The sequence below is a fragment of the Syngnathoides biaculeatus genome, chromosome 8, assembly GCF_019802595.1.
Source record: "Syngnathoides biaculeatus isolate LvHL_M chromosome 8, ASM1980259v1, whole genome shotgun sequence".
Lineage (NCBI taxonomy): Eukaryota > Metazoa > Chordata > Actinopteri > Syngnathiformes > Syngnathidae > Syngnathoides > Syngnathoides biaculeatus.
The window spans coordinates 30863646-31333392 of record NC_084647.1 but is presented as its reverse complement, the minus strand read 5'-3'; the positions used below and the strand labels follow the sequence as shown (position 1 = coordinate 31333392).

Here is a 469747-nt window from a genome sequence, read left to right as displayed (position 1 = left end):
CATTCTCGCATGTCTGAACTTTAAATATGAATTTTAGACAGCAAGTTGTAGCCAGTTGAATTTCAGACAGCGAATTGTAGCCGGTTGAATTTCAGACAGCGAATTGTAGCCGGTTGAATTTCAGACAGCAAATTGTAGCAACTATTGAAAATGTCTTCACTTTACATTTCAAATGCAAATCCTGTTTTCTGAGGCATTTCAAATTTAAATCCTGGTGGCACTAATTTACTTCCATAGAAGCCGCATTGATAGGGTATAATGCGGCATTCCCAGCAAGACGACAAGGACAAAAAAAAAAGCAGTTTACCCCTACTTTGTGGTTTTTCACTTTTCGTGGGTGGGTCTGGTACCAATTGACCGAAAAACGACGGATTATTGTATTGGACTTTAGCTTGTGAACTCAAATTCAAATTGATACTCTCAATACCATGAGGATGACAACACGAGTGGATCACGCCTTCTGTTTATGAAGCAAATGGGGAATGGGTCACCGGTACTCGGGACAGGGGAGGACGCTTGTGTAAAGCTTGCTTGAGCTATGTTCTTGCACTTTTAGTATGATACCGCTCACAAGCTGGTAACATATTGCGTAGCCTAGCAAGCTAGTGCTAGCGCTCGTAGTGGTTTTTAAAAATGCAACAGATGGCAGCACATGATCTGACCTGAGCAGTGAGTTGCAACTTTTTGGAGCCAAATGAAATACTTTACAATTGCAAAATCTTACAGCACACAACAAACAAACCATAAATACATTAATTGCTCTATGTACTTACTGCCATCAAATAGAATAACATTTATGTGAACATTGATTAATAGATAGAATACATGAGGAGATATTTTATCAAATACGCAAATGTGTACACTTGAAGCCACAAATTTACATACATTTTCATTTTTTGTCAAGTCAAATTACACTTAACTGCTCCTTTTCAGGTTAGTCAGTATCTCCAAAATTATTCAATTTTGTTAAATGCCACAATAATGAAAGCGAGAATTTCTTGCAGAATGTATTTTCTTCAGACAAACGTTTACTTATATTTCCTTAGTATCGAGTAGCCTTCCACAGGATTCTCCTCATGCTCTGCTGGGATCCTGGATGATTCTTTCTGACAGAACCGGTGTTACTGAGTCAGGTTTGTTGGTTGCCTTGCTTGCACATGCCTTTTCAGATCTGCCCACAAATTTTTGATGGGATTCAGAACAGAGCTTTGTGATGGCTACTCCAGGACTTTGACTTTTTCCTCAAGCCACTTTTTAATCTTTTGTCAGTATGCTTAGGGTCATTGTCAGTATGAAGACTCATTTGAGCCCAAGTTTTAGATTTCTGTCTGATGTCTCGAGATATTGCCTTCAGAGCTCCAATTTCTTCTACAGCAAAACAGCCCCACATCATGATGCTGCCACCTCCATGCTTCAATGTTGGTGTGGTGTTTCCCCTTTTTCCTCCAGATGTAATGATCATAATGACCAAACAGCTCCACTTTAGTTTCATAATACTACAGGGTGTGTCTGCAGAAGTTAAGATCTGTGTCTTGCTGTCATTTTACAAACTGTATTCTGACTTTATTATGTTTCTGTAGGAGTAAAGGTTTAATTCTCAATGAGTGGCCTTTCAGCTCATGTCTGTGCAGAACTAATTTCAATGTGACTAATGACTCTTACCAGCATCTTCACAAGGTTATTTAGCTTATGTTCTGGGCTTGATTCGCACATTTCCGACCCAAAAAAGTTCATTTCCAGGGAGTCTCCTTCCTGAGCGGTGTGATGGCTGGAGAGTCGCATGATGTTTATACTTGTCTAATTGTTTGAACAGGCACCATAAAGCACCTGGAAATTGCACCTATGGATGAACCAGACGTATCAAGCTCCACAATTCTTTCTCTTATTTGCTGGCCCATTTCTTTTGATTTTTCTATCATTTCAAGAATTTAACAAAATAAAAATTTGTGTGATGCTGACTGAGGTGAAACAGGAGGGGTTCAGTCTGATTTGACTTCAGACAGCGAGTGAAAAAATGAAATGTTTTTGCGCAGTGTAAGTGAATTTCTAGCTTCAACTGCAAAGTAATGAACAGGTCATTTAAAAACTCATTGTGCCATCCTGTAGTCGTCTCGGTGATCGGTTATTGAATTTTTTTTTTTTAAACTCACTGATCTGTGATCAGTTTTTTTGTTTTTTCGGAAAATGTTGCAGCCATAAATTTCCAAGTTAACCGTTATTTGCTAAAAATATATTTTTCAGTTTTAACATTCAGTATTGTCTTTGTAGTCTATTCAATTATATATAGGTTGAATATGATTTGCAAATCTTTTTTTTTTTTTTTTTTTTCCACAACGTCCCAACATCATTGGAATTTGGATTTGTAAAAGTAAATGAGATTGTGTGCACCTTTCTTCATTTTCGGGATGTGGCTCTGTTCAGAATTGTTCACATTCAAACACGTTAATTGGGCTCAACCCACACCTACAACCTCTTAAACTACTGATGATGATCCCTGTTGATAACTGTTATCGTAGGCTTTTTTTGACATTGCTCTAGTCACATCTTAAAGCACAAGCCATGGTACACAGATTTTGCACTGCATCACAGGGATTTAATTGTTTGAAGGTAGAGAAGGATACAAAAGGTACACCATGGAACACAAGTGAAGAAAGGCAAACAGCATTATTGAAGGAGCTGCAGGAATTTTTCGCAGTTACTTGCTGTTAACTAGATGTGAGAATAATTGGCCGCCGCCTTCATATTTTGGGGTAATGGGAGTAGGGTGCCAAGATAGACGTTTCATGGCACTTTAACACGTTTGATTGCAATTGTTTAATTCTGAACAGAGGCACTCCCTAATTATAACAGGCTGTCCAGTGTCTATTTTTACTACCCCTTTACAAAAGATTTAATGCTTTTTTTTTTTTTATTTATAGGTTGGAAAAAGTTTTGAAATTTTCAATTTTTTTTTACATCACCAAAATATGGAATTTAAAGTTGTGTAGACTTTCTATACCCACTGTAAAATGTCATATGACCAAATAACTTTATTTTCACAAGACTGTGTATATTTAGCTATTATACAGTGATATAAAGCAGCTATGTTAGAGATACTGACATGCATTGATTTCCATTATGAATAAATCATGATAAGCACATACATGACGCGGATAAGTATTATAAAATAGAGGGCTCATATACATGAACATCACACTCAGGAACGTGCAGTGAGGGAATGCAGAGGAGGCTGAGCCTCTTTTTTAAAATTGATTTCATAGATTTTAAATTCAAATGCATCAGTGAGCACCAAAGGTTTCAGGCCTTTTTATACTGCACTCACCAAGGCCTTTTGACACCCTTGACTTTCCTATTCATTGTGTATAGACCTTTTCCCAAAAATTTGAAAATCATGGAAAAGTTCATTTCTATAATTCCATTCAAAAAGTAAAATTTTCATACACTGTACATTCAGGGTCCACAATTTAAGCAACATCAAGTATTTTCTTTCTTTCTTTCTCTTCATATTTTGAGTTTACAGCTCAGAAACCCCGCAGAATCAAGAATTGCAAAAAAATGCATACTTTGAAGAAATCTCAGATTTTGCTCGCCATAAATGTTTTAAACTGAGTGTTACACACAATTCATTTGCTCAACTTAAAGCACCTCCACTGGTTTCCCCAGATGTCATTAAATTGCTTCAGTTTAGTTCAACTTTCTCAGTTGAGTTTAATATGGAGAAGCCTGCAGACTTAACAACTGCCCAGAAGACCATAATCGATACCCACTATAGGATGGGTAAGCCACAAATGTTGATAGCTCAGGAGGCTGGCTGTTCACAGAGTGATGTGTCCACACATATCAATGGAAAAGTATAGTTAAAGGACAAAATCTGGCAGGAAAAGATGTAGCTGCAAAAGAGATGACCGTGGGCTTCAGCGTATTATCAGAGAAGAATGAAGAATCTAGCACCTTCAAAATTCAAAAACCACCACATTTAGACTAACTGCCTGTTCCTCGGGCAAGCCACTTCTTACTGAGTCACTTGTCCAAGTCCAATGTGATATAGCCACAGCCAGTCATGATTTGGGGTGCAATGTCCAGTGCAGGTTTTGGTAAACTTTGCTTTCTTAAATTCAAGGTGACTCCAACCCTCTACCAGAATATTTTAGAAGAGTTAACGATTTCTTCTGCTGAGGATCTGTGTGGGGATGCAGATTTCATCTTCGATCAAGACCTTGGCAATACCACCAGCGGCACCAAAACCTGGTTTGATGCCCATGTCATCAAAGTGCTTGACTGACCAGACCACTCGCTGGATCTATGGGGTATTATTAAGAGCAAAATGAGAGGCACCAGACCCAAAAACAAAGAGCAAATCACAGCAATTATCCAGGAAATCTGGGCTTCCATAACTCTCCCAGGCAATGTCACAGTCTGATTGCTTAATGCCACGGCGCATCGAGGCAGTAATTAAAGCAAAGGGATTCCCGACCAAGTATTAAACATTAACATTGTTTTGAAAGTACAGATACTGTACAGGATGTTTACGTTCGATTGAATCCAGCACCATTTTTTTCCTTTCATATCCTGAATTTCTTTTCATAACCTGAGACTAAAAGTTTCCGTTTTTCATAACCTGAAACTTTCATTAATAGAGACTTTCGTGAGTTGCCACTAATGTACCACTGTACATTGTTTAAATTATGGGCCCTGAACGTAATAAAAATAAACCTTTCCATGATATTAAATTTTTTGGGATGTGTCTGTCGCGATACATACAAAGGGCATCTGATGCATAGTGCTGAATCCTCAGATCAAAAAATATTGTATTCTAGGGCTGCAATGCAGTGACACCATAAAGCACCTCCAATGGGAGAGGAGCTGGCCAAATGATTTCAGACTACTGTTTTGGTGGACTTGTACAGTAAATGCCGTGGGCGAAATGGAGGAAGGCTTGACTGCCATTCTTCAATGCAGGGAATGCGCTCTGAAATTCCAAAGTCAAGTGCGCAGCTGCAGTCTGTTGTTTCATAAATTTTGGTACAAATCTGAGCCAAACATGGAAGAGATTATAGCTAACCTTCATGATTTTCCTCAAAACTGCACGACTAAATCATTGATAAATAAAGGAAGGAAGCTCATTGGAGCACGAAGGTAAACAAACTATGAATATCAGGTACATTTTTTTTGTTTTTTAAATCCCTCCCAATTTAATGGCAAATTTGCAAGCTTGGTTCCTTTTTGTGAATCTAACTCATAATGTTAGTGCCTCATCAACCATGAACCTTGCCCTTGTTATTGATCATAGTACATATATAGGATTGGGCATCCTTTGTTTGATGCTGCAGGCTATGAGGTAACAAGAACACACTCCATAACTGTGTTGTGAATATACTAATATGTTGGGGGCACTTGAATAACTCTAATTACAGGTTTCTACATGTACATAACACAAGAATGGTGTCAATGTAGTTGACCAAAAGCATATTAGAAAAAATGAAAGTTTTAGCTTCATCATCAGTGTAAAAAGGGAAAACAAACTATCGCTTCAAAAAAGAGCATCCACATTCTCTCAGAAAAGGGTCCACTCGACCACTGGTCTCAACAGCTGGCTTGGTTGCAGTTATGTCTAGGTTCAATAGGGATGTACTTTTTAAAATAAGTGTGCAAATTATTTTGCAGAACCCCAAGCTATGATTCTTAGACCCCAGGCAGTCCATTGACTCCAGTTTGAGAACTCTTGCCCTTGGACAAAGGCATTGATCTTGACACCTAAAAGGATTTGGGGACCTAACCCAACAATTTTTCGATGGCAAAAATTAAATCCTGCAATGTTGTTCCCACTGAGTTGGGTGATCAGTGAAATTCTCAACATGTAATGCATTGAAGGAGGAGAAAGTCGCGGTCCTATTACTATATCTTATGGGTTGGTTGGTATGGTTCTCATTTGTGAATCTAACTCTTAGTGCCTCATTAGCCATGAACCTCGCCCATGTTATTGCTCATACTACATATATAGCATGGGCCATACTTTGTTTGATTCTGCAGGCTATGAGGTAACAAGAACACATTCCAGAACTTGTAACAAAGTGTTGTGAATATACTAATATGTTGGGGGCACTCGAATAACTCTTAATTACAGGTTTCTACATGTACATAACACAAAGAATGGTGTCAGTGCAGTTCACAAACAACCTATTAGAACAACTGAAGATTTTAGCTTCATCATCAGTGTAAAAAGGGAAAACAAACTATCGCTTCAAAAAAAGAGCATCCACATATTATCAGAAAAGGGTGCACTCAAACACTGGTCTCAATGGCTGGCTTGGCTGCAGTTATGTCCAGGTTCAATAGGGATGTACTTTTTAAAATAATTGCTAGCAAATTATTTTGCAGAACCCCAAGCTATGATTCTTAGACCCCAGGCAGTCCAGTGACTCCAGTTTGAGAACCCATGCCCTTGGACAAAGGTTTTGATCTTGATACCTAAAAGGATTTGGGGACCTAACCCCACAATTTTACAATGGCAAAAAATAAGCCCTGCAGTGTTGTTCCCACTGAGTTGGGTGAGCAGTAAAATACTAAACATGGAATGCATTGAAGGCTTTGATCAGATCTAAAGCATGAGCACATCTCAGACTACTTGTTCCACACTGGAGGAGAATGTCGCTGTTCTATTACTAGATGTAAACATGCACCTAAAATTCCCTCAAAATATTTTAAAACAGTCATTATTTTTGTCAATTCACAAACAATCTTTGTTTCAAATGAATTTATTTGAAAGCATTTTAAGATGATGCAGTGGGTGTGATCACAGCATTATTGATTGAAAAACCTTTATTGAGCCATGATAAACACTTTGCCTTAAACCTGGGCAGCTTCACATTGCTAGTGCTGCTGCTACTACTACTCACTGCTGCTGCAATTCATGTTTGCACTCTTGTCCAGATATTGAATTTTGTGTCAAACCCCAAAAATTTTCACCAATTTTGCATTTTTAAGGTTTTAATTTTTCATTTTGAGTTTCCTTTTTCAGCTTATAAGGCACACAAAAAGCGTGTATTGAATTCCAGCAACAGCAGTGTATGCTTGGCATGCTTCCTTGCCAATTAACAAATAGCTATGTGACATTTTTTTGTGTGACTGAAATTAACTTTAGCTTATACCTGTGTACCTTAATTGGTAAGGTTGTGTGCGTGTCAAGCTGGTGCTGTGACCATGATTGTACTCGTCTCTGTTCTGTAGGCTACTTGCCACTCTCTACTGAATAAGGCAACTGTAAAAGAAAAAAAGGAAAACAAAAAAGCAGTAAGTTTGGTGACTCTATTTTCACTCAGATACTTTCCCCTAAAACAAAGGCTTTTGTTTTTGCATTTTCCTCACTTGATTTATTGTCTTTATTTGTTCAAAATTAATTTTGATTGAATGTCCCTCCAGAAATGTTTTCCTTTCTACATTTTCAACTTCGTGTACAATAGGGATGCATCAATTGATTGTAGTTTCAGATCAATTGACCATCCATCACCCGTTGTCTAAAATCACTCCTGTGCTGATCATATTCAATCCTCTTGATACTTTTAAGTAGAGACCCCAAACGCCACCTTTGAATTGTTTTTAATTAATTTATTCATTTTAAATGTGCCAAGCGTTGCTCCGGCTATGGTCTGATAATGCCTTAAAAGGGGAAGTATTGGCAGAGCAACTTGAATACTGGACAGTTAATGATCTTTATGACGCGGAATTTCAATAAGAAGCATTAGGTGCCGTCATTTAGAGCAGTGATCCCCAACCTTTTTATCACTGCGGACCGGTCAATGCTTGACAATTTTTTACCGGGGGGCGCGTTATGTAGATTTTGTATTGAATTTCGTTTGTATTGACTATCGAATATAATAAACATGATCATGAATAATAAAATAATCATGAAATAAATAAAATAAACATAAAAAATAAGTGGAAAAATAAAGAACAAGAACCAGCAATTCCACATTTTTCTCCATTTAAATATATCTACACAACGCTTTTATTTATTTTTATTATGAAACACTCATGAATGTTATTTTTCAACAGCTGAAATAAATTTGTCAGTCAGTTTGAATCATCTCTTCTCCTGTCCCCTCTGCCTCATCTCCCTCTGTTGGCAACCAGAGCTGTAATGCTCTGACTGGTCGCTATAGTAAAGTTTAACATGCCCTTCAAAATAAGATACAGATACGCCCTGAAAATGAATTCAAAGTGCATGAAAATTTTAACTAACCATAACGCTAAATCAATGGGAGCCCTGAGCTTGTTTCTCTGAAGCGAGATGGTCCCATCTGGGGGTAATTGGAGACAATGACACCCGGAGTGTGTTGCTTATGTCCACTCTATTCTATTGTTTTTTATTAGTTGCTGTCACTGCAGAAAACTCCACTTCATACAGATAGGATGTCGGAAATGGCAAAACGGTTTTCAGTGCTTTGGTAGCGATCTCTACCGTGACTTTAATCCAGAACATTGGGAGAGTTTTCTCGAAAATACTTTTAAACGCACCGTTGTTTGCGATCAGCAGTTGATCTTCTTCCACAGACATGCTGGATTCACCTGGTTTGTTAATAAATGGGTCATAGATCCATCCCTTGGCAGTTTGTGGGTCCTTTCTGGTTGGGAAGTAGTGCTCGGACTACCTGTGCACTGGCTGGGAGAATGAATGCTCAGTCTCACACAAAATCCACGCTAATGTTTGAAACATATCAAATATGCCTCTGTTCAGGCGCTGTCCCCACAAATCCAGTTTTGCTTTAAATCCAGCTACTTTATCTGCCAACTTGAAGACAGTTGACATTTTTCCCTGAAGTGGCAGATTGAATTAATTGGCCAGACTGAATATGTCACACAAGTAAGCCAGGTTTGCAACCCATCCCTCGTTGTTGAAATGCGCTGAGAGAAATCTTTGCAACGGTTCTCATAATTAAAACACAATTGTGAGCGAGTTCCCTTTGGATAAACATCTTATTTCCGTGGATAAGAGAAGCCGTGTCTGCTTCGCGTCTTATCTCCTCACAGGGCTCCTCAAAACGACGCGAACTGAGGGCCTATGCATTAATGTGGTTAATCTTCTTTTTCTTGGACGTTGTAGACTCATCTTCTGTCTCTTCACTGGGCCTTTTCCTCTTCCAAAAAGAACTTTCCAGTCTGTTTTTTACTCATTATGATAGCTTGTGTGGGTAAAATTTGGCGCTCAAGTGAGTGAGATGTAACCAAGACAATCCAGTCATTTTTCAAAATAAAATATTGTTCAGATTCAGATAATGAATACAATGGAACACATTATTTCTTCGGCGGCTCAGTACCAATTCATCCATGGACCTGTACCGGTCCGCGGCCCAGTGGTTGGGGACCACTGATGTAGAGGACTTTTTAAACAAACACACTGGCTAGAGCTGAGAGCCTAAAGCTAAGTTCACTCTACTGGCACATTTCCTACCATATCTTACCATGCACTTATATCTAAGAAGTTTCTTTGAACTTTAGTTATCAAGTAAAATTAGAGTAGCACAAAGATCAACAGTCTTTCTCCATGGCTAAATCATCCTGCACATCATGCACGCAACTCAAGATAATAAAAAAAAGTAATCTTGTGCTTGACAAGTCTCCGGTCTGTCACCTATGGTAGATCACTACTTGCCCCTTGAGCCTAAATGTGGATTTCAATTATAAAAGGTACAAATATTTATACAGCTTTGTACAGCTGCCATTCATGTCTACAAAGTTTCATGAAAGTCAGTTTTCCAATTTTTCAATTCACTCAAAGAAACCAATAAAGGGAAATATATCTTATTTTTGTCCAAGGAAAAATAATTATTCAATATAAACTTCGGTGTTCGACTTGTGCTTTACTTGATTTTGTCTGCTAAAAAATTCAAACAAAAAGTCAGAATCAGCAGCATCTCTATTGTACAACTCTCTACTCCAATCATTGTACTAATATTGCAAACATTTTATGCATTTTCAATTAAGTCTCCAGGAAGCAGTGGCATTCATCACCCTCTCGCGATTTGCTGTTTGCTCCTACACAAGAGGCATTTTTTTCCCCCAAAACATTTCCTATGCCAGCATATTTCTTCTAATATGAATCTTACATATTTGCATGCTGCCCTCACCAAAGTTGACTTGGATAATATGACTTGAACAGCTGATGGAATATCCTAGTAAACTCGTCTTAAAAAAACTGTAGTCTTTACTTCCTAGCATGGAGTAAGCCTAGAAAAAAAAGTTCAAAGGTCAAGTCATAAGTGTGCACAGTTCTTGTCATCTCTCCGCTCGGCTCAATTTTAATCATTTGTCTTCGAACTTTCAGAGCTAGTATTCCATGTCCTCTTATCTGTTTTCAACTGAAATTCCTCACTAAGACTGATTAGAACATTATCCTCTCCTTACAGTTTAAAATTCTAAAATATAATTTACTATGTGTTGCACGTATCAGACAATGTTCTTTCAAAAGTTATCAGGTGTTTTATGGCGTGATCAATCATGGAAGCGCCAATGTCACTGTCTCGCATTAACCAGGCCTCTTTGAAATCGGTGGTCCATCCAGATATTTATAACTTGGCTGAACAAAATCAAATCTCCTTGTGGATAATACTTTGTGCATTTTGTTTTTTGCATTTTCAATTTGAAAACAAAACTTAAAAAGTGAATTGTAAGTTTTTATGCAAACAATACAAAGTGACCGATTTTTCATTTATTCCACTTTTCTCATCCAAAATTTGACATGGAAAAAGTGGCAGGATTTATTATTATTATATTTTGATTGTCAGGTTGACATGACCTGGAGGTTTGGTACCAAGCATTTGTATGGATAAGTGGAGCATCATATGAAAAAAGGAAAGCATGTTAGTAGATAACCTGTATCAGCAGCGACAACTACAATATCTACAGACTGTTAAAATGGTAGTTTGTAGCTGATCTGATCTGATACTTTCTTGCTGGTATCTTCAAACAAAAGTATACATTTTTTTAAATGCATTCTGTATATGACTGGGTTGGAACAGGACAATGCAACCTTTTAGTAATTTTTGCTAAAGTGTGTAAAAAAATCTTGTGTGTAGCCAGCCACAACATCACTTCTGTTTATGTGACTAAACCTTTCACCACACTAAACCAGTCCTTAATACTGGAATCTGATAAGCTTATAGTGATTTGGTTCCAATTGAAACTCCATAGTCATTGATCTGGAGTATGGCGGAACAATATGGAAATATACTCCGAATTGTAAAGTTTTATTTTCCTTTCAAACAAATACAGTGTGTCGATCTTTCAGGAGGATGTTTATCTTTAGCATGGTTCACTAAACAAGAAATTATTTTATAGTAACACGAAATTGGATGCAACCAAAAAAAACTTTCCTGTAGGCCACACCTAAATGTTATGATGAATTTATATGCATATTTATCAAAATCCTTATTTTACCAGTGAATTGTAAAAAAAAAAAAAAACTTGAGTGAGAGTAAAATGTTGGCTGATGAATTTAATTCCATTCGTTGCAAAATTTACGACTGTGTAATAATGCTATTGCCAGGAGAAGCACTGCTCTGTGTAAATCAAGTACAGTGGAGTGACATAAGCAATGCTTTTCAATACCATTACGCTTGTACTACGTAGTTTGAGCTCACGTTGGTTTGATAGCGACCTGAAGCCATTGAGCTCTCATTGTTTTGAACTGCCATGCTGCTTCCAGGGTGGCCACGTCATCAGCAGGAATGATGACACTTTTTTTTTCCAAGCAGCTGCACAACTAGCCGCAAAAGTTGACATTTTTATGTCTAAGTTTAAGTTAAAACAAAGTCAAGGGCAGTCGTTTCTGGTGTTAGGTGCAGTAATAACATGTTACGCTAACGATCGTAAAATGCAAAGCTCCCCCAAGGAGGTCAGAGAGCTCAGGTTGGTGGCGCACATTACCATAATATATATATATATATATATATATATATATATATATATATATATATAAATGTGTAGCATAAGACATCAAATATATCGAAATTTATATGTATACATTTTTTACCACTGTACCTGTACACGACTATACAATATAATTGTATTTTTCATTTTTTATCCATAACGAAATGCGCTCTATTGACTTTTTCAAAAGATTTTTGGAAAAATTTGCGCAAAAAAGAAATTATAAATGTTAATGTTCTTAATCGCAGTAAAAGTGTTGAAATGATTCATTTTTTAATAGTAGTCAGGAAGGCCCTTAATAACTTCAACTCCAGAAATAGTATTTTCTCAAATTCAAACCTTTCACTTAAAAATAAACGTAATATTTTAAGTCTTTGGTTGTAAATATTAGTAGATTAAGTTAAGATACCAAATAAATGTAAGCGATTTCAAAAGTAGATTAAAGTGATCTAAATTACATAAATGACCTTTTGTCAAAATTAAACCAAAGTACAAATCTTCACTTCATGTTGATGTCAGGTGCTGTGTACTATCTTTGCCTTGAGTCCCCAAATGACTAGCTAAGGCCCTGGGATAAGCCAGTGCCGCCACCACTTGGCATACAACCAAACCGTGGAATTGGGGCTCGCGTATTGAGGTCACATTAACCATCGACACTCACAAATGTACGTCTTGGTAATGTGCTTCAATTAAGCAGTAAGTGCCACCTTGTCTTCCCCAATTCGCTGCTCCCCATAGCTGGCAAAGCCCATGACTCTTTCTGCTTAACCAGCAGCAGGTGGCCAGCATTTTATGAAATGTGGGGCGAGCGGAACTAAATCACAAACACTGCTCACACACGGCTGAATTACCTCCCTCACCTTAATTGTTATCCGGAAGGGATTTTAATGTGGGTGATTTTGATTTTCCATTGTGGCTAACATGGACAATACAGCACATCCTGTTTCAAGTAGACATTGGTGAGGTGGCAAACAGGCAGCGTGAGCAAAATTGTTCTAGCAACTGAGGTTGTTCCCTCAGGAGGCCCAAGTTCAGGTTCCTCTTGGACTTCACTTCATTTCTCTCTTGTTTTGTTTTCTTGTCACCTTTGGCTCTGCTGTCATGCAGGCAGGTAGGGTGCAATTTGTGGCACACGTCACATTCACTTCTACTGCTGCATTGCTTTGAGCGGTGACCTGGATTGAGACGACTGAAACATGAATTGTTCTCTTTAACTTAGGTTTTTCTTTCTCAAACTTCCCTCTTCATGAACTTTCTGCATTGAAGCAAGATGTGACCATTCTTGTTACAAAAGATAGGTCATGACATCCCTTTCATTCAAGGTTGTTGTCAGGGCCTTTGCTGCCACAAATCTTGTTCCCTTTTCCCTCCTGGGTAATCCTCTTCTCCTTGATTGACTAACTGGAGAGAGGTGATGGGGTGAGACAATCTTGACTTGTTTGTAAAGCAAAGCAAAGCAAATTTATTTCTATAGCGCATTTCATACCCAAGGTAACTCAATATCCTTTACATGATTAAAAGGACTTGAATATAAAGAGAAAATATTTAAAATGGGAAAAAACAAAAATGACAATTTATTAAAAGAATAATAAAAGTACAGTTAAAAACAACATACAGTTCAAGAAATATTAAAATTGGAAATATTCTTAGCTCAAGAAAAAAAAGTTTTCAACCTGAATTTTCAAACATTTACACTTGAAGCTGATGTCACTTCTGTGGCAACTTATTCCAATTGTTTTCCAGCATAACCAAATGCTGCTTCCCCATGTTTGCCTTGGACTCTGCGCTCCACTACTTGACTTGAGTCAGTCGATCTCTGACTCCTACTGGGTTTGTATTCCTAAGTATTTCTTTCATGTATTCAGAACCTAAAGAGTGATTTGTTGACCAGTGGCAGAACTTTAAGATCTATTCTCAAACTGACTGGAACCCAGGATTTAACAATTGGCGTTATATGCTCTCACCTCTTTGATCTGGTCAGTATCCAAGCTGCAGCATTCTGATTGAGCTGCAGCTGTTTAATGCTCTTTTTGGGGAGTCAACTCAGAAGATCATTAAAATAGTCAAGTCTACTTGAGATAAAAGCGTAGATGAGTTTTTCCTGGTCTGCTTAACACATACAAGCCTTCACTATATATGTTCTTCAGATGGTAAAAAGCGTTTTTTTTTGTGATTGTTTTGATATGACTGTTGAAAGTCAGGTCAGAATCTATCAAAATTCCAAGGTTTCGGACCTGTTGTTTGGTTTTTAAAGATAGTAAGTCCAGGTATTTACTAACAGCAATTCTCTTTATTACCAAAAATAATTGTCTCACTTTTGTTATGGTTTAGTTGAACAAAAATTTGGCTCATCAAGTTATCTGCTTGTAGAGCTTCTCAATGTCATAGACATTCTTCTGGTTGATTAGCATTTCAAATGACAGTTTTCATTCACTGTACATCAACGGATTCCCTTTGAAAATTGCATGTTCAAGGATTGGGATTCTGTTTGTCTCCAACTGCTGTACCATTCAGGGGTGTATGTTCTGCCCTAATTTGAGCTTTGTTTTTAGCTTCCTCCTCTTCTATCTGGATTTGGCATTTCAACTCTTCAGCTTCTTGTTTCAAATGACACTTTACAGCTGCTGCTTCTTGTGCTGCTTCTTGTTCACTTAGATTGATCATTGCTTCTTCTTTCAAGCGCTGTATTTCTTGTTGTTCTTGTGACACTTTCAGAAGAGCAAGGCTTGCAGCAGTAGTAACTTGTCGTTTCTCAGTGGACCCATTTGTAAATGGCAAGGTCCTTTTCGAGCCAGAGATGAGAGAACTGACACGAGTTGAACAGCGAACCTACTTCAGACCAACTTATCTACAATTGTATATCCATCCAGATGTCTTGTGGCTCTGTCGGAGATTAAGTTTGATACTTAGATATATTGATCAACTCTATGGCGAGTTTCGTGATTTGGCAGTCCAATTCTTTGTGGTTCATCCTATGCATGCTGGACATCTGCAGCGAGACCACGGTCTTCAGCAATGATGTGACTGGCTCTGTGACTTGTCATAGTAGCTTGAGAAATTTCACACTGTTAATCCATTTTGCATATGCAAAAGTGAACTTTTGTTGAGGAGCTTTAATTTTCTCCTCTTGCATTTCTCTGCCTTTCTCTGTCAGTTCTGCATCTCTTACTTTTTCTCATTTTCCTTTCAGCAGTGACTTGACTCTTTTCAGGCTCCTCTTCGGAGTCTTCTTTGTCACTTGTATCCTTTGCTAGCCTGGAAAACTGCTCCCTTTGAACTTTGCTATCACTGTCTTCTATAGCAGTAAGATCTGCCTTATCTGACATCTTTTAACAGACCTACATGTCTAAAAATTTCATCCACGTAAGGATAATACAAATATCAAAATGTTGTTCCAAAAAGTACTTGAAATCTTATAGATAACTTTGAATACATTGCCTAAACAGGAATTCAGTCAGACTTTGAGATTCACACAAAATATAGACCAGTCAGTAGCACTCAAAAACAATGAAAAACATGGAAAATGATAACCTCTAGTAATTTGTAATTATGGCACGATCAACCTAAAACTCACTCATACAATAACTCAATAGCACAATTACAAATTTGCCCTTTCCTTAGAGCAGTGTCTGAGCTTCTTGTGGCTCCTTGATGTAAATGTAACTCTTATGAATTCACCTTGCCTTGTATGTGAAATGTTAACTGAGATCGGCCTTCATTTTCCACCATAATTTACTAAGAAAATCTTTAAAAATCAATGATTTTCTGTTACCCCCAACCCCAGTTTCTCTCTCATAGGTGAGGTTTGATGAAAATTAAGTTTTTTTTGTTTAGTCCTGTTTGGCTGTGAGGTCAAGCAGAATGGAGGCTCTATCATTTATGCCAGAACAATTTTATGTGTCACAGTAGAGTATTTTTTTAGCTGCTGCTGTGGTTTCTTACTCTTATAATGGATATTCAGTGAGAATCAGCATTGATCAGTTGAACAGAACAAAGTGTCAAGAAGGGAGCAAGAAAAAAAGACAAAAGACAAACCACTGTAAAAAAGATGAGAAAAAAATCTTTATAAACGTGACAGTTATATAGAGCAGTCATGCTACACCCTGTGAGGGAAAGACAGGACAAGGATAGGAGAGGATGCACGCAAGACAGGGTTTGTCAACCCGGTTATAGAGCTGAAGTGTGGCGGGAGTGACTATGTAACTTATAAGTCTATACAGCGAGAGTGTGAGTGAAGGGATACCCAGACAATTAGCATATTTATGATTTATTTGTGAAGTGAGTTACATTCATGAGTCTTTGTTGAGGGGCACCACACCCAGCAAAAGAGTCCTGTGTTTGCCTGCGGAGACATGGAAAAGAATTGACTTAGTATTGCATGCACAATGACAAACAGAAGTGTCCTGTAATTATTCTCCCTGCACTCCGATGGCTGAGTACCCCACCCAATCAATCAACATGAGGCATCGGGCCCCTTAGTCCACCCAAGAGCAGCCTAGTACACAGGAAACCTCCCAAACTGTGCAAGCCATCGGGGTCCGCTGGTCCCACCAAGGCGCCATGACAACCGCCCCCCTGGAGGAGGCTGCGGGGACCCTATGCTACCCCCCCGGCCAACCCTTGCCACTCCCCCACACCCAGGAGAGCAAGACGCCCTCCAACTTGCAGGGTCCATAATGCAGCCAGTCCCAAAGCAGCCCAACGGTGGGACGGTGTCCCTCTTTTTTTTTTTTTTTTTTTTTTTTTTTTTTGGAAAGGAGGACAGGGACACCCGATAAGGGAAGGGGAACCCAGGGAGCAGCCACAGTGCGTGAGAGGGGATGCCCCAACGCCAAGCAGTCATACAGCCCAGGATGATGAAAATTACAGGCCTCTCATCTTTTTCATTGGAAGAACTTGCACAATTGGTGGCTGACTAAATGCTTTTTGACCCTCTGTACCTGAACCAGAAGGAAATGCTTTTTTAAGTTATGGCAAAAATGGAAGTTGGTTCTCCGTCACCTGTATTTACTGTAACTAAAACCATATGTTTTATACCTGCAGTGCTTGAGCAAATGCCTTTATAAACTGTAACATTGTTATTAACCAGGCAACCATTTAACTTAGTGGAACCCAGAAAATGTTGGTGCTGATGTAATACTTTATCCCTTTGCCAACATTTTACAAATGTTCATCAAACTATGCAAATTGCTGGGGTGGCCAACCAGTCAGAGATGAAGAGCCACATTTTTTTACTGCGTTAAGGCAGAAACACAATATTCACGTCAAACAGCCGTATCATGCATAAGGATATCATTTCCTCCTCACACACACCTTTTCTCAGCTGGATTTATTGTAAATGTCATACACCAATAGAAGAAAAATCGACTCCTACAGAGTACCAAGACTACAGGCCAATAATTTTTTTAAAAATTAAATTGTGTGCTCTCTCTGAGAAACTACCAGTTCAACCATGTTTTGTCTTGTATGACACAATTCCCATCTAATGCAACACTAAAATACTCACATGATAGGAGGTCTGAGTGCAACTGTGAATCAGTAGCCATGCTCGTGACAGATATTCTCTGTTCAACAGTGTGGCGGGACAATTTAAAGTCTGATACAATCTGTTTAAGATTTTTGTTTTCAGGACACATTTCAGCAACATCACTGAAGCATTTTTAATAAACTTCTTTCATTCTATGGCTTTTGGGCCCTTCCAATGCTCCAAGCCACTGGATATGATGCAAGCATTTGTCTCTGGATGCTTCATTATTTAAAAAAACAAAAAACAAAAACAACCTCTGCATGTGCTTTTCAAGTGACTAACTTGTGACGGGGAAGTTCATTTTCTTTTGGAAATTTCAGGTCGATATTAGTGTGTCGTGAGCTGAAGTAAAGATTTGAAGCAGCAACATGTAATAGACGTCTGAAACAAAGGGCAGAGTAGCTTTCTGTTGCGCTCAACTTAAAAATAAAAAATAAATTTAAAAAAAAAAAAAACCTCCTCTGGTAAAAACGTTGTTCATCCACATATTTTTAACTGGATTTTTCCCGGACATTTTGAGAGCGAAATTAACAAATTATCCAAAGATCACCATCTGATTTTCATTGAATGGGAAATCCTGCTTTGCGAAAATACCGTGCTAACCTTTCCTGCTGTGGTCACGTGACTGTAGTCGGGAGATCCAGGGGAGACGGCTCGGGGTTAAATCTTTCTTCTCTCGTTGCACAGCTTAGCTGGGTTGCGGAATCAGTAAAACCACTCTTCACTAGTCGCCATAGCGTTTGTTCCCCCTTCTCAACCTCCTGTTGAGCAGTCCCATATCAAACTCAAGCAAAGCTCACACGCCATTACCGTAATAAATGCAAGCAACGCTTGCTCGCAACTACCGTAATGAACTCAAGCAAACCACATGAGTGTATATGTAAACGGGAATTTGGATAGGCTTTCGTGTATTAACAAGAGCCGCACAAAAGAAGTCAAAGAGCCGCATGCGGTTCGAGAGCTGCGAGTTGGTCACCCCTGGGATATTGAATTGCTTAGAGGTAGGCATCTTAATCCAGTCTCGGCTGTTCATAATCATAAGTAAAGGTCACACTCCCAACCAATACATGTACCTCAAATCAATTTACAATAGTTAAAAAAAAAAAAAGAATAATACTAAGCATACTACTAGAGTAGAGGTGATCAAAGAGACAGGCACAAGAGTATTTGGTGTATCTTCTGGTAGGAAAGGGGAGGAGGAGACTTGGTGGTGTAACCCCAAAATACAGGAAGTCATACAAAGAAATAAGTTGGCAAAGAAGTGGGACACTGAGAGGACTGAGGAGAGGTGAAAGGAATACATTGAAATGCGACGTAGGACAAAGGTAGAGGTGGCGAAGGCAAAACAAGAGGCATATGACGACATGTACAGCAGGTTGGACACAAAAGGAGAAAAGGATCTCGACAGCTTGGCCGGAAAGGAAAGAGGTGAGACAGGCTCTCGATGGACAGCAGAAGCTCCCGGAAGACTGGACTACGACAGCCAAGGTGATCAGAGAGACAGGCAGGAGAGTACTTGGTGTGTCTTCTGGTCGGAAAGGGGAGAAGGAGACTTGGTGGTGGAACCCCAAAATACAGGAAGTCAAGGAAAGAGATTCGCGAAGAAGTGGGACACTGAGAAGTGGAAATGTGTTGACTGGTGCCAGTAGTGTGCTAAATAGATGGAGAGAATACTTCAAGAAGTTCATTAATGAAGAAAATGAGAGAGAAGGAAGAGGAGAAGAGGCAAGTGTGAAGGACAAAGAAGTGGCAATGATTAGTAAGGAGGAAGTTAGATAGGCACTACAAAGGATGAAAAATGGAAAGGCAGTCCTGATGACATACCGGTGGATATATGGAAGCAATTTTGGAGAGATGGCTGTGGAGTTTTTGACCAACTTATTCAACAGAATACTAGCGGGCAAAAAGAATGGAGGAAAAGTGGACTAGTTCCCATTTTTAAGAACAAAGGCGCTGTTCAGAGCTGTGGGAACTATAGAGGAATAAGGTTGATGAGCGACACAATGAAGTAATGGGAAAGAGTAGTGGAGGCTAGACTCAGGACAGAAGCAAGTATCTGCGAGCAACAGTATGGTTTCATGCCTAGAAACAGTACCACAGATGTATTATTCGCCTTAAGAATGCTAGTCCAAAAGTATAGAGAAGGTCAGAAGGAGCTACATTGTGTCTTTGTGGATCTAGAGAAAGCCTATGACAGAGTACCAAGAGAGGAACTGTGGTACTGCATGCGTAAGTATGGTGTGGCAGAGAAGTATCTTAAAATAGTACAGGACATGTATGATGGCAGCAGAACAATGGTGAGGTGTGCCTTAGGTGTGCCAGAGGAATTTAAGGTGGAGGTGGGACTGCATCAGGGATCAGCTCTGAGCCCCTTCCTGATTGCAGTGGTAATGGATAGGTTGACAGATGAGGTTAGACTGGAATTCCCTTGGACCATGATGTTCGCAGATGATATTGTGATATGCAGTGAAAGCAGGGAGCATGTAGAGGGACAATTAGAAAGATGGAGACATGCACTGGAAAGGAGAGGAATGAAGATTAGCCGAAGTAAAACAGAATATATGTGCGTGAATGAGAGGGGTGGGGGAAGAGTGAAGCTCCAGGGAGAAGAGATAGCGAGGGTGGACGACTTCAAATATTTAGGGTCAACAATCCAGAGCAATGGTGAGTGTGGTAAGGAAGTGAAGAAACGGGTCCAAGCAGGTTGGAACAGCTGGCGAAAGGTGTCTGGTGTGTTATGTGACGGAAGAGTCTATGCCAGGATGAAGGGCAAAGTTTACAAAACAGTGGTGAGGCCGGCCATGATGTACGGATTAGAGACGGTGGCACTGAAGAAACAACAGGAAGCAGAACTGGAGGTGGCAGAAATGAAGATGTTGAGGTTCTCGCTCAGAGTGACCAGGTTGGATAGGATTAGAAATGAGCTCATTAGAGGGACAGCCAAAATTGGATGTTTTGGAGCCAAGGTTCGAGGGAGCAGACTTCAATGGTTTGGACATGGTCAGAGGCGATTGAGTGAGTATATTGGTCAAAGGGTGCTGAGGATGGAGCTGCCAGGGAAAAAAGTGAGAAGAAGACCAAAGAGAAGGTTGATGGATGTTCTGAGGGAAGATGTGATGGCAGTTGGGGTTAGAGAGGAAGATGCAGGAGATAGGCTACGATGGAAAAAGATGACACGCTGTGGCAACTTCTAACAGGACAAGCCGAAAGGAAAAGTTGACATAAGTCAATTAAATTTATAAAGTCATCAAAATAATCAAAACCTTTCTGACTCTGTGAAAAGGTATTTGCCCTTTGAACCTAATATCTAGTACCAGGGGGAAATTTGGCAGCAATAACTGAAATTCAGTGTTTTTCTGGTACACCGCATAAATCATTGTTCCATCAATCTAAGGAAGGTATCCTGGTCCTCAGGCAGCAAAGCAGCCCCAGACAGTCGCACCGCCACTTGCTTAACTGTTGCCATAATGTTCTTTTTGCCAAATGCTGTCATTTTTACAGCAGATGTAATGAGCCCCACACCTTCCAAAAAGTTCAATTATTGACCCGTCAGTCCACAGAATGTTTGTTCAAAAGTCTTGGAGTAATTTTAGTTCGTTGTCCACTCCTAAGGTTTGCCTCTGTTCCCAGTTTTCTCTAGTTATGGGTCGTGCCTCTGACAGTGGTTTGCTGGACCCCAAAGCTTTCAACATGGCTTTTACCGTTTTCCAGACTGATAGATTTCAATCCCTTTTTTTTCTCGTTTCTTCTTGTATTTTTTTGGAACATGGCATGATGCATTGGTTCTTTGGATCTATTAGCTTACTTGATGTTCTCTGACAGATTCTATTTAAGTGATTTCTTGAATCAACAAGTATGGTGGTAATCAGGTTTGGCTGATTGTGGCTTGTTATTGAACTGAACCTATTCCATCTTTCATCATTCTATCGCAGGGCACATGGAGACAGACAACAGTCGCACTCACAATCACATCTAGGGTCAATTTAGAGTCTCCAATTTATGCATGATTTTGGGATGTGGGAGGAAACTGAAGTGCCTGGAAAAAATCCCACGCAGGCATGGGAAGAACATGCAAACTCCACACAGGCGGGGCCAGGATTCGAAACCCGGTCCTCAGAACTATGAGGCCAACCCTCTACAGCAGCTCCACTATGCCGCCTGTATATATATATATATATATATATATATCATATACTGTATCCTAAAATATGCCAAACCTTGACAGCCAACCCGTGAGGGAAAACATGCCTATTCTAACTGCTCCAAGGTGCAACAAAAGTTGTGGGTGACTGAATTAGAGCATAGACTGACAGCCAGGCCTTATCGCCCAACATCGTGTGACTTCAAACATGAGTTTCTGGAAGAATGGTCAAAAATTCTCATTCTCTCCTAAACCTCGTGGGCAGCCTTCCCAGAAGAGTTGAAGCTGTGAAAGCTGCAACTGGTTGACTGACTTCATATTGAACCTGATGGATTAGGAATGGGATGTCACTTAAATTCAAAGGTGAGTCAAAGCAAGTGTAGGAATACTTTTGGAAATAAGAGTGTACAAGAAATACCTTGGTCGCTATGACATGGATTTTTCTATTCCTGGAGTGGAACATAGACCCCCATACTCAAGGGACTACAGTAAACTTATCAACAAACTTAGCTAGTTGATTCACGTTTACACAACTAACTTTATGAGCAACTAAGTTTCTTTTGGCTTGTCTCGTTAGGGGTCGCCACAGTGAAACACTTGTTTGATTCTCGACTCTTGGCATTTCTGTAATTTGGCATCGGAAAATTTACTGTGGTTGAGCATGTCATACTTGCAAAGATGCCACTGCTATTCCAAGTTGTAGACCAGCATTTTTTATCTCCTCATGTCATATTTTCATTTAGTCTACCACATTCAGTGATTGCAAATGTTCGCTACTATCTGTGAAGCCTAAGTACTGCTAAGGTTTGCCATTGAAAATCAATTTTGGCATGATAAAAAAACATTTTACACAAAAACAAGAATTTCCTTTGAACCATGCCCTTGAAATTTATGTACAAATATTTTCAAATAAAATCTTACTCGGATTTCTTTAATTTTTAAAAATTTGTCTTCAGATTTCCCCTTCCCTGTCTTTATCCAGTGAGTGACAATGCTTTTACAAAGTTGTGGACCTAAAACGTTCGACTTGACAATGCCCGTCTCCCGTCCACTATTTTGTCCTTTTTTGTTTTTCATCCACCTAACTTTCTTGTACTAGATGTCTTTACTTGTTTTTCATTTTGGCTATAGAATATAAATTCAGTTTTTAGTTTCATTTGCCAAACCATAGACTTGAGCTTATTACAGCCATACAATATTCTTTTAAATTGATTTGAACAGCGAGCAAATTTAACAATATTAATTATCATGAAAATGGTCACAATTCCTCTAATGACAAATGCAAACATTTCCTTTTGCTTGTACAAACTGTCATTATTGGAAGTTTGACAAGTGCTGAATCACATTAGTGCCATTTATTACATACGATCTTCTCTTGATAATAGTCACCAATTTGGATCCTCCAATTCTTGACATTTCAACTTATTCACTATCGGTCAATATCGGTCTATATTCGTCAACACATTTTCTTCTCAATGTGGCTAAGTTCATTCTCCCCCCCAGTCATTGTCCTCACCTAAATTTTATTTTTCTGGAGTGAAATACACTTTTACTCTGGTTGGAGCCATACATTAATTCTGAGTATTCCTCACTTTTCCTGAAACCAGCATTTATGTTGCCATGTCTCACCTTTCTCTAGTCATCTTGGAGAGACTGATGATATTAGATGATTGCTTTTCAAGTCATTTTCATTTTGACCATCAAAATTCATGTTTTTTCCTTCTCTGTGCCTATTCCTCGTCCCTCTCCCAAACCTCTACTTTATTTTTGTATGAGATCTCTTTTGTTATTCCCTTTTCAACTGCCCCTGCTTCTTTCACCCTCCTTCACACAGGTGGTGAGTCAGAGATTCCCTCAGAACAGTATTGGTGCTGTGGGCAGCGCCATGTTTCTGCGGTTTGTTAATCCGGCTATTGTATCCCCATATGAGGCTGGCATTTTGGAGAAAAAACCTATTCCTAGGATAGAACGGGGTCTGAAACTTATGTCCAAGGTAAGGAGATAAAAGGTTTGAATTTTTTTAAAAAGAAATTTAGTGAAGAGTAACAGCACTGCTTTCTTATTTTGTGTAATGGTTTGCCACTACCAAAGTGGTGCATCATTGCCATTCTTTCATTCCCACTGCAATGAGGGTATGAATGCATAAAGGCAATCACGTTAACTTTTTAAAATGCACACAGCTATTTTTAACTGTACTCTTAGCAGACAATGTATACAATGGGAAGAAAAACTGTGAAACCTTTCAGACATCCTAAATCTCTGCACGAATTAAAAAACTTAGATTGATAATTTCAATCACAACATTGTCTGTTTCAACATTTTGTCCATCATTAAGTAAACAATCACAGGACAATAAGGAAAAGTAAGCATACCCTTGGATTCATTCACTGGTTGACCATCCTTTGATAACAATAACGTCACACAAGTTTCCTGTTATTGCAGATCAAATGTGAACATTGATCAGAATGACTTTAGGACCATTCTTCTTTACAAAACTGTTTGAGTGCAGCAAGATTCCTGGGATGTATGATCAGAATAGCTCTTTTGAGGTCATACCAAAGTATCTCAGTCGAGTTGAGGTCAGGACTTTGGGCCACTCCAGAACATGCACATCGTTTTTGTGAAGTAATTTGGATGTTGATCTGCTTCTGTGTTTTTGGATATTTGTCCAATGCCAACACCCATTCTCTTTTGAGCTGCTTCTGTTGAACAAGCCAAAAGATCTGCAAAATATTTTGATAAACTAATTTTTTCCAAGGCTTGAGGAAGTAAAGCACGGCCATACCGTGATTCATCATACTTTACTGTTGGGATAAAGTTTTGATGCTTTGTATGCTGTGCCAAACAAACATGAGCCAAAGAATTCCATAATTGATCAGCTGCAGCCCAGGTTAACAACGTCCGTCACCGGCACCTTTAACCTGCAGGGTGCCAGAGAGAGTTGAAGCTCCTTCTGACTGGATTCTGCCAGATGTTTCCAGCAGCCCTTCACAATACATTTGGGCCTGCCACGTCAGACTGGCATCTTCTTCCACCATCAGAACCAACTCACTACCAAATAAATTGATCAGTTGACAGCTCTGCCCCTCTCTTCACCTGAGTGTCCAAGACATGCAGCAGCAATTCTGATGACATGGCCACAAAGTTGATCATCAAACTGCAACCTTGTATGTGATGGTGCCAAGTGCACAAGTGGACACTTTTAACCTGGGCATGGTGTTCATTATGGATAATCCGTGATGAGGTCAGAAGTCCAGTAACAGAACACCACTCAGTTTCTGATTGGGAGGAGCGTTCTTTTCAATCACGCCCTTCCAGGTCTCACTGTCATTGTCCATGTGAGTATTGAAATCCCCAGCAGAAGCACTGTCCAGTACTTCCTCAAAGGACTCCAAAAAGGGTGGGTACTCAAGATCTATTTTTCAAGCAGCCAGCCTCTCTCGATCTACAGAGTTGGAGGCTGAGTGTATTGTCACCGTGATAGTGGGAGATCGGAGTGGGGTGCATTGCTTGGACTGCTGTAAAAAAAGCAAGAGACAGATGATATGAGGCCAGCATGCGAGTACATCTCTTTGTGCACATGTGCAGTGACATAACAGAAGACACTAGGGTTGGGCAAACTGACTCTGTCAATCGACGCTTTCCTGAGGTCAACCAACACTGTCTCAGAGATCTATGTTGGGCACCCCTGCCCTAACGGGAATATATTGCAGTTGCACTTGAATAATGAATATACTTCATTAAAATGTTTTTGATTTACGTTCATTTAACCACCTAAATTCATTACAAAGAAATCTATGTAAAACCATGAATGCTAATATTCATTTGGTTATTTCCATTAATTTGGCATTTGCAGAGTATAGTCATTTCATTTTAGTCAATACATTAGAAATGTTAAGCATAATCAAAAGTACTAGAAACATGATCATTGATTTACTATTAACTGGAACATTTATTCAAATTACTGCCCAAAACATTCCAAATATATTACTACACATTTTACAAGAAAAAAGAAAACAAATATATTTATATGAATACAAAAATTATTTTATACAGCAATAATTGCAAAACGAAAACTGTTGAATGTTTGGGACCCTGTAGCATGAACAATGGCAAAAAGGATGGTCAGTCCTTACTTTGTGCCCAATAAACCGTGCGCCACATTAGACATCGTGCGGGCAGGAGAGTACTTGGGGTGCCTTCTGGTAGGAAAGGAGAGGAGACTTGGTGGTGGAACCCCAAAATACAGGAAGTCATCCAAGTGCCAGTGGTGTGATAAATAGATGGAAAGAGTACTTTGAGAAGTTAATGAATAAAGAAAATGGGAGAGAAGGTAGAGGAGAAGAGGCAAGCATGAATGACCAGGAAGTGGCAATGATTAATAAGGGGGAAGTTAGAAAGGCACTGAACAGAATGGGAAAAATTGAAAGACAGTTGGTCCTGATGACAGACCAGTGGAGGTGTGGAAGCATTTTGGAGAGGTGGCTGTGGAGTTTTTGACCAACTTATTCAATAGAATACTAGCGGGAGAGAGGATGCTAGAAGAATGGAGGAAAAGTGTGCTAGTCCCCATTTTTAAGAACAAAGGCGATGTTCAGAGGTGTGGAAACTAGAGGGGAATAAAGATGATTAGCCACACAATGAAGTTATGGGAAAGAGTAGTTGAGGCTTGACTCAGGACAGAAGTAGGCATACCACAGATGCATTATTTGCCTAGAGGATGCTCGTGGAAAAGTACAGAGAAGGTCAGAAGAAGCTACATTGTGTCTCGGTAGACCTCGAGAAAGCCTATGACAGAGTACCATGAGAGGAACGGTGGTACTGCATGTGAAAGTGTGGTGTGGTGGAGAAATATGTTAGAATAGTACAGGACATGGATGAGGGCAGCAGAACAGCGGTGAGATCAGAAGAATTTAAGGTGGATGTGGGACTGTATCAGGGATCCGCACTGAGCTCCTTCCTGTTTGCGGTAGTAATGGATAGGCTGACAGATGAGGTTAGACTGGAATCCCCTTGGAGTATGATGTTTGCAGATGATATTGTGATCTGCAGTGAAAGCAGGGAGCAGACGGAAGAACAATTAGAAAGATGGATGATGTGTATGAATGTAAGGGGTGGAGGAGGAAGAGTAAAGCTCCAGGGAGATGACTTCAAATACTTGGGGTAAACAATACAGAGCAATGGAGAGTGTGGTACCGAAGTGAAGATACGGGTCCAAGCAGGGTGGAACAGTTGGCAGAAGTTGTCTGGTGATAAGAGGGACAGTAAAGTTTGATATTTTGGAGACAAGGTTAGAGAGAGCAGACATAGATGGTTTGGTCATGTTCAGAGGTGAGAGTGAGTATATTGGTAGAAGGGTGCTAAGGATGGAGCTACCAGGCAAAAGAAAGAGAAAGACCAAAGAAAAGGTTGATGGATGTTGTGAGGGAGGACATGAGGACAGTGGGTGTTAGAGAGTAAGATGCACAAGATAGGTTTGGATGGAAAAGATGACACACTGTAGCAACGCCTAATGGGACAAGCCGAAAGGAAAAGACAATTCTTTGAGGATCAGTTTGCGGAATGAGTGGCTGTGTGAGTTCGGCTGCCTGCGGTATTTCATGGAGACACATTCAATTATCTTATAATCTTGCTTTCGATTACCCTCCACATCCATGGAACGTAGATTTTTTTTTTTTTTTTTACAACACTGGGATGTGCCAGTAATTTCTGTAAGTCTTCAGTCTTTTTTTAAACAGTGGTGATTCTACTTTGCTCATGCAGTCATATTCACGGCACAGCCAATGCTTAGAAAAGAAGCAACAATGCTGAACTTTCTCCACATGTAGGCAGTTTATCCAACCATGAAGTGTCATACGTCAACACTTTGACAGAGGGCTGCCGGATGTGGCGATGGCACTGAGCATCCACCCGGAGGGGGGCATGAAAGCCCCCCCTGGCCCTTCACGATCATTTTAGGTCTAAAGGATTGAGATACTTTTTCCTCCCACTGTGTGAGAGTGAGAAATATTTCAAGAAAATTAATTAATTTAGATTAAGAAATCTAAAATTTGGGGGAAAAATATGTTTCTTTCATATGGTTGAATTAATTTAACAGTTTGGAAAGGCTGAAGCTTTTGGACCCACATCCTCAGGGCCACAAGTGACTATTTGCAAAATGTTTATTTTTAATTGATTTCAGTTTGCACTCGTTTCCATGGTTCGTAAAAACTGAGTTTGAGGCTGTTGCCCCACTGCCAATGTAAGGCTGCAACATTCACCATTATCCTGTTTTGGAAACACACACACACACCACCAAGCATTAAGGGCAAATGGTTTGTCTTTATTATCAGACCAGATCATCTTAACAAGGGGCATGGTTATGTAAAAACACTCACTGCCTTAAAGCTTAGATCAGTGGAGGGCGCCCGTATAACTGGTTGTCCCTATAATCCTCAATCCCATTTTTTCCTTTAGATATTGCAGAGCATTGCCAACCATGTCTTGTTTACAAAGGAAGAGCACATGAGGCCTTTCAATGATTTTGTGAAGAACAACTTTGATTCAGCTCGGAGGTAAGTAGGCAGTTGACTCATGGTATTGACTAGTAACCGCCATTGCTTTCTTTACATGGTCAAACAGACTTGATCAATTTGTAGAACTAGTAAATAATGATGAGTGGAATTTTTACATGAACAAAATTTGTTGGTAACCACTTCTTCTGCCTCCATATCTGGAAAACGGCATTACATTCTAAGACTAATGAAAATCATTATTGACACATACAGTGAAGAAAATAAATATTTGAGCACCCTGGTCAGGGTTCATACAGGTCACGGAACGTTGCCTTTTCCAGGTCTTCGAAAGTCCGGTAAAAAAGTAAGTAAGTTTCTTTCGGCTTGTCCCTTTAGGGGTCGCCACAGAGTGTCATCTCAGATGAATGCACATATATGTTTGGCACAATTTTTACACCGGATGCCCTTCCTGACGCAACCCTTCTCAGAGAGTGGAGGCCCCATTAGGATACGAACCCACAACCCCTGGTTAACCAAACCAGTGCTCTAACCACTGAGATACGGGGCCTCCCCTTCAAATGTCTGGTAAAGACAAAAATATTTAGCTTGGGTTAGGGAATGTCATGGGATTTTCAGTCACTGTGTGATAGTGTACTGTGATAGTACTGTGACTGGCGGGATCGCACTTGCAAATCTGCAGTCGAGCACGAAAAATCATGCACGTAAAATTTGTTACGAGTAGAAATACATAGACATTCTCAGCGCATATGAAGCCCAATCCACCAGTGAACCACAGCCTGACTCTGACTGAAAAGTGGTGCAACTGGACGAGATTTATTTTCCCCGTCGTACTGCGTTATCTTGAAGTTGAAAACTTTTCCCCTCTACATGCTTTAGGAAAATATAGACCATCTACTGCGAACTTTCATCAATGGATTGACAATAGATACCGCTGTAAATTACGATAGATTATAACAATACATCATGATTGCCGACAGGAATGCTTGATACAATGTATCGCTAGTTTGTTTCCAGTAACGTCGATTATCCAAATACTGTTTCATATCATGTTCTATTAATATCAGTTGAAATTGGAAATTATAATTTCCAAGTTTTAAATTTTTGTATTTTAGTTATGTATTTGTTTATTTTTAATTTACAGTTATGTTATATTAATCTGTTAACAAGAAGTTTTAAAATTATTTTTCCCCCAATTTAGTAATATACCAGTAATCGATGTTTTTGAGTTTTAATTTGGAGTTATGATAATCTGTTTCTATGAAAAATCCTCCGAGTCATCATCACATCAGTATCATTGGACGAGCAGTATCATGTATGACTTATCTTTTTTATTGATTTTTGAATTTATATTGTTTATTATAAGTGATGTACAAATTATATATCTATATAATTTATTTTTGTTTTATTTTTTTATTTTCCTTCATAACGGATTTCAGATTCAAACTCAGCATAAAAACAACAGCAACAATGAAAATCTGATCAAATCAAAATTCTGCTCTCGAGCATTATCTTGCTGCCATAAGGATGATCACCCTCTAATCAATGCAGATTCAACTTCAGTGTACTGTATAATTATTGGTGATGACTGCAGTGGCTTCTACACCATGTTGGTCTATTAGTCTGGGTTGTAGGCAAGTTTGAAGCCCAAGGCTTGCTTGCATAAACCGTTTGTTACTGAAGAGTACGCTTACCTTACAACACAGCAGACAAGAAACCACTTACGAGCGTGCTTTACTGCCATGTTGTAGTGATAGGATAAGCAAACTCAAAGGCGAATGGCTTTGTAAAAGCATGCCCATGTCCCTGCTGATTACACGCAAAGCCAATGAGCTTATCAACAATACTTTTATACACTTGTAATTATAGTTTATATTTTTAATAATCAATGCATTTCACAGTCATTATGATGCACCTACTACATTAAGCTTTGGCACTTATTAAGTGGCAACACATCATATAGCTGAAATATTCATTGATTCATGGCATTTTAATTCTCTGGAAGTTTATGAACCCTGCCTGCTATATTGCAAGTTCTCCCACTGAGAAATCATGAAGGGGTCTAAAATTTTCATCGTAAGTGTATGTCCACTGTGAGAGAGAGATAATATAAAAAGAAAAATCCAGAAATCACAATGTATGATTTTTTTTAACAATTTATTTATATTATACAGCTACAGATAAGTATTTGAACACCTGTCTATCAGCTAGAATTCTGACCCTCAAAGACCTGTTAGTCCGCCTTTAAGTCCACCTCCACTCCATGTATTATCCTGAATCAGATGCACCTGTGTGAGGTCGTTAGCTGCATAAAGACACCTGTCCACCCCATACAATCTATAAGACTCAAACTTGCAACATGGCCAAGACCAAAGAGCTCTCCAAAGACACCGAGACAAAATTATTCAACTCCACATGGCTGGAAAGGGCTGCGGAGAAATTTCTAAGCAGCTTGGTGAAAAATGGTCCACATGACAAAACATGACGGTCAATCTCAATCGGAGTGGAGGCCCATGCAAGATATCACCTGGTGGCGTCTCAATGATCCTTAGAAAGGTGAGGAATCAGCCCAGGACTACGTGACAGGACTTGGTCAATGACCTGAAAAGAGCTGGGAACACCATTTCCAAGGTGACTGTTGGTAATACACTAAGACGGCATGGTTTGAAATCATGCATGGCACAGTAGATTCCCCTCCTTAAACCAGCACATGTCAAGGCCCGTGTTAAGTTTGCCAATGACTATTTGGATGATACAGAGGAGTCATGAGAGAATGTTTTGTGGTCAGATAAGACCAAAATTGAACTTTTTGGTCATAATTCCACTAACCGTGTTTAGAGGAAGACGAATGATGAGTTCCATCCCAAGAACACCATCCCTACTGTAAAGCATGTAGGTTGTAGCATCATGCTTGGGGGTTGTTTTCCTGCACATGGGACAAGACGACTGCACTGTATTAAGTAATAGGATGACCGCACCCAGGAGTGGCTCCATAAGGAGCATATCAAGGTTCTGACGTGGCCTCCCCAGTCTCCAGACCTAAGCCCATTAGAAAATCTTTGGGCAGAGCTGAAACTCTGTTTCTTAGCGACAGCCCAGAAACCGGTCTGATCTACAGAAGATCTGTATGGAGGACTGCCCCAAAATTCCTCCTCCAATGTGTGCAAACCTGGTGAACAACTACAGGAAACATTTGACCTCTGTAATTGCAAACAAAGACTACTGTACTAAATGTTATCATTAGTTTTATAAGGTGTTCAAATACTTATTTGCAGCTGTATCACACAAATAAATCGTTAAAAAATGATACATTGTGATTTCTGGATTTTTCTTTTTAGATTTATCTCTCTCACAGTGGACACGCACCCTCCATGATTTCCAAGTGGCAGAACTTGCAATATAGGAGGGTGTTCAAATACTTATTTTCTTCACTGTATGCATAATCACTACTTCTGACCAGAGTAAATACAAAATTAAAAAAACTCTGAAAAAACTCATAAACAAATACATGTTATATTTTTGAAGTGCAAAATAAAGGTCAGTTCAGTTTTTTGTTAGTGTCAGTATATCGTGGGAATATCATTTACTTTCTCCACACGTGGCGATATGCTTAAAATTTTAGCTATAACTCATTTTTCACAGAATTTGAAGATTGTATGCCCGAGAGTATTGTACGTTTTTATATGGCATTTGTACACCTTAATTATTTTGAGCAATATGTTTTATATATATATATATATATATATATTATATATATATATATATATATCACACAAATGATCAGATGGGACACCCCGATTTACACAATTTTTACTTTTCACATATGCAAATGCATCCCAGAAATATCAAAAACTCAACTGTTTAGCTAAAACCCTACAATCATAAAAAGTTGGAACAAAGTGTATATGATGATCCATTCATTTTATGACTGCTCATCCTAATAATATTTGACTACAGAAATTAAGTTATGTTTTGGCAAAATCTTTTTCTGACACCATAAGCAAGGAGACGATCTTGTCTTTGTGGATTTTTAGTACAAAAAGAAAGGAAAGTCTTTGTAAAGACAGGAAAAGGTACAAATATTGCGAGTTGTCGCCCCTTAATAAAGATCAGAGTAAAAGTCCTTTGGTTATATAAAAGTGAGAGACAAAGACAAAACAAAACATTTATTGATGTCCAGCTGTATACATATGGAGCCTGTTGAAACATTACATAACGAACAGCCTGACTGGGAGAACTAGAACCCACAACAAAATAAAACCTGTTAAAGTTGAAGGAAGAACTAATGTATATGTAAAACATAAATCTGCCAACACAATATAGTAAAGACAAACTGCACCATATTGCACTGCCAGACCTACCCATATTGCATTTGTTACTAATAGTGACTTATTCAAATATAATGTACATCAAAATCTGCATTGTCCTGCGTTTCAAGTCAATTAATGTTTTATTCCTGGTTTCAACAGTTTTTTCTTGGACATAGCATCAGACTCTCCTCCTAGTGACTCCGTGAACCACAGTTTGTCCTTCATCAGTGATGGTAATGTGCTCGCCCTCCACCGATTATTATGGAACAACCAGGAGAGAATTGGCCAGTACCTCTCCAGCAACAGGTCAGCATTATGTATCCCCTCTAGGTAAAAGTAACCAGACTAACTCCTTGATCTGTTAATTAATAAATCAGGACTTGAACTAGACTCCGATCCAAGTATGACTATGGTTTTTTGTTTTTTTGGGTTTTTTTTGTCCAATTCAGCCGTAAGGTCATGCAGAATGGAGGCTCTGTATCACTTTTATGTCAAAACAGTTTAACTGTGCCAATAGAGTTTTTAAGATGGCGCTGCTTTGGTGTTGGACTGTAGTGGGTATTTATTAAAAATCCATCAGTCGAACAGAACGTTTCTGGAGAGGAGTGAGAAAAGACGACAAAAGACAAATCAGTAACTGTAAACAAGAAAAGTACATTCTTTTATTTAGAACAATGACACATTAGATGAGTGTTGTTTGAGGCAGTAGTGCCACACCCTGTGAAGGAAAGACAGGACAAGAGAAGAAGCATGCAGGACAAGGGTCATGAGCACTTTGACGTACCAATTTACAGTGTAAGCTGTACAAATTTTAAAACGAGCTTTCAGTTGTATAAATATGCCAAAAGTGGTCCACTTGAAAGCTATGCATGAGTGACAGAGGTGTCCTGTATTTGCTGTGCCTGTATCACGGTTAGGTCACCCAATCAATTAAGAAGGAGCATCATGCACCTGACTCCACCCAAAAGCAGACCCACCAAGGCGCCATGACAACTGGCTGCCTGGAGGAGACTGGCGGGACCTGACGCCACCCCTCTAGGAAACCTCCGCCACTGTACATGGAAACCTGCCCCCTTTCCACCCACAGGAGAGCAAGATGCCCTTCCCAAAGACATAAATCCAGCAATCGCGGAAGTGCTACGCAACTACGGTCTGCTCCATAGGTCAGCGTAATCCCCGACTCCACTCCTGCACCCAGCCCACAGCAGAAGCGTAATGGGCTGAACAGAAAAAAGCAGAAGAGGGGCAAGCATGGCGCTGTCCAAACCAGGTTAGCAGCTAACATGCACTGGTCAGATCTCCCTTCAATCATAGTGGCCAACGTACTCTCGCTGGACAACAAGATGGGCTACGGTTTTCCCTCGTTTTTCACAGTTAATTGGAGCCAGAACCAACGGTAAAAAGTGAGAAATCTGGAAGCACCGGGGGATGTACGTTTATGTGGGTACCAGAACATTTGAAATATGAAACCAGTATTTCTACTTTGCATATTTGAGACAAACATTTTCAACAGTACAAGTGTCTGGTTAAATCTTTATTTATTAAAACCTTGTTATTTTTTTATTGCTGTATGTACGTAATCAACATTCTTCACACTGAGAATCTTTTGCTGGAGGTGCTGACAGTCTAACTGAGGTTTTTATCTGTGAGGAAAAATGTGGTGTTGTCTTTGATTTTCCTTCTGCTTCCAAATTCTCCTGGACAAGGACATAACCCTGTCAACACAATTGCTAAATTCATTAGCTCGTACTTTCTTGTCGTCAATGTGTTGTGCAAATTCTTTCTCCACATAACGATGGGCAGCATCATTGTCGCCAGAGGACGCCTCACCATACTGAGGCACTCTTCTAAGGCTACTTTTGAAATTGTTCAAACCAATCTTTGCTTGGCGCAAAGCCTCATCCTCTCGGCGTTGAATCCCTCCTTACACCTTAAGGTTCGTCAGCACTATCTTCAGCCTCTTCATCATCGGGCCGTTTTTCTGCAATCCGCTATCCACAAAGCTAATGCTGCTTCCAATCAAACAATGATCTAATTTTGTGGAGTCACCACACGTTTAGTTTCCTTAAGGTATTGAACTGATTTCACGGATTTTATGTAGCGCACCGTGGATTCATTCACTTCATTATGGTGTGCCATAAAAGCGTAACTTCTGCCATCTTATATCATATTCAAAACTTTTACTTTTTCGCTAATCGTCATCATCTTCCTCTTCCTCTTGGGTGCTTCGGAGGATGCTTTTGCATTAGCACGGTGCTTCGGCGGTATTATAGATGAAAAGTTATTGCGCAGTCAACAGCATAGAAAATGGCAGAAAGGAGGGACAAAGGAGAAGGTGAGACTGTTGCTGGGTGAGGCTTTGATGATGTGTAGCCAATAAGCTCATGAGATTAATCCAAACATGCTCTAATTGGACATGCCTTGTATCAATGCGTCTGCCCGCAGATTGCTAATATGGCTGTATTTTTAAATTTTTTAAGGGTTGGGGGGGGGGACAACGCAAAGCACCAAGGCCACAAAAAGTGAAATACGAAGTAGTGAGGGAACCCTTTATATCAGCTTTGTACATAAAATGTTTAAGTGAGTGCTGTGTCTTTGCTTTTGTGGAAACATGGGTCAACAATAGCGTCCCGAACCGTGCTATTTTGCCAGGCCAACGAACATGCGTAGGGAAGACAGAGTGCTCGTCGAGGGAGGGAAGACTCACATTGGGGGACTTTCTGCTTAAATCAGCGATGCCAGGTGCTGCAGTTGTTTGTGAACACTGTTAACCACTGTTGGAGTTGATCATCAAGTGCCGGCCCTTCTACTGATCAAGTGAATTTACTGCTGCTCCGCTGGCAGCCATTTACATCCCTCACCCTCAACTAACGACAGGCACTGGACAAACTCAATCAGCTCATTAGTGAGCAGCAGTAGCTGTCGTTCTAAGTAATCGTTCAAAAGGCCGGAAAGGATCACCAACAGCTTGACAGCTACAGAGCTTTCTCCCTCACCTCAACGACACGGAAGGTTATGGAGAGGCTGGTGATGAATCACCTCCGTTACATTGCTGAGACAACGAACCTATTAAGCCCGAACCAAGCGGAAGATCACCCACTTCACCTGTCACAGATGGTCAGCGACGACGTCCAACAACAACCAATGCAACGAATGGCTTTGGCACTGATTGATTACTCTCTGGCCTATGACAAGGTGTGGCAGGACGCACTCCTTTTCAAGATGCACCAAACAGCAGTACCGATGAAAATAGTCCGGTGGATACAATCTTAGCTTTCTAACAGACTCACCTGGGTGACGTTTGACAGCAAAAGGAGCAAGATACTCACATTGAAGTAGGGCGTCCCCCAGGGGTTGGTTCTCTCGCCACTTCTGTTCCTCTTTTACATCAGCGACCTAACCTGAACAACCCGCAGGTTAGCCTGTTCACGGATGACGTCGGGGTTTGGAGCCAGAGCTCTGACCTCCACCAGGCTGAACACTCACTGCAAAGTCGCTGAACTACATTGAGACATGGATTCGACGGTGGAAAATGTAACTCTTGGTCCAAAAATTGGAATGCTCCTTCTTCAGCACCAACACACACGAGGCCAGCTGGTGCCCATCTCTTCAGCTAAGCGGCCAACCGTTGAAGTAGAATCCCCACCCTTTGTTACTGGGCGTGATGTACAGTGAAGAAAACAAGTATTTGAAAACCCTGCTATATTGCAAGTGCTCCAACTTAGAAATCATGCAGGGGTCTGAATTTTTCATTGTAGGTGCATGTCCACTGTGAGAGAGATAATCTAAAAACAAAACTCCAGAAATCAAAATTTATGAATTTTTTTAAAGATTTCTTTGTGTTGATACAGCTGCAAAAAAGTATTTGAACACCTGTCTATCTGCTAGAATTCTGATCCTCAAAGACCTGTTAGTCTGCCTTTGAAAGTCCACCACAACTCCATGTGTTATCCTGAATCAGATGCACCAATGTCAGGTTGTTAGCTGACACCTGTCCACCCCATACAATCAGTACGACTCAAACAAAAAGGTCCACTGTTGGAGCAATCATTAGAAAATGAATGAAGCTAAACATGACGGTCAATCTCAATTGGAGTGGAGCCCCATGCAAGATATCACCTCATGGGGTCTCAATGATGCTGAGAAAGGTGAGGAATTAGCCCAGGACTACACGACGAGACAGGTCAATGACCTGAAAAGTGCTGGGACCACCATTTCATCCCAAGAACACCATCCCTATTGTGAAGCATGGGGGTGTTCATCATGCTTTGGGTGTTTTTTTTTTTTTCTGCACATGGGACAGGACGACTGCACTGTATTAAGGAGAGGATGACCGCGGCCATGTATTGTGAGATTTTGGGGAGCAACCGCTTTCCCTCAGTCAGAGCATTGAAGATGGGTCATTCATGACTGGGTCATTGAACTTGACAATGACCCGAAGCACACAGCCAGGAAAACCAAGGAGGGGCTCCGTAAGAATCATACAAAGGTTCTGGTGTGGCCTAGCCAGTCTCCAGACCTAAACCCAATAGAAATTCTTTGGAGGGAGCTGAAACTCCGTGTTTCTCAGCGACAGCCCAGAAACCTGTCTGATTTAGAGATCTGTGAGGAGGAGTGGGCCAAAATCCCTCCTGCACTGTGTGCAAACCTGATGAACAACTACAGGAAACGTTTGACCTCTGTAATTGCAAACGAAGGCTGCTTTACCAAATATTAACATTGGTTTTCTCAGGTGTTTAAATACTTATTTGCAGCTGTATCACATAAATTGTTAAAAAAAACCACGCAGCAACCGTCGGCGAGAAGGTACGACGCCAGGCGGGAGCCCTGAGATGCCTAGCGACAATCAAGTGTGGCTATGACAAGCAGACTCTATGCTCAACTTACATCACCACGGGTCGGGCACAAGTCGAATTCGCGGCAGCAGCTTGGTTCCCATGGGTCTCATCAACCACGATGGAGAAGCTAGAAACGTGTCAGTCCTTTGTGGGTCGAGGCATCACGGGCCAAGTCAAACCATTCCGCCGATGGCTATCCTGCCGGAGGCGCACGTACCGACAATCACCATGAGAGCGACACAGCTGAGCTCCATTGTGATTGAAAAGTCAAAACGGCTTGCCCCCTCAAAGGCAGGATTTGAAATTGCGCAGAAAGAAGTGACACAACGAAGGCTGGTGAGACATGGAAATCCATCTTTGGAGCATCCAATCCCCCCCAGCAGCAGCTCTTCTCCCTCCCTGGTTGGAGACAGGTGGACACGTCTTCGAGACTTCCGTCAGGAAGTCAGGAGATGTGGAAGCTGACAAGAAGTAGTTAGTTCAACGACTGGAGGAAGGATGGAACACCTTCGACATGTTCCTCTACACAGACAGATCAGCAGTGAGCGGTACCACAACAGGCGGTGGTGGAATCGTTGCCACCACTGGCCATCTCAGTGGCCCCCAAGTCCACCGCACCTTTGCCATTCCAACAGGCCGATGGTGTTCCTCCTTCCAGGCGGAGATCAACGCTATGGTCAAGATTTCGCAAATCATCCAGGCCGACGACACCATCCTGAAAGCCCGAGTGGTCGGTGACAGCCTTTCCTGCCTCCTTCACATCCAGACAATGTACCCGTTGAATACCCTCAAGAACAAATATAAACGAAATATCCGAGCGTGGGTGCCAGGTGACCTTCACTTGGTGCCCTAGTCATTGTAGTATCGTCGGCAATGAGCTAGCAGATGCCAAGGTGAAAGCTGGATCGTTCGCGAAACCCAAACCAAAGTCGACCACCATTAGGACACGGCAGAAGCAATGATCCGTAGGGCGACAAGGGACGTCCCATGAATAAACGCAGCAAATCTACGGCGACCAAGCCAGCCGGCTCGACCACCAAGCAGAAATTATTCATGGACGGAAAGACCAAGTGACACTGAGTCTGCTCCGGTGTAGTCATCACCCCGCCCTGAAGTACTGGTTGGCCAAGATCGACAGGGCGGTGCTCACACTCTGCAGAAAATGCGACCTGGGGGATGAGACTGCGGACCATGTCATCTACAATTGCCCCCGTATCCATAGACCGCCAGCGGAAGAGCCTCCTCCAGATACGATTGTAAGAGACCTGGCGATGACGTTTGCCAACAGGGTGAAATGAACGACCACACCTGACCTACCAGATGTCTCCCAGCCAACAACCGCTAACTAAACTACCCGCTATTTCTCTCGTTGCTCAACAACAACAACAAGCAACAGCACTCCAACTTAAGGAATTGCCTGTACGTGGCATTGGAGACACCGAAGAATTCCTGGCAACATCGAGAGAACGCGGGTTCATTCCCACGACTACCAATTGAACTGCCCGCTATTTTTCTCAACAACAACAGCAGCAGCAGCAGCAGGAATGCATTGGCTGGGGATTTTAACCACGCCAACCCTAAGACTGTGTTTCCCCAACTTCATCGACATGTTAAATTTCCCACAAGTGGAGACAACATCCTGTACAATGTTTACACAACTCACAAAGGAGCCTGCAGAGCCCTCCCCCATCTGGGAGCCTCAGACCACACTACTGTCATGGTAATGCGTGCATACAGACCACTGGTTAAGGTGACAAAGCCATTTAGGAAGAAGATCCGGTGTGGCCGGTGGGATCATCAGATGCAGTCAAGTATTTTGCCACCACAGACTGGAGCACGTTCAAACAGGCAGCTATCCACAACAACATCATCACAGATCTCCAGGAGTACACAGTGTTTATCATTGTTTAGATGTGGAAGTGCGTGGATGACATTGCGGTCTCCATCAGGGCCTATCAGAAGGCTACAGGCTACTGAAGACCTGCAGCCTTTAGGGCTGGGGATGAGGTGAACCTCAGGACAGTGAGGGCCTACCTGTCACCAGGCATAAGAGAAGCTAAGAGGCACTACTCCAGGATTGCTGACTACTTAAGCGACAGCAGAAACACTAGTAACCTGTGACGTTGTATCCAGACAATCACAGACTAAAAACCCTCCCCACAGACCTTTGCCAACCCCTCTTTACTGCTGGATGAGCTCAATGTCTTCTTTATTCGCTTTGAGGCAGACAACACGACCCCAGCAAAGAGGTTCCTGTGCCTCCTAACGACCAGGTGCTGCTGCTCATTTCGGACAGGGTGCGGAGAGCACTCAGAAGGCCAAATGCAAGGAAGACCTCCGGACCAGAGGACAATACTGGCCACATCCTGAAAGACTGTGGAGATGAGCTAACAAATGTCCCCAAAGGAATCTTCAACACCTTACTGAGCCAAACCGTCATTCCGACCTGCCTCAAAGCCACCACCGTCATCCCAGTCCCAAAGAAGCCATCTCCCACCTGCTTTGCACTCACTCCCATCAATAAGTCCTTTGAGTAGATAGTCATAGAGCACATGAAATCCACTTTGTGTGATATGTTAAAAAAAAATCTGATACTTTTTCACAGCACTGTGTAGGAATTGGAGTTCTTGTTAAATTAGCCACATTGAACATATTGGTTGTTTATAGTAAAAGGCAGAATGTGCATATTTTAAACAGACCAGTTTATATATATTTTTTTATGTTTAATTTTTTCGTTCATTAGAGCACTGTAGGTCTGTGAGGAATGCTATTTTTGGTATTCTGTATGTCATGTATTTATAACACATTTGACAATAAAGTTACTTGAACTTAAACTTGAACCTTGTTCGCTTGGAAAGGAGGGCAGATGAGAGCGCCGGCAACAGGGGACCCTCGGGAGAGGCCAAGGGGCCCGAGAGTTGTGGAGGCCCAATGTCAAGAAGTCATCTAACCTGGGGGGCCCAGCCTCAGAAGCAGCGCCATAAAGCTAGTGACTGCCTGACTATGACTGCCAGGTGCCTGTCTTGCAGTCATTGGCCTTGCCCTATGTATCATTAGCGAGGGACAAAGGCGGGCGTCTGCTGGCACTGCCCCAGCACCCACGCAACATGGGCGAGTCCACCATCATTTCTCTACTGGAGGTCCATTCACCATGCAAATCATTCTACAGTGAGAAAGACAAGTACATAATCAGTAAAAAAAATAAAGCCAATGACATTCAACAATAAAACAACAACCTTGACAGCAAAAAATGCAGAAGTCAGTTTACTTTTACACGTATGAAATTATCAGAGAATTTCTGCTGCTCTGAAGAGCAAAATCATTGACTTGGTATCCATTGCCATATAGCATAAAATAGGTGTCTGGGGTATTTTTCAGAGACCACAAGGCTGTGGGCAGGCGTCCTTTTGACAAAATGGCAACCTTGCTGGCATATCTGGGGCCACCTGAACACAAGCCTGTGGCTGATACTCACTGGTCCAGCCTCAACCTGACTAGTTCCAAATTTGAAGAATTCATGACAAGGTAAGATTCAACTTCTTTCATCTGAACTTGTGCGCTACGTACACAATGCCTGCAAATTCTTTTTACCTCCAGATACTTTCTTGCGGCTACAAAAAAAGCTGTTGTTCCATTATACAGTACTGCATAGTGTTTATTTCCTGTGCACAAGATAGCTCAATTGGTTTCCCATTTTGCTACTTTTCTATGATTTTGATAGAGGAAATTTATTCACTGTATTATTGCATCAAGTGACTACGCAATTCAACTTTTCTCACCCATCTGCTAATCATTTTAAAAATTTGTTGTCTTAAAATATTAACTTACAATTTATGAATTTGTTATCCAGTTATCCAAAGCAAGCATAAATTTAACTGCATCTGTTTTGCACTTTTTTAGTGCTCTATCAAATTGGTTTATGAAATGTGAAAGCTCTCACTTTAAAAAAGGACAGTTTCAAGAATATTTTAACACTTTGTTGCTTTTTGTCTTGCAGACACCAGGTACATGAAAAAGAGGAATTTAAAGCATTAAAAACTCTCAACATCTTCTACCAAGCTGGGACTTCAAAGACTGGCAACCCAGTGTTCTACTATGTGGCTCGCAGGTAAGACTCGAGTATCCATTTCTTTGGAATCTAAAGAAGTGTTGTCTGTCTTTTTTTTTTTCCATCTTCATGCTGGGAGCACACTGGAAGGCGCTAGTTTGCATGTACGCCATCTATGCTGCGAATATATTTGGTTGTAGTTAATTTAATCCTTGGTCCACACATAACGCGTGTCGTTATTATAAGGCACCTAAGTCCATTTTGGAGAAAACTTAAAGGGAATGCAAGAACTGCAATGCACATTTTTGCTAATTTTATACAGTTTTTATGATGAATATGAATCTTAAATCCGTTATGAAGGAAACATTTTTATTTTTTGATTATCTGCAACAAATGATCACACATTGCTGTATCCCCCGGAAAAGGATAGAAATGTGGCGGAGAAAGACGATCAGGGGCGTGACTTAGGATGTTGTGACAACAACGTGGATCCCTTAGGAATACACTGTAAGAACGCCAATGAATTTTCTGATAATTCGAGCGATGAACATTATTCTGAAGGGTCCCACGAAGACTGTGAAGAATACGAGCTTTATGAAGACGTAAAAGGTTGTCAATCTGAGCCAGTTAGACAGCACACATGTTCGAATTCAGACAAAGTAGCTGGCGATGAAGATGCCCACACAGCAGTCAGACCCATCATGGAGGAAATGCCTCGTATTGGAAATATCGACTGGTAAGCGTTTGTGAAGTTCTTGCTTGGTTTACTTAGTCATAAACTGATAAATAGTAAAGGTTTCGATATCCTGAATGTATATACAAAGTTTTCGGTCTTGTTTTGAAATTATGCAAACGCTTTGAACGAAGTGATTTGGTACGCGCCTACTTTGCGTGTAAAATGCTTATTATTGCACCAAAACACACAGAAGCCAATAATATAGTCTAAGTTGGTATATTTTCATAAAGTATTAATAAAATATAATAATAATAATAATAATAATAAAACATTTTTACGGATTGGTTTTAGCTTACAATCACAGGAATTCTCGAAACGAATGGGTTTTTCTTCAGTGTGAATACAAAAGACTCTCAGCCAATCCCAGAATTTGTGACGTCAAAGGTCCGCCCACGAAATTAGTCGTTTTGCAGGGAAGAGAAACTAAGTCAAAGATTGCGGACTTTAACTCATAAACACATTTTTGGGTAAAAACATCAAACAGGAAACAGGACAACATTTTATGGAACAGTTGAACATATGTTTTCATCTATATAAGATAATTTGTCTTAGAAATTAGATATTCCATACAATAAGATTTTTAAGTGCAGCTTATGGTTGTAAAAATACAGTACATGTCATACATGGGCTTTTTAAAATTGCATCAATGATTCACAGATTTTTAGGGTTCGCAGGAGGAAGTAAGGTAAGCCCTGCAAATAATTAGTGAACACTGTACACCACAAATTGAGTAGTTTTAAAATTCTAAGTTGGTAAATATTGTTTGCTCAAATATTTTAAAAAGGGCATTGGGAACAAAAAATGCTTGCGATGTAGAACTCAAATGCAATTTGCCATTTTGGTGTTTTCTAAAGAAAAAGTCGTTTATTTGCTGAAAGTCTGTGTTGCTCAGCAAGCTGCTGTAGGGGAGAACTGCAAGGAGGAATGAGTCAGAGTATGTGTGGGAAAACTTTGTGAAGACTTACAGGGAGCAACTTAAAGAAGTTACAGGTTTGTGAGAGCCAGGAATCTTGCTTGTTTGTAGGTGACAAATTACTTTTTTTCCACCATAATTTGCTGAGCCTCAAGGTGGGGCTCGAAGGCGAGCGCTTGATGGGCCTGCCCCCATGAGTCTTGACTGGGCACAGCTAGAAAGAGTAATGTTGGTCCCCCTTCCCATGGGCTCACCACCTGTGGGAGAATCCATAGGGGTCAGGCACAGTGTGAGCTGGGTGGTGGCCGAAGGCATGGACCTTGGCAATCTGATCCGCGGCTACAAAAGCTGGCTCTAGGGTCGTGGAATGTCACATCTCTGGCAGGGAAAGATCCTGAGCTGGTATATGAGGTTGAGACGTTCTGACGAGATATAATTGGACATGCCTCTGGACTCTGGAACCAGTCGTCCTAAGAAGGACTCTGTTCCACTCTGGAGTTGCCCACGTTGAGAGGTGCCAAGCAGGTGTGGGTGGACTTACTGCCCCCGGCTTGGCGCCTGTACATTGGGGTTCACCCTAGTGGAAGAAAAGGTAGCCTCCCTCTGGCTTCTGATGTGGGGGGCTGTTGTTTGTGCCTATGCACCATACAGAAGTTCAGAGTACTCACCCTTTTTTGAAGTCCTTAGAGTGGGTTCAAGGGAGTGCTCCTGTTGGAAACCCCATCGTTCTTCTGGGGGATTTCAATGGTCAATTGAGCAATGATATTTAGACCTTGAAGGGTGTGATTGGGAGGAATGACCCTTCCCCTGATCAGAACCCGAGCGGTGTTCTGTTTTTGGATTTCCGTGCCCATTATTGACAAACATAACGAACACCATGTTCAAGCATATGGATCTTCACTTGTGCACTTGGCACCATTCCACAATTCCACAATATGGCGTCTTGGGAGGTGGAAGCAGTGCACCATCAATGCTGTGTATAGTGGGGATGGGGTGCTGCTGACCTCGACTAGGGACACTGTGATTCGGTTAAGTGTCTTTTTTTTAAAGACAACCACTTCCGCCCTCGCCTCATTTCTGCGCTTTACTCTGGCGCGTCTTTTTCTTGCATCAGCAATCCAAGGTAGCCCTCGTGAAATGAACCAGAACAGTTCACTGGAGAGTTTCTTTAGAAAGGTTAAACAAGACAATGATGAGACAACAGAGGGGTCACAGACTGCCTGCAAAAACAAAGCTGCATTTAAAAGAAAATACCAAGATCTGTGTAATTGGTTAATCCCAACAGGAGATTCACAAGCCTCACATCCACTCTGTGTATTATGCGGTGACAGCCTTACCAATGAGGCCATGAAAACATCAAAAGTGCGCTGCCACATGGAGACAAACCACCGATCATTGAAAGACAAGTCCTTACAATATTTTGAAAGATGAAAACGGGAACCTGAAGGACAGAAAGAAAGGCCACCATTTGCACAAATATGTCTGAGCTAAAAGCATCATTCCTGGTGGCAGATCGAATTGCTAAAGCTAAGAAGCCCTCTACTATTGGGGAACAACTGATTTCATCAACAACGAAGGGCATTTGCAGCAAACATTTTTGGAGTGGCTGCAGTAAAAAAAGGTTGAAAACATCCCGCTTTCGGTGACCACAATATGAATAAATGATATAGCAAGGGACATTGAAGCACAGTTATTTGAGAGGATAAAGCATAAAAAAGGTTGCGGACCACTTGTTGTAGGGTTTTCCTGGTTGACACGCCTCTGCAACATCACATGGACATCTGGGACAGGGCCTTTGATTTAGCAGCCTGGCAGATCCCCAACTTTATGGGGTTCACCCTCCTCAGCATTCCCGGTAAGGTCTATTCAGGGGTGCTTGAGAAGAGGGTCCATCAGGAAGTCCAATTTCAGATTCAGAAGGATTAGTGTCGTTTTAGTCCCGGACCAACTCTACACCCTCTATAGAGTCTTCGAAGGTGCATGGAAGTTCACCCAACCAGTCTACATTACATGTTGGACCGTGTCCCTCGGGGAGTCCTATGGGGGGGTACTTCAGGAGTACGCAGTACAGAACCCCCTGATACGTGCTGTTCAGTCCCTGTCCAACATTGGTCCTCATTGTTGACTGGTGTGATTGTGTAGGTGTGATAGTGGGTGCGACTGTTGTCTGTGTGTCTATTTTCCCTGCGATGAGCTGGCAACCAGTTCACCGTCTAACCCGCCTCCTGCCCGATGATAGCTGCGTTGGCTCCAGCACTCCTGCAATCCTTATGGGGTTAAACAAACGGATGGGTGTGTGTGTGTGTGTGTGTGTGTGTGTGTGTGCGTGTGCGTGTGTATATTTATGTGTGTATATTGTCCTTGCTTTGATCAGCCTGATGCTGATTATGCGAAAGATACTGTGGTGGTTCACTCCTCGAGTTTTTGGACTGTGTAATGGTCACAACTGCACACAGAAATCCCCAATTTAAACCTTGCAGACTCTTAAATTAGCATGTTTTTATATAATTACTGTTATGACAATTATATACAAAACCTCATATTCAGGTCAAATCTCGTTGAAAATTCACTAAATATGAATGAAAAGCTTAGATTACGTACAGTACATGCAGTCTTTTAAATGCAATTGATAAACATGGCCACCATGTTTAAGATGTTTTGAAAAATATGCAATCACTCATCCACTCACTCAGTTTTAATACATTGGAAGATGAAGGAAGCATTTTTTCAACAAAAGATGCGAAATAAGGCAAATACTAAAAAAAGGGCTATAATTTTCCCCTTGACATTTTCTTCAGGTGTTGTCGCCTGACATTTTTTGGAGCCTTTCATTGGTAGAAATGTAATTATTGTCCACTTCCTATTCATCTTCGACTGTTAGTTTTTCAAGTTTATCAAATGTTGCTTTAGGTACAATTGTGTAATAAGTATTTTGACGAGGATCATCCTATTCTGACAACTCACATCTGAGAATCTTCTTTCAACTGTATAACACCAAGTTGGTATGCTCCCTTGTTCTCAGTCTCTGATGTAAATGTTCTGCGTATTACATCAACTACATATTGGTTTTAACCTTTATGCATGCTTCCATTATTGTCTAAAGTACTGATATACACAGTTACAGTTTTTGTTGCGTTTTACTGTTTGTAGTGTTTAGTTTCATTGAAGAGGGCACCTTGGCAGAATTAGCTACAATCATGTTTGTACGAGTGCTGTCCAATGCACTTTTATCAAACTCTTGTTCAGATGCACTCCCTCCATGTGTCCTTCCAAACGTAGAAGCTGGTGTTTTGCTTCTGACTCCTCCTGTCTTTCTGGAAGAAATGAGGACCTTTTGGAAATTCTCAGACATGAAGCTGGCAGGAGAAATATGGTTAGATGACCTAATTTGTACTTCCCGCTGTAATTTCGATGGATGACAAATGGTGAAGGACCAGCCCAGTCATTCGTTATCTGCTGCTTCTGAAGTTTGTTACTTCACAAGGATGACCAATATTCCAGTGACCACCAATACCAGGGCCACACCTATTAGTCTTGTCTCCACTTGGCTGGGAATTGATACATTGTTGTCTTTTTGCGTTGGAGGTTTTTTATTTTATTGGGCTTGGCGCAGACAATGATTATTGGTTTGTTTGAGAGAGTGAACTGTGTTACATACCCATCTGTGTTTGTTGGTTTGTTGTCAAGAAATGTGGTCGTGATGACAAGGAGGATTGCGTCTGTAGACAAATGGGTAATTTCAGTAGTAGAGGGGAGGAGTTTGTTCTTTGTTGTGGCCTTGGGTGGATTTTGTTAGCACTGGAGATGGTGCTTTTGATAACTTTTGTGATATTTGTCATTCATCAAGATGATTTAGTTTCCAGGAAGGTTATGGTTGTTACTTCAGCCACCTTCATTCCTTCTATCATATTTTGAGATATTTTTTTAATGTAACTCTTGGTAAGTGCACAAGTGACATTTCATTTAACCTCACTAGTTGTTGTTTCAACTAAACTGTCACCATGGCTAATTCTTGCTGCACCACATCTTGAATGGAAATGCAAAAACCAGGCTTTTGAAATACAGGATCATATTTTCCATCGGTCCTGTTGATTCTTGTTGTATCTTTCTAACTAATTATGAAACAATTTGATTTCAAATGCTGTATCATTGCATGAATAGAATGCATCCCTATGGGGGCACAAGCCAGTGCAATCTGTAGGCCGGTCCCAAGCCTGAATAAATCCAGATGGATGCGTCAGGAAGGGCATCCCGCGTAAAACTGTACCAAACAAATATGAGTGTTCATCTAAAGCAGGGGTGCCCAGACTTTTTTACTCCAAGACCTACTTCACAAGCAATCAGCCTACCCACTACAAAATGCAAAACATATTTATTTTAAAGTATATTGAGGATTCTTTGTGTAAATATATGTTTGTGTACCTTGCATAACTGCATGAGCAAATATTGCACAACACAACACAGTGAACCACAAACATTTTTGTAACTATCTGAGTTCACGTTGATGATCATTAAACACCATACAAATGAAAATGCACATCTGGGCTGTCACTCACGTCAGTGGATTCGTCCAACTGCAGTGAGAAACACTCACAATCTCCGATGTCCTTCCACACATCAGCCATGGCTTCACAGCACCATGTAACTGTACTTCTTTACATTTGCAGAGATTTTATTGAAGATAATATTTCTGCCTTATTTTTAAAAGATCAGAACGAGTCAGCTATGCCTCTTTTATGTGTAGTGTGCCAAACCCGGAAACGATTGTGGTTGCTTTCACTGTTGAACTATATTGTGTGAAAAATGACTGCTGTGGAGCCAGTTGGGATTTTAGTTCATTCACTTTTGTCATTCTCAGCTTGCTTTTCGGCGGAATGTCTGTGTCGTATTTTCCACAAACAGTCCAAAAATGCCATTCCACATTTCACTACACTGGCAGATGAGGTAAACACACTCCGAAAATGACATAGTGAAAAAAAAAGTCTGCCTCACGTTCCGTATGAAAGTGATACGTTTTTGTCTTTACTCCAGCCTCCATACTCATGTTTGATAAGATTTCTTAAGCTAGGGCTTAAAATAGGGGGAAAGTCATTGACACTGTGTTTTCCTGCACTGTCGTTTGCATATGCGCGGTGAGCTAAAGTTAAAAAAAAAAAATACAGCTGATTTTTTTTTTTTTTTTTTTTTTTTTTTTTTTCTCTCGGCACGTCATGGTGATTGACTGAAACTGCCTCGCGATCGACGCATTGAGCACCCCTGATCTAAAGAATACCATACTGGATCAGTGGTGGCCCGGGTTAACAACACCCACCCCCGCACCGTCAACCTCTCGGGCGTCAGTCGAAATTCAGCTACTGTGGATCAAAGACAAAGAACAGGATGAAAGCGGATTTGTCGGCAGAAGAAGAGGAATCCACAGAGCCTACAACTGAGTGTAGGGACTTTGAATGTTGGGACTATGAGAGGAAAAGCTCAGGAGTTAGTTTACATTATGATTAGGGTAAAGGTTGATATATTGTGTATCCAAAAGAACAGGTGGAAATGTAGTAAGGCTAGACGATTAGGGGCAGTGTTTAATTCTATTAAGTTTAGGGGCAGGTTTTAATTCTATTACCATGGAGTCGATGGGAAGCGAAATGGAGTAGGGTTTATTTTAAAGGAAGAGCTGGCAAAGAATGTCTTGGAGGTGAAAGCGTATAAGATTGAGTGATGAGGCTGAAATTTGAAATTGAGGGTGTTATGCATAATGTGATTAACGGATATGCTCCACAGGTAGGATGTGACCTAGAGTTGAAAGAGAAATTCTGGAAGGAACTAGATGAAGTAGTTCTGAGTATCCCAGACAGAGAGAGAGTTGTGATTGGTGCAGATTGTAACAGACGTTGGTGAAGGAAACGGGGGCGATGAAGAAGTGATGGGTAAGTACGGCATCGAGGAAAGGTACTTGGATGACAGATGGTGGTAGACTTTGCAAAATGGATGGAAATAGCAGTAGTGAACATTTTTTTCCAGAAAAGGCAGGAACATAGAATGACCTACAAGAGCAGAGGTTGAAGCAAACAGGTGGATTATATTTTTTACAGAAGATGTAATCCAGTCACTTACATTTGAAAAATGTACCGGTGTGGTCAGTCATGCCCGCAGATAAAGTTGCGGGTGTGATTAGGGATGGAATCTCAAGAGCTTAAAATAACTTCGTTGCTATACGCGAGTATGTAGTTGTTACCTAATACCATAATCATAATTTAATGACATTGAGAAAGATTTTTAAAGAGGTCACGAGACATGGAATTTCAAAATTAATTATACTTATCTATCATAATTTATGGTGGATTCTATTGTCAATCCATTGATGAAAGTTAGCAGTAGATAATCTACATCTTCCTAAAGCATGTACAGGGGAAATGTTTTCAACTTCAAGATAACTCGTACCACGGGGGAAAACGCCCGTTTGCATTTAGATATATCGACAGACTAGTCTAATGTTAGAACTTAGATCAAGTCAAACTAACATTACGTGTATTGTGTCCCAGAAATGTTTTCAGTGTAACTGAATTTCCTTTGACATGGCTCATAATATTGATGACTTTCAACGTAAATGCGCTCGCATTACGTGAAACAGCTCGGAACATGTGATTTTGGCATCACTTCGTAACTTGCATTTCCTGTTTCCGGGTGAACACTGGTTGTTTAGGATCAGGCTTCTTTTGTTACCAACGTTTATTAAATAAACACGTAAATTAACGTGAAGATTCGCGAGAGCAGACTTCGATTGTTTGGACATGTTCAGAGGACAGAGTGAGTATATTGGTGGAAGGGTGCTGAGAATCGAGCTGCCAGGCAAAAGAGCGAGAGGAAGACCAAAGAGAAGGTTGATGGATGTGGTGAGGGAAGACATGAGGGCAGTTGGGGTGAGAGAGGAAGATGCAGCAGATAGGCTAAGATGGAAAAAGATGACACGCTGTGGCGACCCCTAACGGGACAAGCCTAAAGGAAAAGAAGAAGAGAATGTCTATGTATTTCTACTCTTAACAAATTTTACGCGCGGGATTTTTCGTGCTCGACTGTGCAGATTTGCGAGTGTGATGGCGCACGGACGCCAGCGTAATGGCGCGCGGGCTCGATAGTGCCTGTCAAATCACAGTGACCAATAATCTGAAGGTTATTGACTAAGGTAGTGCAGAGATGAGAATTTTCTGGGGATTCGCGGAATTCCGAGTTTTCTTAACTGAAAATGTCTTTTTTGTGAAACATGTAAATCTGTTGAGAAAATTTGGGTTTACGGCTTGACGCGGGACTAGGCTGTGATCAAGACCGGCCGCCAACATCTATCAGCGACGCTCGACGTGAAATTAGTCACAGCTGTGATAGCAGAAAACGGCATTGCTATCTGTTTGCATTAAATTTGTTTGCATTAACTCTGATGTTAACATTTCATAGAGAAGCATTCTGTTTACTACGGCACAGTTATACCTTAGATATACATACGCATATGTTATCGAGTAGTCTGCACGTTTGCCCGTATGGCGAAAGTCTTTGAGCAAAGAGATGAAGATCATGCCAGGGAAATTGCTAAAAACCACGGGGTAAAAAACTATTTCAGATTTCAGAAATAGTGTAGCCATGAAGGTAGGAACGACAACTGTATCGTGTGTAACCGAGAACATACAAAAAGTGGATGTTCCCGGCAAAGTGCTGTGCACTCTGTGTTCCAATGTGATCAATTATGGAAGCCGAGGAGCAAAAAATATCCAGGAGCATATCAAAACTAGGAAACACAAAGGTAAGTTAGACGTAAATTTTTCAAATATTATTTAATTGACAACTGTTAATACAATTAGGCCTATCTGTATCACCGGCCTTGTAGATCACGCATTTTAGCGCTCACATTTATATTTCATGATCTCTATCTATCTATCCATTTAGAGTTTGCATGTTCTCCTTGTGCCATTTTCTCCAGGTTTCCTCCCACATTCCCAAAGCATGCATGGTCGATATGTTTGAAGACTCTAAATTGCTTTTTGATGTGAATGTATGAATGGTTGTTTTTGTGCACCCTGCAATTTCATGGTGACAAGTTCAGGGTGTACCCTGTCTATACTTAAATTGATCTCCTGTGGAATGTTGCAAAAGTTTTTTTTTTCAGCATTCCCCAACTTTCCCAGTTTTTTGTTGCCTCTGTTTAAGCATTTTTGGAACACTGTGGGGTGTGGGTTGAGGGGGATGTTTGTTTGAAAATGAAAAGTATTTTCTTTATACTGCAGTCAATGGAATATAGGTTGAAAAGGATTTCAAAATCATTGCATTGTTTTTATTTACTTTTTAAAAAATTCATTTGATTTTGGTTTTGTACAACGGCTCTGGTAGTGTAACAGACTCCCAGTACTGTCCATAACGTAGTTATTGGTTGCTTTTATACATTCCATCACTTTTTAAATTGACTGAACTCAAATTTAATCAGCATTAATACTCTCATGAAAGATTTGAAAGATTTAACAAAATTGAACAAATAGTTGATAAATCATGCCTAGTCCTAGTTGATCTGACATTTTATATCTGAATTATCAGAATCAGAAAGCTCAAATATCTGGAAGATGATGGGAAAATATTAAGGTTTGTAATTTCTTTCCAGTGATTGTTGGATTTCTCAAAATCAATCATCAAAAACTTCCTTGGCTACATCCAGCATGAACGTTTTAGCAAACTCGCCATCTGTGAATGGTTATCCGTCCCTCACTATTGCTAAAGATCCAGCAAAGCTAGCGGAATTATTGTCACCTTGCCAGGTCCATAAACAGAGTTGCTGCTGGCTAGCTTGCACCTTGCTCAGTAGCTCTTGGCACGCTTCCTTTCTGCTGTCTCTCGCAGGGTAATCTAATGCAAAGGTAGCATCGTGCGTGTCGAAGTGCCGCTTTACGTTCGACCGTTTCATCGGAGCAATTTTGTCATTGCTAATTAGACACACCACAGAACCTGCTCTGTCCACAAAGGCGAATATTTTGGTCCATTCATCCCAAAATGTACAATGCTTGTACAATGCTTTTTTCTTTTCATCATCTTCTTTGTCGAAAAGTTAACATTGAGCTAATGACCCAGCAGACTGATTCAAAAGTAGGCGTTTACCTGTTTAACCAGCATCGGGCAACGTCGGCCAGTATCATCCGATTAAAATACTGGACAAATGCTCCTGCAGCGAACTGCAGCCCTCAACTGGACATGAGCTTTTTATCTAAAAGCCAGATGCAATCATCAAAAGACCCACACACAATTGTCTAAAGAGCCACACCATGCTCACAAGCCATAGGTTCCCCACCCCTGCTCTACTGTTTCAGGTCAGTCAGAATCACCAAAATTTTATATTGTTAAATGGCACGATTTTTTTTCAAAGAATTTTATTATTTTCTTTGAGGTTTGTTTACATACATTTTCTTAGTATCGAGTAGCATTTCCTTTGAACTGCATGATTTGGGTCAAACATTTTGCGTAACCTTCAACAAGCTTTTCACGGTACTCAGCTGGAATCCTTCCCCATTCCTCCTGACGGAACTTGTGTAACTAATGCAGGTTTGGAATTTGTCTTGCTCGCACACACCTTTTTACATCTGCCCACATATTTTCGATGGGATTCAAATAAGGGTTTTACCCTCAAACCACTTTTTAATCATTTTGGCAGTATGCTTACGGTTATTGTCCATTTGGAAGACCCATTTCTGCCCAAGATTTCACTTCCTGGCCGATGTCTTGAGATGTTGCCTTAAAATCTTCATATAATGTTCTTTGTTCGTGATGCCGTCTATTTTATGAAGAGTGCCACGTCCTCCTGGACCAAAACAACCCCACAACGTGATGCTGCCACCTTTTTGGATCACAGTTGTTGTGTTGTTCTCGGGTCTCCAAGCTTCCCCCTTTTCCCTCCAGATGTAACGATGTGTCGTTTCAGTTTGGATAATGACATTTTCTTACCAGCTTCATCTGACATCTTCACAAGCTCCTTAGCTTTTGTTCTGGGGGTTGATTCGCACATTGCGTTCAAAAACTCATTCATCTCTGGAAAACAGTCTGTCTCCTCCCTGAGCGGTGTGATGGGTGGACATTCCCATGTTTCTACTTGTATGTAATTGGTTGAACAGATGAATGTGGTACATTGAAACTTATAGAAATTGCACCTAAGGATGATCCAGACTTGTGGAGCTCCACAATTCTTTTACTGATTGCCTGGCCCATTTATTTTCCCATGATTTCAAACAAGAAACCAGCGTGTTTGAGGTGTGGCCTTAAATACATTCCCAGTTGTGTCAATTATCTCACGTTGTCAGTTAACCTATCAAAAGCTTCCAAAGCCATGATGACATCATTTGGGCTTCCCCATGTTCTTTCAAGACATAATACTTTGTCTAAATAATCTTTTGACCTTGAAGAAAATATAAAGTGATCTAAGGAATTCTCTGTCATTATTGTGGCGTTTTAACGAAATTAAATGTTGGCGATCCTGACTAACATGAAACAGAAGTTTAGTCTGATTTGACTTGACAGTGACACAAAAAAAATTAAGTGTGTTTTTGCAGTGTATTTAAACTCATGTTGTCAACTGTATAGAGGTGGGTAGAACAGTGGAGGACTTGTTAGCACATCTGCCTCATATTTCTCCACAAATGAGTGTATGTCCATGTCCATTTTCCAAGCCACTTATGCTCATAAGTGTCATGGGAGTGCTGAAGCCTATCCTGGATAAGGCGGACTACACCCTGAACTCGTCTCCAGGCATTGAGTCTAAGTATTGAAAGTAAAATTCCAGACTACGGGCGGAATATTTTCCAGGAGTGTTGACAACACGGGTTAACCATAGAAAGTAGTACAATGACAAGATGGCAGTGGCTTGATGAAGAAATGTATCTTCAATCTCGACTTACGCTTTGTTTTTCATTCATTCATTCATTCATTCTTTCATTTTCTGAACCCCTTATTCCCACCCTGTGTTGCCGGTGTGCTGGCCTATCAGAGCTATCTTCCTTGAACTGGTTGCCAGCTGATAGCGCATGTGAATGTATTGCAACCTCGGAGTTAGAACATAATTCATTCTTGTGAAGTATTCAAAGTCAATTTGTTCAACCTCAAACATTTTTTCCATAGGAATCCGATCACAACCTCCAAGAAGTAAATTCCCATTTTAAGGGGACAAGCTGAAAAAAAAGTTGTATTTTTGTAAAAACATGTACACCCTGTATTTAAACAATTAAAAAAATGCATGAATATAAAGCAACTTTAATGTGGATAATTTCCCTTTTTGGTTGTCAGTGTTGGGGGGGCAATTTAAGCTACTTACAAAGGCAAAATTCCAATTGTTCCTCATGGCCTTGGAAACACCATCATATGGTAGCTTACATACACGCTAAAATGCATGCTAATATACATCCTAACGAAATAACCAGTGTATTTAGGTGTACTTCATTGTCACAGAATACTTACAGATTTTGGAACTCAATGTGCACATAAGGCGCACCGCATTAATAGATGCCCTGTTTCTTTAGGAGAGAATTAAGACTTCTAAGTGCACCTTATGGTCATGAAAATACGGTATATTATGGGGTTGGGGGGCAAAATCCGATATGTGGGGCTGCAAAAGGTGAACTCTGAATGGGCAATGGCGCACTGTGTGTTTGTGTGTATTAACCAATAAATGAAAAGCAATTGAAAAACAAATTGCCAATAGGTGAATCCCTGATGATGCAGAGGTCCACTGCACTCTTCTCACCAATGTTCGTGCACACTACTGATGTGGTCTTTGCACACAGTCATTCTGCATTGCACACAAAAAAGTAAAATACAACCTGAATTGAAAGTATGACATACAGCTATTCTGTTTGTGCCTTTTTGCAATGGGATTGAATGAGTGAGGGGTGACTGGATGCTACATCCGTCCAATTCACATACATATTTGCTCAGCACGTCAATGTTGTTGACCATGACAATGTCCTTATGCACTGCCGACCACCAGTGTTTAGTTAGCAAAGGAACATTGAGCACAGACAAACCAGACATGCTGCTTATTTAAACCCGCAATTATAATTGCTCTATTAAAAAAATAAATTTAAGATGCAATGTCCGTCAGGAGTAGGTGCAAATAGAAGAAAATGCGGTGAAACTGCATGAGATACTCTCTTTTTCGAGTGAAAATGGTCTCACCAGAAAAATGTGTTGCAGACCCAAAATAGCAAGAGAATTTTTGGAATTAAATTTTTGGACAGAATTGAAGTTGGACTACATCATTCGTTACATTCGGCACAAGTCATCTGAGACCAGTAAGAATTGTACGCAGATGTAAGATGGGGGATCGGAATCGGTATTTTGTTAGGGGAGATTGAGAGAGAGAGAGAGAGAGAGAGAGAGAGAGAGAGAGAGAGAGAGACAGAGAGAGAGAGACAGAGAGAGAGCTGACACTGGTAAACAAATCAAACCCAGGGAAAGTTAAAATTCTCATCAACAGTCTTCTCCTAGCCATCAACAAGAAGGGTTCTCTACTTTCTTTTTAACAAATTCACAATAGCAGGGCAAAGTTCCCAAGTATACCAAAAAGCTTATATAGCAAAAGTTATGCATTTGGATTAATTCAGTCAAATAGTGCAGGATGAGCTGGCTTGTAATATTAAAATAACGCCTTAGCACATTCTCACAAGGATGAAATTACAGACAATACAGTGCACAAAAAGCTAGTTCTGTATTTTAAATAGAGCCAGCAGAATAATGTTCACCATAAAACAGTTTGGGAGCATCATTCAGCTGTCACCATGTCACTGCAAAAAAAATTGTGCAAACAATAATTCAGTTTTACACCAAGAAAAACAGACATTATTGTGAATTTAAAAAAAAATAATAAAATTGGAATGTAGTTAAAAGAACGTTTGTTGACATTTTCATTGTAAGGTTGCAAAAAGTGTTGTGATTGGAATGTAAATGCTGTAATCTGATTCACAAAGACAAACTTCAATGGATGACACACGTCTGATGTTGCTCGAAGTGGTCAAAGGGACTGCTCAGGGGCTGTGTGCTCAGACATATAAAATTAGAGGGAATATTGGTCCACAGTATTCTCTTCTTTTACTGTCTAACTCAAACAAGCTATGGGCTCCCTGGGGTAACAAATGCTGATATGTCACAGACCTTTCCGTAGCACCTATCCCATCAATGTTTTTTTTTTCCTAGCAAAAAAAAAATATATTTTATTGCTTCCTGCGTGTACCAAAGTAGTTTTGATGGCTTCATTGCCTGGTCGTATGAGGCAGTTTTCCTTTTGATCGTCCTGATTTATTAAAATAACCACATCTTGTTAAAGTTCTGCTTCACTGAATGGACTTCAGGCTGCTGCAGTCTACCCAAGTCACTTGAAACATCAAGCTCAGTCTTTTGAGCTTGAGCTGAGCATCTGTGCATCACTCACCCCAGCATCAAAAGCTTTTCCCCCATGTTCACTTTCTGCACTTGCCTTCCCTGTGCATTACAGCTTTGTTCTCTTCTTGTATTGTGCTGTCTGCTCTCACCTCCTCCTCAATGACACTAGTATCACATGGCCCAACCAGTCCTCCAATCTCAAGTGGGTTAGTACCCCAGTATTCTGTGCTACTCACCAAGTACATATTGGAGTGGGAGGCTTGTGGAGCATAAACTTGGCGCCAAATGTGGCAGACTTGGAATGCCAGCACCACAATGGCAATCAATAGGCAAATAATCAGACCACCTCCTGAACCTACCGCAATCAGACCCATCTCATTGTCAACCAGTCTGCCCGTATGCTGTTGTTGTCCTCCTCGAAATAGTATATTTGATCATTTGTGGTTTGGTTGGACTTCCTAGTTGGAACAGAATCATCTGCCATGATGTGACGTACTAACAGTATGACAAACACCCAGAGACCTCTCGTCCTTTCCATTCTGTTCTGCACATTAGAGAAAGTTGAAGAATGACACAAATAAATTTAATTGCATCTCCTCAAGTTGATTATTTTGAACTATTGCAAATGGATTAATCATGTGGCAAATACTTCCTTAGAGGGTGAGATCTTGGGGGAGTCGCACAATTTCTACTGATGTCCTCTCAAAAGGCAATGAGCCAATTTCCTGGGCCTTTAAATTATGTAGTTATTTTGACACCTTGTTTTTGGAACACAAATCTGCCAATGGAAAAAAGACAATTTTTGGGGGGTATTCCAACTATGTTATTTTCTTCATATTTGTACTATATCAACACTGATCAAAATCATCTACAACAAAAAAATGTTAATGGCTGTTTTTATGTCATTCCTTTAGATTCAAAACTGGACAGATAAATGGAGACCTGCTCATCTACCATGTACTCCTCACCCTGAAGCCTTATTATGCGAAACCTTATGAGATTGTTGTGGACTTAACTCATGTAGGCCCAAGCAACCGCTTCAAGACTGATTTTTTGTCCAAGTGGTTTGTGGTCTTTCCCGGTTTTGCTTATGAAAATGTAGCTGCTGTCTATGTTTACAATTGCAATACTTGGGTGAGAGAGTACACTAAATACCATGAAAGGCTACTGACTGGTTTAAAGGGTAGTAAGCGTCTCCAGTTCATCGACTCTCCAGCTAAGATGGCTGAACAGATTGAACCTGACCAACAGAAATTACCTGCTGCCACGCTAACTCTGGAGGAAGATCTTAAAGTGTTCCATAATGCCCTCAAACTGGCTCACAAAGATACAAAGGTCTCAATAAAGGTGAAGTTTTATCATTGGTAATTTTTACTGCATGAACACTAGCACTATTGTTAACTTCATTACTAACACGAGCAAACTAGATTTTGTCAAACATATTTTGTTCCCTTTCAGGTCGGCTCAACAGCGGTGCAGGTGACCTCAGCTGAACGAACACGTGTCCTTGGGCAGCCCGTCTTCCTCAACGATGTCTACTATGCTTCAGAAATTGAGGAGATATGTCTGGTAGATGAGAGCCAGTTCACACTCACCATGGCCAACCAGGGCACACCACTTACTTTCATGCATCAGGAATGTGATGCAATTGTTCAGTCTATTATCCATATACGAACACGATGGGAGCTGTCACAGCCCGACTCAATCCCTCAGCACACCAAGATCCGACCCAAAGATGTTCCCGGCACACTGTTAAATATTGCTCTGCTCAACCTGGGCAGTTCTGACCCGAGTCTCAGGTTAGTTGTACAGACTAATTCTAATTCTATTCAGCAGCTTTAAAATATCAACTCTATCTTTCCAAACTTGAAAACCAGAAATTGAATAAATTAATATAATTTTTTTTACATTACATATATTATATCATGTATAATTTTCAAAATTCGTACGATATAATTACTGCTTTTGTGTACATGAACAGTGTAAGCCATGTTCTCCCATATTTAAAAAAAAAAAAAAAAAAAAAAAAAAAAAAACCACTACAGCTGCACCCATTTTTAGATGGACGACCAAACATGCCCTGAGTCTTAAGCACATTATTCCGACTAAATTACTTTTATTGTCTTCATTTCAAAATTATTTTTTAAGAAAATGCTGTACTTCAAAGTGTAATTATAGGCAGAGTAGTGGTCCACATTCCCTGACTGGCCAACTACACTTCTGCTGTGTAAGACATTTCCAAATTTAAATCATGCTTGATGTATGTCGGATATTTAAATAGAATGTTTTGTTGCCAGGCTTAGCTGTCAGTTAATCTCCTTCTTTGGTGTGTCTGCATACATTTTCAGTTTACATGGGGTGAGTGTAAGAAGTCTACATGGGAGAATGCACACAGATGAAATGTGCGCGAGCACAGACTCATAAAAAAAGACTTGGACACAAATGGGAGAATATAGTATTCCCTTGACCAACAGCTTAACAAATAATGTAGCGATTGTCTCATTAGTCTCATTTTAACACAATTTTAAGTTTAATTTGCACAGTACAGGGTTGACCGAGAACATTCAAGGGTATCCAAACTTGTCTACATTGAAGAAAATAAGTATTTGAATACCCTGCTATATTGCAAGTTCTCCCACTTAGAAATCATGGAGGGGTCTGAAATTGTCATCGTAAGTGCATGTCCACTGTGAGAGAGATAATGTAAAAAGAAAAATCCAGAAGTCACAATGTATGATTTTTTTTTTTTTTTTTTAAGATTTTTTGTGTGATACAGCTGCAGATTAGTATTTGAACGCCTGAGAAAACCAATGTTAATATTTGTTAAAGTAACATTTGTTTGCAATTACAGAGGTCAAACGTCTCCTGTTGTTGTTCATCAGGTTTGCACACACTGGAGGAGCGATTTTGGCCCACTCCTCCACACAGATCTTCTCTAGATTAGACAGGTTTCTGGGCTGTCACAGAGAAACACAGTTTCAGCTCCCTCCAAAGATTTTCTATTGGGTTTAGGTCTGGAGACTGGCTACGCCATGCCAGAACCTTGATATGTTTCTTACGCCGCCACTCCTTGGTTTTCCCCGGCTGTACGCTTCGGGTCATCATCATGTTGAAAGACCCAGCCATGACCTATCTTCAAAGTTTTGACTTAGGGAAAGGGGTTGTTCCCCAAAATTTCACAATACATGGCTGTGGTCATCCTCTCCTTAATACAATGCAGTTGTCATGTCCCATGTGCAGAAAAACACCCCCAAGCATGATGCTACCACCCCCATGCTTCACAATCGGGATGGTGTTCTTGGGTGGAACTCAACATTCATCTTCCTCCAGACACGGTTAGTGGAATTAAAAGTTACATTTTCGTCTCATCTGACCACAAATCCTTCTCCCATGACTCCTCTTTAACATCCAAATGGTCATTGGCCAACTTAAGCCGGGCCTTGACGTGCAGATTTAAGCGGGGGAACCTTCCGTGCCATGCATGATTTCAAACCATGACGTCTTAGTGTATTAGCAACAGTCACCTTGGAAATTGTGGTCCCAGCTCTTTTCATGTTATTGACCAAGTCCTGTCCTGATTCCTCACCTTTCTAAGGATTATTGAGACCCCACGAGGTGATATCTTGCATGGGCCTCCACTCAGACTGAGATTGACCGTCATGTTTAGCTTCTTCCATTTTCTAATGATTGCTCCAACAGTGGACCTTTTTTCACCTAGCTGCTTGGCAATTTCTCTGTGTCCCTTTCCAGCCGTGTGGAGTTGTACAATTTTGTCTTTGGTGTCTTTGGACAGCTCTTTGGTCTTGGCCATGTTACAAGTTTAAGTCTTACTGATTTTATAGAGTGGACACATGTCTCTATGCAGCTATTCCAAACGACCCCACGCAGGTACATCTGATTCAAGATAATACCTGGAGTGGAGGTGGACTCTTAAAGGCAGACTAACAGGTCTTCGAGGGTCAGAATTCTAGCTGATAGACAGGTGTTCAAATACTTATTTGCAGCTGTATCGCAAATAAATCGTTAAAAAAATCATACATTGTGATTTCTGGATTTTTCTTTTTAGATTATCTCTCTCACAGGGGACATGCACCTACGATGAAAATTTCAGACCACTTCATGATTTCTAAGTGGGAGAACTTGCAATGTAGCAGGATGTTCAAATACTTGTTTTCTTCACTGTATATAGTTTATTTATCCAGTGTATGGGGCTGAAAATCGAAAGTGTTGCTTTAATAATTTATTTTAGCTTGCACTTAAATGTCATGTCGTCAAGAAGCCCATTAACGTAATTTGTTTTTTCAATCGTTTTGAAATTTTACAACCAATTTCACGTCCATTTTTTTTCTCAGATCTGCAGCTTACAATCTGTTGTGTGCTTTGACTTGCACTTTCAACCTAAAGATAGAAGGCCAGTTGTTGGAGACATCAGGCCTCTGCATTCCAGCTAACAACACTCTTTTCATCGTGTCTATCAGTAAGACACTAGCTGCTAATGAACCCCATCTGACACTAGAGTTTCTGGAGGAGTGCATCTCTGGCTTCAGCAAATCCAGTAAGAAGCCGCTCCACATGAGAGATGGAGAGAGAGAGAGAGAGAGAGAGAGAGAGAGAGGAGAGAGAGAGAGAGAGAGGAGAGAGAGAGAGAGAGAGAGAGAGAGAGAGAGATGGAATGTGACTGAACTGCATCGATACAGTATGTTGATAGTATATAATGGAGAATGGATGAAGGTTTGCAGTTTTGCAGTGGCTTAGAAGTGTAGAGTAGGTAGACAAAATTACCTCTACCAAGGATAGGGTTAGTCTTAGGTGTCACCTTGGCGTCCTAGGTGAGTTTGTCCTCGGTGGGTCGATTATCAAGCTCTGCACCAACATAATTTCCTTTATTACTGTAACCCCCTGCCCATTTAGCAACTCTCAAATTGCAGGATATGGGTTGAGTAGTTGTTTTTTAGTTTATCTGGTTACACAGTCTGAGTATCCCATAACATTACCATTCATAAAAGAGCAGCACAAATGTTTTTTTTTTTTTTTTCTGCAGGTATAGAGCTGAAGCATCTTTGTCTTGAGTACATGACACCCTGGCTGCAAAACCTTGTTCGCTTTTGTAAGCACAATGATGATGCCAAGCGGCAGCGTGTCACTGCGATTTTAGACAAGCTCATAACCATGACCATCAATGAAAAGCAAATGTATCCGTCTATTCAAGCTAAGATCTGGGGTAGCTTGGGTCAGGTAACTACCACACCCATGACCTGTGGAAATAATTACCCATTTAATTAAAGTGTATATCTGATTTGTACTTCAATGAAGAATTTGTTTTGAATTTAACTTGAAATGCTTTCATAATTTATTTAGATAACAGATTTGTTGGATGTGGTGTTGGACAGCTTTATAAAGACCAGTGCCACAGGAGGCCTGGGCTCTATCAAGGCTGAGGTCATGGCTGACACTGCAGTAGCTTTGGCCTCAGGAAATGTCAAATTAGTCTCCAGTAAGGTGAGGCTATACCATTTTGTGTTTTGTTGTGTGATGATGATACTTGTTTTTGGTCCAGGAACTTGGAAAAATTGTGAAACTCTTCTGGGTTTGTATGTGGTTTGTCCCTTGATCCGCATGCCCCCCAGTCCATAGTCACTGCTAGGTAACTGTTAACTAGTTAAACTCTGACAAAATATTGCTGACAAATGTAAAATGATCAGCCACAAAAATTCAGTCACAAGCAACTTTATTTCTTCTGTCATTTCTTTAGTACATAGACTGAGGAAGTGTTTTGGATCATAGGTGAAACATTTTCAACAAACCAAAAGGTTAATTTAGCTTTGATTACATTTTCAAATAGGATATAAGATAACTGAGAACTTGCATAGAAGTATTCTAAAATGAGTTTAGTCAAGATAATCAAAGGAACCAAATGTTATTTACCTAAATATTTTTCAAGTCATCGAAATGTCAGAGCATTTAACATGGGACAAATGGAAATAATTGCTTTGTTATACAAAAATTTCTTTAAATATTAAGATACATACGACATGAAGAAAAAAATCCATCTTCATCGTGACTCCAGCCATACTGCAACAATCTCAACTCAGTTGCTTTTGTATCCCAGTTCGGGTTGCTACTCATAGAGAGAAACAACACTCAGACAGACACAATAGTAAACCCAGATCCTGGCTCCTATTATTGCAAACACCAGCACTACAGTGAATGAGCGTCATTGTTTTGATCATTTCATCAGAGCAGTCAGTGTTACATCTGAACTCATCCTACAAAAATGTATTTCATTTTCATTTTCAACATCTTTTGAAACTTCAGAGCAATGTTATCTCTGGGTTGCTCTTTTATTTAACAAACACAGTGGATATTTCTCTCTTCAAACTTTTGAAATTGAGTCATATTTAACTTTAATCAGACCATGCATAACAGCATTGGCAGGCAGTACGTTCGGATCCTGGGACTTCAGTGTGGGGAATTAAATGGCCCAATCCGCCCCTTAATACCACCCCGTTGCAATTTTATAAATTATACAAAGACTCGATGCTTGGGAGTGCAGATAGAGATTTTATAGTATTTGTCATTATTTATTAGGTTAACTTAAATATCGCCACATGGCATCTTTCACAACATATAAATAAGGAAACAACTTATGGCTATTGTTAGGAGGGCACATACACCTATGTACCATAATTTCTCGAGTATAATGCGTCCTGAAGTATAATGCACACACCCAAAGTTGACCTAAAAAAAATCAGCAAACCCTTCTACCAATGTACAATGCGCACCACCAATTTGCTGCTACCTATATGCTCAAAATATTAGAAATTATCTATTTATATTGTGTTAGGTTTGTACTTGTATTGTTTTTCAAAAACTCTGTACAACAATCATTAATAATAATCATTGTGCATGTGCTGATGTAGCGATAATATATAACTCGGGACAGGCCACAGGACACGCTTCTCCTGGTCCCTGAATCCGTCAACCAACTCAAATATAAATGCTCAATGATGGCATAACATTTTATTAATACTGTTGATAACACATATTACTGTGTTAAATAAACTAACACTGTTTAACTGTATCCTCTACATTACACACCCTTGGCCAAGACTTCAAAAGAAGCATCTGACTCATCTCCAATCTGAAAAATATCCATCGTAGCTACCTTTGGTGCATCACTGTGAAACTCATCATTGATGACTTTGTCCACTTCTGGTGCCTCCCATCTTGCGCCCACAGCGTGTCATTCTCTGTCCCATCAATGGTGTTTGTGAGGAAATATGTTTTGAATCCCAAGAGTTTTGGTTCAGAAGCGCAGCCTCTTGCCCTCCATTCGGCTACAATCAGCTTTCCTACTGTGTCTAGTGGCTATCAAAACAGCGTGAGCTCAAACTAGGTAGAAACAAGCGTAATGGGCACATAAAAAAAAAAAGCGAGCCTTTCAATTGTGTGCGCTCTCTTTTTTTTTTTTTTTTTTCTATGTGCTTATTATGCTCGTACTACGCAATTTGAGTTTGCGTTGTTTTGACAACCACCTGAAGCCATAGGGCTCTTATTGATTTGGACTGCCAGGCTGCTTCCGGGTTCCTCGCATCAGCAATGACACATTTCTTGTAAAAGCAGCTCCATAACTAGTCATAGTCGACATTTTTTGTCTTAGTTTAAGTCGGAAAAAAACTCAAGGGCAGTAGCAACAAATATGCTACGCTGACGATCGTAAAACGTGAAGCTCCCCGAGGAGGTCAGAGAGCTCAGGTTAGGGGCGCACATTACCGTAATATATATAAATGTGTAACGTACTGTCAGACATCGAATGTGTGTGTGTGTGTTTCTTTCGGCTTGTCCCTTTCGGGGTCGCCACAGCGTGTCATCTCAGATGAACGCATATATATGTTTGGCACAGTTTTTACGCCGGATGCCCTTCCTGACGCAACCCTTCTCAGGGAGTGGAGGCCCCAGTGGGATACGAACCCACAACCTCTGGTTTACCAAACCAGTGCTCTAACCACTGAGCTACGGGGCCTGTCAGACATCGAATATCGTATCGAAATGTATATGTATAACTTTTTTCATAATAATTTAATAATAATTTTTGGAGGATACAATGAATTCCCAAGACTATCAAGGTATTGTAGGGAGAAATGTGTTTCCCAGTGTGAGAAAGCCTGATGACCCAAAACATACATCTTAAAAAAAAAAAAAAAGACATCAGCCTATCATCAATCTCGTCTCTTGATCCAGGTGTGGTAGATACGTTTATCGCACGCACAAAAGCGCGTTCTAGCAAGCTGGCCTCCTATTTGCGGTCTCTCTTTTGCTTTCTCCAATGCGCCCACCCCCAGTCAGTAGCTTGCAAGAGGGTGGCTGCTTGAAAAGTAGCTCTTGGGGTAAACAAGTCTGGGCACCCCTGACCTAAAAGTAACAGAGTACCACCGCCTTTTCTCCCTATTTGACATTTGTAAAAAAAAAAAAAAATTTTTTTTAAAGATATATATAATTTCCTGGTGTTGCCTCATTTAACTCTGTTACAGATACACTTCGTAAACCACATTTTTTTTTACGAGAAAAAAGTTCAGATCATAGGTTGTAATGATGTCACTAATCAACATGAATTAACATGAATTACGCAGTGACCTGATATTAAAAAGAGCTAGTCTTGCAGTGATAACTGGAGAAAATGGTTTGATTTATTCAGTTTTATCCTCACTAAGTTTGTACTTCTACTTTATTTGGACCACTTGTACCACAGGCTTGGCGATCGCGGCAAAAAAAATAAAAAAGGTTGTGTACAGATGCTCAGTCCTAAGGGGAGGAGAAAAAAAACGTCCGACATTAAAGCAATAAGTTAAGTCAAATTTGTTTGAAGTCGCAACAAAGACGTGTTGTCTTGACACTTAAAACTGCAACATGAAGAAATCCATTTTAAACACAGTCATGCCACACAATTTCTTTAGTTGGTAAGAAAAAAAACATCCTGGGAGATTTCCCGTTCCACGTCAGCTTGAAATTATGGCTCCATTTCTACTTACGAAGATCTCTAGTAATGAAAATTTCAGGTTACTAAATGCCTCCTTGGGAAAATATTGTCTCTAGTTGCAAAGGAAAATTCAGGATACAAAAGGGGCGAAAATAGGCGCTGGATTCGCAGCCCCCAAATTCTACCGAACGTAAACATCCTGTATCTTGCTTTGTGTGGCGCAATAGAGCTGCTCTCCCATTGACTATTGATGTAGCATCTTCCTTGCATCCCATTGGATATGAGGGACGTCTTGGCTGTCTATGATGCTTTTCATTTTCCTTGGACACTCGACTGCCACCGTATCATGCTAGCGCTGTCGCAAACTAGTGCATATTGGAAAATTACAATTTTGTTTGTGTTTTTGAACAATTATTCATCTTTCTTCACCATGGTCATCAAGAAACCTTTGTGGAATTAAGTTGTGTGCATGCATACAAATACATATGTTTTCTCTCACCTGTCAAACCTTTGCCTCCCACTTTGTACCCGACAATGCCTTTTGCTTGTCACTCACCCTTTTCTTGGCATGGTCGCCCAATGCCAAAGGTAAATGAACCTAATTTTTATTATTCTTTACATTATGTACTTTGAATGCTTATTTTTTACGTGGGGGATGGGTTTGGAACGGATTAACCTATTTACATGTAAAACGCGCTTCTCCTGATGAAAAATTGTTACAAAATGACTTCCGGACCAAATTAATTTCGTAAGTAGAGGTGTACCAATGTGACACCGTACAGCATATGATGCACATGTGTCCATTACATAAAGAATAGCATTATGTGCTTTCAAATGTAATAGATGTAGTCATTGAACATGTTGACAAAGGCTGCAGACTTTTGGAAAGCAGTACAAATCTTGAATCAAAACAAGTAGATTTGATCTAATTATTGTAAATTCCATGGCGGCGCGACCTTCCACCCTGCGTAGCAGTGGCGGCGAGCTGGCCCTGCAGCGTTTCGTTGTGGCTTCAGTTCTCAAACATAACCGAAGCTGGCATGTCTGTTGTTGACAATATTCTCTTCCAGAAGAAAAAAAGAGCAGCAACACCGCCCCATAGCTTTTCCACTCGCAAGCACACAACTGCAACAATGTGCTTCAGCGGGAAAAAAACGCTACAGCAGAACCACACCAGGGGGAAAAACTAATAATAATTACTTTAGTGTCCAACATCCTAGATTAATCATTAAAATATTTTTTTTCTAAAAAATAATGTTTTTCTTTTATCTTACTCTTATCCTGGGTAAAGGGGAGGAAAATGGATGGAGTGACGTTTAGATATTTACTTCTCAAATATTTTGGCATCAAACAGGTTTTGATCTCCGGTTTCATTCTAGATTAGTGTCCTCTTTTTTTTAAACTATGAACGCTTAATCTTTGAGAATGTTTAAACAAGATAAATGAGAAAATGTTCATGCCTTACTAAAAAATTTTATAAAGTATGTGCTTAGAGGGTTAACGGCCATAAAACATAAGAAAAAAAAAACAAAAAATACTGTAAATTAAAAAGTTGTTAAAAAAAAAAAACATCCACTGTAAATGATAAAAACATCCTGAAAACTAAAAAAAAATGTACATTTCTACTCCATGGATTTCACTTAATCCGGGTATGTATCTGTTGTATAAACCTTTTGCATGCTTTTGCACAGTATATGTAAACATCTAGCTTCAACTGTACATCCACATAGTTTTCAAGATGATGGATTTTCGTTTCCAGGATTGACATCCTATGCAGCAGTCCATGTTAGTCCCACAGGTTTAAAGGTATCCAGGAGTTACTGCTTCTAATTTTTTTTTGAAGAAAAACAAGCGTATCTGTAAGAAAAAAATTCAACCTAAGCAAAGAAAGCAGAGCAAGGGGGAAAAAATATCTACACTGTACGAGAGCGAGAAGAATGTGCCAATGCAAATCAGCTCTCTGTTCACAGACACAAAAATGAATACGACAAAAGAACTCTGTCTCTACTGTGAAACATGGTGGAGGCTTTTTTCTGATGCTTTTTTTTTTTTTTTTTTTTTTTGCATCTGGCATAGGGTCTCTTTAATTTTTGGAGGATACAATGAATTCCCAAGACTATCAAGGTATTGTAGGGAGAAATGTGTTTCCCAGTGTGAGAAAGCCTGATGACCCAAAACATACATCTTAAAACACCCAATAATAGTTAAGGGTAAACATTGGGCTATTCTGAGGTGGCCTCGTATCAGCACTGATCTAAACCCTATTGTACATCTGTGGAAGGAGCTGAAACCTTTGGAAAAAGCCCCCTTCAAAGCTCACAAAGCTGGAGCAATTCGTGAAAAGTGGGTCAGAATACCTGCACAGAGGTGCGGAAGTCTCATTGAAAGTCCCCCCCAAAAAATTCGATTGGAATGATTGCATCAAAAGGTTGTGGAACAAAAAGTTAAGGGTACGATCATTTTTGTTGAGCTCTTTTTTTTTTGTTCGTTAATATAATTGTTGTTGACCACCGAGCTGTCACCTTAATGTGGTGGAGGGGTGTGTATGTCTCGATGATCCTAGGAGCTAAGTTGTCTGGGGCTTCATGCCCCTGGTAGGGTCACCCATGTCAAAAAGGTCCTAGGTGAGGGGTCAGACAAAGTACGACTCTAAAACCCCTATGAGGAGTAAAAATGTTGGATCTTGGTTTCCCTTGCCCGGACACGGGTCACAGGGGCCCCCGTCTGAAGGCAGCCCTGGAAGTGGGGCTCAAAGGCGAGCACCTGGTGATCGGGCCTGCACCCATGGGGCTCGGCCGGGCACAGCCCAAAAGGGTAACGTGTCCCCCTTCCCATGGGCTCACTACCTGTGAAAGGGGCCATATGGGTCGAACGCGATATGAGTTGGGCGGTGGCCAAAGACGGGGACCTTGGTTTGGTTGGAAAGGGAAGTCTGGCTATCACTGCTAAAGCTACTTCCCCCGCGACCCGACCCAGAGAACAAAAAGGATGGATGGAAATAATTGTTGAAAAAAAATATATAGATACAGATATGTGCTATAATTTGTTGCATATAATCAAAAAATACAAATGTTTTCTTCAAAACGGATTAAAGATTCATATTCACCATAAAAAACTGTATAATATTAGCAAAAAGGTGCATTGTGGTCCTTCCATTCCCTTTAAATTCCATATCGTTACTGTGTTTTTAGGTGGCATCGTTCAGTGCTGAATTTGGTGTATTTTATGTCAGGGACCATGTTGGGCAGCTGTAGGTCCTTGAAAAGATATACCTGAAGTGTGGACTCTGTGGCTGTTTTTTCTTTTCCGTCAAAGCCTGACTGTTCGTGATCGAGATCAAACAAAAATATCTTAGCCAATAAAAGACAAAGCGAGTCATTCCCTATTATTGGTACCATTTCTGCTTCATGTATTTTACAGCAGGTAATTGGTGAGAAGCTATAAATCCTTGGGAATTTTTTTTGTAATGCTCTTTTTATCCTTCGTAAGAAGTGTGGACTTTGTTCGTTGCACTTGTTTCCTTCCAAGATTGGTATCGGTAGATTTGGCATGCTTGTTTTGAGCTCCATGCCGAAGGCATCGCTATGATAGTGAGGTCATAGTCATCACAGCATTCCATCTGTGTGGACACCAAAAAAACAAAAGACCAAGGATGCCAGTATATTCTGCTGCATAAGGTTGTGGAAAATATTGTACAACAACGACGAGAAGTGGAAGTCCCTTTCACGTCACCTTTTGCTGATAGCCAATCCTCTCTTTCATTGAAGTACTTTCTTTAGGCCATATGCACCCATGTTACTGTGCAGTACAAAATGATTATATAGTGATTTATTTATTTATTTAATTTTTTTTTTTTTTTTTTTTTTTTTGGGGGGGGGGGACTAAAATGTCCAGTACAAAGGTCTCATCCATCTATCCATTTTCTTTGCCACTTTTCCTCACAAGGGTCATGAGAGGGCTGGAGCCTATCCCAGCTGTCAACGGGCAGGAGGTGGGGTACACCCTGAACTGGTTGCCAGCCAATCACAGGGCACATGGAGACAGACAAGTCACACAATCACACCATCCATAATAAATACTGTAAATAAATACCAGAAATAGCGTATCTGTGACCTGGAAATACCTCAATCCCATTCTCTGTCTGCATCGGGCCGCAGCGCAAGTAGACAACAATGGCCAATTCAGGAACAAAGAGTTTGTAAACAGTAGTGACTTATGGAAACTGTTTTTGGAGAGAATTGTGATGGTCCGTTTTATCGCGGTTCCACTGTACACCATTAAACTCCAACTCTGATAGATAATTCTGAAATCATACAATGAGATACAGGCAGAAAAGATACTTTTGTTAAAGAAAAGTGCCTTTTATTGAATAAAAATAAATACAACTTTTGATTAAAAAAAGATGACAATTACGTTGTCTAATAATTTGAAAGTGTAATTGTTAGCTTTTTTGTAAGTTTTTTTTATGTTGCAAATACTTGTGCACATATTGTCCTCAAAGAAAATCCGCCTGTGCAATACTATTTTGTAACTAAATGTTTTCTCTTACAATGGGTTCACTGCGGTTGTTTTCCAGTAATTCTAGAAGAACAAAATTATTTTGACAAAGGGGTGATTGAATCACAATCTTTGTTGTCTCTGTCGCAGGTTATCGGTCGAATGTGTAAGATCATCGACAAGACCTGCTTGTCACCAACACCAACACTGGAGCAGCACCTTATGTGGGATGACATTGCCATTTTGGCACGCTATATGCTCATGCTTTCGTTCAACAACTCTTTGGACGTTGCTGCCCATCTGCCATACCTTTTCCATGTTGTAACCCTGCTTGTAGCCACTGGGCCACTGTCCCTCAGGGCCTCTACTCATGGCTTAGTTATCAACATCATTCATTCCCTCTGCACTTGCTCACAACTCAACTTCAGTGGTAAGAACTTAACCTTGTCATTTTGGCATAGACAATGTTAATTTGACTATTTATGTAAAAAAAAGACTTACATTTTATGGGGAAAAAAATTCCAAAAACAAATATTTATTAATTATTTCAGAAGAGACAAAACAAGTTCTGCGTTTAAGCCTGACAGAGTTCTCCTTGCCCAAGTTTTACCTGCTCTTTGGGATCAGCAAAGTCAAGTCAGCAGCTGTTATTGCCTTTCGCTCCAGCTACAGAGACCGCTCCTTCTCCCCAGGATCATACGAAAGAGAGACTTTTGCTCTTTCCTCCCTCGAGACTGTCACAGAGGCCTTATTAGAAATCATGGAGGTCAGTCATTTTAGAAAGATTGTCTTGATACATTTTTTTTATTACATTGCTATTTCATGTGTTTTGCATATTTTTTTCAGGCTTGTATGAGAGACATCCCAGCCTGTAAGTGGTTGGATCAGTGGACAGAGCTTGCACAGAAGTATGGACATTGTCTCTTATTAATATTATTGTTCTAATCAGGGGCAGTCAAAAAGTAATAAACCCAGTATAATTTAACCTACTAGGAATTTTTGTTCTGTAAGTAGGTTTTTGAAGGTTTATTCATTCATCTGCTGTACCGATTATCACTATTATTATTATTATTATTATTATTATTATTACTTCTTCTTGCCTATTCCAGATGACTTGGGCCAGAGGCAGGGTGCACCCTGAACTGGTCAACAGCCAATCCTTGGGTGCATACGGATCCTTTAAAAAATGGAATATCATGGAAACATTTATTTCCATAGTTCTATTCAAAAAGTTAAACTTCTATAGATTAGAAATTTATGGCCATGCATGTTTTTGGGATGTGGCAGGAAATCAAAGTACCCAGAGAAACCCCATGCAGGCAGAGGGAGAACATGCAAATTCCTCACAGAGAAGGTTGGATTTCAACCTGGGTCCTCAGAGCTGGGAGGAGGGGCAGGCCTGCCAGCCACTGCTGGCTACCAGCCAAACTCCCCCACCAAACAAGGCCCACCATCTTCTAGAGATGGATGTATGCTAGAAACCCCGTCCCGTCTTCTCCCCCCCAATCCCCCGACCTGCAGGGGCATGTGTATGTTGCCTTCTTCCATCCATCCATCCCTTATCTACCACTTTTCTGCGTCCGGTCACGGGGGAAGTAGCTTCAGCAGGGATACCCAGACTTCCCTTTCCCCAGCCACTTCTTCCAGCTCTTCCAGAGGGATCCTGAGGTGTTCCCAAGCCAGCCAAGAGACATAGTCTCTCCAGTGTGTCCTGAGTCGTCCTCTGGTTCTCTTTTGCCCCAGCCACCTCATCTGGCTCCTCTCAATGCGGAGAAGTAGCGACTCGACACTGAGTCCCTCCCAGATGACCGAGCTTCTCACCCTATCTCTAAGAGAGAGCCCAGACACCCTGCGGAGGAAACTCATTTCGGCCGCTTGTATGCAGGATCTTGTTCTTACGGTCATGACCTACAGCTCGTGCCCATAGCTGAGGGTAGGAATGTAGATTGACTGGTAAATTGAGATCTCCGCCTTTCGACTTAGCCCCCTTTTTATCACAACAGACCGATACAAAGTCCACATCACTGCAGAAGCTGCACCGATCCGTCTGTCGATCTCCCGCTCCATTCTTCCATCACTCGTGAACAAGACCCCAAGATACTTGAATTCCTCCACTTGGGGAAGGGGCTCATCCCCGACCTGAAGAGGGCACGCCACCCTTTTTTGACTGAGAACCAGAGGCTCAGATTTGGAGGTGCTTTCTCCTCATGCCAGCCGCTTCACACTCTGCTGCGAATCGCTCCAGTGAGAGCTGGAGATCACGGTCTGATGAAGCCAACAGAACCACATCATCCGCAAAGAGCAGAGATGCGATGCTAAGCCCACCAATTTGGACACCCTCTATGCCTCGGCTGCGCCTAGAAATTCTGTCAATAAAAATTATGAACAAAATTGGTGAAAAGGGGCAGCCTCGGTGGAGTCCAATGCTCACTGGAAATGAGTCCGACTTATTGCTGGCAATGCGGACCAAACTCTGACAGCGGTCATACAGGGACCGAACAGCTTGTATCAGGGGATTCACAACCGGCATTCACCCGGAAACAGGAAATGCAAGTTAACCGTACTGAGCATGTACGGAGCATGTACGAAAGCATATGTTCAGAACAGCTTCTCGTAATGAGGGCGCATTTACGTCGAAAGTCATCAACATCATGAGCCATGTAAAAGAAAATTCAGTTACACCAGGGGTTCTCATTGCGTCGATCGCGAGGCAGTGTGACGGCGTGCCCAAAAAAAAGATGCATAAGGCTATCGTTCACCTCATCGCGTGATTCAGGTGTGGTCAATACATTGAGCGCATCAACATAAAGGCGTGTTCTAGCAAGCCGGCCTCCTATTTACGGCAGTCCCGCAATGCGTGGTACCCCCACAACAATACGTCAGGATTGCCGACAGGAATGTTTGTTACAATGCTGCCACAAACGCCGATTATGTTGAACTAAAATTTCAAAACAATGCGAGTATAGACTGTTCGTGTTTATTCCTTGACAGGCCAGTGCATTTAACTTTTCTTCAGATGGTTTGTCAGATCAAGAATTTTTATTGATGAAAAATTTTAAATAGTTTTATATCATCTACTAATATCAATTGAAATTGGAAAGTATCTTTTCTGAGTTTTAAATTTTAGTTTTCTATTTTAGTTATGTATTTGTTCATTTTATTTTTAATTTACAGTTATGTTATATTAATCCAGTAAGTTATTTTAAGGCCATTCCTAATCACACCCGCAACTTTATCTGCGAGCATGACTGACCACACCCGTAAATTTTTCAAATGTGAGTGACTGCGTGTGTGTGTGTGTGTGTGTGTGTGTGTATATATTAAAGGCAACTGATTATACTATTATTATTACTAGATCTATATCTAAGATAGTGAGCAATGTGGTCGAGTGTATGAGTACAGCACGACGTAAGAAGTTTGAGACTCAAACGTTAATAGTAATTAATACAGATCAACTTCTTTAACATGTTTTGCTGTACGGTGTAGAAATTCTGGGATATATTTTCGTGTATATTCTATATCTATACTATAATATGTATAATGTGGGAGAAACGACAATTTTAGATATCTTTTTACTGAATAGGTCACTTAATTCATTTGTCTTGAGATAAGATGGGATATTTTAAGCATAGGGGGATGGGGGGCAAAAAAATTCTGGGCTTGGCCCTCGGGGAACTTCTGCCCATTTTTTTTTTTTTGGTCAGGACTTGGAAATTTTACTTTCAAGTTTTGTCTGAATTTTGTTAACAGATATCACCAGAATGCACCGCAGCCATCCATTTTTTTTTTTTCAAAAATTTCACAGGGTGGGGGGGCATGGCCCCGGATCCCCCTTGTTGCTCGCATTTGTATTTTCAGGAATTTTCACGAAAGTCCACTTTCATCTCTACTTATCGTAGTAAATAAAGTTAGAGGAAATTTTTCTTTATTACTTTGTATATTGTAGCCGTGATTGTGGATATTGTCTAATGCTAATTTGGGTTTGACCAGGTTTGCATTCCAGTACAACCCATCTCTCCAGCCCAGAGCCCTTGTGGTGTTTGGTTGCATCAGTAAGCGGGTCAGCCATGGTCAAATCAAGCAGATAATCCGAATCCTCAGCAAGGCCAGCCCTCTTCTCAGCATAGACCGGGTAAGAAAAAATACTGACTTGTTACTGGATCAGTATTATTTGGGTTTGAGCTCAAATAACAGGTTCTAAGGCCTCCTATTGATTCTGGATTTTTCACATCCTTTAGGGTCTTGAGAGCTGTCTGAAGGGGCCTGACAATTACAACAGCCAAGTATTAATAGAAGCAACTGTCATCGCACTTACCAAACTGCAGCCTTTACTCAGTAAGGTATGGCATGTCGTCACTTCATAATCTTACGTGTTATTTTCCAACAGTGATTTCCAACCATTTTTCTGTAAACCCCATTTTTTTTTTTTTTTTAATTCATGTTTGGCGGAGTCTGTTGTAAATTCATGTTTAAGGGTTCTATATTTTAAGATTTAACTCAACATTAGGCATTGAAATAATGTTTTTCTATGTTTCTTCATGAGATTGGCCAAAGAAGAGTCTGATGAAACTTCACTGTATTTTTCATGATGGGTTTTATTTGTTTTCTACAGAAAATCGCCAGCAGTGGGTAGTGATGCACTATTTTTCATTTTTTAAACAGACAGCTTCTCATCCTTGTTTGTACCCATGTAAACAGTTGTTTGTCAGCACATATACTGACAGGAAGTCGAACAAGCTTAAGTATTTTACACTTGAAGAGGATATGGATAGTGTTCATAGAGTATGCATTGTTCCAGTGAGCACAATTGTGTTTTTGCCAGAAATGTGTATAACCGAGATCTTTTATTATGAGGATAATGTTCCCCATGTCAACAGCCAGGCAACAACATGGAACTTCATGACTGATGTTAATTCCTGTGATTTTATCTCTCACAGTGCATTATATACAGTGAAGAAAATTAGTATTTGAAGACCCTGCTGTATTGCAAGTTCTCCCACTTGCAAATCATGGAGGGGTCTGAAATTTTCATCGTAGGTGCATGTCCACTGTGAGAGAGATAATCTAAAAATAAAAATCCAGAAATCACAATGTATGCTTTCGTAACGATTTATTTGTGTGATACAGCTGCAAATAAGTATTTGAACACCTGTCTTATCAGCTTGAATTCTGACCCTCAAAGACCTCTTAGTCCGCCTTTAAAAGTCCACCTCCACTCCATGTTTTATCCTGAATCAGATGCATCTGTGTGAGGTCATTAGCTGGATAAAGACACCTGTCCACCCCATACAATCAGTAAGGCTCAAACTTGTAACGTGGGCAAGACCAAAGAGCTGTCCAAAGACACCAGAGACAAAATTGTACAGCTCCACACGGCTGGAAAGGGCGATGGAGAAATTGCCAAGCATCTTGGTGAAAAAAGGTCCACTGTTGGAGCAATCATTCGAAAATGGAAGAAGCTAAACATGATGGTCAATCTCAATCGGAGTGGATCCCCATGCAAGATATCACCTTGTGGGGTATCAATGATCCTTAGAAAGGTGAGGAATCAGACCAGGACTACACGACAGGACTTGGTCAACAACCTGAAAAGAGCTGGGACCACCGTTTCCAAGGTGACTGTTGATAGTACACTAACAGGGTTCGCACGCGGCCCTAAAAGTCCCTAAAAACCCCTAAATTTTCGAAAGTGCATTTCGGGGCTCCTAAAAGTCCTTAAAATCCGCAAAAACCTGTCAAGCCCCTAAAAAGGAATAAATCAAAATAAAATCAAAAGGAGGACCTCTACCGCCAAAATTCTCTCGAAAAAATAAATTAAACTTTTATTAAAAAAAAAAAAAAAAACGATCCGTCTGGCGTCCAAATCAGCCGGAAAATGTCAACGGAAGTCACCGTGTTGACAACGAGTCGCCATCTTGTCGTCGATATTCCATTGTTCGTTTCCGTGAGTAGGCATTTCACTTCGTCTTCGTTACGACGTAGCATAGTTCTTTCATCGATCCAACTTGAATCACGGGGAGGTGCATTTTTCAAGAAGCTTGGGTTGAAAGTAAGGAGTTTGGGAGCTGGGTTCGTCGAGATCCAAAAGATCGGCACATGTTTTACTGCCATCTGTGCAAGCAGAGTTACCAGCTTGAAAAGATGGGCGTCAAAGCACTGGAGTCGCACCGGAAAAACAGAGACGCTGATTTGGCAATGACTCTCTCATCTTCCGTTTGTATGAATCTGTTTCAAAAATATCAAGATAGTGAAGCATCAACTTCAAGCAGTGGTGCTAGCAGTGCATGTGCACTCGGGATCGCAAAAAAACGCTTACTTTCATAACCGGTTTTAACCGAACAGCTGTAGCAAAAAAACGGTACCATAGTGGTGTTTACATAATTCACCCGCGGGACCTCGAGTTGGGGTGCGGGGTTCCGCACGGACTGTTTTTGTTGTTGCTCTTCCGGAGTTCCCCCCGTTATGCGAGTCGTGTTTTGATGTCTGCCAATAAAACAAGTTTACTCCCATACTTTGGAGCGTTTCCTCGATGCCATGTTTCTTTCTTTGATTTAACTGAATGTTCTTTTGAGTCCAACTTTACTCTAACAGCGAAACTTGAAAAAAGTGGAAATGATGTTGAAAAAATAGCGCAGTGTGGAGTACCGGAACCAGAAGAAATGATTGGAAATTTTAACCGATTTCGAAAGTCCGATTACGGTTTCGGTTTTAAGAAACCGAAAACTGGTTGTAACCGGTTATTTGTAACCCGTTGCGATCCCTAATGCGCACCTACAGTTGTCCAGCCATCGACTTCAACCAGCCGGAAGTCAGGCTTTATGAACGTAGTTCAATACGCGAAGACGGACTCGTTAAAGGCAGAGATCATGTGGACTTTAAAAGTGATCTGCAGCCATTACAGTAACAAATCTTGTGAAAATAATTCCAAAGTGTTTCCAGTCATGTTTCCAGACAGTGACATTGCTAAAAACTACCACTGTGGGGAAAGGAAGACTTCGTACCTGGCTACATTTGGCATCGCTGCCCACTTTTCATCTCCACTGGCTCAAAGCCAAAAAAGCCAGAATAGAGACTGACATATCAACGCTTATTGAGAAGGCTGACAGGCTGTGTGAGGAGGCAGAAGAAAAGAGGAATCTGAGGTTTATCACCGAGGCCAATGCACTCAGAGGCAGAACAAAGGACAAGAGAGCCACTTTGGCACCTCTGCAGCAACAAATAGAGGAGGCACTGGATAGGCTCAAGGAGCTCGAGTAGGGGTGCTGAAACAGACATCAGTAGAAGACATTTGTGTATCCAGTTGCAATTGTAGTTAGAATCTGTTTTTCTGTATACTGTTATGTGTATCCCGACTGTGAAGCATGGGGGTGGTAGCATTATGCTTTGGGAGTGTTTTTCCTGCAAATGGGATTGCACTGTATTATGACCGTGGCCATGTATTGTGAGATTTTGGGGTAAAACCTCTTTCCCTCAGTCAAAGCATTGAAGATGGGTCGTGGCTGGGTCTTTCAACACAACAATGACCCGAAGCACACAGCCAGGAAAACCAGGGGAGTGGCTCCGTGAGAAGCATATCAATGTTCTGGCGTGGCCAAGCCAGTCTCCAAACCTAAACCCAATAGAAAATCTTTGGAGGAAGCTGAAACTCCGTGTTTCTCAGCGGCAGCCTAGAAACATGTCTGATCAAGAGAAGATCTCTGTGGAGGAGTGGTCCAAAGTCCCTCCTGCAGTGTGTGGAAACCTGGTGAGCAACTACACAAAACGTTTGACCTCTGTAATTGCAAACAAAGGCTACTGTACCAAATATTAACAATGGTTTTCCTAGGTGTTCAAATACTTTTGCAGCTGTATCTCACCAGTCAATCAAAAGCCTTTGTCATTACATGCAGTGCATACAACAAAATTATGAGTGCTTCTCCACAAGGTGCAATAAAATAGAATAAAAATCGAAGAATATCTTGGGTAAAAAACAATAGATAAAATATCAAGGCACAGTTACGGCTAAAATAAATAAATGCACAAAAGTGCCGTTGCTTAATATTCCATTACAGGACTGTTATTTCAGTGGTTTGAGTTCAAGGAGTTGATTGCTCTGGGGAAAAAGCTGTCCTTGAATCTGGTTGTCCGTGTGTTGTGGGACCCGCACCGCCTGCCAGAGGGCAACTGGTTAAACAGGTGATGACCAAGATGTGAAGAGTCCTTTACAATATTAGTGGCTCCGCTGTGATAGCAGGAGTTGGCAATGTCCTCGAGGCAGGGCAGAGAGCAGCCAGTGATCTTCTGGGCACTGTTGACCACTCTTTGCAGACCTTCCCTGCTGCTGCTGTGCATCCAGCATACCACAGTGTGATGCAGTATGTGAGGATGCTTTCTACGGTGGTTCTGTAGAAGGCCTGCAGTAGCTTACCTTCCAAGTTGTTCTTCCTGAGCGCACTCAGGAAGTGGAGTCGCTGCTGGGCCTTTTTCACCACCTCAGTGGCATTGACAGTCCAAGTGAGTGATGTAGACTCCAAAAAATTTGAGGGAGTGGACCCTCTCCACACACTCCCCATTTATGAACAGTGGGACCGTGTCAATGCGCACTTCCGGAAGTCCAGGATGATTTCGCTACACCAATCTGTCTGTCGATCTCTCGCTCCATTCTTCCCTCACTCGTAATCAAGACCCCAAGATACATGAACTCCTCCACTTGGGGAAGGATCTCATCCCCGACCTGGAGAGGGGACGCCACCCTTTTCCAAATGAGGACCATAGTCTCGGGTTTGGTGGTGGTGATTCTCATCCCAGCCATTTCACACTCGGCTGTGAAACGCTCCAGTGAGAGCTGGAGATTACATCTTGATGAAGCCAACAGAACCACATCATATGCAAAGAACAGAGATGCGATGCTGAGGCCACCAAACCGGACACCCTCTACACCTCGGATGCGCCTAGAAATTCTCTCCATAAAAGTTATGAACAAAATCGGTGACAAAGGGCACCCTTGGCGGAGTCCAACACTCACCAGAACTCAGTCCGACTTTTTGCCGGCAATTTGGACCAAACTCTGACAGCGGTCATACTGGGACCGAACAGTTCATATCAGGGGATTCGGTACCCCATACTCCCGAAGAACCCACCACAGGACTCCTCGAAGGACATGGTCAAATGCCTTCTCCAAGTCCACAAAACACATGACGACTGGTTGGGCGAACTCCCATGCACCATCGAGAATCCTGCCGAGGGTGTGGAGCTGGTCCACTGTTCCACAGCCAGGACGAAATTGCAATTGCTCCTCCTGACAGATGTCGTACAGGGACCGAACAGCTCGTATCAGGGGGTTCTGAAAAAAACAAAATTTGCATTCTGCTTGGCCAGCCGGTACCTATCAGCTGCCTCGGGAGTCCAACAGGCCAGAAATGCCAGAGAGGACTACTCCTTCAACTTGCTAGCATCTGTCACTGTTGGTATCCTCCAACGTGTTTGTGGGTTGCCACCACGACAGGCACCAACCATCTTACTGACAAAGCTCCAGTCGGCCGCCTCAGAAATGGAGGCGCGGACTCAATGTCCCCCGCCTCTTCAGGGATGTGATCAAAGTCTTTTGGAGGTGAGAGATGAAATTCCTTCTTACAGGGGAATCTGCCACCCATTCTAGAAAACCCCCATAACATGTTTGGGCCTGCCACGTCGGACAGGTATCTTCCCCCACCATCGGAGCCAATTCATCAGCAGGTGGTGATCAGTTGACAGCGCCGCCCCTCTCTTCACCCGAGTGTCCAAGACATGTGGTCAGAAGGCCGATGACTCGACTACAAAGTCAGTCATCGAACTGGAACCAAGGGTGTCCTAGTGGCAGGTGAACATGTGAGCACCCTTATACCTGAACATTGTTTTTGTTATGGAAATCCGTGATGAACACAGAAGTCCAGTACAGAACACCGCTCAAGTTATTATCAGGGGGGGCCCTTCCAGGTCTCACTGTCATTGCCCACGTGGGCATTGAAGTCCCCCAGAAGAATGTTAGTCGCCAGAGGTGGGCGCTCTCCATCACTCCCTCAAAGGACTCCAAAAAAGAGTGGGTACTCTGCACTGTTGTTTGGTCCATAAGCACAAACGACAGTTAGGGCCCGTCCCCCTACCTGCAGGTGGAGGGAGGCTACCCTCTCATCAACGGGGGTAAACCCCAACATATAGGCCCCGAGCCAGCCACATTCCTCAGTGTCTCTCCCGTGGGTAACTCCAGAGTGGAACAGAGTCCAACCCCTCTCAAGAGGAGTGGTGCCAGAACCCAAGCGGTGTCTAGAGGCGTATATCTAATCAGAGCTTCTCGACCTCACGCACCAACTCGGGCTCCTTCCCTGCACAAGAGGTGACATTTCATGTCCCTGGAGCTAGTTTTTATAGTCGGGGATCGGATTGCCAAGTTCATCGCCTTTGGCCACCGCCCAGCTCGTATTGCACCTGACCCCTATGGCCCCACAGGTGGTGAGCCCATGGGAAGGGGGACCCATTTTAACCTTTTGGGCTGTGTCCGGCCGATCCCCACCTCCAGGCCTAGCTCCAGAGGAGTTTTGGAGTCGTACTTTGTCTGTTCCCTCACCTAGGACCTGTTTGCCATGTGTGCATGAAGCCCCAGACAACTTAGCTCCTAGGATCATCGGGACACACAAACCCCTCCTCCACGATAAAGTGACTGGCTCGAGGATTCTGGATTTTTCTTTAGATTATCTCTCTCACAGTGGACATGCACCTACGATGAAAATTTCAGACCCCTCCGTGATTTCTAAGTGGGAGAGCTTACAATATAGCATGGTGTTGAAATACTTATTTTCTACACTGTAGCTAAATGCATTAGTTTGCAATCAAAAGGCATTCCAAATTATTTTAGCTGAATTATACAATGAAAAGAGACTTCGGATGTCTGTCTTCTTCTTTTCCGTTCGGCTTGTCCAGCAACATCCATCAAACTTTTCTTTGGTCTTCCTCTCGGTCTTTTGCCTGGCAGCTCCATCCTCAGCATCTTTCAATCAATATACTCACTCTCTTACCTCTGGACATGTCCAAACCATCGAAGTCAGCTCTCTCGAACTTCTTTTTCTTTTGGCTTGTCCCATTAGGTGTCGCCACAGTGTTTCATTTTTTTCCATCCTAGCCTATCTCGTGCATCCTCCTTTTGAACACCCACTGTCCTCATGTCCTCCCTCACAACATCCATCAACCTTTTCTTTGGTCTTCATCTCGGTCTTTTCCCTGGCAGCTCCATCCTCAGCACCCTTCTGCCAATATACTCACTCTCTCACCTTTGAACATGTCGAAACCATCGAAGTCTGCTGTCTCTCACTTTGTCTCCAAAACATCCAACTTTGGCTGTCCCTCTAATGAGCTCATTTCTAATCCTATCCAGCCTGTTCAAACCAAGCGAGAACCTCAGGATCTTCATTTCTTCTACCTCCAGTTCTGGTTCCTGTTGTTTCTTCAGGGCCACGGTCTCTAATCCGTACATCATGGCCGGCCTCATCACTGTTTTATAAATTTTGCCCTTCATCCTTGCGGGTACTCTTCTGTCACAAAGAACACCGTACACCTTCCGCCAACTGTTCATCCCGCTTGTACCCCTTTGTCTCTTCCTTACCATACTCACCATTGCTCTGTCTTGTTGTAGCCAAGTATTTAAAGTCGTCCACCCTTGCTATCTCTTCTTCCTGGAGCTTCACTCTTCCTCCTCAACCCCTCTCATTCACACACATGTATTCCTTTTTACTTCGGCTAATCTTCATTCCTCTTCTTTCCAGTGCGTACCTCCATCTTTGTAATTGTTCCTCCACCTGCTCCCTGCATTTACTGCAGATCACAATATCATCTGCGAACATCATGGTCCAAGAGGATTCCAGTCTAACCTTGTCTTTCAGCCTACCCATTACTCCCGCAAACAGTAAGGGGCTCAGCACGGAACCCTGATGCAGTCCCACCTCCACTTTAAATTCTTCTCACACACTTACGGTACACCTCACCGCTGTTCTGCTGCCCTCATACATATCCTGCACTATTCTACATATTTCTCTGTATCTTTGTAATTGTTCCTCCGCCTGCTCCCTGCATTTACTGAAGATCACAATATCATCTGCGAACATCATGGTTCAAGAGGATTCCAGTCTAACCTTGTCTTTCAGCCTACCCATTACTCCCGCAAACAGTAAGGGGCTCAGCACGGAACCCTGATGCAGTCCCACCTCCACCTTAAATTCTTCTCACACACTTACTGCACTATTCTACATATTTCTCCGTAACACCAAACTTGCGCATGCAGTACCACACTTCCTCTCTTGGTACTCCGTCATAGGCTTTCTCTAGGTCTACAAAGATAAGATGTAGCTCCTTCTGACCTTCTCTCTACTTTTGCACTAGCATCCTCAAGGCGAATAATGTATCTGTGGTACTCTTTCTAATCTTGAAACCATACTGTTGCTGGCAGGTACTTACTTCTGTCCTGAAAAACTAATGGATTTAGATTTCCCTCGCGAGGATGCTGGTCACCGGAGCCCCATGAGGAAGCAGAGTCTGGGTTTCTCTGAGGAAGGCTTACCAATCTCAGGGGTGAAGTCACTGAGGTAGTTAAAAAGCTGCTCTGTGGTTAGGCTCCGGGGGTAGGTGAGATTCACTTGGAGTTCCTCAAGGTTATGGATGTTGTAGGGCTGCCCTGGTTGACATACCTCACGTGCTGGCCGTGGAACAATGGACCAGCTCAATACCTTGGACAGGGTCCTCGAGGGTGCATGGGAGTTAACCCAACAAGTCTATATATGTTTTGTGGGCTTAGAGAAAACGTTCGACTGTCTCTCTCACGGAGTCCTGTTGGGGATCCCTCAGGAGTATGCTGTACTGAACCCCCTAATAGGAACTGTTCAGTTCCTGTATGACTGGTGTCAGAGTTTGTCCACATTGAAACATGTCTGACTTAGCATGTTTCCGGTGAGGGTTGGACTCCACTAAGGCTGCCTTTCGTCACCAGTTCTGTTTATAACTTTTACGGACAGATTTTCTTGGGGTAGCTGAAGTTTTGAGGGGTATTGCATCTCTACTTTTTGTAGATTAAATTCTGTTGGCTTCATAGAGCCGTGATTTCCAATGCTCACTGGAGTGGTATGCAGTAGTGTGAACAGGCTGGAATAAGAATGAGTCGGAAAAGGGAGACGTGCCCTCTCCACGTTGGGGATAAGGAGTTCAAGTATCTTGGGGTCTTGTTCACGAGTGAGGGAAGAATGGAATTCGTGATAGACAGGCGGATCGGTGCAGCATCTGAAGTGATGCGGCCTGTCTATCGGTCCCTTGTGGTAAAAAAAGACTTACGTCAATGGGGGAAGCTCTCAATTTACCAGTCGATCTACATTCCTACCCTCACCTATGGTCACGAGCTGTGGGTCATGACCGAAAGAACAAGATGCCGGACACAAGCGGAAAATGAGTTTCCTCCGCAGGGTGTCTGGGCTCTCGCTTCGAGATAGGTGAGAAGCTTAGTCATCCGGGAGGGGCTTATCCGGGCCCGCTAAAGCTACTGCCCCCGCGACCTAACCTCGAATAAGCGGTAGAAAATGGATGAATGGATAATCATAGTACAGTATCCAGTAGGCCTGAAAAGAGCATTAAAAATTCCCAAAAATAGCTGGTACTCACATTCTTTTCTGCAAATGGCTGGCACTGGATGAATTAATCATAGTGGAAATCAAATAATTTAATGCATTATTAATTGTATCATCCATATTCCCCTTTTTAAATACATGCCAGCTTGCTGCTTTGCGGGTCGAGGGTGGGAGGAGATAAAGAATCTTTAGAGGGGTTATAAATGAATGCGATTTTCAGACATTTTGGTCACTTGCGAGTTGTTTCCCCCTCATTGTTGATTTAATAAGAGAATACCGCAAATATTCAATACTCCAGGTTCGCACGAGTTGCTGAGAACTCTTCCACATCGAGGGACAGCATGGTTTAAAAGTGTTATTTTTTTCCCCCTGTTGGTCACACTTAAATGGTTCCCATCAAAGAAATTTAAATATTAGTCAAACACAACACAGGTCAACACAAATTTCAGTTTTTAAATATTTGTTTATTCAGGGGATAAAAATCCAAACCTGCATGGCCCTGTGTGAAAAATCCATTGCCTTGTCCTAAGTTCATTTTTTTATCCAAGTTGGTCACACAGTTGAAGCCAGAAATTTACATAAACGATGCAAAAACAGTTCATTTTTTTTGTCTCATTGTCTGAAGCCAAATCAGACTAAACCTCTCCCGTTTCAGTTCAATCAGGTTCACACAAATTATTGACTATTGTTAAATGCCACAATAATGAGAGAAAATTTCTTGAGAGAAATTTAGTTTCTTCAAGGTCAAAAGTTTACATACATTTCATTCGTATCAAGTAGCATTTCCTTTGAATTGCATGACTTGGGTCAAACATTTCGGGTAACCTTTCACAAGCTTCTGACAGTACTCCACTGAAATCCTGGCCCATTCTTCCTGACAGAACTGGTGTAACTGAGACAGGTTTGTCGGCTGCCTTGCTTGCACACATTTTTTCAGATCGTCCCACAAATTTTCGATGGCACTCAGATCAGGACTTTGTGATGACCACTCTAAGACATTAACTTTATCCTCAAGCCGCAAGCCATTTTGTCAGTATGCTTAGGGTTTTTATCCGTTTTGAAGACCCATTTGAGCCCAAGTTTTCGCTTCCTGGCTGATGTCTTGAGATGTTGCCTTAATATCACCACGTCATGTTCTTTAGTCATAATGCCGTCTATTTTATGAAGAGCTCCAGTTCCTGCTGTAGCAAAACAGCCCCACAACATGATGCTACCACCTCCATGCGTCAGAGATGGTATGGCATTTTCAAGTCTACAAGCTTCCTCCTTTCTCCTCCAGATGTACAGTTACTCATTATGACCAAAGAGCTCCATTTTACTTGCATCAGACCACAGGACATGTCTCCAGAAGTTTAAGATCTTTGTCTTGGTGTTGTTTTATAAACTGTAATCTGGCTTTATTTATCTTTCTTTGGGAGTTGTCGCTTCATTCACAGTGAGTGGTCTTGCAGACCATGTGGGTGCAGAACTCGTTTCACTGTGAATAATGACACTTTTATACCAACTTCATCCAGAATTTTCACAAGGTTTTTAGCTTTTGTTCTGGGGTTGATTCACACATTTCAGACCAAAACACATTCATCTCTGAGAGACAGAGCTGGTCTCCTTCCTATAAGCAGTTGAGACCCTCAGTAGGGCTTGAAGGTGCTCATCAGTAAGTCTGGACCTGGCCTTGAACTTATTGAAGTTCAAAGTAGAGAAGAGCTTTTTGGAGAATTATGTGCTCCCAAAAAGGCACATGGTTCGCTTGAACATTCTGGAAAGGTCAGGGAAGTTGTAGGAGGTCAATTCTCTCCAAAATTGCCCGAGCTTTTCTGCTTTTCCACTCACCTCTCTGAACTTGGCTTTGAATTCAGAGTTGCACTGCAGGTCAATGAGCTCCATTTGAATTACAGGAGGAACAGCTTGCACATCAAAGGAGAACGGGTCCGCAAAAATTTTAAATGTGGCTCTGTGTATCTTGAAGTCTGCAAATCTGTGATCAAATTCCTTCTACAGTTTCAAAATGACATACTTCTCACTACTGAATGGTGTGCCTGGAACCACAAGTGTCTGCGAAATGGCAAAGGTTTGCCCGAGAGAGCTGGGCTTTCCATAACACAAGTTTTGTGGAGAAAACGCTCACGTTTTCATCGGCAGTACTGACAAGTTGCCTCTTGGCTTGTCCCGTTAGGGGTTGCCACAGTGTGTCATCCTTTTCCATCGCTCCTGCATCATCCTCTCTAACACCAACCGTCCTGGTGTCTTCCCTCACAACATCCATCAACCTTCTCTTTGGTCTTGCTCTCGCTCTTTTGCCTTGCAGCTCCACCCTCAGCACCCTTCTACCAATACAGGGAGTCCTCGGGTTAAGACAATCACGACCTCAGACGTTTCGCCTTCCCCTGTCCGCCATTTTGTCTGGCTAATAGTTGTCCGTTTTTGTGCGCCGGGAGTATCTTTGTGTTTTTCGGCCTCCTTTTAGGTATTATTGCCCCAAAGAAGAAAGCTGTGTCTTTTAGCAATGCTTCTGTAGCCAAAAGAAAAACCATTACCGTGGAAACAAAGCTCAAGATCATGAAAAGTTTAGACAAAGGAGAGACACCAACACCAGCAAGGCTTGAGTCGGTGGACCGTGGTGACAATTATTAAAGACAAAGCCCGTATTTTAGCACATGTGAAGGGTCCGTTCCTATGTCGGACACAATGATGACAAAACAAGGATACTTTGATACTTGGGAGAGGATTGAGGACCAGGTTCCTTGGCAATAGCTAAACCCAGCCTCCCCTTCTTCCTCTCCATCCACCTCTTAGCAGTAATGCTCAGTATATCTTTTTTATTTCAATGTATTTGTTTTTTATTCAAAGTATTTTGATGTAAATTCTGACTTTAATGGTGATGTCCGACTTAAGTCGAAATTCAAGTGAAGGAGTTACTGTTGGAACGGATTTCAGTTGTAGATTTTCTTTTTCTTCATTTTATTTCGGCTTGTCCTGTTAGGGGTCGCCACAGCGTGTCATCTTTTGCCATCTTAGCCTATCTCCTGCAGCTTCCTCTCTAACCCCAACTGCCCTCATGTCTTCTCTCACCACATCCATAAACCTTCTCTTTGGTCTTCCTCTCGCTCTTTTGCCTGACAGCTCCATCCTCAGCATCCTTCTGCTAATATACTCACTCTCTCGCCTCTGAACATGTCCAAACCATGAAAGTCTGCTCTCTCAAACTTTGTCTCCAAAACATCCAACTTTGGCTGTCCCTCTGATGAGCTCATTTCTAATCAGATCCAACCAGCTCACTCCGAACGAGAACATCATCTCCATTCCTACCACCTCCAACTCTGCTTCCTGTTGTCTCTTCAGTGCTACAGTCTCTAATCAGTACATCCTGGCCAGTCTTGCCGCTGTTTTATAAACTTTGCCCTTCATCCTAGCAGAGACTCTTCTGTCACACAACACAGAAGATACCTTCCGTCAGCTGTTCCAAGCTGCTTGGACCCGTTTCTTCACTTCCTTACCACACACACCATTGGTCTGGAACTTTGACCCGAAGTATTTGAAGTCGTCCACCCTCACTATCTCTTCTCCCTGGATCCTCATTCTTCGACCTCCACCCCTCTCATTCATGCAGATATATTCTGTTTTGCTTCGGCTAATCTTCATTCCTCTCCTTTCCAGTCAATGCCTCCATCTTTCTAAATGTTCCTCCACCTGCTCCCTCCTTTCACTACATACCACAATATCATCTGCAAACATCATGGTCCAAGGGGATTCCATTCTAACCTCATCTGTCAGCCTATTCATTACTACAGCATATAGGAAATCGCTCACCACGGATCCCTGATCCAGTTCCACCTCCAACTTAAATTCTTCTGTCACACCTACGGCACACCTCACCACTGTTCTGCAGCCCTCTTACATGTCCTGCACTATTTTAACATATTTCTCCAGACTTAAGCATCGTATCCTGAAACACCCATACCTGCTGCACATCCTTTTCCATCTCCACAGTTCCTCCCTTGGTACTCTGTCATAGGGTTTCTCTAGATCCACGAAGACGAGATGTAGCTCCTTCTGACCTTCTCTGTACTTTTCACAAGCATCCTCAAGTCAAATAAATTCGTCTTCTGCCTTCCTAAATTCTCTTTCAATTCCAGGTCACATCCTACTTGTGGGGCATAGCCGCTAATTACATTATACATAACACCCTCAAATAAAATTTCAGCCTCATCACTCGATCTGATACTCTTCCTGTAAAATAGCCCCTCCTCCATTTCTCTTCCCATCTACTCCATGGTAAAATAATTTAAACCCTGCCGCTAAACTTCTAGATTTACTACCTTTTCACCTACTCTCTTGGGTGCACAATAATAGATCAACCTTTCTACTAATCATCATGTCAACCAACTCCTGAGCTTTTCCTGTCATAGCCCCAACATTCAAAGTCCCTACACTCAGTTGTGCCTGCTGTAATACAGTACATTATAGATTTATGTTTTCCTCCACATCCGCCTCTTCCAGTTTTGTTTTGTTTTTTTTAACTGCCACCATTCCATTTTTCCTCCCAGTCATTGATAGTTCTCCATCGGTTATTCCAACAAACCTCTCCGTTGGAAAACCGGCATTCTCAGTGGCATCACACAGCTAGTGAAATATCTCCTGAGTGGTGGTCTGGTCATGCATAGTAATTAGTGTGAACAACTCCATCACTTCAAAATTCTGAACACCGTGGACATAAATTGCAAGATGGGCAGTGTCAGTGATGTCTCCTCTCATCAACAGTGACTGAGTATACACTGAAACATTTTGCTTTCTCACAAAATTGATCATAAATGTCACTTGACAGGTCACACATGCGCTCAGCCACAGTGTTGGCAGACAGGCTGAAATTGTCTTTTCACCAATCTTTCTCTTCACTGTAGGCTTTGAAAAACAAATGTTTGGGGCTGTGTGATAGCTATAATTCCACCTGGACGGAGAACATAATTCCCACAATGTGCGTCATTTCCACTTCTTTTCCTTCCCAAACTGCAGCAACTTAATGCCTATGAGTTCGCAACAAGCCCGGCCGATGTCATATACCCCACTGTAAAGTGGCATTAATATCAAACTCGCAGGCCACATTAACATTAAACTTCCATATTAAGGCAGAGGATGCAAACTAGCCCCCCACAGGCTGAGACCTTGAGACCCCTGATCTCGACATTTATGGCGTAAATTTTAAAGACTACATTGTGCACATGTATGAGGGGGAGTAAACCCCAAGTTTAATTGACTTAAAACTAGTATGCAGACCCACACCGTCTCATTTATAATTAACTTTCACCCCAAGCAGATATCAATTTGAAAAAGATTACCTTTTAAGGATCTATCTCTGCATCTCTTAGCTTTGTAACTTGACACAATTGCTGATAATTTATGTATCTCCATCTTTCTTGACCACAGGAGTCTCCTATGCATAAAGCTCTGTTTTGGGTAGCAGTAGCTGTGCTGCAGTTGGATGAAGTAAACCTATACTCAGGTGGAACTGCTTTGCTGGAGCAGAACCTCCACACTCTCGACACAATGCATGTCTTCAATGATAAGGTAACTTGTAATAACAAATGCACTTAAGTTCTTACAAGTTTCAGTTTTGTTTTGTCTGCTATGTTAGGTGTAAGTGTGGGGCAGATGTGGCTCAATTGGCAGAACTGGTTCGTATCTTAGCTGACTGTCTTCTGTCATTGTCTTTGGGCCAGATACTGAACCCCAAGTTACTCCCAAATTCTCATAGAATTCCAGTGAGCGACCCCAAATTTAGTTCTGAAAAAGAACTACTTAAAAGTCCTCATTCCATTTCAAAATTGTTAAATCCCACTGAGCTTGAATGAAGCCTCATTCTAACACTTAATGACTTTATGATGTTGGATGGTCTTCTCTTTTAGTTTTATAACAGGTGGTATATACATTTATTTAGCACTCTATGTATTGATATATTTCTTTGTCTCCTGTAGAGTCCAGAAGAAGTGTTCATGGAGATCAGGCGTCCTTTGGAATGGCACTGTAAGCAGATGGATCACTTTGTGGGTCTCAATTTCAGTGCCAACTTCAACTTTGCACTTGTGGGTCACCTACTCAAAGGTAAAGAATCTCGCTTCGTGAATATCATTAGAAATAGATTTGAGTAGCACGTAGGCTGTATTAACAAAGCAGGTATAACTGCCCAATTAGTGCAAAGAGCTCCAAAAGTGTCGTAGCAGTGAAATAATTCCTTCTGCTGGAAACTTGGGTGAAAATTTGTTTTCACCATCAAACAATGAACGTCAAACAATGAATGAGATCAGAACTGAACTTGTTAGCTTTGATATCCATCTGGATCTGATGCACAACTTAGAATCAGAAACAGCTTTATTAGCCAAGTACGTAAAAACACACAAAGAATTTTTCTCCGACAGTCGGTGCTTCCAAGGTACGACGTTCAGAACAAAGAACAACAAAGCAACAAGAACAAAGAACAAGAGACTTTTTTGTTTATAGGAACTTTTCCTTATAAGAGTCGTGCAAGATGTAAAATCTTCATTTAGAACAGGTAAGAGATAAGTGTGTTAAGGTCCCACATTGTGTTAAACTTGTACAGAGTGCCTTTACCCGTTCGGGGTTCCTGTTATAGACCAATGCCATGACAATTGTGCAAAGTGAGCAGTTTAAAGTGATAGTGTACAAAGTATATTACTAATACTGATTGAACCAGCAGGATGTGAGTGAGTGTCCTAACAATGGCACAAAGCAGAAAAATAGTAGGTTTGCTGCTCGTGGAAAAGTACAGAGAAGGTCAGATGGAGCTTCATTGTATCTTTGTAGACTTAAAGAATGCCTGTGACAGAGTACCAAGAGAGGAACTGTGGTACTGCATCCGCAAGTCTGGTGTGGCAGAGAAATATGTTAGAATAGTAAAGGGCATGTATGAGGGCAGCAGAACAGCGGTGAGATGTGCCGTAGGTATGTCAGAAGAATTTAAGGTGGAGGTGGGACTGCATCAAGGTTCCGCGCTGAGCCCCTTCATGCGGTAGTAATGGATAGGCTGACAGACAAGGTTAGACTGGAATCCCCTTGGACCATGATGTTCGCAGATGATATTGGGATCTGCAGGGAAAGTAGAGAACTGCCAGAGGAACAGTTAGAAAGATGGAGGTACGCACTGGAAAGGAGAAGAATGAAGATTAGCTGAAGTAAAACAGAATATATGTGCGTGAATGAGAGGGCGGAGGAGGAAGAGTGACGCTCCAGGGAGAAGAGATAGCGAGGGTGGACGACTACACATACTTGGGGTCAACAAGACAGAGCAATGGTAAGTGTGGTAAGGAAGAGAAGAAACTGGTCCAAGCGGGATGGAACAGTTGGCGGAAGGTGTCTGGTGTTCTATGTGACAGAAGAGTATCCGCTAGGATGAAGGGCAAAGTTCATAAAACAGTGGTGAGGCCGGCCATGATGTATGGATTAGAGACGGTGGCACTGAATAAACAACAGGAAGCAGAACTGGAGTTAGAAGAAATGAAGATTCTGAGGTTCTCGCTTGGAGTGAACAGGTTGGATAGGATTAGAAATGAGCTCATTAGAGGGACAGCTAAAGTTGGATGTTTTGGGGACAAGGTTAGAGAGAGGAGACTTAGATGGTTTGGACATGTTCAAAGGCAAGAGAATGAGTATATTGGTAGAAGGGTGCTGAGGATGGAGCTGCCAGGCAAAAGAGCGAGAGGGAGACCAAAGAAAAGGTTAATGGATGTTGTGAGGGAGGACATGAGGACAGAGGGCGTTAGAGAGGAGGATGCACAAAATAGGCTTAGATGGAAAAAGATGACATGGTGTAGCAACCCTTAACAGGACAAGCAGAAATAAGAAGAAAAATTGCCAGAGAGAAAAAAACTGAATGCCTGCTAGTTTTGACTTTCATTGATTGGTAGCGCTTTCCCAACGGAAGGAATTTGAAGTGGTGGTGGCCAGGGTGTGGAGGATCCAAAAGGATCCTGCGTGTTCTGGACCTAGTTTGCATTGCTTGCAAATCCTCAATAGTGGGTAGCGTGGTGCCGACAATCTGTTCAGTGGTTTTGCTTGTCTGTTGCAGTCGAAGTTCCTCCGTTTTGTGGCGGCCCCAAACCAGACTGTGATGGATTGACACAGTACTGATTGGATGAGCGCTGTGTAGAACTGTCTCAGCAGCTCTTGTGACAGGGCGTGCGTCCTCAGAAGCCGTGAGAAGTACATCCTTTGCTGGGCTTTTTTGAGGATGGAGTTGATGTTTGTCTCCCACTTCAGGTCCTCTGAGAGTGTAATTCGCAAGAACCTGAAGGTCTCGACGCCTGACACAAGACAGTTGTACAGCGTCAGGGGCAGCTGTGGGGAAGGATGTCTCCTGAAATCCACAATCATCGCTATAGTCTTTAGAATGATCAACGATGACTGTGGTGTCATCTGCGAACTTCAGGAGTTTGACACTCGGATGCCACGAGAGGGGAGAGGACACAACCTTGGGTTGCCCTGGTGCTGATAGTGCGCATGGATGAAGTGGTGTCCCCCAGCCTCACCTTCTGTGTCCTGCCCTTCACGATGTTGTAGATCCACCGGGAGATGGCAGGCGAGACTTTTCATGTGAAAAAAATATTGGAATGTGTAATTGAAATAGGCATTTGTAGTCTCCTATGATTAGGTTTAGGGACATTGCTTGTTTAAACACTATATAGCGTTGCATTTTCAGAACGTTTATTTTCAGATTTGTCTTTATCAGTTTTGCTGACTCAGACTATATTAACAGTTAAGGATCTAAGCAACATACAGTTAAAGCCAAAAGTTACATGTGCAAAAACATTAAATTTTTTGTCTCACTGTCTGAAATCAAATCAGAGTAAACCTCTCCTAATTCAGGTCAGTCTGGATCACCAAAATTATTTTTGTTAAAGGCCACTATGTTTTCTAAAATAATTTCATATTAGTTTCTTTGAGGTCCAAAATTTACATGCACAAAACGTTCCGTCTTCAAAGAACATGGGGAAGCCAAAATGATGTCACGGCTTTAGAAGCTCCTGGTAGTGAAACTGATCATTTGTGACTTAATTGACAGCACACCTGGGTATGTCTTTAAGGCCAAACCTCAAAGACTCTGCTTTCTTATTTGAAATCATGGGAAAATCAAAATATATCAGCAAGGAAATCAGAGAGAGAATCATGGCGTGCCAAAAGTCATCCTCATCCTTGGGGGAAATTTCCAAATGCTAGAAGATGACATGTTCAATTATACGCAATTAACATCATGAAAATGTCCAGCCCTCACACCACTAAGGAAGGAGGTGGGCTCTGTGTCCCAGAGAGGAACGTGTTTGTGTCCCAAATGTGCAAATCAACCCTAGAACAAAAGCTAAAAAGACAAAATTTTAACTTCTGGAGACATTTCTTGTGGTCTGATGAAACTAAAGTTGAGCTGTTTGGCCATAATGACCATTAAATCTGTAGGAAAAGGGGGGAAGCTTGTAAATCTGAAAACACTAAACCAACTGTGGAGCATGGAGGTGCCAGCATCATGTTGTGGAGCTGTTTTCCTGGATCAGGAACTGGAGGTCTTCATAAAATAGATGGCATCATGAAGAAAAAAAATTACATGGCGCTAGAAAGGCAACATTAGAATGAGAGTGGGTATATTGGCAGAAGGGTGCTGAGGATGGATCTGCCAGGCAAAAGAGCGAGAGGAAGACCAAAGAAAAGTTTGATGGCTGTTGTGAGGGAGGACATGAGGACAGTGGGTGTTAGAGAGGAGGATGGAAAAAGATGACACACCGTGGCGACCCCTAACAGGACAAGCCAAAAGAAGAAGAATCGGGTCCCTCGTCCTCCTCGTGTGCCCACTTGTCTGTCTGTCGGAGTCTGTTGTTCATAGAAAAGTGATCCACATATCGTCTAAATGTGGCTCGAAACGTTATGGTAAAATGTCCCCAGCCGCTTCACTCGCTTCTGAGATTTTTTTTTTTTTCTTCAAAAAGATGTTCAGTCTTAGAATCGGCATCAGAAAAATCCAAAATTCGCTCTCGTTCATCTGCCACTGCATTCGGCACAGCGTGTTTTCAATGCCAGGGATCCATTGTGATGTCTGGAGATGACGTCACAGACAAATATGGCCAACACTGGGATGTGCTTTGTCCATTCAGATTTATGGGACTTTGCGCTTTAATAAAACGCTCCCAGATCACTTTTTACGACAGGAATTATCATAAAAGTGATTATTATTATTTATAGTTTTGATACCTATTTTAAAATCTGGTTTTTGGTGTCAGTGGCACTTTAAGTGCCCTTACCTGGTCATCGTTGTAGACCAGTGTAATGACAATTGTGCAAACGGTGCAGTTTTCAGTGACAAATCGTGTGATAGTCTTCACTGTAAAGTATTTGAACACCCTGGTTTACTGGAAATTATCTCACTTAGAAATCATGGAGGGGTCTGAAATTTTCATTGTAGGTGCATGTCCACTGTGAGAGAGATAATCTAAAAAGAAAAATCCAGAGATCACAATGTGTGATTTTTTTTTTTCTTTTTTTTTTTTTTATAAACGATTTGTGTTATAAAGCTGCAAATAAGTATTTGAACGCCTGAGAAAACCACTGTTAATATTTGGTACAGTAGCCTTTGTTTGCAATTACAGAGGTCAAACGTTTCCTGTAGTTGTTCACCAGGTTTGCACACACTGCAGGAGGGATTTTGGCCCACTCCTCCACACAGATCTTTTCTAGATCAGACAGGTTTCTGGGCAGTGTTGGTATGAGTATCTTGTTGCTTATACGGCACATAAAGCCTATAGCTAAAGGGCTAATAACCAATAATTGTTGTGTTAGCTTCTGATGTTCCCAACATAACACGCACACAAAACAACAACATACCTATTTTCTTCGGCGTTTCTTTTGTCTATCCATCCATAGTTCTCTTGTGGCTGACTGATTAGGATAGACGGCCACTGTTTGTGTTTTCTTCTGTTTGCGCCACTGTGCCACCTCATCATGTATCTTGTTGCTTTTATGGTACCGGCATGAGAGGCTGAAGCAAAGCACAAATGGTGATGTTAGCTTCTATTGTGTCCCACGAAAGTGGTGCATAAAACAAAATACCTCTTTTCTTTGGCGTTTCTTCTGTCTGTTTATCGATCTCTTGCAGTTGACTGTTTTTTATGTTAAAAATAGGACGGTAGGCATCCACTGTTACTGTTTTCTTCTGTTTAGTGTAAAGATGTGGTACGATGGAAAATTTGGGTCATGTTCCAGAAACCGTCCTTTGAAGTGATTGCTGCAGATGCGTACAAATTTCCCCGGCTGATGAACGAGCCTCAACTCTGATAGCCACAGCTTTATCCTGTCAGGTTGACGCCACGGGAGGTTAAAGGACAAATTTGGGGACGTTTTCTCAGTTTTGTTGCACAACACGTCGGCGTCTTGGCTTAGCTAGAACGAATGGTCTGTAATGCTAAGCACCGGCGATGTCAGGGGGAGTCAAGGATGTTTCTTTCGGTTTGGCTGTGAAAGCTGGCACATATACAGATTTTGCTTGGATTTCAAATATGTTCTTTATTTTCTATTTTTTTTCAATGAATGTACAAAATATATGTAATAATATTACTTCACATTGGAGGGTTTATTGTACATATGAATTTTGAGGAGAGTTCTCCTTTAAATATGGGATCAACATGATTTTGGTTTTTATTTCACACAACCCCCAAACTTCATTGGAGTTGGGTTTTTAGAATGCTCTAATGAGCTAGTCCCCCAGTGGACCTTTCCAGGACAATATACAGTGAAGAAAATAAGTATTTGAACACCCTGCTATATTGCAAGTTCTCCCACTTAGAAATCATGGGAGGGTCTGAAATTTTCATCGTAGGTGCATGTCCACTGTGAGAGAGAGAATCAAAAACGAAAACTCCAGAAATCACAATGTATGATTTTTTTTTTTCAAAGATTTATTTTGTGATACAGCTGCAAATAAGTATTTGAACACCTGTCTTATCAGCTTGAATTCTGACCCTCAAAGACCTTAGTCCGCCTTCAAAAGTCCACCTCCACTCGATGTATTATCCTGAATGAGATGCACCTGTGTGAGGTCATTAGCTGGATAAAGACACCTGTCCACCCCATACAATCAGTAAGACTCAAACTTGTAACATGGCCAAGACCAAAGAGCTGTCCAAAGACACCAAAGACAAAATTGTACAACTCCTCACAGCTGGAAAGGGAGACTGAGAAATTGCCAAGCAGCTTGGTGAAAAAAGATCCATTGTTGGAGCAATCATTAGGAAATGGAAGAAGCTAAACTAGACAGTCTGAGTTAGACTGGAGCCCCATGCAAGACATCGCATCGTCGGGTCTCAGTGATCCTTAGAAAGGTGAGGAATAAGCCCAGGACTACACAACAGAACTTGATCAATGACCTGAAAAGAGCTGGGACCACCATTTCCAAGGTGACTGTTGGTATGAAACTTAGACGTGATGGTTTGATATCAGACATGGCACAGAAGGTTCCCCTGCTTAAACCAGCACATGTCAAGGCCCATCTTAAATTTGCCAATGACCATTTGGATGTTACAGAGGAGTCATGGGAGAACGTTTTGTGGTCAGATGAGCCCAAAATTGAACTTTTTGCTCATAATTCCACTAACCGTGTTTGGTGGAAGACGAATGATGAGTTGATGAGTGATGAGTCCCAAGAACACCATCTATACGGTGAAGCATGGGGATGGTAGCATCATGCTTTGAGGGTGTTTTTCTGCACTTGGGACAGGACAACTGCATTGTATTAACGAGAGGTTAACCGCGGCCATGTATTGTGAGATTTTGGGGAACAACCTTTTTCCCTCAGTTAGAGCATTAAAGAGGGGTTGTGTCTGGGTCTTTCAACATGACAATGACCAGAAGCACACAGCCAGGAAAACCAAGGAGTTACTCTGTAAGAAGCATATCAAAGTTCTGCCGTGGGCTTGCCAAATCTCCAGACCTAAACCCAATAGAAAATCTTTGAAGGGAACTGAAACTCTGTTTCTCAGCAACAGCCCAGAAACCTGTGTGGTCTAGAGAAGATCTGTGTGGTGGAGTGGGCCAAAATCCCTCCTGCAGTGTGTACAAACCTGGTGAACAACTACAGGAAACGTTTGACCTCTGTAATAGCAAAGGCTACTGTACCAAATGTTAACATTGGTTTTCTCAGGTGTTCAAATACTTATTTGCAGCTGTAGCACACAAATAAATCATTAAGAAAATCATACATTGTGATTTCTGGATTTTTCTTTTTAGATTATCTCTCTCACAGTAGACATGTACCTACGATGAAAATTTCAGACCCCTCCATTATTTCTAAGTGGGAGAACTTGCAATATAGCAGGGTGTTCAAATACTAATTTTCTTCACAGTACAAATGCCTGCAGCTCACCCTTGTTATGATTGTATCATAGTTGTACAACGTTGTAAAGCTGTACAAAATTAAATATTGCATGGCTTATGTGGAATGGAACACACAATGAATGGCCTAAACAATTGAACACTTATTGCTAATGTGTCTTCAGGTTACAGACATCCATCAGCCACCACAGTTGCAAGAACAGTGAGAATCCTGCACACACTACTGGCTCTCATCAGCAAGCACCTAAAATGTGACAAGTTTGAAGTCAACACCCAGAGTGTAGCCTATTTGGCTGGTGCGTAAAAATTAGGTAGATTTAGATTTTCTTTTATTATTAAGTCATAATATGGTTGTTCTTTGTAGCACTTCTTACTGTTTCTGAGGAGGTTCGAAGTCGCTGCAGCCTCAAACACAGGAAGTCGCTACTGATTTCAGACCTCTCAATGGACCCTGTACCAATGGAGACATACTCCAGTCTAATCAGTGATCCCAGCTGCAGGTAAGCTGATATATACGGTGTAAACTGAAGCTTGTTGTCAAAGATACATTTTTTTTTCCATTGTTTAACGAGGAAAGCCTCTTTGATATTGAAAATCTCCGTTACAAGTGTGTTCTGACTTAAGACAACAAGTGGCCATGGTAGCAACATACATATAATAGAAAATGAATTAATAAAGCACATATCACAACATATCCAATGAAATCTCAAAATTCTCGATACAAAAGGCAAAAATTGGTGATGCTAATTGAAACCCCCAAATTCCACTGAACAAAAACATACTGTATCTTGGTTTAAAAGCGACACGATAGAGCTCCTCTCCAAGTGGCTATCGCCTAACATATTCCTGGGATTCCATTGGCTCGGACAGACCTCCATCTTTACCCATGATGCTCTTCATTTCCCTTCAACACTCAAGCTTCACTTACTCACGCTAGCACTTTCACACACTACCGCACATTCGTAAAGTACAAGGTTCTTATGATTTTTATTTGTGTTTATTGCAAGTTTATTAATCTTTCTTCAACATGGACCCCAAGAAACTTTAGTGGAATTCAGTTGTGCGTGCGAAAATTCGTATGTATGTTGTCTTTCAGCTGTCAGACATTTGCCTTCTCCAATCCCACCATGCCATTCGCTTGTCACTCACCCTTCTCTTCGCATAGTCGCTGAACGCCAACGGTAGATTAATTTAATTTTTACATTGACTTTACAGCAGTGTTTTTCAACCACCGTGCAGCGGCACACAAATTTGCCATGGCATAGTGTCTGGTGTGCTGTGGGAAACATCCAATTTCACCTAATTGGCAAAAATGAATCCACAGCTAATGTTCAGTAGCTGACTGTCCATTGAGATGGGCAGAGTATCAATGTAATGTAATTCACATCTCTATCAGTAGGCGGCAACAGGTAGCTAATTGTTTTGATTATTGATGCATCAGGTGTTGTGCACAGGGGCATTGTTGCTAGCAAAGCTGTCCAGTGATGGAGAGGTTTTTGAAAAGGAAAGATGCTTACTCGGAATTGGACTCAGATGAACGTCCAAAAATGAGTGGAGGTTTCTAGAAATCAAAGACGGTTTGCTCGCGGAAAGTCTGTGGGGAGAGGCAATATTGCAAAAGCTATCTTTCATTTGGATTTGCTCTCACCAGGCATCCAATGATTGAGTCTGTTGTGCCTGGTGTGTGGTGAAAAGCTATCCAACAGAACAATCACCATAATTTCTCGAGTATAATGCGTCCTGAAGTATAATGCACACACCCAAAGTTGACCTAGAAAAATCTGGAAAATCCTTCTACCAATGTACAATGTGCACCACCAATTTGCTGGTATCCATATGCTCAAAATATTGGGAATTATCTGTATTTATATTATGCTGGGTTTGTACTTGTATTGTTTTTCAAAAACCTCTCTGTACAACAGTCATTCATAATAATCATTGAGTATGTGCTGATGTGGCGGTAATATAATCTCGGGACAGGCCACAGGACATGCTTGTCCTAGTTCGTGTCATTGTCAGAACAGAAACCCTCAACCAACTAAAATAAATCCTCAATGATGGCATAACATTTTGTTAATACTGTTGATAAACACATATTACAGTCTTAAATACATAAACTAACACTGTTTGACTTAAACATTTTTTGTGCATAAAACGTTTGTGCATAGTGCAGTTTATCCACTACATAACACATCCTTGGCCAAGACTTCAAAAGAAACATCTGACTCATCTGCAATCTGAAAAATATCCATCGTAGCTACCTTTGGTGCATCACTATCGAACTCATCATTGATGACTTGGTCCAGTTCTCCTGCATTGCATCATGAACATCCCATCTTGCTCCCACAGCATCTCTTCTGTGCCATCCATGGATTTTGTGAGGAAAAATGTTTTGAATTCCAAGAATTTTTGTTCTGCAGCGCAGCCTCTCACCCTCCATTCGGCGTCAGGTGGAAAAGAATAGCATGAACTTCTTGTTGGGCTTGTAGGATTTGTCGTCTTTAACACCTTCAGGAAGATAGTCTGATTTTAAAAGTGGGGTGGACTGATCGATGTCATGTTATTATTATTATGAATAGAAACCAATTCTGTCTGCAAACTGAAAATTCCCCATTTTCATTCGTACCTTCTCGCCGAATGACGTAGGGATGCGCTTTGAGGGGACCAGGCTGGGGGGGGGGGGGGGGCCTAACACGTGTGGTTTTGGCAATTCACCAGAAAGTGATCTTTTTTTCTGAAGGAGTGTGTGCAGGTGATGGAGATTGACTGAAACTGTTCAAGGAGCATTAAAAAAAATACACGTGAAAATGTGTTAGATTTTTACTCCCACACACTGAAACAAGGTTTTCACATGTGACAATTTTGATCAAATTTTCGAGCCCTGGCTTGAAGTATTAACACGGCTTTGTTAAAGGCTCCTATTGATTGACAACATACTACTTAACGTACTTGCTTACTTTGCTAATTGTCTGAACTTCTGAGGCGAAGCAATTAAACAGCATTGGAAATACTGTATAATTCCATAATTTCTGACAGACATTTGGTTATTACCTTCTATGTCAACGATCTGTGATTAGATCTGGCCTTTTTATTCCTCTTTCTCACAGAACTCTGCGAGAAACTCAACCATGGGCATCCCCTCAGGTTTCAGACCGCTACCTTTCTGCTCATCAATATCCGACAGTGGGTCAGATCAGCCCACGTACACGCAAGTCAATGAGCTTGGACATGGGTCAGCCTTCACAAGCTACTACAAAGAAGCTTTTGGGTACGACTTAATCCCAAAACACTATGATCATTCAATTTGTGTATTCTATATAATTAATAAATTTTCTGTGGCTGCATGGTTTGAAGGCACCAGGAAGAGCTTTGATCATCTCATATCAGACTCCAAAGCACCAAAGAGATCAGAAATGGAATCGGGCATGACAACACCGCCTAAAATGAGGCGGGTTGCTGAGAATGATTATGAGATGGGTACGTCTCGTCAGAGAGCTTTTCCTTTAGGTTGCACTGATGGTTTGCTGATATTTCATGTGATTAATACATTCAGAGACACAAAGAATTGGAAACTCCCACCTTCGCAAAGTGTCTGTCTCTGAGTCCAATGTTCTGCTGGACGAGGAAGTCCTAACTGACCCTAAAATCCAGGCTCTCCTTCTCACTGTGCTGGTGAGGAGCCACAGCCACACTCTTTACTAGCTATGCAGTGTCTGTTACATAATCTTTGGCTGACTGTTCCTTCGTCTCATTTTTACCAGGCCACTCAGGTCAAATACACCACAGATGACTTTGATCAGCGAATTCTTTATGAGTACTTGGCTGAAGCTAGTGTTGTCTTCCCAAAGGTTTTTCCAGTTGTGTAAGTAGTAAAACAACACACTTATGGTCCATCTTCACCTGCATCATGACAGACTAAAAAAGCATCAAGAAGTATTTTAAAAACTTTCACAAAAGATATATTTCAAATTAAAACAACACTTTTTTTTTAATTCAAGGTTATCCCCAGAGGTCTGTCACACTTTCTAAACCTTCTCTGCATTGCCTTCGTGAACTCCTGACTGAGGAGAGATGAAAGGAAGACACTTAAATTTGTCGTAGGGCAAAGGTAGAGGTGGTGAAGGCTAAACAAGAGGCATATGACATGTACACCAGGTTGGACACGAAAGAAAGCGTAAAGGAGCTCTACAGTTTGGCTAGATAGAGAGATAGAGTTGGGAAGGATGTGCAGCAGGTAATGCCGATTGAGGATAGTGATTGAAATGTGTTTACTGGTGCCAGTAATGTGCTAAATACATGGAAAGGAAGCTGAAACTCGAAATTGAGGGTGTTATGTATAATGTGATTAGCGGTTATGGCCCACAGGTACGATGTTGCCGAGAGTTGAAGGAGAAATTCTGGAAGGAACTAAAAGTAGTGCTAACCATCCCAGACGGAGACAGAGTTGTGTTTGGTGCAGATTGTAATGGATATGTTGGTGAAGGAAACGGGGGCAATGAAAGGGTAAGTACGGCATCTAGGAAAGTAACTTTGAGGGACATATGGTGGTCGACTTTGCAAAAAGGATGGAAATGGTAGTAGTGAACACTTTCGTTTTTCCAGAAGAGGCATGAACATGGGGTGAGCGACAAGAGCTGAGGTAGTGCATGCAGGTGGATTACATTTCGCACAGATGATGTAATCTGAAGGAGGTTACTGACTGTAAGGTAGTGATGGGGGAGAGTGTAGCTCGACACCATAGGATGGTGGTGTGTAGGATTACTCTGGTGGTGGGTAGGAAGATTAAGAAGACAAAGGTAGAGCAGAGAACCATGTGGTGGAACCTGAGAAAGGAATGTTGTGCAGCCTTTTGGAATGAGGTGAGACAGGCTCTCGGTGGAAGGGAGGAGCTCCCGGAAGACTGGACTACTACAGCTGAGGTGATCAGAGAGACAGGCAGGAGACTACTTGGTGTGTCTTCTGGTAGGAAAGGGGAGAAGGAGACTTGGTGGTGGAACACCAAAATACAGGAAGTCATACAAGCAAAGAGGTTTGCGAAGAAGGAAGACTGAGGAGAGACAATAGGAATACATTGAGATGCGACGTAGGGCAAAGGTGGAGGTGGCAAAGGCTAAACAAGAGGCATATGATAACATGTACACCAGGTTGGACACCAAAGAGGAGAAAATGATCTCTCCAGGTTGGCCAGACAGAGGGATAGAGATGGGAAAGATGTGCAGCAGGTAAGGGTGATTAAAGATAGATATGGAAATGTGTTTACTCCTGCCAGCGATGTCCTAAATAGATGAAAAGAATACTTTGACAAGTTGATGAATAAAGAAAATGAGAGAGAAGGAAGGGTAGAACAAGTAAGTCTGATGGACTAGGAAGGGGTAATGATTTGTAAGGGGGAAGTTAGAAAGGCACGACAGAGGATGAAAAATGCAAAAGCAGTTGGTCCTGATGACATACCTGTGGAGGTATGGAAGCAATTTGGAGAGGTGGCTGTGGAGTTTTTGACCTACTGATTCAACAGAATACTAGCGGCGAGAAGATTCCTGAAAAATGGAGGAAAAGTGCTCGTTCCCATTTTTAAGAATTTAGGCGATTTTCAGAGCTCTAGGAACTACAGAGAAATAAAGTTGTTGAGCTGCACAATGAAGTTATGGGAAACAATAGTGGCGGCTACTCTTAGGACAGAAGTAATTATCTGCGAGCAACGGCATTGTTACATGCCTAGAAAGAGTACCACAGATGCATTATTTGCCTGAAGGATGTGAGGGGAAAAGTACAGAGGTCAGAAGGAGCTATATTGTGTGTTTGTGGAGCTAGAAAAAGCCTATGACAGAGTTCCAAGATAGGAACTGTGGTCCTGCATGCGTAAGTCTGGTGTGGTGAGGTGTGCCGAAGGTGTGACAGAAGAATATAAGGTAGAGGTGGGACTGTATCAGGGATCAGCTCTGAGCCTCTTCCTGTTTGTGGTGGTAATGGATAGGCTGACAGATGAGGTTAGACTGGAATCCCCTTGGACCGTGATGTTTGCAGATGACATGATCTGCAGTGAGTGAAGATTATCCAGAGAAATGGTGAGTGTGGTAAGGAAGTGAAGAAACGGGTCCAAGCAGGTTGGCCCATCTGGTGGAAGGTGTCTGGTGTGTTATGTGACAGAAGAGTCTATGATGAGCAAAGTTTATAAAACAGTAAAGCCAGTGTTGAACTCTGACTAGAGCAGATGCGAAAGCAGCACAAATTGGATGTCTTTGCTGGTATTTTTCCAATAGAGTGAATGCATACAGACAGACTTGTCGACTTCCTCCTTCCCCCTTCTGATAAAGGGCAGCAGACAAACTGCTGGCCTTTTCAGATGCGTCTAGATAAAACATGTGGTTGTAATCAGGAATTGCAAGAGCGGCAGCAGTGGAAAGATGCTGTTTCAAGGAAATGAAGGAAGTATCTGCTTCCGTAGTCCAACAAAGAATATTAGATAGTTTCCACATATCCTGGTCATTTACCATCTGTCGGAGCGGGTGAGTGAGTTCAGGCCAACAGAGGCCAAATGAGAGAGCAAAGACCTGGTGGCTTCAAGACAAGAAGTTTCAGATGGAGCTGCCAGCAAGAGGTCCTCCACATTCTGCACCAGGAGAACTCCATTAGGCAATTCAGGCGGAGACAGCAACTGACGAAGACAGTTGTTGAAGAGTCCGGGGAAAGGACAAAACCTTGAGGACGATTGTAGGAGTAACAAACACCATTCCAAGTGAAAGCAAAAAATTGCCTCATTGAGGGATGGAGAGGAATGCAAAAGAAAGCATTAGCCAAGTTAATGCAAGTGAAATGAGTGTGGGCTGATGTAATTTGGGACAGCGTCGAGTGAGGGTTCGGGACTGGCAAAGTGGGAGTTAAAACAGACGGATTAATTCCTTGCAGGTCATGGACCATGCGAAACTTTCCAGTATCTTTCTTTTCAACGGGTAAAATTGGTGTGTTATCAGATTTAGGAATTTCTCATAACACCCCTGCTTTGAGCAGGCCGTCAATTGTGTCCGAAATGCCAACCATCCCAGCCTCTTTTACAGAGTATTGGGGAACATATATTCGTCCTGGTTTCATCAGAAACGCAACAGGTGAGACATTGCAGAGACCAACATCAGTGGGATTCGTGAACCACAGCAACACAGGAAGGGAATCAAGAAGTTGACCAGCAAAGTCGCTGTCGGTTGTTTCACGTCCATGGTGCCTATCCAGAAGCTGGTGCTCCAAAACAGAAGTTGGCAAAAATGTGTTAGACTGAATCCAATAAGCATCAAGGGATGAGGAATAGAGCAATTAAGAGTGAAATGAATATTGCCAATCTGTGGCCTGTGTGGATGTCAGGACAAACAGACCAAGATCCTTCGCTGTGTGCTGAGGCGAAACCATCAAGGAGACATGTGGGTGGCAAGGAGGGATAGAAGGATCCGGAGGATCCGCCATCTTATACCATTCGAGTTGTTCAGGAGTCAAGAACACCGAGAAGGCAACACCTGGTTTGCCCACAAACAAATCACCCATGTTCAATTCCCAATTGTTGTTTTCGATGTCCTGAAATGCCTCGCTATAGATCTCTTCTACTGATCTGTCATAGTACAGAGTGCAATCCATACATTCAGTTACCATATCATAAGATCTGAGATAACAAACCCAAGGTGACCAGAGAGTCCAAAAGTGCTCAGGCTGGAGCCAACCACTGGAGTCAATATCCACTCTTGCCCAATAGATGTCTGCAGTGGCGCATGCCACAGGGCGTTGTTCAACATGCGGAAACTGGGAAGTGGCACCGAAGGCAGAGGCGGCAGAGCAGCAGTACGGATGAGATCTCTGCCCAAAAGGTTGACTGGACAGTTAGGTGCAAACAAAAGAATGCAAAAAAGTCTGTGAAAAAGATTGAACAGTCAGTGGAGTTGTCAATTGCAGGGCAGTTTTTTCACCCTTGAATCCAACAAATGAGATGGTTTTCCTGGTAAGAGAGGTATCAGGTGGCAGGGCTGTGATAGTCGAATGCCAAGCTCCTGTGTCGACTATAAATGATAAAGTTAATCCTCCTACCGTCAGGATCATCAAAGCCTCCTGCAGGCCTTAAACATGTGAATTCAGGGCACCATCATTGCGGAAACTGTCCACCAGAGGGCGGTAGATACTGTTGGTTTGGCACTGAGGGATATCCCTGTTGCTGCTGCGGTCACTGCTGGTGCTGTGTAAGATGTCCTCTCTCTCGGGATTGGTTGTAACCTCGTCGATTGTAGCCACGTGCAGGTTGTTGGCCTCTGCCTCTCCATCCGGACACTTGAGGTCGCTGTCTGCAAGCGCGGGCCCAATGACCAGGCCGTCCACAATTGAAGCACGTCACGGCCACCAGGGGGCGCACCTCAACCTATGAATGAACCTGCTTGATACATCATGCACTCGGAACCGACAGAGGGAGATGAGATCACAGCATGAGTGGCTTCTTCCTGATTGCAACTGCAACATAGCAAGTTGTGTTTCTGTATTTTTGTGTTTGTCTACCTTACATTATTTCTCTTTTGCATATCTCATCAAATGATGTTTAAGATGTGACAACCACCGGTCAACCTCAGCACCAGGAAGGTCTGGATTGGGCTCCATGACCTGCGCCACAGACTTGGGAACACCCTTCAAAATGGCTGCTCGGAACACTTGCAAGTGCAAGCCAGAGGCTGTAGGAGCGTGTCCTGTTTTCAGAGAATAGTCAGTGAGGGCACGGTCAACAAAACCCGCGGCCTCCTCATCTGCTTTAGGAGCAAACACCATATCTGAGATAACACACTCGGGAAGTGGAAACAAAGCGTCCAGTGCTGTAGACAAGGTCAAATAATTTTCTCGTGTAAGAGCCTGATGATCGGGGAGAGAAGAAAAACCTGAATTTTGCATCAGAGTATTCAACTGTGAAAGCAGACATGATTGTGTAAGGAGGACACGGATATCACCTGCTGTTAACATTTGTCCTGTAACCGCTCTCTGTACTGCTTGAAGCCAATTTACACCACCAGACCACATAGGTTGAAGTTTCTGCATCAGCACACTCACATCAGTGGGAGAGAAAGGTTTGTAAAACATAGCAGAGTTACCAGTATCCGGATCAACTTTGGTCAACATGGGAGCCTGTGAGATTTGGGAACGAGTCACAGGCCGATGAGGAGAAGCTGGACCTTCAGAAGATTTCTCGTGGTCTTCAGGACCTCCGGTTTGATCCAGAACAGAGTTGTGGTGGGCACCTGAAAGATTCTGGACATGAGACTTTAATTCTGTTACTTGGTTCAGTAACTGATCAATGCACAACCTGTTTTCCACTTCCCCACTTGAATGGCCTCTACCAGCATAGACAGCAAATTCCTGTTCTCTCTTCCGCTTCAGCGATCTCTCTGTCTTCATGTTCAGTGGTGATTCTCTCAAGTTGATCTCTAATATTTTGTAGAACCTCTTGGTGTCTATTTAATTCCGCCTTGTACATTCCGAGCTGATTCAAACGTGTAAATGGGTCGGCTCTCAAATCTACAACTTTGTCCAATTTTCCTTCTAGTTCTTTAATAGCAGCGGTCACTCCAGCAGCCAGAGTTACTGCAACTGTATTCATGTTTGATGTTTGTTGTGAATGAGTGAGAGACGTTTGATCATCTACATCTACTTCAAGTCGACCGGCAGTTACATTCAACACTGGAGCCTGAAATTTCCTGGTTTCACGGTAACATGGGTCATTTGGAGACAACGCCAAAATATGTTTCTCCTCCAAGTAAGGAGGCGGCGCGGAGGGCACTTTGGGTGTTGAAGGTACCAGACCAACACTCTCTTCCTTGACAGCCAAACGGGACAACTTTAACGCACATCCCATCACCATCATCCTTGCTCTCGCTTTCATTTCCAAAACTTTCTCAGCATTCTCTCTCACCTTTCTACCTTTTGGAGACAACCTGTTAGTTTTTTCTACTTCCAATTTGAGAGCTTCCGCTCTTTTGGCACAAGCTTTTTCTGTTTCCCTCATTAATGTCACCAAACACGCAGTTAAAGACATTGGAGGAAACCATCCATTCTCACAAAATTTCCTCATCCATTCTTTCAACTGTTCTTTCTCATTCTCTCGTTCCTTTTCAGGCAATCATCTAACACACACATCACATGCATTCCTCACATGTTCACTTAGCACCACTTGTTCAGAATGGTTTGGTATTTGCCGCATATCTAACCACTCACTTTCCCTATCAAACCCTCCCTGCATTTTGATTTAAATCGTCTTTTATCAAAAGTGGTCGAACCCCTTTATTTTCTCAGAAGTACTCGATGCCACACAAACAAAAGTACTCAAACCTTAATTTAGCAAAAGCACTTTATTTTTTTATTTTTTCTCAAAAGTACTCTAAAATCTTATTTTATTTGAGAAATTCTAGTTTCTAGGATTCTTGAAAGAACAAAACAACCTCTCCTAAAATAAAATTACAATTGCGCAATTCACTGTTCATCCGGGTAATTCTTCTCAACTTCTGTTCATCCGGGTTATTCTTCTCAATTTTTTATAGTGCACACTTTGTCCTTTGATTTCAAATGAGAAATTCTAGTCTCTAGGATTCTCCGAAAAGAATGAGACAACCTCTCTGTTCAGAAAGTTTTGGACTCGCTTCAACCCAGTGGTCTGTCTGTCTGCCTGTCACGGATTTACAACCTTTTTGTGTCGGCACAACCTCCGATCACAGGGCACTTCTAAACCCTTTTTAGAGTGGTACGCCCACACACGGTTTTTCAACCATTTAGGTGGGACGTGACGGTCTCCCACCAGGGCCTCTAACCCAGGACTATACCATCTACAATTTCCCCACTGTTCAACTAGCCAGAAACTAATTTCACACTGACACAAATTCAAACGTGACACGGACCTCAACACCAGTTAACAAACAGATCACTTTTGGAGGATAAATGTCCTCTCACCTTGTCAATTGTTGGCCTGCCGATGTTCTGTCTGTCAACCAACACCTCAGTCCGAAATCACGTCGGGGTCACCAATTGTTGGAGGACGCTTTTTCCCCCCCGCGTGTTCGTTTAATTTCGGGTAGTGAGAATGTTGGTTATCCAAATACAGGCTGGAGATGAACAGTTTCTTCGAAGCTTTTAACTTACAGAATATTCTGGGCACAAATGAGTGACAGACAATGGCTGTAGCAGATCAGAAGTGTAAAGATAGAGAGGACTTACAGCATTTCCCTACTATCAGCAGGGTCCGCAACACAAACGTATAAAAGGAAAATAAAGAGCATCACAAGAGAACTGCATCATAAAATAAGAGCATTACAAACGATTGTCATCATAATGACTAAGCTAGTAATAACTGGCACATTCCTATGCCCTTGTCTCTCCAGTAAGGTTAACTGATGATTTGGCATGTATGAGCAAAAGATATGCATCAATAAAGACATACACATCAATAATAAGAGATACACTTCACCCGGCATGATGTACAGATAAAAAACCGTGGTACTGAAGAGATAACAAGAAGCAGAGCTGGAGGTGGCAGAAATGAAGATATTAAGCTTCTCTCTTCGAGTGAGCAGGTCGGATAGGTTTAGGAATGTGCTCATTAGAGGGACAGCCGAAGTTGGATCTTTTGGAGACAAGGTTCGAGAGAGCAGACTTTGGTTTGGACATGTCCAAATGCGACAGAGTAAGTATATTTGTAGAAGGGTGTAGAGGATAAGGCTACCAGGCAAAAGAGCAAAAGAAAAACCAAAGAGGTTGGATGTTGTGAGGGAAGACATTAGGCAGTTGGTGTTCGAGAGGAAGTTGCAGCAGATAGACTTAAATGGAAAAAGATGACGTGCTGTGGCGACCCCTAATGGGACAAGCCGAAAGGAAAAGAAGAAGAGTTGGGCACTTCTTGGGGATGGGAATGACTGTGGATTGCTTCCACTTTCAGGTCTGGAAGAGGAGCTGGAATACTTCTCCAGCTACTGATACTTCGGCAAATAAAATGTGACTTATAGTAATTCCTATTCACCAGTACTTAGCAGTATTCTGTGGCAATTTTACACACTGGCGAATCATGTGAGTTAGAAATAAAGAATGCTATTTGGTCACAATTAGCTGTCATTGTGTTAATTTAAATTTGATGTATGTATGGAATCGGGGAAAAGTTCAGAAGAAAATTAAGTTGACAAGTAAAAGAGAAATCTTGGGGTCTGATCATTTTTGAGCATTGAGTGTGTGACGGTAACCTGGTGAAAACATTTTTTTTTTTTTTGTCCTTCTCAGTCACAACTTGCTGGACTCAAAGATCAACACTGTGCTGTCCATGTGCCAGGACACTAACCTTCTGAACCCTGTACATGGCATCGTCCAGAGTGTTGTGTTTCATGAGGAGTCTCCACCACAGTATCAACCCTCCTATTTACAAAGTAAGATTAATGGTTGGCTTAATTTTGGTTTTACTAGCTTCATGTGTTCATCTCTGCTATTCGTTATGAAGTGGCATTGTTCAAAATATGTAGTGAGGAGAATACAAAGTACAGTAACCCTTGTTTGTCACAGTAGTTAGGTTCTGGACCACCGCACAGTAAATGCCATCGTATCGGCCATATTTTTTTAGTATTATTTATACAAATTTTAAAACTGTATGAACACACAAACTCTTAATCTTCACCACACTCCTATTGAAGTTTTCTATAGTCTCAAAAACTTTCTATAGTCTAAAACACATTTTAAACTTAGAGTAATGTATAGTAGTGCTGTACACTATGTATTTTATTCCTTTTTAATGACTTCCATGACTTACTCCCATACATAGCTGATCTCTTTTCATTGAACAGGCTTTGGCTTTAATGGACTATGGAGATTTGCTGGACCTTTCTCAAAGGTAAGGAGGAATCTTGTGATACTGTATTTTGACTTAAACTAACATTTACTACAATTGGTTTTGCTTGCTTTATCAAAGCAAATTAATTACCGAGGATGCATTTAAAACTTTGAGGGGCACATACATTAAATCTGGAAAAACCTGTTATAATAATTGAAACTATTTTGATTTTTAAGATCTTAAAGGGGAACTATACCCAAAATATTTTATGCATGATTTTGTTATACATGCCCCGACTTGTCTCAATAAAATATTCTGAATAAATTTGCGTTTGTGGAATAAGAATTGAACAGATTGATTTTTCGTTTTGTATCCATCTTGGGGGCTGCCATGTTGGACGATAATGCCCTCTCCTCAGAAAACATTTTACAACTGTTCTTGCCCTTGCATTGCAAACGACATAATGGTTTGGATCTAAAATTGCTAAGATTTTGTTCAAACCAACAAGTCATGAACCCGTAGTCATACTCGTTATTGCACCATCCACAGGGAGTCGGCTAACTGTTTTCCGAGCTTGGTCTCGTGACGTGCATGAGAGCAGTTGTGATGTATTCTTGAAAATTAGGAGTGTGGTTCCCCTTCAACTTGATCATAGGAGTGATAAACTGATGAAAAGGCTTCCTGAACAGGATGGACTGACCAATCCTTAATCCCATTAACAAAGTGCTCTGCTCTCATGCATCTCCACCACACAGCAAACTCAAATTCCAGACTATGCCGAGCTGATCGTCAAGTTCTTAGAGGCATTGATTGACAGCTACTTGCCTGCAGCTGAGGAAGAGCGAGGGGAGGAACAACTCCGAACACCCACTTCCCCTTATCCCCCCACCAGCCAGAGCCAGCTCAGTATCACTGCCAACCTCAACTTGTCTAACTCCATGACCTCACTGGCCACCTCGCAGCACTCACCAGGTATACGCGTGCTTATGCTATTTTTCAAACATGGATCTGCTTTACAGTTAAACATTAGGAGCATGAAGAACAGAGACACCAAGTGTCAGACAGCTGGATTTAATCAAATGCACTGTTTTTTTTTTGTTTTTTTTTATCCAAGGCACACTTTATTTCATTCAAAAATTCCCACAGCACATCACCAGCAGAAAGTCTATAGCTGAATCTCTGTTGCCTATATTCCTATACACAATATACAGTCATTCTCACCAAAGCATAATGAATAAAAATCAAACAAACAAAACACATTTAATAATCAGATTTTACTCACTCAATATCACCTGGGCCTATTTGGATGAACATAGAGCTGATATTTTGGGAGAAATCGTTGAAAGACATCTTTCTCAACAGGTCTCAGTATCTCTCTGGTTTGACTTTTTAAAGCAGTCAGGCTTTAAAATCTCACCTCACAGAGATATGATGTGGAAAATGGGAGCAATGACAAAATAGCTTTGTTTGAAAGAACGTGGTACTCCTTGGTAGTAGCCAACCAAAAACTGCAAAGGTATATCTGCAAAAGCTTAGCTTTAAACTACAATCTTGTCTTAGTTCAGTTAGTTACTCCTGTTCCTGTAAAGTCACATCCTTTCCACCAACCTATGATAAACTGTACGGGTCCCTCATCCAGTTGAGGGACTGAATGGAGGCTGAAGAAAAATAAAATGGCATGTTCTCAAGTGTTTTTAAATGTGACACTATTATTTGTGTTGACATTTTGCCATTGTTTGGAGAGTATGAACATTTCAAGATTACCATTTTCCACGATGTTTCAAGAGTTGCACCTTTGAATGGAATCCATTTATTTTATCTGTACTTATAGGCAGGTTTTCATTCCAGGCTTGCATACTGTACATGTGTTCAGTTCATTCAGATGATGAAAAATGTCAGCCAGGTTTGCCACGTTTTCACACCACTCATCAGTTGCATCCATCCATCCATCTTCTTAGCCGCTCATCCTCACAAGGGTTGTGTGGATTGCTGGAGCCTATCCTAGCTGTCAATGGGCAGGAGGCGGGGTGCACCCTGAACTCATTGCCAGCCAATTGCACGGCACATCGAGACGAACAGCCGTACTCACAATCACACCTGGGGCAATTTAGAGTGTCCAGTGAATGCTTGTTTTTGAGATGTGGGAGGAAAACAGAGTGCCCAGAGAAAACCTATGCAGACATGGGGTGAACATGCAAACTCCACCCAGGCGGGTCTGGGATTGAACCCGGACCCTCAGTACCTTGCCACAGTACAACCACCACCAGACCTCCGTATGAAACAAAGCCTATATGTTCCGCGCGCATTTCCTCACATAAAATGCGACTTTTCACGGATCGTGATTTTACAACGTTCACCATGCACACAGCATCATCCAACACAGGAACTAGGTCTGCTGTTAAGGTTTGGGCTACGAGGACCTCACAGTGTAAAAAACAGAGTGTAACGATCACATCGGGGTCTGTTTCTTTCACTCTGCTTACAACGCCTTGGGTGCGTCCGACCATGGCTGCCGTTCCATCAGTGCAGACACCTGTACAGTTTTCCCATTCATTTAAGTCCACTTTGTTCAAGATATTCAGACGGGATCCAAAATATTTCCTCTACTGTTTTTTGTTGCAAAAAAGTTTTCTCTCATTGCATATTCATCCACAAACCGCACATTGGCCATGAGTTGGGCGTGTCCACTAATATCATTGGACTCGTCAAGTTGTAATAGAAACTTACTACTGATAGGGACCTTTTCTAAAACTAAACTTTGGATGTTTGCAGACATGTCACAAATACGTATGGAAATGGCATTAAATGAAAGAGGGACTTTGGCTATTTCTTAAGATGCTTTAGGTCCAAGCATCTAATCTACAAAAGCTTTACAGACTGGAAGTATTAAGGTCTCTGCCACAGTGTTTGACTTGTTTAATTTGGCTACATGTTCAGTAACGTGATAGCTAGCTTGAAGGGCTTTCTCGTTTATTTTGTTGTTTTTTTTCTCATCAACATTGTCTGTTCCTCCATGTGTGCATGACGGCGGACAAAATACTTTGCATTCTTGTTCTGAAGTGAAGGGTGTTTCGTTTGTTGATTTCCATTAAGCTTACTTGGACTGTTGGATAGCTTTTCACTACACACCAAGCACAACAAAGTCATAATCGTTGGATCCCTGGTGAGAGTAAATCCAAATGAAAGATAGCTTTTGCTATATTCCCTCACCCCACAGATTTTCTGCAAGCAAAACAGTCTTTGGTTTCTTTTGACCTCCGCTCATACTTGAATCCAATTCTTACTGAGCATCTTTCATTTTCAAAAACCTCGCCATCACTGTCACTGGATAGCTTCGTTAGCAACAATTCCCCTGTCACCAACACATGTCGCATCACTAATCAAAGCAATTAGCTACCTGTTGCCATCTACTGATACAGAAGTGTGTTACAAGATTACTCTTCCCACCATTGGACAGCATGGACATTAGCTGGAGATTCATTTTCACCAATTAGGTGAAATTGGATGATTTCCCACAGCACACCAGGCACTACGCCATTGTAGTGTGCCCCGGCACAGTGGTTGAAAAACACTCATTTAATGAATATGTGAAAAAGTAGTTTCCTCCTCCGTGAGTTATGATTTTTTGATTTTACTTTTTTCTTTGGGGGGGGGGGTTATCAACTCTGTAAAGATATACTATCAAGACCAAAAACAGATCAAGAATGAAAATCTCCTCTGAAATGCTAGAACCACAACACATCCCTTCCAACTCCCTGTTGGTGCAGTATCAAAAAAAAGGCCCAGGCCATCACACTGCCACATCCTTCACTGTTGTCATGATGCTCTTTTTATCAAGTGCTGCTATTTTTACCCCACATGTATCAGGCTCCACAACTCTGAAAAAGTTCAACCCTTGTGGATTCTTTTGTGACCGTCATCATTGCACTCTTTGAGTACTGTAATTTCTCATTGGTGTGCATTTTTTCCCCCAAAAACTCTCAAGTTTACATCAGGTATAGGGACAAATGGAAAAAAAAAACTTCCGTATTTTACAAACATGCCACCAATGACGTAGAATTAGAAACTAGTCTGCACTCTCTCCATCCATTATGGACGCCGCCATGATGACTAGGCTCTGACTTCTGCTCAGGCCAAAAAGCATGGTAAACACACATTGTTATGGAAAACGATGTGTTAAATCTAAATACTTGGGATGTTTTGGATCCCAAGAAAAATGAATATAATTTAAACATTTGCAGCATTCCCAGGAAGATTTAGAAGATATATTGACGCATACATATGTAATAGGAGGAACAGACCTTAATAATCTTCCCCATGCCAAACATGTCAACTGCCACGCCCGCCTCTCGTCTTCGTATAGCAGGCATTTCAATGGATATATTCCATAAATTACAAGTAAATTTTCAGACACTTTTTGTACAAGAGGATGAGCAATCTCGGAAATGTTATCAATAAATTCCACCGTGGTCGGGAGACGCAGGGGAGACGTCTTCTCCTGGGTCGAGGCGAGGTTGACCTCTCTCCTAACTCCCTTCTTGCGTCTCACCTTCGAAGCTCAATGTCGGTAATAGTAATAACACGGAGCATCAATTCACTGTTATAGTCACTTTATTCGCTCTTAGCACACAACATGCTTGCGCAGTCCGTCTCACCTACACATCAACGCACATGCCAACCCGCACCAAGCCCGCCATCATAACACTCGCAACAACACATATTCACTTGATACCCTTTGATAGACATTATTCTCTATGAACTTGAAATGTAATCTTTAGTGTATACTTCTACTCATTTATATACTAATTGAAATACGGTTGTAACATTTTTATTCAACATTATACAACCTGCGATATATAATAATTGTGCTAAACTGATTCTCAATGACTGATATATGCTTGTGACACTGAAATATCAGTGACTGTGATACAAAAATAATTGATGCTGTGGTATACGCCTGTGATACTGAAACATATTATCCGTAAGTGAAGCCTCTTATACTCCTTGATCTAAATACTCCAAACACACTAATCTGCACTGTATGATACAGTATATTTTCCACATTCATAATTATAATTATTATGAAGGTTAAAGTGAAACACGCCGGTGAAAAGTTAATTCTTTGCAACCACCTGCATGATTTTGACAGCCAACAGCACAACAAGAATTAACGATATTCAAACCAAAAAAGCTAAACCTACCGTATTCCAATTAAATTAAATCCTATTATGTTTCACAATGTACAATTGTAGGGTTGTCAAAGGATGTCAAGTTTCACATGAAATAGTACCCAAAACTATATTTTGCCCTGACTGGAAGATGAAGCCTAATTACTACATGAAAGGGGTCTGTGCGCAGTCTAGTTTTTATTCTACGTCATTGTATGCCACCATGTAGTAGTTGTGGAAAAAGTGGTCTAATTCCAATTGGTCCATTTTTTTTAACTGATTTGACCAAACGCTTCGCGCACTTAAGTACTTGCCTCTATCTAGGTATTAAGTAGATTAGACAATGATCAGAGGAGCCAAAGAGAGCGTGGGGGATTGCATGATATGTGTGTTTAATTGTGGTATAGCTGTTTTCTAATGTGTTATATTCCCTTGTGTGATATTTTAGGTGGTGCTTATATTTAGGGAGTTCATGGTTAAGCTTAGCTGTGTTAAAATCTCCTAGGATACTGATCGGTGAGTCTGGGTGTTTTTCTCAATTTCGTTTACCTCCTCGACGAGCGTTAGCAGTGCTGCGTTCAAGCTAGCTTGGGGTGGAAAGTAAAGAATGACAAGAATGAAAAAGGCAAATTCACACAGTGAGTAAAACACCTACTGTCTTCATGTCCTCCCTCACAACATCCATCAACCTTTTCTTTGGTCTTCCTCTTGCTCTTTTGCCTGGTAGCTCCATCCTCATTACCCTTCTACCAATATACTCACTCTCTCGTCTCTGAACATGTCCAAACCATGGAAGTCTGCTCTCTCTCACCTTGTCTCCAAAACATCCAACATTGGCTGTCCCTCTGATGAGCTCATTTCTAATCCTATCCAACCTGTTCACGCCAAGTGAGAACTTGAATCTTAATTTTGGCTACCTCCAGTTCTGCTTCATGTTTCTTCTTCAGAGCCACTGTCTCTAGTCCGTACATCATGGCCGGCCTCACCACTGTTTTAGAAAGTTTGCCCTTCATCCTAGCGGAGACACTTCTGTCACACAGAACACCAGACACATTCCACCAACTGTTCCATCCCGCTTGGACCCGTTTCTTCGCTTCCATACCACACTCACCATCGGTCTGTATTGTTGACCCCAAGTATTTGAAGTTATCCACCCTCGCGATCTCTTCTCCCTGGAGCTTCACTCTTCCTCCTCCGCCCTCTCATTCACGCACATACACTGAAGAAAATTAGTATTTGAACACCCTGCGATATTGAAAGTTCTCCCACTTTGAAACCATAATGGGGTCTGAAATTTTTATCGTAGTGCATGTCCACTGTGAGAGAATCTAAAAATAAAAATCCAGAAATCACAATGTATGATTTCGTAACGATTTATTTGTGTGATACAGCTGCAAATAAGTATTTGATCAACCATCTATCAGCTAGAATTCTGACCCTCAAAGACCTGTTAGTCCGCCTTTAAAAGTCCACCTCCACTCCATGTATTATCCTGAATCAGATGCACCTGTGTGAAGTCATTAGCTGGATAAAGACACCTGTTCACCCCATACAATCTGTAAGGCTCAAACTTGTAATGTGGGCAAGACCAAAGAGCTGTCCAAAGACACCAGAGACAAAATTGTACAGCTCCACACGGCTGGAAAGCGCGACGGAGAAATTGCAAGGCAGCTTGGTGAAAAAAGGTCCACTGTTGGAGCAGTCATTAGAAAATGGAAGAAGCTAAACATGACTGTCAATCTCAATCAGAGTGGAGCCCCATAGAAGATATCGTCTCGTGGGGTCTCAATGACCCGTACGAAGGTGAGGAATCATGCCAGGACTACATGACAGCACTTGGTCAATGACCTGAAAAGAGCTGGGACCACAATTTCCAAGGTGACTGTTGGTAATACCCGAAGACATCATGGTTTGAAATCATGCTTGGCACGGAAGGTTCCCCTGCTTAAACCAGCACGTCAGGGTCCGTCTTAAGTTTGCCAATGACCATTTGGATGATACAGAGGAGTCATGGGACAAAGTTTTGTGGTCAGATGAGACCAAAATGGAACTTTTTGGTCATAATTCCACTAACCGTGAAGCATGGGGGTGGTAGCATCATGCTTTAAGGGTGTTTTTCTGCACATGGGCCAGGACGACTGCACTTTCAACATGACAATGACCCGAAGCACACAGCCAGGAAAACCAAGGAGTGGCTCCATAAGAAGCATATCAAGGTTCTGGCATGGCCGAGCCAGTCTCCAGACCTAAACCCAATAGAAAATCTTTGAAGGGAGCTGAAACTCCGTGTTTCTCGCATAGCCACTTCCTGGTCAGTCACGCTTGCCTCTTCTACTCTACCTTCTCTCCCATTTTCTTCATTCATTAACTTCTTAAAATACTCTTTCCATCAGCTTACCACACTAATGGCACCAGTCAACATATTTAAATCGTTATCCTTAATCACCTTTACTTGCTGCACATCCTTCCCATCTCTATCCCTCTGTCTGGCCAACCTGTAGAGTATCTAACCTGGTGTACATGTCGTCATATGCCTCTTGTTTCGCCTTCGCCACCCTCTACCTTTGCATTACGACGCATCTTAATGTATTCCTTTCGCCTCTCCTGTCTCACTTTTTTTTTTATTAATCTCTTTCCTTGGATGACTTCCTGTACTTTTGGGTTCCACCACCAAGTCTTCTCCTCTTTCCTACCAGAAGACACCCCAAGTACTCTCCTGCCTGCCTCTCTGAATACCTTGGCAGTAGTATTCCAGTCTTTTGGAAGCTCTTCCTGTCCATCTAGAGCCTGTCTCACCTCTTTCCAAAAGGCCACACAACATTGTTCCTTTCTCAACTTCCACCACCTGATTCTCTCCTCTACCTTCGTCTTCTGGGTCTTCCTACCCACTACCAGAGTCATCCTACACACCACTATCCTATGCTTTTAACCTGCACTCTGCCCCAACACTACCTTAGTCGGTAACCTCCTTCAGATTACACCATCTGAACAAAATATAATCCATCTGCATGCTTCAACCTCCACTCTTGTAGCTCACTCCGTGTTCCTGTCTCTTCTGGAAATAAGTGTTCACCACTGCCTATTCCATCCTTTTAGCAAAGTCCACCACCATCTAACCCTCAAAGTTCCTTTGCTGAATGCTGTACTTCCCCATCACTTTCTTCATCGTCCCTGTTTCCTTCATCAACATGTCCATTGAAATCTGCACCAATCACAACTCTCTCTGTCTGGGATGCTCAGGACTACTTTGTCTAGTTCCTTCCAGAATTTCTCTTTCAACTCAAGGTCACATCCTACCTGTGGGGCATAGTTGCTCATCACATTATACATCAATCCATCCATTTTCTTCGCCGTTTATCTTCACAAGGGTCACAGTGAGTGCTGGAGCCTATCCCAGCTGTCAATGGGCAGGAGGCGGGGTACACCCTGAACTGGTTGCCAGCCAATCACAGGACACATTGAGGAAAAACAGCCGCACTCACAATCACACCTAGGGGCAATTTAGAGTGTCCAATTAACGTTGTATGTTTTTGGAATGTGGGAGGAAACCGGAGTGCCCGGAGGAAACCCACACAGGCACCGGGAGAACATGCAAACTCCACACAAGCGGGTCCGGTATTGAACCTGGGACCTAAGAACTGTGAGGCCAGCGCTGATTTGACTTAAGACAATGAGACAAAAAATTAAATGTGTATTTTTTGCACACTGTATGAATGTGTAGAAGCATTTTCCAGAATTTAGTTTAACTTTAAGGGTGCATTTTTTACATTGGTGGATGTTATACACTCGAAATTACAGTAATTTTGGTTGGCCTCGCAGTCTCAGAAAGGTTCACATCCCAGTTTTCCCCATTTGCAAATTATTTGATTCCTAAAGCCCTTTGTCATCATTTCCAGAGTGATTCATTTCCATCACTTTTGTTTTTCATTTCTTTGGATTCCAACATGGTTTTTTTTAATGCTTTTGGAGCCTACTTAATATCTGACAGGTACTATTTAAGTGATTTATTGATTGTACAAAAGTGGTAGTAATTTAGGCTTGGGTGTGGTCAATTTTAACTTAGCTGTTAGTAAAAAAAAAAAAAAAAAAATCTAAATCAGGATTTAAAAGTTTAAAATTTAAAATGGGGCATTTTTAGAAAACACTTGAAACTCACCATGATGTAATAGTTGATCAGTTTGACCTACACTGCATCTTAATATTTTACTAAATATGACTTTACTCATTTCCTGTCAAGCAAAAGTACTGATTAATTTAATCTCTCCCTGCATCCTTCTCTAGGCGTGGATAAGGAGAATGTCCAGTTGTCCCCCAGCTCTGCTCTGTCCAGTGGCTGTCGCACTCGACATGGCTCTGCCAGCCAGGTCCAGAAGCAACGCAGCTCCGGCAGCTTCAAGAGAACCAGCATCAAAAAGATCGTGTGATCGGTCCTGGAAACCGTCCATTTCCCCCCCCTCCCAACCTCCGACCCATCTGCCAGATCTGGCCTGCATAACACTTTTTATGACAACTTTTTACTGTTGAAAATCCTCCTCCTTCGTCATAATTTCTTTTGAAGGATAGGTCAGGTAATATTGGCTCAACTATTGTGCTGCTTCAGATTATTTTTTACAATTGAAGACAGAATGTGGTGAAAAGAGAAGCTCATCTTATTAGCAGTTTGAGTCTATAAGATCCCATGCGAAAAACAATGGCAATTATGTGAATCCAGTTGGACCATAAAAAGGCAAACTGGGACGTTTCTTGCCTGCCCAAAAGTGTGTCTTTTGGCCTCCCATCAATGAAACGGCGACATGGATCGAAAGGATTTTGTAATACAGGACTTTTTAAGACGCCAAAGTCATGTACATGTTTTTCAGAGACTAAAACATCTAGACCTGATATTAAGAAAGATGTTGGCGTTTTCTCCATGGTGTGCCTTTGTCACGATTTTCAGTGTACAATTTGTAAATGTGAGACCTTAATGTGGGCAAAGAACAGGTACTAAACACGGAGGTATATTGTTGCCATCACAACTTCCCTCTAGTGATCGTCAGATATACAATCATCCATATACCCTGTTGCCTGAAAGTATTTAATCCTGTACACCTAGGTAGTGCTACACAAATACTGTTCACGGGGAACACAACTTTGTATATATCTCTGAGCTAAGTGTTCATCTTGCCTGTGTTTTTGTGTGTGATCTGTTTTGGGGGGTTTTTTTCAGCATTGCACACTTGATTTGTTTACACAGTGACAAAGAAAAACGTTTTTGGCAATAACTTCTTATTGGTACTATCCTAGGATTGCAATTGGAATTCTCCACAAATGCCAGCATTCAAACCAACTTGTCAGTATAAAAATGCTTTAAATTCTTCAATTTCTTTCTCGTTCCCTTGGAATTATGGTAAATTTGTGAAGTCGAGCTTGCAATGGTCGTAATGTTAAATATCTCACTAGACAACTATGTGAACTCCATCCTTTCTCATTTTAAAAAGTAAGAGCATCTTGTCCTTTGTTCACATGCCTGTGAATATTATTGATCCCAGTCATTTCATTGTCATGTCATTAAATCAGTTGCAACTGGATTGTTTCTCCTCTGATCCACGCAGGCATCATGGGTTCATGCAACAAGGATGAGGGGGAACACTAGTCAGTATTTGTAAACAAAACTACTTGTGCTCCAACTTAGATGAAATGCAAAATACAAAAATGGGCGGGATAAACCAGTTTCACTTCACAGGATTCCATCCATCCTTTTTCTGTAGGGCTTATCCTTCCTAGGGTAGCGGACGTGCTGGAGCCTAGCCTAGCTAACTTCGGGCGAGAGGCAGGGTACAATCTGAACTGGTCGCCAGAAAATTGCAGGACACACAGAAACAGACATCCATTTCCACTCACATTCACACCTACTGCCAGTTTAGTCTTCAATTAACCTATATTTCATGTTTTTGGGATATGAGAGGGGACCGGAGGACCCAGAGAAAACCCTTATAGGCACGGGGAGAACATTTAAACTCCCCACAGGCAAGGTATTATTTGATCCTAAGTCCTCAGAACTGTGAGGCAGATGTGGGAATCAGCCACCACGGTTCCAGCTTTGCCAGTTGTTTGGTGGAAACGCCCTCATTTACAGTCAATTGAGTTGTAAGGTGGATGGAACGAGGGTAAAACTGAGAAACCTTTTATCTTCTTAGACAAACTGTGCACATGCAATCAATTCAATGCCCTAAGAAAGTCTTGGGTTAACATAATTCAAAGTGGTGTGTGAATTAAAATTATTTTATTTTGTAGAGAAAATGTATGATAAGTTTCTCTTCATGACCCAAAATGAACAAACAATGGTACAGTCATTTTTTTTTCTCCTCACTATAACTTTGAACACATGGATCTCATTTACTTACAGCTCCCCCCAAAAAGTTGTCAAATTCTGGATTGGTCCTGAATTGGGGGAAAAAAAGCCTGGAAACTTTTGAAAACATGGTTTTGTTTGAGCCATACATAATCAGATTGTTACCAGTTTTAGCTTTGTATGAATGGAAATGGAAAAGATGTCTGCAACCTCTTAACCGAGTGGTTAACTTGCACTAATTTAAAAATGCTCATCTGTTTGTAATGAAAACCTAAAAATGTGGCATGTTTTTGTTATGCAAAATTTGTCAGTAATGTACTATGCGGTATGTGTAACAGCTGTAAATACTTTGTGTACAATTTGAGATGGTATATTTACTACACTGTATATACGTGATATTGTATCATTTTGTTTTTGTAAAGCAGTTAGGTTCTGTATAATATACAAATTGAGCTATTCCATTGTTAGTAATAAAATGTTTTCCTCTCCATAGATTGATCTTTTGAATTTCCATTTCACTCATAAGTTAGCAGAGCTGGGTAGTAACCCACTACATTTGTTCAGTCACATTTGCTCAATATTTTTGATAAACTGTACTTGTCAGAGTACTTTAAATGCATTGTAGAGTATTTATGTGAAGAATCAATATTTTTACAATGGTGTATGCTGTGCACTACTTTCATTAATCCTTTCAAGTGTGAGCACATCTATTTTTTGACCCCATCTTTGACTTCCGTATAGGGCCCCCATTCTGTCAATCTAACGTAAACACTGTCATATGACTCCAATTCACCAATCATATGACACAACTGAGTTACATGACTGAAAACATACCAAATTTATTGTTTCCTCCTTCAGTTAATGATACATGCATGAGGTTCACATTCACCAAAGGACTAATTATAATCGATTCAATACACAAACACACACATCATATATGCTAAACTAGGAAAGGCGGGGAGATTATTGGGGAAAAAAAGTGCACCTGAATTATCACTTACCTACCTCCTTCTCAACAAGCTCTCGGACACCCGACTTTGGTAGTGACTTGGGACAATGCAGGCAGTGAGTTCAGGTACCATACGTCCTTCACTGTCCCCTTACATCCAGCTAGGCTCTTGCCGTCTGCATTCCACCACGGTGGACAGTGAATTTCCAAGAGTTACTGGGGAAAAACAGTCCGGGGAAGACTTTCTGATGCTTAGCAAGTCATCTCTTGCATACTTAAGTCCAGAGGTGAACAAAAACACAAAACCTTAAACAATACTAGAACTTCAATATGCTTTCCTGCGTTCACGAGAACCGCACGACAGGAGCCAAAGACCCGCATGTGGCACAAGAGCTGCACGTTGGCCACCCCTGCTCGCATTTAGAGCAGTTCAAATACCTAACAGAGGCACAGTCCAGTGGAATGACCATTGTGCAAAGGTTGTCAAGACTTCAGAATCAGCTTTATTAGCCAAGTGTGTAAATAAACACAAGGAATTTTTCTTGGGCAGTCAGTACTACCCTGGTACGACATTCAGAACAAAGAACAAGAGACATTTCTGTTGACAGGAACTGTTCCTTACAAGAGCCCTACAAGATGTAAACTCTTCATTTAGAACAGGTAAGAGGTAAGTGTTTTAACATCCCACATTGTGTTAAATTTGTCCGTAGTGCCTTTACCCATTCGTGGTTCCCATTATAGACCAGTGCAATGACAATTGTGCAAAGGGAGTAGTTTAAAGTGACAAATCGTACGATAGTCCCCAAAATATACATTATTACTAATACTGATTGGACCAGCAGGATGTGAGTGAATGTCCTAACAATGGCACAAGGCAGAAAAATAGTAGGTTCGCTGATCAAGAATTTAATGACTTAATTGCCAGAGGGAAAAAAAATGTTCGAATGCCTGCTAATTTTGACTTTCATTTATTTGTAGCGCTTTCCTGACGGAAGGAGCTGAAAGAGCTGGTGGCCAGGATGTGGAGGATCCGAAAGGATCCTGCCTGCTCTGGACCAAGTTTGCGTTGCATGGAAGTCCTCAATAGTAGGTAAAGTGGAGCCGTTCAGTGGTTTTGATTGTCCGTTGCAGTCGGAGTTTGTCCTTTTTTATGACGGCCCCAAACCAGACTTTGATGGAGGTACTCAGTACTAATTGGATGAGCGCTGTGTAGAACTGTCCCCGCAGTCCATGCTTCCTCAGAATACGCAAGAAGTACATCTTTTGCTGGGCTTTTTTGAGGATGGAGTTGTTTGTCTCCCACTTCAGGTCCTCTGAGGCTGTAATTCCCAAGAACTTGTAGGTCTCAACGGTTGGCACAAGACAGTTGGACAGCATCACAGTCAACTGTGGAGAAAGATGTCTCCTGAAGTCCACAATCAATTCCACAGTCTTTAGAGTGTTCAATGCCAGGTTGTGTTAACTACACCAAAGCTCCAGTCTCGCCACTTCCTGTCGATACGCAGACTCGTCGCCGTCTTTGATTAGGCTGATAACCATAGTTTCGTCTTCGAACTTCAGGAGTTTGAGAGTTGATGTCACAAGGTGCATTCATTCGTGTAAAGCTAGAAGAGCAGAGGGGAGAGGACACAACCTTGGGGTGCTCCGAAGCTAGTAGTGTGCGTGGATGAGGTGGTGTCCCCACCGTCATCTGCTGTGTCCTGCCCATCAGGAAGTTGTAGTTCCACATGGAAATGGCAGACTGGAGAAGTTTGGAGGAGAGGAATTCAAGGATGATGGTGTTAAACGCAGAGCTGAAGTCCACGAACAAGATTCTAGCATAAGTACCCTCGCTGTCAAGCTGTTCATGAATGAAGTGCAGACCTGTTAGCTCAATAGGCAAACAGCAGTGGATCCAGCTAGGGACCTGTGACGCTCTTAAGGTGGTCCAGCACAAGGTGTTCAGAGGACTTCATGACCACAGATGTCAAAGCAACAAGCCTGTAGTCATTAAGACCTGAGACTGCTGCTTTTTTGGAGACCGGTATAATGGTGGAACGTTTGAAGCAGGTTGGTACTTCACAGTTGTAGAGACCTGTTGAAGATTTTTGTGAAGACAAGGAATTCAAGGAATGTATACAGTTTTATATCGTATATTTTATCTCGTATTATAATAATAATTGGCCCAGTAGAATGTGACAACAAAACTTGTTCTTGAACTGAGGAGCATGTTCCAGTTGTGTTGTAAGTAAAAATAAGCTAATTACAAGAGGGAAGAAGCTGTTGAAATGCCTGCTAGTTTTGATTTGCATTGATTAGTAGTGCCCACCCGACGGAAAAAGTTCGAAGAGCTGGTGGCCAGGATGTGGAGGGTCCGAGGGGATTTTGCCTGCTCTTGTCTTAGTTCAGGTGGCGTGCAAGTCCTCGAGAGCTGGTCGGGGGTTACCGACAATCCTTTCAGCAGTTTTGATTGTCCGTTGCAGTCGGAGTTTGTCCTTTTATCTGGGAGGCCCAAACCAGACTGTGATGAAGGTACACAGTACTGATTCGATGTCCGCCGTGTCGAACTATTTCAGCAGTTCTCGTAGCAGGCCATGCTTCCTTAAGACCTGCATGAAGTACATCCTTTCCCAGGCTTTTTTGAGGATGGAGTTGATGTTTTTCACCCATTTCATGTCCTGTGAGACTAATTCCCAGGAATTTAAAGGTCTCGACAGTTGACACCCAAGACAGTTGAACGGTGTGAGGATCAACTGTGGTGAAGGATGCCTCCTGAAGTCCACAATTATCTCTCTAGTCCTTCAGTTTCAGGTGGTGACGGCCACACCAAAAGTTCAATCCTCTCAACCTCATTTCGATGCGCAAACTTGTCACTGTCTTGACTGAGCCAATGACTGTGGTGTTGTCTGCAAACTTCAAGGGTGTGACACCCAGGGACACTGAAGTGTGTAGTCATTTGTGTAGAGTGAGAAGAGCAAAGGAGAGAAGACAAAACCTTGGGGTGCGGAAGGTGCGCATGGATGAGGTGGAAGGAAAGGAGTTCGGCGTATCACATTGTGAAATGTGGAGCTGAAGCCCACGAACAGGATCCTCGCATAGGTCCCCACCCTGTCAAGGTGTCCAAGAATGAAGTTTTGACCCCTGTTGACTGCATCGCCTGGAGATCTGTTTGCTCAGTAGAAAACTAGTGTTGGTCCAGCAGGGGACTTCTAACGTTCTTGAGGTGGTGTAGCTCCACATATTGCAAGTTTCTTGGGTATGATGGTGGAGCATTTGAAGCGGGATTGTAGTTCACACAGTTCCAGAGACCTGCTGAAGATCTTTGTGAAGACTGGACCAAGTTGGTCTATGCAGACTTTGAGGCTGGAATGGGACACAAGGTTTGGACCCTCGCTTTGTGAATCTTGTTGTTTCAAAATTCGTTTCACTTCCTCTTCATGGATGGTCAACGCAGTGGTCAGTGGTATGACTTGATGTTTGTAGAGTGTAGAAAGTGTCCTTTTCAAATTTGCAGTAAAAGCTGTTCAGGTGTTTATGTAAAATCCAAAGGTCGCGATCTTGAAGGAAGTCTGTTTGGATTGACCCATCAGTTCCCAAATGAAATCAACACGGGGTCCAAAACTTTATACCCATTGATGAAGAATTTCTGAGACATAGGGAAACGAGCATGGTTGGTAGTCAACAAGTTATGTCAACAGTCAACTACTTTGAGAATCCAATGTCACTGCCTCGCTATTCTAAATAAGTACAGTGGAACATTGAGATACAAACTTAATTTGTCCCGAGACTGAGTTCTTATCTCAAGTTGCTCTCATGTCAAAGCGGATTTCCCTTTTGAAATTAATGCCATAAATGCCACTATTTCCGTTTCAGCCCGCAAAATGCCACCCCATTTTGATTTTCCACATCTTTAAATAGGAAATGTGTATTTTTGAATAACAAAAATTGTATTGTGTAAAAACATAAAAGAAAATGGAAATAACACTCACACCGCACCTCTTATGCTATTGCATGTGTCACTCCTTTAAATCCACCTTGATCAGCTCCTCCTCAGATACTAGCAATGAAATAATTTTCAACCCCTTGGCTGGCATTATCAACTTGGTGGATTCCTTCTGCTTGAGAATTGTACATATTGCAATAGAGTAGCTGTAATTATGAGTGTACCGCTTAAGAGCGGAGATGGTTGCAGTCTAAAGCAGACTAGGCGGGCAAGTGCATGGCGAAGCAGCAGCAGCAACTGTAATTAGACCGTTCAGTGTGTGCTGCTGAAGGGTTGAATAAAAAGCAACTAAAACCCAACGGTGACTCCTTTTCCTCATTGCCCTTTACCGAGGGCATTCCAATATGGTTGACACACAATGGTCATAACTGTTTGCCAAGACACTCACTCGTACACCCTATTCGTGTTTTTCTATTATTTTCACATCTATCGACATCATCCTCTTCTAGCCCTTTTCTTAGCAATTGCTTTCTTGGGCTGTATGGTTGAAAATTCACTTGTACTAAATGCAAAATGACAAAATGGGAGCATAGCAGCACAAACGGAAAGACCAAGTGAAGCTCAAAAAGCTGACCGGAACCAGTGTGTTTCAGCATCTTAACAATCGCGGCAAAATCTACCGACCATCCTTGATTCCTTGAGAATCAACTTCAGCACAATAAAGAAAAGCCTTTAATTACAGCTATACAAGATAAAAATGGCAACTGTACACAGTCACCGCTAGAAATAAATGATTTTTTATTTTTACCATTTTTCTAGCTGCTTATACACATCTTAAAACAACCAAGATCAAAAAGTAATGGAAACCTCTATGATGAATCTAAACAATCCTCAATTCTATGTACAAGTTAGAGACAAGCTTTATGCTCCTTTTACCACCACAGAATTATGTAATGCATAAAAATGTGCAATTAGGACTTTGACTCCCACCAGTTCGCATACCGAGCGAATAGATCAAGAGAGGACACCATCAGCATAGCTCTGGAAGCCGTGTTGACAACCGAAGAGCTACTTTAGGATGCTCTTTGTGGTTTATAGCTCGGCCTTCATTCACAATCATTCTGGACTTTCTGATAATTAAACTGGACATCTTGGGCCTCCCTCCTCTAACATGCATCTGGATCAAGGACTGTTTGAGTAACAGACCCAGACTGTGGGAATCTGCTCCCACATTTCCTCTATCAGTACACTGAGCATCGGCTCACCATAGAGCTGTGTGGTAAGCTCCCTCCTCTACTGTCTGTATACCTTCGACTGCAGCCCAGTCCATAAAAATAACAGTATCATTAAATTCGCTCATGACACAGCAGTGGTCGGTGTGATCTTAAAGAGAGATGAGGCACTGTACATAAAGAAGGTCCAGAAACTCGCAATCTGGTGTACAGACAACAATCTGGCACTGAACACTATAAAAACGAAGGAGCTCATTGTGGACTTCAGGAAGAAAAGATCTGAAGCGGCTTCACTCTTCATCAACAGTGAGTGTGTGGAGAGAGTCTGCTTATTCAGGTTCCTGGGAGTCCTGATTTCTGGGGACCTTTCCTGGTAAGACAATATCAAAGTGGTCATCAAGAAAGTTCAACAGCGTCTCCAGGAGCTGCACTGAAGCAGACAAAGCAATGCTTCAGAGGACAATCAAAGCAACACAGAAGATCGTTGGCTACCCTCTCCCCTCCATGGTAGACATTTCTCTTGGTCCCTCAGCAGAGCTCAAAACATTAAAGCCCAAGTGTCATCCCTATTCTAAAATAGATATTGTAATGAAAAATACATATAACATTATTCACTTCAGTGTCTATACGAAAAAATAAATGTAAGCGGAGAGCGCGTCATCCATGTGCAAAGTTGCAGAAGTGTCATTCTACGATATCCAAGTGGTCGCCATATTGGCTTCATCCTCAGTCCGTGACGTCACCCGGATGACACCACCAATGAAAACATGCGGTGCACCCTAACTATGGGAGACGAATGCGCCCCTTCTGACACGGAAGCTCTTTTTGAAAAGGAGAACACCACACAACCGAGTGTAGTTACCGAGGCAATATTACACTATTGCTTCAAGCCATATTTAGATGATATGCGATCACGGCCAAACTGCATCCCCCTCCAATCCACTTCTGCGGCGGAGATGAGCCATCGTGGCTCATTGCAGCCGGCCGGTGTGCCTGTGCTTTAGGGGGTTGTTCATAGAGGCCACAGTACACAATGAACAACACAGTCGAGCCGGGGCGCTTTACTGCGCACACGCGGCTGAGTGAGGCATTCTCAGCTGGGTTCTTCAGAGCTACCCCCGTTTGCAAAGCCCGACGCGCAGCCTTCGCAGAAGCCGTGACCGCCAAACACGGCGCCCAAAATCAGCCACACCGGCTGAGGCGCCGTGTCATATAATGGAGCCAAGCCGTACTGCTTTTAGGGGGATGTTCATAGCCGCCGCAGTACCCGATGAACATCATCGAGCCGGGGCGCATTGCTGCGTGCACGCGGCTGAATGAGGGATTCATGGCTGGGTTCTTCAGATTTGAGCCGTCCGCACAGCAGCCCGACGCCGTCAGACACGCACATCAATGTATTTCGTACGCGGATCTTTTGTTATGTTATGAGAGACCGATTACGTGGTCCGCCCCAAACTATTTTTTTTAGCAGCTGTATACACACCTACCTGTTATTTGGAACCCATGAAGCTCTCGTCCTCTGCACCCGTGCAATCCATTTTTCACAAGGAACCGGGTCTCTTGCAAACTTTTGAAAGATAAATCCATTCTCCCGAGTGTTCAAGCAATGTCCAGCAATGCACTGAGCCGGCATTTTGGCTAACACGAAGGAACAACGAGCTACCTTCCCGGAGGTAAAACTAATGGAAACAAACGAGTCCACTTCGGGCCGGCACTGCCCTTTACATCACTTCCTGGTTCTTCTCGAAAACAAATCCCTCGAGAGGATTTTCATGGCAGGAGTTACAAAAAGCTGTATACGTCAAAATCAGGTTTTGTGGTGAAAAAACGCATGGGCCAATATTGGCTGACGTTTTTTCATTAATAACATACTAAAAATCTTCCATTTCATGACAGTCGCACTTTAAGGACACTACATACCCCGGTTATCAACTCTTTGAGCTCCTGCCATCTGGAAGGCGTTTCAGACCAACTGACTGAGGAACTTTTTTTTTTTCCCGCTGAGAGCCATTACCACCCTGAACTCTCATCTTTCCTCTAGCCACACTATATAGGGATGCTAATTTCAATATCTGAGTAATACTTTTTATGCATTCCATTTTACATTTGTGTTTTCATTTGTATTCTTATTTTGATCTAGTTTTATTTATTTTTGCTTTTATGTGTGCACTGAAGCAAGAGAGGCTCTCCAATTTCATTACACAACACTGAAAACACTGAAATAAGTGATTGGGTGATACACTTCCTCACATTCATCATTCGCAGAGAATAATCAAGTTTCAGTAACAAAAAAAAACCATTTCTACGCATCTGCAGATACAAATCAAAAATAATTCACAGACGCACACTACACCCTCTGAGCTGGAAATTCACTGGAGATGTCATCTGAGAATGGGTTCAGGGTAAAAGTATATTATTAATAATTCGTATTTTTAATATAAGATAACTCTTATTCAAACAATGGGAAAATTTCCACAAGTTTAGTCACAGTCTAATAGAGGAAATATAAATATTATATAAATGGCATTCAAGACATCAATACGAGTACATTCATGAAATAGAAATCTTAACTGTTGTTCATGCATAAACCGTCGTTATCTAAAATGTTCTGTTTCCAAAAAGATTGCTGTTTTAATTGACATTTGATTTATCTGATTTAATCAACTTTTTTATTATCATTATTATTATTTATTTTGACAAATGTTGAAACCTCAAAGACCGCTATCATATACTTTGATTCAGGCTTTAACTGCCCTCATTACAAGATGGACACTAAAAATAATGAAATAAATAATGAAACCATAATTCTTTAACAATTACGATTCGATCAATGATGTTTTTGTGAACTTGAACAGAATGCAGAACAATTGTTAAAATATGCTTAAAATATAGTGCTTAAAAATAGTGCAGTAATGTTCTTGTCAACAGGGGGTGGGAGATTTTGAATGTTGGCTGAGCTTAGTCTGCGTGTGACGTGTCTTGGCGTTGGTTATAGCTCATAGCAACTCTCGTATGAATGCGTATTCTGTTTCTGTACCATGTCTTTCATAAAATGACAAGCGCATCAGTGAGTGGGTCCGCCTTGGTCACATGACAGCATTAAAACAATATATAATGTAGGGTAAGATGTAACAACTATGTTAACCTGTTTGAAACAATTCTGATAAAAGCATTTATACACTGTATGGTGAACATAACTTTGACTGTCAGACATGGGCTGCTGAATCTCTGGCAATAGGCCTGAGGCGTGAGTGCATAGGCCTTGAGGAAATGCAAAAAAAGATATATGGCAACACAACTTAAAAATGACAGACTTCCTGAACACGCTGAAAGAATAGTAAAATCACACTAGGCCAGTATATTGAAACAGATAATGTACATTTTATTGCGTGGCTTATCTAGATATACCTTTCCTGGGATACAAAACCACAGAATAAACAATTCATCCATCCATTTTCTTCACCGCGTATCCTCATGAGGGTCGAGGGGAGTGCTGGAGCCTATCCCTGCTGTCAATGGTCAGGAGGCAGGGTACACCCTGAACTGGTTGCCAGCCATTTGCAGGGCACATGGAGACAGACAAAAGCCGCACTCAGAATCACACCTAGGGGCAATTTAGAGTGTCCAATTAATGTTGCATGTTTTTGGAATGCGGGAGGAAACCGGAGTGCCCAGAGGAAACCCACGCAGGCACGGGGAGAACATGCAAACTCCACACACGTGGTTCTGGGTTTGAACTGCGATAGGTGATCTGCGAAGTAGAGAGGGATTCCTGTATTACCAAATATTTCCTCCTCCGTTGGGCTCATGTTTGCATGTGTGCAGTGGTTTCTGTTTGTCTGACAAAGTTCAAGAGCGTAGACTTCGATGGTTTGGACATGTCCAAAGGCCAGAGAGTGAGTATATTGGTAGAAGGGTGCTAAGGAGAAAGCAGAAAGGGGGAAAAAAAAACAATAGTTCCAAAGCCTAACACCATTGTGAATATATTGCACAATTTGGATTCAAGGCAGATGAATGCAGCCATATTGCACCCAATTTCTTCAGCTGGGAACGAAAAAAAAAAAAAAAAGGTGGGACATCTACTGTTTCCTGTTAGTTTCCAATTATGGAGCCCTTTATCCAACATTCCAAACGGAAACGTGATTATGGTTCATGCATGCCCACGTTATAAACAGTATATGTAATATTGTTTTGAGCTGTAGCAAGTCAACATGTTGACAAAGCAGCATTTAAAGAAAGGCTCCGGACTTAAAATGTATTAATCTTGAATTAAACACATTGCTTTGCTCTTGGCACTTTCTCTGAACCACCTGGAAACTTGATTGTCATTATCTTGCCTATTGAGGCACTAATGAGTGTTTATAACTATGCCAAATTTTAGCATTTTTGGGAACAGAGCCTCTGTTTTATTTACACACACACACAGTCCCAGTGGTCACTTCCGTTGTACCTTCATGATATTGTGTTGTGGTATTTCCATTGTGCATTTATGCCAATGTGTTGTGAGTTTAATATTATTGTTTTGTGGCATTTGCAAATATTGTGAACTGCCTCTATCTATCTATCTATCTATCTGTCTGTCTGTCTGTCTGTCTGTCTGTCTGTCTTTCTATCTTATATGTAAGGATGTCAAAATAATTAGAATTATATCTTGTACTTACGCATAAAATTACATTGCCTGTTGAGCTAACATTGGCTCCAGTTGTAGTTTTGAACTCTTTTCTAACTGGATGTTCACAGATTTTCCATGGTATTTTTTTGTGGAAGTTGGAGTTTTAAAGTCTCCTTTTCCAAAGGGATTGTCTTGATCAAACCATGGAGTCCAGCACTCTGTCGCAGTAATCAGGAAAAAGCGCATTGTAGGGCTTGGTAAATCAAAGAATCATGTGATATTAACATTAAACAGTTCCAGTGTTCAACACCAACATTTTGTAATTATAAAATAATGGTAATTTACATGAATTACAAGACTTATGAATCTTATAACAACTTCTGATTACTCATAATGCATCCATGATTTAACAATTACCCTGTTCTTTGCATAAATCAGTGGGGCATATGAAACAAACTTGATAATCAGAGCAATGTCCGTTCTTCTGTCATCATTTCTATTGATAAACCCAGTCGTTGTGTCCACACTACAGAGATGAGAGGAATCATTTCATTGAAAACAATATGGAAAGTAGATTTTTTTTTTAGCCTGTAAATCAGTGCAGTGTATTTATTTTTTTGGGGAATGGTTAAAAACCAACCACACCAGATTGGATTAAATTGTCATTTTTAGAACTTCTGGAACAGGAAGATGAAATTTAGCTTTACGTTGGTTTGACACGTAAGCTTTAAATGTGTATACTGGCAATGGATCGACTACTTACACAACAACGATATCCCCCGTTGAAGCCAAAGTATTTCTAGTGACAGTTTGGACTTCAATGTAAAGTGGGAATGGACAGATTTCATTTGGGTGTTCAAGGTAGAGTTTCTCAAAGTCTCCAGTTACACTTGGGTCATCTCGATCATACCATGGAGTCTTGCACACTGAAGAGTCTTTTGGGGAGATAGACAAATGAAACAATGGGCAATATTTGTCTTTTTTTCTGGGGGTGGGTGGCTTCAATTGAATCATTGTTTATCTTTTCAAAACGTATTCCCAAAGTGTTTTAGCTCTTGAGATGTTCACATGTATTAAAACATTAGTAACATTAGTCTGGCTGATAATGCATGCAATAAATGGAAAATGTTTAAAATGTCCCCTATTGAAATCATAATACAACTAAATTGAGGAAGAAGAATAAGACATACTTAATTGCAATGTGTAGTCGGGAAAGGGAAACATGGTAAAAGGATGGGAAAATAGTTATAAATACAACAGGAAAAAATAGAACAGTAATATGACAAATGCCATGACATAGTAGGACACTATGGTTTTTACACTTTTCCTCACTCTGAAATGTTTTATCAATGCTGTGTGTGTGTGTTTCTTTCGGCTTGTCCCTTTCGGGGTCGCCACAGCGTGTCATCTCAGATGAACGCATATATATGTTTGGCACAATTTTTACGCCGGATGCCCTTCCTGACGCAACCCTTCTCAGGGAGTGGAGGCCCCAGTGGGAATACGAACCCACAACCTCTGGTTTACCAAACCAGTGCTCTAACCACTGAGCTACGGGGCCTCCAAATGTTTTATCAATGCTGTTTAGTTAAAAAAAATAAACAAAACAAAAACTTAAAACTCTGATAACACAAATGATTATGAATGAGGATTAAAATTAGCTGCATCTGCAAGTTTACCTTTTGGATAGCAGAATTCCAGGGGGCACAAGAAACGAACTTCATAATCTGCACAGCGACCGTTGTGTGGCTGGTCACGATTTCGACAAACATCTCGTGTGTGTGTCTGCGATGTAGAGACAACCAGTTGAATGGGGCTGAATCTCTCCAAAACATGGCAACAACATTTGTAGTTTGTCATGTACTCACATATGAATCACGCCCCCCTCCACCAACCCCAGTCTGGTAGCCATCCAGGCCACCAAACGCGAGGCGTCCGGCTGGACAGGTCAGAAGGATGACCCGGACGGCAAGCACCAAGATCCCCACGGGGCGATTTGGGTGGACAGCCTCGAGGAGAAACCCAACGGTGACCGCTCCCTGGCCACCTCGTGGCCGAGCCTTGTTGGTGACCAGTCCACGGCTGACTGCTGGCCAAGCTTCGCCGGCAACCAATCCCTGGTCGTCTCGCGACCACGGCGTGGGAGGACCTCGTCCGGAGGAGTTGCCTGCCTTGGTCGGTTCCAGCTTCGCCGTTGGGTTCCTCGTCGAGGCCGTCCATGGACGAAGCGGGCGGGGGCCGGTCGCCAACGAAGCAGTAGCGTGGGGCGGCCTCGGGCCGGTTGCCGCCGGTACTCCTGGACAGGAACGTGAGGCAGCTGGGGAACCCTCGCCGCCGTCTGCTGGACAGGAACGTGAGGCGGCTGGGGAACCATCGCTACTTCCTGGACAGCAACGTGAGGCGGCGGCAGTGCCATCGCCACCTCCTGGAAGGGAACGTGAGAAGGCGGCGGCGCCATCACCACCTGGACGGGAACGTGAGGGGGCGGCGGCGCCATCACCACCTCCTGGACGGGAACGCGAGGCGGCAGCGGCGCCATAACCTCCTCCTGGACGGGAACGTGAGGTAGCGGCGGCACCATCACCACCTCCTGGACAGCAACGTGAGGTGGCGGCGGATCGGTACCCACTGCCATGTGAGTTCTGCTCGGCAGCGATTCAGTGGCCACCGCAGCGTGAGCCTGCAGTGAAACAGCCAAAACCGGCACGTGGGCGTGGCAAGGTGGCGGATCCGTTTCCATTGCAACGTGCGCTTGGCTTGGGAGTGTATCAGTTGCCACTGCCGCGTGCACGAGAGTAGGCAGAGAGTCAGTTGAAACCGCAACGTGGGTGAGTCTTGGGAGCGGATCAGTTGCCACTGCCGTGTGGGCGTAAGTCAGCAACGAGTCCGTTGAAACCGCGACGTGGGCGTGTCTCTGGAGCGGCTCCATTGGGACATGGGCCTTGCTTGGTAGCGGGTCCATTGGTACTGCGATGTCAACATAGCTCAGCTGGTTCTCTAATCCTTGCCGGACCTGGGCCGTGAGGGCCGCCAGCTCCGCGCTCTGCCGCTCTAACTCCGCCCGCATTTCGCGGCAGAATACCTCGTGATTTGGCGACCCTTCCTCCCTCTGGACTGGAAGCTTTGCTGCCGGCTGCGGGTCTGCTGGTTTCACCGTTGCTGACAAGGAGGGGGTGGACATGGACGGTGTCTTTGTTGCCGTGCAGCAGGAGGCACAAGGGAGCGCCCGGCCTGGGCGTTTCTTCTGGCCGCCACGCGGAGGACCCAGGTAGATGGCCAAGCAGGTTCCCACAAACGGAATCGGGAACTTGAACCTACTGGGGGGAGACACTCGGGAGCTGGAGACGCGGGGAGGTGAATCAAACTGATTGGGATTAACGATCGGGCGAAGAGATTCATAATCGAAATAATCTGAGTCGTAGTCAGGCAGCCAGTCATACAAATAATGGTCTTCCTCGTAGTCCAAAAAATCTGAATCCAAAAGAATATGAGGTGCTGGACGGGTCGTGGTCGGGACGTATTCATAACTCGCAGGCGGGGTGTGTGACACGGAAGGAGAGGACATCATGGAGCCTACCCGGATCGGGCAGGCTTGGTCCTCCACCAGTCGTGAGTCCAGCAGTTGTCAGCAGGATCATGACAATATTATATTTATATTTACTGTTCTTTCAGTACCCTTATGTGAGTCCAACCTGTTTAATGGCTTGCACTGTGTGTTTTGGATTTAAGACTTCATACTTTGTCAACATCCATCCAGTTCACTTTTATGCTTATCCTCACTTGGGGTGCTGGACCCTATCCCAGCTAACTTTGGGCAAGAGGCAGGATACACTCTGAAGTGGTCACCAGCCAATTGGAGGGCACATATAAACAAATAAGCCTTAGCACTTACATTCATACTTATGGGCAAATTAGAATTTTCAATCATCCAACCATGTATGTTCTTGGGATGTTGGAGGAAAACGGAGTACTGGAAAAAAAAAACACACAGGCACGGGGAGAACATTCAAACTCCACACAGGAAAGCCCAGATTTGAATCTGGGTCCTGTGAGGGAGATGTACTAACCCCTTCGCCTACCATGCTGCCCAGTGTATATGGAGAATAAAACAAATGAGAGGGCTGCTTACTGAAGGCTTGCATGTGATTTCCTAGAAAAATAAATCCAGAGATGTTACTAGTTTTGTTTTTATTTTTAAAGTATGCACAATGTGTACGTACAAATGTGCGTAAAATATGTATAACAGCGACATGAAGAATGTTTCATAGTGTAGAAACATTGTGCAGGTTAAAGGATCTTACTAGTATGCAGGAGTGCAAGTGTGATACCCAACTGTGGGAAAACATGTAATATTACTGTTTACTATGTTATTTTAAATAATGTAATAGTTGTTTAAATTTGGTAGTCATTTATACATTACCCATTTGCTTATCACTGGATATGTCATTTTTCACAGCAAAAGAGGGATTTTCTCTAAAAAAAAAAAAGAAAAAAAACCAGACGTTAATGTTATAAGCATTCAACAATCCATAACTGCAAGTATAAAATAAGTTTCCAAAAATGAGAATGGACGAAACTGTTCAAGGAAAAACAAAAAGCTTACAGTAATGGGTGTACAGGATGCTGCTGTATATGTCCCGTCAAAACTCGAAAATTGTGCTGCCTTAAATACTTGATGGAGTGGATGGATTCCTGCCAAGAAACAACCCACTAAATAGAATTCATTGAGCATCCCCAACGAGAAACAATAGTTCTGAGTTTATTCTTTGTGGTTTTGGCAATTCTTCACAAGATTTCAGAAGATCACTTGGTCACACTCGGAAAACAGGTTTGTGGTCTGCCCGTCTGTACAGCTAAAATGATAACTATGGGCTGATGACAATGGTTTGAACACAAATTTGCAAGACCTGTGGTACTCAACCCTTGTTACATTGGGATCTGCATTTTTCAAATTGTTGTTGAGAACAATAAAGGGTATTTTTATTTCGAGATAGCCTTTGAAAACATGTATACAGTGTATTACTTTTAAAAGCCATTTCAAATGAGGTTGCTATACCACCAAAGACATCTTGCTTGTCATTTCATCCACCACTTGAAGACTGAGCTGCACTGGATTTGATTACAGATTAAAGTATTTGCGAGAGAAAATAAACATTTATTCTCATCTTCTGCCATGCAGTTCCACATTTAGTGCCTGGAGGGTGCATCAGCCTTCTCTCTCCCTCCATCCCCTTGCCCCCTCTGTTCAAAGCACCTGTCTTCAATTACCTCATTACTTCAGCCTGGCTGTTCCCTGACATGCTCGCCAAAGTATTGTACATCCTCCCAGCAGACAAAGACTAGATATTCTGTAAGTCTCAGAACTGCTTGTTCCCTCGGTAAGCCTCGTGTCTTCTGTGGTCCCAGTGCTCCCCTGTGTTTCAATCCTACATCATTTATGCCACCAACCCAGCGACCTGGTCAGTCCGCTGCCGCCCAACTATCCACGCTGCCAGCTGGCAATACATCCAGGTTTACCTCCTTTAACTTTTCATCATCTCACATATGCGCCCGCCTGCTCTTTTGGTCCAAGTCCTCGCTGTTCATGATAATTTATTGTCACTTACCTACTATGTTCTGTTGGAACTTAGTACACCAATGTATTGTACTGGAAAAATCTGGATAGGAATACGGTTCACTGTATAATGTATCCCATTAATAATCAGTTTAAAATGCAAAAATTTCTTGAAGTTTCTGTGCAATTTGCCCAATAGACTGCACTGGACTATTCTATTAGTCATTTCAAACTGCTATAATTTTTAGAGGACACGGCATCATTTTACACATTTCTCAAAAACTAAACAAAACCCCCCTAAAAAAAATTCTGCCTGCATGACCACATTACTGGTCAGCTTTTATTGGTCAATGATTGTGTTTTTATGTCTGAAACGTTTTCTCTGTCAATTGCCCGTTGTTGTACTAGAGCAGCTCCAACTACCATATATACAAATTCCTAATTTGTTTTTTTACAGACAAATAAATATGATTCTGATGTGGATTTATTCAATGTAAAATATACTTCTTGCCTTACACTTCATGTACTATAATTTTAATTCTATGTGTATGCAATCTCATTTTTCCAAAATAAACCCTTGAATACTTAGATTGATATTGAACGTTTACAAACTTTTTCAAAAAATATTTGCAATCAACTATATTGCACTACGCATATGAAGCAACAACATTGCCTTCAATATCCATCAATTTTCCAAACCAAGCCACCTATTCTCACAAGGGTCACAGGAGTGCTGGAACCTATCCCAGCTAACTTCGAGCAAAAGGCGGACTACACTCTGAACTGGTCACAAATCAGCTGCAGGACACATATCAACACTATCACTGAGCTGAAATTGATCCCATGCTGCCAGCACCAAAGTTAGCCATCAGTACAACTACACCATCAGTGACTGCCTTGAATATCCATCTCAATGAAATGACAAATGTTGTTTGAAAGGGGGTGAATACTGTCTCTTCAATAGTGACATTATCACTAAACCTTTGTTGCCCTTGAGGGAATTTTCGAAAATTTTAATCTATCATCTGATACTAAGTTTCTTGTCAAGATCAACAATGTGCCGAGTGAATAAATGTGTCCTGCATGTAGCACGTCTGTAGTTTAATCACTGTAGTCCATGTTTGTGATATAGGTTACAGTTTAAAATAGTCCATCACAAATACAGTGAAGAAAATAAGTATTTGAACACCCTGCTATATAGCAAGTTCTCCCACTTAGAAATCATGGAGGGGTCTGAAATCAAGGCCTGTCGTGTAGTCTTGGGCTGATTCCTCACCTTTCTAAGAATCATTGAGACGCCATGAGGTCTTGCATGGGTCTCCACTCCGATTGAGATTGACCGTCACGTTTAGCTTCTTCCATTTTCTAATGATGACTCCACAAGTGGACATTTTTTCACCAAGCTGCTTGGTAATTTCTCCGTACCCCTTTCCACCCGTGTGGAGTTGTACAATTTTATCTCTGGTGTCTGTGGACTGCTCTTTGGTCTAGGCCATGTTACAAGTTGAGTCTTATGGGGTGGACAGTTGTCTTTATGCAGCTAGCAACCTCACATGGGTGCATATGATTCAGGATAATACATGGAGTGGAGGTGGACTTTTAAAAGCTGACTAACAGGGCTTTGAGGGTCAGAATTGTAGCTGATAGACAGGTGGTCAAATACTTATTTGCAGCTGTATCACACAAATAAATCGTTAAAAAAATCCTACATTGTGATTTCTGATTTCTTAGCGGCGACCTGTCTAAGGCCGCCTCTCGACCACGCCTCACTGGCAACCGATCCACACCCGCCTCACGACCATGCCGCGGCGGCAACTGATCCATGGTCTCCTCACAACCTTGCCTTGGCAGTGACGGATCCACAGTGACCTCTCAACCATGCCTCGGGGGGGCTTCATGCTCAGCTGTCACACACTCCTGTCTGGTTCCTGCTGTGCCTTTGGGACCCTCCTCGAGGATGTCCGCCTGACCCTGGTGCTTTGCGTCCTGGCCAACCTCCTGAACTGCTCAGCCGGGTTCTTCACATTGGATGGCCTGGACGACCACCAGACAGACTGGGGTGGGGGAAGTGTGCCCTCCTCCGAGAGCCCTTCCGCCCTCCCCTTTTTAGTTTTGTCACATCAGGGATCCGCACCTTGGGAAGGGGCTCTGATAGGGGCAATGCCAACCCACTGCCCTGGGCGGAGCTGCCTCTGGCAGCAGTCCCTCACATGTGCTGCGTGGACACTAATTGGACCAAGCATTTAAGTCACATGAAGACAGACAACAGTTGCACTCACAATCACACCAAGTGACAATTTAGAGTCTCCAATTAATGCATATTTTTGGGATATAGGAGTACACCGGGGTGCCTGGAGAAAACCCACATAGGGACAGAGAGAACATGCAAACCCCACACGGGCGGTCCTCAAAACTTTGAGGCCAACGCTCTAGCTGTTCCAACGTACCGCCCAACAAAAATATAGGTATAAAACAAATGAAAGAACAATTGAACAGGGTACAGTGCAAGAAATATTAAAAAGTGGAAAAAAACCTTCACCCTTGGGGATGCCGTCACCTCTGTTGTTAACTTATTCCATTTCTGTGGAGCATAATAGCTAAATGCAACTTAGCCATGTTTGCCTTGAACTCTGCACTCCACTATTTGACCTGAGTCTGTCGATCTCAGAGTTCTACTGGGTTTGTACTGTATTCTGTAGGCATTTTTTTATTCAGGACCATTTAGTCATTTATAGACCAGTAGCAGATTTTTAAAATCTTTTATAAAGCTGACTGGAAGCCAGTGTAAGGACTTTACAATTGAAGTTATATGCTCTGACCTCTTTGTTCTGGTCAGAACCCAAGCTGCAGCTGTTTTTTGGGGAGTCCAGTCACAGACCATTATAGAAATCAAGTCTACTTAAGATAAAAGCATGGATGGCTTTCCCTTGACACAAACATACCTTTAATCTAGATGTTTTTCAGATGGCAAAAGGCAATTTTTGTGATTGATTTGATATGCCTGTTGAAAGGCAGATCAGAACCTATCAGAACATCAAGGTTCCGGACTTAGTCTTTGTTTTTTAAAGATAGGTATTTATTATTTATATTTATTAATAATAATATATTATTATACAATCATTATACGATAATTCTCCTTTCTTTATTGACCAAAATAGAAAGTATTATGTGTTCAAATAAAGTGCTTAACTTTAGAAGAATTATTTTAAAAATAACAAAATACAGATAATACAAGTTTGATCATATGGGTATAAGCAAAGTCATGAATTGTAAAAATGCACTATACATTGGTAGAAGGGTATCAGGGTTTTCCTGAATTTTGAGGTCAACTTTGGGGTTGTGTATTCTACATGTGTGGGCATTAAAGAATTTCAGTATTTCCACATTTTTGCAGTACTTCTGGGAGGTGTAAGTATGATGCTACTACACATATAGTGTATATTACTATAACATCTAATTTGCATGCCATAATTCTTTCGGTTTGTTTCTTGAATTAATTCATTAATTTTTTTGTCTTCTCATGCATACAGGTTTAGGATGTATAATCTCATTTTTACAATCTTAATTTGTGGACCTGGTACAATCATTTTTGTAGCCTACAGAAAATGTACTGTACTTATGCTATTTTATACCACATCTGTGTAGGTGGTGATGCAAAATCTTATTGGAGAACATGGAGAATGAAAGGTCCTGGTCTTTTAAACGATGATGATATAGTAGGACTATGGGGCTGCATGTTTTGTAAATATTTCAAATTAATCTTTGCAGTTATGTTAGGTAATCAGAGATTTGCACATTATACGAACGAAGGTGCTCAGATGATCTGTGACCAGTCTTCCAAATCTCCAGGAAGAGGAAATACCGTATGAGGGTGACACGCTAAGAGTTAGGGATAATATTTTCCAGACCCCACTTCAGGTTGTTTGGGGCTAGCAATTTTTCATTGTTTTACACGCATGTCCAAAACGTAATATGCATCCCATTCACTTCAAAGAATCTCAGACCTCTTCTGATTCAGACCACTCAAGGTGCAGTCAAGTCGTCTCACAAGGGAGTGGTGAGTCATATCTTTCAGCCACGCATCAATATTTTGTCTAAAAGTTATGGAAGTGAAGGAAATTTATGAGCTAATGACGCACACTCACTGGCTGGTCATCAGGCAAATCTTCGTGGAGGGCCCACTTAACACGTCTTTATCTGAGAATCATGTAGTTAGAACAAAAGTTGTACAATGTGTCATAAACAAAAAAAATCTGAACACTACCAAATGTTGATAAATAATTGGTCAATGATACTATCCTTGTTCATAGAGGATAATATTGGACATTCGCTAATTTATGATTCACGCTGTATGGTCACAGATGACCATTACATTACATTCTGAGGACTACTGTATCTTCATTGAAGCTGTTCTTCAGGATGGGGACTGTATGATCCATGCACTTGCTCTTGCCTGCACACATTTTTAGATTATGGTCAGATAAGAGACGTTCCCGCAATGAAACACGCCTTTATTGGCTAGACTGAGTGAGTGAGTGAGTGAGTGAGTGAGTGAGTGAGTGAGTGAGTGAGTGATACTATGCAGATATATTTGACTGTTTAACTTTTTTGTTAACATGCCTGAATTTAGGAACACTTTCAGAATCTCGCATGTCATTGCCACGTGTTTCGAATATCATACTGATACAGTGATGGCCAACCCATGGCTCTCGACCCGCACGCGGCTCTTTGACCCCTTCCGTGCGGCTCTTGTGAAGTTCTGTTTATGGCCGTGGGCGTGCACACGTGCTTTGCTTGAGTGCATTACGCTAGTTGCAAGCGAGCGTTGCCTGCGTTTATTACGGTATTTGTGTGCGCGCTTTGCTTGAGTTTATTATAGTTCTTAGGGGTATTGTGACAACAAGCTCAGTGCGCGTGTGCGTGTGGGTCGATGGATAAGTGAGATGGGACTCCGTAGTGTGTGCAGCAGGAGGGTGAGAAGGAAAAAAAAGCGCGATGGTGACCGGAGAAGAGTGCCTTTTTTGTTCCCGCCACCCAGTTCATTTGTGTAACGAGAGAAGGAACAGTTAACACAGAGAAGACATCTCCGCTGCGTCTCCTGACCATCGTCATGTGACCCCACCAGGAAAGGTTAGCATGGTATTTTCACAAAACTGGCTTTCGTATTCAATTAAAATAGCTGGAAGTTCCCCAGTCGGATGGTTATATAAAATAATTGGTAAATTTCAAAATGCTAGGGAAAATTTCACAGTTAAATGAAAATATGTGGATGAACACGGGATGTTTTTTTTCCATTCATATTTTTTGTTGTTGAGTGCAACGGCCAAGAACTCACATTTCATAGCTTAAAATCTTCACTTCATCTTACTCCTCACTAACATTGACCTGGTATCTCCAAAATTGACTAACCTTCCCAGTCAAGTTAGTCACTTTGACAAATCAGCGCAGATCCATTTTTATAATTAACTCTATAAAACTATTATCTCAGCGTGGCTTTTGATACGGCAGATCACAATATACTGCTAAACAGGTTGGAAATGCGGGTAGGACTAAATGGAACGGTCCTCAAATGGTTGAGGAAAGGAGCTACTTTGTTACCATTGGAGGTGCTCGGTGTCAGCGAATGGCAATGACCTATGGGGTCCCTCAAGGGTCAGTTCTTGTACCGCTCCTGTTCACCCTGTTTTTTGAGTACCATAGCTATGCAGATAACACACAGTTATATTTAGCAGTGTCTCCAGATGACTACAGTTCAATTGAGGTATTGTGCCGCTGTCTAAATAACTGGATGAGCCAACATTTTCTTCAACTAAAACACAACAAAACTGAGGCAATTGTTTTTGGCATTAAAGAAAAGAGAATTGCTGTTATTAAACACCTGGACCCTCTATCTTTAAAAACCAAAGACCAAGTCCGAAACCTCTGTGTTCTGATTGATTCCGAGCTGACTTTCAACAATCATATCAAATCAATCACAAGAACGGCCTTCTACCATCTGAAGAACATATGTATCTACAGTGAAGTCTTTTATGTGTCAAGCAGACCAGGAAAAACTCATCCATGCTTTTATCTCAAGTAGACTTGACTACTGTAATGGTCTTCTAACTGGATTCCCCGCAAAAAAAAAAGCATTAAACAGCTGCAGTTTGCGTTCCGACCAAAACAAAGCAGTCAGAGTATATAAATCTAATCCTAAAGTCCTTGCACTGGCTTCCAGTCAGCTTTAGAATAGATTTTAATGTTCTCCTATTGGTCTATAAATCACTAAATGATTTAGGTTATGAATAAACGAAAGAAATGCTTACGGAATACAAACCCAGCAGAGCTCTGAGATCAACTGACTCAGGTCAAATAGTGGAGCGCAGAGTCCAAAGCAAATTTGGTGAAGCAGCATTTAGCTATTATGCTGCACAGAATTGGAATAAGTTGCCAACAGAGGTGAGGTCAGCCCCAAGTATGAATGTTTTTAAATCCAGGTTGAAAACTCTCCTTTCTTCTCATGCTTTTTAGAATATATCCACTTTTTGATCAAATTACTTGCACTTTATGCGGTTTTAATTGTCTTTTTTTTAAATATTTTTGTCATTTTTATTGTTTTTATGCCATTTTAAATGTTTTATCTCTTTGTTTTGAAATCCCTTTAATCATGTAAAGCACATTGAGTTACCTCGTGTATGAAATGCGCTATACAAATAAATTTGCTTTGATTTTGCTTTGCTCTTGTGGGTCGAAGTAAAAGAAGAGGAGGAAAGCGGATTCGTCAGCAGAAGAAGAAGAGGAATGCACAGAGCCTACAACTGAGGGTTGGGACTTTGAATGTTGGGACTATGATTGGAAAAACTCAGGAGTTGGTTGACATGATGATTAGGAGAATGCATCCAAGAGAGCAGGTGGAAAGATAGTAAGGCTAAAAGTTTAGGAGCAAAGTTTAAATTATTTTGCGGTGGGGAGAGAAATTGAGTTTTTTTTTTTTTTTTCTCAAGGAAGAGCTTGCTAAGAATGTTTTGGAGGTGAAAAGAGTATCATATCAAGTGATGAGGCTGAAATTTGAAATTGAGGGTGTTATGTATAAATGTATTTGACGAAAATGACACACTGTGGTGACCCCTAACGGGACAAGCCGAAAGGAAAAGAAGAATGAGCCTGCTTAAGCAAATCACTTGATATCTAACTGTTTTATTAGATACATGTAATTCAAGAATTTTGAATTATTGAAATGTCAATAAAATGTAATGCAAAGAGCAAATGACAAGTATTTACTAAATGTTGGTTGACTGCTGTCGGAAAAAAAATATCCATGACCCTGGAACAGCTGATGAGTAGAGTGCACAGAATAAACAGAAATCCAAAGACAATTAATTTTACAATTAAAAAGCAAATATTCAGCCACTGACAACTATGTACCAGGGATGTCAATCTCACGTTTGTGGAGGGCCACATTGCCGTTTCAATTTCCCTCTGAGGACTGCTACGGGGGGCCTTTCATGTCCACAAATAATTAAGGGAGAACGAGTTTTAAAATCAATGAGAGAAGGATAATAGTTTGCTCAACTATTGATCAAGTTACTGTAAAAAGAAGAGTGATAGCAGAAAAATGCCATTGCTCAACAATATTGTCTATAACACAAGACAATTTATAATTTTTGTTCAGATTTCAGCAGAAAAATGCCATTGCTCAACAATATTGTCTATAACACAAGACAATTTATAATTTTTGTTCAGATTTCACCAAGAATCATGTGAGTTGAACCATGATTTCCTTTCACATGCCACATAAAATTTTGTTGCGGTCCATATTTGGTACTGAGTTTGTCACACTAAAGTAAGTTTCTTTCGGCTTGTCCCTTTCGGGGTCGCCACAGCGTGTCATCTCAGATGAACGCACATATGTTTGGCACAATTTTTACACCGGATGCCCTTCCTGACGCAACCCTTCTCAGGGAGTGGAGGCCCCAGTGGGATACTAACCCACAACCCCTGGTTTATCAAACCAGTGCTCTAACCACTGAGCTACAGGGCCTCTTCTGAGTTTGTCACACTGAATCTGTCATTTCAAACTGGTCAACGTTTTCCTTCCCAACATGGCCGCCACGTAGGCAAGTGGGAGCGAAAGAGAACCAAGAGTGGGCGTAAACTTAAGGAGAGGATTCTAACTGCAGCCACACACATTTTTTTTTAACACGAACACGTTGCTTTTCTCTACCGGGAATTTTCAGACGGAGACAAATAAAATCTAGGCACTCTTTGCTCCACCCACTTTTCAAAGGGCAAAGCCAACGGCGCTATACCAATACAGTACTTGTGTTTGCGAATGTTGCAGTATTTTAATCCACTATGTCGACATCTGAGGTTTATGATTACATTGTAATCGGGGCTGGCGTGCAAGGATCCTTTACTGCTTATGAGCTGGTTAAAACGAAAAAGAAAACCCTACTCCTTGAGCAGGTATGTCACATTTGGCAAAAACTACACGTGTCAAAGATTTCGAGAAATCAACTAGTCAGGAGAAAGTCGCGATAGAAACACCTGTCCTGTAGAGTGTTCTTTGCTCTTTCCATACTTGTGTGTGAAAATTCACCACCATAGTAGAGACTTTATTTATATTCGTAATAATAATAATAATAAGCGATTGGCTGGCAACCAGTTGAGGGTGTACCATGCCTCCTGCCCGAAGATGCCTGGGATTGGCTCCAGCACTCCCGCTCTTACAAAAAAAAAATTATTAGTTCATTATGCGTTCTCCATATCCTTTCTTTTTTCTGGCATAATACTGTAATTGAAATGTCATAATGATTGAGGTGCTGAACGTTTCTGAATAACTTTTATGATAAAAATATCTAATCTTGATGTTTGTATATTACGTTTTATTATCACAAGAGTGCCATTTTGGACTGGGTTGTGGTAATTTAGTCCCTTTTATTGCAGTGATATGTGGAGGTGGGTGTCTCACATTGAGCCAATCAACAGCACATTTCCTTATCTTCCTTTGCAAGAATTATGTGTAAAGGTGAATTCGTTTTTTTGTGTTTCTCTTATTACTTACAAAACAATGAATTGATTACAGTGGAATAACTGGTACGAGCGTTGGCCTCACAATTCTGTGGACTAGGGTTCAAATCCCCCACCTGTGTGGTGTTTGTATGTTCTCTCCGTGCCTGTGTGGATTTTCTCCGACCACTCCGGCTTCTTCCCACGTCCCAAAAAATATGCATTAATTGGAGACTTTAAATTTCCATTAGGTGTGATTGTGAGTGCGACTGTTGTCTGTCTCCATGTGGCCTGTGATTGAATGGCAATCGGTTCAGTGTGTACCCCACTTTCTGCCCCAAGATAGCTGCGACTGGCTTCAGCACTCCCGCAATCCTTGTGAGGATATGTGGCTGATAAAATGAATGGATGGATGTTTGAAAACTCCTGACGGTCCTGCCCTTAAAGGCAACTACGAGGGACTGTTGACATTTATAACACGGTGAAGGAGTTTTTCGTGTAGAAAAATATATCATTGGAAAGCTTGTAGCGGTGACTACAGACGGGGCTCCTGATGTGATCGATCGACAAACAGCTCACTGTAAAGCTGACCCAGACTTCCCAAAATATCTGCATTACCACTTCATCATTCACCGGCAGGCATTCTGTGCAAAAGTGATCATCTTTGGGCACGTGATGACTCCCGTTGTGAAAATCATAAACACCATCCGCTCAAAAGCAAAACAGCACAGGATTTTCAAGGTGCTATTGGAGGACATGTCATCCAAACATGGTGAACACACAGAGAAATCTAATGGCTCAGCAGAGGACAAGTTTTACATCGTTTTTTGTCACTTTTGGATAAAGTCAAAGAGTTCATGCAGTCCAAAGGCGAAGATGTCTCATTGTTTGAGGGCATAGAGTGGACACTTGATCTTGAATTTTTGATGGACATTGGGAAACTAATCAACTTGAACTGCGAGCTGCAAGGCAAAGGTAACACTGTTGGTATGATAAGCACTTCAAAGGCATTTAAAGCCAAGATGAACATTTTCTCTGTGGGTTTACAGACAAAAAGAGTGCTGTACTTTTCCTCTGTGCAGTCGGTGCTGAAAGATAATGCTTTTGCATCTGAAACATTTGACAAAGTGAGAGATTTACTTGAAGTCATAAACAGACATGGGCAAGTTTTTGAGAATAGGTTTTATGACCTTGACCAGCTCAAGCCATGTGTGTCATTCATTTCTAATCTTTTCATGAATGTGGACACAACATGCTTTGTTGAGCAATTAAGTCCAACGTTCAACTTGGATGCTGGACTGGTGGAGATTGAAGTCATAACATTGCAAATTGACTTCCACCTCAAAGCCTACTCGGCTGCACCAAACGTTTGGTGCCTTGTTGACACAGAGAAGTCCAGTGATGTACACACAGCAGCTATGACGATTGCCATCCTGTTTGCTTCAACCGATCTCTGAATCAGCGTTTTCTGACATGAATTTCATCAAAAACAAACAGAACATGCCTCGATGATCCACACCTGAAAGACTCACTCACAGTTGCAAGTTATACTGCACACCAGATTACAACACCCTAACAAAGATGGCAGTATTTGTATTAAAATATTGAAGAATTATGTTCAGTTTAAAACTGTGTTCATGACATGAAGCAGTTTTAATTTTGTTAAAAATCCCGCAGATTTGGTCATTAGATCAAAATATCACAATATTTATTTAAAAATGTGTAAGTTGATTTTTATTAACATTACATAATTGATAAACATGGTGCAACAGTGGAAATGGGACATTTTTCCTATGAAATGTAGTAAGTGATCATCTGAAAATGTAACAATTACTGAGATGAATAAAGTGCTGACCTTGTTGTTATGTTGATCACTTTTGTGAGAAATCATTAACCTTAGCAGTGTCTCTGCATAGATTACAATCATTAATCATGATTAATCATTTATAACTAAAGGCAAAATGTTATTTCAGGAGAGCCTATCAAACTGGTAGCCCTTTGTATCACTCATTATCCACACAGTCGCTCTTGGTTTCAAAAATGTTGGTGACCCCTGCTCTCGGTCTTACACTGCATGTGTTAATTTACTGACCTAACATAGTGAGTCCACCGCTTATATTTAATTCAAAGGATGCCTGCTGACTTTTTTTTTTGGGGGGGGGGATGTTTTTTCCCGATAAGTTTACTCTACCTCACACTCGAGGGAGTTCCCATGGCCAAACCCGTATGATCCGTAAGGCTTACGACCAAAACTTCTACGCAGATATGATGGATGAAGGCTATGAACTGTGGGCTCAGCTCGAGAGGGAGGCTGGTGTCAAACTGTTCAGGTAAGCAAGTGGATGGATTATTTGGTGAGCTTTTGGTTGAACAAAGCATTTTATAACACTCGGGGTTTTAATTGTATGCAGACAGCAACTCATCTACCGGAGCCTTAAATTAATCAATTACTCATGACCTCCAACATTTCTGAATTCCAACTTGAGAGCATCCATGCCTTCAGAATTTTGAAGTGTTGACATTCAATCCATTTAAGCCTCTGATTTCTACACAAAAAGCAAAAAGCTGTTGCCACGCTACATCTTATGCCTTGACTTACAATAATGACAATCTATGAAACCATTTTATTTTTGCAGTGCCTTTCATGTGACTCAAGGAACAGGGCTGATAGAATGATATAAAAAAAGAAAAACAAATTCAAAAAGTAAAATATAGCAAAGGGGTTCAAAAGATGTGAAAACTCAGTGCAGTAATCACTTGCTACATTTTGGTTCACTTTATTGTAGATTGATTACATCACATTTTTTAGAGCTTACTGTACTGCAGTTACTCACGAGCACATCCCTGATCCAGTTAGCTTTATTGGCTATATAATATGGCATCAGTGACTCGCTTAAAGCGCCACTGACATTAAATGCATGATTTTTAGTACTGTATGTTATTAATAAAAAAGAAGCTGGAATGGACACATCTTTTTTCACCATAAAACATGATTTTGACGTATATGCCTTTTCGTAACTCCCGCCATGAAAATCCTCTCGGGGGATTTGTTTTCGGGAAAAAGCAGGAAGTACGGGGCAGGAGCGCCCTCATTTTATTTTTATTAGTTTTACCTGCGGGAAGGTAGCTCGTTGTTCCTTCGTGTTAGCCAAAATGCCGGTTTGTTACCTTTCTGGATATTGCTCAAACACAAAATTTGTTTTGGATAAGAAGCAGGAAGTGATGTTAACAGGAGCAGCGCACTCAGGCAGGCTCGTGTGTTTGTACAAGTTTTACCTGCTGGAAGGTAGCTCTTTGTTACTTCATGTTAGCCAAAATGCCAGCTTGTTGTATTGCTGGATTTACTCTTCATATGTTTCCAAGAGACCGAGTTTGTTGTGAAAAATGGATTGCACAGGTGCAAAGGACGAGAGCTTCGTGGGTTGAAAATGACAGGTACTGTAAGTGTGTATAGAGGTACTGTAAACGCCTTTGACGGCATTATTCATAGCCGATGGTGCCGGTGTTTGGCGTTGAACAACGCCGTAAAGCTGCCCGGCTCAGCGCCAATGAGCCACCCTGGCCGAAGCTGTGATTGGCTCGTCGTGCCTGGGCCTCGGTGTTGTCGTTGCTTGCAACTGGGTAAGCTACGTACTGTCATACTGTCAGGAAGTCTATTATTAGTTTTAAGTGATCCACGTATATCTAAATATGGCTCAAAACAATAGGGTAATATTGCCCCGGTCACTTCATTCGATTGTGAGATGTTCTCTTCTTGGAAAAGAGCTTCTGTGTCAGAAGGGGCTTCGGAAAAATGTTCCATTCCAATTCCAGGTGCCAGTATGTGTTTTCAATGGCGAATGTCCCAGTGTGACATCTGCTGATGACGTAGAAGGCAATATGGCTGCCACTTCGATGTCGAGTGAGACTTCCGCAACTTTGCACATGGATGACATGATCTCCGCTCATATTTATTTTTTCATATAGACACTGACGTGAATAATATGGATTTTATATTAGAATGTTTATAGGGATTGGCACTGGGGCTTTAAAGGTCGACCGACATCCCTACATACATTTTAAAATAGATATTGTGATGAAAACAACATATACAGTGAAGAAAATAAGTATTTAAACACTCTGCTATATTGCAAGTTCTCCCACTTAGAAATCATGGAGGGGTCTAAAATTTTCATCGTAGGTGCATGTCCACTGTGAGAGAGATAATCTAAGAAGAAAAATCCAGAAATCACAATGTATTATTTTTTTAACGATTTATTTGTGTGATACAGCTGCAAATAAGTATTTGAACACCTGAGAAAACCAATGTTTTTATTTGGTACAGTAGCCTTTCTTTGCAATCACAGAGGTTAAACGTTTCCTGTAGTTGTTCACCAGGAGGGATTTTGGCCCACTCCTCCACATAGATCTTTTCTAGAGCAGACAGGTTTCTGGGCTGTCGCTGAGAAACACGGAGTTTCAGCTCGCTCCAAAGATTTTCTATTGGGTTTAGGTCTGGAGACTGGCTAGGCCATGCCAGAGCCTTGATATGCTTATTATGGAGCCACTCCTTGGTTTTCCTGGCTGTGTGCTTCGGGTCATTGTCATGTTGAAAAACCAAGCCACGACCCATCTGCAATGCTCTGACTGAGGGAAAGAGGCTGTTCCCCAAAATCTCACAATACATGGCCGCGGTCATCCTCTTTTTAATACAATGCAGTTGTCCTGTCCCATCCCATGTGTAGAAGATCACCCACAAAGCATGATGCTACCACCTCCATGCTTCACAGTAGGGATGGTGTTCTTGGGATGGAACTCATCATTCGTCTTCCTCCAAACACGGTGAGTGGAATTACGACCAAAAAGTTCCACTTTGGTCTCATCTTACCACAAAACATTCTCCCATTACTCCTCAGTATCATCCAAATGGTCATTCGCAAACATAATGACGAGCCTTGATATGTGCTGGTTTAAGCAGGGGAACCTTCCGTGCCATGCATGATATCAAAACAATACGTCTTAGTGCATTACCAACAGTCCCAGCTCTTTTCAGGTCATTGACCAAGTCATCGTGTAGTCCTGGGCTGATTCCTCACCTTTCTAAGGATCATTGAGACCACACGAGGTGATATATATGTTGCATGGGTCCCAGACCACTCTTACAGATTATACCAGCGCTATTACCAGATAATTGGAAGTCCCGTAGCTCAGTGGCTAGAGCACTGGTTTGGGGTTGTGGGTTCGTATCCCGCTGGGGCCTTCACTCGTTGCGTCAGGAAGGGCATCCGGCGTAAAAAAAAAAAAAAAAAATATGAGATGATACGCTGTGGCGACCCTGAAAAGGACAAGCTGAAAGAAACACACAATTACCAGATAATTGCATCTTGGAAGTAATGAGTAAAACAGTACCTGATAATGAATGCAAAAATTGGGATTCTGTATATCCATTGACTTTTTTTTGAAAAATGAAAACAACCATTTTTCTGATTCTCACCAGGTATTTCACTTGCGTCCATTTGTTAGGAACCTGAAACAAATTGGTAAATTTATCAGCAATGATGTGTAAAATAATTTTGGTGATTGAGAATTCATTGAAGCCATTGTCACATAGTGACAACTGGTGGTGGTGCGGAGAAAATAGGCTTTTTAACAAATTGCCCAAGAATGTAACAAATTATTGTACTTTATTCATCATATAGCTGTTATTGAATCAACTTCTATTGTACAGGCAATTTCACATGAACAATGGCATAGAAGAGAACAGCTGAATGGCAAAGGTAAAACGATCCAACATACATGTGCACATTAGTGTTCCCGTGGTGCTCCAAGTGAGTGTAAATTGGCTGACTAAGTGGCACCTGGATTTGAATCTTTCCTGTGTTGGTTGTGTGCAACCAATAGAAATGTGGAGAGAATGAACTACAACCACCACAATGTCAAAATTATGAAATTGGACTCAAAAGTGTTTTTGGGGCTGCATGAACAACTCACAGCCACTTAATTAATGCCATTTCAAAATCAAATAGCCATGAACATGCTCCTGCCTGAAAAAGGTGGTGTCGGCGCTCTCTTTTGGACCGATGCATCTTCATCCTGAACAGTATGGTGTCACGTCCCATCGGAACGAGAGGTAGGACCCAAATGCAGGAACTCGGAAGACGCAAGGTAGTTCAAGAAGAGACACGTTTATTGTACGCAGAGGTCGGGGATCCAGCAGGCAGTCCGGTGCAGCAGCGGTAGTTGTGACGTCGGGCGAAGACAACAGATGAGCGGACAGGCAGGAGTCGGTACACGGGGAAACAATCAACGCAGGCAAAAGGATCAAGGAGTCAGGCTTGCAAGGTTGGTCGGAGAACGGACGAAGGTCGGTACACACAGGATCAATCAGGAGTACGAGAGTGCTGGAACGGGACATAAAGGTCAACGAACTGGCTGAGGACCAGTCGTCACCGGGTCCTATATATACGGGGGATGATCAGGCCGCATGAGGCACAGGTGTGTGCCTCCCAATCAGCGCAGCCGCCCAGCTCGTGCTGAAGCGGCAGGATCATGACATATGGCTGCTGACGGTAGTCTGACCAGGGCTATAGAAGGCCTTTGGGTCCTCGACAGTAAGGTGAATGAGCACTCTGGTGTTGACACATGTAGGACAAATGGATGAGTGTGTTTGGCAAATACAAAGCACTCGTCTCATCTATTTTAATTCCATTGCGGTTTTCGCAGCAATTTTGACTTTGTGTGTTTTTTTCTGTATTCTCTGTCTGCGGTCTTACCTAAACTGAATGATTACCACTGCAATCTCACCTATGGAGATGTGAAATGGCGTAGATGTATCCTTTGTTAGTGACAAATCATAAGGGAATATTCTGGCTGACTTACTGGCTGTTTCCATATCCCGGCTGTTATGAGGATGCATAAACAACCATTTTTCCTCTGATTGTATCAAAGTAGTTGTAGATCTGGCAAAGTGTCTCTTTTGGGTGATGTGAGAATTTAAGCAAATTTTAGATAAACAGGAGGGAAATGTTGGATTAATTGTATATAAAGTTATCTCATATTTGCTCTCATCTGGATGTTTTTAATGCTTCATTGCTTATGTGATGCAATCCAATTGAGAGGCCCATTGGGTGCCATGGAAACATTGCTATGATGTGCTTAAACAATGTGATGCAATCAAGTGACATTGGGTGCCGTGGAAACACCAAACAGTGATGCAGAAGACAGTATAAAGACTGACGATTTGGAGAGGATGGTGAAGACATTGCAAAGACTCACATGAACTATTTGTGTCACGGTTGCTTTGTTTGTCACATTTGCTTTGTTGTGATGCGGACCATGCTAAAAAGTAAAAAAGGGGAGACGTGGAGATGTGATTAGAACGGGTTGGAGATTGTGAAAGATACACATCCCACATTCTCCTTGCGAGCCAGAAGTTCCTCTTGTCTTCCTTCCTTGAGAAATTCTACTTTAAATGTCCTAGGCTGTTTAAACCTGACATTAAATTGATCCTTCGAAACGGATCCCAAGATGCCTGAAGATTCCAGCAGGTGTGTTGAATACCAGAAAGACCGTGGCCACGGCAGACTCCATCTGAATCTAAAGACCCTTTCCGGGACTGGTGTGCAGCCCACTGGCTGGTGTCCAATGGTTGACGGGATCCTGAGATGGACGGAAGACAATTTTGGTTTGAAAAGAGTGAAACCGGTTTCAAAGAGTAAAGGATGGGGAGTCATTAAAGCGTGTCAGGAGACACAATCAAGCCTTGCCGATACTAGTCAATGACAAGCAATTTGAGGCTGGCGGAGACCTGTCGCGCACTTAAATTCCGTGTGTAAATAGCTTTTGTTCCTAATATTCCCTAAACACCCTGTGGGTGGCGGAGCCCTGTCGCGCACTTAAAATCCGTGTGTAAATAGCTTTTGGTCCTAAAATTCCCTAACACCCTGAGGGTCGCCGAGCCCTATCACGCACTTAAATTCTGTGTGTAAATAGCTTTGCCCCTAAAATTCCCTAACACCCCGAGGGTGGCGGAGCCCTGTCGCCCACTTAAATTCCGTGTGTAAATAGCTTCGCAATAAATTCCATAAACACGCCTAATCCCCCGTGTGCAATGGAGAATCTTGTGAAAGAGGTATCACTTCAGTTGTAAACTTAACACACCACTATGGAAAATAAAGTCAACAATTCTCCACTTGAAAGAGTTAGAGAACAAATCTATTTAGAACTCCAGAACAAAGCCACTTAGAACTGCTTAGGAGTTGTTGACTAGTTCAAATTGACTAAAATGGGGGAAAATATTGTAAGGGAAAACCTAGGGACAGGCTACAGTGTTAGGATTGGAAATATGTCAGAAAAAATTCAATCCCACACAAAACAAAAATTTATATAAAGGAATATCTAACACAATTTCACTGGTCAGTTAAATAGCGGGAAAATAGTGACCTTGCAAGAGTATATAATAAAATAAGTAATAATAATAAGTAGTAATGAAGAGATATATAGAATATTGGATGAAAATAGCATGAGATAGAGAAGAGAAAGTTGAGGGAAAGAAAATTAAATTATGTTTCATAGGAGATTATGACGAGAAAGGACTGACATCAGGACAACAAAGGAAAGGTGAAAATTTAGAACAAAGAGGTGAGTGCTCGCTCCTCTCTATCCTCAACTGCCTTTTTCACAAAATGACATGACATCATAAAATAATGACCAACTGAGACAGACTGGACTTGGATAAAACTTTAAGGGTAGTTTGCCGTCTGCACCTCAGGACATACAAAATAAGACTACCTTGCGTGCCTGACCCTGGCACTTTAATGTAATTTTATTTATTTATTTATTTGATTTTACCAGATGCAATAATCTTCACCATAAAAGATATAAGTAATGCATTTTTCTCAACCCCAGTGCATAAAGAATGCCAAATTTGGTTTGCATTTACATTTGGAGTCAAAATTTAAACTCCATGGTCTATTTGAATGACGTACCGATAACTTCCCCTGATAAGGAAACGTGAAAGACAGTCGCTCTTTTAAAGCATCTAGCTGAGGATAGGCAAAAAGCAAAAAGAAACTCAAAATTTGCCAATAACAGGTTAAACTCTAAAACTACAAACAAATTAACAAATTAAATTTAACTGACAAATTAATGCTGAATTTGGTTTTTAAATAAGATAAATTAACAGCTCCATTACATAAAAGATGCAATGAGGAAGACTTAAAAATGGCATCATTTTTTAAATGGAGGGCCGAAGCGAAAAAAGCATTTTGCAACGCAAAGCAAGCATTCATGACAAGCACAGTTTTGGTTTTGCCAAATTGTGATGAGATTTTTTTATTACATGGTCAATTTCAAAGGTCACTGTGTGACTTCATAGAAATAAGTGCATTAACTGTTTTGTTCCACCTTCTGCTAAACATGACATATTTATCCCAATCAAAAGATGTACAACTCTTGATCCAGCAAATGTTGCCATTTCCGTGATATGGAACAAAGCATGATTGTCAAAAATTGGGAAAGAAAAAAAAATTTTATAAATAAAGCTGATGTGACATGAAAGACCAGGCATTACCAATGGGGAATGTTGTGTTCGTATTTGGGAAAACAGAATCAGAATATGCTGTAGCCTTTTCTGCAAAAACAATAGAACGAGTAGCACTAAGTGAGGCATGTTAAAAAATTAAACCATTTATACAGGCAACCAAGATGCATTTTCAATGGTTCATATTTTTGCGCAATACTGGAAAAAAAATGCAGATAATTTCATCCACAGGCAATGCATGCAAAATTGTTAGTTCAATTACTAAATGAAACACAACTGAAAAAAACTGTTGCTGTATCCAAATGTGTCACACAGACATCAAACAAAAAATATGATTTCATTGGGAAATGCGTTGCTTATAAAATAATAAAGGAAGCTGCATTGGAAAAAACAAGAACCTCAAATTATGATGTTGATACAACTACAAATCTAGAATTGAATACATCACAAGAAATTCAGCATAAGAGTCCAAAAATGGAACAGGATGTATGGAAAAAAAAGAGGCAATACTAAAAAACATCTATGTATGACCAAACAATAAACCAGTTGTACCAAATTAACTTGTCTAAATTGAGCCATGAGGTAACGCATGTCTCAACAGGATGGATAATGGCAGGACAGGTAACATTAATATTAATCTCATAAATAAAAATAAACATTCTCCAAATTGTCCACATAGACTTTATTGAATTAAACCAAAGTGAGATTTTTTATCAAAATGTATGTTTATCACGCATTTGCTGCAATGAAGAGAATGCTTCTGCTTGCAAATAACGCTTTGCTCAGCACATATGTAGTTATCGTACATATTTGTTAGTTTACATATTGTAACTTTCCAACAGCATGCAGACACATAGTCACACAAACACGTTTTTACTCGCCCCCATCCTTTAGATTTGGCACCGTTGGTAGGGACCTCCTAAATCTAATAAAAAGAGAGGTTTCAAGGAAGACTGCTTTAGAACATTCAAGAATTGTATCTGACTCTTCTTCGCTCTCTTTGAGCTCAAGCAACAGAAAACATGTTTTCCCTCCTTCTCTCCTTCTTACTTGGTATTTAACAAATGTCACATTGCATTTACCTGACATAATTTGAAAAAAAGTATTGCTTTGTCATAATAGATGCATTCTCAAAATGGATAGACCTCTTTCCAACAGAGCATCCCATCGTATTGATGTCAGCAGGACACCACATTGTTGGAACCAGGAGACTGGATCCTGGTGAGAAGCATAAAGAAGCACTGGTATTTGCCTAAATGGGAATGTCCATTTCAGGTTTTGTTGAACACTCACAGCTGTAAAAAACAGGTTGACTTGGATTAATTTGGCACATTCCAAAAAGATAATTTCAGTCTAGGATCCGATTGGGGAGGTGGGGCTCTCGATTGGATCGCATCACATAAGCAATTAAGCATTAAAAACAAACAGAAGAGAGCAAATATGAGATAAATTTATATCCAATTAATCCATCAGAAACGGCAGAGGATTACGTCGTCAGAGGCGGATGGATCTTTTTTTTCATGATGCTGCTAATGAACAAGTAAACGGACACTACCGATATGATGGAGATCTTTTGTCACGTTCTGAGAGGATTATGTCGTCGGATGTGTACGGAGCTTTTTATTATGGCTGGTTTCGAAGAAGTTGTTCGAGTTTGGTGACTACACATGTACAGTAGTTAGCGTGTTAGCTAACTACCTGTCTTTGTACTTCTATTTTATGGTTTTGCATTGTATTGTATTGTGTGTGATTACATTGTCTTAAAGTGTTTTGTTAAATGTTGGTTTGACCAAGGGGATTTATTCAAAATTATCATGTAACATACGCTATAAACTGAGACAAATTAGCCCCCCACAACTATTATTTTTGTTAATATATATACACACCTACCTGTCATTTAGAACCCACAAAGCTCTCGACCTTTACACCTGTGCAATCCATTTTTCACAACGTAACGGGTGTTTTGGAAAAGTGTGAAGAGTGAATCACTTCTTCCGAGTATTTGAGCAAAATCCAACAATACGACGAGCCGGTGTGAGGGTCTGAGTGCTCCCCCATGCTGAAAAGTCTCCATGTGATTAATGCGCATGCATTACTTACAGGGCAACTCTCGGTACGTAGCAGATGCTTACTGGGAAATCCCCCGGTCTCATAGTTCCCCTTCTTCTACATAAAGGGAGCTAACATACGTTATAACCTAATCCTAACCTAACCTTAAAACAAAAGTTGATAAAAAGATATACACATACAGTATATGTACATTTGGTGTGTTCGTCTTTCTGAGACGTCCATAGCGAACATGAACATTCGGCGACAAGTTGTTGAATGGCACATGTTGAAGCATGGATGGGGATGTTTTAGACTGGTTGGAAGTTTACAAAATGCGCATTAATATACGCGCATGCGTATTAATCACTAGGAGACTTTTCAGAACCGGGAACGCTCAGACCGTCAAACCGGCCTTTTGGCTAACACGATGAAAAAAACGAGCAATTTTTCACCGCTACAATAGGTATAAACCAGAATAAACACTCGACCCCGCTACTGTAATATATGTCACTTCCTGGTTCTTCTCCAACACAAATGCCTCGAGAGGATTTTCATGGCGGGAGATACAAAAATCATTCGACAACATCATGATGTGTGGTGAAAAAACGGATGGGTCCATTTCAGCTGCCTTTTTTTTAAAATTAAAAATATATTAAAAATCATTCTTTACGTGTCGGTAGACCTTTAAGGTCAAGTGAACTCTTATTCTTTGGAGTAAAAGATAATATACTGTGTATATCTTAACTCATAAATTTGTTAACTCGCCAAATTGCTCGAGATTGCAAAGACAGGGTTCATACTCAGTCTGATCAAAAAAATTTAAGGGCTTTTTAGGGGCATTCTTGGGGGCTGACACGGAAAAAAATTTAGGGCCGACACGAAAAATTTAGGGCCATCGTGGGAAATCAAGAGTAAGGAAAAAAGACTCAACCAATGGTGCCATCAACCGTTCTTGGTTCATCAAATGTTCCAGTACCTCAGTACTTGTGACAGTGATCACTTGTCGCCCCTTGTGGTAGTTCTCCTTAATATGACCATTGTCAACGTCTTCACATAACAGCATACAGAAAAACAGATTCTAACTACAATTGCAACTATATACACAAATGTCTTCTTCTGATGTCTGTTTCAGCACCCCTACTCTACCTCCTTGAGCCTACCCAGTGCCTCCTCTATTTGTTGCTGCAGAGGTGCCAAAGTGGCTCTCTTGTCCTTTGCTCTCCCTCTGAATGCATTGGCCTCGGTGATAAACCTCAGATTCCTCTTTTCTTCTCCCTCCTCACACAGCCTGTCAGCCTTCTCAATCAGCGTAGATATGTCAGTCTCTGGCTTTTTTGGCTTTGAGGCAGTAGAGATGAAAAGTGGGCAGCGATGCCAAATGTAGCCAGGTACGAAGTCTTCCTTTCCCCACAGTGGTAGTTTTTAGCAATGTCACTGTCTGGGAACATGACTGCAAACACCTTCGAATTATTTTCACAAGAATTGTAACTGTAATGGCTGTGGATCACTTTTAAAGTCCACACGATCTCTGCCTTTACCGAGTCCGTCTTCGTGTATTGAACTACGTTCATAAAGCCTGACTTCTGACTGGACAATGGTAGGTGCGCATTAGGGATCGCAACCGGCAACAAATAACCGGTTATAACCGGTTTTTAAAAACCGAAACCGTAATCTGACTTTCGAAATCGGTTAAAATTTCCAATCATTTCTTCCGGTTCCGAACATTCAGTTAAATCAAAGAAACATCAATCATGGCATCGAGGAAACGCTCCAAAGTATGGGAGTAAACTTGTTTTATTGGCAGACATCAAAACACTACTAGCATAACGGGGGGAACTCTGTGAACTCGTCACTCCGGAAGAGCAACAACAAAAACAGTCCGTGCGGAACCCCGCACCCCAACTCGAGGTCCCGCGGGTGAATTATGTAAACACAACTATGGTACCGTTTTTTTGCTACAGCTGTTCAGTTAAAACCGGTTATGAAAGTAAGCGTTTTTTTGCGATCCCTAGTGCGCATGCACTCCTAGTACCACTGCCTGAAGTTGATGCTTCACTATCTTGATATTTTAGAAACAGCTTCATACCAACGGAAGATGAGAGAGTCTTCGCCAAATCAGCGTCTCTGTTTTTCCGGTGCGACTCCAGTGCTTTGACGCCCATCTTTTCAAGCTGGTAACTCTGCTTGCACAGATGGCAGTAAAACATGTGCCGATCTTTTGGATCTCGACGAACCCAGCTCCCAAACTCCTTACTTTCAACCCAAGCTTCTTGAAAAATGCACTTCCCCGTGATACAAGTTGGATCGATGAAAGAACTATGCTACGTCGTAACGAAGACGAAGTGAAATGCCTACTCACGGAAACAAACAATGGAATATTGACAAGATGGCGTTGACAATTTCCGGCTGATTTGGACGCCAGACGGATCGCTATTTTTTTTAAATAAAAGATTAATTTATTTTTTAGGGAGAATTTTGGCGGTAGAGTTCCTCCCTTTGATTTTATTTTTAATTTAAGGCCTTTTTAGGGGCTTGACCGGTTTTCGCGGATTTTAAGGACTTTTAGGAGCCCTAAATGCACCTTCGAAAATTTAGGGGGTTTTAGGGACTTTTAGGGCCGCGTGCGAACCCTGAAAGAACATGACCACAATACCACTTTTTAAAATACCACAAGTCACAGTCAAATAGAGATAGACAAATACCAACCTTAGCACAATGAATTGAGAATCCACACACTCATGTAGCATATATTGTTTTCATATAAAAAAACTAATTAATTTGGAAAAGAAATACATCAGAAAGCAAATGCCTGTGTGAACTTCCAGTGTAGTTAGATGTACAACAAAACCATCTTCGTCTCATATAGGGCACCGTGTCTCTCTTTATATTTGCAAAGTTTATTAAGAGAAGAAAAATTCAGTTATCTTGAAGACTGCTACATGAATGACATGAAACTTCTCGATTACAACGATTTTACTCTTTCACTCAAACACAAACGATGCAACAGAAAATGGAATTGAATGAACTCTACGGTAAACTATCAGAAACAATGCACAGGGACCTGACAAAAAATAATAATCATGGTAATACAGTTGTAGAAAGAAAATAGGCATACATAAAAAACAATAGAACATTCTGTTTGGTTGGACTCAAAATGTAAGCATGAAATGAGTACGATCATACGAAGGCAGAGTAAACCTGGGACTTGTGTGAGCTCGCTAACTTTAACTCAGACGACGATGCACCAACTCGTACTTTCTTGGACTTGGTTTAATGTTTTACTAACGATGTAGGTCCCCAGTTCTGATTTTTCTAAGTGGTCTCAGGAGGAATGGAGGCCGCTTTAGTTGAAGGAGACGAAGCACAAAAAGCAAAATCAAAAGACATTCACAAAGGAAGTTGTTGTCCAGTTGGGGGCACTCTGCTGTTTGAACTAGTTGCAGGCCCCGCTCTTGGTATCGATTGCGGGGATAACTGGTATGGGTGCCATGAATGGCTTCCTGATTTTACAACCTTTGCCACTGGTATTGTAACTTGGACAATAGACATGCCATTGACTACCATGAAAGCCATTGCATTTATTTATTTCTTTTACTCCACCATATTGAAGCCAACATAAAATGATACACAAATTATACTTTGTTACACCTTGAGAATTGCAACTTCCCTTATAGGCGAACAGGACTTCTGGTGATGGGACCAGAAAACAGTCAGAGCTACCTAGACTTTAAGAGTACCCTGGAGAAGAAAAAGATTCCTATGATGGTCTTGACCCCTGATAACTTCAATCAACACATTCCTAATGTCATCCTTGCTGATGGAGATGGTGCTTTTGTGGACACCACTGCTGGAGTATTGTATGCAGATCGGGCACTCAAGGTTGCACAGGTACAGGATATATACAGTGTGTGTGTGTGAATATACATACAAAATAAATGTATGTTTCAGCAGAATTTAGAAAACAACTCAACATTTCCATATTCATCCATCCATTGTCATAGCCGCTCATCCTCATGAGGGTCGCGGAGTACTCGAGCCTATCCCAGCTGTTATTGGGCAGTAGGTAGAGTACAAGTGTAGACAGACATCAGTCGCACTCACAATCACACATAGGGGCAATATAGAGTCTCCAATTAATGCGTATTTTTGGGATGTGGGAGGAAACTGGAGTGCCCAGAGAAAACCCATGCAGGCAAGGGCAGAACATGCAAACTCCACACAGATGGGGCCGGGATTTGAAACCCGCTTGTCAAGCTTTACCAATTATACATTCAATAAACTGGACAAAAAGGAAGCAAAGACACCAGTTCAAGTCTCGCGAGGAGAGAGGTGAGGAACTGTCTCATACAATTCACCACTGCACTCTCTGATTATCCTCTCCTCAGCACCTCTATTTATTTAGTTTCAAAACTCCACTTATTTACATGGATGTTACAAAAAGGAGATGGGTGAGCAAAACATAGTTGGAAGCAAAGTGTACTTGTTTGTTTGTGTGCGTGTGTGCATGTATGTGGAAGATTGCAAAGTACATGTATGGTCATTATTTCTTTAACAGACAACAGGTGCTCCCGGTTCTAACAGTTCTGATGATTAGATGTTTTTGTTCTTGTGCTATCTCCTGGAAGGCGGCTGCCATGTTATCTAGAGCAGAGCAAAGCATTTCTTTATTGGAAGCAGATGTATGATAATTATATTCACATTTATTCCTACACCGCTCCTCAGAACTGTGAGGCCAATGCTCTGACCAGTTCTCCCTCCATGGCACCATGTGACCAAGACATTTTCACATTAAATTTGGTAAAGTAAGAAACAAATTCACATTTCTGAACATCTTAAATTCCGAATTTTCAAACACAACATGAGTCAACTATCCATAGCCAATCAACCCCGAATCTTTCTTTTGTCTTTGACTTTTTAGATCCACACAAAATTGGTCACCCCTTTTTTTAATAATTGTTGAATACCAAAGGTCCGACAGTCAACAGCCGAAATGCGATGTTTGAAGTTTACGAACATCTTGCATTGCAACAAACTAGTATCCGCAAACGTCAGTTTCTACCATACATACTGTTTTTCATTTGATTTATTTATATTATAATCTAGAAGTTTTCATACATCCTGGCCCCCCCTTTGTGGAGTTGCATATTCTCCCCGTGCCTGTGTGGTTTTCTCCAGGCACTCCAGTTTCCTCCCACATCCCAAAAACATGCATTTATTGGAGACTCTAACTTGCCCCTAGGTGTGATTGTGAGTACGACTGTTATCTGTCTCCATGTGCCCTGCGATTGGCTGGCAACCAGTTCACGGTGTACCTTTCCTCCTGCCTGATGACAGCTGGAATCGGCTCCAGCACTCCTGCGACCCTTGCAAGGATGAGCGGCTCAGAAAATGGATGGATGGATGGATGGATGTTATTCATCCACTATTTATAATAATTATGAATTGGCCAGTGTGTTATCATAGCTTCGTCATTGACATAGTCTATGGGAAGTATCAACTTGCATAAGAATTTGGGCTACATACTGCCTTAGAAAAGGAGGACTGAAGTAAACAGGGAATCCCCTGTATACGATATGTAAAACAAGAGCATTCTTGTGTATTTTAAAGCCATTACATTAGTGTTGCCTTAATCTAGATAAAAGGGGTGTCAAACTCATTTTTTTCTTGGGCTACATTGTTGTTGTGATTTCCCTCAGAGGGGGGTAAGAGCAGGGAAACCATATAGATGTTTCATCACGAAATCATATTTAAAGGTCAAGTGTCATGAAATGGGTGATTTTTAGTATGTTATTAATGAAAAAACGGCAGCTGGTATAGACGCATCCGTTTTTCCACAAAAGATGATTTTGATATATATGGGTTTTTGTAACTCCCACCCTGAAAATCCTCTTGAGGGATTTGTTTTCGAGAAGAAGCAGGAAGTGACGTATGGGGCAGGAGCACCCTCCAGCGGACTCGTTTGTTTCTATTAGTTTTACCTGCGGGAAGGTAGCTCGTTGTTCCTTCGTGTTAGCCAAAATGCCGGCTTGTTGCCTTTCTGGATATTGCTCGAACACTCGGGAGGATGGATTTACCCTTTCAAATTTGCGCATGGATGACGCGCTCTCTGCTCATATTTATGTTTTCGTATAGACATTGAAGTGAATAATGTTATATGTATTTTTCATTGCAATATCTATTTTAGAACATTTTAAATAGGGATGACGCTTGACCTTTAGCCATTACACAACAAATTGAGGGGTAACTCATTTTGAAATAATTTGTTCAAATTTTTTTTAGGTTTTTGTCGAAACAAATTTTGGTAACAGTAAAATGCAATATGTCAACATTCTTATTATCACAAACTAGAATTTGGGACCATGAGTTTGACACCTAATGTTATTAATAAATAACTAAATACAGACACTCTGATCTAGAACAATAATTCCCAACCAGTGTGCCGTGGCACATTAGTGTGCCATGAGAACTCCTCAGGTGTGCCACGGGAAATCATCAAAATTCACTTAATTGGTCAGAAAAACTGCTATTAAAGAGACAATTAATTTTTGTTCAGCTGTCCTTCCCGCAGATGTTGATAATGGAGAGTGGCAGACAGAACAATAAGTATTAATAAAGGCTCTTCTATTAGATGGTAGAAAGTACATAATTGACAGGTATATCTATTTTTTGTAGCATTTTAGTTTGTAAAGAAGTAAGGTCCCCCACAGCTACCCTGCACAACAAAAGCCAAATAGGGAGGGGAGCATTCCAACACCGACCCTTATCCACAGCCACGCTCAACAGTCAATCCACCGTCCCATTCTATTGTAAATGTTCCTTAATAAATGAAGATTCAGCAGTAATGTCTTCATAAAATACAGAAAGTGGCTGACGATTAAAGCCTAAAGGCACGGCTCTTGTACCATCACTGGATTATCCATCCATTAACACAAGGGTTTCGGGAATCACTGGATTAACCATGGGCAATTATTGCCAAGTGCTAATGTGTACTGTTGGTTGACTTTCCCAAAAAGACTGATTCTTGGAAATTAGACTATTGGTAATGTTCAGATAATATAGTTCTCATTTGGTCAAATTAAGCATGCGCTTGTTTTTTTTCTGAAAATTCCCAAAAATGGTATGTGTGTATTATTTTGTCTTTGGTTACCAGGAGCAGTTTCACAAACTGGGTGGTGTCATTAAAGACCAAGAGAAGGTAATCGACATCAAACCTGGCCTGACTGTGACTGTTTCAACCTCTGCTGGTGTTTATCAAGCCATGGGTCTTGTGATCACCGCCGGACCTTGGGCTAATAAATTGCTGGCCCACGTGAACCTACATCTTCCACTAGAGGTAATAATAATAATTTCCATGTGATTAACAAATTAAAATCACCACGGTGGCGCAGCTGTTAAGCATTGGCCACACAGTTCTGAGGTCCAGGGTTCGATCCCTGCCCCACCTGTGTGGAGTTTGCATGTTCTCCCTGTGCCTGCATGGGTTTTCTCCAGGCACTCCGGTTTCCTCCCACATCCCTAAAACATACAACATAAACTGGACACTCTAAATTGCTCCTAGGTGTGATTGTGAGTGTGGCTGTTTGTCTCTATGTGCCCTGTGATTGGCTGGCAACGAGTTCAGTGTGTACCCTGCCTCCTGCCCGTTGACTGTTGGGATAGGCTCCAGCACCCCCGCGGCGCTCGTGATGACAAGGAGCTAAAAAAATGGATGGATGGATATATATGTATATATATGGAGATATATATTCACAGCCTGACCTAAGAGTATAACATTATTATTATTATAGGGATTATACATTCGTCATCATTAATGTCCGCTGAGAAATTGCAACTCCTCACAGATATTTTTCAAAGATTGTGAAAACTATTTCCCAAGTCGCTAAAATGGCACACTGATTTGTATGCTGTTTGTTTTACTGCAGGTGGTGAGAATCAATGTGTGCTATTGGAAGGAGAAGGTACCTGATTTATACCATGTGAATAAACGCTTTCCCTGCTTCTTGCTGACTGAAGGAGAGGGAGTTAAAGACCATATTTATGGCTTTCCTTCCAACGAATACCCTGGCCTTATAAAGGTACTGTATGTCTCACCATGCAACAGTAAAATACTGCTTGTACTAGACCTGGACAAAGTTAACTCTGTGGGCCACATTCGGCTCATCCACTATCTCCGACCAGCCCTCATACTCTTCATGAGGTCAAAGCAGTCACTCACATTTGAAAAATGTACGGGTGTGGTCAGTCATGCTCGCAGATAAAGTTGCGGGTGTGATTAGGGATGGAATCTCAAGAACTTAAAATAACTTACTGGATTAATATAACTTTAAATTGAAAATATAATAAACAAATACATAACTAAAATAGAAAACAAAAATTTATAACTCAGAAATGATAATTTCCAATTTCAACTGATATTAGTAGAACATGATTTAAAACTGTATTTAAAATTTTTCATCAATAAAATTTCTTGATGTGACAAACTTTGTCTGAAGAATAGTTAAATACACTGGCCTGTCAAGGAATAAACACAAACGGTCTATACCCACAATTCTTTGAAAATGCTGAAAGTTTTGTTCAACATAATCGGTGTTAGTGGCAACAAGCTAGCGATACATTGTAACATTCCTGTCGGCAATCATGATGTATTGTTGTGGGGGGGTTGCACGCATCGCCGCGACTGCCGTAAATAGGAGCCCGGCTTACTAGAGTGCGCCTTTATGTGCTTGCGCTCGACGTATTGGCCACACCTGAATCAAGCAACGAGGTGGATGATAGTCTAATGTTTTCTTTTTTTGGGGGGGCATGCCCTCACACTGCCTCGCGATCGACCCCTGGTGCAATTGAATTTCCTTTGACATGGCTCATTATGTTGATGACTTTTGACGTAAATGTGCTTGCAGTACGTGAAGCAGCTCGGAACATGTGCTTTTGGCATCACTTCCATACATGCTTAGTACGGTTAACTTGGATTTCCTATTTCCGGGTGAATACTGATTGTTTAGGAACAGACTTGTTTAGTTAACAATGTTTATGAAATAAACAATGTCAAGACTACACAAAATAAGCAATGTGTTTCAATATTTATTTTTTCTACTCGTAACAAATTTTACACGTGTGATTTTTTTGTGCTTGACTGTGCAGATTTGCGAGCATGAAGACGCGCAAGCACGGTCGCGCTCGTCAAATGTCAGTGACTGGGTCGAAGTAAAATGTAAAATACAAGTACAGATTAAAAAAATTGAATATGGCAGAATAGTCCATTTACTTCAGTACTCAGATAGTCGTGTTCAAAATAGTAGCAATCCAATGTGACTAGATGAATCCACATTTTCTGTATCTTTTTTATTGCTACAAGACAAACACGTTACCAGTAAGTGCACTAGATTCTCAGAAAACCAACAAGATCCAACGCTCATGACATATACACTCTTGAGGGTGTGCAATTGGGCAATTTGTTGAAAAGTGTCTGTTAAAAAATAGCAATGTGGCATTCTATCAGCGAGGTTATGAAGTTTATGAAAAACAGGTGTGAATCAGGTGGAGTGTTACTATGACTGCCACATCCAAATTGGCCCTACCCCGTCAGTCAGTGCACCCCACCCCACGAGTGGTGTGGTGCATTCAAAATCTGACGAGCCAGGGAGGAGGCAGCGCTATCAGGCACAGTCAAACCTGGCCACCGCACCCATGACCCCCCAGAGATGGCTGTATGTGGTGCAAAACGTGGATGAGTGTGTGTAGTTCATTTAATATCCAGAGGGGGAGGCAGAGAGGAGGGGAAGGGCACTCAGACCAGGAAACAGCTTTCTCTCTCTCTCTCTCACTCTCAGACATTCTGGAGTTGCCCACAGTGAGAGGTGCCAAGCAGTAGTCGGTGTACTTATTGCCCAAAGGCTCGGCGCCTGTACATTGGGGTTCACACCAGTGGACGACAGGATACACTCCCTCTGTCTGCAGTTAGGGGGACGGGTCCTGACTGTTGTTTGACAGCAGCAAATAGCAGTTCAGAGTACCCACCCTTTTTGGACTCCTTAGAGGGGTTGCTAGGAAGCGCCCCCGCTGCGGACTCCATCATTCTACTGGGGGACTTCAATCCTTACGTGGGCAATGACAGTGAAACCTGGAAGGGCAGGATTGGGAGGAATGGCCCCCCTGATCAGAACCTATGTTCAATGGTTTGTCTATAACGAACACCATGTTCAAACACAAGGGTGTCCACACATGCACTTGGCCCCAGTACACTCTAGGTCGTAGTTCAGTGATTGATGTCATCGGACATGCGGCCGGATGTCTTGGACACTCGGGTGAAGAGAGAAGGCAGAAGTGTCAACTGATCAATCAACCTGGTAGTGAGTTGGCTCCCATGGTGGGGAAGAAGCTGGTCGGTCCTAGCAACAATCTAGTTGTGAGGGTCTGCTGGAAATGGCTGGCAATCTCCTGTCACATGGAATTTCAACTCCCACCTCCGACAGAACTTTGCTCATATTGGGAGAGGCGGGGGACACTGAGTCCGACTGAATGATGGATGATGGCTTGGACGGCCAACAGGAGCTGTGGCTGTGAGGTGGTCACTGCCTGTTGTGGCGGGAATCCCCGAACAGTTTGGGGAACACCAACAGTGAGGGATGCCGTCAAGCTGAAGAAAGAGTACTATTAGACCATTTTGGCATGTGAGACTCCAAGGCAACTGATGAATACCGGTTGGCCAAGTGGAATGCAGACTTTGGTGGTCGCTGAAGCAAAAACTCAGACCTGGGAGAAAGACCCCTTCCGGAGACACCGGATCAAGCAGTGCACCATCAACACTGTGTATAGTGAGGATGTCAATGTTGTGAGTTGGTGGTGAGAATACCTTCGAAGACCTCAGTTTCACCGACATACCTTCCCATGAGGAAGCAGAGTCTGGGTTGTCTGAGGTGGGCTCTCCTATTTCTGGGTTTGAGGTCACCGAGGTGGTTAAAAAGCTTTTTTAAAAGCCATTATAATTAATAGTGTTTTTGAATTGTACTGAATAATACTGAGAACTGCATTTTGGTGATCATTTACCGACATGTATATGCCAATAGATTAAATACAGGTATAAAGTATTGTAGTCTGATAGAACTAGATTGTGCCAGTTGCCACTTTGGGTCAACATTATTGTTCTGCAAAGCGTCTGTTTTTCCATAATCAAAACCATAATTATAGATGTCATATAAGTGTTACCTGTTATTATGTGGATACAGATTTGCTACCATAACGGCAGTGAGACTGACCCGGACCAACGAGACAAGAAGACAGACTGTGCCGATATTGATATCCTCCGACGTTACATCGCCCATTATTTGCCAGGCGTAATTCCTGATCCCGCTGTGATCGAAAGCTGCATGTATACGGTTAGTAGAAATGCTTTATCAATACTATGTGTCAGAGTAATTCAGTGAAGTCAAAAACATTTAAAAAATACTCCGGTATTGTCTCATCAAGTGGATATGAAAAGTCTACACAGCCCTTATCATTTCATTTTTCTTTATCTCTCAGAGGGCAAGTAAAAATAACTCCGATAATGTTTGAGAAGCAGTGCGGACCCTCTTAAAATTGAGATGTGGATGCATCCAGACTTAACCGACAACATTTGAAACTTTTCAATTGGAGTCAACACACCACTGACACAATTTAAAATAGCTCTGACTACTCTAAGGCATGAAAAAAAAAAGGTTTGTGGTTCCGATTTCCCGACCGACCCTAAAAATTCTCGCCGACCCTAACATTTTAACACCAAGGAATAAATCTGTTAGTGGCGTGGTTTTCCACGGCCCCGTGCACAGTGAGCTAGCGCGCTCCGCAAAGCAGTATATTGGTGGCAGTATATTGCCGTCGGGCTTCTTTTGTTTAGATGGAGTTGGGGCCTTAGTCCAGGTGGAAGGAATTTTGAACAGTTCCAAATACCAGTCAGTGATTGCACGAAAACCTCTAGGCTTCTGCTAGTTTGAATAAAATATCTGTAAAAACCTCATAAAAATGATTAACTTTGTTTTGGGTTAAATCATTGCGGTGTGTGCTGGCTCCTATTTTACATGAGTTTGAATATGTTGATGAATACGTTAATCCTGAACAAAGCCACATCCCCATTTATGTGTCGTTCGTCAACATGGCAACGCCTGGGAGAGGAGGGTGCCACCGGCCGGTTTTCTGCGTACAAAGATCAAGGACACCCACTGCCCTCCACAACACATTCTTGTCTGATTAGCAAATGGACAACACTTTATCTGTTGATTAAATGTATAAGGTCCTATTTAAGCAAATAATAAACGTGCAATAAAAGTAAAATAGTCTTCATTCCCTCTCTTGATCTACGAAATAGACCAGAAAAACAAACACGAAAATCACAAAGGTAACCCTTCAAGAAATATGGAAAACATAAAACTCTCTCTAATCATCCAAACACACCTTTTAACAAGTGCATAGTCTCACGATTCGATGTTTAACCGGGGCTTCCACAACAGAAATTGATGTAAGAGACCAGGTTTGGGCGAAAAATAAGTCGGGCCCAATAAATGTCCACAGTTGGAGTTGGTTCACTCACAGGTGTCATAAGCTGCCTCTGCCTTGGCCCCCTCGTTTGTTGAACCAGCCACCATGCCCTTGCATTGGACCTTGGGGTGGAGGAACTGTAAAACAGTCTTTAATCCAGTGATCTGGAGAACCACAACCAAAACATCCTTGATCATGTTGATGTTGTTGCACTCTCCCCCAGACCCCTCCACGCCTTCCTGCGTATCCTCCCCGGCTATTACCCCGGATCCCACCTCCCCGTCTAGGTGGTTGTTGGCACCAAAAAATTACATCTGGTGTGGTTTTGGACCTTTATGTCTTGCCTGTGCTACTCCTGTTTTTGGAGTTCAGTAATTTCATTATCCTCACCCTGTTGTTGGCTTGGATACATTTTGAGGTGATGCACTAACTGCCGTCTAAATCTAGGCTCATCTCCGGACAGGAGGGCAGGGTCAGTTTTAAGAGTGGTCTGTACTGGTTCAGGGAGACCTGCCAGGATCGGAGTCCTGAACATAGCCTCCTCCAAACCAGACTGTCCAGGGTGACGTCCAGTCGATTCAGTCCAAAGTTTACTACACTTAGTCAAGGGCTCAAGTGGTTTATTTAACGGAGCAGAAAGAACTGGGGGCGACTGTAACAGTAGTGGGGAACCTCTCTCTGACAACTACGGCCAGATGCTCCAAGTGTGCTCTCAATATGGTTCCATTGGGTACGTTAAGCATACCTGGAGTTGTCTCAATTTCTCGTTGTTCAATACTAGTGCATGATCTAGATGCTGCTTGTCTCCAGTCTCTCATGCAGAGTGTATATACCTGTAAAGTTTCCACCGAACTAGACAGCCATGTATTACCACCAGAAGAGAGCAAGACAATTAACATCTTTTAAGATCAAACGGCTTGTATTTTGGACCTGCTGGAGCCTCTATGATAGGCATCATTGTAAAGCAAAGCAAAGCAAATTTATTTGTATAGCGCATTACATACACAAGGTAACTCAATGTGCTTTACATGATTAAAGGTATTGTAAAACAAATAGATACAACATTTAAAACGGGATAAAAACAATAAAAATGACAAACAATATTTTAAAAAGAATTAAAACCACATACAGTGCAAGTAATATGATCAAAAAGTGGAAATATTCTAAAAAGCCTGAGAAAAAAAAAAAAGATGTCATGGTCCTGCTGGTCCCACCCCTGGCTGTGCAGGTCCCCTCCACACCTGCGTTGATTAGGAGGCGCACACCTGCGCCTCATCGGTGATAATGAACCCCAGTACTTATAGGACCCAGCAGACGGTCAGGCTTTGCCAGATCGTTGCCATCCATGCCTCGTTCCAGCACATCCTTGTTCCTGATCCTGAATCCCGGTGTATCGACCTCTGCCTGTCCTCCACCAACCCCGTAAGCTTAACGTCCTTGATACGGCTGCTCTCTCTGACTGATCTCCCGTGTACCGATCCCTGCTGACCTGCCCTCTATGCCTGAAGTCCTGGTTACCACTGCTCCAGTTGACTGTCTGCCTGATCCCCGACTTTGGAACGAATAAACACTTTTCTCAAACTGGCTCTACGTCTCCGGAATCCTGCATTTGGGTCCTCCCCCGCACCGTTGGGTAGTGACAGAACGATCTGGCCGTTACGGGACCCAGCAGGAAAGACTCGGCGTTGCCGGGAACAACGCCAGGCAAATTCGCCTTCCAGAGGAACAAGCATATCCTATCCGGGTAGGCTCCATGATGTCGTCCTCTTCTTCCTTGTCACACGCACCGCCTGTGTGTCATGATTACATCCCGACCACGACCCGCTCACCACCTTATATTTTTTTGAACTCGGATTTTTCGTACTTTAAGGAAGACTTACATTTATATGACCGGCTGCCTGACTGCGATTTAGATATTTACTGTGAATTTCCTCTCCCTATCTTTAGTCCCAGTCAATTTGTTTCACCTCCCCGTGTTTCCAGCTCCCGAGTACCTTCGCCAGGTAGGTCCAAATCATTGTCCTCCAATCCTTTTTTGGGAACCTGCTTGGCCATCTACCCGTGTCCTCCGCGTGGCGGCCAGAGGAGACGCCCAAGCAGGGTGCCCCCTTGTGCCTCCCACTGCGCGGCGACCAAGCCACCGCCATTATCCATCCACTCCTCGCCGGCAATGATCAAGCCAGCAGACCCGGGGTTGATGGCGCAAGTTCCAGCCCAGAGGGAGGAGGGGTCCGATCATCCCGAGGTGCAGCGACTCGAGAATCACGAGGGCTTCTATCGCGAAATGTGGGCGGAAATAGAGCGGCAGAGTGCCGAACTTGCGGTCCTCACGGCCCAGGTTCGGCGGGGATTAGATAACCAACCGAGCTACGCCCACGTTGCGGTTGCAACAGACTCGCTGCTGACCCAAGCTCATGCTGCGGTGGCAACTGACCCGCTTCCAAGCCAAGTCCATGTTGCGGTGGCCACAGACCTGCTCCCGCGCCACGCCCATGTCACGGTGGCGACGGCATTCCTGACAAATCGCGCTCACACCGCAGTAGCAACGGACCCGCTTCCGAGCAAAGTTCACATTGCTGTGGCTACAGATCCACAAAGCCCACGTCGCGGTTTCAACAGATTCGCTGCAAACCCACGCTCACGCTGCGGTAGCCATTGATCTGCTACCGACCCAAGCTAACATTGCAGTGGAAACAGATCCGCCGCCTCGCCACGCCCACAGCGGTTTCAACAGACGCACTGCTGACCCATGCTCACACCACGGTATCCAACGACCCTTTTCCGAACCTAGCTCACGTCGCTGGTGGCAACAAATCCGCTGCCACGTCGCGGTGGCGACAGACTTTCGGGCGAGGGTCGAAGTAAAAGGGTGGAATTGGCGATCAAAGATAAGCCTGCCAGAGCACCTCTAATGGGTGTTTTCCCAAGAAACAAACTCAGAAAGGAATTGCAGAAGACTTAAATTCAGAGGATGGAGTGAATTCAGATAACGATGAGGCAAATTATTTTCCTCCAGTTAAGAGGGGGAGGACTTTATCAATCCCGTCATTCCATGCTGTTCCCAAGAATGATCTATTCATGCCCCCTAGTTTCTGTCAGTTCTCCTCCGGGATCCCTGACTCTGAGCCAGTCGAATTCCATCTAAACCAGTCGACTCTCATTCATGGGCAAGCGCCCAGTTCAGGTGTGCCAAGTCAAACACCCGCAAGAGCAACAAGGCAGCGTTCTGCGACCTGTGGTTTTTCAGGAGCCACTCTCCAAATCCCACGCTCCTGTCCAGGAGGTGTCGATGGCTCTGCAGCCACCTCATGTTCCTGTCCAGGAGGTGGCGACGGCTCGTCGGCATCCTCACGTTCCTGTCCAGCAGGCGATGCCGATTGGCATGCGGTCGTTCCACGCCACTGTCTCTACGGCGACAGGTATTCTTCCGTCTCCCATTCCTGTTTCACAGTGACAGGTATATGGCCGCCTTACGCCCCTGTCTCGATGGCTGCTACCTCCCTCTCCTGCTTCAATAGCGACTGCTCCGCAGCCATCTGAGGGCCATGTTACGATGCCCACCAATCTTCGGCTACCCCCCGACCTAGCCTCGCCGGCGACTGATTCCAGATCACCTTGTGATCTAGCCTCAGCAGCGACTGATCCCCGGCCACCTCACGATGAAGCCTCGGCGGCGCCTGTCCCCTGGCCGCCTCACGACCTAGGCTCAGCAGTGACCAGCCCCTGGCCGCCTCACAACCAAGCCTCGGTGGTGACCGACCCGCGGCTTTCTCCCAACCAAGCCTTGGCAGCAACCGATCCCCAGTCGCCTTGCAACAACCTCCTGGGAGGGCTTCGTCTGGAGCAGTCGCATGCTTCCGTCTGGTTTCTGCTTTGCTGTTGGGTTCTTCCTCAAAGACGTCCACCCGAATCACCCCGTGGGGACCCTGGTGCTTGGATTCCGGGTCGACCTCCTGACCTGCCCAGCCGGACGCCTCGCTTTTGGTGGCCTGGACGGCCACCAGACAGAATGGGGTAGGGGGGGTGCCCTCCCCCGGATCCCCTTCCACCCGCCCTTGGACATGTTTTTATTTTTGTGTATGTTTCTTTTGTTTAAGCACGTCTAGGATCTGCGCCTTAAAGAGGAGAGGTACTGTCATGGTCCTGCCGGTCCCAGCCCTGGCTGTGCAGGTCCCCTACATACCTGCATTGATTAGGAGGCACACACCTGCGCCTCATCGGTGATAATGAACCCTAGTACATATAGGACCCAGCGGACGGTCTACCTTTGCCAGATCGTTGCCATCCATGCCTCGTTCCAGCACATATTTGTTCTTGATCCTGAATCCCGGTGTATCAACCTCTGCCTGTCCTCCCCCCATGCCCGCTGACCTGCCCTCTACACCTGACGTCCTGGTTACCACTGCTCCAGTTGACTGTCTGCCTGATCCCCGACCTTAGAACGAATAAACACTTTTCCCAAACTGCCTCTGCGTCTCCGGAGTCCTGCATTTGGGTCCTCACTCGCACCGTTGGGTCGTGACAAAAGAAGAGTTTTCAACCTTGTAGGATTTTGTTTACTTGTTATATAATATAATAATATAATACAATATCCATACATTTTCTTTACTGCATATCCTCACGAGGGTCGTGGGGAGTGCTGGAGCCAATCTCAGCTGTCAACGAGCAGGTGGCGGGGTACACCCTGAACTGGTTGCCATCCAATCGCAGGGCACATAGTGACAGACAACAGTCGCACTCACAATCACACCCAGGGGCAACCTTGAGTGTCCAGTTAATGTTGCGTGTTTTTGGGATGTGGGAGGAAACCGGCGTGCCAGGAGGAAACCCACGCAGGCACGGGGAGAACATGCAAACTCTACACAAGCAGGTCCGGGATTGAACCTGGACGTCAGAACTGTGAGTTCGACGTGCCTCCTTCCTCATTTCTGCAGTCCTTCACTCGCGTCCACATATCAAATACACCTTCTTTCACTTACTTTACCTTTGTTCGACTTACCATGACCATTTTTCTTCAACGTTGGCATCGCTGTCACCGTCACCATCATTAAATGCGCAGTGCGCCTTTCTCTGTTCACCTCTTTAAATTCCATGAGCCCTTATCTAATCTGTCTCTTACATCTTTCATAGTCTTTTAGATTTATATTTATATTTACATAGCCTCTGTCAATATCCTATAACTTCATTGTCAGTTTGTCCCAATCGCGAATTTTACCCAGATTGTGCTTTTGCCATTAATGCAGCCCTATGGGGGCACAAACCAGTGCAATCTGTAGGCCGGTCCCAAGCCCGGATAAATGCAGAGGGTTGCGTCAGGAAGGGCATCCGGCGTAAAAACTGTGCCAAACAAATATGAGCGTTCATCTAAAGAATCCCATACCGGATCGGTCGTGGCCCGGGTTAACAACGCCCGCCCCCGGCACTGCTAACCTGCAGGGCGTCGGTGGAAATTCAGCTACTGTGGGTCGAAGACAAAGAAGAGGAGGAAACCGGATCCAGCGTCAGAAGAAAAAAAGGAATGCACAGAGCCTACAACTGAGTGTAGGGACTTTGAATGTTGGGACTATGACAGGAAAAGCTCAGGAGTTGGTTGACATGATGATTAGGAGAAAGGTTGATATTCTGTGCATCCAAGAGAGCAGGTGGAAAGGTAGTAAGGCTAGAAGTTTGGGAGCAGGGTTTAAATTATTCTACCACGGAGTAGATGGGAAGAGAAATGGAGTAGGGGTTATTTTAAAGGAAGAGCTGGCTAAGAATGTCTTGGAGGTGAAAAGAGTATCAGATCGAGTGATGAGACTAAAATTTGAAATTGAGGGTGTTATGTATAATGTGGTTAGCGGCTATGCACCACAGGTAGGATGTGACCTAGAGTTGAAAGAGAAATTCTGGAAGGAACTAGATGAAGTAGTTCTGAGCATCCCAGACAGCGAGAGAGTTGTGATTGGTGCAGATTGTAATGGACATATTGGTAAAGGAAACAGGGGCGATGAAGAAGTGATGGGTAAGTACGGCATCCAGGAAAGGAACTTTGAAGGGCAGATGGTGGTGGACTTTGCAAAAAGGATGGAGATGGCTGTAGTGAACACTTATTTCCAAAAGAGGGAGGAACATATAGTGACCTACAAGAGCGGCGGTAGAACCACGCAGGTAGATTATATTTTGTGCAGACGATGTAATCTGAAGGAGGTTACTGACTGTAAAGTAGTGGTAGGGGAGAGTGTAGCTCGACAGCATAGGATGGTAGTATGTAGGATGATTCTGGTGGTGGGTAGGAAGATTAAGAAGACAAAGGTAGAGCAGAGAACCATGTGGTGGAAGCTGAGAAAGGAAGAATGTTGTGCGGCCTTCCGGAAAGAGGTGAGACAGGCTCTCGATGGACAACCGAAGCTCCTGGAAGACTGGACGACGACAGCCAAGATGATCAGAGAGACAGGCAGGAGAGTACTTGGTGTGTCATCTGGTAGGAAAGGGGAGAAGGAGACTTGGTGGTGGAACCCCATAATACAGGGAGTCATACAAGGAAAGAGATTAGCGAAGAAGAAGTGGGATACTGAGAGGACTGAGGAGAGGCGAAAGGAGTACATCGAGATGCGACGTAGGGCAAAGGTAGAGGTGGCAAAGGCTAAACAAGAGGCATATGAAGACATGTACACCAGGTTGGACACGAAAGAAGGAGAAAAGGATCTCTACAGGTTGGCCAGACAGAGGGATAGAGATGGGAAGGATGTGCAGCAGGTTAGGCTGATTAAGGATAGAGATGGAAATGTGTTGACTGGTGCCGGTAGTGTGCTAAATAGATGGAAAGAATACTTTGAGAAGTTGATGAATGAAGAAAATGAGAGAGAAGGAAGAGTTGAAGAGGCAAGAGTGAAGGACCAGGAAGTGGAAATGATTACTAAGGGGGAAGTCAGAAAGGCATTACAAAGGATGAAAAATGGGAAGGCAGTTGGTCCTGATGACATACCGGTAGAGGTATGGAAGCAATTTGGAGAGATGGCTGTGGAGTTTTTGACCAACTTATTCAACAGAATACTAGCGGGCGAAAAGATGCCTGAAGAATGGAGGAAAAGTGTTCTAGTTCCCATTTTTAAGAACAAAGGGGATGTTCAGAGCTGTGGGAACTATAGAGGAATAAAGTTGATGAGCCACACAATGAAGTTATGGGAAAGAGTAGTGGAGGCTAGACTCAGGTCAGAAGTAAGTATCTGCGAGCAACAGTATGGTTTCATGCCTAGAAAGAGTACCACAGATGCATTATTTGCCTTGAGGATGCTCGTGGAAAAGTACAGAGAAGGTCAGAAGGAGCTACATTGTGTCTTTGTGGATCAAGAGAAAGCCTATGACAGAGTACCAAGAGAGGAACTGTGGTACTGCATGCGTAAGTCTGGTGTGGCAGAGAAGTATGTTAAAATAGTACAGGACATGTATGATGGCAGCAGAACAATGGTGAGGTGTGCCTTAGGTGTGACAGAGGAATTTAAGGTGGAGGTGGGACTGCATCAGGGATCAGCTCTGAGCCCCTTCCTGTTTGCAGTGGTAATGGATAGGCTGACAGATGAGGTTAGACTGGAATCCCCTTGGACCATGATGTTCGCAGATGATATTGTCATATGCAGTGAAAGCAGGGAGCATGTAGAGGAACAATTGGAAAGATGGAAACATGCACTGGAAAGGAGAGGAATGAAGATTAGCCGAAGTAAAACAGAATATATGTGCGTGAATGAGAAAAGTAGAGGGGGAAGAGTGAGGCTACAGGGAGAAGAGATAGCGAGGGTGGATGACTTCAAATACTTGGGGTCAACAATACAGAGCAATGGAGAGTGTGGTCAGGAAGTGAAGAAACGGGTCCAAGCAGGTTGGAACAGCTGGCGAAAGGTGTCTGGTGTGTTATGTGACAGAAGAGTGTCTGCTAGGATTTACAAAACAGTGGTGAGGCCGGCCATGATGTACGGATTAGAGACAGTGGCACTGAAGAAACAACAGGAATCTGAACTGGAGGTGGCAGAAATGAAGATGTTGAGGTTCTCGCTCGGAGTGACCAGGTTGGATAGGATTAGAAATGAGCTCATTAGAGGGACAGCCAAAGCTGGATGTTTTGGAGACAAGATTCGAGAGAGCAGACTTCGATGGTTTGGACATGTTCAGAGGCGAGAGAGAGAGTATATTGGTAGAAGGATGCTGAGGATGGAGCTCCCAGGCAAAAGAGCGAGAGGAAGACCAAAGAGAAGGTTTATGGATGTGGTGAGGGAAGACATGAGGGCAGTTGGGGTTAGAGAGGAAGATGCAGGAGATAGGCAAAGATGGCAAAAGATGACACGCTGTGGCGACCCCTAACGGGACAAGCCGAAAGGAAAAGAAGAAGAAGAAGTGGTTTTGCCATTATTTTAATGCGCACTTCCTTTCTCCATTTTGTTTCTTTTTGTCACCATTAGGCATCATTTGCCGCTCAATTTCAATGTACATTTCATCTTTTGTTGGATTATATTCAGCACATTCATGATCAAATTCACCATCCTTGATTATTTATTTAATTTAGAGGTCAAAAACCAAACCGAATTCCTATCGCGGAAAAAATTAGCCTATGCTATTCGGATAACCCAAGAAGAAGACAAGAGCTGCCCGGTAACACAAGGTTTTTATATGTATGGGTCCATGGTAAAAGTGGCTGTCCCCCCGCAATCTGGTCCTGGGCCGGGATAGTAACTTTCCGTTCCTTATCTGGTGCCGTTCATCTCCACGGCAACGGAGGAGGTTTTCTGCATACAAAGATCAAGGAAAGCCATTGCGCTCTACAACACATCCGTGTCTGATTAGCAAATGGACAACACTTTATCTGTTGATTAAATGTATAAGGTCATATTTAAGTAAAAAGCAGTAAAATAGTCATGTATGTATTTTTCATTTCAATATCTATTTTAGAATTTTTATAGGGATGACACTTGGGCTTTAAGTGTGAAGTGTGTAACAGTACATCAAATATCATATCAAAATGTATGTGTACCTTTTTTTTACGACTCTATGTATCTGCATACCACTATACAATGTGATTTTATTTTTTATTTTTCATCCATACCTAAATATAATGTCCTGTATTGACTTTTTGAAAATATTTTTGGAAAAATTTGAGCATTATATATGATAAATTATGGTACCTCCTCTGCTCGCCCTTTCTGAGGATGGAGTTGATGTTGGTCTTGCACTTCAGATCCTGAAACTAATTTCCAGGAACTTGAAGGTCTTGACGGTTGACAAAAGGCAGTTGGACAGCATGAGGGGCAGCTGTGGCGAATAATGCATTCTGAAGTCTCTGAAGTCATCTCTAGTCTTGAGGGTGTTCACCTCCTGATTGTGTTGGCCTCACAACAGCTCCACACGCTCCACTTTTTGTTGATATGCAGATTGATCACCGTATTTGATCAGGCTGATCACTGTGGTGTTGTCTGCAAACTTCAGGAGTTTGACAGCCTGGTACTTTGAGGTGCAGAAGCTTGGGACACACCCAAGATGAGGTGGTGTCCTCCAGCCTCACCTGGTGTGTCCTGCTCGCAAGAAAGCTGTAAATCAAGTGGCAGATGTCAGGCTAGATGCTGAGCTGGAGAACCTTGGAGAAGATGAATATGGGGATGACAGTGTTGAACGTAGAACTGAAGTCCATGAATAGCATCCTTGCGTAGGTCCCCGTGCCGCCGAGGTGCTCTCGGATGAACTGCTGTCCCATGTTGACTGCATCATGCGCTGACCCGTTTACTTGGTAGGCAAACTGCTGCGGGTCCAACAGGAGATTTGTGAATCTCTTGAGGTGGTCCAGCACGAGGCAGAGGACCTCATGACTACAATGTCAGGGTGACAGGCCTATAGTTATTTAGACCTGAGATTGCAGGTTTCTTTGAGACTGGGATGATTGTGGAGTGTTTGAAATAGGGTGGAACTTCAGACAGGTCATTGTTGTGTGTGAAAACTGAAGAAAGCTGGTCTGTACAGACATTGAGATAGGGTGGCGACACTTTGTTGACCTTTATTTGTTTGAAGATACGTCTCACATCCTGTTCATGGATGGTCAACGCCACAGGGGGAGTCAGAGCTGTGATGGTGGCCAGTGGTGCTGCTGGGTGGGTGTGGGATGTGACCTGTGGTTTTTCAGGAGGGGGTGGGATGTGAAAGTGTCTTCTTCAAGTCTGATGTCAAAGCTGTTAAATCGTCAGCTAGTGTATTGTTCTCAGCTTGGGGCGATGGTCACCTGTTATTGGTTATGTAGGGATTTGCGACTTTGGACCGTACGCGTGTTTATATAGTCTTTATTCCCTCTCTTGATTTATGAAATAGATCACAAAAACAATCATGAAAAGTAACACTTCAAGAAATATGGAAAACATAAAACCTTCTCTAATCGTCCAAACATACTTTTTAACAAGTGCATAGTCTCATGATTCAGAACACACGTAAGCTTTAAACCTGCAGGACAGTACTAGACAACTCAAAAACAGCAAAACATTTCTAAAAAAGTAATATCACGCAAAAAGTATCCATAGAACAGTAGGGCAAGGGCAATGCAATCACGGGCATGTCAAAGTCATGACAATCAGGAAGTGGTGGTTGAGTATCACTTTCAAGGGGAGCGATAGCAACACTAAAATCATCTTGAGGAGTGTGTCGGGCCGGGGGTCTAATGATGACATAATTACCGCGGCCATCAGTTGGGGCACCACTCACCTTCTCAATCAGACGGGTTAAAAGAGAACGAATACAAGGAATGCAACAGCATCCACAGAGGGTGAGAATAGAGGTGAAGACAGCCAGAGAGATGAAGATTGATGAAATGAAACCCTACCAAACACATTCATCCCGTTATCCCACATAGACGTGTCAACACCAGAGTGTTCTATCATTTTCTTTGCAAGAGTTCTAACTCCATCTCCGGCCTTAGTGAGGTGTCCGCCAGGTTGGGTGTTATCCGGCAAACACCTCCTTTCTCAGCCAACAATGCATCTAATGCGATTCTATTTTGGAAAGCCATAATAGATGTAGCCTTAAGTTGCTCATGTATAGCTTCACTCCTTCAAGGGTGAAATTGCCCAAACGTTGCACATTATAATGTATGTAATTGGTACGGTCAACATTTTGATTAGGAGTAACGGGGAAAAGAGTGGAAATTACAGGTATACTTTCAAAACCAGCAACTACCAGATCAGCCAGTTTATACTCATCTGGGACACCATGGAAGACGCCAATAGCGTCAATGTAGGTGGGGTGGTCTGCACTGAGCCAGGTAGGTTTGGACCTACTTTAACGGTGTAAGAGGCTAAGAGGTTCCTTGAAGTGTTCAGGAGCAACCGCCAGATCATCTAGGGTGACAAGAACAACGGAAATGGGTAAAAGTAAAGTTACTAATGCACATCTGCCCGTACTGTTGTGCGGGAGACGGTCGAAGAGACGGTCCCCTCCGCACCACCACCACACATCAGCACGGCTGACAGGTTGGAAGAAAGATGCTTCCTGGGTCTCTGCACACTGATCATCAGAGATATTGCCAATTGGGGAAAATACAGGTGAAATTTTGGCGCATCACAGCATGATTAAACACAGGTTTGTTCTTTTGGGCTGGTGTTACCGGGTGGGCAGTATCCCAAATTTTGCATTCATTATTAATCGGCACATAATTTTTCACAAGATCTAGAACACAGGTGGCGTTGACAGAAGAGGAAACAACACGTAACAAAGGTCTAGGTCCCATGCGTACAACACAGTCACTCGGGGTTTTATTAGCCGCTTGTTCTGCCATTAGTAACCAATTATTGATTACTGGGCTAACACCTGTCAAAACCATAAACCACTGATCAACGGCTAGAGATTTGTTTATAATACAACTCTTCTCTGTGATAAATATTTTCCGGGTGGGTTGTGCTGACAGCTGGCACTGATGTGGGTGTGGGTATACGGTATTTTCTAGTGATTTCCCAAATCAAAATACCAAGAACAACAATAACGCCAATAATAAGAATGTCATAGATTACTGCTCTCCCTCTCTTGGTCCAAAAACCAATCGGACCATCTGTAGGAATCATGGTTAACAATAAAGCAACAACAAACAATAAAATAAAAGTCAAATTAAGAGTCTGTAGCAGGGTGAATCATAGAATAATGAAACCACTTAGTTCCTATTCCCTCGAAGTGGACAGCTTTGGAGGTACGAGCAGACACCTTGTGTGGGCCAGGCCAACAGAGTTCTGACCACTTACGAGAGAGTCGTTTAAGGTAGACAGATGACCACTTAGGAAGATCAAGTGCAGGAGGTGGTGATGGAAGAGTGTCCTGGATCTGTGAAGGGAAATTAGAAGCAAAATAATGCAGTTGTGTCCAAAACAGTTATGAGAAAACTTGAGAGACACAACGCCCTCCTCCAGCGGTTGGAGTGAGGAGGAAGGGCCAGGCATCAGATGATCTGTAAGAAGTTTCTAAGGGGAGAAACCAGTTGAGCCAGACAGTTTTTGTCACAGACAGAGCAAGTGGGAGAGCCTGAACCCATTTCATGCCAGAAGAGGTACATATTTTAGCCAGCTTTTCCTTCAACGTGTGATTCATACGTTCTACTTCTCTACAGTTGCGAGGTGTGTGGATGTGAAATGTGTACCGTTGTCCGAGTGAATGAGAGCCGGGAAACCGTACGTTGGAATCCAGGGGTTCACCAAAGCTTTGGGATTATCAAATAAAAAAATTTTTGTTAGTAAACTCTTTTCTTAGAGTTGAATTTTTGACTGTTTTGAGGGGTTAAAATTGATCTTGAGGAAGTTAAAAAGGTTAATTTATAGTCAATTAATTTCTTATTTTTAGTGACATTTCTTGTAAAGTTTTTTGGTTAAACAGTTTATATTTTATTTTTATTAGTATTTATATTGCACACTAAGAAATTGCTTTCACAGTTTGGAATGTAAAAATATAGTTGTTTTAAATGTATTGTAATGTAAATGTTCTTAATCATGTTCTGGAATCTGCAGTTGATATCGAACTGTCTTGGCCTTTTTTGCTCCTAATACCATAGAAATGGTCCTGAAAATGAAAAGTGAACTTATAGTACTTTGAAGATTTTTATAAATACTAACAAAATAGTTCTCAATTATTATCAGTCTTTGCACAATATCTAGTCAGTAAACTCATATCATTTGTATGAGTTTGGATCCTTCAAAGATGGGATAAGTGACAATCCCCAGGCTATGGCATACTGAACGGAAACGGAACCCGTTTGGGCATCTATCCGGGCCCTCCGTGTGTCGGACAGAGGAGACGCCCAAGCAGGGTTCCGCCTGGCGTCTCCGTCAGCGCTTCGCCGACAACCAAGCCACAACGGCGTCCCACTTCCGCTCCAGCGACGGCCGAGTCTCAGGCGACTTCCACCGACGCTTTGCTGGCGGCCTTTGAGTTGTCTATCTTTGAAATTGCGGATCTTATGGATGGGATTCAGCGGCAATTCTCGTCCCGGGATAGCCACAGCTGTTTCAAGCCCGTGTGGCAGTGACCAGCGACCGCCTGCTGAACCACACCCACGACGCGGTGGCGACTGACTTCCTGGCGAACCACGCAAGTGCACGTCGCGGTAGCAACCGACCTGCTACCAAGCCAAGCGCACATTGCAGTAGCAACCAACTCTCCACCAAGCCAAGCGCACGTCATGGGAGCAACAGACCCGCTACCGGGCCAAACCCACGTCGCAATGGCGACAGAATTCCTGGCAAACCACGGCAACGCCGCAGTAACCACCAATCCACTACCAAGCCAAGCCCACATTGCGGTGGCAACAGACCTGCTACCACGCTACACCTATGTCGTGGTGGCAACAGACTTCCAAGTGAACCATGTTCCTTTTCCTTGTTCCTGTCCAGGCTGCGGCGAAGGCTCGTCGGCCGTCCCACGTTCCTGCCCAGGCACCGGCGATGGCTCGTCGGCTTCCTCACGTTCCTGTCCAGGAGGGAGCGACAAGTATGCGACCGCCCCACGTTCCTGCCCAAGTCACTCTTTTGGTTATGCTCTTTAGTTTACTCACAGTTATCAGACATTGTTTCTTGTGTTTTGGATTCTGCCTTCTTGGACTGTGTTGTCGTGCATAACTTTTGTTATAATAAAACCCACTGAACATCATGTCCTCGTCTGGGAGCCCTGCATCTGGGTCCGCTCGGTACCGTTCGTTCGTGACAGACATCAAGCCGATTGAGATGGATAACGTACAGAGGTGGAAATGAGTATTTAACATTGTAATTTTTCACAGTACTGAGAACCGGGGTCAAATCCCGACCTCACCTGTGTAGAGTTTGGATGCTCTCCCTGTGCATGCATGAATGCTTGTTTCTATGTGCCCTAAAATTAGCTGGTGACCAGTTCAGGGTGTACCCAGCCTCTCGCCCTGATAGGATCCGGTACACCTTCAACCCTTGTGAGAACAGTAATCCCTGGTTTTTCGTGGTTAATGGGGACCAGAACCCCCAGCGAAATCTGAAAAGCCGCGAAGTGTCCTCTCTTAAACAGTACTCCTCCCCAGTCGCCCAAAACTTGTAAACTGTACAACTGCTTGCACTGCATTTCTACATGCCTGCAGAGTCCCATCTCTCTCTCTCTCTCTCTCTCTCTCTCTCTCAACCAATGTTAGAATTTAATTCCACAGAATGGATGCAGGATCTTGCATTTATGGTGAATTTATGGTGAATGCTACAAAGCACCAATAATTTGAACAGTTACGATGGTGCAACAAAGTTGTTACGCAGTATTACAGGAGTATAAGCTCTTCTTGCACTTGTTAAGGGACAGGATTGTTATTTTTATATATACAGTGAAGAAAGTAAGTATTTGAACACCCTGCAATATTGCAAGTTCTCCCACTTAGAAATCATGGAGGGGTCTGAAATGTTCATCATAGGTGCATGTCCACTGTGAGAGAGATAATCTAAAAAGAAAAACTTCCGGCTCGCGAGGAGAACGTGGGATGTGTCTCTTTCACAATCTCCAAACCGTTCTAATCACATCTCCACGTCTCCCCTTTTTTATTCCTTAGCGTGGTATGTATCACAACAAAGCAAATGTGACAAACAAAGCAACCGTGACAAAAATAGTCGCCTTGAAGTCTTGCTCCATGGCCTCACTGAACTCCTGCTATGCACGAGTTTTTGCTTCAGCGACCACCAAAGCTGCATTAGCCAGACAGTACCCATCAGCTGCCTCAGAAGTCCCACAGGCCAAAAATGCCAGATAAGACTCCTCATTCAGCTAAACAGAATGCCTCACCGTTGGTTCTTTCACCCTTTCAGGTCTCACTGTCATTGCCAACATGAAAATTGAATTACCCCAGCAAAATGATGGAGTCCCCTATAGGAGCATCTCATCTCCCTCTTCTTCTTTTCCTTCTGCCTTGTCTCGTCAAGTGCCGCCAAAGCTCTGCTCTAGATAACATGGCAGCCGCATAGCAGGAGATAGCACAAGAACAAGAACATCTAATCATCAGAGCTGTTAGAACCAGGAGCACCTGTTGTCTGTTAAATAAATGATGACAAACTTCACCACACATGTACTCAACAGTCTTCCACACACACATGAACAAACAAGTACACTTTTTTCCTTATATTTTGCTCCTCTATCTCCTTTTTGCAAATCCATGTAAATAAAGGGTGTTTGAAACCAAATAAATAGACGTGCTGAGGAGAGGATAATCAGAGAGTGCAGTAGTAAATTGTATGAGACAGTTCCTCTCCTCGCTCCTCACGAGCTGTCAAACTTGAACTGATTGATGTCTTTGCTTCCTTTTTTTTAATGAATGTCTGACTGGTAATCCTGACACTTCCTCTCACTCTTTTGCCTGGCAGCTCTATCCTCAGCACCCTTCTACCAATGTACTCACTCTCTTGTCTTTGGACATGTCCAAACCATCGAAGTCTGCTCCCTCGAACCTTGTCTCCAAAACATCCAACTTTGGCTATCCCTCTAATAAACTCATTCTTAATCCTATCCAACCTGCTTACTCCTAGCGAGAACCACAACATCTTCATTTCTGCTGCTCACCTGCTCGTCACCTCTCACCATGGGCAAATCTAGAGTGGAAGAGAGTCCAACCCCTCTGAAGAGGACTGTTACCAAAGCCCAAGTGACTATATCTAGTTGAAACTTCTCAACCTCACACACCAGCTCGGTCTCCTTCCTTGCCAAAGAGATGATATTCGTGGTATGGATCGCAACAAAGCAAATGTGACAAACAAAGCAACCGTAACAAAAATAGTCCATGTGAGTCTTTGCGATGTCTTCACTCTCCTCTCCAGATCGTCAGTCTTTATACTGTCTTCTGCATCACCGTCTTGTTTTTTCCACGGCACCCAATGTCACTTGATTGCATCACATTGTTTAAGCACATCATAGCAAAGTTTCCATGGCACCCAATGGGCCTCTCGATTGCATCGCATCACATAAGCAATGAAGCATTAAAAACATCCAGAAGAGAGCAAATATGAGATAACTTTATATCCAATTAATCCAACATTTCCCTCCTGTTTATCTAAAATTTGCTTAAATTCTCACATCACCCAAAAGAGACACTTTGCCAGACCTTCGACTACTTTGATACGCTCAGAGGAAAAATGGTTGTTTATCCATCGTCATAACAGCCGGGATCTGGAAACAGCCAGCAATTCAGCCAGAATACTCCCTCATGATTTGTCCAATCACACAAAGTCAAAATAGCTGCGAAAACTGCAATGGAATTAAAATAGATGAGACGATTGCTTTGTATTTGCCAAACACACTCATCCATTTGTCCTACATGGAGGTGTCAATACCAGAGTGCTCATTCACCTTACCGACGAGGACCCTCAGGCCTTCTATAGCCTTTGTCAGACAACCGAAAACAGCCAAAATGTTCAGGATGAAGATGCACCACTCCCCAAAGAGAGCACAGACACCACCTTTTTCAGTCAGGAGCATGTCCATGGCTATTTGGTTTTGAATTGCCATTAATTAAGTCCACAGCCTCAAAAACACTTTTGAGTCCAATTTCCCAATTTTGACATTGTGGTGGATGTAGTTTATTCTCTCCACTCTCCACACAGGAAAGATTCAAATCCAGGTGCCACTTAGTCAGCCAATTTACACTCACTTGGAACACCATGGGAACACCAATGCACAGATGTATGTTGGATCGTTTTATCCTTGTCATTCAGCTGTTCTCTTCTACTCCATTGGCGTCTATGGACAGCTCTTTGGTCTTGTTACAAGTTTGAGTCTTACTGATTGTATGGGGTGGGCAGGTGTCTTTATGCAGCTAACAACCTCACACAGGTCCATCTGATTCAGGATAATACATGGAGTCGAGGGGACTTTTAAAGGTGGACTAACAGGTCTTTTAGGGCCACAATTCTAGCTGATAGACAGGTGTTCAAATACTTATTTGCAGCTGTATCACACAAATAAATCGCAAAAAAAAAAAATCATACATTGTGATTTCTGGATTTTCTTTTTAGGTTATCTCTCTCACAGTGGACATGCACATATGATGAAAATTTCAGCCCCTCCATGATTTCTAAGTGGAAGAACTTGCAATATACCAGGGTGTTCAAATACTTATTTTCTTCACTGTATGTGGCCTGTGAAGGCACATCTGTCAACTTCCATAATTGTTGTTAAAATCTGTACAAAAAGATCAACTTGTCATATCATAAATGACGAATAACGATATCATACATTGTGATTTCTGGATTTTCTTTTTAGATTATCTCTCTCACAGTGGACATGCACATATGATGAAAATTTCAGCCCCTCCATGATTTCTAAGTGGGAGAACTTGCAATATAGCAGGGTGTTCAAATACTTATTTTCTTCACTGTGAAGTCAAATCTGTCAACTTCCATAATTGTTGTTCAAATCTGTACAAAAAGGTGAACTTGTCATATCATAAATGACAAATAATGATGTATTGCAAAAATTTGTTTGCGGTACCCAACATAAAAAATAGTTGAAAAACCCTTTACCATATTTCTGATTCCAAAACTAGTTAATAAATTTGATGTATAAATATCGTGAGGCAGGCAGCAAGGTGAAACAGCTGTCGAGTGTTGGCCTCACAGTTCTGCGGACCGGGGTTCAAATCCCAGCATGTTTGCATGTTCTCCCCGTGCCTGCGTGGGTGTTCTCCGAGCACGCCATTTTCCTCCCACATCCCAAAAACATGCAACATTATTTGGAGACTAAATTGCCCCTGGGTGTGATTGTGAGTGCGGCTGTTTGTCTCAATGTGCCCTGCGATTGGCTGGCAACCAGTTCAGGGTGTACCTCGCCTCCTGCCCATTTATCGGTGGAATAGGCTCTCGGACTCCTGCAACCCTTGTGAGGGTAAGCGGCTAAGAAAATGGATGGATGGATGGATGTATGGATGGATAAATGGATGGATGTTGTGTTTGAATTGGTTGAGAAATATATGTTCTCACTTTTCACATTTTATTTTCCCAGTTAACACCTGACCGTCATTTTGTACTTGACCGCCACCCTGCATACGGCAATATCGTGATTGGTGCAGGATTCTCAGGTAAAACACAGCACAGAAGAACATGAAAACTATTATGTTCATTTGTATTTCAGTTGCAGTCAATCTCAGTCTTTAAAAAAGCAAAATCCTCAGCCAAAAATCCATCCATACATCCATAATATGAGCCACTTATTCTCACAAGGGTTGCGGGAGTGCTTGAGCCTAACCGGGAAGCAGGCGGTGTACACCCTGGACTGGTTGCCGGCCAATCACATGGGGACATATAGACAAACAGCAGTCGCACTTAGAATCACACCTAAGGGCAATTTAGAGTCTCCAATTCATGCGTGTTTTGGTGGTTGTGGCGGGACCAGAGCCCTCGGAGTAAACCCATGCAGGTATGGGGAGAACATGCAAACTCCTCAGAACAGGGGGGCCAACGCTCTAACCAGTTGGCCCACCGTTCCACCATGTATTTCCCACCAAGTAGAACCTTTTAAATTATTATTTCTCTAAAACTGAAAAGATATCAATGACTTCATCAGCGACTAGTCATTGCATTATTAGAATAAACAAATAAATAAACACATTATATATTAATTAAACACGCCACCGTGGAGCACCCGTAGGGCGTTGGCCTCACAGTTCTGAGGACCAAGATTCAAATCCTGACACAGTCCCCCCACCTGCTCCCATACCCTCCCTATTTGTGCATGTTCTCCCCGCCCCTGCATTGATTTTCTCGGGCACTCCGGTTCCCTCCCACATCCCCAAACCTGCATTAATTGAAAACTCTAAATTGCCGCTAAATGTGATTGTGAGTACGACTGTTGTCTGTCTCCATGTGCGCTGTGATTGGCTGGCAACCAGTTCAGGGTGTACCCCGCCTCCTGCCCGAAGATTGCTGGGATAGAGACAGCACTCCCGCGACCCTTGTGAGCATAAATGGCTCAGAAAATGGATGATTGGATGGATGGATGGATGGATGGATGGACAGATGGCTCTTAAATCAGGTAATCTGATCCAAACTTGAAAATAATTTTGTTTCCTTCAGACTAATCCTTGTGTTTACTAATATTCCGATCCTACCCATGAAATTATTTACTTTGAGGATCCTAATCGAAAACTATAGAGGTCAAAAGGAGCTACATTGTGTGTTTGTGGATCGAGAGAAAGTCTATGACAGAGTACCAAGAGAGGCCATGGTACTTCGTGGTACGTGCGGAGGTCTGGTGTGGTAGAGAAGTATAATATGTTACTATCGTACAGGACATGTATAAGGGCAGTAAAACAGTGGTGAGGTGTGCCGTAGGTGTGACAGAAGGATTTAAGGTGGAGGTGGGACTGCATCAGAGATTTGCTCTCAGTCCATTCCTGTTTGCAGTGATAATGGATAGGGTGACAGATGAGGTTAGCCTGGAATCCCCTTGGACTGACCGCAGATCCGCAGTGAAAGCAGGGAGGCAGGTGGAGAAACAAATAGAAAGGTGGAGGCATGCATTGGAAAGGAGAGGAATGAAGATTAGCCGAAGTAAAAGAGAAAATATGTGCGAGAATGAGAGAGGTGGAGGGGGAAGAGTGAGATTCCAGGGAGAGGCGATAGCAAGGTAGACGATTTCAAATACTTTGGGTCAATAATCCAGAGCAATGATGAGTTTGGTAAAAAAGTGGAGAAATGGGTCCAAGGAAATTGGAACAGCTGGTGGAAGGTCTCAGGTGAGTTATGTGACAAAATGGTCTCTGCTCGGATGATGGGCAAAGTTTATAAAACAGTGGTGAGGCCAGCCATGATGTACAGATTAGAGACGGTGGCATTGAAGCGACAACAAGAAGCAGAGCTGGAGGTGGCGGAAATGAAGATGTTGAGGTTCTCCCTAGAAGTGAGCATGTTAGATAGGATTAGAAATGACCTAATCAGTGGGACAGCCAATGTTAGATGCTTTGGAGAAGAAAGTTGGGTAGAGCAGACTTCAATGGTTTGGACATGTCCAGAGGAGAGAGAGTGAGTATATTGGAAGAAGGGTGATGAGGATGGAGCTGCCAGGCAAAAGCACGAGATGAAGACCAAAGTGAAGGTTGACGGATGTTCCGAGGGGAGACATGAGGGCAGTTGGTGTTAGAGAGGAAGATGCAAGAGATAGGCTTACATGGAAAAATATGACACGCTGTGGTGACCCCGAACAGGACAACACGAAAGGAAAAGAAGAAGAAGGAGAGCCTGTCTAGGAGACACCAAACTGATTCCTCATAGGAAGGCATGTCGATGTAATTGATGAGGTCTTGGAAGTATTCTCCCCACCAAATCAGAACGTCCCGAGTCGAGGTCAACAGTCCCCAATCCCCACCATACACAGTGTTACTGCTTCCCCCTTCCGGGACGCTGGATGGTGCACGAGAATTTCCTCATGTGGTAAAATGTTTTGTTGTATTGCTGGACATTATAATGGTTTTGGAGCCGTGTTTTGGGACCCATTTGCCATGGGTGAGGCTTCCATGGAGATAAAGGCCCAGACAGCTTGGCTCCCAGAATCATTGGGACACAAACCCCTCCACCACAATAATGTGATGGCTCAAGGGGGGTGGCGGGATGGATGGTCACTCGATATTGTGAAAATTAATTTAATGCAACACCATTCAATAATGACCCGAAACTGCCACTCACGGGACTCATATAGCATTTGAAGCTGGAGTCATCCAGACATAGGTCCTGGAGAAGGCGATCCAAGCTGCGTGCATCTCTGGATGGTGTTGTGGTCCTGAGCATATGGGTAGTGGCAAATTGGTGGGTTTTCCAGATTTTTTTAGGTCAACTTTGGGGGTGCGCATTATACTTCAGGATGCATTGTACTTGAGAAATTATGGTAGTAACCCATTAATTGAATGGCTATTGTTTGTTCTTGTTAGTTTATTCTGCTTCTCCGTACTCAACATGAATGTCATACAGGAGCGGCACCGACTGCCAGAGACAAATTCCTTGTGTGTTTTTCTATACTTGGCCATTAAAGCGATTCTGATTCTAATGCAATATGTACTGATCTATTTTGCGGCTTTACAATGAAATTTCTTCCCCAGGTCATGGCTTCAAGTTTGGACCAGTCATTGGCAAGTTGCTGTGCGAGCTGAGCCTGGGAGAACTGCCATCTTATGACCTTTCACCCTTCCAAATCAGCCGCTTCCAGACCATTAAATCACCTTTATAGAAATGTGCTTTTAAGTTTTATTTGTGATGTGAAAAATGCTGACGGTTATTTGTATCATATTTATCATGTACTTTTCATTTGAGGAATTTCCAGTTGATACAGCGGAAAGAATATCATAAAACAAGTGCTATGGCCTAAATGTTTTTTGAAATAAATGTTATGATAGCAATGTGTAGGTTTTCAAGAAAATTTTACGTGAAATTATAGCTACAAATTCTACAAAGATATCGCAAAGACATAGACCTATTTAAACAAGTGTGTTTTGTTTCAGGTACACACAGATATTATATATATTGAAGAAGACAAAAAACTTTCACGAATAAGACATTGATTCAAATCAATGTGAAACACCAGTTAAAGTGGAAATCCAGTGGTTTGCATGAACAACGTAAGCGGAGCTCCACCGAGCGGCGTAGCCGTGAGCTTACTCCCTGGCCAGGCAAGCTCGTCAGACTCCGCGCCATTACGCTCAAAGAACCATCCGAGTATTCAACATTATTTACAGCCGAGGGGCGGAATTTGCTGCCGGGTGAGCGAGCTGATGGCTACGCCGCTCGGCGGCATTATTTACAGCCACAGGTTCAAATCTGTATGGAAGTATTCCTCCGTCTTCCCGATGAACCAAACAGCTGAGCCGCTCACCGCCGTGCCGTTCACGACTGTGTATGGAAGTATTCCTCCGTCTTCCCGATCAACCAGGGAACCACCATCAACCTTTTATTTCTTCACCAAATGAGGATAAATCCGAGAAATCAGCGTTGGGCATAATGGTGTCCCATGTAATCAAGCGTTTGGAACAGCACGTAACACGTCACATACGCCCACGTAGTTCATGTGACTTGTGAAAATGGCAGCATGTGAGGAGAGATGGAAATAACGTTCATTAAGCAAAAAGACTCTGCCCAGATGTTCCCCATCAAACCCTCACAACTAATTTGGAACTGCCAAGGCTGATTGACTTCCACCCACGGAGTCAGAGACAACTCACCCTTAGGCAGTCATCAGCTGAAAGCTGCAACTTCATTTTAGATCACCCTATAGTCAGAACACACTCTCTCACACCCTTTATCACAAGGAGGACCAACACCCCAGTCTGCCAATCCAGAGGCACTGTCCCCGATGTCCAAGCGATGTTGCAGAGGCATGTCAACCAGGACAACACCACAACACCCAGAACCTTTAAGAACTTCTGACGAATCTCACCCACCCCTGGGGCCTTACCACCGAAGAGCTTTTAAACCACCTTGGTGACCTCAACCCCAGAGATAGAAGAGCCCGGCTCAGAGAACCAAGACTCTGCTTCCTCATAGGAAAGCGTGTTGGTGGAAAGGAGGTCTTACAAGTATTCTAACCACCGACTCACAACCGCTCGAGTCGAGGTCAACAGCGCCCCATCCTTGTTATACACATTGTTGACAGTGCAATGCTTCCCACTCTTCAGACGCTGGAAGGTGAATCAGAATTTCCTTGAAGCCGTCTTGAAGTCTTGCTCCATGGCCTCACTGAACTCCTGCTATGCACGGGTTTTTGCTTCAGCGACCACCAAAGCTGCATTAGCCAGACAGTACCCATCAGCTGCCTCAGAAGTCCCACAGGCCAAAAATGCCAGATAAGACTCCTCATTCAGCTAAACAGAATGCCTCACCGTTGGTTCTTTCACCCTTTTAGGTCTCACTGTCATTGCCAACATGAAAATTGAATTACCCCAGCAAAATGATGGAGTCCCCTATAGGAGCATCTCATCTCCCTCTTCTTCTTTTCCTTCTGGCTTGTCTCGTCAAGTGCCGCCAAAGCTCTGCTCTAGATAACATGGCAGCCGCATTGCAGAAGATAGCACAAGAACAAGAACATCTAATCATCAGAGCTGTTAGAACCAGGAGCACCTGTTGTCTGTTAAATAAATGATGACAAACTTCACCACACATGTACTCAACAGTCTTCCACACACACATGAACAAACAAGTACACTTTTTTCCTTATATTTTGCTCCTCTATCTCCTTTTTGCAAATCCATGTAAATAAAGGGTGTTTGAAACCAAATAAATAGACGTGCTGAGGAGAGGATAATCAGAGAGTGCAGTAGTAAATTGTATGAGACAGTTCCTCTCCTCGCTCCTCACGAGCTGTCAAACTTGAACTGATTGATGTCTTTGCTTCCTTTTTTTTAATGAATTTATTTTAATGCCATTAATTAAGTCCACAGCCTCAAAAACACTTTTGAGTCCAATTTCCCAATTTTGACATTGTGGTGGATGTAGTTTATTCTCTCCACTCTCCACACAGGAAAGATTCAAATCCAGGTGCCACTTAGTCAGCCAATTTACACTCATTTGGAACACCATGGGAACACCAATGCACAGATGTATGTTGGATCGTTTTATCCTTGTCATTCAGCTGTTCTCTTCTACTCCATTGGCGTCTATGGACAGCTCTTTGGTCTTGTTACAAGTTTGAGTCTTACTGGTTGTATGGGGTGGGTGTCTTTATGCAGCTAACAACCTCACACAGGTCCATCTGATTCAGGCTAATACATGGAGTCGAGGGGACTTTTAAAGGTGGACTAACAGGTCTTTTAGGGCCACAATTCTAGCTGATAGACAGGTGTTCAAATACTTATTTGCAGCTGTATCACACAAATAAATCGCAAAAAAAAAATATCATACATTGTGATTTCTGGATTTTCTTTTTAGGTTATCTCTCTCACAGTGGACATGCACATATGATGAAAATTTCAGCCCCTCCATGATTTCTAAGTGGAAGAACTTGCAATATACCAGGGTGTTCAAATACTTATTTTCTTCACTGTATGTGGCCTGTGAAGGCACATCTGTCAACTTCCATAATTGTTGTTAAAATCTGTACAAAAAGATCAACTTGTCATATCATAAATGACGAATAACGATATCATACATTGTGATTTCTGGATTTTCTTTTTAGATTATCTCTCTCACAGTGGACATGCACATATGATGAAAATTTCAGCCCCTCCATGATTTCTAAGTGGGAGAACTTGCAATATAGCAGGGTGTTCAAATACTTATTTTCTTCACTGTGAAGTCAAATCTGTCAACTTCCATAATTGTTGTTCAAATCTGTACAAAAAGGTGAACTTGTCATATCATAAATGACAAATAATGATGTATTGCAAAAATTTGTTTGCGGTACCCAACATAAAAAATAGTTGAAAAACCCTTTACCATATTTCTGATTCCAAAACTAGTTAATAAATTTGATGTATAAATATCGTGAGGCAGGCAGCAAGGTGAAACAGCTGTCGAGTGTTGGCCTCACAGTTCTGCTGCGGACCGGGGTTCAAATCCCAGCATGTTTGCATGTTCTCCCCGTGCCTGCGTGGGTGTTCTCCGAGCACGCCATTTTCCTCCCACATCCCAAAAACATGCAACATTATTTGGAGACTAAATTGCCCCTGGGTGTGATTGTGAGTGCGGCTGTTTGTCTCAATGTGCCCTGCGATTGGCTGGCAACCAGTTCAGGGTGTACCTCGCCTCCTGCCCATTTATCGGTGGAATAGGCTCTCGGACTCCTGCAACCCTTGTGAGGGTAAGCGGCTAAGAAAATGGATGGATGGATGGATGTATGGATGGATAAATGGATGGATGTTGTGTTTGAATTGGTTGAGAAATATATGTTCTCACTTTTCACATTTTATTTTCCCAGTTAACACCTGACCGTCATTTTGTACTTGACCGCCACCCTGCATACGGCAATATCGTGATTGGTGCAGGATTCTCAGGTAAAACACAGCACAGAAGAACATGAAAACTATTATGTTCATTTGTATTTCAGTTGCAGTCAATCTCAGTCTTTAAAAAAGCAAAATCCTCAGCCAAAAATCCATCCATACATCCATAATATGAGCCACTTATTCTCACAAGGGTTGCGGGAGTGCTTGAGCCTAACCGGAAGCAGGCGGTGTACACCCTGGACTGGTTGCCGGCCAATCACATGGGGACATATAGACAAACAGCAGTCGCACTTAGAATCACACCTAAGGGCAATTTAGAGTCTCCAATTCATGCGTGTTTTGGTGGTTGTGGCGGGACCAGAGCCCTCGGAGTAAACCCATGCAGGTATGGGGAGACATGCAAACTCCTCAGAACAGGGGGGCCAACGCTCTAACCAGTTGGCCCACCGTTCCACCATGTATTTCCCACCAAGTAGAACCTTTTAAATTATTATTTCTCTAAAACTGAAAAGATATCAATGACTTCATCAGCGACTAGTCATTGCATTATTAGAATAAACAAATAAATAAACACATTATATATTAATAAACACGCCACCGTGGAGCACCCGTAGGGCGTTGGCCTCACAGTTCTGAGGACCAAGATTCAAATCCTGACACAGTCCCCCCACCTGCTCCCATACCCTCCCTATTTGTGCATGTTCTCCCCGCCCCTGCATTGATTTTCTCGGGCACTCCGGTTCCCTCCCACATCCCCAAACCTGCATTAATTGAAAACTCTAAATTGCCGCTAAATGTGATTGTGAGTACGACTGTTGTCTGTCTCCATGTGCGCTGTGATTGGCTGGCAACCAGTTCAGGGTGTACCCCGCCTCCTGCCCGAAGATTGCTGGGATAGAGACAGCACTCCCGCGACCCTTGTGAGCATAAATGGCTCAGAAAATGGATGATTGGATGGATGGATGGATGGATGGATGGACAGATGGCTCTTAAATCAGGTAATCTGATCCAAACTTGAAAATAATTTTGTTTCCTTCAGACTAATCCTTGTGTTTACTAATATTCCGATCCTACCCATGAAATTATTTACTTTGAGGATCCTAATCGAAAACTATAGAGGTCAAAAGGAGCTACATTGTGTGTTTGTGGATCGAGAGAAAGTCTATGACAGAGTACCAAGAGAGGCCATGGTACTTCGTGGTACGTGCGGAGGTCTGGTGTGGTAGAGAAGTATAATATGTTACTATCGTACAGGACATGTATAAGGGCAGTAAAACAGTGGTGAGGTGTGCCGTAGGTGTGACAGAAGGATTTAAGGTGGAGGTGGGACTGCATCAGAGATTTGCTCTCAGTCCATTCCTGTTTGCAGTGATAATGGATAGGGTGACAGATGAGGTTAGCCTGGAATCCCCTTGGACTGACCGCAGATCCGCAGTGAAAGCAGGGAGGCAGGTGGAGAAACAAATAGAAAGGTGGAGGCATGCATTGGAAAGGAGAGGAATGAAGATTAGCCGAAGTAAAAGAGAAAATATGTGCGAGAATGAGAGAGGTGGAGGGGGAAGAGTGAGATTCCAGGGAGAGGCGATAGCAAGGTAGACGATTTCAAATACTTTGGGTCAATAATCCAGAGCAATGATGAGTTTGGTAAAAAAGTGGAGAAATGGGTCCAAGGAAATTGGAACAGCTGGTGGAAGGTCTCAGGTGAGTTATGTGACAAAATGGTCTCTGCTCGGATGATGGGCAAAGTTTATAAAACAGTGGTGAGGCCAGCCATGATGTACAGATTAGAGACGGTGGCATTGAAGCGACAACAAGAAGCAGAGCTGGAGGTGGCGGAAATGAAGATGTTGAGGTTCTCCCTAGAAGTGAGCATGTTAGATAGGATTAGAAATGACCTAATCAGTGGGACAGCCAATGTTAGATGCTTTGGAGAAGAAAGTTGGGTAGAGCAGACTTCAATGGTTTGGACATGTCCAGAGGAGAGAGAGTGAGTATATTGGAAGAAGGGTGATGAGGATGGAGCTGCCAGGCAAAAGCACGAGATGAAGACCAAAGTGAAGGTTGACGGATGTTCCGAGGGGAGACATGAGGGCAGTTGGTGTTAGAGAGGAAGATGCAAGAGATAGGCTTACATGGAAAAATATGACACGCTGTGGTGACCCCGAACAGGACAACACGAAAGGAAAAGAAGAAGAAGGAGAGCCTGTCTAGGAGACACCAAACTGATTCCTCATAGGAAGGCATGTCGATGTAATTGATGAGGTCTTGGAAGTATTCTCCCCACCAAATCAGAACGTCCCGAGTCGAGGTCAACAGTCCCCAATCCCCACCATACACAGTGTTACTGCTTCCCCCTTCCGGGACGCTGGATGGTGCACGAGAATTTCCTCATGTGGTAAAATGTTTTGTTGTATTGCTGGACATTATAATGGTTTTGGAGCCGTGTTTTTGGACCCATTTGCCATGGGTGAGGCTTCCATGGAGATAAAGGCCCAGACAGCTTGGCTCCCAGAATCATTGGGACACAAACCCCTCCACCACAATAATGTGATGGCTCAAGGGGGGTGGCGGGATGGATGGTCACTCGATATTGTGAAAATTAATTTAATGCAACACCATTCAATAATGACCCGAAACTGCCACTCACGGGACTCATATAGCATTTGAAGCTGGAGTCATCCAGACATAGGTCCTGGAGAAGGCGATCCAAGCTGCGTGCATCTCTGGATGGTGTTGTGGTCCTGAGCATATGGGTAGTGGCAAATTGGTGGGTTTTCCAGATTTTTTTAGGTCAACTTTGGGGGTGCGCATTATACTTCAGGATGCATTGTACTTGAGAAATTATGGTAGTAACCCATTAATTGAATGGCTATTGTTTGTTCTTGTTAGTTTATTCTGCTTCTCCGTACTCAACATGAATGTCATACAGGAGCGGCACCGACTGCCAGAGACAAATTCCTTGTGTGTTTTTCTATACTTGGCCATTAAAGCGATTCTGATTCTAATGCAATATGTACTGATCTATTTTGCGGCTTTACAATGAAATTTCTTCCCCAGGTCATGGCTTCAAGTTTGGACCAGTCATTGGCAAGTTGCTGTGCGAGCTGAGCCTGGGAGAACTGCCATCTTATGACCTTTCACCCTTCCAAATCAGCCGCTTCCAGACCATTAAATCACCTTTATAGAAATGTGCTTTTAAGTTTTATTTGTGATGTGAAAAATGCTGACGGTTATTGTATCATATTTATCATGTACTTTTCATTTGAGGAATTTCCAGTTGATACAGCGGAAAGAATATCATAAAACAAGTGCTATGGCCTAAATGTTTTTTGAAATAAATGTTATGATAGCAATGTGTAGGTTTTCAAGAAAATTTTACGTGAAATTATAGCTACAAATTCTACAAAGATATCGCAAAGACATAGACCTATTTAAACAAGTGTGTTTTGTTTCAGGTACACACAGATATTATATATATTGAAGAAGACAAAAAACTTTCACGAATAAGACATTGATTCAAATCAATGTGAAACACCAGTTAAAGTGGAAATCCAGTGGTTTGCATGAACAACGTAAGCGGAGCTCCACCGAGCGGCGTAGCCGTGAGCTTACTCCCTGGCCAGGCAAGCTCGTCAGACTCCGCGCCATTACGCTCAAAGAACCATCCGAGTATTCAACATTATTTACAGCCGAGGGGCGGAATTTGCTGCCGGGTGAGCGAGCTGATGGCTACGCCGCTCGGCGGCATTATTTACAGCCACAGGTTCAAATCTGTATGGAAGTATTCCTCCGTCTTCCCGATGAACCAAACAGCTGAGCCGCTCACCGCCGTGCCGTTCACGACTGTGTATGGAAGTATTCCTCCGTCTTCCCGATCAACCAGGGAACCACCATCAACCTTTTATTTCTTCACCAAATGAGGATAAATCCGAGAAATCAGCGTTGGGCATAATGGTGTCCCATGTAATCAAGCGTTTGGAACAGCACGTAACACGTCACATACGCCCACGTAGTTCATGTGACTTGTGAAAATGGCAGCATGTGAGGAGAGATGGAAATAACGTTCATTAAGCAAAAAGACTCTGCCCAGATGTTCCCCATCAAACCCTCACAACTAATTTGGAACTGCCAAGGCTGATTGACTTCCACCCACGCAGTCAGAGACAACTCACCCTTAGGCAGTCATCAGCTGAAAGCTGCAACTTCATTTTAGATCACCCTATAGTCAGAACACACTCTCTCACACCCTTTATCACAAGGAGGACCAACACCCCAGTCTGCCAATCCAGAGGCACTGTCCCCGATGTCCAAGCGATGTTGCAGAGGCATGTCAACCAGGACAACACCACAACACCCAGAACCTTTAAGAACTTCTGACGAATCTCACCCACCCCTGGGGCCTTACCACCGAAGAGCTTTTAAACCACCTTGGTGACCTCAACCCCAGAGATAGAAGAGCCCGGCTCAGAGAACCAAGACTCTGCTTCCTCATAGGAAAGCGTGTTGGTGGAAAGGAGGTCTTACAAGTATTCTAACCACCGACTCACAACCGCTCTCGAGTCGAGGTCAACAGCGCCCCATCCTTGTTATACACATTGTTGACAGTGCAATGCTTCCCACTCTTCAGACGCTGGAAGGTGAATCAGAATTTCCTTGAAGCCGTCTTGAAGTCTTGCTCCATGGCCTCACTGAACTCCTGCTATGCACGGGTTTTTGCTTCAGCGACCACCAAAGCTGCATTAGCCAGACAGTACCCATCAGCTGCCTCAGAAGTCCCACAGGCCAAAAATGCCAGATAAGACTCCTCATTCAGCTAAACAGAATGCCTCACCGTTGGTTCTTTCACCCCCTTTAGGTCTCACTGTCATTGCCAACATGAAAATTGAATTACCCCAGCAAAATGATGGAGTCCCCTATAGGAGCATCTCATCTCCCTCTTCTTCTTTTCCTTCTGGCTTGTCTCGTCAAGTGCCGCCAAAGCTCTGCTCTAGATAACATGGCAGCCGCATTGCAGAAGATAGCACAAGAACAAGAACATCTAATCATCAGAGCTGTTAGAACCAGGAGCACCTGTTGTCTGTTAAATAAATGATGACAAACTTCACCACACATGTACTCAACAGTCTTCCACACACACATGAACAAACAAGTACACTTTTTTCCTTATATTTTGCTCCTCTATCTCCTTTTTGCAAATCCATGTAAATAAAGGGTGTTTGAAACCAAATAAATAGACGTGCTGAGGAGAGGATAATCAGAGAGTGCAGTAGTAAATTGTATGAGACAGTTCCTCTCCTCGCTCCTCACGAGCTGTCAAACTTGAACTGATTGATGTCTTTGCTTCCTTTTTTTTAATGAATGTCTGACTGGTAATCCTGACACTTCCTCTCGCTTTTTTGCCTGGCAGCTCTATCCTCAGCACCCTTCTACCAATGTACTCACTCTCCTGTCTTTGGACATGTCCAAACCATCGAAGTCTGCTCCCTCGAACCTTGTCTCCAAAACATCCAACTTTGGCTATCCCTCTAATAAACTCATTCCTAATCCTATCCAACCTGCTTACTCCTAGCGAGAACCACAACATCTTCATTTCTGCTGCTCACCTGCTCGTCACCTCTCACCATGGGCAAATCTAGAGTGGAAGAGAGTCCAACCCCTCTAAAGAGGACTGGTACCAAAGCCCAAGTGACTATATCTAGTTGAAACTTCTCAACCTCACACACCAGCTCGGTCTCCTTCCTTGCCAAAGAGGTGATATTCGTGGTATGGATCGCAACAAAGCAAATGTGACAAACAAAGCAACCGTAACAAAAATAGTCCATGTGAGTCTTTGCGATGTCTTCACTCTCCTCTCCAGATCGTCAGTCTTTATACTGTCTTCTGCATCACCGTCTTGTTTTTTCCACGGCACCCAATGTCACTTGATTGCATCACATTGTTTAAGCACATCATAGCAAAGTTTCCATGGCACCCAATGGGCCTCTCGATTGCATCGCATCACATAAGCAATGAAGCATTAAAAACATCCAGAAGAGAGCAAATATGAGATAACTTTATATCCAATTAATCCAACATTTCTCTCACATCACCCAAAAGAGACACTTTGCCAGACCTTCGACTACTTTGATACGCTCAGAGGAAAAATGGTTGTTTATCCATCGTCATAACAGCCGGGATTTGGAAACAGCCAGCAATTCAGCCAGAATACTCCCTCATGATTTGTCCAATCACACAAAGTCAAAATAGCTGCGAAAACCGCAATGGAATTAAAATAGATGAGACGATTGCTTTGTATTTGCCAAACACACTCATCCATTTGTCCTACATGGAGGTGTCAATACCAGAGTGCTCATTCACCTTACCGACGAGGACCCTCAGGCCTTCTATAGCCTTTGTCAGACAACCGAAAACAGCCAAAATGTTCAGGATGAAGATGCACCACTCCCCAAAGAGAGCACAGACACCACCTTTTTCAGTCAGGAGCATGTCCATGGCTATTTGGTTTTGAATTGCCATTAATTAAGTCCACAGCCTCAAAACACTTTTGAGTCCAATTTCCCAATTTTGACATTGTGGTGGATGTAGTTTATTCTCTCCACTCTCCACACAGGAAAGATTCAAATCCAGGTGCCACTTAGTCAGCCAATTTACACTCATTTGGAACACCATGGGAACACCAATGCACAGATGTATGTTGGATCGTTTTATCCTTGTCATTCAGCTGTTCTCTTCTACTCCATTGGCGTCTATGGACAGCTCTTTGGTCTTGTTACAAGTTTGAGTCTTACTGGTTGTATGGGGTGGGCAGGTGTCTTTATGCAGCTAACAACCTCACACAGGTCCATCTGATTCAGGCTAATACATGGAGTCGAGGGGACTTTTAAAGGTGGACTAACAGGTCTTTTAGGGCCACAATTCTAGCTGATAGACAGGTGTTCAAATACTTATTTGCAGCTGTATCACACAAATAAATCGCAAAAAAAAATATCATACATTGTGATTTCTGGATTTTCTTTTAGGTTATCTCTCTCACAGTGGACATGCACATATGATGAAAATGATTTCAGCCAGCCCCTCCATGATTTCTAAGTGGAAGAACTTGCAATATACCAGGGTGTTCAAATACTTATTTTCTTCACTGTATGTGGCCTGTGAAGGCACATCTGTCAACTTCCATAATTGTTGTTAAAATCTGTACAAAAAGATCAACTTGTCATATCATAAATGACGAATAACGATATCATACATTGTGATTTCTGGATTTTCTTTTTAGATTATCTCTCTCACAGTGGACATGCACATATGATGAAAATTTCAGCCCCTCCATGATTTCTAAGTGGGAGAACTTGCAATATAGCAGGGTGTTCAAATACTTATTTTCTTCACTGTGAAGGCAAATCTGTCAACTTCCATAATTCTTGTTCAAATCTGTACAAAAAGGTCAACTTGTCATATCATAAATGACAAATAACGATGTATTGCAAAAATTTGTTTGCGGTACCCAACATAAAAAATAGTTCAAAAACCCTTTACCATATTTCTGATTCCAAAACTAGTTAATAAATTTGATGTATAAATATCATGAGGCAGGCAGCAAGGTGAAACAGCTGTCGAGTGTTGGCCTCACAGTTCTGCGGAGCGGGGTTCAAATCCCAGCATGTTTGCATGTTCTCCCCGTGCCTGCGTGGGTGTTCTCCGAGCACGCCATTTTCCTCCCACATCCCAAAAACATGCAACATTATTTGGAGACTAAATTGCCCCTGGGTGTGATTGTGAGTGCAGCTGTTTGTCTCGATGTGCCCTGCGATTGGCTGGCAACCAGTTCAGGGTGTCCCCTGCCTCTTGCCCATTGACAGCTGGGATAGGCTCCAGCACTCCCACGACCCTTGTGAGGATAAATGGCTATGAAAATGGATGGCTGCAAACCCATCTATTTATTTATTTATTTGTGCTGGGTTTTTAATTTTAATAAAATACTTTGAAGCATGAAAACAAGCAGTAATACAAACTTGTCACAGAATAGGAGACTTGTTTTCAACTTATCAAAATTTATTTATGCAGCATGAAATAGAATGAAATAAACCTGTGCTTTATCGATATATTTTTTCTTATTTTATAAACTTTGAACGTCTTGGTGTCATCGAGTTGAAGGCTGAATTTTTCCGGACTTGAAATCAGATCTGCGACTACTTGAGCCAAGATGTCTTTACTCATATCCTCAATTCTGTCATTAATGGTGTCATTTGAAAGAGTAATTTGTGATTATCTACCTTCGGCCGCTGTTCTGAGTATCAGAGTCGCCATCTTTAACGCAGCTAGTTTGACAAGTGTTTCACCAATGGTGTGTGGCTTGCCCTGCTTTGCGATCAGGTACGAGGATTGGTTTGTTAATGGGTGCAAATCCAAGAGCAGGTAGAGTGGGCTTATCATCGAATCTGGCTCTCTTCACCTTGAATTCAGCTAGCGTTGTGCTCTTATATTCCCCATCTCGATGCAGTTTTTCGAAGTGTTCCTTTAGTTTTGCCGGATCGAGGCTAGAGTTGCTCAATTTAGCATCGCAAACCATGCAGATAGAATGCTGACTTCCATCCTGTTCCATGATACGTGACAATCCGTATTGTACAAATTCGTCCGACAACTTTCTTTTTTTGCTAGACATACAGTGCTTTGTGTAAGCATTCTGGCCCCTTGAACTTTTCAACCTTTTGCCACATTTCAGGCTTCATACATAAAGATATAAAATCTTTATTTTTTTTGTCAAGAATCAACAAGTGGGATGCAATTGTGAAGTGGAACACATTTTATTGGATATGTTGTACCTTTTTCACAAATAAACTGAAAAGTGGGGCGTGCAATATTATTCGGCCCCTTTACTTTCAGTGCAGCAAACTCCCTCCAGACGTTCAATGAGGATGTCTGAATGATCCAATGTTGACTGGTGATGATAAACAGAATCCACCTGTGTGTACTCAAGCCTCCGGATAAATGCACCTGCTCTGTGATAGTCTCAGGGTTCTGTTTAAAGTGAAGAGAGTAACATAAGAGTAAGAGTAAGAGCAATACAGCTCATCAACCTGAACACACTATCCCCACTGTCAAACATGGTGGTGACAGCCCCATGGTTTGGGTCTGCTTTTCTTCAGCATGGACAGGGAAGATAGTTAAAATTTATGGGAAGATGAATGGAGCCAAATCCAGGACCATTCTGGAAGAAAACCTGTTGGGAGTCTGCAAAAGACCTGAGACTGGGACGGAGATTTATCTTCCAACAGGACAGTGATCCAAAACATAAAGCCAAATCTTCAATGGAATGGTTCACAATACACGTATCCAGGTGTTATAATGGCCAGGTCAAAGTCTAGACCTGAATGCAATCGAGAATCTGTGGGCAGAGCTGAAGACCGCTGTTCACAAACACTATCCATCCAACCTCACTGAGCTCGAGCTGTTTTGCAAGGAGGAATGGACAAGAATTTCAGTCTCTTGATGTGCAAAACTGATAGAGACTTACCCCAAGCGACTTGCTGCTGTAATTGCAGCAAAAGGTGGAGCTACAAAGTATGGTCAAATAAGTTTAAAATATACAATAAATTTCATTCTACTTCACGATTATGTCCCACATGTTGATTCTTGACAAAACAATTTTAATTTTACATCTTAATGTTTGAAGCCTGAAATGTGGCAAAAGGTTGAAAAGTTCAAGGGGGCCGAATACTTTCACAAGGCACTGTAGGTTGTATGGATTAAAATATGAAGTAATTACATGATACACTACGATGGCATTCACACGTTGGATCACTCCTGAGTGCACAAAATTTCTCACAGCACTGATTGGCCAGGCAATGTCACATGATCATCTGCAGCCATCGATGACCATGCGGGGCATGTCATCACGTACAGACATGATGAGTTGGTGTGTCTCGATCTCTGCAACAGAGGCTAGACCGAACCCCTGAGACTGACTCACCAAACCCCTAGGGTTCAATCGAACCATGGTTAAGAAGCACTGGTTTAACAGTATCGGAAAAATTTCTGTGTGTCGTGCTTTCAGACATATTTTCATTTCGTCTTAACAGAATTAACTTTCAACAATGCTTTATTTGACCAGCAGTATGGCGGCGTAAATAAAAATCATGGGATTTTATGACATAGGCGCATTCCCTCTATCAGCAGTATAGACCTGAAAATAAGAAAATATACCCATATGACAATTTTTCAGAATGGGACTTTGTTTGAACAAGCATAGATCGGACAAATGATGCTTTTAGTAGGAACAATAATAATGTAAACAATTCTTTATTTAAAAAAATCTTAATGTAAATGGCAAAATGCTGCGCTGATTTGGACAAATATGAATAATTTTTTAAAAAAGCTCTTACTCGTGTTGTGGAAAATCTGGTCTTTGCCAATACTGTTGACTGAATTCCGCAACCTCAAGTACTTTACTTCATTGAGTTCAGACAGCTGGCAATAAATCCTGCGTGCACTGCCGCGGATGGTCTGGATCAGTGGTGCCCAGACTTTTTTACCTCAAGATCTACTTTAGAACTGCATCAGCGGTGCGCAATTGCGCACGCGTGCAGTTAAGAGGGAACATTGGCTGAGATTTTTTTTTTTTTTTTAGTATGCCATCCCGCGATCGACCAAAACTGCCTAGTGATCGACGCATTGAACATCCCTGGTCTGGATAATCTGCCATTTTCTGGTGAATATGTTGACTCATGGCAACAACAACGTTCTTCTCTTGTTTCCATGGTTAGTCAGCATTTACATGCACACCTGTGGATATCCATCCATCCAGCCATCCATTTTCTTCACCGCGTATCCTCATGAAGGTCGAGGGGAGTCCTGGATCCTATCCCAGCTGTCAACGGGCAGGAGGCGGGGTACACCCTGAATTGGTTGCCAGCCAATCGCAGGGCACATAGAGACAAATAGCCACACTCAGTCAGTCTGATTATGGCATCAGTTTACCACGTGAAAAAATATTTTTTCGTGAAGCAAGTAATGACCACCTATTGCTTCTCAAATTAACGTGTCAACTTTTCAACGAATTTCATAAGTTAAAATCCTTATTTGTGTAAATATACCAACTTAAACTAAATACACACCGTTTGCAGAATTTTAAAACAAGACCAAAAACTTCATATATTCATTCGGGATAGCGAAGCCATTTCTATTTATTAGTTGATGGGTAAATAAAAAAAACAGCGACATCACAAATGCTTACCAGTCAGTGTTTCCAACATGAGGCATGTCATCCTCCATGGGTCTGACTGCTAGCTCAGCACCTTCATCGCCAGCTATTTCATCTGCATTTGAACGTGTATGCTGTCTGCCCTCCCCCATCTTGCTGGATCCGATAAAGTCTGCATCAGCATTTGGCCCACATACTGTACATCCCCCTAAGTGTACAAACAAGGCCTTAAACAAGGACAATTAAAACATGCCCGGAGAATGCACTATCCCATCTGCAGGACTGTTTTTCATGCAATGTTTGGGAATTATTTGAACACCAGAACCTCCAGGAACACATAGATACTGTTCTGTCAAAAACTGCATAGACACTGTGACTGTCAATAGATGGACCGGGTTTTCTCCAAACAAAAACCCTGGATGACCCGAGAGACTAAGGCACTCCTGAGACGTTGCAACGCCGCCTTCAGATTAAGGGACAAAGCACAGTATGTGCTGCTCAAGCAGACTTAAAGAGGGGCATCGGAGTGGCCAAGGCGGTCTACAGGAACCAACAAAAAAAATGTGGGATGAATTAAAACATCACAAACTACAACAGAAAGAACAAGATGTGTGCTGTTTCTTTGCCTGTTTTGAGACGGACAGATCAAACCCAGGCTCATCACAACCACCACCCATCAGCAGCACGCTGTCGTTTCAAGAACATGAAGTGAGAGGCATGGTCAAGGCTGTAAAACCAGGAAAGCTGCTGACTCAGAAGGAGTGCTGGGGAAGGTACTGATGGCCTTTGCTGATCACCTGATGGATGTTTTCACAAAAATCTTCTCCTTGCAACAATAAACCATTACCCCCTGCACTAAATCTGGAACAATCATCCCCATCCCCCCAAAAAATCATCCATTGACAGTCTAAACGATTACAGGCCTGTTGCACTCACACCTGTGATCATGAAGTCTTTGAGAGGCTGGTTGCACGCCTCATAAGGGGCTCACTCCCTCCCTCACTCGACCCCTACCTGTTTGTCCATAAAGGAAACCAGTCCACAGAGAATGCTATCGCAATAGCTCTCCACACTGCTCTGAGCCACCTGGAATGCGAAGGGAACTATGTCAGGATGCTTTTCATAGACTTTAGCTCTGCTTTTAATACGATAATGCCAGGTAATTTGGTTGACAAACTCTCCCCCCTGGGACTATCTCCTTCCATCGACTGCTGGATTAAAGACTTCCTCACAAACCGTCCACAGTCTGTCAGACTTTGCCCATACCTCTCTTCCTCAATCACCCTCACCACCGGGTCCCCCCAAGGCTGTGTACTGAACCCTCTGCTATACTCTATGTACACATAAGACTGCATACCAGCCCATCCCAGCAACTCCATTATCAAGTTTGCTGATTATACCACTGTGATCGGACTCATCACAAAAAGAGATGAGTCTGCCTACAGAGACGAGATTGGAAAATTGTCATAGTGGTGTTCTGCAAACAACCTCACACTGAATACCACAAAGACGAAGGAAATCTTCCTGGACTTCCGGAAGTGTGGCGTTGACCCGGTCTCACTCTTCATCAATGTTGGAGTGTGGGGAGAGGGTCCATTTCTTCGAGTCTACATCATAGACATACTCACCTGGACTCTAAATACCACCGTGGTGGTGAAAAAGGTCTAGCAGCAACTCCACTTCTTAGGAGTGCTCAGGAAGAACAACTTGGAAGCTAAGATGCTGCAGGGTTTCTACAGAATCACTGTGGAGACAGGGAGCATTAGACTGAATAATACTAATGCATCAGCGGTGCAATATTGCGCATGCGTGCAGTTTAGAGGGAAAATTGGCTGACGTTTTTTTTTTTTTTTTTTTTGGTATGCCGTTCTGCGTCGTTAATGGTGTCATTTGAAAGAGGGATTTGTGATAATCTACCTTCGGCCGTGTATGTTTATTTTAGCAATAACTGTGCCTTGATGTAAGTATTTTATGTTGTTTTTACCCAAGATGTTCTTCTATTTTCATTCTATTTATGCATGCACCTTGTGGAGAAGTAGTCATTTCGTTGGATCCAAAGCAGATAAGGACGTTAAAGACTTTTGATTTTATTTGATAACTGGCTCAAATTGATAACATTTCACACCTTTATAAAGCTCGTATTCTTCACCGTCTTCATGGGACCCTTCAGAATCATGTTCATCGCTTGAATTACCGGGAAATCCATCATCGACCTCACATTGGAGTCGAACAGGACCCATGTTTAGCTCAACTTCTGACGTCACGTTCCTTTGAGGTTTTTCCGCTGTGTGCTAGTGTATTTCTGGCGAATCCAGAAATCTGCGATCAATTTTTCCCGATAGTCGAAAAATAAAAATGCTTCCTTCATAACAGATTTCAGATTTAAATTCAGCATAAAACAACTGTATCATGTAAGCAAAAGGTGCATTGAAGATTTTACATACCCTTTAACACAAGGGATGTAAATGAGTAGCAACTAAGTTGATGGAACCATAGATGCCAGGTTTAAAAAGCTTGACTCTCTATTAAAAGAAGGCGAACAGACAAGGCTGCAAGTTTTTTACTTGCTACAAGGGGAGTGACAGGACTTCACCCTGCTTCCAACCAACTCCAACTTGTGCCCCCTTGCAGCTTCTTTTTATTCACATAAATCACATGATGAGTGTACGTGTGTGTGTGTGTGTGTGTGTGTGTGAGACTGTTTGATTGATTACATCTGTCTGATTGATGACATCTGTTTTCAAGACAATGAGTTCAAAGGTACAAGCTTGGTGGTGATGTGTAACCAACTACAGTTTGAACAAAATGAGAACATATGGATGATTATTTTAACATTTCCCTCCTGTTTATCATTTTGGAAATACGAGTGGGGACATCAGAATGCTGTTGCATTTTCAGAAAGTTCATCATTTACACTTGCGCGTATAAAAGGCATCAAAAGTTTCCTTTTGGCTGTAGCTGCATGTAATCAGGGTCTACTTGTTGTAGAAGGGCATAGTTCACAAAAACATTTGACCTTGCTCTAACCATCATAGATTTCAAACGTGGGATTATACACATCGTGAAAAGGCAGAACACACCCAGAACAGTAATTACATATACAAGGAACTTCATCACAAGAAAATACCAAGGTCCAGAGGTGAACCAGGACCAATGATAATAATAGTGTGTGTGTTTCTTTTCGGCTTGTCCCTTTCAGGGTCGCCACAGCGTATCATCTCAGATGAACGCATATATATGTTTGGCACAATTTTTACGCCGGATGCCCTTCCTGACGCAACCCATCTGAGGGAGTGGAGGCCCCAGTGGGATATGAACCCACAACCCCTGGTTTACCAAACCAGTGCTCTAACTACTGAGCTACGGGGCCTCCAATAATAATAATAATAGATTCCTTGTAAAACACTCGACATGTCTCAATCTCAAAAAACTGGTTCATGGTGGGGAGAATGGTTTCTATGGAGCTACCCGAGTGCAGATCTGACTTGTTCCCCACAAGGATGATTGGGACTCTTGAGGATCTCTCCTTTCAGTATCTCATCATTCTGCTGTTTTTCTGAGTAGTCCACGATGTGTGTCAGCACTTTCTCCGGAGTGACGTCAGTAGGGATGGTGATATCTTTACCTCGATATGGAACCTCCTTTGGGAACCCCTCTCCAACCAAGGACATAATGAGGGAAGTTTTCCCCAACATGGCAGGCAATACGGTTGCGCAGGAAGTGTGAGCCAGTCCAGTAAACTACACTTGCACTTGAACCAATCAGCTGCCCACACACTGACACACCTGTCAACGCTGGAAGGCAACCACAGCTCATTCCCAACCAGTCCAAAGTCCTTACACTGTTCACGAACACACTGGGTTGGTGGTGATGGCTGCCGCTTTGTGGTCCCTGAAATTGCTGATGGTTGATCGATCCAGGCCACGACTGACAGCTATGAGACCATTTTTCCCACCAGAGAGGATCACGTCACCGTTGGCAGAATACTGGACAGCAGTGACAGCAACGCGAAGGGGATGTAGCTTCCTCTCCATTTCAGAGGTGGCGAGAAGAAAGATGCGCAGGGTGCCATCGTTGTATCCCGCCGGCACGCGCACATGCTGCAGAACCAGAAAAGGCTCCAGCACACACAGAGTGAAAGCGGCACTTCAGGGCTTCGGTGGAGACATCTAAAATTTCAGTCCAACACTTCCACATCTAATCCTCATGCTCCAGCTGTTTTCCTTGCCGCTGTTCAGGCACAAGGGCCTCAATCCGAATGGTTTTCCAGTGCAGTCTCACACTAACGCCTTCCTGAGCAGTCAACTCCTGCTTCGGGGACTTTACGTGGCGAAGCACAAGGTTGTCGTTAGGTTGGTTTGGGCATCTGGAGTCGTGATCCAACTCATTGACCTCCAAGGGTTTGGCCTCAAGGGTTCTGGTGTCGTCCTTAGATACCGGCAGTGAGTCTGAGCTTTTTTTCCTTTCACACGATTTCCCCTGTCCTGCTTTGATTATCGTTTGGTCTTGTGTTCCGAGCGGTTCCATGGGGTCCAAGTTTGAGACCACTGAGAGCTCAGTCGGTCTAAAGAGCAGAGACTCTGCAGATGCTGCTCGGACAGATTACTGCTGATGAGGTCTTGGTCTGTGACCTGGACTTGGTGCTGGAAGATCTGTTCCTGAACTTGCCACATGGAAGGTTTCATCTTCATCACCATGCAAGTGAGGTTGCAGACCCTCTCCAGGTCTTGGCGGAGGTACGTGAATAGCTGAAGTCGTCTCAGCAACACCTCGTGTTCACGTCTGCCCAGGGTTTCCTCCTCGTCCTTCTTAGGCGTGAGCAACAGCTGGTTGAAGTTAGCTTTGCGCTTGAGCTTTCAGTACTGGTACAGAAAGTCAACTGTCTCGGATGCCATCTTGAGGTGACGGCCCACTTCCTCGGTCTCAACAAACTGGTAGAAGACCTCCTCCATCTCTTCCAATTTCATCTTGCGGACATTGACACGCTTTTTCTGCGGGTCACATTGACAAACAAGACACAAGGACAACTGCAACGACGAGGCGAAAGGGATGAGGCCGAGGACGGCCGTGTCCTCTTCATTGTCCCCTCTCAACCCTTCCTCTCAGTTTGCCTTTCTTGCTCCCGACGCTTTCCTCATTTTCAACTTCAGTGGTGGAGTCCCGCTCCACAGAGTCACTGCCCTTAAGGCCTCTAATGCCGTACTTGAACTTGACTTTGTCGTCCTGGGTGATGATTGTCATCTCCAGACCGGAGTAGAGGCCGCAAGTCACGTGGAAGGCAATGCGGCAGTTTTTTGGCAGAGCACTGGATGCAGGCTCCCATCTTTTGTTTACACAGGCAGCAGTTGAGCACCCACCTGTTGCTGGGAATGTGCGACACGTTGGTGACGGGCTCCATCTTCTCCGGGTTCCCATTGCTCAGCTCTGGGATCCAAAAGGCACAGCTGACATGGACCCACTTGGTTCCATTGCAGGTGGGCTTCATTGCATCGCCCTTCTTCGGGCACAACTGGCACTTTGGCAGGATACCTGGTGGACGCAGATATTGCACTTGTCGCAGAACACCATCTCATTGTTGTCCTCTCCTTTGGGGAACTGGCACGTCGCACACCACATTCTCGTTGTACTCGATGCCAAGGCCCTACTGTGTCTCGGTAGTGTGCGTCATGTTGTTATGACAACGGTGCTCAAACTCCTTCAAGAAGCACTCCATGGCAAATTCATCCAGTGGTGGAAGGGCCAACCTTGCAAACTCCACGTTGATGACCTGCAGCCAGGTGACGTCTTCTTCGTTGAGGTCGTAGTGACACATGCCCTCCGCCAAAGTCCTTATGTCCACATAACTGAGGGCCAGGGTGGCCGACCTGTGGATCAACTTCTTGGGCCTGACGAACTTTACTTTGTTGCTTTTGTCGGGTAGCGCCCGGGCCACGGGCTCCGGGATGGACTGCGGGCTAACGGGGACCTGTACAGTATACACCACTTTTCCCGCTTCTGCTTCTATAGATCGGCCAGGACGTAGTTATCCTCTGCGTTGAGCTGGTATGAGTCATGCACCTTCATGGTGGTGGAAAGGTCTGTCCTGAATACCTCTGATGGTTTCTGTCTTCATTCTTTCCTGGCCTGGGTTGAAGACTTGGACCAGCAGGTGGAATTGCTAGCGTTGTCGGACTCATCGCTGCTGCAGAGTTCCTTTCATGGCGGGGCATCTGAGTAGTTCCAACTTCACCACACTTGTTGATCTGTCATTGGTTGTGCACGGAGGGACACAATCTTCACATACGAGTACCAGGCGTTGGCGTCCATTGGAGAGGTGGGATTGTCCTTGCTCCATAATGATTCATGTCCATAGACCCAGTGACAAACACGTACAGTCCCAGACTGGCCAGTGCAGAGGAGCCATGCTCCGATCAGCACTAAGGCCAGCAGTCCCAATAGTGGATCTCCTTTACCTAACATGCTGAAGCGCTGATCAGCTGAATTCTTCACCGGTTTGAGACCAGGGCAGCCTATTGCCCCCCCACCCTTTGTAGCCGGACTTCTACCGCTACTCGTCGTTGAATGAAAAGGGAGCCACAGGCTTGCAGTGGGACAAGTGTATCCATGTGGGACGTTCTGCTATCTTTATCACCATGGGAGTGGTCAGCAGACTTGACCTTCCCAGCGAGGTGAGTACCAACACTTCCTTTTGATGACTTTTCTCAGGACCCAATCACCAATGGACACAAACAGCACCTGTGAAGAAGGCACAGTAGGCGGCAGATCATTTGCTTCTTTCACAGTTTTATTTGGCAGAGTCTCTTTCATCCAGTCACTTAAATTCTGACTGCTGCACTGGCTGCTCTACCATGGGCAGTCTAATCTAATGTAATCTACTAGATACTATTTCAAATGGGAACAATTCTTTATCTGTTGGGGTTATTTTCATATACAGTTTTACTAAATGTAAACATTCTCTTCAAGTTCTCCCTGTATGTTCCATAGTTTTCTTTAATCGACTTCACTGTCCCATTGCTTCGTTCCACTAATCCTGCACAATGATTTTTTTTATTAAGTTATTTGTAGATTTGCAGCTACTTTACTGATTATTTCATTAACAAAATGTGGCACATTGTTGCCGTACAATTTTTTTTGGTGATGACATTAGAAGGAATGATACATTTACACAAGAACTTTACCACAGTAACTGTACCAGCACTTGTACATGCAAAAATCTGCACCCATTTAGATAAGGGGCAGATCAATACTTAACATTTGTAATGCTGGACTTTGTTTAGCTCAATAAGATTAAAGTGTAAAAACTGGAAAGAATGACTAGCTTGGGGAAACTGCCCTCTCTTAGGTCTGCAGTTCCCTTGAGTATTGTGTTTGCAGCAATTAAGACATGATCTACAATTTTTTGAGTAAGAATTGAATCCAAAGGTGCGAAAATGTCTGTATAATATCTACCATTACCATCCCTCCTGTTAAGACGTGGCAAGGCCCATGAATCAAAATTGTTTTAAACAGATTTTTTTTTTTTTGGTAATACAGGTTATCCGCTGATTATGTATATCAGTGGTCTCAAAAGTCAATTCGCCTCGAGGCCGCTGGAGGCACATTCTGGCTGCGGCTGGGACGCAGGCTCAGGGTCCAGGCACACAATTCATTATCCAAGCCGCTTATCCTCACAAGAGTTGGGGGAAAGCTGGAGCCTATCCCAGCTAACTTCGGGCGAAAGGCAGACGACACCCTGAATTGATCACCAGTCAGTCACAGGGTAGATATCGACACCATCACTGAGCGGGAATCGATCCCACACTGCCCACACCAAAGGAAGGCGTGTGTACCACCATCAGTGATTCTAGTTGCCCACAATTTAAAAGAGAAAATTTAAAAAACAACTTTTTTTTTCACTAAATAAGATAAGCAAGGAAGCTGGTGTAAACAGGTTGTGTGCAGAACTAATAAAACTCTCCATGGCAAAACCACTGCAACTTTCACTCAGTGAAAAATGTTTCTCTGCTTGCATCAAGCCTTGTCATTGTCACACCCCCGAGAGCCGCAACCCCACTTTGATTGGTAGGTTCACCAGCTCCGTACACAACACCGTAAAGCATCATTCATATAAAACTTCAGGGCCACACCATCATTTAACTTTCATAGTAAGTAAGGTGGGGCCGCAAATTATCATCTTGGGGGCCACAAATGACCCTTGGACCGCCAGTTTGAGACCCGAATGTATCTTCTTCTTTTCCTTTCGGCTTGTCCCGTTAGGGGTCGCCACAGCATGTCATCTTTTTCCATCTTAGCCTATCTTCTGGATCTTCCTCTCTAACCCCAACTGCCCTCATGTCTTCCCCTCACCACATCCATAAACCTTCTCTTTGGTCTTCCTCTCGCTCTTTTTCCTGGCAGCTCCATCCTCAGCACCCTACCACCAATGTACTCACTCTCTCGCCTCTGAACATGTCCAAACCATCGAAGTCTGTTCTCTCGAATCTTGTCTCCAAAACATCCAGCTTTGGCTGTCCCTCTAATAAGCTCATTTCTAATCCTATCCAACCTGGTCACTCCGAGCGAGAACCTCAACATCTTCATTTCTGCCACCTCCAGTTCAGCTTCCTGTTGTTTCTTCAGTGCCACCGTCTCTAATCCGTACATCATGGCCGGCCTCACCACTGTTTTGTAAACTTTGCCCTTCGTCCTAGCAGAGACTCTTCCCTCACATAACACACCAGACACCTTCCGCCAGCTGTTCCAACCTGCTTGGACCCGTTTCTTCACTTCCTTACCACACTCACCATTGCTCTGGATTGTTGACCCTAAATATTTGAAGTCGTCCACCCTCGCTATCTCTTCTCCCTGTAGCCTCACTCTTCCCCCTCTACTTTTCTCATTCACGCACATATATTCTGTTTTACTTCGGCTAATCTTCATTCCTCTCCTTTCCAGTGCATGTCTCCATCTTTCTAATTGTTCCTCTGCATGCTCCCTGCTTTCACTGCATATCACAATATCATCTGTGAACATCATGGTCCAAGGGGATTCCAGTCTAACCTCATCTGTCAGCCTATCCATTACCACTGCAAACAGGAAGGGGCTCAGAGCTGATCCCTGGTGCTGTCCCACCTCCACCTTAAATTCTTCTGTCACACCTAAGGCACACCTCACAATTGTTCTGCTGCCATCATACATGTCCTGTACTATTTTAACATACTTCTCTGCCACACCAGACTTACACATGCAGTACCACAGTTCCTCTCTTGATACTCTGTCATAGGCCTTCTCTCGATCCACAAAGACACAATGTAGCTCCTTCTGACCTTCTCTGTACTTTTCCACTAGCATTCTCAAGGCAAGTAATGCATCTGTGGTACTCTTTCTAGGCATGAAACCATACTGTTGCTCACAGATACTTACTTCTGTCCTGAGTCTAGCCTCCACTACTCTTTCCCATAACTTCATTGTGTGGCTCATCAACTTTATTCCTCTATAGTTCCCACAGCTCTGAACATCGCCTTTGTTCTTAAAAATGGGAACTAGAACACTTTTCCTCCATTCTTCAGGCATCTTTTCGCCCGCTAGTAATCTGTTGAATAAGTTGGTCAAAAACTCCACAGCCATCTCTCCAAATTGCTTCCATACCTCCACTGGTATGTCATCGGGACCAACTACCTTTGTACTTCTTTCTCCTCAGTCCTCTGTGTCCCACTTCTTCGCTAATCTCTTTCCTTGTATGACTCCTTGTATTTTGGGGTTCCACCACCAAGTCTCCTTCTCCCCTTTCCGACCAGAAGACACACCAAGTACTCTCCTGCCTGTCTCTCTGATTACCTTGGCTGTCGTAGTCCAGTCTTCTGGGAGCTTCTGCTGTCCATCGAGAGCCTGTCTCACCTCTTTCCGAACGGTCGCACAACATTCTTTCTTTGTCAACTTCCACCACATGGTTCTCTACTCTACCTTTGTCTTCTTAATCTTCCTACCCACCACCAGAGTCATCCTACACAGCACCATCCTATGCTGTCGAGTTACACTCTCCCCTACCACTACTTTACACTCAGTAATCTACTTCAGATTACATCGTCTGGACAAAATATAATCCACCTGCATGCTTCTACCTCCCCTCTTATAGGTCACTATATGTTCCTCTTCTTCTGGAAATAAGTGTTCACTACAGCCATCTCCATCCTTTTTGCAAAGTCCACCACCATCTGTCCCTCAGAGTTCCTTTCCTGGATACCGTACTTACCCATCACTTCTTCATCGCCCCTGTTTCCTTTACCAATATTTCCATTACAATCTGCACAAATCACAACTCTCTCGCTTTCTGGGATGCTCAGAACTACTTCATCTGGTTCCTTCCAGAATTTCTCTTTCAACTCTAGGTCTCATCCTACCTGTGGGGCATAGCCGCTAACCACATTATACATAACACCCTCAATTTCAAATTTTTGTCTCATCACTCGATCTGATACTCTTTTCACCTCCAAGACATTCTTCTCCATTTCTCTTCCCATCTAGTCCGTGGTAGAATAATTTAAACCCTGCTCCTAAACTTCTCGCCTTACTACTTTTCCACCTGCTCTCTTGGATGCACAGTACATCAACCTTCCTCCTAATCATCATGTCAACCAACTCCTGGGCTTTTCCTGTCATAGTCCCAACATTCAAAGTTCCACCACTCAGTCGTAGGATCTATGCATTCTTCTGTTCGCATCATTAGGTTTCCATCCATGACCTATGATTCTACAAGTACGTAATGGCATTCACACTCACATTCACCCACTCACACGTTTTAGGATCCTTATAAATAAACTCTTTAAAGGTGGAGTAATCTTAAAACCTCCTTCTGGCAGAGTTGCCTTGAAACCTCCTTCTGGCGGAGTAGCCTTGAAACCTCCTTCTGGCGGAGTAGCCTTCAACCTCCTTCTGGTGGAGTACCCTTAAACCTCCCTTCTGGCTGAGTAGCCTGACTTACCGGTTCAAGCGTTGTCCGGACGCCAGTTGCTCGTGATCCTGTCAACCTTCGTCCACCGAGGGGAAATTGGAGTCTGGCACCGGCCTGGTTCAGAATTCACGTCCCACCAGGGCTTTTCTTCAGGAACAGCTAAATGCTACTGGCTGTCGACAGACTTCGGTGTGTCTTCTCCCTCCTCGATGGGCGGTGGTGTGTTGGGATCGGGCTCGAAGGACTAAATGTCAGGTTTAAAAAACTTGACTCTCTATTAAGAGAAGGCGAACAGACAAGGCTTCAAGTTTTACTTGCTGCAAGGGGAGCGACAGGACTTCAAGACCAACTCCAACTTGTGTCCCCTTGCAGCTTTTTTTTAATTCACATAAATCACATGATGAGTGTGTGTGTCTGTGTGTGTGTACGTGTTATATTGATTACATCTGTCTGATTGATGACATCTGTTTTCAAGACAATGAGTCCAAAGGTAGAAGCTCGGTGGTGATGTGGAAACCAACTACAGTATGTACAAAATGAGAACATATGAATGATTTCTTTAACAATAGGTGTGTCAAAAACTGAATGCTGAGATGTTGATGCTGTCATGAAGCCTCTTCTAAAAACTAGAACGCTGGACGCTTCCATGTAAGCCAGCTACAGGCCCATCTCAAATCTCTCCTTTTTAACTAATATTTTTTTTCTGAAAAGTACTTTTAATGAACTCAGCAATTTTTTCAATATATACAGACTTTTTGAAAAATTTTAATCAGTTTTCCAAACTCATGACAGTACTTAATCAGCTCTTATCGAATTGCAAAATTATATAAGGTTGAATAATTCTTGTCTTATTGAATCTCAGTGTAACTTTTGACACGGTACATCATAACACTGCTGAACAGGTTGGAAATGTGGGAAGGACTAAACGGTCCGAAATGGTTCAGGAAAGGAGTTAAATTTGGAAACAATGTACGTGTTCAATCTCATCAAATAGTCCCCTTTGGGGTTATTTGTTTGACCTCTCCTGTTCGGCCTGTATATGGTACCCTTGGCTCAAATTTCTCAGAACCTTAATTTTCAGTATCATTGCTATGCAGATGACACACAGTTACACAATCTAACAGTGTCTCCAGATGTCTAAATCAGATACAGTGCTGTGAAAAACTATTCCCAATTTCTTTTTTTATTTCTTTTTTTTTGTGCAGTAATAACTGAAATCAAGCGTTTGTGATAATTGGTTATGAATCTTTCACATTGCTCAGGAGGAATTTTGTCCCACTCTTCTTTGCAGAATTATTTCAACTCCACAATATTGAAGGGTTTAGCATGAACTGCCCGTTTAAGGTCAAACCACAGCATCTCAATTGGATTTAAATCCGGACTTTGACTTGGTCACTCCAATACCATTTTTTTTTAAGTCATTCAGAGGTGGATTTGCTGGTGTGTTTTAGATCATTGTCCCGTTGAATGATCCAAGAGCGCTTGTGTTGGAGGGGACGAACTGATGGGTGGACGTTCTCCTTCAGGATTTTCTGGTACATAGCACAATTCATTGTTCCAATCACAGCAAGTTGTCCTGGTCCTGAGGCAGCGAAGCAGCCCCAGACCATCACACTGCCACCACTATGCTTCACTGTTGGCATAACGTTCTTTTTATTAAATGCTGTGCCATTTCCACCAGCTGTAATGGGGTGCACGCCTTCCAAAAAGTTCAGTTTCTGACTTGTCAGTCCACAGAATGTTTCTCCAAAAGTCTTGAGGATCATGAAGATGTTTTTTGGCATATGTGAGTTTAGCCTTTGTATTCTTTGCAAACAGCAGGGGGTTTTGCTGGGAACTCCCCCATGGATGGCATTTTTGGCCATTTTCCTTCTTTTCCCTTTCATGCCCACTGGTCACTACAGTGCACAGCTGTTGAAAGGCAATTTTCTCCTACTGTATATGAATTAGTACTAAAGTCACCGTTGCACATTAGGTCACTACAGTGGCTGCTCGTGTGTCATGCCATACACTGCTATTTATTGGTCAGATTTTGGAAGTGCAAATTATTATTATTTTTTGTTCCCCTCCTCGAGCTGTCAACTTATTGTGGTGGAGGGGTTTTGTGTCTCGATGATCCTAGGAGCTAAGTTGTCAGGGCCTTCATGCCACTGGTAGGGTCACCCATGGCAAACAGGTCCTAGGTGAGGGACCAAACAAAGTATGACTCCAAAACCCCTATGATGACTACAAAAATTGGATCTTCCCTTGCCCGGACCCGGGTCAGCGGGGCCCTCCTCTGGAGCCAGGCCTGGAGGTAGGGCTCGAAGGTGAGCGCCTGGTGGCCAGGCCTGCACTCATGGGGCTCAGCCGGGCACAGCCCGAAAGGGTAACATGGGTCCCCCTTCCCATGGGCTCACCAACTGTGAGAGGGGCCATTGGGGTTGGGTACAATGTGAGCTGAGCGATGGCCAAAGGTGGGGACCTTGGAGATCCGATCCCCGGCTACGAAACTAGCTCTCGGGACATGGAATGCCACCACTTTGCCAGGGAAGGAGCCCGAGTTGGTGCATGAGGTCGAGAGGTTCCGACTAGATATAGTCGGACTCGCCTCTACACCACTCTGGCACCACTCCCCTTGAGAGGGACTCTGTTCCACTCTCGAGTTGCCCACGGAGAGAGACGCCGAGCAGCCGTCGGTATGCTTACCGCCCCCCCGGCTTGGCGCCTATACGTTGGGGTTTACTCCAGTGGATGAGAGTGACAATGACAGTGAGACCTGGAAGGGCGCGATTGGGAAGAACGGCCCGCCCGATCAGAACTTGAGTGGTGTTCTGTGATTGGACTGCTGTGCTCATCACGGATTGTCCATAACAAACACAATGTTGAGGCATAAGGGTGTTCACATGTCTACATGGCACCAGGACACCCGAGGTCGCGGTTCGGTGATCGACTTTGTGGTTGTATCATCGGAATTGCGAACGCATGTCTTGGACACTCGGGTGAAGAGAGCGCCGGAGCTGTCAACTGATCACCACCTGGTGGTGAGTTGGCTCCGATGGTGGGGGAAGATGCCAATCCGAAATAGCAGGCCCAAATGTATTGTGAGGGTTTGCTGGAAACGGCTGGAAGATTCCCCTGTCAGAAGGAATTTTAACTCCCACCTCCGAAAGAACTTTGCTCACATCCCAGAGGAGCCGGGGGACATTGAATCCGAATGGACGATGTTCCGCGCCTCCATTGCTGAGGCGTCCGAAAGGAGCTGTGGCCGTAAGGTGGTCGGTGCCTCTCATGGTGGCAACCCACAAACACCAACAGTGAGGGATGTTGTCAAGCTGAAGAAGGAGGCCTATCGGGCATTTCTGGCCTGTGGGACTCCCGAGGCAGCTGATAGGTATCGGCTGGCCAAACGGAATGCAGCTTCGGTGGTCGCTGAAGCAAAAACCCGGGCATGGGAGGAGTTCGGTGAGGTCATGAAGAACGACTTCACGACGGCTTCGAGGAAATTCGGGTCCACTGTTTGGCATTTCAGGAGGGGAGAGACACTCCTCCGCAACATCGCGTGGACATCGGGGACAGTGCCTCTGTATTGCCAGACTGGGGTGGGGTTTCAAGAAGGGTTACCAGAGGGTGTGTTCCAACTATAGAGGGATCACACTCCTCAGCCTCCCTGGTAAGGTCTACTCAGGGGTACTGGAGAGGAGAGTCCGTCGGGAAGTCGAGTCTCGGATTCAGGAGGAGCGGTTTTTGTCCCGGCCATGGAACAGCGGACCAGCTCTACACCCTCGGCAGGATCCTCGAGGGTGCATGGGAGTTCGCCCAGCCAGTCTACATGTGTTTTGTAGACTTGGAGAAGGCATTTGACCATGTCCCTCGGGGAGTCCTGTGGGGGGTTCTTCGGGAGTATGGGGTACCGAATCCCCTGATACGAGCTGTTCGGTCCTTGTATGACCGCTGTCAGAGTTTGGTCCGCATTGCCGGCAATAAATTGGACTCGTTTCCGGTGACAGTTGGACTCCGCCCAGGCTGCCCTTTGTCACCGATTTTGTTCATAATTTTTATGGACAGAATTTTTCGGCGCAGTCGAAGCGTAGTGGGTGTCTGGTTAGGTGGCCCCACCATCGCTTCTCTGGTCTTTGCAGACGATGTAGTTCTGTTGGCTTCATCAAGCCGTGTTCTCCAGCTCTCACTGGAGCGGTTTGCAGCCTAGTGTGAAGCAGCTGGGATGAGAATCAGCACCTCCAAATCTGAGACCATGGTCCTCAGTCAGAAAAGGGCAGCATGCCCTCTCCAGGTTGGGGATGAGATCCTTCCGCAAGTGGAGGAGCTCAAGTATCTCGGGGTCTTGTTCATGAGTGAGGGAAGAATGGAGCGGGAGATCGACAGACGGACCGGTGCAGCGTCTGTAGTGATGCGGACTTTGGTATCGGTCCATTGTGGTAAAGAGGGAGCTGAGTCGAAAGGCCAACCTCTGCATTTACCAGTCTATCTACGTTCTTACCCTCACTTGTCTTTAAAATCTATTCTAAAGCAGAATGGAAGCCAGTGCAAGGACTTTAGGATTGGAGTTATATGGCCTGACCGCTTTCTTCTAGTCAGAGCTGCAGCTGTTTAATGCTCTTTTTTTGGGGAGTCCAGTCAGAAGACCATTACAGTAGTAATGTTAAACAACTAATGAACACTTTTTAATTAAATCAATTAATTTAAAAAAATATTGTAAAATTTAAAATCTTTTACTTTCGGCTTGTCCTATTAGGGGTCGCAACATCTTTTTCCATGTAAGCCTATCTCCTCCATCTTCCTCTTTAACACCAACTGCCCTCATGTCTTATAACGAAAACCCTCTCGGGTGACCCTTCTTGAAAAGGGGGACCACCACCCCAGTCTGCCAATCCAGCGGCACTGTCCCCGATGTCCATGCGATATTGAGGCGTGTCAACCAGGATAGCCCCACAACATCCAGAGCCTTTTGGAACTCTGGGCAATTCTCATCCACCCCCGGGGCCCTTCCACCAAGGACTTTTTTAATCACCTCGGTGACCTCAACCCCAGAGATGGAAGAGCCCGCCTCAGAGGACCCGGACTGAGCTTCCTCATGGGAAGGCGTGTTGGTGGAATTGAGGTCTTCGAAGTATTCTCCCCACCGACTCACAACATCCCGGTCAGCAGCGCCCCATCCCCACTATACACAGTGTTGACGGAGCACTGCTTCCACCTCCTAAGGTGCCGGACGGTGGACCAGAATTTCCTTGAAGCCGTCCTGAACTCGTTCTCCATGGCCTCACCTAACTCCTCCCACATCTGGGTTTTTGCTCAGTGACCACCAAAGCTGCATTCCACTTGGCCAGCCGGTACCCTTCAGCTGCCTCCGGAGTCCCACAGGCCAAAAATGCCCGATAGGACTCCTTCTTCAGCGTGACAAAATCCCTCACTGTTGGCGTCCACCAACGTGTTCGCGGGTTGCTGCCACAACAGTCACCGAGCACCTTAGGCCACAGTTCCGGTCGGCCGCTTCAGCAATGCAGGCGCAGAACATTGTCCACTCTGACTCAATGTCCCCTGCCTCCACCAGGACATGAGCGAAGTTCTTTCGGAGGTGGGAGTTGAAATTCCTTCAGGCAGGGGAATCTGCCAGCTGTTCCCAGCAGACCCTCACAATACATTTGGGCCTGCCACGTCGGACCGGCATATTCGCCCACCATCAGAGTCAACTCACAACCACGTGGTGATCAGTTGACAACTCCGCCCCTCTCTTCACCCGAGTGTCCAAGACATGCATGATGATACGACCACAAAGTTGATCATCGAACTGCGACCTTGGGTGTACTGCTGCCAGGTGGACACCCTTATGGCGAACATGCTGTTCGTTATGGACAATCCGTGATGAGCACAGAAGTCCAGTAACAGAATACCGCTCGGGTTCTCGGTGGGTGGGGGGCTGTAGGTGGAGGGAGGCTACCCTCTCATCCACCGGGGTAAACCCCAACATACAGGCACCGAGCCAGGGGGCAATAAGTATACCCACACCTGGTCGGCGTCTCTCCCTGTGGGCAACTCCAGAGTGGTGTAGAGGCGAGTCCGACAACGTCTCGTCGGAACTTCTCAACCTCACGCACCAACGCAGGTTCCTTCCCTGCCAAAGCGGTGATATTCCATGTCCCTCGAGCTAGTTTCGGTTGTCGGGGATCGGATCGTCAAGGTCCCCGCCTTTGGCCACCGCCCAGCTTCCATCGCACCCGACCCCTATGGCCCCTCTCACAGGTGCAATGTTACCCTTTCGGGCTTTCGGGCTGTGGCCGGCTGAGCCCCATGGGTGCAGGCCTGGCCACCAAACGCTCACCTTCGAAGCCCACCTCCAGGCCTGGCTCCAGAGGGAGGCCCCGATGACGCGCATCCGGGCAAGGGAAACCAAGATCCAATTTCTGGATTTTTGTTTTGAAGTCATACTTTGTCTGGTCCCTCACCTAGGACCTTTTTGCCATGGGTGACACTACCAGGGGCATGAACCCCGAGACATCTTAGCTCCTAGGATCATCAGGACACACAAACCCCTCTATTACAATCAGGTGACGGCTTAGGAGGAGTCGGTTCAATGCGTCCTGCATATTCGTCCTCCATGGAGTATTAGTGACAATTACGTGTGCGCGGATGTGGAATGGATTTAGCTGCCACCATTTAAGTAGTAGAAAACAGCCTATGATGACACTTACGCCCCTTCACCCTTCCACACACACACACACACACACACACACACACACACCACACACACACCACACACACACACACACACACACACACACACACACACACACACACACACACACACACCACACACACACACACGCGCGCGCGTGCGCACACACACGCGGGACAATGTAAATGGCCTATTTTGAGTTCAAAATGCTGAACTTCTTACCAGGACAAATAATTTGAATGATACAAAGAGACGGAACACTCATTGAGTCAACAATTAATTCGTTTTAGCAGTGGTGGCAGTGTCAGAGGCCCCGTAGCTCAGTGGTTAGAGCACTGGTTCGGTAAACCAGGGGTTGTGGTTTCGTATCCCACTGGGGCCTCCACTCCCTGAGAAGTGTTGCGTCAGGAAGGGCATCCGGCGTAAAAATTGTGCCAAACATATATGTGCGTTCATCTGAGATGACACGCTGTGGCGACCCCGAAAGGGACAAGTCGAAGGAAACTACACACAGCAGTGGTGGCTGTGTCGGAAATATGGATGAGAGAATCCTTGTTGATGAGGTCAGGTAGTAAAGGACTTTTGGTGAATGTGTGACTATGGTCCTTAGAGGATGCCACAAATTGTGTTTTATACGCATTTCATTGATTTAAATTGCTTCCCACCCTTGTTAAATCAAGAGTAGAATTATAATGGCATATATTTAGGGAACACAAAAATGTGGTGTTGTCCCCTAAAAGTCTTCCTGGGGAACATTTTGGTGAGTTTTTCTCAATCAGGGGGAATCATAAAGTATTACTAAAATAGGACTTTGGGTTTTATCTAGAGGCATCCTGAAAAAAAAGTCTGAAGACCACATTAAAGTCAAATTTGACTTAAGAAGGCTTAGTGAAATAACAATTACAAATTATTGTGAAGGCATTGTAAAACAATCACCATAATTTATTTACAATATATTAAACTGTTGTGCAAAATTTATAACAAAAGGTCAATTTGTTCAATAATGAAAATAAACAATTTTCAAAGCTAGCATGCATCGTGCACATGTACTGTATACATAAACAGTGTGTGCATTCAGGAAGAGTCTTGTGCTTGTTCTTGATGCAACCAAACATATGAATCGAGATCCATAGAGAACGCATAGAGAATAAGGACATCAGCTAGTGAAAACATTACTACTACAATCTTAACTCAGTTTTCTCAAGATGCTGTGTTTTTTTAAGCCCCAAATGCCATTTGATGTGTGTGTGGACTATGTTGCTGCACACATTCCTGCTGTATGACTAACAAGGAATTCAATTCATCAATGCAACATGCTTATACTTTCTGTTGCTTGCTGTTTAGAAAGACAGAAAGAAACTTGGAAAAAACATGACAGACAAGTCTCAAAAAAAACAAAAACAAAAAGTTTTTAAGTACATTTACATATTAAAGAAATGGAGCAATAGCATTGGTAAGGCACAACATTATTTCTCATTGTCTAAAAATTAATTATTTCTATGATCAATCCATTGAAACTGCCCAAATTAAATATTTTACTTGGAAATACTTTTGTCAATTTTCCCTATTCTGAAAATTTTTCCACTGAACAATTAACTAGTAACTTTTTGTTACTTTTTGTTCTTCTGAAACTTTTTTTTTACTGAATAATTAACTAAAAAGTGCTGACCTAAGAAACACTTAGTCATCTTACATCATGTAATTAGATGTCACCCTTATTCATCTACCTGACAAGGACAAAACAAACACCAAAGTTGTACCTTGTGCAATTTAATGGCACCAAATGGAAAATTCTTTTAAAAAATGAGAACCCAATTATCATTGACTGATAATTATTACTGTCTAGGTCGACACAGATTTACTCACTAATTCATCTCGTTTGGGTCATTTTGAAACTTCCATGGTCATGAGCAGAAATACGAAAGGCCTGAATGTCAAGTACGGCTATGAAGCACTTTCAACTTCCTTTATTATGACTGTCTCCATGCATGAATGAGATTGTCTGTACATACCTTTGCTTACATAAAGTCAAGCAGTGTAGGCACAGACAATCTATAGCACATACTGTACATACTCCCTACTTGCAATATTGCCCAGATTATTAGCCGATGTGTCATAAAACAGGGACAAGTGTCAACAGAAAATGTAATTTTTGTAATACAAGTACATGCTGGCTCACTTTAACAGCTCTGAGATTTTATCGTATGCTTCTACCTTGAAGCAAATGTCAAAACGCTGTCCATGGATAAGTAATGCTGTTTCAAAGAACTGCCAAGTCAAAACTCAAAGAAACATTAAGTATATGTACAGTGCCTTGTGAAAGTATTCAGCCCCCTTGAACTTTTCAACCGTTCGCCACATTTCAGGCTTCAAACATAATAAATTGTTTTGTCAAGAATCAACAACAGGTGGGACACAATGATGAAGTGGAACGAAATGTATTGGATAAATTATACTTTTTTTTTTTTAAACAAAAACTGAAAGTGGGGCGTGCAACATCATTCGGCCCATTTACTTTTAATGCCGCAAACTCACTCCAGAAGTTCAGTGAGGATTTCTGAATGATCCAATGTTGACTGATGATGAATAATAGAATTCACCTGTGTGTAATCAACTCTACGTATAAATGCACCTGCTCTGTGATAGTGTCAGCATTCTGTTTAAAGTGAAGAGAGCATCATGAAGACCAAGGAACACACCAGGCAGGTCTGAGATACTGTGGTGGAGAAGTTTAAAGCCGGATTTGGAAACAAAAAGATTTCCCAAGCTTTAAACAGCTCAAGGAGGACTGTGCAAGCAATCATATTGAAATGGAAGGAGAATAAGACCACTGCAAATCTACCAAGACCCTGCTGTCCCGCTAAACTTTCACCTTGAACAAGGAGCAGACTGATCAGAGATGCAGCCAAGAGGCCCATGATCATTCTGTATGAACTGCAGAGATCTAAAGCTGAGGTGGGTGAGCCTGTCCATAGGACAACAATCAGTTGTACACTGCACAAATCTGGCCATTCTGGAAGAGTGTCAGGAGGAAAGCCATTTCTCAAAGATATCCAGACAAAGTCTCGTTTAAAGTTTGCCACAACCAACTGGGAGACACACCAAACATGTAGAAGAAGGTGCTCTGGTCAGATGAAACCAAAATTTAACTTTTTGGCCACAATGCAAAACGATATGTTTGGCATAAAAGCAACACAGCTCATCACTCTGAACACACCATCCCCACTGTCAAACATGGTGGTGGCAGCCTCATGGTTTGGGCCTGCTTTTCTTTAGCACTGACAGGGAAGACAGTTCAAATTGATGGGAAAATGAATGGAGCCAAATACAGGACCATTCTGGAAGAAAACCTGTTGGAGTCTGCAAAAGACCTGAGACTTGGATGGAGATTTATCTTCCACAGAACAATGATCTAAAATATAAAGCCAAATCTAACATGGAATGGTGCACAAATAAATGTATCCAGGTGTTAGAATGACCAAGTGAAAGTCCAGACCTGAATCCAATCGAGAATCTGTGGGCAGAGCTGAGCACTGCTGTTCACATCCAACTACACTTAGCTCGAGCTTTTTGCAAGGAAGAATGGGCAAGAATTGCAGTCTCTCAATGTGCAAAACTGAGAGAGACATACCCTAAGTGACTTGCAGCTGTAAATGCAGCAAAAGGTGGCGCTACAAAGTATTAATGCAAGGGGGCCGAATAATATTGCACGCCCCACATCATTTCAGGTTTTTATTTGTTAAAAAAGTTTAAAATATCCAATAAATTTCGTTCCACTTCACGATTGTCTCCCACTTGTCGATTCTTGACCCAAAAAAAAAAATAATAATTTTTTGTTTGAAGCTTGAAATTTGCCAAAAGGTTGAAAAGTTCAAGGGGGCCAAATACTTTTACAAGGCACTGTATATGTCTATATGTACTGTACATGTATGACTGAAAGTTCACTTGGCATTGTTGCTACGCGGCAGAGAAAGGGCATTGGAGAAGATGGTGGCCATCTTTGTTACATTGAGTTTAAAATCAAGTTGTATTCCTTATTTTTGACTTTGACCTTTTGCCATGGGAAATGCAAACAGTTTGTGTTGGCTGACATCAGCTTTATACTTAATACCATCACATTGTGTGAGGATAATAAACCGTCAGGAGTATTTCAGTGTCAAATAAATTCCCATGGGTAAAAAACAAACAAACAAATATCAAATTGACAATAAAATTAATGATAATGCTAACACAGTTCTTCTACTCAAAAGAAACTCTGACAAGTATTTGATATAACTCTGTGAACAAAAATATCTTGCAAGTGCGCTTCTCACAAATAAAGAATGAATTCAACACGGGGTTCCTTTGATAGTTCATGATGCAATCGCTTTCATTTGTAAAAATTGGATTATTACCCAGCAAAGTGGGAAGATAAGACCGCCATATATGTGCAGCCTCTGAGATAGCACAGCTACACACATGCCACGTATAGAATGGCACTTGTACCACAAAAGACTGAAGAAGAAAAAGGAATAGTGACTCTTTCTAGGATTCATTATCAGTTGGCAACAACAGAACTCGCCGTGCTATGGCATAACATGTTACAACTGAACAATATACAAAGAATATACACTACAAAGATTAAGAAATGATATACACTATCATGGAAATCTAACTCTTTGGCTCAGTTACATCCAAAATAGGAGTTTCATGGCAATGCCAAGCATCCAGTCTGCTAATAACATAGCCACTGTGTGCGTAGTGAATTTAGCATGACAACAAACAAAGACGATTTAGTTCTTAAACTAATCAAATCTTAAAAGGATACACCGCATAGCATTAAATTTGTTGATGTTTTTCTGTTTTTAATAACCACAAATGAGGTCAACTTTGCATGCAAGACAGTAAATGGCTAAAGCTCTATTTGAGAAAGTGAGAGGTAACACAGCACAAACTAAGATCCCAGCTCTAAAACTTTGTCATCATTATTCAGTTGATTGCTGTATCTTTACCAAGAAAGAGTACAACTATCCCTGGGCGACGTCTTCTTTCTCATTTTCCTCCTCCTCGTCAGATCTGGTGCAGTACCATCTTCTGCCGGCAGGGCTGGAGGAGGTGAGATTTAGAGAAGTTGTTCATGAATGGAATATAACAAGAAGTGTGTAGTTTGATTTAAAATAAATAATTGTCAGAGGATTCTCAGTTTCCAAATTCATAGTGTATCCATGAGGCTAGAAAAATGGAACCCTGTCCCTCAGCCATTTTCCCCTAATTGTGAAGAAACAAGCCCCTCTTATCACTAGATATATGTAAATGGAGGTTTAACACCAGTGACTCATTTCCCATAGCCCTTTGTGTTGAAAGTAATCATGGCTATCACAGACAGTCAACATCTGTACCATGTACCTAATTATCTGAATGTGTGAAGCCTTAACGACTGTGTGAACAGAATGAATACAAGTGAATACAAATGTAGGCTCTACTGATGAGCCTAATAGATGGCAGTGTAACAAGGAAACCACCGTTTGCACATTCTCAGCCACTTAAGAAACTGAATCCTCTACCATATTGTAAAGCTCTGACAAGTGGGCACACCAAACAGACAAAAAACATGCGGTGCAGTGTTAGACCTGGGATGTATAATAATGGTTATGATAAGACTATACAGTCAAAGTATGAATAATTGATTTGTATATTCAAACTGGGAGTTACACTTTTGTCAGTTGTGCATTCAAATTCATTTGTAAGATGGTATAACTACATAGGGTAATTGACTCTCAGATTGTCAGAGAGAGTGAAAACAGTTGTCGGGTGAGATATCAAATCGCTTGACACATTAAACGCTGAGAAAAATGATTAAAAACTTGTACTTTAAGACAAATATTCAAACCGCATTCCCAAATAAGTGGTAAATTACTCAAAAGAAACTGCAAACATGCCATGTGAGGCCCCGTCAAATTAGATGCACAAAAGGCAATGCACTGCTTCATAAGTGCAGACGTTTGCATCACAAACATGCTGAAAATGATTATACTGACATCATGCGAGCACCTACTGCCTGCTTCAATCATTATCCGGCCGATACAAGTACTTCATCATCAAGCTGTCCACCTTCTTTCTCCTCTTCTTGTCGTTGTTTTTGTTGAGGGGTTGCCACTCACTTGGAGGACCATCCTCAACTTCCTCTTTTTGGTTGACACCTTTCTGAGATGAGGCTGTCTTCACACTGCTGGAGCTGCGGCAGGAAATGGTGGAGGCACCAGAGCTTGAGTCGGAATCAGAATCTGATGATGATTTTTCCCTCTTTCTGGACTTCTTAAACTTCTTGGACCTCTTCGTAGAGCTGGTCCTGTGATGATGATTGTCACTTGACCTTTCAGACTCTGAACTATGGCGTCGCTTCTTCTTCTTGCCTTTCCCTTTGCTCTTGCTGCAGCGACTACTATGGCTGCTGGCGCTGCGGGATAGTTTTATGGAGCCCATAGATGATGCAGAGTGTTGAAGACTACTGGCATGATGTGTTCCTGTGATAGTCTGGATACTCGTGTTATTGTCCGCATCATCTCTCGATGTTCCTTCCACACCCTCGGAGTCTTCCAAGCTCCTGCGCTTAAATTGAATTGGTTTGAAACTCAGTACTTCATTGATAGGTTTTTCCAGGTCTGGGTCAAGGTAGTCGCGATGGCTGACAGGTTTGACATCCGCATTGTCAGTGAAATCATTATCTCTATCTGTTCGAGCTTGTGGTGGCGGCATGGAAATACTGCGTCCAGTGGAAGAATGGCTATAAGATGACCTCTCAGTGAAGGCCACACGTCTGCTGTCATCCATATCAAGATCAAACTCACTGAGACGGCAGCTACGTGGAAGTGAGATATGGGAATCAGCTTGACTGACACTACCAGGACTTCGACCACCAGACCTTTTGCTTAAACAAGGGCTGGTGGGGTGACTACCATGCAGCAATCGTCTCACGGCACTTTCATTTAAGCGTGAAGTGCTTTGATGACGTCCAAGGGGGTTTGAGAAACCAAAGATGAGATTAGACTTTGCATCATCTTCTGGGCTTAACCTGAGGGAAATAGAGGCCTGCCTTGGAGGAATGAATAAGATGGTTGATTCTTTGTCAACATCACTCTGACAACTTTCCATGCTTTTTCTGGCACACCTGTTGGGATCTGAGTAGACTTGAGAGATAGCTGGTTCTTTGTCAGCCATGTCATCCACCGCCAGTGATTTCTTCCTGTGATCGGTGTTTTTGAAATTTGACCTTTGGAAAGACAGATCATCCACCATCTCAGCATTTTCCTTCGGGGCACTGGAAAGCTGGTCACCTTTAGAATCACAGTTGTAGTGTTTTCTGTAGCTGAGGGAGCTCATCGCAGATAAGGGTCGGCTTGTCTCTACGTTTTTGCACTCTTTATTTCCCTCTTTCCATTCCTTATCATCTAACCACTCATTCCTTTGTTTTTTATCTAAGTTTACAGCAAATCTTGAGAGACCACATTGGAATGTTCAGAGTACAATAGACAAAAGGAGAGAAATGACAGAAGTGAGTTTTTAGGTCATCTAGGTAAGTACACCAACAAAAAATAAAAATTATATTCATTATCCAAGCTGCTGATCTTGACAAGTGTCACGGTAGAGCCAGAGCCTATTCCAGCTAGCTTGGGGCGAAAGGCAGACTACACCCTGAACTGGTTACCAGTCAGTCACAGGACAGATCTCAACATCATCACTGAGCAGGAATTGATCCCACGCTGCCCGCACCAAGGTTAGGCGTGTGTACCACTACACCATAAGTGACTTTAAAAAATTGTATACATAAAATAATATAATCAGATAAGAGTGTAAAATGTTTGATGACTCTATTGTGATGATTCTATTTTCTATCCGTTGATTTTCCATTCCGCTTATTCTCACTCAAGTTGCAGGTCTGCTGGTGCCTGTCTCAGCTCCCTCTGAGTGAGAGGCCAGGTACATCCTGAACTGGTTGTCATGCACTTGCAATAGCTTTGTTTTCAGTTGTGTTTTTGTTCATGTGAGCAATGCTAGGCGGTGACATAGGCACTGCACCAGTCGCAAATTGTAATCAGCATCCCTTTTATAAGTGCTGTCATGACTGTGTGCAGGTGTCAGAATATTCATTTTACCTGTACGGTGCTGATATTTGCTGTCTGTGTATTTACCCATAGTTTTTTGTTTGTTTTCCATTCAACACTAAGTATATTCTGGTCATAGTGCGTGTTTACTGTCTATTCTACTCATACCCATTGTAGCCTTTATGGGAATCTCATCTTTTTACTATGCACAATCAACCAAACATCTGAGTTTGGTCAGTGATTTTTTTTCCCTTTCTAATTAATTACAATGACCTTTTGTCATGTTGCCTTGTGCTACGAGTATTAGTTTTTGATATTCTCATGTCGTCCTTGTCTTTTGCTTTGTATTGCACGATTTTGAGTGCTACTATTTTTAAATAAAACTTGTTCTTTGGATTTTGCATTCACGGCACTGTTACAGCAACTGAGTATCATGTATGATAACTGGAATAAATTGAGTTTTCTACCATCTTCTAATTTATTCAGATGTACAGTAGCTTTAGTAGAATACAGTCCTATGGGGGCACAAACCAGCTCAATCTGTAGGCCGGTCCCAAGCACAGATAAATGCAGAGCGTTGCGTCAGGAAGGGCATCCGGCGTAAAAACTGTGCCAAACAAATATGAGCGTTCGTCTAAAGAATCGCATACCGGATCGGTCGTGGCCCAGGTTAACTACGCCCAGCCCTGGCACTGGTAACCTGCAGGGTGTCAGTGGAAATTCAGCTACTGTGGGTCGAAGACAAAGAAGAGGAGGAAACCGGATTCATCGTCAAAAGAAAAAGAGGAATGCACAGAGCCTACAACTGAGTGTAGGGACTTTGAATGTTGGGACTATGACAGGAAAAGCTCAGGAGCTGGTTGACATGATGATTAGGAGAAAGGTTGATATTCTGTGCATCCAAGAGAGCAGGTGGAAAGGAAGTAAGGCTAGAAGTTTAGGAGCAGGGTTTAAATTATTCTACCACAGAGCAGATGGGAAGAGAAATGGAGTAGGGGTTATTTTAAAGGAAGAGCTGGCTAAGAATGTCTTGGAGGTGAAAAAAGTATCAGATCGAGTGATGAGACTAACATTTGAAATTGAGGGTGTTATGTATAATGTGGTTAGCGGCTATGCCCCACAGGTAGGATGTGACCTAGAGTTGAAAGAGAAATTCTGCAAGGAACTAGATGAAGTAGTTCTGAGCATCCCAGACAGCGAGAGTGTTGTAATTGGTGCAGATTGTAATGGACATATTGGTAAAGGAAACAGGGGCGATGAAGAAGTGATGGGTAAGTACGGCATCCAGGAAAGGAACTTTGAGGGACAGATGGTGCTGGACTTTGCAAAAAGGATGGAGATGGCTGTAGTGAACACTTATTTCCAGAAGAGGGAGGAACATATAGTGACCTCCAAGAGTGGAGGTAGAAGCACGCAGGTGGATTATATTTTCTGTAAACGATGTAATCTGAAGGAGGTTACTGACTGTAAAGTAGTGGTAGGGGAGAGTGTAGCTCGACAGCATAGGATGGTCGTGTGTAGGATGACTCTGGTGGTGGGTAGGAAGATTAAGAAGACAAAGGTAGAGCAGAGAACCATGTGGTGGAAGCTGAGAAAGGAAGAATGTTGTGCGTGCTTTCGGAAAGAGGTAGGACAGGCTCTCGATGGAAAGCAGAAGCTCCCGGAAGACTGGACAACGACAGCCAAGGTAATCAGAGCGACAGGCAGGAGAGTACTTGGTGTGTCTTTTGGTAGGAAAGGGGAGAAGGAGACTTTGTGGTGGAACCCCAAAATACAAGGAGTCATACAAGGAAAGAGATTAGCGAAGAAGAAGTGGGATACTGAGAGGACTGAGGAGAGGCGAAAGGAGTACATCGAAATGCGACGTAGGACAAAGGTAGAGGTGGCAAAGGCTAAACAAGAGGCATATGAAGACATGTACACCAGGTTGGACACAAAAGAAGGAGAAAAGGATCTCTACAGGTTGGCCAGACAGAGGGATAGAGATGGGAAGGATGTGCAGCAGGTAAGGGTGATTAAGGATAGAGATGGAAATGTGTTGACTGGTGCCGGTAGTGTGCTAAATAGATGGAAAGAATACTTTGAGAAGTTGATGAATGAAGAAAATGAGAGAGAAGGAAGAGTTGAAGAGGCAAGTGTGAAGGACCAGGAAGTGGCAATGATTACCAAGGGGGAAGTCAGAAAGGCACTACAAAGGATGAAAAATGGAAAGGCAGTTGGTCCTGATGACATACCAGTAGAGGTATGGAAGCAATTTGGAGAGACGGCTGTGGAGTTTTTGGCCAACAACAGAATACTAGCGGGCGAAAAGATCCCTGAAGAATGGAGGAAAAGTGTTCCCATTTTTAAGAACAAAGGGGATGTTCAGAGCTGTGGGAATTATAGAGGAATAAAGTTGATGAGCCACACAATGAAGTTATGGGAAAGAGTAGTGGAGGCAAGACTCAGGACAGAAGTAAGTATCTGCGAGCAACAGTATGGTTTCATGTCTAGAAAGAGTACCACAGATGCATTATTTGCCTTGAGGATGCTAGTGGAAAAGTACAGAGAAGGTCAGAAGGAGCTACATTGTGTCTTTGTGGATCGAGAGAAGGCATATGGCAGAGTACCAAGAGAGGAACTGTGGTACTGCATGCGTAAGTCTGGTGTGGCAGAGAAGTATGTTAAAATAGTACAGGACATGTATGAGGGCAGCAGAACAGTGCTGAGATCTGCCGTAGGTGCGTCAGAAGAATTTAAGGTGGAGGTGGGACTGCATCAGGGTTCCGCGCTGAGCACCTTCCTGTTTGTGGTAGTAATGGATTGGCTGACAGACGAGGTTAGACTGGATTCTCCTTGGACCATGATGTTCGCAGATGATATTGTGATCTGCAGTGAAAGCAGGGAGCATGCAGAGGAACAATTAGAAAGATGGAGACATGCACTGGAAAGGAGATGAATGAAGATTAGCTGAAGTAAAATAGAATATATGTGCGTGAATGAGAAAAGTGGAGGGGGAAGAGTGAGGCTCCAGGGAGATGAGATTGCGAGGGTGGACGACTTCAAATATTTGGGGTCAACAATCCAGAGCAATGGTGAGTGTGGTAAGGAAGTGAAGAAACGGGTTCAAGTAGGTTGGAACAGCTGGCGAAAGGTGTCTGGTGTGTTATGTGACAGAAGAGTCTCTGCTAGGATGAAGGGCAAAGTTTACAAAACATTGGTGAGGCCGGCCATGATGTACGGATTAGAGACGGTGGCACTGAAGAAACAACAGGAAGCAGAACTGGAGGTGGCAGAAATGAAGATGTTGAGGTTCTCGCTCGGAGTGACCAGGTTGGATAGAATTTGAAATGAGCTCATTAGAGGGACAGCCAAAGTTGGATGTTTTGGAGACAAGATTCGAGAGAGCAGACTTCGATGGTTTGGACTTGTTCAGAGGCGAGAGAGTGAGTATATTGGTAGAAGGATGCTGAGGATGGAGCTCCCAGGCAAAAGAGCGAGAGGAAGACCAAAGAGAAGGTTTATGGATGTGGTGAGGGAAGACATGAGGGCAGTTGGGGTTGGAGAGGAAGATGCAGGAGATAGGCTAAGATGGCAAAAGATGACACGCTGTGGTGACCCCTAACGGGACAAGCCGAAAGGAAAAGAAGAAGAAGAAGAAGACAGTAGGTTTAGTAGCATACATAAATAGCTTAGCTAAATAGTTTAGCTATTTATGTATGTTCATACTTGTTTATGTTTGTACTCTGCAAACAAATTTATAATTCAGACTACGGGTAGGCATACACAATGCAGGATGAGCCATCGAAAATGCATTGATCGAAAATAAAGTTCAAACATACATCTTTCACTCAAGATGCATGTATTGGAAAAATAGTCATTCATAAAAAACAATCAGAACTTTGGTGATAATAAATCAAACCATGAACCTGCTCATGAATTTATTGTCCTAAATAATGTAATGAACACCTCTTCTCGGGCTTACCCTTGTTTTCTCAAATGCTTGTAAAGTAGGATATATGCAAAATGTGACCATATATATATATATATATAATATATATATATATATATATATATATATATATAGGTTTATTCAGTGCTGCTGGTGGGTTGAAATGTGACATTCTCTGATCGTCCTATAGCTAATTTTTTATCCCTTTTGATGCTAATTTAATGAATCTTACAATTACAAATGCCTCTTTGCTCCTTATTCCTAACGATATATTTGAAAACCGTATGCGGTGTTTGCTCATTCTCATCTCTTCAGTTGTTTTTTTTTTTTTTTTCCTGAAAAGTGATTGACAACTATTATATGTTGTTTAAGTGTTTAGGAAGCTTCCATTTGACATCAACATTTTGAATACAGGGGAAACATGTTAAAAAGGACTAATAGAGACGGAGGGGGTTTCGTACAAGATAGCTGTCTAAGAAGTTACGAAGGAAAATTAAGGATATGAAAGGAAAAAAAATAGGCGTCGGATTCGCAGCTCCCAAATTCCATCCCAAATTTGTTTGTGTGCTGCGATAGACTTGCTCTACCATTGGCTCGCGCCACAGCATCTTCCTGGCATCCCATTGGCTAGGAAGAATTTCAATCTTTACCAATGATGCTTTTCATTTCCCTTGGACACTCAAATGTCACTGAATCGCGCTAGGGCTGTCACATGCTAGCATACATTGGTAAAGTACAACTTTTTTGTGAGTTTTTCATTTGTGTTTTTTGCAAGCTTATTAATCTTGATTCACTACAGGCCCAAAGAAACTTCAGTGGAATTAAGTTGGGTGCGTACATACGTTTGTACATATGTTTTCTGTTGGCTGTCAAAGTTTGCCTACTCTGTCCCCCACAATACCTTTTGCTTATCACTCATCCTTCTCTTCGCATAGTTGCCCAAAGGCAAAGGTAAATGAACATCATTTATTATGTTATGTATTGTTATGGATTATCTAGTGGCGACATGGTGGATCAGCTGGTAATGCCTCACAGTTCTGAGTTCAATACCGGCCCCGCCTGTGTGGAGTTTGCATGTTCTCCCTGTGCCTGCGTGGGTTTCTTCCGGGCACTCTGGTTTCCTCCCACATCCCAAAAACATACAACATTAATTGGATACTCTAAAATTGCCCCTAGGTGTGATTGTGAGTGCGGCTTTTTGTCTCTATGTGCCCTGCGATTGGCTGGCAAGGAGCTCAGTATGAAACCTGCCTCCTGCCCACTGACAGCTGGGATAGGCTCCAGCACTCCCCGCGACCCTTGTGAGGATAAGCGGTGAAGAAAATGGATAGATGGACATTATGTAGTTTGAATGCTTATTTTTGGGGATGGGGGGCTTGGAATAGATTAGGCTATTTAGATGTAAAAAACGCTTCTTTTTTTATGGCTTGTCTCGTTAGGGCTCGCCACAGCATCACCCTTTTCCATTATAAGCCCATCTTCTGCATCTTCCTCTCGAACACCAACTCCCCTCATGTCTTCCCTCACAACATCCATCAACCTTCTCTTTGGTTTTCCTCTCGCTCTTTTGCCTGGCAGCTCCATCCTCAGCACCCTTCTACGAATATACTCACTCTCTCAGCTCTGAACATGTCCAAACCATGGAAGTCTGCTCGCTCTCACCTTGTCTACAAAACATCCAACTTTGTCTGTCCCTGTAATGAGCTAATTTCTAATCGTATCCAACCTGTTCACACCAAGCGAGATCCTCAATCCTCAGTATCTTCATTTCTGCTACTTTATGGCCGGCCTCACCGCTATTTTATAAATTTTGCCCTTCATCCTGGCAGATACTCTTCTGTCACATAGAATACCAGGCACCTTCCGCCAGCCATCCTAACCTGTTTGGACCCGTTTGTGTCCTTACCAGACTCACCATCGCTCTGGATTGTTGACCGCAATTATTTGAAATTGTCGATCCTCACTATCTCTTCCTCCCTGGAGCCTCACTCTTCCCCCTCCACCCCTCCCATTCACGCACATATATTCTGTTTTACTTTGGCTAATCTTCATTCCTCTCCTTTCCAGTACATGCCTCAATCTTTCTAATTGTTCCTTCACCTGCTCCGTGCTTTCACTCCAGATCACAATGTCATCTGTGAACATCATGGTCCAAGGGGATTCCAGTCTAACCTCATCTGTCAGCCTATCCAGCAAACAGGAAGGGGCTCAGAGCTGATCATTGTTCTCCTGCCATCATATATGTCCTGTACTATTCTAACATATTTGTCTGCAACACCAGACTTACGCATGCAGTACCACAGTACCGATCTTAGTACTCAGTCATAGGCTTTCTCTCGATCCACAAAGACACAATGCAGCTCCTTTTGACCTTCAGTGTACTTTTCCACTTGCATCCTCAAGGCAAATAATACATCTGTGGTACTCTTTGTAGGCATGGAACCATACTATTGCTCGCAGATGCAAAAAACGCTTCTGGTTACGAAAAATTCACATAATGAGATGACTTCTGGAATTAATTAAGTAGAGGTACCACTGTATTGAAATTGTTTGGTAGTTTTACATTTTATCCTTCAACGTTGGTGTGCTTGGGCCATGGTGACAATGACATAAAGTACTCATCATAGGCAAGTCGCTTTCATGAGCCGCGCCCTTCTTAGTTCTAAATCTGTTGCGAAAGGTTCAGCTTGATAAACGGTTACTGTAGCAAAAATAGCATGTTCCAGACTATAGACCTGTGTTTGTATTCCTCACTACCAACATGCCAGTCTCTCATTGTGCAGCGTTCTATGCATGCGCTACATTCAACACAGCCACCATGTAGGCACAGGAGGCATGGCTTTTGGAACTGTATCTAGTAATATTGTGTATCCGTGACTCAGAAACATACAAGTCCCATTCTATGTTTGCGTTGCGCCAAAGTGCCAGTAAAATGCAGCCAATTATGAGATGCTATGTCAACAACATTTTAACTGACAAATGGAAACTATTTTTGGACACATTGCTCGGTTTCAATGGTGTGTTCTATCTGAGATCCATTATATTGGGGTCTAGCTTATCAAGGTTTCACTGAATAAACTAAAGCTTTAGAAATTTAACAAGTTTTTCACCAATCTTTTCTTATGACTACAACAACCATGGGTTGGGTGAGATGCGTCAGACAGACGTTTTATGTTGGTGTAGGAGAGCACTTTAGGCACATTGCCACACATGAGTCTGTAAAATATAATTCATTAACATACCTTATTAATGTTGCAAAGAAAATTAGCCTGTATGCTAGTCTCATGAATCTGATGGTGATTTTGCACCTCTGCACTTATTGTCCATTTATTAAGAAATGAGGTCCATTGTGTTTGAATGATTTTTATGCTGCTATTTTTAACAGTTTGATCATGTACTTGATGGTGGTTTGGCTGGGCAGCAGTTTAGTGCTGTAACCTATTATGTCCATTAAGTACGAAAGAAAATTGCAATGGCCAATTTAGCATTTTTGACAAGCTGCGTGCCTGGTATATAAATAACATACTGTAAACAGATCTGACTCTGCTGGCGCTGTATGTAGTGAGGAAAGTAAATATTTGAACACGCTGCGATTTTGCAAGTTCTCCCACTTTGAAATCATGGAGGGGGGCTGAAATATTCATTTTAGGTGCATGTCCACTGTGAGAAATATCTTTAAAAAAATATGGAAATCACAATGTATGATTTAAAAAAAACATTTGTATGTTACTGCTACAGATATCAACACCTGTGAAAATCTATGTGAACATTTGTTAACGTTTGTTTGCAATAACTAAGGTCAAACATTTCGTGTAATTTTTCACCAGATTTGCACACAGTGCAGCAGGGATATTGGCCCATCCCTCCACACAGATCTTCTCGAGATCACCCAGGTTTCTGGGCTGTTGCTGAGAAATATGGAGTTTGAGCTCCCTCCAACGATGTTCTATTAGTTTTGGTTCTGGAGACTGACTAGGGCACTCCAGAACCTTGATATGATTCTTCTGAGCCACTCCTTGATTATCCTGGCTATGTGCTTCGGTCACAGTCATGTTGGAAAACTCAGACACGACCCATCTTTAACACTCTAACTGAGGGAAGGAGGTTGTTCCCCAAAATCTTGCAATACATGGCCCCAGTCATCCTCTAACAAATACAATGCAGTCGTTCTGTTCCATGTGCAGAAAAACACCCAAAAAAACATGATGGTTCAATCCTTACACACGGAGTGGAATTAAGGCCAAAACTTTGTAGTTTTATATGAGCACATAACTTTCTCCCAAGAATCATCTGGATTATCCAAATGATCAGGGACAAACCTACGACAGGCCTGGATGTGTGCATGATTTAAGCAGGGGAAGCTTCCCTGTTATGCATGATTTTAAACCATGAGGTCTTAGTGTATTACCGAGAGTAACCTTGGAAACATTGACCAGCTCCTTGCATGTAGTTCTGGGGTGATTCCTCACCTTTCTTAGGATCATTAATACACCACGAGGTGAGATCCAGAAGTTTTGCTGATTGGCAGGTGTTCAAATAATTGTTTGCAGCAGTACAATTAAATACAAGTGAATTATTTAAAAAAAAAAACATACATTGTGAATTCTAGATTTTTTTTTTTTTTTGTACAGATGTCTCTCACAGTGGATATGTACCTACAATGAAAATTTCAGACCCCTCTATCATTTCAAAGCAGTAGAGCTTGCAGAATCGCAAGGTCTTCAAATACTTATTTTCCTCACTGTATGTGTGTGTGTATATATATATATATATATATATATATATATATATATATCCATCCATCCATCTTCTTTGCCACTTATCCTCACAAGGTTCACGGGGAGTGCTGGAGCCTATCCCAGCTGTCAATGGACAGGAAGCGGGGTACATCCTGAACTGGTTGCCAGCCAATCGCAGGGCACATGGAGACAAACAGCCACACTCACAATCACACCTAGGGGCAATTTAGTGTCCAATTAATGTTGCATGTTTTTGGGATGTGGGATGAAACCGGAGTGACCAAAGTAAACCCACGCAGGCACGAAGACAAAATGCAAACTCCACACAGGCGGACCGGGATTGAAAGTGTGCGGCTGTGAAAGATCTATATAACAGACAGTTATGCCACATGCTTGGTACTGACCTCGAGCTCTTAAAGATGCCGTCATCTGAAAAATTCTTAATAGATCCTTTGGTGCTATTGGACCACCAGGATTTCACCCCATCCACACGACCCTCCACGTCAGAGTTAGTGTGTGAATCCCCTCGACTAGTGGGGAGTCAGAGACAGGAACAAGTCAGGAAGGGCAAAGAAAAGAGTTGCAAAGAGAGTTGGAGAATGAGTTCAAAGATTGTTACTGCGTGCAGGAGAGTCAAAAGGGGTAGAAAACCGTTTAAGACCTACTTGAACAGTCACTGACAAAAGCCTGGTTTCCCAGTGTCAGTTTAGCATTCAAAGCATTGTTATTTCTGCAGGATAAAATAAACTTGCATTCAGCAAAAGAAGATGCCGTTCACACACAAGCCTAGGAGATGTTACATGGGCATAAACACTTCACTCCAGCTTTTCAGTTTTGAGTCACTCGGGGCTTTTCCGCCGCAGGAACATTTGCAGGATATTCCCTAGCTACCCTTTTCAGCTTGATCTGCTCGTGTACCATCCAAAAAACACTACCAAGTACAGAAGATTCCCTCAATATTTCCTTTCTCCTCCCAGATATCGTCTTCCAAGAGCGACGAGGAACTCTTTGGAAGGAAGCATGCTGAAGAACACTGATTGATTGACAGACCTCTGTAGGTGTTTAATTTTTCATTTACAGTGCCACCATTTTGCAGCATTACATGAGGTTTCAAGGCTTGAGAGGATTAAAATACATTGAAAAGCAAAATAAGCAATCAAGCGTGGCTGTGGCAATAGACCTTGCCACAGGTTCATGGTGAGATCATGGTGAGTTCTGCCGACTCAGTTTTGCTAAGGAGCTGAGGTCCGGCCCTGAGTCAGTGTATGCGTTTTCGTTGGTTGGGGCTGAGGGGTGTAAGGCCTCCAAACACCAATCTTTACGTTCGGACACTGAGCCGCACTTGGTAGACAAGGAGTAGGCTGGACAAACTCTGTTCTCGCTGAGCTTATCTTGTGGCCTGGTGATGAGCTGTGGTGTCGAACTCGGTGGCGAAGTCCACTGCCGGGAGGTCCACAGCAGCGAGATCTGCTACCACCCTTGCGACACAGTACACTGCTGGCTGACTCTTGTCTTGTTAAGCAACAGAAGTCAGAGCCTAAGTGAGTGTGTGCATCTTTGAACACCACCATGAGGTAAGCCGGTGGGGATACAGCCAAATCCAGTTGCAGGAGAAATAAAATAAGATTTTCTTTTTCCACAAATAGTATTTCAATTTACAGCCCCCCCCAGGCAAACACATCGAGAGATACCAAGTACTTCACACTACTGCATTTAAAACACGACTATGAGCGGTCTAGGAACTCATTTATATATTTAAAACAGCAAAATAGAAGCAATTACAGTTGAAGCCAGAAGTTTATATAAAAAAAATTACATTTTATTTTTTGTCTTACTGTTTGAAGTCAAATCAGACTAAACTTCTCCTGCCAGTCAGAATCACCAAAATTATTTAATTCTGTTAATTGCCACAATAATGAGAGAGAGAGAATTTCTTAGATAATTTTACATTATTTTTTAAAGGTCAAAAGTTTTACATACATTTCCTTAATTTTCTTAGATGGCATTTCAGTCTCAAGATACTGCGTGAGTCTGAAAGCTAACTCTTAGTGTTTTTCCTCACCTCACCTAGCTGCCTACGCTAATTATAGCATTGATCTTCTGACATATGAGTGTTTGTGTATCCTTGGGCGCTTTTTGGACTTTTTCTTGTACTAGTTCAACTTCACCACGTTTCTTGGATTGTGCCACGGTCGGGGGAACATGGGAAGTTTTGGTCAGCTCACAGGTCCTTAGCCCATTTTCTAAAATTGATCGCCAAATATAGCATTTATCCACCTAAATAGGAATGTTTGTGTAACTTTGAGCAATTTTTTGGACCGTTTCTTGTGCTCTTTGAACTTAACACTTTTTTTAATCACGTGACGGGACCCGGGAAGCCTCCGCTGACGAATGAGCCAACTAGCCAAGGTTGTTGCCATATTCAAGTATTTTCCGAAACCCACTTCATCATTATGTGAGAGCTTCACGCTAATTAACATAAGCCTAGTGTTAGAAACAAACTTATCCATCAAGATGGCTCCGTTTTCAACTGAGGACTATAATGGACTACTGAAGAGGGTGTTGTATTTATAAACAAAGATCCACCGTCTTGCAGTGTATGTGGATGTGAATGGACAGCACGAAATAAAACTACTCTACCGAGGTCTCAAACGGCTGATCAAAAGGTCAGAGGTGTGCTAAAAAAACAGCCACTTAGCTCAACAATGAGGACATATGTGAACTCCTCCAACAATTCTCTCTGGAATTCATTCTGAGTAAAGACCAAAGATATCTAAAAGGGAGGTCACAACAGCAGTGGATTACTGAAGAATCTGACTGGAGAGAAGTGGAGTCATGTCTCTGCAGAAAACAGCCCAGCAGACAATGCTACTAGTACAATAATAGCTAGTCTTTTGCCACAAACATATCGGTTGACAGGACCAACATTCTTGACACATGAACCATCAAAATGCCCAGTTGCAGTTGAACTAGATCATGAGCCAGAGATAAGACCAAAAGTCAATAGGTTCGTCAAAAGTCAGGATAGCACCTATCAACCCACAATGATTATCTCATTGTGGAAAAATCTCATGCGAGGTATGTCACAACTCATAACAGGAGCAAAAAACAAGTCCAGAGCTCCAGAAGAAAACACTAAAAGCCCTGAAACACAAGTGAAACTGGTTGTTGTCTCAACTGTTCCATAATACTCTTCAAGAAAGGTCATTTAAAAAAATTGCTGATAAGAGATCATATCTCAAAAATACCCCCTTGTGAACTTTGAACCCATCTCTTGACTCAGATGGAATATTAAGGGTGGGAGGTAGAATGTCACAAGCCTCCGTTCACTCGATTTGGTTCAGATGTTTTGGAGTCCTGCAGTGTAGTCACTTGTAAGCTCTGGGGTGGCGCAGCAGAAAACAAACGGTTTGTTCAATTCAGTGACTTGGGAACTTGTGCAGTTCACAATGAAGTTATTGAGTAAATCTCCCCCTCATGCTTCAATAATGCACTCAGAAGGTTTTTCGCCATTTGAGTGCCTTCCAAGTTTTCATGTCAGATCGCGGCACCAATTTTATCAAGGCACAAGTAGAGTTAAAGTTTAACACAGACGATTCTGAGATTCAAAATTAGTACCACATCAATGAAGGCTGCACATGGACATTGAACACTCCGCACTCATAATGCATGAATGGCTCTTGAGAAAGCATGATAGACAAGAGACGCTGCCCCGTTCTAGATGCAATGTTATTTCAGTCAGGTCCTACATGTCTCACAGATGAAGTTCTTGCAACTCTTATGAGAGAAATTATGGCAATTGTCAATACTCAACCAATGGATCTTCTGACGACTAATCCAGAGTCACCCACTGTGTTCACATCCTCTGATCTTCTAACGTAAAATGCAGGGTTTATGTCAGTTCCACAAGGGTCATTTGACATAAAGGATATGTACAAAAAGCAACTGCAACACATTCAAAGTCTTGGAGACAGATGCTGGAGGCAAGAACCTTCTCCTCGAGCAGTCACCTTATCATAGTGGAGTGGTTTGTGTGTCCCGATGATCCTAGGAGCTAAGTTAATTGGGGTTTCACAGCCCTGGTCGGGTCACAAATGGCAAACAGCTGTGGTCCAGGTGTGATGTGGTCCTGTTGGCCTCATCAAGCTGTGATCTCCAAAGCTCACTGGAGTGGCCCGCAGCCTAGTGTGAAGCGGCTGGGATGAGAATCAGCACCTCCAAATCTGAGACCATGGTCCTCAGTCAGAAAAGGGCATCATGCCCTCCCCGGGTTGGGGATGAGATCCTGCCCCAAGTGGAGGAGTTCACATATCTTGGGGTCTTGATCACGAGTGAGGGAAGAATGGAGCGGGTGATCCGCAGGCGGATTGGTGCAGCATCAGCAGTGATGCAGACTTTGTATTGGTTCATTGTGGTAAAGAGGGAGGCGAAGCTCTCAATTTACCAAACAAGCTACGTTCCTACCCCCACTTATGGTCATGAGCCATGGGTTGTGACCGAAAGAACAAGATCCTGCATACAAGTGGCCAAAATGAGTTTCCTCCGCACAGTGTCCGGGCTCTCCCTTAGAGATAGGCTGAGAAGCTCAGTCATCTGGGAGGGGCTCAGTGTTGAGCTGCTGCTCTCCACATTGAGAGGAGCCAGACGAGGTGGCTTGGGCATCTGATCTGGATGCCTCCCGGACACTTCCCTGGTGGGGTGTTCCGGGCACATCCCACCGGAAAGAGACCCAAGGGAAAACCCAGGACACGCTGGAGAGACAGTTTTGAGGACCAAGGTTCACATCCAATTTAGCCTGTGTGGGGGTTGCATGTTATTCCGGTGCCTGCATGGGATTTTTCCAGGTACTCCGGTTTCCTCCCATGTCCCAAAAACATGTATGGTAGATTGATTGAAGACTCTAAGTTGCCCGTTGGTGTGAATGTGAATATGAATAGTTGTTTCTTTATGTGTACTGTGATTGGCTGGCGATGTGTAAGCTCCACCACAACCGCTAACCAAGTGACTTTAAGTGGAACAGAAAATGAATGAATTATCTGAGGAGGGAGTGTGCTTCATGCTGGGAATACAATTTTCATTCATGCATCTCAGCATATTAGGGCATGCAATCAGCAATGGTGTAAACCGGGGTTATGGAAATCTCTGAGCACTGTAGATGATGCATTATGCCGAAGCCTTATCCATCAAAGGAAACCCTCTTTTGTATTATTTTGTCCCTTAATGTAATATGCTTCTCCTTTTGCTTCAATTGGTTGCTGTACATCTCTGGTGTCTACATCGTGACATTGTTTTTCCACCAAGCAGTACAGTTCGGTTCATTTCATCACAGTAAGGTTTGAACAGTAAACTAGTTTCATCATACTGTGCTGATACACCTCCCCTGTTTCCCAATGGTCAGCACTCAGTGCAATCACTGGCTTTTAAACTGCATTATGCAAATCTCCTTCCTTTGTGGCTTATTTCGAGTAGTTGTTTTTTTTTTTGTTTTTTGGCATTTTGTATCAATAATACGTAGCAGCAAGATATAATTTTCATTTTCTATTAAATGACAACTGCAAATCAAATTATTTCCCACCATTTCTGGGGGTGGTAAGGTCATTTTCGCTGAGGGCTATTATAAATGTGTGACCATATACAGTAAATCTATAATCACCTCATTGTCATTTCATAGACCTCGGTTTTTGTATGCCCTTGTTATCATGTGATTACTTTTTTTTGCCAAACCTTTGTCCCCAGGAGAGGCCTCCCCTGGCCTTAGGTTGAGGTGGAGCTCATCCCAGTGGACTTCGAGCGAAAGGTGGAGTATACCCTCAACTGGTGACCAGTCAATCTCAGGGCAATCACAAGGCTAGATAGAGCATTGTTTGTCTGTTCATACCTGTTCTTATTCAGAATGTCTCCTTTCTACAGCCTCCATCTACAGTTCATACAGTATCAACCTAAACTGAACTATACTCCATGGTGGAAATGTGACTTACAAGCACAGAATAAACATTTGAAATAGAAATGTCTGGATTATTACAACTCGAACAGCTCAGAAACAAAATGATTTGCAATTGAGGAACATTACAACTGATGTACCGTATAGTTTTGTTTGAAAAAGGTATCCTTCAAGCACAGCTTCTCTGTGTATAAAGACTCTTGAATGCTGCATCATTTCCAGTGGTGTAATACAAATTATAAGATCGAGTTCCTCACGCTCTGTTCTTTCTTTTCTGATACTTTGTCACCATGTCTTGTAAACTGTTTATGATGAAGGGTGGACAAAAAGAAGACAGAGCAACAAAACAGAAAAAGTCAAAATAAAAATATACAGTGTGAATGATGCTTAAAGTTCCATTTGGTGGTTCTTTGATGACGCCATTTTTTTCTTAACGACAAGTTACCTCAACTGAACACAGAGAGCTTTAAGGGGTATAGACTCAGCATATCACATGATCTGTTTTGTAAAGTGAAGCAATACCTTGGAGGGTTAATAAAATGTTATTTTTTACTCAATTTGCAGGCATTACAGAAGTACTCTTTGTTAGATATTTTTACTAACTACACGGAGGAAATGGAACGCGACTAATGTTCACATTGGTAAAAAATATCATCTATAGAGTCTACTCCAAGAAGTATTGTACAAGGTTTATTTCTTTGGTTTTTGCTTTATACTGAAGACTTGGATTTCGGATGAAATAATGATGAATAAGAAATGATGAGTGATGAAAATTAATGTGTTTTGGATCATAAGTAGATCCTTTTTTTCTCGATACTCGGCCTTTCCATCACTTTGGTAGAGGTTAATGTTGCTCTCATCAGTCCATACAACATTTTTGGAAAATTTTTGTGGCTTTATATGCCTCTGCAAAAAAACAAAATAAAACCTTCTGATTCTTTTTCTTGATGAATAATTGCATCTTTTGCTATGGCCTGTATATTCTCTCAAAGTCTTCTTCAACTAGTTGCTAGGGATTCCTTCACCCTTGCCCTGTGGAGGTTGCCAGTGATGTCAGTGACTGTTTTTGACGGAATGTTTCTGTCATCAACTGCTGTTGATACCCTTGGCTGACTTGTTTGACTTCTGTTACTCAGTACATTAGTTTCTTACATTTTCAGGACATTCCAATTGTTGTATTATCTATGTCTAATGTTTCTGCAACAGCCATGATCACTTTACTGCTCCTCTTTCAGTTTCACATTGGTTTGCTTTTCTCCCATCGACAGCTCTCTGTTCTTCATGTTTGTTTAACAGTAAATGCAGTTTTCACCGGTGTAACCCAAAGCAAAACACAGGCACTATCGCAGGGGTGGCCAACCCACAGCTCTTTGTCTCCTTTCATGTGGTTCTGGTGAAGGCACAAAAGCATATCGGAGTTTTGTTTATGTGTGTAAGCGTGCGCTTTGCTTGAGTTCATCGCGGTAGTTGCAAACGACCGTTGCTTGCGTTTATTACGGTATTTGCGTGCACGTTTTCCATGAGTTTATTACGGTTGATACAGGTATTGTGACAGCAAGCTCAGTGTGTGTACGCGTTGTGCGTCGCTGTGCGAGTGAGATGGGATTGTGCAGCGGGAGGGGGAGAAGAAAAAAAAAGCACGATGGAGACCGCAGAAGAGTAGTTTTACTATTCACGCCCAGCTCAGCTGTGCAATGAGAGAAAGGAAGATTTAACACCGAGCAATGCGACTTCGGCACGGGGAATATGTCTTCCCCTGTGTCTCCCTACTATGGTCACGTGACTGCAGCAAGAAAAGTTAGCACGGTATTTTTGCAAAAATGGCTTTCGCACAGAATGAAAATAGCTCAAAGTTTCCTAGTTGGATGGTAATTTTAGGATAAAATAATTTGTAACTTTCGCTCTCAAAATGCCAGGGAAAAATGCAGAGTTAAACAAAAATATGTGGATAAGAACAGAACATTTGTACCGGCGCTGAAAAGCTCATATTTTTTTGTTGAGCGTGATAGTAAGCCACTCTGCCCTTTGTGTCAGACGTCTATTGCATTTCACAGCTTCAAATCTTCACATCATCTCACTCCAAGCCAACATTGACTTGGAATTTCTAAAAGGGACTAAAGTTCGAAGTCACAAATTAGTTACTTTGAAAAATCACACAGAAAAGCGGATGTAGTTGATAAAAAAAAAAAAAAAGACTAACGCATCATATCAACTTGCTTGGAACATTGCGAGGGCCAGAAGGCCATACAATGAAGGGTAATTTATCAAAAAATTCTGCAGTCATGTTGCTGAAATGTTCTGTCCTGACAATAAAATTCTTAAATAAATGGTATCAGAACTTCAACTTTCCCGCCACACTGGTGAACATACACTATAAGATATTAGCATGGCTCCTGAGTCGTAGTTGCACTCAGACCTCCAAACGTGAGTATTTTAGTGTTGCATTCGATGAGGATTAAGAATTGTGTCATACAAGACAAATATTGGTTGAACTGGTAGTTTGTCTGTATGAGAGCGCACACAATTTCATTTTTTTAAATCACTGGTATGTGGTCTTGGTACTCTGTAGGAGTCGATTTTTCTTGCTATCATGTTGGTGTGAGACATTTACAATAAAACTAGCTGAGCAAAGCTATGTATGTGAGGAAAGAATGATGTTCATCTGTATGATATAGGTATTTGGCTCTTCGATGTGTATGATGTGGTTCTTTGCTGTTACACAGTAAAACATGTGGCTCTTCATCTCTGACTGGTTGGGCATCACTAATCTAATGTTTAAGCAATCAATCTAAAAGCCAACACGTGGGCAACTAGAAAAATCTATCAGTCACATGTCCCAATACCTTTGCTCACTTGGAAAGTGGGTGGGTTCAAACAAAAGAGTCTCACCTGAGTTGTTCAACATCTATATAAACAGTAAATAACATGAAATAAAAACTGTAATTATTAACTTTTATTTCATATTCATCTTTTTTTATCAGAAACCCAAATGTCTTCAGCATACAGCAAAAACAATGGAACCGGCCTTGTTGTTCCAAAACTTTTGCAGGCGACTAAGTACAATGCAAACGGCTTCACTATATTCATGTAGAATTGGAACATGGTTTGTATAATAACTATATGTACATGTCAGGGAAAATAAAGAATAGACAATGTGCTAATAAAGAAATTAGCAGGCCACTTATTCATTATAGAATGGGAGGAATAACAGTCCTGGCATATTATGGAGGAAAAACTGTTAAATTATGAAAACAGAATTCAGCAATCAGCATAATTCTTAATCAGTGATTACATTTTGTGACCACTTGATGAAGAAAACTGAATTCTGCAGGGTTTGAAAACTGTCTTGATTGATGACATCACAAATGTCTTCTTTTATTGTCCACTCAAAAATTATGACAGGTGAAAAAGACATATCTATTCCATTAAACTAAAATGTGCATTTTTGTAATAATAAAATGGGAACTAGATTATTGTAATCTATTCCTTCTCAGCATTCTGAGTCAGAGCAGACAACTTGCTGGTAAAAACAAGAAAAACAATAAACAACAAAACAAGGAGTGAATAATTCCAAATGTCAATCAATGATGACTGGTGCCTTTCAGATCAATAAGCTCTGGCAACTCATACAAAACTATGACCTTTTACTTATTGGTTGGTGTCTAAGGAATATCAACTAGCAAGTAACTATGGATAATGAATGATTGATTGGCAATATTTCTGTCATTTAAAAAACACTTTACTCTGCTCGCTTTCTACCCCCCGCCCCCTTTTTTTTGCAAATAACTGTGTTATGTACCCCAGGCTCAACTTTTACCTATTGATAAGCTCTTCATTGTCATCACTCTCCATCTCATCCTCAATGGCAGCCTGGAGGTCACCAATCCTTTTGAAGGCAAGTTTGAGGTCTGCCTGTAGGCTCTGATTTGCAGCCTCCAAGCTCTCAATGTCCATTTCCTGTTAATGATATAAGGCACTAAATGAATCTTTCAAAAGTATCTGATTACTTGGATTTGTAGTTGAACAGTATCATAAGTCTACATCACTTTTTACACATCTGATCAGAAGGTATCTCATTATCATCAATTGTGTCCTTACCAGCTCATGCTTTTTCCGGCTTGCTTCTCCTTCCTTTTTCACAAGTTCCGCCATCTCTTCTTTCATGTCGCGAATCTGTCTCTGGAATCGTTTGCTGTGTTCTTTCTCCCGGATCTCATTGCTGCTACATTGGTCGCGCTCCTCTGTCAGTTTTTCAAAATTTTCCTTGAGACGTGCTGCAAGGCTCTGTAGAAGGATTTCAGATTAGATTCTACAACACTGTCAAACATATATCCTAAACTCGCACAAAAGTAATAACTATACATAATCAGCAAAGCTCTGTAAAAGGATTTCAGATTAGATTATACAACACTGTCAAATATATATCCTAAACTCGCACAAAAGTCATAACTATACGTAATCAGCGTATTACAAATTAAATATTACAGCAAACCACTGTCAGAGCCATGATCCACAAATGGAGAAAAATGGGGAGCGTGACAAACCTTCCCAGGAGTGGACGACCGACTAAAATTACTCCAAGAGTGAGAGGACAACTCATCCAGGAGGTCACAAAAGAACTTCGAACAACATCTAGAGACCTGGAGGCTTCGCTGGCCTCAGTTAAGGTCAATGTTCATGACTCTACCATAAAAAAGACACTGGCTAAAAATGGCATTCGTGGGAGGGTTTCCAGGTGAAAACCCCTGCAGTCAGCAAAGAATACAAGGGCTTATATCACATTTTCCAAAAAACATCTTGATGATCCTCGAAACTTTTGGAGAAATATTCTGTGGACTGACAAGTCAAAAACTAAACTGTTTGGACGGTGTGCAGCCTTTTACATCTGGCGTAAAAATGGCAGAGAATTTGATAAAAAGTAAGTTATGCCAACAGTGAAGCATGGTGGTGGCAGTGTGATGGTCTGGTGCTGTTTTGCTGCCCCAGGACCATGACAATTTGCTGTGATTGATGGAACAAGGAATTCTGTTGTGTACCATAAAATACTGAAGGAGAATATCTGGCCATCAGTTCGTGCCCTCAAACGCAAGCGTTCTTGGATCATTCAGCAGGATAACAATCCGAAAGACACCAGCAAGTCCATTTCTGAATGGTCCTTCCAAAAAAACATCCAAAATTAAAGTTTTGGAGTGGCCAAGTCAAAGTGTGCCATGGTTTGGTGCAGTTTTGCTGACCCAGGACCATGAAAATTTGCTGTGATTGATGGTACAATAAATTCTGTTGTGTACCAAAAAAATACTGAAGGAGAACATTTGGCCATCAGTTCGTGCCCTCAAACGCAAGCATTCTTGGATCATTCAGCAGGATAACAATCCGAAACACACCAGCAAGTCTATCTCTGAATGCCCCCCCCCCAAAAAAAAAAAAAAAAAAAAAAACATTCAAAATTAAGGTTTTGGAGGGGTCAAGTGAAAGTGCGTATTCAAATCCAATTGAGATGCTGTGGTATGACCTTACACGGGCAGTTCATGCTCGAAAAACCCTCCAATACAGCAGAGTTGAAGAATTTCTGCAAAGAAGAGTGGGACAAAATTCCTCCAGAGCGATGTGAACGACTCATCAATAATTATCACAGATGCTTGATTTCAGTCATTTTTGCCATGGGTGGCACAAGCCCTTATTAGGTTCAGAAGACAATTACTTTTTCAAAGTCAAGTTTAAAGGTTTTCTTTTGTGTGTTAATAAATTGAATTGTCATTTGAAAAGGGCATTTTGTATTTCCTTGGGGTGTCTCTGAATGATATTAAAATTGTCTTGATGATTTGAAACCTTTGTGTGTCATACCAAAAAAAACCGGCACTGTAGTTTTGGTAATCCTTACTGACCTGAAAACGTAGACAGTCAGACAAAAAAATAAAATGTGCTTTTGTACAGTTCACGTAAACATCTGGTTTCAACTGTACATATGACATATTTAACAATCGGGGTAAAATATTTTTTGGGTCCCTAGCTGCTAAATGAAACAATTATGTAACTAAACATTGACAAAGTCTTTCTGTGTGGATACATAATTTCACAATGTACCGGTACGTATGATATATATCCACAGCATATGGCCAGTGTGGGTAGTATATGGGAAAAAAAAGCTTATTATCTGATGTGCGCTGTAATAATCACTTTAGCTAACAAACCTACACTTTTGAACAGTCTGCCTGAGGGCAAGAACATTGCATAGAAAATAATTACAAAACTAAGCCTAAATTAAATAAGGGTCATTTTGTAAGTGGGCAAAAGAGAACAAACTTTAATTTCTCTAGAAATGCGAGTCTGATGACCTTTAAACCTCACTTGGGTTTTGTTGTGTCAGGGATAAAATAATGTAAAAAAGTAGCTCAACATAAAGGTAAAGGTGTGGAATAAAATCATATAGCGACAGGTTCATGTGATCATGAAACAGTATACACAATCCAACAAGGTGTGGAATAAAATCTTATAGCGATGCGTTCATGTGGTAATGTTTACAGTATACAATATGTCCATTACCTTTTATAGTTTCTCTGGTCCTGCTATAACGATGCTTTCTTATCTGAAAAGCGCGACCCTTTTCACTCTGACACCTACATCTACCAGGTCTAGGAGCAGTACAGCAGCTGTCTTTGGCTCTCACCTCCAGGCGTTTGACCTGGGTCTTCTCAAACTCCAGCTTAGCTTCCAGTTCACGGATTTTGGCCTCCTGCCGGCTCACCAGGGATTTCTCCACCATGGACTGCTCCTGGAAGTCTAGTTGACTTTGGAGGACTTGCATCTATGGCAACATTAACAAGTTTTTAAAACATTTTAAAACCTCATATCTTCAAAAAATAAGAGCTGTTGTTGTTGACACTATTTTTGGACCTCTAAACACTTCAGTTCTAGTTGATAGACCAAACATCCTTGACTTGCAAGGAATGACTTGAATGACAAATGTGCTTCAGACCTTCCACTGCTCCAGTGAAATGAAAAAAATGGAGCAATTAAGGTTGAACATTGATTCACTGATGAATTTACAAATTTTCATTTTTTCTGAAAGAATTGCTTGTGTTAACAAACTATGCTTCCTGACATAAACATAACACTCAGTTGTGATTTCACACAGTGTAAAGAAGTCATCCACTCTGTGCATCACATCCTTCAGAGAGGAATCTTGGTTTTGGGAATCAGTGCTAATTTTCACATCAAATTTTGATTTAGTTATTGTCTATGTCTGAATAATATGTAGTTTAATTTTTATCATAATCATATAAATGGAGTTTTTTTTGTATCATTTTAGTTGACAAAATACCACAAGATTATAGCTATATATTGTATTATATACACAAACTCCAGTAAATTTAGCAGGCTAAAATAAAGTGTGTAAAGGACAAAAACCTTCCCACGATGTAAACTTTCCCTTCAATTTCTGAAAGTAATTAGGGTAACTAAATTAAATGTGCATAATGTTCTTTTTTTCTAATCCAGTAAAGTTTATTTGAAAAATAAACAAATAATGTGTGTGACTTAACTTCAATTTATTTTTTTTCCATTCAAATTTTAAAAGTGTTTTTAAATATTTATTTAGGAACAATTTCATTGAACTTTTGTATGCAATTAATTTGTTAGTGGATTATTTTAGTGTCTTATTTTCCCATAATCAAGTACAACATGTTAATGTTTGCACCATGCATGCATGTTACAGTTTTTTTTATAATACAACTCCCAATATGTTATCAATAAACAATAGGCCTAGTAGATCTGTATTTTAATATTGGTCATAATAGCACTAGTCTGAGAGTAAGTATTTTTATGGGTTGTAGTTGTAAAATATTTAGAAACACTGACCAAAATGAAATGAAAACCCTGTTTGTTAATGAATAGTAAGACATTTAATTCACATGTATTCTTTTTTTCATTTCTGCTTCAGAACAGAACAACACTATTTTTAAAGATAGTGTTTAAGACATCCATCGTGCACTGGTGTTTGATTTCATGGGGCAGTTGATGTGACCCACATTTTATGAGTAAACAAAATAATCCTAAAATAAATAATTAAAAGTATTAGTACAAGTGCAAGTAAAAATATTTTAAAGGTACTTGAAAACTAAAGTGGACGATGTCCAAAGCTTCACACTCTAGTCCATTTATTGTGGGAGATGGCTTTGAATAATTAGTCTGTTGTTGCACACATCTGTTTGCGTTCTTGTAGATTCTATGAGTCAAGAAAGTTTTTTTTCTCTTTTAATTTAAAGCTGCCATATTTTACCAAGCCAGCTTTTTCTAGTATTTGGGATATTGGCTCTATGGTGCATCATTAAATGTAAAGTACAAATTAAGGTCATCCACATATTTCTGAGTTCCCGACATCTTTCTATCGAGAGGCTTGAAATGAGGTCATTTGAATTTCTCAAGCTTATCTTAAGGGGGAGGTCTTAGTCAAATATGGACAAAGAGGATACAAAACTGGGTACGACAGAAGTAGCTGTCAGAGAAGCCTTTTCTGGACACTCATATGACAAAACCAAAGTGATATTTTAAATTAAACTGACACTTTTATATTAAATCGATGTTAGAGAGTCAGTCTATGGAAGTCTAAATAGCCAAAATATGGGACCTTTAAGCCCTTAAAGCCCTCCTTCTGAACAACCTGAATCATGTCTTTGGGGAATTTGGGGAATAGGGGAAAACGTAGGTCATATCCTCCAACTATGTGCTACATAAGGAGTGTAGCTAGTGACTCCTCTAATAATGCACAGTTAAAACTTTGTCTTAATTGTCTTGTCTAAAATGCAGTACAAGTGCTTTGTTATATTTCGTTGGTTTGACCAAGGGGATTTATTCTAAATTATCACGTAACATAGGGTCTAAACTGTGAGACAAATCTGTCCCCCTAACTATTATTTTTTTAAATAGCTCTATACACACATACCTGTCATTTAGAACCCAAAAAGCTCTTGTCCTTTGCACCTGTGCAATCCATTTTTCACGACGAACTGGGTCTTTTGGAAACATGTGAAGAGTGAATCCATCATCCCGAGTGTTCAAGCCAAAATCCAGCAAAACAACAAGCCGGCATTTTGGCATACACGCAGAAAAAAACAGCTAATTTCTTGCCGGTAAAACAGGTACTGTATAAGCACATGAACCTGCCAGTGTGGCCATCTGCAAAAATCGTCCTTTCCTCTTTCTTATCAAACACAAATGCCTCGAGAGGGTTTTCATGATGGGAGATGCAAAAATCTATATACAGCAACATTCTGATGTCCTGTGAACAAACGGATGGGTTCTTCCCGGCAATTTTTTTTTTATATTAACAACACACAAAATATGTTTTACGTGTCAGTGGCCCTTTAACCATGGACTGCCACAAGAGGTGCTTTGACAGTTTTACACAGGGGTCATCAAATCCGTACCGTGTATCACAGTCTGGTTTTGGGCTGCCACAAAAAAGGACAATCTCTGACTGCAACGGACAATCAAAAATGCTGAAAGGGTCGTCGGCACCACCCTACCCACCCCTGAGGACTTGCACGCCACTCGAACAAGGACATGAGTGGGCAGGATCCTATTGGACCCTCCGCATCCTGGCCACCAGCTCTTCAACCTCCTTCCATCGGGTAGGCGCTACCAATCACTGCAATTCAAAACTAGTAGCATTCTAGCAGTTTTCTTCCCTCTTAAACTATGAAATTATTGAACAGTGACCCGACTAGTTTCTGCCTTGTACTGTTGTTGGGAGATCCTCTTACATCCTGCTGGTCTAATCAGTATTAGTACAATGGTACCTCTACTTACGAAAGTCTCTACTAACGAGAAATTCAGGTTATGAAAAGTCTCCCTGGAAATTTTTTTCTTTAGTTACAAAAGAAATTCAGGATACAAAAGAAAAAAATATGGCGGTGTGTTACGTATGAATTTAGACTAACGTTCCCTTTGTTCAAACCAGCAAAATGCAACAAGGCAGTCGTATTGCGTTTCTTACAATTTAATCTCTAACACATCAACACAATACAAACACCTTAAAATAGCTAACACAAAATGCGCGTTCAAGAACAGAGTAGTTGAGCCACAATGGCGAAGAGTCACCAATGCTGAATGAGTGTTCCTAAACAAGCAAATGTTCATCCCAGCGGTTTTCCAAGTGAGCAAAAGTTCCAGCCGGTTCAAAAACGAAAGGTGGCAGGCGTCTATGTAGTTAGCGTTCCTAGCAGCGTAGTTTCCCAGAGCAGTGGTGAGGTCGTAAGAAGAAACCTCGTTGTGCATCTTTCTCATCCTTACCTAGGTAATCCTTGAAACATTTCAGACTTCCGTGTCACAAAGGACACAAAGAGTTCAGGTCACATGGACTCAAGAGCGTTACAAGAAACCGCGTCACATCGTAAGGACTTAAAAGTATGAAAAGAAGCAGTGTCACAAAGACTCGCATTATAAGAACTTAAAAGCACAAAAGGAAAATAAAGAGAACAAAGAATAAAAATACACACACACATAACACTGTCCTCCTTAAGGAAAAGAAAGGTGCAGAGAAACTTTCTGTTGTGATATAACTAAGTAACACTCAAAACATGTTAAAACAGTAAATACAGAAACGAAAAAAATGAAAAATACAACAGAAGTATCAAACATCAAACACAACTTTACTTTGAAGAGCGCATCAGTGCGTGCAGTAGCCTCCACCTAAGCACTAACTGGTTGTACCCGGCCGTGCCCTACAACATGCCCCAAGAATTCAACTTGGGCCTTTCCAAACTCGCACTTTACAAGATGGACAGTCAGTTTCCCTGCCAACAGTCTCTCGAAGAACTCCTGAATTTTCTTCCATGGCGTAAACGATGACATCATCCATGTAGGCTTTGACCCCTTCCAATCCCGATGTAACGTTGTTGACGAGCCTTTGGAACGTTGCTGGGGCATTCTTCAAGTCGAACGGCATCACTTTGTATTGATATAGTCCGTCAGGTGTAGCGAATGCCGCAATCTTCTGAGCACGGTCCATGAGCGGCACCTGCCAGAAGCCCTTCAGAAACTCAAACTTGCTTACGTACGTAGCTTGACCAATGCGATCAATGCAATTGTCCATTCTCGGCAACACTTTTCATCTCTACTGCCTCAAAGCCAAAAAAGCCAGAATAGAGACTGACATATCAACGCTTATTGAGAAGGCTGACAGGCTGAGTGAGGAGGCAGAAGAAAAGAGGAATCTGAGGTTTATCACCGAGGCCAATGCACTCAGAGGCAGAGCAAAGGACAAGAGAGCCACTTTGGCACCTCTGCAGCAACAAATAGAGGAGGCACTGGGTAGGCTCAAGGAGCTAGAGTAGGTGTGCTGAGACAGACATCAGTGGAAGACATTTGTGTATATAGTTGAAATTGTACTTAGAATCTGTTTTTCTATAGACATTGACAATGGTCATATCAATGAGAACTACCACAAGGGGCGACAGGTGATCACTGTCACAGATACTGACGGACTGGAACATTTGATGAACCAAGAACGGTTGATGGCACCATTGGGTGAGTCTTTTTTCCTTACTCTTGATTTCCCACGATGGCCCTAAATTTTTCGTGTCGGCCCATAATTTTTTTTTGTGTCAGCCCTAAATTTTTTGTGTCAACCCCTAAGAATCCCCCTAAAAAGCCCTTAAATATTTTTGGTCAGATTGAGTATGAATCCTGGGAATGTTACTTCTGCCAAAGAAAGAGACAGGTTCTGTGCACAGTGTGGAAAGTTAGGGGATTAAGCTACAAGTGAGGAAGCAATCACTCGACTACGACATTTAAAGGCACAACATTTAAATGCGCAACAATGTGTGTGACTTTTGGGTAGATAATTAAACTTCATAAAATAATTTTTTGTATTAATTAATTCATTTAACAAACTGCTTATTCTCACTGGTGTCGTGAGGGTGCTGGAGCCTTTCTACGGGCGAGAGGCAGGGTTCTACCTGAACTGGTTGCCAGCCAATGACAGGGCACACATAAAAAAATAACTATTCACACTTACAGGAAATTCAGTCCTCAATTAACCTACAATGCATGTTTTGGGGAAGTCGGAGGAAATCAGAAGACCTGGAGAATACCCGCACAGGCATGGGGAGAACACGCAAACACCACACGCGGGGGCCAGATTTGATCCAGGGACCTCAGAACTGTGAGGCTGATGTGCTAATCGGTCGTCCTCTGTGCCGGGATTTTTAAAAATTCTCTTTCATTATTTTTTAAATTATATTTTACTATTCAGTCATTAAAAATGGCAAAAATTATTGTGTTTTTGGGAAGGTCTTGGAATGGATTCATTACAATTAAATTACACTTCATGTGGAAACCTTTGGTTTAACGTCCTTCCACTGACTCATTAACCGGTAATCCTTCTGAAAATTATTGCGCTTACTGCATTTACCGTCTCATGGACTTCCTGCTTCTCTTTGAGTGCCTCCTCCAGCTGTGCTTGAAGATCACTGATCTGAGCCAAGTTCTGGGCAGACTGAAAACAACATGATGACACTAATTCATTACTAAAATTCTCTCAGGAAAACTATGTGGTCTAAAAAAATGATTTTAATGTGACACAAGTGAGATATTTAAGAAACACGGAGACACCAGAAGTACTACAGTATTTGGAATACACTTGCTTCAAGAATTAGCTCACTCAAAATCCTCCAATATTAATTGAAAATAACTTAAACACTTGACCTTAAGGGATTTGAGGGTATAGTGTTTCTGATGACTCTGCTTCCTTGAATACTTGTATGATACTATGTCTTGTTGGAACATTGCATTGAATTATGGAATTGTCCTTCAAACGATAACACAAGTTTATTGTCCATGAGTATAAGTGCATAACGCAGTAGCTTTGTCATGGGTGTGTCTGTCCTCGACCCGGTGCGCACCTGCTCCGATGAACGGATGCGCTCACCTGCGTCTCGTTATGGTGATTACAGTCTATATATACAGTTTATTGCCACGCGTGTTGTCTGGCCCTTGACGGATCGGTGTACTTACAACCCTGCCTTTACGATTCGATTTGATCTCATACTGCTGCCTCGTTGGATTGTCTGCCTGTGTACCAACGTTGGACTGAATATACACGCTTCCCGAACTGAACCTGCTCTCGTGAGTCATGCGTATTGGGTTGAGCCCTGTGTTCTTGTCATGACAGAATGATCTGGCCATGACACGATCAAGCCGACCCCGACACGGTGCGCAACGCCCTCCAGTCTCATGGTCGGCATCTCGCCAAACACGAGGGAATTTTCCAGATGGGTGCTCGTCAGCTGGAGCAGCAGAATACCCAGTTGCGGGAGGTAATGGTCAGCGTTCCCTTCCCGCGTCCTTCCCCAGTGGAGCCGACGCCAGCCTGGACCCGGCAGCTGCTGCGAGATCATCACGTACCCACGAGCCAGCCCCCTCGCCGGTTCCTGACGCTCATAGGGGTGTCAGCTCACTACTCTCCCGTCCGGAACAGTTTTCAGGGGACTCGGGCAATATCAAACCCTTCATCACTCTATGTGAGCTCCACTTTGAACTACAGGCTGCTGCCTTCCCCTCCGACAGAGCCAAGATAGCGTTTGGTATCTCCCACCTGATGGGACAGGTGGAAGCATGGAAGACTGCTGAATGGAGATGCGACACGGACAAGTGCTGGATGTGGGCATTCTTCGTGACAGCCATTGCACAGATATTCCAATATGCGACCCCTGAATGGGAGGAGGCTAATTTGTTAATCAAACTACAGCAGGATCAGGGCAGAGTCTCCGTCTACGCAATTGAGTTCCGTATTCTGCCAGCCAAGAGGCAGTGGAACAATAGGGCGCTCCTCTATGCCTTTGTCCAGGGGCTGTCCCCCACCATAAAGGACCAGATAATTCCGCCAGACTTGCCGACAGACCTTGACTCACTCATACTGCTTACCCTTAAAATCAACAGTAAGCTCATGGACCAGGAACAGGACAAGGCCCGGTGGGGGATCTACCGTCCATGCAACAAACTCCACCGCTCCTCAACGTGCGCCTGCCGATGTGGAGGAGCCCATGCAGCTGGGGCGCCTCCGCCAGTCACCTGAAGAACGTCAATGACGCCTGCGAGAGGGAAGTTGTTTCTACTGCGGGCAGCCGGGTCACACCGTGGCTCACTGCCCAATCGAACCTGTGGAACCCTCAGTCCGAGTGTCAATGACTGTGAGTCTCAACCACATCCCAGACAGCCCCGCCCAAGCACTTCTTTGGGTAACCTTAAGTTCAGGCGAACAGCTTTGCACCGCAACAGCATTCATTGATTCGGGTTCGGATGCCATTCTCCTTAATTCTCGTCTCGTCAGCAGGATGGGTTTGTGGAGAAAAAGAATAAAACCCTACGGCCCTACATTGACTATCAAGGACAAAACAGCATCACCGTTAGGAACAGGTATCCTCTCTCCCTCATTGCCACAGCCTTTGAACTCCTGAAGGGGGTCAAAGTCTTCACCAAGTTGGACTTGAGATGTGGCTAAAATCTGGTGTGGATAAGAGAAGGAGACGAGTGGAAGACCGCTTTCAACACGTCCACCGGGCATTACGAATAATTAGTGATGCCTTTTGGACATTTGGACCTTTACAAAACTTTGTCACCAATTTGTTAAGTGAAAGGCTCAACATGAGTGTCTTTGTGTATGTAGACAACATCCTGATGTTCTCTCCGGACGAAAAAAAACATGTCGGGCACGTTTGAGCGGTTCTACAGTAGTTGCTGCGTCATGATCTATATGTCAAAGCAAAGAAATGTGAGTTCCATCAACCCTCCATGTCGTTTGTGGGGTTCGTCTTGGCAGAGTGCGTGATCCGCATGGATCCCCACAAGGTGGAGGCCGTTCTCCGTTGGCCCAGACCCGCGTCTCGCAAGGAGGTGCAGAGATTTATAGGGTTCATAAAATTTTATCAGAAATTCATTCAGAACTTTAGTGCCTTCGCGGCCCCGTTACATGCGCTCACCTCGGCCAACAGTTCCTTCGCCTGGAACCCAGGTTGCCAGGCGGCCTTCCGCAAACTCAAGGCCAGGTTTGCCTCTGACCCTATTCTCATCTTGCCGGACCCCGAGTGGCAATTCATTGTGGAATAGAATAGGGGTAGTCATCTCACAGAGGAGTCCCAAAGACGAGAGGTTACATCCCTGTGCATTTTTATCCAAGAAACTGACCGCTGGGGGACAAATTTACGGCATTGGATACTGGAAGCTTTTAGCAGTCAAAATGGCGCTGACGGAAAGGAGACGTTGGTTGGAGGGAGCTTAGGTTCCATTCGTGGTCTTTACTGATCACAAAAATCTCTGATACCTTAAATCCACCAAATGACTTAATGCCTGGCAAGGTAGGGGGGCCCTCTTCTTTACACGGTTTCAATTTGTGGTGCCCTACTGACCGGTATCTAAGAATGGCAAACCCGATCCGTTGTCGCAAGTTCGAGCAAGTAGCGAGAAAGCTAAATCTGAACTGGTGCCCATCCTCCCTGAAACATGTTTCGTATCATTTTTCACCTGGCAAATAGAAACAGGAGTGAAAGACGCTTTAAAGAACTTGCGTAGTCCAGAAGGATGCCCCGAAGACAAGCTGTATGTCGTCCCTCAGCTACGGGGTCGAATAATTGACTGCACAGTATGCCACCTGGGCATGACCAAAACGCAGTTGTTGATAGAACAACACTTTTGGTGGCTGAATATTAAGAAAGACGTCAGGGAGTACGTCAACGCCTGTCCTGCTTGCGCCGTAAACAAGCCCTCCCGGTAGCGCCCCACATGGGAATTACGCCCGCTAACCCTGCCATGTCGCCCGTGGTCGCAAATCTCGCTTGACTTTGTGACTGGGCTACAGTCATCGCGGGGCCACACCTGAGTTCTGACAGTGTTGGTACGATTTTCTAAAATGGTACACTTCAACACGCTGCCTAACTCCCCTCTGCAGACGGCCCATGATGAACAATATTCAGGTTTCATGGTCTACCCATGTGGTTTCCGACAGGGGCCCCCAAATCATCTCCTGGTTCTGGAAAAGACTTATGTTCACTCATAGGTGCCACCGTGAGTCTTTCGTCGGGCCATCACCCAGAAACCAATGGCCAGATATTTAATATTTAAACCAGGACTGAGAAATGTGGCTCTGACGTCTAGCTTCTCATGACCCAAGCTCATGGAGCCAACAATCAATCTGGGTCAAATACTCTCACAACTCCCTTCCCTCAGGATCCACCAGTATGTTTCCTTTTCATGTCATGCACGGCTATTCACCCTCTCTCTTCCCATCTATAGACTCAAACTCATCGGTGCCATCTCCGATGGCCATGATGAGACGCTGTAAACGAACCTGGGAGTGAATCCGTAAGATGCTTCTGCGAAATGGACGCTCCGACAAGGCCGGGGCGGACTGTAAGAAGGTGCCGGCACCGGGTTACAGAGTGGGTCAGCGTGTCCGGCTGTCAGCGAAGGGCCTAACCCTTGGCAAAAATGACTGAAATCAAACGCTTATAGCGGGATAATTAGTGATGAGTCTTTCAAATCGCTTTGGAAGAATTTTGTCACACTCTTCTTTGCAGAATTGTTTCAACACCACCATACTGGAGGGTTTTCTAGTAAATTGGATTTAAATCCGGACTTTGACTTGGTGTGTATATATATATATATATATATATATAATAGGTCCCCCCCCCCCCATTCAGAGGCGTAGTCATGCTGCATGATCCAAGAGCACTTGAGTTTGAGGGCACGAACTGATAGCTGGGGGTTCTTCTTATATATATATATATATATATATATATATATAATAGGTTCCCCCCCCCCCCATTCAGAGGCGTAGTCATGCTGCATGATCCAAGAGCACTTGAGTTTGAGGGCACGAACTGATAGCTGGGGCTTCTTCTATGGATTTTCTGGTACACAGAAGAATTCATTGTTCCACCAATCACAGTAAGTTGTCTTGGTCCTGAGGCAGCAAAACAGCCCAGACCACCCCCATGCTTCACTGTTAGCATAATGTTCTTTTTATCAAATGCTGCGCCATTTTTCCAAAAAGTTAAATTTTTGATCAGTCAGTCCACAAAATGTTTCTCCAAAAGTCTTGAAGATCATCAAGATGTTTTCGGGCAAATGTGAGACGAGCTTTTGTATTCTTTACTGACAGCAGGGTTTTTTTCCCTGGGAACTCTCCCATGAAAGCGATATTTGGCCAGTGTCTTTTTTATGGTAAAGTCATGAACAATTACCTTAACTGAGACCAGCAAGGCGTTTAGTTGTTGTTCGAGGTTCTTTTGTGATTTCCAGGATGAGACATCGAGACTCTATGAGTAATTAGTTGGTCGTCCACTCCTGGGAAGGTTTGCCTTTGTTCCGAGTTTTCGCCATTTGTGGATAATGGTTTTGACAGTGTTTTGCTGGAGCCCCAAAGCCTTGGAAATGCCTTTGTAACCCTTTCCCTTTTTTCTCCCTCAGTTTTCTTGAATTTCTTTGGATCGTGGCACAATGCATTGGTTCTTGAGACCTTGGAGCCTACTTTATGTTCAGTGACAGATTCTATTTAAGTGATTTATTGATTCAACAAGTATGGTGGTAATCAAGTTTGGATTTGGGTTGTGAAATTGAACTCAACGTTCCCAAATGTGTGTTGGGGGGGGGGCAATAACTTTTTTCACAGAGGATGAGATAGATTTTGATTTTTTTTGTTCCTTGATAAATTGCCATTTGAAAACCGCATTTTGTATTCCCTTGGGTTGTCTCTGAGTGATATTATTATTGGTTTGATTATTTGAAATGTGTGTGATAGACATGCAAAAAAAGAAAGATAAATCAGGAGCGGGCAAATACTTTTTCATGGCACTGTATCGTCAATTTCTGACATCAATGGGTGTTTCAGATTAATCTATCATATCTTTGAATATGTACAGTGAGTATCTATCTATCTATCTATCTATCTATCTATCTATCTATCTATCTATCTATCTATCTATCTATCTATCTATCTATCTATCTATCTATCTATCTATCTATCTATCTATCTATCTATCTATCTATCTATCTATCTATCTATCTATCTATCTAAACAGCTGTGCAATGAAGGTGAAATGAAGAGAAGCAGACCTGAGCCACAGCTGCCTTGTGCTTCTTCATTATTTCATTTAAGTCTTCTTGGTCTTCCTCCATTCTTGTCTGCAAGTCATTCTTCTCTCTTTGCAGACGACTCAGCTGTTCCTCCAACTGGAGTGCAGAACACACAAAGATAAAGTACAACTATCATGACTATGTCAGATAATAAAGGTTGTTCTCTCATGAGTTTATCAGATATGAGAGAAAGGTTGCTCTAAGTACGAAAAGCTACACAGATCATTGAAGTACAAAGTAAGATATGCCTCATAAATAGCTCAACACTTAAATAAAGTAATTTGAGTTAAGTTTGATATCACATCTTTTTACCCTTGGAAACTGTGTGAGGAGAGCTGATAACGGCTTTTGCATATACGCAGCCCTCCACTGAGTACAGAGCATGACAGAAGTCACTCTGAACCCTTGACTTGTGAGTAAAATGTCGATGTAAGATGCCAAAGGCAATGGGGCCTCTAACTTTACATAGACAATCGAGGCTGAATAACAAGATATTCAGATAGTTGAAGGTTCAATCAAAGATAAGGTATCAAAGTTGAAAAGACTAATAACTTGATTTGCAGATCGAAGTTGCGAAGAAGTTGCATACATAGGATGCTGACACATGCCTAAACATAACTCTGAACCTAAAAAAAGTTTAAAATCAGAATGAGGTAATAAAGGTGGTGGAATAGGCTTTTACATCAACGCAAAATTGTGTACTGATGTTACAGAGCTCAGTATACACTTCAGCCTAGACTTTGAGATGCTGTTTTTGAATTGTAAGTAAGTAATTGTAAGTGAATTGTAAATATTTGCTGTCTGAGTTTGCTTCATTCAGTCTTACCAGTGTTTACATTAACCTCCCCCCCAGGTTAACATGAAATCTGCACTGCCATTGCTATATGACCAAGTAAACGTACTTAAAAAACACCACCAAAAATTCACGTCATTAAGATTCTTGGGAAGATATACAAAACGCAACAACAAATTACCTAAATCTTCTTCCTCTTTTCCTTTTGGCTTGTCCCATTAGGGGTCGCCACAGCGTGTCATCCTTTTTCATGTGAACGTATCTCCTGCATCTTCCTCTCAAACACCAACCACCCTCATGGCTTCCCTCACAACATCCATCAACCTTCTTTTTGGACTTACTTTTGCTCTTTTGCCCGGCAGCTCCATCTTCAGCACTCTTCTACCAATATACTCACTCTCCTAACTCTGGACATGTCCAAACAATCGAAGTCGGTTCTCTCAAACCTTGTCTCCAAAACATCCAAATTTGACTGCCCCTCTAATGAGCTCATTTCTAAAGCTATCCAACCTGCTCATTCCTAGCGAGCACTTCAACATCCTGATTTCTGCCCTCTGCTTCCTGTTGTCTCTTCAGTGCCACCATCTCTAATCCGTACATCATGGCCGGCCTCACCACTGTTTTGTAAACTTTGCCCTTCGTCCTAGCAGAGACTCTTCTGTCACATAACACACCAGACACCTTCCGCCAGCTGTTCCAACGTGCTTGGGCCCATTTCTTCACTTCCCTACCACACTCACCCTTGCTCTGGATTATTGACTCAGAGTATTTAAAGTCGTCCAACGTCACTATCTCTTCTCCTTGGAGCCTCACTCTTCCCCATTCACCTCTCTCATTCACGCAGATATATTCAGTTTTACTTCAGCTATTCTCTCCTCTCTCTTTCCTTTCCAATTGTTACTTGTGAGTTTAAACTAAAATCCCCTTTGCTAAAACAAGAAAAATGTGATAAAGCAGTTGTATTGCAATTTAATCACACAATACAACACAATCACGAAACAACAACTAACACAAAATAAAAGTTCAAAGACCAAGTACTCAAGCCAAACAACGAATAGTCACCGAAGTAAAACGAATGTTCCCAAACAGGCCAATGTTCCTTCCAAGTGAATATTCCAAGTTGAATGTTCCAGATATGTCCAAAGACGAAAGGCAGAAGGCGTCTGTGTACTTGTCCCAAGCAGCGGTGCAGTGGTAGGAAGCCAAGTTGACGGTCTTTCTCGTCCTTATTTAGGTACTCCTCAAAACATTAACAGAATTCCGCATCACAAAAGATCTGCATCTTAATAACTTAAAAGTATGAAAAGAAACCGCATCACAAAAGATCCGCATATAATAACTGAAAAGTATGAAAGGAAAATATAAAGAATAAGGAATAAAAATACACACATAACATAGTGCTCGGCTCATCTTTCTCATTGTTCCTCCAGCTGCTCCCGGATTTCACTGCAGATCATCTGCGAACATCATGGTTCAAGGGGATTCCAGTCTAACCTCATCTGTCAGCCTACCCATTACCACGGCAAACAGGAAGTGGCGCAGAGCTGACACCTGATGCAGTCCCACATCCACTTTAAATTTTTGTATCACACCTACGGCATACCTCACCACTGTTCTACGGCCCTCATACATGTTCTGGACTATTTTAACATACTTCTCTGCCACACCAGACTTACACATGCATTACCACAGTTCCTCTCTTGGTCCTCTGTCATAGGCTTTCTCTAGATCCACAAAGACACAATGTAGCTCCTTCTGACCTTGTCTGTACTTTTCCACAAGCATCCTAGAGGCAAATAATGCATCTTTAGTACTCTTTCTTACAGTTGCTCGCAGATACTTACTTCTGTCCTGAGTCTAGCCTCCATGACACTTTCCCATAACTTCATTGTGTGGCTCATCAATTTTATTCCTCTATAATTCCCACAGCTCTGAACATCGCCTTTGTTCTTAAAAATGGGAACTAGAACACTTTTGCTCCATTCTTCAGGCATCTTTTCGCCCGCTAGTATTCTGTTGAATAAGTTGGTCAAAAACTCCACAGCCATCTCTCCAAATTGCTTCCATACCTCCACCGGTATGTCATCAGGACCAACTGCCTTTTCATTTTTCATCCTCTTCAGTGCCTTTCTAACTTCCCCCTCACTCATCATTTTCACTTCCTGGTCAATCACACTTGCCTCTTCTACTCTTCTCTCTCATTTTCTTCATTCATCAACTTCTCAAAGTATTCTTTCTATCTATTTAGGACACCACTGGCAGTAGTAAACACATTTCCATCTCTATCCTTAATCAGTCTTACCTGCTGCATATCCTTCCCATCTCTATCCCTCTGTCTGGCCAACCTGGAGAGATCCTTTTCTCCTTCTTTTGTGTCCAACCTGGTGTACATGTCATCATATGCCTCTTGTTTAACCTTTGCCACCTCCACCTTTGCCCTATGTCGCATCTCAATGTATTTCTATCGTCTCTCCTCAGTCCTCTCAGTGTCCCACTTCTTCGCAAACCTCTTTGCTTGTATGACTTCCTGTAATTTGGGGTTCCACCACCAAGTCTCCTTCTCCCCTTTCCTACCAGAAGACACACCTAGTAGTCTCCTGCCTGTCTCTCTGATCACCTCAGCTGTAGTAGTCCAGTCTTCCGGAAGCTCCTCCTGTTCACCTCATTTTGAAAGGCTGCACAACATTTTTCCTTTCTCAGCTTCCAGCACACGGTTCTCTGCTCTACCTTTGTCTTCTTAATCTTCCTACCCACCACCAGAGTAACCCTACACACCACCATCCTATGCTGTCAAGCTACACTCTCCCCCATCACTACCTTACAGTCAGTAACATCATCTGCACGAAATGTAATCCACCTGCACGCTCTACCTCAGCTCTTGTCGCTCACCTCATGTTCCTGCCTCTTCTGTAAAAAAGAATGTGTTCACTACTACCATTTCCATCCTTTTTGCAAAGTCGACCACCATATGTCCCTCAAAGTTACTTTCCTGGATGCTGTACTTACCCTTTCATTGCCCCCGTTTCCTTCACCAACATATCCATTACAATCTGCACCAATCACAACTCTGTCTCTGTCTGCGATGGTTAGCACTACTTTTAGTTCCTTCCAGAATTTCTCCTTCAAATCTAGGACACATCGTACCTGTGGGGCATAGCCACTAATCACATTATGCATAACATCCTCAATTTCGAGTTTCAGCCTCATCACTCGATCTGATATTCTTTTCACCTCCAAGACATTCATAGCCAGCTTTACCTTTAAAATAAACTCTACTCCATTCCTCTTCCCATCTACTCCATGGTAAAATAATTTAAACCCTGCTCCTAATCTTCTAGCCTTACTACCTTTCCACCTGCTCTCTTGGATGTACAATAGATCAACCTTTCTCCGAATCATCATGTCAACGAGCTCCTTTGCTTTTCCTGTCATAGTCCTAACATTCAAAGTCCCTTCACTCAGTTGTAGGCCCTGTGCATCCATCTTCTTCTTCTCCCAACGTATCCACTTTCCTCCTCTTCTTAGCCTTCGACCCACAGTAGCTGAATTTCCATCGACGCCCTGCAGGTTAACGGTACTGGGGGCAGGTGTTGTTAACCTGGTGTGACGGTCTGAGCGGTCCTCCGTGCTGAAAAGTCTCCTTGTGATTAATGCGCATGCATTACTAACAGGGGAACTCTGGGTACGTAGCCAACGCTTACTGGGAAATCACCCGCTCTCATTCTCCTCCTCTTTCTTCTCCATAGATGGAGCTAACATATATTATATCCTAACCCTAACCTAATCTTAAAACAAAAATTGATAAAAAGATATACACATATACGTACGTTCACTGTGTTTGTCTTTCTGAGAGGTCCATCGTGTTACATGTGAATTTAGACTAAATTCCCCTTTGTTCAAGCCAGCAAAATCCAACAAGGCAGTTGTATTGCGTTTCTGACAATTTTATATCACACACATCAACGCAACACAAACACGATAAAATAGCTAACACAAAATAGGCGTTCAAAAACAGCGAATAGTCACCAGTGTTGAACGAGTGTTCCCAAACAACCAAATGTTCATCCCAGCAGGTATTCCAAGTTAGCAAAAGTTCCAGGCGGTTCAAAAATGAAAGGCAGAAGACGTCTGTGTAGTTAGTGTTCCAAACAGTGTAGTTTCGAAACATTTCACACACATAACAATAGTGAACATGAACACTCTGCGACAAGTTTTCAAATGGCACACGTTGAAGCATGGATGGGGATATTTCAGACTGGCCGGAAGTTTACAAAATATATGCGCATGCGCATTAATACACGCGCATGCGCGTTAATCACAGGAAGACTTTTCAGCACCGGGAACACTCAGACCATCACACTGGGCCACGTCCGATCCATAATGGTATTCTTTAGATGAATGCTCAAATTTGTTTACGCCGGATTCCCTTCCTGACGCAACCCTCTGCATGTGTCCGGGCTTGGGACTGGCCTACATATTACTCTTGCTTGTGCCCCTATAAGGCTGCATCCACACACTATTTACTAGTGTACTGGTGTAAAGATTTTGGGTGTCAGTCGTTTGTTCGGGTCAAGTGGCGGGGGCAGTAGCTTTAGCAGGTTATACCCAGACTTTCCTTTCCCCTGCTACTTTATCCCGGCAAGCCAAGAGAAGTAGTCTCTCCGGTGCATCGTGGGTTGTCCCTGGGATCTCTTTCTGGTGAGATGTACCCAGAACACTTTACCAGGGAAGTGTCCGGGAGACAGCAGAATCAGATGGCCCAGTGAAGTCATCTGGCTCCTCTCAATGCGGAGGAGCAGGGGTTCAAATCTGAGACCCTCCCGAATGACCGAGCTTCTCACCCTATCTATAAGGGAGAGCCCAGACACCCTGTGGAGGAAACTCATTTCGGCCGCTTGTGTCCGGGATCGTGCTTGTCGAATATTTTGGCTTTCGTCTGTGAAGAATTTGGAAAAGTCATTGCAGGCCTTGGTGGAATGAAGTTCACTTGCCACAGTGGTTTGTTAGCATGTCAATTGTAGCAAATAAGACTCCAGCATTAGGTTTTTGGTGGTATCACAGAAGTAGGACTTCCTTGCATTTCTCAGGTGTAAATTATAAGAGTTATGTTCTTCTTTATAGAGATCATAATGAACCTGAAGATTTGTTTTCCTCCATCTGCGATCAGCATTGAGACTTTTCCATTTTTCGCCAGTTTAGAATTTCGCCATGGAGACGTCTTCCTTCCAGAGATAACTTCCACCTAAATGGGAGCAATAGTGTCCATAATATTTAACATTTTAGCATTGAAGCTACGGACGACTGAACACGTGGACAGGGCAAGGTGTTTAAGAGAAGATCTGATTAAAGATCTCACTGGTGTTTTCACTGCTGTGTCCCAAAGGACCCCCTATTGGACTCCTCAACGGACATGGTCAAAAGCCTTCTACGAGTCCACAAAACACCTAGACGGGTTGGGCGAACTCCCATGCACCCTTAAAGACCCTGCTGAGAGTGTAGAGCTGGTCCACTGGTCCACAGCCATGATGAAAACCACATTTCTGCTCCTAAAGCTGAGATTCGACTTCCCTCCGTACCCGCCTTTCCAGCACCCCTGAATAGACCTTATAAGGGAGACTGAGGAGTGTGATCCCCCTGTAGTTGGAACATACGCTCCAGTGCCACTTCTTGAAAAGGGGACAACCAGTCTGCAAATTCAGAGGCACTGTCCCTGATGTCCATGCGATGTTGCAGAGGTGTGTCAACCAGGACAACCCCACAACATCCAGATCCTTTAGGAATCTCATTCAACTCCAAGGGCCTTGTGAGCGAAGAGTTTTTTATCCACATCGGTGACCTCAACCCCAGAGATAGGTGAGCCCGCCTCAGGGAACCCATTCTTTGCCTACCCATGGAAAGGCGTGTCAGTGGAAGACAGAAAGTCTTCAAAGTACTCTCCCCACCGACTCACAACGTCCAGAGCCGAGGTCAGCTGTGCTCCACCCTCACTATGCACAGTATTTACGGTGGAGTGCTTCTCCCTCCTGAAACGCCTAACTATAATCTCCATGAAATTTCCATGAAATCAACACTGTTTATTCATCCCAAATGCTATGATAGCTTTTCTTGTTTCCACCCAATAATGAATGGCATACCATAATTACATTATACACTGCCGACTGTGGTGGGGGTGTTACACTGAAAAACAGATGCGTAAAAGGTGAGGTGTGAAAAAAGAAGAATACTGACTGCCTGTTTCGTTTTGGAGATGTCTTCCATTTGAAGATGCAAATCTTCAATCTCCTCCTCCATGGATTTACGGGATTTAACTGCAGCTGCACAAGTGAATTCAGACTCTTCCAGCTAGACGTAAGACAGAATAGAATAGGATAGTAAAATAACAACAAAGTTCAACTGCAATGTACACCAGACTACCTGGTTCTTTAGCTGAGCGATCTCCCGCTTGCTTGGTGCATTGTTCTTTAAGTGGTCTAACATGATCTGAGCATCGACCAGCAAAGTCTTCGTCCTCTTCAGGTCTTTCCTCAGACGTCTCTCAGTTTCACTGTCACCACTTCTCACCTGGAGGTGGAAATAACACTGTGAGTATTTAAAGGTTACAACATTCTTTTGTTTTTTTTCTTGGTTCACAAGTTGTGGTGTCAAATAAATAGATCCATCTATCCATCCATCCATCCATCCAGCAGGAATACCCAAACTTCCCTTTCCCCGGCCACTTCTTCCAGCTTCTGGAAGGATCCCGAGGCGTTCCCAGGCCAGTCGTGAGACACAGTATCTCCAACGTGTCCTGGGTCGTCCCCGGGGTTTCTTTCTGGTGGGACATGCCCGGAACACCTCACCAGGGAGGCGTCCGGGACAAATCCGGAGCAGATGCCCCAGCCACCTTACCTGGCTTCTCTCAATGCTGAGGAGCAGTGGCTCGACACTAAGCCACTCCCAGATGACCGAGCTTCTCACCCTATCTCTAAGGGAGAGTCCGGACACCCTACGGAGGAAACTCATTTCGGCCGCTTGTATCCGAGATCTTGTTCTTTCGGTCATGACCTACAGCTCGTGCCCACAGGTGAGGGTAGGAACATAGATCGACTGGTAAATTGAGAGCTTGGCCTTTCCACTGAGCTCCCTCTTTACCACAACGGACCGATACAAAATCTGCATCACTGCAGACGCTGCACCGATCAGTCTGTCGATCTCCCGCTCCAATTCTTCTCTCACTCGTCAACAAGACCCTTTTCTGACTGAGGACCATGTTTTCACATTTGGAGATGCTGATTCTCATCCCAGCCGCTTCACACTCTGCTGCACACCACTCCAGTGACCGTTGGGAGATCACGGCTTGGTGAAGCCAGCAGAACCACATCATCTGCAAAGAGTAGAGATGCGATGCTGAGGCCACCAAACCGGACACATTCTACGCCTCGGCTACGCCTAGAAATTCCGTCCATGAAAGTTGTGAACAAAATCGGTCCAACTCTCACCGGAAATAAGTTCGACTTATTGCCGGCAATGCAAACTAAACTCGGACAGCCCGTATCGGGGGCATGGTACCTCATACTCCCGAAGAACCCCCCCACAAGGCCCCCCGAGGGACACAGTCGAACGCCTTCTCCAAGTCCACAAAACATGTAGACTGGTTGGGCAAACTCCCATGCATCCTCGAGGATCCTGCCGAGGTTGTAGAGCTGGTCCACTGTTCCACGGCCAGGAAGAAAAAAAACATTGCTCCTCCTGAATCTGAGATTCGACTTCCCGATGGACCCACCTCACCAGCACCCCTCAATAGACATTACCAGGGAGGCCGAGGAGTGTGATCCACCTATAGTTGGAACACACTCTCCGGGCCCCCTACATGCAAAGGGGGACCACGACCCCAGTCTGCCAATCCAGAGGCACCGTCCCCGATGTCCACGCGATGTTGCAGAGGCGTGTCAAGCAGGACAGCCCCACAATATCGAGAGACTTTCGGAACTCCGGGCAAATCTCATCCAACCCCGGGGCCCTGCCACGAAGGAGCTTTTTAACCACCTTGGTGACCTCAACCCCAGAGATGATCAGTTGACAACTCCACCCCTCTCTTCACCCGAGTGTCCAAGACATGCGGTCACAAGTCCGATGACACAACTACAAAGTGTATCATCGAACTGCGGCCTAGGGTGTCCTGGTGCCAGGTGCGCACATGTGGACACCCCTATGCATAAACATGGTGTTCGTTATGGACAATCTGTGATGAGCACAAAAGTCCAACAATAGAACACCACTCGGCTTCTGAACAGGGGGGGGGCATTCTTCCCAATCACGCCCTTCCAGTCTCACTGTCATTGCCCACGTTAGTATTGAGGTCCACCAGCAGAATGATGGAGTTCCCAGAGGGAGTGATCTCTAGCACTCCAAAAAGGGTTGGTACTCTGAACTGCTGTTTGGAGCATAAGCACAAAAAGTCAAGACCCTTCCCCCCACCTGAAGGCGGAGGGAGGCTACTCTCTCATCCACCGGTGTAAACCTCAACATGCAGGCCCTGAGTCGGGGGGCAATGAGTATACCCACACCTGCTCGGTGTCTCTCACTGTGGGCAACACAGAGTCCAACCCCTCTCAAGAGGAGTGGTACCAGAGGCCAAGCGATGCGTAGAGGCGAGTACGACTATACCTAGTTGGAACTTTTTGACCTCACGCACAAACTCGGGGTTCTTCCCTGCCAAAGAGGTGATATTCCATGTCCCTAGAGCTTGTTTCTGTAGCCAGGGATTAGATCACCAAGATCCCCGCCTTTGGCCACCTCCCAGCTCAAATCGCACCTGACCCCTATGGCCCCTCTCACAGGTGAGTCCATGGGAAGGGGGAACCATGTTACCCTTTCGGTTTGTGCCGAACACCCGATGAGTGCAGGCCCGGCCACCAGGTGCTCACCTTCAAGCCCACCACCAGGCCTGCCTCAAGACGGGGGCCTGGGTGACCCGTGTACGGGCAAGGGAAACCAGGATCCAATTTTTGTATTCGTCATTGGGGGTTTTGGAGTCGTACTTTGTCTGGTCCCTCACCTAGGACCCTTTTGTCATGGGTGACCTTACCAGTGGCATGAAACCCCAGGGATCATTGGGACACACAAACCCCTCCACCACGATAAGGTGACGGCTCAAGGAGGGGTAAATAGCTTCAGCACAAATTAATATAGAACTGGTAAAAGTAGAAGTTAATGTCATTTATGCTGTAATTGCCTAAGAATGAATATATCAGATGGTATATTCTCTTTGCGTGTAATTGAATAAAACTATGTACATCTTTCTGTGAGCACACTATTTCCCAAAAGGTGTCAATAATAACCTATTCAGAACACAAATAGTACCGCACCCATCACTGGGCTGCGCAAAGACCTGCCATTTCCAAGTCATGGCCAGATGATGTGGAAATACAAACATGTTAAAGCAAAAAAGATAAGCAGAGCTTCTGTTGTAGTGTTGTTTATATGCTTATTATAGTCAAACAAACATTCTATAAAACCTAAACATTCAATTTCTGTTACATTATGAATCAATTTATCGACTCGTCATACTGACAGATTAACCTGTACCTTGTCCTGGGCAGATAGAAGCTTCGACTCAATGTCTCTTTTCTCTTTCAGCACCTTCTGTTTCTCATCATACTCTTCCTCAAGCTGAACTTCAATTTGTTTTAACTAAAGAAAGAAAAGAAATTCAAACATTTTTTGATGTCATCATGTGTGAAAGTTCACAAGATTTCTGCCGTCAGTGTAAACAAGTGCTGTATAAAAAATAAATAATTAGATAATACGTTTACATATCATTCCATCAATTTTCTGAGCAGCTTATCCTTACAACGATCCCAGCTGTCATCGGCAGGAGGCAGGGTACACCCTGAAGTCAATCTCAGGGCAAATGCAGACAGAGAACAGGCGCAATCACAATCACAGCAGGGGGCAATTTAGAATGTCCATTTAATGTTGCATGTTTATGGGATGTGGGAGTAAACCAGAGTGCGCGGAGAAACCCCACGCAGGCACGGGGAGAACATGCAAACTCCACACAGGCTGGGTCGGGATTGAACCCGGGTCCTCAGAACTGTGAGGCCAATGCTATAAAGCTGCTGCATGTTCTCCTCACGCCTGCCTGGGGTTTCTCCGGGCACCCCGGTTTACTCCCACAGCCAAAAAACATACACATTAATTGGACACTCTAAATTGCCCCTAGGTGTGATTGTAAGTGTGGCTGTTTGTCTCTATGTGCCCTGTGATTGGCTGGCAACCAGTTCAGGGTTAAGTCTGCCTCTTACACGATGACAGCTGTGATACACTCGAGCACACCCGTGACCCTTGTGAGGATATACAGCTAAGAAAATGGATGTATATATATGTGTTTGTACGTGACAGACAGACAGACAGATTAAAAAGTGTGTGTTTCTTTTAGCTTGTTCCTTTCGGGGTCACCACAGCGTGTCATCTCAGATGAACGCATATATATGTTTGGCACAATTTTATGCCGGATGCCCTTCCTGATGCAACCCTTCTCAGGGAGTGGAGGCCCAGTGGGATATGAACCCACAACCCCTGGTTTACCAAACCAGTGCTCTAACCACTGAGCTACGGGCCTTAGACAGATTAAAAAGAACATTTGAAAAAAAGACAATGAACCACCTTACCTTCTTGCTACATGACTGTCTGATTTCCTCAACCTCATCATCTTTGCTCTCTATATCTTTGGAATGGATTTGACGTAACCGCTCCATCTCCATCTCAAGACGTAATTTACCCTATAAAAAAGATTAAAGTAAGTATGACAAGACAGTGTTTGTAGTTGAATTTCAAGGCAATATTCATTGAGAATTTATGGTACACAAAACATCTACATGCCCCTATTCAAATGTCACATTTTTGCAATCATTAAAATAACTCCCAACTCAGGATAATACTAGTTAGCACACACCTGCCACTATTTAAACAGCCTCTTAAGAACCCAAAATAAAGTTGAGCTGTTCTATGTAGTACGCTTTTCCTGAAATTTTTTTCTAACAGAACCCTGAAGGTTTTGCGCTAACACTGACTGGTCGTAGGAACTGTTCATAATCACCTCCATTTTAGACAAGGCCCCAGTTCAGGCTGAAAACAACAACAACAAAAAGCATGATGTCGCCACCATCATGTTCCCCTTTAACATGGTGTTCTTGTGATGAGCATTGTTGTGCAAGCCCTAAACCTACTGTTTTGAAATATGGCCAAAACGTTCTTCCTTGGTTTCATTCACAAAACATTTTCTACTTGTGTTTAGAAGATTTCAGATGTTATTTTTCTCGACAAGATAATATATGCTTATATTAACATCTTGCTGTCCTAAAACCATAACCCAAAGATACGAAGAAGTTGGGAGCTTGTCGTCACATGTTCAGTACTAAACAGCAAGTATATGCCATAAATTCTTTAAGATCCCTCAGTTTTGGTGTCGGCCACTTGATAACCTCCATTACCAGTTTTCTATTCTTCTTCATATTTTTGAGGACATCCAGATACTCTAATTTATGTAATCTATCGAATCTCAAAGCATTATTTGGTTTGGACTTTCAAATTGGAGTTATATGCTCTGACCTCTTTGTTCTGTTCAGAATTCGTGCTGCAGCATTCTGAATGAATTGCAGCTGTTTAATCCTCTTTTTTGGGAATCCAGTCAGAAGACCATTTACAATAGTCAAGTCTGCTTGAGATAAAAATATGGATGAGCTTTACCTGGTCTGCTTGACACATACAGTCCTTCACCCAGGATACGTTCATCAGATGGTTAAAGGCTGTTTTTGTGATTGATTTGATATGACGGAATCCATTAGAACACCAAGGTTTCGGACTTGGTCTTTGGTTTTAAAAGATAGTGATTGTAGGTGTTTACTAACAGCAATTCTCCTTTCTGTATTGCCAAAAACTCTTTCAGTTTTGTTGCGGTTTAGTTGAAGAAAATGTTGGCTAATCCAGTTATTTATCGGCTATAGATATGGACACAATACCCCAATTGAACTGTAGTCATCTGGAGACACTGCTAAATATACTGCAGTCACTGTGATTTGACGGGCGCAATCACGCCAGCGCGCCATCGCACTCGCAAATCTGCACAGTGAAGCACGAAAACTCACGCACGTAAAATTTGTTACAAGTAGAATTACGTAGATATTCTCAGCACACATGAAAAACAATCCAGTGCAATGAACCACAGCTTTTTTTTTTTTTTTTTTTTTTTTAAACACAAAGCACACGGTCTCCTGCTAGTTTACCTGACTCCGCCCCCCTTCAGCTCTTAAAATTATACACTTACACTTACTTACATATAATTACAAACACCATTCACCCACACAGTCTGGGCAACGGAGAGCAAAGAGAGTTAGACATGGTGCTTGTGTTTACTCTCGATAATAATGGTAAAAGTAAAAAAAACAAGTGCTGTTGCTTTAATGAATGTCGGGGCATGTGAATAATAGAAGGAAAAGTGGTGAAACTGGACGAGATTTTTTCTTTTTTGAGTAAAAAAGGTCTGGTGTGAAACCAAAGTAGAAAGTACAGGATGAGATGGTGTACAATGTTAAAATTCCACCTTGGTACAGCCTGATCGAGGATGAAAGCACAGAGAATACAGTGTACAAAAAGCTATTTCTGTATTTTAAATATGGGAGGCAACATAACATTAACCTTAAAACTGTTTGGGAGCATCGTTCAGCTTTCAACATGCATTGCTAAAGATATTCTGCAAGCAATAATTCAGTTTTACACCAAGAAAACAGGGATATCATTGTGGGTAAAAAAAAAAAAAAATGAAACAAAGTTGCAATCGACATTTCATATTTATAGTTCATAGTTGCCTTGGTTTAGTTAGCAATGTTTTTTTTTTTTTGGTTCACATTTTCATTGTAAAATTGCAAAAACACAAAATTGTTGTTAGAAATGTTCTGATGGGAATGTAAATGCTGTAATCTGAATCGTTAAATGAGCCACGTAACTTCAATGGATGACACTGACCTGACCACAGTGCATGTATCTAATGTTGCTCACAGTGGTCAAAGGGGGCGCTCACGGGCCTAGTGTGTTTGCTCAGACACATAAAAAATTAGAGGGGACGTTGGTCTTGACATTAATTTATGTGTGTATTTCATAAACGGAGCAAAAGAACCCTGATCCTAAACAATCAGTATTCACCCGGAAAGAGAAAATGCAAGTTAACCGTACTGAGCATGTTCTGAAGTGATGCCAAAAGCACATATTTAGAGCTGGTTCACGTACTGCAAGTGCATTTACGTCGAAACTCATCAACATCATGAGCCATGTCAAAGGAAATTCAGTTACACTGAAAACATTTCTGGGATATAACACAGGTAATGTTTCAGTATCTAACTATAATAAATATGAGATTGTAATTTACTTTGACTTGATCTAGGTTCTAACAGACTAGTCTCTTTCACTACCTAAATTTTAACGGTCATTTTCCCCAATGGTCCTGCGTTATCTTGAAGTTGAAAACTTTTCCCCTCTACATGCTTGTGAAGGAATTCATTACTATGTTAGGTATCATGATAAAAGTATATCATTACTACTATAGTTCCTGTTAGAATTTTTGATCATGCGTTTGTTTCTGTTACTCTGAATTGTTCTCTTTGTGAGCTGCGTGCGTGTCTTGAAGTGTGACCCAGTGACACCTGGGAGGCGATGCCCCCCTGCCGACCTCAAGCTGATACTCCTGAACACTGGGAAGCGATGTCTCCATCCTGACCTTAGCATGTTTCCCTTCTGTTCTTAAGCAGATACTCCTCAACACTGGGAGGAGATAACGCCTTTTACCACAAGATGATACCCTCAAATGCCATAAACATGTCTTTAAACAATGCCCTGCTTTTTCTCTAGTGGGTTTATCAGGACACTCTTGCAGCCTTGAAGAAACATGTACCTTATGGGCCCGTCACACCATGACGTTCTGCCCAGCGTCCTATAGCGTTTGAGGAAACGTTGGTAGTCGGCCATGGTCGCCGGGATAGCCCCAGAGTAGCGTTGTTTCCACGCCAGTGAACGTCAATGATCGCTGGGAATTGGCGGAGAACACCGGTCCGGAAAAAAAGTTTTGAACATGCACAAAAGTTCTCACCGAGACCAGCGTTCATCAACGTTTAATTTTAAACGCTGCAGAACGTTCAAGAACATCCGTGGAACGTTTTACTAAGGTTCGCCGAGCATTGCACGCATTTGCCTATCGTTAGTCAGTCGTAACTGTAGCTTTACTTGTTTGTTACTTAATTGTTTGCTTTGCAGTGAACGACTCACTGGCAACCTGTCAACGCCCACTGAACAATCCCCTAGCGCACACAGCAAGTAACCAAAGTGAAACGAACGTCGTTTGGTGTCCATTGAGCGTCATTCGAGCGTTTCCCAAACTTCCATGCATATGGGCATATAAACTGATGCTTTGCAAAAGCAAGGTCCATTTAATATTAAGCCACAGTAGAGAGCACCTACTATGGAAGATCCAGAAAGCAGCAGTACGTTTTCGGGGAAAAACTCCACCAGACTATCCTCAACAGCCCGGTCCAGGATCCTGCAATCCTTTCTCTGCTTCTTTTGTCTCTTTGTCGGACTGTCCTCACTGGGGTTTGCAAGGTGTTTAGGGTCCCCAGGGGGTGTCACATCGTGCGTGACTTTGCGTACGTGCTCTTCCTCCTGCTGTTGTTTTTCCTCCAAACACATTGCTCATGATGAAAGAGGCTTAGCTTTCTTACTAGCAGCGCTAGTTGCTGAAGTCCGCGCCCTAACTTTTTTTCTTCTCGCCGGCATGATGCTCACTGTTCTAACTCACGACAACAGCTGAAGTGACTATGAACTTTCCAACATTTTAGTGCCGTTTCCACTGTAAAAATTCCACGCCAGCAAAACGCTTTTCTGTCGTTATTCACACATTGGTCACACGCTCAACACACTCGTCTTACGTTGACAAATCGCTCGTCCCGCCCCAATGACGCGTTTGCACACGCTAATGGTTTTTAGGGGTATCTCATTTGGTCGCTGTTACACGCTTTTCGTGCGTTAGACACACTTTAAGTCATGCATTAGACACACGCTAATCACACGCCACATGTGTCATCCGCGTTTGAGAACACTGAAAAATAGAACGATTGAAATGTTCAGAGGACGTTGACCAGAACGTCATGGTGTGACGGAGCCTTTAGAGTTTATGTACTGTTGGTGTAGCCATCTGTGTCAGCATTTTCACTGTGTAACCATGTAACACTTTGACCTGGGAAAGTAATAAAAAGTGCAGACAGGGACTACCACTTTGGCAGTCTGAGGGAGTGCACTCACACAGTGTTTCTCCTAATCTGTCCCTCGCGAGAAAGACAATCTTGGTTGGTTTGAGTTCACTCTCTACAGTCCTCAGGCTTGTCTTAGTGTTGTACTATGAACATCTCTGACATTCAAAAACCTAGTCCTTCGAGCCAGATGACAATGTTTTCTTTTCGGTGGATGATCGACGACGACGACTAAAATCAGTGCACTGTCCGAGTCTCCAAGAGGCCTGGAAAGTCCTCCTTTTCACGAGGCCAAGCATCGGACATCCTCCGCCGGGAGAACACAAATGTCATCCTACGAATTGCATGTGTCTCAACCAACGGAGATTGTCACAGGTCAGTGTTTTTATAACAGTTGGAAAAATAGTGGAGAATATTGAGTCGAAAAACTAGTCTATTTCCTATTTTTCAAAGGTCAGTGTTTTTATTCATCTTTTTCTTTTCCTTTCGGCTTGTCCGGTTAGGGGTCGCCACAGCGTGTCATCTTTTGCCATCTTAGCCTATTTCCTGCATTTTCCTCTAAAACCCCAAATGCCCTCATGTCTTCCCTCACCACATCCATAAACCTTCTCTTTGGTCTTCCTCTCGCTCTTTTGCCTGGGAGCTCCATCCTCAGCATCCTTCTACCAATATACTCACTCTCTCGCCTCTGAACATGTCCAAACCATCGAAGTCTGCTCTCTCGAATCTTGTCTCCAAAACATCCAACTTTGGCTGTCCCTCTAATGAGCTCATTTCTAATCCTATCCAACCTGGTCACTCCGAGCAAGAACCTCAACATCTTCATTTCTGCCACCTCCAGTTCTGCTTCCTGTTGTTTCTTCAGTGCCACCGTCTCTAATCCGTACATCATGGCCGGTCTCACCACTGTTTTGTAAACTTTGCCCTTCATCCTAGCAGAGACTCTTCTGTCACATAACACACCAGACACCTTTCGCCAGCTGTTCCAACCTGCTTGGACCCGTTTCTTCACTTCCTTACCACACTCACCATTGCTCTGGATTGTTGACCCTAAATATTTGAAGTCGTCCACCCTCGCAATCTCATCTCCCTGTAGCCTCACTCTTCCCCTCCACTTTTCTCATTCACGCAGATATATTCTGTTTTACTTCAGCTAATCTTCATTCCTCTCCTTTCCAGTGCATGTCTCCATCTTTCTAATTGTTCCTCTACATACTCCCTGCTTTCACTGCATATCACAATATCATCTGCGAACATCATGGTCCAAGGGAATTCCAGTCTAACCTCATCTGTCAGCCTATCCATTACCACTGCAAACAGGAAGGGGCTCAGAGCTGATCCCTGATGCAGTCCCACCTCCACCTTAAATTCCTCTGTCACACCCAAGGCACACCTCACCATTGTTCTGCTGCCATCATACATGTCCTGTACTATTTTAAGATACTTCTCTGCCACACCAGACTTACGCATGCAGTACCACAGTTCCTCTCTTGGTACTCTGTCATAGGCTTTCTCTAGATCCACAAAGAGACAATGTAGCTCCTTCTGACCTTCTCTGTACTTTTCCACTAGCATCCTCAAGGCAAATAATGCATCTGTGGTACTTTCTAGACATGAAACCATACTGTTGCTCGCAGATACTTACTTCTGTCCTGAGTCTAGCCTTCACTACTCTTTCCCATAACTTCATTGTGTGGCTCATCAACTTTATTCGTCTATAGTTCCCACAGCTCTGAACATCCCCTTTGTTCTTAAAAATGGGAACTAGAACACTTTTCCTCCATTCTTCAGGCATCTTTTCGTCCGCTAGTATTCTGTTGAATAAGTTGGTCAAAAACTCCACAGCCATCTCTCCAAATTGCTTCCATACCTCTACCGGTATGTCATCAGGACCAACTGCCTTTTCATTTTTCATCCTTTGTAGTGCCTTTCTGACTTCCCCCTTAGTAATCATTGCCACTTCCTGGTCCTTCACACTTTCCTCTTCAACTTTTCCTTCTCTCTCATTTTCTTTATTCATCAACTTCTCAAAGTATTCTTTCCATCTATTTAGCACACTACTGGCACCAGTCAACACATTTCCACCTTTATCTTTAATCACCCTTACCTGCTGCACATCCTTCCCATCTCTATCCCTCTGTCTGGCCAACCTGTAGAGATCCTTTTCTCCTTCTTTTGTGTCCAACCTGGTGTACATGTCTTCATATGCCTTTTGTTTAGCCTTTGCCACCTCTACCTTTGTCCTACGTCGCATTTCGATGTACTCCTTTCGCCTCTCCTCAGTCCTCTCAGTATCCCACTTCTTCTTCGCTAATCTCTTTCCTTGTATGACTCCTTGTATTTTGGGGTTCCACCACAAAGTCTCCTTCTCCCCTTTCCTACCAAAAGACACACCAAGTACTCTCCTGCCTGTCTCTCTGATTACCTTGGCTGTCATTGCCCAGTCTTCCGGGAGCTTCTGCTGTCCATCGAGAGCCTGTCTTACCACTTTCCGAAAGGCCGCACAAAATTCTTCCTTTCTCAGCTTCCACCACATGGTTCTCTGCTCTACCTTTGTCTTCTTAATCTTCCTACTCACCACCAGAGTCATCCTACACACTACCATCCTATGCTGTCGAGCTACACTCTCCCCTACCACTACTTTACAGTCAGTAACCTCCTTCAGATTACATCGTCTGCACAAAATATAATGCACCTGCGTGCTTCTACCTCCGCTCTTGTCGGTCACTATATGTTCCTCCCTTTTCTGGAAATAAGTGTTCATTACAGCCATCTCCATCCTTTTTGCAAAGTCCACCACCATCTGTCCCTCAAAGTTCCTTTCCTGGATGCCGTACTTACCCATCACTTCTTCATCGCCCCTGTTTCCTTTACCAATATTACAATCTGCACCAATCACAACTCTCTCGCTGTCTGGGATGCTCAGAACTACTTCATCTAGTTCCTTCCAGAATTTCTCTTTCAGGTCAGGTCAGTGTTTTTATAACACTTGGAAAAATAGTACAGAATATCTAGTCGAAAGATGAGTATATTTCCTATTTTTCACATGTCAGTGTTTGTATAACACTTGGAAAAGTAGTACAGAATATCTAGTCAAAAGACTAGTGTATTTCCCAATTTTCACAGGTCAGTGTTTTTATAAATAGTCAAAAACAAATAGCACAGAATATATGGTCGAAAGACTAGTATATTTCCTATTTTTCACGGGCCAGTGTTTGTACAGCACTTGGAAAAATAAGACTTTTAGTTTCAGGACGAAGAAATTGATCAGTCTGTGAGAGTGAATGTGTACAGAGTGAATGTCCAAAGTTTGAGAAATCTAAAACTGACTGAGGTTCGTGAGTAAAAACACCCAGGTAATAGCCCCTCTGAATTGGGAGTAGAAGCTTGGTATTCAACCCAAAGTCAGGCACTTTGAATTTTTCTCAAAATTGAGGAACAATACCTAAACGCCTATAAGAAATAAGACTGTCAGAAATAGCGGAGCCAAAACAATGTGAATGGAGAAACACAAACAATTTCCCCTTAACGATTCCACATGAAATGTAGGTCCCATCACAAAACTTCGACGACGTTGAAGAAACAGAATCATGATGGTTCTGATTGCGTGTGATACGTTTGATACGTTTGCATGAGCCCACTACATCTGATTAGCCAAAGTTTATGTGCTCACCCCTGTTGAGGAAAATGCCATTTGTCAACTCCCACCCGGGCTGTGGAGCACTGGACCCGCTGATGTTGGACTCATGACAAACACACCACCAGTAATTATACATGGAAAAACACAAGATCAACCAATAATTCGACAATACCCACTGAAATAGGAATCCAACCCTTAGTTGACGAATTAAAAAAGGCTGGAATTTTACGCGCATGCCCAGACTCGCCATGTAATACGCCTATATTCCCAGTCCGAAAAGCACAAACTAACATGGAGATTAATTCAGGATTTGGGTGCAGTAAACCAAGCAGTACAATCGCGTGCCCCAAATGTTCCTAATCCACACACTCTTTTGTACTCATTACAACCCGGAACCAGGTGGTTTTCGGTGATGGACCTAAGTAATCCCTTTTGGCGTATCCCTGTCCACCCTGACAGCCAATACTGGTTCATGTTTACGTTCAAAGGGGACAAATTAATGTTCACAAGGTTATTCCAGGTATTTTGTGACTCTCCAACAATTTTCTCAGAAGCAACCACAAGGTGCTTGGCCTCATGCAATGCTCCCCACAGAAGCCAAATTTTGGTATATGTGGATGACATTTTAGTGGCCTCAAACACACAAGAGCCAAATCGATACATTAGCGTTACTGGAATATTCATATGACAAGCCATTTGAGCAGACACAACTGCAAAAGACGGGTTCATGACCTCAGTGTTGCTGCACAAACACGGGAGGAAAAATGAGACAACTTGCATACTATTCGCAACAATCGGATTCCGTAGCACGAGCCACTCCAGAGTGCGTTCAGGCAGTGCTGGCCGCCGCTCTCGCTGTTGAGGCGTCTTGTTCCACCAATTAACACTGAAAGTGCCACACGCAGTAGCCATTTGTAAATGTGAACCTCACTTAGCAGGAAATGACCCAATCACAATTGGCAAGAGACTAGCTGATCAAGCAGCCAAGGCTGCAGCCCAGGGAATCCCCATGTTTGACACAGCACTAGTGAAAGAGGAAACAAAAACACACGCAGTTAAAATCAACATGACATTTTGATTTCACGTCAAGAAAAAGCACCACTCACCGAACCCACACATTGGAAGAACAAAGTTGCGAAAATTGACAAGGACGGAGTTAGCAAATTGACCGATGGAAAACCCTGGCTGCCAAAATCATTGTTTGGATGGGCAGCAAGATTGACACATGGGTTGAGTCATGTGTCAACAGGGGGGATGGTGGCATTGACACAACAATATAATTGCACACTTGGGTTTACACACTTTTCAAAAATTTTTTTGCAAACAATGTGTTATCTGTTTAAAAAACAATGCAGAAGGGTATTTAAGATGCGACATTGTTTTGTGATAATCGATGTGTTCTCCAAATGGGATGACTTGTTTCCAACACCGCATGCTGATGCAAAAACAGTTGTAAAAGCACTGTGTAATCGTATTATTTCAACGTTTGGCATTCCAAGTGTGATTCAAAGTGACAATGGCACACATTTTGTGAATGATGCTGTGAAAAAGTTGGACAGCTGCTGAAAATCGACTTAAAGTGTCATTGCGTGTATCATCCGAAATCTGCAGGGCTCGTTGAACGAGCAAACGAAACTGTCAAAGCTAGACTCATAAAAACAATGAGGGAAACAAAAAGACAATGGCCTGACTGTGTTTCAATCGTTGCAATGGCAATGAGGATAGTTCCAGCCGAAGGAAAAACATTATCCCCATTTGAAATTCTATATGGCCGTCCTTATAGACTTCCAGACCTTGACTCGTCAGAATCACTGGCAACGGGCACGTCGACCCCTGTCCACATGAAAAACATGTTTGACTGGAAAGAGATCCATAAACACAATCCAAAATTCTCTGACAATGCTTTAGGAAGATATAGATCATCTACTGCTAGCTTTCATCAGTGGATTGACAATAGATACCACCATAAATTATGATAGATTATAACTACAACATGATGAAATAAAATGATTATATTATATGAATACTTAGTTTTGAAATTCATTGTCTATTGACCTCTTTAAAAATATCAGTCTCAGTGCAATCTCAATAAATTATGATTATGGTATTAGGTAACAACTACATACTTGGGTATAACAGCTCAGTAAGTTATTTTAAGGTCTTGGGATTCCATCCCTTAACCACACCCGCAACTTTATCTGTGGGGATGACTGGTGGACCACACCTGTAACTTTATATCTGCAGGCATGACTGACCACACCCGTACATTTTTCAAATGTGATTGACTGCATACTGTAGCTGTGTCATCTGCATAGGTACAAAATTGACCCAAGGGTAGCATATACTGGCTGAACAGGAAGGGTCCAAGAACTGACCCTTGAGAGACCTCATATGTCCCATTTGATGGGATAGAGCACTTCAAATGGTTACAAAGTAGCTCCTTTCCTCCAGGTAAGACCTGAACCTTTTAAGTCCTATTCCATTTAGTCCTACCCACGTTTCCAACCTATTCAGCAGTACATTATGAGCTACTGTGTCAAAAGCCGTAATGAGATTCCACAAGACCAAAAATTTACATCTTTCCTTAGTCAATATTCAACTTTATATCATTTAGCACTGTGATAAATTCGGAAACCTGATTCAAATTTTATTCATTTTTAATTTAAGAAATTATCGAGTTAAATAAAAATAATCTTGACTATGAAAGGGAGACTTGAGAGTCTATAGCTTACTAACATGGAATCGTCCAGTGCTATGATTTTTAGAAGAGGCTTAACAGCAGCTAGGTGAAGAGCTTGAGGAAACTTTTAGACTGAAGTGAGCAATTGATTATTTGCTGCAAATCAGCTTTCACTGACTTCACAATAGTTTTGAAAAAGTCAGATGGAACTGAGTCGGGGACACCTCGTTGATAGCTTCAATTGCTGAACTATTTTTGCTACAGTACAGTTACATTACAGTCAACTGTATTAAATTCTGACTAGGTAATGGAGTTTTCCCTGGGTGGTTTCAGATGTAGAATCATTTTATTATTTTTTTTATTTGTGCAGACGTGACCTGATAGAATGTATTTTTACACTCAAATAAAAGGTAAATTCATAGCATTTATCAGCTGTTACGAGCTCTGGAGCTATCTGATTCAGAGGGTTGTCAGCCACAGCAAACAGTCAGAGTATTGATGAACCTCTTTTCAAAAAGTGTTGCTGTCTAGCCCTGATTAACTTTTGGTTCAAATTACAGATTTTGTAGAAGTCAGTCAATTTAGATATAATTTTTTTCCACTTACATTCTGCTTTCCTGCACTTTGATTTAGAGCTCTTGGACACCACTGTGTTGTAGGTCGCCTCAGGATGGTTTTAGTTTGAACAAGGAGCAACGGTATTCAAGGCATTTGATATTTTTGAGGTGAAATTGTCCAAATGTTCAACTTGGCATTCAGTTTGTGGCACAGGTCCATTAACTTACTGGCAGTTCTCTTGTTAATGTACCTTTTCTTAATAGACAAGAGGTTGTCTGAACTTTTGGAAGAATCTAATTTAAAAAATTAATAACATTTCCCTTATTAGCCAGTGACCTGATATAAAAAAGAGCAAGTCTCAGCGATAACTGGAGATAATGGTTTGATAAATTCACATTTTATCATCACTAAGTTAGTAGTTCTACTTTTTTTGGACCATCTCTCTTTGACAAACGTTCTGTCCCTTGTAATTCCAGGGATGAAAAATGCCCATTTCCAGAGGGATCTGAGTTATTCTTGAAAAGATGTGGCAAATATCAGTCAGATTTACAGATAATATTCTTCATGGTGAGTGGGGATGGTAGGAAGATCTTGGCGTGGTATAGGATGGAGTCCAACATTAATCTCATGACAAGAAGACGGGGTTGGACCCAAATGCACAACTTGGGAGACGTAGAGGCGATTCGGGAAACGTTTCTATTCAGTTGAGTGTCGGGGATCCAACAGGCAATCCTCAGAAGCAGCAGTAATAAAGTCTTCAGGCGAGAGAGGCAGGTCAGCAGGCAGGCAGGGGTTGGTACACGGCAGAGCAGGAACAGAATCAGGAAAGTGCAGGAATGAGGCATGAGACAACGATCTGGCAAAGGCCAGACCGTCCGTGGAGTCCAATTTGTATCAACCGTGATTATGTGGAACGAGGCTCAGGTGTGCGCCTCAGTGATTGCTGCCGGTGCGTGCTGCGTCAGGGACTGGCACAGCCAGGACAAGGACCAGCAGGCCATGACAGTACCCCACGCCCCTTAACGGCCGGCCCCAGACAGCCCAGGCGCCTCAGGGTGGGAGGCGTGAAAGTCTCTGATGAGGTTGGCATTGACCACAAACAAGGACGGAATCCATGAACGCTCCTTGGAACCGTATTCCTCCCAGTCCACCAGACACTGGACTCCCTTTCCCCGGCGGCGGGACAACAGAACCCAGCGTACAGAGTAGACTAGGCCTCCATCAACAATGCGGGGAGAAGGAGGGTGATCGGCCGGAGGGATCAACCGGGATGTCCGAGCCGCCTTGAGCAGGCTCACATGGAACGTTGGGTGGACCCCCATCGATGTGGGGAGCTTCAGAGAAACTGCGACCGGATTAATCACCTTAGTGATGGGGAACGGGCCAACGAAGCTGGGAGCCAGCTTGCGGGACTCCATCCGAAGTGGGAGGCACCTTGTCGACAGCCAAACACGCTGGCACACTTTATAAGTCGATACCTTCATCCTTTTGCGGTCCGCTGTGACCTTGTAGGTGCATCCTATCCGCAGCAGCATTCTTCTGGCTTGCTCCCAGGTTCGTTTGCAATGGCACCGCGGAATCTGCACCTAGAGACGGGAAGAGGGAATGGGGTAGCCGTATACAACATGGAAGGGGCCCATACTTCTCAATGCCGAAGGAAGAGAGTTGTGAGCGTATTCCACCCAGCTGAGGTGCCGACTCCAGGTACTGTGGTTGTAACAAGCCAGGCATCGGAGACCAGTCTCCAAGTCTTGGTTGACCGTTCGGTCTGGTCGTTGGACTCCGGATACTGGGCCAAGGTCAGACTTGCCGTGGGCCCAATAAGCAAGCAGAACTCTCTCCAGAGTTGGGAAATAAATTTAGGGCCCCTATCCGAAATCATGTCTGTGGGCAAGCCATGGAAACGGAAAATCTTATCCATAGGAGCTCAGCGGTTTGTTTGGCAGAGGGAATCTTTGGCAGTGGAATGAAGTGGACCATTTTAGAGAACGGGTCTGTTATCGAGAGGTTTTAATTGGCCGCACGAACCAGGCATGCATTGACATATTGTTGCATGTTTTTTTTGAGGTTCGGCCACCAAAAGCGTTGTTCCACCACCGACTGGGTCTTGGCCATGCCCGGGTGACACACCGTCCGATTTGTGTGAGCCCAATCTTTCACCTCCCTCCTCAATGGGGGCACGACAAACAGTTTGTTGGAGGGGCATCTGGCTGGGCTGGGGGAGTCTTTCTAGTCGTCCTTCACTTGGGTCTCGATCTCCCCTCTGGGCTTCAGCTTGTTTCCCCTCGTATATCCGCGATAGGGCATAGGGCTTGCCGTTCTTTGTCCCAGGTCGGAAGGACACTGTGAACCGGAAACGAGTAAAGAAGAATTCCCACCTGGCTTGTCGGGCATTTAGTCTTTAGTTTAGTTTCTAATAAATTTACGATAAAAGTTAGCGAATGCAATGAATCTTTGAACCTCTTTGCGGTTCGTGGGGGTTAGGGGGTTGGGTGTTACCACTGAAGGACTGATTCGATCTTGCTGGGATTTCCCCATACCGCAAGAATGAAACCCAGGAGAGCGACGGAGGGCCAGTAACATTTGCATTTTTCTGCTTTGACATACAGGACAACTGCTGCAGCACAGTGCGGACGTGCCCAACATGGGAATCCTCGTCTGGAGAATAAATCAGAATGTCGTCGAGATAGACAAAAACATGTTTATTAAGCATTTCACACAGAACATCATTTATAAAATTCCGGAATACTGCAGGTGCACTGGTGAGCCCAAACAACATCATTAGGTATTCGTAGAGTGGCCCGTGGGCGTGTTGAAGATGGTTTTCCACTTGTCCCCCTCACTTATGCGCACCAGGTCGTGTGCCTTCTGTAAGTCCAATTTGGTGAAAATTCGAGCCAGCAGGCAGGGGTTAGTACATGGGAGAGGAGAAACAGAATCAGGAGAGTGCGGGAACGAGGCATGACGCAACGATCTGGCAAAGGCCAGACCGTACGTGGGGTCGTATTTGTATCATCCGTGATTATGTGGAATGAGGCGCAGGTGTGCGCCTCATTGTTTGCTGCCGGTGCGTGGCGCGTCGGGGACCTGCACAGCCAGGACAAGGACCGGCCGGCCATGAGAATTAACAATATTCTTCACCTTATCCATCAGACCTTACATTGCATTCAAGCGAGTAGAGTTGAAGCCAACATCTACTGCAGATTGTTTTAGTCGTAGAGGGGAAATTCTGCGTTGTGCTTGGCCCCAATGGGGTAGGAAGAAGTGATGGGGTTTAAAATGCTGGCTCATTCCATTTGTCTTTTGGTTCTTTGATTGTTTGGATGACCCAAATGAGTCTGTCTACACCTTCTCTTGCCTTACCTCTTGTTGCTCTGATTGTTTTGGAAATACTGAATCCTTTCGTCCTTTATTTTGGGGTGATGAATGACGTACGGAGTAAAATTGTTCCCAGAACAATAACTTAACTTCTTGTCTATTTAAACAGAAACTGTCTGCCTTCTAAAAATTTTATCTTGCATGATTGAATTTCATACCTTTCAGTGGTGGTCGGGATGAGCATTCTTGACCACGGTCTTGTAAAAGTGGCTCAAATCTATTTGTACGACTGATTGTCAATGTTTTGAAGTGACCAACTTTCTTTTTTATTCCTCTTTGTTGTAACGAGCGTCCATGCCCGCTCACTTGGGGTTGAGGCAGTCCACGACGTGGGCCAGTCGGATTCCTCGGTAATCTGCTGGTGTTGTTGTATCCTCTCTTTTAGATCTCCCATATGTTTGGGGTTCGCGCTCAGTTACTTCCAGGGAGAACTGCTACAGGATCCGTTATTGTTTCCACAGTCCACATTTGTCCTCATTGTTGAGCTAAGTGGCTGTGTGTTAGCTCTCCTCTGCTCACCATTTTGAGACATTGGTAGAGTGGTTTTGTCTCCCAACTGTCCTATAAGATCCACACACACCTCAATACTGTGGATTTTTGATTCCAGAATTGACATCCTCTGCAGTAGTCCGGAATTGTCCTCAGTAGAGAAAGGGGGCATCTTTACTTCTGGTCTTGTTGCTAACACCAGACTTGTGCTAATTAGCATGCAATGCTCACATAATGATGAGAGGGTATCCAAAAATATTGGAATATGGAAACAACTGATTATCCACAAAAAAGAAAAATACAGTCCCACACGTTTAAAAGTACCCAGGACTTACTGCTTCTATTTTTTTTTAGAAGAAAAACAATCTTATCAGCAAGAAAAAATGTCAAGCTGAAGAAGAAAAAAACACTGTAAGAGAAGCTAGAGAAAGAGAAAAGAATGGATTGATGGATGGATGGATGTTTAAGGGCAAGCTTCTTTGATACAAGGCGTGCAAGACTGTGAATCATGTGAGATTACAATCAATAATATAATAAATTTTCTACTGATTACCATCTTGTATTGCAGTGACTTTATTGAGCCAAGGCACATTTTTTTTATTTGAAAAATCTCAGCACACTTAGAAACTAAAATGCTACCAAAAAATGGATACAGCTGTCAATTATGTACTTTCTGCCATCTAATGGCATGGATAGATGAACAAAGATCCTTTATGTTTGAAATAATAATGATTTTCTGAGCAAACGAAGTGAATTTTGATCATCTCCTGCGGCACACCCGGAGAGTTTTCACGGCACACTGGTTGGTGATTAATGTTCTAATCCATCAAATCTAAGACAGTGGTGTATTTGCATGTGTTCATCAAGTACATTTTTCAATGGGTAGGCGTGGAAAAGATTCTCGCCAAGCTTGTCTGAGAAATTTTGGTTTGTAAACCATTGTAATGAGAAATGGATCCCGTAGAAGGTGGCATTGCATCATATTGTATTTTAGATTGGGGAGTGAGTCTCAGCATGTCACCTTGATTATGAGGGAGAGAAGTGCCAACAAGTTAAATGTGGATGAGGTTAGGCATGTGCACCTATTTTTAGTGGTGGCGGCAGGGTGGATCAGCTGGTAAAGCGTTCCCCTCACAGTTCTGAGGACCTGGGTTCGATCCCGGCCCCGCCTGTGTGAAGTTTGCATGTTTTCCCCATGTCTGCGTGGGTTTTCTCCGGGCACTCCGGTTCCTCCCACATCCCAAAAACATGCAACATTAATTGGACACTCTAAATTGGCCTTAGGTGTGAGTGCGGCTGTTTGTCTCCATGTGCCCTGTGATTGGCTGGCAACCAGTTCAGGGTGTACCCCGCCTCCTGCCTGCTGACAGCTGGGATAGGCTCCAGCACTCCCCGCGACCCTGGTGAGTATAAGCGGCAAAGAAAATGGATGGGTGGATGTGTAGTGGTAGGATAATAGCATGTTTTACAGTTGTGAAAAAAGATGATACAATTCAGAAGTGAATGACGAACGGCGTGTAAAAAAAGCCACTGACATTCAACTCGAGCAAAGGTGAGTCAGTGTCACTCACCTTGTGTTTGATAGTTGAACCTCTCTACATAAATAATTTTTCCATCAAAAGCCATTTCTGTCTTGTTTTTGATGGACCGCTCTGAATAAATCATTTTTCCATCAAAAAGCTCTTTCTCAGTCTTGTATTTGTTGTTTCATAGTTTGAAGTGTCACAACAGCAAAAACAATTAGCGACAAAGTCAGTCTTCCGCTTGATGTTTCTTTTCACAAGGAGCTCATTTTCACCACATTTTGGTAAAAAAAAACTGGTGTTTTGGCAAAAATAACTTGTGTTCTTCTGCTGATGAGTAAAAAATGGAAAAATGTAGGAAGATTTTTGTAGTGCAAAAAAAGGAGTCTACTCTTTCTTTTGGAAAGTTCTATGCTTATTTTGTGAGAAAAAAAATCTCTGGGTCTTAGATCAGCAATATAGGGGAGTCTGGGCTTGAAAATGTAGCCAATGAATGGGTTGAGAAAAGGACATTCAGCATGGACTGCATTTGCAGATGTACAAATTTCAAAATGCAGAGCTAACAACAACTTTTTTTTTTTTTTCCAACCAGCTCAAGGAAGTTAAAGTAAACATAATTTGAAATACCAAATGTGGTTAATACTTTGCTAACTGCAAATAAAAATTAATTCAACACTGGCAGCACAGTGGACATCTGCCCCACAGTTCTGTGGTCGCAGGTTCAGCTTTGATCTCACCCGTTTGTGGAGTTCGCATATGCTCCCTGTGCTTGTGTGGATTTTCTATGGCCACTCCAGTTTCCTCCCACATTCAAAATTGTGGATGGTAGGTTCATTGAAATCAATGACTTCCTCATAGGTGTACATGTGAGTGTGAATGATTGTTTGTCGAAATGTGGCTTGTGATTGACTGCCGACCACTTCAGTGTGTTTCATGTCTCTTTATCAGAGTCAGCTGAGACAGGTGCCAGCCATCCAAGACCCTGGTGAGGATAAGCGGTAGAGTAAATAATATATGGCTGCATCAATGATCTGTACGGTACCTGTTCCAACATCTGGATGGTTCCAGCTTGCTCGTCAAGCTCCTCCTCCTGATCCTTTACCTTTGCCTCCATGTCACGAAGCTGCTTTCTCACCTGAATAATCATATCAAACATTTACTGTAAAAAATAAAATTCTATATCGTTGTGTATAGTAAAAAGCTCAAAGCAGATTATCAGTTTATTGCACTATATTCATGCTTTGAAGTCAGAGAGCAAGAAGACCTTAGCTAGTGATGCTTCATCCTTTGATTCTTGGGAGTTGAGATCCTGCAGCTCAGCCTCCAGCTGATCCAACTTGAGATTGATTGCACACACTTCTAGGTCCTTGTCCTGTCAGACCAAACAAAGAGCAGGAGATCAAGCAGGTCCACAAGACCATCGATACCATAAAGGAAAACCCGCAAACAAGTGACTGAGGAGAAAAGTTCTACAAATACAATTACAATGAAGTTGGGACATTGTGTGAAGCAAATAAAAACACTGATAAACTTGTGTGTGTCCTGTTTGGTTGTTAGATCCATCCCCTTTATGCTGGAACAGTTTTAATGTGTCACTGGAGTTTTTGAGCTTCCTCTGTGATTTCTTACAATTTTAACGGAAGTTTATTGAGAATCAGAGTCGATCAGTCCAACAGAACAAAAGCTCTAGAGTGTGAAGAGAAACAAAGACAAAGCAGTAACTATTAACAGGAAGAGAAAAGTAAACCATTCCATATCTACAACAAGATATATTAAATATGGATGTTTCATGAGATTGTAGCGGTACATCCTTTGAAGGAAGGACAGGACAAGACAGGACAAGACAAGGAGAGGAGAAGAAGCATGCAAGACAAGGATCGTGAACCCGGCTATACAACTGAAATATGGTGGGACTGATTAAGTCAATTATAGAACTCTATAGAATGAGAATATAAGTGGGGAGATACTTAAGCACTTTGGGTATATAGTATACGAGTTATTTGTTGCAATACGTTCGTAGACCCACATCCACTGAAAGAATCTAAGGAGCGTGTGCCAACAAACAGATGCAAGTACATTCACACTGTTGTGCATGCAAAAAGACTGACAGAAATGTCCTGTAATTGCTGTCCATGCAACACGGAGGCTGAGGACCCCAAACAATCAATTGAGGACATAAACGAGACCAAGGGGCTACCAGAGAGCAACCCTGTGGACAAGACATGTCCCACGCTGAGGGAACCAGGGCGGTCTAACAACTCCTCTGAGCCGCCCTGACAGCTGGCCACCTGGTGGTGGCCGCCAGGAGCCCCCACAGCCACCCGTACTCTGCCACCTCCCCACATCCAGGAGAAAAGGCCCTCCAATACCCTGGCGGCCCCGCGGTGTTTTGGTGTACCCGCTTTGTGCCACAGTGCGGTTTGGATACTGAAGGCGTGCGATCACGGCAAAAACAGAAGGCGAGTTCAGGGGCTCAGTCATTAGAAAAAAAAAACCTTGAACTTGTTGACAAAGGCTGCAGCCAATGGGCCCCACAGTGTTTCATAGTAACCAACATTCTCAATCATAATAGAAGCTGGCATGTCTGTTTATGAGAATATTCTAGCCCAGAAGAAAAAAGAGCACCAACCAAGACTCATAGTTGAGATGAAGCGGAGGAAAATGGATGGCATGACATAAAAACATTATTGTTATATAGTTGCTGTAGGTAGTCAATTTGTCATGTTGTTGCCAGTTACTAAAATGTAGGGGTATGCAGTGGAACCTCAGAGTTCGAACATCTCGGTTGTTGTACAAATCTGAGATCGACCAAAACATCTGTGTCAAAAATTGCCTCAATTTTAGATCCAATTCTCAGTGTGAACAGCCGTCCAAGCTGAAACCCCTGTTGACCAAGTAGCCGACTCAACCGGGGCGATGACGAATGTACACGGGGCAATCTCGAGATGAATCACTGACCACTTTGAGTCAAGCATTCCCTCATAGCACGCCAGCACGTGCTTATAGCAGTCACTCACATTTGAAAAATGTACAGGTGTGGTCAGTCATGCCTGCAGATATAGAGTTGCGGGTGTGTGTTCTGTTTGTAATTATGACTGTACCCCTTTAAGAGTGGAGGGGGATGGTCTCGGGTAAACTAGGAAGTAGAGGTAGGCTGAGCAGCATGCTGGTTGTTAAAGAACGCATCCTTCAATGTTAAAAAAAAAAGACGTCAGGCTGTGGTGTGACAAGTGCGCAATGGCGCAGATTAGGCGGAACATTGGTCAAGACTACACAAAATAAATGACGTCTTTCAATATCTATACATTTCTACACGTAACAAATTTTAGGCACGTGACTTTTCATGCTCGACAATGCAGATTTGTGAGTGCAGTGGCACATACGCGCCCATCAAATCAGTGACTGTTATTGGGTGAGCACACACATTACCTAGTGTTTATCAAGGGTTTTTTGTTATTTTTCCAGTAATTTCTTTGCCATGGATCCAAAGATAGACAGCGACCAGCAGCGAAGGTAAAGGAAAGTTGAGCGGACCACAGTGGATCCCAGTACCCTATATGGAAATGCGGTGTTTGTTACGGCTCTTGCTAGCAAGCATCGTATGGCTAAGTCGACTATCCTAAAGAATAAAAAAATTAAGAAAAGGAAGCTAGTGTTGCCAGCGGAGTGACTAGCATTACAAAGCAAAGGCCACAGATAATAGAAGAAATGGACAAGTTAAACACGGGGTGACTTTAGTGTAATACCTCCTTGTTCCCTCTCGAGCCATGGCACCACCACCAAAAATGTAAATTATATACATTTAAATTGCTTTTAGTTTATGCATTTATTATTGTTTGAATGCAGGTTGTACATATTTTTACATAAAGAGGAATTAAAATAGATATAATAAGAATAATTTGGAGGTTCTGAACAGATCAAACTCATTTACATTTTTTCTTATATTATCGAGTGACTCAGGTTAAATCGTGGAGTGCAAAGTCCAAAGCAAAAATGGTGAAGCACCATTTAGCTATTATGCTGTAAAAAATGGAATAAGTTGCAAACAGAGGTGGTGTTAGGGCATTGGTTTGGTATAGCAGGGGTCGTGAGTTCGTATTTCACTGGGGACTCTACTCCCCAAGAGGGGTTGCATCAGGAAGGGCATCCGGCATCAAAACTATGCCAAACAAATAAGAGCGTTCATCTGAGATGTCACGCTGTGGCGACTCCTAACGGGACAAGCCGAAAGAAACTTACTAATGATATTTCTTACACCAAAAACTGCTTTAACTGTACTTTTTGTTTTCAAATGTTTTTATATTTGTATTTGAATGCTTTTAATCATGTAAAGTTCATTAAGTTATTTTGTGTATGAAATGTGCTACACGAATAATTTTGCTTTCCTTTTCAAAAAAGTACAACCGAACTCACTCGTTACATTGTTTAATATGTCACTAAAATACAACTGAACTCAGTTTTGCTCCCACTACCTTGTTAAACAGCGTGCATGGATGCTACAATATGCTTTAAGATAGCATATTCTAGTGTCACTGGGAGGCTGGAGAAGGTCCCAGTATGCTTTCTATTTAAACATGTATATAAATAGCGTGTGATGTACATGTTTTGTTTCAATTCTTCAGTTATCGTTTTGGTTGTTTTGTTGTTGACTGGTTGTGCTATTCTGTTTGCTGTGGTGTGATGATTTTGGTTTGGTGTGACATCGTGTCTGTGCATGGTGTGTAGACTGGTGACTTGCCTGCACCTGTTACAGTGTGAGAGATGGGTAAAATTGTTTTTCTTCTCACAACACCAAAAGTGCAATTGTTTCTGAATGCCTCGTGAGCGTTGCAATCTGTTTTGAGCTAGTGTATGTTTTACCATGCCTGCGGCCAATAATACGGTCCATCTTATGTATGTGTAGAACATTGTAGCTTATTGTGAGTGAATAAGTGATCGATTAGTGGATTTAATGTATGATTAACAACTCGCATAATAATGATAAAATTGACAAGTTTAACAAGTATGAAAAGAGCATGTGAAAGAAGGTCGGATCATCTTTTGTTTGAGCGTATGTATTAAGCTTGTTGGATATTTTGGTCTGAATAATTATATATCAGCCTTCTAGATCCACTACTGTACTATTTATTGTAAAAATTAATCTTTTGTGAAGTAGTATTGAGACTCACCATTGTCAGCAGTTATAAAATATTATTAGAATCAATGAGGCATTTTCTTCTGATTTAGTCAGGTGAGATTATTATTGTCTCATGCCTTTGAATACTTACACTTTTCAATATTTCTTGCACTAAAAACTGTTTTAATTGTACTTTTTAATTTCAAATGTTTTCATTTTTTTTGTATTTGAATGCTTTTAATCATTTAAAGCGCATTGAGTTAACTTGTATATGTAATGGCAAATACAAATAAATTAGCTTTGCCTTGGAAAAAAATGTGTCAAGAGGTTGAACAACTTGGACATTGAACACTTCACAACACCGAATTATGTTCAAACTCCGAGGCTCCACTGTACTATTAACTTTGAAATCTGCATTATGGCAGATTGGGGAGCACATACTAGGAGATCCTGTAGATTCGAGGCGTGACCACCAAGCTGTTAAGAAGGATTTGATTATGTTTTCCTAAAGAATTCATGGCCTTTGAGATGAATGGAAATAAATGGGAGTTTTGAGAGTTTGTTGTTGCAGTCGATTTATTCCAATTCTAGCCAAGAATCGCACTCCTCATTGTGATGCAGCCATATGATAAAATATTGTAATTGGTTAGCTAAATAATAGTGATTAAAGTTGGGATGATCTAGGCCTCCCTCCTGTTTGCTTCTCAAAACAGGGGATAGATTGATTCCATTTTTCACATTTTTTTAATAAAACATGATTATACCGGAGTCCAGGGTGTAAAACAATTTAATTTTGGTCTTAAATGGAATAATTGGCAATAAATAATTTATTTGAGGCAAGATTTTAATTTTTATTGTAGCTATTCTTCACAATAATGATGTAGGCAAGCGTGTTAACGCAGCTAAGATTTTTTCCAGAAGTCATGCGTGATTTAGATTCGTCTGATCTGTGAGTTTTGGTAAGCAATTGATACCTATATATTTAATATTTTCTACGGGAAAAGGGTAGCCTATTATCTGATCTGCAGGAGTCCATGTTTTCTGTTATTGCGAGTACAATATAGACAATTTTGTCCTGTTAATACAGTACTCTATTTGTGAAAATGTCTTCATAACGCTGAATCTAATGTATAAATCTCTTAAGCCAAATTTGTAAAGAATTGCAAACAAGAAAGCCCTGTTAACTGGCTTTCTATGTGTCAACTGACATAACTACATCTAGGTTTTCACGCTGTGACTGCTTATTAAATTCAGCAAATGTCTGGCATGATTTACAGTTCTTCGACCTAGAATGAAGCTTGTCTAGTCAGAGTGACTTATCGACGGGAGTACCTTTTCAAGTCTCCTGGGAGGGTTTTCAAGATAATCTTCATATCGACCTAAATCAGTGACTAGGGATGATAATTAGCCAGGAGAGTGGAGTTTTTAACTGTCTTTAGTGATAACTTAATTGAAGCAATATTCATATGACAACGAATTTGACCTTTATCGATTATCTCCTTGAGTGCTCACCCTAACCAAAAGAAGAGAGGGGCAAGTATTGGCCAAAAATGTTGAATGAATTCAACAGGACCCGTCCTAATGCCATGGCGATATACAATTCTGTGATGGTTGAAGGAACATCACAGCGTTTTCTAGCTTGTGCATTTAATTGAGGAATGTTTAGATCCTGAATAAAAGTGAAAAGTTTGTTTTTTATCTTGGTTGTATGAAATTTTAATAAAATATTTAGGTCATTAGCTGCAAAAAGACACCTGTCCACCCCATACCAACAGTAAGACTCAAACTTGGAACATGACCAAGACCAAAGAGTTGTCCAAAGACACCAGTGACAAAATTGTACAACTCCACACGGCTGAAAAGGGCTACGGAGAAATTGCCAAGCAGCTTGGTGAAAAAAGGTCATCTGTTGGAGCAATCACTAGAAAATGGAAGAAACTAAACATGACGGTCAATCAATCAGAGTGGAGCCCCATGCAACATATCACCTCGTGGGTTCTCAATGATCCTTAGAAAGGTGAGGAATCAGCCCAGGACTACACGACAGGACTTGGTCAATGACCTAAAAAGAGCTGGAACCATCGTTTCCAAAGTGACTGTTGGTAATACACTAAGACATCATGGTTTGAAATCATGGATGGCACGGAAGGTTCCCCTGCTGAAACCAGCACATGTGAAGGCCCGTCTTAAGTTTGCCAATGACCATTTTGATGATACTGAGCAGTCAAGGGACAAAGTTTTGTGGTCAGATTAGACTCAAATGGAACTTTTTGGTCATAATTCCACAAACAGTGTTTGGAGGAAGACGAATGATGAGTTCAATCCCAAGAACACCATCGCTACTGTGAAGCATGGGGGTGGTAGCATCATGCTTTGGGGTGCTTTTCTGCACATGGGACAGGACCAACGTTCCCTCTAATTTTTGACGTGTCTGAGCAAACACGCCAAGCCCCTGAGTGCTCCCTTTGACCACAGTGAGCAACATCAGGCGTATGCACTGTTGTCAGATCGGTGTTATCGATTGAAGTTACATGCCTCATTATAAGATTCAGTTTACAGCATTTAAATTACCATCAGAAAATTGTTAGAACAATTTTATTTGTGTTTTGCAAACTTGCAATGAAAATGTCAAAAAAAATATTTTGTTAACCACACCAAGCCAACTTCTTTTTCTTTCGGCAGTGTGTCATCTTTTTCCATCTAAGCCTATCTCGTGCATCTTCTTCTCTAACAGCCACTGTCCTCATGTCCTCCCTCACAACATCCATCAACCATTTCTTTGGTCTTCCTCTTGCTCTTTTGCCTGCCAGCTCCATCCTCAGTACCCTTCTACCAATATACTCACTCTCTCGCTTCTGAACATGTCCAAATCATCTAAGTCTGCTCTCTCTAACCTTGTCTCCAAAACATTCAACTTTGGCTGTCCTTCTAATGAGCTCATTTGTAATCCTATCCAACCTGCTCAATCCGACCGAGAACCTCAACATCTTCATTTCTGATAACTCTAGTTCTGCTTCCTGTTGTTTCTTCTTCATCTCTAATCCGTGCATCATGGCCAGCCTCACCACTGTTTTGATAAACTTTGCCTTCATCCTAGCAGAGACTCTTCTGTCACATAACACACCAGACACCTTCCGCCAGCTGTTCCAAACTGCTTGGACCCGTTTCTTCACTTCCTTACCACACTCACCATTGCTCTGGATTGTTGACCCCAAATATTTGAAGTCGTCCACCCTCGCTATCTCTTCTCCCTGGAGCCTCACTCTTCCCCCTCTACTTTTCTCATTCACGCACATATATTCTATTTTACTTCGGCTAATCTTCATTCCTCTCCTTTCCAGTGCATGTCTCCATCTTTCTAATTGTTCCTCTGCATGCTCCCTCCTTTCACTGCATATCACAATATCATCTGCGAACATCATGGTCCAAGGGGATTCCAGTCTAACCTCATCTGTCAGCCAATCCATTACTACCACAAACAGGAAGGTGCTCAGCGCGGAACCCTGATGCAGTCCCACCTCCACCTTAAATTCTTCTGACACACCTAAGGCAGATCTCAGCACTGTTCTGCTGCCCTCATACATGTGCTGTACGATTCTAACATATTTCTCCGCCACACCAAACTTGCTCATGCAGTACCACAGTTCCTCTCTTGGTACTCTATCATAGGCTTTCTCTTGGTCTACAAAAACACAATGCTCCTTCTCACCTTCTCTGTACCTTTCCGCGAGCATCCTCAAGCCAAATAATGCATCTGTGGTACTCTTTCTAGTCATGAAACCATATTGTTGCTCGCAGATACTTACTTCTGTCCTTAGTCTAGCCTCCACTACTTTTCCCCATAACTTCATTGTGTGGCTCATCATCTTTATTCCTCTGCAGTTTCTGCAGTTCTGAATATCGTCATTGTTCTTAAAAATAGGACTAGCACACTTTTCCTCCATTCTTCTGGTGTGGTCTCTCCCACTAGTATTCTCTTGAATAAGTTGGTCAAAAACGCCACAGCCACCTCTCCAAATTGCTTCCATACCTCCACTGGTATATCATCAGGACACTATTGTCTTTCTAACTGTCTTTCCAGTTTTCATTCTGTTAAGTGCCTTTTTAACTTCTCCCTTATTGATCAATGCCACTTCCCGGTCATTCACGCTTGCCTCTCCTACTCTATCTTCTCTCCCATTTTCTTCATTGATTCGCTTCTCAAAGTACTCTTTACATATACTTAGCACACGACTGGCACCAGTCAAGGTATTTCCATCGCTATCCTTAATCACCTTTACTTGCTGAACATCCTTTCCATTTCTAACCCTCTCCCTGGCCAACCTGTCAAAATCCTTTTCTCCTTTTTTCGTATCCATCCTAGTGTACATGTCGTCATATGCCTTTTGTTAAGCCTTCGCCACCTCTACCTTCGCCCTACGACGCATCTCAATGTATTCCTTTCACCTCTCCTCAGTCCTCTCCGTGTGCCACTTCTTTGCAAATCTCTTTCCTTGGATGACATCCTGTATTTTGGGGTTCCACCACCAAGTCTCCTTCTCCTCTTCCCTACCAGAAGACACCCCAAGTACTCGCCTGGCTGCCTCTCTGAATACCTTGGCAGTAGTATTCCAGTCTTCTGGGAGCTCTTCCTGTCCATCTAGAGCCTGTCTCACCTCTTTGGAAAAGGCCACACAACATTATTCCTTTGTCAAATTCCACCACCTGATTCTCTGCTCTACCTTTGTCTTCTTTGTCTTCCTACCCGCTCCCAGAGTCATCCTACACACCACCATCCTATGCTGTCGAGCAACACTCTCCCCCACCACTACTCTACAGTCGGTAACCTCTTTCAGATTACACTGTCTGCATAAAATAAAATTCACCTGCGTGCTTCTACATCCGCTCCTACAGGTCACTCTATGTTCCTGTCTCTTCTGGAAATAAGTGTTCACCACTGCCAATTGACCCCTCCGTACAGGGCACTTAACCACGCCTCCTGAAGTGACGTCACGCCACGTGCGCTGACGTAGGACCAACAATAAAAATGGCAAATACAATACAATAGATTCTGAACTGAGACAGACTCCATGCTTCTGATTTCATTCAAATCAACGATATATTATAGATTCTAAATACAATACATCTTAACTGAGAGAGACGCCATGCTTCTGATTTCATTCAATCATTCACACGTAGCAATGTTATGCTAGCGGAGAACGTCTCATTCATTTCTACGAGACGTGTATTAAAAATCAAATTTAGGGCATATCTTCGTGCAAACACAGTCTGGTTAACTTTCGGCCGCGAGCCAGCAAGAAATCAATACGTTTGTGCAGTCTGATCATCGCTAAATATCGCTCGACAAAGAATAAGTGTGTCAATCGTTCACACGTAGCGGTGTTATGCTAGCGGAAAACGTCTCATTCATTTATACGAGACGTGTATTAAAAATCTAATTTAGGGCATATCTTCGTGCAAACACAGTCTGGTTAACTTTCGGCCGCGAGCCAGCAAGAAATCAATACGTTTGTGCAGTCCGATCATCGCTAAATATCGCTCAACAAAGAATAAGTGTGTCAATCGTTCACACGCAGCAATGTTATGCTAGCGAATAACTTCAAATTCATTTATACGAGACATGTATTGAAAATCAAATATAGGGCATACCTTCGTGCAAACATATGTGTTCCGGTTGATATTAGATGGATTTAGTTGATGATGCGGTCTTCCACAAAGTTTGATCCATCAAAGGCATTTTTCGTACTGGGTCTCGGGTTTTGGAAAGGGTACGAATCGAACTCCACCAACTTGCCTTTCAGGATACCTGTCGTCACTATTACAAAGTCCGTGACTACACTTCTTAACCATATTTTTTGTTAAGTAACCCAAATACGCGATAAAAATGCTAACTAAACCTATACTGGACCATGCAATGTTGTCTGAGAAAATGGCGGGAGCAAAAACGGGCTTTGGTTTATTCAGATCTCTGGCCTCTGATTGGTTAGTGACGCGGATTGCGCAATATCCACGGAGGGGTCAATTCCATCCTTTTTGCGAAGTCCACCACCATCCGCCCCTCAAAGTTCCTTTGCTGAATGCCGTACTTACCCATCACTTCTTCATTTCACTTCAACATGTCCATTGAAATCTGCACCAATCACAACTCTCTCACTGTCCGGGATACTCAGGACTACTTGGTCTCGTTCCTTCCAGAATTTCTCTGTCAACTCGAGTTCACATCCCATTACATTACATTATACATAATACCCACAATTTCAAATTTCATCTTCATCACTCGATCTGATACTCTTTTCACCTCCAAGACATTCTTAGCCAGCTCTTCTTTTAAAATAACCCCCACTCAATTTGTCTTCCCATCTACTTCATGATCAAATAATTTAAACCCCGCACCTAAACTTCTAGCCTTACTCCCTTGCAACTTGCTCTCTTGGATGCACAATATATCAACCTTTCTCCTCATCATCATGTCAACTAACTCCTGAGTTTTTCCTGTCATCGTCCCAACATTGAAAGTCCCTACACAAAGCTGTAGGGTTTGTGCATTCCTCTTCTTCTTCTTCCAAGTAAGCCGCTTTCCTCCTCTTTTTTGTCTTCGACCAACATTATCAGAATTTCTACCTACGCCTGGTAGATTAACAGTTCCCGAGGCGGACGTCGGAAGCCCGGGCCATGACCTAACTGTTACGTAATTCGTGTGATGAACGCTCATATATGTTTGGCACAGTTTTATGCCAGATGTCGTTTTTGACGCAACCCTCTCCATTTATCCAGGCTTAGGGCCGGCCGACACCTTGCACAATATTGTGCTGCCCAATGGGCTGCCGATAGTCGAAAAAATAAAAAGCAATCAAATAAACAAAGTTAACACATAAGATAAACAAATCACATCCTGCCTAATCCATGTTAAAGTTAAGGTCAAATGGAAGCAATCATATAAACACCGTCAGCACGTAGACACAGTCAACACATATGGTAGATAAAGGATATGGCGATTTAAAAGATCAAACCAAGCCAACTATGAACTGTAAATTTGAAATGCTGCTTCCACCTTTGTTTCATTTATTTATTTTTAACCCAGAATGATATCCCCATCTGTTTTTTTTGGTGTAAATTATATTATTTAATAGTGAATTATTGCATGCAGAATATCTTTAGCAATGCATGTTGAAAGCTGAATGATGCTACGAAACAGTTTTAAGGTTAATTTTATGAGGGCTCCCATTTTTAAAATACAGAATTAGCTTTTGTGCACTGTATTGTCTGTGTCCTCATGTCCTCCCTCACAACATCCATCAACCGTTTCTTTGGTCTTCCTCCTCTTTCATCCTCTGTCAGGCTGCGCCAAGGTGGAATTTTAACATTTTACACCATCTGATCCTGTACTTTCTACTTTGGCTTCAGACCAGACCTTTTTTTACTCAAAAAAGAGAAAATCTCATCCACTTTCACCACTTCTTTTTCTATTATTCACATACCCCAACATTCATTAAAGCAACAGCACTTTTTTTTTTTTTTTTACTTTTACCATTATTATCAAGAGTAAACATAGGCAGCATGTCTAACTCATCTTTTCTCTACGTTGCCCGGACTGTGTGGCTGGAATTATGAGAGCCACAGGTGGGCGGTGTTCGGTAAACAAGGAAGTAGAGTGTGTGGCATGGTGTGGCCGAGTAGCAGCTGAATTGGTTTTCAGGTGCGCTCCAGGTGCGCAATTGCACAGGTGCGTAGTTTACAGGCAACATTGGAACGGACGACTGCACTGTATTAAGGAGAGGATGACAGCGGCCATATATTGTAAGATTTTGGGGAACAACTTCTTTCCCTCAGTCAGAGCATTGAAGATGGGTCGTGGCTGGTTCTTTCAACATGACAATGACCTGAAGCACACAGACAGGAAAGCCAAGGAGTGGTTCCGTAAGAAGCATATCAAGGTTCTGGCGTGGCCTAGCCAGTCTCCAGACCCAAACCCAATAGAAAATCTTTGGAAGGAACTGAAGCTCCGTGTTTCTCAGCGACAGCCCAGAAACCTGTCTGATCTAGAGATGATCTGTGTGGAGGAGTGGGCCAAAATCCTTTCTGCAGTGTGTGCAAACCTGGTGAATAACTACAGGAAAGCTTTGACCTCTGTAATTGCAAACGAAGGCTACTGTACCAAATATTAACATTGTTTTTACTCAGGTGTTCAAATACTTATTTGCAGCTGTATCACACAAATAAATCTTTCAAAAATCATACACGGTGATTTCTGGATTTTTCTTTTTAGATTATCTCTCTCACAGTGGACATGCACCCACGATGAAAATTTCAGACCCCTCCATGATTTCTAAGTCGGAGAACTTGCAATATAGCAAGATGTACAAATACTTATTTTCTTCACTGTAACTCAAATTCTAAAGTCCTTACAATGACTTTCATTCAACTTTAGAATACATTTTAAAGTTACTACTGGTCTATAAATCACTAAATCGTTTGATGGCTAAATACATGAAAGAAATGCATACGGAATACAAACCCAGTAGCGCTCTGAGATTGACTGACTCAGGTCCAATAGTGGAGCGTCGTGTCCAAGGCATACATGGTGAAGCAGCATTTAGCTATTTTGGTGCACACAAATGGAATAAGTGGCCAACAGAGGTCATGCCAGCTTCAAGTGTGAATGTTTTTAAATCCAGGTTGAAAACTTTTTTTTCTCATGCTTTTTAGAGTACTTCCAATCTTAATATTTATTGTACTGCACGCTTTTTAATTGTACTATTTTTTAGTAGAAATATTTTGTCATTTTTTATTGTTTTTTTTTTGCCATTTTAAACATTTCATCTCTTTGTAGTCAAATCCTTTTAATCATGTAAAGCACGAGTGACCTTCTGTATGACATCCGCTATATTAATAAATTTGCTTTGCTTGGATTCTTTTAAAGATAGTGAGTCCAAGTATTTACTAACAGCACTTCTCTTTTCTTTATTACCAAAAACAAAGAGCGAGAGGAAGACCAAAGAAAAGGTTGATGGATGTTGTGAGTGAGGACATGAGGACACTGGGTGTTAGAGAGGAAAATGCACGAGAGAGGCTTAGATGGAAAACGATGACACGCTATGGCGACCCCTAACGCGACAATCCGAAAGAAAAAGAAGAATTGCCTCAGTTTTGTTATGGTTTAGTTGAAGAACATTTTGGCTCATCCAGTTATTTATTAGACAGTGGCACATCTGTCTAAACTGTCAACTGTCAATTGAACTGTAGTCATCTGGAGACACTGCTATATATAATTGTGTGTCATCTGCATAGCTATGACAGTCAAAATTAAAATTTTGAAGAATTTGAAGGATGAAGCCAGCACCTGTTGAACTTGCATTTCTCCTTGGGAGCCTTAGGAAAATTGTTGAATGCATTGTTCAGAAGAACAATTTACTTTAATAAAAAGTTTGATTGGAGAGGGGAAACCTTATAAATAGGTGCAAAAAAAGTATTGGCTTTTCAGCTACAATGATGTCTAATGCCTTAAAATGGAGTGGAAAACCAGACATGTGGCAGAAAACGGAAGACAATCATCAGAATTGACCGCAGAATAACCAGAATGGCTAAGCCTCAGCCAATGATCAGGTCCAGGATAAACAAACACAGTCTGGAGTTACCTGTAAGTACTGTGACAGTGAGAAGGTATCTGCGTGAAGCTAATCTATTTACAAGACTCCCCTGCAAAGTCCCTCTGATAAAAAAAAAGGCATGTACAGAGGTAGGCACAATTTACCAAAGAACCCATCAACTGGTATAAAGAGAAATGGAGGAATATTTTGTGGATTGATGAGAGGAAAATCATTGTTGTTGGTGTTTTTGGCTCCAGGGACCAGAGACAGTTTGCGAGACGACCTCCAAACTTTGAATTCAAGGGACAGTAACCAGTGAAGACAGTGAAGCCTACTGGTGCAACCATCATCATATAGGCATGTTTCTCCTACTATGGTGTTGGGCCTATTAGTCGCATACCAGGGATTATAGATCGGTTTGCATAAGTCAAAATACTTGGAGGTCATGTTGCCTTATGCTGAAGAGGACATGCCCTTGAAATGGGTGTTTCAACAAGACAACAACCCCAAACAGAGTAGTAAACATACTAAATTTTGGTTCCAACCAAAAAAGATGATGTCATGGTGTGGCTAGCCCAATCCCTGGACCTTAATCCAATTGAAAACTTGTGTGACATAAAAAAAAATGCTGTTTCTGAAGCAGAACCAACAAATGTAAATGAATAGTGGAATGTCGTTAAGGAATCTTTGAGTGGAATAACAGTGGAAAGGTGCCACAAGTTGGTAGACTGCATGCCACACAGATGTGAAGCAGTGATAACTGTGGTTACAGAACTAAATATTAGCTTTGTGATTTAAAAGACTTGTAAAACCTAGAAATAAAAAAGTTTGTACAAAATAGATTTCAGTTTGTAAAGTCAATTGCAGACTGCTATTTTTTTCACACATCCATTTCTTGCCCAATTGTACAGCCTCAAGAGTGTGTGTATCATGAATGCTGGGTGTTGTTGATTTTCTCAGAATCTACTGCACCTACTCGTCACTTCTTTGACATGCAGCAATAAAAAGCATACTGAAAATGTGGATTAATCTGGTTAGTCACATTGGACTGCTATTATCTCGAACACTACTGTAAATATACTAATCCAACACAAAATGTAGGACACAGATGAACAAATCGAGCAAATACATATTGTATTTTCAGTACCTCAACCTGTTGTCTGAGACTGAAGGCCTCTCCAGTCAGCATGTCTTTCTCTTGAGACAGTTTCTCTCTTAAGGTCTTTTCCCTCTGCACCTCGTCCTGGGCTCCACTGAGCTCACTGTCAAACCTGCTCACAAACAATGCAGATTTATAAGATAAAAAAACAAAGAAATAGAGGACTTTGCTGTGCTGCTGATAATTGCAGTATATGGCAAAATAAAGGCTGATTAGGTTCAAACTCATCGATACTGTCTGTGAGTGGCATTTTTGTGTGCTTTGGTGTGTCTACGAACCTTCTTTGCTTCTTCTCTAGATCATGGTTGCGGCTTTGTTGGCCCTCCAGATGAAGTTTGGTATCCTGCAGTTCTGCCGTGAGTTTCTGCGCTTTCTTCTTAAGCTGCTGGATATTTCGTTGTGATTCTTCATTATCGGCCTGTAAGTCGCTGATCTGCACAAACCCAATTTAAAAAAAACACTGGTGTATTTCTGCAATTATTCTCTTTTCTAATAGACCCCTTTTTTGATAGAAATGGAAAAATAACGAAATGTTGTCCTGCCGTCCAGTCTAAATCATTCCTTGATGTAGATTGGGGGTCACAGTTTAATGATTATGACCATAAAGTTGCATAAGAGGCTTTTCTGATTGTGACAGAAAATATACAATGATCGTGATTTTTATCCGCTCTGTAGGATGGACCAGTCCAGGAGAAAAATTTATAGAAAAACAGCAACAGAGCATGGTGACATCATAATGTTTAATGGGGAAATCCAGTGATTTGAATTAACAATGTATCCAATAGGTCAGGTGTTAAATCCTCTCTCATTTAATAGTGTTTTGAGATGATTTTTATCAACAGTTACGAATTTTAAGGGGCGCTGCCATTTGTGTGAGTCACATGACCGACGTGGGCGTATGTGACGTGTTACGTGCCGGTCTAAACGCTCGATTACATGGGACACCATTATGCCCACCGCTAATTTCTAGAATTTATCCTCATCTGATGAGGAAATAGCAGTATCGGTTGATCGGGAAGACGGAGGAATACTTCCATACACAGCTGTGAGCTGAACTCCACCGCTCGGCGGCATTATTTACAGCCACAGGTTAAAATCTGTATGGAAGTACTCCTCCGTCATCTCGATCAACCGAGTGGCCGAACTGCTCACGGATGTGTATGGAAATATGCCTCTGTCTTCCCCATCAACCGAGTGGCGGAGAGCCGCTCACGGCTGTGCCGCTCACAGATTTGGGCCCCACCTGTGTGAAGTTTGCATGTTCTCCCCATGCCTGCGTGCGTTTTCTCCGGGCACTCCGGTTTCCTCCCACACAAAAACATGCAACATTCATCAGACACTCTAAATTGCCCTAGGAGTGATTGTGAGTCCCCTCCTTGAGCCGTCACTTTATCGTTGTAGAGAGGTTTGTGTGTCACAATGATCCCACGAGCTAAGTTGTCTGGGGCTTCATGACCTTGGTAGGGTCACCTATGGAAAAAAAGGTCCTAGGTGAAAGACCAGACAAAATACCCCGATGACAAATACAAAAATCGGATCTTCGTTTCCCTTGCTCGGACGCGGATCACCGGGGCCCCCGTTGGGAGCCAGGCCTGGAAGTGGGGCTCGAAGGCGAGCGCCTGGTGGCTGGGCCTGCACCCATGGGGCTGAGCCAGACACAAACCGAAAGGGTAACATGGGTCACCCTTCCCGTGGACTTACCAACTATGAGAGGTGCCATAGGGGTCGGGTGCGATGTGAGCTGGGCGGTGGCCAAAGCCAGGGGACCTTGGCGATCCGATCCCCGGCAACAGAAACTAGCTCTAGGGACATGGAATATCACCTCTTTGGCAAGGAAGGAAACCGAGTTGGTGCGTGAGGTCTTGAAGTTCCGACTAGATATAGTTGAACTCGCCTCAACGCAACGCTTGGGCTCTGACACCACTCCTCTTGAGAGGGGTTGGACACTGTTCCATTCTGGAGTTGCCCAATGGAAGAGACACCGAGCAGGTGTGGGTATACTTACTGCCCCCCGGTTTGGGGCCTGTACCTTGGGGTTTACCTCGGTAGATGAGAGGGTAGCCTCCCTCCGCCTTCAGGTAGGGGGACGGGTACTGACTGTTGTTAGTGCTTATGCACCAAACAGCAGTTCAGAGTACCCACCCTTTTTGGAGTCCTTAGAGGGAGTGCTGGAGAGCGCTCATCATTCTGCTGGGGGACTTCAATACTCACGTGGGCAATGACAGTGAGACCTGGAAATGCGTGATTGGGAATAACGCCCCCCCGACCAGAACCCGAGTGGTGATCTGTTATTGGACTTCTGTGCTCATCACGGATTGTCAATAATGAACACCATGTTCAGGCATAGGGTTGTCCACATGTGCACCTGGCACCAGGACGGCCTAGGCTACAGTTCGATGATCGACTTTGAAGTCATGTCATTGGACTTGCGACCGCATGTCTTGAACGCTCGGGTGAAGAGAGGGGTGGAGCTCTCAACTGATCACCACCTGCTGGTAGTTGGCTCCGATGGTGAGGGAAGATGCCGGTCCGACCTGGCAGGCCCAAACGTATTGTGAGGGTGTGCTGGGGATGGCTGGCAGATTCCCCTGTCAGAAGAAATTTTAACTCCCACCTTCGAAAGAACTTTGCTCACTTTGCGGGGGAGGTAGGTCCAGGTGGATGATGATCCCGGCCTCCATTGCTGAGGCGGCCGACCAGAGCTGTAGCCGTAAGGCGGTCGGTGCCTGTAGTGGGGGCAACCCTAGAACACGTTGATGGACACCAACAGTGAGGGATGCTGTCAAGCAGAAGAAGGAGTCCTATCGGGCATTTTTAGACTGTGGGACTCCTGAGGAAGCTGATAGGTACCGACTCGCCAAGCGGAATGCTGATTTGGTGGTCAAAGAGGCAAATACCCGGGCGTGGGAGGAGTTCGGTGAGGCAATGGAGAACGACTTCAAGACGGCTTCGGGGAAATTGTAGTCCACCATCTGGCATCTCAGGAGGGCGTAGCAGTGCACCATCAACACTGTGTATAGTGGGGATGGGGTGCTGCTGACCTCAACTCGGGACGTTGTGAGTTGGTGGGGAGAATACTTCGAAGACCTCCTCAATTCCACCAACACGTCTTCCCATGAGGAAGCTGAGTCCAGGTGTTCTGAGACGGGCTCTTCTATCTCTGGGGTTGAGGTCACTGAGGTGGTTAAAAAGCTCCTTGGTGGCAGGGCCCAGGGGGTGGATGAGAGTCGTCCGGAGTTCCTAAAGGCCCTGGATGTTGTGGTGCTGTCCTGGTTGACACACCTTTGCAACATCACATGGACAATGGGGACAGTGTCTCCGGATTGGCAAACTGGGGTGGTGGTCCCTTCCTCAGCCTCCCTGGTAAGGTTTATTCATGGGTGCTGAAGAGGACGGTCCGTCAGGATGTCAAATCTCAGATCCAGGAGAAGCAATGTGGTTTTCATCCAGGCCGTGGAACAGTTGACCACCTGTACAACCTCGGCAGGATCCTTGAGGGTGCGTGGGAGTTTACCCAACCAGTCTTCATGTGTTTTGTGGACTTGGAGAAGGCATTTGACCATGTCCCTTGGGAGTCTTGTGAGGGTTTTTTCGGGAGCATGGGGTACCGAGCTCCCTTATACAGGCTGTTTGGTCCCTGTACGACCGGTGTGAGAGTTTGGTCTGCATTGCCGTCAATAAGTCAGACACGTTTCCGGTGAGAATTGGACTCCGCCAAGGCTGCCCGTTGTCACCAATTTTGTTCACAACTTTTATGGACAGAATCTCTAAGCACAGCCGAGGCGTAGAGGGTGTACAGTTTGGTGGCCTCAACATCGCATCTCTGCTCTTAGCAGATGATCTGGTTCTGTTGGCTTCATCAAGCCGTGATCTCAAACTCACACTGGAGCGGTTCACAGCCGAGTGTGAAGCAGGAGGGATGAGTATCAGCACCTCCAAATCAGAGACCATTGTCCTAAGTCAGAAAAGGGTGGCATGCCCTCTCCGGGTCGAGGATGAGATCCTGCCCCAAGTGGAGGAGTCCAAGTATCTTGGGTCTTGTTCATGAGTGAGGGAAGAATGGAGTGGGAGATCAACAGACGGATTGGTGCAGCGTCTGCAGTGATGCGGACTTTGTATCGGTCCGTTGTGGTGAAGAGGGAGGTAAGTCAAAAGGCGAAGCTCTCAATTTACCAGCTGATCTCTGTTACTACCCTCACCTATGGGCATGAGCTGGTGTTCGTGACTGAAAGAACAAGATCCCGGATACAAGCGGGCGAAATGAATTCCCTCCGCAGGGTGTCCGGTCTCTCCCTTCGAGATAAAGTGACAAGCTCGGTCATCCGGGAGGGGCTCAGTGTCGGCCCACTGCTCCTCCACATTGAGAGGAGCCAGATGAGGTGGCTGGGCCATCTGATACGGATGCTTCCTGGACGCCTACCTGGTGAGGTGTTCCGGGCGTGTCCCACCAAAAAGGGGACGACCCAGGACACACTGGAGAGACTATGTCTCTCGGCTGGCTTGGGAACACCTCGGGATCGCTCTGGAAGAGCTGGAAGAAGTGGCTGGGGAAAGGGAAGTCTGAGTATCCCCGCTGAAGCTACTTTCCCCACAACCTGACCCGGAGAAGCGGTAGAAAATGGATTGATGGATGTGATTGTGAGTGCGACTGTTTGTCTGTCTGCATGTGCCATGCGATTGGCTGGCAACCATTTACGGTTGTACCCCGCCTCCTGTCCAATGACAGCTGGGATTGGCTCCAGCACTTCTGCGACCCTCATGAAGATAAGCGGCTAAGAAAATGCATGGATTGATGGATGTTTGGACACATTTTTCAGTCTAAATGGTCCCTTTTATCCAATATCCACATCGGTCCGTTTAATCAAGGTTCAACTGTAATTTCAAAGGGTTCTTACATTTTTTTCTTGCAATGTAAACTAGTTAGTACAACTGCAATTACTGCCCCACATATAGCTAGCAACCAGTTCAGGGTTTACCCCACCTTTTGTTCAGAGTCAGCTAAGATAGATTCCAGGTTGCCCGTGATCCTAGCAAGGATAAGTGAAATGTAAAATGGATGGATGGACTGCAATGGATGGATGAACAGCAATTATTAAAAAGGACGACTATTCCATGTCAGCAGATGCATGATGCCATTATTCTCTCACCCTCCTCTCCAGCTGTTTTTTGTTCTGCTGCTCTACTTCCAGTTTGTCCTCAAACTCCTGATGCAATCGCTTCTTGGTGAATTCAATTTCTCTGATTGTTCTTTCGTACTTCAGCCTCCACTCACCTCCTGTCACATGAGCAGATACACATGTATGATTTACACACTTCAGACTGTTTAATTTAGTTTCGCATTCAAATTCTGATTTAAAAAAGGGGGACCCAAAAAAATTTTCAAAATCTGCCCTCACCACACTGCTTGTTAGCTGTAATTAATTTTTTTGTTTTGGTCTGGTCAAATCGGAATTGAACACATTCGTCATTGCGGTGCTTGGCTAAGCCTGGGTAATGTAATATCTGGATGATCACCAACACAACACATATGTGTGTGAGCAGCTGTTCTTTGTGATGATTTATCATCATACAGTCATCCCACTGATGAACATTTTCAGTCTATCCTGAGACTTGAATGTACAGTGAAGAAAATAAGTATTTCAAAATCCTATAAAATATTGCAAGTTCCCCCACTTTGAAATCATGGAGGGGTCTGCAATTTTCATCATAGGTGCATGTCCACTGTGAGAGAAATAATCTAAAACGAAAACTCCAGAAATCATAATGTATGATTTTTTTCAATTATTTATTTTTGTGATACAGCTGCAAATTAGTATTTGAACACCTGTCTATCAGCTACAATTCTGACCCTCACAGACCTGATAATCCATTTTTAAAAGTCATCCTCCACTTCATGTATTATCCTGAATTAGATGCACCTGTGTGAGGTCGTTAGTTGCATAAAGACACCTGTCCACCCCAGACAATCAGTAAGACTCAAACTTGAAACATGGCCAAGACCAAAGAGCTGTCCAAAGACACCAGAGAAAATATAAACTCCACACAGCTGGAAAGGGCGACGGAGAAATTGCCAAGCATCCTGGTAAAAAAGCTCCACTGTTGGATCAATCATTAGAGAATGGAAGAAGCTAAACATGACGGTCAATCTCAAACGGAGTGGACCCCATGCAAGATATCACCTCGTGGAGTCTCACTGGTCCTTAGAAAGGTGATGAATCAGCCCAGGACTACACGACATGACTTGGTCAATAACCTGAAAAGAGCTGGGACCACTGTTTCCGAGGTGACTGTTGGTAATACACTCACACGTCATGGTATGAAATCATGCATGGCACGGAAGGTTCCCCTGGTTGGAAAGTTACCCTGCTTAAACCAGCACATGTCGAGGCTCATCTTAAATTTGCCAATGACCATTTGGATGATACAGAGGAGTCATCGGAGAGGGTTTTGTGGTCAGATGAGACAAAAATTGAACTTTTTGGTCATAATTCCACGAACCGTGTTTGGAGGAAGACTAATGATGAGTTCCATCCCAAGAACACTATCCCTACTGTGAAGTATGGGGGTGGTAGCATCATGCTTTAGGGGTGTTTTTCTGCACACTGGCCAGGACGACTGCACTGTATTTAGGAAAGGATGACCACGGCCATGTATTGTGAGATTTCGGGGAACAACTTCTTTCCCTCAGTCAGAGCATTGAAGATGGGTCGTGGGTGGGTCTTTCAACATGACAATGACCTAAAGCACACAGCCAGGAAAATGAAGGAATGGCTCTGTAAGAAGCATATCAAGTTTCTGGCATGGCCTAGCCAGTCTCCAGACCTCAACAACAATAGAAAATCTTTGGAGGGAGCTGAAACTCGGTGCTTCTCAGTGACAGCCCAGAAACCTGTCTGATTTCGAGAAGATCTGTGTGGAGGAGTGGGTCAAAATCCCTCCTGCAGTGTGTGCAAACGTGGTGAACAACTACAGGAAACATTTGACCTCTGTAATTGCGAACTGAGGCTACTGTACCAAATATTAACTTTGGTTTTCTCAGGTGTTCAAATTCTTTTTTGCAACTTCTTCTTGTTTCGGCTTGTCCCGTTAGGGGTCTCCACAGCATGTTATCTTTTTCCATTTAAGCCTTAATCTCGTGCATCCTCCTCTCTAACACCCACTGTCCTCATGTCCTCCCTCACAACATCCATCTTTGGTCGTTCTCTCGCTCTTTTGCCTGGCAGCTCCATCCTCAGCACCCTTCTACCAACATACTCACTCTCTCACCTCTGAACATGTCCAAACCAATGAAGTCTGCTCTCGCTCACCTTGTCAAAACATCCAACTTTGGCTGTCCCTCTAATGAGCTCATTTCTAATCCTATCCAACCAGTTCACACCAAGGGAGAACCTCAACATCTTCATTTCTGCTACCTCAGGTTCTGCTTTCTGTTGTTTCTTCAGGGCCACCGACTCTAATCCGTACATCATGGCCTCACCGCTGTTTTATAAATTTTGCCATTCATCATGGCGGGTACTTTTCTGTCACATAGAACAGCAGACACCTTCCACCAACTGTTCCACCTTGCTTGGACCCATTTCTGCACTTCCTGACCACACTCTCCATTGCTCTGTATTGTTGACTCCAAGTATTTGAAGTCGTCCACCTTTGCTATCTCTTCTCCCTGGAGCTTCACTCTTCCTCTTCCGTCCCTCTCATTCACGCACATATATTCTGTTTTACTGTGGCTAATCTTCATTCCTCTCCTTTCCAGTGAGTGCCACCATGTTTCTAATTGTTCCTCCGTCCATTTCCTGCTTTCACTGCAGATCACAATATCATCTGCGAACATCATGGTCCAAGGAGAATCCAGTCTAACCTCGTCTGTCAGCCAATCCATTACTACCACAAACAGGAAGGTGCTCAGCGCGGAACCCTGATGCAGTCCCACCTCCACCTTAAATTCTTCTGACGCACCTAAGGCAGATCTCAGCACTGTTCTGCTGCCCTCATACATGTCCTGTACTATTTTAACATACTTCTCTGCCACACCAGACTTACGCATGCAGTACCACAGTTCCTCTCTTGGTACTCTGTCAGAGGCTTTCTCTAGATCCACAAAGACACAATGTAGCTCCTTCTGACCTTCTCTGTACTTTTCCACTAGCATCCTCAAGGCAAATAATGCATCTGTGGTACTCTTTCTCGGGATGAAACCATACTGTTGCTCGCAAATACTTACTTCTGTCCTGAGTCTAGCCTCCACTACTCTTTCCCGTAACTTCATTGTGTGGCTCATCATCTTTATTCCTCTGTAGTTTCCATAGCTCTGAACATCGCCTTTGTTCTTAAAAATGGGGACTAGCACACTTTTCCTTGGAAGATTGCAGGGTGGTCAAATACTTATTTTCTTCAATGTATATAAATATTCACTCCTAACAAAATTCCATACAAGCAAAGAAACCTGAAAGTTTTGATTTATGATCAAAACCTTATTATTTTTTCTTTTTTTTGGTTGCATGTTCATTCATTATGAATTTTAGAAATCTGCCCTACCCTGATCCTTGTGAGGATAAGTGGCTCAGAAAATGGATGGATGTACGGATGAATTTATATATATATATATATTTTTTTTTATTTTAAGTTGAAACGGAATCATGAAATAATCTTCTGTCTGTTTCAATGTTTCAAATAATATCCATGTTCAAAAGCGTTTAGTTTAGTCTGTTCAATAAATGTAGAATCTGTTCAACCCAATGTGTTCTTTCAGCGTTGGCTCCCTGCATGACTGAGTTTGATACCCCTTGATTAGAGGTAAAGAATACATTGGTACCTTTAACTTATGAATGTCTCTAGTCACGAAAAATTAATGTTACGGAATACCTCCTCGGAAAAATATTGTCTCGAGTTACGAAGGAAATTCAGGATACAAAAGGAAAAAATGGGCAAATTTCAACGAATGTAAACATCTTGTTGGTTTGTGTGGTGCGATAGAGCTGCTCTCTCCTTGGCTATCGCCGTAGCATCTTCCTGGTATCCCATTGGCTAGGGTCAATCTTTACCCATAACGCACTTCCTGTATCTTGGTTTGTGTGGTGCGATAGAACTGCTCGCCCATTGACTTTTGCCGTCGCCTCTTCTTGGTATCCCATTGGCTAAGAGGGATGGCAATCTTTGCCCATGATGCTTTGCATTTCCCTAAATCACGCTAGCGCTGACACACACTGTTACAAGCTAACACACATTGGAAAAGTACTACTTTTTCATTTGTGCTTTTCGGAAGTTTATTCATCTGTCTTCACCATGGGCCCTAAAAACTGTAGTGGAATTAAGTAATGTGCGTACGTACGTTCGTACTTATGTTTTCTCTTGGCTGTCAAAATCCCCCATGATGCCTTTTGCTTGTCACACACCGTTGTCTTCGGTTGATCCCCCCCAAATGCCAACGGTAAATTAACATATATTTTTTCATTATTCTTATTAGGTACTTTGAATGCTTATTTTTGGCAGGGTTGGGGGGCTTGGAAAGGATTATGCTATTTACATGTAAAATGCGCTTCTGCGCTTCTACTTACGAAAATTTGACACTACAAAAAGTCTTCCTGAAGGGATTAATTTCGTAAGTAGGGGTACCACTGTACTTATTTTCTACAATGAAACAATGTTTAACAAATATTTTTTCAAGTTGCGTTTTTTTCAACAACTTGTAGCTGTGTATATTCATATAACTTGACCCAGTTCAAGATTAAGATTTTTAATAACGAAGCATTAGGTTGACAAGGTACACAAACATGAACAGGAGTCTCAGCAGATGAGCAAGTTTCGCTGGTTTTTGGTGTTTCCGTGTGTGTAGAAAGGCGTCTTACCTGGTTCATCATCATCCAACTCTCCATTGAGTTCGGAGGCCCTGATGAGACGAGCCTCCATCACTTCCATCTCCATAGATTCCATCTTTTTCTTCATGTCGTCAAACTGGTCCTAAAAGGTGTGTGAAAGCTAGACTTTACACCAATCTGATTGGCTTCATTGGTATTGGGCGATAACAAGCATTTTATGGTGGTCTGCTTTAATGTCATAATTTGCCGATCCGATCGATGAGTGCAGAAGACATTTTCTCCACGTCTCCATCACGTACAGAAAATTTCAATCCAAAAGCTAGTCATTTTTAGATTTTTCGCACGTTTTTTGACTTAATACTATAAATATCTGACCGCCGATAAAGTTGTTTAAAAAACATGAGTGGTGTGGGAGAGACCATATTTGAGACAGATAACACTTAATGCCTGGATCAGACTACAAGACAAACTTGGTCTTTCACGACGATGTCAGACAACTGCAATAAAAACTTGTAATCCAACAGAACCGCATCCCATCTTTTGTGATCACTGGGCTTATTGTTGCCAACTCAAACGCAACCGAATACACGTGTTACCATAGCGATGAATACAACAATAGATCACACCACATGTATTCTAAGTACAAAAAGGGGGAAAAATGTGTGGTGGTGGTCATCGGTGCTCGGGAAAGGACTTTCATTCAATGATAGCTTGAGATATGTTCACATACTTTCTAATACGATACAGCTCGCAAGCAGGCAACAACATATTCTGTAGGCTAGCAAGCTAATGCTAGGAACTAAAAGATGGACAGAAACTTCCCAGAGTTCTGTAGAATCATGCGCTAAACTTTCAGTATGTATAAAACAGGCAAAAAATGAGTCATTTAAATAGACACATATTAAATAGGCGCTCCTTCGTATGTGCCATGATGCAAGTCTTCCAGTATGCCTCGCCGGAACACGAGGCAGCGGCTACGTTGATCACACTTTGACAGGGGCAGCGTTGTGAGGCAGATTATGCAATTGTGTTTCGCATCAGAGCAGCTGAGTCGATGGAACGAAGAGGCGGTTCTCGACGCCTTTTTCCAAGGACTTTCACCGCAAATCCGCAGTCACCTCATTGCGGTGGAATTGCCTACTGGATTCGCTCATCGCCCCGTCTCTCAGGATCGACCAGAGGCTAGCGATGCAGGGACAGGTGGACTAGCTAATAGAGGGAGAGCAGGGCGCGTCCGCCCCACCGGTCCCTCTTCCGCTGACGCCTATAACCGTGACGGAGCCCATGCAGGTTGAGGGGCCCGATGGCCCAGCAGAGGAACGAATGCGACGCCAGCGAGAGGGCCGATGCTTTTACTGTGGACGGCTGGGCCACTTAATAGCCCACTGTCCGGTCAGGGCCAAGTGTTCCGCCCTCAAGATTATGACTCCGGTGAGTGTGAATTACACTGCGATGGTATCGAATTGAGCACTGGTTGAAGTCACCTTGAGCACAGGGGGTCATACCTGTTCAACTACAGCTTTTATTGACTCGGGATCGTACACCAATCTGATTAATCTATGGGTAGTCGAGTCTTTGAGCGTAGATGTTTTCCAGACGGCAAATTCTTATGCCGAGTAACACACCGTACGCAATCTCTGAGGATGACATTTCCAGACGCACACACCGAGGAGATAAGCTTCCACGTATTTAACTCCCAGAGCAGTGATGTCAACCTGGGCAGCCCCTGGCTTAAGAAACACATCCCGCACATTGACTGGACCACCGGTCAAATCAGGTCATGGGGCGCCGAATGCAGCAAGACGTGTCTCGGGGCTTGAAAAGAGAGGAACTTGCAGATCGCCCCGGTAAACTTACAGGAGTGGAAGTTCGTGCCAGAATTATCAGCAGTTCCGTCTTGTTATTGGGATCTTGAGGAAGTATTTTCGGCAACAAAGGCCAAGTCCCTTCCGCCGCATCGCCCATACGATTGTGCTATCGAGTTGTTGCATGGTATCTCACTCCCTCGAGGGAGGCTCTTGTCGTTGACAGGAACGGAGCACCAAGGTATGAAAAAGTACATGGAGGAGTCGCTGGTTGCAGGTCTCATGCGACCATCATCGTTGCCTGCTGGAGCGGGATTTTTCTTCGTCAAGAAGAAGGACACCTCGTTACCGCCCTATCTTGATTCCCAGGGACTTAAAGGAAGACTTTGTCGAAACTAATAGGAATGGGAGCACACATTAAAAGTTAGTAGATGAGGGTTCAGTGTTTCTTTTAATGCCAGAGTTACTCACAGATTTCACCAAGAAACATCTCTAAATTGGAAAAGTATTATCGAAATTCCTCTCTCGCTCAGGCATTCCAATGAGCCCGGCTGGAAAACAGACAGCCAATCACCGTTTGCCACGCCTGCAGTGCTTCCTGTTCTGACGCCCCATTGCTCGTGGATACATTTCACTGAACAGAGAACATCCACTATATTTTTGTAAAAAAATATTGACAAACAATCAAAACAAAAGTAGCATGACGTACAATGTTCAAGCCTGGGTGCTTGGGCCAGAATACACACAACCGCCAGTTGACTTGTGGGACAGGGGGCGCGGCACTAACGACGAACAATTACAGTCCCATTATATGGACCGCGGAGATTTGATGCTTTTCTGAGTTGGTTTTGATGCAGAGTATACAGTCGGCGTGGCCTGAGGTTTTTTTTTTTTTTTAAACCCCAAGCAGCAAGCCTCTCTCAAGCGACCAGCAGCAGTGGTGGTGGGGTTGGTAGGTAGGCTATTACATGCGCGGATTGCCGTAAATAGTGACCAGGAAGTGTTGTGTTCAGAGAGCCAGCAAAGCGAGTTCATGCTCCGTGTTATTACTATACCGACTATTGAGCAAACAAAATAAAAATAATGTACAATGTTCAAGCGTTTGAGCCAGTACACACACAGGCGGAATTCGATGTGTTGGGAGGGACGTGGCGCTGACAATGAACAATAACAATCCCATGAAATGGACCGCGGAGATGCGTTTCTGAGGAGTTGGTTTAGATGTAGAGAATATATAGCAGGTGGACAGACTTTTTTTTTTAAACGCCAAGTTGTACTTTTCACGCAGCAAAGCTTCTTGCGATCCACTGGAGGTGGGGTGGGTAATTGTGATGTTGCACACGCGGATTGCCGTAAATAGTAACCGGGAAGTGAACACATATATATCTATCCATCCATTTTCTTAGCCGCACGATGGTCGAAGGTGTGCTGAAGCCTATCCCAGCTATCAACGGGCAGGAGGCAGGTTATACACATGGAGACACGGGGAGAACATGGAAACTCCACACACAAACACATATGGGATTGAACAGCTGCGCCACCTTCATAATGTATGTTGTTGCTTTACCGTACCAGCACGAGAGGTTATAACTTAGCGGCTAATAACCAGTAATGATTACAAATGCGTGCAAATTTCCTCGCTGATGAATGAGCCTCAACTGTGACAGCCACAGCTTTATTCTGTCAGGTTGACCCCATGGGAGGTTAAAGAAAGACATCAGGGGCGCGGTCAAGCATGTTTCTTTCGGTTTGGCTCTGAAAGCTGGCACATATCCAAATTTTGCTTGGATTTCAAATGTTCTTTATTTTCAACTTTTTTTTTAAATTACTGTAAAAAAACATATGTAATAATATTACTTCACATTGGAGGGTTTTTTTGTACATATGAATTCTGAGGAGAGTCTTCCTTTAACAACATCACCATCAAGAACAGATACCCTCATCCCCGAATCGCCACCGCAATCGAGTTCCTACAAGGGGCCCGGATCTTCACCAAGTTGGATCTACGAAATGCGTACCATTTGGTACGCATCAGAGAGGGTGGAGAGTGGAAGACTCCCTTTAATACACCAACAGGCCACTATGAGTACCTGGTGATGCCGTTTGGCCTGACTGCGCCAGCAGTTTTTCAGAATTTTATTAATGATGTGCTCGGGGAGAGACTTAACAAGAATGTGTTCGTCAACCTCAACAACATTTTGACCTTTTCTTCAGACGAAGCTTCCCACATCGAGCACGTCAGGGAGGTGCTACAGCAGCTACTACGACATAACCTATATGTCAAGATGGAGAACTGCAAGTTTCACTGGCCTTCCGTCACATTCCTGGGATTCATCTTGGCCGAGGGAGAGATTTGCATGGATCCCAGTAAGATCAACTCTGTTCTTTAATGGCTCACCCCCACCAATCGCAGGGAGGTGCAGAGGTTCATTGGATTCGCTAATTTCTACCTCAGGTTCATCAGGAACTTCAGTCCCAAAGCTGCCCCCTTGCATGCCCTCACTTCACCCCGCATTTCATTCGAGTGGGATGAGATCTGCCAGGAGGCCTTCGACAGACTTAGGTCAAGTTTCGCCACAGCTCCAGTCCTCATCATGCCAGATCTGGAGAGACAGTTTGTGGTGGAAGTGGATGCATTGGACTCAGGAATGGGAGCAGTACTCTCCCAGAGGTGTGCGAGGGATGGGAGACTTCACCCGTGCGGCTTCCTATCGAAGAGATTGACACCGGCAGAACAGAACTATGACATGGGGGATCGTGAATTATTGGCAGTCAAGACGGCGCTGGAAGAATGGAGGCACTGGATGGAGCGATTGCAAGTGCAGTTCCTTGTCCTTAACGATCACAAGAACTTGGAGTACCTGAGGATCGCCAAGAGATTGAATAATCGCCAGGCCAGGTGAGCACTTTCCTTTACTCGCATGTCCACTGTTAGAGAGATAATCTAAAAAGAAAAAGTATTTGAACACCTGAGAAAACCAATGTCAATATTTGGTACAGTAGCCTTTGTTTATCAATCAGTGAGAATTCTGACCCTCAAAGACCTGTTAGTCTGCCTTTAAAAATCCACCTCCACTGCATGTATGTATTATCCTGAATCAGATGCACCTATGTGAGGTCGTTAGCTGCATAAAGACACCTGTCCACCCCATACATTCAGTAAGACTCAAACTTAGGACATGCCCAAGACCAAAGAGCTGTCCAAAGACACCAGAGACAAAATTGTATTACTCCACACGGCTGAAAAGGGCTACGAAGAAATTGACAAGCAGCTTGGTGAAAAAAGCTCCACTGTTGGAGCAATCATTGGAAAATGGAAAAAGTTAAGTATGACGATCAATCTCAATCGGAGTGGAACCGCATGGAAGATATCACCTTGTGGGGTCTCACTGGTCCTTAGAAAGTTGAGGAATTAGCTAAGGACTACACGACAGGACTTGGTCAATGACCTGAAAAGAGCTGAGACCACTGTTTCCAAGGTGACTGTTGGTAATACACTAAGACGTGATGGTTTGAAATCATGCATGGCACGGAAGGTTCCCATGCTTGAACCAGCACATGTCAAGGCCTGTCTTAAGTTTGCCACTGACCATTTGGATGATACAGAGGAGTCAGGGAAGAAAGTTTTGTAGTTGGATAAGACCAAAATGGAACTTTTTGGTCATAATTCCACTAACCGTGTTTGGAGGAAGATGAATGATGAGTTCCATCCCAAGAACACCATCCCTACTGTGAAGCATGGGGGTGGTAGCATCATGCTTTGGGGGTGTTTGTCTGCACATGAGATGGGAAGACTGCACTGTATTAAGGAGAGAATGACCATGGCCATGTATTGTGAGATTTTGGGGAACAACCACTTTCCCTCAGTCAGAGCATTGAAGATGGGTTCTGGCTGTGTCTTTCAACATGACAATGACCCGAAGCACACAGCCAGGAAAACCAAGGAGTGGCTCCGTAAGTAGCATATCAAGGTTCTGGCATGGCCTAGATGTCCCTAGACCTAAACCCAATAGAAAATATTTGGAGGGAGCTGAAACTCCGTGTTTCTCAGCGACAGCCCAGAAACCTGTCTTATCTAGAGAAGATCTGTGTGGAGGAGTGAACCAAAATCCTTCCTGCAGTGTGTGCAAACCTGGTGAACAACTACAGGAAACGTTTGACCTCTGTAATTGCAAACAGAGGCTACTGTACAAAATATTAACATTTATTTTCTCAGGTGTTCAAATACTTATTTGCAGCTATATCACACAAATAAATTGTTAAAAAAAAATCATACATTGTGATTTCTGGATTTTTCTTTTTAGATTATCTTTCTCACAGTGGACATGCACTTACGAAGAAAATTTCAGACCTCTCCATAATTTCTAACTTGCAATATAGCAAGGTGTTCAAATGCTATTTTCTCGACTGTTTGCTTACACGCCAGCGGAACGGATTACCTCAAACAGAACGTAATTGTCACCCTGTTCAGGGGGAAGTCAGTATAGTCACCCGAGGTGAACCACTGAATCCAACAGGGGAAAAACAAATAGCAAAATAGTTGATAAATAGCAAAATAGTTGAAACAGAACATCTGAAAAAAAAAATAATAATAATGATGTGTAAGGACTAGAAGTTTATGGAAAGCAAATGTCCTACTAAAATAAAACATCTAAATTTGTGGATAACACAATATGACTTTGCTGGCCAGCTCAACATACACACAAAAAATATATAGTTAACCTGCAGGATAAAATAATAGAGAAACACACACACACACACACACACACACACACACACACACACAAAAAAAACAACTGGACTCAAGATGATGTGAAAACGGCCATTAAACGTATCACATCTCATAAAGTTGATGAAACATAATTCGTCCAGGGAACGGAAGACTTGAGAAAATCTTACCACTTAAATGGTGTGGAAGTACAACAAATTTGGATGACAGCAAAGTACTTTCTCACAGCAGCAGGGAGTTCAAGGGTTAATATCGCGCACTTCTGTTAGATTTAGAAAAAAAATCGAACATTTTTGCCATTGGAAGAGCAAAATAAAACAACAATGAACCATTTGAAGAATATAGAATTGGAACGACTGCATGTTTTAAAGCAAACAGTGGGATTCCTGAAGATCACACTCCAGAGAGTGTGTATCAAGGGCAATTAAAAAAATGCTCTTCATGTGAATTCAAATAATCCTATAAAACAATGGATTGAAAAACATTGGTTTGACAAACCGACTGGCAGCCTGTAACAATACGTTAACCAAGCACTACACGCAGAAAGAGTGCTACAAAATAAGAAAAAGAAAATTGACACATTTCTGACAGAGAAAGGAGACATTTATGGAGCTTTATGTGAAACATTTATTAATTGTGGGCGCAGATGAGGAAGAGAGCAGCCATCTCCCCATCAAAAATGTCACAACTAATGCTCCCAAAATGCAACTTTTAAATTTGTCCCATACGTTTGATTGGACTAGGACTGGGCTTAATTCCCTCTCTGACAGGAAAATACTGGGAGGACAGTTAAATATCTTACAAAATAGGAATCCAGCGCTCTATTATTACACTTTAGATATTCCAAACAAACCTCCCACAAGAACAGGAGATTTCTTGCTGCAAACAGCTCAAGACGTGCTTGAACAACCAAAAAATGACGTAGGAAGTGACTCATTGCATGTGACAATGAAGTTGTAGTATAAGATAAACTTATAACAGCCCACACCAGACAAAATCATGATTATCTGTACTCAGATGGTATATCAGTCGTGGTGACAGGAACAAGACTGACTGACAAACTAAATGCACTACACAAGGAAGGGACACCACCACACACGTCATTACAACAGGAGTGGAAGAATTTGGGACAATTTGTTTTGGTAGTACGAAATGTTCCTGATTGGACAGAAAAAGAACCAGATTTGGATTGGGACGACAGAACTGTACAGACAATATCTTATTGGACAGTCTTAAACAATCTGAGACCAGATGCTGCTGTATTCACGGTGGTATCACAATCTACACAGACAATACTGGAAAAATAGAGGAATAGCGACAACTACAGGGAACACAGTGACACATGCAGAGCTAAAATTTGCTCATAGCAGTTTAATTACCAAAAGAAATAGCGATATGTAAATGTGCAGTACACACATAAAATACAAAGAATCATTAGGAAACAGATTTACAGATAAAATAGCAAAAGAAGCAGCAGCCAAAACCTTTATGGGATAAGCTGACCATGTAACCAATGAAGATATACTTTGAGATGATGTGTTAAACAAAATGCAACAACAAATCTTACCAGTAGAACTAAAAATTTGGAAAAAATAAGGTACTACATTACAAAATGGGAATTATGTCAGCACAGATACAAAAAAAAATTCTACCAAAAACCTATTTTAAGGCGGCGGCAATCTTGAGCCATCGGAAGTCTCAGGTCTCAACAAGGAGAATGGGAGCCCTTGTACAAAGGCATTACATGATCTATGGATTTAACTTGTATGCAAAAAAACTTTTTTTTTGTAGGGCTTGTTTGATCTGCGTGCGACATAATCCACAAGGGAATGTGCATCCAAAACGTGGTCAGTTTCCTCAAGCTACACGTCCATTCATCCCTCAAACCATTTTCTTAGCCGCTTATCCTCACAAGGGTGGCGGGGAGGCCTGGAGCCTATCCCAGCTGTCAACAGGCAGGAGGCAAGAAACACCCTGACCTGGTTGCCAGCCAACTGCATGCAGGTCACATGGAGACAAACAGCCGCACTCACAATCACATGTAGGTGCAATTTGGACACAATGATAGATTTAGTCTAACTATATATACATCACAAGCACGTAAGGGTCTCATTCCATTCAAAACACTGTTTGGGAGACCATACAAATTAACAATATTTTCCACACAATGAGAGATAGACGAATGATGAAGGAAAAAAAAAAACACAAGTGGGTCCCTTTCAGGAGTTATTAACAACCCAAACAGCTTAAAAAATATTATATATATATATATATATATATATATATAATATAATAAACTTAATAACCTTATTACTGCCATTTGTCTATTCATCCTATGTCTGTTTATGAATTAACATCTACTGTACATGCAGTTTTACCCGAACACTGGCGTAGACTGAGCAAGAGCTGAATGACATGGACAAAATAGCAGAAAGAAACACGTGGATACACCTTACACACTGTAAAAGGTCATCTCAGCTGAGTCACCCAAGGGGAAAGGTGAGCAAAGTCCAGCATACGGTGGGTGCAGATTTATAGTATCTGAAAATACCTGAAGGCTGGTGAAGATTTAAAAGACACTTGACTCATTTAGGGGTGACTTGGTCGACATGACTTCAAAATGGCTAAATAATATGATGTATGTAATATGATATAATAGCATATTGGGCTGCAACATTGACAGCCGTAATGATATTTTTGTTCATATGCTACTTTTGGACACCTGTAAAGCTGACAAAAATACAAAACAACATAACCAATAATTATACTCAGTCAACTATGCCTACCACACATAAGATAAAGAGGCGCAACCTCATTTCAAATAACATTGGTAAACAACTATGCGGGAGGCAAGAGGCATGAGAGGACGACTCCCATGTGTGCCTCCCAGTGAATCAGTTCAGCACTTTTTCAATTCCTTGGCAGAGTCTAATTGCTGGGGATTCCATCTTTGGGCTTATGCAAAATGAAACCCCCACTTTCTTCTCACCATTTGCCAATTTAATGCTACCTTAAACCTGAATGCCATACAAAAGAGTACATATACTATGGAGGGAATATTTTGAACGAAAAAGCCCGAGGTACTTTTTTTATTATTATGATTATCTATTTTTAAAAATAGGAAACACAACTGGTTGTTATTAATGTAGAATGCAGCTAACAAGGTAAACTATAGTTACATCACATGCATGGGCCCTGCGCCACTAATGTGTGTCATTCCAACAGAAATCCCTACACAATGTACCCTGGAGGTAATGACTAAAACAACTCCTAACACCACTTGTCAGAAATGGAAAGTTTATCCAACAACTAAGGCAGTAAATGATAAACTGATATTTTCTATTAATGTTGCATTGGCTAATTTCTCCCGTGTTAGCTTTACAGGGACATATTTTAAGGTGGGAAGTAGTTCACCCAAGAAATTTTTATGGGCAGTTTGTGGGCCTGGTAAAATGACCAACTTCCAGAAGCAGCAAACCCAACATTTATAGAAATGCTAAGTCAACTGATAATTGGGTAGTTAATTTAACAATGCTACAGGAGCACCTTTCTGTCCAGAACACTAAATAGGACATTATCATGCTAATCAACCAGTTAAAATACTGAAGTAAATCACTATTCTTCTTCATTCATGTCTCATACAAATGGGTGTGTGTACACGTGCGTGTGTGTGCGTGTGTATGGATGTACCTGGAGGTCTTTCATGCCCTTCTCAAGACGGAGTCTCTCAGATGTTTCAGTCTGGAGCAGCTGGGAGGTCGATTCGCCTGTATTCCGCTCGTCAGTCAACTCTGATGACAGCTCAGCAATCTGATCACATCAGACAGTGCCACTAGAGCATTCATTCACTTTTTCGACATTTTCCTGTTCCCGACATATTCTATGTGATCTGAGTTTTGTTTTCTTGAAGAAAAAAAACCCTCCATAAAATATCCCAGAATGATAAAGTAAAAATACATGTGCAAATGTATTAAAATGCATACATTTCAACATAATAGGCATAATAATATGCTTGGATTAATACAGTGCATGAACTCACAACAAATGACATACCTGCAAATCAGTGTGACTTCTGCTGTTGCCTTTGAGAGACCAGTTCAGATATGCGTGGCTTCTCCTAGGCAAGTCCTACTCTTGTGTCATTTTCACAGCAAAGTCTGTTCCTTTTCTTTGTTTTTATGTCCAGCATTCTCAAAAAAGATTGTTCGCAAAGATATGTTGTAACAAATGCCATAAAAAATTCCAGGGCTTTCTTGGCAATAATATATTTAATAATAAATATTTGTTGACACAAAAACATTGAGAGCGTTGTTGTCCTGAAGAGTTGCTATTGAACCTAGCTCTGCTGAATTTCAGGTTTTTTGTCGGGGTATTTATCATTGACTTCTGCTGTCTCAACATCAAATGTGAATGGCTGTCACCCATGCTCGATATGAGTTTCATGCAGGGACGCAACCATCGAGAGACTTTCCAAGCTCATCTAAGTGCTTGTTTCACTTCCATGGGTACAGAAATGTCACCAATTCCAGACACATCTTTGATCTTACTTACACAATTGTCAAGAAGGGGAAAGTTTGTAAAATTCTTGTTCCCTGTTCGTCGTCTCCATAAAACTACCTTTTTTTTAAAAGCCTTGAGATTTTCTTCTGCTTCCATTATGTTGACTCCACTCCCTGAATCTGCTGATTAAGGTGATTAAGAGCTGCGAATATCAGCCATGTAGGCTAAAATGAGAATGAATCATTGATTTTTTTTTTAAGCAATCTGCATGACAATGTTGGTGCCAAAAACAAGGCTGATTACACACAGAAGGCAAAAACACGATTCAGCACCAGGATGACCACCAAACATTAGAATAGTATATAAGTATTCTGAACCCAGTGTCAATTTCTTTACACAGCTCACTGAAGATTCGGTGCCTCAGAGCACTATTTCGCATGTACTTCACACATTCCACTACAGTTTTTAATACTTCAATCATTTTTGGGGGCAAGGTTTTTGTTGCCAATACATGTCTGTGTAGAATACAATGCGTAGCAATGATGTGTGGTGCATCGGGTTTTACTAGCGGACCAAAACCAGACTTTCTTCCCAGCATGACTGGAGCTCCATCCGTACAAATTTCAAAAACCATATCTCACGAAAGATTATAGTATCTGAAGAAGTCAACAACAAGCTTCTTCGCATTTGCTGCCTTAGTTGTTGTAAAAGGCTTACAAAATATAAATTCTTTTGTTATCATGCAGTCTTTCACATACTGCACAAAAACAGCAAGCTGGCTTAGATTAGCATTGTCTTGGTCTCATCGAGTGTAAGGCTGAATTTTTCCGGGCTTGAAATCAGTTCTGCAACTACTTGAGCCAAGATGTCTTTACTCATGTCCTCTATTCTGTCACTAATGGTGTAATTTGAAAGAAGAATTGGGCATAATCTACCTTCGGCTGCTGTTCTGAGTATCACAATCGCCATCTTTAACGCAGCTGGTTTTACAAGTGTTTCATCAATGGTGTGTGGCTTGCCCTGCTTTACGATCAGGTACGCAACTTCATATGATGCTATGAGAATCGGTTTGTTAATGGGTACAAATCCAAGAGCAGGTATAGTGGCCTTATCATCGAATCTGGCTCTCTTCACCTTGAATTCAGCAAGCGATGTCTTCTTATATTCCCCATCTAGATGCATCTTTTCGAAGTGTTCCTTTAGTTTTGCCGGTGCAAGGCTAGAGTTGCTCAACTTAGCATTGCAAATCATGCAGATAGGACGCTGACTCCCATCCCGTTCCAGGATACATGAGAATCCATATTGTACATATTCGTCTGACCATCTTCTTTTTTTCCTCAAGTTACTAGTTAGTATGGATTAAAATATGAAATAATTGCAGAATACACTATGATACATTCACACGTTGGATCACTCCTGAGTACACTTAATTCCTCACAGTACTGATTGATCAAGCAATGTCACGTGATCATCTGCAGCCAGTGATGACCAAGCGAGGCATGTCATCACATACAGACATGATGACTCGGTGTGTCCCGATCCCTGTAGCAACCCCTAGGGTTCGATCGAACCCAGGTGAAAGACCACTTTTTCAGAGTGATGGAAGAATGGAAAATTGAGAGGTAGATCGGTGCCGCGTCGGCTGTCGTGCAGCGTCTGCTGTCATGCAGACTTTATATTGGTCTGTTGTGGTGAAGAAGGAGGTAAAGAAAAGCTCTCCATTTACCAGTCAATCTATGTTCCTACCATCACCTATGGTAACGAGCGATGAGTTGTGACCGAACAAGGTTCTGCATACAAGCAGCCAGAATGAGATTCGTCCGCAGGGTATCCCAGCTCTCTTAGCGATAAGATGGGAAGCGAGGTCATGTGTGAGGTGCTCAGAGTAGAGCCACAGTTCTTCTGCTGTAAGGAACCAGATGAGGTGGCTGGGGCATCTGATTAGGATGGCTCCCAACACCTACCTGGTGAGGTGTTCTGAACATGTCCCACTTGGAGGAGACTCTGGGGACGCCCAAACACCACTGGAGAGACTATGTCTCAGAAGAGCTGGAGTAAGTGACTTAGGAGAAGGAAATCTGGGCTTCCCTGCTGAGGTTGCTTCCGCCATGACACAACCTTGTATAAGTGAGGTAAATGGTTGGTTGGAGGGATAGAGTTTGAAAGTTTACCCTGGTCTCAAGACGGTCGCTGTTGAGTCTCAGTTCATTCCTTTCTTTCTCAATCTTCTCCAGCTTCTGCTTTAGCTGGAGGATCTCTTCCTAAAAAGTAAGTGGCATTTGATGCACATGATATACAATTACTGTGTATTCATTAAATTGCTCATTTAAGTATTGAACTCTATTATTTTGGGAGTAATGACTTTTTGCAAATGGAAGTCTGTCTAAATCCAGAACCACCTGGTGATGTGTTTCATACTTACATCTTTGCCACGGATTTGCTCTTCAGTTAGTTGGACCTCAATTAACGGTCTGACTGTTGTAAAAAGCTTCCACCACGGCCAATCTTTAACCCCACGATTCTTCTTTATGTTCTTCTGGATACAACAGATTGCCAAATCCTGGATCTGTCAGACATTTTCAAACAGAATTGAATGTTTTCCATCAGAAGTCAAGAACAAAACAAGACAGAATGGAAGAATACTAAAAAATGAAAACCTTTATTTGGTTATTTTTAAAAAATCTTGTACTGATGTTCAACTGGGCCTTGTTCAGAACATTATTGATACTGATGACTGTTGTAAAAGAAAAAATAATTCAAAAAATGATAGCAAGCTTTGTTGGAAGAGCTGCAGTCCTGATTTAAAGACAAAATGTAACCCAAATCTTAAAACAACCAAAAATACCTTTTTGCAGAGGCTACACTTAAAAAAAAAAAAAAAAAATTCAATCATCCATCCATTTTCTACCGCTTTTCTGGGGTTGGGTCACAGGGGAAGTACTTTCAGCGGGGACACCCAGACTTCCTTTTCCCCAGCCACTTCTTTCAGCTCTTCCGGAGGGATCCCGGGGCGTTCTCAAGCCAGCCGAGAGAGACTTTTCAGCATGTCCCAGGTCATCCCTAGGGTCTCTTTCCAGTGGGACATGCACAGAACACCTCAGCAGGGAGGCGTCCAGGAGGCATCAGAATCCCCAGCAAACTCATTTGGCCACTCTCAATGCGGAGGAGTAGCGTCTCGACACTGAGCCCCCTCCTGGATGACCGAGCTTGTCACCCTATCTCGAAGGGAGAGCCCAGACACCCTGCGAAGGAAACTAATTTCGGCTGCTTGTATCCGGGATCTTGTTCTTTTGGTCATGACCCACAGCTCGTGTCCATAGAGCAAGGTAGGAACGTCGATCAACTGGTAAATTGAGAGTTTCGCCTTTCGACTTAGCTCCCTCTTTACCACAACGGACCGATACAAAGTCCGCATCATTGCAGACACTGCACCGATCCGTCTGTCAATCTCCTGCTCCATTCTTCCCTCAGTCGTGAACAAGATACTCCAAGATACTTGAATTCCTCCACTTGGGGAAGGAACTCATCCCCGACCCAGAGAGGGCACGTCACCCTTTTCCAAATGAGGACCATGATCTCAGATTTGGAGGTGGTGATACTCATCCCTGCTGCTTCACACTCGGCTGTTAACCGCTCCAGTGTGAGTTTGAGATCACGGCTTGATGAAGCCAACAGAACCACATTATTTACAAGGAGCAGAGATGCGATGCTGAGGCCACCAAACCGGACACATTCTATCCCTTGGATGCGCCTAGAGATTCTGTCCATAAAAGTTATGAACAAAACCCGTGAGAAAGGGAAGCCTTGGCGGAGTCCAACTCACCGGAAACGAGTCCGACTTATTGCCGGCAATGCGGACCAAACTCTGACAACGGTCGTACAGGGACCGAACAGCTTGTATAGAGGGTTTGGTACCCCATACTCCTGAAGAACCCCCCACAGGACTCCCCAAGGGACACGGTCGAACGCCTCCTCCAAGTGCATAAAACACATATGGACCTGTTGGACAAACTTCCGTGCACTCTAGAGGATTCTGCCGAGGGTGTAGATCTGGTCCACTGTTCCATGGCCATGACGAAAACCACATTGCTTGTCCTGAATCCGAGATTCGACTTCCCAACGAACCCTCCTCTCCAGTACCCCTCAATAGATTTTACCAGGGAGGCAGAGGAGTGTGATCCCTCTATAGTTGGAACATACCCTCCGGTCACCCTTCATGAAAAGGGGGACCACCACACTAGTCTGCCAATCCAGAGGCACTGTCCCCAATGTACACGCGATGTTGCAGAGGCATGTCAACCAGGATACCCCCCACAACATCCAGAGCCTTTAGGAACTCCGGGCGAATCTCATCCACCCCCGGGGGCCTGCCACCAAGGAGCTTTTTAACCGCCTCGGTGACCTCAACCCCAGGGATAGAAGAGCCTGCCTCAGAGCACCCGGACTCAGGTTCCTCATGGGAAGACATGTTGGTGGAATTGAGGAGGACTTCGAAGCATTCTCCCCACTGACTCACACCATCCAGAGTTGAGGTCAGCAGCACCCCATCCCCACTCTACACAGTGTTGACGGTGCACTGCTACACCCTCCTGAGATGCCGGATGGTGTACCAGAATTTCCTCGAAACCGTCTTGAAGCCGCTCTCCATTGCCTTACCAAACTCCTTCCACGCCCGGGTTTTTGCCTCAGTGACCACCGAAGCTGCATTCCGGTTGGCCAGCCAGTACCTTTGAGCTGTCTCGGGAATCCCACAGGCCAAAAATGCCGATAGGACTCCTTCTTCTGCTTGACAGCATCCCTCACTGTTGGTGTCCATCAACGTGTTCTAGGGTTGCCGCCACGACAGGCACCGACCGCCTTATGGCTACAGCTCTGGTCGGCCGCCTCAGCAATGGAGGACGGGATCATCATCCACCTGAACCTACCTCACCCGCAACGTGAGCAAAGTTCTTTCGAAGGTGGGAGTTAAAATTTCTTCTGACAGGGGAATCTACCAGCCATCCCCAGCACACCCTCACAATACGTTTGGGCCTGTCAGGTCGGACCGGCATCTTCCCTCACCATCGGAGCCAACTACCACCAGGTGGTGATCAGTTGACAGCTCCACCCCTCTCTTCACCCGAGTCTCCAAGACATGCGGTCGCAAGTCCAATGACACAACTTCAAAGTCGATCAATGAACTGCGGCCTAGGCCGTCCTGGTGCCAGGTGCACATGTGGACAACCCTAAGCCTGAACATGGTCTTCATTATGGACAATCCGTGATGAGAGCAGAAGTCAAAGAACAGAACACCCCTCAGGTTTTGGTCGGGGGGGCTGTTGTTCCCAATCACGCATTTCCAGGTCTCACTGTCATTGCCCACGTGAGTATTGAAGTCCCCCACCAGAATGATTCTTCTTCATCTTGATAGCATCCCTCACTGTTGGTGTCCAAAAACGTGTTCTAGGGTTGCTGCCACGACAGGCAATGACCACCTTACGGCCCCTTCTCCGGTCAGCCGCATCGGCAATGGAGGCGCGGAACATCATCCACTCAGACTCAATTTCCTCTGCCTCCTCTAGGACGTGAGCAAAGTTCTTTCGGAGTTAGGAGTTGAAATTCCTTCTGACAGGTGAATCTGTCCGTCAATCCCAGCAGACCCTCACTGTTTCGGCCTGCCACGTCGGACCCGGATCCTCCCCCACCATTGAAGCCAACTCACCACCAGGTGGTGATCAGTTGACAGCTCCGCCCCTCTCTTCACCTGAGTGTCCAAGACAATGCAGTCGCAAGTCCCAAGACACAACCACAAAGTCAATCATTGAACTGCGACCTAGGGTGTCCTGGTGCCAGGTGGACATGTGGACACAGTTATGCCTGAACACGGTGTTCATTATGGACAATCTGTGATGAGCATAGAAGTCCATTAACAGAACACCACTAGGGTTCAGGGGGGCCGTTCTTCCCAATCACACCCTTCCAGGTCTCACTGTCATGATGGAGTCCCCAGATGGGGCGCTCTCTAGAACTCCCTCTAAGGACTCCAAAAAGGGTGGGTACTCTGAACTGCTGTTTGGTGCACAATCAACAGAAAGAACCCATCCCCCTACCTGAAAGTGGAGGAAGGCTATCCTCTCATCCATCGGGGTAAACCCCAACATACAGGCCCCGAGCCGGAGGGCAATAAGTATACCCACACCTGCTCAGCGTCTCTCACCATGGGCAACTCCAGAGTGGAACTCCTCTTAAGAGGGGTGGCGCCAGAGCCCAAGTGGTGCGTAAGACGACTCTGACTATATCTTCTCGACCTCACACACCAAGTCTGGCTCCTTCCCTGCCAAAGAGGTGACATTCCATGTCCCTAGAGCTAGTTTCTGTAGCTGGGGATCGGATCGCCAAGGTCCCTGACTTTGGCCACCGCCTAGCTCACATTGCACCCGACCCCTATGGCCCCTCTCACAGGTGTTGAGCCCATGGGAAGGGGGACCCATGTGACCCTTTCGGGCTGCGCTCGGCTGAGCCCCATGGGTGCAGGCCCGGCAACCAGGCGCTTGCCTTCGAGCCCTGCCTCCCGGCCTGGCTGCAGACGGGGGCCCCGGTTACCTATGTCAAGGCAACATAAAAGGAGATCCAATTTTTGTACTCATCAGTGTCTTGGAGTCGTACTTTGTCTGGTCCCTCACCGAGGACCTTTTTGCCATGGGTGACCCTACCAAGGGAATGAAGCCCCATACAATTTAGTTTGTAGGATCATCGGGACACACAAATCCCTTCCACTACTAAAAGGTGATGGCTCGAGGAGGGGATCATCCAATCAGTAAAAAAATCAAAAAATCAAAAAATCACAAGATTAGTCAAGAGCGAGAAGGGAAGGTCATCGGGAGTTGGCGGGAGCCGCAACTATGTGAACAGATGTATCGGGATTGGATGGCAGTGGAAAACATAACAGCGGGAGTGGACAGAAGTGGAAACTATGACTGGAGAAAAACCATGATGCAGTTTTATATATTTCCCCTCAACATCGAGTTACACATTGCTAAATCACTAATGACTTGTTTTTACAGTAATCCCAGATTCAGTGCATTGTTGTTGTTTTTTTTTAAAGAAAACCAGATCGGCTTACATTAGGTATTTTATTTCCTTGTTGTGATCGTCTCGTCCATGCTTCCCATTTCCTTGTTGTCCACGCCTCAACCACGATGTTGACCAGCTGCATATGTACTGTATCGAAGTCTTGTGTTTGTGATAACTTTTTCTTTTTTCAATGGATAGCATTTTTTTGATTATGTAGTTGCAATACTGTACCATCTCAGTGTAGGTCTCGTGTTTTTTGCCAATAAAATAGTCTGTTTTTATTTCTGCAAAGCACTGTGTTCTATTCTGATGTATGAAAAATGCAATACAAAACCATTTGATGTGCATTTCGGCAAAAGAGAGTTACTGCAGTTTGTGTCCTACCTGCAGGTACTATACATGCGATATTATCGATATAACACAAAATACAGTATTTACTGGCTTTGTGGTGGCGACCATTGCTGGCCGAGACTCGCTTATGCTTAAAATCTATATTTTTTCTCTATGAAAGGTCATGTGCATGGCTGTTGTATCTGCAACAATGTGACGGTGTTCACAGTCAATTACAATAAAAATTTGTAATGGCAGCAAGACCAGGGGACCGACAGCTGGCCAGTCATGAAAACTAGTTACCGAACCCAATTCACCCACATTGCTTGTGAAGTGGTGAGCCTAAATATTTCCTTTCCTAAATTTGTAGAAGTCTTACCTTCCTCTTTTTGAATGCTTGCCTGGCCAAATATCCTCTGCAGGCACCCTGGAAAAGAGAGATGTTTCTTTTGGTCTGAACAACCCGCTGCTCCTCCAGCTTTGAAAGAGTCCCTGCTCTGAAAAAAACCTAAGGGAGGAAAGCAAAAATAAAGCCAATCAGTAATTACACTAAAACACTAACTGGAAGACATTTTTAATTTCTGCAAATAATGTGCTTTAAATGTTTCCACACGTGGTTCAATTCTACGGTCTCAAAAGCTCATTAATCAGCATTTTGCTTTCACTTACAAACACTCCAAACAATCTCAATCTCAGAACCCTATGACAACCAAAAAATTATCAGACCACATTTTTTTTCAATTCTGGTCATTTCAAAGATCTCATATTTGGCTAAATATGCCATATGTAATATATCTCTCACATGGACTTAGAGTGGTATAAGAGAGCTAATTTAACTGGAAAGAACATTTTGGTTTTGTCATACGAGTGTCCGAAAAGGCCCCTCGGACAGCTGTTTCTCTTTGAACAAGTTTTGTATGCATGTTGTCTATATGTGGCTAAGACTGTCCCCTTTTTTCTTGTTGTTTGTCTTCATGAAGAAGGCCCACTTGTGAAAGAGCACCTGTTTGTTATATTGACAGCTCTAAAATAGTTAAAAGTTGGTGGCACGGTGGATCAGATGTAAAGCATTGGCCTCACAGTTCTAAGGACCTAGGTTCAATCCCAGCCCTCCCTGTGTGGAGTTTGCATGTTCTCCTCGTGCTTGCGTGGGTTTTCCCCAGGCACTCTGGTTTCCTCCCACATCCCAAAAACATGCAACGTTAATTGGACACTCTAAATTGCCCCAAGCAGTGATTCTGAGTGCGGCTATTTGTCTCTATGTGCCCTGCGATTGGCTGGCAACCACTACAGGGTGTACCCCGCCTCCTGACCGGTGACAACTGAGATAGGCTGCAGCACTCCCTGGGACCCTTCTGAGGATAAGCAGCTAAGAAAATGGATGGATGGATAGTTAAAAGTTTAATTGTAAATACTTGGGTTTGTTTTTGTATTGCACATATTGTTGTTTTAAGAGCAGGGATAGCCAACGTGATGGCCACAAAAACAGGTAACTCCGGACCAGATGAGTAGCCTGGGGTCTGCTCTAAAAATAGCTCACCACTGAGGGGGAAACAAACAACAGAAAATCCCATTGTTTGATTTTAAAATTATTATCAATTTCATCCATTTTGTACTCCTTATCTGAGGTCAGGTTACAGGGCAGTAGCTATAGAAGGGACGCCCAGACTTCCCTCTCCCTAGCTACTTTATCCAGTTCGTTAGGATAGATCCTGAGGCATTCCCAGGCCAGCTGAGAGACAGTCTCTCCAGTATGTTGTAACAACAACGGACATTTGTGAAGTCTGCATCACTAAAGATGCCGCACTGATCAGCCTGTCGATCTCCCGTTCCATTCATCCCTCACTCGTGAACAAGACCCCAAGATACATGAACTCCTTGACTCAGGGCAGGATCTCATCCCCGTCCTGGAGAGGACACAACACCGTTTTACAACTGAAGACCATGGTCTCAGATTTGAAGGTCCCATTCTCATCCCAGCTGGCACTCAGCTGAGAAATGCTCCAGTGAGAGTTGGAGATTACGCCTTAATGAAGCCAACAGAACCACATCATCTGCAAAAATAGGAGACGCAATACTGAGGCCACCACACTGGACAGCCTCTATTCTTCGGCTGTGCCTAGAAATTCTATCCATAAAAGTTATGGGCAACCTCCTGGTATGGGGTTTTGGTGGAATTGAAGAGGTCTACGAAGTATTCTCCCTACAGATGGTCAGCAGCGCCCCATCCCCATTATACACATAGCTTATGGTACACTAATTCCATCTCCTGTGATGCCGAACAGTGGACCAGAATTTCCTTAAATCTGTCCAGATGTCTTTTCCACGGCCTCATCGAACTCCTCGCATCCGGGTTTTTTCTTCAGTGACCACCAAAACTGCATTCCACTTGGCCAGCCAGTACCCATCAGCTGCCTCAAGAGTCCCATAGGCCAAAAAAGCCTGATAGGACCTCTTGACAGCATTCCTCAGTTTTGATGTCCACCAACGGGTTTGGGGATTGCCGCCATGACAAGCCCCGACCACCGTACAGCCACAGCGCTGGCAGGCTGCTACAGCAATGGAGCTGCAGAAAAATTGTCCACTCGGACTTGATGTCTCCAACCTCCTCCCATGTCTCCCGCTTCCCCTGGAACACGGGCGAAATTCTGTCGGAGGTGGGAGTTGAAAGTACTTCAGACAGAATTTTGCCAGACGTTCCCAGCAGACCCTCACAATCAATTTAGGCCTTCCAGGTTGCATCGGCATTTTCCCTCACCATCGGACCAAACTCACCACCGTGTGGTGATCTGTTGACAGCTCCGTCCCTCTCTTCACCTGAGTGACCAAGACATGCAGCTGCAAGCCCCATGACATGACCACAAAGACCACTGAACTTCGACCTGGGTGACCTGGTGCCAAGTGCACATGTGGACACCCTTATGCTTAAACATGATGTTCATTATGGGCAATTTGCGATGAGCACAGGAGTCCAATAACAGAAGACCGCTCAGGTTCTGGTCGGAGGGGGGCGGGGGGTATTCCTCCTAATCATGCCCTTCCAGGTCTCAGTGCTCAGTTTCCCATATGAGCATTGAAATTCTCCAGCACAATGATGGTGTCCCCAGCGACATCCAACTCCAGCGCCCACTCTAAGGATTTCACATGAAGGCAGAGGGGGGCTACCCTCTCCTCAACCGTGGTGAACCCCAATGTAGGGTTAGGGTTAGGTGCCAGGCCGGGGGATGTGTATACCCACACCTGCTCGGCCCGCTGCCGCTCACCATGGGCAACTCCAGAGTGGAAGAGAGTCCAACTTCTATCAAGAAGACTGGAACCAGAGGCTAGTTTGACTATATTTGGATCTTATAACCTCACACATTAGCTTGGCTCTTTTCCTGCCAGAGAGGTGACATTCTACGTCCCTAGAGCTAGCTTCTGTAGTCGGAGATCAGATCGCCAAGGTCCCTGCACTTGGCCACCACCAAGCTCACACTGCACCTGACCCCTATCACCCCTCCCACAGGTCATGAGCCCATGGGGAGGGGGACCCATGAAACTCTTTCACTCTGTGCCCGGCTGGGTCCTATCGATGCAAGCCCGGGCACCAGGCGCTTGCCTCGGACCCCACGTTCAGGCAAGGCTATGAATAAAATTACGGGCTTCTCTCATTTTTCTAAGTGAGTAAATGCACAATTGTTGGCTAATTAAGTACTGTTTATCTTACTCTCTGTGTTCAGCTAGCCATTGCTTCAAGGCATCTAAAACCGCGACCATCGACACCAACTGTTTGGATGTCAATGGCGTTTTCCCATTCAGTGAGTTCTTCTTTGTTCACATTAAGCTAACAGACCTTCAAGCAAAGTTATGCGGTTGTTTTAAATACAAATGTAATTCTTTTGATATTTTGTTTGACCTTACATTTTCAAAGGGAGTCCAATTAAACGTTTTTGAGGAAATGTTTAGTATTTTCAAAAGTGCCGATTGTAGTTACATGTGTAGAATCAAGTTTCCTGTCGCAATGAAGCGCTCATATCTCAAGTTTGTTCTTGAAAGACAAAACATAAATTTGGGCAAATGATGGCTCTCATCTTGAAAGACTTGTAAAAGTTGGTGCATGGAGAAAACCACAGATATAATCTCTTGTGAATGGTTACAGTGTACTCACTGTGCTTCCATGTTCAAAAGAGCATCAATGCTTCCGCCTTCTTGATCGATTTTGCAGACCTCTGGTCATTTAGGTCTATTTGTTCAAGCAGACACTGTTCCACTGTCACCATTGTTTTTGCTTTGTTCCTTGTTACGGTAATGAAAGTAAAAACGGCTACCGGAAATGACCAAAGACTCCTGAAGAATCTCCACCCTAAGATGTCCTAGCCAATACCAGCTGTAGCAAGACCTCTGACTTGTACAACAACAGGAACACTTTTTCAAAACTGGGGTGTGTGTTGTGCTCGAATACAAAGCCAAACAACGTGGGGGATGGCTGCAGTGATGTTAGCACGGTAGCGCCACGCCCAAGTATGAAGAGGCCTTAAACTGGGGCTTTGATATCTCAAAGTATGCATTTTAAAATGAGTCGTGGGAAAATGTAAAAAAAATCCAGAGTTGGCCTACAATTGTGTGTCGTTGATATCAAATTGTACAGATCTCTGTGCTGTACGTATATTTAATGTTAAAATTGCTTATAACAGTTGTGAAATATGAGCAATGGGATTAGGTGGACATGATGGCTGTAAAAGAAAAAAAATTTAGGTGTTTTAAGAGCCGAATCAATATGTATAATAGGGGGTAAGGTTTACCAGTTAGCCCATCTGTAATGTCAATGAAAATAGTATACTGTATATCCTCCACTCACCCTGCTTAGCCCCATGTGGTAGTTGCTCTTCTCTAAATCCAAGGACTCCAACAATTCCTCCACGGCCTGAGAACCAAAACTAAAATCAGCTGACTCAAAAAAACAACAATTTACAAAATGCGTATGACACAATCAAATGATATTGTTGTATGTAGAATGTTGGCCCTTTATCCAACATCCAAATCTGAGATGAAATATATTGTATCTACTACAATACTAGTGTGATGAACTGAGATAAGATGAGATGTCTGGAGATTGTTGGTGTCACTAACAGCTCTTTAAATCATTTTCAACAGGTAGTGTTTATATAAAGAAATGGTTTACTTCCACTACAAAAGAAACTGAAATACAATGAGAGAAAGATATAATGTGTATGTTCTGTTGTGTGAGAAGAGAGTGTGATAGGGAAACATGGTTGTCAAAGCCGATTGTTGTCATTACTCCTGCAGGTAATTAATTGCAACAGTAGTCATATGTGAACCATCCATCCATCCGTCTACCCGCCCATCTTTCACCACTTATCTGAGGTCAGATCAAAGAGGCACTAGTTTTAGATGTCACGCCCAGACTTCCCTCTCTGCAGCTCCTTCATCCAGCTCTTCTGAAGGTATCTTAAGCTGTTTCCAGACCAGCAGAGATACGTAGTCTCTCCATTGTGTTCCGGGTCGTCTACGGGGTCTCCTCCTGGTGGGACGTGCCTGGATCATCACACCCGTGTAGCATCTGAATCAGATGCCCTGCCCACCTCATCTGGCTCCTCAATGCGGAGGAGCAGTGGCTCTACTGAGCTCCTCCCAGATGACCAACCTTCTCACCTTATCTTTGCGGGAGAGCCCAGACACCTTGCAGAGGAAACTCATTTCAGTGGCTTGTATCCTGGACCTTGTTCTTTTGGTCATGAACCACAGCTCATGACCATTGGTGAGGGTAGGAACATAGATCGACCGGTAAATTGAGGGCTTTTTTCGGCTTAGCTCCTTCCTTACCACAACAGACCGATACTAAGTCCACATCTCACTGCAGACGGTGCGCCTGTTGATCTCCTGTTCCATTCTTCTGTCACTTGTAAACAAGACCCCAAGATACTTTAACTCCTCCACTTGGGGCAGGACCTCATCCCCGACCTAGAGAGAGCAGGCCACCCTTTTTCCTACTGAGGAACATGGTCTTAGATTTGGAGGTGCTGATTTTCATCCCAACCACTTCACACTCTGCTGCGAACCACTCCAGTAAGATCTATTTTTTATGGCATGATGAAGCCAACCGAACCAAATTATTTACAAACAGCAGAGATGCAATAATGAGGCCACCAAGCAGGAGCCCCTCCACGTCTTGCCTGCATCTATAAGTCTTCAATTAACCACAGAAGCATGTTTTGGGGATGTGGGAAAAATGTGAAGTACAGTACACAGAGAAAACCCATGTAATTACAGGGAGAATGTGCCAACACCACAAAGAGATATGCCATTGGGAATTCACCTGGATCTCCTTACTTTTGATGCAGATGTGCTCACCAGCACGTGACCTGATTATTTAGTTTATGGTATACAGTGCGCGGTATGGTGTGGATGGATGGTTAGATTGTCTGCCTCACAGTTCTGAGAACCGGGGTTCAAATCCCCCTGTCTAGAATTTGCATGTTCTCCCCGTCCCTGTATAGTTTTTCTACAGGCACTCCAGTTCCCTCCCACATCCCAAAAACATGCATTAATTTGAGGCTCTACATTGTCCATAGGTGTAATTCTGAGTGGGAATGGTTATTTGATACTATGTGCCCTGTGATTGGCTGGCATCCAGTTCAGGGTGTTTCTCGCCTCTTCCCGGAAGATACCTGGGATAAGTTCCGGCACTCCCGTGATCTTTGTGAGGATGTGCGGCTCAGAAAATGGACAAATGAATGGGTGTTATATAGTGAAAAATACATGCCCATTATTTTACCGGTCAAACCAGATTTATGAATATTAAAAATATAACGCTCACCCTCTTCTCGTTGGTCACAATGTAATGACGCCCAAGCTTCTTGGTTAAATGTGGTGCCAGAACATCAAAACGCCTTCGGAACTCAGAGAACACCATGTGGTCTGGGTATCCTGAATGCAAGATGGAAGAATGACACCAAAGCAAGCAAAACAAAAAACACAGAGACAGTATATAATGTGAAAGGTTTTGAGAATTTGGCAAGGTTTTAGAGATGACCACAAATAATTCTGGGAAAAGGATTAATTTAAGTCCACTACTGACTACTAAAGTTATACTGGTCAAAGTGAAGTAAGAACAAAAAATTAGCCCTTTGCTTGCTAAAGTTCTGACAGTGGTAATTTAACAAATGACTAAAGTTTGCAAAACTGATGCAAATGTCATTGGACAATCAATTCAAATAATTGCCAAAACGGACTGTTTAGGCTTGTTTTATTTGCTAACGATCTATCTTTTTCAAGGATCGAATAAGAAAAATGTTGCAAAAAATAATAAAATTAATCTGTTTGAACATTGAATATCTTGTTTCTTTAGTGTCTTAAAGGAAAACTTTGCCGAAACTAATATGAATGGGACCACACATTAAAATTTACTAGATGAGGGTCCAGTATTTCTTTTAATGCCAGAGTTATCTGCAGATTTTACCGAGAAACATCTCTAAATTGGAAAAATATTATCGAAATTCCTCTCTAGCTCAGACATTCCAATGAGCCCGGCTAGAAAACTGACAGCCAAACAGCGTTTGCCACACCTGCAGTGCTTCCTGTTCTGACGCCCCATTGATCATGGATATATTTCACCAAACAGAGAACATCCACTATCTGGCATTTTGTCACCGATTTTTGGAGAAAAATAATTAAAAAAAATAAACAAAGCCAAAGTAGCATGACATACAATGTTCAAGCCTGGGCGCTTGAGCCAGAATACACACAACCGCCAGTTGGCTTGTTGGAGAGGGAGCGCGGCACTAACGATGAACAATAATCCCATTATATGGACCACAGAAATTTGTTTGATGCCTTTGTGAGGAGTTGGTTTAGATTTACAGAATATACAGCCGGCGTGGCCTGAGTTTTTTTTTTTTTTTTTACCCCAAGCAGCAAGCCTCTCTCAAGCAACCAGCAGCAGCAGCGGCGCTGGGGGTGGGGGGGGGGGGGGGGGGGGGCCACGCGCTGATCGCTGTAAATAGTCACCAGGAAGTGTTGTGTTCAGAGAGCCAGCAAAGCGAATTGATGCTCTGTGTTATTACTATACCGACCATTGAGCAAAAAATAACAATGTACAATGTTCAAGGGTTTGAGCCAGAACACACAGGCGGAATTCGACGTGTTGGGAGGGACGTGGCGCTGGGGTGGTGCTGTTGCACGTGCGGATCGCCGTAAATAGTAACCGGGAAGTGTTACACGTATATATCCATCCATCCATTTTCTTGGCCGCACGATGGTCGAAGGTGTGCTGGAGCCTATCCCAGGTGTCAACGGGCAGGAGGCAAGTTTACACACACGCAGACATGGGGAGAAGATGCAAACTCCACACACAGAGTTCCGGGAGTGAACAGCTGCGCCACCCTCATAACGTATGTTGTTGCTTTACCGTACCAGCATGAGAGGTTATAACTTAGCAGCTAATAACTAGTAATGATTAAATGCGTGCAAATTTCCCCGCTGATGAATGAGCCTCAACTGTGACAGCCAGAGCTTTATCCTGTCAGGTTGACCCCACGGGAGGTTAAAGAAGGACAAATTTGGGTGCGTTTTCTCAGCTTTGGTGCAGAACAAGTCGGCATCTTGGCTTAGCTAGAACGAATGGTCATGGGGTCAAAGATGTTTCTTTCGGTTTGGCTCTGAAAGCTGCCACATATCCAGATTTTGCATGGATTTCAAATATGTTCTTTATTTTCAACTTTTTTTTCAATTACTGTACAAAATATATGTAATGATAATATTACTTCACATTGGAGGGTTTATTGTATATATGAATTCTGAGGAGAGTCTTCCTTTAAATTAAATACAGATTGAACATGAGATGCAAATCATGTTCATCATCATCAAACTAACCCCAATCCCAAATCCAACATTAACAGTTCAAGGGAAAAAAAAAGTTACACTGCCCTGTTAAGACTTTTTTTCTGTTTTTTAACGAATTTTTCAATTACTTATTTCTGTAGAAAAACTTTATTACCTTGTCTGTAGATGCGCAGTGCATCCAGCAGTTTGGATCCTCGGAGCTGAGCTCTGAGAAGACCCACATCCAAAGTCATGAGGCCTGAATCTGCAGTCTCTCCATGTGTAACACGTAGCTCACTTCCTCCCCCGACTGCCTCTGCTTTGGGCAGCAGGCAATGGACAAAATGGACTTTGGAGCGACGTACCATGTCAATCAGGGCATCCTAAAAGTAAAAGGTAATTCAGTTGCTTATTGCTTTTTTTTCCCCAGTATGGCTAAATCCTATTATTTTAGCTTCAACCACGATACCCAACTCAACCAGCATTTTACGCACCAGGTAAATTACCTGTAGTGTGTGTGTGTGTGTGTGTGTGTATAAACATACATATATGTATACAGGGGAACCTTGGAATTTGAACATAATTCATTCTTGTGACGTGTTCAAATTCTGACTTGTTCAACCTCCAAAACATTTATTTTTCCATAGGAAATAATGTAAATGAGTTTAATCCGTTCCCAACCTTCAAGGACTAAATTCTTCTTTTAATTACAATTTATGTAAAAACATGAACACCCTGTATTTAAACAAGTGCATATATTTATACCAACTTAATTGTATATCATTTAACTTTTGGGTCGTGTGTTAGCATCAGTGGATGAATGTGGACAGAGGTAAGGGGGAAGTGTTACGCCAAAGTCACCATGATTTGACTGGGTAATTAATTCTCCAGTAGATATTCAATTTCTTTGATGAAGTGTGGTCTTTTCTTTGTAATGCTACTTACTCCTTAGCAACACTAGCTGGCTTTTATTACATTTTTATTCTTTAGGAGAGGCAAAATAGTTGATTTAGCCAGACGATACTAGTTAGCAAGAGCAGTAATAAACACATACCCCATTTTCGTACTGAGTGATTATCTTTTTCTTAAATCTCTACATGCCTGCGCAATCACTCACTGTTTCTCACACACAGATACACACGCGCAGATACAAGATGGCAGAGGACAGGCTTTAAATTCACTCAGCTGTAGCACTGCCACATGATGATTGTAAACACAGTCCTTGAAAAAGTACATGAAGGTGTCCTCTTCCAAAAAGGGCTTGTTTCATCCATGTTAAAAACTTGTCCCCCACCATCCCTCACTGATGACGTGACACCTAACAATGAGCAGCACCCCACAGAGGCACGTTTCTGAGGCCGTATTTATTTATTTTTTTCAAACCAGAAATCCAAAATCCTCGTCCTCAAAGGGGCGAATCACAATGCAGGGTCCAACAAAGAGAAAAGTGTACTGTCTGGAGCCCTGGAGAAATCCCATTTGGTACCACAGTGCTTGTGCCATTTGCTGCACAAAGTGGTTGAGTCCTCCCACTGCATCCCAAAAATGATAAAAGTCCTCCCAAATAAGAGCCCATTCTTCCCGCTGGATTACTAAAAGGACAAAAGTGCCGGTGGAATTACCACTTATAGGGCACTGCGGAGGAAGCTTTCGCTGGGGTTTAATACTGGGGTGGTACTGTAACTAAATAAAAATTTTTTATCGCTTTAATTTTTTTTTTTTTATCATGAACACAAAACTAAGATAACAAACCTATGGAAGCCGGTCATCACTGTGGATGAGGTAACAGCCAAAACAAGGAAATGGGTGGGACAAGAGAAGTTGCTGGGTGAGGCTTCGATGATGGACAACCAGTCAGCTCATGGGATAAAGCCACCCGTCATCTCATTTGTCAATGTCACGGCGGGAACCAATCACGCATTTTGAGTCAACGTGTCTATCCGCATTCTGCCCATCTGGATGTATTTTTCACTTTTTTTTTTGTTTTTTTATGAATATAAACCTGCGAAGCACTGAAGCCCCAAAAAGTGAAGCGCGAAGCAGTGAGGGAACCTTGTAATTGTTTGAACAGATGAACATGGCACCTTCAAACATCTGGCAATTACACCCAAAGATAAGCTGGACTTGTGGAGCGCCACAATTTTTTTCTCCAATTTCCCGGCTGATTTCTATTGATTTTCTCATTAATTCATGTTTGAGATCTGACATGTTTGAGATTAAATACATCCCCAGATGTGCCATCGATTATCTCAGATACCAATTCACCTTTCAGGTCCTTCCAAAACCATGACACTTTTGTCTGGGCTTTTCCATGTTCTTAAAAGACAGTATGTGTTTGCAAACTTGACCTCAAAGAAAATAATTGATAAAAAATAATTTTGATGACCTTGACTGACCTGGAACAGGAGAGGGTTAGTCTGATTTTACTTACTTTTAGTACAAAATGGATGGATATTTATATATACAGTGAAGAAAATAAGTATTTGAACACCCTGCTATATTGCAAGTTCTCCCACTGAGAAATCATGGAGGTGTATGAAATTTTCATTGTACTTGCATATCCACTGAGAGAGAGATAATGTAAAAAGAAAAATCCAGAAATCACATTGTATGATTTTTTTATGATTTGCTTGTGTGATAAAGCTGCAAATGAGAATTTGAACACCTGATTATCAGCTAGAATTCTGACCCTCAAAGACCTGTTAGTCCGCCTTCAAAAGTCCACCTCCACTCCATGTATTATCCTGAATCAGATGCACCTGTGTAAGGTCGCTAACTGCATAAAGACACCTGTGCACCCCATACAATCAGTAAGACTCAAACTTGTAACAAGGTCAAGACCAAAGATCTGTCCAAAAACACCAGAGACAAAATTGTACTACTCCACACGGCTGAAAAGGGCTACGAAGAAATTGCCAAACAGCTCAATGAAAAAAGCTCCACTGTTGGAGCAATCATTGGAAAATGGAAGAAGTTAAGTATGACGATCAATCTCAATCGGAGTGGAACCCCATGGAAGATATCACCTTGTGGGGTATCAATGATCATTAGAAAGGTGTTAGAGAAGACTGTGCCCAGGACTACATGGCAGGACTTGATCAATGGCCTGAAAAGAGCTGGCACCACAGTTTCCAAGGTGTCTGTAATACACTCGGACGTCATGGTTTGAAATCATGCATGGCATGGAATGTTTCCCTGCTGAAACCAGCACATGTCAAGGCCGGTTTTAAGATTGCCAATGACCATTTGGATGATACAGAGGAGTCATGGGAGAAGGTTTTGTGGTCAGATGAGACCAAAATGGAACTTTTGGTCATAATGCCACAAACCGTGTTTGGAGGAAGACGAATGGTGAGTTCCATCCCAAATAAACCATGCCTACTGTGAAGCTTGGGGGTGGGAGGATCATGATTTGGGGGTGTTTTTCTGCACATGGGACAGGACGAGTGCATTGTATGAAAGAGAGGATGACCGCGGCCATATATTGTGATATTTTGGGGAACAACCTCTTTCCCTCAGTCAGTGGATTGAAGATAGGTCGTGGATGAGTCTTTCAACATGACAATGACCCGAAGCACACAGCCAGGAAAACAAAGGAGTGTGTCTGTAAGAAGCATATCAAGGACACTGCGGTGCCCTAGCCAGTCTCCAGACCTAAACCCAAGGAGGAGGGAGGTGAAACTCCGTGTTTCTCAGCGACAACCCAGAAACCTGTTTGATCTTGAGAAGATCTGTGTGGAGGAGTGGGCCAAAATCTCTCCTGCAGTGTGTGCAAACCTGGTGAACAACTACAGGAAACGTTCGACCTCTGTAATTGAAAACAAAGGCTACTGTACTAAATATTAACATTGGTTTTCTCAGGTGTTCAAATACTTATTTGTAGCTGTATCACACAAATAAATCGTTAAAAAAAAATAATTCTAATTTCTGGATTTTTCTTTTTAGGTTATCTCTCTCACAGTGGACATGCACATACGATGAAAATTGCAGACCCGTCCATGATTTCTAAGTGGGAGAACTTGCAATAAAGCAGGGTGTTGCGGGACTGCTGGAGCATATCCTGGGTCTCTTTGGGCATGAGGTGGGGCACACCCTGAACAGGTTGCCAGCCAATCGAAGGGCACATGCAGACAGACAACAGTCGCACTCACAATCACACCTTGGGGCAATTTTGAGTGTCACATTAATGTTGCATATTTTTGGGACGTGTGACAAAACCGGCGTGCCCAGAGAAAATCCACACAGGCACGGTGAGAATATGCAAACTCCACAAAGGTGGGGCCTTATTAAACATCTGTTTGGAACATCTAACAGGTGAAGAGACTAATTTGGAACAGATGGCTGTCATGATTGGGTAGAAATCATGAAGCTCAGCTCAGTCATTCCCAAGCAAAGATGGGGGTTGGTTCACTTCTTTGTGAACAAGTTTGTGAGAAAATAGTCAAACAGTTTAAGGATAATGTTTTACATATTACAATTGCAAGAATTTTTTAGATTTCATCATCTACGGTCCACAATATTATCAAAAGTCTCATAGAATCTGGAGAAATCAATGCTTGTAAGCCGCAAGACCAAAAACCAACATTGACTGCCTGTGACCTTTGATCCCTTAGGCAGCACTGCATCAAAAAATACATGATTGTGTAAAGCAGGGGTTTTCAATGCGTCGATCGCGATTGACTGGTCAATCACGAGGCAGTCTTAGTCGATGGTGACGGCGTGCCGGGAAAAAAAAAAGACTGCCATATTTTTCTGACCTTTAGCTCACCGCACATGTGCAAACGACGACACCACAGGAAAACATGCTAGTCAGCGAGTTCCCCCCTATTTTAAGCCCTCGCTTAAGAAATCTTATCAAACATGAGTATGTATGCTGGAGTAAAGAAGACAAAAACATATCCCTTTCATATAGAATGTGAGGCGGACTTTTTTTTCACTATGTCATGCCTCATCTGCCAGTGTAGTGAAATGTGTCGCGGCATTTTCAAACTGTTTATGGAAAATACAACACCGACATTCCGCCGAAAAGCAAGCTGAGAATGAGAAAAGTCAACGAACTAAAATCCCAACTGGCCATACAGCAGTCAAGTTTCACACAATATAGTTCAACAGCAAAAGCCACCACCAGGAGTACAATTGCACGGCACTATGAAGCCTGATGTGTGGAAGGACATCGGAGATGATGAGTGTTTCTCACTGCAGTTGGATGAATCCACTGACCTGACTGACACAGCACAGGTGTGCATTTTCATTCGTGTGGTGTTTCGTGATCATCCACGTGAACTCAGGTAGTTACAAAAATGTTTATGGTTCACTATATTGTGTTGTGCAATACTGGATCATGCGGTTATGCAAGGCACACAAACATACATTTACTTATTAAGAATCCTCAATATACTTTAAAATAAATGTGTTTTGCATTTTTGTAGTGGGCAGATCTTTTGTCATTCTATTTCATTATTGGTCGTTCCAAAAAAAAAAAAAAAAAAAAAAAAAAAGACATCTTGTATAAACCGTCGATTCCTTCAAGTTCTTGATAATTACAGTCTCACAGGAGTGTGTGGGAGACAAGCATCAACTCCATTATCAAAATAGGCCAGCAAAGGATGTAATTCTTCTGGCTTCTGGGGAAGCACGACCTGTCACAAGAGCTGCTGAGACAGTTCTACACAGCTGTCATCGAATCAGTACAATGTACCTCCATCACACTCTGGTTTGGTCCAGCCACAAAAAAGGACAAATTCTGATTGCAATGGAAACCCAAATCTGGTGAATGGATTGTTGGCACCACCCTATGCACCTTGAAGACTTGGATGCCACTCAAACTCGGACCAGAGCAGGCAAGATCCTTTTGGACCTGCCATAGCCTGGCCACCATCTCTTCCAGATCTTTCCGTCAAGCAGGCGCTACCGATCAGTGCAAATCAAAACGAGCAGGTATTCAAAATATTTTTTTCCCTCTTGCAATTAAATCATTAAATTCTTGATTAGCGAATCCACTATTTTCTGCCTTGCGCCGTTAACACATCCTCCTACCCTGATGGACCAATCAGTATTAGTCATAAATACTGTCAACTATTGTACGATTCGTCACTTTAAACTGCACCCTTTGCATAATTGTAATTGCACTGGTCTATGTCACTGAAACGTGAATGGGTCAGGCATGCTGTAAAAGCTTAAAATAATGTGGGGCGTTGACGTACTCTAACTGCTCTAAATCTGCATTTTTGCACAACTGTGACTCTTATAAGGAATAGTTCCTGATTAATTGAATGTCTATTGTTCTTTGTTCTTTTTAGTTTGTTTGTTCTTTGCCTCCCCTCCTTGAGCCATCACCTTATCGTGCTGGAGGGGTTTGTGATTTTTGTTTATGATCCTAGGAGCTAAGTTGTCTAGGGCTTCATGCCCCTGGTAGGGTCACCCATGGCAAAACAGGTCCTAGCTGAGGGACCAGACAAAGTACGACTCCAAAACCCCAATGATGACTACAAAAATTGAAACTTGGTTTCCATTCACAGATGTGGGTGAGCCAGGCCTGGAGGAGACGCTCCAAGGTGAGCGCCTGGTGGCCAGGCCTGCAACTATGGGGCTCGGCCGGACACAGCCCGAAAGGGTAACATGGGTCCTCCTTCCCATGGGCTCACCACTTGTGAGAGGGGTCATAGGGGTCGGGTGAAAATGTGAGCTGGGCAGTGGCCAAAGGCGGGGACCTTGGTGATCCGATCCCTGGCTACAGAAAGTAGCTCTAGGGACATAGAATGTCACCTCTTTGGCAGGGAAGGAGCCCGAGTTGGTGCGTGAGGTGGAGAAGTTCTGCCAAGATATAGTCGGACTCGCCTCTATGCAGCGCTTGGGCTCTGGCACCACTCCTCTTGAGAGGGGTTGGACTCTGTTCCACTCTGGAGTTGCCCAATGGAAGAGACACCGAGCAGGTGTGGGTATACTTACTGCCCCCCGGTTTGGTGCCTGTACGTTGGGGTTTACCCCGGTGGATGAGAGGGTAGACTCCCTCCGCCTGCAGGTAGGGGGATGGGTCCTGACTGTTGTTTGTGCTTATGCAATAAACAGCAGTGTAGAGTACCCATCCTTTTTGGAGACCTTAGAGGGAGTCCTGGAGAGCTCCCCCTCTGGCAACTCCATCATTCTGCTGGGGGACTTCAATACTCACGAGACCTGGAAGGGCGTGATTGGGAAGAACGGCCCCCCTGATCAGAATTTGAGTGGTGTTCTATTACTGGACCTCTGTGCTCATCACGGATTGTCCATAACAAACACAATGTTCAGGCATAAGAGTGGGACCAGGACACCCTGGGTCGATGATCAACTTTGTGGTCGTGTCATCGGACTTGTGACCTATCAGGCATTTCTGACCCGTGGTACTCCGGAGGCAGCTGATAGGTATCGGGTGGCCAAGCGGAATGCAGCTTTGGTGGTTGCTGAGGCAAAAACCCGGGCGTGGGAGGAGTTCGGTGAGGCCATGGATAACGACTTTGAGGAAATTCTGGTCCATTGTCCGGTGTCTCAGGAGGGGGAAGCAGTGCACCGTCAACACTGTGTATAGTGGGCATGGGGCACTGCTGACCTCAACTCGGGATGTTGTGAGTTGGTGGGGAGAATAATTTGAAGACCTCCTCAATTCCACCACCAAGCCTTCCAACTAGGAAGCTGAGTCTGGGTGCTCTGAGGCAGGCCCGTCTATCTCTGGGGTTGAGGTCACCGATGTGGTTAAAAAGCTCCTTGGTGGCAGGGCCCCGGGGGTAGATGAGATTCGCCCGGAGTTCCTAAAGGCTCTGGATGTTGTGGGGGCTATCCTGGTTGACATGCATCCGCAACATCGCGTGAACATTGGGGACAGTGCCTCTGGATTGGCAGACTGGGGTGGTGGTCTCCCTTTTAAAGAAGGGTGACCGGAGGGTGTGTTCCAACTAGAGAGGGATCACACTCCTCAGCCTTCCTGGTAAGGTCTACTCAGGGGTACTGGAGAGGAGCGTCCGTCGGGAGGAGCAATGTTGTTTTCGTCCTGGCGGTGGAACAGAGGACCAGCTCTACACCCTCAGCAGGGTCCTCGAGGGTGCATGGGAGTTCGCCCAACCAGTCTACATGTGTTCTGTGGACTTGGAGAAGGCAATCGACTGTGTCCTTTGGGAGTATGGGGTACCAAACCCCTTGATACGAGCTGTTCGGTCCCTGTACGACTGCTGACAGAGTTTGGTCCGCATTGCCGGAAATAAGTCTGACTTGTTTCCAGTGAGAGTTGGACTCTGCCAAGGCTGCCCTTTGTCACAGATTTTGTTCCTAACTTTCATGGACTTAGAATGTGTCCAGTTTAGTGACCTCAGCATCACATCTCTGCTCTTTGCGAATGACGTGGTTCTGCTGGTTTCATCAAGCCGTGATCTCGTGCTCTCACTGGAGCAATTCGCAGCCAAGTGTGAAGTGGCTGCGATGAGAATCAGCACCTCCGAATCCGAGACTATGGTCCTCAGTCGGAAAAGGGTGGCCTGCCCTCTCCAGGACGGGGATGAGATCCTTCCCCAAGTGGAGGAATTCGAGTATCTTGGGATCTTGTTCACAAGTGAGGGAAGAATGGAGCGGGAGATCGATAGACGGATCGGTGCAGCGTCTGCTGTGATGGGGACTTTGTATCAGTCCGTTGTGGTAAAGAGGGAGCTAAGTCGAAAGGCAAAGCTCTCAATTTACCACTTGATCTATGTTCCTACCCTCACTTATGGGCACGAGCTGTTGGTCGTGACCGAAAGAACACGATCCCGGATACAAGCGACCAAAATGAGTTTCCTCTGCAGGGTGTCCGGGCTCTCCCTTAGAGAAAGGGTGAGAAGCTCGGTCATCCAGGAGGGGCTCAGTATCGAGCCGCTACTCCTCCGCATTGAGAGGAGCCAGATGAGGTAGCTGGGGCATCTGATTCAGATGCATCCCGGACGCCTACCTGGTGAGGTGTTCCGGCCATGTCCCACTGGAAAGAAACCCTGACGATGACCCAGGACACAGTAGAGACACTATGTCTCTTGGCTGGCTTGGGAACGCCTTGGGATCCCTCCGGAAGAGGTGGAAGACGTGACTGGGGAAAGAGAAGTCTGGGTATCCCTGCTGAAGCTACTTCCCCTGTGACCCGACCTGGAAAAGTGGAAGATAATGGATGGATGGATGGATGGATGTTCTTCATCTCCGTACTCAACATGAATGTCGCGCCAGGGCTGGACCGACTGCCGGAGACAAATTCCTTGTGTGTTGTTATATATTTGACTATTAAAGCTGATTCTAAATCTGATGTAGCGATGAAAAAATACACGGAAAATGTGGATTTATCTAGTCATATTGGACTCACTACAGTAAGACAGATGGATGCAAAGTGGAAAAGTGTTCTGTTGTCCAACGAGTCATATTGGACTCACTACTGTAAGACGGATGGATGCAAAGTGGAAGAGTGTTCTGTTGTCCAACGAGTCCACATTTCAAATTGTTTTTGGAAAAGCCTAAGAGTAAAAGAACCATCCGGAATGATATGGATGTTAAGTTCAAAAGCAAGCATCTGCGATTGTATGGGACAGTGTTAGTGCCCAAGACATGGGTAACCATCAGTAAATGCACTAGTAATGCTGAAATGTACATACAGGTTTTGTAGAAACCTGCTGCTAACAAGGCAACATCTTTTTCATGGACACCAATGTTTATTTTACAATAACAATGCCAGACCACATTCTGCATGTCTTACAACAGCGTGGCTTCATGGTAAAAGAGTGCAGGTACTACACTGCCCAACCTGGAGTCCAGAACTGTCTCCCATTGAAAACGTGTGGTGAGTTATAAAGCGAAAAATACGACAACGGAGACCCTAGATTGATGAACAGCTGAGGCTGTACATAAAGCAAGAATGGAAAAGAAATCCACCTACAAAAGTTTCAACAATTAGCGTTCTCCAAATATTTATTGAATGTTGTTAAAAGAAAAGATGATGTAACAAAGTAGTAACATGACCCTGTCCCAGTTTATTTTGGAACATGTAGCAGCCATTTAATTCTAAGTTTGTGATTATTTGCGAAAAACAATGAAGTTTATTACTTTGAACATTAGATATCTAATCTTTATAGAGTATCTAATTGAATATAAATTGAACAGGATTTGTAAATCATTGGATTCTGGTTTTATTTGTTTCAAACAATATCCCAACTTCTTTGGAATCGGGGTTGTATTTCTCTCTCAAATATACAGTGTTGTGAAAGTATTTGGCCCCCTTGAACTTTTATACCTTTCGTCACATTTCAGGCTTCAAACATAAGGATATAAAATTCAATTTTTTTGTCAAGAATCAACAAGTGGGACACAATCGTGAAGTGGAACGAAATTTATTGGATATTTTAAACTTTTTTAACAAATAAAAACCTGAAAAGTGGGGCGTGCAATATTATTCGGCCCCCTTGCATTAATACTTTGTAGTGCCACTTTTTCCTGCAATTACAGCTGCATGTCGCTTGGGGTATGTCTCTATCAGTTTTGCACATTGAGAGGCTGAAATTCTTGCCCATTCTACCTTGCAAAATAGCACGACCTCAGTGAGATTGAATGGAGAGCGTTTGTGAACAGCAGTCTTCAGCCCTGCCCACAGATTCACGGTTGGATCAGTCTTCTCCCTGTTTGAGGTGAAAGTTTAGACGGACGGCCGACTTTCTTGGTAGATTTGCAGTGGTCTGATATTCCTTCCATTTCCATATGAGTGCTTGGACAGTGCTCCTTGAGATGTTGAAAGCTTGGGAAATTTTTGTATCCAAAAACGGCTTTAAACTTCTCCACAACAGGATCTCGCACTTGCCTGCTGTGTTCCTTGGTCTTCATGATGCTCTCTGCACTTTAAACACAACCCTGAAACTAACACAGAGCAGGTGCATTTATACGGAGACTTGATTACACACAGGTGGAATTTATCATCATCGGTCAACATTGGATCATTCATAGATCCTTACTGAACTTCTGGAGTGAGTTTGCTGCACTGAAAGTAAAGGGGCTGAATAATATTGCATGCCCCACTTTCCATTTTCTTCACCGCTTATCCTCACGAGGGTCGCAGGGAGTGCTGTAGCCTATCCCAGCTGTCAACGGGCAGGAGGTGGGGTACACCCTGAACTGGTTGCCAGCCAATTGCAGGGCACATTGAGACAAACAGCCGCACTCACAACCACACCTCGGGACAATTTAGAGTATCCAATTAATGTTGCATGTTTTTGGAATGTGGGGGGAAACCGGAGTGCCCGGAGGAAACCCACACAGTATGCTCAAAATCTGGAAAGACCATTATTCTCACTGCATACATACTCATAAGCTGATTGTTTATAAGAAAGTCAATGACCTTTTACACACTGTCACAACAGTCTTTGTTAACCATCCATTCATCCATTTTCTTTTGCCACTTGTCCTCACGAGGGTCATGGGGAGTTGTTGTTTCTTTCGGCTTGTCCCTTTCGGGGTCGCCACAGCGTGTCATCTCAGATGAACACACATATATGTTTGGCACAATTTTTACGCCGGATGCCCTTCCTGACGCAACCCTTCTCAGGAAGTGGAGGCCCCAGTATGATACGAACCCACAACCCCTGGTTGACCAAACCAGTGCTCTAACCACTGAGCTACGGGGGCTCACAAAAAAGTGCTGGAGCCTATATCAGCTGGAGCCTATATCAGCTGTCAACAGGCAGGAAGCAGGGGACTCCCTGAACTGGTTGCCAGCCAATCGCATGGCACATGGAGACAAACAGCCGCACTCACAATCACACCTAAGGGCAATTTAGAGTGTCCAATTAATGTAGCATGTTTTTGGGATGTGGGAGGAAACCGGAGTGCCCGGAGGAAACCCACACAGGCAAGGGGAGAACATGGCAGGCAGGTCTGGGATTGAACCCGGGACCTCAGAACTGTGAGGCCAACGCTTTGCCATCAGACCACCGTGCCCCCAAAAGTATAAAATATCCGATACATTTTGTTCCACTTCACGATTGTGTCCCACTTGTTTCTGATTCTTGACAAAAAATGAAATGTTATGTCTTTATGTTTGAAGCCTGAAATGTCTCGAAAGGTTGAAAAGTTCAAGGAGGCCGAATACTTTCGTATTTACACACACACAAACAAACATACACTGTGCCTTTTTTTTTTTTTTTTACTTACCACCTGAAGTTTGACCTGGATACACAAACTCTTTTTCTTGACAGCAGCTACACCCGTAGTGAAGGTCTTCCTCATACTGGTGGCCCGTCGCATGGCTAATTGTGAGCTTCCTTCCAGACCAGCAATGGAGCCTGACAACACTGTTGACCCGCTCGCTCGGCCCACAAACAACCCACTGATGTTTTTCCTTTAAAAGTATGTGAAAAATTTGAGTTATTTGAAAGGTGAATTTTATAAATAATCATAACAAAGACAGTCACATGGTTCATAAAATCTTTTTAGATAGTTTGCTGACAATGTTGTGGGTTGTTAGTCTATGTTAGCACAAAATAATCTGATTTATCCCTCTGCAGCAGTGATATAAACTAAATTTCAAAATGACTTACTTTTGGGAGTCTTGCAGGAGGATGGCTGCATTCAGGGCAGCAGGGTTGTGCTTGGCACGGCTAAGCCAGCCCTGGGTGTTGTACTCCACCCAGTCTGTCCCATGACTGTGGCCCAGCAGAAAGAAGTGTGGCTTCTCTCCTCGAAGTAGCAGATTGGCTCCTGAAATGTCAGTGTCTTCATTACCCATTGTTGTTATCATTACTGGATGTGAGAATATTGTGAATTGTTTGGTCCACTGAATTTCATATGATTTGCAGTGTGTATGGATTTGGCAGATGATTGTATGTTGGCGCGTTCATGAATAGTTAAGTCCACATGGAATTTAAAAATACTGTACTGGCAATTCTGAGACTAGCGTGATTTGTCTGTAGTCTATCCTATCACTGTGTAACTTTGATTTTCTGGACCTTTTACAGTGAGCCATAGTTACACAAAAGGCACTCACCTTTCTGTTCTTCCTGTGCAGAGCCATAGTACCCGAAGAGCCTCTCCAACATGGTCTCCTCTGAACCACTAGGATTCACTGCCTCTTCTTCCAACAGCCACAGAAGGCCACGGGCTTCATCATTTCTGGCCAGAGTCCGAATCTGAAATGTACATGGTTAGAAAATTTGGATTTTTCCCAAAATATTAAAAAACAAAAACAAAAAAAAACTTTCATACAAAGCACAGGAAAACAAACCTGAAAATAACCTTCTAAACATGAAATACTGTCCAGACTAGCTTATGAATTTCCTGAATATAAAGCCTTGAATGGTGATTTAAGACAAATTTTCTGACTAAACTAAACTATCAATAGAGGTACACTTTTTTTTTTTTTTAACGAAACAGTCGATGTGAAAGAAACCTTGTGCCATTATTTCATGGTAGTGTATCATACACCTGTTATATAATTTCAGGTAAAATATTGACAAAAAATGCATTACTGTCGGTGATGAGTCATAAATGTCTATGAATCAAAATGAACACAAACAGAAAACTGGAAAATCAATCGCTTTAATAAAAGTAAAGCTGACACGTCAGTGAAAATTAAGAGAAACTGTATTGTCGTGTTAAATCCTAATAATCAAAAGGATGAAGGGTAAGAATAGTGTTTATTTTTTTTTTAAGTTACACCACAGAAACGTCGATGGTTGCAATATTGTTTGTAATGTGAGTGAGTACATGCATACGAACATGTATTCTTCATCACAAAGAGTCAAGCCAGAATATACAGTGCCTTGTGAAAGTATTCGGCGCCCTTGAACATTTCAACCTTTCGCCACATTTCAGGCTCCAAACATAAGATATAAAATTCTATTTTTTTTGTCAAGAATCAACAAGTGGGACACAATCGTGAAGTGGAACGAAATTTATTGGATGTTTTAAACAAATATTAAACAAATTATTAACAAATAAAAACCTGAAAAGTGGGGCGTGCAATATTATCCAGCCCCCTTGCATTGATAATTTTAGCGCCCCCTTTTGCTGCAATTACAGCTCCAAGTCTCTTGGGGTATGTCTCTATCAGTTTTGCACATCGAGAGACTGAAATTCTTGCCCATTCTTCCTTGCAAAACAGCACAAGGTCAGTGAAGTTGGATGGAGAGCGTTTGTGAAGAGCTGTCTTCAGCTCTGCCCACAGATTCTTGTTTGGATTAAGGTCTGGACTTTGACTTGGCCATTCTAACATCTGGATACGTTTATTTGTGAACCATTCCACTGTCAGGGTTCATACTCAGTCTGACCCAAAAAATTTAAGGGCTTTTTGGGGCATTCTTGGGGGCTGACACGAAAAATTTAGGGCCGACACGGAAAAAATTTAGGGCCGACACGAAAAATTTGGGGCCATCCTGGGAAATCAAGAGTAAGGAAAAAAGACTCACTCGACGTTCTTGGTTCATCAAATGTTCCAGTACCTCAGTACCTGTGACAGGTACTGATCACCCGTCGCCCCTTGTGGTAGTTCTCATTGATATGACCATTGTCAATGTCTTCACATAAAATTCTACAGAAAAACAGATTCTAACTACAATTGCAACTATATACACAAATGTCTTCTACTGATGTCTGTCTCAGCACCCCTACTCTAACTCCTTGAGCCTACCCAGTGCCTCCTCTATTTGTTGCTGCAGTGACTTTCTTCTCCTTTGCTCTGCCTCTGAGTGCATTGGCCTTGGTGATAAACTGCAGATTCCTCTTTTCTTCTGCCTTCTCACACAGTCAGCCTTCTCAATAAGCGTAGATATGTCAGTCTCTATTCTGGCTTTTTTAGCTTTGAGGCAGTAGAGATGAAAAGTGGGCAGCGATGCCAAATGTAGCCAGGTACAAAGTCTTCCTTTCCCCACAGTGGTAGTTTTTCGCAATGTCACTGTCTGGGAACATGACTGCAAACACTTTCAAATTATTTTCACAAGATTTGTAACTGTAATGGCTGCAGATCACTTTTAAAGTCCACACGATCTCTGCCTTTAACGAGTCAGTCTTCGTGTATTGAATTACTTTCATAAAGCCTGATTTCTGCCTGGATAACTGCAGGTGCGCATGCACTGCCAGGATCACTGCCTGAAGTTGATGCTTCATTATCTTGATATTTTAGAAACAAATTCATACCAACGGAAGATGAGAGTCTTCGCCAAATCAGCGTGTCTCCTGTTTTTCCGGTGCGACTCCAGCGCTTTGACGCCCATCTTTTCAAGATGGTAACTCTGCTTGCACCGATGGCAGTAAAAGGTGCCGATCTTTTGGATCTCGACGAAGCCAGGTCCCAAACTCCTTACTTTCAACCCAAGCATCTTGAAAAATGCACTTCCGTATGATACAAGTTGGATCGCTGAAAGAACTACGCTACGTTGTAACGAAGATGAAGTGAAATGCCTACTCACGGAAACAAACAGTGGAATATCAACAAGATGGCGACTAGTTGTCAACACGGTGACTTCCATTGACAATTTCCGGCTGTTTTGGACGCCAGACGGATCGCTATTTTTTTTTAAATAAAAGATTCCTTTTTTTTTTTTTTTTAGGGAGAATTTTGGCGGTAGAGGTCCTCCCTTTGATTTTTTTAATTTAAGGCCTTTTTAGGGGCTTGACCAGTTTTCGCAGATTTTTAAGGACTTTTAGGAGCCCCTAAATGCACCTTTGAAAATTTAGGGGTTTTTAGGGACTTTTAGGGCCGCGTGCAAACCCTGATTGTAGATTTGGCTTTATGTTTTGGATCCTTGTCCTGTTGGAAGATAAATCTCCATCCTATTCTCTGGTCTTTTGTAGACTCCAACAGGTTTTCTTCCAGAATGGTCCGGAATTTGGCTCCATTTAGCTTCCCATCAATTTTAACCATCTTCCCTGTCCCTGGTGAGGAAAAACAGGCCCAAATCATGAGGCTGCCACCACCATGTTTGACAGTGGGGATGGTCTGATCAGGGTGATGAGCTGTGTTGCTTTTCGCCAAACATATCGTTGTGAACTGTGACCAAAATGTTCGATTTTGGTTTTATCTGACCAGAGCACCTTCTTCCACATGTTTGGTGTGTCTCCCAGGTGGCTGGTGGCAAACTTCAAACAAGATTTTTTATGGATATCTTTGAGAAATGGCTTTCTTCTTGCCACTCTTCCATGAGTGAGTTTCTTTCGACTTGTCCCTTTCGGGGTCGCCACAGCGCGTCATCTCAGATGAACGCACATATGTTTGGCACAATTTTTACGCCGGATGCCCTTCCTGACGCAACCCCTCTCAGGGAGTGGAGGCCCCAGTGGGATACAAACCCACAACCCCTGGTTTACCAAACCAGTGCTCTAACCACTGAGCTACGGGGCCTCTCTTGCCACTCTTCCATAAAGGGCAGATTTTTGCAGTGTACGAGTGAATGTGGTCCGATGGATAGACTCTCCAACCACAGCTGTAGATCTCTGCAGTTCATCCAGAGTGATCATGGGCCTCTTGGCTCCATCTCTGATCAGTCTTCTCCTTGTTCGAGGTGAAGGTTTAGAGGGACAGCTGGGTCTTGGTAGATTTGCAGTGGTCTGATACGCCTTTCATTTCAAGATGATTGCTTGCACAGTGCTCCTTGAGATGTTTAAAGCTTGGGAAATCCTTTTGTATTCAACCTAACCTTCTCCACAACAGGATCTCGCACTTGCCTGGTGTGTTCCTTGGTCTTCGTGATGATCTCTGCGCTTTAAACAGAACCCTGAGACTGTCACAGAGCAGGTGCATTTATACAGAGACTTTATTACACACAGGTGGATTCTATTTATCATCATCAGTCAACATTGGATCATTCAGAGATCCTCACTGAACCTCTGGAGTGAGTTTGCTGCCCTGAAAGTAAAGGCGCCGAATAATATTGCAGGCCCCACTTTTCTGTTTTTTATTTTTTTAAAAAGTATAAAATTGCCAATAAAATTCATTCCACACACAATTGTGTCCCACTTCTTGTTGATTATTGATGTTTTTGTTTTTGTGTCTTTATGTTTGAAGCCTGAAATGTGGTGAAAGGTAGAAAAGTTCAAGGGGGGTGCGAATACTTTCAGAAGGCATGTATCTGAGAGCACAGAAGGAGCATGTCAAATTGGATGCACAATTACAAAAATGTGCAAAACTGTCTGTGAAGCACTGCACCGACATCAGTCACTTCAAGGAGCAATGCTTACTTATTGTTTATCAGTAAATGTAGCTTTAAAAAAAAATACACAGAGATTGTTGAAACCTGTCATGTAACTCACTCGCTAGAGTTTTGCGACGGCCAGAGTTGCAGACAGCTTTTCCAGCTTATAACCTCATTATGTGATGCAAAATCACCTAAACTAGAAAACAGGACATGCAATTTGTGTTTGCTTCTGAGGATGACCACCACAAACACTTCGGTCACATGACATAATGGAGCAAGATGGGGAGTGATCATTAATTGTGTGTGATATGAGTGGTCGACTGACGAAATCTTTATTCCGAGCACAATGCATATTTCTGTTTTTGCCAGTAATTTGAAAACACACAACTGAACCATCATCACTGGGTTTGAGAAGTGCTGAGAAGCGTTTTGGCAAATGTTACATTATGTATATGCTCAGTTAAATTTGAACATGCTTTCTTGCACTACTGAATGGAGAATTCTGTTTAAACTGTTAAACTTGTAATGTACATCTATTTGAACTTGTTTAAATAATAGCTGGAATTGGCAGCAGCACGTCCGCAACCCTAGTGAGGAGATGCGAAACGGAAAATGAATGAAAAAGATAATGGAAGCGAACATTTTTGTTATGATGATCTTTTTACTTTTGGCTCGTCACATTTGTAATACTACTGATTATATCATTATGCAATGTGTCATTTACATCAGGGATATACATATTATTGAAAATATAGTTTTAAGAGCAGTAATAAGCCACAAAGTACTCCGTCCATCCATTTTCTTTGCCGCTTATCCTAACAAGGGTCGCGGTGCATGCAGGAGCCTATACCAGCTGTCAAGGGGCAGGAGGCGGGGTACACCCTGAACTAGTTGCCAGCTAATTGCAGGGCACATCTAGACAAACAGTCACACGCGCAATCACACATAGGGGCAATTTAGAGTGTCTAATTAATGTTGCATATTTTTGGGATGTGGGAGGAAACCGGAGTGCCCGGAGAAAACCCATGCAGGCACGGGGAGAACATGCATACTCCACACAAGCAGGTTTGGGATCGAACCCGGGACCTCAGAACTGGGAGCCCAACGCTTTCCGGCTGAGCAAAAAGTAATGAAAAATGAGGCACCAATTCAACATGCATCGACCAGCATTGGGAACCAAATCAAATTGTAGTTCCACCCAAATTGTAATTTAATCTCATCATAAAATGGCAAGAGTCTCAACCATTTTACAAGGAAAGAATGGGAGAAAACCTCTTCATAATCAATCAAATCACACTTTTGATTCTTGTTTACAACAAATTCTAAAAGGAAATAAAGTACAGTTGACAAATTGAGCTATAATCAAAGACAGTCAGAGGAACGGGGTGAAGGAAATGGACTGACAGTGCACTCAAAAGATCGTTTGGCTGCTTTTGTTTATTTTAGGATTGAGATTTACCTAATATAATGCCATGCAGTTAAAAAAAAAAGTTGGTAAAGAGTCTTATCGTGTCTTTATGGAACATAAAAACTATGCCATTTGGATCATCTATTTCAGTAAGTGATAGTTAAGTGTATTAATTTGACTCCACTTACAACTGGATTTCAGCTCTTTGAAATTAAAGTTCCAGATGATATTTTGATGAAGATACTGTGTTGCAACAACTGTGTAGATGTGCAAACACCAAAGGCATGCAAAAGGTAAAAAAATGTGTTGGTCTGCACGTGCCAGGTGCCACCTGAACAAGAATACGAGGTGGATGTTGCAGGTCGAACGCCGATGAGACAAGAGTGGATGCCATGTGTTGGGCGCTGCTGGAACATGAGCACGTGGTGAAAGCCACAAGCCGAGCGTCACTGGAACAAAAACTAGGTGCTACAGCTGGTCAATCACTCTCCTCTCCTGAGCCTGGTCCACAAATACCGCAAACAAAGGCCAAATGAGGCCAAATGATTCATTGTTGAATTCCTCCGCTCCCATTGATCCTTGAAACGGAGGTGGAAGGCAGCAAATTTTTAGACCCACTCCGCTTGAAGGGCAGCAAATTTTTTATTGCGCTGGGCTTAAAGTTCCGTGTTTATCGGGTCAGACTCCATTGGGTCCATGTGTGGGCAGTTTGTTCTGTCATGAGCAAGCGACATGGGGTAGGACCCAAATCGTGGACTCTGAGGCGGGGACATGATTTTCGAAGGTAGTTTAATGCGGTGAGAGGTCACACACAGGTCAGCAGTCCAAAAAGGCAGATGCACAAAAAACACATGGCAAAAAGGCAAGGTCCAAAAATCATGAAACGAGGTCCGATGTCAACGAGGCAAAACTTGGAACAAAGGCAAAAATAAGACTTGACTAAATTGGCACAGAAACACTGCAAAGAAGGGAGATACACTAACAAAATGCTTGCATACTTACACAGGATACAGTTTCAAATAACGAACTGGCCACTGACCATGCAAAACACAAGGCTTACAGTGAAGAAAATAAGTATTTGAACGCCCTGCTATACTACAAGTTCTCCCACTTGGAAATCATGGAGGGGTTTCCACCCACTGCAGGAGGGATTTCGGCCCACTCCTCCACACAGATCTTCTCTAGATCAGACAGGTTTCTGGGTTGTCACTGAGAAACACTGAGTTTCAGCTCCCTCCAAAGATTTTCTATTGGGTTTGGGTCTGGAGACTGGCAAGGCCATGCCAGAACCTTGATATGCTTCTTACGGAGCCACTCCTAGGTTTTCCTGGCTGTGTGCTTCGGGTCATTGTCATGTTGAAAGACCCAGCCACGACCCATCTTCAATGGTATGACTGAGGGAAAGAGGTTGTTCCCCAAAATCTCACAATACATGGCCGCGGTCATCCTCTCTTTAATGCAGTGCAGTCGCCCTGTCCCATGTGCAGAAAAACACCCCCAAAGAATGATGCTACCACCCCCATGCTTCACAGTAGGGATGGTGTTATGGTTATTTGGGATGGAACTCACCATTCGTCTTCCTCCAAACACGGTTCGTGGAATTATGACCAAAAAGTTCAATTTTGGTCTCATCTGATCACAAAATTTGCTCCTATGATTCCGGTCTATCATCTACATTGTCAGTGGCAAACTTAAGACGGGCCTTGACATGTGCTGGTTTAAGCAGGGGAATCTTCTGTGCCATGCATGATTTCAAACCATGACGTCTTCGTGTATTACCAACAATCACCTTGGAAACGGTGGTCCCACCTCTTTTCAGGTCATTGACCAAGTCCTGTTGTGGAGTCCTGAGCTGATTCCTCACCTTTCTAAGGATAATTGAGACCCCACGAGGTGATATCTTGCATGGGGCTCCACTCTGATTGAGTTTGACCGTCATGTTTAGCTTCTTCCATTTTCTCATGATTGCTCCAACAGTGGACCTCTTTTCACCAAGCTGCTTGGCAATTTCTCCGCCGTGCTTTCCTGCCATGTGCAGTTGTACAATTTTGTTTCTCGTGTCTTTGGACAGCTCTTTGGTCTTGGCCATGTTACAAGTTCGAATCTTACTGATTCTATAAGGTGGACAGGTGTCTTTATGCAGCTAACGACCTCACACAGGTGCATCTGATACAGGATAATACATGGAGTGGAGGTGGACTTTTAAAGGCGGACTAACAGGTCTTTGAGGGTCAGAATTCTAGCTGATAGATAGGTGTTCAAATACTTATTTGCAGCTGTATCACACAAATAAATCGTTAAAAAAAAATCATACATTGTGATTTCTGGATTTTTCTTTTTAGATCATCTCTCTCACAGTGGACATGCACCTACGATGAAAAATTCAGACCCCTCCATGAGTTCTAAGTGGGAGATCTTGCAATATACCAGGGTGTTCAAATACTTATTTTCTTCACTGTATTTGCCTGTCCTCATTAGCGTCAATGAGGCGCAGGTGAGGAGCTTCTGCTGGAAGCAGCTGCGCACAGGGCAGTGGCCTGGCCACGTCCCTGACGGCACCCATACCAAATGGTCCCTCACAGAGGTGGTGAGTCCATATGAAGGGGGACCCATGTTCCACTTTTGGGCAGTGCCCGGCCGGGCCCCATGGGTGCAGGACTAGCCACCACGCACTCAATTTCAAGCCCCACTTCCAGGCCTGGCTCCAGAGGGGGGTCCCGGTGACCCGCGACCGGGCAAGCAAACCTCAATCCAGTTAAATCTTTCATCATAGGAGTCTCAAAGCTGTGCTTTGTCTGGTCCCTCACCTAGAGCCCGTTTGTCATGGGTGACCCAAGCAGGGCCGTGAAGCCCCGACAACTTAGCTCCTAGCATCAGTGGAACACACAAACCCCATCACTACATTAGGGTAACAACTTCCAGGAGGGGAGCATGAATATCATCCATCCATTTTCTGAGCCACTTATCCTCACGAGGGTTGTGGGAATGCTGGACCCTAGGCCAGCTGTCATCGGGGAGGAAGCGGGGTACACTCTGAACTGGTTGCCAGTCAATTGCAGGCATGAAGATCAATTGAAAATGAAATAATTACAAAATAAAATGCAAATTCTGATGTTGGTATGTGTGGGTATTTGTATATGCACAGTCAAAACTACAGCTACAATTTACTGCACATACTTTCTCAAGTTATAAGTGAGTTGAAATATCCATGTTTGGCCAGACAGTACTAGACAAATAATAAATGAAAGTTGTTGTTTTTGTTCATCTACCTGTAAACATGGTGAGTTCCACACTGTTGCCTTCATGATAACGACGACCTTGCAAAAATGGTCGCCACATAGGCATCTCAATCAGCCGGGTTGGCTTTTCTATTTAGAGTAGTTTTTAAAACCTACATTATGCCTGGGAAGCCTTTCAAAGATGCTGTGCGAGGTCATGACTGAATTGGATTGGCGCAAAGAGGAGGTCTAATTACTAGTCTTGTTCACGAAATAGTTGATAAATGAGCAATAATTGATTAATATAAGTAGCGACTGACATTTAGATGTTTGTAATGGAGTAAAAGTACAGTTACTCATTAACAGCAGAAGCGACAGAAGTGTTTTTCTTTCTTCATCTCCTATGATTCATCCACAGCTGGGTTCAAGTGCACAGACGGAACCTCAGGCCAATCCGCCAGCATATTGATCCGCGGTGGAGTAATATACACAATTACATCTGTGTGTGGATGGTGGATGTGTGGAATGTATCTAGCTTCCAGCGCTGAAAGACTATGAAACGACCCAATGATGGCAACAGAGAGATCCCCCTCCCTCCACACATACAAACACAAACGCACGCAAAGACTATGAAACGACTTGACGATGGCGACAGTGAAATCACCTTCCCTCACACACACACGCACAAACACAGGCAGACAGAAAAATTCATCAGATTTGTATGACTCACAGAAATGACCTATTTTGAGTTAAAATCTGTGGATTTCATTAAAAGGTGACTGATTTCCATGTTATATATTGGAGTCAAAATGTTTTATTGACAAACAGTTACATCTCTGTTTTTGTGCCAGACATTACTACTGAGAACATGATTTGCAAGTTGTGATCTGGTTTTTATATTTATATGTAAATTATATGAAAACTCTGTGAAAACAAATGAGTAATTACTGCATTCATAGGGTGAATAACACATCGTGTTGATCGTTAATTTTCATTAGCAAATAGACAGAGGAACTACTCTGAAAGGGAACAGTGACATTTAATATGTTACCATAAATGGATTCACCTGACCCAAATAACATCAAGAATTAGATTTATTGGAAATAGTTTTTGAAATAGAAAGATGTTCTATTTCAAGAGCAGCATTGCGGTGACATCAGAATAGTCCTCTAATAGTTGAGGGGCTGGCGGATTAAATTCCGTATGCTATTTAGGCGAATGTGTACTGGGGAAAATGGAAGCTCTGATAAATGCTTTGTGTCCTGAACCTTGGGATATAGGACAAAATAAATACAGTGACGTGGATAAAACAACAGCGAGGGACAATGCTTTCTTTTGCAAAATAAAAGATACCGTTTGTCTTTCCGAAGTTGGTGAAAAGCGGTCTAATTCTCCTGCAGGAAAATTTTTCCGTTTACTTGCTGTTAGGCTAGTACGGCGGAACTTCCAAATCTGGCCATGGTGGACCCAGCCACCCAAGTCGTTGCTGCTGTGTCATGCAATCCTTTCAAAGTGAGCAAATGAATTGTTAAAGGATCTTTATTGACAGGCACAATGTATCCATTCTAATTCTGGGCATACCTTTCCTGGAAGATACTAAATGCCTTAACATGGTTATTTGCAATCTCAGTGTTCATTTAGTTGGTTTGTTCTGATGGTTTAATTTGCTTGAATTTCTTGTTAAAAAAAATGCTTTTTGCACATCTGAGAGAATCTTTCAATCTGAAAGGGCCTTGCATGTAAATTTAGTGAGAAGAGAATGACCTGACTGACTTTTAGACACAAAGTTGAGAAATCTGCTTACCAGAGCTTGAGTTGACGCTTGGTCGATAGCTGCTACAGACACTGAAGGACTGGACTCTATGTCATCTAATACAAGTTCTATGTTTTCCTAAATGGAGGAGGGGACATAGTGATGGGTTAGTCATCTATACTGCAAGCAATAATCAACATTTAGACGGTTGTAGTTTAGTCTTTACTTGATTTGGTTGAATTTATCTGATCATTGAAAGTGTCCAACTTGAAAATATGTAATTTGATATGTTAGAAAGAACGAAAAATGAAACAGGAGACAACTAAGCCAGGCATTTGTTTGTCCTCTTACAACCACAGTTTAGTTTTGTATATGATGGACCAACAGCACCTCCTTGTATTGCTCTATCTCTTGGACAAAGGTCCGTTCATGGAACAAGGTCTGCAGCCTTTCCTGTGTGTAGTTATGACAAAGCTCCTCAAATGTTGCTCCTCGCTGTTGGTAAACAAGATTAGGGTTTTGGAAACCTGGAGTGTCCACAATAAGAAGGGAGCACAAAGAATGTTGACTGGATTTCAGAGCTCTGCAAACAGATAGAACATGGATGGCACCTTGAGGATCTGAATTATATTAAACATCAAAATGACAAAAAGCTCAAGTAAATCCAGTATCTAATTATACTGTTGGGTTGAGTACAGGCTAAGACTACATTTACCACTGTTGTGCTATTAGAAAAACAGATGCAATCAAAATTTGATTTGACTTAAGACCTGATGAATGGTTTCCCTTGTTCAGACCAAAACAACTACGGTACAATAAATACAGGGAGTATAATTATGTAAAATAGATTCTTGTTCACACATTCTAAATAGTTTTGGGGAGTGCACAGTATGCTCAAAATCTGGAAAGACCATTATTCTCACTGCATACATACTCATAAGCTGATTGTTTATAAGAAAGTCAATGACCTTTTACACACTGTCACAACAGTCTTTGTTAACCATCCATTCATCCATTTTCTTTTGCCACTTGTCCTCACGAGGGTCATGGGGAGTTGTTGTTTCTTTCGGCTTGTCCCTTTCGGGGTCGCCACAGCGTGTCATCTCAGATGAACGCACATATATGTTTGGCACAATTTTTACGCCGGATGCCCTTCCTGACGCAACCCTTCTCAGGAAGTGGAGGCCCCAGTATGATACGAACCCACAACCCCTGGTTGACCAAACCAGTGCTCTAACCACTGAGCTACAGGGGCTCACAAAAAAGTGCTGGAGCCTATATCAGCTGGAGCCTATATCAGCTGTCAACAGGCAGGAAGCAGGGGACTCCCTGAACTGGTTGCCAGCCAATCGCATGGCACATGGAGACAAACAGCCGCACTCACAATCACACCTAAGGGCAATTTAGAGTGTCCAATTAATGTAGCATGTTTTTGGGATGTGGGAGGAAACTGGAGTGCCCGGAGGAAACCCACACAGGCAAGGAGAGAACATGCAAAGTCCACACAGGCAGGTCTGGGACGTCAGAACTCTGAGCCCAACGCTTTCCAGCTGAGTCACCATGCTGCCCTTTGATAAGTACTAAAGCACAAAAAATTTTAATCTTTCTACATATATATTTTACTTTTACACGATTAGGATTTTGGGGCCGATCACCAATCAGCGAGGGATAAAAAATGATAAACGATCACTGAGACAATCACAAGATGGAGCAATGAGTCGATTTAAATTACCTGTTAATTTACTGTATATACTTGTGTACATAATTGTTCATAAAATATACAATAAATAATGCATCTATGTTCATCTATTAAATGCAAATGTGGCATAGTGAAAGATAGAACAAAGTACTGTGGTACCACTACTTACGAAATTAATCCATTACGGAAGTCATTTCGTAAAGTGAATGTTCCATATATAGAAGCGCATTTTACATGTAAATAACCTAATCCAGTCCAAGACCCTCCAACCACACACTGCCAAAAATAAGCATTCAAAGTACATGAAGAATAATGAAAATTATGTTCCTTTACCTTTGACATTGGGCGACTATACGAAGAGAAGGGTGAGTGACAAGCGATGGAGTTTGTCAGATGAGAGAAAACATATATACGGATGTATGCACACACACCACTTAATTCCACTAATTTCTTGGGGCCCATGGTGAAAAACTGGCAACCCCGCCAAAAAAATATTATAAAAAAATTAAACTTTTCCAATGTGTGTAGCGTGATTTGGTGTCAGTCGAGTCTCCCAGGGAAACTCAAAGCATCATGGGTAAAGACTGACATCACGCCTAGCCAATGGGATGCCAGGAAGATGTTACGGTGATCGTCAATGGAAGAGCAGCTCTATTGTGCCACATAAACAAAGATACAGGATGTTAACATTCGGTGGAATTTGGGGGCTGCAAATCCAGCGCCAATGTTTTACTTTCGTATGCTGAATTTCCTTTGGAACTAGAGACAATATTTTTCCACGGAGACATTTCTTCACCCAGGCATGTGATTTGACTGAATGAAAAAAGACTGAAAAATAGCCGGGGGTCTGGGGGCTGCAAGCATGATCAAAGGATGATCACCAATTTTAATGTGCAAGTTTTATAAATTGTATTATGAATTAAATACAGTGAAGAAAATAAGTATTTGAACACCCAGGTATATTGCAAGTTCTCCCACTTAGAAATCATAGAGGGTCTGAAATTTTCATCGTAGGTGCATGTCCACTGTGAGGGAGATAATCTATAAAGAAAAATCCAGAAATCACTATGCATGATTTTTTTAACGATTTATTTGTGTGCTACAGCTGCACATAAATATTTGGACACCTGAAAGAAAACAATGTTAATATTTGCTACAGTAGCCTTTGTTTGCAATTACAGAGGTCAAATGTTTCATTTCATTGTTCACCAGGTTTTCACACATTGCAGGAGGGATTTTGGCCCACTCCTCCACACAGATCTTCTCTAGATCTTCTCTAGATCAGACAGGTTTCTGCGTTGTCGCTGAGAAACACTGAGTTTCAGCTCCCTCAAAAGATTTTCTATTGAGTATAGGTCCAGAGACTGACTAGGCCACGCCAGAACCTTTATATGCTTCTTACGGAGCTACTCCTTCGTTTTTATGGCTGTGTGCTTCGGGTCATTGTCATGTGGAAAGACACAGCCACGACCCATCTTCAATGCTCTGACTGAGGGAAAGAGGTTGTTTCTCCAAAATCTCACAATACATGGCCACGGTCATCCTCTCCTTAATACAGTGCAGTCTTCCTGTCCCATGTGCAGAAAAACACCCCCAAAGCATGATGCTACCACCCCCATGCTTCACAGTAGGGATGATGTTCTTGGGATGGAACTCATCATTCTTCTTCTTCCAAACACAGTTGGTGGATTTATGACCAAAAAGTTCAACTTTGGTCTCATCTGACCACAAAACATTCTTCCATGACTCCTCTGTATCATCCAAATGGTCATTGGCAAACTTAAGACTGGCCTTGGCAGGTGCTGGTCTAAGCAGGGGGATGATTCCTCACCTTTCTAAGGATCATTGAGACCCCACGAGGTGATATCTTGCATGGGGCTCCACTCTGATTGAGATTGACCATCATGTTTAGCTTCTTCAATTTTCTAGTGATTGGTCCAACAGTTGACCTTTTTTCACCAAGCTGCTTGGCAATTTCTCTGTAGCCCTTTCCAGCCGTGTTGAGTTGTACAATTTTTCCCTGGTGTCTTTGGACAGCTCTTTGGTCTTGGCCATGTTACAAGTTCGAGTCTTACTGATTGTATGGCATGGACAGGTGTCTTTATGAAGCTAATGACCTCACACAGGTGAAACTGATTCAGGATAATACATGGAGTGGAGGTGGACTTTTAAAGGCGGACTAACAGGTCTTTCAGGGTCAGTATTCTATCTGATAAACAGGTGTTCAAATACTTATTTGCAGCTGTATCAAACAAATTAATCGTTACAAAAATCTTACATCGTGAGTTCTGGATTTTTCTTTTTAGATTATCTCTGTCACAGTGGACATGGACCTACAATCAAAATTTCAGACCCCTCCATGATTTCTAATTGGGAGAACTTGCAATATAGCATGGCGTTCAAATACTCATTTTCTTATCTATTATATTTAAAGAGTATTGAATGTGTAATTTCTAAAGCAAAGGATCTTATCTAGATGAAAATATATGCATATCCTGTTTGATGTTTTTACCAAGAAGTATAAGTGTTTATGACTTAACGTCCGCGAACATTGTCCTAGTTTCTCTTGCCTGCAAAACGACTCATTTCGTGGGCGGACCGCTGACGTCATAAAATCTGGGATGGGCTGTTTTGGAAGGACGATAAGATGGGAGTCTTTTGAATTTGCGCCGAAGAAAAACCCATTCATTTCGAGAATTCCTCAGTGTAAAACTAATCCGTAAAAATGATTTATTATTTTGACTCCATTTTATTATGATTATTAAAACGGTGCCAAACAAATATGAGCGTTCATCTGAAATGACACGCTGTGGCGATCCCTAACGGAACAAGGGGACGTAAAAAATAAAATGTTTTCCATCATAACGTATTTAAGATTTGTATTCAGCATAACTGTATAATATTAGCAAAAAGGTGCATTGCGGTCCTTCCATTCCCTTTAAAATACAAAATTAGCTTTCTGTGCACTGTACTGTCAGTGCTTTCATCCTCGATCAGGCTGTGCCAAGGTGGAATTTTAACATTACACACCATTTCATCCTGTAATTTGCATTTTGGCTTCAGACCAGACCTTTTTTTAACTTAAAAAAGAGAACATCTCATCCAGTTTCACAACTTTTTCTTCTATGATTCACATACCTCGACATTCATTCAAGCGACAGCACTTTTTTTTTTACTTTCACCATTATTATCGAGAGTAAACATAAGCTGCATGTCTAACTCTCTTTTCTCTACGTTGCCCTCACTGTGTTGCTAACTGAAGCACTGGTGGTGGATGGTGTTTGTAATTATGAGTGTACCCCTTTAAGAGCCGGAGGTGGGTGGTGTCAGGTAAACTAGCAAGTAGAAGTAGGCTGAGCACGAGACCGTGTGCTTCAGCGTTAAAAAAAAAAAAAAAAAAAAAAAAAGACATCATGCTGTGGTTCACTACGCTGGATCGGTTTTCATGTGTGCTGAGAATGTGCGACAAGTGTGGAATTGCATTGGTCAAGCCAACACAAAATATGAAATGTCTTTCAATACCTATGTATTTCTACTCATGACAAATTTTACGCGCGTGAATTTTGGTGTTCAACTGTGCAGATTTGCGAGTGCGATGGTGCACAGGCGTGATCGTGCCTGTCTAATCACAGTGACTGCAAATGGCCCTATAAACTGCCTCATATACAACAAGCGTTCAAGCAATCAACAGACGCGTATCAAATTTTCCGCCTCGCTTTCAAAAGTTGTATCGGAAAATGAAGGAGTGTGGATTCTGGCACGGGTTACAGTTGGAATATTGCAGAAAAAATTTCATCCATCCATTTTCTTAGCCGCTTAGTCTCACGGGGGTGATGGGAGTGCTGGAGCCTATCTTAGCTGTCAACGGGGAGGAGGCAGGGTTGCCTGAACTGGTTGCCAGCCAATCACAGGGCACATCGAGACAAACAGCCGCACTCACAATCACACTGAGGGGCAATTTAGAGTGTCCAGTTAATGTTCCATGTTTTTGGGATGTGGGAGGAAACCGGAGTGCCCGGAGGAAACCCACGCAGCCACGGGAAGAACATGCAAACTTCGCACAGACGGGGCCCGGATCAAACCCTGGTGCTCAGAACTGTGAGGCTAATGCTTTACCAGCAGATCCACCGTCTTCTTCTTCTTCTTTTCCTTTCGGCTTGTCCCGTTAGGGGTCGCCACAGCGTGTCATCTTTTGTCATCTTAGCCTATCTCCTGCATCTTCCTCTCTAACCCCAACTGCCCTCATGTCTTCCTTCACCACATCCATAAACGATTCGCTTTGGTCTTCCTCTCACCCTTTTGCCTGGCAGCTCCATCCTCAGCACCCTACCACCAATATACTCACTCTCTCGCCTCTGAACATGTCCAAACCATTGAAGTCTCGGCTCTCGAACCTTGTCAGCAAAACATCCAACTTTGGCTGTCCCTCTAATGAGCTCATTTCTAATCCTATCCAACCTGCTCACTCCAAGCGAGAACCTCAACATCTTCATTTCTGCCACCTCCAGTTCTGCTTCCTGTTGTTTCTTCAGTGCCACCGTCTCTAATCCGTACATCATGGCCGGCCTCACCACTGTTTTGTAAACTTTGCCCTTCATCCTAGCAGAGACTCTTCTGTCACATAACACACCAGACACCTTTCGCCAGCTGTTCCAAACTGCTTGGACCCGTTTCTTCACTTCCTTACCACACTCACCATTGCTCTGGATTGTTGACCCTAAATATTTGAAGTTGTCAACCCTCGCCATCTCTTCTCCCTGTAGCCTCACTCTTCCCCCTCTACTTTTCTCATTCACGCACATATATTCTGTTTTACTTCGGCTAATCTTCATTCCTCTCCTTTCCAGTGCATGTCTCCATCTTTCTAATTGTTCCTCTGCATGCTCCCTGCTTTCACTGCATATCACAATATCATATGCGAACATCATTGTCCAAGGGGATTCCAGTCTAACCTCATCTGTCAGCCTATCCATTACCACTGCAAACAGGAAGGGGCTCAGAGCTGATCCCTGATGCAGTCCCACCTCCACCTTAAATTCCTCTGTCACACCTAAGGCACACCTCACCATTGTTCTACTGCCATCATAGATGTCCTGTACTATTTTAACATACTTCTCTGCCACACCAGACTTACGCATGCAGTACCACAGTTCCTCTCTTGGTACTCTGTCAGAGGCTTTCTCTAGATCCACAAAGACACAATGGAGCTCCTTCTGACCTTCTCTGTACTTTTCCACTAGCAACCTCAAGGCAAATAATGCATCTGTGGTACTCTTTCTAGGCATGAAACCATACTGTTGCTTGCAGATACTTACTTCTGTTCTGAGTCTGGCCTCCACTACTCTTTCCCATAACTTAATTGTGTGGCTCATCAACTTTATTCCTCTATAGCTCCCACAGCTCTGAACATCCCCTTTGTTCTTAAAAATGGGAACTAGAACACTTTTCCTCCATTCTTCAGGCATCTTTTCGTCCGCTAGTATTCTGTTGAATAAGTTGGTCAAAAACTCCACAGCCATCTCTCCAAATTGCTTCCATACCTCTACCGGTATGTCATTAGGACCAACTGCCTTTCCATTTTTTATCCTTTGTCGTGCCATTCTGACTTCCCCTTTACTAATCATTGCCACTTCCTGGTCCTTCACACTTGCCTCTTCAACTCTTTCTTCTCTCTCATTTTCTTCATTCATCAACTTCTCAAAGTATTCATTCCATCTATTTAGCACACTACTGGCACCCGTCAACACATTTCCATCTCTATCCTTAATCACCCTTACCTGCTGCACATCCTTCCCATCTCTATCCCTCTATCTGGTCAACCTGTAGAGATCCTTTTTTTCCTTCTATCTTGTCCAACCTGGTGTACATGTCTTCATATGCCTCTTGTTTAGCCTTTGCCACCTCTACCTTTGCCCTACGTCACATCTCGATGTACTCCTTTCGCCTCTCCTCAGTCCTCTCAGTATCCCACTTCTTCTTCGCTAATCTCTTTCCTTGTATGACTCCCTGTATTTTGCGGTTCCACCACCAAGTCTCCTTCACCCCTTTCATACCAAAAGACACACCAAGTACTCTCCTGCCTGTCTCTCTGATTACCTCGGCTGTCGTAGTCCAGTCTTCCGAGAGCTTCTGCTGTCCATCGAGAGCCTGTCTCACCTCTTTCCGAAAGGCCACACAACATTCTTCCTTTCTCAGCTTACACCACCTGGTTCTCTGCTCTACTTTTGTCTTCTTAATCTTCCTACCCACCACCAGAGTCATCCTACACACTACCATCCTCTGCTGTCGAGCTACACTCTCCCCTACCACTACTTTACAGTCAGTAACCTCCTTCAGATTACATCGTCTGCACAAAATATAATCCACCTGAATGCTTCTCCCTCCGCTCTTGGAGGTCACTATATGTTCCTCCCTCTTCTGGAAATAAGTGTTCACTACAGCCATCTCCCATCCTTTTTGCAAAGTCCACCACCATCTGTCCCTCAAAGTTGCTTTCCTGGATGCCGTACTTACCCATCACTTCTTCATCGCCCCCGTTTCCTTTACCAATATGTCCATTACAATCTGCACCAATCACAACTATCTCGCTGTCTGGGATGCTCAGAACTAGTTCATCTAGTTCCTTCCAGAATTTCTCTTTCAACTCTAGGTCACATCCTACCTGTGGGGCATAGCCGCTAACTATTTTATACATAACACCCTCAATTTAAAATTTTAGTCTCATCACTCGATCTGATACTCTTTTCACCTCCAAGACATTCTTAGCCAGCTCTTCCTTTAAAATAACCCCTACTCCATTTCTCTCCATGCTCCTAAACCTCTAGCCTTACTACCTTTCCACCTGCTCTCTTGGTTGCACAGAATATCAACCGTTCTCCTAATCATCATGTCAACCAACTCCTGAGCTTTTCCTGTCAGAGTCCCAACATTCAAAGTCCCTACACTCAGTTGTAGGCTCTGTGCATTCCTCTTTTTCTTCTGACGATGGATCCGGTTTCCTCCTCTTCTTGGTCTTCGACCCACAGTAGCTGAATTTCCACCGACGCCCTGCAGGTTAGCAGTGCCGGGGGCGGGCATTGTTAACCCGGGCCACGACCGATCCGGTATGGGATTCTTTTGATGAACGCTCATATTTGTTTTCAGTTTTTACGCCGGATGCCCTTCCTGACGCAACCCTCTGCATTTATTCGGGCTTGGGACCGGCCTACAGATTGCACTGGTTTGTGCCCCCATAGGGCTGCTGATCCACCGTGCCACCCAGAAAAAGGTCTGGTTACCTGAATTTTTTGTTACTAGAATCGTTCATCATTAGAGTTACCAATGAAATGGTATTCAATTAGATTCCAGTAAGTACATACAGTAATTCATGTATCTACTTTTTGTGACATTTTTGTTTGTTAGTGTACTATGAGATTTTTCAACTGTAAGATCTGTCTTAGCTCCAAAAATGTTGGAATTCCCTGCTCTGGTGAATATCATATTTTCAACAGAATGCCAGTATGTTTCCAAACAACTACGAGCGGTAGTATTAGCTTGGTAGGCAACGTAACAGTTTGATGGCTTGCAAGCCGAATTGTATTAAAGGTACCTGAACATACCTCAAGCAAGGTTTACACATACCCCCTTTTCCCCATGATCCTTTTCCTTTACCTTGGACACTCAAGTGTTCCGCAATCACACGCTTTCACACGATGTCACAAGCTACTGCACATTGGAAAAGTACAACTTTTTTGTTAATTTTTTATTTGTGTTTTTTCAAGTTTACATCTTTCTTCACCATGGGCCGAAAGAAACGTTTGTGGAATGAAGTTGTGTTCGTGCATACATTCATACTTCCTCCAGCCCCCTTAAAATGCCTTTTTCTTGTCACTCACCCTTCTCTTCGCATAGTCCCCCACGCCAAAGGAAAAATGAACAATTTTTATTATTCTGTACATTACTGTATGTACTTTGAGAGGCCCCGTAGCTCAGTGGTTAGAGCACCGCTTTGGTAAACCAGGGGTTGTGGGTTCGTATCCCACTGGGGGCGTCAGTAAGGGCATCCGGCGTAAAAATTGTGCCAAACATATATATGCGTTCATCTGAGATGACACGCTGTGGCGACCCTGAAAGGGACAAGCCAAAAGAAACACACACACTGTATGTACTTTGAATTCTTACCTTTGGTGGGAGGGAGTCAGGTGGATGGGAACAAATTAGGCTATTTAAATGTCAAACGAGCACCCCCACCCTGATTAGTCCATTTTGTCAAGGTTCGACTGTTGAAGCCATAAATTTAAATACACTGATTTTTTTTTTTTAATCTCAGTATCTTAAGTCAAATCAGAGTAAACCTCTTCTGTTTCAGGTCAATCAGGATCACCCAAATTATTTGTTGTTACATGCCACAATAATGGGAGAGGGAATTTCTGAGATCATTTTATATTATTTTCTTTGAGGTCAAAAGTTTACATTAATTTCCTTAATATCGAGTAGCATTTCCTTTTAACTTCATAACTTGGGTCAAACATTTTGGGTAACCTCGAACAAGCTTCTGATAGTACTCTACTAGAATCCTGCCCCATTCCTCCTAATGGAACTGATGTAAATGAGTAAGGTTTGCTGGTTGCCTTCCATGCACATGTCAGTTCTGACGGCAAAATTTCGATGGGATTCTGATCAGGGCTTTGTGATAACCACTCCAAGACATTGACTTGGTTATCCTCAAGCCACTTTTTAACCATTTTGGTAGTATGATTAGGGTGGCGTCGGCAACCCACTGCTCCTGAGCCGTATGCAGCTCTTTAGTGAAGCCCTCGTGGCTCCCTGGAGCTTTTTCAAAAACGTATGAAAATGGAAAAGGATGGGGGGGGAAATACATGTATATTTAGTTAGAATATGGTTTCTGTAGGAGGGGAACATAACACAAAAATTCCTTATGTTTTTCAATGCTGTAAAATTGTGTGGAATAAATATTAAATGTCAACATTTCTGTTAACAAAGATTTGCGTCATAGCCTGCGATGCATGCTTTTTTTATTTTTTTTTAGCTCGGAGTGGCGGGTGACTGTCGCAAACAAACCAGCAGGAATGTGATGGGCCATGGATTGCAAAGGGAAAAGAAATGATAAGGAGAACAGAGGAATCAACAGTTCTTGGTCAGAATCATTTGCTTTCAATGCCAACGTGGAAGGTTTGCCGACATGTCTGCTTTGTAATGAGAAGTTGTCAAATAAATATGTGGAAAGATATTTCCAGGGAAGGCATGCTACATCTGCCTCTGAGTACCCAATTGAGAGTGAATAGGTCACACCCCAGAAAGCCAGGCTTGCTCACAGCCTCAAATCACCCAAGAAACTTATTTGAAACATCAAATACGCTAACTGACCATTAGAGGAACACGAAGAAATATGCATTTGGGGTATTAGCCATCTTTTGATCAATAATCCTGTTTGAGCAGATTCTTAAACATAAACTACTACATTAAATCCAAATGCTGCAACCACCTCACAGATGAGATCTTGCAGCCTAATGTGAAGATTAAAATTACATTTTATATGCCCGATCTTGAGAAGCTGTCCAGTGATGTCTGAAAAAAGAAGTCAATGGGTAAGAATAAAATTCTATCATAGGCACATAATTAGCAACAAAATATTTGTGTTTAAGTAGTGTTTTTTTATTTTCTTTTTGGTCAGTATATATTTGGAATGACAGAGAGGGATATTTGGTTTTGTTGCTGAGGTCCAAGGATAGCTGCGTTGTACTGTGCATCAAGAGGATGCTTCTTTTTACCTTGCATTGACTTACGTAGGATTTTACCTTTATGTGCGTGCGATCGACGTATCTGCCACACCTGAATCAAGTGACAAGATGGATGATAGGCTGACGTCTTTTTTTTTTCTTGGCACGCTGTTACGCGATCGACCAAAACTGCATCGGCGATTGACACATTGAGCACCACTGCTTTAATCTGTCTTTTTAATGTTCCTTTAGATGCAATGCCTTCATTTTCGGTGAGTGGCCTTTCAGCCCATGTCAGTGCAGGACTCATTTCACTATGGATAATGATACTTTCTTCCCAGCCTCGTCCAGCACCTTCACAACATCTTTAGCTTTTGTTTTGGGGTTGATTCGCTCATTTCGGACCAAAACAGGTTCACCTCTGTGACACAGCCAGTCTCCTTCCTTCCTGTGATGGCTGGACATTCTCATGATGTTTATATTTGCATTAATTTGTTTGAACACATAAAAGTGGCACCTTGAAGCATCTGGAAATTGGCCCCAAGGAAGAGCTAGACTTGTGGAGCTCCACAATTCTTTTTCTGATTTCCTGGCAGATTTTTATTTTTTATTTTCCCATGATTTCAAAGAAGGACGAAATAATGTAAACTTCTCTAAGAAATTCTCTCTTTCATTAATGAGCATATAACAAAATTTAAATATCTTTGTTGATCTGAACTGACCTGGAAAAGGAAAGGCTTAAAGCAAGTTCTAACCCCTAACCTTGACTTGAGATACTGAGACAAAAAAATGAAAAGTTTTTGCACAATGTAAGTAAACTTCTCACTTCAAATGTATTTAAAAATTTAAGTTTTACAACATTTTAACAAACAAAACAAGAACATTAAATTCAACAATGTGACCTGTTTATCAGGGATATCACAAGAGTGAAGAGCTCTGAGTAGAGTCCTGATGCCATGGCTTCCAAGCACTCCAGGGCTGTGACCTTTGAGGCTGATATGACAAAAGAAAATTACAAAATACAGTCGACCACTTATCAAAGAGTTTCTAGATAACTCCTATTGATTTTATTTTCAAAATTTAAATCTAAATGCATTTTGTCAATAACAACAAAGGTTGTTAAATTATAATGCTACATGAAGTTTTTCAGTCATTCCCTTATCATCACATCAGCAGCTTCTTCTTATAAAGTGTTTTTTTTTTTTTACTTCTCCTTAATTTCTTACAACAATATGTAGTTTCCAGGACTATATTTGTAGAATACATTCACAGTCACAATAAAATATTGATCATAGCACACTTAATGCAACCAAACAACTTGAACAGAATGGAGATATTTACTCCAGCCACAGTGGTATTAAACAGGACACCTTATGGAAAACTAGCTATTCCAATTCCATGTAAAAAAACAAACAAACAAAAAAAAAAACTGTTCAGTGTATGCCCAGCCATAAAGTGTGAAACTACACAATTAGAGTGTAGAGTGTTAGAAGAGAACAGTTGTCACTGTTGATTTTTAAAGTATTTGACCATGTCATGTTATCAAGGCAGCCGTTTTAATTGTGTGCCCCATATATTTCAGATGGTACAATACCCGTGATCCAAGCTACAAAGTAAATATCAGTCAGCTGATAACACACATATTTAAGTGCATTGAAGGGAAAGGCAAAACAGAAAAATGGACACTGTAAACAAAAAAAATAAAATAAAAAATATAAGATCAATAATGGTAGTTAGAGTTTGTACCCGAGTCACCTTGGCCAGTTTCATCTGGTCCTCCTCTGAATGAGGTGGAATGTTTCATGCCTATGCCTTGGTTCTTGAAGATGGAAGAAGACAGCTCCTCTAAGGTGCATCCAAGAAGGTATGCTGCCTTCTGGGCCCATTCATGACGGGCAAACTGTTTCCGACCAGCTAAAATGTAAATAAATAAATAGGTAGATGAATGAATAAATAAATAAGACAAGGACTTAAAAACAAATGCATAGTAGGGACTGAGAAAGACAAAAGTGTTAACAACATTCATCAAATAACAAAAATGGGAAGAATGAGGGAGTGAGAGAACAGATAGCACACATTTTTGTCTCTCTCTCTGTGTATATATATAAACCGGAAGAAACTCATATATATCTACAGTATAATATTTCAGTTCAAGCTGGTGAAGAGGGAACAGCTTTACTTTCATCCATCCATCCCTCCATTTCCAACACCACTTCTCCTGGTTAGGGACGCAAGGCACTGGAGCCTATTCCAGCTGACTTTGGGCAAAAGGTGGACTACACCCTGAACTCGTCGCAGGAAACAGATGAAGAAATTTTCACCAGCAGCAATAAGTTGAGTGTCACGAAAACAGGAAAATATATTTTTTTTAAAAAGCAGGTTCGCGCGACAGGTGAGAGGTTTTTGTCTCACACCAGAGAAAACTGTAATATGAATGAAAAAAAAGCATCAAGACGCAAACAATGAGTGAAAAAAGGGCCGAAGGATAACGAGAACAGAAGGGGTGAGCATAGGCAACAAATATGAAAATGACTCAAGGCCAAGTATGCCTAATTAAAGGCATTAAGAATAGAAATGCATGAGACAAACGATCAACAAAAGTGCTTTTAAGTGAAAAAAATCAAAAGTGTTTGTGTTGTTTTCCTCTATTACCTTCATCTCCATCTGTACTTTATATGGCGCAGCATGCAAACATGCAAGTAAAGAGAGTTGGTTATAGAGACAACATAATTGATGGATTCATCAATTCAGTCAGAAGAAAACACACATTAGTGTTCAAGAAGTTCAATAATGCATCACCAGTAATTTATCGCCACTGAAAAACATCATTTTAAGAGTCAAAAAGACATCTTAATATCAAGAGACATGGGTTCAAACTCTGCTGACAGCAAACTGACTACCGTAATTTCCGGACTATAAGTGACTTTTGTTACACGCTTACAACCTTGCGGTTTATGCAATGATGCAGCTTATTTATCCATTTTTTTCTAACAGCCGCCAAGGGCACTTGAGCGGAAAAAGTAAGAGTGAGACAGATGGAATATATGTGTCGAGGAAGACCCAAGTTTAATGTAATTTCACGCTTTGTGGATGAATAAAATTAGCATGAACAAACCTTCATCATGGAAAATGCAAGAAGAAATGCATATGAAGCAGCTTTCAAGTTAAAGCAATCAAGCTGGGTGATAGAGCTGCTGTTTTTTTTTACCCATCCCTGTTAGTGCTGTGTTGCTACCGTATTGCTGCTGTGTTACTGTCGCGTCACAGGCACTGTTTGGAAAAAAAAAGCTAAGGTATATTATTAAAACTTTGAAAACTCTGTGTACCGTCTTTCTTTGTAAATATCTCATGTTTCAATGTGGGCCCATATGGCGTATAGACAGGTGCCGCTTATGTATGTACAAAATGGTTTTTCCTTGAAAAATGTGCTGGGTGAGGCTTATAATCGGGTGTGGCTTATAGTCCAGAAATTACGGTACTTAATGACAAGCATGATATTTCAAAGCTCAATGTTGACACCTTGCTGGACATAGATACACAGACAGCGAGCATTTTATAAGTCAATACATCAATAGATTTAGATTTTTTTTTCATCCATTGAGTGACAGAGTGACGGAGGGAAAAAAAGGTTCTCGATAATAAGCTCCTAAAGTCTTTTTTAATATCGCAAACACACATCACAGACATGCACACACACAAAAACACACACACACTTGTTGGTTTAATTCCAATCATTGTCAAGTCTTTCTGTCACTCCAGCCACACTAAATGCAATTTTAAATGCCAACAACATTGTATTGACTAGGGATGTCCCAATCACATTTTTTAGCATTCGAGTCTGAGTCTTTGATTTTAAATATCTGCCAATACCGAGTCCTGATCCGATACACATAACTATCAAATCTCAACTTTTACTGTAATATTTAAAAGAAAAACCAAAAGGGAGCAACAAGTTAAATACAAATATATATAAAAATATATATACAGTGAAGAAATTAAGTATTTGAACACCCTGCTCTATTGCAAGTCCTCCCACCTAGAAATCATGGAGGAGTCTGAAATTTTCATCGTAGGTGCATGTCCACTGTGAGAGACATAATCTAAAAAGAAAAATCCAGAAATCACAATGTATGACTTTTTAATGATTTGTGTGATTCAGCTACAAATAACTATTTGAACACATGATAATCAGTTAGAATTCTGACCCTCAAAGACCTGTTAGTCCGCCTTCAAAAGTCCACCTCCACTCCATGTATTATCCTGAATCAGATGCACCTGTGTGAGGTTGTTAGCTGCATAAAGACAACTGTCCACCCCATACAATCAGTAAGACTCAAACTTGTAACATGGCCAAGACCAAAGAGCTGTCCAAAGACACCAGAGACAAAGTTGAACAACTCCACACGGCTGAAAGGGCAACGGAGAAATTCCAAGCAGGTTGGTGAAAAAAGGTCCACTGTTGGAGCAATCATTAGAAAATGGAAGAAGCTAAACATGACGGTCAATCTCAATCAGAGTGGAGCCCCATGCAAGATATTACCTCGTGGGGTATCAATGATCATTAGAAAGGTGAGGAGTGTGCCCAGGACTATATGCCAGGACTTCCTCAATGGCCTGAAAAGCGCTGGCACCACAGTTTCCAAGGTGACTGTCTCTAATACACTAAGACGTCATGGTTTGAAATATTGCATGGCATGGAAGGTTCCCCTGCTTAAACCAGCACATGTCAAGGCCGGTTTTAAGATTGCTAATGACCATCTGGATGATACAGAGGAGTGATGGGAGAAGGTTTTGTGGTCAGATGAGACCAAAATGAAACTTTTGGTCATAATTCCACTCATTGTGTTTGGAAGAAGACGAATGATGAGTTCCATCACAAGCACACCATCCCTACTGTGAAGCATGTGGGTGGTAGCATCATGCTTTGGGGGTGTTTTTCTGCACACGGGACAGGACGACTGCAGTTTATTAAGGAGAGGATGACTGCAGCCATGTATTGTGAGATTTTGGGGAACAACCTCTTTCCCTCAGTCAGAGCATTGAAGATGGGTGGTGGCTAGGTCTTTCACCATGACAATAACGTGAAGCACACATCCAGGAAAAACAAAGAGTGGCTCTGTAAGAGGCATATCAAGGTTCTGGCGTGGCCTAGTTAGTCTCCAGACCTAAACCCAAAAGAAAATATTTGGAGGGAGCTGGAACTCAGTGTTTCTCAGCGACACCCCAGAAACCTGTCTGATCTCGAGAAGATCTGTGTGGAGGAGTGGGCCAAAATCGCTCTTGCAGTGTGTGCAAACCTGGTGAACAACTACAGGAAACGTTTTACCTCTGTAATTGCAAACAAAGGCTACTGTACCAAATATTAACATTGGTTTTCTCAGGTGTTCAAATACTTTTCTGCAGCTGTATCACACAAAAATTGTTAAAAAAAAAAACATACATTGTGATTTCTGTATTTTTCTTTTTAGATTATCCCTCTCACAGTGGACATGCATCGATGATGAAAATTTCAGACCCCCCTATGATTTCTAAGTAGAAGAACTTGCAATATTGCAGGGTGTTCAAATACTTATTTTCTTCACTGTATTTGGCTGTATGCATTGTGATATTACCCATCTGTATGTGTTACTGCAGAGATTATGGAACACACACACTCTGGTTTATATATCCAAGGTCCAAAAATGTTAATTGCAAAAATGACACCATCTCAACAATGAGACACTGCTGCTAGGAATCTAAAACAGATTTAAGCCTCATGCCAAGTGTCTTGGGAACGTACCTAACAAAGAGGGGATCAAACCTTCAAGAAACAATAAGACATATTTACCTTTAGTTGCTCCAGCAGCCCCCAAGTGGTAAATAGCTCCCAAAATAAGCCAGAGTGCCTTCTGTTCTTCACTAGAAATACCTAGCACCTTCATAGCTGCCTGCAGCTTAGTAAACTGCTGTGATGCTCGCTGTTTATCGTCGGGCTGCATAAGACAAGCCTTTGTCACTCATATGTAGAAACTAACATGTTGCAAAGACACAGTAATATGCATACTGTATGTCCGATGTGTAAGGATTTTTATATCTGATATTTTAAGTCAGAAGAAGCAGTGTGATACAGAGTAATTACCTTTGACTGTGGAATGATGCCAAAAGTGCTGTTCTCAGCCAGGTGGTTAAAGTGTAGCTCAGTTCTGTAAGAAAAAGCAAAACGTGAACAAATATACTTAAACTAAATTGTTGTGTACTTAACCTAATTCTGGAAAAGGGGAACAGAAGATGAATGATTAAATTTCCTTTTTTTACATCAGTTTCCACCCACCGCTCCCCCCAAAAATATATGTTCAAATGGTTCACAATCTTAAAGGAGACATTTTTGCCAAACAAACTTTTTCTAGTATTTTTCTGTGGTGTCTCAGAAATCGCGTGAAATAGGAATTCAAACTGTCCATGCATTCCCTAGCTCCAGGTGTTTTTCTTCGAATTTCTTAAGTTTGTCTTCGTCACTCTTCGACTTCCCAACCCGAGCTAGTGACAGCCATTGTTAACATAAATACTTCTTCAGTGCGTGGTGGGGGGCATCCTCCTGTTTGGGTCCTCTATTGGACTGGACTGCCGCAGGGGTCACTGGCTTTGCCCCCCCTTGTGGGTGGAGGGGTTGTGCCCAAACAGCCCAATGTGCTGGCTCAGAAACTCCGTACACCAGTTGCTCACTGTTGATCAACTGTTGACTGATGATGATAAATACAATCGACTTGTGTGTCATCAAGTCTTCGTATAAATGCACCTGCTCTGTGATAGAGAGCATTATGAAGACCAAGGAACACACCAGGCAGGTCCGAGATACTGTTGTGGAAGAACTTTAAAGTCGGATTTGGAAACAAAAAGATTTCCCAAGCTTTAAACATCTCAAGGAGCACTGTGCAAGCAATCATATTGAAAGGGAAGGAGTATCAGACCACTGCAAATCTACTAAGACCCGGCTGTTCCTCAAAACTTTTACATCGAACAAGGAGAAGACTGATCAAAGATGTAGCCAAGAGGCCCAAGATCACTCTGCATGAACTTCAGAGATCTACAGCTGAGGTGATAGAGTCTGTACATAGGACAATAAGTCGTACACTGCACAAATCTGGCCTTTATGGAAGAGTGGCAAGAAGAAGGCCATTTCTCAAAGATATCCATAAAAAGTCTTGTTTGAAGTTTGCCACAAGCCACCTGGGAGACACACCAAACATGTGGTGCTCTAGTCAGATAAAACCAAAATCGAACTTTTTGGCTACGATGCAAAACGATGTTTGGCGTAAAAGCCACACAGCTCATCACCCTGAATACATCATCCCCACTGTCATGGTGGTGGCAGCCTCATGGTTTGGGCTTGCTTTTCTTCAGCATGGACAGGGAAGATGGTTAAAATTGAGGGGAAAATGAATGGAGCCAAATACAGGAGCATTCTGGAAGAAAACCTGTTGGAGTCTTCAAAACACCTGAGACTGGGATGGAGATTAATCTTCCAACAGGACAATGATACAACACAAAGCCAAATCTACATTGGAATGATTCACAAATAAATGTATCCAGGTGTTAGAATGGCCAAGTCAAAGTCCAGAGCTGAATCCAAGAATCCGAGAATCTGTGGGCAGAGCTGAAGACTGCTGTTCACAAACACTCTCCATCCAACCTCACTGAGCTTGAGCTGTTTTGCAAGGAAGAATGGGCAAGAATTTCAGTCTTTCGATGTGAAAAACTGATAGAGACATACCATAAGCGACTTGAAGCTGTAATTGCAGCAAAAGGTAGCGCTACAAACTATTAATCCAAGGGGGCTGAATAATATTGCACGCCCCACTTTTCAGGTTTTATTTCCAATAAATTTCATTCCACTTCACGATTGTGTCCCATTTGTTGATTCTTGATGCTCTCCTTGAAAGGTGTCATATTTGTCGGCATAATGACTCAAATAGCGCTGAGAAAGGTTATATTCTTTCAGCATCGCAAAATGCTGTGAACACGCTGAACATACAGCTTTCCCAATCATTTCAGTGGATAAGTAGGATAACCATTTTTCTTGGAACACGCTGCACTCTCCATCCACTTTTCTCTTATTTATTAGGGCAAAGGGGGTGCCAAAACACAAACACAAAGTACCATACTACAGATGCTGTAATAAATAGCACGGTATAATTAGTACACAAAGCACGACAAAGCTATAAAGGGTTTGCTTGGTGAACACAATTGTTATTCTGCTATCTAGTGGACAGAATCAGAACAACAGCTGCTTTTTTGAAATATTGGAGGTCTTTTTTTTATACTTAATTTTATACTTTACAAAATAATTTCGTGGGGCGGATTAAACCAGTCTGTGGGCCGGATCCAGCCCGCAAGCTATACATTTCACACCCCTGGTTTAAACATTAAAAAAAGAATCCCACTACATTTCTCGTCAGTTGCATGGCCTTGCCCATTTTCCCACATCTTGTTTTGAGCGTTTTTGTTCTCTTTCATCTTATCCTCTTGGTTAGTTATTGCTCCCCTCACAACCATCCACGAATAATGAGATGATTTGATTTTTGTAATGTTACGTGTGTTCAATTATCTAGACCATGGGCAGGTAAACTATGGCCTGTGGGCCTCATCTAGCCCATTGACAATTGACAACACACACACACACGCGCGCGCGCACGCACACACACACACACACACACACACACGCATGCAGGCATCAATTTTGGCCAACAAACAACTGAAATGTTTTACAGTATCCCTAAAATTAAAGTCACGGATTAAGAATAAGAAACATGTATGCTCTATACCAGGGATGCAACTCTTGTTGCGATGTGGGGGCGACAGGTTTTCATAAATACTACCAGAGAGCATCATAGGATCCTCCACTCCCTAACCAAGTCTATGACAAAATACAAAATATGCATCCTTTTGTTTTTTTACTGAACCATGTATATCACAGTGTGTGCGTGCGTGAATGTGTCTTTGTGTACATATGGTTGTGCCAATGATTTTCTCAAAGTAAATAGAGGCTCTTTTTAACTCGGAAGAAGAAACTCGCACAAGTAACAGGAAAAGCACAGTAGCAGCTCACTTATCTGCTGCGATGCTGGCACGGTGGAATAACTGTTAAGTGTTGGCCTCACAGTTCTGAGGTCCAGTTCGATCCTGGCCCCACCTGTGTGGAGTTTGCATGTTCTCCCTGTACCTGCGTGGGTTTCCTCCCGGTACTCCAGTTTCCTCCCACATCCCAAAAACATGCAACATTCATTGGACACTTTAAATTGCCCCTAGGTGTGATTGTGAGTGTGGCTGTTTGTCTCAATGTGCCCTGCAATCGGTTGGCAACTAGTTCAGGGTGTACCCTGCCTCCCACCCATTGACAGCTGGGATGGGCTCCAGCACTCCCGGGACCCTTGTGAGGATAAGCGGCTATGAAAGTGTATGTGTGTACACACACACGCACACACACAGTGTGGCGGCACGGTGGATCAGCTGGTAAAGCATTCGCCTCACAGTTTTGAGGTTACTGTTTCCTCCCACATCCCAAAAACATGCAACATTTATTGGACACTCTAAATTGGCCCTAAGTGTGATTGTGAGTGTGGCGGTTTGTCTCCATGTGCCCTGCGATTGACTGACAACCAGTTCAGGGTGTACCCCGCCTCCCGCCTGTTGCCAGCTGGGATAGGCTCCAGCAATCCCTGCACCCTTGTGAGGATAAGCGGCAAAGAAAATGGATGGATGAATGGATGGATGTTAAACGTTTTTAACAGCTCGTTGCTCAAACTCAGTTAGGTTGCACGGAGAGCGTTTGTGAACAGCAGTCTTCAGCTCTGCCCACAGATTCTCGTTTGGATTCAGGTCTGGGCTTTGACTTGGCCTTTCTAACACCTGGATAGGTTTATTTGTGAACCATTCCATTGGAGATTTCGGTTTATGTTTTGGATCATTGTCCTGTTGGAAGATAAATCTCCGTCCCAGTCTCAGGTCTTTTGTAGACTCCAACAGGTTTTCTTCCGGAAGTGTCCTGTATTTGGCTCCATTCATCTTCCCATCAATTTTAACCATCTTCCCTGTCCCTGCTGAAGAAAAGCAGGCCCAAACCATGAGGCCGCCAGCGCCATGTTTTACAGTGGTGATGGTGTATTCAGAGTGATGAGCTGTGTTGCTTTTACGCCAAACATATCGTTCTCCATTGTGACCAAAAAAGTTCGACTTTGGTTTCATCTGACCAAAGCACCTTCTTCCACGTGTTTGGTGTGTCTCCCAGGTGGCTTGTGGCAAACTTTAAATGAGACTTTTTATGGATATCTTTGAGAAATGTCTTTCTTCTCGCCACTCTTCCATAAAGACCAGATTTGTGCAGTGTACGACTGATTGTCGTCCTTTTGACAGACTCTATCACCTAAGCTGTAGATCTAGGAAGGATGTTTATAATTTTCAAAAATTAATCGTGGATCACTGAGTGTGTGTGCGGGTCACGTATGGCCCGTGACAAGAGAACAGGAAGTATGTGGTACAGAATCTATTTTGGCTACAGAGATACTAGTCCATTCACCTCAGGGTGCTTTCAGCCCCAGCCATCAGATAGTAGAAAACGTTGAATGTTGACTCATTCTCCGGTCGCCTGGTCACCCTCACTTTCTCCAGCAGCATTGTCTAAGCAGAAAAAAACAGCAGGAGCAAGTTTTCTTTAATTGACGTCTTTTAAATCCCTTTTTAACTTTTTGCACTGTATGTGAGGGTGTTTTCAATTTTTTTAAGTCACCTGAATTGATGCAGATGCCACTTGTCCAGCTTGATCAAAGTCAAGCGACACCACATGTGAGAAACGACTGGCATTGGCATTCATTGCGGTCAAAGTGTTACCGAAAGCCTCAAGGATGGTATAGACTGCTTGCCACTTCTCCACTAAGTGACATGAAAGGAATATTATATTTTTTAACATAAAAATCAGATCAGTATACATTCAGATTGTAAATCATCGCAGTTTTAGTTACAACAGGAGGTTAATTGTGTTTCGTGTTCTTGGCAACATGACAACAGTTTTCGGTAAAATCTTTAACGCATGCTCACCCGAGAAGAGTTTACCGGTGCTACCAGCAACAGAAACCAGGTACTGGACTAAGTGCTGGCAGTTGGTGGTTTTGCCACTGCCAGACCTTCCAAGGAGTACAATTGACTGGTCCTGCCTTGTGGTGAGAAGATTACGGTAGGCTACCTGAGCCACAAGGTAGATATGAGGAGCCGAGTCCTCACGCCGACACCCTTTAAACATGTGCATCACCTAATAGGGAGGTGGATAAGAACAGTATCAGTATACGAGATTTTGTAGTTGCCTAAATTTGACAGGACCTAGTAAATCTCCAAGGCTACATATTGATTTACTGCCTTCAACTGCGCAGGCATATTATGAATTTACAAATTTTGTACTCATCTTAATTGTGTGATTGGATGAAAGATGATAGAATCACTTTGTGTAGCAAGAAAGAAAAACTATGAAACGAAATACAGCCCATTTACTTTTTTTTCCCCCTCATGGCCTTTGCAAACAGGCTGTGGAGGTCACATTTACTGTTCGTAGAACTGGTTGCCAGTCAATTGCAGGGCACATGTAGACAGACAACAGTCGCACTCACAATCACACCTAGGGGCAATTTCGAATCTCCAATTAATGTTGCATATTTCTGGGATGTGGGAGGAAACCGGAGTGCCCGGAGATGCATATACAGGCATGAGGAGAACATGCCCTGGTCCTCAGAACTGTGAGGCCAATACGCTTTACAGCTGCGTCACCGTGCCGCCACAAATGATATGAATTGGTCAATCTTTCTTTGCTGCCCAGTAATAAATGCCTCATGGCCCGGTACTGGTGCGCAGACCAGTGGTTGGGGACCACTGCTGAAAGACATTCAATCCAAGTTACCGCAAATGCTTGATTGTAGTTGTTGCTGCTAAGGTTCCACAACGAGTTATTGGGTTTGGGTCAATCACTTTCCACACAGGGCCATGTAAGGTTTGGATTTTTTCTTCTCCCGTAATAATATCAACTTTCAAAAAAAAAAAAAAATGCATTTTGCAGAATTGTGTTGTCTGTGTCTAATATTTACATTTGTTTAGTGATTGAAAAAAATATAAAATGTGACAAACATACGAAAAATGAGAAATACACCGCTGTATATAGTATATGTTTGAATTCCCAGAAATATTTGTCAAAGTTACCTTTTCAGAGTACATAGAGGCTGTACTGAAAGGGTTTATGACCACCATGTTGGGTCCTGCATAGGAGTGGATGAGGTTTCCTCCGTAGCGCTGCCTCAAGCAGTGCATCACACTGGATTCATTGAGATAGAGCAGTGAAGCTAGATCCTCTGACCGATCGTATGATGGAGGGTTGGCCTGAAAGAAATTGGTTCAGTAAGAAAAGTAATTCTATATTTTCCTTCCACTTCAGTACTATGACAGCCTATGACTTCTGTCCATATAACATATGTGCAGTAGAATATAAAACACAATCAATTTAGAAATGTTGAGATCTTATTTGGACCTGAAATGTGTAATGTGCATTTTACAGGAACACTACTTTTGTGATTATGTTGGGTGGATAAAACAATATAGTATTTCTGGAATAAAAGTTTTGAAATATTATGCTCCAAAACATAAATTAAATTATTTAGTTAAACAATATGAACAGCCTGTATGCATTTCCATATCCAAAATCCTTATCACACACCTGCCAGATTATGGGTTCGAATCAGAGTTAGTAGATATGCACAACTAAAGCACATCTCATTCCTATCAAAGGACAGCTGTATTTAGGCTGTAGTCAATTTAATGCATACGACTTCCCTGTACGACCAATGTCAGAATCTGAACAGACCTATTCTGTTTTATTTTTAAGTATATAGTCTATAGTGCATAAAAAAATATATGTGTACAGTGAACTATTGATTTCAGGACTAGAGCAATAGGTAAGAATATGATGTAGCTAGACCATTAAAAACTTTTTTTTCCAATTTTCACATATAGTTTGACACCGTCAACACACTTTAAGCGAACTGTAAACATATTTGAACACCGACAAAAAATAATTGGAAGCATAAAATGTACAGGAAATCCTGTATGTATTTTAGTGTCTCTCTACATGCATAGTACTTTTAACAGGTACACCACTGTGGGTTGGCATGTGACATCACCAAGTCTGCGTATGAGGATCTGGGCGTGAGATGTGGCCGACAGCAGCTCATGTGTGAATTTTGTTGTTTCACTGTTCTTCGAGCATTTAATAAACAGTTGAAAATGCATTGGTGACTGTGGCCCCCACAGTATGAGGGCATTACAGTAAGTACAATGTGAAAAACTGATTTAAACAGACAATCGCTGAAAAAAATGCAACATACAGGGGGGCAAGATGAAACACGATACAGCGCGAAAATCTAGAGACATTCAGATACAATGTACAGAGCATGTATTTTTCTCATTGATTCGTTCCTTCACCTTTTCAATATCGTCCTCATCCACTTCAATTATCGTCCCATCATCCTCTAGTTTAATTTTCACTTTGCCCTCCAGCAGCGAGCCAGGATCTGCCTTTTCAACTGTAGCTGAATACAGAGGAAAGAGGACAATAGTTAGACATTAGCTCAATCGCATTTTTCTGTCGAATCTCGGAATCAGGAGGAGCAATGTTGTTTTCGTCCTGGCCGTGGATCAGTGGACCAGCTTTTCACCCTCGGCAAGGGTCCTCGAGGGTGCATGGGAATTTGTCCAACCAGTCTACATGTGTTTTGTAGACTTGGAGAAGGTGTTCGTCCGTGTCCCTCGGGGAGTCTTGTGGCGAGTCCTTCGGGAGTAAGGGTTGCCGAACCCCCTGATACGGGCTGTTTGGTTGCTGTACGACCGATGTTAGAGTTGGGTTTGCATTGCTGGCAGTAAGTCGAACTCGTTTCCAGTGAGAGTTGAACTCCGCCAAGGCTGACCTTTATCACCTATTCTGTTCATAACTATTATGGACAGAATTTCTAGGCGCAGCTGGTGTGTACAGGGGATCCGGTTTAGTGGCCTCAGTATTGCATCTCTGATTTATGCACATGATGTTGTTCTGTTGGCTTCATCAAGCCATGATCCCCAACGGTCACTAGAACAGTTGACAGCTGAGTGTGAAGCAGCTGGGATGAGAACCAGCATTTCTAAATCTGAGACAATGGTCCTCAGTCGGAAATGGGCGGCGTGTCCGCTCCATATTGGGGATTAGATCCTGGCCCAAGTGGAAGAGTTCAAGTATCATAGGGTCTTCTTCACGAGTGAGGGAAGTACGGACCAGGAGATCGACAGGCGGATCGGTGCATCGTCTGTAGTGATGCAGACTTTGTATGGATCCACTATGGTAAAGAGGGAGCTAATTCGAAAGGTGAAGATCCCAATTTACCAATTGATCTACATTCCTACCCTCAACTATGGTCAAGACCTGTGGATCGAGACCGAAAGAATAAGATGCGGGATATAAGTCATCGAAATGATTTTCTTCCGCAGAGTGTCCGAGCACTCCCTGAGAAATAGGTTAGAAAACTGAGCTCCCTGCCAACTCGGTTTTACCCAGCTGGCACAAGAAATGCACAGTCCAACAGTCAGTGCTCCTTAAGCGGTTGCTCCTCCGCATTGAGAGGAGACAGATGAGGTGGCTGCGGGAATCTGAACCGGCATCTGAATCGGACGTCTCCCAGTGAAGTTTTCCGGGCACGTTCCATCAGAAAGAGACCCCGGGGACGACCTAGGACAAACTCAATAGACTACAGTGAAGGAAATAAGTATTTGAACACCCTGCTATATTGCAAGTTCTCCCACTTAGAAATGAAGGGGTCTGAAATTTTCATCGTAGGTGCATGACCACTGTGAGAGAGATAATCTAAAAAGAAAAATACAGAAATCACAATGTATGTTTTTTTTTTAACAATTTTTGTGTGATACAGCTGCAAATAAGTATTTGAACACCTGTTTATCAGCTAGAATTCTGACCCTCAAAGACCTGTTAGTCCGCCTTTAAAAGTCCACCTCAACTCCATGTATTATCCTGAATCAAATGCACCTGTGTGAGGTCGTTAGCTGCATAAAGACACCTGGCCACCCCTTACAATCAGTAAGACTCAATCTTGTAACATGGCCAAGACCAGAGAGCTGTCCAAAGACACCAGAGACAAAATTGTACAACTCCACACGGCTGAAAGGGCTACAGACAAATTGCCAAGCAGCTTGGTGAAAATACGTCCACTGTTGGAGCAATCATGAGAAAATGGAAGAAGCTAAACTTGACAGTCAATCTCAATTGAAGTCGAGCCCCATGCAAAATATCACCTCATGGGGTCTCAATGATCATTAGAAAGGTGAGGAATCAGCCCAGGACTACACGACAGGACTTGGTCAATGACCTGAAAAGAGCTGGGACCACAGTTTCCAAGCTGACTGTTGGTAATACACTAAGACGTCATGGTTTGATCATGGCACAGATGTTTCCGCTGCTTAAACCAGCACATGTCAACGCCCGTCTTAAGTTTGCCAATGACCATTTGGATAATACAGAGGAGTCATGGGAGAAAGGTTTGTGGTCAAATTAGACCAAAATGGAACTTTTTGCTCATAAATCTACTAACCGTGTTTGGAGGAAGACAAATCATGAGTTTCATCCCAAGAACACCATCCCTACTGTGAAGCATGGGGGTGGTAGCATCATGGTTTGGGGGTGTTTTTCTGCACATGGGAAAGGACGACTGGACTTTATTAAGGAGAGGATAAGAGCGGCCATGTATTTTGAGATTTTGGGGAACAACCTCTTTCCCTCAGTCAGAGCATTGAAGATGGGCCGTGGCTGGATCTTTCAACATGACAATAATCCGAAGTACAGAGCCAGGAAAACCAAGGAGTGGCTCCGTAAGAAGCATATCAAGGTTCTGCCATGGCCGAGCCAGACTCCGGACCTAAACCCAATAAAAAAATCAATGTTTCTCAGCAACAGTCTAGAAACCTGTCTGATCGAGAGAAGATCTGTATGGAGGACTGGGCCTAAATCCCTCCTGCAGTGTGTGCAAACCTGGTGAACAACTAAAGGAAACGTTCGACCACTGTAATTGCAAACAAAGGCTACTGTACCAAATAGTAACATTGGTTTTCTCAGCCAACGGGCAGGAGGCGGGGTACACCCTGAACTGGTTGTCAGCCAATCACAGGGCACATCGAGACAAACATCCACAGTCACAATCACACCTCGGGGCAATTTAGAGTGTCCAATTAATGTTGAATATTTTTGGGATGTGGGAGGAAACCGGAGTGCCCACAGAAAACCCACGCAGGCACGGGGAGAACATCCAAACTCAATGCCGCACAATATACTTTGTGTGTGTGTGTGTGTGTGTGTGGTGTGTGTGTGTGTGTGTGTGTGTATAGACACCCAGACCCGCCTGTGTGGAGTTTGCGGCTGTTTGTCTCAATGTGCCCTGTGATTGGCTGACTACCAGTTCAGGGTGTACCCCACTTCCTGCCTTTTGACAGCTAGGATAGGCTCCAGCACTCCCCGTGACCCTCTAATTAATTTGCGCAATACTGTATATCAATGTGAGTTAGTCAAATCATGCATTTACACTGGATCTTTAATAATGTCTAAGTATTATTAATACAGTAACTCAGTTCTTGATTGTTTCACTGAGAATATATAGAGGGTTTTTCGTGAATTTGCGAAATTCCTCTACCAGGGGCCGTAACTTGATGGTTTTCTAAGATTTGATATATTTTTTAAAATTTTGTATATAGGTATATTGTGATTGATTTCAAGTTTATCATAGATTCATATAAGTATCAATAGGTATTTTATAGTGTGTTTTTATATTCTGAAGAACCAGTCCAGGCTAGCTAGTCATAGAATGTGTACTTACTGTAACCTCCATGAAAGAGCAACCACCCCCAGCAGACGTTGGCGCTTGTGTGGAGGTTGTAAATTCAGAGCAGTTACGCCTGCCAGCCTGATACCCTCAAGCAGAAGTACCATGATACCCTCCCAAATGCTAGACGAGATGCAGACTGATCTCCATAATACAAAGCATCCGGAGAAGTGTGGCAAGGTCTGCATTGGCAAGATCTTAAATGAGCTGGCAGAGCAGAAGAAGCTGTCTTATGATAATAATAATCATGTTGCTTCTTCTTCTTTACCTTTCGGGTTGTCCCGATTAGGGGTCGGCACAACGTGTCATCTTTTTCCGTCTAAGCCTATCTCGTGCATCGTCCTCAATAACACTCACAGTCTTCATGTCCTCCTTCACCAGATCCATCAATGTTTTCTTTGGTCTTCCTCTCGCTCTTTTGCCTGGCAGCTCCATCCTCAGCACCCTTCTACCAATATACTCACTGTCTCGCCGCTTGACATGTCCCAAACCATCTAAGTCTGCTCTCTCGAACCTTGTCTCTAAAACAACCAACTTTTGGTGTCCCTTTAATGAGCTCTTTTCAAATCCTATCCAACCTGCTCACTCCGAGCGAGAACCTCAACCTCATGTTCTGCTTCCTGTTGTTTCTTCAGTGCCACCGTCTCGAATCTGTACATCATGGCCGGCCTCACTATTGTTTTATAGACTTTGCCCTTCATCCTAGCGGAGACTCTTCTGTCACATAGAACACCAGACACCATCTGCCAACTGTTCCACCTGCTTTCTTCACTTCGTTGCCACATTCTCCATTGCTCTGTATTGTTGACCCCAAGTATCTGAAGTCGTCCACCCTTGCTATCTCTTCTCCCTGGAGCTTCACTCTTGCCCCAACGCCCATCTCATTTATGCACATATATTCTGTTTTACTTTGGCTAATCTTCATTCTTCTCCTTTGCAGTATGTGCCTCCATCTTCCTAATTGTTCCTCCACCTGCTCCCTGCTTTCACTGCAAATCACAATATTATCTGCAAACATCATGGTCCAAGGGGAATCCAGTCTAATCTCATCTGTCAGCCTATCCATTACTCCCGCAAACAGGAAGAGGCTCAGGGCGGATCCCTGATGCAATACCACCTTCACCTTAAATTCTTCTGACACACCTATGGCACATCTCACGGCTGTTCTGCTGTCCTCATACATGTCCTGTACTATTCTAACATATTTCTCCGCCACACCGGACTTGCGCATGCAGTACCACAGTTCAATAATAATCATGTTGCTACAGCTCATTTGTATGATGTAATATTACATGTGTAGCTTAACTGTGTTTGTGGTTGTAAATGTGCAGTAAGGTTTTGTATATTTTGCATGTCCTTCAAATGGATGCTATCATTGAGATCCTTAATGCTGGAAATTTTACATTGTGTACATAAATAGTATTTGGAGTTGATTGTTACAAAGGAATGGGTATATTGTGAACATTTTTATGTTCGCTTTCAGATACCTTATACCATTGAAAAAAACTAGATTTTGGTGTACAATAAAAGTTTTCTGTTGTATTTTATTGCTATAAAATAATAAAAGTGAATGAAAGTCAAACGTTATGAAGTAAAGGATAATGGCTTTAACGTTTAGTCAATTGCACGTCTAGTTTTTACTCTACGTCATTGGTTCTGATCTTTTATAAATAAGGCGGAAATATCTTCAATAAAAGCTCTGAAGCTGTCAGAAGTACAGTTACACGGCGCTGTGAAGACATGGGTGAGAGTTTAACTCAGCAAATGTGGAAGGACATCGAAGAGTGTGAGTGTTTCTCACTGCAGTTGGACGTACCATTATAGTATGTTGTGTTGTGCAATATTGGCTCATGCGGTTATACATGTCACAAAAAGATATTTACACATAAAGAATCCTAAATATACTTTAAAATAAGTATGTTTTGCATTTTTGTAGTGGGTAGATCTTTGTGACTTGTTCATTATATTTCTTCATTGGCGATTCTAAAAAAAAAAAAAAAAAAAAAAAAAAAAAAAAAAAAAGACGTCCACCTGTGATCCATCTCGTCGCTAGATCCAGATCACACATCGATCACATGCACATAAAGGCTTGTTCTAGCATGCTGGCCTCCTATTTACAGCCTCCCCCCCTTCCCGTCGATTGCGAGAGGCTGGCTGCTTGAAAACTAGATCAGAAGGGATGGAGAAAGAGGGTTGCTGGGTGGAGCTTCGATGATGCAGCCAATCATCTCTAAAAGGCGGATCTGGCTTTTTTTGAGCCGGCCATTGAAGACACGCGGTGGCCCCTACTATGGGAGACAAACACGCCCCCTTCTGACACAGGTTCTTCTTTTCGAAGAACAGAACATCACACAACCGAGTGAAGTTACTGGGGAAATATTATCCTATTATTTCGAGCCATATTCAGATAATATGCGATCACGGCCAAATCGCCTCCAAATCCAATCCACTTCCACGGCAGTGATGAGCCATCGCGGCCCGGCACCGCGATGAGCCACCCCTGCCGCCGGCCTTGTCGCCATGGCCGAGCTGGCTGAGCCGGCCGTTGGCTGATTTTCGGCGCTGAGCTGGCTTATCATGGCGCCGAGCCAGGCCGCTTTACGGCGGCTGAGTGCCCCATTGTCAGCAGCGTTGTTCAGAGCCACCAACGTCCGTGAGCCCGACGCGCAGCCTTCGCCGAAGCCGTGACCGGCGGTCGTGGCCCATTTTCGGCGCTGAGGTAGTTTATCATCGAGCCGAGCCGGGCTGCTTTACGGCATTGTCGTCGCACGCGGCTGGGTGCACCAATGTCGGCAGCGTTGTTCAGAGCCGCCGCAGTCCGCGAGCCTTACGCACAGTCTTTGCCAAAGTCGTGACCGGCGGATGCGGCGCCTTGGCCGGGGTGGCTCATTTTCGGCACCAGGGTGGCTTATCATTGAGCCGAGCCGGGCAGCTTTACGGCATTGTCGTCGCACGTGGCTGAGTGCACCAATGTCGGCAGCATTGTTCAGAGCCACCGCCCTCCGCGAGCAGACGTGGCAGCCTTCGCCGGTGAGACCGACGCTGTCCGACGCGCACATCGACACATTTAGCACGCCTGTCATTCGTACGCGGATCTTTTGTTACGTTATGAGAGACCGATTATGTGGTCCGCCCCAAACTATTATTTTTTTTAGTAGCTGTATAAACACCTACCTATCATTTGGAACCCACGAACCTCTCGTCCTTTCACTTTTAACTAACAACAGAATGGAGGTTACTTTCAGCTTGTCCCTTTCGGGGTCGCCACAGCGTGTCATCTCAGATGAACGCACATATATGTTTGGCACAATTTTTACGCCGGATGCCCTTCCTGACGCAACCCTTCTCAGGGAGTGGAGGCCCCAGTGGGATACGAACCCACAACCCCTGGTTTACCAAACCAGTGCTCTAACCACTGAGCTACGGGGCCTCAACTATCAACAGACTCCTAGACAGTATATATGAGCCAGCCCGGCCGAAGCCGTGCTCGTCCACGAGGCATGGCTTCGGCGGCAGCTCGTCCGCCCACCTACTATGGGAAGCTTGGCCAAAGCCGTGATCGGCGGACATGGCACCAACAGGCCATTGACACATTTAGCACTTCTGACTTACGGACGGGGATCTTTTGTTACGTTCTGAAAGGATTATGTCCTCTCCCCCCCCCATCTACTATTTTTTAGTAGCTTCATACACACCTACCTGTCATTTGGAACCCACGAAGCTCTCGTCCTTTGCAACCATGCAATCCATTTTTCACGACGAACCGGGTCTCTCTACAAACTTATGAAGGATAAATCCATCCTCCCGAGGGTTCAAGCAATGTCCAGCAATCCAATGAGCCGGCATTTTGACTAACACGAAGGAACAACAAGCTACCTTCCTGGAGGTAAAACTAATAGAAACAAACGAGTCCACTTGAGGGCAGTCCTGCCATGCACATCACTTCCTGATTCTTCTCGAAAACAAATCTCTTGAGAGAATTTCATGGCGGGAGTTACAAAAAGCTGTATCCGTAAAAATCATGTTTTGTGGTGAAAAAACGCATGGGTCAATGTCGGCTGCCATGTTTTCATTAATGGCATACTAAAAATCATGCATTTCATGACAGACCCTTTTAAGGACCAGGCTTGTTTTGTTAACAAAGCTTATGAAACAAACATAAATTATTGTCAAGACTACACAAAATAAGTGACGTCTTTCAATATCTATTTTTTCTACTCGTAAATTTTACAAGTGTGATTTTTCGTGCTCGACTGTACAGATTTACAAATCACAGTGGCTGCACATCCCAAAGCAAGCATTAATTGGAGACTCTAAATTGCCCCTAGACGTGATTGTGAGTGCGACTGTTGTCCAACTCCATGTGCCGTGCGTTTGGGTGGCAACCACTTCAGGGTGTACCCTTCCTCCTGAATAATGACGGCTGGGATAGGCTCCGGCATTCCCGCGACCCGTGTAAGGATAAGCTGCTCTGAAAATGGATGGATATTTAATTTAGCCATAGTGTGATAAGACTGGAAATAATCTTGGATACAGTTGTCAGTCCATTTAATCTCTAAAGGCCAAAATACAATTATTATATAATGTTAAAATGTTATCAGCAATCACAACAACTTCACATTTCAGTCGTAACATCTAAACCATTCACAAGCCTTTTTAGTCAACATTTGCTTACACTTATTTGACCATGACCAAAATCTTTGACAATGTGCATAACTTGTAGGCTGAATACAAAGGCCACTTAACTTTGTACTAGATGGCAGTTATTTTATAGTCCATAACACTGCATGCAGCCCTTACTCTCCCTCACTGCGGCCCACAAATAGATGCATGCCATGAGAATCAGGACTAACTTGTAATCATTCAAATATTAGACGTTAAGAGATGAAAAACCTGGGTAATTGAGTAGCCAAAACACAAAGATAGAGACTAAGAACACTTTGCAATCATCTAATCTGTAGGGCAATGTGCCCATAGCTATGCTTGCACCTGCATGTGTGTGTGGTATTCCAGCAGTGTAAACTCACCCAGAGAGAAGCCCTCCTTATGGACCAGCCAAACTTTCTCAGAACCATACCAAGCTTGCTCCGCTGCTATCTGCTCCTCTGTCTTTACCTAAATGAGAGATACACACAGTCAGCAAAGGATAATGAAGGGCACTTCATGGAAGAAAACTTAATGTCAGCCAGGTGTCTTTTTGCAACACCTGGCATGTCAAGGTCAATACTGGCCCTTACTAAAGGTGGATCATGCAGTGGACTCCTTCACGGTATTGAGACGATTCAATACACTACACTACATGTATCATAAAAACACATTGTGAAATGAGTAAAGGATATCTTAAAGGAGGCATAATCCATTTTTTTTTAAACAGTTCCCTGGTGCATTATTAAAAGGTCTGACATTCTTTGCATTTATTATATAGATTAGCACCAATGTTACATCAGAATATTTTTGGAAGTTGGCAGCTATAACCAGAGTTCCTTGGTAGAATAATTTGATTAGGTGGGTTAAAAAGTTCACTTGGGGCACTATTCGAAGAGTCAATTTTCAATATGTCCCCTTTAAGATTAGACATGATTATTAAAAAAAAGTGACTAGGACAAACTACATTGAGCAGGCAAGATGGGTAAATACAAACACAGCACTAGACAGTGAATGATGACTTTGTAACAAGTGTGAAGAGCTACACTCAGGCATAGTACAGGTCAGACCTGGGACTGCTTAGAACCAGCATGAGGTGCCTGAAGGAGGGCTACAGGGTCCTCTTCCACTGATCCCTTTTAGCGAGCAAGAAGAGGTCATATTTAACATATGAGCAAAAGAATATAGAAAAATTTAACATGTAAAATAGATCAAGTAGAGTAGTTTCTAAATCTACAAAGTGTCACTCCTAGATCAAATTGGAGACAGCAATTTATGATCCACTTTCTGGAATAGTTACTTGAAGTTGAATATCCCATTTTAACCGTTTGTGTATTTAATTTAAATACAGTCTACCCACACTACGCTTGCACTGAAAAATATTGCACATGGATGGACTTTTTATATATATATATAGAGAGAGAGAGAGAGAGAGAGAGAGAGAGAGAGAGCGAGAGAGAGAGAGAGAGAGAGAGAGAGAGAGAGAGAGAGAGAGAGAGAGAGATAGAGAGAGAGAGAGAGAGAGAGAGAGAGAGAGACGAGAGAGAGAGAGACGAGAGAGAGAGAGAGGAGAGAGAGAGAGAGAGAAACGGAGTGCCTGGAGAAAACCCATGCAGACACAGGGAGAACATACAAACTTCACACGAGCGGATCTGGGATTTGAACCCAGGTCCTCAGAACTGTGAGGCAAACGCCCTAACAGGTTGCAACATTGTGCCACCCTATTATTTATATATACACACTTACTGTATATTTCAATTAAAAAAATTATATATACACATTTATAGATACACACTTAATGCAAGTGTCTCCTATCATCTTATTAGTTGACTGGGAGATATCTTGCGTACAATTACCGTAGCCATCATTACCTAACAAATAAGAGAAAAAAATATGTACAGCACAACCTCGGTTCTCGACCACAATCTGTTCCATAAGGCGACTTGAGAAGTGATTTGTTCGAAATCCGAATCGATATTTCCCCTTACAATTAATGGAAAAAGTGTGTTCCATGGCACACAAGCTTTTTCTGATAATAAACTGAATAGTAGAAATACATGTATAGTTTAAATACTTTATATAATGAAATAATTTTAGAATTGTATTTATTTTTTGCTTAAAATGTATGCTTTAGTAGTCGAGTAGGCTAAGCTGGGAGTGCATTGCCGTATCTCCAGTGACTTGGCCCCCAACCTTGTTAACTTTTTTTTATTGACAAAAGTGCAGAATAATTTTAAAGAAGCAATAATGATGTGGAGGAGAATCAAAGAAAATTGTTTTTAACATACAAAAACATTTACTCGCAAATTGAGTTAACAAAATAAATTAAAAAAAAAAGGCAGCCGGAATGGACCCATCCATTTTTTCACCGCATGATTTTGACTTATATGGCTTTTTGTAAATCCCGCCATGAAAATCCTCTCGAGGGATATGTCTTGGAGAAGAAGCAGGAAGTGACATTAACAGCAGGAGCGCACGCAGGCGGGCTCGTGTGTTTATACTAGTTTTACCTGCTGGAAGGTAGTTCTTTGTTCCTTCGTGTTAGCCAAAATGTCGGCTCGTTGTATTAATGGATATTGTTCGAACACTCGGGAGGATGGATTTACTCTTCATATGTTTCCAAGAGACCCGGTTCGTCGTGAAAAATGGATTGCCAAGGTGCAAAGGACGAGATCTTCGTGGGTTCGGAATGAGAAGTAGGTGTGGATAGAGCTACAAAAAAAAATAGTCGGGGGGGGCGTAATCCTCTCAGAACAACACCGCTGACGGCGCACTCAGCCGCGAGCGACGACAACGCCGTAAAGCCACTCGGCCGAAGCCCTGATCAGCCGGGCCACGATGCTTGTTGCGCCTTGAGTACGGTACATACTGTCATACTGTCGGGGAGTCTGTTGTTAGTTAGAAGTGGTCCGCATATCATCTAAATATGGCTCAAAACGATAGGGTAATATTGCCCCTGTCACTTCACTCGATTGTGAGATGTTCTCTTCTTGGAAAAGAGCTTCCGTGTCAGAAGGGACGTCGGAAAAATCCGAAAATCTCTGTTGTTCCTCTCCCATAGCAGGTGCCACTACGTGTTTTCAATGGCAGTGTGACATCTGCTGATGACATTGCAGGCAATTTGGCGATCGCAAATCTTTTCGGTGGGGGTGACCCGCTCCCTGGAAGTTCTTTTATTTTCCCAAATAACTTATCTAGTGTCACTTCTTTGAGCATGTTGTGGGTGAGCTGGTCGTGCTGAGCGCGTTATGTTATTTCCCTTGTTTTTCCAGCAGCGTTGGAATTCACAATAACAAAGTGGGTCGTGGGTCAGCTGGTCGGGCTGCATGCGTTATATTATTTCTGTTTTTTGGGTTTTTTTTTGGGGGGGGTGTTCACGTACTGGATTTTTGTTCGAAAATCGAAGCAAAAAAAATCTTGAAATTTTCGTTCGAAAACCGATTTGTTCGAGGACGGGGACGTTCAAGAACAGAGTATTCACTGTATTTTGTGTTTCATATATTGAGTACTAACCCCATGGAGGGGAAAAAAAAAAAAAGAGTCCAGTATAAACTCTAACTTGGCTCTATGCAAATAAGCTCGTAAGTAGAGCTTCAGGGAGTGAAAACATTTTCATTCATCCATCTTCTACAACTTATCGAGGTCGGGTCGCAGGTGCATTAGCTTAAGCAGGGACGCCCAGACTTCCCAAGGGTCTCTTCCTGGCAATACGTGCCCGGAAAACTTCGCCACGGAGGTGCCCAGGAGGCATCTTACCTAGATGCCCCAGGCATCTCATCTGGGTCTCCTCAATGCAGAGGAGTAGAGGTATAACTCTGAGCCCCTCCCAGATGACTAAGCTTTTCAACCTATACCTAAAGGAGAGCTCAAACACCTTGAGGAGGAAAGTTATTTCGGCCACTTGTGACTGGGATGTAGTTCTTTCAGTCAAGACACACAGCTCGTGACCAGAGTAAAAGTTGAAATGTAGATCCACTGGTAAATTGACGGAGAAAGGGGGGAAGAACGAAGGAATGCTGGCCTTATACTCTGACAAGCCATTTAAGTAATAATTCCTGTAAGGTGGCCCAGAAAAAACAGAGAGGTCTAATAGCTGAAGGGGGTTTTGGGGCTGTGAGGCTACAAGAGCCATTTTAACCACAAAGCAGCCACTGAAAGACAATCGCAGCCAATGTGAGCAATGTGAACAAACCATTGTGAGGGAGAGGAAAAAAAAAGTCAAGATGGATTACATACCTGTACACTACATAAAGATCAGTGCAAATAAGACACAGACCGAATGAAAGACACTTCACACAATGCAAAAGGCATTTAAAGGGGCCCGAAAGATCCTCATCAATCGTTTTTGAATTTCATCAGTGTTACTGATTGATGTTTCCTACAGATCAAAAAGCAACATATTTACTCTGAAGGCATTGGTGCAAACACTTTAAAACTAATACTAGCAATAATAGCAGACAGCCTTGTGCAAATGAGACCCAGTTTGGATATCGGCATAGACAGCATGTCAATTTTATATTGCGAGAAGTGCCTCCCAAAACATGAGCAAATAAAATGTAACTTAAATTCATGTGTGACATCCCTTTGAATATATTCTTCTTCTTTGACTTGTTGAGCTATAGCTTTAGCATCTTTCTCACTGTTTAAATGTTCCTGATTTTGTGGGTGGGGCTTAAACACTGCCCCAGAACATCAAAGGGCTAGGTAGTATACTTTTTTGAGCGAGTTGACCCACGAACTATATAAGGACAAGGTCATGATTCGTTTGGCTATGCTGCTCATTTACCACTTACCCACAAGCCTATTAACCACTCCAGCATGCAGTTAGCAGCTAACAACGGCTAGACTCGGAAAATAAGCCTTGGCTGGATGCCTTAATTTACAGAACAGCTCAGTCATGTTATTTTAGCTCCCCAAAATCAGGAAATAAAAAAGGGATGGATTGACCTTGTGAAGACACGCAGTTGGAAAGCTGAACATCAACACCACTACCCAACTCTGCAGTGAATATTTTATGATGGATAAGGAGCTTTCACCAGAGATTTGATGGCTTCATGGCTAACTTCACGCTAGTGAATTGGACAGTGCCCACTGTCTAACTACCTGGGCTTCCTCCTACCATCCCACTGTCATGAGGTGCCGTGTTACGCTGTTGCATTGTCACTAACAACAAGGGGAAATTGACTTGTGTCCTTATTTTTTATTATTATAGTTCACAATAACCATTACATTTGAATTTGAGCCTCCTAATGTGATTTTACATCATACAAGCTATCAGTACCTCAGTATATTTGGTTAATTTTGTCTTCATACAGTGAAAGAACTCATTTCAAACAAAACCACCAAGATGTGATTGAAGTTTAGACTTTCAGTTTTAATTTAAGATCATTCACAAAAAATTGTATCAACCATTTGTGAATTAAAGGCAATTTATGGAGGTAACACAAATGATTCTGAGACATATGTTCTCTTAGTTTCAACAGGATTTTGTAGGAGCCACATTCACTTGCTACTTCTCTGTGGTTGTTGTTTCTCACTTAGTTCATAAGGTAAAACAAGGAATGTGATACTGCAGTGATTTTGGGAATTGGGTGTTTTGGGAGTTGCATGCAGTGTGAGTAAATGCATTTTGCATGGATGGATCCGAATCCATGTGCAAATGACGCAGAAATATGCAAATTTGCCTCCTTCGGCCGAACACTCGAAGCTGGTAGAGCTGAACTTTTCTGGGAAGTCATGTTATCGGTGCTTCACGGAGGAGAAGGCCCGCCCCTTTACGAATTTACAGCACTGATGCAGCGTGTGTCCAAATGTGTCACACGAGCAAACTCAAGCAAAGAACGTGTGGCGAAGCGATCCTTCACATCCGGTGGGTACGTAGCATAAGTGTTTTTTTTTTTTTTTTGTACAAGTACCACTGGTGGTACAGGGGCTACCTTTATTGGATTTACAAAGCCCAACACTACAAAAAAAAATTATAGAATATTTGGCCTAATTTTTTTAATATGGAAAATTGAATGCTAAGTAATTATTATTAATGGTTATCAATCATTTCAAACCTATTGAGCATCTGTGGCTCAGTAGGAAAAACTGTTTTGTCCCATGACCAAAGGGTCTCTGGTCAAATCCTGGCTATAACAGTCCGTATGTCGTGTCTTTGTGCCAAACACTGAACCTTAATTTGCTCCCAGTCTGTCTGGCAGAGCCTTGCATGGCAGTAGTCGCCTATTAGTGTATGAAAGCGTTTGTGACGAGATGATGTGAGGGTTTGTAAAGCACTGTGGGCACTGTGATGGTGTACATAAAGCACTGTATAAGTGCAGTCTATTTACCATTTAAAATAAGTGTGTGGCAAGTAAAGCTCATACAGTAAACATGTCTTTAATAGACCCAATTGTATCATAGTCTTGATAAAACAATACCTCTTGTTTTTTGACAGTTGGGTGCTGAACGAGACTGACTTCAGGTGGAGGCTGTATACCAGAGCTGACACTTCGATCAGGAGGGCTCACTTCTGGGGCCTCATTGAGTGCCGTAGAATGACATGGAGGATATAGCGGGGTTGTTTTTGGGAGTGCTGCAATTGCTGCATCAGTAGGGATGAAGTTAGGAGAAGCCGTTGCTCTAGTAACGGCTATAAACCCTGGAGGCGGAGACAAAGGAGTAGGCTTGGGTCCTGGGATAAAGCCGATAACCTGTGGCAAAGATCTGGAATGGAAAGATTTGGTAAAACCTGGAGATGGAACAGTTCTATTTGATCGGCTGCCTGTTCCAGAGATAGGGACTACTGTAGAATGCAGGGGAGGATATAGCTTTCCCTTTTCTGACTTTGGGCAGATTTTATCCTCTTTCACCTCCTCTTTGGTCTCACCTTGTTTTTCCTCCTTTTCATTTTTTCGATCTAATTCTTTTGTTTCCAGATGGTCATCCTTGCATATTCTTGATCGAGATTCCCTTGTCCTTCCTCTCACTACTAAGTTGGTAAATCCTTGACAAATGTCCTCCTTGTCTTCTGTTTTGACCGTGTCATGTTTAAAAGGGAATTCAGACATCAGAGGGGCCTTGGACACAGAGGCTGAAGCTGGTACAGAACCATTTTTGACTACCTCCGAAATTTCTGATTCATGTGTTTGTGCAGCAGTTGTCTCCCCCACCCCAGAGGGCAGAACTTTCCTTACAACACGACGTACCACCTTCACTACTTTCTTGCGTGTTAGACCTTCATCATCTGTAGAGTCTGGCAAGTTGTTGCATAGTCCTTTGATATTTCCTTTCGCAGTGCCATTGACCATGGTTTTGTTCACAACACCATTATGTTCTTGATTACCATTTACAACTAGGTCTGAATGCACAGAATAGTGTCTTGCTTCAGGACTCCTGACTTGCACTGCCATCTTTGATGACGATGATGGTTCAGGGCTTTTGAAGCGTTCTGGCACTTTAACAAGCCTTCTCAATTTAGGTGGAGAGGGACTCCTGACTCGACCAACCACCTCTGAAGAAGCAGCAACTGGGGTGCTCAAAGCTAGGTATAATCCCCATCCAGGGTCGAGAGCAGACGCAGATTTGGCCCGATTGGACAGTCCATCACTATCTGACTACTCAGAGAGGAAAAGGGGAGATGTTAGAAGGAAGCTCAAGTATGATGTAGTTAACTCTGCAAATTTTGATAATTAATTAATAATGCACAACACTGCACACACAAAGCATAGAATGTCAAACCTAATTTTACTTGAATAGGGAAAATGTAATGCTTCTTATTAATTCCACGTGGATTATGTTGTGACTAATGTATCTCACGATTTAAGAAAAAAAAAACTCACATTTTTGCTGTCTGGTTTGTTCTGCTCTTTGACCTAAATAATTTAATATAAATGAGGGCATATAAAAACCTTACTGCTTTGCATAAAGTACAGTCCACTAACATGCAACACACAAACTTATTAGTTATCTTGATTATATTTTTCAAGACAACTGTAATCACTCTTAATTGTAGGTGGATCACAAAAACACGTTTAACTTAGTGTGTGTGTAGATTTCAAAATCTTAGATTTTCTGACACTCAAAGGCCACAATTGATAGTGTGTTAATACAAAACATGCTAGGTTAGGGTGCTTTGTGAAATTTCCAAGTGAGACTTCCCTTTTGCTCCCAGAAGGAAAAGCGAGATGAGAATGCCATGTTGGTTTATCTGCTGTAATGGGCTGTGGGGTCAGGAAGAATGTGAGAAGGAAAACAAATTAGTATCCCTACAATATGGTCGATATGATTTATTCCTTTGAAAAAAACCAAGCCTACAAAATCATTGGTGCGAAGTTAGGGAAAACCCAATCATTACCAAAGTGGATAGTGCCCTTGGCAGGGGCAATTCAAATTATTTTTCAGTGTCACTTGTCATGTGTAAGGTGAGAACAAACAGCGACAGTTCACTTCCAATCAAAACATCATACTGAAAACTGACGTCAGATGCCACTCCTGAACCTGCTTCATCACATGACACTGTATGTTGAGGAGAAACAAACGTCATTTTCCTTTATCTACTTAGATTTTTACATTTCCTTTTACCTTTGTTTCACTATTTTGATTTTTGGAAAGGGGAATAGCTGCGGTTTCAAGGCTATTGGCTACTGTCGGACACTGATGAGGTTCTTCAGCTCTCGCACAGAATTTTTCTCCAAAACTCCTACCAAATAAACATCAGTATGGACCATTTGCATACTTGTTGAGAGGCTTGCCCGGCTAGAGGAACGTGTCCGTCAAGGAGAGTTGAATAGTTTGGTCACTGTAAATGTGGCAGGCAGAATTGATAGTTTAGGTTGTAGCTGGCATAGTAGCCCTGCTAACATGAGCAGTAGCAGCTAGCTAACTGTGGTGAGCCTGTTCAAACACATACGACTACTGTGTTAATTTGCTCTCATAAATTTGTCGTAGGTGACTCCATCACTCCTAACATCAATCTTAAAAACCTACCCACTTTAATGAGTCTTCTTTGGCCAGAGCATCCGACACTGAAGCTATCCTCAGGGAGGTGACCCACATTGGTCCTAGACACAATCATGGGGCTAACAACATTAGAAACTTGGATATAGTGATACATGTCGGCTCGAATGGTACAAGAATGAGGCAATCAGAGATTTCAAAGAGGAGCATAACTAGGTTGCTTGTCCTATCTGGTGATAAAGAGAAAGGGTGAGATTACATTTACCAAATCTGAGGCTGTTGCTGTTTGGAGTCTGCACCGAACTGCTGGGAGAAGAACTGAGGGGAACCACTTCAACTGGAGACATTGCCATTGAGGATTCTGCGGTGACTGACAGGTCCTGAAGCAGAACCACTAGAGGCTTCTAGCCAGCGGTGCCTTATCTCTTTACATGGACTCTTATGGCATTTTAATGAACATTGTGTAGCATCTTGCCATCGTAATGAACATTGTACAGCACCTGACTATTTGATATATGTTGCCTCCTCGAAAGCCATTGGAGCCCGGTCATCCTGGAAGTGGTATTAGCCTTCTAAAATTTGATCTATCTATGGTCCCTTCCCTTTTCAGGGTTTTTTTTTTTAATATGTTGGGTAAATGACAAATACATTACCACCACTAACAAACTGTTTATGCAACAGCACCAAAGCGGAGGTTTTATTCATGTGACGTATTTTTCAGAATATAAATCTGTTTCTTTCATAGTTTGACCGGTGGTGCAACATGTACTTCAGAGCAATTTATATGTGAAATTATTAACATTATTATATCTATCCATCCCCCTCCTTGAGCCATCACCTTATTGTGGTTGAGGGGTTTGTGTGTCCCGATGATCCTACGAGCTAAGTTGTCTGGGGCTTCACCCATGGCAAACAGGTTCTATGTGAGAGACCAGACAAAGCACAGCTCCATAAACCCCTCTGAGAATAGTGGAAAGGGTAACAGGGGTCCCTCTTCCCAAGGGCTCACCAGCTGTGAGAGGGGCCATAGGTGTCGGGTGCAACGTGTGCTGGGCGGTACTACACCCATAATAAATCGCAATACATGGTGAAATAGAGCCATACTGTATCCTAGTGCGGTCACTGATGGTGTAGTGGTACACACACCTGACTTTGGTGAGGGCAGTGTGGGATCAATTCCCCATCAATGATGGTCTTAATATATGCCCAATGACTGACTGCTGACCAGCTCATGGTGTACGCAGCCTTCTGTCCGATGTTAGCTGGGATCAGCTCTGGCACTCCCGCAACTCCTTGTGAGGATAAGCAGCTTGGAAAATGGAATGGAATGTATCCTACGAGTCATCCTCCAAAGGGTTAGGCTAATGTACCACAGATATAAAATGTCTACACACGGCTCTTGAAATGTCAGTTTTTTTGTGGAAGTAAAAAATTAAAGATTAATCATTTCAAAACAGCAACTCAATTAAAAAAAAAAAAAAAATCAAGAGGAGAATTTCGAATAAATTGAGATGATCCGCAAAAAGGCATAACGGTGGTGCAGCTGGTTAGAGCATTGGGCTCACAGTACTTTTTCTTTTTTAAATATATATATATATATATATATATATATATATATATATATATATAAGTCTCATACCGAAGATATTCTTCTACGTTATTTGATTTTATTTGCACAAGCACCTTGTGGAGAAGTGCTTGTTATTTCCTTGTATGCACAGTCATATAATGAAATTAAAGCTTTTTGATTTTATTAACAGTTCTGAAGACCGGGATTTGAATCTCAGCCCCGCCTGTGGGGGGTTTGCATGTTCTCCCCGTGCCTGTGTGGGTTTCCTCCGGGCACTTTTCTCCCACATCCCGAAAACATGCACTGCGATAGGCTGGCAACCAGTTCAGTGTGTACCCTACCTCCTTCACATTGATAGCTGGGATAAACTCCCACACTCCCACGAACCTTGTGAGGATAAGCAGCTCATAAAATTGATGATTGGATGGTTACAAAATGTGCATTGCATTTGCTAGGGATTTGACTTTGTTCAGGATTAACCGATCACCTTCAAACTCACGTTAAATTGGTCAAAACATACACCAGCCACTGTTTAAACTGCCTAATATACCCTTAGGTTAATCTGAATTCTTGGGCTTTTACTTACAATTTTTTGTTTATATCTAGGAAAAGCCTTCAAGTTTTGGATTAACACTGACTATTACTGTAGATCTGATTACTCCTCATAATTCCCTCAACATTAAGGCCCCAGTTGCAGGTGAAGAAAAGCAGCTCAAAACCATAATTCCACCACCATGCTCACTGTAGGTCTGATGTTATTTTGGTGATTGAGCAGTGTTGTATTTTCATTAAATATACCAATTGGAATTATGGCCAAAAAGTTAAACAATGTTTTCAAAATTTTAAATAAATAAACAGCATTAAATGCCTAATGTTAGTTTTAGAGTCGGATTTTGTCCGTGAAGACTACATTTATACTTATTACAGGTACAACCTAAATAAAAACCAGAAAACTGTATATGGGTAAATAAAAAAAGCATCTATGAAGCTCATAGGACGTAAATATGGCCGCTCCAAATCTACCTTGTACCTTCTGATAAAATGTTATAATCACCTCTTTTTTATTTTGAATGTACGTATAAAAACAACCCCGACTAATATGTTGAATAGATGGCCACCTCCTTAAACTCTATGGATCCCACTTACCAGAGCTCTTCAATTTGGATGACAAAAAAGTTCCAATGTAAGTTCGACTACTGTGTGGCTGATCCGCTGAAGACAAGCCCTTGACCTATCAATCAAATACAGTATTTGTTGACAGTCAATGATTGGCTGAATACCATGTACTACTGATGTTACGCTTAAAAAACAGCTACCCTCCCTGTGTGTGTTAATGGGGGACTAAAACGCACAACAACTCAGACTGAAGCGCTAATATTTTAAGTGACATCACTTCAGAGGAGCGAGGTGTTTCACCCCTTAACTCGTTAGTTCGCAGGGCAGTCATTAGCTCAAGAGCTAACATGTTAGTGCTCAAACATGAGAAAAAGTTTACCTTTCCTTAAAAGTCTCTGTTTTATTAATTGAGGGAGTTGTACATTGAGCAAGGCTGAGCCATAATGGATGCACCGAACACCGGCAATTAACGTATGGGTCCACCGACATTCCACAAGACCACTAGAGGCTGATGACATAGTCGTCCACCTCTGCAGGTCACTGTGAGATCCACATGCCATCTAACCAAAAATTCACTGAGTTCTGAAAATCTATCGTCCCATCCATTTTTTTAGCCGCTTATCCTCTCTAGGGTCGCAGAAGTGCTGGAGCCTATCTCAGTTGTCAACGAGCAGGAGGCAGGGTACACCCTGAACTGGCTGTCAGCCAATTGCATGGCACATAGAGACAGACAACAGTCCACTCACAATCACACCTAGGGACAATCTAGAGTGTCCAATTAAGGTTGCGTGTTTTTGGGATAAGGGAGGAAACCGGAGGGCCTGGAGAAAACCCACGCAGGCACGGCGAGAACATGGAAACAGGTAGAACCGGGATTGAACCCCAATTCGCAGAACTGTGAGGCTAACGCTTTACAGCTGCCCCACCCTGTCGCCAAATCTATCGTGTCCATTTTATATATTGATGATAATGATAAGATGTCATCATTATCATGACCCACCTAATCACAGCTGTGAAAATGGCCATGACCATTTTCCAAGCCTTTTATGCTCACAAGAGTCACAGGAGTTCTGAACCCTCTCCCAGCTTGCTTTGGCCAAAAGACTGTTGCATCCTTAACTGGCTCCCAGTCATTCACTTCTTTTATTAATCACTTGTGTGTGATGAGTTAGAACATTAACAGAGCAAGCATGTCACAGTCACTCACATTTGACGAGCGCGTTCTCAGCCGCGCATCATCACACTCGCAAATCTGGATGGTCGAGCACGAAAACTCACACACGTAAAATTTGTTATGAGTCGAAAAAATTGATATTGAAAGATGTTGCTTATTTTGTGTAGTCTTGACATTAATTTACGTGTTTATTTCATAAACAATGTTAACAAAACAAGCCTGCTCCTTAACAATCAGTGTTTACCCGGAAACAGGAAATGCAAGTTAACCGTACTGAGCATGTATGGAAGTGAAGCCAAAAGCACATGTTCTGAGGTGCTTCACTTACTGCGAGCGCATTTACGTCGAAAGTCATCAATATCATGAGCCATGTCAAAGGATATTCAGTTACACCAGGGGTGCTCAATGCATCAATCGCGAGGCAGTTTTGGTTGTTCGTGTGACAGCGTGCCCAAAAAAACAAAAAAAAAAGACGTTAGACTATCATTCACCTCATCCCTTGATTCATGTGTGGCCAATATCTCGAGCTCACGCACATGAAGGTGCGTTCTAGCAAGCCGGCCTCCCATTCACGGCAGTCGCGCCAATGCGCGCGTGCACCCCTACCCTCGACCCCCACCAACCCACTGGTCCATCACGAGAGGCTGGCTGCTTGAAAAGTAGATCTGGGGGGGGGGGGGGGGGGAATTTGGGCACTCCTGAGTTACATTGAAAAAACATTTGTGGGATATAACACAGGTATGGTTTCAGTATCTAACTATAATAAGTACAAGATTGTGATTTACATAACTTGATTTAAGTTCTAATGTTAGACTAGTCTGTCAATATATCTAAATGCTGACGGTCATTTTCCCCCGTGGTACCGCGTTATTGAAGTTGAAAACTTTTCCCCTCTCCATGCTTTAAGATGATACCGATAATCTACTGCTCGCTTTCATCAATAGATTTACAATAGATAGCACCATAAATTACACAAGACTACAACAATCCATCATGATGAAATATAATGATTTGATTATATGAATATTTAATTTTGAAATTGAATGTCTATTGACCTCTTTAAAAATGTCTGTCTCAATCTGTGCAGTGTCAATAAATTATGATTATGGTATTAGGTAACAACTACATACTCAGCTATAACAACTCAGTAAGTTATTTTATAGTCTTGAGATTCCATCCCTAATCACCCCCACAACTTTATATCTGCGGGCATGACTGACCACACCCGTACATTTTTCAAATGTGAGTGACTGACGTCAGAAAATTTGATGATTACCAAACCGCTGGATGGTCGGTTGGGTTTTGACAGTCTTCTTTTATCCAGGCAATGAAATAATACATTGTTTATCCATTGAAATAATCGAGGCCAGAGGGGGACAAAAAAAACCAAGGTCCTAGTTAATACGGTTCTACCCAATTTATGTAAATGGGCAGGCATTAATAAACCTCTTAAATGTTAAAGGCCCATCTCATTTATGATGCTGCATTAGTCACAAAAAAAACAGATGAGTCATTAATAGCAATGACACAAATGCTAGTTTATGAAATTCCCCTTTATGTAATGATAGATGACCAGAGGAACCTCGTTTTAACGGACCCTGATTTAACGGATATTGGAAGTAATGGGCTGGCGCCATAATCCAGATCGCCAATTTGCATGTGCTAGGACACATCCAAATCACATGTAAATTAGTGGTGCTCTTGCGCTGGTTTACTGCATTCATGAAAGTGTAAGAATGATGACTCTAATTCCGGCTGAAGGAGGTAAGTTTGGATAAAAATTTAACAGTAACTTTGTATTGTATTGTATGTTTTATGCCAAGAAAGAGTTTAACAAAATAATTTTGTACTGTATGGTTGTATTTAGACCATGAAAAAAGTGCTTCAATATAATGGACAGTGGATGACACGAGCCCCCCTTCCCCCATTTGTCCATTGAATTCAGGGAAGTTTGATAAAATCTGATTTACTTGAAAGTACTGTATTGTACCTCAATTGAAAATAAACAGAGAATTTATTTTTATCTGATGCAACTCTTTCACAACTACGCTTGTAAGCAAATAAGCTTCCTACTATTGTCTCTGGGACAATAGTATCCATAATGATACATATCCACTGTATGCAAAAGATCGCTTCGCCTCCCGTCCCTCAGTTGAGTTTGATCACATGACGCATTTGGACAAAATGAACATGTATGGGCTTCATCACCACTGTTAATTCAGCGAGGGGTGAAAAATCTAAATTAATGGTTATTTGTGAAAAAGTTTATCAGTTTGAACATTAAATTTGTACTCTTTGTAGTGTATTTAATTAAATAAGTGTTGGACATGATTTACAAATCATTATATACTGGTTTTATTCAACACAAGGTCCTAACCCAATTGGAATTGGATTGTAGTTGTGTACCCTATACTGAGTATCTTCAAAAGTATCGCTATTCTTTTCGAATTCAGGTCATGTATTGTAATCATCATCAGCATTACAACATGATGGAAATAATGGGTGCAAACTTACTGCATTTTAATCACTTCACACACCAAAGCTTTAGAGCATGATTTGACAGAACACTGGCTTGTTTGCGTGCAACCGTTAATGCTAGCACTCGTTTGCTAAGCTACATAACGTTTTTTTCCTCCTTGCGAGGTGTATTGTATTAAAAAGGTAAGTGAAAATACCTTCAGCAATGCTAGAAATAAAGGCCTCTCCGAGCACCGGTGACCACCAGCCCACGCTTTTCCCCATTTTGTTCTTATAATACACATTCTTATTGTCCTCGCCCTACTAACAAATGTATCGGGTCGTATTTGAGTTGACAAGATAAAGCCCAGTGATCATAGAAGACTGCGTGTAGACAAGATACCAAATTTTATAACGGTAATCTGACAAATTGTAATTGTGAAAGACCAAATTTGTCTTGTAGTTTGATCCAGGCATTATGTGTTGTGTCTCAGCAGTATTTTCTCTCCCACACCGCCGACATTTAAAAAAATATATGTATTGATTGTCAGATATTTACATTACTATGTCTAAAGACAAACAAAAAGTGTGAACAATAAACCATCAATTTTCCAAGCCACTTATCTTCACAAGGATCATGGGAGTGCTGGAGCTTATCCCAGCTAAAAAAATTCAACTAAAGAAACTAAAATATCCCCTGAAGAAATTGTGCAACAGTGCTGTAATGGCTTATAATGGAAAAACAAGTTGATGCATTAGACCCTAAGGTAGAAGCAGCTGCTTCATGTTCATTGAATGTTGGCATGCTTAATGGTGGATAACCAGAAATACCTGCCTAAAATGTCTGATCCTGACCACATGAAGCTTGACAAGCGTACATCAGTAAAATAATGAATTATTAAAGAAATCCCAGGTGGATGTAAAGAGTGTATATAGGAGTATGTAAAGCGACATTTTTTTCTGAAATTCCACATTTGAAAGATAATTACATTTTTAAATATTGGTATTGAATTAATGAATAATACAAAAAATTTCTCACGATATAAATAAATTAGATCACTTTATTATCAGATTCCAATACCAAGACCAACATTGCTCGAAAAAAAACCTTGTCAAACAAATCTGTCCTCAACATTTAACATGTAATCCAACTGTGCCCTCACCCCAAAAATAGGTGTTATCATTTTATCCTGACATTTCTCAAACTGTAAAAAAATCATGTTATACTATATTTAATTGAAAATTGAAAATAATCATTCAAATATATCAAATTGTATAATAAAATCATTATCAAGTTGGCTGTAAAATATTTTTTTTAAAATCACAGAAAACCAACAGTTACTAAATTTCCCAAGCCAATCCACACCACCTAACAAGCACATTATCATGTAGTGTATCTATTTTGAAGAGAGAATCAGCTTGTACTGTTAAATGCTTCTTTCAGAATGAAAAGCCAGACAAGCTAACAACGTAACGTAAGCTCATTCTAAAACTAGTGTTACGAGAGTTCACTAAGGTACCATTTTTCCTGAAAATGTTTTTTAAACATAATTCCCAACAGGTTACCTGCAAGTGAAAAAATTCCACAAGTCCAGTCTCTTTGGAAGTAAGATTCAAAGCTATTCAAAATGTATGAGCTGAAAGCAAGCAAACAAGACAGAGAGAGCCTGTGGGACGAGAGAGGGTGGGCTGATAGACCAGCTCTCCGTGACCCTGGATAGACGAGAGCTGAGGACAGCTGTTGTGATATAATGGTGCTGTGTCGGGATAAAAATAGGAACCTCCTCTCAACAGTCAGACCAGGCCTGCTATAAACAACGCAACACCGAAAGTTCACTTGGCAGTGTGACACACCACACATGCAGCTGGTGTGAACTCAGCTGCTTCTGAGCATCCGTTTTTTTTCAGTGAGTGTTTGGGTATGGGTAAGCAGAGGCAAAACTCACTCATTTACCCACTTTGACATAAAAGCAACTTGAGATAAGAGCTAAGTCAGGGGATGAATTAAACTCATATCTAAAGGTACCAATTTATTAAAATTATAATAAATGAATTGCAATTTTGTCTTAACATTTCCCCCTTTATGTATACAGTAAACATTTCATGTAGAAAATTATTGACTAGATAAAAATACAAAAGATTTATTATCCAAGCTGCTTATCCTCACAAGGTTCACAGGAGTGCTGGAGCCTATCCCAGGTAACTTCAGGCAAAAGGTGGACAACACCCTGAACTGGTCGCCAGTCAGTCGCAGGGAACATATTGACACCACCACTGAGCTGGAATCGATCTAATACAGGCCACACCAAAGTTACACATGTGTACCACTCCAGCAGCAGTGATCAAAACAAAATGTGGAAGGTGGAAACATTTCATTCAAAATATCTGGCCATACAACTAGTTTAAAATGAATGTACGCTGTTGTTCTGTAAATTGTTATGTAATGTAATGTACACTGTATATTGAATTAAAAGAGTCGTTTTTTTGGCCACGACTGGCTCTGACAGATTGTTGTTGCAAGTCAGTGTAGTATATGATAAATAACAACTGTCTGTGGCTTACTTAAGATTAGTTACAATACAATAATATTCTGTGGATCAGAATACCAAAATGACGACTTTGATACCCCTGGCGCTTATGCATGCTAATGTTCAGCACAATCTGGTTAGAATGCTGCTAAGAGCAAGTAATAGTGAATAGTTTGAAAGTGTGCTTCTTGCATTTTGTTTGTAATGAGGTTCTGGAGTGTGGAAACAGTTGGTACTATGGTGTTTTTTTTTTTTTTTTAACCTCAGTTCAGTACTGGTATTGGTACCTGCTGCAACACTACATCAGAAATTATACAAATAAAGAAGGTAATGCATGAACTTTTTTTAATTCTGGATCCTGAAGTGGTGCCATACTATATTTTGTCTAATCATCATATGGTTGTGAATTCCAAAGTCCAAGCAGCTTTCTCTAATTTGTGAGCTCTCCAAGTAACCAAAACATCTGGCATTCATGAGGCTGTGTTTTGCACGCCTGAATGTTCCTGTGTGAACACAGTCTTCCTGTTTGAAACTTTAATGCGGAAGAAGGGACCTCTTGCAGAGACAGCAAGTTTTCTATTAAACTCAAAAATTCAAACAAATATGTGTTATGGACAAAGTACTTTATGCATACCATACAGCAGTTAGTTTATAATCATCATACTATGTTCTGGAAATATAATGTATGTTAGTTTTTGTTGTGGAGGCACGGTGGCACAGCTGTAAAGTGCTGGCCTCACAGTTCTGAGGTCCAGGGTTCAATCCAAGCCCTGCCTGTGTGGCATTAGCATGTCCTCCCCGTTCCTGCATGGGTTTTCTCCGGGCACTCTGATTTCCTCCCACATCCTAAAAACATGCAACATCAATTGGACACTCTAAATTGCCCCGAGGTGCGATTCTGAGTGAGTCTGTTTGTCTCTATGTGCCCTGTGATTGGCTGGCAACCAGTTCAGGGTGTACCCCGCCTTCTGCCCGTTGACTGCTGCGATGGGTTGCAGCACTCCTGCAACCCTTGCAGGATAAGCGACTAAGAAAATGGATGGATGGATGGTTGTTGTAATCTGCTCAAAACGTTATGTACCTAATCATAGATGGTTGAAACTTTTTGTTGTGTTGTTTCATTGCTTTTTCATTGAATGGAGGAGGGTAGTACTGGCACAATAATGTAAAACATGTTTTCATTGCTGTTTTGCTACTTTTAATAGGACATGCAAGACATGCAGGAGAATACATCCATGCAATTCACGAGGGTCTCGGGAGTGCTGGAGCCTATCCCAGCTGTCATTGGACAGGAGGCAGGGTACAGTCGCTCGCACTCACAATCATACCTAGGAGTCTCTAATTAATGCATGTTTTTGGGATGTGGGAGGAAACTGAAGAGTCCGGGGAAGACTCACGAAGGCTATATATAATACAACAGTACGCATTTCTAGGTTTCAGGTTTAAGTTAAGTATTTACTAATTTTTTCCTTCGAGGCAATCACGCTACATACATACCCGCTGCAGCCAAACCACAAGATAGAGCTAAAGAATCAGAAGATGACAAGCACGCGTGGTAATCCCTTAAACCACACGTAGCCTCTATTATTTCCCAGCAGCTGCAATGCTCTTCAGTGGGGAAGCGACATCATTAAAGCTTGCCTGCAAATGTACATTATAATGTCTTATGAAATGCAGAGAATAAGATGACAGATGGGGTGGGTGTTCAAAATAAAAGATACAGGGTGGAGAGCACAGTACAGCAGGGTGGGGCAGCTGTGAAGGACAGTTATGAAACGACATAACAGTCAGGGGCGTGGCCAAGCCACTCCCCTGCGCACAGCTGCTTCCGGCAGCAGCTCCTGACCTCCCCACCTCATTATTACTAATTACCCCATGGATTTAACCCTTGTGTGTTGTATTCTTAGTTGCAGTTTGTTTTTTGAAACAGCATTAGTCTGCGTGAGTATACAAGCTTCTTGTTCTGTATGTACTTCAATGTTACATTTCCGCATTCGTTATTCGACGTTTTTGACTCTCAAGGGTACAAGTTTTTCGTTATGTTAAGTCACACGGAAAAGGTTCATCTATAATACTTCTTAATGGGTATGGGGTATTGAAGGTCCTCAAAGCATCTTTTTGCTAATATTATAAAGTTTTTTATAATGCAGCCCTACGGGGGCACAAGCCAATGCAATCTGTAGGCCGGTCCCAAGCTCGGATAAATGTAGAGGGTTGCATCAGGAAGGGCATCCGGCGTAAAACTGTGCCAAACAAATATGAGCGTTCACCTAAAGCAGTGATTCCCAAACAGTGTGCCGGGGTATATTAGTGTGCCGTGAGCGCTCTTCAGGTGTACCGTGGGAAGTTATCCAATTTTATGTAATCGCTAAAAAAAACATTTATTTCCAATAAATAATCTACCTTTATTCATATATTTATGCCAGTGAGGCACAATGACAGAACAAAAAAATCCTCTATTATTAGATAGCAGGAAGAACATACAGATAATTATTAATCTATACATTTTTGGTGACATTTACTTTTGTTGGTGTGCCGTGGGATTTTTCTATTGTAAAATATGTGCCTTGGCTCAATAAAGGTTGGAAATCACTGCTCTAAAGAATCCCACACCAGATCGGTTGTGGCCCAGGTTAACAACGCCCGCCCCCGGTACCGCTAAACTGCAGGGCGTCGGTGGAAATTCAGCTACTGTGGTTCGAAGACAAAGAAGAGGAGGAAACCAGATTTGTCATCAGAAGAAGAAGAGGAATGCACAGAGCCTACAACTGAGTGTAGGGACTTTAAATGTTGGGATTTGACAGGAAAAGCTCAAGAGTTGGTTGACATGATGATTAGGATAAAGGTCGATATATTGTGCATCTAAGAGAGCAGGTGGAAATGTAGTCAGGCTAGAAGTTTAGGAGCAGGGTTTAAATTATTTTACCACAGAGTAGATGATAAGAGAAATGAAGTAGGGATTATTTTAAAGGAAGAGCAGGCTATGAATGCCTTGGAGGTGAAAAGAGTATCAGATTGAGTGATGAGACTGAAATTTGAAATTGAGGGTGTTTTGTATAATGTGATTAGTGGCTATGCCCACAGGTAGGATGTGACCTCGAGTTGAAAGAGAAATTCTGGAAGGAACTAGATGAAGTAGTTCTGAGCATCTCAGACAGAGAGTTGTGATTGGTGCAGATTGTAATGGACATTTTGGTGAAGGAAACAGGGGCGATGAAGTAAAGATGGGTAAGTACGGCATCCAGGAAGGGAACTTTGAGGGACAGATGGTGGTAGACTTTGCAAAAAGGATGGAAATGGCTGTAGTGAACACTTATTTCCAGAAGAAGCAGGAAGATAGAGTGACCTACAAGAGTGGAGATAGAAGCACGCAGGTGGATTATATTTTGTGCAGATGATGTAATCTTAAGGAGGTTACTGACTGTAAGGTAGTGGTAGGGAAAAGTGTAGCTCGACAGCATAGGATGACTGGTGGTGGGTAGGAAGATTAAGAAGACAAAGGTAGAGGGTGCTGTCGAGCAGCGAAACAAGATGACAGCATAATATTGAGGCTCCGCTCAACTCCGCATAAAAACATTTAACTACCCGAATAAAAGTGTTAGAGTGACTGAAAAATGTCTGAGACCACATCAACGACCAGTGGTAAAAGCTCTGGCCGGACCCGTGGCACGCAAAAGCCAAAATCTAATCAGCAGCATGGAGAAGAGCACAAGGAGGCCTGTGATAGCGTACCAGACATGGCGGCTGTGCTAACGGAGCTAAAAGCCCTCCACTCGGATTTTGTTTTCCAAGTTTGACACCACAAACTGCCATTTGAAAGACATGAACAACTCTATCAACGCTTTGGAGCAAAGCATGGTTGAGGTCAGGAACAACGTAGCCTCCAGCACAATGCGTGTAACTGAAGCTGAGGAGCGTATATCATCCCTGGAAGATGATTTGGAGGTGGCGAAAGCGGAGCTAGCTATTGCTGCTAAAAGTATCGCTCTTTTTTGGAAACCAAGGCGGATGATTTAGAGATCCGGGGGCGCCGCAAAAACCTTCGTCTGTTTGGCCTATGTGAAAATGCTGAAATGAATCGGTCCTTGTTGGAGTTTGTGGAGCACGAGTTACCAACATGGTTAGAACTAGGCGGTGACAGGAGCTTCACTCTTGAGCATGTACACCGGACTCTGGCACGGCCAAAACTAGGGCAAAGTAGAGCTGTGATCATTCGATTTCTGAAGTTTCAAGACAGAGAATTTGTTGTACGCACAGCAAGGGAGCTCAACATTACCCAAGAAGAAAACAAGCTCACATTTGCACCAGATTTCGAAACCATGCACCAACGCAACGAGTTCAACGTGGTGAGAAAGAAGTTTGTGTGGAAAGGGCTTTACCGCGGATTCCAGATTTACCCCTGCAAGTTGAGCGTCCTACATGAAGGAAGAATACGGCTGTTTGCCACGCCTAGAGAAGCTGAGGGTTTTTAATCAGACAATCACTTGAATGTTATGGTGAGATTCATGATACACTCTAATGTCAGACCTATATAAATTGTGCCCCTATACCGGTTTTTGGTTTAGCTTATATAGTTATTGCTCAGTGTGTGCTTGGTCAAAATTGGTCATTTTTAGTTAGTTTGACCTTTTCTTTTGATTTTATTAATTTATTTATTTTTGTGGAGGGGGAAAAGAGTAGTAAGTTTCGTTTATGCTAGATTTCCTATCGTATTTATTTAGTTTTTTTTATTGGCGGGTTGGGTGGATGCAATCATTTATGTTTCTTTTCGTTTGCTTGAATAGTTTTACCCCTCCTCCTTAAGGTGGATTGGTGTTAGTCCCCATATCTGTTTTATTTAGAGTAAGGGATTTGGATGTTTTATAGATTTGTTTATAAAGGTTCATGTTGTGTTGTTTAAGTTGCACAGACATTATGTTAATCCAAGTCACTGTTTTGATAATATTGTATTTTGTATGCTTATGGAAAGTATAAGTCAAAAAATTGTTGATTTAAAAATTACAAGTTGGAATGTCAGGGGTCTTAAAAATCTTTTTGGTTTTGTTAAAAAACGTCAAGGATTTCACAATATTGGAAGAGTTTTGAATATATTCCAGGAAGAGGCAGAGTGTAAAGACACAGCACTGCTGTCATTGGATGCACGTCAGGCCATTTGACAGAATTTAATGGTCATTTTTATTCAGTGTTCTACCGCGGTTTGGATTTGGCAATAATTTTCTTAAATGGTTAAAAAAATTATATACAAATCCTACTGCTAGTATTATCACTAACAGTATTACTTCTAAACCAATTGTTATGGAAAGATCCACACGCCAGGGCTGTCCTTTCCCCAATGTTGTTCATTTTAGCCTTAGAACCCCTGGCCATGTCAATTTCGTATGGATAGAGGCTTGACAGGCATCCAAATTGGTGATCAAGATCACAGAATCTCTCTTTATGCTGATGACGTCATTCTCTTTTTGACTAAGTTATCCAGGTGCCTTCCAAATTTATTGGAGCAAATTAAAAGGTTTGGTAGTTTCTCAGGTTATGTGATTAATGATACAAAGTCATCCATTTTATTTTTAAGTACTGAAGAGAGACTTAATCCTGTGGTTAACACTCCTTTTTTGAACGCGAGAGATGGATTTACTTATTTGGGGGTCAAAATTTCCCCTGATGTTAACAATATAGTTCAGGTTAATTATGAAACGTTAATCTTAGAGGTACAACAGTTATTAGACAGGTGGATGATTATGCCAATTTCAATGTTGGGACGTATAAACATAGTTAAAATGAGGGTTTTACCGAATTTTTTATATTTTTTTTCAACCCATACCTCTTCCATTACCTGACATCTTTTTCACTAGACTCAACAGAATGCTCCGGAATTGTATTTGGAATAATAAGAAAGCCAGATTAAGACTACGGTTGCTTTATATGCTTTATGAAACCAGAGGGTTACAATTTCCAAACTTTAAATGGTATTGCTGGTCTGCTCAACTACGATCAGCCATGTATTATTTTTCAACATCACCATCACCCTCTTGGGTAAAAATAGAGCAAGCAACAGTACTACACATTCTATTAAAGTATTATTTATATTCTGCTGAGAATAGAGTATTAAAATAGCAGACCAAGAATCCATTTTTGAAAAACACTATAGATATAAATCACACAAACATATAGGGGACACTCCTTTACTTTCACGCTTTTCTCCCATATGGGGTAAAGCGACTTTTAAAGCTGGAGGAGCAGATGAGGGTTTTAAATTATGGGCAAATAATGATATAAAATCAATAGGTGACCTTTATATAAATGGTGAAATGCTCACATTCATTCAAATATGTCAAAAATTTTCTATTCCCAATAAGCATTTTTTCAAATATCTGCAGTTAAAACACTTTATGTCAGCACAAATCAAAAACATAATGTATGAGCCCCCTTTGTCCAGTTTAGAAGATATTGTCCAGTCAGGTTTGCATGGATGTAAGCAGATATCTATGTTCTATAAATCTCTCGTCTCACATGATACAGAATCAAGTAAAAATAGATTGGAGGCATGGAAACTAGATATTAAAGAAAACAATGAAGTAATTGATTGGGAACATGCATGCCTTAAAGGACAAAAACAAACAAATACTAGAATGAGGCTATTACAATACAAATGGCTGATGAGGGCTTATATGACTCCTGTTAAACTTCATCAGTGGACCCCTAACATTCTAGACACGTGTAGTAAGTGCTCTAATGACAAGGGCACTTTATATCATTGTTTATGGGAATGTTGGAAAGTCAAAGGTTATTGGAAATCTATTGTTCAGACAATTTCTATAATAGTTGGAATTCAGGTTCCTCATTGTCCAACACTGTGTATCTTAGGTATATATCCCAAGGATATTGCTGTTAATAAAAAGAAGGCCACGCTAATAGACTTTGGTCTCCTGCAGGCCAGGAGAACAATTGCATTATTTTGGAAAAAAGTGAACGTTCCTCCAATAAAAGAGTGGTTGTTGGAAACGGCATCTTGTGTTGCACTGGAAAGACTTATGTATATTACGAGAAGGAAGAGCTCAGGAATTTGAGGACATAGAGACCCTTAGAAGAGTTTTTGAAAAAAAATGTGAATGTTGTGATGTGTGATTTTTTTTTAAACACTATTATGTCTGTGCATACTGTGTTTTTTTTTTTTTTGTTTTACTGTTGTGTTTTTGTAAAATTTTACATATAAAAAATCTAAAATATGTTTAAAAAAAAAACATAATAGGATGGTGGATTGTAGGATTACTCTGGTGGTGGGAATGAAGATTAAGAAGACGAAGGTAGAGCAGAGAACCATGCGGTGGAAGCTGAGAAAGTAAGAATGTTGTGTGGCCTTTCAGAAAGAGGTGAGACAGGCTCTCAATGGATAGGAGAACCTCCCGTAAGACTGGACGACTACAGCCGAGGTGAACAGAGAGACAGGCAGGAGAGTACTTGCTGTGTCTTCTGGTAGGAAAGGGGAGAAGGACACTTGGTGCCGGAACCCCAAAAAACAGGAAATCATACATGGTAAAATATTAGCGAAGAAGTGGGACACTGAGAGGACTGAGGAGAGGCGAAAGGAGTACATCGAGATGCGACGTAGGGCAAAGGTAGAGGTGGCAAAGGCTAAACAAGAGGCATATGAAGACATGTACACCAGGTTGGACACAAAAGAAGGAGAAAAGAATCTCTGCAGGTTGGACAGACAGAGGGATAGATATGGGAAGGATGTGCGCAGGTAAGGGTGATTAAGGATAGAGACGGAAATGTGTTGACTGGTGCCAGTAGTGTGCTAAATAGATGGAAAGAATACTTTGAAAAGTTGATGAATGAAGAAAATGAGAGAAAAGGAAGAGTTGAAGAGGCAAGTGTGAAGGACCAGGAAGTGGAAATGATTAGTAAAGGCGAAGTCAGAAAGGCACGACAAAGGATGAAAAATGGAAAGACTGATGACATACCAGTGGAGGTATGGAAGCAATTTGGAGAGATGGCTGTGGATTTTTGACCAACTTATTCAACAGAATCCTCGCGGGCGAAAAGATGTCTGAAGAATGGGGGGAAAAGTGTACTAGTTCCCAATTTTAAGAGCGAAGGTGATGCTCAGAGCTGTGGGAATTATAGAGGAATAAAGTTGGTGAGGCACACAATGAAGTTATGGGAAAAAGTAGTGGAGGCTCGACTCAGGGCAGAAGTATCTGCGAGCAACAGTATGGTTTCATCTCTAGAAAGAGTCTCACAGATGCATTATTTGCCTTCAGAATGCTAGTGGAAAAGTACAGAGAAGATCAGAAGGAGCTACATTGTCTCTTTGTGGATCTAGTGAAAGCCTATGACAGAGTACCAAGAGAGGAACTGTGGTACTGCATGCGTAAGTCTGGTGTGGCAGAGAAGTATCTTAAAATAGTACAGGACATGTATGATGGCAGCAGAACAATGGTGAGGTGTGCTTTAGGTGTGACAGAAGGATTTAAGGTGGAGGTGGGACTGCATCAGGGATCAGCTCTGAAAACCTTCCTGTTTGCAGTGGTAATGGATAGGCTGACAGATGAGGTTAGACTGGAATCCCCTTGGACCACGATGTTCACAGATGACATTGTGATATGCAGTGAAAACAGGGAGCAAGTGGAGGAACAATTAGAAAAATGGAGACATGCACTGGAAAGGAGAGGAATAAAGATTAGCCAAAGTTAAACAGAATATATGTGCGTGAATGAGAGGGTTGGAGGGGGAAGAGTGAGGCTACAGGGAGAAGAGATAGGAAGGCTGGACGACTTCAAATATTTAAGGTCAACAATCCAGAGCAATGGTGAGTGTCGTAAGCAAGTGAAGAAACGGGTCCAAGCAGGTGTGAACAGCTGCCAGAAGGTGTCTGGTGTGTTTTGTGACAGAAGAGTCTCTGCGAGTATGAAGGAAAAAGTTTATAGAACAGTGGTGAGGCCATGTACGGATTAGAGACGGTGGACTGAAGCGACAACGGGAAGCAGAACTGGAGGTGGCAGAAATGAAGATGTTGAGTAGGGATCGCAAAAAAACGCTTACTTTCAATATCGGTTTTAACCGAACACCTGTAGCAAAAAAATGATTAACCGGTTTTAAAATCAGTACCATTGTGGTGTTTACATAATTCACCCGCGGGACCTCGAGTTGGGGTGCCGCACGGACTGTTTTTGTTGTTGCTCTTCTGGGGTGACGAGTTCACAGAGTTCCCGCCGTTATGCGAGTAGTGTTTTAATGTCTGCCAATAAAACAAGTTTTGTTCCTGTGTCCGACACTCTGCCTCCGACTCCTTTTCTCCGGCGCAACACCATTAATCTTTAATTTACTCCGCGGTAATGGCTACCCCATTACCGCGGAGTAAATTGTATACAATATTGACAAAGAAGCTTGTTGAATGTGGCTTTCAACAACGCACTCGTCTAAATTAAATTTTTGTTCTTTTTTTTGTAAAAATGTTTTAATGTTAACATTCTTGAAAAAAGTGGAAATGATATTGGAAATATAGCGCAATGTGGAATACTGGAACCGGAAGAAATTATTGGAAATTGTAACCGATTTCGAAAGTCCGATTACGGTTTCGGTTTTAAACAATCGAAAACCGGTTATAACCGATTAATTGTAACCGTTTGCGATCCCTAATGTTGAGGTTCTCGCTCGGAGCGATTAGCATGGACAGTAGCTGCTGACAGCTAGCCTCAAGCACACTTTCAAATCTTCATCAGTTAGGGTGGAACGGTACGTGGACTTAATGATCTTTATGTGGGGAAAGGCTGACTCACATAAATAAGTGGGGCCAAATAATACACTCAAAAAGGTACCACATTTCCTCATCGTGGGCTACTTTAGCTCTGTGAGGAATTTCCAAAACTGCAGTGAAAAATACTCACAATCTCTGGTGTCCTTTCACATTTACCGGGTTAAATCCTCAATCCTGGCTTCACAGCGTCGTGTAACTACTTTTTGACACCTGGAGAGTTTTGATCGAAACTAATATTTCTGCCTTATTTGTAAAGTCCCGTAACAATGCATCATCTGCTTCAACAAGGGCCTGTTTTCCCATCTCTGCTTCTTGGAAGGACTTATTGTTCTTAACAATTACGTGACTCAACCGGAAAGATGCTTTGGTGCCAGCTTTCGCTTTTGAAGTATAAGTTTGAAATATAACTGCTTTCCAGTCAACTGGGATTTTAGTTCGTTCACATTTCTCTTTCTCAGCTTGCTTTTTGGCCGGAAGTCACTATCATATTTCTCATGTTCAGTCCTAAAACATCTATGTTTGGTAATGCAATGGCAGATTGGCATACACATTTCAAAATGAGCTTCCATTCTGATTTCTTCGTATTTTAACTGAGGTTTTATTGAGGATCAGAGTCGATCACAACTGAATTTCTATAAGGGGAGAGAGGGGGAAAAAAGGACAAAGACAAAGCGCTAACTGTAAGAGAACAGTAATAACAGTAACAGAATAAGAACTAAATCATTCAATATCTACTACAAAGGAACAATAAATATGGATGCAGTGTGAGACTAGCACTACACCCAGTGAAGGAAAAGGACAAGATAGGACAGGAGAAGCATACGAGAAAAGGATCGTGAAACCGGCTATACAACTGGAATTTGATGGGAATTAATTAATGAATTATAGACGTGTAGGTGGAGAACATAAGTGGGGTGATACATAAACTCTTCATGTATACATGACCAATTTGATGCGACAAGTGAGTAGTCCCACACCCAATGAAAGAATCCCAGGAGTGTGTGCCTACAGACATGTGCAAGTGAATTCACACCATTATGCATGCAAAATGACTTAACAGAAATGTCCTATAATTTCTGTCTGCAACGCAGAGACGAACGACATCACCCATTCAATCAAGGACGGAAATCGGGACCAGGGGTGTGCCCAAGGACAAACATGTGGACAGGAAATGTCCCACACACATGGCGGTCCACCAGCACCCCCAAGGCACCCCGGTCATTGGGCAAAGGCTACAGAAACCCCATACAACCACCCGCAGCGACCCATCCCCCGCCACCACCGCCCCACATGCTCCCCGAGACCCACCACCAGGGGAACAGGAAGCTACCCACAACCCGCAGGGCCTGCATCTTTTGGAGAAGTAGTTTGAGTTTGGTAACTATATGTCTAGTTAGCTAGTTAACGTGTGCTACACGCTACTAAACTGTAATTCTATTTTATTGTTTTGTGTTGTATTGAGTGTGTGATTAAATTGTCTTAGACACAAAACAAGTACTTTGTTATACAGTGAAGAAAATAAATATTTGAACATCCTGCTATATTGCAAAATCTCCAACTTAGAAATCATCAAGGGGTCTGAAATTTTCATCATAGGTGCATGTCCACTGTGAGAGAGATAATCTAAAAAGCAAAATCCAGAAATCACAATGCATTGCTGTCTTTGTGTCATGCAATGAAAGTAAGGTAGGCTCCTTATGCTATCTTTGTTGAGGTTTTTTGTTCTTCATTAGACTAACAAAAATGAGGAAGCGCTTGGTGGTGATGGTGTGAACAAGGCAATCATAAAAAGATCAGAATGATCAAAAATGTGCAGTAAATTGTAGAAAGTGATTGATCTTTGATATGACAGTATGACATCCTATTTTCTGATTTTCTTTCTGAACAGAAAAAGAACTTTCACCTGATCGGTTTGCTGTGCCAAAATCAACTAATGAATCAAAAAAGAACCAGACAAACGAAAAAATACCTAAATCAGAATTTCCCTGTGCTATTATGTAACAAGACTCTCCAATGAGAAGTTGTAGTCTGCATCCTCTTTCCCCTCCTTAGTTAGTTAATGATCAATAAGCAGTAATGTTGATTATGCCATTTCTTTATAATAGTGTGTTTTCAACATTTTTCTATACTGTGCTATATTTATTTTTAACCGCACAGACAAAAAAAGTGGACATAGCTTAGTTTTGGATCATTGTCCTGGCAAACATTAAATGAGACGTTGTAGATCTCTTTGAGAAATGGCTTTCTTCTTGCCACTCTTCCATAAAGGCCAGATTTGTGCAACGTATGACTGATTGTTGTCCTATGGACAGACTCTCCCACCTCAGCTGTTGATCTCTGCAGTTCATTCAGAGTGCTCACGGGCCTCTCGCCTGCATCTCTGATCAGTCTTCTCTTTGTTCGAGGTGAAAGTTTAGGGGGGCAGCCGGGTCTTGGTAGATTTGCAGTGGTCTGATACTCCTTCCATTTCAATATGATTGTTGCACAGTGCTCCTTGAGATGTTTAAAGCCTGGGAACATTTTTTGTATCCAAATCCAGCTTTAAACTTCTCCACATCTGTATCTCGGACCTGCCTGGTGTATTCCTTGGTCTTCATAATGCTCTTTGCGCTTTAAACAGAACCCTGAGACTATCACAGAGACTTGATTAAACACAGGTGGCTTCTATTTATCATCATCACTCAACATTGGATCACTCAGAGATCCTCACTGAACTTCTGGAGTGAGTTTGCTCGACTGAAAGTAAAGGGGCCGAATAATATTCCATGCTCCACTTTTCAGTTTTTTATTTGTTAAGACAAACAAGTATAAAATATCCAATAAATTCTGTTCAACTTCACGATTGTGTCCCAGTTGTTGTTGAGTCTTGACAAAAAAATTTTCGATATCTTTTATATTCTATTCTATTTTATATATTTATTTATTTGTTTGAAGCCTGAAATGTGGCGAAAGGTTGAAAAGTTCAAGGGGGCCAAATACTTTCATCAAACTAATATATATATATATATATATATATATATATATATATATATATATATACACACACACACAGTCACTACTGCGATTTTACAGGCGCCTGCGTGCCATCGCACTCACAAATCTGCACAGTCGAGCACGAAACATCATGCGGGTAGAATTTGTTACAAGTAGAAATACATAGATATTGAAAGACGTCCCTTATTTTGTGTAGTCTTGACCAATATTCTCTCTAAACTGTGCACTTGTCACACACTCTCAGCGCACATGAAAACCGATCCAGCGCAGTGAACGACAGCCTGATGTCTTTTTTATTTTTTTCCAACACGGAAGCACACGGTCTATAACAGGGGTGCTCAATGCGTCGATCACGAGGCAGTTTCAGTCAATCACGGGACGGCATGCAAAAAAAAAAAAAAAAAAGACGTCAGCCAGTGTTCCTACTAAGCTACACACGTGCATAATGTGATGTGTGATGTGCTGATCCGGTATCTTCGCACAGATATTCTACGTTGCGTGTACAAATAGAAAATTCAATGCAAATTGAAAGTATAACATACAGCTATTCACTGGCATTTTGCAATGATATTCAAAGAGTGATGGATGACTGGTTGCTCTATCCAATGACACATTTCACATATGTACTGTAAAAAATGAAAAGAAGAAGGAACTGGTTTCTTTTAGGGAGCACACGGAACTTTCTTTAACAACTGCTGCTTTGCCATACCTAGTTTACCTTACACCGCCCCCCTCCCCCCTCAAAGAGGTACGCTCATCTTTACAAATGTTGCAGTATTTACGCAGCCAATCAATGTGTTTTATAATGACAATGTCCTTATACTTCGCCCACCACTGCTGCTTTAGTTAGCGACACAGTCTGGGCAACGCAGAGCAAAGATGAGCTAGACTTGCTGCTTAGGTTAACATTGACAATAATGGAGAAAGTTAAAAAAGAAATGCTGTTGTTTTAAGATGCAATGACTGTCAGAGTATCTGAATAATTGAAGAAAAATAGGCTAAACTTGGGAATATTTTCTCTTTTCCGAGCGGGAAAGGTCCTGGTCTGAAGCCGAAGTACAGGATGAGATGCTGTGTAATTTTAAAATTCCACCTTGGCACAGCCTAATCCAGGATGAAAGCACAGACAATTCAGTGGACAAAAAGCTAATTCTGTATTTTAAATATAGGAGGCAACATAACATTTCCCTTCAAACAGTTTGGGAGCATAATCAATTCTGAATACTCTGAGTCTTCCAGATTGCTTAATTAATGGATATAAAAAAAAAACAGATCCCCTCTACATTTTCCAATTTATTTATTTATTTTTGGGGGTGGGTGGGGTCACCTTTTACATGCCTTTAATGTATGCAGGTCTACTGTTGGTATAGAGATCAGTTAGTCTCAACTATGGATTACTGGATATCACACCAGACTTTAACCCCCAGCCATTTTTTTCCCACTTATATGATGCTCTCGGAAGTAAACAGCTCAGAGGAAAATTCTTCGTTGAGCCCCTTTTTCTTTCATACAGCAAAGCAACGCGAAATGTGCAATTTCATTTCATTTCCATTTGTGTTTGTGTAAAGATCCCAAAATGACTCCTATACTACTACTACTACAATACTATGTCATTTACTTTTCCTCAGGGAAAATAATAAAACTGTTTATTCATTTTGGGAGTGAATGGAGTTGTCAAACACTGGTTTGTAATCTATTAATAAAGTTTGAATTCCCTATCTGTTTTGTTGACATTCCCTTCCGCAAAACTCCATCTAATGGATGCGTAATGTAACCCCAGCCTCTACTGTAGCCTCTATTCTATGAGTCTTATAATGTTCTGCGCCTTATATATGAAAATCATTTTAAAATAGGCCATTCATTGAAGGTGGGCCTTATAATCCGGTGCGCCTTAGTGCGGGGGTTTTCATTGCGTATTCAGGACTTAAACCATTTAGTGAGTTATAAACCAGCAGCAAAATTAATTATAGCAAAATGTATTGTAAGGCAAGACTTGAATTGGAGTAATATGGTCGGACCTCTTTGCTCTGGTCAGAACCCGAGCTGCAGCATACTGAATGAGCTGCCGCTGTCAAGTCTCCTTGAGATAAAAGCATGGGCTTCTTCTGGTCTGCTTGATAAGTGCAAGCTTTCAATCTGGATATGTGCTGCAGATGGTACAGGGAAGTTTTAGTCATTGATTTGATCTTCTTTTCTCGGGTGAATGTTCATATTTGCTTGGCACAGTTTCTATGCGGTATGCCCTTCCTGATGCAACCCATCTCGGGGAGTGGAGGAAAGTTGACGAGTTAAGTTGACGAAACCAATGCTCTAACCACTGAGCTATGGGCCTCGATATAGCCATTGATGTGATATGACTGTTGAAAGTCACCAATCTGTCAAAAGACCTAGGTTTCGGACTTGGTCTTTCTTTTTTAAAGACTCCAGGTATTTACTAACAGCAATACTCTTTTCTTTAGTCCCCCCCCAAAAAAATTAACTATGTTTTGTTTTGATCAATTGAAGAATTTTTTTTTTTACTGTCAGCTTACCTAAATAAACTGTAGTCATCTGGAGACACTGCTAGATATATCTGTCTCTCCTCTGCATACCGTATTTTCAAGACCATAAGGCACACCATATTAAGGGTGCTATTTCTGTATTCAACACATACATAAGGCACACCATATAATTGAACCTAGGCATGGTAAAACATATGCTATCTTAAAACATACTGTGGCACTTACAAGGCAGTGAGGAAGAATTGCACTTTTATTTTTATAAGCAGAAGAACAAGCATACCCTTCTCTCGCACAACTACAGGTGCAGGCAAGTCAATAGTCAAACACAATGCACAATCATGGTGTCACACCAAACCAAAATCATCACACAACAGGAAATAGAACAGCACAACCAGAAGACAACAAAACAAACAAAACGATAACCGGATAAATAATTGACACAAAACATGCACTTCAAACGTTATTAACATGTTTAGCACCACAAAGCATCCTGTGAGCACCTCCAACCTCCCACCAATGCTACAATGCGGTAAATTAAAACATATTGTATCAATCACAAGGCAGTGAGGAACAATTGCGGTTTTATTTTTGCAAGCGGCAGATCAAGCTCACCCTTCATTCACACGACAGGTGGAGGCAAGTCACCAGTGAGCATACCATCAATCATCACGGTGTCATACCAAACAAAAATCATCACACCACAGCAAACAGAACAGCACAACCGGTAGGCAACAAAACAATCAAAATGATAAATGAAGAAATAATTGACAAATGTTATTTACATGTTTAGCACCACAAAGCATTCTGGGAGTAGTCCAGCCTCCCAGCGATGCTACAATACCCTATCTTAAGACATACGGTAGTGTGCATGCACACTATTTAAAAAGGCAGCGGGAGAAAACTGAGTTTGGTTGTAGTTTATTGAAGTATTTAACAATGTAAACTGTGAGTTTGCTTATACTTTATTGACGTTTTTGAATCAAATCAAAATTAAACCCAAAGCCTTTAACTCACTTTATTATTTATTTTTTTTTAATCAATCCTCACCACCATCAGCATTGTGCCTTTAGCACCCTCTTTCACGCCCAACCTTCTCTTTCACGTCTGCATGCTATATTCAGTGATGTCCGCCTTTCTTCTATGCAGTTGTGTTCAAAATAATAGCGGTCAAATGTGACCAACCAGTTTAATCCATGTTTTCAGTATACAGCAGTGGTTCCCTAAGTGGGGCCCACGGGCCCCACCCACCCCCACCCCCTAGTCAGTTTGGCGAAGACGTTGGCTCTGAGTTCACGGTGCTTTTGTACCACACACAAGTTTGATGGCTGTCAAGAGGGCGGGTATGGAGGCGAGTCTTTGAAGTCTATGACAAGGTTGTTCAGTTTCTTCAACATCAAAAGAACCCCGGGGCTGATTAATTGGATATCTCACCAACGCGCCAGAGGATCGCATATCTCGCTGACATGTTCGAATTATTGAATCAGCTCAACCTTTCGCTGCATGGCCCAAGTGTCAACATTACCCGGGGGAAAGGAGAAACTTTCAGCTTTTCTGGAAAAGTTGGCTTGATGGGAGAAACGAGTTGGAAATGATAACTTTGCTAATTTCCCAGCACTTGACAGCCTCGATCTGTGAGAAGCTGATATCAAAGAAGAAATCCAGCATCATTTGAAAACACTGCGGGGAAGTTTTGACCACTATTTTACACCTGATGAATTGTCTGGAAAAGAAGAATCATGGGTTCACGATCCTTTTGGCTTCAATCTTGACAATGCATGACGACGTCGACAGAAAGGATGAACTCATCGAGTTCCGTCATTCAGAAGCCACCTGTCAACAATTTGAGAACAAGTCAACTGTTCCCAAAACTCGCCAAATCAGCCGTGAAATACCATGTTCCCTTCGTTACTACGTACATGTGCGAGGTTTCAACTCTATTAGATGTGAAGACGAAAAAACAAAATCGTCTGGAAGCTAATCATGATGTGAGAATTGCCCTTTCTAGTGTTTATCTACGTTTTGATTTATTGTGCAAAAATAAAAGCAAGAGCACGTGAGAGTGAAAATTGAGTATTTCTTTGTACCAGATTGGCATAGCTGTGTCCAGCACTAGATTATTGGCTAAAGTTGAAATTAGGGGTCCGGGAGTTTTTTTAAACGACTCACTGGGGGTCCGGGCCCAGATTGACTTTGGGAACCACTGGTATATAGTAATCTCTCGTTTTTGTGGTAAATGGGGACCAGAACCCCCCCACAAAAATGTGAAAAACCTCACAACCACAGACATTAGGGGTCGCCACAGTGTGTCATCTTTTTCCATCTAAGCCTATCTTGTGAATCCTCATCTCCAACACCCACTGTCCTCATGTCTTCCCTCACGACATCCATCAACCTTTTCATTGAGCTTCCTCTCGCTCTTTTGCCTGGCAGCTCCATCCTCAGCACCCTTCTACAAATATGCTCATTCTCTCGGCTCTGAACACGTCCAAACCATCTAAGTCTGTTCTCTCTAACCTTGTCTCCAAAACATCCAACTTTGGCTGTCCCCCTAATGAGCTCATTTCTAATACTATCCAACCTCCGTGCATTATATTTAGGTATGGATGAAAAATAAAAAATACAATCACATTGTATTGTCGTATAAATAGAGTGGTAAAAAATGTATACATACACATTTCGATATGATATTTGATGTCTTATGGTACACATTTATATACATTAAGGCCCCCCAACCTGAGCTCTTTGACCTCCTCAGGGAGCTTGCATTTTACGATTGTTAGTGTAGAATGTTTGTTGCTACTGCACCAAAGAATCAGAAACTCCCCGTGAGTTTGTTTTAACTTCAACTAAGACAAAAAAATGTTGACTGCAATGGCTAGTTGTGCAGCTGCTTTTAAAAGAAATTTTAAATCACTCATTCCAATGACGCCACCAACCTGGAAGTAGCGTGGCAGTGTGAAACAACAATAGGTCAATGACTTCAGGTGGGTATCAAAACAATGTGAGCTCAAACTATGTAGTACGATTGTCATGGGCACATTAAAAAAATGGGAGAGTGCACATAATTGAAATGCTCGCTTTTTTAAAAAATGTGCCAATTCCATTCATTTGTACGTAGTTTGAGCTCACATTGTTTTGATACCCACCTGACGCTATACTGAAACCTGCTACCGATTGTAGCCGAATGGAGGGGGAGAGGCTGCGCAACCCAAACTCTTGGGATTTAAAGAAATGTTTCGTCACAAACGGGATGGATGGCACAGAGGATGACATGTGGTGGGAGGAAAATGGGATGTTCATGATGCAATGCAAGAGGCACCAGAACTGTACCAAGTCATCAATGATGAGTTCCACAGCGATGCACCAAAGGTAGCTGCTATGGATCTTTTTCGTATCAGAGATGTGTCAAATGCTTCTTTTGAATTCTTGGCCAAGGATGTGGATTGTAGTGGATAAACTGCACTATGCACAAATGTTTTATGCACAAATATTTAAGGTTAAGTTAAATTTTTGAGACTGTAATATGTGTTTATCAACAGTATTCATAAAATGTTGTGCCATCATTGAGCATTTATTTTAGTTGTTTGAGGTATTCTGTTCTGAAAATTACACGGACCAGGACAAGGGTATCCTGTTGCCTGTCCCAAGATTATACTAAAGCTACATCGGCACATGCACAATGATTATTATTAATGATTGTTGTACGGACAGTTTTTTTTTTAAAACAATACAAGTACAAACCTAACAAAATAAGCAATACAGATCAGTCCTAATATTCTGAGCATAAGGGTAGTAGCAAATTGGTTGTGTGCATTTTACATTGGTAAAGGGTTTTCCTGATTTTTTTATTTTTTTTGGTCAACTTTGGGGGTGCATATTATACTTCAGGACGCATTATACATGAGATATTAAGGGAGTTTTTTGTGTGTCTTTTGACATAGTACTGTAAATATTTGACGGCTAATAAAATTATGAAAAAAAAGTGCAATGGGAGAGACAAGGCAGCTGAGGATGTAATGCACTATATCAGACTTCTGCAATAAAAATCTTGTATTGTGATACCGCTGCATGCTGTCACACACACATCAGACATCATCAGTCTCCAAGACTTCCCTTTCCCCAGCCACTTCTTTCAGCTCTTCTGGAGGGATCCCGAGGCGTTCCCAAGCCAGCCGAGAGACATAGTCTCTCCGGCGTGTCCTGGGTCGTCCTCGGGGTCTCCTTCCTGTGGGACATGCCCGTAACACCTCACCAGGGAGGCGTCCAGGAGGCATCTGTATCAGATGCCCCAGCCACCTCATCTGGCTCCTCTCAATGCGGAAATTCTTTCTCCACGTACTGACGAGCAGCACCATACAGCGGCACGTTTCTGAGGCTCTATATTTCTTTAAATTTTTCAAACCTCGTCGTCGAGTGTGAGAAACACAATAGAGGGTGAAAAGTCCCCTGTTCGGAGCCCTGGAGGACATCCCAGTAGGTCCCAGCAGTGACCGTGACATTTGCTGCACAAAGTGGCTGAATCCTCCTGATGTGTCCCAAAAAGGATAAAAGTTCTCCCAAATACGAGCAGATTCCTCTTGGTAGATCGATAAAGGAAAAAAGTGCCTGTGGCGTAACCACCCCTTGGGTGCCGTGGATGAAGCTTTCGCTGGGCCACAACTCTCAGGTGGTACAGTACTGCAACTACATAATAAAAAATTGCTCTCGCTTAAAAAAAAAAAAAAAGTTTTCACATACCCATGACTAAGATACAGTACATAAGCACCCTATCAACAGGTGGACGAGACGTGCACAATAAGTAAATGGGTAGCGTGGACGAGACGTGCACAACAAGGAAATGGGTGGGACAACAGAAGTTGCCACTCATGCTCTCATTGGCAGATGTCGCGCCGGCAACCAATCAAATGTTTTTTTTTCTTCATTGTTCCACATGTTGCGCTGGGGCCTTGGATCAATCGGCATTGTATCAATCCACTTCACGTAAATATAGTAACTAGTGTCAGCTGATCTGGCTTTTTTGGTGGAAGGGTGAAAAAAAAAAGACGAGATGCACAGAATCCACGAAGTAGAGAGGGATTACTGTACTATGACATATCCTACTGTCCATTATAGCACTTTTTTTTTTCAAACATGATACAGGTATAAGGTTCTCACTTGTACACAATCACCCCACAACATGTCTGAGAGCAGAGCACAGAATGTTGGTATGGATTGGGAACCACTGTGCCAACATATCAAGCAAGCTGAATGAATAACACTTACTTATTGAGTCAAATTACAAGTTTAAAGGAGGGGGTGGCCACATGAGAAACCACAATTGTGTCAGGCGGCCAGACCATTGATAACAAACTGAATTCTCAACCTTGTCCCATTGTAAAATGCATTAAATTCTAGATTTTGAATACTTGTAATTGGAATAAAAGTATTCTGTAAATATTTATCTAAATTGCCAATATGAAATAGTGGTGTATATGTCAAGAAAATACTACTATAGAAGTAATAAAAACAATCACATCAGAGCAATTTTTTTAACTTGTTAATTTCCATAAACACTGAAACGTGTAACTTGTTTTCACTTCAATTTAGCTCTTTAGTGAAAATAATTCAGTCTGCTTTAGTTAAACTTGAACAAGGCTGTTGAAATCTGGCAGAACGTCAGAGGTGGCTATGCGAAGGACTCCTGAGAGGTGGTCATTAGTGATCGAAGATCTGTGTTTGGATTTATTGAACTTCATCACTGAGAATATTTGTTCAAATTTGTAAGTTGATCCAAAGAAGACTAGCATCTTCTGAGCCTACCTTCTCAGGTGTGGAAAGTTCACCACTTTGATGGAAGAGTAAAAATCTGGCAGTGAGAATGATCTGAAGCGCTCCGCCAGGAGTGTGTCAGACTGCAAGACGATGAGTTCCATCTGAATATCTGAATCACGATGCATTATCCACACTGCAGTTGAAGGGAGAAGAAGCCATGTGCATTTCACTCTCAGCTGTTTTGAAATCGCCTTGAAAACTCTTCTTGCAGTGCTAACATGGATGTGTACTTGTGGAGATCAGCTGACCTTGTCGCTTCCTTTATTGTTGGCAAATGGGTTCTCCCCTTGGCTTGAGAGAAGGTGCAACTTTTACATGAAAGCCTTCACAGCACTACACATTTCATGCCCGAAAAGGCCCTTGCATTGCAGTTTTACATTTAGTTAATTCAACAATGCACTCACATGGAGAAGAAATCCAAGGTCTGCTACCCAGTCTTCATCCTAAAGCTGTGGGATATCTGTCAGTCACATTTGACGCGCGCCTTCACGCTCGCAAATCCACACAGTCGAGCATTAAAAATCCCGAACGTAAAATTTGTTACGAGTAGAAAAAAAATAAATATTGAAAGACGTCGCTTATTTTGTGTAGTCTTGACATTAATTCACGTGTTTATTTCATAAACGTTGTTAACAAAACAAGCCTGCTCCTAAATAATCAGTTTTCAGCCGGAAACAGCAATGCAAGTTAACCGTTCTGAGCATGTTCAGAAGTTAGGCCAAAAGCGCATGTTCAGAGCTGCTTCATGTATTGCGAGTCCAATTACGTTGAAAGTCATCAGCATCATGAGCCTCGCCAAAGGAAATTCAGTTACACTGAAAACATTTCTGGGATACAGCACAAGTAATGTTTCAGTATCTAACTCTGATAAGTATGAGATTGTGATTTATCTTGAAGTTGAAAATGTTTCCCCTCTACATGCTTTAGGAAGATATAGATCATCTACTGCTAGCTTTCATCAATGGATTGACAATAAATACCGCAGTAAATTATGTTAGATTATAACAATACATCATGATTTCCAACAGGAATGTTTGGTAAAATGTATCGCTAGCTTGTTCCCACAATGCCAATTATGTTGAACTAAACTTTCACCATTTTCAAAACATTGCAGGTATAGACTGTTCGTGTTATTTCTTGACAGACCAGTGCATTGAACTTTTCTTCAGATTAAAATTGTCAGATTAAGAATTTTTATTGATGAAAAATTTAAATACCGTTTCATATCATGTTCTACTAATATCAGTTGAAATTGGACTAGTTTCTGAGTTAGAAATTTTTGTTTTCTATTTTAGTTATGTATTTGTAATTTTATTTTTAATTTACAGTTATGTTATATTAATCCAGTAAATTATTTTAAGGTATTGAGATTCCATCCCTAAATCACACCCGCAACTTTATCTGCGAGCATGACTGACCACACCCGTACATTTTTCAAATGTGAGTGACTGGGATATCATGCCCTTTCTTCATACAAAAATGCCGAATCTGGTCTCTCAGATTCCAGACGCTTTTTTTGTACTTTGCCTAGGTTGAGCCTCAGATGGCAGTGATACCTTTTGTTACCATGTAAAGCATTGACCTCACAGTTCTGAGGACCGGGGTTCTTCTCCAGGCAATCCGTTTTCCTCCCACATCCCAAAACCATGCAACATTAATTAGACACTCTAAATTGCCCTTAGGTGTGATAGTGAGGGCGGCTGTTTGTCTCGATGTGCCCTACGATTGGCTGGCAACCAGTTCAGGGTGTACCAGCTGGGATAGTCTCCAGCACTCTCCGTGACCCTTGTGAGGATAAGTGTCTAAGAAAATGGATGGATGGATGGATGGATGACGGTCTTTCTCGACTTCACTGAACATATACAGTGTTACCTCTACTTATTATTATTATTTACATAACATTTCCTGATGTAATACAATGTTAAAATGTCAGCACAGGGTTCATTTCTATTCCCTTATCCTGCATTCTCTTCAAAAGTCCAACATTTCCTCCAGTCAGATTTGGACAACCATCTGTTGTCTCTTCTGAGTCTGTTGTCTTTTCTGAGCTCTTCCCAGATGACCGAGCATCTCACCCAGTCGCTAAGGGAGAGCCCAGACTCCGATATTCCCTCTAATTTTTTGTGTCTGAGCGCTCCCTTTGACCAATGTGAGCAAACACCAAATGTGTGCAGTGTAGTAAGTACAGTGTCATCCATTGAAGTTACATGGCTCATTAAAAGATTCAGATTACAGCATTTACATTACCATTAGAACAGTTTTAAGAACAATTTTATTTTGGCAAACTTATGACGAAAATGTCAACAAAAGTTTTTTTAACTAGACAAAAAATACTTTGCAAACCAAACCAAGCTAACTATGAACTGTAAATTTGAAAGGCCACTTCCAACTTTATTTCATTTTTTTTTAATTCACAATGATATCCCAATCTATTTTTCTTGGTGTAACACTGAATTATTGCTTGCACAATATATTTTGCAGTGCATGCTGAGAAGCTGAATGATGCTCCCAAATAATTTTAAGGTTAACATTATTTTGCTCCCTATATTTAAAACACATAAATAGCTTTTTGTGCACTGTATTGTCTGCGGTTTCATCGTTGATCTGGCTGTGTCAAGGTGGAATTTTAATATTCCACACCTTCTTGTTCTGCACGTTCCACTTTGGCTTCAGACAAGACCTTTGTTGCTCTAAAAAGAGAAAATCCCATCCAGTTTCACGGCTTTTTCTTCTATTATTCACATACTCCAACAGTCATCTTAAAATAACAGCATTTCTTTTACTTTCGGCATTATTATCGAGAGTAAACATAAGCGGCATGTCTAGCTTGTCTTTGCTCTATGTTGCCCAGACTGTGTTGCTAACTAAAGCGCCGGTGGTGGGCAGTGCATAAGGACGCTGTCATTATGAACCACATTGATGAGCTGTGTAAGTATTATAATATCCGTAATTATGAGTGTACCCCCTTTAAGAGCGAAGGGGGCTGGCATAAGGTAAAGCAGGCAGGAGAGTATGTGACTGAGCAGCAGCTTGTTGTTAGAGAGAGTTCGTTGGGTGGTGCCAAATGCTCTATAAAAAGCGGCTAAAAGAACCCTGTGCCTTCTCCTTTAACCTTTTTTTGCAGTACATATGTGAATCGTGCCATCACATTGCAAAATGCCCCAAACTGAGTAGTTTCTATGTCATACTTTGTGACAAAAACCAGCTTGGAAAATGGAACGGAATATCAGAAGAAGAAGTGTGTTTGTGGTCACCAGTGCTCAGGACAGCAGAAGATGTTCGTGTAAGTCTTGCTTGAAGTATGTTCACATACTTTTAATACTATATGGCTTATAAGCAAGCAGCAAAATGTTTTGTAGCCTAGCAAGCTACTGTTAGTGGTTGTGTGGAAACATGATGACAACACGAGTGGATCACACAAACTGTATCATAAGAAGATAATTGGGGGAAAAAAACATGTGCTGGTGGTCACCAGTGCTTTGGACAGGGGAGGACATTTGTTTAAAGCTTACTTGAGGTATGTGCAGGTACATTAAATACGATACAGCTCGCAAGCCCTCAACAAAAGCCTAGCAAGGGTTAGTGCTCACACTCGTGGTTGTATCTAGAGGGTCAGTTCTTGGACCCCTCCTGTTCAGCCTGTTCATGCTACACTTGGGTCAAAATTTCCAGAGCTTTAGTTTTGAATATCATAGCTATGCAGAAGACACACAGTTATAAGTAGCAGTGCCTCCAGATTCAATTGAGGTGTCATGCCACTGTCTAAAGCAGATAAATAATTGGATGGGCCCAAAATTTCCTTCAAAATAAACCACAACAAAACTGATTTTTTTTAGGAATAAATAAAAAAAGGATTGCTGTTCGTAAATGCCTCGACTCACTAGCTTTAAAGAGCAAAGACCGAGTCGAAACCTTGATATTTTTCAACAGTCATAACAAATTGATTACTAAAACTGTCTTCTACCATCTGAAGAACATGTCAAGAATGAAGGCTTGCATGTGTCAAGCAGACCAGGAGAAGCTCATCCATGCTTTTATCTCAAGTAGACTTGACTATTGTACGTAATCGTCTTCTGACTGGGCTCCCCAAAATGAGCATTGAACAGATGGAGCTCATTCAGAATGTTGCAGCCTGGGTTCTGACCAGAACAAATTGGTCAGAGAATGTAACTCCAATTCTAAAGTCTTTCCATGGCTTCCAGTCAGTTTTAGAATAGATTTTAAAGTTCTGCTACTGGTCAATAAATCACCAAATGGTTTAGGTCCTGAATACATGAAAGAAAAGCCAAGGGAATACAAACCCAGTAGGGCTCTGAGTTCGACTGATTTAAGTCAAATAGTGGAGTGCAGTCCAACGCAAACATGATGGCGCAACATCGAGCTATTATGCTGTAAAAAGATGGAATAAGTTGCCAACAGAGGTAAGGTCAGCCCCAAGAGTGAGTGTTTTCAAATCCAGTTTAAAAAGTCTTTTTTTCTCATGCTTTTGAGTACTTCCACTTTTCAGTGATATTTCTTGCACTAAAAGCTGTTTTAATTGTAAGTTTTGTAATTGTTACTTATTTTCAAATGTTATTTTTGTATTTGAAAGCTTTTATTCATTTAAAGCAGATTGAGTTATCTTGTGTATGAAATGTGCAATAAAAATAAATTTGCTTTAGTTTTCTAAATATGCAGCCATCCTGTTGAACACAATCTGACCAAAGCAGTGAAATCCATCCTTTTTAGAGCCAAGACACATACTTTATCGTTGAAAATCTCGCGGGACACCAACAAAAAAATATGTCACAAAAAGTATATATATTAATTGCTGTATGTACTTACTGCCATCAAATTGAAGACCATTAATTTGTTCTCTCACTATGCCTCACTGGCATAAATAGATTAACAAAGATGCATTACTTACTGTATAAATTAAAAAATAAATAAAATATATATATATATATATATATATATATATATATATAATATATATATATATATATATATATATATATATATATATATATATATATATATATATATATATATATATATATCGACAATTAAGTGCGCAAGTCTACACAGTCAACAGACAGGTAATTGAAATGGACTCGTTGCTTCATCTTGTGATTGGAGTGGTGATTGGTTATCGTTTTTTGTTTTTTTTTTTAAATTCCGTAACCGCCCCAAAAATTCTGAACATGTAAAACCTATAAATTGTTGTATTCTGTTTTTATTTAACACAACATCCCAGCTCCATTGGAATTGTAAATCATTGTGCAAATCCCATTAAAACTAGTAAGTTTCTTTCAGCTTGTCCCTTTCGGGGTCGCCACAGAGTGTCATCTCAGATGAACACAGATATATGTTTGGCACAATTTTTACGCCGGATGCCCTTCCTGACACAACCCTTCTCAGGGAGTGGAGGCCCCAGTGGGATACAAACCCACAACCCCTGGTTTACCAAACCAGTGCTCTAACCACTGAGCTACGGAGCCTCAAATCCCATTAAAACTGAACTAGTAAATATGATGTCTCGAGTAAGATCTGTGATGTGTCTCATTTTACATTTGAAAGAATGTGAGTCCCAGGATCCTATTGACTGGAAACAACGAATCCCAATTTATCATCACAGAACACTGATACTGTAAACAATCACACTACCACACATAATTTTGTTTTGCGCTCCTGCTATATTGCAGACTTTTTTTTACAGTTGTTCCACAATTTTTTTAAACAGTTTGTACAATATTTTTTGTTATCCATTGCTCTTAGATCTAGTGAAATTATCAGGTCAGTAGCATCTTTGGAATAATATTTAGTGAGGAAAAATTGTAATGTTAATTCTTTATTTCAGTTGATGGATATTGATAAAATATATTGAGGTATTCATTCAAAATTAAAAGATGTAATATAATTACATTACTGTACTTTGAGAAAATAATGTAAACACTATTATATTTTCATAGGGTATTATTGTACCCAACTACAATTTCCGAGGTAATCTTCACAACACTGGATAAGGCTCAGCCCATCACTCATCACTACTATAACTGCCTTCACATATGAAAGTCCCCTGGTTTTACATGAGCATAGTAAATTGAGCTGAAAATGTGCAAAGAAAAGATGTACTGTATTATGTATTAAAATTTTCTGATTATCGCAAACATGGCGGAGTAGTGGATGAGAAGGAATGGGTGTTCAAGTAAAAAAAAAAACAAAAAAACATTACCTTAAGAGGAAACAGGATTCTGGTTTTGATTCTGGTATTTGTGGAATCTGCTTTGGAACAAAAAGATGACTTCCTGACCCATTCCCTCTGGTATTCTATAAAGACAAATTAGTTTCTCAGGCTCAGGGCTAATGGAGGGGGGGAGGTAAAGTTTGAGGTGGCGTTGTGATATTTTAAGGGTCCTTGTTTTCTAATTTGATATTTTTCCAAGCATAGTGTGATTAAAATGACCTGAAATAGTTGTTTAAATTGTCAACTGTTCACACATACTATTTAGCAAGTTTTTGCCAGTCAGTATAGTACACGGTATTCACAATTTGATTACTTTACTGGTCAGTGCCTGCTTGCTGCTGCCTGACCTCTTGGCACGTTCTGTTTTAGGTTCCCTCATATTGCTTCACTATAAAGAAAAATAAGTACAATGGTGCTATTTTGGCCCATCAGTCAATGCATGTGTTGTCTCAGATTAACTGTGTTGAATATTTTCAGTCTGTGTTTCAGTGTTTTCAACAACAGTGTGTGAGTATGCAGCCTTGTCAGGATAGACTAGGGAGGTTTAAGGAATGCTATAGACGTAGTGTGAAATGTGTTTAGTCCCCCTACGGTGAGCAAGTAGCTTTGTCACAGATTTAAATTCATTCAATTTATCGATCAATACACAACGTGGGTGTGGTTTACCCTCAAAGTACTTTTTAAAAACGTCTGCCATTGTATACCTCTGGCACACCATGTCTCTTTTAAACATGCAGATTGTTGTCAAAAAAGGACCCATTTATTATTAACCAGTTACATTGAGTAACTTTAAACAGGAACACACTACAGTTGAATAAAATACGTAATTATGGGAAAAACCTTAAAAAAAACAAAAAAAATTATCAAAAGTATATTTAAATTGCATCACTACTGCTGAGTATCAACATAAGCACATGCCGAGATCCACAGCATGAAAACACGGAGTCCCAGCTCTGGGACAATGATTAACTACAAATTATTGTCACAACCAATATTCCCACAGTTACCTTCAATAAGTAACTCAGTTACTGAACTGATTATTTGCTTGTAAAAGTAACTTAGTTTACTGATTACCTGATCGTAAAAGTAATCTGGTTACTTTACTGATTACTTTGTTTTAAAAGTAACTGAACTTGAAAGAGTAAAGAAAGTTCCATTCAGAAGTGACAGACACTGCATAAGCATCAAAATGGCAACCTGTTTTCTCAATATTTAATTGGAAATGCATTTTTAACTAAGGTTCAATAATAATAATTTTATGATTATGATGATTATTTATTTATGATAATTTTATATTTTATTTCTTTCTTGACTTCCCTTACGTACATACTTTTAAATATTAAAAAGTGACTCTCTTGATTTAACGGAACATAAGTAGTCTCTTGAGTTCACTTAACATCTATACATTAATAAAATACACTTTCTTGACTTCACTTAAAAACACTTATTTTTATGAAGATAAAGATGATCTTGGAGAGGAGGATCCGTCTTGGCACCCGAAAGGGTAACATGGGTCCCCCTTCCCATGGGATCACCACCTGTCAGAGGGGCCATATGGGTCGGGTGTGATATGAGCTGGGCGGTGGTCAAAGGCGATCCGATCCCCGGCTACAGAAATTAGCTCTAGAGATATGGAATATCACCTCTTTGGCAGGGAAGGAGGCCGAGTTGATAAGTGAGGTCGAGAAGTTCCGACAAGATAAAGTCGGACTCGCCTCTACGCACCGCTTGGGCTCTGGTACAACTCCTCTTGAGAGGGGTTGGACTCTGTTCCTCTCTGGAGTTGCCCACAGTGAGAGACGCCGAGCAGGTGTGGGTATACTAATTGCTCCCCGACTCGGGGCCTGTATGTTGGTGTTTACCCCGGTGGATGAGAGGGTAGCCTTCCTCCGCCTTCAGGTAGGGCATGGGTCCAGACTGTTGTTTGTACCTATACACCAAACGGCAGTTCAGAGGACTCACCCTTTATGGAGTCCTTAGAGGGAGTGCTGCAGACCATCATTCTGCTGGGGGACTTTAATGCCCATGTGGGCAAAGACAGTGAGACCTGGAAGGGCGTGAATGGGAAGAACGCCGCCCTGATCAGAACCAGTGGTGTTCTGTTACTGGACTTCTGTGCTTATCATGGATTGTCTCTAATGAACACCATGTTCAGGCATAAAGGTGTCCACATGACCTCAACCCAATAGAAAATCTTTGGAGGAAGCTGAAACTCCATGTTTCTCAGCGAGAGCCCAGAAACCTGTCGGATCTACAGAAGATCTGTGTGGAGGAGTGGGCCAAAATCGCTCCTGCAGTGTGTGCAAACCTGGTGAACAACTACAGGAAACGTTTGACCTCTGTAATTGCAAACAAAGGCTACTGTCCCAAATATTAACATTGGTTTTCTCAGGTGTTCAAATATTTATTTGCAGCTGTATCACACAAAATCGTTAAAAAAAAAAATCATACATTGTGATTTCTTGATTTTTCTTTTTCGATTATCTCTCTCACAGTGGACATGCACCTACGATGAAAATTTCAGACCCCTCCATGATTTGTAAGTGTGAGAAATTGCAATACAGCAGGGTGTTCAAATACTTGTTTTCTCCACTGTATGTGTCTTGCCTGGCCTGGGAACGCCTCGGGATCCCTCCGGAAGAGCTGGAAGAAGTGGCTGGGGAAAGGGAAGTTTGGGTATGTCTGCTGAAGCTACTTCCCCCGTGACCCGACCTGGAGAAGCGGTAGAAAATGGATGGATGGAAGACGGTCTTTCTCGACTTCACTGAACATATACAGTGTTACCTCTACTTACGAAAGTCTCTACTCATGAAAAATTCAAAATTACAAAAAGCCTCCCCAGAATTTTTTTCTCTAGTTACAAAAGAAATTCTGGACACGGAAGGAAAAAAAATGGCACCCGATTCAACAGAGTGTAAACATCTTGTACTGTATCTTGGTTTGAAAGCGGCGCGATAGAGCTGCTCTCCCATTGACCACCACTGGAGCATTTTCCTGGCATCACATTGGGTAGGAGGTATGTCAATCTTTACCCATGACGTGGATCCTGTCTCTTGGTTTGTGTGGCGCAATAGAGCAGCTATTGACTATCATGTAGCATCTTCCTGGTATCACATCCCTCCATTGGGTCGGAGCGACGTGAGTCTTTTTTTTTGTAATGACTTCAGTCTTTACTTATGACGCACTTCCTGGACATTCGTCACCGAATCCATCGTCATACGCTCATGCACACTCGTACTATAAGTCTCTGTGGATTTATTAATCTTTTTTCCACCAAGGGCCCCAAGAAATGGAACGGATTAGGCTATTTACATGTGAAATGCGTTTCTACCTCCGAAATTTTCATGTTACAAAACGACTTCCAGAACGGATTGATTTAGTAAGTAGGGGTACCACGGTACAGTTGAACCCAGCAGTTTAGAGTGTACATATACAATGAAGAAAATAAGTTCTCCCACTTAGAAATCACGGTGGGGTCTGAAATTTTCACAATATGTGCATGTCCACTGTGAGAGAGATAATCTAAAAAGAAAAATCCAGAAATCACAATGTATGATTTTTTTAACGATTTACTCATGTGATACAGCCGCAAATAAGTATTTGAACACCTGTCGAGTAGCAAGAATTTTGACCCTCAAAGACCTGTTGGTCCGCCTTTAAAAGTCCACCTCCACTCCATGTATTATCCTGAATCAGATGCACCTGTGTGAGGTCGTTAGCTGCATAAAGACACCTGTCCACCCCAGACAATCAGTAAGACTCAAACTTGTAACATGGCCAAGACCAAAGAGCTGTCCAAAGACACCAGAGACAAAATTGTACAACTCCACACGGCTGGAAAGGGCTACGGAGAAATTGCCAAGCAGCTTGGTGAAAAAAGGTCCACTGTTGGAGCAATCATTAGGAAATGGAAGAAGACGTCATGGTTTGAAATCATGCATAGCACGGAAGGTTCCCCTGCTTAAACCAGCACATGTCAAGGCCACTCTTAAGTTTGCCAATGACAATTTGGATGATACAGAGGAGTCATGGGAGAAGGTTTTGTGGTCAGATGAGACCAAAATGGAAGTTTTTGGTCATAATTCCACTAACCGTGTTTGGAGGAAGACGAATGATGAGTTCCATCCCAAGAACACCATCTCTACTGTGAAGCACGGGGGTGGTGGCATTCTGCTTTGGGGGTGTTTTTCTGCATATGGGACAGGACGACTGCACTGTATTAAGGAGAGGATGACCGTGGCCATGTATTGTGAGATTTTGGGGAACAACCTCTTTCCCTCACTCTCAAGACCTTGAAATAACTTACTGAGTTGTTATACCCGAGTATGTACAGTGAAGAAAATAAGTACTGCTATATTGAAAGTTCTCCCACTTAAAAATCAGTAAGACTCAAACTTGTAACATGGCCAAGAACAAAGAGCTGTCCAAAAACACCAGAGACAAAATTGTACAACTCCACGTGGGTGGAAAGGGCTAAAGACAAATTCCCAAGCAGCTTGGTGAAAAAACCTCCACAGTCAGAGCAATTATTACAAAATGGAAGAAGCTAAACATGACGGTCAATCTCAATCGGAGTGGAGCCCCATGCAAGATATCGCCTCGTGGGGTCTCAATGATCCTTAGAAAGGTGAGGAATTAGCGCAGGACAACACAACATGACTTGGTCAATGACCTGTAAAGAGCTGGGACCACTGTTTCCAAGGTGACTGGTGATACACTGAGACGTCGTGGTTTGAAATCATGCATGGGACGGAAGGTTCCCCTTCTTATACCAGCATATGTCAAGGCCCGTCTTAAGTTTGCCAATGACCATGTGGATGATACAGAAGAGTCATGGGAGAAGGCTTTGTGGTGAGATGAGACCAAAATTGAACGTTTTGGTCATAATTCCTCTAACCGTCTTTGGAGGAAGACGAATGATGAGTTCCCTCCCAAGAACACCAATACATACTGTGAAGCATGGGGGTGGAAGCATCATGCTTTGATGGTGTTTTTCTGCACATGGGACAGGATGACTGCACTGTATTAAGGAAAGGATGATCGCGGCCATGTATTGTGAGATTTTGGGGAACAACCTCTTTCCCTCAGTCAGACCATTGAAGATGGGTCGTGGCTGGGTCTTTCAACATGACAATGACCCGAAGCACACAGCCAGGAAAACCAAGGAGTGGCTTTGTAAGAAGCACATCAAGGTTCTGCCGTGGCCGAGCCAGTCTCCAGACCTAAACCCAATCGAAAACCTTTGGAGGGAGCTGAAAACCAGTGTGTGCAAACCTGGTGAACAACTACAGGAAAAATTTGACCTCTGTAATTACAAACAAAGGCTACTGTACCAAATATTACCATTGGTTTTCCCAGGTGTTCAAATACTTATTTGCATCTGGATCACACACATAAAACGTTAAAAAAAAATCATACATTGTGATTTCTTGATTTTTCTTTTTAGATTATCTCTCTCAGAGTGGACATGCACCTACAATGAAAATTTCAGACCCTTCCATGATTTCTAAGTGGGAGAACTTGCAATATAGCAGGGTGTTCAAATACCTATTTTCTTCACTGTACATTTCATTTTTTTGTCTTACTGTCTGAAGTCAAATCTAACTAAACCTCTCCTGTTTCAGGTCAGTCAGTACCAGCAAACATTTTTTATTTTGTTAAATGCCACAATAATAAGAAGACAATTTCTCAAAGAATTTCATATTTATATAGAAGCATTTCTTTTGAATGGCATGCCTTGGGTCAAATATTTCGGGTGACCTTTAACAAGCTTCTGACAGAACTCTGCTAGAATCCTAGCCCATTCCACCTGATAGAACTGATGTAAATGAGTCAGGTTTGTTGGTTGCCTTGGTCACACACCCCTTTTCAGATCTGCCCATAAATTTCTGATGGGATTCAGAATCAGCTTTATTGGCCAAGTGTGTAAAAACACACAAGGAATATTTCTCCGGCAGTCGGTGCTGCACTGGTACAACATTCAGAAGAAAGAACAACGAAGATCAGATCCAGGGCATTATAATAGCGACTCAAAGACATTGACTTTGTTCTCCTCAAGTTACTTTTTAACCATTTTAGCAGTGTCCTCAGGATCATTATCCATTTGGAAGACCCTCCAGTTCTGTCAGGATGAATGGGCCTGGATTCCAGTACTGTCAAAAGCTTGTGAAAGTTTACCCACAACGTTTGACCCAAGTCATTCAGTTCAGAAGAAATGCTAATCGATACTAAGGAAAGGTATGTAAAGTTTTGACCTCAAAGAAAATATAACATTCTCTATCTCTGTATCCCCCCCCTGATCCCCCACCACCCCGGTAAGCAATGTTCCCTCTAATTTTTCATATGTCTGGGGATACAGACAAGCTTCCTGAGCACACTGAGGACCACTGTCAGCAACATCAGAAGTGCTCACTGTCGCCACACACCAGTATCACACCTAGGATCAGAGAAAGTTTCATGGCTTGTCAAAAAAAAAAATCAAAATACAACAGCAATTTCCATTAGTTTACTTTTTATATAACTCGTTCGGCCAACTTCCACAGTTTTATAGCGGACATCATTTTTCTCCCTGAATTTGATATATATGACTTTCATTTTGTGTACTTTTATATCTGCACTTTTAAACATCTTTAACTACAGTGAACTGTGTAAACGGAAGTTTACTGCTCTGTAACAATTAATTGCATACTCTCCGATAATTATTGATAATTTATGATAAACTAGTAAGCTTGGGTGATATAGCCTTAAACTAAAACCAAATATTTTTCCCCCACAAAATTGGATTTCCAAATACATCTCCCTTTCCTTAAACCATTTAACAAAAAATGGAAACCAAAATAATTACTGTCATGGTGCCACTGTCTGTTGCTTACATGCAAATCCAGTCGCCTTTTGGCGTAACGTGCCGTTTTGGACTCAAAATAGCCAACTTACTTATATTATCTACTGTGGAGCCAATGAGTTTGTATATGTAGTGAAGAAAATGAGTATTTGAACACCCTGCTATATTGCAAGTTCTCCCACTTAGAAATCATGGAGGGGTCTGAAATTTCATTGTAGGTGCATGTCCACTGTGAGAGAGATAATCTAAAAAGAAAAATCTAGAAATCACAATGTGTGATTTTTTTTAACGATTTATTTGTGTGATACAACTGCAAATAAGTATTTGAACACTTGTCTGTCAGCAAGAATTCTGAGCCTCAAAGACATGTTTGTGTACTTTTAAAAGTCCACCTCCACTCCATTTATTATCCTCAATCAGATGTACCTGTGTGAGGTCGTTAGCTGCATAAAGACACCTGTCCACCCCAAACAATCAGTAAGACTCAAACTTGTAACATGGCAAAGACCAAAGAGCTGTCCAAAGACACCAGAGACAAAATTGTACAACTCCACACGGCTGGAAAGGGCTACAGAGAAATTGGCAAGCAGCTTGGTGAAAAAAGCTCCACTGTTGGAGCAATCATGAGAAAATGGAAGAAGCTAAACATGATGGTCAATCTCAATCGGAAGGGAGACCCATGCATATCACAGTAACACAGCTTTTCCATCCCCTGGTTAGACGGAGAGTCGATATTTGAGTGCAGGGAGACTGGTGTCAATGAGTGCAATAGTACAGTTTCTCTGTCCTTGTCATGGTCTATTGCCAGAGCTTGTTTGTTTGGTTGCTCTGAGTGCTGACTATTGGCATAAAACACACACTGTCAGCAGTCCTTTTTGTCTCCGCACTAGTCTCAATGACACAAAAGGACAGAAAATGTACACTTATATCAGTGGACCTGGCTGTGTCCACAGCAATCTCTCTCTATCAAGATTGTGGTAGCAAACAATTCCATTGAAAAAAAAATATTTCACGTGGGACACCCCTGGTGATGACTTAATGGAGCCGTATCGTTCACGTGGAAGCAGCTCGCCCTAACTTAGCCTAGCCTACCTCACAAACAACAAGACGTGTCCGTAATTAAATATTGGCCGAGGAGGAAAACACTAATCGCTAGTACCTGCACGACCTGCTAAAACCTACATATCGTATACAACGAGGTCCGTGAGTACTGGTAGTACTAGGAAGGTGGGCAAGTGGAAACACAGACTTAAACTTGTAGTTTCGCCTAGACTACCTTGGCTTAACTGGCTAACAACGAGACGGGTTTGTGATCAAAGTGTTACTGTTGAAGAAACATCGGACGTGAGTAACTGCATAACTTGTACAATCTACACAACTTGTACAGTGTATCAAGTTTAATGCTGTTAGCACGCTTTATCCCAATTTTAGGCGTACGCTATACATTCTTTAGTATCTTTAAAAGGTGAGTATATTTTCAGCCTTTGACTTTTTACTTGTATGACAGTTCAGGGTAAAAGTTACATTGGGCATTGCACAGGTAATCAGGGTTTTACTATTGTTGCACCAATAGTTGTATTACCCAGCATTTGTTCACTTTAAATAGTTTCAAAAGAGGAACATTTATGAGTTAAATCTGTGTGCCAGAATGAACTGTGTTTGACAGAGGTTTCCACTGTTTGTCTTTCTATCTTGATCACCACTCTATGAATTCAGTGATATGGTTAGCTGGTCATCCAGAAACCATATTGTTTCTGTTGCTCAAGGAGTCCGAGTCATTTTTTGTCAGAGTGAGCTCTAAGCTGTTGGCACTTAAAAACACTGTTCCCATTTCAGATTTGTTCAAAATCTTCAAGAAGAAAATTCTGATGCTCACCAACTGAAGTAGGTAGTAGGGTGAAGCTAAATCCCTCTCCAAAACGTCCGCTGAGTCAAGTTTATGTCAATGCTTAGTCCCAGTGCACGCCTTCAGACAGACATTCCCTGACTGTGTGAACGGTTGCTCTCTGAGTTTGTCAGTTGTGGCAGACCTTCTGCAATGTGGTTTTTCAAGAACAAATGCCTTTGTGAGAAACCTTCCATGGGTAATGTACATTGTACTATGCATTAGAGGAGTGTCACAGCCATAAGGTTTCTCAAACTGGCAGTAAACTCCAGTCAGGAAAAGAAAAACCTCTTGACAAGCAGAAATTTTGAAAGGTTGCACCAATGTTAATTATTGGACAATACGTTAGGAATTACAAAACCTGCAACACCTAAGCTGGCAAATACCCATGGCCTCCCTTCTTCCCAGATGATACCGCAAAAAAAAAATAGAAAATGGGAACTATAAAGTGTCTTCCAGAACACCCTATATTTGGTATCTAAACCGCTTTTTGTAAGAGGGAAAAAAGTAAACAGAAGATTCTCTGACTCCTGCAGACAGACATTCCAGGGACTCAATTGGACTTAGTTATGTATTAAACCACTGGATAAAAAGGCCAAAATCCTCCTCTGATATACAGAGTATCTGATGCCTCCAGAATATATCGCATTATGAGACAAAACTGTCATCAACACAGAGCCCAAACATAGGTTATTTGTGATGTAAAATTAAGAGTGCAGCTCACGTCTGACCTCCCTTCGAAGTTCCTCTGTGTTCCTCAGCCAGCAGCAACTCAGCTCACTCAGCTCCAGGATTGGCTGCACTTTCAATCGCACAGTGTCACCCGACTGGCGGATCATCTCAACTATCTCATCCCGGCTCTTGTTCTCTACATTGCGCCCATTTATCTCCACCAGTCTGTCTCCTGGCACCAGACCAAGCACCAGATCCTTTGTACCTGCACCAGGCTCAGCAAAGTGAACAACCCGCCTGTAGACTCCTCCGTCTGGACTGCGATCTAGCATGGTAGTGCGACGCAAAGAAAATCCAAAATCTCCTGTGTTACGACGTTGAAGTACCAGCTCACGTATCTCGGGTGCACTCGGTGCAACAACAGCTGGCAGCTGTAGTTGCACAGGGAAAGTTTTGTCAACCAATTCAGGGATGGAAAACTGACTGACGGTAGGTTTTGCTGTCTGTTGGTTGAGGTTATGTTTGCGCAGCATGTTGAAGAGGATACTCTCCCCTTGTAGAGAATCAGAGTTCTGGCCTGAAGGTGTGGAGACTTCAGAGGAGCTTTCTTCTCTGCTTCTTTGGGAAAAGGAAAAGCGTTTCATCATTTGACCCATCTGAGAAGAATTCTGCTTAGCCAGTGAGCCAAAGTGAGCTACACGATCTCGTACAGAGTTGTGATGATCCTGTCCCCCGCCATCACCCTTCAGGTCATCATTTGAGCTAGCAGTGCTCAACTGCTCATCCAGAACCATACTGCTTCTGTTGCTCAAGCAGTCTGATTCAATGTCAGTCAGAGTGAGCTCTGAGCTGTTAGCCACTTTGATCGGAATTGGGTTGGAGATCTCCAGTTTGTTCTTGGAGTCACGCTTTGCCTCTCTTTTCAGGTTGAAAAAACCTCGCCGCATGCTCATCTCCTCCAGACTTCGAAGCTCTGCAGCAGACATCCTCTCCTTCTTATCTTTCTTTTCCTTTCTTCCAGAGTCCCTCTCCTTATCTTTTTTCATCAGATTGAACATATTGATGAATTTTATACAAAGTTCTCCACCTAAGTGGCTCTATTTTCTTTTTTGAGAGCGAAGACCAATACCAGGTACCTATACTCCGCTGAGAGAAATACCCTGAAGAAAAACAGAAATTGTCAATTATCAAATTGTCAATCACAGAACAAAACATTGTCAATGTGAAATTATATAAATGGTTAAGCAATCAGTTATGATACTGTACACCAGGGGTGGGCTAATATACACAGTTCAGTAATATCACAATTTTTGGTCATGGTTTTTGTTTCAGTTGGGTATACGCTGACTCTGAGTAAAACCAGTAATGTCTCATACATACATCTAAAGGTAGCAAGATTGCACAGCTGTAAAGCGTTGGCCTCACAGTTCTGAGGTCAAGGGTACAATCCTGGGCCCGCCTGTGTGGAATTTGCATGTTCTCCACATGCCTGCGTGGGTTTTCTCCACGCAGTCTGTTTTCCTCCCACATCCCAAAAACATGCAACATTAATTGGACACTCTAAATTGCCCTGAGGTGTGATTCTGAGTGCGACTTTTGTCTGTCTCCATGTGCCCTGAAATTGGCTGGCAACTAGTTCAAGGTGTGACACGTTGTCCTGGTCCCTGCAATTGTCAGAAAATAATCCCTCAATCAACTCAAATAAATGCTCAACGATGGTATAACATTTTATCAATACTGTTGATAACACATTACAGTCTTAAATCAATAAACTATTCTACACTAACAAAAACATTTTTTGCATTAAATATTTGTGCATAAAACGTTTGTGCTTCGTGCAATTTATCTACTATATTACACATCCTTGGCCAAGACTTCAAAAGAAGCATCTGACTCATCTCCAATCTGAAAAACATCCATTCTAGCTACCTTTGGTCCATCACTGTCAAACTCATCAATGATGAATTGATCCGGATCTGGTGCCCCCTTCTTTGCATCATGAAGAGTGATCCCATCTTCCTCCCACAGCATGTCATCCTCTGTGCCATCCATGGCATTTGTGAGAGGATTTTTTTTTTAATCCCAAGAGTCTTGGTTCCCTTTATTACTCATTATTGTCAGCGCTTTGATGGGAAGGTCCACAGTGCTGCCTCTTGTCCCCGTTCGGCTACAATCTGTAGCAGCTCTTCATAGCGTCAGGTCGGCATCAAAACGAAAGCTCAAACTACATAGAAATCAGGGTTATGGGCACTTTTAAAAACAGTGAGCATTTCAATTGTGTGCGTTATCCATTTTTTTTTTTCATGAAATTACTACATAATTTCAGCTCACGTTAATCCGGTTTGGCCGCGTCATCGGCCGGAGTGATGACACATTTCTTTTAAAAGCGGCTGCACAACTAGCTTTTGTAGACATTTTTTTTTTGTCTTTGTTTAAGTTAAAACAAGTTCAGGGGCAGTCGTTTCTGATGTTTGGTGCAGTAGCAATGAAGATGCTGCGCTAACGATCCTAAAATGGCAAGCTCCCCTCTCTTCCGCAGGAGGTCAGAGTTCAGAGTTCAGGTTGGTGGCACACATTACCATAATATATATAAATCTGTAACATGAGACATCAAATGTCATATCGAAATTTATATCGATCAGTCACATTTGAAAAATGCACGGGTGTGGTGAGTCATGGTCACAGATAAAGTTGTGGGTGTGCTCGTGGATGATTTCATAAACGTTAACTAAACAAGCCTGCTCCTAAAGAATCAGTATTCACCCGGAAACAGGAAATGGAAGTTAACAGTACTGAGCATGTACAGAAGTGATGCCAAAAGCACATGTTCCGAGCTGCTTCACGTACTGAAAGCGCATTTACGTCAAAAGTCATCAACATAATGAGCCATGGCAAAGGAAACTCAGTTACACCAGGGGTGCTCAGTGCTTTGATCGTGAGGCAGTTTTGGTTGCTCATGTGACAGCGTGCCCGTCCCCCCCAAAAAGACTACTGTCCACCTCGTCACTTGATTCAGGTGTGGCCAATACGTGGAGCGCATCCACATAAAGCCGCGTTCTAGCAATCCGGCCTCCTATTTCCGGCAGTCGCAGCGATGTACGTGTGCACACCACACCACCAACCACTCCCTGGTTGATTGCAAGAGGGTGGTTTCTTGAAAAGTACATCTTGTGGGTTAAAAAAAAATTGGTCACCCTTGAGTTACATCGAAGAAATTTCTGGGATATAACACAACTAATGTTTCAGTATCTCACTATAATAAATATGAGATTGTGATTTACTTTGACTTGATCTAAGTTCTCATGTTAGACTCTCCATATCATTTTCCCCTGTGGTACCATTATCTTGAAGTTGAAAACTGTTCCCCTCTCCATGCTTTAGGAAAGAATAGATAATCTACTGGTAGCTTTCATCAATGGATTGACAATAGATAGCACCATAAATTACATGGAATTCTAACAATACATCATGAGGAAATTAAATGATTTGATTATATGAATATTTAGTTTTAAAATTGAATGTCGATTGACCTCTTTAAAAATGTCTGTCTCAGTCTGTGCAGTATCAATAAATTATGATTATGGTATGAGGTAACAACTACAGTGAAGAAAATAAGTATTTGAACACCTTTCTATATTGCAAGTTCTCCCAATTAGAAATCATGGAGAGTCTGAAATTTTCATCGTTGGTGCATGTCCACTGTGAGAGAGAAAATCTAAAAAGAAAAATCCAGAAATCACAATGTATGATTTTTTTTAACGATTCGTGTGACACTGCCAATAAGTATTAGAACACCTGAGAAAACCAATGTTAATATTTGGTACAGTAGCCTTTGTTTGCAATTACAGAGGTCAAACGTTTCCTGCAGTTGTTCACCAGCTTTGCACACACTGCAGGAGGGATTTCGGCCCACACCTCCACACAGATCTTCTCTTGATCAGACAGGTTTCTGGGCTATCGCTGAGAAACATGAAGTTTGAGCTTCCTCCAAAGATTTAATATAGGGTTTAGGTCTGGAGACTGGCAAGGCCACGCCAGAACCTTGATATGCTTCTTACAGAGCCATTCCTTGGTTTTCTTAGCTGTGTGCTTTGGGTCATTGTCATGTTGAAAGACCCAGCCACGACTCTGACTGAAGGAAAGAGGTTTTGTCCCAGCTAATCACAAAGTGCAGTGGTGAATTGTACAAGACAGTTCCTCTCCTGTCTCCTTGCGAGCTGTCAAACTTGAACTGGTGTCTTTGCTTCCTTTTTGTGGTGTTCAATGAATGTCTAATTGGTAAACCTGACAACTAGGTATCACCCAAATGGTCATTGACAGACTTAAGACGGGCCTTGACATGTGCTGGTTTAAGCAGGGGAACCTTTCGTGCCATGCATGATTTCAAACCATGATATCTGAGTGTATTACCAAGAGTCACCTTGGAAACGGTGGTCCAAGCTCTTTTTAGGTCATTGACCAAGTCCTGTCGTCTAGTCCTGGGCTGATTCCTCACCTTTCTGAGGATCATTGAGACCCCACGAGGTGATATCTTGCATGGGGTCGACTCCGATTGAGATTGACCATCACGTTTAGCTTCATCCATTTTCTACTGATTGCTCCAACATTGGAGCTTTTTTCACCAAGCTGCTTGGCAATTTCTCCGTAGCCCTTTCCAGCCATGTGGAGTTGTACAATTTTGTCTCCGGTGTCTTTGGACAGCTCTTTGGTCTTGGCCATGTTACAAGTTTGAGTCTTACTGATTTTTAAGTGGGAGAACTTTCAATATAGCAGTACTTATTTTCTTCACTGTACATACTCGGGTATAACAACTCAGTAAGTTATTTCAAGGTCTTGAGAGTCCATCCCTAATCACACCCGTAACTTTATCAGGGATGAGAATGAACAATTTGGGAAAACACTGAAAATGTCTGCATTGGGGGGGACGAGGGGCACCCCCCTTTGGGCATGAAAATTTTTTATAAAACACATTGTTAAATGGTGAGCTCTGGTTACTTCTAACAGTGTAAATACAGGGCAATCATAATATTTTGAAAACTTAAGATATGAGTCCAAAAAAAAAAAAAAAAAATTTGCCAAACTTCAGACATAAAAATGTGAACTGAGTGAAATTTATATCAAATGGGCTACTGCACTTACAGGTTATACTCTTGTTACTTCTAACAGTGTAAATACAGGGAAATCATAATATCAGGGCAAAGCTGATAGTCAAAGTTCATAGTCACAGTATACATAACACCCTCAATTTCAAATTATACTCTTTTCACCTCCAAGACATTCTTAGCCAGCTCTTCCTTTAAAATAACTCGTACTCAATTTCTCTTCCCATCTACTCCATGATAAAATAACTTAAACCCTGCCCTTAAACTTCTAGCCTTACTACCTTTCCACCTGCCCTCTTGGATGCACAATATAGCAACCTTTTTCCTAATCATCATGTCAAATAACTCCTGAGCTTTTCCTGTCATAGTCCCGACATTCAAACTCCTTACACTGAGTTGTAGGCTCTGCGCATTCTTCTTCTTCTTCTGACGACGAATCGCTTTTCTCATTATTTTTGTCTTCAACCCACAGTAGCTGAATTTCACTGACACCCTGCAGGTTAACGGTGCCAGGGGTGGGTGTTGTTAACCCAGGCCACGGCCGATCTGGTAGGGGATTCTTTTGATGAACGCTCATATTTGTTTGGCAAAGTTTTACGCCGGATACCCTTCCTGAAAAAACCCTCTACATTTATCTGGGCTTGGGACCACCCAACAGATTGCACTGGCTTGTGCCCCCATGGGGCTGCATTGCACTAAGTCAGATTACTGGATAAAAAAACTGATTTTTACGATCACTGGGCTTTATTTTGTCAACTCAAATACACTCGTTACCATGTCAACGTCAACAAGAGTGGATCGCGCGAACTGTATTATAAGGACAAAATGGGGGAAAAACATGTGCTGGTGGTCAACGGTGCTCACGAGAGGACTTTCATTCAAGGCTTGTTTGAGGTACCATAATTTCTCGAAAATAATGTGCAAATTACAAAAATATTTTCAAAAAGTTAATAAGAGTGCATTGTATTTAGGTATGGATGAAAAATAAAAAATACAATCACATTGTATAGTTGTATACAGGTACATAGAATGGTAAAAACTGTATACATAATGTATACATTTCAATATGATATTCAATGTCTTATGTTACACATTTATATATATTTCGCTCATGTGTGCCCCCAACCTGAGCTCACAGTTCTGAGGACAACCTGTGCTCCCTGAGCTCCCCGGGGAGCTTGCAATTTACAATTGTTAGCGTAGCATGCTTGTTGCTACTGCACTAAAGTTCAGAAACTACTTCCCATGAGTTTGTTTTAACTTAAACTAAGACAAAAAATGTCATCTACAATGGCTAGTTGTGCAGCTGCTTTTAAAAGAAATGTGTCATCACTCGTGCCGATGACGACGCAAACCTGTAGCGTGGCAGTCCGAAACTACGATGGGTCAATGACTTCAGGTGGGTATCAAAACAACGTGAGCTCAAACTACGTAGTACGAGTGTCATGGGCACATAAAAAAAACGGGAGCGCGCACACAATTCAAATGTTCACTTTTTTTTTTTTTTAAGTGTGCCAATTACACTCGTTTCTACGTAGTTTGAGGTCACGCTGTTTTGACAGCCACCTGACGCCATAGTGAAAGCTGCTACAGATTGTAGCGGAATAGAGGGAGAGACGCTGTGCTGCTTAACCAAACCTCTTGGGATTCAAAACATGTTACCTCACAAATGGTATGGATGGCACAGAGGATGACATGCGGTGGGAGGAAAATGGGATGTTCATGATGCAATGCAAGAGGCACTGGTACTGTACCAAGTCATCAACGATGAGTTCCACAGCGATTCACCAAAGGTAGGTACTATGGATCTTTTTCGGATTGGAGAGGAGTCAGATTCTTCTTTTGAAGGCTTGGCCAAGGATGTGTAATCTAGTTGATACACTGCACTATGCACAAATATTTAATGCAAAAAACTGTTTATGTTAAAAAACAGGATAAGTGGTGTTGACAATTAATGAATGGAAGGATGTTGGTTGGTTGGTTGGTGGGGTTGGGTTGGGTTGGGTTGGGTTGGGTTGGGTTGGGTTGGGTTGTTTCTGTTCTGACAATTACAGGGACCAGGACAAGCATGTCCTGTGGCCTGTCCCAAGATTATATTACCGCTACATCATCACATGCACAGTGATTAATATGAATGATTGTTGCACAGAAAAGTTTTTTGAAAAACAATACAAGTACAACCCTAACAAAATATAAATACAGATCATTCCTAAAATTCTGAGCATATGGGTAGGGGCAAATTGGTGGTGCGCATTGTACATTGGTAAAAGGGTTTTCCTGATTTTTTTGTTAGGTGAACTTTGGGGGTGCGCATTATACTTCAAGATGCATTATACTGGAGAAATTACAGTATGGTCACAGACTTGTAATACGCCTCACAAGCAGGTAACAAAATGTTATAAAATGTGCGTAAATATGCTGCTGTTCTGTTGAATCATGTTCTAAAGTTTTGGTGTGGGTGAAGTAATTTAATTAAAATAGTTATTTCATTAAAGTAAGTTACCAACCATTATTGTGTCTGTTGGAATATTGGTTTGATCTGACGAGAGCAATGATTTCCAATCTTTATGGAGCCAAGGAATATACTTTGCAACTGGAAAATCTCACGGCACATCAACAAACAAAAATGTCACCAAAAGTACATACATTACTGCCATCTAATAGAAGACCATTTATTTGTTCTGTCAGTCCCTATACCTCATTGGCATAAATAGATGAACAAAGAGACATTATTTATTGTAAGTATATATTACTTGACCAATTGAAGTAAGAATAATTTTATTGTGTTGTTTTTCCATAATTAAAAGATGTTTCGCAATAGCTTCGTATATGTTTCGCAATAGCTTCGTATATGTTTCGCAATAGCTTTGTATAACCTAAAAGACGATCGCAATAGTTTTGAATAACCAGCAATGTCATAAAAGGATGTTTGGATAACCAGCAATGTCATAAAAAGATGTTTTTGTGTTATATGATGTCGTGCAACGCCATCTGTTGGTAACAAAGAATAGTGTGGCGTCAGGCGGGATGAATTGGCCACTCACCCCTCCTTCCGCACACGCTTAGAGTATAAAAGGAGAACTTTAGATACTCTCGGTAGAGTCTGCTGCGGGTTGCGTACGGACGCCCAGCCGGTATTGAAGCTGCTCTACCTGGAGTGTTGGCTCTCCCTCCTATTGGCGCACGGTAAGAGCTGTATATTCTTCTAAGAGCTGGTTGGATATTACTTAGCTTCATACCACGTGATTTGTGCTTGTGCTTGTGTTACCATTTCTGTGTGGGACCAATAAAGTGCCAATTGTTGGTAGCCAGAAGTGTGTCTTGTCTTCATTTCTGACTGCCTATCTCCGACGAACCTATTAAAATTTGATACCGAACTCCTGAGCGAGGTATCAGAAATGTTTTAAAACACCAATTAAGTACACCCCGCCTGGGTGGAGTTTGCATGTTCTCCCAATGCCTGCAGGAGTTTTCTCCGGGAACTCCGGTTTCCTCCCACATCCCAAAAACATGCATTGCATTGGAGACTCTAAATTGCCCCTACATGTGTGATTGTGAGCGCGACTGTTGTCTGTCGCCATCTGCTCTACGATTGGTTGGCAACCACTACGTAGTGTACACTGCCTTCGGCCCGATGACAGCTGGGATGGGCTGCAGCACTCCCGCGACCCTCATGAGGATAAGCGGCTCAGAAAATGGATGGATGGAATTAAGTACACACGTACATACAGTAAACATGTCATTTAAATAGACACATTGCTCAATCTTGTGATCGGATTGCTGATTGGTTATCGTTTTTTTAAACCTGCTGATCGTTGATTGGCCCCAAAAATTCTGATCATGTAAAGCCTACACATTACATCTCAACTGAAAATAACACTGCAATTCAGAAAAAGAAGATCACACCAACAGTAAAATATGGTGGTGGTAGTGTGATTGTCTGGAGCTATTTTGTTGCAAAGACATGGGCAGTGTGCTGTGAAAAAAAATGCAACCTAGAATTTAACTCTTTACCCAAAAATCCTGAAAGACAATGTTCAGGCATCTGTTCGGGACCACAAGCTGAAATGAAGTTGGGTTATTCAGCATAACAATAATAAAAACACAGCAGGAAGTCCACATCTAAATATCCTTCCTTCCATTCATTAATTGTCAACACCACTTATCCTGGTTATGGACACGCACGCTATTTAAATAAGAAACTTAAAAAATCCAATCTTCTCAAACATCTCTTTTATTTTATTTTTTTTACAGAAAATATGATAATCAGGGACACTGATTTAGACAACTTGTGTGCAAAACCACTAATAAAACGCTCAATGGCAATGCTGCTGTAATTTCCATTCATTGAAAAATGTTTCTCTGCTTGTATCAATACCAATGTCACGCCCCCAAGAGCCATATATCCCAGTCATTCATGAGCTCCACCCACAACACTGCAAAAGAGCCAGTCATATAAACCTTGAGGGAAACATTACAAAAACTTTCATTTTCAGGTGAGGGCCACAAAATTTCATCTCGCAGGCCCCCAGTTTGAGACCACTGTCCTACAGCCTCTAAGAGATTCAATGCAAGTTATTACAAATACTTGATTGCAGTTATTGCTGTCAAGTGTGGCCTAATAACTTATTGGATTTGGGTGGGGCAATGATTTTTTTCACACAGCCATGAAGATTTGTATTTTTCTCCTCCCTTAATAATAACAACCTTCATAAAAGCAAACAATAAAAAAAAAAAATCAGGAAGCAGGGAAACACTTCTCGACCCCACTGTACTGGTTTTAGCCCTTTACCTACACCATCATAGCACTTTACACAGCCTTATGTTCACACAAGAATTGATGGCTGCTCCCAGGCCGACTGGGGGCAGATTCGGATGCATCATCTTGCTCAAAGGACACTGACATGCAGACAGCTAGAGCCAAGATTCAAAGCGATGACCCTTTTGTAGGTGGATGGCCTGCTCTACCAACTCATCAACAACAATAAAAAACTATTCATATTTGTATACAAAATGCTTGAGTCCAACACTGAATCAAGATTACACTGCAGACCTCCTTAATTAAAGAAGCCATTCAACATGTAAGTGGCCATGGAAATACCCTACGTTGAGCCTTTCCTGAACCAAAGCACATTCTTGGCTCCACTTCTGTTTCGCCATAAATTAAAAATCCGGTTGAGATTGTTTTTCTAGCTACGAAACCATCCTGTCACATACCAACCTTTGTGACACGTAAACAATCGCTCGAGTTGAGCGGAAGTAGAAATATTAATCATGGCATGCGGACAGTATTGGTCTTCCCAGTATGTGGTTAATCCTTGCTAATTCATCGCTAAATCGATGGTTGCTCAACAATATTTCTCCATAAAAATGTAATGTGTGCTATCGTGTATATGATACTGAAACACCTAAAGGAGCTTTTTGTGGAAATACAGTACTTGAAAAGGAGCTTTTTGTGGAAATACAGTACTTGAATCCTTTACTCCACCCACGGCAACAAACTATAATACAATTAGGGCAAGAGTCTCTCTTTAATAAGCACGTCATTAAACCCAGCGGCTGCTGTTTGTTAAGCTCTCGCTTATTTAGCTACTTACTGAGCTGCGGGCAAAAGGATCCCAGCACCCAAGTACTGTACAAGAATGCAACATTCGGTCACCCCCGTGTGCATTGTGCAACGTATGGAACAAAAAGAATGACAGCGCTATGTATCTAGGTGTAGCTTTGTTAGCTAGCTGAGCTGCTGTTAGATAGGCATAGGGACTGTTGAAGCTACATAATGGTGATTTGCCATGTCATCGCAACCCAAAAAGATCTTCAAGTCAAAACCACAAGGATAAGTTTAACTTTTAGGCAGGGAATAAACTCAATAGCCTGCTAACATAATTGATATTAGTCACAACCTGAGTTTCTGTCCTAGTTTTTTTTTTTTTTTTAAAGAACATCCTGGAACGCATTGAAATGTGAATACGATCCAGTCCGCCTGGCACCACACTGCTGCTAAGCCAAATATTTGCACAGTACACGCAATTCGTCAGAATCAAAGGAATATACTCACTGTTCACTTCAGCAAATTGAGCAGCACTGGTAACACGTTCCAGGGTGCAGTTCCGAAGGCAGCCTCTGCCTTGTAACTAAAACGTTTGACCGTCTGTAGCTGTTCCCAGTCCACTGACTAGAGGGGCCGACGGACGACACCTGCTGGCCAATATTCGGCGGCAACACCCGTAGATGTGTAGAAGTATTTCCTAACATGAGTAGACAGCAGTTCTGGCATTCTCTGTTACATAAAGTGCACTACTAAATGTGAAGTATTCCAGCGTATTACGGTTTACATTACAAATTTAATACTTGAATTATGAGCGAACGTGACACAAATCAATTTTTTTTTAAACAGGTGTCCCACAATAACGCTTGGACCACTGTGGCTTTTGCGAATACCTTAATGAGTTACGGCTGTAGCAGTGTTATAGGCTACTGAAATGAGCACAATACCATCCATCCATTTTTGAGCCACTTATCCTCACAAGTGTCGTGGGAGTGCTGGAGCCTATCCCAGCTGTCATTGGGCAGGAGGCAAGATACACCCTGAATCGATTGCCAGCCAATCGGAGGGCACATGGACAGTGCACTCACAATCACACCTAGGGGGAATTTAGAGTCTCCAATGAATGCATGTTTTTGGGATGTGGGAGGAAACGCAGGCACGGGAAGAACATGCAAACTCCACACACGCGGGGCCAATGCATCTCATATATAACATGTAACAAACCTCATGTTTGGTGAACAGCAGAGAGAAACAACCATCTGATGGAAGCACACCGTGATTGGTGAGTATCCATCCATCCATCCATTTTTAGCAGCTTATCCTCACAAGGGCCGCGGGAGTCCTGGAGCCTATCCCAGCTGTCAACGAGCAGGAGGTGGGGTACACCCTG

The 469747-nt window shown here is 42.4% G+C and overlaps 3 protein-coding genes, 1 long non-coding RNA gene, 2 other non-coding genes and 1 pseudogene across 24 annotated transcripts in view; 3 read left to right on the top strand and 4 right to left on the bottom strand.

Annotated features, from left to right (window-relative positions):
- Window positions 1-121600, top strand: part of nf1a (neurofibromin 1a) — a 261091-nt gene extending 139491 nt beyond the window's left edge. For 3 of the 7 annotated variants that reach the window (XM_061826400.1, XM_061826398.1, XM_061826397.1), the window contains 28 exons: window positions 7228-7290; window positions 23428-23586; window positions 28050-28147; window positions 32575-32721; window positions 40632-40778; window positions 41251-41361; window positions 57251-57683; window positions 57795-58135; window positions 60689-60891; window positions 61378-61571; window positions 61695-61835; window positions 69961-70240; window positions 70362-70576; window positions 70657-70718; window positions 73801-73942; window positions 74049-74150; window positions 88851-88991; window positions 89399-89525; window positions 96971-97102; window positions 97171-97306; window positions 99914-100074; window positions 100161-100283; window positions 100360-100478; window positions 100568-100668; window positions 109077-109219; window positions 109631-109677; window positions 110373-110589; window positions 119067-121600. In XM_061826400.1, the coding sequence (XP_061682384.1) occupies window positions 7228-7290; window positions 23428-23586; window positions 28050-28147; window positions 32575-32721; window positions 40632-40778; window positions 41251-41361; window positions 57251-57683; window positions 57795-58135; window positions 60689-60891; window positions 61378-61571; window positions 61695-61835; window positions 69961-70240; window positions 70362-70576; window positions 70657-70718; window positions 73801-73942; window positions 74049-74150; window positions 88851-88991; window positions 89399-89525; window positions 96971-97102; window positions 97171-97306; window positions 99914-100074; window positions 100161-100283; window positions 100360-100478; window positions 100568-100668; window positions 109077-109219; window positions 109631-109677; window positions 110373-110589; window positions 119067-119209 (4428 nt within the window). In that variant the 3' untranslated portion in view covers window positions 119210-121600. Of the gene's footprint in view, window positions 1-4120; window positions 4688-7227; window positions 7291-23427; window positions 23587-28049; window positions 28148-32574; window positions 32722-33332; window positions 33798-40631; window positions 40779-41250; window positions 41362-57250; window positions 57684-57794; window positions 58136-60688; window positions 60892-61377; window positions 61572-61694; window positions 61836-69960; window positions 70241-70361; window positions 70577-70656; window positions 70719-73800; window positions 73943-74048; window positions 74151-88850; window positions 88992-89398; window positions 89526-96970; window positions 97103-97170; window positions 97307-99913; window positions 100075-100160; window positions 100284-100359; window positions 100479-100567; window positions 100669-109076; window positions 109220-109630; window positions 109678-110372; window positions 110590-119066 lie in introns of those variants that run through there. The other 4 variants (XM_061826399.1, XM_061826401.1, XR_009795929.1 and 1 more) reach the window with 4 other exon arrangements.
- trnat-ggu (transfer RNA threonine (anticodon GGU)) lies at window positions 64287-64359 on the bottom strand. Its single transcript has one exon. It is a non-coding gene; the product is annotated as a tRNA-Thr (tRNA).
- Window positions 121601-133318: 11718 nt separating the features above from the next.
- On the bottom strand, window positions 133319-133392 carry trnat-ggu (transfer RNA threonine (anticodon GGU)). Its single transcript has one exon. It is a non-coding gene; the product is annotated as a tRNA-Thr (tRNA).
- Window positions 133393-145597: 12205 nt separating this feature from the next.
- On the top strand, window positions 145598-194262 carry pipox (pipecolic acid oxidase). Of its 7 annotated transcripts, XM_061828013.1 has the most exons (10): window positions 145744-145830; window positions 146311-146322; window positions 148637-148703; window positions 161617-161830; window positions 165093-165275; window positions 165865-166017; window positions 167084-167128; window positions 169168-169317; window positions 188927-189002; window positions 192015-194262. In XM_061828013.1, exons 3-10 carry the CDS (start codon window positions 148639-148641, stop codon window positions 192140-192142), a joined length of 1014 nt encoding a protein of 337 aa, XP_061683997.1. In that variant the 5' UTR covers window positions 145744-145830; window positions 146311-146322; window positions 148637-148638; the 3' UTR covers window positions 192143-194262. The 7 variants fall into 7 exon arrangements, with proteins under 7 accessions (XP_061683993.1, XP_061683994.1, XP_061683995.1 ...); XM_061828009.1 differs by lacking the exon at window positions 146311-146322 and having other exon boundaries at window positions 145598-145830; window positions 148555-148703; XM_061828012.1 differs by lacking the exon at window positions 146311-146322 and having other exon boundaries at window positions 145702-145830.
- Window positions 194263-209595: 15333 nt separating this feature from the next.
- On the bottom strand, window positions 209596-213504 carry LOC133504999 (protein Jade-1-like; annotated as a pseudogene).
- A 12037-nt stretch (window positions 213505-225541) lies between these two features.
- myo18ab (myosin XVIIIA b) lies at window positions 225542-469002 on the bottom strand. Of its 7 annotated transcripts, XM_061827953.1 has the most exons (43): window positions 468868-469002; window positions 457767-458867; window positions 404306-404371; window positions 403619-403706; window positions 395161-395267; window positions 393886-394062; window positions 392740-392950; window positions 392432-392574; window positions 392222-392322; window positions 387788-387851; window positions 387497-387641; window positions 383416-383583; window positions 382572-382662; window positions 370642-370834; window positions 370303-370389; window positions 359729-359870; window positions 359283-359442; window positions 358897-359083; window positions 346898-347105; window positions 344720-344829; window positions 342740-342805; window positions 338282-338410; window positions 332942-333085; window positions 332691-332780; window positions 329710-329829; window positions 319516-319627; window positions 314818-314945; window positions 309949-310103; window positions 309659-309782; window positions 295073-295180; window positions 294851-294943; window positions 276915-277025; window positions 275830-275934; window positions 272677-272823; window positions 272491-272604; window positions 265449-265565; window positions 259753-259836; window positions 254008-254145; window positions 251439-251624; window positions 251158-251297; window positions 247598-247642; window positions 241804-241929; window positions 225543-229733 (listed from the first exon to the last, which is right to left on the bottom strand). In XM_061827953.1, exons 2-43 carry the CDS (start codon window positions 458763-458765, stop codon window positions 229655-229657), a joined length of 6108 nt encoding a protein of 2035 aa, XP_061683937.1. In that variant the 5' UTR covers window positions 458766-458867; window positions 468868-469002; the 3' UTR covers window positions 225543-229654. The 7 variants fall into 7 exon arrangements, with proteins under 7 accessions (XP_061683938.1, XP_061683940.1, XP_061683943.1 ...); XM_061827954.1 differs by lacking the exon at window positions 247598-247642 and having other exon boundaries at window positions 225542-229733; window positions 259744-259836; XM_061827956.1 differs by lacking the exon at window positions 404306-404371 and having other exon boundaries at window positions 225542-229733; window positions 259744-259836.
- LOC133505073 (uncharacterized) lies at window positions 422522-432315 on the top strand. The gene is made up of 2 exons (XR_009796145.1): window positions 422522-422961; window positions 431869-432315. It is a non-coding gene; the product is annotated as an uncharacterized LOC133505073 (long non-coding RNA).
- Window positions 469003-469747: the final 745 nt, after the last annotated feature.

Excerpts from the sequence above, each read along its gene's own strand:
- pipox (XM_061828009.1), top strand. The coding sequence starts at position 145,720 with ATGTCGACATCTGAGGTTTATGATTACATTGTAATCGGGGCTGGCGTG. Across the intron at positions 148,704-161,616 it reads GCTGGTGTCAAACTGTTCAG|GCGAACAGGACTTCTGGTGA; the intron begins GTAAGCAAGTGG and ends CTTCCCTTATAG. Across the intron at positions 189,003-192,014 it reads GATTGGTGCAGGATTCTCAG|GTCATGGCTTCAAGTTTGGA; the intron begins GTAAAACACAGC and ends TTTCTTCCCCAG.
- myo18ab (XM_061827953.1), bottom strand. The coding sequence starts at position 458,765 with ATGTTCAATCTGATGAAAAAAGATAAGGAGAGGGACTCTGGAAGAAAG. Across the intron at positions 277,026-294,850 it reads CCATCCAGATGTTGGAACAG|GGTAAATTACGTCTTGAGAT; the intron begins GTACCGTACAGA and ends TCTTTTTTATAG. Across the intron at positions 265,566-272,490 it reads TCTCCAAAACGAAACAGGCA|TTGGAGGAACAGCTGAGTCG; the intron begins GTCAGTATTCTT and ends TCTGCACTCCAG.